This window comes from Cydia strobilella, chromosome 16, assembly GCF_947568885.1.
Source record: "Cydia strobilella chromosome 16, ilCydStro3.1, whole genome shotgun sequence".
Taxonomy (NCBI): domain Eukaryota; kingdom Metazoa; phylum Arthropoda; class Insecta; order Lepidoptera; family Tortricidae; genus Cydia; species Cydia strobilella.
In genome coordinates, this window is record NC_086056.1 from 1,433,680 (window position 1) to 2,010,395 (window position 576,716).

The 576,716-nt window shown below is 37.8% G+C and overlaps 8 protein-coding genes, 1 long non-coding RNA gene and 2 other non-coding genes across 14 annotated transcripts in view; 4 read left to right on the top strand and 7 right to left on the bottom strand.

Moving 5' to 3' along the window:
• Positions 1-13,869: 13,869 nt before the first annotated feature.
• LOC134748376 (uncharacterized) lies at positions 13,870-365,822 on the top strand. Its single transcript, XR_010128408.1, has 2 exons — positions 13,870-13,909; positions 365,667-365,822. It is a non-coding gene; the product is annotated as an uncharacterized LOC134748376 (long non-coding RNA).
• LOC134748480 (uncharacterized) lies at positions 150,798-154,016 on the top strand. Its single transcript, XM_063683282.1, has 4 exons — positions 150,798-151,077; positions 152,250-152,387; positions 152,471-152,691; positions 153,924-154,016. The coding sequence occupies exons 1-4, from the start codon at positions 150,948-150,950 to the stop codon at positions 154,014-154,016; spliced, it is 582 nt and encodes a 193-aa protein (XP_063539352.1). The 5' UTR covers positions 150,798-150,947.
• Positions 205,231-205,302, bottom strand: Trnaa-ggc (transfer RNA alanine (anticodon GGC)). Its single transcript has one exon. It is a non-coding gene; the product is annotated as a tRNA-Ala (tRNA).
• Positions 205,337-205,408, top strand: Trnat-ggu (transfer RNA threonine (anticodon GGU)). Its single transcript has one exon. It is a non-coding gene; the product is annotated as a tRNA-Thr (tRNA).
• On the bottom strand, positions 238,217-239,811 carry LOC134748482 (ATP-sensitive inward rectifier potassium channel 12-like). The gene is made up of 2 exons (XM_063683283.1): positions 239,799-239,811; positions 238,217-239,331 (listed from the first exon to the last, which is right to left on the bottom strand). The coding sequence occupies exons 1-2, from the start codon at positions 239,809-239,811 to the stop codon at positions 238,217-238,219; spliced, it is 1,128 nt and encodes a 375-aa protein (XP_063539353.1).
• Positions 299,099-466,539, bottom strand: LOC134748344 (nephrin-like). 4 transcript variants are annotated; one of them, XM_063683115.1, is made up of 17 exons: positions 466,307-466,539; positions 427,295-427,819; positions 377,520-377,643; positions 355,492-355,700; positions 354,396-354,509; positions 354,014-354,199; positions 352,887-353,035; positions 352,049-352,193; positions 328,050-328,180; positions 304,587-304,746; positions 303,687-303,844; positions 302,847-303,003; positions 302,363-302,469; positions 301,335-301,527; positions 300,740-300,917; positions 300,082-300,260; positions 299,099-299,189 (listed from the first exon to the last, which is right to left on the bottom strand). In XM_063683115.1, exons 2-17 carry the CDS (start codon positions 427,374-427,376, stop codon positions 299,104-299,106), a joined length of 2,358 nt encoding a protein of 785 aa, XP_063539185.1. In that variant the 5' UTR covers positions 427,377-427,819; positions 466,307-466,539; the 3' UTR covers positions 299,099-299,103. The 4 variants fall into 4 exon arrangements, with proteins under 4 accessions (XP_063539185.1, XP_063539183.1, XP_063539186.1 ...); XM_063683113.1 differs by having other exon boundaries at positions 302,312-302,469; positions 466,307-466,536; XM_063683116.1 differs by lacking the exons at positions 427,295-427,819; positions 466,307-466,539 and adding an exon at positions 380,890-380,919 and having other exon boundaries at positions 302,312-302,469.
• Positions 338,307-341,151, top strand: LOC134748352 (uncharacterized). Its single transcript, XM_063683131.1, has 2 exons — positions 338,307-339,759; positions 339,839-341,151. The coding sequence occupies exon 1, from the start codon at positions 338,310-338,312 to the stop codon at positions 339,579-339,581; it is 1,272 nt and encodes a 423-aa protein (XP_063539201.1). The 5' UTR covers positions 338,307-338,309; the 3' UTR covers positions 339,582-339,759; positions 339,839-341,151.
• Positions 466,540-504,185: 37,646 nt separating the features above from the next.
• LOC134748580 (arylphorin subunit alpha-like) lies at positions 504,186-508,548 on the bottom strand. The gene is made up of 5 exons (XM_063683371.1): positions 508,435-508,548; positions 506,836-506,969; positions 505,633-506,460; positions 505,347-505,510; positions 504,186-505,088 (listed from the first exon to the last, which is right to left on the bottom strand). The coding sequence occupies exons 1-5, from the start codon at positions 508,529-508,531 to the stop codon at positions 504,194-504,196; spliced, it is 2,118 nt and encodes a 705-aa protein (XP_063539441.1). The 5' UTR covers positions 508,532-508,548; the 3' UTR covers positions 504,186-504,193.
• A 13,872-nt stretch (positions 508,549-522,420) lies between these two features.
• LOC134748581 (arylphorin subunit alpha-like) lies at positions 522,421-526,120 on the bottom strand. The gene is made up of 5 exons (XM_063683372.1): positions 526,001-526,120; positions 524,971-525,104; positions 523,917-524,744; positions 523,626-523,789; positions 522,421-523,347 (listed from the first exon to the last, which is right to left on the bottom strand). Exons 1-5 carry the CDS (start codon positions 526,086-526,088, stop codon positions 522,453-522,455), a joined length of 2,109 nt encoding a protein of 702 aa, XP_063539442.1. The 5' UTR covers positions 526,089-526,120; the 3' UTR covers positions 522,421-522,452.
• A 32,026-nt stretch (positions 526,121-558,146) lies between these two features.
• LOC134748386 (uncharacterized) lies at positions 558,147-560,365 on the bottom strand. The gene has a single exon (XM_063683167.1). The coding sequence runs from the start codon at positions 560,181-560,183 to the stop codon at positions 558,174-558,176; it is 2,010 nt and encodes a 669-aa protein (XP_063539237.1). The 5' UTR covers positions 560,184-560,365; the 3' UTR covers positions 558,147-558,173.
• A 7,134-nt stretch (positions 560,366-567,499) lies between these two features.
• Positions 567,500-576,716, bottom strand: part of LOC134748368 (neurexin 1) — a 211,810-nt gene continuing 202,593 nt past the window's right edge. Inside the window, exons 16-27 of the mRNA XM_063683153.1 lie at positions 576,393-576,510; positions 574,694-575,296; positions 573,968-574,168; positions 573,129-573,245; positions 572,569-572,747; positions 572,124-572,295; positions 571,362-571,582; positions 570,437-570,619; positions 570,091-570,197; positions 569,276-569,487; positions 568,722-568,988; positions 567,500-567,879 (exon numbers count right to left, since the gene is read on the bottom strand). Coding sequence (XP_063539223.1) covers positions 567,725-567,879; positions 568,722-568,988; positions 569,276-569,487; positions 570,091-570,197; positions 570,437-570,619; positions 571,362-571,582; positions 572,124-572,295; positions 572,569-572,747; positions 573,129-573,245; positions 573,968-574,168; positions 574,694-575,296; positions 576,393-576,510 — 2,535 coding nt within the window. The 3' untranslated portion in view covers positions 567,500-567,724. The remainder of the gene's footprint in view (positions 567,880-568,721; positions 568,989-569,275; positions 569,488-570,090; positions 570,198-570,436; positions 570,620-571,361; positions 571,583-572,123; positions 572,296-572,568; positions 572,748-573,128; positions 573,246-573,967; positions 574,169-574,693; positions 575,297-576,392; positions 576,511-576,716) is intronic.

Below are 576,716 nucleotides of genomic sequence, written 5' to 3' on the forward strand. Positions count from 1 at the left end.
ATGCACGAACTTTTATTTAGGTCATAGCCACGTCAAATTAAGCCGAATATGGGCAATCAGCGAAAATAATTCGTGTAGTTTTGAAAATTGGTATAGTTATAACTTGTTTCAGTTTCAGTTTCTTTATCCATACCAAAAGTTACATGTCAATTTTATTATACATATTTACATCTTATGTCTATTTCATATTAACAATAATCAGTATCCCATTTTAATAATAATCACATAACATTGTTTTTATTCATAAATTCATCTAATGAGTAGAACGCCTTATCTATTAAATATTCTTTAAGTTACTTATAAACATATTGTCTGATGATTCAGCTGACTTCAAATATTTAGCAAAAGATTATAGATTCTAGGACCTATGTACCACACACATTGTTCAGACTTTTTTAGTCTGTGTCGGCATAGAGTAACTTATACTAGAGCGGTACTGTCATAGTAAATTTTATATCCCCAGTAAATTCACTGCCATCTGTCGACACACTTTAAAACTAAAAATGAAAATTTATAAAAATACGATAAAATGTATTTAAATATGGATAAATGATTTTTTTTATTTGCATTAATTATTTTAATGATTTTGACCCATGTTCTTTCACTGATATGCGTTAAAATTGTTAAATAACAAGCGAAACTGTCAACGCCATCTATACGACAGCAGGCCAAAACTAGTAGCGCCCTCTGAACGAGAATCAAATTTTCTTGATTTTCGAGGCACGTTTTTTCCTTAGACTGTATCCATCTATTACGGAGTTATATCTATCTTTGCTCCGATCTCAAGCGATTAATTAATTTGGACGGATTGTCGAAATTATGATCCTTCGGCCATTAAGGCCGGTTTCGTTAGTCGGAAAGTATTCTTACTGCTTCATCTTATTGCTGCATGAAATTGTAGAAATTAAATACCTATATTGGAAGTTGTAACTAAAGGCGAAACATAGTGGCAACACCAGTTGACTTGTCACAACAATCGCATTTTTGTCAGATTTTTATTTTATTTTAAAATATTTCTTTACTGAACTTGTTATTTTTCAAAGAAAATAAATAGTTAGCAACAGAATGAATAAAACAAAATGTAGTTAAACTCGAAACATAAAATAAAACGTGTTTTGAAGGTGATTGGCCAAAATTTTAGGTTGACGGATTGTGATCTGATTTAAAAAGAAAATAAGTATGATGATGGATGATGGGATGGATGATGATATCCGCAGTAGAACTAGGGTCACCGACATAGCTCGCAGAATTGCAAACCTTAAGTGGCAGTGGGCGGGGCACATTGCTCGCAGAACTGATGGCCGGTGGGGCCGGAGGGTTCTGGAGTGGCGTCTGCGTACCGGAAGACGAACTGCCGGTAGGCCTCCAACGAGATGGAGCGACGACCTGGTGAAGGTCGCGGGAATTCGGTGGTTGCGAGCGGCACAGGATCGGTCGGAGTGGCGAGCCTTGGGGGAGGCCTATGTCCAGCAGTGGACGTCTGTCGGCTGACATGATGATGATGATGATGATGATGAAGTAAAATACGAAAACTTTTCTTATTTTATTGATAACATCGTTACAGGTGTAAATATTCAAAGCATTATAGTATTAATAATTGACACGTCATTTTTGTGTGTCATCAATTATTATTTTAAACGTCAAACTTCTATAAAATTATACTTATAAATGGAAGACGTAGTTTCAGCACAAAATGTGAACCAGTTTAAAAATAAATTAGACAAGCATAACACTACATCTAATACTCGTTCATGATATGTATCTTTATGATTACTGGATACAGGCCATATCAGTTGCCATAACTGCCTGCCTGCTTATTAAATAATAATAATAATAAATAACACGCACTGCGTGTGCTATCAAAATCGTTGACGGTACCTTTTTTTAGATTTTTGCTCATATCTCGAATAAATAAGTAGTAAAAGTTTATAACTATCACAAGTAGTTCATAAACACTATGGCAAAAGTAGTTCATAAACATCTAAGTGAATTTAGAATGCGTGATCCTAACTACCGAAATGGAAATAATCTCCTCCCTAACCGACACCAAAGATAGATATAACTCCGTAATAGATGGATACAGTCTAAGGAAAAAACGCCTCGAAAATCAAGAAAATTTGATTCTCGTTCAGAGGGCGCTACTAGCTTTGGCCTACTGACGTATAGATGGCGTGGACGGTTTAGTTTGTTATTTAACAATTTTAACGCATATCAATGAAAGAACATGGGTCAAAATCATGAAAATAATTAATGTAAATAAAAAAAATCATTTATCCATATTTAAATACATTTTATCGTATTTTTATAAATCTTCATCTTTAGTTTTAAAGTGTGTCGACAGATGGCAGTGAATTTACTGGGTTTACAAAATTTACTATGACAGTACCGCTCTAGTATAAGTTACTCTATGGATCGGAGCAAACCTGACTTTCGCTGTGCCGTGTAAACCCATACCCGTTAACAGAACATACCCGTTAACACATCATACTTTCATAGAAATTTGACTTATTTGTCTTAAAAAATGTCATGCAGAGATAGCTTGATCCAATTCCATTGATTATTCACGTATAAAGCGATAAACATACAAAAGCTTTCAGGAATCAAACATCAGTAAGCACGTGATCCGTACAGGAATGCTTTAATATATATGTCATATTCGATAACGTGATAAATATGCTTTGAAGGTCTTTGAAGGCATTCAATACATCACATGTTAATATGTGAAGGAAAATATTTGATTAGATAATCAGCTGAAAAAATACTTTTTTTTGCAGGTGACCTACATACAATTATACAATAATATAGTAGTTATAATAATGACGTAATTATTATATTTATATCAGTACGGTTTTTACTCACTATTATTTTTAGTCGCTTTTGGCGACATGTGATCTAAATATTTTGAAATATGTCTCACGATAGTTTAAGTTCGACGTAATCATTAACAAAGTTAACTCCGCTAAAAACTTTTTTACGCAGGTGACGTACTACATACAATTATACAATCATATCGACGACAACAACGTATATGATTCTAATTGAAAAATGACAACTTTACAGGAGAGCAAATCAGAAGTAGAATCCTTATAAATTTTTTTGTGTTAAAGATGATAAACTGAAATTTGGCACACATGATTATAATTTTATTTTATTGCTTATTTTATTTTCATATAACTCAATTTAATGGTATTTTTCGAGAAAATGCAGATAGCCCACTAGATTAAGTTATAACGATTTGCTCACCGTTGTGTATACCGTTCTATCTACCACTTAGAATATTATACTTGGTTTCAATTTTCTTTAAGAACTACGTAAGCAGGTCTATCTGGGACTTAGAACATTATACTTGGTTGTAATTTTCTATCAAATCTTCGTATGTAGGTCTATCTGGAACTTAGAATATTATACTTGGTAAAAAAAGTGTCCGACTCACTGTAAAATATTCTATGTGTGAAGTAAGTCATCAAATTTAAGTCATTTGTTTCAATTATTTTTTTAAATTATATAACATAGTTTTAACGCACTATTTTTTATTTTATTTTTGGTTGCATAATTATTTTATATAAATCTGAATAATTATAATTTTGACACATTTTGCAGATAGAATCATATTCGACATTAGTTTTATAACTTAATAATTATGTAGAAAGTACTAAATAAAATTAAAAGTTTATTAGTTGTTATTAAAATTTATTAGATGTGTTGTTTATTTAATATTATGTAATAAAAATGTAAACCTGTTACTAACACCTTACATATCAGTCTACATCACGGAATATTAGTCAGGAAAAAAGGAGCACCTTTAAACATTGTTCTTACTTATTTACCTTAGGGTTTACTATCACATTGATAAATCTTCTTTAATATCACGTGAGTTATCAGTCTTTCTGACAAAATTACGTATTCAAACAAGTCTTTCAATCAATCAATTTTGAGACATAATTCAATCAAATGAATAATGTCTTACAATAAAAATAAAAACAAACGTCAGGATCAAGATATTTTCGCGAAGAACCTGGGGGCACGGTGCCCCCGCCAAGACGAGCAAAGCGAAGCGCACTACCTACCTTTTCTCGAAGCGCTTTGTCGTTTTTTTGAACCCTCATTACTTGGGTTTAGATTATACCAGATAAACAAAATTCTCGGCATATGATGTCATTAGTAGACTTAGTAAGCATAAACACTTTCAATTACATAACTCTTATTTACTATAGATTTTATTCATATCTAAAAAAAATCAATTTCGTCACTCACTCACTCACTGATGATCATCAAAACATTTAGGGTCCTTCCCGAAATCCTAGGAAGCTGAAATTTGGTATATAACATAGTCTTAGTACACAAACAACAGAAAAATTCAAAAACTTGAAATTTTTAGCCCCTAAGGGGGTGAAAAGGGGGGTAGCATTTTGTAGTAATAGTTTTCAACCCTCAAATCACCCCGTAAGGGGGTGGAAAAGAGCGTTAGGGGAAAAAAGGGGGCTGAAGTTTGTATGGGGAATCAGTAAAAAACAGATTGTGGAAAATATGCCTTCAGATACGTATTTCAGGATTTTTAATAGTAAATTACTCCCAATCCTTTAAATTAGGGGATGGAAAATTGTCATACGCAACTTACAAATAGAAGTGAAATCCCACCAAAAACATTTTCATGTAAAATGTTGCCAAGATGAAAGAAACCATTAGGCTCGCACTGTCAAAAACTTAATATCAGATCTCTAGTAGCTTCTAACTACTTGTGGGTAGACCTACTTGTAGTTAGGGCTCTACATCTTAGTCAAATTTTTCGTTTCGTTACTACAAGAACTATTGTATAATAAAGAATAATGAATAAATTTTTCACCTTCCGTCCATGTGACGGTAGCGAAACGGCCAAGCCACAATACGTAATTCGTGACATTCAAAGAAGGATCTCTAATATTTTCAAAATTATTCATACAATCAAAGTTTTGGTTGTCTTGCCTGTCTGGAACTGTATTTGCTAACTGGGGTGACAATGTTTTTTGTTTTTTTTAAATATAATTCCTCGCATGATGCTTCGTCCATCCTTAGTGGTGACTCTGAAAGTCAAATACCTACCATGCATATTAAAAGCAACATAGATTAAGCTTTAACATTATGTGCATATATTCATACGTAAAGCTATATTAGTGGTGCAATGTAAACAGTGATCAAAATAAGGATTAGCTATAGGTACAACAAAACTGCCCGTATAAAACCTTCATCTAGGAAAGTTATTTTATAATAAAATAGCATAGCATTATAACATAATATTACGCTTAAGCTTTTTATTATTTAAATTAGCACTTGCAATGAAAGATATGACTATTTTGAGTGTGTTCAAAAACAAATAAAAAAAAGGTAAATAGTTCTAAGTGACTGATTAAATGGCGTAAACAGTTCTAAGTGGCAGATAGTCCTGCGTGCGTAGTTCTCTTAAATAATACTTTTCGCGTATGTAGTTCTATATGTCACATCGAACACTTTACACATTTTTAAACGTATAAACATAAAAATATAAAGAAAATGTAAATAAATATTACATACCTCCATTTTATTGTGGTCGATTTATTTAGTTCTGTTTTGATGTAATCCGTACCCGATCTTTTTGCTCCTGATTTTAATGATTCCAACCATCTCGCACGTTTCTCCGTCATGATTAACAAACTTTATATTTGTAGTAAATTGATCGATCGAATGAATTCAACAAAATTCTTACAAAAACTCAAAATTAGGACAAAATTAACGTAATAACATGTTAATATTTTCTAGAAAACGATCGAAGCATTCACAACCGTTGAATAGCCGGTCCGCCGCGAACTGAGTGCGATGTGGTAAATAGCGCTCCGTACGCGCGAGTGAGTGAGATGGCATTCATCGCGTATGATTCGATGTGGCACTTGGAATGGTGTTCGTGTTAGTATACAGATTTTCGACTCAGATGGCACTGTATGCGTCATTTAAAAATCTATACTAAGTGACATTTTAAGAAAATTCTTATACCAGGCGATAGGTTTCGACTTCTAGATCATTATGCTACAGCTGACGTAGTTCGAACCTTTTAGCACTTTGCACCTTGTACGTTGTTGTCGTCGATATACTAGTTATAATAATGACGTACAATCATTTATTATAGTTAACTACGCTAACACAAAGAGAATTACAAAGTTTAGTAAAATGATAGCTTTATGCCAGCCTAAAGGTACCGTTCGGTTTCTGACTACACCAGCATTACTGCCGCATGATTGCAGCGTGATATTACTGTCGACTGCATTACTGCAGATAACGGCAAAAAGATAATTTTACCGAAAAAAAAATTTTTTTTTTATTGTAACAAAGTTATAATTATTTCGGTAAATTTTAAAATTAAATAAACTAAACTGTCAAACTAAACTAAATTATTTTAACAATACATTTACACGGCATTACAGACAAGCTAATACACCGAGAAATTAAACATTACAAAAATAACAGTATACAAAACGTCGATATCCGTTATTATACAAGGTTTAGGACATACTTAGGCGACCTAATCCTTAGTTAACTTAACAACATTTAAAAGTGGGAGATTTTAATTTCAGTCAAAAATAAAAAAAGTATTTGGTTAAAAGTAAACTTTAATAGCTAAAAACATAACAGCCATATAAGGCTGCGCATGCAGTAAAGGGTTAAGTAGGTAAGTTTAGGTTTAAGATAAAGTTAAGTTACATATCAACCGCTAACACAAACGCAAAGGAGCCTCGTCTGCCAACAAACCACTGTGTGGTTTGGCAGAAGAAAATATGTATTTAGTTGTAATGTAAGTAAGATCTTTGAATAAAGGTTTTATTTATTTTATTTAATAAGAGGATAATTCATTCAAGGAAATAAATTCATTTCATTAATTATACATTATATGAAAAATTTCCTCTTAGGCCAGGAAATGAATGCTCAAAAAAAGTTATAGAGGGAACTAAATCACGTCATTTAGATATCATTTTGATGTCAGTGTACGTTTAAATTGGCATAACAGTTTTAAAATTCAAAATGTAAGGGATGTAATCTTGCATGTTCTCCCTGTACCGACTAACACGTACGATATTAACGCTGTACGTGAAAATTAAGCATAGAATTACTAAAGTTGTTGGAAATGTAATATAACATATTATGTAATATAAACTGGAAAAAACAAGATTAGAAAAGCAACTGTATTATCTTCTCTCATTAATAAGAGACGTGTTTTTCTTCATTATTCAGCAAATATTAAACTAGGTATTATTCTTTTTAATACAGTTGCTCAAAAAGTGCTACTTTACGTAGCTGTTTAGCGTGCGGAAAGTTGTTATTCGCGAACTAGTGCTTTTTACTTTTCCAATTTTTTTAAATTTATACTTGTTCCAATTCATGACTACTTATTGATGAGTGATATTAGTTTCCTTTAAACTTCGTAATCAACATAAAAACCTACTGTTAATGTAAGAATACGAAAAATATACATATTTCATATTTTATTACTTACCTTTTCATCATTATAACACGTTTATTTTTAAATATTGAAGATTGAAAAACCGTTCTTAATAAGTTGTCTGAATGGAACGGAATAGCTATGGAAGGTAGAGGTAGGAATAGCTGCCGAAACGCCTGTCAAAGAAGAGGCGTTTTTCTTACTGCAAGCTAAGTTTCCAAAGGCAACATTCGATATTGGTTTTATTCCTTACTTGCTGTATTTCTTATTTTTTCGCAACTGCATTAAAAAACGTCGTTCGATACACGTGCGGAAATGTTATTCTTCACTTGTCTTCTTCACTTCACTGGTCGTAACTTAATGACATACTTTCCGCACTAGCATCGAAATGTACTATTTCACCACACCAGCTGGTAAAGGCTCTCTTGATTGTTCAAAAACTGATAAGAAAGTTGCATTTTATCCAGGAGGCAAAGTAATCAAATGCAAATTTTGAGTTGTTTTCTTATTTGCTGGTAGAATTTAAAATGATGATTTTGAATGATAAATATTTAATAACATTCATTTTGAATCGATTTGCTTTGATTTTGTTTGATTACTTTCTTCTTCTTCTTCTTCTTCAAGTGCCTTCTCCGTCCCAGAGGTTGGCGACCTTATGCCTATATGCCGTTCTATCCGTAGTCATGCGAATTAGTTTTTCTGTACTGTCCACGTCTAACCAGTCTCTTATGTTCCTTGTCCATGATATTCTCCTTCTGCCACGTCCTCGTTTCCCTTCAATCTTCCCTTCAATTATTAGTTTTAACAAGTCGTATTTTGCGTTTCTATATATATGTCCGAAATATGAAGCTTTCCTTTCTTTAATAGTTGTTACGACTTCCACCTTTTTCTTCATTAATAACATGACTCTTTCGTTACTAACTTTGTCGGTCCATTTTATCTTAAGCATTCTACGATTGATTACTTTACAGTTAGTATTTTCCTTGTGTTGGTGTGGTGAAAATGTGGTGTTTCACTCGGTGGCAAAATTTGTTTAACCCTCGTGCCTCGAAACCCTGGCAATGCCCAACGTTCCATTTTTCGAACCACGAGCGTAGCGAGTGGTTCAATTTTGGAATCTTTCGCTTGCTCGGGTATCAATATTGGCACGAGAGGTTAAACAACAACTTTGCCCCCTTGTAAAACAAATAACTAAATTGACTTAAGATACGTAAAGCATAACACGCTACAACGGTCCGGCCCCGGCCGGGGCGTCCGACATTTCAGTTTTTTCTATGAAGAATCACGTGATCACTGGTCACCTGTCATAGAAAAAGAAGTGTCGGAAGCCTCGTCCCGGGCCTAGGCCGTTTTAGCGAGGGTCATCCTTAATGCAGAAATAAAGTTATTTCAGTGCTGAGATAGATATGTTTGTATTAATCCTTTGGAATAATTTTGTAATTTTAATAATTAATATTTATTTTATTGTATAATGCTATTGATGTATTTTAGTTATTCGTAGACGTTAATATTGTAGTTTTCCTTTTTAAATATTATTGTACGTTCTGTAAGTTTGTCTATCTATCTAATTCGAATTTTCCACTCATTTACTCTAAGGTTAGCTGGAAGAAATCCCTTATAGGGATAAGCTCGCCTTTGTACCTAAATTTATATGAATTTCATGTTAACAATTTTTGTTTTGTACAATAAAGTGATTTACTACTACTACTATTTAATGTACTATATGAATAATAATGTAATTTAGAATAGCATTGTAAATGACTATGACGTGTAAAATTTTAATTGTATTAATAAATGAATGTATTTTATTGTATTGTATTGTATTGTATTGTAATATACGAACTTTATGAACATAGTTAATATTGCATTCAGCATATAAGATTGTACCGATTTTATATTTTTCACGCTTAAAAGAACTATTATGAAAAATGTTTCCCAATTATTTATTTATTGCATTCTGCCGCTTCCATAAATGGATTTAGTCGGCATCAGATATATCGGAGCGGCCAAGGTGCTCACAAATATCTGAACACGCCTCTATTGTCAAGGCGCTAAGCTGCGTGTTCAGATATTTTTATTATTTTTGGGTTCCGTACCCAAAGGGTAAAATGGGACCCTATTACTAAAACTCCGCTGTCCGTCCGTCTGTCTGTCTGTCTGTCTGTCTGTACGTTTGTCACCAAGCTGTATCTCGTAAACCGTGATAGCTATAGACAGTTGGAATTTTCACACATGATATATTTCTGTTGCCGCTATAACAACAAATACTAAAAACAGATTAAAATAAATATTTAAGAGGGCTCCCAATACAACAAACTTGATTTTTTTGCCGTTTTCATAGATAATGGTACGGAACCCTTCGTGCGCGAGTCCGACTCGCACTTGGCCAGTTTTTTTAGATCTGATGGCGATTGTACATAAACGAATGGAATTAGCAGTCATTCTAGTTATTTATTTAAACTTTTTTGCCCGAGCAGAAAAAAAAAGTAAATTTTCTTAAAAATGGTAAACTAAATGCCGTAAAGGGGCCCACTGACTATCAGTCCGCCGGACGATATCGGCCTGTCAGCTAAAACAAAAAATTGACAGTAGTTCCGAACAACTGACAGGCCGATATTGTCCGGCGGACTGATAGTCAGTGGGCCCCTTTAGGTTTATTCTCAAAGAAAGTTTTCACGTTCATTATTCAATTTCACCTAATATCAATATATTTAATGATGACACGATGTCCAAGCCATTAGTAACAAGCTGTTATAATGACATCTACCTCACCAAGCATAAAACATAACAGCCATTGGGAAATGCATTCAATTATGTACCGTATTTTCACGTAAAAAAGTCGCAATTCAAACTGATATTTATATGGCTGATACGGCTTTTAATGCGTGGTGGGACCAACATACCGCATTTTCACACGCGATACCTACTTTGATTTTGCTAGCCTCAAATCTTAAATACTTTGATTTTGAAATTTGAACTATATCATTACAATAATAAGATTACATTTTCAAAGTAATGTGATTTCCAGAAAGTGAACACCTTGATCTTATCAAACGCTAGTTTGGATGCAGTTTTGATCACACATAATTTGAATAGTTGTAAATTTTGTCAATGACAAGTGTTGTTTTTTTTTCTTTTGAGTGAATGATTTAAACTTATGAATAGATTTAACATTTTAAGTTCAACATGGAACGACTTCACGAATATTTAAACTTGTTACCTAATATATGTTTTGTGTTGCTATTTCAAATTCAAATACTTTTCGACCGCGAAGTGCGAAGGTAACGCGGGGGGTGTTTTAGTTTCGCGAGTATTGCGATTGATTAGTAACTATGAATTCGCGTTTTCGTAGCACTATGCCCATAGCCGATCCCAGCGTTTTATTTTATTTTATATTAGTTATTTGGCTCACAAAACAAGTTACAGACATTTATATAAATTAAATTAATGACTTACAGTTCAGATCTGAACTATAACTCTAAACATGTGTGCACAGAACGAAAGGAACGTTCAGTTTGAATATAACGCTAGAGGGAGGAGATGTCAAGAAAATTATATAAACAGTAGTAAGATTTTAAGTCTACATTATACGTATTCCAGAAAACGCAGCAGGAAAAGACCCACAACAAGATGGTCCGACGTTCTGGTTAAGGTCGCGGGGAGCCGATGGATGAGAGCGGCGCAAGACCGGACGTTATGGAGATCCCTGGTGGAGGCCTATGTCCAGCAGTGGACGTCTTTCGGCTGATATGATGATGATGATATACGTAATTAAGTTTTAACGCTTTGTAGATGAAAGCGAATACGAACAGAGAACCCGCGCGGAAGCTAGTTCCCGGCACTTATTGAACGACCAATGTAAATGTGAAAAACTCCCCTTGTTCCAAAAACTCCACCCCCAAATACTCCATGTTAAATGTGCGTGTACAAACACGTTCATTTCTCAAGTTAAGTTCTAAATATAACTTTATTATGTTAATACATGTCCTAGTTTCTGATAAGCACCAGTCGAGCGTTCCACGGAAAGAGGTCAACGTTATTTATCTGGCGATAGTTCAACAGAGGTATTTGAACAAAAAGGTTTTTTTTATTCCAGTTAGCTTTATAGTGGGACATTATAACAAGCTTTGCCTAGCTTTTAGTCTGTTCAGAAAAGAAGAGTCATGGAATATATTGGGCCCCATACACAACGACTTTCTTGGCCTAGTGGGTAGTGAACCTGCCTATGAATGATGGTCCCGGGTTCGAATCCCGGTAAGGGCATTTATTTGTGTGATGACACAGATATTTGTTCGTGTGTCATGGATGTTTTCTATATATTTAAGTATTTGTATCCATACTAATCCATACTAATATTATAAATGCGAAAGTCTGTCTGTCTGTCTGTCTGTCTGTGTGTTACCTCTTCACGCTTAGCTGAACCGTTTAGTTGAAATTTGGTATACAGATAGTTTGAGTCCCTGAGAAGGACATAGGATACTTTTTATCCCAGAACTCACCCCTCAAGGGGGTGAAAAGGGGGGGTGGAAAATTGTATGGGGAATCAATAACCGCTGAACCGATTTAGATGAAACTTGGTATGGGGATAGTTTGAGCTGTGGGAAATGATATAGAATAACTTTTATCCCCGAAATCATCCCATCGCCACGCTCGCATCCACCGAATTCCCGCGACCTTCACCAGGTCGTCGCTCCATCTCGTTGGAGGCCTACCAGCAGTTCGTCTTCCGGTACGCGGACGCCACTCCAGAACCTTCCTGCCCCACCGGCCATCAGTTCTGCGAGCAATGTGCCCCGCCCACTGCCACTTAAGGTTTGCAATTCTGCGAGCTATGTTGGTGACCCTAGTTCTACTGCGGATATCATCATTTCTGACTCTATCACGCAGAGAAACCCCATATTAAATACCTAAACATAATTCACTGTAGCACGAATTAGGTAAATTTGCCTTGAAAACCAGCTACACTGTCCCTTTCTACACGAAGTAAAAGTTAATTTACATTTCATTAACAAGCCAGTTACTAGCGCTGTTTGCCCAAAATTATAACCACGTAAAAGCTATGTTAAAGATAAATCAACATCAGAACCGCTTATCAATAAAAGACAAGAATCTAACTCCAAAATAACATAAAGAAACTAAGAGAAGCAAAATGAACTAACTCCGGAAACTTGAACTAAAATATTAAGTCTTAAGAGTAAGTAGTAGAATTCATAGTTCGAGATGTTCTTTTCGTGGTTATTTATTTACTTTTATAGGATTATTCTGAATTACTATCAAACAAAAATCGGAAACAAGCAAGAATTTCCGTTTTTTTATTAAGGTAGGGAAACTTGGATCCTCTTTGTCGGGTTTAGTAATAAATTAATGACAACTTTAATATTTGTTATTCCGTTTGAAATGTTTTTGTACATTTTTACTTACGGTAAATAAATAATAATCAATATCCTAATTGTGACGGTACAATAATGGGTACTGGCCCGACGCAAATTCTAGACTTGATTTGATTTTGTTCGCAGTGAATGCCATTATTATTAATTTAATTATTAAATAGTAGTAGTAGTAGTAGTAAATCACTTTATTGTACTAAAAAAATGGTTAACATGAAATTCATATAAATTTAGGTACAAAGGCGCACTTATCCCTATAAGGGATCTCTTCCAGCTAACCTTAGAGTTAATGAGTGGAAAATTCGAATTAGATAGACAAACTTACAGAACATACAATAATAATTTAAAAAGGGAAACTACAATATTAACGTCTACGAATAACTAAAATACATCAATAGCATTATTCAATAAAATAAACAATAGCATACATAAATATATAGTAGTAAATAAATATTAAATATATATATATCAAGTGCAAAAAAAAAATACTCAACCAAATCACACTTCATGGGAAAGCCAAAGTTTTTCAGATTAACTATTAAATATTAGATTAAATATTATAGGACAATTTCTTCAATCCTCTCCTCAATCTTTATAACTAAGAACAGCTGTAAAAACTTATTAAATAAATTAATTTGTATTTGTATATTACACAGATAGACCTAATCCTACAGTAAGCTCAATAAGGTTTGTTTTGTAAGTTAGTTACTAGTCGGCGATAATACAATAGATATGTATAATAGTCTCTAGGGTTATTTATTAATAACCCTACACCCCAGGCCAAAAGTATGGAAACAAGCTTGTATTTCAATAGAAAAGTGTGATCTTTTAAGCTATGAATTTTATACTACTCATTGACAATTTGGTAAAAATAATAATAGAACATTTTAAAAGTAAATTTTATTACTCTGGCTGTGATAGTTGCCAATTCAACATCTTGTCATGTCATTGAAGGGTAGGTATAATTATGTAACTTTTTCTTACTTAATTTTTTTAGTTTACAAATATAGAAACATGAGATATTAAAGAAAACAATACAACAAAGATAGAAACATGAGATATTAAAGAAAACAACGTTGTTTCCATACTTTTGGCCTGGGGTGTACATTTCATTTGGAGATGTAGGAAGTCCTCATTGTCACACAAAATACTTTGAGGTGTAAAAGCTCTCCAGGCATCAAAATGAAATTATACGAATAAGTATTTCGCACCAGGACTGATATCGCTAACAGTCTTATAAGCTAATTTTACTGAATACATAACTAGTACATGTGTCCAATAAGCCAATATTTATACAATTACATCCAATGTACAAATAAGTGAGCCGTGTCAAGTCGGATTGTATTATATCAATATTATATCAACATGAAATTTAAAAAAAATCTGAATGTATCCTGGTCTTGTCGCGTCTGTCACGGCAATTCCTAGGAACGAAGTATCTTCAACTTTTTTAATATCAACTTCGATGTTCGTTGGTGCTTTTTTCTTAAACAGGACCCTGATGTGAAAATAGACCGTTAAACAATTTTAATCAACTTTTATTTTCCTATAAAAAGGGACGTCACGTCGAGGTAATAAAAATAAAAGCGCTCTTTCAATATTTTTCAATTCTAGGTATCGTATAATTTTTGCACCATGTTGAAATTTCATCATTAATTGAATTTTTGTGTATTTTTTTTATACTACGTCGGTTGCAAACAAGCATACGGCCCGCCTGATGTTAAGCAGTCTCCAGTTACATGCGCGTTGCCGACCCTAAAACTCCTCTCCCTCGAGCTCTGGCAACCTTACTCACTGGCAGGAACACAACACTAATAAATAGTAGGGTCTAGTGTTATTTGGCTGCGATTTTCTGTAAGGTGGAGGTACCTCCCCAGTTGGGCTCTGCTCTAGATCTGGAATGACATCCGCTGTCCTGTGCCCTACCACACAAAGCGAGATGTCATTCACAGTGCCCATACCTCTCTTTTGGACGTAGTTTAAGGACATATCCGGGTCCTTTTGGACGTAGTTTAAGGACATACCCGGGTCCTTTTGGACGTAGTTTAAGACACTGACGAATAATGTCAGTGCATTATAAAACTACTGTATTCGTAAAAAAATCTTGAGAAAACCTGGAGGCTGGTTCTGTTTTCAGTACTTCATACAGTTTTCATCTTATTTTGATACGACCATGAGTTGATGCATAGTTCTGCAAACTGTAATTAAAAACAAGTAGAATTCTAATCCAAACATACGGCACAACATACATGATTACATGTAACATAGAGTAACTTATACTAGAGCGGTACTGTCATAGTAAATTTTGTAACCCCAGTAAATTCACTGCCATCTGTCGACACACTTTAAAACTAAAAATAAATAAAACTATGAAAACGGATTATATCGCGTATATTGAATTTATAATACATCCCGACGTTTCGAACTCTTTACAGCGTTCGTGGTCAACGGGTGACCACGAACGCTGTAAAGAGTTCGAAACGTCGGGCTGTATTATAAATTCAATATACGCGATATAATCCGTTTTCATAGTTTTATTTCATGAGTAACTATCGCGGTAACCGAAGACAATATTAAAAATAAATATTTATAAAAATACGATAAAATGTATTTAAATATAGATAAATGATTTATTTATTTGCATTAATTATTTTTATGATTTTGACCCATGTTCATTCACTGATATGCGTTAAAATTGTTAAATAACAAACGAAACCGTCAACGCCATCTATACGACAGTAAGCCAAAGCTAGTAGCGCCCTCTGAACGAGAATCAAATTTTCTTGATTTTCGAGGCACGTTTTTTCCTTAGACTGTATCCATCTATTACGGAGTTATATCTATCTTTGCATGTAACAACGCATCAGTATCGTATGTCAATACATACAGTATGTATTGACATACGATACCTGACATGAGACAGGCGTAGGTCTAAGTTACGGTAGGCGTCGCATAAGTCAATATTAGTTTACATAGTACCCCAATACCGCATACATTCGAAACCGTATTGTGATTTATATACATTACATGCAAGCTCGCTTTTCATCTCGGGAGTTGCGAATTAAATAATATAAAATTTAAACACTATACGGATTTTGTTGTAACTACTATTTAAAATGGTTTAAAAGATATTAGGTAATACTAAAAATAATGAACCATAAAATATAAACTTTAAGGCTGGTTGTACATGTAAAATCGGTTCATAAGGCTAGTTATACAATACAACTATTTTGAAGTAAAGATATAGTATAGATATATATATATATATATACGAAGATATATATTGAAAATGACCTGACATTCTATAATCAGTTAAAAAAATGGTCGACCACAAAAGCTTTTTATGACATGTCAGAATATAATAATAATGATTTAATCTTAATTTTATTTTATATTTTGTATTTTTATTAATTATTGGAAATTTGAAATTTGAAATGTGTTGATTATTTTTATATTGTATTATTTTACTTTAATTTAATTAATGATTATTTGAATGAATTGAATATATTATTTAAATCCAATTATGACGTGTAATATGAAATATTATTATAAATAAATGAGTATGAGTATGAGTATGAGTATGAGTATGAGTATGAGTATGAGTATGAGTATGAGTATGAGTATGAGTATGAGTACGCGATAAAGCTACGCCGGCTCCAACCCTACACCTCAGAACCGAGAACTTTTTTCCTCAGTCACCCGTGGACCACGAACGCTGTAAAGGGTTCGAAACGTCGGGATGTATCATTAATTCAATATACGCGATATAATCCGTTTTCATAGTTTTATTCCATACCTAACTTGTTTTTTTTTTTTTATAAACTGATCGGCGATTGGCCCTAGTCACACCTGATGGAAAGTGAAGACAGGGCCTAAGATGGAGCTCACCGGTTCAGTAACAGCCTATTCACTCTTGTTTTAAAGAGACCGAGGTCATATTGATCAGGGAATACAGATGGCGGGAGCGCATTCCATTCCTTAGCCAGTTCTTAGTTTTGTTTTGTTCTATACGTTTAATAAGTTTATAAATATGTAATCTTTTCAGGAAATAAAGGCTATTTTTCTATTTATTTTCTATTCAACAATATTATTTTGTTTCGTAAAAAGGTCTGTTTTTCTAAAAATATTTACTAAAGCTTAATAGCACTATACTTAAGTACTACTTAAGCTCTATTTAGTGACCACTTACGACTAGAACTATACAAAGGAAAATCGGCTTGAAAACTGCGATAAAGACGTCATAAAAGTAATAAAAGCTTTCCTAAAAACATTGTCTTGGGACCTTTGAGCTCTCGTGAGATAAATAGGAGTATACAATAATCAGATAAGAGGGAAAAAAATGCGGAGGCAATATTCAACGATATGGGATTATGTTATGCTTTGTTAGTTTCATGACATATAAAAAGAAGGGAGTTAAATTATTATGTTTCAAATACAAACGGCGAAGTAATGTGATTGTGTCTGATGAGTATATGGAGTGAATATAAAATACGCATTAAAAACCGGCCAAGTGCGAGTCGGACTCGCGCACCGAGGGTTCCGTACTTTTTAGTGTTTATTGTTATAGCGGCAACAGAAATACAAAATTTCAACTGTCTAGCTATCACGGTTCATGAGATACAGCCTGGTGACAGACAGACGGACAGACGGACAGACGGCTAGACGGACAGACGGACAGCGGAGTCTTAGTAATAGGGACCCGTTTTTACCCTTTGGGTACGGAACCCTAAAAAGAGGGGAGTGAAATTATTATGTTTAAAATACAAACGGCGAAGTAATGTGATTGTGTCTGATGAGTATATGGAGTGAATATAAAATACGCATTAAAAACCGGCCAAGTGCAAGTCGGACTCGCGCACCGAGGTTTCCGTACTTTTTTAGTGTTTATTGTTATAGCGGCAACAGAAATTCAAAATTTCAACTGTCTAGCTATCACGGTTCATGAGATACAGCCTGGTGACAGACAGACGGACAGACGGTTAGAAGGAGACGGAGTCTTAGTAATAGGGTCCCGTTTTTACCCTTTGGGTACGGAACCCTAAAAAGAGGGGAATGAAATTATTATGTTTCAAATACAAACGGCGAAGTAATGTGATTGTGTCTGATGAGTATATGGAGTGTGTTGCCGACGAGTACCGAGCGCCGCTCGGGGTGAGGGCGCGCGGGGCGGGGATGACCCCACCAACGAGATCCGATTGCGAGTCATACCGAACGGACGTTAATTTGCTAATTATTTGTTTTTTTTCTCTAATATTCCTTATATGTACTGTGTAGTGTTCTATATAGTTTAAATAAATAGTATAGTGCATTATTTGACCATTTTTATTGGAAAAAACCACTAAAAACTACGACAGAGTGAATATAAAATACGCATTAAAAATGTATTTTAAATAAGTTACTTGGCAAATAAAATATTTTTGATACAAAGGTTTTATCGCTACAGTTGTCTGTCATCGAGACAATTCTAACAAATCAAAACAATTACTTTGCGTTGTTTTATCACAGATTTCCTATGTCCACCAGTATCCAATCAGCTCGATGGTACCATAATATAACATTGTCACCCAATTAACATATTATTATGTATAATATTGTCTTCGGTTACCGCGATAGTTACTCATGAAATAAAACTATGAAAACGGATTATATCGCGTATATTGAATTTATAATACATCCCGACGTTTCGAACTCTTTACAGCGTTCGTGGTCAACGGGTGACTGACGCTGTAAAGAGTTCGAAACGTCGGGATGTATTATAAATTCAATATACGCGATATAATCCGTTTTCATAGTTTTATTTCATATTATTATGTATGTAAAGTTCCAGCGCAATAATGAAAAATTAGTCAATAATGAGAGTGAGAATAATTTTCAAATTTTGCAAAGGTCAAATCTTGCAAGCTAATTATTAGCTTGCATTGCGACATTAATTAAATTGATGTCTGTTAAAAAAGCTTCATTCTCAAAAAGAAGACATACAGCATTAAGCATTTACTTATTAATTGCTTTATAATTACACGCACATAAATTGTAGGTATATAAATAAGTTGTCATCAATAATATAAGTCGTACATTTAATTTTTGTAACTACAAGCGAAGTAAAGCACCTATTTATACCAAGAGTTTAAAATGCCTCAAAAATTAAGGCTATATGCAAAATAAAAGGTTGAATTATCAATTGGTTGTGTTTCCGCATGAGTACAATTTGGAGCTCTTCAAGGCAAGAGTTAATAGGTATCTCATAGGTAAGCGTGCTCCACCGTAGACCACATCATCACTTACCATCAGGTGGGATCGTGGTCAAACGCCTGCCTATTCATCATATAAAAAAAAAAAAACAACCTCTTTCAGAAGATGATAAAAGGGAGAAATTGAGTTATTTATAAAAAAAAACTAGAATGAAGCCTGGTACAAAAGAGTTATGAAACATTAAGTAACAAAAGAACAAAGCGGCAAAAATGAGTATGGCTCAGCATTATTGTGGTATTTCAGAGATGCCTAAATATGGTAGGTAAAATATTTATCAGTACGGTTTTTACTCACTATTATTTTTAGTCGCTTTTGGCGACATGTTTCGGATTCTTTGGGAATCCATCCTCAGGCACGAGTGTCCGCGGCGGTTGTACGTCGTGCACTGCCCGCGCCGCCCGTCTCGTCGGAAAATAATAGTGAGTAAAAACCGTACTGATAAATATTTTGAAATATGTCTCACGATAGTTTAAGTGCGATGGTAGGTAAATATGACAAAATTTCTGGCAAGCACTAATAGCCAGCATGTACAGCAACACGCTTAGTGGGAGGTACGTTATAAGAATCATCTGTTATTTATTAATGATAAGGAATAAATGATAGATAACATTCACATTAACAAATTGCACAAGTTAAATTGCGTACATTCAGTATTGAAAAACTTCTTTTTAGGGTTCCGTACCCAAAGGGTAAAAATGGGACCCTATTACCTAAGACTCCGCTGAACGTCTGTCCGTCTGTCTGCCAGGCTGTATCTCATAAACCGTGATAGCTAGACAGTTGAAATTTTCACAGATGATGTATTTCTGTTGCCGCTATAACAAGAAATACTAAAAAATACGGAACCCTCGGTGGGAGAGGTACTCAACTTCGTTTCGTTTTGTGACTTCAGCCCTTGAATTTTAAGAACCCTTATTATGTACCTGTTGCGTAACGAATGAAAGCTTATTTTATTCTTAATCTAACTGTAATAGGTTGCTTTATTTAAAAGTCGGTTGGTTAAAGTTTGCTATATGGAAAAAGATCACGAAAATTTGCATTTTAGTGAAGAAAAACAAAAAGAGTAAAACTATGAATCAGCGATTGTCTTTTTAAGCAAATGACGTGTTTAAAAAAGTCGGAAGGCCTTTTAAAGCCCGCGCCTAAAGCCTTTGGTACTGGTATGTTTAATTTTAACGACATCAACCAAACAAAAGAAAATTCTTCCGATGACAAACACCAACAACAATTAGGCTGGAACAAACCAACAGCTGTTCCTGTTACGTACTGGAGGCCGATTATGCTTTACCAATATGATATGGTTTTCATTATTTTGATACGACCTAGACTTTGACTATCATCTTTCTGGCGTTGTGCCGGCTTTGCTCATGGGAGCCTGGGGTGCCCTTGGCAACCAGAGACCCGTCCACCCCTTCCCAGAAAAAAGCCTTTAAATGGCTTAGTCGTTTATCGAATAGCCCCAACGATTGGCTTTCCCTTTGAATTGCTTACCCGTTCATTTGGTTTAGCTTTAGGAAGAGGTTTCCCTTTCAGAGATACCGCTAAAATGAAAGGGTATCCCCTTACTAATTCAAAAAATTACGACACCTAGCTGTGCTGTTAACGCGCTAGACACCCAGTCCTTCACTTTAAACATAAACGAGCAATATTCGATTCTATTTTGACGAAGAGAAAGTTTAAAATGGCATAAGCGTTATCGATAAAGATGTTAGCGCTTAGGTACACCCGTATTATTAGCCAAATTAAATAGTGGAAGATGTACTTATGCAAAAACAAAACGCAAATCGATGTGCAGCCGTTTGGCACACGCATAACTAGAAGTCAAAACAATTTTTTTAGCAACGGCTTTGGTAAGCAGTCTTACGAAATACCCCTTCGAAAACCCTCGAAAGGGATACCGCACCGGTCCCTGTTGGTAACTATTCCCAAATATTGACGTAGGCACTTTTTAGAAAAGCGACTGCCATCTGACCTCCCAACCCAGAGAACGCCTGAGATTAGTCCGGTTTTCTCAGGATGTTTTCCTTGATCGAAAAGCTTCTAGTAAATTAGGTATATCGTACATCAGTTCCGAGAAAAACTCATTGGTACGAACCAGGGATTGAACCCGCGAGCTCCGGATGTCCGGTGTGATACGACCTTGACCGTGAGCATCAATGAGCGCTAGCGGCTTACGCTGATTGGTGCTGACGAAATCCCAGGTAGAAAAGTGACGTCAGCGACGTCTTAATGATGAAACAATGACGTCATAAAGACATCGCTGACGTCATAAAGACGTCGCTGACGTCATAAAGACGTCACTGATGTCATAAAAACGTCGCTGACGTCATAATGACGTATAAATGCTACCTGGTATGCAATCAGGAGTCGTCTAAATAGTAAGGCATTTCGCTCGCACTTATCGGTGCACGTGAGATCACACGACTAAAAGTCGTATCAAAATAAGATAAAAATCATATCAATTTGTTTATATGGAATCAGCCCCATGTTCCCTACTCAAAGGGATCCGGTAAATAATTCCCAAGATTACAAGACAATAACGTCATTTGAATGATTTACTGTTTTATCAGATACAGGCTCTCGCTCTCTCCCGTTGCCTGTAAGTGGGGGATAATTGAAACACCATGATTTATTCGCCCCCATGTTTTCACTTGCTATTCGTTTACAGGAGCCACAGTGGGAATTGGACAGTAAGGCAATGGGTAATTGTTGCTGTGGTTTTTGATTGAATCTGCAATTCGTTCAATCGTCATGTCTGTTTTACATGAATTAAGTTTACTAACTATATACATCCTAACAACGAAAACAATGTTGGGCTACATTATATTGCAGAAAAATCAAATGTCAATAATTCATTTCATTGTCATTAACGTCGACAGTGATTATTACATTATCTGCAGCAACGCTGCGCTACAATGTTTTCACATTTGAAATGTAACTTACTGTCCAAAACACTCATCGTCAGTAGCCTTCTTCACAAAACTTTACAAGGGGGCGCCATAAACCTTCAGTAAGAAATACATAATTATACTTGAAAAAATTCGACCTATGCCGCATTTTATCAGACACAGACACAAATCGTTTCGAATTTTATCACACAATTTCGACGGAGCGTTCTTACATTTAGATAATACTTCTAATCAGGGATCGAATACCGCTATATTTTTCATACAAATGAACCGGTATTCAATTTCGGTATCTCGGTTGTTTATGTACATTTTTCCATTTCATTTAGGTAATCTGATCTCATTGTCCTTACCATATACCATTCTATAATATCAAAGAAATATATCAAATGCTACGTGATATTTTGATTTTAGGTTATACTGGTAACGATCCCTGCTTCTAATTGTTTGGCAGATATGCTGCTGCCTATTTCTCGTCCGAAGAGACACGCACATCAATATTATTAGTCGTTTCAAAAATAGGCAGGGGTGAATGCACTCATATTTATTCGCCTTATATTAGTAATATCTTGCCATGCTGTTGTTAAGATCCAACTGTGCCCCTGAAAAGGCTTTCTTACAATTTCGCCTCCACCCTTTCTGTGAATTATAGCCTTTTAAATTTTTATTCTTTGTTATCGCGCTTTTTTTTCACAATAAAGGGGATTACGCCATTAATTTTGGCTTGTTTTCGTAAATGAGTTTGATTTTGTAGTACTTTAGATTTTCATCAAGTATTTGATTAAGAAATGGTTGTCCAGTAATAAAAGAAATTAAAAGAAGAATTGAACGGGATCCCGCAGAAAACCGTACCCGCAAAAAATGGGATGTTCAGTGGAAAAGAGCCCTAAGCTTTAACGAACTAACATGACGATGACAGACGGTTTGGTGCAACGGGCATTAGCCCGTCGTTGCTGGCTGCTACGCGCTAGATCGTGTTATTTGGCGTTTATAAGCGCATTGTAATATGCCTACTTAAATTATAAACTTTTTTTTTTTATTATTATAAACTATCTTTATCTTTATCGTTGTTTGGTGGGATAACACATTTCTTATTCAGCTTACTAGGGGATTAGGTTGATTTGTGTAAGATTGCTTGTTATCCCTACCACAATTTATAAATGCGAAAGTACTCTGTCTGTCATTCTCTGTCTGTCCTCTCCACGCTTAAACCGCTAAACCGATTTATTTAAAATTTGGTATGAAGACTCACAGATATTAGGAAAACAACCAAAATAGAAGATGTTTCCCAGAGAATCAGAACGCTCAAATGGAAATGGACAGGGCACATGATGCGCTCACAAAAAGACAAATGGACAAAAGATGTCACGGAATGGTACCCAAGAGGAAAGAAAAGACCCCAATGTAATCCATACAAAAGATGGGAAGATGACTTTCCTGAAGACTGGAGAAGACTCTCAAAAAACCGCGATGAGTGGCGCCGCCTGGAGGAGGCCTATGTCAAAGACAGCCTGACAAAGAAGCAGAAAAAAAAGAGCATAAATAAATAAAATATAGATACATATACTAATATAATTGTATTGTAAAAACTGAGTCAGGAATAAAGGCTATTTCAATTCAATTCAATTCAATACAATGAAGATAGTTTGAAATTCGGTATCGAGATTGTTTGAGGCTTGAGGAAGGACATATAATAGTTTTTAGTAAAAACTTTTCACCTAACTAAAAATCCTGATAAGGCTGAAGCTATTTTTATAAGCACACCCACACAAAAGCAATTCACATGTTCAACATGTAAACACCCCCTCATTTCCATAGGTAACCGTCTTGCGCCTGTTCCTGACGATTGAGATTAAAAAACTTCGCGAGCCTTCGAAAAATAATGAAATTTCCGAAAGCCACCGAACTCCGAAGGGTCCATCACAACGATCCTGTGGCGGATAGGTAATTAAGGAATTAAATTTGTTAGCAACTTGAAGTTTCCACATTGTTGAAAATTAATGCAACAAGTGACATGGTGAAGATGAAGGATAAATGATCGGCATATCCATATCAATGTATAATTTTGGTAGCAATTTGTAATGTTTGTAGCTTACAATGGCCTCACTTAATGCTATAGCATTAAGAATCAAAAGGAAATGGTTTATGGTTAACACCACAAAAGTATTAAAGTCAAAAGGAATCTTCAGATTTTCAAAGGGTCAGCAATATGTAATTGCCATCTCTGGATTGTTGAAGTAATAAACCGGACAAGTGCGAGTCGGACTCGCCCACCGAGGGTTCCGTACTTTTTAATATTTGCTGTTATAGCGGCAACAGAAATATATCATCTGTGAAAATTTCAACTGTCTAGCTATCACGGTTGATGAGAGACAGACTGGTGACAGAAAGACGGACAGAGGGGTCTTAGTAATAGGGTCCCGTTTATACTCTTTGGGTACGGAACCCTAAAAAAGACAATACATTCTAACATTAAATAATTTCACGATTTAGACTCACTTGATTTTAGTAACTCGCGCGACATGTTACTTGCTAAGACAATGCTTGTTTGCTACCGACGTGGAATAAAAAAATAAATTAAAAGTCAAAGTCAAATTAAATACATCTTCTTCGCTTTTTAACCCTGTTGAAATACAAGTCCATTTGAATTTAAAAGCTCCTCTTTGGACGGATAAAAGTGCGCAGAAAAATGTCGAGCACTCTTTTAGTGTCTAAAGTACATCCTTCTTCCTGCTTATCTCGAATGCTGGCTGATTGTTGGAATCATAAATGGAACACTCAACTTTCCGCCGCGTCTAGGTAAGCACGACTCTAGACTAACGCAGAGCTGAAGTGAACAGAGTAACATGATAACATCTAATCGAACTTAAACTATCGTGAGACATATTTCAAAATATTTAGATCAGTACGGTTTCCCGCCTTACCATACCTTCACTTGACGACTCCATCTGCGGACTGCCCCGCGCCCCCCGCCCCCGCCCCATCAGCGCGCGTGCAACGAGCGATGAGGCGGGCGGCGCGGGCAGTGCACGACGTACAACCGCCGCGGACACTCGTGCCTGAGGAAGGCTTCCCAAAGAATCCGAAACATGTCGCGACTAAAAATAATAGTGAGTGAAACCATACTGATCTAAATATAGAGTATCAATTTTAAATGTAATGCTACGAGGCCAAAAACGTACCAATACTAGTTAATAATTAAATATAGACTCAAGTACTTATTATCGCTCTTAATCATAATAACAAATGTGACGCATCCTTGAAGTAGGTGCGTTGGGGTAAGATTTAAGGGTTTTTTATGGGTAAGACAAAAAAAATCCGTATGCCAAAGCATTACGGACGACTTTTCATCTTACCCCTCATAAAACCTTTCAATATTACCCCAACGCACCCTAAATATTATTAATTGTGTCGTTTTCAATCAAAAGGTACCACATTGTCGCTTGACATAAGAACGCTCTGAGAGGTTATACGTATAAAGATACAATCAAATTTCTTCCTTATGGTAAGTGACAATGTCTTTTGATTGAAAACGTCACAATTAAGAGTGTTAGTTCTTTTACTTTTTATTTGCAAACCTCGTAGTAGTTATTTGCAAACCTCGTAGTAGTAGTAACGGCCCGATTCGAACATTAAGATACGTAAAATATTACGTCTAGATACGATATGGATTAGATGTGTCGTCAGTGTTAAAAGTGACGTTTTTGTTTGAAGAAACGTCACTTTTGAAACTAACATATAAACACTACCATATCATAGATCCATATCGTATCTAGACGTAATATTTGAAGCATCTTAGTTGGAATCGGGCCGTTAGTCTTATTGCAACTGTAAATATCTGACATCTAACATTGTCTTTAGTCATTCTGACAATAATTAAAATTACACCAAATAATAATTCAGTTAATTTTATTGTAGAAACTATTATAATATTTAAAAATTACATACAGTGAGACAGCACTCAAGTAAATGTACGACTTATAGTAAACGTTGCATATGTATACACCCTTATGCTTAACAATAGTTGGTGGTCTATTCGACATAGGTGACATAGTAGCTTATGTTCTAACTAAACAAAGCAATAAATCTAAAAAGCTCACGAAAATCAAACTGATCCAAGGCCATTTAATGGGCATTTCGGATCCAAACCCTAAATATTATGACGCACTAAAAGATGGTTCTGTGAAGATCGCCAGCAGAGCGAAGCCGAAAGGATTTAGGAAATCATACACTTTATTACTGGCTAGACCAGTCAACGAGACCGCGGTTACATGAGTGTTTTAGGGCGTCCGCAAGATCGCAGTTGCACGGAGCGGGTATGCGGGTTAAGGAAAAATAGTATGAGCAACGCTAATTAGCGCAGACGCCTTTGACGGATTTTACCTACTCGCGTGCGTGCGCCCGCTCCGTGCACCCGCGCCAACGGGTAGTAATGTAAGAAACAATTAACGTCTACATAATATCATATTTGAGGTCATATTTTTGTCCTGTTATATCAACAAAGAATTATCTCAGTACCACCATAAATTTTATAGACATTCACTAATTTGTCAAAGCGCTGGTGGCCTCGCGGTAAGAGTGTGCGACTTGCAATCCGGAGGTCGCCGGTTCAAACCCCGGCTCGTACCAATGAGTTTTCGAAACTTATTATGTACGAAATACCATTTGATATTTACCAGTCGCTTTTCGGCGAAGGAAAACATCGTGCGGAAACCGGACTAATCCCAATAAGGCATAGTTTACCTTCTGGGTTGGAAGGTCAGATTTCGAGAAAATCACACCGGCGGACTAATTTACAAAGGTTTTAAGACTAGTAGAAGGCTACCACGACGGCCTGCGTAACTTGCTTTCTATTACATTCTGTTCGCAATAATATGTAAGTACGAGCGAGATGCATATAAAGCAAATATCTCATTTATTTACATACAAGATATATACAGTGGTACTATGTAAACGAAATTAATAACTAGCTTAAATCTAAAATAGGCCCTTGACGCATTGTACCAAGGATGCTGGCGGCATTTCCCCGCTGTATCGCAATGCTGATACGTTGTGCGAGAAAGCCGCCAGCTCTTCGGTCACCAGTTACGTCAACCAGACGCTTCGCGATTTCTGCAAACAACTTATGCGCGCTGGGACCCCATGGACCTAGAGTTTCAGCAAATAAGTTACGCACACGCTAGCGAATAATGTCAGTGTCAAACTGGCGGTAGCCGCACAGTACTCATTCATCGGTCTAACAGGGGGAGCGGACGTCAGCAATTTCATTGAAATTCGAGTGCCAGTAAACCCCATGAGCATAAATTTCGGGCACTAATGCCGAGACTCCAAGTGTCGACTCGGTCCCAGTTTTACTTTTTGTATTATTTGTTCACTTAATGCGGATATAAGCGAAATACTTCAGAGTAGTGTTGAGAGTCCTTTGGAAAAAAAGTTTTTAGACTTTGGAATTTAACTGGAATAGAAGTCATATATGAAAGAAAAGTAAGTGGCCAAGGCATTCAGCCCCTAGAACGACCCAGCGACTTATATACCCCTAGTGTTTTTATTCGATAGCGTTACGTGGCGTACGCGTTTGCGCATGTCTTTTTGTATAGGATTTTGAGTTTCGAAAACGTCCCGCTTGGCGCACTGTTCAAAATCCCATACAAAATGAGACTTAACGCAAACGCGTAAGTCCGTCACGCTATAGAATGAAATTTACACGAATTTAAATGTTATTTCATGCATGGTGTAAAATCATTTATTTTAAAGAAAAATACAAAACGTCAAATAAACCAATGAATACAAATAATTACCTACACTAATTGCTAAAATGCTCTTATGTTAAAATGGTCTTAAATGTTATTATGTCAGTGTTATGTGTGTGGAAGAAATCCCTTAAAGGGATAAGTTCGCGGTTGTACTGCCTATTCTGTGCCATATTCGTGTTCTGTGTTTTGTACAATAAAGAGTTTATACAGTACATAAATACTAGGACAATTTTACACAAATCAAGCTAGTCCCAAAGTAAGCTCATTAAGGCTTGTGTTGTGAATACCGGTCGACGCAATAACTATAACAATTTTCTATAGAGACTGAGCTGAAAGGATGGTGTTATCTAAGTGATCTATAATCGAGTTATTATAGCCGGCGTAAAGCTGGATTAGAATGTAAAACAAAATCATTATAATGAAATATTTTTATATCAGCGACAACCCTTAAAAGTAATTTACATTTTAAATAGACACAATATGTCATGTCATCGGATCTACTTGTTAGGGTTCTACTTACAGATTTTTGCACTATTTAACAAACTGCATATCAATAAAGGTTAGTAATATTAACGTGATCAATAAGTGTAAAATAAAAAAGATGCGCTGGTGGCCTAGCGGTAAGAGCGTGCGATTTGCAATCCGGAGGTCGCGGGTTCAAACCACGGCTCGTACCAATAAGTTTTCAACTACGAAATATCATTTGATATTTACCAGTCGCTTTTCGGTGAAGGAAAACATCGTGAGGAAACCGGACTAATCCCAACAAGGCCTAGTTTCCCCTCTGGGTTGGAAGGTCAGATGTCAGTCGCTTTCGTAAACAGTAGTGCCTACGCGAATTCTTGGGATTAGTAGCCAAGCGAACCCCAGACTCCCATGAGCCATGGCAAACTGCCGGGACAACGCGAGGAAGATAATGATGATCAATAAGTGTAAAATAAATTCCCCGTTTGCATAATAGTCCCTCATTCTGTTCCATCCGATATATAGGTAGTTATATATCAATTACAGTTATACCTATTCATAGAAAATATCCATAACTCAGAAACAAATACTCGTAGTCAACATACAAATAAATAATATATGCAGGTACGCAGAAAATAACGTTGGAATTAATGTTGTGAAACCCTATACGTTTTTGACTGTCTTTGTACACATAAACAAATAAAAGTCTGGGCTTCTCCATTGCTAATAAAAAGCAGAAATTAAAGGTAACCAGGACAATTGTTTATTTATTTATTGTTTATTTATTTATTTGTTTATTATTATACATATCAGCACTTACAGATAAACCTTACGTGCTAATAGTGTTGTTAGTAATTATTTCATGTGATTATACACTAATATAATTCTACATATTCATCTTTCTGTTATTATACAATTCTATCAAATGTTTCATTACGAAGTATATCATTAAATAGGTACATACTTATATTATATTATTATGTCATTATGAAATTATACTAAATTATCATCATTATGTATGTCACATTATTAACTATTTTTTATTGTAACAAATATTACAGTACAATTTAATCCAAACGAAATTTCAACAAATCATTATTATTTTCACAGTATAAATTAAATTCACATTGTGACATTGTGACGTTTTCAACCAAAAGGTACCACTTGTCGGTTGTCGATAAGGTTGATTAAAATTGAAGCTATATCGAAATAACGCCTTATTGGGAACCGACAATAAGTACCCTTTTGGTTGAGAATGGCACAATTTATTGCCCATTTGAATTACCCATTACCAGCGTCTAGTTTATCGCACTCTAAAAATCGTTTTCATAGACTAAGTAGAGTTCTAACGAGTTCTCAAGTCTGTAATCGAGTCATCAAAGTTAAAATACCAAACCGTCGAACCGTGAACGCTTTGTGAATTGTAACCAGTTAAGAGGAAAAGGGACTACCACTTCTATATACAGGGTGGGCACAGGGATTCCGACACACTTTAACCATGAATTCTAGTGCCTATTTGGATAAAAAAAAGTAATATAACAATGCCATAGAAAGCCTAATTTACGAGATATTCAATTATTTAAGTAATTTCGAAGTTAAAAAAACTCAAGGCTAACACGCCCTTATGTGACGTAATCATACATACCAAGACACAAACAATCACACATGCAAAGCAGAAGTGTTAAAAATAGTAAACTTACCTGTCACCTGCTATAAACTAGACTATTTAAAGTGTCATATTGGTGTCGCATGTTGTCTTTTTCACTCTTTCAAACTAAAGATACGTTCACAAGTTAGTACTATCGTTAATTGATTTATTTTGTTCCAGAAATTAAGTAAATTAATTAGGCAATTTTGGACCCATGTTGATATAACATTTTTCTTTCGTAACACTGCCAGGAATCCACGGTTAAAGTCTGTCGGAATCCCTGTGCCCACCCTGTATAAACGTTATCCCTATATTATTTTGACATTACGGAAAATATGTTTACATTATTTGATGTAAGATGTTTAAGCTTACACGGGCTACATGTTATGATATGACCTACACCCCAGGCCAAAAGTATGGAAACAACGTTATTTTCTTCAATATCTCATCTTTGTTGTATATATTTGTAAACTAAGACTTACATTAGGCAAACCCAAAAGATTAAAAAATACACGCTTAATGTCAAACCATCCTAAAATATTGTCAAAAAGCTAAAAAAAAAATAGTAGGAAAATAGTTATTTACGATACAAGTGCGGAAAAGAGAAAATTCGAAACGAGTGGCGATAAATTAAAACACGACCGCAGGGAGTGTTTTAAAACGACACGAGTTGCGAATTACCTATTCGCACGTGTATCGTACAACGTTTTACAGTACATATGGCTATTAAAACTTTCGCCATATTCACGAAAAGTGCTCTTTTACGCACTAGTGCTAGAAAGTGGCACCATATGTACTGTAAAGTTACATAATTATACCTACCCTTTAATGACAAAATGTTGAATTGGCATCTATCACAGCCAAAGTAATTTACTTTTAAAATGTTCTATTATTATTTTTACCAAATTGTCAATGAGTAGTATAAAATCCATCGCTTTAAAGATCACACTTTTCTATTGAAATACAAGCTTGTTTCCATATTTTTGGCCTGAGGTGTATGTAACTTTACTTTTGAGTGGCATTAACGTGAGACACTTCATTTGGTTCTTGTCTGTCTGTCTGATTTAATTTCTTGTCTTTTAATTACTTATATAACAATTCAAGTCTTGGAGAACCTTTATATCTCTAAGGATAATTTGATGATCGTTTTTAGGGTTCCGTACCCAAAGGGTCAAAACGGGACCTTATTACTAAGACTCCACTGTCCGTCTGTCTGTCCGTCCGTCTGTCTGTCACCAGGCTGTATCTCATGAACACAGACTAGACAGTTGAAATTTTTACAGATGACGAATTTCTGTTGCCGCTATAACAACAAATACTAAAAAGTACGGAACCCTCGGTGGGCGAGTCCGACTAGCAGTTGTCCGGTTTCTATTTTTATATTTTATCTGTGACACTTAGAGACTTTTACACCTCTAAACAATTTCAGTATTTGTCTGTTGTTATAATATAAAATATTTAATTGATTCCATATTTGTAATTGTATTTTGTAATTTTTTATTATTTTTATTTCTTGTAAAAATTTGACATGTAAAAGTGCCCCTGTGGCCTATTTGCTTAATCAATGTTTAATATTTGATGTATATTCACTATAGCTATGCCACTTCGTTCCATTTTTTTAATTTTTTAATTATCATAAGAACTAGAAGAGAAAAACCATACAAATGTGTAAATGCTCCTCTTATTTACAATAATTAAAATTTCAGAAGAAATAAAACGAAGGGGCATAGCTGTAGTTTCAATGTCACTAATCCCATGCCCATGCTATATACTGTAGGTTATAGGTTTATCTATCTTTTAGAATCAGAATCAGAATCATCAGAATCATCGCATTTATTCGTGATAAACTATGACATACAAAAGTATAAAAGAACAAAGAAATATAAACATAAAAATAAATAGTTTACCACGAAATGGTCCCGCCTCAGCATAATGCTAACCCAAAAGTCAGCGCTGATCTTCCGGCGAAACCATTTTAGGAAATTAAATATTTTTTTTATGCCGTTTAGTACAGCTTTGATGTCTGCCGTTCTCCAATTCGCCCTCAATTGCTCAAAGGTTAACTGGAAGAGATCCCTGAAAGGGATAAGTTCGCCTTTGTACAAATGATGCGTTTTTCTCTTGTTTTATGTTTCTTTTTGTACAATAAAGAGTTTTACTACTACTACTACTAATATCCAGAGCGGAAAATAAGGACCACGTGTGTATGAAAAGGCGGTTTCAGGGCGGTCGTCCACTTTCGTCTTAAAAATGAAAACTCCGCAGACTATCAAGAAACCGTAAATTTCCAAACAATAAACATCATTCTTGAAAGCTTTGAAAGCATCTTTAAAGGCAAAATTGGTGCGCAGTGAGTTGTAAAATCGTATTTTATGTGTTACATAGCAAATGTTATTAAATCAGAGTGGATCAGTGGAAAAAGGTTAGGCAACAATAAAAAGCCGGTCAAGTGCGAGTCGGACTCGCATTCCAAGGGTTCCGTACATCCTTTCCGTACGTAACAACTTTTAAGTATGTACTTTTTTGTGAAACGTGAGTGTAAAACTAAGTAATTAAACCGACTCACGCTTGACTGCACATTTCTAATAGGTTTTCCTGTAATCTATAGGTAAAGAACTATTTTGTGTATTTTTTTTAAACTTTAGGTCCAGTAGTTTCGGAGATAAAGGGGAGAATAGTAATTTTTTGGCTATTTTCTTAAATAACTTCTAAACTATTAATTTAAGATTCTGAAAATGAGCTCTTTCATTTGATATGTAACACGATGTTTTTTGATAAACTTTATTTTGTAATTGTCTCATTTACCCCCCAAAATTGGCTCCTATGTTTAAAATTAATTTATTTACGTTATATGCCCGTCTTTGGGTCACAAACTTACACGTGTACCAAATTTCCACTTAATTGGTCTAGTAGTTTCGGAGAAAATAGGCTGTGACAAACGGACAGACAGACAGAGAGACAGACGCACGAGTGATCCTATAAGGGTTCCGTGTTTTCCTTTTGAGGTACGGAACCCTAAAAAGTTAACGGATGAACGTCCTCGCGAAAGCAATGCAGCAAAGACGTCGGCACAATTTATCAAATAACATTGCGCGCGTCAACGCTGCAAAGATAATGTTGCCTCAGTAACGCTACTGCAATCGTTGTCACCGGTAATCCATAGTAAGGGTACTGCGCCTATAAGGGTCCTATAAGGGTTCCGTTTTTTTCTCTTTGAGGTATTACGGAACCCTAAAAAGGTAAGATCCAACGGATGTTTATATAGGTAGTGGAGCCTTTGTTTTGACCGCCTTTGTTAAGGTTTCGCTCTGGATGCTTTGAATAGAACCGATTTCTCGGGGTAGCGGCTAAAATTTATATTAATGCCCGCTTTGGATTTGCCGGGAAAGTGTCTTTTGTAGTCTTTAGCACACTTTAGTGGAATGAAATAGAATGGTTTTTGCTTTATTAAGTTGAGTGTTTCGTTTGTGGCAGATTTTACGGAGATTAAGGACGTGTAATCCCTAGATCCCTACCTGAGGACTCAAAGCTCAAAGCATACAATAAAAAACCGGCCAAGTGCGAGTCGGACTCGCGCACGTACCATTACGGACTAAAACAGCAAAAACATCACGTTTGTTGTATGGGAGCCCCATTTAAATATTTATATTATTCTGTTTTTAGTATTTGTTGTTATAGCCGAGCGGCAACAGAAATACATCATCTGTGAAAATTTCAACTGTCTAGCTATCACGGTTCATGAGATACAGCCTGGTGACAGACGGACAGACGGACAGCGGAGTCTTAGTAATAGGGTCCCGTTTTTACCCTTTGGGTACGGAACCCTAAAAAGGGGCTTGTATAGCTAGCAATAGGGTTTGCAACTGTCAAATGTTTGCACAGATGGTGCCAGCATAAGTTTTACTAGTTTCTAGTTTTGTCCTATGAGATTTGACTTAAACGGCTAGCAGCATCCAGGCCATAAAATTCAAAAAATAAACAAGAATTTGACAAATTTCTAGGGGACTGATAGGTAAAACACTTCCAGTCCCAATCCCATTGTACCTAAAGAAATAGTTTGACGGGAAAAGTAAAAAAAAGTTCTAGTAATTATTCCTAATAAAGAAATTATTCTTAAAAAATTCATAAAAAATAAAGAATTATTTTAATTTTTAATCATTTTAGTTTTAAATAATTGAATATTAAAGAAGAGTAAATAATTCGGATATAGTATAATAATATAATTAATCTTATTTACTTTTTAAATAGTGTAAATAATGTGTAAAGAATGAAGGTAATTTATAAGTTACTTAACCGTTTTTTAAATCGTGATGAAATTAAAAGAAAAACGTAAGCGTAATGACACGTCTACGCTGAAACATTACTATTAATTTGCCGCTGGTCGCATTTTCGTTCAATGTTACAAGAATAATATAGAGAGCGCTGGTGGCTTAGCGGTAAGAGCGTGCGACTTCAATCCGGAGGTCGCGGGTTCAAACCCCGGCTCGTACCAATGAGTTTTTAGGAACTTATGTACGAAATATCATTTGATATTTACCAGTCGCTTTTCGGTGAAGGAAAACATCGTGAGGAAACCGGACTAATCCCGACAAGGCCTAGTTTCCTCTCTGGGTTATTATTATTATTATTAATAATAATAATAATAAGCCCGCAGGGCAGCTTGTGGCGAGCTGTTGGGGAGTGACGACCCTACGGACCCGAGTGCTCCAGAGAGTCGGTCGGGGTCTCCGTCTCCGGCGTGCCTTCGTCGGTCGGAGTGGACCCCAAGGGACCCGCAGGACTCTCAGCTCTGGCTTGCCTTCATTGGCCGTCCAGAGGGGAGTCGTAAGAGCTATATGCTCCAGGGGTGGAAGTGAAAGATGCATAAGACGCGAGTTGGCACAGTGGCTGTTAACAGTCACTGGGTAGAAAGTGGCGCACACCTCTCGACACCCCTGAGCCGCTCACACCGGTGTTGCTCCTGGTCGTCTTCACGACGGCAGTTTCAGGGGCCCATCTAGTCAGCGGCAAGTCACCACCTGCCTCGATAACGTGTTTTAACATTGTTATGGCAGGTGTCCGGACTTCTTTACAATAGCCCAGTCTCATTGTCCACCCAAACTTCAATCCATAGACCGGTATACTGTTCACTTTTTCTGCAATAGTCCCAATGCCTGCTGCGACCGGTTCATGGGTGTCTATTGTTGCGCCTGTGAACGGGTTCCAGCAGGCGTTCTACATGACATTAAAGCTCTCCAAGGGGCCTCTAAGATGATGATGTGACAAGAATAATGTTAAATGCTTTCTTTTAGACACGTTTTTATTCACGTTTTCTTTATATAACAACGTGATCAGAAATAATTTATCCTAAAAAACAACTCGACTAGAATTGTTAAATAACTTTTTAATTTCGATTGAGATAAACACTGGGAAAATAAACAAATAGACGAATCAAAATTAGTAATCTAAAAGCCCCGGGATGTTGTTCATAATAATGAAAACGAAATATCTATCTCAATTGGATGATATTAAAAAAGTTGTGGACTATGATCGACCCACATTCTAAGGTAAACAAATATTGTGCAATTATTTCATACCGCTGAGAACTGTATATCTTTATTACAAAACTAGAACGGAGACCTATAGGGATAAAAGGAATTTAATCCGACTTCTTTTACCAATCCGCCGGACGATATCAGCCTGTCAGTTAGAACAAAAATTTGACAGTTCCAAACAACTGACAGCCGCGCGATATCGTTCGGCGGATTGGTAATCGGTGGGCCCCTTGAGTTTAAATACACATACTACTTAATAAAATTCACAAGAAACATTATGAGTTTTTGACCCTTTGGCCTACAAAAACGATGCGTTGCCCTTGCTAATCATATCACGATATCTTATCAGCCAAAAAATGTCCACTTTTGGACATAGGCCTCTTCCTAAAATCCTCCTAACGTTATAAAAAAAAAAACGACGAATTGTAAAAGTTTTTCAAATAAAAGGAACATATTTCCCAGCACTCGCATCCAATTTTCGTAGAAATGGAAAAATGCACTTGAAACTTGGCACAGACTTACATACTGCGAAAACGAAATATATTTGAAAAGCGAAGTAAAATATTCGGAAAGATACTTTTTTATAGGTATGCATGAAATATTTTTTAGTACTCAGTAATGACAGGTAATGAAAATCATTATTATTATTTGTTTGTCCTATCCATATCCCGGGACCATGACCATAAAAAACACCCGTGACTCTGGAACAAATATCTGTGCTCATTACACAAATAAATGCCCTTACCGGGATTCGAACCCAGGACCTTCGGGTTCACAGGCAGGGTCACTACCCACTAGGCCAGACCGGTCGTCACCCTATGCCATTATATTTTAAGTTGTGCTCTAAATTTTAACGTATTTGGGAATTTTTATATTACATTTAGACTAGACATAGAAAATTCAAAATTAGTACAGAAGTATATAAATTATCACTTTCAGTAAAATAGACCATCTATGACTTAACATAACGCCCTTCGAATCCAATATAACGACGCCTTCAGGGTGCTGTTGGGACTGCCTCGTTACTGCAGCGCTTCAGGGATGTTCGCCGCGGAACGGACTGACGACTTCTATGCCGTCAGGCGTAAGCGAATAGCGTCTCTGTTGTGTCGGGTTCGGGGCAGTCACAACAGTATACTCAAGGTCATAGCAGACAGGGTGGATTATACATGTACCTTCCTGAAATTCTGGATTGAACTGTGTGTAAATAATTAAATAATTTAGTAGTAGTAAGTAACTAACGTAGTCATAAGCCAAACTAACAATTCTATGGATAAAATAATTATCTGAAATAAAGAATTAATAATAATAATAACTTAGATGAAACTAAACATTCTGCTTTACATTTTTGCACTTAATTACGAAAACACTCTATTCCCACCATTACCCGTAATACCTACTCGTCCAAGTTGTCCCACTATCCCCTTTTCGGACCTCTAAACAAAAAAACTATTAAACAAAAAATAGCCATTATAATATCATTATTAATATTATCTTATTCTTTTCCGCAAGTAAAAAGCATTATAAAATGTATCCGTCAAAAGAACGTGACGGGAATTTCGTTTAATTTTCGCTCCAAATCCACCTTTTACAAACACAATGAGCCTTGAAAGGTTGTAGCTGAAACGAATACCTTCATAGACTCCAGGAATGCTAGCGAGCCAACAAAGCCAACGAGAGCGCAGTTTTTCTTATTAAATTTTCATGTTTTCACATAAATAATAGAGTACCCGGTACTCTCGCTTCGCGGAAACTTTTTACTGATTCTTGAGTAGAATTACAAATCAGTTATAAATCTTGAAATGAATTTAATGAAAGCGGGCGAAATTTAAATGTTGAATAATGGACGCCTTTGTGGGTAACTTGCAACCGCCTAAATTGGGATATTGGGTTACGCTGTGAAGGCAAGACGCGGTATACTCGTAATAACATTGTTGGAAGTAGTCTAAAGTAGGCTTGGTTGCTACACTTGCTACTATCTAAATGTTGGCCCAATCCTAACAGGTCAATTTGAACGTACACTGACATCAGAAAGAATTCCAAATGATGTTTACTTAGTACGTCTCGCTAGAGCCAATACATAAACGGACAAGTATGACACATTTAGATATAATTTTGATGTCAGTGTACTTTTGAATTGGCCTGTTAGGCATCCCCCTTTGGTATTTTCTTGTTGTGCAGACTCAATAGCAGTGTTTATGTAACCTACTTAAAATAAACCCGCTTGAACAAAGCACCATTGAAATCAGATGTTTTAAAACAGTCTTTTCAAGAAAATTCCTTGACATTTTCCCGTCCGATTTGACTAAGATTCTACGTAATTGAATATGTATGGTCCGTTCTATAGGTTGTATAGGAATTGCTCGCTGCATAATGGAGACTTGCGGTTTGTGTATTTCGCTTTTGCCTTGCTTCTTTTATCCTCTTTCTCCTCATTTATATTCTCGATTGCCATTATCTCTGAATTCTTTTTCTGGATAATATTTAAGTTTTCATAACTGCTGAAAGGCCATTGTTTTACGTACAGGTGCAGCCGCTTGTAAATGGCGAATAATTATGCAAAGCTCGGAGCGTTGATAAATTTGAATTTCACATTTTTCCGTGCTGTCTTCTGATATTTTGCAAAGGTGACATACATTTCAAATTTTATGCGCACTGTTTTGTGTACAATCACAGGAAAGTGTGGTGCTTTGGTGCTTTGCGGAATTCAGTAAGAAAACAATGTGTTACGTGAATATTTTTCTTCAAAAAAAAACAGGATGTTAAAATATAACATTTAAAACTTTCGCGGTTTGAACACATATTAAATCACATTTAGAAACGGGTCTATCGCGAATTTATTTTGTTACCTTTATTTACCGACGTTTCGACACAGGTTTCACTGGTCGTGGTCGCGGCTAACTGACGTCCCAGCAAAATGTCAAAACAGAGATTTGTGTGACTAGTTTCGCGATAGACCCGTTTCTAAATGTGATTTAATATAGGATGTTAAAATATTCTAAGAAATCAGAAGGGCTAAGATGGCCGGCTCTTTATCATTTGTCACCATGCCTGTCACGTTATGCGTTCAACGGCAAAAGAAATATTTATTTTATTCTGTTTTTAGTAATTGTTGTTATAGCGGCAAAAGAAATACATCTGTGAAAATTTCAACTGCCTACTCTGTCTAGATATCACGGTTCATGAGATACAACCTGGTGACAGACAGACAGACAGATATGCAGACAGACAGACAGACAAACAGACCGACAAACAGACAGACAGACAGACGGACGGACGGACGGACAGTGGTCATAGTAATAGGGTCCCATTTTTACCCTTTGGGTACGGAATCCTAAAAATGCAAATACAGAGCTATTTAACAAAATTCTAACCGCATTCATAACAAAATCATACACCGGTTTATACCAAATTCTCATTTACCTAACGATTAATAGCCGTTTTTCTCCTAATAAACTGCGATACCACTGAATAATGTAACAGACGAATAAATTTCACTTCGTGTGGAAAATCGATGTTAGCCAAATTGGTCATTATCATAGGAAATTACAATTTTACCAGAGACTAGTAAATATTTAAGACGTACAAAAGCAACCGCCATGCAACAGAGCGTTTCTTGCGTGCCTTTTTACCACGGAATAAGGAAAGAGCGCGCCGCGCCCTGACAGGAAGCGCCCTGACGGCCCGGCCACGACATCGCGCGGCGGCGGCAGCGGCGAGCGGCGGCCATAGGTTGGAGCGAGACACAGCGATCGGATCTTTCGTTCCCACCTATGGCCGCCGCTCGCCGCTGCCGCCGCCGCGCGATGCGGTGGCGGCAGCGGCGAACGGCGGCCATAGGTTGGAGCGAGACAGCGATAGGATCTTTCGTTCCCACCTATGGCCGCCGCTCGCCGCTGCCGCCGCCGCGCGATGCGGTGGCCGGGCCGTGATCCTGGATTAGGAAACCTATGTCGCCAACACGCACACTACTACAAATACAAACACGACGCTATCTAAAGGGATGATTGGCCATATTTTCTTATTTCGAAAGAGATTATGAGCCCTCGCCCGTTAAAGGTCTAAAGCGACTTGAAGGAACTGCAATAGGGATCATCACTCAATGCGAGAAGTTTAGTCCACATTATCAGAAAATAAGAACTTTATTGTAAGTAATTCATTTATTCATGGCAAATTACAATTCACACTTAAGGCGGTTCCCTGAGCCAGAAGGCGAAAAATCTCCTTATATGATCATGTTTTTCTAAGAGGCGTTACTATTCGTAAACGTGGAAAAAATATATGTAGTTCTTGACTATATTATATTTAACAACATAGCTTCCGATACACGAATTATGACACTTCGCTCGATACCATTAATTCCCAAAGTAACCTCTAACTCGGACTTTTAATCCAACTTTACTCGGTTATTTATCATGTGATACTATAAACAAAGAAAGAAGAAAAAACAATCTTAACTTAAATAGTAATTTCATAGCTTTCGAATTTCGATATTGTAAGGTAACGTTTTTAAAATAAATAAAAATCGACAAAATTCGATCAAAATTTACACTTGGCGCGCATGATCTTTCCCGTTCTTTCTTGCGAAATGTGACAGTGACACCGGCAAACCGATGGAACGGCCTTAAACGTATTACAAAGAAAAAAGTATATTTAAAACAAAAAGTATATAGTTTACCACGAAATGGTTCCGCCTCAGCATAATGCTAACCCTAAGTCAGCGCTGGTCTTCCGGCCAGACCATTTGTGGGCCACGAACGCAACCATACGACACCACCATCTACTCGTATCATCCACTTTGCGGTATGATGTCAGCGCCATCTAACCTGCGCCTGCGCTAAAATGTCATCATCATAATTTAAGAGCATGGCTCTTGTCGGTGGAGTATGCGCCAATTTTCTCGGTCCTCGGCCAGGCTCTTTAGGTCCCTCTAAGACACGACATTTGCTTTCGCTTTCAGTTGTTGTGTGTAGCTTGCTCGTGGTTTTCCGCGGCCTCTTCTCGCTTCTATCTTGCCTTCTAATATAATAATTAGTTATGTCGTGTCTTATCAAGTGACCTATCACCTATCACCTAAAATGTCATGATGACTTATAAGGCCATGCCGCACAAGTGTTGTTAGATAAATTTCCTATTTAATTCATATAATATGTTATAGTTTTCGTGAAAATAACATGAAATAAACTCGATAACATTACAAAGAAGATGAAATACAAACACTTGCTGAACTAAGTTCTATAAGTATTTTTTACAAATACTGGCTCCACACAAATGCCACGAACACAAGTCTTAAAATACCTTCCACACACTTCTGACATTAACTAAACACTTACAATGATCTAAGGATGCAATGTTCTTTACATCCTTAGACATACAAGACACGAACCAATTTGTGCTTTTAGAAGAATAATAAATAAAACCTATAAAAAGAACAAAGGCACAAACATTTTCAACATAACTGTTAGGGTTTCATTAATGATGCCAAAGCAATTCGATTTCAGAAACTACTACCAGAACCTCGTATTTAAGTCAATCATGAACTTGTAAAAGCAACCGTTCTTGGTAGTAATAGAGTTATAATTTGCATTTAACTTTAAAGTTTGATGAGACGGTGGAGTAGTGGTTGAGCGCTGTTTTTATTCAATTTGTACAAAGAGTTGGCTAAGTTAGTTATTCTACTTTCCGTTGATAAAAGATGTTTGAGTCTATAATAGCTTTTTTTCTACAAAAACCGTCAAACGATTGAAATTGCCCTTGTACATTGTACAGTCAGCGCCAATAGTTTAGTTTAGTTTTTTTTATAGCATTTAGTAAAGGCCAAGCGACTTATGGGCCAAGAAAACTACCGAGTGGACACCAAATATAGTGCGGCGTCATCGTCAATGGCGTCATGGCAGACCTCGAAGGAGATGGCGGCATGAGGCATGATCTTGATGTTTTACGGAAAGATTGGCCTGACATTGCCCGAGACCGCGACGCGTGGAAGAAAGAGAGGGAGGCATTTGCCCAGCAGTGGGACACAATAGGCTAACAAATAAATAATAATGGCATCTATCCAGTTGGATCTATCCAATTTTGCCAGCGTCAAAAGGTTTTAACGATTTCGCCAATGTCAAAAGTGCGCTCGTAGGGGAGACCGAGGAGAATGAATGATAGCTGGACTTAACAAATAACAACAATGGATTGACGGACATGGTTAAACGCGTTTAGATATAAAGATATTTATTGCAAAACATTATCGTGACAAAAGAAAAAAAATAACAAATACAAATAAAACTAGAACTTAGGTCTATTATACTCGTACTATACTAACTACTAGGTTTTTTTTACCACTGTGTAGTCGCGAAATGGCGCCGACTCAGCATGTGCTGCACAGCTGCAAGCATTGCTGCCGCAGCGCTAGTATTCTGCCGGGACCTGAACTGGCATGGCCACGGTGTCGGTTTTTCGTCCGCACATCAAAGGTAGTGGGCCAGCGATGGTGCGTACGCATCTACACGTGGCCCATTTCATAGTGCGTGCTCTCAACCATCGCATAGCCATCTCGCTGGTCCAGCGCTGGGGCATCGTGTCTAGGAGCCATAACCATCGCATGGCCATCTCGCTGGTCCAGCGCTGGGGCATCGTGTCTAGGAGCCATAACCGTGGCATGGACATCTCGCTGGTCCAGCGCTGGGCCATCGTGTCTAGGAGCCATAACCATCGCATGGACATCTCGCTGGTATAGAGCTGGGCCATCATGAAGAGGAGCCATTTTTTTTTATTACAAAAAGGCAAGCATTTGACCGCAATCTCACCTAAAAGATGTCTCTCGATTTAAAAAGATCCAAAAAGAAAAAAACAGAAAAAGAAGAAAAAGAAGCCATTGCTCATAAGGCTCAACTTACTTATTATTTTCATTAAACAGTCCGTGTTCGTCTTTTATCCCAACAAAATAGCGGAAATTATTGTTTCCAATCCACGTCTCTGGTTGTTTGAGAAACCTTATTTTATCGCTTCTCGATATTCTTTGTTATAAACTACTAAAGTCGCCATCAGATATATCGGAGCGGCCGAGGTGCTCAAAAACATCTGAACACGCACTCTAACTCCTTGACAATAGAGGCGTGTTCATATATTTGTGAGCACCTTGGCCGCTCCGATATATCCGATGGCGATTGTAAGAGCGCAATAAAAATTTAACGATGTCTCTCATAGTTTACGGTAGTTTGATTTTTGTTCTAACTTGTATTTTGTATTGTGAACATCTCTTTAAATCGGTTTTATTTGTTGCTAATGTTTAGTTTTGACTACTTTTCGAATTGTTAAAACAATGTGCTAAGTTTCACAAGTAGTTACTAGTTTTGAGTCCGTGTTTAGAAGGATGTTTCAAGACTATTGTGAATGTACAGAATGTGTGTTTAAATTACTGACTGAAATAATAGTTAATATTGACTTTGGAAATATGATATGATATGAGGTTACCGAAACACCACGCTGCGCTCTAAGACTCAAATAATAGACGTAGCTCGGAAAGCGGCCAAGTTGAAATGGGACTGGGCTGGTCATGTCTGCCGAATGCCGGATGACTTGTGGGCCAAGTTAACCACGGAGTGGGAGCCCCACGAGTCTAACCGGGGATCCGGCAGACCTCGTCGGCGATGGCGGGATAACTTGGACTCCTTCTTGACAGGCTGGCCGGATATAGCTTTAAACAGAGACGAGTGGAAAAAGAGGGGGGGGGCCTTTGCCCAGCAGTGGGACACAGTGGGCTCTGAATAATAAATAATAATAATGAGGTTTAGAACGCCGAAATATTATTCCGCATGTCGATATGTATATCTGGGCCAAGACGAGATATACCTATAGTACACTCATGGACAAATTTAGAGAACCGCAAAACAAAAATTTTATTAATTATTTTGAAATTACCTTAGGTGCTGTATCCAGTAATTAAACCTTCTTTTTGCGTTCTTCTAAATTTGTCCATGAATAGTTTTAGGTACAATTGTACTAACATTGAAATAGCGCTAGAATTTGCTTACGGTAATTTATTTATTCAAAGAACAGATAAACGTTAATTCATTTTAATTCCAAATTCAAAAAACGAGTAGGTTGTCACTGAGTGAGAGGTCTATTCGAAATATATCAAAATATTCCTACCTCTATAACTTTTTTTGGGCATTCATTTCCTGGCCTACTTCTATAAATGCAAAATAAAAAAAACTTACATGTCCATCTAAACGCCAATCAACCCTGAAACAAAAGAATATAATTTTCAACACGTTTCAATGTCATTTCAACCATCAACATTAATGGAAAATTGGCGCATCGATATCACCTAATTGGTAAGTCAATGCTGAGGTGCCGATTCCGCTTTTAAATAATTGTTAAAGTTTCGATCTCGTTATGATATGACCTTTATGGCTAGCATGAGATGGTATTTGACATTTACGCTAGCGTCTGCGTGTACTCGATCGCGCCAATACATCAGTGCGAGCGAGACGGACTGCGGTCGAGTTCACGCAGTCGGTCGAAACGTCAAATGTCAACTCACGGTAACCGTACTTGACACCACTTACAGTGCAAGGACAATTAGTGCGAGCGAGATGCCTAATGACATGATTCCCCACTCTCCCCATTGTGGTAGCAGTAGCACAGTAGCAAGACAGTGTAATTGGTGTAAACCGTTTTCGTGGATATAAATATAAATAATTATCAAAACAAGATCAAAACCTTAACCTTAAAAAAAAACTTAGTTTTTTCGTTACATTTGGATAAAATTTGATTGGTATGAAGAGCTTCTCATTCTGGGTAGCATAAATATGAATATGAATACAGACTTGTCCCAAAAAATGTATGTATATAATTTTCCGTTTACTTTCGAAAATACGATACGTCATTCAAAGAAAGATTTTTTAGGAAAAACGCTGAAACTGCGCTCATATTGTACAGTATAGGGAATCTATCCACCAAATTTTCTCAAAATCTTACGAAAAAAACCGTCAATAAAATAAAAGTCGGCCCGGATCAGAATCAGCCTCCATATTTGACATAAATTCTGACTCGGCACTCGGTAATATAATGCTCCCTCGTTTTAGGAAGCGAATGATTCAGACGATTATGTTTTGGGGAAAAATGATTTAGGTACGCGGCGATTTGAGTTGGACGAAGGTAAGCAAAAGCGTGAAAATGTACGCAAATCAATATAAACGATACCTTACACCAGTACGAAGCTCGACACTATTGACACTGCTGTCACCTTGTTTGACAATGATTTGTTTAAAGAAGACATTCGGACGTTCACCCTACACGATACAGACGATGATATCGAAGATAAAAATTATATTGTCAGAAATAGTAGATTGTACAACAAGGGCACAAAGCGATTTACTTTCATACGAGGCAATATAGCCGAGGATAAAAATAGGCGTTTGTGCCTGAGTTATACACACTGCTTTTCACTTCGATTGTGAGTAAAATAAAACAATGGCAAACAAATAAAATAAAAATCGTAAAACAGCAACAAATTGCAAAGCCGCAACAAGAGCTTCCCGCCAATATTCTTTTTTTTCTTTTTTTTTAATTTTTACCACGTGATATTTACCTTAAGCCCACTGCACCCTCGTGCGCGAATCGCGGCGCAAAGCCGCGAACGCGAGTGTGGTGTCGATTTCGCAGATTAGCGAACTGCCCACACTCGCGTTCGCAATTCGTGTGGAGGGGGCTTTAAGTCTTTATTCATACTGCCAAATTATAACTACATTTTGTAGTTTATTTCTATAATAACTATGATGTATTGTAAGATTTTAATGATTTAGTAATATATAAAACACGGATTATTAAAAATCGGGCCAAATTAAGTGGAATAACAATATTATCCGATTATGTTTTATTGTGTACTATGGCAGTGATTTGATTGTCTTAGTCTTTAAAAAAATATTACTTTGTGCACTAGAGCATAAAAGTAGCATTTTGTGCAGCCTACATCTAGCACAAAGGAGAACTTTACGAGCATGAGAAGTAAAAAATATATACCTATATGTCTTATTACGTTTGCAAATTGTCGAAGGCAAATTGTTAGTGCGCTCAATATAGTGTTACCGTAAACGTGATAGTTGTCGGAGGGTGACCTTGGTTATCTGTTTTATAAATTTATATTAACTTTTATACCACACTACCATTCTCATGGCCACCAAAATCTCAAGGTCACCCAAAACCGAATCAGAGCCCCACTATCCGCGTGGTCTTGTCTGTCCTACCCCTTGAGAGCAATTGCGAAATCGGAGGCGCGGAGGGAAAGCAGTTCTCGCCCGCTGTGGCGGAGGATTTTTTCTTGATTTTCCGAGGTACGTCTTTTCCTTATGCTTTACTTATCTTATACGGAGTTACATATATCTTTGATAAAAGCAAAGAGGATATAATAAGATAGAGCGGTACTGTCATAGTAAATTTTGTAACCACTGTAAATTCACTGCCATCTATCGACATACTTTAAAACTAAAAATGAAGATTTATAAAAATACGTTAAAATGTATTTAAATATGGATAAATGATTTTTTTATTTGCATTAATTATTTTTATGATTTTGACCCATGTTCTTTCACTGATATGCGTTAAAATTGTTAAATAACAAACGAAACCGCCAACGCCCTCTATACGAGAGTAGGCCAAAGCTAGTAGCGCCCTCTGATCGAGAATCAAATTTTCTTGATATTAGAGGCACGTTTTTTCCTTAGACTGTATCCATCTATTACGGAGTTATATCTATCTTTGATAAAAGTATCCTCCTTCAAGGTTTGACCTAAAAACAAATGTTGACACAATATGCTCTGATAAGACATGTCTACATTTTTCCTTACCAACATACATATAAATGACATAAAGTCCAACAGTGTACATATCTTCGACATCGTATACACCTCCAGCATGGCTATTCAATCTGTGAATCTCAAACTTATTGCTTGCTTTCCAAAATATCACCCCGGGTCATTGGGGCAATATCGTCCGTCCTACGTCAGCAATGTCTGAACTTATTTTTGCTTTTTCGAGATTGTCTGGTATCGCTTTGTTGCCAATCGGATGGATTGTATTTGAATCTGTGAAGCGTTGGTATATGATAGCGAAAATTTGGGACGGATTTTTACCTTTAATTTTTCTAGTTGGAACTTTATTTGCATGTGTAAGTAAAGTAGCATTTTGATTTTAACAAGGAATTTTGTATTAAATGTGGAAGAAAACAGTTTTTATTTTTAATAAATATTCATGTTATCATATTTTATATAATAATATACTTTCACAGTAGAGACTAAACAATTAATCAAAGAAAAATTTAGAGCCATGATCTTTAAGTTTCTTTAATTTTTCGATTTCAATTTCAATTTTAATTTTACCTATATTTGTTTTTATTATTTTTATGACGTGTAACAACTGATTATGAGCCTTGCAGCTTGAAATAAATGTTTTTTTTTTTTATAATTAAATGATGATAATTATCATTATTTGCTTACATTAAGTGGCTGGTTAATTTAAAAATGAAACTATATCTTGTAAAATATGTAAAAGGGGTGTAAAATGTATCACTATACAGGCTAGCTAAAAATAAGTGCATTCCCGTTGCCAGGGAATTTTTGGGATTAAACTCAGCAACTTTTATAATGGGACCAACCCCGAAATCGCGAAAAAAATGTACGCTCCCATAGAATATGGACCAGCCAAAATGTATGAATCAGCCAAAGTTTTTTCGCGATTTCAGAGTAGGTCCCATAGTAAAAATCCCAAAAAGGGAGTGCGCTTATTATTAGTTTTTTTTTTTAAGTTAACCGTAGTTATAAGTTTTAATTAACAACTAACAAAATATTATGGACCATGTTTGTCTGAAATAAATGAATTTTATTTTATTTTATTTTATTTTATTTTATTTTATTTTATTTTTATTTTTATTTTTTTTATTTATTAAAAATGAGCCGTGTGACGAAGCATTTAAGCGCAAATTGAGAAACCTTTTGTTGGATAACCCTCTGTACTCTATAAGTGACTTGGAATTGAATTTGTAATGATACATGTAATTTTATATATGCTACAAATTATTTATTGTATTTTAAAAATGACATTTACTTCTTTTGTGATATTTTATTTTGTTTGACATTTAATGATGATTCTAAATTGCTAAGATTGATATGACGATCCTTATTGGGAGAGAATTTTTTTTTAATTTATTTTGTATTTTTTAGTATATGTATGTAGGAAGTGGATTTTGAAAGAAACTCACTTTAAGAAATTTACTGAATATATTTACTGTTAAAATAAACTGGCAAACAAAACAATTAACACAACGGCACGTCTTTTCTTAGCGCTCCGAACAAGAAGTCCTCTAATCTCGTTACGTTTTTTAAATCTGCCGATGGCGTTTTGCCATCTCTTTCGCACGCACTAACACTCAGCATCACACTCTCTTATTTACACATCGTTCATTCTGCAGTTCGTTCTCTCACTCACTCTTTCGGTCCTTACATTCCGATCCACGCATCCTACATGTATTAGTATATGTAATGTTTGACGATCATGATAAGAAGATAAGCATAATTTTCACATTGATGCAAATATATAGTGTAATTTTTATCCTGAAATAAATAAATCTAAATCTAAATCTATTTAGCGAACCTGTATAAGAAATATTTTTTTTTTCATGTCATTGAATGTTTTAGCCTTATCTTTGACTCCTTTAACAAGCCACCCTTCATTATATAAATATTTAAAACAATAAATTAGACTTAACTCCATATCATTAACTTTAATGACAGTGAGGTTAAATTTACTTGCTTCATTTAAATTGCTTTTTCACGTCAAATTGAAAAGCGATTTATCAATCACAATTTCATTAATTGAGCGATTTAATTAAATTATCGGTTATTTTCCAGGGCTCAAAGTGGTTGGTTTGATGTAGACCCGGAACATTTCCATTTTAGAGTAAAAACGCTAAGCGCCATTTCGTATCTCTATCGCACACGCATAATTAGCTCCATGCGTGGCTTTTTTTAACTTATGTAATCATAATTTATATCGTTTGAACACCGGAAAAAATAATAATACTTTTGTAATCCTTCACATTATTTTATTTAAAAAATATTTAAAATGTTGAAAATTTTTGAGCGGTGATGACGTCACACGTTGGATGGTCCAACTGACGTTTGCTATTAATGGCACTTAATTTATGTGAATGATGACATCACACGTTGGACGGTCCAACTGACGTTTGCTACTAATGGCACTCAATTTATGTGAACTAATCTGTCGAACGCGTGACGTCACGTGAGGTTTCGCGCGTTTCGCTCACTAGCTTTTCGCGGGCAAATTTTTGTACATTTTATTTATTATTTTAAGCAATTTAATGATAATTTAATAACGGAAATGCATTTGTGACATGATATAACGGTAACAAACAAATACTTGATGCATCAGGCTAATTATTTTGCCGATGACGCCGGCGGTTCACTGACTGCACTGTTGCAAACGGAACAACAATATAATTATGCGCGTGCTAAACTATATTTTTCATTTGCAAGTGTGATAAAAAACCGGCCAAGTGCGAGTCGGACTCGCACACGAAGGGTTCCGTACCATTACGCAAAAAACGGCAAAAAATCACGTTTGTTGTATGGGCCCCAATTAAATATTTACTTTATTCTGTTTTTAGTATTTGTTGTTATAGCGGCAACAGAAATACATCATCTGTGAAAATTTCAATTGTCTAGCTATCACGGTTCATGAGATACAACCTGGTGACTGACAGACAGACAGACGGACAGAGGAGTCTTAGTAATAGGGTTTTGTTTTTACCCTTGGGTACGGAACCCTAAAAAACACTTTTGAAACACAGGCCATATTTATAAACTATACCTTCGGGCATCGAGTTTCGTGCACTCTTACCCTTATTGCATCCCACTTGCACTAAGATATAGGTACATTATGAGGAAAATATCACAAATATGATGCTAATCATAGTTTTGAATTCTGAATACGTCTCTGGGAATAATTTCGATAAAATATGGCCGACGGGCTTTTAACATTATACATGATGATGCAGACGGTTTATATTGTCATAGCCATAGCTGACTTATGCGCCTGCCTCAGTTGAACTACTTTCAAAAGGACTATTCAAACTTAAATCTAAATTAAACCGATCTTCTCAAGGCATTCGGAAAACTTAAGTCACGCTACGCATCTTCGCACAGCTTTGGTGGAAACGCAGCCTTGAGTCCCCGGCAAGCTCGGCCGAATTTCACATTCCCATACAAACGGAATTTCGGTCTCATTTTAAAACTACTTATTGAATTGTAATGAAAAGTTGCACATAGAATGACATGATGTATATCTAGGTCTGTACTTAACTAAACAAACGAAATAGAGCAAAAACAAGTTTTGTACGAAACTTTAATTCGCTGTATTTTTTTTACTGTTGTATCTGAACCTACATAAAGTAATTACAGACCTAGATATACTTTATCCTATTTCCAGTACAAATTTTCAGAGCAATCTAGCTTGTAATTAGCTATTTTGTATGGAGAACCGAGCTTGCCGGGGACTTAAGAAGATGAAAGCCGAGATTCGAACCGTTGAACCGAACGAAAAGTGAAAATTCGGCTACCGCTGCATTCAGAAAGCTCATATTATTTGTATGGATAGGAAAATACATAGCAACCCGAACATACATTGAAAATCTATTCAATTATATGCCTTGCGCTTTCGCAATAAAGTGCAAGTTGCAACTAGTTTTCAAAGTTGTTTGTGGTGTGAGGGACTGAAGTTTGGTTCGCGGTTTTGTAAAACAGGATATTGTTCATAACGTTAGTTTGTATTTAAGTAGGTTTAGTACATGTTACGTAATAGTATAATGCGGTTTACAATGTTAATTAAAATTAATATTATATGTCTTGACTTTTCTTATGTTTACAAATTTTGTTCATCACACCAAATTTACTCATAAAGGGGTTTTTACTCCACGAAAAGAGAGAGACGATATACAACCAAGAGTTTAATGGTTTTTTATTTTATTTCACTTTGTGTTTTCATAAATTTTGGTTAATCAGGATATGTCAATGGTTTTATAAAACAGCCAATTTAATTTCAGTGTACCTATTCACGGTGGACTCGTAATAAAAATTGTTCATGATCAGTAAATATGAATATAAAGGTATAAATAAAATAAAAATAAAAACATTTATTCGGAAAATATAATATAGCATAGGTATATTAAATATACTATAAATCAAAAACATGAATAAAAAAACACTATTTCAACTATGCTTAGCAAAACTTTAATGTGAAGCTCCTTCTTCGCTCTTCGCTTCGCTTTAGTATTTCATCAACAAAATTATATCTCACTGATGTCATTTAGTTATCATTCGCTCGTGCGTGCTTGGCGCTAGCGAGACGCACGGACGAATGATAAAAAGATGGATCTGATCTGATAAAAAGGTCCTAAATGATGGAAATGATTCGCCCGTGCGTCTCGTTATCGTATATCGCATATCGTTTTGATGTCAAAATGTAAGTTTGAGTTGGCCCGAGCATTCTACAATTTAACATCAGCCCACCCAATATATCTTCTAGAGCGATTCAAATATCTCCATCCAATTTATATGTTGCTGAAACTGGCAGTAAATTCTTATTTATTGCCAAACCCCGCTTTTATATATTGGTTAGATGTTTTGAGTTCTTATTCGGTATGATATTGAGGTTAAAACGGTTACCCTTTTCTATATTCGGATCGTTTCGAGCTCGTTTCAATACATTTACATTTTCTTTTGATTCTTTACTTATATCCTTTTATCTTTTATGTTTGATACTTTTGAACTGTTAATCGGCTTTTACTGATACAAATATTTAAGTTCACGTTGAAATTTACTTTATCCATGCCTAGTAACAAGCACTTAATAATATTGAATCAGATCTAATTTAATACTAAGAATTTCACAAAAAGATCGTAAACAGAAAAAATGTATAAAAAATACTAGTCTAGAATGTTTCTAGAATAAAATCTAAATGTCAAAAAAAACAACAAAAGAAGTACATACATTTGGATTATCCATTTCCTCATCAATAATCAAATATACCTAATAAATAATTTATCATTTCGAATCAAAATGAATCCCACTTTGTTTTATCATTCATGTAGTCTTATGTGATCTTACCCCTGAGCTAAGTCGAGAAATAACCCGAGGTCCCGTCTAGACTAACAAACTTACTCGTGTGACATTCCATCTGGCAACAAATTTGGCATTACATTTGTCAGGAGTGGGATTATCTTTAGAAATAAGTTTACGCTTTACATAATTCTTAAATTTAGACCTACATAAAATGTAAGGTCAATATTTTGTGTAAGACCGCCATATAAAATTTTTGGTTGGGAAGACATACTCGTACTTTGGTCAGACCCATTCAGAAAAGAAGAGCTTCCCTCCTTCTGCTCTACCGATCTTCTGACCTAAAGACCTCAAGATTGATATTAAATTTTTTAACACCTATATTAGGATCTAAAAAAGCGCTACAATTTTTCCAAAACCTCTCGGCACGAAGCTATCTTTTGTTTATCAGACTGATCTACGCTCCACTATCTCATACTTGCTCATACATACCCCAATGCCCTCATATAACTGTCATACATACCCCGATGCCCTCGTATATTACGATATGCCAATAATTCCCAACGCTGTTTTATACCCAATTCGTGCATGCCAAATCTTTCTGCAATGTTTAGTGCAACCACGTAGATAAAACTACCGAGGCCGAATGCCAATTCTGATTTAATAATTTGATCTTGTTTTGATGCGATCTTGACGAGTCTCTGGTGATTGGTGCACATCTAACGTACGATTTTCACTGGTTGATTAGGGAGTCCTCACGAAATGCAATCAGGAAACAGGAAACGGGGAGTGCTCCAAGGAATTGTTCGGATTAATACCTGCCGCTTCCTATCCGCTATCGCTCTGCCCGACAACATCTCCACTTTCCCCTCCCCTCCGGTTTTGCGGGTGTCCTTGGGCAACAGTAACCGCTTACGATCGGGCGATTAGTCTGCTCGTTTGCCTCTTATCCGATAACAAAAATCAGGAGTCGTCCCATAAGGCATCACTTGCACTTATTTAAGCGCGTGAGAAACTTGATTAGGGGAGATCGGGGCTAGAAGTTACTATTTTTAATTTTGTTAAGAATACTTGATTTCAGTATTCATACAATGCGATCAATATCAACGTACATCTTACTTTCGTAAAAATACAGTAATTTGGGCCATTCTATGTGAGATGCTTGTTCGACTAACCTGTTATGGATTTCTGTGGTCCGAAATTTTTTTTTTATATGTCAATCGGAACAACATGCCCCGGTAACTTCTAGCCCCGATCTCCCCTACATGACTCAAAGGAATTAAGATCAAAACCTCACCAAATTGTCGAAACAGAATTTGCCTTCGATTTTTTATTGCTCAAATCCCTCGCGAGACATATAACGCGATATGTAACTTAGCCGCACAGTGAAATATTGAGACGCCGGGAGACCTCACCTGTCAGTGCCAGGCATAAAACTATTGGTTTTATTGTTTGACTCAATTTTTCTTGCGCTTGAGTTCGTATGAATGTTCTATCGCTGGAATATAGGTCGTGTTTCAAGGCTGGTATTGTAGGATTTCTCCAATTCTAAATAAGGAATGAAGCTGAATTGTAGATGGAGGCATTAGGTTTTAGGGTATTAAATATTCCTTGTTTTTTAGCGAGTTTTAGACTCATTATTATTTATCTCCACGGGACTTAATCGCGTAAATAGTTTTAAATTTACCTCCGACGTTAAGTCCCGTGGAGATAAATAATAATGAGTAAAAGTCGTGAAAGTTAAATCAGTGTTGAGTTTTAGACTGTTTTGCGAAGAAATATTTGGATTAAAAGGCAATGATGATAGTAAAATTGTTTATAGAAAATAACAAGTTGTAAATGGTTTATGATAACAATAATTTAGATAATATGAATTTTCTCAAATGATTTTTACACATAAGACCTTAATCTGTTAAACAAAAGTCATTGTTTCTTTTATGCGAGCAGTGGGCTACCATGTTGAGCCCGTGCCAAAGCAAAAATGTCGTTTAAAAAGCGGCTGTATCGTGGTGGTTCAAAATTGTGCTCTTCGGATCCATTGGTTATATGGCTAGTTTTATAGGTACTAAAATTGTACTGCTATGTTAAGGCTGTTCCATCGGTTTGCCGCTGTCTTTGTCACATTTCGCAAGAAAGAACGGGAAAGAACATACGCGCCAAGTGTCAATTTTGATCGAATTTTGTCGGTTTTTATTTATTTTAAAAACGTTACCTTACAATATCGAAATTCTAAAGCTATGAAATTACTATTTATGTTAAGATTGTTTTTTCTGCTTTTTTTGTTTATAGTATCACATAATAAATAACCGAGTAAAGTAGGATTAAAAGTCCGAGTTAGAGGTGACTTTGTGAATTAATTGTATCGAGCGAAGTGTCATAATTCGTGTATCGGACGCTATGTTGTTAAAGATAATATAGTCAAGAACTACGTATATTTTTTCCACGTCTACGAATATCAACGCCTCATAGAAAAACATGATCATGTAAGGAGATTTTTCGCCTTCTGGCTCAGGGAACCGCCTTAATTATGCAGGGTAGCGATATAATCACGAAAACATGTTGTGATTTTTTTTCTATCGAGCCAATTTTAAGCTTTTATGATTTTTGTTGGAGTCTGTGATTGCAAATACAGTTTAGTTTCCGTGTGTTTTTTTTTATGGTAATTGCCCTAGATTGAAAAGTGTAAAAATTCAATATATAAACTACAATTTTTAGTTAGCCACCTTTTAAATACTCGTACACACCCATGCAGCCACAACACATGCGAACTGATTTTAGTATAGGTCAATTTGGGCGAGACTATGTCACAATATATTCTTATCTTTAATTCAATAACAAAATAGTATTTTATACAATCGTGATATAATAGAGAGCTTTTCAGTCGAGTACCGTGTTTAAGCAACGAAGCTTGCTGAGTTGCTTAAGTTAAGGTACGAGATTGAAAAGCTTGATTATATCACTATTGTATACAATACTTTTTCTACGAGACAAAAAAATAATACTTTCAACTAGTAGAATCATATAGGCAAACAAACCAAAAGTATACAGCTAAGATACGCGAGCTGCCGCAGCCCGCGATACCTTCATACAGTTCATACCGATGCCCCGGCCGCCGGGCCCGGCGCCCCCGGCGGGTTGGTCAACGACACCTCCTCGTAACTCATGAGGCCCTGGTATCTGCTCCTTGCTAAATTCAATTTTAAGACAGCTTTTTTCTCGATTTTGGCCACCGTAGCCTATGGAGACTAACAAGCAACGCTAAGTGGTTTTCGTAGGGTATGGATATTGCTATATGAAGGGTGTCACATGCGCGTTTCTGACTTATACAGCAATTGTTTCTACTACAACATAAAATAAAATGTTTTTGTTAGCCAACCAATCACAAAGCAGATGCATTGAATCGAGTCTCCTCGAAATGTATGAAGTTCTATTTTCAAAATTTTTATAATTGACTAAACCGTATCGATAAAATTCTTATGCTTGAGTCGGAAGTGCCATAGACTATCCAACGTTGAAAAGAGTAAGGTTGTAGTGTTGCATGTGAAGTTGTAATACACAGATTATACTCGACGAGTAGAAAAATATTTATTAAAAACTGTAATAGATATCATAATAAAGAAAAAGTGACGAAGCCCTCCACGACATCTATTAAAGTTTTTTATTGATATACAGTAGTGTGACTACTTAAAAAACACAAATCAAAATATTTAATAAAACAATTTGATTTGTTCCCAAACTTGAAATAAAACTATGAAAACGGATTATATCGCGTATATTGAATTTATAATTCATCCCGACGTTTCGAACTCTTTACAGCGTTCGTGGTCAACGGGTGACTGAGGAAAAATTACAAAATGCAAAAATACCCACATACTAAAAAAATAATGAACAATCATAGACTACAAACTTTAAGGCTGGTTGTACATGCAAAATCGGTTCATAAGGCTAGTTATACACTATAATTATTTTTCAAGTAAAGATATATATTATATACGCGATAAAAACTATGCCGGCTCCAACCCTACACCACGGACCCGAGAAGATTTAATTCCCTCCTAAATTGTAGGAGGGTATCCCAATATGGGACCGGCAACAAACTCGGCGGGACACATCTTTTCAAAACATCAGAATGTCCAGCATCATCCAACACTACGGTCTCACAGTCTATGTCTCGCTTGCTCCTTTATCAGGTGGACTACAGGATCCCAAGCTGGTGGTAGAGAAAAGCCATCTTCCCTATTAAAGTTTGGATATTTCTTAATCTCAATGGCCTCGCGCAGCATTCTGGGTATGTAACGCTTCTCCTTGGCAAGAACCAGAGGCTTATCAAACTTGATTGAGTGATTGGCTTTATCCATGACATGCTCAGACAGCAGACCTAGGTCGACGGTGCTTGACATCAGCTATGTGTTCCTTCACCCGAGTGGAAATGCTCCGTTTCGTCTGCCCGACATATGATAGGCCACACTCACAGTCCAGCCTGTACACTCCTGCAGTCTGTAGAGGGGTATTGCATTTTACAGGCCTCAGGAATTGTGACATCTTCTTCATTGGCTTGAAATATGTTTTTATAGAAGCACGCTTCAAGATGTGGCTGATCCTGTCCGTGACCCCCCTGACAAAAGGCAGAATGGCAGGCCTGCGCTCAACTGTGGGGATCTTAATGTGGGACCTCTGGTTGACCCGCGGTATCCTGAGCTCGTTTGCCTGGAGCGCGCGCCTGGCATGCTGGAGCTCCGCGGCCAGATGCTGGTCATCACATATCCTCTGGGCTCTCTGAAACAAAGATTTGCCTACTGTAACAAGTTGACTGGGATGGTGATGCGATTTGCCATTTAAGTACCTATCAGTATGAGTAGGTTTCCTATACACAGTGCGACCTAGGGTGTTATCAGGATTTCTTTTTATCAATACATCTAAGAAGGGGAGAGAACAGTCTTTTTCCAACTCCATAGTAAATTTTATTTTGCTATGGATGGAATTTAGGTGATCCAAGAAAGTTGAAACACTACTTTTTGGAAGTATAGTAAAAGTGTCATCTACGTATCTTTTAAATATCTTCGGTCGCACAGGAGCCAATGAGAGTGCCCTCTCCTCGAAGTCCTCCATAAAGATGTCAGCGACTACTGGAGACACCGGAGACCCCATGGCCACGCCGTCGACTTGAAGGTAGAATTCACCATTCCATAGCAAGTAGCCAGATGTAAGGCAATGTTCCAACAGCTTAGCATATTCCTCTGACATGTTCTGCTCACATAACCTCTTCTTGACAATTTCAATGCAGTCTTGTACTGGTAGGCTTGTAAATAGCGACTGGACGTCAAAACTGACCATGATCTCATCATCAGTCAATGTTAGGTCTTTAATCTCACCGATGAAATGGTAAGAATCCTTTGTATGCGTGCTAGTGTTACCACGTAATGCTGAGAGGGCTCCCGCGAGGTACTGAGCCAATTTATATGTGGGATCCCAAACTTCTTCAAAAATATTTATTGTTTATTAGTCTTGATATCATTCTATTTTTATGTAGCTTATAGTTTTGTTTACTGTTAAAACATTTCTAAAATGCTTATAATTACTCTATAACCATTAAAGATGATTAAAATTGTGTTTATTACCGATTTTATTTTCCATCTCATGAATAATTCATGGTCTGTACTTTGCAATGTCAACAAAATATGAATATTCTATCGCTCCTGAAGGTTATTGTGATACTTTAAAAGGTTCTGGCAAAGTTAAATTATAAAGAGTAGTCTACCTTTTAACAGAGGTAAGTAAATGAGGGGAGCGCTTTAAAATCAATTGACGTTACTCGTTTAAAGAGCACACCCAACAAGTCTCTTTTTAGCTGGATTTATAGGTAGGTACTTGATGCATCCGAGATTCACCGGTCAATTCGAACAACGTTATAACTACTAGATACGAAAACAATACGAGATCTAATAGATACGTTATAGTTTAGTTCTCAACTAGTTATCGGTCGTGGCAAAGAGAACATTCTGAAGTGGGGCGCTCTAAGCGGCTCAGACGCTCAATGTCCATGTGGGACGACTCCCCAAACAATGGAACACATGTTATCTTGCCCGGCGTGCCCGCATTCCTGCTCTGAGCAGGATCTCTGTGATGCGACGGACAGGGCGATAAATGTCGCTGCCTTTTGGTCCCGCACAGTGAAAGTCTGAAACCATCGACACGAGAAGAAGAACTAGTTATCTTTTGCAGTTCGATTCGAGAAACCAATTGTCATTTCACGCTACAATTATTGTGACGTTTTGGGATATCCATTAGTTATCTATTGGATGTCTAAGTAATATCTTAATTAAGCAAATCTTAACGAGATCGTTTAAGAAGACATTCGGAATCGCGGAAATGATTTTCTTAAATATCTCGTTATCGTTTCTGTTTTATATCTAGTGGATATATAATTGATATTTAGATCATTGTTCGAATTGGCCCGTTAAACGTCGCACGTCGATTCTAAATTTTTTGCTGATAGCTTACTGTTACCTACCTATGCTATGATCCTGGCTATTATGGAATGATACGGGTATTAGAGTTATATCAGGTAATTATGCTAAGTATAATGTCTTTTATTATTCTTGTTGGGATCGTGCTATAAAAATTACACATAAATGTTAGGTAATTAGGATAGGGTTCTTCAAAAAAGGAGTGTACAGGTTTTTAAAGGGTCGGCAACGCGCGTGTAATATCTCCGGTATTGCAGGCGTCCATAGGCTACGGTAACTGCTTACCATCAGGCGGGCCGTATGCTTGATTGCCACCGACGTGGTATTAAAAAAAAGGGTATTATTAATCCAAACAGGGATTGCTATGTAGGAAAGTAAGCCGGCTAAATTATTGCTTTCTCCATAATTAACACTTTAGCTTCTGGGCTTTTAACGGCGGTAGTACAGTCGCCATCAGATATATCGGAGCGGCCGATGTGTTCACAATATCTGAACACGCACTCTAACGCCTTGACAATAGAGGCGTGTTCAGATATTTGTGAGCGCCTTGGCCGCTCCGATATATCTGATGGCGACTGTACAGTCATTATCAAAAGAAACGGATAAGACTACGCGTCAAAATATCTACCATTAACGGCATCGGTTGAGAAAAAGGGAGTTTTTGTATTAATTATATCCGAAATACAACACGCACCAGAGAGTGCAGTTGAATTGTGTAGAGTTGCAGGCGTCCATAGGCAACGGTGACCGCTTACCGTCATCGGGCCGAATGCTTGTTTGCCACCGACGTAGTATAAAAAGAGCACATTGTTATAATCATAACGTTGTTTCTATTGAGCCTCACATAACAAGGATATTTTCGAGGATTAACCTTAGATACAGTCGCCATCAGATATATCGGAGCGCCCGAGGTGCTCAAAATGTCTGAACACGCACTCTAAAGTGTATTTGCATTTTAGGGCTGCTCGCCCGACCAAAATTGACTCTCAATCCTTGATGTCTCCCTCTTCACATCATGCCGAATTGAAAAGTGACGAAGCACCGTACACCTTCCACGTCCCCACGTATTTTTAAGTTTCCATATCAACAGAGGACAAAAAAACTCACACTCAGCCATCGAAATTATCTTTATAGTGGGTCAAACCAATCTGTCAGTCAGTGACAACTGGAAAAATCATTCATCCCTTTCTTTCGGGTGCCAGTACTAGTGCAAGACAAAGACGGCATGATTCTCTCTGTCTATGTTTGAAATGAGACAGACTAAAACCAACAACAAACAATTGACAAACTATAAGTCTAAAATAATTTGAGAAAGACGATGGAATATATGGGAAAATAATCCGTGTGCGCTATTTTCAATCATACTTCCAGAACAAGACCCTAAATAATGTATGTATGTAATGTATGTGGACAATAGAGGCGTGTTCAGATATTTGTGAGCACCTCGGTCGCTCCGATATATCTAATGGCGACTGTACAATAGCCAACTCGCCACCAGGCTTGAATTAGCTGTCGTTTATCTCAATCTGTCATTTTGACTCATGTTTCATTTCTACATAGTATAAAACAAAGTCGCTTCCTGCTCTCCGTCTGTTCCTATGTATGCTTAGATCTTTAAAACTACGCAACGGATTTTGATGCAGTTTTTAGGGTTCCGTACCCAAAGTGTAAAAACGGGACCCTATTACTAAGACTCCGCTGTCCGTCTGTCCGTCCGTCTGTCCGTCTGTCCGTCTGTCCGTCTGTCGGTTTGTCTGTCACCAGGCTGTATCTCATGAACCGTGATAGCTAGACAGTTGAAATTTTCACAGATGATGTATTTCTATTGCCGCTATAACAATAAATACTAAAAACAGAATAATATAAATATTTAAATGGGGCTCCCATACAAAAAACGTGATTTTTTTTGCTGTTTTTTTCCGTAATGGTACGGAACCCTTCGTGCGCGAGTCCGATTCGCACTTGGCCGGTTTTTTTTAATAGATATAGTGATTCAAGAGGAAGGTTTATATGTATAATAAATCAGCATTGCACCCGAGCGAAGCCGGGGCGGGTCGCTAGTTTATAATAAAAGGATAAAACATAAATTAACTAATATTGTCTTCGGTTACCGCGATAGTTACTCATGAAATAAAACTATGAAAACGCATGTACAACCAGCCTTAAAGTTTGTAGTCTATGATTGTTCATTATTTTAGTATGTGGGTATTTTTGCATTTTGTAATTTTTCCTCAGTCACCCGTTGACCACGAACGCTGTAAAGAGTTCGAAACGTCGGGATGTATTATAAATTCAATATACGCGATATAATCCGTTTTCATAGTTTTATTTCATAAATTAACTATTTGAGCTTTAAAAAGTCTTACGAATAAGAAGGTATTTTTATAGTATTTACAAGTAGATAGAACTAGTTGATTCAGACTTGTTAAAGGGTACTTCAAGTGTACTTGTACAATAAATATTTAATTTGTTTTTATTAGACAAGTCGAGTGAGACCTGGCTGTAACTAGACAGACAATAGACAGGTAAAGCCGTCTAGGGTTAAACCCCGATATAATGTTTTTGTTGAACGAAATTTACTTACTCTTAATATTAAATGTTCTATTATTATTTGCGGCCCTAAAACGGAGCTAGTAAGCTCAACCTTATATATATAGGACCGAAAATATGAAGCGTTCCTAAATGTAAATATAATATATTTCAATTTAACTTTTGACTCATAATACTCGTATTATAATGTTTTAAATTAGTAAAAAATACTTTAAAGGGGTAAAAATAGGGTTATGTATTCTGTAATATTTGTTTGCTTCTAAACGGTTACTCACTCACCTTGACATTTTTCTGTTCGGCCCTATGGTTGATTGGGTATCGGGTGTTGGGGGTAGTAAATCCCACGAGGCATTAAGGCCGCAATTTGTACTTTTTTTTGATCCGCAATAAAATTTAAAAAAATGCCTTATGCTACCTAAAAACAATAAAAGCTATTACTGTATTTAATTAACTAGTACAAGGCCGAAGTTGGAGGAAAGCCGAGATCTGATATTAAGGCTGCCTTTCCACTGAGGCGTCCGGTAATTAACCAATAGCATAACAAGCACCTGCTATATACTGTCTAGTGGGACCCCCCCTCCCCCTTCCCCGCACATGCAAATATATATTTATGTATATTATATGATAAATTTGTATATATATTTATATTGTTTATTTATGTAGTTTATAAAGGTATTATAGTATATAAATAATACTAGTTTGTATATTGGCGTTAGTATTAGAATTTATATTTAGAAATATTTTTTTCGCATCGCACTGCACCCACCTTAACAATTTCTGTTTGGCCCAGTGGTTGACTGGTAGAGAATGCCTCAAGGCATTAAGTCCGCCTTTTGTACTTGTTCTTGTGCAATAAAGTTTAAAATAAATAAATAATAAAATACAATATGACTCATACGGACTAATATCATTCGACGCGAGAGTTATAATAAGCAAAAATGATAGCTGGGTCATTTTATAGTTGTTTACACTTTTTTATACCCGAGCTATAAAAAAAACAACGGGTTACTATCCGGGAGAGCTGGCAGAACTGAAAACTTGAATATTGTATTTTACCACATAAATGATAGTACTTACTTTTATACTGATAATTAAAGCAATTTGTGCAAAATTATTCCCTAACCATTCTAAAATATCAACCACTTCAAAAATATTCATTTATTGTGCTATCGTACACAAACATAACAATTTATATTACATTAAAAATTTTACACTTCAGAACTATTACAATTATTTAACATTAAAAAGTTTATCTCCCAAAAAAAATCAACATCCATCCATAATTTCGATCAGGTCACGTGTCCGTCTTACGAATTTTCAATTATTCGTGGGTCACGTGACTCGAAATCTGTCGCGAGTTAAACATTTTTTCCCCATCACAAAAAGTGCGCAGCCGCCGCTAAAGAAGTTTTCACTTCAATAAAAAAATTTTTTACTAATATCGCTTAAAAAACTAGTAAACTCGTATACCTACAGCAACTGCTATACTTCACTTCAGGAAACCGGCCATGAAAACGTTTAATACCGAAATAAGAGAACATAAATTGAGCAACGAGAGTACTTTCAAGCGTTCTGACGTTTTAACTAAACTTGGTAAAACAGTCACTATTGGCTAAACCGATTTTTAAAATAGGACGGGTATATTGTGATTTACTAACATTAAATTATTTTACGGTTTAGACTCACTTGTTTTAGTCACTCGCGCGACATGTTTCGGAGAGCCTAGGTCTCCTTTCTCAAGCACTAATAGTGCGAGTGAGTCTAAACCGTAAAATAATTTAATATTGTGATTTGGTCAAATTGTGTTTTTTTTTTAAATCAAATTATAGCCATTTTAATAACAAAACTTCCGTGAGACACAGACATATTAAATATATTAATAACGGGTCACTCACGTATTTTAAGTCGAAAAACGCTCGACAGGTTCAGCTCCTGATGACACTCCTCGGTACGGAGTGAAACATGTCAAGCGTTTTTCGACTTAAAATACATGAGGGACCCGTTATTAATATATTTAATAAATGATAGCCAGCTTGGAATGAAAGTATGATACCTTTGGGTATGGTGCTTTACGCACACTAGTCTACCATCCCCTCCCCCTGACGCAACCCCCCCTTTTAGCATGAAATATGTCCTGGTTGACAGTTATTTTATTTTTTTGGGGAAAAACGCAAACTTTTCGCCATACGTCGGATTTTCTTTCTTTATGCCCAATACCGTACTGCCCTGACAGCATATCCGGATATCCCGTCTAATTGGGACCCGTTGAATGCCCTCGTTTTGCTATAACCGGAAAAAGCAGCGTTCATCCGGGTTTCTTTGATTTTAGTTCCGGTCATTGGGTTCAGGCCGAAATTGGGGAAATGTTTTTTAAGCTACATTTGTGAATGCCCTTCGATTTGTTACAAAAAGAGGTTCATGGGCTCAGTTTATTGAAAAACCGGCCAAGTGCGAGTCGGGCTCGCGCACGAAGGGTTCCGTACCATTACGCAAAAACACTGCAAAAAATCACGTTTGTTATATGGGAGCCCCACTAAAAGATTTATTTTATCCTGTTTTTAGTATTTGTTGCCATAGCGCTGCGGCAACAGAAATAGATCATCTGTGAAAATTTCAACTGTCTAGCTATCACGGTTCGTGAGATACAGCCTGGTGACAGACGGACAAACAGACAGACAAACAGACAGTCAGTCAGATAGACATACAGACAGCGGAGTCTTAGTAATAGGGTCCCGTTTTTACCCTTTGGGTACGGAACCCTAAAAAAGGGAGATTAGTAAGGTTCGTTTAGTACCTATATGCTTAATACACTGTCCATGTTTGTGTGACAATTTTCCGTAAGAAATGCCCAGAGCCTAGTTTTAAGTGTTTAATGAATATGTTCTTTTTATAAGCTTTATAAGTCTACGTAAGCGTACCACTGTGCCAAAGAAGTTTTTCAAAAAATTCCATGAAATGTTTTTTTCTGCACATTTATTGCCAAACCTTCTTACAGTTAGTTTCGATTGTGACACTTGAAATATACGCGAAAGAGTGACGTACAGTCAAGGGCATAAATATATATACATTCCCAAAGTTTCAAAAATATGTGTACACTTACACCTTAGACAATAAAGTCGTGTTCACATATTTTTGACCCATTTGTCTGGATCGATATCTTTGCCTTCGACTGTACATGTTAACGACTGTCAAGTCGTCAACAGTTAAGAACATTGAGTAATAATCCCTAATCTAAACGGGAACTTTCGAAGTGGAATCTTACAATTTACTCATGAGCGTTTCCAGAAATTTTCGAAAATTTTGAGAATGTTCTGCAATTTGCACATTGCTTCGTAAGCGTATGAATTTATGCATATGTACTAATTGCATGTTTGTCACACCTGCTCCTTGGTTAAGTTAGTTTAAAACTACGTTCTGTGCTAAATAAGTAAGCACTTGATAAAGTCGCTGACAAACTTTAGTGAATAAATTCGTACCTAACTGACTGTAGGAAGCTTAGGCGTTAAACACACGAAGCGGTCCGTTAGCGCGCTAAGCTCTGCGATACTATGCGTATGCGTAGTCGTAAGTCGAAGCTATGTGATGAGTCGTAAGTCTTATCAGATATCGAGTGAACAAAGTGATCACAAATATCTGAACGCAACCACTGCCTGACTGTCAACGGCTCAAATATGACCATATTTTAGCCTCCTGTCAGTCACTGCTGAGCGTAGGCTTCGTTTACACCACTTATCGCGGTCCTGGGCTAGTCTCATCCAGAACTGCGCCGCGTTTTTCCGAATGTCGTCTACCAGGCGCGTCTTTCATCCGAAAGCGGCCACCAATGCGTTAACATTGTGGTCCACCTGCCATCGCTATGCCTGGCACAATTCCATTTAAGCTTGGTAATGACGTCATCCACGTCTTACATCTTAGTGCGGCGTCATATCTCGACATTCCTTACTCGGCTGTGAGTCCAGGGACCGGCCCGCTATCCCTTATCGGGGTTTTATAAGGGTATTGCATAAGGCTTAACTCACCATACCCTTTGCCAGACGAAACCCTTTGTTTTGCTTTTAAAAACCCTTATATAAAGCTACCACATTTGAGTAATAGGTAGCCCAAATACCCTTACAAAACCCTTATCATCCGCTCACCAACACCTTGCATATTGCTTATAAGGGTTAGCCTTATAAAGGGCTTCCCTTTTAGCATATAAGCGTGCTAATTTAAGTCGTCTACCTTGTTCATAAAGCACACATTACTTCGAATCCGAGCGATCGTCGGCGGCGACGGCGGCGTTCTTTGACTAGGCACGTATTTTCTTTCCTTTTCATACACTACCGTAGATATATACTAATCCTGTCTCTTTCACGCAAAGGGAAACCTTTATAAAAAGCGCTCAAAGATAAGGGTAACCCTTATTAAGGGCTAGCCTTATTTTTGGTTAGCTTTTCGGTAAGGGTTAGTCAAAGGTAAGGGTATGAATGGGCTTGCAGTTCAAAAGGGAAAGTCTTTCAATGTGTTAGCCGTGTTTAAGTGTTGCCCATTGAAAGGGTTTTATCGCGGAAAGGGTTGTCCGGGTTGACTCAAATATGGTAAACATGGTATAAGTATTTAAGGAAGACCTTCGACAATGCAATGGAGACTGTAGTTGGCCATATTATCTAGTTGACAAAAGAACGCAACACCATTGAGTTTAGTCGTGTTAAACCGTTTCAATGAGTGCCTAACCTGACTTGATAGAAAACAGAAAAAGTTGCAAAAAGAAAAGTCAGCGATAAAATTATACTTTTGAAAAAAAAATCGTAGTTATTCCAAGAATCGAAACGCTCGACCACGAACCGCCGCCCGCCGCTTGCGACATAACGTTCCGTGTGTTCTTGCCTTAGAGTTCCATGTTTCTTAGTTTCCACACAAAGGACGGAGACAAATGAGCATAAGGATGGAATTCCTTTGTTCTATCTTCATTTGTACTAGTTTCGTCCGGTACATTAACCTTTGCGTGACGTAATGTGGACTACCAATGAAGATGTTTTAGGGAATACTCTGAATAAAGTGTAGTAAAGTAACAATTTAATTATTTGCACAATTATAATAAAGAAAATTAATAGGTAGTTCTAGTAAAAGCACGTATCACTAGAGTTAGACCAAGGTAAGTCTGCAGCCATTTTTATAGCACAAGCAGTGCAAGTATTATTTATACGACATAATTTCATAGGAGTTTGACGTTTAAAATAACACACACTGCGTGTGCTATCAAAATCGTTGCAGACTTTTCTTGGTTTAACTCTATCAGCTTTGTCTTGAACTAATAAGAAAATATCATGAGTAGGTACCTATATACCTACTCGTATTTTTCTCATTTCACCAAAATCCCTGCCGAGGTTTTCCCGAGGGGCTACAGTATGGGGTTCTTCAAAAAAGGAGTGTACAGGTTTTTAAAGGGTCGGCAACGCGCGTGTAATATCTCCGGTGTTTCAGGCGTCCATAGGCTACGGTAACTGCTTACCGTCAGGCGGGCCGTATGCTTGCCACCGACGTGGTATAAAAAAAAATTGATTGTAAAAAACTGTTTAATAAGCATCAATTTGAAAGTCACTGGTCCCAGTCCTTACCATTACGCTTGTTTGCCACAACCACGATAAAAAAACAGCCATGACGGAATGGCAATTTTCTCCACCCTTTCTTAAAATTCTTGACAATCACGGTCATTAACACTGCTGGTAATTGTGTGAAAATCTCCGATATAATAGGATTATTCCAGCATCTTTCGTCTTGGTTGCGTTTTTTCTTCGTTTAAATTCTTTATTTCCCCATCTACCCTAATGTTCCTTGTAGCGCTGTCACAGTGGAATAAAATTTCAGTAAATTAAAAGTGGAAAAAATTGGTCTCGGGCGAGGTTTGTTTAGAAAGTGTACTCTTACGGTAGATGTCGCTAGGGCGCCTCCTTAATATGGTGCAAAATATTCGCTGTCCTCGGATGAGGTCTCGGTCGGTATTCCTGATGAGATTTGAATTAAATTTTCTAAGAACGTCTTATTTATTTATTAGTTTAGGTATTCATTATATTATTCTGAGTGATTCAATTTATTTATGTAACATGTACTTGTGTTTTTTAACTAACTTGGATTATTATCCATTGGGTAATATAAAGTTGATGTTATAGTTTATAAATCTTGGATATAAAAAAAATCATTTCGAAATTTATTTGGTGATCAAATTAAACACACGTAAATTTTATATTAAAGGAATAAATGGAAAAAGTTACGCTTCCTGCAGGAATTGCACCTGCGACCTCCGCAATCCGTGCGTTGCTCTTAACCAATTGAGCTACGGAAGCATTTTTTCTTTTAATATAAAATTTGGAGTATCGCTCGCAGACGTATCTACGTGTTAAATAAGTGTTCCGTTTGTCAAAACAAAGTTTTGCACGGAACACTAAAAATTGACAAGCTTTTAAATATTCGTGCCATTGACATTTTGCGTCAAAGGTAAAACATTATAAATTCGTACTGTTAACATTCTTTGTACTACGCATGTGCCTTTATTATTTTTCTTCTTGCTCAACGTTTTTTTTGTTTAGTTTGACCGTTGTCTGTTGCTTAAAATATAAACAGTTCTGAGCGTGAGCGTAGCCATTGAATAGAAGTAGGTACTACGCGTAAGATAAATTTAACGTCAAGTATTATTCACGTTGTAGTTAATCTCGGCAAGTTTGCCGTAAGAGGTAACATTGCCCACTAAAATAAAACCTTTCGCATTTTACACATTTAAGATAAAATAGTAAAATGACACCCAACTTTTAACAAATCATTTTCTTTACGGATGGGCATCTGAGACGTGTCATATCCCTTAGAGTTTTGGTCAAATCTCTATTTTAATCAATTCCCTGCGACATATATACCTCGATCTTCTTAACCTCCAGCCTGATTTTTCTCATTTAGTTTGTATGAAGTACTTAACTCCTTTACCGTATTGTCAAATTTCATGAACATTGGTCAAATATTAGTCTAACAACTTAAAAACTTGAAAGTACAATCCTACGCTACGCCACGAAGCGTTACCGATTGACACGTTGACTAAGCACCCAAACCTCACTTCACTCAGTCGATAAATCTGTTTAAAAAAACTCTAATTTCAAAAGAAATACTCCTTAATCTATAAAAAACGATATCGAATATCGACAAACTTATTTTAAGCATCGCACAAGCGAGACACTAAAAAAGAAAACGAGATTAAGTAAATTTTGATAAGCTGAGACCCCGGGGCCTTTGTTACGATAACCAAGTAAAAAAGAGGGCAAACTCATAACTAATTTAAACTTAATTCGGTTAGCCCTAAGACGCTGATTTTGAAATTGCAGAAACTTTGGAGTACGTGATTGGGATACCGGCTTTTCAGCGGTTATTATGGAATAAATTTATTTAAAAAAATTGTTTTAATTTGGATATTTTGGCAAAAACTGCCATTTAAGCTAGGACAGTACATAAAAAGATTCTTGACATACTTTACAGGACTTTTTTATTAGAATGAAACTAGAAAAACAAATAAGATATCACCTTGGCGTTGGTATGATTATACCTATAATAGTCGAAACGGTAGGGATTAATCAGAACAATTCCTTCCAATTTCATAGCAAAATCTCCTAATAACAGATAGGTAATCAGATTGATTTTTATGCCTAGTAGCATATTATTACAATGTTCTTACGACAAACATGGATTTAAGTGATGTAACTGTACGCACCCTCTTCAAAATGTACATTAACACCTACGCTGCTGAATGTCTTTTCTTCGGTCACGTTCCTTAAAACATGTGTTTTCTTACGCCCGAGCTAGTGTAAACATCGAATGGTCTTAGTCTCGTCTGCTTACTTTGAATCTTGTAAAAATATGGAAGAAATATTGCTTGGGTACTTACACAAACAAAATGAAGGATACAGCTTTTATAAATATCGAAATTGATGACTTCAATATTTTTATCTTTTATTTTTAATAAATAATTTCACGGTTTAGACTCACTTGTTTTGGTCACTCGCGCGACATGTTTCGGAGAGCCTAGGTCTCCTTTCTCAAGCACTAACTGTGCGAGCAGCGTTCACGACGACCGTGTATTGCGTACTGCCGCGCGTCGCGTCGCTCGCTTTCTCGGCGCGCGCGCAGTGAGCGACGCGGCGCGCGGCAGTACGCAATACACGGTCGTAATGTTAGTATATCTCACAACAGTTTAAATTCGATTTATTTTTATCATAGATTATTAGGTCAAGTTAGAGACACCGATTGATACTTTTATCTGTGAAGTAATATTGAACTTGGCTCCCATTTACAGTAAACGTTTTAGTTGCGATTTAATTTTACTCAATTTATTGTTAGGTTAAATAGAGAGGCGAATTCGAACGTACACTGAAATAAAAATGACATTTAAATGATTTTGCTCGTACTTGTCCGTACATGTATTACTGTACACCGATGTGTTGACCGGTCTGGCCTAGTGGGTAGTTACCCTGCCTGTGAAGCCGATGGTCCTGGGTTCGAATCCCGGTAAGGGCATTTATTTGTGTGATGAGCACAGATATTTGTTCCCGAGTCATGGGTGTTTCTATGTATTTAAGTATTTATATATTATATATATCGTTGTCTGAGTACCCATAACACAAGCCTCCTTGGGCTTACCGTGGGACTTGGTCAATCTGTGTAAGAATGTCCTATAATATTTATTTATTTATTTATGTATTGGCGTGAGCGTACGCAGGATAACTAAATTACATCATTCAGATATCATTCTTATGTCAGTGTACGTTCGAACTGGCCTTGGTAAGGTCGACATTCTTATCTCTGATAATAAGAACTAAATTTCAGTGATTGTACAGTTATGCTTTTTGAACTGTTAGAACAGTCTATCAGGAATATTCGAACAGCTTACCCAGCGGAAATCCTCCCCAGCATCTAGAAATCTTGAGAGAAGTACTGTGAAACTAGCTAACTTTTCATACATGGGCAAATCTGCTAAAGATGTTTGAAATTTATTTCTGCCAATAAACGTATACTTTCGCGATCGCAATGGATGAGATAAGCAAGAAAAATGCATAAAAGTATTTGTCTAAATAAACGCCTCTCTTAAAATTAGATGCGGGCAAAGTTGCCGAGTTTAACGGTATTAACTATTTTAAATCGAAGATCCATTCTACTAGAAGTAATTGGTTATTTTGGTGTGGAAGGCATGCGATGAGAATTTGCCCGGGATGTGGTTGGGTGAAATAATGATGACCGTTCGGGCACGAATGGCGAATGAAATGGAATATTAGAGAATCGGCAGATTTGAACAGGAAGGCGGCTTATGTGGAGGAAAAATGAAAAAGTTATTAATAATTAATTTGGGTTGTTTGGTTAAGAAATTAATGGGAAATTAAATACCTTTTCATTTGGATAGAACAAGACTCAAGAGTATAGTCGTCATAATGGACGTTTTTTTATTGGCAAATAGTTCTGTTATTTTAACAAAATGTAATCTTACTTACCACGAGTTTGACACTGACATATTCGCTAGTGACTGCGTAGACTAACTCACAATGCATCTCCGTCGTACTAACATTGGTGCAAGCGCGATGCACTGCGTTTGAGTTGACGCAGTCGTTAGCGTTTAAGGCCGGGTGAAACCTCATGGCAAAGATAGATATAACCGTAACAGATGGATACAGTCTAAGGAAAAAACGTGCCTCGAAAATCAAGAAAATTTGATTCTCGTTCAGAGGGCGCTACTAGCTTTGGCCTACTGTCGTATAGATGGCGTTGACGGTTTCGTTTGTTATTTAACAATTTTAACGCATATCAGTGAAAGAACATGGGTCAAAATCATAAAAATAATTAATGCAAATAAAAAAAATCATTTATCCATATTTAAATACATTTTATCGTATTTTTATTAATCTTCATTTTTAGTTTTAAAGTGTGTCGACAGATGGCAGTGAATTTACTGGGGTTACAAAATTTACTATGAGAGTACCGCTCTAGTATAAGTTACTCTATGCTCATGGTAAAGCGCAAAAGACACAATTGGTTCAAAAACTGTTTTAGTATGGTTATGCGTATCTCCGGTGGACATCATTCAATACATAGACTTTGAAGCCTAATTTGTCTGTTATTCATTAGTAAAATGTACCGAAACTGTTACATAACTATTTTATTGTTTACAAAAAATACGTTTTCCAGAACGTTTATGGCTCTATTGAGAAATCACCTAGAAGTTTTTCACCATTTTTTTTTTTTTTTTTTTTTCAACACGATCACACCTGATGGTAACTGATGATGTGGTCTACGGTGGAGCACGCTTACCTATGAGATACCTATTAATTCTTGCCTTGAAGAGCCCCAAATTGTACTCATGCGGAAACACAGACTCTGGCAGGGCGTTCCACTCCTTGGCAGTTCGCATAAGAAATGTGGAAGCAAAACGCTTCGTGCGTATTTTTGGAGTTCCTACCATGAAGCGATGCCGGAGTGCCGTTTGTCTTGTGGTCCGATGGTAAAAATGGGACGGAGGAATAAGGTTGTGCAGTCCCTCGGCACACTCTCCGAAATGTATCCTATAAAAGATCGACAGGCTGGCAACCTTGCGACGATGCTCCACACTTTGGAGTCGAGCATTCGTCAGATTGCTGTCATTGAGTAGAGATTAGGTATATTATGTATTTATCGAACGAGCGAGCGAAGCGAAGTGCAGTTCGTACATTCAATTTGGAACACACGGCCGGCTAGGGGCACGTCCCGGCATTTCGATATTTTTAAGCTAAACTATCAGAGGATAGTTTGATGGACAATAATAAGTTGTGTTTTTTTCTAATTTGAATGAAATTTGGTACACGAGTAGATGAAGGCATTATATTTTAGTCATTAAATTATGAGCAGGCTCGATCAAGGAGTTATGGAGCTAGAAGATCATAGAAGGCCAAAAAGCTATTTGTGAGGGGTCTTGCTATTCTGGTCATCTTATTTGCAAGAAAATATGGTCGAGTTTGGTATCAAATGAGAGTGCTCGGTTTATTGTTTTTTAAATTACGATATTAAAATAATAAGCAAAATTTATAAAAACTAAATAAAATAAACCAAATATAGGTGGTATTTGACATTTGACAGATAGATTGTGGGTTACCACAGATACAGTTTATTTTAATCTCTATGGGGACTTAAATATATCACTTAAGGGCTCCACAGACTGCAATAAATCGCAAGCGGTTTCCGATCCTTTTTCGACTAGGTAGGTGCATTCAATTGATCTAACTTTTTGGCTAACCGCGAGTTCTCAGTTCAGGGCGAACTACTAGTGGTAAATTGTTCTAAATTTAAGCTAAACAATACAAAACTCCCATTACCTACGAAAGCTAGACATCCTCAAACATCGTTAGGTTTAACCATTCCATAAATATCTGATCGGATCGTCGGCTTAACGTTAACAATTCAAATTTGATACCTTTTATCCGGAAAATCTAGCGGGGAATTCTAGAAAGAAGTTTATGTTATGACAATGGTAAATTTTTTCATGCCATAAGCCATTTTATTTATTTATTTTTATTTTATACTAGCTTTTGTCTGCGACTTCGTCTGCGTAGAGTTAGTAATTTGGGTAGCTTATTTTTTATCCAATCTGCTTTTTGTTGATTTCCCATACAAACTTCAACCCCTCTTTTCACCCACTTAAAGGATGATTTCTGGGAAAAAAAATACCAAATTTCAACTAAATCAGTTCAGCGGTTTAAGCGTGAAGAGGTAACAGACAGACGGACAGACACTTTCGCTTTATAATACGAAGTATGGATATTAAGCCAACAGGTGTAATATAAATACAAATGGACTTAAATAATAGACACAAAAATCATAACATAGTATTCACCCAATTATAGCAAACGCAATTTGCTAATATTACGCGCTTACATTTTGTACTTACCTTAAAAAAAAGTGTCCCAACATTTCCATATATTTTTCGTTCTTTCCATTCCGTTACCGTGGATAAAAAGTCTATGAAAAAAGGTAACGGAAGGTTAATAAAAATCTCGGGACACCTTTTTCCGTATTAGGATTCTTTAGGACTATTAAAATAAATATGTAAATGATTTAATATTGTCTTCGGTTACCGCGATAGTTACTCATGAAATAAAACTATGAAAACGGATTATATCGCGTATATTGAATTTATAATACATCCCGACGTTTCGAACTCTTTACAGCGTTCGTGGTCAACGGGTGACGCGATATAATCCGTTTTCATAGTTTTATTTCATGTAAATGATTTATTAAAGGAACAATAAGAAATAAATATAAATAAGTAAATAAATGCTTAAATTTTTTCTGTATAAACTAAACGTAACTAAATTATAATAACCTATATTAATAATAACATTAATAAACCTTTAACCTAAACTAAAATAAAAATTCACCCCTCGTCAGAGCAAAATGGGCGGATCCCTTTTTCAAATGAAATTATTTTCTTATTCTACCATTATATTCATCAGTACCACGGTTTACCTCAACGATCGCCTCACTAGCTCTTGGTAACATGGTAACAGATTCAACAAAGTATAATGAAGACCGAGTTAGTCATCTAGCGAACGCTTAGTTGAGGTCTCTAGGGAATCAAGCGAAGCAAGCGAGACGAGCAAATATTTATAGCTGAGGAAATAACGCCGGAACGGCAGTAAAATTGAGAATGTTAATAGTTTAGAAAAAAAAGCGCTTGCGTTTGTGTGGTAACACAGAATACATTCATACATTACATTGAAATCAAAACCACATTTAGATCTCATCATCATCATCTCAGCCGAAAGACGTCCGCTGCTGGACAAAGGCCTCCCCCAAAGATCTCCACAACGAACGGTCATACGCTGCCCTCAATCAACGGTTTCCTGCGTCTTTGATCAGGTCATTTAGACCTACAAGTTGAATATATATCCACCCATTTTTGACACGAAGTAATAACTAGGCTCGCACCGTCGGGACGTATTTTAAACTCATAACGGGATATAATCCCGAGGTTATTTTAATCTCGATCATATTGTTTATTCTAGTCTTCCTAACTGTCGCATATAGCTTTTAAGATGTTTTTTATTGTACGTTTTGTGATCCTCTAATTTTGTGTATTTTCAATCATTGTGTGTTTATGTTTTTATTTCTATATTTTATAAGCCAATCAATGTTTAAATATTAAGAATCAATGTTCCACAATAAATAACAAATAAATATTACCTATTCCCTAACTCTGTAAAATAGCGTAAGCTGATTGGTCAATAAATGAAAACTGACTCTGCACAACTCACCCACGTGACACAGTGGGCGTGGCACGGTCGCGCTATCATATAAATATGACCGCCCAACCGAGCCTCGTCAGTCCATCAACGACTAGCGAAGCAGCAACTAGTCCATCAACACTCTACTAACTTATTAACTTTACTTCCAGTCTTCGGCGTACGAGCTTCAACGAAAAACAGTCTACGCTCAACACTAACCTTATCTTTTGTGTGTATAGTATATTTAATAAGAGGTAGGTATATCATCTGTCGATAGTGTTTATCGATGCACGGAGCCAAATTATCGCATAATACACGATGCGGTTTACCAAGACTGATTATACCAATCCACAGATGACCTATATTTAGCTTCCGTGTAATACAATACAATTAGCCTTTATTCATTGACTCATTTATGGTGTTGCTTGATACTTTATGACTGTTTTTAATTGTCACTAGTCATCTAGGTTGTCGAGATTTCCCACAAAATCCTCCTCTAAAGCTTTCCAGTCTTCTCTCTTTCGAGCGTTTCTTATCCAATTTGGTGGTAAATCGTCCTCCAATCTCATTTTCGGGTGTTCCTGACCACTCTTGCTGTATATAGGGAAACAATTATATTTTGTGTCCATTTGCTTATTTGTGTAATTAGAAGATGCAATTAATTAATTTTGTTTTTATTATAAACTGATCGGCGATTGGCCCTAGTCACACCTGATGGAAAGTGAAGACAGGGCCTAAGATGGAACTCACCGGTTCAGAGTAACAGCCTATTCACTTTTGTTTTAAAGAGACCGAGGTCATATTGATCAGGGAATACAGATGGCGGGAGCGCATTCCATTCCTTAGCCGTCCGTACCAAAAAGGAGGAGGCAATATTAAAATTCAATAGATACAATTTTGCGTTAAGGGGTCTAACGCAAACCCGGGTGCCTTGAGGGCACCTTGTATAAACATTTATTTGAAAACGTTTGGATATACAGAATAGTTCTAAACGCAAGGTCAGGCTGTACCTAACCAAATACAATATATGTACTCGTAATTATTATTAGTTAATGGCCGTTACCCTTGGGCTGTAACAATATGTTAAGGATATTAAAATTAATTCCTAGTAGTTAACAAGGATAGGAGTATTAAAATAGCTGCCTTGAGGCACGCTTTAGAGAAACACGTGTAGTAACTAATGTTAACGTTGAGAACTAATTTATGGCACTTGTGTCAGAACAATAGAATAAGGTACAGTCAAAGAGCCAGTCTTTGATAGCTTAAGGCCGTTACCTGAGCCAGAAGGCAAAAATCTCTTTATATGATCATATTTTTCTAAGAGACGTTGATATTCGTAGACGTGGAAAAAATATATGTAGTTCTTGATTATATTATCTTTAATAACACAACTTCCGTTACACGAATTATGACACTTCGCTCGATACAATTAATTCCCAAAATAACCTCTAACTCGGACCTTTAATCAAATTTTACACGGTTAATTATGTGACACTATAAATAAATAAAAAAGAAAAAACAATCTTAACTTAAATACTAATTTGACAGCTTTCGAATTTCGATTTTGTAAGGCAAAGTTTTTAAAATAAATAAAAATCGACAAAATTCGATCAAAATTGACACTTGGCGCTCATGGGCTTTCCCGTTCTTTCTTGCGAAATGTGACAGTGATAGTGGCAAACCGATGGAACGACCTAAACAATAATACTTCTACTACTGCAGGTACTTCTGACTGCGAACTAGACATGTGTCGCTCACGAGTGAGCGATTTAAATGAACTATATTATTATTATTATTTTTAACAATATTTAGGTAATTTTATTATATATCACTACGAATTAAAACTAAACTAATATTAAAATAAAACTACTTAAAAATTAAAGTAATATAGATAAATACCCACCTATGAAAAGTCCCCCAAGTCTGTCTCCTGCGGAAGGGTGCCCATGCTATGCCTATTCTTTGCCCAAGGAATTAATTATTAATAATTAATTAATTATTTATAATGTAATTTTTAATATGACTGAGTACAATTGGTAGTTTAAGAATTGTAGTATGTAAGTGCTTTGGTTTAGAACTGTAAACTTGCATATTTGGAAATAAATAAAAATAAATATCTTTTGATTTATCTCACTCACTCTTCAACTCACTGATGATTTAACTCGCTCAGTCGCTCATATATCTCAGTGTTCCTTGCTCGTTCTTTCCCACTCATGATTCGAATGAGCCGGCCGAGCGTAACGAGCGAGTGAGACGATGCGAATATGTTTCGGAGCCGTTTCGCAGAATTCTGAGGGTATCTGGAAAACATGACGGGGTCGTATCGCGTGATTTACCATCTTGGTCGCACTTATGGCAGTGTGTATCTGATTGATTGACATCTCTCTCTACTCACTTGTAAACAATATTATAGTCTACTTTACAGATGCACTGAGCGAAATGAGTGACATATATCACCGCGAGCGAAAGATATGAATCCATCTTTTCAACACAGTGTCGCGTTTTGCCCATCTCTAATGCAAACTCTCGAGATATATGTGACGTTTTCAACTAAAAGGTACCACATTGTCGGTTGTCGATAAGGTTGATTTCTAATTGAAGCTATATGGAAATAGCGCCTTACTGGCAAGCGACAATAAGTACGCTTTTGAGTCGAAAACGCTCGACATGTTTCACTCCGTACCGAGTAGCGTCATCAGGAGCTTGCGTCGACGGTGACGGACCGGCGCAGACTGCGGGCCGCAGCCCTCCGCGCCCGATGACTCGGCGCGGGCGCCGGTGGCGGCAGGGGGGGCGAGAAACCCGTGACCCGTTATTAATATATTTAATATGTCTGTGTCTCACGGAAGTTTTGTTATTAAAAGTACCCTTTTGGTTGAAAATGGCACATATCTTTGTTTGGAAAAGTATTCGAGGATGGCAGTTACTTATTGCGTGTTGTTTCATAGTTAGGCTACTATTGGTTGTGACTGTTGTGGTGTTCATAAATAAATAAATCAATCAGATGCGTTGGCAACACTAGTCAGACTGTCATGGCGGAGCGGTGTTTCGAGCGCACTGTGTGGAACAATAATAAAATGTTTTATTTATAATATAATTAATCTAAGAGTGGTTAGATTTAGATGTAAATCTAAACACCACAAATGTATCTGCATGTTCTTAGCATAAACAAGATGAAAAAGTCCTACAAAGTCAAATAACAGCAATTTTTTTATGAAACAGAAACGTAAATTTTTCTTTTAATATAAAAATTCAAATTACAGTTGTTAAAATAAAAGTATGAAAACGGATTATATCGTGTATATTGAATTTATAATACATCCCGACGTTTCGAACCCTTTACAGCTTTTTTCATAGTTTTATTTCATGAGTAACTATCGCGGTAACCTAAGACAATATTAAGGGGCCCACTGACTATCAGTCCGCCGGACGATATCGACCTGTCAGTTAGAACAAAAATTTGACAGTTCCGAACAACTGACAGGCCGATATCATCCGGCGGACTGATAGTCAGTGGGCCCCTTTATACAGCTGTAAACATGAAGATTCAGCCAATTCTACTCGTATCTACTTTACGATGCAACTGGGATACATAACCCGAGAAAGATGAAAACGATGCAAGGAAGATTATATCAAAACCTAACATTCTATCAAATTCTAGAAGACACGAGATCATGAAATCCGAACCGTTACACTTTATACGGGGCGTAAAATTTTATATTTCTGTTATTGCCCCGCACACTGGCAACATTGTTTGCTGTATTTTATTAAAGCTGTGCAGTATATCGGTTACCTTGTTTCACGTACCGGGTGCTAGCGTATTGTTGTAACAATAATAGTACATTGTGAAATGTGGAGAGGTAAGTGAAATATTGTACGAGAGACGATTAAATCAGTTCACGACAGCCGCAGGCTAGACTCAAGTAACAATATTCTTACCCCCGGAGTTACACACAATGTTTTTCATTACACTTGCGAAGAAAAAACTAAATTTTAAGCGAAATTAGTCTTAAATACGGTGCGGCGGTGACATTTCAATCCATCGTCCGCCATATTGAAATTTTTTGACAGTTTAGGCATCGAAGGCACTGTCCATAGACATAGTATACAACAACAATAACTACCGAACAACGTCGTGCTCTAAGAGCATTTGGTATTTCTAACTCTAACCGTGTCTGGCTAGAGCCCTAGAGGCCCATAATTTTATTTACCGTACACTGGGTGAAGAAAATCTAGAAATATTAATTCGATCCCACGTGGATCCCACTTTGACGTTGGCGAAATCATCGACAGTAGCGATGGAGCCATACTACTTAAAGATTGATTGTTTGATTGACATAGTATATACAATTAATTATAGACGCGCTACCTAGCGACCGGGGTTAAGAGAGAGAATATTCATATAAAATTTGGGCAGCATAGGATTTTTTCCCTTTCACTCTTATAAATTTCGGTATTTCGCCATCGCCGAACCTATCATGCCACCCGGTCGGTGATAAGGACAAAGCATGGCACTATTTTCTCTTCCCTCTTATAGGAATCGCAATAAGAGTATCTTTCTCTATCAAAGAGTGTTTGACCCTTGGCACAGACCCATCGACATTCAGCTACAATTGAAAATTGTGTAATAGTACATTTCGATGCTAGTGCGGAATGTATGTCATTACTCCACAAGAACCGAGATATCTTGGCACGAGCCGTAGGCGAGTGGCAAGACTCGGGACGAGTGAAGACTGACATTTCCGCACGTGTATCGAACGACGTTTTTTAATACAGTTGCGAAAAAATAAGAAAAACAACAAGGAATTCGAAACTTTTATATTATTACTTCTGTGACATCATTGACATTGACATTATGAAGAGGTGTTTTTTTGCTTTTATTCGACTAGAATTGATTTTGTTATTATTATTGAACCCACTTCAATTAAAGATTTTTTTTTCGAATGCCATGTTCTACAAAACAGAAACAATTGTGAATATAAAACATTATACTATTATTACCTAAATATCGTTATTTACGATTATTTGTGTATCTTATATTTATAAAAACAATATCGAATGTTGCCATTGGAAACTTAAAACATTCTTGCAGTATGAAAAAACGCCTCTTCTTTGACAGGTGTTCCGTTCCATTCAGACAACTTATTAAGAACGGTTTTTCAACATTAAAAAAAACGTGTTTTAATATTTATATAACATATTTTTCGTATTCTTACATTAACAGTAGGTTTTTATGTTGATTACGACGTTTAAAGGAAACTAATATTAACACTCATCAATAAGTAGTCATGAATTGGAACAAGTATAAATTAAAAAAAAATGGAAAAGTAAAAAGCACTAGTTCGCGAAAACCAACTTTCCGCACGCTAAACAGCCACGAAAAGTAGCACTTTTTGAGCAACTGTATTAAAAATATATTTTAAACGGCTATTCAATTAATCAAATTAAATATTTTTAAGCATCATAAACAACAAAAAATATTTATAACCGTCATTATTTTCAAAGTAAAACTTTAAACCTACTTGATTCGTATAAATTAGTGACATAATTTAAAAAAAAGCTATAACGTACAAAACTTAAACTAATACCTAAAAAAGAAATAAAACATAATTAAAATACAATTAAGTCCCACTAAAACAAAATTCTTATATCTACTCGTATTTAAGTGTTTGAAAACCTAAAACACAAAGTGGTATTCTCCAGGCGGCTCTTAAAAGTTTTCAATAGGTACTTACGGCAAATAATTCTCAGGATAAGTTTTAAGTGGTACCTGTTTTCGATATTCGTAGAGTTATTCGTATTATATTTTAAGTTAAATATATTAATCTGGTTTGTAAAAGAACACGAAATTATCGAATTTAAACTATCTCGAGACATACTTCTCGGGCCGATCTTAAGTAAATTTATATTAAATTCAATATCTGACGAAAAATCGTAATAATAGACCGAAAACAATCTGATTTGAGGTAAAAATTAATATAAAACTAATATAAAATAATATCTGTTACAGTTTCTGATTTTAAGCACTCTGGATATATAATTTAAGTTACTTTGCAGGATTGTAATATTTATTTCGTGCTAATCCAAATTTAAAAAATATTCTTTATTTTATTTTATTTATTTGGGGCATCAACAGCAATACAAAAATTAATACAAATCATAGTGAACAGAAAACATAGCCAATAACAGATGTCCACAAAAGTACAATTAACATGCAATAACTAAGTGGAAACACAAAAAAAAAGAAGGGAGCAAAAAAGCATTCTATACAAACTAGATATGGCTTGCATAACATGTGTACGTGTGTGTTTTGAGTGATTGTGTGTGCGTGTTCGTGTGTGTGTGTATGTGACTGTGACTGAGTGTGTAATGGAAGACGGAAAGATTAAGGTGTGTAATTATTTACCTAGTTAGATTTCGTCAATTGTATTATATGTTTTGTTTATGTTAGTCAACTTAATAACATTGTTTTATAGTTTTCATGATCAATAACGGATTAGAATTAATAAAATATTAGATTCACTCACTTCACTTCTATATTTATGCTTGTTTGTCAATTCTGTCATTGTCATTGAATTTAATGTCATGTTGCCACCACTGGCGCTAGTTATGCACGCTTAATGTCGCGCCACGATATGATCCGACCGGACCGGCACATGTTCGGTCGGTTGATCCGTGTAACTTAATGTCATGTACTTATGTTATGTTCTTATGTCGTCATATTGTATCTCTTTTTGTATTAGTTTGTGTAAACGATGTGTAATTTTATTTTTCGCCATATTTTATGTCTCTTTCTTTTATGTTGCTTTCTTTTTGTCTGTTACCTTCCGTGATTCTCACCTGATGGTCTCATCGGAAGATTAGCGCTGGAAGTCGCCAGCAGCATGCTGAGATGGGACCATTTCGTGACACTTTATTTTCATGTTCTTTTAATGTATGTCTATTGTCTGTGTGTGTTTACGAATAAAGTATTCTATTTTATTCTATTCTATTCAATTGTCGTTATTGTTGTTCTTTAGATTTCAGTAGCAGTGACTGAACTCGTTTTTTTAAAATAAAACTATGAAAACGGATTATATCGCGTATATTGAATTTATAATACATCCCGACGAAAGTTTTATTTCGTTTTTTTAAAGTTGATTTTGTGCAGTCGAAAAAGTCGATACTACTAAATTGTTTATTATAAAGTTTTAGAATACGATTTATGGGCGAATTTTGAGCATAGTTGGTATGAACTCTGGGTAGACTAAACAGGCAGCGCACGGAATTACGCGTACTAATAGATGGCACTGAGAAATTGATCTCCGACAGCAAAGAAGGACTGTCAATGCGACCTGAGAGTATATCATATAGTGCAGTGATGTCTAATAATACTCTTCTATTCTGGAGACTCAAAAAGCGGTGACGAATACATCTGGACTCGTAGTCGGTATCCCATTGCCTAATACAGAAGCCTAGGTGGCGCAAGAAGGAGCGCTGATTTTTTCTTAAAATTCTTGTAAAAATAAATACTAAGTTGCTTTGTTCTGTTTTAGAATATATTTTATGCTATTCGTGCACTCTGTAAATAATGTATATACTCGTAATGTTTGTTTGTATTTCTCTATATAAGCGAATTGTAATATTGTTTTGGAGAAATAAATTCTTAAACCATAAACCATAAAAATATTTCATATTTCTGATTTTGAAGCAAAGTTGGCACATGGCACATGTTACGGTTACATAGTTTATACAAAATACCATAAAATTTTATAAACTTCTATAAATTACTACATACCTATACTCAGAGTAAACGCCTTATGCATTAGAAAATTACCTAACAATTTTCGCTACACGGCACACAAAATAGACCTAGCGCCCGCCACAAATGAGTTTCTCACGTGACCCAAGAATTAGTCGTAAGTCAATAAAAAGTTTCCCAAGTTGTAAAAGCTTTCGTATCGGCGATCGCTGACGGGGCAGGTTTTTGTTTAGGCTGCGTAATCTACATTTAGTGAAGCGAACTTCACGCCATTAAACGACGAAGCAAATTTAACGGTTTTTCGTCTTTCGCAGTCGCATTCTAATTCCAAGGTCTATCTTGGGATAGGTAATATTTTAGGAAACTCCCCATAGAAATAGAAAAAATATGAACTTGATTATTTCTGAGAGTATACTTCTGAGAGATTTGTGTCATTATAAAAAATAATCAGTTGGTATAGACTTAAATCTACATCATACTAAAAAAAATAAACAAAATTATAAAATAAAAAATAAAATAAAAAAAAAATAAAATAAAAAAAAAAGTAAATAGAAATTTTTAATTAATAATTTTAAACTATATTTTAAAATTTCGTAAGATTTGCCGGAAACCAATTTTTCCCTATGTTTGCTGCGGGTTCTTTGCTTTTTATTACAAGCTTTTATTTAACTTGCAATGTACCTATGTAAGGTATGTAATAATTATGTATGTAACATGTTTGTAAGGGTCAAATCTTGCAAGTTAAATTTGACCCACTTCCCGGTTTCCGATGAAGCTGAAAATGTGCATACTTATGTAAGTCGTGTGACAATGCAATATTATGGTACCATCGAGCTGATCTGATGATGGAGACAGGAGGTGGCCATAGGAACTATGTGATAAAACAAAGCAACCCTAATTGTTTTTGGGGTTTTTAGAATTGTTTCGATGAGTACCTATTAGTTGCCTGTGGAAAAAAGTACAGTCAGCGATAAAATCTTGTACCAAAAATGATTTTTTTGCTAAAAACATTCCATTAAAAGCTATACTTGTAGTTACCTATTGATTTAGACAAATGGACACTTACCGGTTATCCCCATCATATTATTCTTAATGGAACACAATACAAATATCAGTCAAACAACCCCAGTCCCTCGCCAACAAAAAACTTGATCGATTCCATTTTCCACACAAACCACAATTAAACAGATCAAACACTCCGTTAATCTCTGTTTACGTCCCTCAATTACTCTCTTAATGGCTACGATATTGCTTTACTTTCTTGCATTTTTAAAACGAATTAAGCGCCATAGAAACTCGTGTAACTTAGTACGTTCTTTAGGACGTGGTCGGCAAACGGCCCCGGGCAATCATACACGATCAATATGATTTTAATTCGTATTCATGGGGGAAATTGACCGTTTTTAGGGTTCCGTGCCCGGAGGGTGCGCGCCATATTAATGAACCTTCGCTATCAGTGCCGTTCGTCTAATTGTCTGGGTGCCTAGGCAAGATGCCAAGTAAGCAGCACTATTAAATATATTAATAACGGGTCACTCACGTATTTTAAATCGAAAAACGCTCGAAATGTTTCACTCCGTACCGGGAGTGTCATCAGGAGCTTGCGTTGACGGTGACGGACCGGCCCTCTGCGCCCGATGACTCGGCGCGGGCGCCGGTGGCGGCAGAGGAGGCGAGAAACTACCCTCGCTTGCGTCGTTCGCGGATTGCTGCGGCCCGCAGTCTGCGCCGGTCCGTCACCGTCAACGCAAGCTCCTGATGATACTCCTCGGTACGGAGTGAAATATGTCGAGCGTTTTTCGACTTAAAATACGTGAGTGACCCGTTATTAATATATTTAATGTCTGTGTCCTGTGTAGTAAAAGTGATAGAGAGGCAGAAAGCGTTTCGTTATCGTAGCGCAAATGATTGCAACCTTAGCTAGGCCCCCTGTTTTTGCTATTTGCGTGTATAATGTAGGTATATTTTATAAATAAAACAGTGAATTTAATTGAATTTGGTAAAGCCGTATCACATGAACTCCCATCTTAAAGGCCGGCAACACCTCTGCTGTTGCAGGTATCTGAGGTATCCATTGGCGACGTTTATTTCTTACCATCAGGCGAATCGTCTGCTTGTTTACCTCCTATATCTAATCATAAAAAAACTGTAAAAGGTATATAGTTAGGCAATTATGTGTTTTGGCAATGCCGGTATAATAAAAAAACAAAACAAACAAACAAACAAACAAATAATAAAATCATCTTACAAAATAAGAAACAAGCTTATTTGCTAATTTCCCTAAAATAATAAAATAAATATGTGAATGCATGTATAAAAATATATGAGTCCTCATAATAAAAACAAAAACGTTATAAATTTTGAATAGTACCTACCGTAAAATGGGGTGAGTAGGAAGAAAACTGACATTCAAACCTCGATAACATTTTATTTTTACATATGCAAACTGAATGGTGTATATTATAAGTGTTCCGGACGTTTGTATTTTTGTTTTTATTTTATTTTGGGTAGTTCCATTTCATAACTTTGACGATAAACAGGAAAACCCACCTCACCCCGTAGTCCCTCGTAATTGGGGTGAGATGGATTTTCATACAAAGGTGATTTTGGAAGGTTGTTGGATCTTTTTTTTTATTATGAGTATTACTATAGCTCCATTTTAAATTGGAATACATCATTTTTGTAGCAGTAGCCTTAAAAACCCATCTCACCCCCCTTTCATACCTTCTCTCCCCATTCATAACCCAACTCTCCCCGCGAAACCTACTCACCCCATTTTACGGTACGGAACCCTCTGCGCGCGAGTACAACTTGCGCACGATAGATTTTCGATCGGATATTCCGATATTTCCGATGTGGACATAAGCGATGGGGATCGCTCTGTGGCGATAAGGCAGACCAAATTTGTGTAACCGCTTTGTGGAAAATTTCAATTGTGTTGCAATATGTGTCATGATTTATTTATGTTTACATGGCAGATTGCAGTTGAATAATAATTATAATGTGGCAACATCATTGCGTTACCCCGATTAGTATGGGGTAGTTGGGAAAATACCTGGCAACACGGTGGGTAGCTAGGTAGTGGGGCACGGGAGCCAGTTGGACTGGCTCGTGAGACTCGTTCACTTAGATCGAGGCAGTCAAAGAGGACACATCGTGAAGGATCAGTCCGGTCAGAGTACCTGCAAGTACCTCCATTGTTGTATAAGTAATAATTAGAGTAACCCATAGAAGCAGAACCTTCACGTAATATGGTATTTCGAATAATGTTTCTGGGAATGTATTGAATAAAATAACAAGGACAAGGAGGCCAATATTACGATTGATGTCAATGATATACCTAAATGATGTCAATTTGTTATCATTTGCCCATACTTCTCACTAGCACCAAATGGTTCGCAAGGTTTATAATCACCTCCCAAGCGAAATAATTACTGCTCCTAGTGCGTCAGTACTCAGTATTTAGGACGAAACTGAAAAACTGGCTTGTCGAGCAGGCTTTCTATACATTGATTTAAACTAACACGATTTTCACTCATAATTGCAATTGCGGGTAGTTCGCAAAACCCGCGCAGCAAGATGTTGATACAATTCCTCGCCAGTCTGCCTGTGACCATGAACGTAACGTCACGTTCGACATGTCAGGCCATAAATAAACGTAAGTTTTTACGCGATTAAGTTCCGTGTTAGTTTTAAAATTAGGCTTTCTACAATCATAATCATAGCTATTTTGTTGATTTGATGTAGGATATGAGAATACATATACTCAAAATATTTATCAGTACGGTTTTTACTCACTATTATTTTTAGTCGCTTTTGGCGACATGTTTCGGATTCTTTGGGAATCCATCCTCAGGCACGAGTGTCCGCGGCGGTTGTACGTCGTGCACTGCCACCGCGGACACTCGTGCCTGAGGATGGATTCCCAAAGAATCCGAAACATGTCGCCAAAAGCGACTAAAAATAATAGTGAGTAAAAACCGTACTGATAAATATTTTGAAATATGTCTCACGACAGTTTAAGTGCGAATACATATACTGTTTTACTGTATTTTTAGTGTTAAATTGTAAATACCTAATTGTCTACATTACGTACATATGTAACTTAAGTGTAAAATCTATTGTGGCATGTAATATGATATTACCAATAAATATGATTATGATATCCGCAGTAGAACTAGGGTCACCGACATATCTCGCAGAATTGCAAACCTTAAGTGGCAGTGGGCGGGGCACATTGCTCGCAGAACGGATGGCCGGTGGGGCCGGAAGGTTCTGGAGTGGCGTCCGCGTACCGGAAGACGAACTGCTGGTAGGCCTCCAACGAGATGGAGCGACGACCTGGTCAAGGTCGCGGGAATTCGGTGGATGCGAGCGGCACAGGATCGGTCGGAGTGGCGAGCCTTGGGGGAGGCCTATGTCCAGCAGTGGACGTCTATCGGCTGACATGATGATGATGATGATTATGATTATAATTAAAAACGTATTTTAAGCACACGTTTTATAAAGCCGTACGAAAAAAACTTTGTCTAAAGTTACAACCGCGTAAAACGTGCACGGAAAGTTCGTATTGTATTGAGAAATTTCGACACAAAACGAACGCCGTTGAAAGTGAAAACCTAAATTAATTGTTGTAAGTACTCAGAAGGGGCGTTTGCTAAAGTTAAAGTTTTTAAAGTGGAGTGGGTTCATCCAGTAGGACTTTTGAAATATCGTAGCGCTTTTTAGGGTTCTAATAAAATAAAATAATAACAATATAAAAATAGAGTTAACGGATAGGAATGCATGCATCATTAACATTTTTATTTTTATTCATAAATAATTTACTTATTATTTTTAATTTAATTTAAAATTTGTAAGACATTTTTTTGATTTGTATCTATTAATTTATTGAATAATGTTATGTAAATATCTAGTCAATGACGATCATAATATAAATTCATGTAGATTAGTCTAGCATAAATTTATAATGTAATTTCATATTATGAGAAAAAATATCTAATCTAATATAAACTATTACATTTTTTTTACATCATGTCATTTATTTATTCCTACTTAATTTGATTGAAATGTAATTTGATTAACTTAATAAAATTTGATTATCAATTTGCTGTATAAATTATGTCTTATCTCTATTCTTTATTCTTTATTCTTTATTCTTTATTCTTTATTCTTTATTCTTTATTCTTTATTCTTTATTCTTTATTCCTTGTTCCTTGTTCTTTGTTCTTTGTTCTTTGTTCTTTGTTCTTTGTTCTTTGTTCTTTGTTCTTTGTTCTTTGTTTTTTGTTCTTTGTTCTTTGTTCTTTGTTCTTTGTTCTTTGTTCTTTGTTCTTTGTTCTTTGTTCTTTGTTCTTTGTTCTTTGTTCTTTGTTCTTTGTTCTTTGTTCTTTGTTCTTTGTTCTTTGTTCTTTGTTCTTTGTTCTTTGTTCTTTGTTCTTTGTTCTTTGTTCTTTATTCTTTATTCTTTATTCTTTATTCTTTATCCTTTATTCTTTATTCTTTATTCTTTAACAATTGCATTTCACCTGACCACCTTTCTAGTGGCTTTCCTTGCCTACGTTTTCCCGCTTAAAAGCGTTTCACAATGTACGGCTTAAATCAGTGAGTTTCCGAGAAACTGATATAAGCCGGGGTACTTATTGCAAATGGATTTGAACTAGCGTGAATCAGGCTGAACTTAATTCCCATTAATAATACATAAGTATCTACGGATTTCCCTAACAAATCCTAATGTATCTGGCTTTATACAGGGTGGCTAAAAAATAAGTGCTTTCCCGTTACCAGGGAGCTTTTGGGATTATACTGAGCAACTTTTACAATGGGACAAACCACGAAATCGCGAAAAAAAATTGACTCTCCCATAGAAAATGGACCAGCCAAAATGTATGAAACAGCCAAATTTTTTTTTGCGATTTTGGGGTTGGTCCAATAGTAAAAGTTGCTCAGTATAATCGCAAAACCTCCCTGGCAACGGGAATGCACTTATTTTTAGCCACCGTGTATACCTATTTACTCACTAATTTCAGAACTGCCTTTTCTGTTCCATATATAACGGGGAGTGCTCCGAGGAATTGTTCGGATTAATCCCTGCCGCTACTTTCCGCCATCGCTCTACGTTACAACATTTCCATCATCATCACTTAGATCAGTACTCAACTGTGCGTTTCTTCTGAAACTTCCTGACTAGAACAGCTTAAATGTGGAATGAGTTGCCTGCGGACCCTGCGGTAATTCCGGACCGATACGATCTTCAAACCTTCTAGAACTGAAAGCGTACTTCCATTTTAAATGCCAGCAACGCACTTAAAACCCTCTCATGTTGCGGGTGTCCATTAGCGACGGTAATCGCTTACGACAGGCGATTCCTCTACTCGATTGCCTTCTATGTAATTAAAAAAAACCGTCAGATGAACTACCGATTGGATGATAAAAGTCAATTATCGGCAATTCTGTCTGTACTTACTCGTCAATATTGACATCGACCTATTGATTCAAGCGATGGGCTCGCCTGCAGCGATGTGTATTAATGTCACTTAGGTAACGATCGAAATACCTTCAAAAGACCTTCCAACCCAGAGGAGAAACTAGGCCATATTGGGATTAGACGTTTTCCATGCGATGTTTTCCTTTACCGAAAAGCGACTATCAATTGAATATAAGTCAATTTTCTAAATTGCACCAAAATTATACATTTTACATACATGTAAAACTACAAAGAAATGTGTCGTTTTCAAGCAAAAGGTACCACATTGTCTTGCCATGAGGACGCTCTGGCAGGTTTTTCGTATAAAGATACAAGCAATTTTCGTCCTTATGCTAAGCGACAATGTGGTACCTTTTGATTGAAAACGTCACAAATAAAAAAAAAATAGAACCAGGTAAAAACAGGTGGTCTTATCGCTAAAAAGCGATCTCTTCCAGACAACCTTTTTATATATTTACGATATATTGTACGTGTGTCAATGTGGAGAAGACCGGCATATAGAAGTATTATGCTATTTCTTATTTGATTTCTGCTTATTGCGTTGTTGCTTATATTTGAATATACAATTTGTATTAGGCACCTCAGCGAGCGTGTATACCTGTGAGATACCTGTCCTAACACCTCAATAGAATATGGGAGCTTTATCCTGCCATAAACCGCGTCCATCACATAAATGTAGAATTTGCTGATAGTTAGCACCTGTTCGAGCCGATATCGAGTATATTTAGTATGTTGTTCAAATCACTTCAAAGATGTCGCTGTTCCCAACGCAAACTAGGTAACGCTAGTTCATCCTACAATCTTAAAACAAATCTGTTTAGTGTCTCGGCGCGATTCGGGAAGTGAATTAAAGATTCACTAGATTTTAAATATAGTTGGTCAAACCAATTTGTCAGTCAGTAACAACTAGGAAAATTATACTCATCCCTTTCTTTTGGGTGCTAGTACTAGTGTAAGACAAAAATAGTATGATTCTCTATCTGTGTTTGAAATGAGACAGTCCTTTGACAAACTATAGTAAAGATATGTGACGTTCCACGGGTAAAGGTACCTTATGGCGGTTATAGCGCTTACGCTATTATTAACGCCGCTCCAATTAATATTGGATGGCGATAATTTGCGGCGCCGCCAGCCAGCCGCCAAAAGTTACCTTTTGCCGTGGGACGTCACATATCTTTACTATTTCATATCTCATTTACATTTTCTTTATTTAGGATTACCAACAGATAATACATCTTACATGCTCTTAAATCTATATAACAATCATGACTGATGCTTATCTAATTATAGGTAACCACAACTTATATAAGTGTCTTGTACCTGTGAACAATAGTGATCATGCAGTAAACTTATGGCTATATGAAATTAGTACATTATATTAACTAAAATATTTACTATAAAAATATTTTATTATATCCAGTGAATCTCTTATTCATTTCCCGAATCGCGCCGTCTGTCTACGCTAAAGCTTACGTTCGGGTGACGACTGTAGCAGCATTGCTGCAGCGTTAACGCGGGCGATGTCACGGTCAATTCAATTTTAATGAAAATGGCATTGCTGTCATTGCTGTCGCGAGTAGAATAGGAACTGTCACTCCTTTAGCAAGTCTCAAGAACAGTCAAACCTCTCTTGCAACTTGCAACGGTAACAGGATGACATAGGCCAATTCCAACTTTCATTGTAACATCAAAATGATATCTAAGTGATGTCAGTCGCGCGTGCATTTCGTTCGTACTTGTCCGTACATTGGCGCGAGCAAGACGCACAACATTTAGATATAATTTTGATGACATAATGTAAGTTTGAATTGGCTTTCTAATTAAAGGTCGAACACACGGTCTACCGACGACCGGGTCAAAATAGCAGACATTGTGTACAGTATAAGGTATCAAAGCTGGCTTTCCAATCAGCGCGCAACCTTCGTGGAACTCTCATTAAACCAATTACAGTTGATGCACAGCCGAAACAGGGTTTGCCTGCCTCGTGATTGTAATACCTCGCTAACGTTCGCCTTCTTATTACACTCGGTCAGAAACTCGGTGCGTCGGACTCTGTTTTCAAATCCCGCCTGTATTTTCAATCTAATACCATAGAGTAACATATACTAGAGCGGTACTGTCATAGTAAATTTTGTAACCCCAGTAAATTCACTGCCATCTGTCGACACACTTTAAAACTAAAAATAAATATTTATAAAAATACGATAAAATGTATTTAAATATGGATAAATGATTTTTTTATTTGCATTAATTATTTTTATGATTTTGACCCATGTTCTTTCACTGATATGCGTTAAAATTATAAATAACAAACGAAACCGTCAACGCCCTCTATACGAGTGTAGGCCAAAACTAGTGGCGCCCTGTGATTGAGAATCAAATTTTCGTGATTTTCGAGGCACGTTTTTTCCTTAGACTGTATCCATCTATTACGGAGTTATATCTATCTTTGCTAATACTGAGCACGGGAAAACCAGTTTAAGGGATTGCGAGCGACTGATCTAGTTCACGTGACTATTTTGGCCGAAAATTCGACTCAAACAATCGAATGCCACGGCTAGACTAATGAGCTTCTGCAAATGCACCTTAATGAGACAGGGGCTTTAGGCTTTCGTGTATTACGTGGCGCAGTACTCTTACTATGGATTACCGGTGACAACGATTGCAGTAGCGTTACTGAGGCAACATTATCTTTGCAGCGTTGACGCGCGCAATGTTATTTGATAAATTGTGCCGACGTCTTTCCTGCATCGCTTTCGCGAGGACGTTCATCCGTTAACTTTTTTAGGGTTCCGTACCTCAAAAGGAAAAAACGGAACCCTTATAGGATCACTCGTGCGTCTGTCTGTCTGTCTGTCGGTCTATCTGTCTGTTCGTCTGTCACAGCCTATTTTCTCCGTAACTAATGGACCAATTAAGTTGAAATTTGGTACACATATGTAAGTTTGTGACCCAAAGATGGACATGTAACGTAAACAAATTAATTTTAAACACGGGGGCCACTTTTGGGGGGTAAATGAGAAAATTTAAAAATAAAGTTTGTCAAACTATATCGTGTTACATATCAAAAGAAAGAGCTCATTGTGAGAATCTCAAATATATTTTTTTTTATAATTTTATGATAAATAGTTTAGGAGTTATTCAAGAAAATAGGCAAAAAATGACCATTCTCCCCTTTATCTCCGAAACTACTGGGTCAAAATTTTTGAAAAAAATACACAAAATAGATCTTTACTAATAGATCACCGGAAAACCTATTAGAAATGTGCAGTCAAGCGTGAGTCGGACTTAATTACTTAGTTTTTGATCCGACCTTTTTTAAGACATTTCACATAAAAAATACATTGTTTAAATTGTGTAATGTACGGAACCCTTGGAACGCGAGTCCGACTCGCACTTGGCCGGTTTTTTTACTATATCCTTAATCTACTTTCGCCGGATACTTTCTGTTATATTGCTAATTGAAAATATGTTATTTCTCCGTCCCTCTCAGCAGAAAGAGGTCAACAAGTCGGCACGTTAACGTCATTCACTCTCATCTAAAATCTTATTTCTAAATCCGATTGTATTTAGTTATTGTAAATTATCTTTTATTATAAATATTCATCCTACTCTGCTTCTGTCTTCTTACTTACAACCTGCAATATCAGCAGCATGCATTATTACTTTTTTTATTTTTAATACTCTTTATTTACATACGAGATATACACAGTGGTATATTCTTACTTACAAATGCATATGTAGGTATATGAGAAAAACAATACACACTTCGCTCGTGAGTCAAACAAATATAATTAAAATAAAATCGCACCAAACAAATACAAACTTTCCTTTCAAATTGAATTTTCAGTTTGCATAGAACCTTAGGGAGAACTATTTCTATTCACTAAACTACCCAAAAACGCCGACAAAACGTGCATGTACTAATGAACTGTCAATCAGTCCGTTTGTCCGTCAGTCCGGCCGATACAAATTAGTGATAACGGTGCGTCCGGTCGGATACGGCACTCTAGGGTTGTCAATACAAATAAAATACAAAATAATAATAAAAACTCATGAAATAAAACTATGACAACGGATTATATCGCGTATATTGAATTTATAATACATCCCGACGTTTAGAACCATTTACAGCGTTCGTGGTCAACGGGTGACTGAGAAAAACTACAAAGTGCAAAAATACCAACATACTAAAAATAATGAACCATCATAGACTATAAACTTTAAGGCTAAGTACATGCAAAATCGTCCAAATAAATCCGTCAATCGTAATCCGTGTATAATTAAATCCGTTTTCATAGTTTTATTTCATGAGTAACTATCGCGATAACCGAAGACAATATAATAATAAAAACTGTCAGAAAACATTGTTAGAAATTGTGCGGAAATAGCTATTTATGCAATAAGTGCGGAAAGTGTATGATTTCCGACGAGTGTATAAAGGAATACGAGTCGGAAATCATTTTTACGCACGTGTATCATACAATGTTTTACTATGCATTGTGCGAGTAAATAAAAAAACCTATAATGGCAAATAATTACGTTTAATTATTAAAAAATTGAAAACAAAAAGCACTAGTGCGGAAAAGTAGTACTTTCCGCATGATATGGCTCCGTAGGAAACGCACTTTTAGAGCACATGCATTGTAAAAGAATGTATAGGATCTCATACATTACACGACTCTTCTATTTCCGCACAGACTAACAGATGAAGTGAACAATCCTTTGCCATCGTTTCTCCTTTGAAACGTTCGTATTCGTAGTCCTACTTCAGTCAACCTCAGTACTTTTTGTGCTGAGACCTGAGACTGACTGGTAGAGCACAACACGTTCGTATTCGTACATTTCCGTGAAAATACGATGGTAAAGGATTAGTCACTACATCTGTTTTAATTATTCACTGCTGACAGCTGACATTTCATATACATTACAAATTTTAGCTTTGTGGTTTATTAATAAAACATTTATTACAATTTTACAAATGGAACTTACATTATAACGTCACAATAAATAAAAAAAGTAAATAGAAATTCCATGCACAGGTCGTGATCGGCAACGCAGGCTTCGTCAACTGGACACAAAAGCAAATCAGCAACAGGCGTCGTCACTTGACGAAGCCTGCGTTGCCGATTACGATCTATGCATTACAAATTGATAACAAGAAATTACTATCTGAATAAACTTCCAGGTTGATTCCAGGCTCCAGTGAGAGAATGAGAAACATTTTTTTATGATATAGGAGGCAAACGAGCACACGAATTACCTGATAGCAAACATTCACCGTCGCCCAAGGACACCCGAATAACAAGAGGGGTAAATGCGTTGGCGGCCTTTAAGATGTTAAAAATATTAATGTTAATTAATTAGGTATACATACATACATATAATCACGCCTATTTCCCGGAGGGGTAGGCAGAGATCACGGATTTCCACTTGCATACCTCTTTCGCTTCCTTCACTTTCATAACGAACGGTTACCAATGTTTTATGGAATTTGTAATGTTCTGAAAGAAAGGTAGAATGTTATGTAGAATTTTATTTTAATTTTATTTTAATATTTTTTTCTTTGTCCAACCGATAGCAAATAGAATAGAATAGAAATAATTTATTCGTTAGCACACACAAATAGAAAATTATACAAAACAGAGAAATGGGTTTTATTGCTACCGATGATTTAAGTAGTCATAAAACTAACAAAAGGATATTTTCTGACGAATTTTTCTTTTTTAGAAATTCTACGCAGTGTCAACCCTAATCATTAATGATCCCGTATAGTTATACGTATGTTCGTATGTCAATGCTACCAGGGAAATAATTAATGTTGCTTCCCAATTGTGGAAAGGTGAACTATGCGTTAAAGACCACACACGAAACTATTGACGTGAACTAATGGTTTTGATCCTGACAAATAAATATGAAGTTTTTTACGATTAATCCTTTGAAAGCTCAGCGCTTCGAAAAAAAAAGAACGACAAGCTCCATGGATTTATTCGGTGCCTATGATATATTGATAGAAAAAGTATTAAAACTAGCCTAGCCTAGCCTAGCCTAGACAGTGACAATGATATTGTTCACTGTAAAGGTTTCATTACTGCCACGATTATGCACTCATCTCCACAGGGACCGGCCCGCTATCCCTTATCGGGGTTTTATAAGGGTATTGCATAAGGCTTAATTCACCATACCCTTTGCCAGACGAAACCCTTTGTTTTGGTTTTAAAAACCCTTATATAAAGCTACCACATTTGAGTAATCGGTAGCCCAAATACCCTTACAAAACCCTTATCATCCGCTCACCAACACCTTGCATATTGCTTATAAGGGTTAGCCTTATAAAGGGCTTCCCTTTTAGCATATAAGCATGCTAATTTAAGTCGTCTACCTTGTTCATAAAGCACACATTACTTCGAATCCGAGCGATCGTCGGCGGCGACGGCGGCGTTCTTTGACTAGGCACGTATTTTCTTTCCTTTTCATACACTACCGTAGATATATACTAATCCTGTCTCTTTCACGCAAAGGGAAACCTTTATAAAAAGCGCTTAAAGATAAGGGTAACCCTTATTAAGAGCAAGCCTTATTTTTGGTTAGCTTTTCGGTAAGGGTTAGTCAAAGGTAAGGGTATGAATGGGCTTGCAGTTCAAAAGGGAAAGTCTTTCAATGTGTTAGCCGTGTTTAAGTGTCGCCCATTGAAAGGGTTTTATCGCGGAAAGGGTTGTCCGGTCCCTGATCTCCACTCATCATCTCTTTTCCATATCCACTTTCACAATCCTGCACCAAACTAACTGTCTCTGTTTAGCCCAATGGTTGACTGGTAGAGAATGCCTCAAGGCGTTAAGTCCGCCATTTGTACTCTTTTTGTGTAAATTTGTGCAATAAAGTTTAAATAAATAAATTATGACGTTCATTCCGTCACTCATTATCAGAGCCCGCAATTTTCGCGGCAGATACAGATAGTGACAGCAACAACGATGCCGCAACAGTATACCAGCTGCAGTCAACATTCCTACGTCACAACACAAAAAGCTAGTAAAAAAGCAAGCAACTAAGTAAACAAGTAGTAGTGGCTCCCCATTCGCCTTCGCCGTAACTCTCACACTCTTACACTTCTTTATAATATTTTTTTCAACCCCACTTACTTCCTTGACTGGCGCAATGACCCAAAATGAGTCTTGGCCTCTAACACAAGAGCACGCCACTTTGCACGGTTAGAGCGATATCACGCCAGCTTTTGCCGACGCCGAGCTCACGGAGCTCCACTCCATTCGCCCAACGATATTTAATACGACCAACAGGACGGCGTCGAGTTGATTGACCCAAAAGTAGGCCCTTTTGGCTGCCCGATCTTCACCCATCCTTTAGAGGTCATGGCTAAGCCAGCGGAGACGATACGCTTTGGTCTTACCTATTATATTTGGCTCGGCTATTAGCTGCGTTTCAATTATCTTTCTTCCGTCCGGTGTGAGGAGAAGCATCTCCTTGCTCCGCCATCTTCGTCATCAAAATTGTACATTTACTCTTACATTTCGGCCTGGTTGGCTGTGGAATGCTTTACAGTTAGATATCAGATGTGCTAAACCTCTTCCCATTCTTAAAAATCTATTGAAATTTCATTACCTATCGCTGCCTTTACTTGCCTTATTTATATGATTATATATGTATGTATGTATGTATGTATAAGTGTATATATTTACTGTATTTGTATGCATGTGTACTATTTTAAAGTTTATAAAATTATTTATGTCTTCAGTTTGTTTATTTGTATGCATATCGGCACTACCCGTTCAACGTTGTAAGTACTTTTACTTTCCTGCTACCTTAGATCGCTTTTTAGCGATAAGACCGTCTGTTGTTACCAAGTCTTAAGGTTGTATCTCTCTTAGTGTATTTTTCGAACTTTATAGTGCACAATAAAGAATATTTACGTACTTACTTAAACAGAGCTCTGCGCATATTATACTACTCTTTGGCTCTGCGCATCAATTCTAAAAGTTTCGGTTTATTTTTTTTCTTTTTTCCCCACTTAAAACTACGGCCGCTATATCGTTAGTATCACTCAGCCTCGCAAAACTTTTAAACAAATACGCCTGATTCGTACTATTTTCTGTTTTGTTTCTGTATCAATTTGCGAAGCAAACAACGCTGATTGACTTGGGACTGATTTGCAAGGGTAGTTTTAACGAATCATGATATTGTTGTCTTTTTGTGACATAGCGATAGCCGATTTGTAAATGTATTGTCTATTACCTCCTCACGCTTAAATCGCCGAACCTATTTAAATTAAATTTGATATAGTTAGAGGTAGTTTGAGGCCTGGGAAAGGACAAAATATACTTTTTATCAATCATGTACCTATTACAAACTTCTCTTCTTCCTCGTTTCCTCACGAATGAGGGTCGCAAACACATGAGGTAGTTGTTAGGTGTACCAAGGCTCTCCATTCTGCACGTCGTCCGAACTAATGAAAACTACTAACGGGCCAATTCAAACAATGATTTAGATATCCACTAGATATGAAACAGAAACGATAACGAGATATTTAAAAAAGTCATGTCAAATTTGACATTTCCGCGATTCCGATTGTCCTCTTGAACAATATCTTTAAGATTTGCTTAAGATATTACTTAGACATTCAATGGATATCTAATGGATATCCCAAAACGTCACAATAATTGTAGCGTGAAATGACAATTGGTTTCTGGAATCGAACTGCAAAAGATAACTAGTTGAGAACTAAACTATAACGTATCTATTAGATCTCGTATTGTTCTCGTATCTAGTAATTATCACGTTGTTCGAATTGACCGGTAATTCCTGTACAAGCATTAGAATGTAAACAGCCTTTATGTGTCTTTTTATTGAAAAACACTTTTCGTAAATAAGTCAAAGCAAATATGTAATAATTATATAGCATATATGAACATTCTTTTGGTTTCATAAGTTATACTTACTTGTTTTAAAGCGTTTGTCAATAAGAAAACACGTAAAGGCGGTTTACCCTTTTCCTAATGCAAAAAAAACGAAGTATACATTCAACTTGATAGGTAATCTATAATTTATAGGTGCCTGATATTCCGTGCACGGATGAGATATTTATAGGTAGGTTTTCGATCCCAAAGAAACCCTAGATTCTGATAAACCTTTTTCATAAATAGCTCTGAGGTAAAAGCATCAATTGTTTATTATTTATAACCTAGTCAAATAAGGGTGCGCTGAGGCCAAATCGTTTATAGGGGACTAGCGACCCGCCCCGGCTTCGCAATGCTGATGTACTATATATATAAACCTTCCTATTGAATCACTCTATCTATTAAGAAAAACCGCATCAAAATCCGTTGCGTAGTTTTAAAGATCTAAGCATACATATGGACAGACATGGTCGCTGCTGCAAAGGCTGCGTTCAGCTTACGGTTGGGCCGTGTCGTATACGGCTGCGATCGTGGCCCAAAATGGTCCCGCCGGAAGATCAGCGCTGACTTTCGGGTCAGCATTATGCTGAGGCGAGACCATTTTCGTGGTAAACTTCAACTCCTACCTAGTTTATAAATTCCTATAGTTTTAGTTAATACTTCTGTATGTAATTTTAGTTTTAAGTTTATCACGAATAAAACATTTGATTCTTTTTTCTGTATTCTAGACAGCAGGAAGCAATTAGTTAAATACTATGTAGTGAAGTGAAGTGGGCAGACGGTTGCGGGAGAGTTGTCATGACCCTCGCTCCGGGTCGTTCCTTATGCAAAGGTTGTCCATCGCTGTTCAACGTGGTAGCGCGGCGAGCGTGATGGGCTCTTTTGCATCTGAAGGCGGGCGTATTTTGTGATTATAGTTAGTTTAGGATTTAGTTTCATTTAGGTTAAGATTTTTTGTAATAGTTAAGTTGATTTTAGTTTATAAAAATGTATCGCTGTTCCTTTTATCTTTTTAACAAATTATCGTTTCAATCAAATAATATATAGGGTTATTTCTGTATGTGATTTATATCTGTATATGTAAGATTGTATTTTTTGAAATTAATGTATTTATACGAGTATGTACGTACGCTTGTAAAAATGTCCGAGTCTTTTGCACTTACATACCTGTAAAAAGAAAAAGAAAATATTAGCCATTATTGTTTACTTTCAAGTAAATACAGAGCCACCTCGATAGCACGAATCTAAAGGGAAACGCCATAAAGTTCTATAACTTAGGAAGAGGTTCTTATTTATCTTAAAGAAGTTATTTTATTTTTAATAAATTAAATTAGATCTTCAGCTCGATCCCAAACCAATAAAACATTTTTGTTAAACTTCGATTTCGTTCAAGTGACAATCCGCATAATTTACGTGACATACGTGTCCCAAAATCATGCCAATCCTGCATTAAGTGTATTTCACGTACATACGTATAATTTACGTACGTAAGCCCTCGTAGGCCCGATTTCCCATACAGAGATCGAAGGTTAAACGAAGCGTTTTGGTAGCTTCCTCGTCCCGGTTTTGTTGGGGCCAGAGAATCAGCGATCGGTTCAGTATATCCTTACTAATAAGGTTAGATGGGGGAAACAATGGGGCAAGATAAACACAATACACGTAGGGAATCATAATACTGTTTCTCTTACACCACTTGACATTGTAAATGCGAAAGTAACTCTTTGTCTGTCTGTGTGTTACCTCTTAATTATTTCATGTAATAAATGTTATCTGTTTTGTGCCTAATAAATAAATTAAAATTAAAATAGTTCAAAACTTAGTAAATTTCTGGCTCCGCCATTCTGAAAATTTTCCAGAAACTGAATCAACGATAAAAATCTAAGTAAGCATCGAACCTGCTCACAAGATTTCAGGCGAATCGGTTGAGAATTGCGACCTGTAGAGGAGAACATCCGGATATACGAAAGCATTATTACTCAAGCTAAAACGGAGAACTTTGCTAACGCTCCGGTCAATAAAATAGTAGATTGTGTCACAAGGGAGCAAAATGACATATTTACGACGAGGGCGTACAATTGAATTCTAAACGAAGCGAAGGATTCTATAATAGAATCCCGAGAGTAGCGAGGGGTTCTAAAGTAGAATCCTGAGCGTAGTGAGGTATTTAAGTGTGTTACGCCCAAGATGAAAATAATTTTGCTACCATGTGACACATATTGCTTTTCACATCACCTATGAGGTAATTATAATGTTTAAAACTATTATTTAAGCTAAAAAAAATAATGTGAAAAAAATGTAAAAATAGTGTCCCAGAACAGAAAAGTGTTACTTTGATCCCTCCTAGCAGGGAAGAAAAGTGCCACTTTGATCCCTCCTAGCAGGGAAGAAAAAGCCCTTTTTCAAATTGGTGATGTGAAAAAAAATTAAAAACGCCCGCTCTCCAGCCCCAACATAATTCCCGTTGAAGAAAATTTTGTCCCATAATTCTATAGAGCGCGCTGTAATCTCCCCGCGGTGAATCTTAACTCGGCCCGATTGGATCGCGCGTTATCGCCAAATTCCATTTTGATAACAATGCCTACCGGGTTTTTGTGGATACGAAGGGATTATACACGGAGTAGTTAGATGCGTTATCTATTTGAATTTTGATTTATGCATGTCCCTACATTTGTAAATTTCACTCACGCGAGGGTCTATTTCTTAGAATGAGATAGTGGTATTTATCTCTTAATTGTGAAGAGAAAAAAAAACACAAATGGTTTTTATTGAAATATTTTGGTTTGAGTAATTTTGGGGTGGATGTCAAGGGAGGACATCGTAATTTTTTTTAAACCAAACCATTTCATTAGATGTGTTTATATTGGCGTTACAATAAAAAAATATTACTTAAAAATCGAAATATATTTATTCTCAACAGTATCTCATTACAAAAAAAAATTGTCAGAGTTACAAAATAATGCCATTTCAATACAAAATTATTATTTTATATAAGTAATAAAATTTTGTTGGCACCAAACATAAAATCTTAAGTAAATTGTATCAATTAGAGCAATATCAATAAATTTAGTATCAGATTTAATTGAAAAGCAATAAAATATATCTTACCATTAATTTGAAACACATTAGGCAATCTGTACGGTCTTAAAACTGATAAATCGGACCCAAAATGTAGGGGAAAGAATGCTTATTTACAAAACACGATACGACTAAAGGGGCCCACTGACTATCAGTCCGCCGGACGATATAGGCCTGTCAGTTAGAACAAAAATTTGACAGTTCCGAACAACTGACAGGCCGATATCGTCCGGCGGACTGATAGTCAGTGGGCCCCTTAAGACCCGACTCACACGACAAGTAAAACAATTACCCCTTTTTTCAAAAAAACTTAGCAACCTCTTATACATCTTCTGTCAAAATTACGGAGAAGGATAAACGATTATCAATGGTTTGTTAGACTTGACAGATTGTAAAAATTATTTAAAATGTGCATGTCCAGAGGCCCGTTTCTCAAATGTAGCTTGTAATACAAGTGGAAGTCCCTTTCTAACAAAAGCTGACAAAAAGTGACATCCGCTTGTATTACATGTTACAAGCTTTTGAGAAACGGGCCCCAGTAGGTAATTATAACAGTGTATTGGCACATTTTTTTATAGAACATTTTTTATTTAGGTTTAACTTAACAACCAAGTTTAATGTATTTGAGGATTGTACCTACACTTTTAAACAAGAATTTATAACGCACTATTGATCCTTCCAAAAGCATAAACAAAGAACCGGTTACAAGCTGCATTCAGAACTAAATAGGAAATACAATTCCAAGGCAATGCAGTTGGCTGCAGTACTGCAGCAGTAATGCTGGTATAGTCTGAATCCGCACGGTACCTAAAAACCAAGTGTGAGTCGGACTACCCACCGAGGGTTCCGTACTTTTTAGTATTTGTTGTTATATCGGCAACAGAAATACATCATCTGTGAAAACTTCAACTGTCTAGCTATCACGGTTCATGAGATACAGTCTGGTGACAGACAGACAGACAGACGGAGAGAGAAGTCTTAGTAATAGGGACCCGTTTTTACCCTTTGGGTGCGGAACCCTAAAAAGTGACATTCGTATGTCACCTGCATTACTGCGGCGGTGTTGATGTCTCCGCTGTATCTGTCAATGTCCTTAATAAAATGAATGACGTTCGCTGCCGTATTACTGCCGCGATTATGACGTTCAATCCGTCCCTTATATTATTAAGGAAATTGACGGATACAACAGTAATGCAGCTGCAGTCGCCATGCGAATCACTACATAGTATGAAACAAAGTCGCTTTCCGCTGTCTCTCTGTCCGTATGTATGCTTAGAACTTTAAAACTACGCAACGGATTTTAATGCGGTTTTCACCTGTCAATAGAGTGATTCTTGAGGAAGGTTTTAGTGTTAATTACAAGCAAGAACGACACGCAACCAATGGTACTATTCCAATCTAATTTCAATATATTCTTTAGCGCGTTTCCGAATAGACACATAACTTTAATGGCGCCTTGCATGTCTAATCACAACTAATATAACGTAATAGATTAGTTTCGTCTAATCCCATAAAAACAATAAGAATACCAATATCCAGAGTCTTTTTTTAAAGCAACCAAGGTTTTTTGTCGACTTTCTTATATGAAAAGATGGTAATATATTGTTATGCTTTAACCCATTCCCCGGTCCTTTGATACGTGTCCGTTAGGTTGAGTTTGTTTAGTTTAATAATTTTAGTTTTTAGGTGCATTTAATTACTTTTATTTGAGGGACTTTATTGCATTTTGTAGGGTAATGAACTCACAAAATACTTCAGAGGAATTCGATTTATTTAAATTTCATAAAGGTACCTACATACAGGAAATTTTGAAGTAGGTATGTACAGTACCGGCCAATAATAATGATATTTGAGTGTTTTTGTATGAGTATACAATATTGGTAAGTTTGTACATTGCATATTTTACTAGTCATTTTATACAAATATATGATGAATACTGCAATGAAATACTGTGAATTACAATAGGATACTCGGCATATTACTAAAAAACCTTTAGTAAAAAAACCTCTATGAAAAAACCATTACATGAGACCAATAATTTTTCTCATCGCCCGTACAAAGGAATACTTCTAGACTACCTAAAGCAGTGAGGTGGAAGTCACACAAATACTTGAAAAAAATACCGTAAAAACGTGGAGGTGATGACATTTTCAACCAAAAGGGTACTTATTGTCGCTTGTCAATAAGGTTGATTTCAAATTGAAGCTGTATGGAAATAGCGCCTTATTGACAACAGACAATAAGTACCCTTTTGATTGAAAATGACACATATATTATTGGCCGGTACTGTATCTATGTTAGATATGAAGTGGTCTAAACTTATTTCTCATGTCCTGTTAGGTAGTATGTACCTATAAGTATTTTATTTGGGTAAAATCTTGGAACATAAATTAAAATAACTTCCTGATATTTTATAGGGCTCAAATTAAAATTTATATACTTTCGTATTACAGATCGGTAACAGCGGCAGCGCAATATTATAATGTGTAATAGTGTCTAGATAGCACTTCATCATCATCATCATCATCATGTCAGCCGATAGACGTCCACTGCTGGACATAGGCCTCCCCCAAGGCTCGCCACTCCGACCGATCCTGTGCCGCTCGCATCCACCGAATTCCCGCGACCTTCACCAGGTCGTCGCTCCACCTCGTTGGAGGCCTACCGGCAGTTCGTCTTCCGGTACGCGGACGCCACTCCAGAACCTTCCGGCCCCACCGGCCATCAGTTCTGCGAGCAATGTGCCCCGCCCACTGCCACTTAAGGATTGCAATTCTGCGAGATATGTCGGTGACCCTAGTTCTACTGCGGATATCATCATTTCTGATTCTATCACGCAGAGAAACCCCGAGCATAGCTCTCTCCATTGCCCTTTGCGTGACCTTGAGCCTTGCCCACGTCTCAGATCCGTATGTCACTGATAGCACTTAACCAAATTTAATTCATTAATTCACAATCCGGCTTCCTGTCACTCGAAGCTCGAAGAGATAACAAATACACAAATAAAATTTGTGTAGATAATGGGCTGGCTAAGATCCAAAATTATGATTTCGATAATCCGAGCCACCAGCATGTGTATCCTTGGGACAAGGCACAGATTCAAATCCATCCAACATTTCTTCGGTTTCAATGACGGTGCAGCCCTACCCAACCCGTCTTCATCTAACCTCCCAGGTAGCAAAATGACGTCATTTTACGTCATTTTGCTACCTGGGCTGTACTAGCGTCGTTTTCTTGTCGTTGCTCATTTCTGTATTTTTTATTTTTATAATTTTACATTTTTGTTTAATAAATGAGGTCTTATAAAAAAAAACTAGTTACCTTACATGTACATGTAACATTAAATAAACACAAAATTAGTAACAGTAAAAAGAAACATCGTTTAAAAGCGAATTTTATGGTTTAATTCGCGTAATTTTAATCATTCGCGCGACGTATTTATTTCGGAGAGCCTTCATTTTCAAGCACTCGCGCAAATAACTAAAAATACGTAAGTTAGACCGTAAAATTAGCATAATGTTAAAAAACGTATCGTAATAACCAAAATGTATCATGTGAATCATGATTCCATAGATTCAATAGATACTTGGGCGTTTCCTAAAATAAATATTGAAAATGATTCTTTCAAATCTGGACATTGTTGGGCATTCTACTCAGAATATACAGCATTCTCCATGCTGCCATTAAAAAAAGATGTCCCAATATGTCAATTCCATTACGTCACGTTTTAGTGTGAAATATTTTTCACTTGGAATGTGGAATGTACAATTTTCATACAATTTTTTGGGACATTTTTAGGGTTCTGTACCCAAAGGGTAAAAACGGGACCCTATTACTAAGACCGCTATCCGTCTGTCCGTCTGTCAGTCACCAGGCTGTATCTCATGAACCGTGATAGCTATATAGACAATTGAAATTTTCACAGATGATGTGTTTCTGTTGCCGCTACAACAACAAGTACTAAAAAGTACGGAACCCTTGGTGCGCGAGTCCGACTCGCACTTGGTCGGTTTTTTTTATTTTTTGTCATCAGGATTGAATAGTTATGCTAGTGATTCATATTCATATTCATATTTGTATATTCATAATAATTCATATTAGATTCTAAGTTGAAAGAACCCAAAAACACAAGGATCTGTGAGAATCAGGTTTTCATTATTTATTTAAAAAACGCCCACTTAACAACACTTAAATCATTAAAACGACACATTATCGTGCTGACGCTACTCTTATCGGACCGTCAGCACATCAGTAAATGTCCACGTAAATGTTAATATACAAAACATTCGTGTGAATGGTAATCATGAGTCATGTAGGGTGGCGTTCTATTCGAAAATTCAATATTGTTGAATCGCTTTCGATTGGTGCAGAATTATATCAATCAAGGCTCGGAACCGGTTTTTTCTTTATACAAAAAATACCGGTATTATTACGTTCTTTTTCGTTCTTTGGTTTATTATTTCATTTTTAATGGGACAATCTAAAATACGAAGTTGTTACACGATTCAGTCCTACGTAAAGAGCATAAAATAATTAAAAATATTGGGCCATTTTGGGATTTAAAAAAAACCGGTTCCGAGCCCTGATATTAATACTTTTTCTCGTGTGTAGACATTCAATTTTTATATGTTTTATAGCCGAATTTAAATCGAGTGAGGCTTATGAAAGGTAGGTACGCCAATTTGAACATCGCAACATATTATCAGTTAACAGATTTTAAATTTCCAAAGCCACTGCTACTTATAATATAAAAATCAGTAATTGATTGATTTTTGCTTCTAGCGCAACTCGCTTGGACCAATATCCTAGTAAGGCCCCATGTGCATTAAAATGTACGTACACTCCGTTTTAATCAAATTAGAAACTTATAAAAAATTAAGTAACATTTTATTTTGTTTCATTGCTTTGACAAACGAAATACATCCCAATTTACTGAACAGCAAGATTCAAATTATAAATAGGAAAATGTTTTACGGTGGGCCGTATGATAATATTATAGACACATGATATGATAGCTACAGGTTATTAGATGCACGGGTGAATGCTGTTCAAATTAGAATGACATTTACATAAATTTAAGTTCCGGGTGGAATAAGGATTATACTTGACCGACCTAATCTTTATTTTCTATTTTACCCCTTTCTGTTTCAAAAGGCTATAAGGTCATTATGGTCAGGTGTCACAGACAGTCCCCTACGCAGAGGATGCATGGAGACAGAAGAAACAGCCTCTCACGTGGTGCTGGAATGCAGCGGAGTGGCCCCATACAGGGCAAAACATCTCGGATCCCCGAGACCTCCCCGAGGTCCTATTCAACATCAGAGGATAACATGATAGGATTCCTTAAGGAGCTAGCTGGGCTGGCAGGACTAGCCCCCCCCCCCCCCCCCCCCTCCACGTCACGCAAAATAGGCGCCAGTCGTCGAGTGGCGGAAAATCGCCCGAACGACAATACAATACAAGGTTATTATGGATGAGACCGTTTATCAGGTAAGACCGTTTACACGCTCGCTAATAACAACTATGGCATATGTGTAACTCTTGAGTTTATACACATATTCCATTTACAGGAAAGGTCCGTAGAGTACAAGAAGCGAAGCTGCGACGTACGTACTAAAATACGAGAGTTATCGCCTATGACGGTCTTTCCAACCAAAATAAATACATGCCGATCTTCCCCACATTGATCTTAAGACTAAGTATATTTACATTCTCACGCCAAAACTTCCGTCATTAAAAAATGATTTTTCTTAAAGCCAGGCCAAGGCAACACCAGTTGCCTTAACCATTTTCGTATAAGAAATCAATCACACCCACAAATTAAGCACAAAACCCACGCTCGCTTTGTAGTTTTACCGACTGATAACAAGTTATTAATTTGTTTAGACGGAAACTGCGGTTATAACGCGTCGGCTGACAGGGTAATGACATGGTTACACGTCATTATCACATCATGACGTTTATACGCGTCCAATGTGCGTTGATTCTCGTTTATTTTTGAATTTGAGTTATTGAGTTCTATAATGATGTCATGACTGATTTGTGGTTACATACTTAAAATGTGGAGAAATGACCTCATAAAGTATAATATTATGGTATCAAGTCCGCCATATTGTTTTTAATATGACGTCACATAGCCTATGTCACTCGGGATGACGTAAGTATTCTAATGACACATACGTTTCAATCGGTGAAGGCAATCAGAAGGTAGGTGGAATAAACTAAATTGTTGATTTGCAACATGTTTGTATGTATACATGAATCCTGAAAACAACAATACACTTCTTTTTATGGGGTCGAATAAGAAAGTAAATCCAGAAAGTAACCGAGTGTAAAGGGCCACTGATTGCCAGTCTGCCGGACGATATCGGCCTGTCAGTTGTTCGGAACTGTAAAATTTTTATTCTAACTGACAGGCTGATATCGTCCGGCGGGCTGATAATCAGTGGGCCCCTTAAAATACTGCAATATATGGTCAATGTAACAGAATGACACAGCAGTTAAAATACCTTCTATAGTATAGTATTACCTTCTAGGATTTATTGTACCTATGACGTAAACGAAGTATTTGGAATAATTTGCATAGAGATGCTAACAAGGAGGGGAAAAAACAAGCACATTTCTGGGCTTCAGGTTATGGCCAAGACGGATAAGACTTCTTAATGCATATAGGCACTCAATTTCAATTTCGGCGACAAAGTTTTCGCATAATTTTATCTCCCTAGTAACAAATAGCAGAATGTTTATTTGTCAAAACTGTTACAAAATTCATATTATCTCGAATAGATACATAATTTTGTTTGGGTGATTATCATTTGGAACAAACAGGTTATACTAACCAGTATGCTAAAAGATGTTGGTAAGACACATGTGCGAAACGTATGCCATTTGATGATTCGCCAGACGAAAATCTGGGAAAAAGTGTTAGGGAAGTGATTAGGTATATTATAAACCAAGGATCCCGATTCAGATTTAACTAATTGTTATTAAATTAAATTAAATAATCATTTATTGCAGATCATAACAATCCATAGATTTTGTTAGTTTTTCTTAAGCTAAGTACCTAATAACTAGTGTTAGTATTTAATAAGTTAACCTATAACTAAAAAGAACTAAACACCATACAGGTCAACATACAGGTCGCCCAGTTAAAACCACCAGGTGCCTCCATATTCGACAGTCGTATCTATCAGATAATACTTTCAGAAAGCTGTTGGGACTGCTTCTTGCTTTTTGCATTAAGGAGGCTGAGCGCTTACGCAAGATAGCATGGAAACCGTCTGTGCGCGCCTCTACAAACATTGTCGAGGCGCTGCAGAACCTTGACCTTGATGTTATGGTTTTGATCTGATTTTGATTCGAGATTGACGATCGTCTCGTTGATTGGCGCATCTCACGCACATTTTTTTACTTAATTTCCACCAGTGGAGCATTCCATGAAATTGTCCACCGTTGTCCCGTACGAACGCGAATTTTCCGAAAATTTGCAAGTATAAAAATTTCCTTCTATGAAATAAATTCATTGATTGATTGATTGATATGACAAATGGTCAAAAATATGCACAGAAAAATAGTGGACACGGGTATGTCCATACACTACGTCCGGACCCGGGTATGTCCTTAAACTATGTCCAAAAGAGAGGTATGGGCACTGCGAATGACATCTCGCTTTGTGTGGTAGGGCACAGGACAGCGGATGTCATTCCAGATCTAGAGCAGAGCCCAACTGGGGAAGTACCTCCACCTTACAGAAAACCGCAGCCAAATAACACTAGACCCTACTCATAGTGTTGTGTTCCTGCCGATGAGTAAGGTTGCCAGAGCTCAACGAGGGAGAGGAGTGTTAGGGTCGGCATCGCGCATGTAACTCCTCTGGAGTTGCAGGCGTACATAGGCTACAGAGACTGCTTAACATCAGGCGGGCCGTATGCTTGTTTGCCACCGATGTAGTATATAAAAAAAAATCGCCCGCTTTAAATGCCGAAAAAAGTCGTAACACAGGAAATAAAATGCGTCTGTACGGCAGCCCGTGGAATGCTTCCAGTCAGTGTGAGTGATCATAACTGTAAAAGAAAAGAGGAAATATCGAGTTTCATCAATGAATAAGTAACTGCATTTAACACCCTAATTAATATCAATATTGTTAAACATCCCAGCGAAATGATAGATTACGTAAATAACTTTGATGCCGTAGGCATCATGACTGTAAAAGAAAAGAGGAAATACCGAGTCATCAATGAATAAGTAACTGCATTTAACACCCTAATTAATATCAATATTGTTAAACATCCCAGCGAAATGATAGATTACGTAAATAGCTTTGATGGGATTAAGGGCCATAAATTACTTCGGTCAGACCGCGGTTTCATCAAAATACTCATGTAAATTAAGTCAAGACATTTGCATTAAACAAGAACCAGAACGGGTAAAATTAAATAAGTTATAAATAAGTTTTTACACATTTTTATTTAGCTACACTGCGTATATTTGTAGGTATAAATATATACCTAGATGTGTGCTTTAAATCTTGTAACTTAAAAGAACAATGCCATTTAGATTACTTCCTTCCTTAACTCCGAGGACAATGCAATATGATAAAATGGACCTGATCTGATGATGCAGTCGCAAGGTATTATTATTACGAGCCTATTGTGTCCCACTGCTGGGCAAAGGCCTCCCCCCTCTTCTTCCACTCCTCCCGGTTTTGAGCTACATCGCAAGGTAACCAAAGGAAATCCTCAATAGAAAAACACAAACACATCGAGTTTAGGTTCATTAAAAAGGGCTCGAGATGTACTTGATAGACATGCAAATGAGAAGAAGTACAGTCAACAATAAAAGTCTCTTCTTCTTCCTCGCGTTATCCCGGAATTTTTCCAAGACTCATGGGAGCCTGGGGTCTGCTACAACTAAAGCCAAGAATTGATGTAGGCACTAGTTTTTACGAAATCCGCCATCTGACCTTCCAACCAAGAGGGGACACTAGGCCTTATTGGGATTAGTCCGGTTTCCTCGCGATGTTTTCCTTCACCGAAAAGCAACTGGTAAATATCAAATGCTATTTCGTACATAAGTTCCGAAAAACTTATTGGTACGAGTCGGGGTTTGAACCAGCGACCGCGACTCAGTACGAATAGTGGATAGATAAGCGCCAAATGTAGATGACACCTAGAAGTTTTATAGATAAACATATATCTCTAGTTTGCATTCAGACGTAGGAATCTGCCACAGTCCAATTTCCTTATTAATTAAACTTTACAAACCACAATTAGCTCCATGCATGAATTTATTTTTATTTTTGGATTCATAATTTATATCGTTGGAACACCGGAAATGATAAAAATACTTTTGTAAACCTTAACATTATTTTATTAAAAAATATTTAAAATGTTGAACATTTTTGAGCGGTTGAAACGCTCATAATTTTTGACGCAAATTCGACAGAGCGTGATGACGTCACACGTTGGGCGGTCCAACTGACGTTTGCTACCTAATGACACTAATCTGTCGAACGCGTGACGTCACGTGGCGTTTCGAGCGTTTCGCTCACTAGCTTTTCGCGGGCAAATTTTTGTACTTTTTATTTATAATTTTAAGTAATTAAATGGTAATTTAAAAACGGAAATGCATTTGTAACATGATATAACGGTAACAAACATCCGAATAAAACATATTTCGTTCAAATATAAACTTCATGCATGAGGCTAATTAGTTAATTTATGCTTCAGCAATCAATTTGATTGTAAATTGAAAATTCGACATATTATAGAATACTCTTTTCATATACTTTATAATATAGCATCAGGTGAATATAACAATATATTGTTTCATAATTTAATATCAAAACCGTCTTTTTCTACATTATCCTCCATCTTTCAGAAAGTCCATGAAAAGATAATTCCATACAAAAATGAGGCGTATTTTCACCCCAAGTCTCGTACAGGCTCATTATTTATAAGGAAAATGAAGGCGTGACGCTGACACGAGCTTTTTACAGGAGTGTGACGTCATTCACGAGTTGAGGAACAAAGCTCGTATTTGAGACGGAAAGTTGAGTGCTTAGTGAGTGAGTTTCTTTTAAGATCTAGACGTTCTATATGAGTGTCGCGGATAGTAACACCAATTTGAATTATTAAAATCTTATTTATATTCAACTAGCGACCCGCCCCGGCTTCGCACGGGTGCAATGATCAAAAGTGCGACCAAAATTAGAATGAAGCCAAGTGTCATAGGAAGTACATATTGAATGAGGGCTATCGTTTTTTTGCTCACCAGTTGGCGCCTCTGTTGATGGTGGTCCAAAAGACTAAAGAACAGCTGTCAGTCATTGAAGTGACAAGTGACATTTGACATTTCGAACTATGGAAAAGACCACCATCTACACTGGCGCCCCTAGCGGCGAATTCATACGCGTTAGCCCTCATTGAGAAAAAAAATGTGATTGCGTAAATGATTTGCTTTTGTAAAAGTCATCACAGGCGTTTGCATCTATTGCAGATATATGCATTGCTGTTTAAACAACGGGTTTAGTGACTGTGGAGGCCGATGCGTGAGCGTTGTAAAAGTATAACTATGAATATTCATATTATTTAGATATTCATATTCATATACAGCAGCAGTAGTTTCACTGCAGTGAGGGTTACACTTGTGCCACCTGGTAGATGAACTAGGAAACTGTATATCTGTCTGTCAACATGGTATTAAAAATATACACGCCTCTCGCTCTTGAGTGTTATATTTTTAAGTGTGACGCGGGTATAATATAGGTAATTCATATTATGAAGTATGATTTTACCATTTTGAGTAGCTTTCCTTTTGATTGAAGATCTTTTTGTTTATACCTCTCGCGGTGAACGATGGCCCTATGAGAGTTCCTTTAACGGCCAGTTGCACCAACCACAATTAACAGAATGATCAACGTCAAGCAGCAGAGAACTATGAAACTTCCCATACAATAAAATTTAGCGAACGCTAAAACGGTGACAGACGGTTTGGTGCAACCCGACCTATGTCTCTTTTGGTTGAGCTTAAAAAGATCTTTTTACCGTATTTTCATTACTTAAATGTTACACATGACGACAACTAAAGCCAATTTTAACGAAATAAATATCATATACAAATAAAAATAACGCAACGCTAACGCAAGTGAATGATGAGATGACGGGTGACAGAAAGGTATGGAAGAAAAAGACATGCTGCGCCGACTCCAAGTGAATGGGACAAGTGCAAGCGAATGATGATACAAAGGAAAAAATAGTAGTAGTAGTTTAAATAGTAGTGTGACTACTTGTAAAAAAAAACAAATTAAAATACTGTCATAAGAAAGTAATTTAATTTGTTCTTAAAAAAAGCCAATTTCCTTTCTCAAAAGTTAGAAGCAAAAGGTCACGTATATTAAATTATTAAAGATCACTTAGAGTATATTGTAGAATCCGATCCATATAAGTTTCTTTTATTATTAGCATATAGCCGGTCAAGCAAATCTTGTCAGTAGAAAAAGGCGGCAAAAAATGTACATCCCATAGAAAATATGAATTTCGCGCCTTTTTTCCCCAACTGTATATTTAAGTGTCCCACTGCTAGGCAAAGGCCTCCCCTCTTTCCCGCCATTTAGTCCTATTCGAGGCACACTCCCGCCACTTTACAAAATGTGTCAAGGTCGTCCCGCCATCTCCGTTATGGTCTTCCTCTGCCCCGAGATCCATCCTGTGGAATCTGTAGCTATAGTTTGGTCCAGCGCTCCGGGTGCATTCGGCAGACGTGCCCTGCCCAGTCCCACTTTAGTCAGGGGTGGGAATCTCCTCGCTTCGGGCAAACTCGGCTCCGTTCGGCTTAGCATTGCTCCGAGCAATTATTAAGGTTGGCACAACTTGACGTCCCTTTGTGTGCACGACCACAGATAAGGTAATGACTTGAGTTTTGACAACCCTAAATAGCCGAATAGTGCCATATATTAGAAAGGGATAGCATGATTCGACCATGGATTGTAGGAAGTTTCCTTTCCGTACAGTAGTACTATTATTTATTCTTTGCTTTAGCTTTGCGGCCTTCAACGCAGTTCGATGTTTCTAACATGGTCGGTTCTACGAACACCCAGTATGCAAACCTTGAATCTGGACTTTTCAGATTCAGTTTAAAAACCATGTTTGGACGCCGTAGGTAACCTAAAACTATTCAACCATCGCCGACGTAAAGGTCATTCCAGTATGTCACAACGCGGCCTTGTCCCGTTCAAAATATAATATGAAGATTTGCTTTTAATTATAAATAACACATACCGGTTTCACTTTGCGTAGGATATTACCATATTTAAAGTGGAATTAGGTGTGGTGCTCACTAAACTGAAAACGATTTCTGGCGTACGAGTATTTGTTTTTTTTTTGCATTTAACTAGGCAAGGACACGAAACAGATCAAGACCTGAGGTATGGGTGAATCCACTTTTAGAACAGATTTCGTGTTTTAGACTCCCTAACAAAGAGAAATGTTAAACATTGTTGATTTTTTAACTTTTTGTTTACACGGGCGTTGCTAGATACATAAGTATGTAATTAACCAAATAAAAGTTACATTTTATACGGTAACGCAGCAGAAAAATACAAAAATGGAGTCCCTGATTTTTGTATGGGATTCTGTTTTCTGCTGCGTTACCGTACAAAATGTAACTTTTATATGATGAAGTTGTTTATTTTAATGTGTTAATTAAATACTTATGGATCTAATAAGTTCCCTTTGAGCATTTATGTTTTATTCCATTAGTGGAAACTGTTTTGGCTCATGTATTAGTCATAATATCTATATCCTGTATTATTGTAAGCTGTTTGTTTCCCAATAAAATAAAATAAATAAATAAATAAATAAATAATGCCCGTGTGTTACAAAAAGTAAAAAAATCAACATGGTTTAAAAAAAATAGATTTTCTTTGTTAGGGAGTCTAGGGACACGAAATTAAGTGTTCTAAAAGTTGATTAATCTAAATAGGCTAGACCGGCACTTAATCTCAAAAAAAAATTTAAGTCAATTTGCCATAAAATTATGAATGATAATGAACTGGTCTACTGCGATAATAGTTATTTACGATACAAGTGCGGAAAAGAGGAAATTCGAAACGAGTGGCGATAAATTAAAACACGACCGCAGGGAGTGTTTTAAATCAACACGAGTTGCGAATTACTTTTTCGCACGTGTATCGTACAACGTTTTACAGTACATATGGCCCTTTAAACTTTCGACATATGCACGAAAAGTGCTCATTCCCGCACTAATGCGAAAAAGTAGCACCATATGTACTGTAATGTCGTATTATCATATTATGATTTCGTTATTTTGGCCTTAAATCCGACGTTTTAGCTGGGTTGCACGTATTTTTTTTGTCGCCTCACTTTGTCAAATTTCAAAATAAAATAACAGAAAAAGGTGGAGATTCCCAATAGCTACGAGTAAATGATATTAAGCCACAGTAGCACAGAATAAGTAATAGTATTATCATACAGAACGGCCACGCACCGCCCCGCCCCGACTCGAATTACAGATTGACGGCCGTTTGCCGGCCGCTCAGTACTATTTTTAAGCAACTTACTCACACAATGACGCATGACGCGTGTACAGACGTGCCGTTCACACATAGAAACGCAAGTGATTTTTGATGTATAGCGTGTCCGCCCTGTGACAGTAGCCACACGGCAGTCACTAGTGGGGTTGGCCGGTCGAAGTATTTTACAAATGGCGCTAGCATCCTTTAAATCCAAATCTCATAGAAAACTAGAGACAGGTAAAAACCTATGCTGGCGCCATCTATACAAACCTTTGACAGTTGCCAACCCCATTGTGAACACGACTTTAGATCAATCTCGGTCCCGCGAAGTCTGCGCGCGCGACTGCGATGCAACAACAACCTTGCCAATAGAAAAACGACCTAAACATTATGTATATAAGATTGAATTTAGACCACATTAGATTAAAATCTGTTTTGATACCTATTGAACAACGATCATAAAACGTATGAACTGTTAATGTCAGACAGAAAAACTTGTTTTAATTCTTTGTACCTACGATTGTTGATACGATTTGCATATTTTAATGAAAATTGCAAAAAATTGCCGGATGTGAAGCGAAAGCAAGGCTTCTCAAAGGTATAGGAATTTGTATACCTAAAAGGTTGAGAATACAGGGGGCCTAGCCAAGATGTCAAACGCTATCTGTCTCTATCGCACTAATACTAATTTTATTATGGAAGAGTGATAAGGAAAGGCGTTTCGTTCCGTTTTCTGCAAACAAATTGTCATCTTAGGCCCTTTGTTCACCGTAAAAGTGACATTCGGATGTCATCTACAGCTGCATTACTGTGGCGACATTACTGCGGCGGAATCAACGCCGCCGTTGTATCTCTCAATCTCCTTGATAAAATGAGTGACATTCGCCGCCGACCCCTACATATATCGACGCGGATTCGGCAAAGGCCGATAGAAAAAACCTTTATATCTGCGCAATACGAGTAAGACCGAAATAGTCGTCATTCGGCTCGACTCGCATCGGCCGGCGCCTTTTTTGCTCTTATTATATTAAAGGTTTTTTTCTATCGGCTTTAGCCGATTCCGCGTCGATATATTTGGGGGACCCTTACTCTCGCGATTACGACGTGAAATCCGTCACTCACTTTATAAAGCAATCAGATACATCGGCGGGATCAATGTGGCCACGGTAATGTCGCAACAGCTGTAGTAATATCGCGCTGCACTGGGTACCTTGAAGCACCTGCAGTTGAGATCCGGATGTCACCTTAAGTGATGTTTCCAATGGGAAAATCAGTATAAATACCTAATTAAATTGATTTAAACTAACACTATCTTCACTCATAATTTTAAACGAACACGGCCATAAGTAAACGTAAGTTTTTACGCGATTTAGTCCCGTGCTATCAAATTATCAGTATAGTTAAACTTAGAATTTAATTCGTGAGTATACGGCAGAAAATTGATGGGTTTCCGAATGTAAATTATAGTTGTAACGCGTAAATAGTGGGACGGTATTAGAGTAGGTATACCTACTTATATTATTAATTTTAAATGGCAAAATTGGGGCTAATATTAAACACTAGCTTCTGCCCACAAACTCGTTAGCGTAGAATGAGTATGATGATGTTCTTCTTGTCCTAAGCCTTATCCTATCATCTGGGGTCGGCTCTCCTTGTTTGCATTTTCCACTGTTCCCGGTTTTGGGCTACGGTGTTGTCTATTCCTATCTCTTTTAGGTCCTTCTGGACCGTCGTCAACCAGGTGGCGGGCCGTCTTCCGGCGCCTCGCGCTGTCGTGGGTATGCTCAGGGCAGCTCGTACCATATGGTCTTCAGGGCGGCGGAGTACATGTCCATACCATCGTAGGCGGCGTTCTTTAACCTTGTCGATTATGGGCGCGATCTTATAACTCCCTCTGATGTGGATATTCCGTACTTTGTCCAGCAGTGTAATGAGTATGATGATGTTGGTTGATAAAAACTATCCTCCTTTCTCGGGCTTCAAACAATCTCCATACCAAATTTCATTTAAATCGGTTTAGAGCGGTGATGGTGTAAGCGTGAAGCTATAGCAGACAGACGGAGTTACCATCGCATTTATAATATTAGTAAATATCGATTCTCATTAAACCGTCATAACTTTTACAACCCATCGCATAATCAACCAACTGGTTTGGGTTCATTTAAATTTTGCGTAACGACATTTATTCTGAGAATTCATAAATAATAAACTTAGGGACTTGCTAATCTACCCATTCCATTCTACCTATTGCTATCTATATAGTCTTTCAAGCCATTTCCGTCAGTAGGAAAAGAGGCAAATTTACTTTTTTTCGAAAAACCATTCACTTTTGGGTTATTTAGACTCAGTTTTTCATACAAATTTTGGGTGTCAGTTTCGTAACGGTCCATACAAAATTTGCGTTGCAAAACTGTCATTTTTTTGGGGACATTTTTTTTAAATCGAGTCCTCGTGATTCAGAGTAGAATCCCAACAGTTGATGGATTTTCGAAAAAAAAAGTAAACGGTACCCTTTTAAGTGAAATTTCCCAAATACCAAAACTTTGTTTTAACTTAAAACTTTTAACTCACCTCGGTCTCCCCTAGTGTGTTGATTAAGTAGATCAGGTACCTAGAAGTACCAAGAAGATGTTTTCCTTCAATCTTAACTTTGAGCTCGATATCACACACGGTTTCCCAATGGCTCCATAACGTATGCTTTTAATTAATTGAATGGTTAATTTAACTGGTTTCGGCATGGCGGCTTGTGAATTAATATCGCCTTTATTTGAAAGCATAAATTTGTAATTTAATGATGTTTCTACGGGAATATTGGAATTTGCTTAGAAGAAACTCGTTTGATGTAATAATTAGAGACTGCAGTGTATACAATTCAATTTAAAAAGCTTTTATCTTATCTACACACCTATCATTAACACACAACTTCTATAATTTAACATTGTAATAGGTAACTTATGTACCCGTGTGGTTGTATGTACGAGTAAGCAACCTGCCCGTGCATACATATACATGGATGAATGAATATAGATACACTTCAAGTTACTGATAAGTTTGTTAATCAATGATAACTTTGTTTTCCGCTTACTGCTCCTACACTAGCTACTTTAGATTAGAAATTATTTAATTAAGGTAGGGCACTCAAGGTCTATTAACACATTGCTTATTATTACATCATTTTTGTATATGACTGTTTGTTGCCTAAATAAATAAAAATAAAAAATAAAATAAAAATAAATAAATTAAACCTTCTACGATGCGTTCGAAAACCGCAAATCACGGCCAGCATAGCCAGTCACATGATTCCGATGAAATGAGTATTTTACTACCATATAAGAACAAAATATCATTCCCTCATTTAAATACATAAGGTCCAGTATATGAAGTGTACCTACCTTAACTTACGGTGCCCAAACCTGGAGCCCCATTGAGAAACATATTCATAAACTGAAAATCTGTCAAAGAGCTATGGAACGGTCAATGTTAATAATTAAAATTAAGGACAGAATCAGAAACGAAGTCATAAGAGAGAAAACTGGAGTAAAAGATACAATATACGCAATAAAAAAGAACAAATGGGCCTGGGCTGGCCATATATGTCGAACAACGGATAACTGGTGGACTAAACGTGTCACAGAATGGTCACCAATAGGAATAACGAGAAAACAAAAAAGACCAAATAAAAGATGGAGAGACGAGCTAGTGAACTTCGACAGATACTGCTGGAGAACAGCACAGGATAGGAAGGAATGGGAAAAACTGGGGGAGGCCTTTTCCGCTCAAGCGACATGCAAATAATAAACCAATAATAATCGCACTTAAACTATCGTGAGACATATTTCAAAATATTTATAGTACGGTTTTTACTCACTATTATTTTTAGTCGCTTTTAGCGACATGTTTCGGATTCTTTGGGAATCCATCCTCAGGCACGAGTGTCCGCGGCGGTTGTACGTCGTGCACTGCCCTGCACTGATCCGAAACATGTCGCCAAAAGCGACTAAAAATAATAGTGAGTAAAAACCGTACTGATAAATATTTTGAAACCAATAATAATTGAAATTTATGTAATTGTAAAAAAAGGCTATTACTATTACTATTATTACTATTACTATATGAAGTGTTATACCTTCAAGCTGACGCGACGTGTGTCAACATAATGTTAGCCTTTTGTCTTCAATATTTCCACTTGCGCGACTTCACTCGTTGGAATTAGTTCGCTGTTTTCCCTTGGCACTTTGCGCTTGGTGGTCATATTTTTAAGCCAACTGAAGTTAAAAAAAAATTAGGGTATATTTTACACAGGTCAACCTAGCCCCAAACTAAGCAAAAGTTATACAGTCAAGGGCATAAATATATATACATTCCCAAAGTTTCAAAAATATGTGCTCTTACACCTTAGACAATAAAGTCGTGTTCACATATTTTTGAGTCATTTGTCAGGATCGATATTTTTGCCTTAGACTGTACTATGAGTGCTAGGCGACGATATACATACTTATATAGATTAATACATACTTATATACATAGAAAACACCCATGACTTTGAAACAAATATTTGTTTCACACAAATAAATGCCCTTACCGGGATTCGAACCCAGGACCATCGGCTTCACAGGCAGGGTCACTGACATTACCCACTAGGCCAGACCGGTCGTCGGTAATGTGGGGAAGATACAATTTAGTGCAGGGAAGACCGTCATAGGTAGGGTTCGACACATTCAGAAAGGAAGAGCTTCACTCCTTCTGCTCTATTTATCTGTATATTTAGTATTTTATATATTACGATAGAGACTAGCTCTGCTATAATATTATGTGTATTGTGTTGTGTAATACTTGTTTTCCTATCTTTCTAAACGCTCCTCACTGCACCCACTTTGACTTCTCTGTTTGGCCCTATGGTTGACTGTTAGAGAATGCTATGAGGCATTAAGTCCGCCATGACTTTTTTTTGATGTGCAATAAAGTTTAAAATAAATAAAGCTGAAGACGCCGAAAGAATCTAGTCTCAGCTACTCGTGGCCTTGGAGACCAATTGGTTTGAATTCAAACTTCTTTGGGAAATCAAAATGATACATAAATGATGTCAGTCGCTCGTGTAATTTGCTCGTACTTGTGAGTACATGCGGTTATTGGCTCGAGCAAGACGTAGATCTATCTCACGGCGACTGCCATTGTTTAGATATTATTTTGATGTCACATTAAATTGGCCTCTCGGTCCCTTTTTCTTTCTATGTGACATCTATTTAATTTTACATGACATCTCCAGTCTACACTATCTAGTATTCGAGGTAATCCGTGAGCCAGACGAAGTTGCCCCGCAAGCATAACCTTTGTCGGCGTCTGATTGCTTTGTTCTCCAGAGGGGAGATTTGAATTTATCATTAGACCGCCTCGGTTCGATGTTGAAATATTCAATGGATTGTGATATTCTGGCTTTAGTTGTTAGGGAACTTTTGCAAGCCGAAAATAATTTTGAGCTCGGTTTGCATTTGAATGTCTTACTTCATCCTAACCTGTTACGTGTTGATCTATTTGTCGTTTGACAAGACAAGTGTCAGTGACAGATTAGGTATCGTCGCTACTGTTGACGATTTGATTTATAGAAATATTTTACAGTTAGTATTTCCCTCGCTTTGGTGTGGTTAAAATTGTTGTTTCACTCGCTAGCAAACCTTCTTTAACCCTCACAACGTTTAAGATCCACTTTTCAATCTCAATCTTAGAATCTTTCGCTTGCTCCGGAAGGTATCAAATATCAATATTAGCACGAGGAAGTTAAACGACAACTTTGGCTCCTTGTTAAACAATACCCATATTTCTTAACAAATGAGGATTAAATTAAACTGTTTCCAAAGGAAATATTTTATGAACATCGTAACACTTTTGTTACCAAACCGGTAATTTATTACTACATAATTTCCACAACAACCGAAAACTACCGAAAAACATTAAAACTCGTTCATCAGCAAATAATTAAAACCGAAATGAAAAGAGTCCCTGCCTTTTGTCCTGGGGAAAAGTTAATTGAAAAAGGTCGTAAGTTCAATACATTTTATGGACGCGTCAGACATTTTGGAACTAAATTGATCTTTGGCCCGCAATTTCCGTCGGAGTTAAACGGAAAGGGATTGTAAGGTTAAATTTAACCTTTAATTTTAACGGGTTTTAAATAAAACTAAACGTAGGAATTTAAGTAATGAAAGAAGAGTTATGGAGTAATTATGGGAAATGGTGCAAGTCATAGGAAATAAAATGGGGAAACTCCTAGAGAACGCTTACCCAGGTGGTGAGTAGAGGAATGCTTGCCAGGGGCACTAGAGCTGCCCCTGGACAGTAAGGGTGAAATAAAATGTGGTATTTCCTATAAAAAGGGACCTTATTGTCGATGGCGCTTACGCCGTCATAAACGATGCTACGATATAAATACAATGCCGCGCGACGTTGTGCGGCGTAAGCGCCATCGACAATAAGGTCCCTTTTCATAGAAAATGCCCCAAATAGCCCTCGCGGACCGACAGGCTGGAGACAGACATTTAGTTAACAAACCCCTGACGGTAGGCTTCTCTCGAAGTATTTAGAGACTACTATCAGTGCTGAGTGCCTCGGGTTGGCGGTGAAAGAGATGCCTGTGTGTGGCCTCAGAATACAGAGCTGCTATATAAATTTGAACCATATAAATAGGACGGTAAAATTTCTTTTTAAACGAGTTTCCCGTTCAGTCAGTAGCGGTAGCATTGGTAACCGCTGAACAAAATACACAAAGGCTTTTGTTTAATTAATTTATTAGCGCTGGTGGCCTAGCGGTAAGAGCGTGCGATTTTCAATCCGGAGGTCGAGGGTTCAAACCCCGGCTCGTACCAATGAGTTTTTCGGAACTTACGTACGAAATATCATTTGATATTTACCAGTCGCTTTTCGGTGAAAGAAAACATCGTGAGGAAACCGGACTAATCCTAACAAGGCCTAGTTCCCCCTCTGGGTTGGAAGGTCAGATGGCAGTCGCTTTCGTAAAATCTAGTGCCTACGTCAATTCTTAGGATTAGTTGTCAAGCGGACCCCAGGCTCCCATGAGCCGTGGCAAAATGCCGGGATAACGCGAGGAAGATAAAGATGATGAGACGTAAAAATCATTTGAGAAAATTCATACTATACATCCCGCTGTCATAGCCTCCAGAAGACCAGAGGACTATAAAAAAGCCTTATTTGTGACAAATTAATTTTTCTTAGCAACTTAATTTGTGGGCAGCTAGAAGATAGATGTAAGCTGAGTAATATATCTTATTTCGCGCTTAGGGCTTAAGGTAAGGTTGTATTTTAGAAACAGCAAACTTATCAAGAATAGGAAATTAGCCTAAATTCCAATTAAACTTCTATAAACTTGAATTCCCAAACTTTCGCCCAAGCCTGTAAGTTAAGCTCATAATAAAGAGCTTCACAAGGAAAAAGCTCTAAGCGCGGAATTAGTGTCCTTAAGGGAAAAGTTACGATATTGGCTTTATCTCCCCTGGCTTTCAGGAAACTTCTCAAATAGTTAAATTTAATGTCCCAAATTACGTAATTAAACGTGGGGATGAAATTTAGAGTTAATGAGATGTTTACTTTTTTTATGGGTATTTAAATATAGGAAGGGAAAGTATGTACTAAAATTTTCTACACCTGGCCCATTCCACAGTACGTGGTCGAACGCGGTTGAGTGTGGACGTTCGTGATTTGTATCAATTTACGATTTTTTTGCTTAAATGACTACGTGGCATCATGAAGTAATGAAGTTTTTAGAACTATATCGTGTAGTTGCATTTTTCAACCATCGCATGGCCATCTCGCTGGCTAGCGCTGGGCCATCGTGAAGATAGCCTTTATATGTATAACCACAGAATAAGTAATAGTGTTATCATACAGAACGGCCACGCACCGCCCCGCCCCGATTCGAATTACCTCGCCCCGCGACAGCAGATTGACGACCTTTTGCCGACCGCTCAGTACTGTTTTTAAGCAATTTAGTCACACAATGAATGCCGCGTGTACAGATGTGCCGTTCACACATAGAAACGCAAGTGATTTCTGATGATGTAGGTAGGACACGCTTACCTGTGGTATAACTTACATCGCTCTAGTACAGATCCTTTGGAACATGTAGCGCGAGTAACTAAAAAAAATACGTGAGTGAAACCGCAAAATTAACCAAATTCTATTCTATTCTATTCAAAATTAGGTAAGATCCTTCGGATTTGGATTTTTTTAGATGCTCTGGGGAGGTATTCGCCCACCAGTGAACCACATTCAGCTAATGTGACCAGTGATGTCCTTATAATAATTAAAATAATGAAGAAAATCAATCCAACCAGGGAACAAATCAAATTATTTTATGAAATATTTTTTGATCTGTGTTTTTAAGTAGTCACACTACTATATAAATTTTAAACTGAAATAGATACCATACACAAAATAACTGGACTGGTGGACTTGGTCACTTTTTCTTTAGTGTATGTTATCCATTTCAGTTTATAAGAAAATAAATGTTCGTATCCAAGAAAATCTTGAATTTTTTATCATCCACAATTAAGCAATTTCTCAAGAGAACGATCGTAATTAATAAAAGACGACATAAACAGCGTAACAACGAAAACCATGACCAAAAAGCCAACCAATAAAACACCGTACCTAATCAATTCTACGGAGGCCACAAAAGTTCCTCTAAAAGCCAACTTAAAATAACAATCGAAGAAATTCCAATTTTTATAATCCAAACCTAATCCCCATTAAGCAAAGTTGAAATTGGAATACCTCGCGAGGCGAAGTAAGTTTGTCACCCGAATTATAAAGTTTGTTTTCAGCGAATGAAACATGGATTCTGTTCTATCGGGTATGTTAGATTCGTTCATTCGTTCGTTCATTCAATTAAATGGATGACCGACGGACCGGATGGGCGAGATCTCACCTGAACTAATCCGAGGTCGACGGTTTGTGGTAAACGTTCTTTCAGACGATTGGTCAGGGGAAATACGTCATTGTACAGTCGCCATCAGATATATCGGAGCGCCCGAGGTGCTCAAAAGTATCTGAACACGCCCCTATTGTCAAGGCGTTAGAGTGCGTGTTCAGATATTTGTGAGCACCTCGGGCGCTCCGATATCCGATGGCGACTGTATCAGTTTCAATATTGACAAATTCAAATCCACAACGTAGGCTTCGTCAGGTGGGTACAGCCATAAATCAGCAACAGGCGTCGTCATTAGTCATTACACACAAACCATAAAGCTATCCGCAACAGGCTTCGTCATTTTCCCTTATGTTACTTAATATTATCAAAGAGGGAATATAATATAGGATAGAGCGGTACTGTCATAGTAAATTTTGTAACCACAGAAAATTCACTGCCATCTATCGATACACTTTATAATATATAATATAAATTAAATACATAAATTTTATAGGACATTCTTACAGAGATTGACTAAGTCCCACGGTAAGCCCAAGGAGGCTTGTGTTATGGGTACTCAGACAACGATATATACCTATATAATATATAAATAGTTAAATACATAGAAAACACCCATGACTCAGGAACAAATATCTGTGCTCATCACACAAATAAAAGCCCTTACCGGGATTCGAACCCAGGACCATCGGCTTCACAGGCAGGGTCACTACCCACTAGGCCAGACCGTTCGTCATAGTCACTTTAAAACTTAAAAGGAAGATTTATAAAAGTACGATAAAATGTATTCAAATATGGATAAATGATTTTTTTATTTGCATTAATTATTTTTAGAAAGAAAGAAAGAAAAGAAAAAAAAATATCTTTATTTTGCATGAAATATGGTACAAAAGGTGGTTTATATCATTTTGACCCATGTTCTTTCACTGATATGCGTTAAAATTGTTAAATAACAAACGAAACCGTCAACGCCCTCTATACGAGACTAGGCCAAAGGTAGTGGCGCCATCTGATCGAGAATCAAATTTTCGTGATTTTCGAGGCACGTTTTTTCCTTAGACTGTATCCATCTATTACGGAGTTGTATCTATCTTTGTTATTATAAAGTCATTTTAAAGGACCGCCTCTAATTGCATCCGGCCCAAAAGTTCCTATCACGCTTGCAGTGTTTCCACGCTGTATAGCCAACGAAATCCCCTGCACAAGATCCGGAGCAATACTTAAAGTTGATTTACTGTGGGTGTGAAGTTTCTAATTTATGAGAAGGTAATTTTCACGTATGTTTTTGGGGCACTGATATTTGGACTATATCGTTTGCGTGAAAGTGTCTACTAACTGAACTTATTTAGAAAGTTACTATAATAATTAGGTAGTACAGTCGCCATTAGATATATCGGAGCGACCGAGGTGCTCACAAATATCTGAACACGCCTCTATTGTCAAGGCGTTAGAGTGCGTGTTCAGACATTTTGAGCACCTCGGGCGCTCCGATATATCTGATGACGACTGTACCAGAGCCCGCTATATTACGCAAAAATAGTCTCAGGAGTGTTAGCAGATACGGTGGGTGATTATCCGGTCAATTCTAACAACGTGATAATTACTAGATACGAGAACAATACGAGATTTAATAGAAACGTTAGTTCTCAACTAGTTATCTGCAGTTCGATTCGAGAAACCAATTGTCCTTTCACGCTACAATTATTGTGACGTTTTGGGATATCAATTAGATATCCACTGGATGTCTAAGTAATATCTTAAGCAAATCTTAAAGACGTTCAAGAGGACATTCGGAATCGCGGAAATGTCATGACATGACTTTCTTAAATATCTCGTTATCGTTTCTGTTTCATATCCAGTTGATATCTAGATCATTTAGCGATTGAAATCAAGAAGCACCCCAGAAATTTTAATAGGGAAGATGGTTTTAACTTATCGGCAACTTGGGGACCAGTGATCCAGAAGTTAAAGCCAAGGGATCTATCTTCGGATGTGTGCGCGGATGTTGTGAGTGTTGTGTGTCGGACTATTGACAATAATTAACTTTTATGTGTAGTGGGTGGTTTGAAAATGTGATGTCTACCTCGAACTTTAAATGCACTTTTCGTGGGGTAGTCACACAAATCTCTGTTTTGACATTTTGCTGGGACGTCAGTTAGCCGCGACCACGACCAGTGAAACCTGTGTCGAAACGTCGGTAAATAAAGGTAACAAAATAAATTCGCGATAGACCCGTTTCTAAATGTGATTTAATATCTAGATCATTGTCCGAATTGGTAACATATATCTTGAAATGTAACCTGCGCAATCACAATTAATTCTAAATTAATTACTTTCAATGAAACTTGGCATCATTCCCATTTTCGTTGCACTTTTGATTTTTGACATGCGCCTTCTAGACCTGTGATAATGAATTAATGATGTTCACCGGTGTAGGTAGTCAATTCAACAACAAAATAGCCTAAACAAAGTATTCCTATAGTTAAATCCAAAATAGGAAGAGTTAACTGAGTACCCTTTAATGTATTTATTTAGGCGTATGTACCTAATAATAAAATTTAAAATATGATAGACAAGGCGAACCTTGTTCAGGTTCACCTTGTCTATCATATTTAAAATTTTATTATTATGATTCTATAACGGGTCATATTATAAAAAACCGGCCAAGTGCGAGTCGGACTCGCGTTCCAAGGGTTCCGTACATTACACAATTTAAACAATGTATTCTTTATGTGAAATGTCTTTAAAAGACCCGTAGGGGTCGGATCAAAAACTAAGTAATTAAGTCCGACTCACGCTTGACTGCACATTTCTAATAGGTTTTCCGGTAATCTATAGGTAAAGATCTATTTTGTGTATTTTTTTCAAATTTTTTGACCAAGTAGTTTTAGAGATAAAGGGGGGGGGGGGGGAATGATCATTTTTTGCCTATTTTCTTGAATAACTTCTAAACTATTTATCTTAAAATTATAAAAAAATATATATTTGAGATTCTCACAATGAGCTCTTCCATTTGATATGTAACACGATATAGTTTGACAAACTTTATTTTTTAATTTTCTCATTTACCCACCAAAAGTGGCCCCCGTGTTTAAAATTAATTTGTTTACGTTACATGTCCATCTTTGGGTCACGAGCTTACATATGTGTACCAAATTTCAACTTAATTGGTCCAGTAGTTTCGGAGAAAATAGGCTGTAAAAGACGGACAGACAGACAGACAGACAGACTGACAGACAGACAGACAGACAGACAGACGCACGAGTGATCCTATAAGGGTTCCGTTTTTTTTCCTTTTGAGGTACGGAACCCTAAAAATCTTCAATGCAAGCCTCATTGCAACTTCATACTCCTAAACATTCAGCTTAAGAATAAAAACCGGCCAAGTGCAACTCGGACTAGCGCACCGAGGGTTCCGTACTTTTTAGTAGTAGTAGTAGTAGTAAAACTCCTTATTGTACAAAAATAAACATAAAACACGAACCACACTTTTTAGTATTTGTTGTTATTGCGGCAACAGAACAATACATCATCTGTGAAAATTTCAACTGTCTAGCTATCACGGTTCATGAGATACAGCCTGGTGACAGACAGACAACGAAGTCTTAGTAATACTTAGGGTCCCGTTTTTACCCTTTGGGTACGGACCCTAAAAAATAAGTACAAAAAGTTGATGTTGTGGTGGTTATTCCTTATAATATCTTATTGTGCTCTATAGTGTTAAACCATGTAATTAAAAGAAAATTTCTATTTCTGGATACCAGTATACACTTGTATGAGAACACAGTTTTTATAACAAACTCTCAAGAGTGCACGTCATTTGTCATGTGATACCTTTTCATACCCCGCGTCTCTAATGAACAGATTTAATGACGTCATTTCGTATTGTTAGGTTGCACTTACGTCAGTCTGCTCTTGACCTGAAAAAAAAAAGGAAATGAATTAGATTGTTTGTTACGGAAATACCGCTCTTTATTATTTTTTATAAAATATTAAGCTTTTTAGGAAAATATTCAATGCGTAGGTATATTTGGGTAAATGGCGAAAGTACACACCTTTCGCCATTTACCCAAATATACCTACTTAAATACCATGAGATTCAAAGTTCAATTAATTATTATACAGGAAAAAACATGTAGATAAATACTATTTTATAGAAAGCGGAAGGTGTCAAAATTAAAACTAATTAAAACATTGAAACTAATTAAAATCTTAAAATAAACATACTTCAGGACTTGAGGAGTATGGATTTTATTGTTAAACAACAGTGTAGCAAATATTGACAGTTTTACCTAAGGATATATAGTGATTATATTTATAGAAAAATATAAGATAATAGTTTCATACTTATCTTTGCTAGCTTTATTACAGTGTCTCTAAAACTAATTTCAACTCCGTATGAAACAAAACTCGCCACGTAAAAAATATACTTAAAAACGTCGAAAACTGGAGCATCCTTCGCTTGGGGACCGCAACCCTCAAAGTCGCTTCTAATTACACGCGGTCTTGGCGACGAAAAAATGCCACAAATGTTTAAAACTTGCTAAAAATGTGTAAAAATAAACTTGCTAAGAGAATAATATTGGTTGTTATAGGTTCAAGCGTTGCTGAAATTGAACGTAGTTTTGCAAACGGGGAACAACCCCACGAAAAAAAATTTGAAAATCGAATCTTAGTGTAACATGAAGTAAGTAAAGAATGCAGATTTAAGTATTTGCCACACTGGATGCGTTCTGCGAGCAGCGGTCAGGTCAAACCAACTTCAAAGGTTGCTGTCAATGTTATTCATACATAATGCGGGTTAGACCTGACCGCTGACCGCAGAACGCATCCAGTGTGGCAAATCCTTTAGCGTGGGCGGTTTTCCGTTTGCTGAGCTACGTCCAATTAAAAAGAAAAAAATTGCGATAACGTTGCTAAGTTGGTAATACTTCTCCTGCTACTTTGAGAAAAAAAATGATACAAGTGAACACGTGGGTGAATAATAGCTTAATAAATTGCCAAAACTATCAACTATGTTGCTGATTTGGTAACATCGCAAACGAAAACCTCAACGCTGCTAATTTCACGTACTCTTGATGGAAAACTTGCTAGATAAATGATACTTGCTAAAACGTTTGAAAAACACTTGCTATTCTTAAAGCAACTTTTGTTGCTAAAATTGGCAACTGTATTGCTGCCCTTTGGGAATGCACAGTGCACACGTTATACGTTACACGTTTCCTCTTGAAGACCGCAAACCTCAACGCTGCTTCTAATGACACGCACTCTAGCCGGCATAAAACTTCTAGAAAGATGTTTTAATCTTGCCGATCTGTTTAGAAAACACCTTGCTAAATAATTAATAGAATCGGTGTACTTTGCGAAAATCCATACTAATTACACCAAAAAGGCAACATTGCTAACTTGCGAAACATTAACGTGCTAATATTGTCTTCGGTTACCGCGATAGTTACTCATGAAATAAAACTATGAAAACGGATTATATCGCGTATATTGAATTTATAATACATCCCGACGTTTCGAACTCTTTACAGCGTTCGTGGTCAACGGGTGTCATCCGTTCAAACGTCGGGATGTATTATAAATTCAATATACGCGATATAATCCGTTTTCATAGTTTTATTTCATTAAAGTGCTAGTTAATCAATGCTAAACCCGTTATACTTGCGTATTTTTACATGCTGGCCGTTTGTTATATTTATTTGCTTATTTATTTTCGCGGTGGGAGCGTGGGAACAGTGGGTCGGAAGTATAACGGGTTAGCATTGATTGACTAGCAATTTATCTCGTGGATTAGCAAAGTAAACTTTCTGTTTTAATATTTCAAAAGCTGCTAATAAAAGCAACAGAGTAATGATAAAAACACTGTTCCCCTTAGGGACCGCAAACCTCAACGCAGCTTCCCTATGACACGCACTCTTGCCGCGCACAATTGAGGATTGAGGTTCCGCTGTGTAACACCGGCTTTTAAAATGACGGCCAGTAATGAGCGTGTTTGTGTATACAGAGTGAAACAGAATAAATAAATACAAATACTTTACTAGTTCAGTAAGCTCAATAAGGCTTGTGTTGTGGATACTAGGCGACGACATAATTGTGACGTTTTCAACCAAAAAGTACCACACTGTCGCTTGTTGATAAGGTTGATTTCTAATTGAAGCTATATGGAAATAGCGCCTTACTGACAAGCGACAATAAGTACCCTTTAGGTTGAAAATGGCACAATTATTATCATCTCTCCTAGCCGATTTCGGCCACAGCGACTGCGTTTCACCGCTGAGAACGTCGCTGGTGCGCTCTCGGGTGACTGACATAGTCAATTTTTGCAGCGAATGTGCGACTACACATTATACATATATAGTAGATAGATATGTAGATAAAAACTCGCGCAGCTAGAAGATGTTGATGTCAACTTTAGCCAGTCTTTCTCCGAGATCTCGGGGACAATGCCGTCCTATATACGTAGCAGGTAATATTTACTTTTTAATTATACGAGATGAGGTCCCGTTATCGTAATAAAAAAAGGGTGTGCGTGTAGTCTTTACGCGCGATTGAAGTAAAACTTCTTTCACGATGACGTTTATCGCTATGTTGGCACTTTGACGTGTGTCCTATTGTGCGTGTGGTACTACTGAGCGTTACTTTCGTCAGAAAAAAAATCTGAGTTACCCTTTAGTCGCGCCTAAAGAAGTCTTACTTCAATAATGTGTAAATATGAAAGTTTAACATTTAAAACTTTCGCGGTTTGAACACATATTAAATCACATTTAGAAACGGGTCTATCGCGAATTTATTTCAATACCTTTATTTACCGACGTTTTGACACAAGTTGTGAGCGGATGTTGTGTGTGTCGGACTATTGACAATAATTAACTTTTATGTGTAGTGGGTGGTTTGAGAATGTGATGTCTACCTCAAACTTTAAATGCACTTTTCGTGGGGTAGTCACACAAATCTCTGTTTTGACATTTTGCTGGGACGTCAGTTAGCCGCGACCACGACCAGTGAAACCTGTGTCGAAACGTCGGTAAATAAAGGTAACAAAATAAATTCGCGATAGACCCGTTTCTAAATGTGATTTAATATGAAAGTTTAAGTCAATGTCCTTCCTACACCATCCTGTACTTTAGTGGCTATACATCTAGAGGTACAGTCTGTTATACATATAGTTTTGTATGTGTGTGTCGCTCAAGAGGGAGATTAAGACAAATGAGTAAGGTTACGGGCTCGGGCAATTTTCGTGCCAGGGGAAGTTAACATTGTTACGCACGTATTTAGTTGCGAGTGACATGACATTTGCAAGTTACATGTTACATGTGTATTAATACCTTTAAACGAACAATTCTCTCTATATATATTTATATATTTCTATATATATTTATATATTTCGGGGATCTCGGAAACGGCTCTAACGACGAAATTGGCTATATGGGGGTTTTCGGGGGCTAAAAATCAATCTAGCTAGGTCTTATGTCCGGCAAAACGCGAATTTTTTATTTTTGAGTTTTTATATGTTTTCTGTATGTTCTCCCAGACATTGTGTATTAATTTAGAGACAGCATAAGGAGAGGCATTTGTGAGAACACCCATATGTAAAAAAAATATTTACGATAACTGCTAAGATATTAATTTAAATTGTGTGGTGTAAACGCCATTATAATTTGTATGAATTTCTTAATGTAAGTAATTTAAGTAATTTGATAATAATTAATACTATATCCGAGTAAAGAGCGTTGTCAATACCTCATTGCATGTAATCTTTTTTTAGGGTTCCGTACCCAAAGGGTCAAAACGGGACCTTATGTGATGTTTTCAATCAAAAGGTACCACATTGTCGTTTACCATAAGGACGAAATTTGCTTGTATCTTCACAAAAATAACCTGTCAGAGCGTCCTTATGGCGAGAATGTGGTACCTTATGCTTGAAAACGACACCTCCGCTCCGCTGTCCGTAAGTCTGTCTGTCTGTCCGTCTGTCACCAGGCTGTATCTCATGAACCGTGATAGTCTGTTGCCGCTATAACAACAAATGCTAAAAATATACTAAAATAAACATTTAAGTGGGGCTCCCATACAACAAACGTGATTTTTTTTGCGTAATGGTACGGAACCGTTCGTGCGCGAGTCCGAGTTTTTGCCATTTTAGCTACGGAACTCTAAAAATGTTGGGACATTGTGGAATGTATCGTGTAGTTGAAAATCATCGCTAACCATACAGCTCGTACGCTTTTCTAACTTTTTTTACAAAAAAGCCGTCCACGTCATTTATGCAACGTCCATGGCTTTTCCAGCCACGTTCCACACTCAAAGCTAACCAGTACGCGTTCACAGACAAAAAGATTTTTGGAGGACGTCACAGAACACTCTTTGTGCATACGCGATACGCCCATTGGAAGACGATAGGACGTAAGTCGGTGTCAAACTTGTATTGGTGTGTCTTTTTTTTATACTACGTCGGTGGCAAACAAGCATACGGCCCGCCCGATGTTAAGCAGTCTCCGTAGCCTATGTACGCCTGCAACTCCAGAGGAGTTACATGCGCGTTGCCGACGCTAACACTCCTCTCCCTCGAGCTCTGGCAATCTTACTCACCGGCAGGAACACAACACTATTAGTAGGGTCTAGTGTTATTTGGCTGCGGTTTTCTGTAAGGTGGAGGTACCTCCCCAGTTGGGCTCTGCTCTAGATCTGGAATGACATCCGCTGTCCTGTGCCCTACCACACAAAGCGAGATGTCATTCACAGTGCCCATACCTCTCTTTTGGACGTAGTATAAGGACATGCCCGGGTCTTTTTGGCGTTGCGTGAAAAATGTTGATACAGGAGGCGTATGTCGCTTAAAGTTGTAAGGGTGTAGGTTTTTCTGATGTTGACGCAAAATGTAACTTCCATCGGTTTGCCGCTGTCACTGTCACATTTCGCAAGAAAGAACGGGAAAGACCATGCGCGCCAAGTGTCAATTTTGATCGAATTTTGTCGATTTTTATCTATTTAAAAAAGTTGCCTTACAATATCGAAATTCGAAAGCGGTAAAATTACAATTTAAGTTAAGATTGTTTTTTCTTCTTTTTTTTGTTTATAGTGTATAAATAACCCAGTAAAGTTGGATTAAAAGTCCTAGTTAGAGGTTACTTTGGGAATTAATTGTATCTAGCGAAGTGTTATAATTCGTGTATCGGAAGCTTATAAATTAAATATAATATTTTAGAGTTTTAATTATTTATAGCATTTTCTAGTCAAAAATGATGATAATTTGTGGTGATATGTTAGATTTATAAGGCTCATCCGGTGTGTCCTAGCCCTAAGTTAGCTCCTAGTCATTAGTTAATTTGCATGTTAATTTGTTTTGTAATAGCACTAAAATTATTTTTATTAGCTATGTAAGTTACTAACACATATGGGTGTATTAGGCCTGAAATAAATGACAATTTAATTTCATATTATCAAGAACTACATATATTTTTTCTATATCTAAGAATATCAACGTCTCTTAGAAAAACATGATAATATAAGGAGATTTTTCGCCTTCTGGCTCAGAGAAACGCCTTAAAAATGAATAGATATAAAAGACTTGCAAGCCCTGGTGGCCTAGCGGTAAGAGCGTGCGACTTATGTACGAAATATCATTTGATATTTACCAGTCGCTTTTCGGTAAAGGAAAACAGCGTGAGGAAACCGGTCTAATACTAACAAGGCCTAGTTCCTCCTCTGGGTTGGAAGGTCAGATGGCAGTCGCTTTCGTAAAAATTAGTGCCTACGTCAGTTTTTGGGATTAGTTGTCAAGCGGAATCCAGGCTTCCATGAGCCGTGGCAAAATGCCGGGACAACGCGAGGAAGATGATGATCGGCAGAAAACAGGTAAGTTCATGATGATGATGATGGCAATTGTCACAAGATTTAAAAGAATTTTTGGTAATTCTTGACAGGAAATGAGTTCTGTTTCGTGACAATTGTCGTGTTTCTTGTGACAATTGTCATAAGCCTTGCAAAATAAGTACCTACTTATTTATTGGCGATATAATGGAGTTTTTATTTTATTAAAATGTTGGTGGGAAACAAGCACACCGCCCGTCCGATAGTGAGATAGTACCGTAGCCTATGGAGGCCTGTGACGTCAGTAACAGTGCTGTCGACAATTGTCGTACCTGTCACCGTGGTGAAATAGGGGCCAGGTCAACCACAAAAGTGATTTTTTTTTCTTATTTCTGGACACATTTCCCGTTTATTAAAAACTCCTGGGTTTATTAAAAAACGAAACGTCAGGTCGAGTTACAATATTCATAATTCCAAGTCCACACTGGCTGCAAGAATTAGGGAGTTTCTAATTGAAGGCGACGTAATCCAGGAAAAAACACCGCCTGTATACAAGTCAGAAAGAAAAGCCTACTCACTTAGCGTTGTTTTTCATAAGAAGAAGAGGAAAACAATTTATTTATATAAATAATATATTAAGTAGGAGAAATCCGTCATTGGGTAACACTAAGGGCCAGTTGCACCGACCACAATTAACAGACTGATTATCGTCAAGCAGCAGAGAACTATGAAACGTTCCATACAATAAAATTTAGCGAACGGTAAAACGGTGACAGATGGTTTGGTGAAACCGAACCTAAGTATACTCTAAAAAACGGCCAAGTGCGAGTCGGACTCGCGCACGAAGGGTTCCGTACGCAAAAAACGGCAAAAAATCACGTTTGTTGTATGGGAGCCCCACTTAAATATTTATTTTATTCTGTTTATAGTATTTGTTGTTATAGCAGCAACAGAAATACATCATTTGTGAAAATTTCAACTGTCTAACTATCACGGTTCATGAGATACAGCCTGGTGACAGACAGACGGACAGACAGGCAGACAGACAGCGGAGTCTTAGTAATAGGGTCCCATTTTTACCCTTTGGGCACGGAACCCAAAAAAATCACCGCAACGCAGAGTCCAACGCAGGTGCTTTTGCGCTTCTGCACAATGTCGCAAACCGATCAGGATACGTGTATTTTCCCAGCTTTATCACAAATTCAATTTCGTGATACTATAAATAATTGCGCTGATCAATATCAGAATTTATAATAACACCTAAAGAAGAGACGCTTTCCAGATAGATTTTCGGACCGCCTGTTGCTATCCCTATTGCACGCGCATAATCTGTCCCGCCCATGATGCCGGTTGTCAATATCACTGTGCGAGTTTGACAGCGATATAATTATGTGCGTGCAACAGATAGCAACAGGCGGGTTATTTACGAAAATCTATCTAAAAAACGTCTCTGCTACAATCAGTTTGGTACAAGGGCCTGACACTCTTTTATAGAGAAAGATAGTCTTATTGCGATTCCTATAAGAGGAAAAAGAAAATAGTGCCATGCTTTGTCCTTATCACCGACCGGGTGGCATCATAGGTAGGAGGCGATGGCAAAATACCGAAATTTATAGGAGTGAAAGAGAAAAAATCCTATAATTACTCCCGGTCGCTCGGTGGCGCGTCTATAACTATAGGTACATATATTATGTCTATGGTTTGGTACAACTATCAAACTGACTTAAATGCAAAAGACAGCTGACGTAACCAAACCTTTACGCTTTCAAAGTCAAATTAGTGTCCTGTCCATCAAACCGTGAACACTCCAAATTCAAAATTGGAACGTGCCGTTCAGTTACTGACATCCGAAATCAGGCGATCACCATTATGCTAACTTGCTTTACTGCGATCGAGTCCGTTGTTTGACTTGGCGTTTCTGAAATTAAGCTTTGATTGTTTGATTTTGCCTGACTGTGGACTGTGATGATTGTTTTAGAGACAATAGCATAGCTTGATAGGTTTTACATGTGGAGTTTGATATTAATATACCTACTTGACGGAATTAGGTGAAATGGGTTATTACATTTATTTCAACCCCTTATTCCCTGGAGCGTTCACCGATTTCATGAAATAACACTCAATAGATGGCGTTAAGGCATTAAATCCGCCATTTGTACCTACTAAATAATAAAAGATGTACAAGTGTTATGAAACAGTCGAAGACGTCGGATTATCAACCGATCCTACCATGACTGCGCCAATCAACTTTATTTTTACGCTTTTCACTCTGACGCAAAAGAGGGGTGATATATGTTTGACACCAATGTCTGTCTGTCTCTCCAACAAATGGGCCGATTTCGATGCGGTTTTTACATATTTCATAGAAATCGATACAGCAGAAAGAGTATCAGCTCTTTAGGAAAGAATAATGTAAGGTATTTTTGGAATAAAATGGATTTTGTTTGTATATAGCGTAGCATTTTTGTGTTAATTATTAATCAATAGGGGAAATTGTTGATAAAGAACTACTGATAAGGGGTAACTGTTGTTATTCTGACAGAAGTCTTAATGTCTTATACAACGATGCGTTGTCTAATTTCAACCGCGTCAACTAATCACAGTTAAACACAACATGCATTAATAAGTGTCATTATGATCATGATTACAAGATTATGCACTTACAGGGTAATGTTGTGAATAACGCATTGCATGGAAACAGGTGCACATAAGTATCTTGAGTGCTTCAATCAGCTATGCAAATGTACGACCATTTTTCGACTGCATTTTCTCGAGTTCGGTCGGATAGCATTAGAAGTTTGCTTTTAGAGATCTTCCTTTAAACCGTTTTCATTTTTAAATATTATGATATGTACGCTTCGTGTTTTTTGGCTAAATAAAAAAAACATTTCATTTCTTATATCACGCTTTTTATTAGCTGTTGTTCTTTACCTAACTCTCCTACCTTCCTACCATCTGGACCGCGAGCCAGGCGCAAATTTCGTCAGTCATCGCCACCCAGGCGAAAACTCGTATAGCGGTTAACGGCTATGTATGATGAACCCTCGTGAACTTTAGCTGCCGCTCCGTTGGTGGGTTGAGGAATGGCAGCCACCGAAGCGCGTAACACGGTCTTTCCACCTCGATACAACCGCGTTGCTCATATAGTCTGAATCTTCTCAAATTATAAGAGACGCAAAGTATACGGGCTGTTATATCCGGCCCAGGATGATTTACCGAGCCTCGACACTGCCGGATAAACCTCGTAAATGGACCGGCCACTAGTCCAGATCCTTTTTGGGCTAGTTTCTTTTTATGTTTTACAGTTTTCCTGCTTCCATGCTTGGACTACTTAGGTTGATTATTGGTGTTATTGCTGACTTGGGGACTAAATAAGTTAAAATTAAAGTGGATAGTTAACAATTCAGTAAATATTCAGTATCTCTGAATAAAATGCTTGCCTAAAAGTTATTAAACCATCGTTAAGATTGGTATCAGAATTGAATTTGTCAAAGTTCCATTTTTATTTTTAATCTGTCATATATAAATGCCAATTTAATACCCAATTAATTGGATCAATCGTCTTTTAGTTTATAAGTTATAAGCATGAATGAATACTTAGTACTTATATATTATTGTATGTTTAAGTTATTTTTAAACATGTTAAATATGAAAAACAAGCGAAACAATAATAAGATAAAATTGAAGGAAGGAAAAAAAATGTATTTATATCTAATATAATTAAAAACAATGATATATTTTCCTCTAAGTCTTCTTAAACACAGTGAAAATGCGCGAAGCATTTAATACAAAACCCGTCTCAGTGACTGTATCAAACTAATAACTGTTTTTTTCTTGTATTTCTTCCTTTTGCTATCACAGACAAGACAAGACAAGACAAGAGACGCCACACCCAGCCAGGAACATGCCTGCTCCGGACTAGCCGGCATACCAGGGGACGTAATTTTATGGGGAGTGACACGCTCTGGGATGGGAAGGGATAGTTATAATCAGCCGGCTATGCAGCCTTAAGCCAATATTGGAAAGTAGGTGGGGTAGGTTATGTCGTCGAGGGAGAGCGTTGGTGATATGCTTCTCGTTGTTTCCGTTTCGGTCTTCATAATGTCTTGTGTCAAGCAGGACAGATGTCATCTTGAGATGCCGTTTGTTCGTCGGTTCGGAGTGCTGGTTCTTCTTCTTCTTCTGATTCGCTGTCGGTTTCATCTTGTTGGTATATTTCTCTTGCTGCTTTGATGAATTCGTCTTTGTCGTCTGCCATGTTGGGCCAATCAGAGGGGTGCCTGGTGTAATACTCCATGTCTTGTGTCAGTGAGTTTTCCCACGTGTAGATTGGTCTACCAACTTTAAGTTTACTAGCTCTATAGTTATATGCAGCTTCTAAGAGGTGCGGTTTTGGGCGTCTTAGGATGTGTCCTAGGTAGCACATTCGGAGGCATTTTATCCTTTTTGTTATTGTTTTGCCGTTTAGTATATCGCAGACCTTACCAGGTTTCGGCGCTGTTCCTGATTTATTTATCATGTCTCTTAGGATTATTCGTTCGTATCGTCTAAGTTTCGATCTATTAGCTTTGGTTAAGGCCGCACATTTGAGCCCGTATGTGATGGTCGGTTCGATAACCATTTTATATAGCAGACGTGTAATCTGCCATTGCATACGAGACTCCTTGATGAAGTTTGTGAGGACCTTGGCGTTCCGGACAGCCTGCTTGCATCGTGTGTGGACTGTGCTATTTCTACAGAGGGTAGACGTGATGTAAGTTCCTAGATATTTGATTTCTTTCACTGGGGGTATTGGTGCGTTACTGAGTGTGACAAAGTTTCTTAGACCATGATCCGTATTTAGTGGGTCTCGTACTAACAATTTAGTTTTGGTTTCATTAACTCTGAGGCCTACCGTTTCGAAAAGGGATTTGGCCTTGGTGTAAATGGTGTCCAGTTGTTGTATACAGTTGGAGACTATGATTACGTCATCTGCAAATGCTAGTATGACCGGTAATTGTATTTCTTTGTCCTGATTAAGTTTCAGAAAGGTAAGTTCCTCTTCTAGGGTTATAAATACGTCATCCATTAGTATAGTAAACAGCCTGGGAGAGAGAGGGCACCCCTGTTTGACGCCTTTACCTTTATTAATCCACCTGGTTTGTTGACCGAACCATTTTATGCAGGTTGATTCGTTCATAGCCGCTTTGACTATTCTATTAGTCATAGCTCTGTTGGTTCTGCTCAGTAAGATATCTCTGAGGGCGTTTAGGTCCACTGTGTCGAAGGCTTTTTCTAAATCAATCGAGAGGACGTAGGTTTTATTACCAGCTCTCCACTCCTCATCCAAGATTCGGCGTAGTGTGAACATGTGGTCGTCTGTCGATCTATTTTTCAGAAAGGCTGCTTGGTAATTGCCTAGCTCCTTAGTTATTTCATCTAGCTTTGCTAGGAGAAAATTTGCGTATATTCTGTATCCTGTGGTGCAAATCGAAATGCGGCGGTAGTCGTTTACCGTTTTCGGGGTGGGTTTTTTTGGAAGAGGTACTTGGACTGACTGTGTCCAAGTAGACGGAAGGATATTTTTTCTCCAGGCCGTTTTTATATGGTCTAATATCTCGGATTTTAGATCTTGCGTGTTTGCCTTGTATAGCTCCGTGACCACCTGGTCGATACCGGGAGCGGTGCCGTTTCGCATTTGGCTAAGGATTTTGTCAATGTCGGCCATTGTGGGCTCATCTCCTAGTTCTGATGGGTCCTCATCGATGAGTCCGTCAATGAAGGGCCCCTCCATATTGTCAAGTTCTTTTTCCCACTTTGACATTGGAATAAAGGTGTTTTTGATTCGTCGCCTTTCTTTTTGCTTGTGCCGTCTGTAGAAGTCGTAGGTTATTTTCATTCTCATCGACGGGTGTGTTTTGGCTAGCCCGCTGAAGAACGTTCGGCATTCTTTTTCGTCGTCTGCGGCTTCGATCTCTTGTAAGCGCCGTCTACATTCTTTAAGCTTATTTCGAGCTGAGGAGTCTAGGGGGTTGCGTTTATTTTGGAATTTGGCCTTTTGTAGATTTGTTAGCGCCTCTTCTCGTTCCTTGGAGTAGTTCGGTTCGTATTTTAGGGTCTTATTGGCTGCAGTTTTCATTATGTTTGTGATGTTTTCCCATGTCAGTGGAGCTGATCCTTCCGCCCTACTCTTGTTTGTCAGTTCAGTTAAGCATCGTTGGTATTCTTTGATTGTTGTACTGTTTTGAAGTTGTTCGTAATTTAGGGTCCTGTAGTTGAATTCGCTTGTCAGATTCTCTTTGGGTGACTGGTAAGATGGCTTCTTATTGGATATCTCTTCTCTAGGTTTCAAGTTTCCCCATATGATTTTGTGGTCGGATAGGTTTGAGTACTCCCCTTTGATGAAATTGAAAATAGGTTGACTTCTTGCTTCTGTCATTATATGGTCGATTTGTGAAGTGGTCTTGCCTGATCTCCAGGTCAGTTTGCAGCTTCCCCGGCCAAACGATGTGTCTAGTCGGAATTTCTCTCGGTGGATCAAGTCTAATAAGATCTCTCCATTGTAGTTGGTTGTCTCGTGCAACAGGTTTCTACCAATTTGCTTTCGGTCACGGAGTGTGGCTGTGTCTTTGTGGCCTATGTGTGCATTGAAGTCGCCTAGGATGATAGGTATCGAGTTTTTCGGTTTCTTATCTAATAACTGCAAGAGGCGGGTTAGGTCATTTGCTGCAGCAGACGTTGCATTAGACCAGTGGGTTGTGACGATGAATAGTGTGGTTCCGCTGCCTGTAGCTATCGAGGCTACCATATTGTTTACGTTTGCTTTTGCCCAAATTAGTTTAAGGCCGCTATTTTTTCTGATAAGTATGGCTAGGCCTCTTTTGTTATTATTTCCACTTAGATGCCACGTATAGTGGTTTGAGTCGAACGTGCCGATTTTAAGATGCGTTTCTTGTAAGCACGCAATGTGTATTGACTTTTCTTCTAATATTGAGTCAATTTGACGTTTTTTAGTCTGTGTCGCAGCGCCTCTTACGTTCCATGTGGCCACGTTTATGTTTCCTATCTGTTTTTGAATGGCGTGGTGCGGTCTGGGGCGAGTGAGCCCGTAGCCGGTCGCGTCTGGTATCTCCTCTGGGGTGCCTGTTCCCGCTGTGAGGCGTAGGTCGTTTGGCGTTACGTCTCTGGTGAGGACTCCTAGGTGGCTTTCAAAGCAGTCATAGTGGTTTCCAGTGAATATAAGGCCTATATTTCCTACCGCGTCGTTCGGTATCTTGGGGGTAAAGCATGCTGTTTCTCGTGGTGGTAATCCCTGAAATATTTTCACATTTATGCCGTAGTATTCTGCCGCCGCTATTAAAATATCGGTACCGCCCCAAGTACCGTCTTGGTATTGTGATTTTATATAATTTATGATTTCTGCACTTCGTGCCGACGAGTCCAGGTTGCTCATAATTGCAAGGTGCATCTTTGGATCGCTTTGGTTTTCCTCGACATAACGAGCGAGGTCCCGTCGGATTGCCTGATAGTCAAATGTTAGGTCATATAAGTCGTTTATTTGGTGGGCTAATGCCCGGTACAGGCAGTTTCCATCCCCTTGTATCCTTAAGATTGGGGCTTCGTTTTCCATGTTGTTTCTTGTAGCTTATAGTATGAGCAGGTATGTACTTGCTTTGTTTATATAGCTAAGTTCTTATTATTATTACCTATACACGCAACTCAGCGTATAGAGTCGTACGTATCTTTGGTGTTCCTTCCAGACCTTTGCTTCTCTGAGCTTATCCTAATTGCCAGGGAGGGCCGTGCTGTGGAGAGGGCTTAAAATCTATCTGTTTGTATGCCGTTTAACTTAGTAGCTAATTATGTAGATTCTTAATTGTATAACATGTAGTGTAACTTAGACAGTGATCGGCCGTGTATGCTTAGGGTGCAACTATGTAGTATTGAGGTGTTATGCTGTGGAGAGGGTTTGTGATTCATGTACTTACGTTATGGGTTTTAGTTAAACTTATTAACTAGACTCTTAGGTGTATGACATGCAACTTAAGTAGAGGTGGCGAATAATGAACTGGTTGTATTAAGTACGCAGTTTGGGCCCTGCAATGGCTGGCATGAGTTATCGAAAGTTATTTTTGATGTCTGCTTTATTGTCTATATTATGATAATGTCTGAGCAACCCGAAAATTACTGACCGTACATTTAATTACTGTCCTGTGGATGTAGACAATAGGACCGAGAAACACGCAAAAAACCTTGCGTCAGTAGTTTTTGTAGTTTTTTTGTGTAATAAACGCTGTTTGTTAAGGGATCCTATGGTTTCCGGCATATGTTACCCTTTTACAACAAAATTGCGTTCTTAAAAGTTCTTAAAAGTAATTTATCTTTGTTAGCAAGACGGTCTTTGTTTTTATATATATTTTTATTGGTTTGTTCTATGGAATGAATGCACAATGTTTAGTATTGCCCTCGCACTGGCAAGGCGGTTCAAGAGAAAAGCCCCGGGTTTTGTGTGCCAGATGTCGAATAATATGTTCTGGAATTTCCGGGAAGCAATATGTCTCCAGATTCTGAGTCAGTGGGGTACCTAAGATTGTTATATACTACGAGTACACTGTTGGTTATAATGTAGGGTATTAATATGATCTTTAGTTGCCTGGATTGCGATGTAATCCTTCGATATATGCTGACCTCGTGTGTACTATTGTGTATACCATAGGTGTCTTAATGAGGGAGAATCATTTATTATTTAATGATAAGCAATGGTGCTAAATTGTGTTCGTAAATAAAGACTAATCAGGTAGATGTCGCTCCAACTCTAGCTGAAACTAGACCGATGAGTCAGCTTTTTAGTAATGAACTCTGCCTCTTTTACCTTTTTTACCTAGTACATTATATTCCCGGTTTATTATAGTACCCTTTATAGGTGCGATTACAAGATATGTGCAATACTTGAGCAAGTTTTAATCGTTTTATATGTACAGTAAGTTATGTAGTTCAAATTCCTGGTTAAATTATTGTCTGACCTTTGCTGTACTATTTATGAAGTGCTAACAACTGGTGGGCGGTTGAAGATATGTGTGCCTTCCTATGTTATTTATTCGCTTATTTAAGGGTATTAAGATAAATGCGCGATTGTCAGCGAGTAGTCAAGTCAAAATACGTTTAGTTATTATGTGTATTGGGGTGGGATATCGGCCTAGCTTTAAACTTAGGCTAAAGGCCTGGACAGATCTAGACTTTGTGCACCAGGGGTATTGTGCCTAAAGCTTTGGCCTAACAGACTTGGAAAGATCTCACCAAACTTTGCCGTGTTGTAGGCAGCCGCCGCGTCTCGGCGTTGGGCCGCTGATGCAGCAGCGATAGGCACGGACCGCACACAGGTACACTTAAGTACTATATAATCGGGAAGCACTGATAGCCGTCACTATAAACACTTTCACGGAATTCTGGAATTGGGCAATAGAGTGTCGCGAGAGCGCGGGACAGCTCTTGGTTGGATGTTAGCGCGGAACAAGCTCGACCATCTGGCGATGGGTGCTATTGTTTCGATGGGTGCTTTTAAGCGTTTATGAGGCTTATTTGTTCGCTCCGGGCACGACCGCTCGGTACCGCGTCCAAAATGGTTCTCTTGTATTTCTTCCTTTTGCTATCAAAGGAAAACTACCCTATTTCCTCTCTCCATCCTTTATTTTCCAAAGGTCTTAACCGACTAGCAATTCCTATTAAAATACACTTTTATCGAAGCAAAAGTTTTGAAGCAAATAAACAATAGCTGATTTCAACATGGAAAATAAGACTTGGAAGGAAAGTTCTATTAAAATGAATAAAGAGCTGTGGTTTTTTTTTTGTTCAGACAAAGGCGCTGGAAGCGTTTTATGAAAGAGTCAAATAAAGTTTAATAAGGTTTCGTTGTACTTGTGTAAGCTTCTTGTTTCTGTCTTAGAAGGAGCCATTTAAATTTTGTTATATAGCAGGAGTTTTTAACTAGTACGCTCTGGCGTGTAGCGTGACGCAAAAGTGGGCGACAAAAGTCTTGCCAGTATCTATCTTATCTTATCTTATGGTTTTCGGGGGCCCTTGCGGATACACTTCGACCCATAGGAATCTTTTGTGCAGTCACCCCCTAGTCTTGCCAGTAAAGAACCCGTACGTATTAGTTTTTGCATCAATTTTAGCTTAATGTTCATTTCTGGTTGTTACTGGAATTATTGGGTAATTTTTGGATGACACATTTAACAGTTTTTCCGCTACAGATTTTAACTCCCTCGATAGGATATAATTAAAGCTCCGTTCAGAAAGTTAAAGAACTTGCATGCGATTTTCGTTAGTATTGCGGTATTTGGTCGATGAACTGAAATCATTTTAGGTAGGTACTCCATACAGAATACAGAAGCGACTTTTTTTGTACGGAAAAATTTACATTCTCCTACATAATGACAAATTTTTTAAACATAAGTCAACCAGTATGGCTGGTTTGATAGGGGCAGCCGCACTAAATTTATTTATACCTACCTGAATTTATTGTGTTTTGCAGGTATAGTCAGTATAGGTATAAAAGTAGCATAAATATTTGACAATGCATCAAAAGTATCTATCATTTTTTGAATTGATAGCCTAAGAAATATAGTCTCTTTATTTAAACTTTCACGATTTTTACTCATTATTATTCACAACGACGGGACTTAATCGCGTAAAATAAGTTTTAAATTCACCTCCGACGTTTCGAGGACGGCGTTGTCCCCGTGGTCTCGGAGAAGACTCGACTCGACTCGACGAGACTCGGGGACAACGCCGTCCTCGAAACGTCGGAGGTGAATTTAAAACTAATTTTACGCGATTAAGTCCCGTCATTGTGAATAATAAATAGTCTCTTTATGTAGAACAATCAAACTGTGGCAGATACTTCTTAATGGAAACTGTCGAGATATATCTATTTGGGAAAGTATTTAAGGGTGGCAGATGCTTGAGGGGGATTATAGAGGTAGGGCCCCCCACCAACTAGATGGTCCGACGAAGTTAAGGAGGCAAACTCCATCAAGCGGTCACGGGAGATCGAAACCGATGGAGGCAAATCACAAGAGCTGAAAAACCTAGCGGTCACGATCCTCAGTAATGAGGGACCGACAAAGAAGACAGGTAGGTAAAAGGATCAAAATCTATAGAAAAAAATCATATTTCTTCGCAGAATCTTATTACATGTAATACTTATGTCGCATAAACTGTCATGGCGTAAATTGTAAGTAGCTACGAAAGGTGACACGAAAGGCTTTGGGATTGGGCATAAGCGTACAGTCCCGAGTCACATGAACCAGCCGCCTTTAAACTGCTCCAATACAATAGAAGTTAATCTCTCATTTTTAAACGACATGTTTAAATTACATGAAGCTTGGTAACAACATTTTGAATTTAGTCATAGTTTCACTAGACTTATATTGACCGGGATATAGACCGTGATTACCTTTTGTATTATTTGTGAGCTCCCGATATTTTGACGCAGTTACATGCATCATGTTCACGGGTGACTGAAGCAGCGGCGGCTGGTGATTCTATATTATGGGTGTTCACTATCACAGTAAAAAACTACACATTCAATTAACCGACACAAAATACGGTCATTGAACTCTCTTATAGAATTTCGCTATTACGAATATCTTGACGACCGATAGACGCTAACTGCAGTTCATTTTACAAATGGATTCTAGGTTGTGAATGTTGTTTTAAAATTTTATGGAAATATGTGCTAAATTGTTAACACATCGGTTTCGGTCCAAGCAAACTCACCGCACAGCCGTCGCCCGGCCCGCCCGCGCCCGCTCCAAACAAGACATATGTACTTAGGTAGGTAACACGATAAACTAAAACACCTAGTTACTTTTATCACAGCGACATAACACAACCACGGTGTTTTTGCATATTGATCTTATTTAATGACATATAAGTTTTTGTTTTTGACGAACATTGTTACGAAAGTTCAAGGTTTTCCTTTTATATTGAACTCGAGTCGATTTTGTAAACTTTTTTCACATTCTCCCGTTAAATTCATTCATTTTAAATACCTCACAACAAACAAATTATGTGCACTTACTGCTTAAACTCTTGGTTAATTATTTATAATAAAAAAATGCCAAAATTCCATTCACGCGCGTACTTTAAAATTGACTACTAACTAAGGTCTGTTTACAAACAAGTGACAATATGGCGCGCACAATGCGCGCGCATTCGACGAGAGGGCGCAAGGTCAAACGGGCTACGGAGCGCCGCTCCAATTTTACCTCTTTCTTCATAGAAAATCTTCTGTTTCACGTGCGGAACTGTAGCGAAACTTCTCTTTCGCTCTCATTGAATTTCCTATTGATTTTATGTACTAAATCTTTTTCATAGGAGCGCAATCCAAAGCGCTCCGCTTCGCGCGTTACCTATGATTCCTATGAAATTATAGGAGTAGGCCGAGTAGTATAGGCCGTCTATAAACTTATAATGAATAAAGGTAATTATTTAATTGGTATTTTACTTTTGTACGATAGATCTTAAAGAGTAATATATTAATTAGGCACTATAATTTCATTATGATTATTTATGGGAGTGCACTGCACAAGCGCTCCTTAGAGGAAGCCGCGCCTGGACTGAAGATATATCCCGGTCAATATAAGTCTAGTGAAACTAACCGTGAATCATTCAAAACTCTAGTCATAGTTTGTTTTGTAAATATTTGAGAGCATATTTTTAAGAATAGGAATAACCAGTTAATGAAAGACCTCATGTCACTCATCTGTTTATATCACACTTGAATTAGTAACGATATATTATGTGAAAGCGTAGGCGTGTTATATTTAAATCAAAGAATATAGGCCTTCGTCAGTTTTACTTTAGTATTTGACCTCTAATTCAGTTTATGACTTTAATAATAACTTAAAAGAGCACGGCACTTAAATAACGCCTCCGCTCTCATTTAAGCCACAACCCACACGTCTCCATGAGTGAAAATTCTCGGGAAAATGATAAATTGGGCCTGTGACGTACCCAGAATTTTGATGGGCTGCCTTTGTATAGTATCGTGTTTCAAAGTGCCCCCTGAATTACGGGACAAGCCTGTTATTACGGACAAAGAGACCCGAAATATGGTCACGGGGTCCAATGGAGTTGGAAGACTTCTGACTAGGGTTTATCTGTCATAAGTTTTGTAGTTGGATGCGTTTGGATAATTGGGTCCCGGTCCTTATTGAGAGTCCTTATTGGTCCTTATAGTCCTTACTTTTAGTTGCGGGTCAGTTGAAGATTGAAAGTTTGCCTTGGTTGTTTGTCAATTAAGTACATGTTTGGTTTATAACATGTATATATGAAACAAACATTTTAGATTTATAAGGTTCAAGATATAGTTAATTTAATAAAACCTCATATATTTATATTTATAAAAAATGTGCACACTACTTAAAAAAAATACAGAAATTGAGAAAATCTCAAAAAATACTCTAGTTACATGTAAGAAATCCGCAACACAGGCTTCGTCTGGTGGCTACAAATGCAAATCAGCAACATGCTTCGTCCCAAAAATACCAATGCTGATATCCGCAACAGGCCTCGCCATTTTTTTTTATTAATTTAATTGCAATTTTACTTCGCGATCTACGTAACGCTTTGAAGAACGTAACTTGCGATAGAGATTGGAAATGGCGGATTAATGTGCGAAATTCTGGCGTCTTTCTTTATCCCTAACAACAGAGAATATCAAATAAAGCCAAATTCTCCTTTATGTCGCCGGTAAAAAGATACTTAACAACATAAGTAACAACGTCTCCATATTATCAACTGTTGATAGACCTAAGTGTGTTATCTTGTATGTTACTTCCACATCTTTACCCGCTAAAAGCACAAAAATCATAACAGAAGACATATTTCCGGCGCAATTTACATAATGGTCCAGTCGCCAAGGGTCTAAACTCAATAAAGGGCCCGAGGGACTTCTGATAATGCCCTGCGCTACACACCCCTGTTTGGCCCTTGAAAGATAAATGCCAGATAGTATTCATAATGGGTGTTCTTTAAAGTTAGGTGAATTTATGTTGAAAACGTTTTATGATGCTTTTATGTTATGTTATGCTGTTTTGGAACGTGTCACTAGTGTTGTTTTCAAACGGTACCTGTTCGGGCATTTTTTTTTATATGAGGGTATGCCGTTTCGGAGCAAATTCGGAGGTAGATTCAACACCTCTGACTGTCAATCACTGCGGCTCGGGCGCGGCCTGCAACGCATGTTCCTCTGTGTGTTAATATTTCCAAAATTCGGTATTTCGGTGGTGTTTGCGAACAATCAGTTTACAAGGCGTGTGTAACGACCTCTCAAGGTCCTGGAAGTGCTAGCTAGCTGAAGAAGGACCAGGATCCCCGAAAATCATCGGCGTGTGCTCAAGGTTAGTGGCTATCACATATTGGTTAATTGCAATGCCCGTCCAAAGTTTTTAATATACTAGGGAACCTAGGACCAGCTGAGTTATTGAAGGGTTCGTAAATACGTGAACAGTACTCTTTTAATAATTCTGAAATTACGTCGATTATGGATCTCATGATACAGTGTGGGCACTATAATGTAGCACTATGATAGAGTTAGACCAAGAAAAGTCTGCAACGATTAACATTACGATTAACCAGTGCAAGCCCCGGGGCCAGTGGACCCGGGTATGGCCTTAAACTGCGTCCGGACCCGGATATGTCCTTAAACTACGTCCAAAAGAGAGGTATGGGCACATGTGAATGACATCTCGCTTTGTGTGGTAGGGCACAGGACAGCGGATGTCATTCCAGATCTAGAGCAGAGCCCAACTGGGGAAGTACCTCCACCTTACAGAAAACCGCACCCAAATAACACTAGACCCTACTCATAGTGTTGTGTTCCTGCCGGTAAGTAGGGTTGCCAGAGCTCAACGAGGGAGAGGAGTGTTAGGGTTGGCAACGCGCGTGTAATATCTCCGGTGTTGCAGGCGTCCGTAGGCTACGGTAACTGCTTACCATCAGGCGGGCCGTATGCTTGATTGCCACCGACGTGGTATAAAAAAAAGCGTTATTTATACGTCATAAATTTATAGAAGATTGACGTTTAAAATAACACTTGCTCTGTGTGTGGTGTGCTATCAACATCGTTGCAGACTAACTCTAGCAACGTAGGCTTCCTGCAATATAAAATTAGCATAATTAGCATAATTTTATATTGCAGGAAGCCTACGTTGCTAGAGTTAGTCTGCAACGATGTTGATAGCACACCACACACAGAGCAAGTGTTATTTTAAACGTCAATCTTCTATAAATTTATGACGTATAAATAACGCTTTTTTTTATACCACGTCGGTGGCAATCAAGCATACGGCCCGCCTGATGGTAAGCAGTTACCGTAGCCTACGGACGCCTGCAACATAGGACTTTTTATTTTGACGAAATCTAAGGTGGATGAGATTTCCGTATGATGACGAAGCCTGCGCTGTGGATCTAAAGGCATGCTGCTGTTATTATTGTTTTTTAGGGTTCCGTACCCAAAGGGTAAAAACGGGACCCTATTACTAAGACTCCGCTGTCCGTCTGTCCGTCTGTATTCTCATGAGCCGTGATAGCTAGACAGTTGAAATTTTCACAGATGATGTATTTCTGTTGCCGCTATAACAACAAATACTAAAAAGTACGGAACCCTCGGTGCGCGAGTCCGACTCGCACTTGGCCAGTTTTTTCCTCAATTAAAATGTTTTTCGTTTTGCAGGATGGTATCTAAATGGGTCAGTGGGGATAAACCGGTATTTTTGATAGGATGAATTAACTATTATAAAAACGGCTACAAATCAAATTGTTTTACATATTAAATATTTTTTGATTTGTGTTTTTGAGTTTGAAAATAATCAAAAAAATCTTTGCTTAACAATTAGATAATGTACTTAAGTACTTACATAGTTTTATTATGAATTCGTGGTTCAACAGAACAAACGCTGTCTCCGTAGTTTCTCTTTCGCTCTCTGCCCTTTTTTAATTGAAAAACATTTATTTATAGAGGTGTAATGTGTTTTAACTTGTAGGTAAGTACTATCGGCCAAAGCCAGAGTCGACCACCTTAAAGGCGCATTTTGTTTGAAGCGGGAACATCTGCCCGAGGCTCGTCAGCTTTTGTCCACCAATGAAATTTGGGGGCGGACCACTAGAATTTCTTTTGAAGTTTTTTGTGATTTTCTGTCAGAATGTAAACAGTGGTCCAATAAGAATAACAGCAAAATGTTATAAATATATTAATACGTATTACAAATGCGTATTACAAATTGAATAAAATGATAGTGTGTCTAATCTTTCAAACGTTTTAAACGTATTTTTGTAAATGTTTAAATATGAAAATAATTGATAGTTTAAAAGCACTCGGAGAATACGGCCACGGCATTTTTAACCAAAATTAGGAGGGTTTGATGAAAATGCAAAAATGTTATAGAAACACCAACTTTTATTAAGTTTGCGAAATGGGGAAACAAGCATTGCTTTATAGAATCAACTAACAACAACGCCAGTAGTGCTTACATATTCGATGAAAACGAACTGGAAGATTTGGTTCAGACAAAAATTAACAATCTCGACGGCTTTACCCATCTGGCTTTCGATCCTTTGAGCCGCGATGGGTTTTATTTTTCTTTATATCATGATATCTTACGGTGGCCCTGGAAAGGATTGTTACATCATTTTAATATGCCACCATACCTCAATATAAAATTTAATAAATAAATAGATTGTGTCACGGATTACTATCCGTATTACATATTTGAATATTATTGGAATATTCAATTTCGACGTTTCAAGTTCTCTATAGCACTCATGATAATTGTAGGTAATTACTTACCAAATTTTACAAACATCTATAAAACATGAAATAAAACATTTCATTAAAAATTCAATTGTTAGGGTTCCTTACCCAAACAGTAATAAAAAACGGGATCCTATTACTAAGACTCCGCTGTCCGTCCGTCTGTCTGTCCGTCTATCACCAGGCTGTATCTCATGAACCGTGATAGCTAGACAGTTGTAATTTTCACAGATGATGTATTTCTGTTGCCGCTATAACAACAAATCCTAAAAACAGAATAAAATAAATATTTAAGTGGGGCTCCCATACAACAAACGTTGTAAATTTAAATCTAAAGAACTCTGGTGTGAATTTGCCTTTTGTCGAGCCACCTTTTTATCTTACTGACTGGTTAGGTTGAAAATTTCAAAAAAAAATAATGGAGCAACAACAATGGAGGAACAAGTTCAACAAAGAATTAGAAATAATACTACTATAGAACTGTTTTATTATTTAATTGTGGTCCCATAGTAAATTAAAAAGGAGCGCTGTGCCTCCGCTCCTGCAGAGGAGCCGGTGGCCACCATATAACAGCCGCCACAAGGTCAGGTGGTGGTGTTGGCGGCAGTGTAGGTGACCTCGGCGGCGAGTCCAGTTCGCTCGCCGACGAAGTCGACGCCTCCGGTGTCGGCGGTGGTGTTACACCGTCCGGCGATGACGGTGGTGGCGTATTAATTCCGCTGCAAACAGAATAAACAGTTTATTACTTATTTTAAACTTTATTGCACAATGCACACAAAAAGAGTTCAAAAGGCATGCCTTAACGTATTCTCTCCCAGTCAACCATTACGCCAAACAGAAATGTGTAAGCGCTGGGGAGCGCTCAGAAATAGAGACCAAAAATATAACCGATCTAGAATAAAATTAGAACAGATTTGACAGTGGCAGTTAGTTGTTATCTTAATTTTGATCTTCCAATATCACGTCATTAATTAGAACTAAATCACTATGTCTAAATCCTAATATGTGCAAATGATAAGGTATTAATACTACGTATATCGATACCCTAGTGGTCAATTGTGACTTATTTTGTAGAAAAATAAATATCTTTGCACCAGTGAGCATACTATAGTGTAATCACCATTTCACTGAAATCTTAACTTTTTTCGGAACTTCCGCACAGTCATATGGGCACTAGGGTATCAATATCCAAAATTGGTGATTTAACTTTATTTTTAAATACAATATTATTCCATGAGTACTTACTTTCTTTCCATTTTAGAACACAAACACAAGTCTCCTGTTTCACGTAAGATCTCACAAGACCAAATGACGTCGAGACGATGTTAAAATATTTTGGATTGTTCGAAGTGTTAATAAATTTAAGTTTTAGCCACTTTAGTTCTGGCACTCTCAAGTTCAGTCGATAACAGCTAACAAATCAATTCCCTCTGCAACATAAGTGAAATGTTTACCACAATTCTCTTTTGCATAACAATAACGCGCTTTTCTGTAATAGCTATTTTTTCTTGTAGTCTAGGGACTGACTTATGTTATATGTTAGTATGACATGCCATGATTACAATTTTCTCCTTTTTCGGGCAGTCGTGTAAAAGATGTCAATTTTCTTTTACATTTATATGTGAGTAATAACATCGAAACTACAATAAAAACCGACGATGGGTTCCATAACATTACGCAAAAAAATCACGTTTTTAGGGTTCCGTACCCAAAGGGTAAAAACGGGACCCTATTACTAATACTCCGCTGTCTTGTGAATTTGTGATATTTCATGGTAAGTAAATTATTCGACACGTGATGCTGATGGTAGTCGATAATGTTAACTATAAAGACTACTTAATATTTATCACTTATTTATTGTAGATGACTCTGAAACACGAAGCAATGGCTATAAAAAATATTATGATCACGGCGCGAGGACCTTTTTTTGTTTGCGAAAGTGGACTGAAGGACTCTAGCAGGAAGGAGATAACGCATCGGAAGAGCACACGAGGTTTGTTTTAAATAATTAGTTACTTACCTATTGTAGTTAAGTCAATTTGTTTTCTAATGTTGCCTAGTTATTTTATTATTACTGTAATAGTAAATGCTTCTTGTTTGTGATAATCCGCTAATATGGTTCCAATGGGTGGAAAATTACTTGTGAAAATGATGTTAAAAAAAAGTGTATATGAATGCTACACGGTATTGAGGATCGGTAATAAATAAGTTTAACGTTTAAGGTAATAAAGACAGTTATAAGTGCTCCCTCTGTGAACAGTTTTAAGAACAGACTTGATAAACATTTAAAATAAAATAAAAAATGAACTTTGTACTAAAATAATCATGGGTAAATATAATAATCGTATAATTATAACTATTTCTTTAAAATATAGCATAATTAAGAAGAGCATATCTGTTTGTGTCTTGGTTAAAAAAATAACCATGACTAAAATAACTGTTTGCAAATAATAATTATGGGTCAGGTAAAAGTCATTCTATGATAGAAAGATACACATCTGGTGGCCGTTAAATAATTGTTCGACCATACTTGGAAGCTTTTTTTAAACAAGCCATAATGAGTTCTAGGATACAGCGCCCGCGCCTTTAACCCATTATTTAGGCTTAAGTTTTATTAGTAAGTTACGTAATAACTCTGTTTACTGAATGTCTGTTTGACTCGGCCGCACTCGTTAGCGCTAGCTAAACCGATTAAGTTGAAATTTCGTATATAGTTGGAGTCCCGGGAATGGACATAGCATAGTTTTTATCCCAGAAAAGTTGGAAGCTTTTAAAGGGTTATTCCACGCAGACGAGTCGCGGGAAACTGCTAGTTTGATTATAATTTATGCTGACCCTTATGTTGTTGTAAGTATTAAGATGGCGGTGTGGCGGACCTTAAAGGGTTTCCTATTTCGTTATTCGGCGGTGTTGAGAGTTCCCAAAACAACTCTTTGAGAAATATGATATAATAAACAAAATGATAATTGGTAAACTGTAAGCTCGATCTCTACGATGCTCTTGTTCAGTTCAGTGACGAGGCCCGAACCGAACATATATAACTAAATAAAATAATGGATTTTTTGAGAGACATTTTTCAATGCCTTAGGTAAGTTCTGTAACTATATAATACATATTCGAGTTATGTAAATTTACAAATTCATAATGGGATATGTTTGCTTGAAGCTTCAGGACACGAAGACAGCGAGAGGGTGCGGAGGACGAGGCGGAGGGCGCAGAGGCACAAGCAGCAGAGCAGCCGGCGTCGTCGCCGGCAGCTGAAACATGCTGGGGGTGCGGCATGCCCCTGCGCCTTTGCCTTAGGTAAGAACGTTCAGTACTAAGTCTTAGTTTCCCCTTGCGTGACATTATCGTTGAAATTTTCATTTTGTTTCGCTTTTTGTTAGAGGGCCTCAGATGGAACCCTCGGCGGCTTCAATACCGCCGACCCCGCCACCGACCCCGGTTGGGGTTGCGCGCCGTATTCGACCCTCAAGGCCGGGCTCGGGGCGGACCAGGTCGCGGCCGGTTGCTATTCCGGGGCGTCAAGACCGACGCACCCGGCCGCCGACCGCAGCATTACCCTGCGCGGCGCCAGGGTGCATGCTTTGCAGGAAACCCTACTAGGGTATGTTGATATTCACGATCGTTTTTGTAACGAGCCGCAATGGTTCTATGCGTCTTAGAATAGATGCCAATGGCACCTACGTCATTTGTGTCAACTCCGCCATTTTAAATAATTTCCTAAAACTATCTCGACAAAAAAATTGGACCGAAGCGAACGAAAGTGAGTGAAGGTCTATGCTTTAAATTTGGCAACGTAAATAACCACTTCCTTCGCTAAAACTACAAAATGAGCGAATACTACTATAGCATCAATGTTAACCTATATATTTTGTTATTGCAGACAGCCGCCGCCGTGAAGCCGCGGCCATCACGTATTAAATTAGTAAATAAGCCTACTTATTATTATATTTTTTTAATAAATGTATGAGTATAACCTTATAGTCATACATTTATTCAAAAAATTATAATTATTAAAAACTTAGTGTAATCATAATATAATAAGCCTAAATCTTAAATATTATCAAAAATTTCATCCACTTTGTAAAAGCAACCTCTCAATAAAAATATTTTCAATTCCCTATGAAACACCGAGTGATCCGTAATGATTTTTAGTTCAGTAGGCAATCTGTTATAATGGCTTATGGTTTTAGATATAAGTGTTAAATGCGACTTGTGTAAGTGTAATTTGTTTGTGTTATTTGTGTAAGTTTAGTTTTTAGTTTTTAATATAGATTAATTATTGTTACCGCGTATGGACTTTTATTTCTAACAATCCCAACACATTACCAAACCCCGACTGCCACATTGGTGACCCCGACGTGATCTGAACACGCAAGATTTTATTTATTAGGAAATAGGTAGGATAGTTTATTGGTCCAATAAATAAATACATACATTTAAATATATATATACGCACCCGGTAAACGCAGTTTAGCCCTTACTTTTTTCTTCACACACTTCGCACTCCTCCGGTAATTGGTGGTCGTATATGCACCTTCGACACACACTACACCAAAAGTACGGTTGGTCAACTAAAATTAAAACATTAACTCCAAAACTAATGTCAACAATAAAATGATCCAATTGTCCTTGTCGCTCGATTTCTAATCCACAATAACACTCTCGCCTCAAAACAAAATGTGTAAGGTCCCACGGCCAAATAAGTCCAATATCTAACATAAAAATATAATCATACCTATCTAAAACACGTTCTACGTCCATAAATATCACCATTTTGAAACTAGAAAGTCACTATCCTAATTTACTAATGTTACATTTACCTACTCTTTACAGCATCTCACTGCCTTGCCTGTCTCTCTCAAAGTCCTCAAGCAACTGCCTTTGCGTTTTGAGAGTCTACAACAATGGGCTTATACTAAGTATTAGATTATAGTAAGCCAGTGTTGAATATTGATACATATATGAATATTAGGTTCGTTCAAAGAACAAACAGCCCTTTGTTTGAACAGTCTATGCGAGAACCATAATATTTTTGAGCCCTAGACTAGTATACCAACTGTTGGAACAGAAAGCTCAAAATATGTTGGTCCCCGTATGGCATATATAAATATGAAAATGGCATGCCCAGATATTTATTCAAGATGCAACATATCAAATATAAATATGATAAATTATTATATTATAAATTATAATATTATAAATTATATATACCTCCCATAAAAAATGGACCAGCCAAAATGTATGGAACAGTCAAATTTTTTTCGCGATTTCGGGGTTGGTCCCATAGTAAAAGATGCTCAGTATAATCCCAAAACCTCCCTGGCAACGGGAATGCACTTATTTTTTAGCCAGCCTGTATACAAACCAGCATACAGAGATGGTCAAGAAGGAATGTGAACACAGGGTAAGATAAACATATGTGGTTTCTCATATCAAATATGTAATATCTTATGAGAACCGCATAATTCTGGTGGGGTCCGTGTTGAGTTTTTTACGTTCGAAAACTTATCTATGGCCGATCCTCAATGCCGTGCTACCGTGTACCGTGTAGTGTAGCCTGTGTAGCCAAAGGGTGAAAACGGGACCCTATTACTACGTTCACACCATCATCTTCATTAAACGATTAATTTTTATTTTCAGTTGTCACAGCGACCATGCCGACACCTTAATTTTACTTTTGAATAGGTTAATTTATTTTAATTTACTGTATTGCATGATAGGTATATGTTTAAGTTATTAATAAATTTGAATCATTTTATATGGACTATTTTTATTTTACTCCCGGCAAACTATTTTTATTCTATTGTATTGTGATAAATTTCACGTTATTAGCTATCTCAAAGCTAGCCGACAAGGTTTAAGGATAAGGAGTAAGGACTCAGGAGAGACAAAAGAAAAAACTAAGCGCTCGCATTTACGCAGCAATACTTTGTTGCGTACTATTAAGAAAAAGAGACGCATCTGGAACGCATTAAACTGCCATTTGGGTTAGTTTATTGCTTAGGTTTCGAATATTAGGTCCGGGCTGCATTCATCAGGCAAGCAGTAATTGGTGCACGGCGTAATTGTTCTGCAGGTGTTTGCTATGTTAGGCAAGTTATAGTGCCGGCATGCTGTCAAAGAAAAATATGAGACAATAGATTCACACCAAACTAAAATGCCGCGAGTATTAGCCGCGACTATTTTTTTAACTATACCCCGTCTGTTCATAAGTACTCAAATAGTTCGATTACTGAAATTTTATACGATGCAAGTCTTATATCGTTTTTTACTTTGCTGATCAAATAATCAATATTTAGTTCTAGCAAAAAATGGTAAAATCATAGCAATCCAGCGCGGGAACGCTGCCTGCGTGATGGGCACCCTACCAAGGGCACAAATTTTTGTTAGGTATTTTGAATTTTTAGCTTTAGTTATTATAATTGTAGTTAGTTTTAGTTTTAATATTTATTTTATAACACTTATTATCAAATAAATGAGTTACTTTCTTACGTAATTTGGTCCAACAAAAAAAATACAAAGTATTTATTTTTATACATTTATTATATACAAGAATAATATAAACTAGACTAATATTAACAATAATACTTAACAAAAACAACTTAAATAATATACCTACTTAAATATAAGCAGGCCGTAGATGACTTAATAAATGTAAACGTTACGTTATTTGTGTCACCACCATTTCCTTCGCTAAAACTCCAAAATGAGCGAATACTACTAGCATCAATCTTGACCAATTGGGGCATTTTGCAACCGTATTGCTGCATAGAGTGGTTCTTCTCGTGCAAATGTGCGAGCTATGTAGACTCTATTCCATGCAGAAATACGGTTCAGATTTACTATATCAATGAAAATATCGTCTTCCCTCGGTGGCGGAAATGGACCTACTTCAGTACATGTCAGTACTTCAGTCGATTAGTAAATAGGTTATAGATATAAGTCTTAAATGTAAGATTTTATTTATTAGGAAATGGGTAGGCTTATTTAGTTATATATATATTGTTTTTATTTTACATGACATTTAATTTAATTAATTTCACCAAATTAAATGAGAGAAAGTAAATTAATATAAATCAACAATATTTGAAGAAGAACACACACTAGCACATATTATCACTGTATCTATAACTATCCAAGTAATCCAAGTGAACATATTGCACGTGTTGATCATACCGATTGTTACAGCGTGTCGAACTTAAAATGTGGTTAAACAAGTAAAATATGGGATACGAGTCGGGGCAAGGCGGCAAAAAGAACCCAGATACACCGTAATCACTATACAATGTGGGCCCTTTGCGTTGCTATCGAGCATTATCGGGTCGAATAAAAAAATGAATAAATGGCGTAAAATATTATATTGTAAAATTTGTAAGATTGAATCAGCTAGTGTATCTTGTTTTCGCCTTATACTTAGTTATATACCCTTATACTAAGTTATGTTACTATACTAAAGTTACTATCACACTCACTATTAACATCAACTCGAAACAAAATATAACCAAATTTTACCCTGAGCTAATATATATTCTAGTTAACCTAATTAATCTAATAATACTACTTATGCTAATTATATATAAAAATACACATAATTAAATTTCTTGACACGTTATTAATTAAGTGATCTTAAACCCTACATTACTTATACTTACAGCCAAGATTACTAACACCTATGAACCACTGCACAAATTTTCTTATGAATCGTAGTGTAAACAACACATGAAAGTCAACACACGGTCACATGAAAGACAGTCGGTAACAAACACATGTCTCAAGTTCGTCAAGAAAAAAAAAACAAATTAATACTCAATAACACAAAACTGACATTTTAAACAAATATTTTTAGCATGAACGTAAATAAATATATTGACACGTAAATAACATAGGTGACTTAAGACTATAGCGTAAAACACCGATGAACCACTAACCGTTGATATTAACCGTTGTTTAAACAAAGTTACCTCAATGCTTTGTGCAAAGCACGGTTAATATTTTGTTAGTGCCCCGTCAGCGTCTATGACTGCATCCAATCTCCTCCGCATCGAGGCTACAAGGTTTTCGCACAAATTTGATCCGCGCAACGAGTCCCACACCTCGTTAACATGTGCGACGAGTGCGTTTTTGGTCCTTTCGGATCTCGTATCCCAGCGTTGAACCATTACGGACCAAAGATTTTCAATGGGATTGAGATCCGGAGAGCGCGAGGGCCATGGTATTGCTTTAATGCCACTGGGTTTCTGTTGAAGCCAATTTTGCACCAGGCGACATTTGTGTATAGGGCAGTTGTCGTGTATGAATATTACTTCAGGCACGTCTTCTTCCGGATACACTGTCCTCACTGACGGCACCATTGTGTCCTGCAGAACCTCCAGATAACTCGCGCCATTGGCCCTCTCGGGTAAATATACGAGCTCTCCCGGCCCAGCTGCACTCATCCACGCCCACATGTTAACTACAACTCTTCCTGACTCTAAACATGGGACCACATTCCGCGGGTCGTATCGTGTATTATCCACACGCCATAAATTCTTGCGACCCACCTGGCTCGACTTAAAAGACTTCTCGTCGGAAAATATGGCATGTGAAAAATCAAAATCCCTCATATCTCGAGCGAAATTGAGGCGCGCTGCTTTTTGAACATCTGTCAAAACAATTTTTTTTGCCGGCTTTCGGTGGTGGATGCCGACCCTATGAAGAGCGTTTCGCACGGTTTGCGGAGAACAATCAAATGCCGCCGCAAAGTGCCGAATAGGCGTAAATGGATGCTCTTCATAGGTGGTGATCAGTTGGTCCAAACGCTGGCCAGCAATAATGCGTTGCGGTTGGGGACGGGGTTGATTTTCTAAACTTGCTTCTCCGTCGTAGCGTTTAATCCAGCGGCGTGCTGAATTTCTCTAAAAAAAAGAAATGTAATGATCAAAATATGTTGCTTGCAACCCTCCTTTGCGTATTGAACTAATATCTACTACATGTTTAAACACTCCATGTAAACAGCTAAAATGTTTTCTGCTACAAGGTGATAAAGCGTATATGTAAATAACACAATTCTACTCTATAAGTCAACGAATAATATTATTTAAAATTTTAATAATTAAGTAGTTGAAGTATTGTGAGGTAATCGATCACATGTATACTGAAAACCAATTTTTAACTTAAAACAGCAGGATATATGAATAAAAAAAACTAAATCTTAATAACCTAATAATACTATAAATACTTTTTATTTATCTTTGCACAGCGTAGTTAGTTGTATAAATAAAAAAATATTCACTTACCGTAATTTGTAATTCTTCCGAGATTTGACTAATATTATATCCTTCTTCTCTTAAAGAAATTATACGGTTTCGCACATACGTTGACAAATTGCCGTGATTCATAATTGCGACGGTTAAGACACGTGGTGCGTTTTAGATGCGCAAGATGCAACTGACTAGACTAGACAAAACACGTGCAAGCTACGTAAAGATTGTAAACAATGACAGCTACTTTACAAAAAAAAGGATCTTTGTTTCTCATTGGTCAACAAATTAGGGGCGGGTCAAGTCAAAAATCAACGTTTGCAAGCGATACTGTTTTGAAAGTGGTCGACTCTGGCTTTGGCCGATTACCTACAGTCAGCGTCAAAAGTATCTACTAACTAAACAAAAATAGATACGTCTTTATTTATTCGTCGAAGTTAAACTTTCGTGAGACATATTTTAAAAGCACGGAGTGCAGCCGCCGCGAGCACTCGAGCCTGAAGAAGGACCCCCGAAGGGCCCGAAACATGTCGCCAATATTTTAACAAGGCACTAAACACAATCATAATCAAATACGTTAATTTTCTATTGTAATTCCAGGGAGGTAGATAATTTAATATTAATTTCAGTCCGTAGTAGAAAATGTGATGTTTTCAACCAAAAGGTACCACATTGTCGCCTGTCGATAAGGTTGATTTCAAATTAAAGGTATATGGAAATAGCGCCTTATTGACAACCGACAATAAGTACCCTTTTGATTGAAAATGGCACAAATGTGTTTGAATAGGGACTATAGGGAGTCAAGTCTTAGATATTTAAAAAAGGCCCTGCACACAATCTTAATCAAATACGTTCATTTTCTATTGTTAAATACCTCTTCAGTACTTGAATCAGCCAATACGTACCAATGCTCACTGACTGATTTTACAACATTATATTTGCGTAATTAAATATAGGTTTCAAAGCACTAGCTTATACAATAAGCTATTGTGTAACCGTCCTTCAACAAATATGCCAAGTAGGCTCTCATCAGCCTGGAATATGTGAGTGGAATTTGGAATAAAACGCTTACTAAGAAGGCGTAGGATTAACAATGAGTTAGGTATTCAAATAAATACGTGAGTGATATAAGTGGAAGACGCGAGATTTTTCTGACGTTTTTATTGAAACTTTGTACGAGTTAGGATGCTTTACTTCCTTCATAAGAGTCGCAATATTGTATAAATGTTAAAAAATTGGGTAAATGATTGGAACGCATTCAATTGTTTACTCTATACTCACGCAGGCCCAGTTTCCCCTCTACGAACGAAATGCACGCGCGACTAAAAGTAAAACACCAAACAAAATTAAACCAAATTAAATCCAAATAAACATTATTAAATATAAAAAGATATACATATAAAAAAGACAATTTAAAATCATCATTTAAAAGTCAATTCTACCAGCCAACATAAGGAAACATTTCAAAATTTGCACCAAATTACTTTGCCACTCTTGTGAATAAAATGAAACTTTCTCATCAGTTTTTCAACAATCAATATATATATAATATAATATTACTTGCAAACCGTAAGTGGCAGTGGGCAGGGCACATTGCTCGCGGAACTGATGGCCGGTGGGGCCGGAAGGTTCTGGAGTGGCGTCCGCGCACCGGAAGACGAACTGCCGGTAGGCCGCCAACGAGATGGAGCGACGACCTGGTGAAGGTCGCGGGAATTCGGTGGTTGCGAGCGGCACAGGATCGGTCGGAGTGGCGAGCCTTGGGGGAGGCCTATGTCCAGCAGTGGACGTCTATCGGCTGACATGATGATGATTTTTTTTTATTATTATCTTTATTTATATTATCTTTTTTTGAAACGAAGTGCAGAAAGACCTTAGCGAACTCAACGCCATCGACTGGACAGAAACGGTATTGGACGGATTAGCATGGCGGTCTTTGGTGTTGTAGGCCAAGATCCACTTCGGATCGTTGCGCCACAGCAGTAAGTAAGTATTACAGTCCACCACGAAAGGATGGTTCAAGATCAGGCAGCCAAAAGGGCCTACTTAGGTCGACCAACTGGACGCCGTCAGTTGGTCATCCTAAATAGCGTTGGGCGGATAGTGGAGGCAGATCTCCGTGAGCTCGGCGACGGCGAAAGCTGGCGTGATACAGCTCTGAGGCCCTACCGCGAACCACGTTTGAAGTGTTGCCTCCCTGTCACACTTATGTGCGAATTCTCAAGTGCAACAGAGAGGCAACACATCGAACGTGGTTCGCGGTAGGCCCTCTGGACCGAGCAAAGTGCCGTACTCTTGTGTTGGTGGCCAAGACTCATTTTGGGTCATCGCGCCAGCCAAGGAAGCAGTAATAAGTACTTATATTTTTTATTGTATTTTAAATTTAGCTCGCCAGACGGGCACATTTCAGTCGTAGCAAAATGTGATTACCACACGGAAGCTGCTTGCAAAAGTTAATTAAGGTCATGAGGAAAATGCAGTTTATTCTGCCGGAGAATGAATAATTTAAAAATGATATAAAGGTATTGTATTGGTGATCTTCTAAAAACTTACTCTTATTACGAATTGTATCTACCAGTATATTGAATTAATTAATTTAGAAATGATATGTTATAAAAATACGGTAAGAACTTACTTATTCCTTCAATTATTTTTTAGATCAAGCCCAAGCACGCGGGAGGTATAGTATCTTGTTCAACTATCAGGATTAGGTTCACTAAACTCTAATGTTTCATACCAAGCGATATTTCATACCGATTCTTTAAAAGTAGGTATCCTTAAATCGACTTTAAATTTTAGTAATTTATAACATGTTTAGTTCGTTATTTAGTTAAAACTGAAGTTAATTTACTTAGGCGTCTTAAACAAATTATTAAGATATCTTAATTTTAACCAAAAACTTACTGGGTGGTGTAACCGTCATCGAATTTCTGTCTTCAAAAAGGCCGCCTTTTGAACGTTTTATCAAATTTCGATAATTTAATTTAAATGCATAATTTAAATTAGTATAAAAATTTAAATAAATGTTATCGCTACTACATTTATAAGTAAATTAGGTGGTGCAGTCACGCTATCATCTAAATTTGAATTTTTAATTGTATTAATTGTACTTTGTCTTAAATTTATCGTTTTTAGTTTAGATATTTAGTCATAGTTTATGTCTCTAAGTAGCGATGGAGACTTCCCATCGTATCATTATTTCTTCCCATTAACTTGTCCAGCCAAAGTGACACATTTAATTGTTCATTTACCTACGATTTGTTTATTGAAGGTACCTACAGTACCTTCAATAAACAAGACTGACTGACTGTCAGATTGACTGTTATAACCAAATTGATTCTTAATAAATTTTAATGTACTCCTACAGTAGAACCTTGATTATTCGAACCTTCAATTATCCGAACTTTATTCAGGTGTTTTATATCTTACCGTTAGAGGCCGTAGTCGATTTTGGAGCAAAAATGTAAAATTGATAGATTTAGTCGTTGAAATTATACACGTTTTGTTACGTTATATCTAAATAACAAGTATTGATTTCTATTAGCACGTCTTCTCATCATGCCTTTTAATAATGAGGTCGCGAGCGTGCGTCACCGGTAATGCATGAAGAGAATGGGCAGTTTTTAAAAATTCATCAAAAAATCATGGTGGTAAATTATACAAATTGATGTATAAGTATAGTTTCAGCAAATGTTGTAGATTGTTTAAGTATCAAAATTACGTTGAAATTTAGTCGATTTTCAGAGAAATTGTCACTTGTTTTGAAGTAATTTCTGGAGAAAATTGATTTCGTCTAACTTTCATTTACACTACTTCAAAGTCATAATAATAAAAATGTAGTCTGATAAACGTCACGTACAGGATATGTGTAATACAAAATTACCATGTTTAGCAGTCCAAACTTTACGAAATTTACAAATAAGAGCGACAAAATCAGTGCTTTACGCGCGTTTACCTAAACGTCCATCAGAAAAGCAAACATTACTAATTTAGTGAGTCTGTTTTCAAAAAACTGATCTGATAAAAGGTAAGATAAGAAGACGTGCTAATAGAAACCAGTACTTATTGTTTCAATTAGGTAACAAAAGGTGTAAAATTTCACGGACTAAATCTATCAATTTTACATTTTTGCGACTAAAATCGACACTGGCCTCTTAATTTGTACGTCAATTTTTAATATACTATGCTGTTTTTACGTAAAAAGGTATTGTTTTTGCTTGATCTCGTCCCAAAAAAGCCACATATCGAATATTCGGGTAATCAAAAGTACGGAACTTTTGATTACCCGAACTTAGTTCATGAACTAATACCGAACTAGTCTCTGTCCCAATTAGTTCTGATAATGGAGGTCCTATTGTACTAAAAAGGAATGCTTTTACATACTTTTACTTTTTTTTCATACTTATATGCTGCTTGAATTTTGCAGGTTTAGTATTATACGAATTATTTATACGAGTGAAGTAAGTAAATATTCTTTATTGCACCAAAATTATACATTTTACATACATGTAAAACTACAAAGAAATATTTAAAGAAAAATAGAACCAGGTAACAACAGGCGGTCTTATCGCTAAAAAGCGATCTCTTCCAGACAACCTCCAGACAAACGAGTGAATTTGTTATTTATTTTTTATTTATTTCTCACACGTCGGTCCGATGTTTGAGCGAGACAACGCTATGCGCGTATTATAGCGAGATACCGCTCGCACATCGGACATATCGCCGTGTACACATCGACGTGCGAATCGGATCCAGTGTGTATAGAAAATGGGTTGTAATCAATGACCTTTTATTAAAATGGTATCTTACTCTGCAAGTACACTTATGAGTTATGAATATTAAAAATAGGAAAAACATAAACGACATAGTAACACGCGGCGCGTTTCATGAACTATATTGTGTGTGTGTGTTTGTGTGTCATGACTACCAATACGAGAATCATACAAAAGTCATTTCTCGAACGCCATAACTTAAAATGTTTACACCGATCCCGCTAAGACAAATCAACTTTAAAAAACGCGTATCACATTCAATTCTATCAGTGTAAAACCGACTATGTTGCTTCCGAAATAAAGTTCAAATCGGAAAGATCACAAACGAGATTTGCGAGGTTAAGAAAGCGACGGCTTTGTCCCTTAAGCTATCGCAAAGTCTCTAAACCCGAACACATTTTGGAGGTATAAATCGGGAGAATGGGACAAAGTCGGTATCTACGTCCCTTATATCTTCACAAGGGTTGTTCTCGTATCTGTGTGAAAACTATAGAAAAATCTGGCTTTATCTCACCAGTGTCCGTTGCGTAGTACTGGATATTGCTTACACAAAAACTGGTATCCATACAACACGTCATAATTGTATGCATGCTACCAAACTCCCGTATGGTAAATTTTTTATGGTTTTGTCTACATATATTCAGAAATATGCCCAATAGCTATGGGTTTCTCTAAAAAATGTAGCGTGCCATACCTATAGGCTAATTCAAACTTACGTTTGACATCATAATTGTTCTCATTCGCCCGTGCGTCTTGCTGGCACTAACACACAAGGATAAGTGTGCGCGAAATGAACACGCGAATGCTAAATGAAATCATTTAGATATCATGTTAATGTTCGGATTGGCCTAAAAACAACTCAACAAACTTGTTTTCCGCCTAAAAAACAAACGATATCCATCTTCATGACGACTAGTATTTAATTTCGACATTATATGTGTCAAGAACCAAACACCTAGATGTCATGTAAGTTTTCTTTACTCGGCTACCGTTTACTTGACAGTTTATTCTTCACATTTAAAATATTTGTTCCGGTAAAGATAAAGAAGGCTTAATGGAATTGAAGATGTTTGTCTTAACGTGAATACATTACTTAAAGCTGGTTTAAAATAAAAAAGACGTGTTTTAGAGAGATATGTACAGCACTTAGGATTTTGTTTAAAGATAGAGATTACTTGTGTACGTATAGTTCTCAGATTACTTCTGTTTGTCAAGACTGTGATACCTAGTAAACGGAACGGCTTAGATATTTAAGTCATTTTGGATTCGAGTGTATTTCTAGAGCCACAGAAATACCTAAGCTGCGTGAGACTTGCGTAGACACAAGTCTCACGCAGCTTAGGTGTAAAAGGGCATAAGTGTTACGTGGCAGGGATGTTGCGAATATTCGCATCCGTAACCGCGGAACTTCCGCATTATTTTCAACATCCGCATCCACATAAAATCGATGCGGAGCTTAATGCAGATGCGGACGTGGAACAGGTAGTTTCAGGAACGTCTTAGCGGCGGCGTAAGTGCTAAGTAATTTCGTCATTAGCCAATAGGAATCTCGTTTCGTTTTTGTGATTCGTCGATCGAGCGCTTTAGCCTATGACGGACAACGACAACAAGTGAAAAGTTTGTTTTATTTGGACTTTAGTATAGTAATGCGATTGTGAGGCACCTATATTCCTGTTCAAATACGAATAGTTTCGTTTTTTTTAAAATAAAAATTACTAAAGTGTAATATTTGACGTTTTTTATGTGTCTAATCTCGACATCCGCATCCGCATGCGAGGTGAGCCTTTAAAAATCCGCATCCGCATCCGCATCTGCGGATGTCAAAAAATCGGCACACACCTGCGCTGCCGAGACTTGTACCCTTATTCAAGGGCCATTGTTGGTTTTAAGACTGAACAAATGGAAAATGTGATTTAAAAGTTTTAAACAACGATTTTCACCAGCTTGCTGTTTTTCTGCATGTCATTATCCCAGTCTTTGGGTACCGTTCGAGTTTAGACTACCAGCATTACTGCGATATAACTGCCGGCTGCATTACAGCCGCAAATGTCTAAATCTATTTTGCTGTCCGGAGTTTTGATATTGCGGCAGCAATGCAGGCGGCAGTAATTAGGAAATGCAACCCTGTTTTTAATTGTATTTGAAAACCGATTAATAACCGGTTATTAACCGAAATTTCATACAAATAAAAACCGGTTTACATTCCCTAGCAGTAATCTCACGCTGCAATAATACTGCAGTGTGGTGTAGTCTAAATCGGAACGGTAACTTTTGTTGATTTCACACTGGACAAATGAATTTAAAAGTTTGTAAACCAGGGATTCCAAAAAGCTTGCTATTTTTCTGCCTGTCATTGGAAATTCATGGCAATCTCCGTTAGCGTGGAACTGATATCTGACAGTTAAAAGCGAAGCCTAGTGATGTGCCACGTCGGTAGAGATGTGCCGAGGAACGTAAGAATGTTGCCGGTTATCACTAAAAACTGTTTTTTCACTATCCTAAGTATCCCATTGCTAGGTAAAGGCCTACCCTCAATCCCGCCATTTGGCCCTCTCCAATGCACACTTTTCGCAATACGTGTCTAGGTCGTCCCAACAAAAAAAACCGGCCAAGTGCGAGTCGGACTCGCGCACCGAGGGTTCAGTACTTTTTAGTATTTGTTGTTATAGCGGCAACAGAAATACATCATCTGTGAAAATTTCAACTGTTTAGCTATCACGGTTCATGAGATACAGCCTGGTGACAGACAGACAGACGGACAGACGGACAGCGGAGTCTTAGTAATAGGGTCCCGTTTTTACCCTTTGGGTACGGAACCCTAAAAACAATAAAATCAAGATATAGCTTAAGCGGGAACAATGCCTAAACCTTATTTTTCCATTTAATTAAAAACCGATAACACGTAAACGCTCCGTGTTCGCTTAATTGAATTCATTGCTCTATTGATAGGCTTGTCACGTTGACTTTTGGGATGCTATCGACGCTTGGTTTAAGCTCGCAAGTCATAAGATTTAAGCGATATTTACATACTGGGGCGTAGAAAGCGCGAGCGCACGCTGTTTAAGGTACCGTTCGGAATCAGACTACACCATAATAGGGTTGTTTCCACATGTTGAATTTTATAACTAAATCTAGTTAATTAGATAGAATATGAGCAATTTATCACAATAAATTGGAAACTTAAAAATATATGGGAATAATAAGAACACAAGACCTCAAAGTTTCGAAAAAAAAAACTTTATTTTTACTTTCAAATAGGAAAATAATAACGGTACCATTCGATTCCTTACATTTTATTTAAAAAATATTGTACAGCAATAATATTACGACGACCGACGACCGGTCTGGCCTAGAGGGTAGTGACCCTGCCTGTGAAGCCGATGGTCCTGGGTTCGAATCCCGGTAAGGGCATTTATTTGTGTGATGAGCACAGATATTTGCTCCTGAGTCATGGGTGTTTTCTATGTATTTAAGTATTTATATATTATATATATCGTTGTCTGAGTACCCATAACACAAGCCTCCTTGGGCTTACCGTGGGACTTAGTCAATCTGTGTAAGAATGTCCTATAATATTTATTTATTATTTATTTAATATACATAAACGCAATATTTCACCGACAAAATCGCAATTTCCTTGTTTTCCTTACTTCGAAACGGCTTCTAAGCAGAGGGACACAGCGACGTCACGATGTGCTGCCATTTTGTTAGAGCGTTTGCTCAGTAAAGTGCGGGTGCCAGACTTTGACCATTATTTAATTTTGTGACTTTTGTATTGCTTTAAGATAATGTGTCCCATACAGACATTTGATTCCCAAAACAAACCTGATAGACTGATACCATAAAAAAAATAACTACCCAATTACTGCTGCAGTATTGCACCGCGACATTAGGCACTGCCGACTGTATTGCTGCCGCGAATGTCAAAAATTTGTTAACGATATTCTAAAATAAGTATAAGAAGTACGTTAAGACTGTGTGGTTTCTAAATGCTCGTTACTTTCAGACCGTGTAGAAGCAAAAATTCTCACCACAATGGGAAAAACCGGCCAAGTGCGAGTCGGACTCGCCCACCGAGGGTTCCGTACTTTTTAGTATTTGTTGTTATAGCGGCAACATAAATACATCATCTGTGAAAATTTCAACTGTCTAGCTACACAGACGTTTTCTGTGCTAGCTATAAAGGTTCATGAGCTTTACAGCTTGGTGACAGACAGACGGACAGACAGACAGACGAACAGATGGACAGTGGAGTCTTAGTAATAGGTTCCCGTTTTTACCCTTTGGGTACGGAACCCTAAACACCATGCGCAACAACATAACGGTATTTAAATGTATCGCGCATTGGTGTTATCTTTTTATTGGGACAAGTCAAAATATAATAATATTACAGTAATAGGAGATCTTTCGTTTACAAAAAACTAAATCCTAAGTCTCTTACAACAATAATCGAATTGAAACTATCGTGAGACATATTATCGGCTCTCCGAAACATGTCGCGCGAGTGACTAAAAATACGTGAGTGAAACCGCTAAGTTAGTTAAGTCTCTTACAACAATGTAAGATAAATTGAAAATAACGCCTTAAAAACGCCATTTGCCCGCTACCGCCACAGCCTTAAGACATGCACCATAGCGGGACGGCTTGTGCATTTTTTATAGCTTATTAATTCTCTCCGCGGCTTAGGAGTGAAACGTTCACGTTTATTGTTTTCTTACGTTATCTGGGGGATGATGTCGATTTGCTAATGCCTGAATTGTTTAAAATTTGTGCTTAGGGAATTGGTATCCTTTTTTTATTTGACTATGGCTTTTTGAGCCGAGCCGCAGGCATATGCTCAATATCGGATGCGTACGTAGCCCGTGAGGCAAGGCAGAAGTCACATAAAACTAACTAAGTGAACCTGTGTTCGAACCCTTCACCGAGAGCCCCGAATTGGTATCCTACGGCTTACTGTCCTACTTACAGTACTTTTGCAATAGGGGATATTACTGCAATGTTCTGCCACTAGATTGCAGCACCAGCCTTTTTAGTAAACCATAGAGTAACTTATACATACTGTACCTTTAACAGGTTTGTGACAAGTTTTCAGAGATAATAAAATATGACATTGATGCATCAAGGCGGTTTGTTTTCAGAGGACCTACCGAAAACACGAATCCGAAACTTCGCTATATGCCTCTTTATCGCTCGTATATGCAAGTGACAGAGATGTTAGAAAAGGAAATTTAGACCCTAAGATTGTGGTAATGGCACCCCCTACGCAGTTTCGCGTAATATTCCCTTTTGAAACAGAATTGTTTTCCTTCTCTCATTTTACAAACAAAGCAACATTGCCTATTGTCTACACTAAGTTTACTTACTACACTTCTTCAATAACAATATTTTTAAACGCTTAAGTATTTCAATTAATCTGTAAGCGTCATTGTAGATCTGTGTTCAATGCAAAGGGGATAGTCATTAAAAAAAATCAGAAATCAGAAATTATTTATTTGCATTGATACAGTATGGGGATGTTACAATACATTAATACACACACATTAATTTAGCCCAGTTACACCGATCGGGATAGCCAATAATATCATAATTTTTAGTCGACCACATATCAAAAAGCTAAAACTGCTATATCAGCAGGTATCAATATTAAATATTGATAATGGAACGAACTGAAATATCTTAATAGTCGGCATTTACCTAAATTGATTTAATTCCTATTTTAACCAAACATCTCCCACATCAAACCTACGGTACCTTTGTATTTGCGTCATTAACCGACGCAATTAGGCCCCGGATGCCGACAACGAATGGGACAAACGGTGTTTCCGTCTCCCTCACACAAAAAGGGTTTATCTCATACGAAACCCACTTTCGTTGCGTCCTTCCAATTCTGAACTGGTTTAGGGAGTTTGCGCCCGAAATTATATATTACATTACTGCGAATTCCCTTTGCGGAAGTAAATTTTAATGGTGTAATAGGTTTATTTGTTTAGTTTAGGTTAGTAAAATAGTGGAAAGAGCAATTTAATTGTATTTTTTTAAAATCAAAATTGCTATAACACTGAATAAAAAGAGTTATCAAGCTAAGATTGCAGCGATTTTGATAGCACAGATTGTGCAAGTGTTATTGTAAACGTCAAACTTCTATGAAATTATGAAATCAAAATCGTTGCAGACTTATCTTGGTCCTCTACTACTCTTAGGGCCGGTTATTCACTTACCATTCTTTTATACTACGTCGGTGGTAAACAAGCATACGGCCCACCTGATGTTAAGCAGTCTCCGTAGCCTATGTACGCCTGCAGCTTACCAGTTAATCGTCCAATAACTATTACAACGAATTAAGTATTAAGAATGACACACATGGGAATCGTGGAATAACCTGTTTGACTAAGGACTGAAAAATCGGCTCGTAATTTATTACAGCTGTATCTTGGCTTACGAAACGTATCACTTTCTGCGCACTTCACTGCATAGTATAAAACACAGCCGCTTCCTGCTGCTGTCTGGATGTCTATCCCTATGTATGCTTAGCTCTTTAAAACTACGCAACGGATTTTAATGCGATTTTTTTAAGTAGATATAGTGATTCAAGAGGAAGGTTTATATGTATAATACATCAGCATTGCACCCGAGCGAAGCCGGGGCGGGTCCCTAGTCATAGATAAACGATAACCCACTTTCAGAGCATGAGAAATGAAATATAGGTTCCCGTTTTTAACCTTTGGGTACGAAACCCTAAAAATATTACAGAGGATATATCAAAGGGCCAAACATCAAAAGGACAGTCCCCAATATATCGGAATAAATAAAAACATACAGATTGCTTCGTCTATGGCGACCCAATCAAATCCAAATTATAACTCAATGCCGTCGCTTGTGACGGACAACCGTGTATGTGGCGTTTTGATGAAAACCGTTTCGTATATTTCCAGCCAGGGATCAGATACCGGTATTTTTTGTATGGAAACGAAAATGGTATTTTTTCGTTCTTTGTTAATTATTTCATTTCGGGAAGTAATTAAATGATCAGCCGTTTTTGAACCTGTAAAAAAACATAGCCATTAAATAATTTGGACAGCATACAATTTTTTTACTGGCAATAAAATAGAATAGAATGCTGTGTATATATACAAACCTTAGTTGTAAGGCTTAATACTGCTACTAACAAATGAAATTTATTATATAATTTAATATTAATTTTACATGTAATTTAATTGTATATGGACATGGTCTGAATTAAAGAATATTCATTTCATTCATTTCAATAAATCAAAATCGTGCTACAACTCTTATTCAGCAAATAATTCACAAACGGTCAACACTGTAAAGCAATATCGATCTGCTTCTATTATAATTCTTCTACTAAAGGCTAACTTAAGGTACGTACTTTTGCCGACACTTATTTTCAATGTTATTAACATTGATCAGCTTGATTGATTGTCTTTCAATCAGTTTTGCAAACATCATGATCTCATCGATCTGTTCTGCGATAGCTTTAGTTCGATACGTAAGCTAATGACTCAGGACTTTTCCCACTGTTAAGTGTTAACAGTGGGAAAAGTGTTAACACTGTATCTCTATCCTGTTCTTTTTTTCTCTCTTTTGTTCTTCTTGTTAACTGTTTAAACCAATTTTCCCTGTCTAGTAAGATAAATAAAGTATATTTATAAGTTAGTAAGTATTATTGTAATAAAACTTGTAATAAAATTGGCTCACTGCTTCTATGTGTTACTTTAGCTGTAACTTTTTCTAATAAACAAAATAAAATAAAATAAATAACGGGGTTTGACGATAATAAACAAAAGCTATATAACCTGCAGGATACAACGTTATCACACACAAGCCTACACCCTTTCCCCCCTAAATCCGGAAATTGGGAATTAGACACCACCCCGAATAAATTGGACAAAAATCGATTCCTGTCGACAATAACATCATCAAGTTATATTATCCGATACAAAGATATTCGGGTGTATTGGGGTATAAGAGACACGAGCCTAACCGCCTCCATAAAATCTAAGACTACAATCAAGAAGATTACGAAGATTACACTCATTTTAAAACGTCTTGCTGAAATTACAAGAAAGTTTTGCTGTGAATTGTAATACAAAGAAAATAGAGCTAGTAAACGTTTTACATACAAAACTTACACACGCTCTATTTGGTTTGTATTACAATTTTTAGCAACAAAAACCAGAACGTTTGAACAAATCAAACAAAACTGTTCATCCGAACCGAAATAGGTGGTATATTTAGGTTGGTAAACAAAAACATGACAGAATACAATCCAAGAGAAATGCGGAGCGAACATCGCCATCTAACGGGACATTGGTATACTAACTTTGCTATACAAGTTGTATTGTACACGTTACTTAAATGTTTATGCCAAGCTTCATGTTATTTCATGCTGGCACCACACTTCGCCTTATTTGGCAAATATTCGTGTTGCATCTCTTTCCTTTGACATACAAAACAAAAGGGATGCAACACGAATACTTGCCAAATACAGCGAAGTGGCAGCTGGCATCACATTTAGAATATATACGAAATGTTACTTGAGTTTATATACTAAACACTACAAAGTAAACACAACACAGTAATAACATTTTCACAGATAAGAAATTTGTTGTAACAAAACAGTTTATCTTAATGTTTTGGAATGCATATTAGAATATTTATGATACGAGTATGTGTATAGATAAAAAACTTTAAATGTAAGTATGTTTTTGGGCAGTTCGTCTTCCGGTACGCGGACGCCACTCCAGAACCTTCCGGCCCCACCGGCCATCAGTTCTGCGAGCAATGTGCCCCGCCCACTGCCACTTAAGGTTTGCAATTCTGCGAGCTATGTCGGTGACCCTAGTTCTACAGGATCGGTCGGAGTGGCAAGCCTTGGGGGAGGCCTATGTCCAGCAGTGGACGAGTGGACGTCTATCGGCTGACATGATGATGATGATGTTTTTGGGAAACTTCAGTTTTCTAAGAAAAATATTAATATTTATCAGTACGGTTTTAACTCACTATTATTTTTAGTCGCTTTTGGCGACATGTTTCGGATTCTTTGGGAATCCATCCACAGGCACGAGTGTCCGCGGCGGTTGTACGTCGTGCACTGATAAATATTTTGAAATATGTCTCACGATAGTTTAAGTGCGAAAAATATTAATATTTAAAACATTTCATTTAACTATACATGCGTTGATGCCGTGCCTCATTATTTCTGCAGCAAAACTGACATATAACCCCGATTGATTGAAAATCTGCTGTCACGGCACACGGCACGTAAAATAATCGGATTACCCATAACGAATGTTATGCCCTTAAGTAGATTTCAACTTGTTACCGTAAATTTTAACTAGACGGAAATTATTTGGAATGAGCAAAATATTTGAGCCCGAATTAACATAATCCTGGATAAAGGGTAGCGAAGTTGTAACGCTTATTAGAGATGGGGTAAGGCTACGATAGGATAGGGTTTGCTTGGACGTACTAATTTGAACGAGGGTAAGCTACCTGATATCAGCCATCTTTCTTGCAGTGGGTCAGCCTGCAGTGAAAAATCGTAGCGCTTTTTAGGGTTCCGTACCCAAACCGTAACCGTACCCGTTTTTGCATGCCGTTTCGCGGTTAAATATGATGGCTCCAATGAATAATAAAGACCTGTTTATGTTACCATATTTAATGCACATAAAAATTATCAATTATCAATTATCAAAAAATTATCAATGGGTAAAAACGGGACCCTATTGCTAAGACTCCCCTGTCCGTCTGTCCGTTTGCCACCAGGCTGTATCTCATGAACCCTAATAGCTAGACAGTGGAAATTTTCACAGATCATGTATTTCTGTTGCCGCTATAACAATAAATACTAAAAACAGAATAAAATAAATGTTTAAGTGGGGCTCCCATACAACAAACGTGATTTTTTTGACGTTTTTTGAGTAATGGTACGGAACCCTTCGTGCGCGAGTCCGATTCGCACTTGGTCGGTTTTTTAGATGATAATACGGTTGCAAAAGCTGTAATACCTTTACTCGTAACAGTAGTTTAAACCAATTAAGGACTTAATGCGGGTGGCATTAAAGATAACGTCACTGTCATCTGCCATATTATGAAAAACTACTAAACTTTATATGCAGTTAGATTTTAACATAAGCCTCTTTATTTTTAACCAGCCGATACATTGCAGTGCTGATTGCAGTAGGTAAAGGTTATTTTTTCTACAACGAAAATAATCGATGCTATATTGTAACTAAGGAGGCAATATTTGTGACGTTTTCAACCAAAAGGTACTACATTGTCGCTTTTTGGTAAGGTTGATTTCTAATTGAACCTATATGGAAATAGCGCCTTACTGACAAGCGACAATAAGTACCCTTTTGGTTGAAAATGGCACATTTATTAGTTAGGTACAATTTAATATCCTATAATAATTCAATTCCATTACAAGAAATTTTCTCGCCAAACAAGCATTGTTACATCACTATTCCAAACTTTACCGAGTTCAAATTCCCAAAGTGTTTTGCCTACATCGCAAGCTTTCAGCGTTTTGAATAAAATAGTATTTATGTACCTACAATTTCGGGATGCTGGAAGTTGGAAGAGGTGTTTGTTTTGAAGGTCAAGTTTCGGGAGAACATGACATATTTGGGCTTTAGTGTACCGAAGCCAAAACCTTGGAAACATGGGACGACGATTTAGGGAAAGGAGCTGCGACCCACGCTTTCCAAAAATAGTGTTTTGTCTTCGGTTACCGAGATAGTTACTGATGAAATAAAACTATGAAAACGGATTATAGCGCGTATATTGAATTTATAATACATCCCGACGTTTCGAACCCGTTCCATTCGTCCGTTTTGTTTGTATTATAAATTCAATATACGCGATTTAATCCGTTTTCACAGTTTTATTTCAATAGTATTTTTGTAGGAAAATAATGAGTTTGAGTCGATATAACAAGACATGTGCTCATTCTTCTTCCAAGTTTTCAAACATATAATCAAACCAGTAATTAACTAGCAATTTGCTTGAACAAATCTCTCTACGATGTGAGAGGATTTAGTCACTTTTCAGTACCTACTTTGTAATAAAATATCTCTCAATAGGTAGAAATTGGGCAAAGCGCTGGTGGCCTAGCGGTAAGAGCGTGCGACTTTCAATCCGGAGGTCGCGGGTTCAAACCCCGGGCCCCGGCTCGGACCAATGAGTTTTTCGGAACTTACTACTTACTTTTTTACTTACTCCGTTGGATCAGCGACCCAAAATGAGACTTGGCCTCCGACACAAGACAGCGCCACTCACACACACTTCGGAACTTACGTACGAAATATCATTTAATATGAGAGATGATATGAAACGAATGCGAGTGAGTGATGAGATGACGGGCGAGAGAGAGGTATGGAAGAAAAAGACATGCTGCGCCGACCCCAAATGAATGGGATAAGGGCAAGCGAATGATGATGATTTACCAGTCGCTTTTTGGTGAACGAAAACGTCGTGAGGAAACCGGACTGATCTAAACAAGGCCTAGTTCTCCCTCTGGGTTGGAAGGTCAGATGGCAGTCGATTTCGTAAAAACTAGTACCTACGTCCACTCTTAGGATTAGTTGTCAAGCGGACCCCAGGCTCCCATGAGGCTTGGTAAAATGCCGGGACACAGATTATATAAGCCGGGATAACGCGAGGATGATGAGGTTGAAATTGGGCAGCTAAAAAATAATATGTCTCTCTTATTTTAGACTACTCCCTATGTCAGCTAACCTACTACTAGTTTTTACGTTCTAGCTTACGTAATGAGAGTTCTCGATAGCAACTTGATGATTACAGCTTACATATAATGTGTATCTTAACGACCTTTGATTTCCTTAACAACATAATAATATCTTAAGCATACATCAGATCAAATAAGATATAGCCGCAAGCAAAACAGTCAACATTATTCGTACACAATAGCTTCTATATATAGTTTAATCCATTCTGTTTGACCTTTTGTATCTTTTGAATATAAAGATTAAGCTTTTGTTCGATCCATTTTAGTCGATTTGGAACAGAGTCGAGGTGAAGTTTGTTTCTATTTCGTACATCATTGTTTTCGTGCAGTACATTATCATATATTTATTTAACCTTTGTATTTAAATGGCCTATGATTATACATTTTAGGTGTGAAGAGGACCGATCGTATCCGGAACACCACGCTGCGCGCAAAAACCCGCATTAATGACGTCGGTGAGAAGACTGCTAGGCTCAAATGGGACTGGGCCGGTCACGTCTGCCGCATGCATCCAGACAGATGGGCTAGCATAGCCACCAAATGGATGCCAGAAGAGGGGCGCGGACCCGGCAGGCCCAGACGGAGATGGCGGGACGACCTAGACACCTTTCTCAACAACTGGCTGGAGGAGGCACTATATCGGGAGTCGTGGAAGACAAAGGGAGAGGCCTTTGCCCAGCAGTGGGACACCATAATGGGCTAGTAAAAAAAAAAAAACATATCACAAAATTTTTGCACAAAAGTGGACTGACCCATTGAGTAATTATTACTATAGATACGACATACCAAACAATGAAATTGTCGCAATCACAACCTGCACTCGATGTTTCTGTTTTTAGGGTTCCGTACCCAAAGGGTAAAAAAGGAACCCTATTACTAAGACTCCGCTGTCCGTCTGTCTGTCTGTCTGTCACCAGGCTGTATCTCATGAACCGTGATAGCTAGACAGTTGAAATTTTCACAGATGATGTATTTATGTTGCCGCTATAACAACAAATACTAAAAACAGAATAATATAAATATTTAAACGGGGCTCCCATACAACAAACGTGATTTTTTTGCTGTTTTTTTCCGTAATGGTACGGAACCCTTCGTGCGCGAGTCCGACTCGCACTTGGCCGGATTTTAGTATTTGTTGTTATAGCGGCAACAGGAATACATCATCTGTGAAAATTTCAACTGTCTATCTATCACGGTTCATACAGCCTGGTGACAGACGGACAGACAGACAGACGAACGGACAGCGGAGTCTTAGTAATAGGGTCCCATTTTTACCCTTTGGGTACGGAACCCAAATAAAACGCAAGGAATGTCGCGTAAACCATTACGTTCCTTTGAAGATAACGAATAGATGTAAGATGAACTTTGAAATAGGAGCTTAAGGAGATGCTAGAAAATAATATATTATGTCATTCTAACTAATCAAAATGTAATAAGAGTGTGTGATGAATGTTTGCTATTCAATAACACAAAACGGTTATAGTTATTTAAGATACAAGTGCGGAAAAGAGGAAATTTGAAACCAGTGGCGATAAATTAAAACACGACCGCAAGGAGTGTTTTAAATCGACACGAGTTGCGAATTACCTATTCGCACGTGTATCGTACAACGTTTTACAGTACATATGGCCCTTTAAACTTTCGACACTTGCACTAAAAGTGCTTTTTTACGCACAAGTGCGAGAAAGTAGCACCATATGTACTGTAAAACATATTTTGCGTCACACCTAACAAAAAAAAAACCGGCCAAGTGCGAGTCGGACTCGCTCACCGAGGGTTCCGTACATTACACAATTTAAACAATGTATTTTTTATGTGAAACGTGAGTGAAAGGTAAATTGCGGTTTACGATTTATGACGTATTAAAAAAAAACTACTTACTAGATCTCGTTCAAACCAATTTTCGGTGGAAGTTTGCATGGTAATGTACATCATATATTTTTTTTAGTTTTATCATTCTCTTATTTTTGAAGTTACAGGTTTGGAAGGGTCTCTCGCGCAAACTATTAAGTTTAGGAAAAAATTATATTAGAAACCTCAATATCATTTTTGAAGACCTCTATCCATAGATACCCCACACGTATGTAATAATTTTTTTGAGTTTCAGTTCTAAGTATGGGGAACCCCCAAAATTTTTTGTTTCTTTTTTCTATTTTTGTTTGAAAATCTTAATGCGATTCACAAAATAGAATAGAATAGAATAGAATAGAATAATATTTATTCAGGCAACACATCATTATTACATTACAAAGATACATTAACAACAACAAGAAAGAAAAAAAACAAAGGTGAAAAATACAAAACTAACAGATAAGGATGTGAGGCTGAAATGGTCTCCACTCAGCAATGCAGTTGGCACGACTAAGCGTTGTCAACGGCGCTGGTTTTCTGTGGAGCCAGGAGGAGAGGAGGTGTGCGGAACGGCATACTGCGCGACTTGTGTGTCAGGTAATAATAAATAAATAAACATTTGTCAATAGTAAATATGAAATATAAATACTTGTATATTACAGCTAAGGTACACGTATTATACATATAAATTCATTATATTGCGGTAAAAAGAAATAGACTTGGGGGTTAGTAATATTTAGGAACTGGAGCTATGTAGAATGATGCCCTTAGGCAGCAATACCTTGTTGAGCTATTAGGTGTGTTTTCAGTTTAAACTTGAACCTACTAACAGTCATGCTCTCCCAAATAGGAGGTGGAAGGTTGTTCCAGCATTTCGTGGCAGCATAACGAAAACTGCCACGAAATGCAGCGGTATTGTGCCTTGGGCAAACCAGTCGGGGAACACGTCTAATACGACGCTGGTAGAAGGCCATCTTATCATGCAAATATGTGGGTTTCTTGCTGTTGCAAATACCAAATAAGAGTGTGGCAAAATGTAGGGTACGTCGACCATCCATATTTAAAAGCTTGTTCATATTGAGATACGGAGTAATATGGGATCGTGGGGGTATTGGAAAACAAAAACGTGTGCAGGCGTTTTGCAACCGTTGAACGATTTTCTTAGTACGAGAGAGTAAGCAGTTACCATACACCGTACAAATACATCTACTTACCAAGTTTTAACATATAGTTCTTATAGTTTCGGAAAAAAGTGGCTGTGACATACGGACGGACAGACAGACATGACGAATCCATAAGGGTTCCGTTTTTTGCCATTTGGCTACGGAACCCTAAAAATCACGAGACGCCATCACATATGGAGCTCTGCTGGAAGTGGTGTACATCTTTCTTAATCATCCAAATTCTGTATAAGTTCGTATGCTCATTAAAGTAAACTTGCTCATGATTGTAATCCGGTAGCGAGCACTTAATTAATGACGCCTTGGATTGAGCGGATCGCGGTGATTAAGGTCCGCGGTTTTGATCTAACGAGCGGATTGAGATATGTTTCCTGTGGTACTCAAGGAGAAAATTGGTCACTTTATATGGTGAGGCTTTCTGTGAAGTGTAAACTTACTCCTATATTAATCAGTACATATGTAAACCCACATATGTATGTGTATGTGTATTTATGTCTGTGGTGTATGTGTGTGGTGCATGTGTGTAAATGTTAACGGAATGGTGGCCGCTTTCGAATGAAAGAAGCCCCTGGCGTCCGTTGGCTCGTTGGGTGGACGACATCCGGAAGATTGCGGGTCACTTCTGGATGAGATTAGGACCGGGACAAGTGGCGTACTGGAAGAGAGGCATAGGCCTCTCAGTAGGCTCAGCAGTGGGCGATAAAGGGCTGATATGATGATGTGATGATGACGATGTGTAGCGCTGATAGACTAGTGGTAAGAGCGTGCGACGTGCGACTTTCCATCCGGAACTCACGGGTTCTAACCCCCCGGCTCGTACCAATGAGTTGGTCGGATCGTCGAAATATCGTTTGCTAATTTACCAGTCCCTTTTTGGTGAAGGAAAACATCGTGACGAAACCGGAATTATCTCTACAAGGCCTCGTTTCCCCTGTCATGGCAGTCGTTTTCGTAAAGCTAGCGCCTACGCCAATTCTTGGGATTAGGTGCCAAGCGGACCCCAGGCTCCCATGAGCCAAGGCAAAAAACCGGGGCAACGCTAGGATGATGATGTGTACTAACATAATAATTAGGTACAACCCGGTGGTTCTCGTTGCAAGATAAAAGAATCCTCACAATTCAAAATGAGTGCTTTAGGTTTTTACTTAGTTTTTAGTCGGAAAAGCATCATTGACGAATTTCCGTCATTACGATAATGACATAAAAACTACGAGGTTACGTCGCGGGTCGATGCGTCGGATTTGCGTTGCCTTACAATGCTGACCATAGCAGCTCAAGCTAAAAAAAAAATTTTACCGTTCTGTCGCCACGCATGATTTATGTTACCCATGCCATATTGCAGCTTTCTAGTCCTAACGATCACGGAGCTAAGACGCGGACGGACAGACAGACGGATACGGCGAAACTATAAGGGTTCCCAGTTGACCCTAAAAAGACACAGGTTTATCGTGAACTTTGAAAATTAAAACGTGTATCGCCTATCTGTCAGTTCAGTAAACGATGAATAAATGGGATTCATAAGCTTAATTTTTTTTGGTCCTTTACAGGCAAATTTGAACCTTCTAGTTCTTAAAAGATGTATGATGGAATCATTAGTAAAATATATCAAATCTTTAACAATTAAGAATATAATTGTACACAGGAAGGATCCTCGTTTTTCACCCGGGTAGCTTCTGAATAGTCAATACACAACTTTGGGAACAAATCAAATTATTTTATTATATATTTTTGATTCGTGTTTTAAGTAGTCACAATAATACATATACATAAACTATAAACTGTAATAGATGTCATATATATTAAAGAAAAAGTGACGAAGCCCTCCTGTGGTGATGGCCGGATTCGGATGCAAGCGCGTACTGCTCGCCCTTAGAGTTGGTCAAAGACGCCTAGTATAGTAAGATGTCATAATAGTCGAGAAATTGGGACCGGTTCCGCCCTAGCTGGCAGGGTGGCCTAGGGGTTCAAGGCGTTAGCCCGAATTTCTAAAGACGCCGGTTCGAATCCGACCTTCACCACTGGAGGGCTTCCACACTTTTACTTTAATATATTATTATGACATCTAGTTCAGTTTAAATAGTCAATAAAAATGTTTATTTTTTAGGTTCAATCCCGTTTCATTTCACAACTAGTTTGTACATTTTCCGATGCGTCTCAAAATGTTTATAGCTCTCGCTTCTAATTTGTCGATGTAAGCATTGTAAGCACACCATGACTGTGTAACGTTATTATTGTGATTACATCCGCCATTGAGCTGTCAGTTGTGAACCAAACCACAACGAGTAACAAAATATGCCTGCTTTACCCGTTGTTGTTGGTATTCATTACATACATACATACATACATATAATCACGCCTATTTCCCGGAGGGGTAGGCAGAGACCACGGATTTCCACTTGCTACGATCCTGACATACCTCTTTCGCTTCCTTCACTTTCATAACATTCTTCATACACGCTCGCCGGTTCTTCAGGATTTCCCCGATCTGATCAGAGAAAGTCCGCCGAGGTCTGCCCCTTCCAACTCCCGTTTCTACCTCTCCCTTATACACTCTCTTTGTTAGCCTTCTTTCACTCATTCTTTCCACGTGTCCAAACCATCTCAACATACATTGGTATTCATTATCACATTTAAACTTAGAGTTAGACCAAGAAAAATCTGCAACGATTTTGATAGCATACGCAGTGTAAGTGGGCCACACGGAAGACCAGCGCTGGCTTTATTGCTAGCATTATGCTCAGTTGGGTCCGTTTCGTGATGCGCACTTGATGATTTCTTTTTTTCTTGCTGTTGTTGTCTGTACATGTTCGTACTTGTGTTGTGATCGTCACGAATAAATATCTTTTATCTAAGTGTTATTTACACGTCATAATTTCATAGAAGTTTGACGTTTAAAATAACACTTGCACTGCGTGTGCCATCAAAATTGTTGCACTCATCTTGGTCTAACTCTATGAGGTCCTGTTTTGGTGCAGTGTTGCTGCAGACGCAGACTGCATTACTGCAAGAAAATTTGATTTTATCAAGGGCATTCAATAGCTAATTGGTTTACAAGGAGACAAAGTTGTTGTTTAAATCCTCGTCCTAATATTGATGCGAAAGTTTCAATATCCATCTACAAATGTACATAGTACTGCAATAAATCATTCTTATTCTTATTCTTATCTTGCGCGTTGCGAGGGTTTCAAGGCACTAGGGTTAAACAAACTTTGCTGCCGAGTGAAACAATATTTTTCACCACACCATCATCATCTTCCTCTTCCTCGCGTTGTCCCGGCATTTTGCCACGGCTCATGAGAGCCTGGGGTCCGCTTGGCAACTAATCCCAAGAATTGGCGTAGGCACTAGTTTTTACGAAAGCGACTGCCATCTGACCTTCCAACCCAGAGGGGAAACTAGGCCTTGTTGGGATCAGTCCGGTTTCCTCACGATGTTTTCCTTTACCGAAAAGCGACTGGTATAAATATCAAATGATATTTCGTACATAAGTTCCGAAAAAATCATTGGTACGAGCCAGGGTTTGAACCTGCGACCTTCGGATTGCAAGTCGCACGCTCTTACCACTAGGCCACCAGCGCTTTTAAATTTATCACCACACCAAGGTGAGGAAAATATTAACTGAAATTACAAATCAAATTCAATCTTGCACTTTCAACCCCTCTGGTGTTGCGGGTGTCCATTGGCGGCGGTAATCGCTTACCATCAGGTGATCCGTCTGCTCGTTTGCCTCCTATTTCATAAAAAAAATATAGTTATTATTTAAATATTTATCATTCAAAACCGTCACTTAAAAATTCTGAAAGTAGCGTATCAAACTTATTATCAAGCAAGCAATTTCACGTATCATCGTCTTATTGTCCGAGCCCTACAATACACGTGTTATGTTGTGACATGTCCGCCATTGTGCCGCCGTGACAACCGCGTTGGAATTGTCTTACATAGTGAAGGCTGTGTAGTGGCAGCAGCAGCAAGATATGGGAACTTGCACTTTTAGAGTTTTGAATGATTCACGGTTAGTTTCACTAGACTTATATTGACCGGGATATAGACCGTGATTACCTTTTGTATTATTTGTGAGCTCCCGATATTTCGACGCAGTTACATGCATCATGTTCACGGGTGACTGAAGATAGCGGGTGGGTGTCAAAGTTGTGTAGACAGCGCAAATAATACAAAAAAAAATAATAATACAAAAGGTAATCACGGTCTATATCCCGGACTTGCACTTTTGTCCCAGGCGTTGCATCATTACTAACATTTGCGCCATTTTCAACCAAAAGGGTACTTACCCAAGCAACACACAAGCAGGATAATGCAGTAAAAATATCATCTTATTCAAATTAAGATTGCATAAATTTTGTGTATAAGCGGTGGAAATTACCAAATTCGGAATAAAAAAATATGTGGGCCTGTATACCAATTTATGCTGAATAAGTTTTGTATAGTATCGGTTTTGCATATTAAAGCTGAATAATCTGGGGGCACGGCCGTGCCCCCGCCAAGATACTTATTTCTTACACACTTAGTCAGACATTATTCAGCTTAAATCATTTGTGACTGTACATGTATTCCCCTTATATCAGGGGTCGCTTGTCAGTAAGGCGCTATTTCCATATAGCTTCAATTAGAAATCAGCCTTATCAACAAGCGACAATGTGGTACCTTTTGGTTGAAAACGTGACATTTTTAAATATTTAAATGAGGTTGTGCTATAGTTTTCATAATAATACATAAAAAGACCGGCCAAGTGCGAGTCGGACTCGCCCACCGAGGGTTCCGTATTTTTTTTAGAAAATTTCAACTCACGGTTCATGAAATACATCCTGGTGACAGACAGACGGACAGACGGACAGAGGAGTCTTAGTAATATAAATAGGGTCCCGTTTTTACCCTTTGGGTACGGAACCCTAAAACTTTTGGAGCACAATTACCCAGTGGGGAGCAATGTAGGCACATTTTACGGTCTCTTCTTCGTCGTTTTTAAAACAACGGGACTCTATTACTAAGCCTCTGCCGTCCGTCTGTCTGTCACCAGGCTGTATCTCATAAACCGTGATAGCTAGACAGTTGGAATTTTCACAGATGATGTATTTCTGTTGCCGCTAACAACAAATACTAAAAACAGAATAAAATAAATATTTAAGTGGGGCTCCCGTACAACAAACGAGATTCTTTGCCGTTTTTTGCGTAAAATGAAAATATTTATTGATAACAATTGTTACATGTAATTTTTTTACATAATGTACGGTCATCTACATCATCATCACGTACGGTAATGGTACGGAATTCTTCGTGCGCGAGTCCGACTCGCACTAGGCCGGTTTTTTTACTCTTGACAGTAGCCGTGGTCATTATTTTAGTTGCTAGTAGCAAGCTTTAGACGCCTCAGTTCTTCTTTGAGTCGTCTTCCTTACTCATCTTATGTTACTGTTACGCAAAGTTTACTGTGTCATGTACTTATAACAGTTATAACGCCATGACGCAAGCGTTGAAAGTTTAAAAAATGACTATTGACAGCCTGACAAGTGACATGGCACTTGCTGCGTCATGATTGGATTAACTCAATCAAACATGTGTTAATGTTTAGTAGTATATTAAATTGACGATCATGATTTTTATCGCTTCTGTCCGCGGGGTACTTAACTTTTGTGTGATATATGTTAAGAGTAGAAAAAAAGCTCAAGAGCAGTGAAACTGAGTCACTTGATAGGTTTACTAGACTTATATTGACCGGGATATAGACCGTGATTACGTTTTGTATTATTTGTGAGCTCCCGATATTTCGACGCAGTTACATGCATCATGTTCACGGGTGAAACTAACCGTGAATCATTCAAAACTCTAATTGATAGGTTTATACCAAAATTCCTATGAATTTATACATATTGTTTATCAAAGGACTGTCTCATTTCAAACATAGACAAAGAGAATCATACTATCTTTGTCTTACATTTGTACTAGCACCCAAAAGAAAAGGATGTGTAATATAAGTTTTTTTTAACTGAATACCGATCTAGGTTTAGGTTTAAAGATATTTATTCTCATAAAAGACATACAAGTCACTTACACGAGAACAGAGTTATAAGTAAAAGTTATCCTATTTACGGTAGCATTAAAGTCGAGCTCGAGAGGTACACGCTCACACATTTTTTTTTTTATTTTTTTTTTATCTCCTTCAGACAACCCTTGTGTAGCGGAAATAAATAATTTAACCAAAAAGAGTAGGTGTTGCATAAAGGTTATGAATCCTACTAAAATACACACAATTACAGTAAATAAACATACTGCCTGCCAGTCCGCCGGAGGATATCGGCCTATAAAGTTGATCGGAACTGTCAAATTTTTGTTCTAACACAGTCTGATGTCGTCCGGCGGACTGATAATCAGTGGGCCCCTCAACAATAATTCCTTAAGGCCACTAAAACTGCTGGTTTACCCCTTTCATGGGCCCCATTACCTTTTAATCACAACCTGACTAATTAATTAGGGTCAAAGGTGGGATATAAGCCGCTCAGTGTTACAATAATTTAAATGGGAGACCGTTCTCACAGCGGCTTAAGTATGCAGAATATACAGGATGGAATGGAAATAAAATCGTTGAGAATAAAAAAAATCTGCGATTTCGTCTCTGACTGTACATGTATTCCAAAATCATTAAATGGAAATCACCGTCAATGAAAAAGCTGGAGAAGGTCTCCTAAGACAATTTTGGCGAAACAGCAAGGAATCTGGCCCTTAATACCCCAAAAAATCTAAGTATTTGTATGTATTATGTACCTATGTTGTCTTTAAATAAACGGATTAATTAATTATAGGGCTTAACAAATAATTTGAATTATGATACTACTTGCCTCAGGTAACACAGGTACGGGTAAAAAAAAACTATTTCAAACATGTTCGTGCCTTCGCTTGAACCATTATGAGATACACTTTTTTAATTTGAATTATGATACTACTTGCCTCAGGTAACACAGGTACGGGTAAAAAAAAAACTATTTCAAACATGTTCGTGCCTTCGCTTGAACCATTATGAGATACACTTTTTTAATTTGAATTATGATACTACTTGCCTCAGGTAACACAGGTACGAGTAAAAAAAAACTATTTCAAACATGTTCGTGCCTTCGCTTGAACCATTATGAGATACACTTTTTGTCCTAAGTTAGCTAAGATTTAATTATCACCCGATGCAAAAAATATTATATTTTTATTGGCACATATAATATTCGCAATTTGGAAGTTTTCGGAGTACACAAGATAGCAAGTTTATTAGAAACATTGGAATCTCACAGAAAGTAGAATCGATTGACATCTTCCAAAAAAATCATGCATGCTAATTGAACTACTACTATTTTCGAATTTAAACTGTTGTGAGACATACTAACATTAAATCATTTTACGGTTTAGACTCACTTGTTTTAGTCACTCGCGCGACATGTTTCGGAGAGCCTAGGTCTCCTTTCTCAAGCACTAATAGTGCGAGTAGCGTTCACCTAGGCTCTCCGAAACATGTCGCGCGAGTGACTAAAACAAGTGAGTCTAAACCGTAAAATGATTTAATACTACTATTTTATTATTTGTTATATAAAAACAAGGTTATATTCTAAAACACGTAACTTTATAATGTTATTAAAAGTTAAATCGCTCGTTTGAACTGTTGGTTGCCTACTTACTGTACCAGGAAAGTATCACTATGGTTTAATATTTAGTTCAGATTTTTTTCCTATTGCCAAGCGTCCTTTCTTTAGCACAAATATTTGACGTTTTCAACCAGAAGGTACCACATTGTCGCTTGTCGATAAAGTTGATTTCAAATTGAAGCTATATGGAAATAGCGCCTTATTGACAACCGGCAATAAGTACCCTTTTGGATGAAAATGGCACATATTATGGTGACATTGTTTTGGATTTAATCGATCCAATTAAATCGGAAGTGATTATTCTAAATTGCTCGTTTTAACTTTTGAAAGACACGGACCAATTTCCTTTCATTAAGTGGTTCCCTTTGAACCTCTAAGTTACAGACATTCTTCGGTTCTTCTGTCTTAAATCTTAAAATAAATGACCTTTATATTTTGACCTTTGTAGCTTGACATTTTAACATGTTTACTATGTAAATTTTAAACTTAAATTTAGATTTATACTTTTTTTAGCGCGTTATAGTGTTCCACTGCTGGGCAAAGTCCTTGATCTCCACAACCTGTTGTCACAGGGCGGACACGCTATACATCAAAAATCACTTGCGTTTCTATCTGTGAACGGCACGTCTGTACACGCGGCATGCGTCATTATGTAAGTATGTACGACGGCCGTTTGATAAGTTTAAAAAAAAAGTCAAAAAACATATATTTTTATACAAATTATATTGTAATGTAATTGTACGGTTTCAATTAAGGTTCCATTAAGGTTTTAGGAGGAAGAATACCCTGACGACGGCAAGCGATGAGGTGATAGAAAGCGGCCGTACTCGCTGAAATAAGTGTTGGGCCCTTGAAGGAGATTATGTTGAGAAATAAATGTAATTTGTATAAAAAATGTTTTTTGACTTTTTAAAAAACTTACACAAACAAACGGCCCTCGCCTCGTACGATGTCCGCGCGTCAATTCCGTGCATTAGGAGGTCGAGGAAGTGGGAGGGTGTGCGCCGCGCCCGTACGTACAAAATGACATCACTCCTAACATTCCTAACATTCCTCAGCCGTGCACGGATTTCGCGCGCGGACAGAATGACTCATGCCGCGTGTACAGACGTGTCGTTCACACATAGAAACGCAAGTGATTTTTGATGTATAGCGTGTCCGCCCTGTGACCTAGACTAGGCCGCCTGGTGTTTTTGTTACGTCTCCGGTCCGGTCACAGAGTAAAGAAGCACTAAGTAGTGTCCTATCTAAACAAATCACGTAACCTCTCATTACAGACTGACCAATTATTGACCGTAGTATCATCAACATCAAATAGATAGTGACGGCTAAAGTGGCCAAATATATATATATAGTCCTCCTCATCGGTTTCGATGACGGCGACCTCAGCAATTATGGATTACGCCTATTATGGGCTCGAATGTGACTGGCCAGGCCGAACTTGGTCTTAAAGACTCTATTGCAGGTGCTACAATAGAGTTGGCCAGACGCGTTATACGTATACGCGTACGAGGGCTTCGGTCTTTCTTTACGTTGTTGGCGTTTGACATCATAATACGAGTATATCGTAACTTTACTATAAAAATTGATATATTTGGCTACTTTGGCTGTCACTGTCTGGTGACTGTACCATGTGATAAGTGATGACACGGCCTATATATTATGTTATACATTATAATACACGCTGTGATAAATAATAAATATCACATGTAGAATTAGTGTAGGAAGACTAACTACTAAACTAACTAACTAGACTAAATTTTAAATACAACGAATAATATAGGTACATAGCTTGTTCCTATCCCATAAAACTGTATTTTTTAGAAATGCGTGAATAATCGTAATCGAATTATAAATATTATAATAGAATTATAAAATTTTGTATTATACACAAGCAGCACTTAAAAAGCCGATGGTCGTGGGTTTGAATCCCGTTAAGGGCATTTATTTGTGTGATGTCACAGATATTTGTTTATATAATATATTATATATATTATATATATCGTTGTCTGAGTACCCACAACACAAGCCTTCTTGAGCTTACCGTGGGGCTTAGTCAATTTGTGTAAAAAAGTGTCCTATAATATTTATTTATTATTTAAAAAGCCCAATGAAAGGGTTCGCAGGTAAGCAAAGCCTTACGAATACCCCTTCCAAAGCCCTCGTAGGGGATACCGGGCACCCCTGGTGTAAAATTTGTTCAAATCCGTTCTGCGGTCCAGTCTTCTAGAGTTATCTACGGCGCTAAGTCCTGAAAGTTCAGCTGTCGGGTTTCTTAAGTAAAACAAGTTTGGCGCTTGCCAAGTTAAGAAAGATGAACGGGATAACACGTAACTTAAAGATGGAACTTTGTTACAAAATCTTGAGACATACGACATTTTTGAAATGGGGCAGTCCTGTGTACCTAACTACTTACTTGCCAACTTACTTAGCAAAATTATGTTTCTCTTTAATTTTGTGTGATCTTTTAGCGTTTTCACAGCTTGAGTTGTCTTTTCTATCTACCAATATGTAGCGGAAGATGAAATTTGGCCGAGCTTGCCGGGGACTTAAATTCGAACGCACTTACCGCTCTAGGCTACCACCGCTTTGTTAAGCTTAGAAATAAATGAAAAGTGGAAAAATTAACTGTTTCGGGCGAGACTCGAACTCCCGACTCTGGATCACTAGCCCATCGCTCTGCCAACTGAGCTACCGAGACTTCACTCGATGACGGCGAATATTTCCACCATATCACTCATACGGCCTGATTCGAACTTTAAGATACGTCAAAAATATGCTAAAGATACATGGATCAGGTATGTCAGTGTCAAAAGTGACGTTTCTATAGTTTGAATTTTCTCAAATGCTTTTGAACCAAAGCCATTGTTTCTTTTGTGTAAGCGGTTAGCTCCCGTATTAGCCACGCGACATAATACCGCTCATATTATTACATAGATTTAAACCTTAAAACCAATACGATACAGCAGCTTTTTAAACAACATTGTTGCTTTGCCACGCGCTCAGAATGGGAGCTAAGCGCTCACACATAAGAGACAATGGCTTTTGTTTTAACAGATTAGGGTCTTAAGCGTAAAAATCATTTGAGAAAATTCAAACTATATGTTAAAGTTATATGTCAGGCCGATATGCGCCAGCTTTTTTAAGAATAAGAATAAGAATAAGAATAAGAAATATTTATTAGCACAAAAAACAGAACACAAAACATTGATTCATTTAGAGTAAAGACGAACAGAATTGTGCTAAAAGGTCCTCACTCAGCTTAATGTCCCGAAGTGAAGCCTAGGACACACTACGTGACGCTGATTTTCAGTGCATGAGGCCTGATAAAACTAAAACTAGAACTAAAACTAAAACTAACTAGGTAGCAGAAATTAGTTCAAAATTAAGTAAGTAACAAAAACATAAGGATCAATCCATATCCATACTAATATTATAAATGCAAAAGTGTGTCTGTCTGTCTGTTACCTCTTCACGCTTAAACCGCTGAACGTATTTAGTTTAAATTTGGCATAGAGATAGTTTAAGCCCCGGGGAAGGACATAGGATAATTTTTATTATCATTATTGCTTTATGGTATTATTAAATACATTTTCGAGAATCTTCAAACTATATCCCCATTTCACTCACGACCCAAGGACGAGAAAAAGGTTAAGCCAAGCAACGCGGGGCCATCCGTCAATATTTACTTTTGGACCAGCCAATCTCTGAGTTTGCTTTGTGTTTTCGGGTCCGCTAAGGATGTGCGTTGCCATCAGTTTGATTTTGAGGGTATTGAATTTTAATGTAGTAGGTGTGTCGCAGGCAAATTGTAAGAATCCGCCGTTTACAAACGGCGCCGTCAATTTACAAACGTGAAAACGACGAAGGCAAATTGTTAGTGCGCTCAATAGTGTCAACGTTAACATGATGGTTGTCTAAGGGTGACCATGGTTTGCTGTTTTATAAATTTATATTAACTTTTTTACCACACCACCATCCTCACGCGCGTTTTAACCGTGGTCCCACTGCTTTGACCAACAGTGGGTCCACGGGTATTTTTTTACCCGTTGTCCCACCTTCTAAACAGTGTTCGCCAGTTGTGGGTCTACGAGTAATTTATTTTTACCATGGTCCCACCGCACTAAGTGTCTCTTTTCCAAAAACATTTCCTTCACAACTTAACTAGACGGAGCATCGCTTCGCGCGGCTGCTATTTCTGGGCGGTGTGCCCTTCGGGAATCTGACGCTACCTAGAGAACCTAACCTACCTACGCTTTTTCCCCAAAGTGTAATGTTTCCACGGACGTTACACTAAATCAATAGGTAGGTAGGTTAGGTTCGTTAGGTAGCTTCAGATGACCGAAGTGCAAAGCGCCCAGAAATAGGAGCCCCGCGAAGCGGGGCTCCGTCTAATTAAGTTGTACAGGAAATGTATTTGAAAAGAAACAGTCCGACGAACTCCAAATTTGACGGACACCCCAGCGTTTTTCATAGATTTGATGTGCAGCGCCACGCGTGGTAAATTACAGAACTAATTCGACCACAATGCCGCAGCAAAATGCAAAGGGCGCCGTTAATGCCATAAGGTATTTTACATAATGCCGACTTTCGGCAAGTTGTAAACAGCTTCGCGTTTTTAAGTTGACGGCGCCGTTTGTAAACGGCGGATTCTTACAAAATGTCTGCGACTGATACATATGTCACCTGACAATGCAATATTACGGTAGGTACCATCGAGCTGATCTGATGATGGACACAGGAGGTGGCCATAGGAACCTAATTGTGTTCGGGGTTTTTAGAATGGTCTCGATAAGTATAAGCTGCCTGTTAAAGGAAAAACACAGTGCGCGATCTTGTATCAAAAAATATTATATTTCCAAAAAACTTATTCTACACCAGCATATATTATGTACGTTCCTCCTAGAAACTTTAACTCAAACTTAGCTCAATGTAGATTTTTTATGTGATTCCTTTTTTATACCACGTCGGTGGCATACAAGCATATGATACGGTCCATCTGATGTTAAGAGGACACATACGCGCTGCCGACCCTTCAAAAACCTGCAGAGAAAACAACCAAAATATCTTGTGTTTGTGTCCCGTCTCTATCACATCCAAGAATTTCGTATATGTCAGCCGTAACTGCTCTCGTCCCCTATTTGTCTTTTCAACTTCACTTCGCACTTTTTATTTTTCTTTGTGTTCCAAATTTGAAAAGCTTTGAATTTTTTAAATTGCAAGAAAAGTTTTAGTGACACTTCAGGGTGTAAATGTGTCCATAGTGTAAACATTTGATAGCGTGATGTGACATACCTACGCGTTTGCGTTGTGTCATTTTTGTGGAATTTTGAGTTTCCAAAACGTCCCGCTTGGCGCGCTGTTCAAAATCCCATACAAAAATAGATCAAATGCTGTTGAATGAAATTTACACTACGGGGTTAGGTATGAAAATAACAACCGTTTTTGTACAAGTTATTTGTGACGTTTTCAATTAAAAGGCACCACATTGTCGCTTGTTGATAAGGTTGATCTCTAATTGAAGCTATATGGAAATAGCGCCTTACTGACAAGCGACAATAAGTACCCTTTTGGTTGAAAATGGCACTCGTTCGGACTACTAAAACGTCGGTTACGCTCGTTTGAACATGGAACATCGACGCCATTTTGCAACTTCCAATGAAGCGGTAGATCCCCGAGGAGACTACACCTCGCTCGTAATCGGTTATTTGGTACACTCGCCTACAGGCGAGTCGATCGATCGGAGGAACCATTTTAAGTTTAAAATTGTGGTCAGAATTAATAAATTTAAAAGTGGAAAAATTACTGCCTTGGCTGAGACGAACTCACGACACAGGGCGGACAGGCTATCAAAAATCACTTGCGTTTTGCTTGTGTGTGAACGGCACGTCTGTACACGCGTCATGCATCATAGTGTGAGTACTGCTTAAAAATAGTACTGAGCGGCCGGCAAACGGCCGTCAATCTGCTGTCGCGGGGCGAGGTAGTTCGAGTCGGGGCGGGGCGGTGCGTGGCCGTTCTGTATGATATTTACTATTACTCTTGTGCTCACGGCCTCTGGATCGATACTCTAGCGCTCTGCCAACTGAGCACTGCACACAAAGCATCTGCTGTTGTCAGATTTAATGTTTGAAAGCTGGAATAAATATTTTTAAGATTCTGAAGTGATCTTCAACCACATAAAATATAATTTTAACTATAAAACTCCCGTGAGACTCAAACATATTAGATTATTTTAAATCGGGTCACTCACGTATTATACACACATAATACACATAAAATATATCCTGTAGCCATTCAAATTGCCAAAAAGCCAACAAATCCAAATTTGCCAGGATATTAGGTAGATAGGTATTTATTTTCCGAAATAAGGATTCACAATAAATGTAATAAAAGGTCCGTTTAGATATGTGACGTTTTCAATCAAAAGGTACCACATTGTCGCTTACCATAAGGATGGAAATTGCTTGTATCTTTATACGAAAAATCTGTCAGAGCCTCCTTATGGCAAGCGACGATGTGGTACCTTTTGCTTGAAAACGACACATATAAGCCTCAAGCCTTTGGGTGGTAACTAAACACTTACTTAATTGTCATCTTCAAAAGAAAACAATCAAGAATCAACTTCAAATTCACGAAACAAAATGGCTATTTCATACATTATCGCTTGACATTTTATGTGCGCATTACGCATTTTCTTAATCTGACGGTTACCAGTTCGTAACACATTATCCGTCAGATTAAGAATATACGTATAAATAATTGTCAGATTAAGTATTATCACAATTACAGCATTAACGTAGACCAAACTAACCAAATCCACAATCTAGTTGACGATTTCTGTAACAGAGGGGCTACCGCGAAAACCGAAATTCGCAAATTGCGGGGATCTTTCTCTTTTACTCCAATGAAGGTGTAATTTGAGTGACAGAGAAAAATGCCCGCAATTTACGAACTTCGATTTTAGCGGTTATAGCCCTGCTTACCAACCAATGGAACATGTAACAAGCGGCTAAAAGTGGTCAAGGTAGCAAGATACCACTCTCATATCTTAAAGATAAGATAAATATAGTTTCTTATTCAAGTAGGCATATAAAAATGCGCTTATGAACGTCATATAAAGCTACACCGGCTCTAACACTACACCTTTGCCTCGAGAAGATTAAAAGGCCGGTGTCGATTTTAGTCGCAAAAATGTAAAATTGATAGATTTAGTCCATGAAATTTTACACCTTTTGTACCTAATTGAAATAACAAGTACTGGTTTCTATTAGCACGTCTTCTTATCTTACCTTTTATCAGATCAGTTTTTTGAAAACAGACTCACTAAAATAGTAATGTTTTCTTTTCTGATGGACGTTTAGGTAAACGCGCGTAAAGCACTGATTTTGTCGCTCTCATTTTTAAATTTCGTAAAGTTTGGACTGCTAAACATGGTAATTTTGTATTACACATATCCTGTACTTGACGTTTATCAGACTACATTTTTATTATTATGACTTTGAAGTAGTGTAAATGAAAGTTAGACGAAATCAATTTTCTCCAGAAATTACTTCAAAGCAAGTGACAATTTCTCTGAAAATCGACTTAATTTCAACGTAATTTTGATACTTAAACAATCTACAACATTTGCTGAAACTATTCTTATACATTAATTTGTATAATTTACCACCATGATTTTTTGATGATTTTTTTAAAACTGCCCCTTCTCTTCATGCATTACCGGTGACGCACGCTCGCGACTTCGTTATTAAAAGGCAAGATGAGAAGACGTGCTAATAGAAATCAATACTTGTTATTTAGTTATTACGTAACAAAACGTGTATAATTTCAACGACTAAATCTATCAATTTTACATTTTTGCTCCAAAATCGACTACGGCCTCTTAAATCCCAAAAAGAGTAAGGTATCCCAATATGGCACAGCACAGTAGCTACTCGCTCAGTTCAGTTGCCAATGGGAATACTACCTGTTACGGCGTGTTATCGACAGCTGACTGAACTTATAGGTAACTCATTCGGTTATATTATGGGATTAATGATTATAGGACAGGTACACCCCAGGCAAATATTTCACAACAAATTATTTTAAGCTAAGTGATTAAAGACCAAATGCACATTATTAACACTGTTCTCTGAATAAACATACCAGTATTCTAATAAACTATAAAAAAAACGGCGAAATGCGAGTCGGACTCGCGTTCCAAGGGTTCCGTATATTACACAATTTTTAACAACGTATTTTTTATGTGAAACGTTAGTGAAATGTCTTTAAAAAACCCGGGTCGGATCAAAAACTAAGTTATCAAGTCCGACTTACGCTTGGCTGCACATTTCTAATAGGTTTTCCTGTCATCTATAGGTAAAGAACTATTTTGTGTATTTTTTTCAAAATTTTAGACACGGTAGTTTCGGAGATCGGATCGGTCGGAGTGGCGAGCCTTGGGGGAGGCCTATGTCCAGCAGTGGACGTCTATCGGCTGACATGATGATGATGATGAGTTTCGGAGATAAAGGGGGGAATGGTCAACTTTAGGCTGTGACAGACGGAAAAATAGACAGACGAGTGATCCGGTTCCGTTTTTTCCTTTTGAGGTACGGAACCCTAAAAAAGTAAAGTAAAGTTCCCTAGTTGGATAACAGTATCCAATTACGTAATGTGTCAAATCGAAGCACAGCTAAGCAAGTTATTGCGTTAATTAATGTCTAGTGTGAATCACTATCGGAATATGATACCGATACCGATACTATTATTAGCCTCGGTATTAGAGTTTCCCGTACAACGGACTCTATTTGACATGCGCAAATACGTACGGCCCAATTCGAACAATGCTTCTAAGAGATCACTGCGGTACGATACCCTAAAGTGGCGTTACAGTGGAGGGAGATCAGATAGTACTTGGTATCCAATCAAACTTAGTATTAAATACTTACAGGCTGTTTTTAATGGCCTGCCTTTACGTGGTGAATACATATAGGTAGTAGATGGGGAGCCGGCGATGCTAAATGTGTAGTTACTCGAGCGTCATAGAGACCTATTGGAAACGAAAGATTAGATGATAAGAAGAAAAAAAAGTTATATAAAGTTTTCTTTTCCAGCTAGCAGGAAGGCGTCTACAGATTTTTTTTAAATTTCGGAGGGTTGGTGGAGGGTTAAAAAATCGTTGGGTAGATTGTGGATTTGGTCGTTTTGGTCCAAGTTAATGCTATAATTTTTCTATAACTGAATATGACACTTATTTGTACGCATTTCCTAAATCTGACGACCACAATTTCAACGTCCGATTTTCACATGAAAACCGTCAGATTAAGGAAATGCGTATAAATAAATGTAAGATTTAGTAATAGCACAATTATAGCATTAATTTGGACTAAAATGACCAAATCCACAATATGCTTGATTGTTTGAACCCCCCACCAACCAACTGCTCAACATAAACGGCTAAAATTGGTAAAGGTGGACTCTACCGGAGTAGCAAGATATCACTCATATCTTAATCTGACGCGCTCGAGTAACTACAAAAATCCCCTGGGCTCCCCGACCTTAGGTCATACCATAGAGTAACTTATACTAGAGCGGTACTGTCATAGTAAATTTTGTAACCCCAGTAAATTCACTGCCATCTGTCGAACACTTTAAAACTAAAAATGAAGATTTATAAAAATACGATAAAATGTATTTAAATATGGATAAATGATTTTTTTTTATTTGCATTAATTATTTTTATGATTTTGACCCATGTTCTTTCACTGATATGCGTTAAAATTGTTAAATAACAAACGAAACCGTCAACGCCATCTATACGACCGTAGGCCAAAGCTAGTAGCGCCCTCTGAACGAGAATCAAATTATCTTGATTTTCGAGGCACGTTTTTTCCTTAGACTGTATCCATCTATTACGGAGTTATATCTATCTTTGGTCATACTAAGCAACTTTTACTATGGGATCAACCTTGCCCGTCCATTTTATACTATGTAGTTATGATGTATATATATAGTTGCATTTGACTCGAAGCTGCAATGCCCTGGCTGACTGTACCGCATATTTTAGTTAATTAAGTAGTTTCTCGTTTTACTGTCACTGATAAAAACACCCAATAAAATAGTAGTAAATATAAAAACTTACTGATAAACATTTGTGTTAAGTACTTATTAACATTCCACGTCGTGAGAGATAAGTGTAACGTTCCATAGCTAAAATGTCCATGTTCGATATGAAGTTAAGGGGCTACCTGAGGTTTTCATCGATTTTTGACAAGATTTGAATCTTATCTCCTACTTTTGCACTACATATAGAATTATAAGACAAGCGGCTATCGGTTCTTCAATCTTTTATCTCCATTTTTGTCTACCGGATTGTGAAAAAAATTAATACTTATTTATTTATGATTGTTTTAAGCATTGTCTAAACAAACACTTTTTTCGTGTCTCGATTGCTGTGAAAGATCTTACTTATACGAAATCTACATATTTGGGTTCGTCTTAGACGTCTCTAAAAATTTGTTTAAGGTTTTAATTGTAAACTAATTAACACAAAAGTTATGGCCAGAAAACCAGTTTTTTGACCTAAAATTGTTCAACTTTGATGCCAAATATTTCGAAAACAATGAACTTTGAAGTGAATATGGGATACTATATTGCTAAAGTCCGTTGCTGTTTATATAATAAGCTACAAAAAACATTAGAAAACTAAGGGATTCAAATCGAGGGTCATTGGGGCATGGGATCCCCTTAAGCATGGACGCTAAATCTACGTTACCTAAGCTACCTAATACTCGTACAAAAAAAATATGACCTTAAGTACAACACTTTTTTTTAAAGCGTCAAACCAACACGTGCTAAAACCGCGTTTTTGAGAAAAAGTTAAAAAAAGTGAAACGCATTTTAACTATGTTTCCGTTGGAAGTTACATAGATGATGATTGATTATGTATCTTAAGGTATTTTTCTTTAAAAATATCTTTATTTATTTCAATGTCACTTACAGATTGAGAAAAAATAGGCTTTGATTACAGCAAGTTACATAGACTATGAAATTAGGAAAAAAATCTTTGAGTAAATTATTATTCAATATCTTTAACAAATTATGTGGTTGCATAAAATTATATTCAAATTTCAAAGCTACATACTGGTGAATATCTACAATTGAACAAGTAATTAAAATTAAAAAAAATTTTATACCTAATCATATTTTACAAAAATGTACACACCTTCATAGTCATTTTTAGGGTTCCGTAACTCAAAAGGAAAAAACGAAACCCTTATAAGATCACTCGTGCGTCTGTCTGTCTGTCCGTCTGTCACAGCCTATTTTCTCCGAAACTACTGGACCAATATAGTTGAAATTTGGTATACATATGTAAGTTTGTGACCCAAAGACGGACATGTAACGGAAACAAATTAATTTTAAACATGGGGACCACTTTTAGGGGGTAAGTGAGAAAATAAAAAAATATTTTTTTTAAACTATATCGTGTTACATATCAAATGAAAGAGCTCATTGTGAGAATCTTAAATATATTTTTCTTATAATTTTAAGATAAACAGTTTAGAAGTTATTCAAGAAAATAGTCAAAAAATGAGCACCCCCCCCCCTTTATCTCCGAAACTACTGGGTCTAAAATTTAAAAAAAAATACACAAAATAGATCTTTACTTATAGATCACAGGAAAACGTATTAAAAATGTGCAGTCAAGCGTGAGTCGGACTTAATAATTTAGTTTTTGATCCAACCCGGGTTATTAAAGACATTGTTATTGTGTAATGTACGGAACCCTTGGAACGCGAGTCCGACTCGGACTTGGCCGATTTTAAAATACATACCGTTATGATAAATTGCATTCGTTTCTCCATTATTTGTAAGCAAACAAGAATTTGTTGTTTTGATGACCTTTTAGATAAGATATGATGCAACGTGTTTGAGGCCTCTTAACACTATATGTGTGTCAATATTTGAAAACATTAAATAACGCATTTACAAAGAAAACATCTATAAGTACATGGCAAATAAAATTATGAGTTTGAGTCAATATAACAAGACATGTGCTCATTCTTCTTCCAAGTTTTCAAACATATAATCAAACCAGTAATTAACTAGCAATTTGCTTGAACAAATCTCTCTACAGATGTGAGAGGGTTTAGTCACTTTTCAGTACCTACTTTGTAATAAGATATCTCTCAATAGGTTGAAATTGGGCAAAGCGCTGGTGGCCTAGCGGTAAGAGCGTGCGACTTTCAATCCGGAGGTCGCGGGTTCAAACCCCGGGCCCCGGCTCGGACCAATGAGTTTTTCGGAACTTATGTACGGAATATCATTTGATATTTATACCAGTCGCTTTTCGGTGAAGGAAAACATCGTGAGGAAACCGGACTAATCCTAACAAGGCCTAGTTTCCCCCTCTGGGTTGGAAGGTCAGATGGCAATCGCTTTCGTAAAAACTAGTGCCTACGCCAATTCTTAGGATTAGTTGTCAAGCGGACCCGAGGCTCCCATGAGCCGTGGCAAAAAAATGCCGGGATAACGCGAGGAAGATGATGTGTGTCAATATTTGAAAACATTAAATAACGCATTTACAAAGAAAACATCTATAGGTATAAGTACATGGCAAATAAAATCGTAGTACCTATTTGATTGAATAAAAACTTGAAATGGAGACCTAAACAGACGAGGGTCTCCAAAATACGTCGCACGAGCGAATAAAAAATACGTGTACGAGCCGGACTCGCGCTCGAAGGGTTCCGTACCATTACGCAAAAAACGGCAAAAAATCACGTTTCTTGTATGGGAGTCCCACTTAAATATTTATTTTATTGTTTTTAGTATTTGTTGTTATAGCGGCACCAGAAATATATCATCTGTGAAAATTTCAACTGTCTAGCTATCACGGTTCATGAGATACAGCCTGGTGACAGACGGACAGACAGCGGAGTCTTAGTAATAGGGTCTTAGTATTTGGGTACGGAACCCTAAAAAAGGCAAAAACGCTCAGTTTATAAAGCTGTTAATTCTGCAAAACTAAAAAAAATAAGCCATAAAACCTACAACTTATCTTACCTAAACAATACAATTTCCACTATCAGTTTAAAAATTTTTTATTCTACGTCGGTGGCAAACAAGCATACGGCCCGCTTGATGTTAAGCAGCTTCCGTAGCCTATGTACGCCTGCAACTCCAGAGGAGTTACATGCGCGTTGCCGACCCTAACACTCCGCACCCTCGTTAAGCTCTGGCAACCTTACTCACCGGCAGGAACACAACACTATGAGTAGGGTCTAGTGATATTTGGCTGCGGTTTTCTGTAAGGTGGAGGTACTTCCCCAGTTTTAAATAAAAATCATTTATATTACTCCATCATCATCATCATCATTAATTTAAGAGCCTAGCTCTTGTCGGTGGAGCAATTTCCATGTATCTCTTTCCTGAGCCTTTCGTTTGACCGCCTGATACGTCACGACGTTTATCTTTTCCTTTAGTTGGTTCATGTATGTTCTTCTTGGTCTCCCTCTCTTCCGCCTCCATCATACTTAATCCATCATATTTAATCGTAAATGTACATCCATTATAAAAACAAACTGCAGACTTCATCAAGCTTCATAATATATGCAAATCAAAACAGGCTTCCATACAAATCAATGATGAATTTGTTTTATTTGTGACCTTAGTCTGCAAATACGATTGACAAATACTATTATTACACAGCTAGGGCAGCAAAGTAAGAAATTTCTCAGATACATGTAATTGTCGGCCGAGGCGGAGCCGAGGTCATCAAATAAGTGTGTATACAATTTTTCTGTGCGGCAACTTCATTTACCACAGCGGCCGATACTTAGCGACCGGACAACAATCGCACTTAAACTATCGTGAGACATATTTCAAAATATTTATCAGTACGGTTTTTACTCACTATTATTTTTAGTCGCTTTTGGTGACATGTTTCGGATTCTTTGGGAATCCATCCTCAGGCACGAGTGTCCGCGGCGGTTGTGCGTCGTGCACGTCGTACGTGTACGACGTACAACCGCCGCGGACTCCCAAAGAATCCGAAACATGTCGCCAAAAGCGACTAAAAATAATAGTGAGTAAAAACCGTACTGATAAATATTTTGACCGGACAACAGTTTATGTTTTCCGTAAAAAAAATATTTTAAAAAGCAATAACATACTAGATACTCTAATGATTATTTCCATAAGCTATTTTTACGCCTGTCAAGTATTGAAATAAAACAATATTTTTTAACTCCATGTAATTAATTTTGTATCATCATTACTCACACAGACGGATCCAGTTATAATTACCAATCACGTGACGCCGAACAAGTTAATGTCAAGGCACTGATTTGACATTCAGTGAGTGTAAAAATTTAATAAGGTGTCAATTATCGAAAGTCACGAAATTTTTGCTTGGAAATAACGGAAATATATGAAAGCACAATGAAAATAACTGAAAGGAGAGTCAGGAAAAGGTTCGATGAGTTTGAAAATGAAAATGAAAATGAAAAATGAAAAAATTGTTTATTTCGTTTAAGAATTACTCGTACTTATACAGGTAAGTGTTGGTGCCTCTTTTTAAGTAAGAAAATACCTGTGTTAAGAGGCACCGAAAATGAGTAAACATATCAGAAACAGGGACTATAATTATAATAAAAAACCGGCTAGGTGCGTGTCGGGCTCGCCCACCGAGGTTTCGTACAAGTTTCTAATATTTTTTTAATTTTTTTTATTTACGGTTTTCAGATTTTTCCCATGTATTTCTAGTAAAAGACGATATTACTTGCCTTTCATAGTTATTTTTTTTTATTTATACTTTATTGCACATAAAATAAGTACAAATGGTGGACTTAATGCCTTAAGGCATTCTCTACCAGTCTATAGTTCTAAGTCAACGGGAAGTACCCGATCAATTTTGGTTCCCTTGAGTGTGTCTAAATATACGTTTTTTGAGGCATAAACTGCAGTATCTTTTTTTTACGTTAAACATATGTTTGATTTTTTCAAAGCTTCAAGGTACCGTAAACCTAAGTATATAGTTTTTTCAACTCGATACCTCCACCCGTTCCCGAGATAAAGACACTGACAGTTGACAGACAGACGGACAGACGAGCAGACGAGCAGACGGACAGACGGACAACAAAGTGACTCTATAAGGGTTCCGTTTTTTCATTTGAGGTACGGAACCCTACAAAGATACCGTTGAGGAACGATATAGTATAGTATCATCTCGTACCGTTTCGTTTGTGCAAAAATAGTTACAAATTTTTAATGGTGCGTTTTAGACTTATGTTCGGTATTTTTTAACGAAACTTATTTAATTAAATAAGTTGATACTATACTATATAGTTCCTCAACGGTATCTTTGTAGGGTTCCGTACCTCAAAAGAAAAAACGGAACCCTTATAGGGTCACTTTGTTGTCCGTCTGTCCGTCTGCTCGTCTGCTCGTCCGTCCGTCTGTCTGTCAACTGTCTATCTCGGGAACGGGTGGAGGTATCGAGTTGAAAAAACTATATACTTAGGTTTACGGACCCTTGAAGCTTTGAAAAAATCAAACATCTAAGTTTAACGTAAAAAAAGATACGGCAGTTTATGCCGCAAAATACGTATATTTCGACACACTCAAGGGAATCAAAATTGATAGTGTACTTATCGATTCGAAACCTAATTAGGTTTCGAATCAATGAAGTTACTATATAGATAGCCTCATGCTATTCATATTTTTTGACAACCGTATTAGCTAAAAAATAAATGAAACATAAAATTATGACGCAAATACGTATTACTTTTTACATTAAACTTTATGAAAACCGACTACCCGACCACCCTTGCAGCATTGAATAAGGAAAATACCCCAAACAGGCATCGAATTTCTAAGGGTCTCACAATGACAAAAATCCCCTAAAAACCCACTCCTCATTTAATTGGCTATTAAGTTTTTATATACTAAACGTTCCTACAGCGTCTCTATACGCGGAAACATAATAAAATGGCAATTAGTCGGCCCTTGGGGTAAGCTTGGTGATATTTATTGCTCAAATTAGCGGGTTTAAAATGTAGACAATCTCCCAAAGACTACGTTTACAAACTTGCGGTCTCCAGTTAAGCGCTCATTTATGATCTCTTCCGCTTTATGTTGCTTTCTTTTTGTTTGTTACCTTCCGTGATTCTCACTTGATGGTCTGATCGGAAGATCAGCGCTGGAAGTCGCCAGCAGCATGCTGAGATGGGGCCATTTCGTGACACTTTTTTTTCACTATGTTCTTTTAATGTATGTCTTTTGTCTGTGTGTGTCTATTCTATTTGTAAAATCTTACCTACGTTGCAAAAAGCAACTCTCAATTATGTCGTTATTCAAAGTACTTATTTATCCATACATTTTAATTTTTAATCGTCAGTTACAGAATGAATAAAAGTTGTAAAAGTGGACGGAAAACGAATGCAGATGCGCTTTATCCACGCTTTATCCCTAAAGTACCAAACTATGTTTGATACCCGCCGTATACGTACGCCCGGTGTTGCAGGCGTCCATAGGCTACGGTAACTGCTTACCATCAGGCGGGCCGTATGCTTGATTGCCACCAACGTGGTATAAAAAAAGGACATGTATATTGCATCAAAAAGTGACATTTTGAGTTAGACACATAATTACAAAGATAAACACACATCTGGTAGGCCTCCGTGGCTCACTTGGCAGAAGCGATTGGACCGGTGTACCAATGGTCGCAGGTTCGACTCCTGCCGGAGGTGTAAATTTTTCCTTTAATTAAAAACTAAAATACAAATCTGTATGCTTGAAATTACGAAACATACCTACTTGTCAACTTGTCATACGCAACGCATGAGGAGTATGTTACCAAGCTGAGTTTGTTTCTTCCGGTCTTTTAACGGCGTTACACAATGAGCCAATGTGATGTCATGTGTTATCCCATCTAGTAAGTAAATGATCTGCGGTTTAAAATAATAGACGGTGTACATTTTACTCGGAGTTTGTTTTCATTAGGTTTCAGATGATGAACACTGTATGAAATTACAAGCTACTCCTAATTCGTCCAAAAAGGGCGCTCTTTACTTGAAAATAGACATAAATAGTTCGCAAATGAAAGATTCAAATGAAGTACTTGACTTGATGTAACTTTTTCATTCACTAGTTCAGTTCGGATTTATTTAGTTCTTTACTTCAGCAGTTCAGTTTAATTATCTTTTCATTTACTTGCTCATTCGCTTAGTGCCAATGACGCCATGTTTAAACCTTCGGTTCATAAATTCATTTATTTGAGTGATTCATATTGAATGAAATTATCAATCGAATTCTTTATTCAACTAAATATATCCGAGAATGAGAGATAGAAAACCAGTACTGTTGATATAGATGGATCTTTTGAGCTACTGAACTAAACAGAACTAGTGAACTAAAAGAGTGAAGTACTTCACAGCGTATGAAAGATGCATATCAATCTTTTCTTTTTAGTGACACATTAAGACACATTTTGCGCATGACTACTTGAGAAAGAATGAAACAACCATTAAAATTCACAATAAAAGACACATTTTGCGCATGACTACTTGAGAAAGAATGAAACAACCATTAAAATTCACAAATAAAACCAATGTATTAGATTTTTTTTATAACATAGTTATTCGCACAAACTATCGTGAGACATATTTCAAAATATTTATCAGTACGGTTTTTACTCACTATTATTTTTAGTCGCTTTTGGCGACATGTTTCGGATTCTTTGGGAATCCATCCTCAGGCACGAGTGTCCGCGGCGGTTGTACGTCGTGCACTGCCCATAGACCATAGACTGAACATAGTTATTATAGTCGGCCGGACTAAACCCGGCCCTATTACTCTTTACCCTAAAAACTAATGTATTAAAAATAATTTTCGAACCTTATATAAACTCGATAAGAATATCGTTAGCTAGTTGTACGGTCGGGTCAGCGACATCTAGCGTGAAATTTGGTAAACCTTGTTGTATGCAGTTACTATAAGGAACCAAACACTATATGTAAGCATACGGGTAATTCCGAAAAGTTACGAATGTTTTTTGGTTATGAAGCAGTCATTAAACGAGCAGACGAGCCGCCTGATGGGAAGCGGTCACCGTCGCCCATGGACATATGAAACAGAACCACATATGCGTCCCTTGAGTACTCGCTTCTTGAAGAACTCCATTTCGTGCATAGGAAATATCTCACTTTTCACTTCTAACTGATTCTATATGATCTGATCTTACCTAGTATCAATATTCAGAGAGGACAATGGGGCGTTTGACTACGTTCCAATATTCTTGGGACTTAAATGAGAAGGTGAAGTTTGTATGGCAGTTTCATTAAAAATATCTAAACGAAGGAACTCTCAGGCAAGTGCCAGTGTTTCAACATGATCATTATTGTATTCAAGAAGGTGTTTTCCTCGAGTGTATGCTATATCGTTCACATGAATACGCTACAAGCAATTTAAGCGTTGTAATTACATTATTATATGCTTTGTTCTTGCCTCTGTTTCTTAAAGCTTACGTATGGAATATGAATGCTTATTTTATATTTAACCATAGACATAGTAGGTATATAGGCATATATAAGTAGTTATAGACATGAAACCGAGCGACCAGGGGTAAGAGAATAGAATAGTTTTTATTCGTAAACACACAGACAATAGACATACATTAAAAGAACATAGTGAAAATAAAGTGTCACGAAATGGCCCCATCTCAGCATGCTGCTGGCGACTTCCAGCGTTCATCTTCCGAAGAGAAAGACAATATTTACGTATTGACAGTTTCATGTATGGCAGCATAATCCTTTTTCTCTTTCACTTATAAATTTCGGTATTTCGCCATCTCCTCCTTGCTACAATGCCATAACCTGATCATGAAAAAATGCCCGGTCGGTGATAAAGGCAAAGCATGGCACTATTTTCTCTTTCCTCTTATAGAGATCGCAATAAGGATAAGTTCGCCTTTGTACTGCCTATTTCTGTGCCATATTTGTGTTCTATGTCTTTGTACAATAAAGAGTTTATACATACATACATACATACATACATACATAAGACTATATTTCTCTATCAAAGAATGTCAGGCCCTTGTATTTAACACTAACACAAGCGTAAAATATGAGCCCACGAAGGATGTCTGGATGTACATTGCTATTTTTACTAAGGGACAAGTTTGGACAAGGCATGGGATAAAACCGTACAAAATAAGATTTAAAAGGGAGTAATACCTAAAACTGAGCTGGAACGAGGCCAAGAAGGTTGCAGAAAACAGATAGGCGTGGCGGGATCTTGTGGAGGCCCTATGCACCTCCGGGGTGCCCTAGGACATACAACAAAAACAACAATTATAAAAGTGCAAAAAGTAGGAATTACCTTTTCACACGTGTATTGTACAACGTTTTACAGTACATATGGCCCTAAATTTTCCACATACGCACGCATAGTGCTAGTAACCGTACTGTAAATTATTCTAAATTTAAAAATCGTGAAAGTTTAAATCAGTGTTTTAAAAACAACAATACCTAAAACGCGCACACTGTCTATTTGTATCAGAGTAAATGAGATAGCACTATCGTATGTCACTGGGCAAGAGAATAATAAGAAATAAATTAAACAAAGAATAATGCCAACAACTAGGTATGTTGTATATACAGATGTCAATCACAATGAAAAAATTAACGATGATCAACTCTGGTCAACGTGGGACTCGAACCCACATCCTTGGATTGCCGGTCCAATGCGTTACCAATTGCGCCAGCTGACCAAAGCTGCTGCTGAATTCGCGTTGATTGACGGATGGTCAACTGGCGCAATTGGTAACGCATTGGACCGGTAATCCAAGGATGTGGGTTCGAGTCCCACGTTGACCAGAGTTGATATCGTGGATTTTTTCATTGTGATTGACATCTGTATATACAATTTATAGATTGTAATAATGTGGTACGTCCTACAATAAAAAAGGAAAAATATATTAACATTTAACTAGGTATGTGATATGTGATGTCAAAATGCTATCTCCATTTATATTCATTATAAATGGAAATAGCATTTTGACATCACATATCCAGAATAATACAGAAAATTATGACGTTTATCCAGTAAAAAGTTTCTCAGTCAACGTTTCGTTCGGTTCATGTTATTAAATGTTTGAATTCCCAGATCAATAAGGATCGGAAGACATCCTTAAAACATTATGAAACCCGTGAGATATTAATCTTATCTGTCGACCTTACCCCGTCCCACTCAAAACAGTCATAGATTATAATCTACCATTATGTAACGAAGTCAAGGCTACGGGCTAATTTCCTGTTAGAAAAACATTAATGTATGGATTCGTCGCAACCATTAATGTCGCATTTCGTGTAATTATGGGAATATTTTCTCATGATTATTATACCTTTGATTGTTCCAACAGAACATTTGACAAGAACGGTATGAAAGTAACAGACCTATTGTGTTAGAAAAATACAAGAAAAATACAGTGTTTTTTTTATGTCTGACCATTACCACAGAATAAGTAATAGTATTACCATACAGAACGGCCACGCCCCGCCCCGCCCCGACTCGAATTACCTCGCCCCGCGACACCAGAATGACGGCCGTTTGCCGGACGCTCAGTCAGGGGGGTGTCACTGCGCAGTTTAGGTATATTTGGCCGGCGCACCGCCCGGGAAGGTGTATGGCAATGGGCTGCCGCTCGGCTCGCACGATAGTCGTGTCACGTGGCGCTCGCGCAAAATTGAAAATACGCAATGGCTTCGCAACCTGAATCGCGATCTAATCTGTATAAAAGATAATGTTCTGTTTACGGATGTCTGAATAAACGGAAGAACAAGAAAGCAGAAAAAACATATTTTTTAAATTCCGGATTATATTGACCGACATATTTTCAAAGGAATAAGTACTTCTGTGGCATACCTACTTCCGTGAGAATCAGACATACTATCTCCGGCTAAAAATTTTATGTTTACAGAATCAACGTTTGTAATTCCTACATATTTATCTTAAAAATAATAAATCAGTTAGGTATAGGTACAAAAACTTGTCAAGTGACAACCCCGTTCCGACACTCGCAGCTCGGTCATAAAACTGCGGCGCGCAAAGAAGATTCACGGTTCGTGCTGGCTTGTGAATTGTGAAGGAGTGAATTTTCTGTACGGTAGTACTATTAGTTATTCTGTGGCTCAGTACTGTTTTAAGCAACTTACTCACACAATGACGCATGCCGCGTGTACAGACTTGCCGTTCACACATAGAAACGCAAGTGATTTTTAATGTATAGCGTGTCCATCTGTGCCATTACTCAGGATGTCAGGATAGTGTAGGTCATACCGAACCACTTAACTTTAACTATGGAGCCAACGCAAAAATCGGCTGCCTCATAACTGTACATTCACGAAAATTTATACACAAAATGACAATTTGTTAGGTTTTATTATATACAACTTCTAAAAAACCAAATTATACCGTTGGTTTCTGTAGTATACTCGTAGTTTAGAGTAAGAGTAATTTGTGTTTTATTGTTTTTATTTTTTAAGAATTTTTTTTAATAATGTATTGTAATTTTAATAAATAAATAATTATATCGGTTATTGTTACAAACTTCAACTTACATTTTAGTTAGTGTTATTAGTGATATTGTTACTTATAGATTATTACGTACCTACATCTATTTATCTGTAATAAATTATCTAAATTAGCACAACAAATATGATAATTGTGAAATTTCTGACATTTTTATTTTTCTTAATTTGTTAAGAATTAATTATGTTATTTTATAATTTTTAATTTAATTTAATAGTTAATGAATGTCACTAATGTTCAAATATTTTTAGCTTGCTCTAGAATAATTTACAGTACATATATGGTGCTAATTTACCGCCCTAGTGCGGTAACTAGCACTATAAGTGCGTATGTGGAAAATTTAAAGGGCCATATGTACTGTAAAACGTTGTACAATATACACATGCGAAAAGGTAATTCCTACTTTTTGTACTTGTATCGAAATGTACTATTTAATTCTTGTTTTAAATTGTAATGTGATTTTGTTGGACCTATGTTGTGTTTATTAAACGAATTTATTATCAAAAATATGATACATTTAGGTTTACAAATTATTAGATAACATTGTGGACGATGGCACACGCATAAATACTTTTACATGTATACATAATTGCCTCTGACACGGAGTTGGTGAATCGTATTACCCAAAATATAATATTCTAATACGGGTCATATTCTCAAAGTATTTCCAATTTTCTAGTCTTTGATGTATTTTATTAGTAATTGCCCAATGTAATATAATCATAATATTTAAGTGACGTCCATTAGTATTAGGACCTAAAGAGAATATACAAATAATATTATATTATCTAGTCGGTTTATTCAATTTAATGGAATATTATATTGAAAATAATGCGAGGGACCAATATGCGTCCATTTATGATCCGAAACGTAGAGTAGAGCTGGGTTCTGTGTAGTTTTGTAAAAAAAGAACATTCCCAATAATAAAACAAAAAATAGATAAAAAACCGGCCAAGTGCGAGTCGGACTCGTGCACGAAGGGTTCCGTACCATTACGGAAAAAAACAGCAAAAAGAAATCACGTCTGTTGTATGGGAGCCCCATTTAAATATTTATATTATTCTGTTTTTAGTATTTGTTGTTATAGCGGCAACAGAAATACATCATCTGTGAAAATTTCAACTGTCTAGCTATCACGGTTCATGAGACACAGCCTGGTGACAGATAGACAGACGGACAGACGGACAGCGGAGTCTTAGTAATAGGGTCCGGTTTTTACCCTTTGGGTACGGAACCCTAAAAAACAGCATTTTTATATTTTACCTTTAAGATTCCTTAATGTATGTCAGTACAAATTCTTGGTGGCCTTTAAAAGCTTTTTAGTGTAAATAAGCTTTAAATCTAGGGATAATCACTCGTAATACAAAAAAGGTCAAATAAAGCCACTTTAAAAAATACAATATTCTTTAGTTTAGGGATAACCTTTAGGATTATATGATTTGTTAGATATAGGTACTTGTATTTTGTATGTTTATACATTTAATTTTTTGCTAAATTATCGCATTGGGTTCATCCCATAATGATAATTGTATGTGTGAAAAAAAAAAACTTTTTTACGAATACCTGGAGCAAATTTAAGACTCGTAAATTTCTAAATACTGTATAGTAGCAAATTTTAGGGGCATTGTTAGGAATCTGTTAGAAGCTAAATATACCCCAGACGAAAATGCTGACACGGGTAGTTTTCTCACATTTTATTTCTGACAAAGCAGTTTCAAACAAAATAAGCATTTGTGATTGGCCTCACTAGGCTCACCTTTTTATTCGCAAATGATTTTCACTGGATTGTATTTTTTTCTAAGAGATTAAGTCGTCTGGTAACTAGTTCTAACGAATTTAAGATTAACGTTAAACAAAATGGGGAAGAAACCCTGATGGAGCCGTGGGGACCTTTTTTTTTATACTACGTCGGTGGCAAACAAGCATACGGCCCGCCTGATGTTAAGCAGTCTCCGTAGCCTATGTACGCCTGCAACTCCAGAGGAGTTACATGCGCGTTGCCGACCCTAACACTCCTCTCCCTCGAGCTCTGGCAACCTTACTCACCGGCAGGAACACAACACTATGAGTAGGGTCTAGTGTTATTTGGCTGCGGTTTTCTGTAAGGTGGAGGTCTCTGCTCTAGATCTGGAATGACATCCGCTGTCCTGTGCCCTACCACACAAAGCGAGATATCATTCGCTGTGCCCATACCTCTCTTACCTAGCGCGCGTCGCCTCTATGAGGAGCTGGCAAAGCGCCTCACAGAGGCTTCTGGTGACCAGAGGGCTGGTTAATATTTTGCCCAGCGGATCAGCATTATCATGCAGCGGGGCAACGCGGCCAGCCTTCTGGGTACCCTACCGAGCGACTACGATTTAGGGCAAATTTTTTATTTATAAGTTTTTAATTTTTAAATGTTATGGAAATTAAATTCAAATGGGGTAATAGGTATAAGTTTTGTAAAAGTGTTAATACCCATTAAAATTATTTTGAGCTATCACATTATTAGGTCGAATAAACGCTCTCGATATTTTTCAAGCCGTTTTTGAAGAAGCTTCTAGTCCAATATATATATGTACGTATCCTCAAAACGGATCGAAACATGTCAAGTGTTTATTTAACTTACTTAATACGTAAGTAATCGGTTTAAAATAAGTCTCACGGGAGTTTTACAGTTACACACAGTTTTACACTGATTTAAACTTTCACGATTTCTACACATTATTAATATCGAAAGTCGATAAATCGAATATCGTTAGTGTTATGTGTCGACAGAGTAACTGTCATTTCATTTTGCTCCCTAAAATCCGACGTCTGGTTACATTTTTCCTCCCAGTTTTTCATTTTGGCACTGTTTTTTTTGGTAAAATTGGGGAACTACAGTCAGTACCAATGCTACCATTCCAAAAAAATAAACAAAATCACTCCTTATTCAGAATAAGAAAATAAGTTTTTGGCAAAACTTTCATTTCTGGTACAAGCTTTTATTGCTGACTGTACTTTTCATTCCACAGACAACTAATACTCATCGAGACAATTCTTAAAACCCCAAACACAATTAGGTTGCGTTGTTTTATAACAAAGTTCCTATGGCAACCTCATGTCTTCGTCTTCAGATCAGCTCCATCGTACCATTGTCATCCGACTTATACAAGTATGCAAATTTTCAGCTTCATCGGAAACCGGGAAGTGGGTCAAATTAACATACATACATACATGTAATCACGCCTATTTCCCGGAGGGGTAGGCAGAGACCACGGATTTCCACTTGCTACGATCCTGACATACCTCTTTCGCTTCCTTCACTTTCATAACATTCCTCATAAACGCTCGCCGGTTTAGGGTGCTCTTGACTTGGCTTTCTTCAGGATTTCCCCGATCTGATCAGAGAAAGTCCGCCGAGGTCTGCCCCTTCCAACTCCCGTTCAAATTAAACTTGTACGATTTGACCCGTACATACATAGTTACATAGGTACATTGCAAGTTAATAAAAAGGGTCTCCATTGTTTCCCATATAGTTTTGTCATAAATCATCATCATCATCATGTCAGCCGATAGACGTCCACTGCTGGACATAGGCCTCCCCCAAGGCTCGCCACTCCGACCGATCCTGTGCCGCTCGCAACCACCGAATTCCCGCGACCTTCACCAGGTCGTCGCTCCATCTCGTTGGAGGCCTACCGGCAGTTCGTTTGTCATAAATAAATAAAATGTAAATAAAAATCGTTTATTTCAGATCTGCATTGATCCATCACGGTGTTAGTATAAAAAACCTAGAAATTATGTTAAGTATACTAAATTAACTAATAATAGTACAACTAATGCGCCTGTGAACGGGTTCCAGCAGGCGTTCTACATGACATTAAAGCTCTCCAAGGGGTCTCTACGTGTTGGATCTATATCCCCACTCAAGCCTATCAAAAGACCGGGATTTATAGGCCCGTGATATCCAAGGAGGTACAACTAAAAAAATATTAATATAGTTATTAATTTCGTTTACGTAGTACCACTGTAAATAATAAAAAGTTCACTGAAATAAAGGATATATATGCCTCAAAAAATATTTATATCTGGGTAAAAACTAAAAGCTAGGTATTTAGTTAGGTATTATTATTTACAACGACGGGACTTAATCGCGTAAAATAAGTATTAAACCAACCTCCGACGTTTCGAGGACGGCGTTGTCCCCGTGGTCTCGGAGAAGACTGGCTAAAGTTGACATCAACATCTTCTAGGCGCGCGAGTTGATGAGATGTTGATGTCAACTTTAGCCAGTCTTCTCCGAGACCACGGGGACAACGCCGTCCTCGAAACGTCGGAGGTGGGTTTAATACTTATTTTACGCGATTAAGTCCCGTCGTTGTAAATAATAATGAGTAAAAATCGTGAAAGTTTAAATCAGTGATTTGGTTAGGTGTTTGGTTAGATAAATGTCATAATGTATTGTTAGTCCACATTTTCGCTAGTCATAATTTGGTTTTTCTCAGAAACGCGCAATTTTTCAGGATTGCCATAAAACAAACCTAACCTAACCTATCTATAGGATACCCTGAGGAAAATCCTGAAAAGTTAACGGTTTCAGAATTATGACTAATGATAATATGACAATCATTACATTATGACTTTCAATAATTATGTCAAACAAAGGGACCTCTAATGAAAGCTTGTAATAAAAACTGCTTATTTTGATAAACGTAAAGTAAACGTTGTAACGTCGCTTTTTGGGAGGTCGCCTAAAAGGAGCGAGTTAAATTCTGACCGATTTAAGTTTACATCTAATTAATAAAGAGCTTTTGATCAGGAAATAGCTTTATATAGACAGCGATATTCCGTATCTTTAGCTCCGGCACGTTCGACAGAGATTCTCAAGTCAAATTACCAAATTCTCGAGAACTGGAGATTTTCCAATTTTGGGCATTCTTGGATCGGCACCCGATTAATATTTCCGGCATCTCTTTTTGTACTGTCACCATCAGATATATGTACCGTTCTCAATCAAAAGGTACCACTGTCGCTTACCATAAGGACGCTGACAGGTTATTCGTATAAAGATACAAGCAAATTTCGTCTTTATGGTAAACGACAAAGTGGTACCTTTTGATTGAGAACGACACATATATCGGAGCGGCCAAGGTATTCACAAATATCTGACACGCCTCTATTGTCAAGGAGGTACGTGTTCAGATATTTTTGAGCATCTCGGCCGCTCCGATATATCTGATGGCGACCGTACCAGGCTTTTTAGGATTTTATAAACGTTTTTCTTCCCAACTGTGATATCCTTCCAAAAGTCATCGACTTCTCATTGAGATGATTCTAAGAAACTCAAATTTAATGAGGTTGTTTAATTAAAAAGAAGAACTGCTTATGAAATTATTCTTAAATCTCGTTCCTTGTAATTTTTTTGCAGCTGACTGTAGGATACCTACTTACTAATTTATAAGTAGGGTAGGTAAGTGTAAAAAATACCTTTTAAACTATTATAATTTAGAATCATGTACCTACTTAAAGTAATATATTTACAGCGCTCTGTACAAAATTGTACACGGAGAGCACTTATGGGATCACTTCGGTCTTGCAAATCGGTAAAATGCGTTTTTTTTTAATTTTATCTAGGTAAAGCTGGTAAAGTAACGATAGGGCTAAATCATATATTTTATCACCTACCTATTAGGTATAATTATTTTGAACTGATGTAATTTAAATACGAACTTTATTTTTATTGTGTTTAAATTAACATTTATATAGGTAAGTAAATCTATAAACGTTAATCACATAATAACTTATTAAAAAAATAAAATTATTTTTCAAGTTTTTATGTTAATAGAATCTAATAAGAATATGTCATCATTTATATTTTTCGAGTAGTTTAGCTACCGTTAACCATTTTATTTATTAAAAAACACTTACAGCAATATCCTTCACTGATATTCCTTTACTGTGGAACCGCACAAAATTTCATCCATCCATAATATCACTTGGAACACATCAATACTTGTCACTAAACTGTCACAAAAATTAAATATCACGCAACACTCATCAATTTTTATCCGCACCCATCCAAGTTATAGATCAAGTCACTCACACTTCACAATTCGCGCACTCAACCGTCATAATTTTTTGAATTTCGAATTTTTGAATCGTCGTGCGTTCGACCAATCGCGTTCGATTTTCAAACGCGACGCAGCTTCACGCATTCATGCTCCAAGCTCGGACGCCCGAAGCTAACTGAGGAGCCTCCCGTCCGATACCTGCAGAGGCACACACACTAGCGCGATTCACGCACACAATCTAAGGGTGTTAGAACTTGAATAAGGGATGTTGTTCACGCGGTTGTCCATTTTGAGTTTTTTTTTTAATGGCCGTGTGAAGTGTAAAAAAAGTGATGTTTATCTTCCAAATATGGGAGAAGTAAACACCATTGCATTCCCTAAGGATAAGGATGAATGAAATGAATTTCTACAAAGGAAACGTTTGGCTGGAACTATATAATCTTTTGTAATTGATTGACCAAAACTTGTCAAGATAAAATCAAGAGGTAAATGAGGAATCTAATGTTTTCCTCTATATACGATAAATCGTAATATAAGGTGTTTTATCCTTTACCCATTGGACAACGTTTACTATGGAACCAATCTCATCAATAAATAAGGAATACTGTCGCATAGAAACCGTGGAGAAATCAAGATCTTTTGACGGTCTGGCCTAGTGGGTAGTGACCCTGCCTGTGAAGCCGATGGTCCTGGGTTCGAATCCCGGTAAGGGCATTTATTTGTGTGATGAGCACAGATATTTGTTCCTGAGTCATGGGTGTTTTCTATATATTTAAGTATTTATATATTATATATATCGTTGTCTGAGTACCCATAAAGTACCCATTTTGGCTTACTGTGGGTCTTAGTCAATCTGTGTAAGAATGTCCTATAATATTTATTTATTTATTTATTATTTATTATTATCTAATTGTCAACTAAAAATCTATTGTATCTATGAAATTGCAATAAAAAAAATTCGCACTGTGTTGCCCCATAAGTACCGTAAAAGTGCTCCCCGTGACTGAAAAATTATGCTCTACAACAGTTTTTATGGTATACAGAACCCTAAAAACTAACATACTTAGGTACATATATATCTACAAACTTGTATCCTGAATACAATAGGTAATACATTTTTTTTGCAGTCGTGAAAAAAAAAACCGTTTAGCTTTCAAAACAGGGAACTTGCATACTTTTATTTAATTTTAATGCATTCCTTGCGTAACGCCATTACGCAAATAACCAAACAGACGAGATGTATTCTAATATGGACCTGTTTTCTCGATAGTAGAATATTTATTTAGGCCGTAAAGTGGCTGAGCGTCAATTTGGACGAAAAAAAGAATGAAAAGAATACTTGACCCCAAATGCTCGTATTATCACAATATTTGAGGATACGTACTTTTGCCTGTTGACCGATTCATATAGGCAGTTGATTTTGTAATGATATGCTCGTGTTGAATTTTTAGATTTCTAATTTGCATTGCGAGTTTGCGTATGGTAATTTCGGAAAATTTCCAAGTATGTTTACATGTTTTTTTTATTACTTGAAATGTACCTATATGTATGTAAGTTAAATGTAACTGCGTTTGTATGGGTTAGCGTTGAAATAACCGGGAAAATTGCGGGAAAATTTCAAAACGGCTCGTTTTTTTCAAGTTTCTTTCGAAAAAAACAATATAATTTTTAATATACTTAATTAGGAATTTAAACAGGTAGGTTATTAAGGTTGCATGTCTAATGTGTTTGTTTATGGCATTGACACTGTCATCACTAATCAGTGGCATTGTGTGTGACGTATATAATTTTTCTAAATAGAACTGGAAAAAAACCGAAAAAACTAAATTTTAAAAAGTTCCCGGAAAAAACAGTTGATTTTTTCCGGAATTTTTATCCCTAGTACGGGTCAAATCTTGCAAGATAAATTTGACCCATATCCCCATTTCCAATGAAGCTGAAAATTTGCATACTTACCTATGTAAGTCGGGTGACAATGCAATATTATGATACCATCGAGCTGATCTGATGATGGAGACAGTGGCCATAGGAAGTCTGTAATAGAACAACGAAACCTAATTGGGATTGGGGGTTTTAAAATTATCTCGGTGAGTATTAGTTTGCTTGTGGAAAAAAAACAGTCAGCGATAAAATCTTGTACCAAAAATGAAATTTTTGCCAAAAACTTACGCAACAAAATCCCTACTTAGGTACAATAGTTATTTGCGATACAAGTGCGGAAAAGAAGAAATTCGAAACGAGTGGCGATAAATTAAAACACGACCGCAGGGAGTGTTTTAAATCGACACGAGTTGCGAATTACCTATTCGCACGTGTATCGTGCAACGTTTTACAGTACATACGGCCCTTTAAACTTTCGACATATGCACGAAAAGTGTTCTTTACGCACTAGTGCGAGAAAGTAGCACCAGATGTACTGTAAAAACTTTTATATAATTTAATTTTCTTTCCTATAAATTAGTAGTTTAGCTATGTTTACCCCGTTATGAGAATTAGGCAATTCTCTAATGTTGAGACTGCTGCGCCTTGTTTATTATAGTTATTTTCATAGTGTAATGTCATATGGTATTCTGGTTTGGGGCAAAGCAGCTGACATACAGACTATATTTGTCTTACAAAAGAGAGCCATTCTCTCTATAAGAGCGAGTCAACGAGAATCTTTGAATGCCGTTTTGTTTCTTTTTTTAAATAAAACAATGTTGCCTTTAAGTAAAATAAGCTAACTTAGGGTTTTAAGGCACTTTTCCTCCAGGGCCCATAAATTTTTCCACCCTATATGTATTGTATTTTGTCCTATTTACTCGTAATGCATGTTAACTATAAGATGTAATGTTTTGAAAATATGTGTACCGCCGAGTTTCTTGCCGGTCCCATATTGGGATTCCCTCCTCCAATTGAAGGGGGATTTAAATCTTCTCGAAGCAGAGATACTGAGAATAAATTTATAGATAAGTATTTAGAGCTCTATCTCAAAAGTAATGTAAGTAGATATCGTAGTTCTCCGTACGGTAACAATGGCAACGAGTGACAAGGAAAAGTTGATTCCTCTCATCATCTTCCTCGCGTTGTCCCAGCATTTTTACCACGGCTCAAGGGAGCCTGGGGTCCGCTTGGCAACTAATCCCAAGAATTGGCGGAGGCACTAGTTTTTACGAAAGCGACTGTCATCTGACCTTCCAACCCAAAGAGGAAACTAGGCCTTGTTGGGATTAGTCCGGTTTCTTCCTTCACCGAAAAGCGACTGATAAATATCAAATGATATTTCGTACATAAGTTCCGAAAAACTCATTGGTACGAGCCGGGGTTTGAACCCGCGACCTCTGGATTGCTAGTCGCACGCTCTTACCGCTAGGCCACCATTGCTTCCTCTATTTACTCAAAAAACACAAATCAATATATTTATATAATAATATAATTTTGTAATTCCCTGGCTGTACAAGTACTAGCTTATTAGGCCACAAAAACTGTAGGTATCCAGTAGTTAGTCGGATTAGTTTTTTAAACGCTTTGCTTAGAACCTGCTTAGAACTTAATTTATACATTTTAAATATTAACTGAGCTCGGGGCGGGCTACTTATTCAGTTATTAAAAGTTCGATCAACCTACAACCACAATTTTCTATTTAAAATGTTGAGTTTAGTTTCGCTGCATACTCCATCCGATAATAAAATTCTATGTTATACGCGCGGTACGTCAAATATTAAACTTTGCGAACTTTTAAATGGAGCCCGGTTATTTTAACCAGCAGTTAATCGATTTCGGTGAGATTTTAATTCAATTATCGACAAATATGGATGGAATTAATTTTGTATTAAGCAAAAACGTTTGCAAACGACGATGTAGACGGATAAGCTTAGTTGGCTCAATTCGTATAGCGGTGTGCTCTAGTAAAAAAAAAAATATAAAACCGGCCAAGTGAGAGTCGGACTCGCGTTCCAGGGGTTCCGTACATTACACAATTTAAACAATGTATTTTTATGTGCAATGTCTTTAAAAAACCCGTAGGGGTCGGATCAAAAACTAAGTAATTAAGTCCGACTCACGCTCGACTGCACATTTCTAATACATTTTACGGTGATCTATAGGTAAAGATCTATTTTGTGTATTTTTTTCAAAATTTTTGACCTAGTAGTTTCGGAGATAAAGGGGGGGAATGGTCATTTTTTGCCTATTTTTTTTAATAACTTCGAAACAATTTATCTTAAAATTATAAAAAAAATATATTTGAGATTCTCACAATGAGCTCTTTCATTTGATATGTAACACGATATAGTTTGACAAACTTTATTTTTTAATTTTCTCATTTACCCCCCAAAAGTGGCCCCCGTGGGTAAAATTAATTTGTTTACATTACATGTCCATCTTTGGGTCACAACCTTACATATGTGTACCAAATTTTAACTTAATTGGTCCAGTAGTTTCGGAGAAAATAGGCTGTGACAGACGGACAGACAGACAGACGCACGAGTGATCCTATAAGGTTTCCGTTTTTTCCTTTTGAGGTACGGAACCCTAAAGAGACTTGTATTCGCGACGACAAAAAACATGTACGAATATGTACAGATAACAGTAGCAAGAAAAGAAGAGATCATTAAATAATAAATAAAATAATAAAATTTATTTATTTCGGACAAACAAATGCATCCATAGTGTGTTAGTAATACAAGCAAAATCTTAATCTAGTGCTAGTATTTAATACAATAGGTATTTAATTCATTAAGGGCCACTTGCACCATTCACTAACCCGGGGTTAACCGGTTAAACCTGGAGTTACCATGGTTACCAGTACAATTTAACACTGGGTTAACGGGTTATCCAGTTGCTTTGCAAAGTCATCTTGTTTTAAGGCATTTTGAAAGAATTAAACCGATGTGACGAGCGTTCGCGTTTGCGTTATGTCTTTTTTGTATGGGATTTTGAACAGCGCGCCAAGCGGGACGTTTTGGAAACTCAAAATCCCATACAAAATGGCGCTTAACGCGAACGCGTACGTTACGTCACGCTTTCGAATGAAATTTACACTAGGGCATAGACATAGTATATACAAGTAGTTATAGACGCGCCACTGAGGGACCGGGGGAAAGATTATTCATATATTTGGGCAGCATAGGTTTTTTTTTTCTCACATAAATTACGGTATTGCGCCATCGCCTCCTACCTATGATGCCACCCGGTCGGTAATAAGGACAAAGCATGACACTATTTTCTCTTTCCTCTTATAGGAATAGCAATAAGACTATCTTTCTCTATCAAAGAGTGTCAGGCCCTTGCACTAGGCTCGATTGCTCATGATATTTTCGTTATCGATTCTTCTTCTTCTTCTTCCTAGCCTTATCCCTTCATTTGGGGTCGGCTCTCCTCGTCCTTAGGTGACAGGATCGCCTGTCCTGGGTTGTTTGCGTTTCAAGCTGAGCCCGTTCCAGGTCTTTGGATACGGTTGTCCACCACGTAGCTAGGAGGCGCCCTCCGCCTTTTCTTTTTTCCGGGAAAGAGCCTTTTTAACTGGGTACTCTTCATCCCTTCTCATCACGTGCCCGAACCAGCGCATTCGCCTCTCTACCATCTTATCACCTATGGGTGCGACTTTGAAGGAGCCCCTGATGTATTTGTTGCGAATCCGATCCAGCCTCGTTACACCCGCCGACCATCGCAGCATCTTCATTTCGTTCACGTGCAGTTTGTTCTCGTGGGTCTTCTGTGCCGCCCAACACTCAGTGCCGTACAGCATAGCGGGTCTGATTGCCGTTGATCGATTACACGCTGTTTTCAGACTTTGATAGATCGCCCGAGAACCGGCAATCTACTTTCACCGGTGACGCTGATACAAGCCACAAGAGAGAAAAAATATAGGTATACGTATCTATAATATCCATATATTGTATAATATCTATATTCATTTTAATTAATTGTAATTTTTAATTGCACTGACTTCATTCCCTATTGCATTAATTTCGCAGAATATTTTCATAAAAAATAATTTAATTTGTTTCCTAGTATGTATGTATATACATAGATCTATATTGCATTTAATTTGTTCGCAGTCTTTATTGTTAACCTTTACAATACTTATTATTTAAACAGTTTTTATATTGTTATATGGATCATAAGGAGCGCTACATATTTGTGTTTATATGAATATGTATTATATATGTATGTATATTTTATATTCTACATTACAGGTTTTAATTATTTACGTTTGTTAAATTGAACCACAATTTACTTTCTGTTCATAGTGTTGGTTTTGTAGGGTTCCGTACCCAAAGGGTAAAAACGGGACCCTATTAATAAGACTCCGCTGTCCGTCTGTCCGTCTGTTTGTCTATCATCAGGCTGTATCGCATGAACCGTGATAGCTAGTTGAAATTTTCACAGATGATGTATTTCTGTTGCCGCTATAACAACAAATACTTAAAAGTACGAAACTCTCGGTGCGCGAGTCCGACTCGCACTTGGCCGGTTTTTCTATCTTGATTTGGTTATTGTTTCATTCTAAATTGCTCAAAGGTTGAGTGGAAGAGATCCCTTATAGGGATAAGTTCGCCTTTGTACATTGTATATATTTAGTTTTAATTGTGTTTGTAATCTGTCTTATGTACAATAAAGTGTTTACATACATACATTCCTAAAGTATGTATATAGATCTATTGCATTTATTTTGTTCGGAGTGTTTTTTGTTAACTTTTACAAAATTATTTATAAACTTTTTATAATATTGTCAACTAGTTTATTTAGAAGGCGTGTTACACATGAGTTCAATTTCTATGCTATAATTCAAATATTGTCCCTGGCACTTAGCTTTCCCATACAAAAATCAGCATTATCAGCGGTAACTCCTGTAGGCTGGAGGTTTCGTTATCGATTACACACTGTTTTCAGACTTTGATAGATCGCCCGGGGACCAGCAATCTGCTTTCACCGGTGACGCTGAGATGGGGCGTAAGTCATAAGAGACTATAAGGAAAATGTACTATTTACAAATTTATTACATTTAAAAGTCAAAAGTCAAAAGCATTTATTTGTTCAACATAGGTAAGGTACATAAGTACAGGTCTCACATAATCATTGTATCACTATGTTGTGCCGTAAGGCGTACAATTTTCCATTTATGGACTGTGGCTGCATGCTGAGCACAATTTAAGCTAATTAAACGGCTTAAAGTACGTATTTTAGTTATTCGTGAGACATATTTCGGAGAGCTTAGGTCTTCATTTTCAAGCCCTATCGCGGCGAGCGAGAGTACGCACTGCCATTAAATGGTAAAACGGTGCTACTCAAGTTACAGCTTTAATTAACAAATGCTTCCTTTTATGTTCGTCTACCGTCCCTTTTTTTTAGATTTTTAATATCTATTTTAATTAAGTCTGTAGAAAACTGTCAAAACGCGGCAACTATAGTCTGAGCATACCAAAACATTGTAACGAGAGTTAACGGGTTTTTATTTCAAATCCATTGATGACATTGGGTAAAGCATAATGATATAAGTGCTACTGGCAGCGTTCTGCCTACATTATAATATTATTACATTAAGAGCATAGAATACGCCAAAACGCGGCAAGCGACTGAAAAAATGATGCTAACATTGTTTAAAACAAAGTTAGTAGACAGAAAGTTTTTTATTCTGCGTTGATTATGTATGTATGTATGTAAACAAATGATGTCTAATATATTTTTTGTTTAAAAAATCAGCTGTTCAGCAAAGGGGGTAGGTTAGGTTGGGTTGGTTAGACATTTGCTGATCAACTGATTTTTCAGCTAACAATTTTTGCGGATCAGTTAAACTGTAATCCAAAATGAAATAATCCGCTTACCAACTGATTGCTTAACAAAATTTGATTAATGGTGGATCGCTTACTGCCGATCAAATAATTAATTTGCCAACCAAATCCATTTAGAGCAGCTCAGTATGACATTAATTGCGAACTGGTTTAGAAATACTTGCTTATCTTAAGTTGCTGACCAATTATACATTTTGGCTGACCATATGTATATTTTTGTTCATCAAAATAGGAATATTTTGCAGATCGATTGAATGACACCAGTTACTTATACAAATATATCTTGTCTAAGTACGTGCTTGAAAACGCTATATCTCATCATTTAGGCCGAGTGGATCTGAGTTTAATTTACTAAGTAAACATAACATTGAAACTTTTCTATTACTGCTGTTTGTAGTCCAGGGGGTTTTACTAGTAAATAAACGTTTTTTTTTAAAGTAAATTTATTTTTGTTGACAGTGGAAAGTTTCCAAATTACTTTTTTACTGCGATGTTTACGCTTAAAGAAATGACTGTAAACAAGATGTAGAATGAATGAAATAGGAGTAAATAAATAAATGAGGTCGGATTGGTGGAGAAAATACGCTGTAGAGCCTAGCTGTAAGGTATTTAAATAAACATATTTCCGCCAAAAGATTTATATTTAGATTTAGACCAAGAAAAGTCTGCAGCGATTTTGATAGCATAAGCAGTAAAAGTGTTATTTTAACCATCAAACTTCTATGAAATTATGACTTATAAATTTAACACTTGCACTGCGTGTGCTATCACAATCCCTGCAGATTTTTCTTGGTCTAACTCTATAAGCATTTACAGCCGACTAATTATTACATTATTATTTACTTTATCGGAACTTAATCGCGTAACTTAAGTTTTAATTAATATTCTGAAATAAGTCTAGCGACATTAGTAAAGTGTGTAAAAACATCGAATCGAAAATAGGTACCTCAAAACGGCCTGGGACTTCAACTTATTTATTTGCTCTACCAACTTTACTTTTACTTTACTTTACCTTTGTTTTATTAGAAAATATTGTGGCTCTGTGAGTCTGTGTGTGTGACCTTGTGAGTCTTCTTTGTATAGATATTTTTTTTTATACCACGTCGGTGGCAATCAAGCATACGGCCCGCCTGATGGTAAGCAGTTACCGTAGCCTATGGACGCCTGCAACACCGGAGATATTACACGCGCGTTGCCGACCCTTGAAAAACCTGTACACTCCTCTTTTAAAGAACCCCATACTGTAGCCCCTCGGGAAAACCTCGGCAGGGAGCTCATTCTACAGCCGAAGCGTACGCGGGAGGAAATTCCTCTTAAACCGCACAGTACGCGACCATTTAGGTGCTAGGGTGTGAGGATGAACACCCTGCCGATGGCGAGCGGTGCGGTGATAGAAAGCGGCCGTTGTCAAACCCATTGTACAAGCGGTAGAACACGCATAAGGAGGCGAAGTCTACTTCGGAATAATGTTAATGTGATACAATAAATGAATTTGCCACTCCCGATTTATACGAAACCGATACCAAAGATGGGATAGTAGCTTCACTATATCAAGATACATTTGAGAGCCCCAAATAAACTTTCAAGAGAGGATATCTCGTAAACTATTCAAGATATGGAAAAACTTGACAAAATTAAACTTGTAGCAAATTTAATCAGCTTCCGGTTTGTGTAAATAGTCATGTCGCTAAGACGCAAAGTTTCCAAGATATAAGTAAAAAACCGAAAAAGGGACCTTCAAACCCCCCTTTCTCGTGGCTCGAGGGCTACGGCCGGTGACTTTTGATATGTTCACCTAACTAGTTAGTCCAAACAGTTATGGAGTCAAAAATTGTGTTCCAAGCATTTCCCTCTATACCTTCTTGTTGCTTGGCCTAGGTCTATTATGTTAGTATTAAAAGTACTTTAATCTAGGAGTTAGTTCCTACGTACTACAAATATTTATTTAAGTAAATCAAAGTAATAAATAATAACCAAACTACAGAAATCAAATTTGTTACAATAAATTTATAATATTAATATCATTATTTAAAAACTACTAAAGTAAGTAGGTAGGTAAATTCAAGTTAAGTACCTACATTTAAATTATATTCAATCATATTATTTATATCATATTCAATTATTCATTCCTTTTTAACATTAAACATGTATGTCGCTTGTAAATGAATCTTGAATTCCACAAATTCTGTAAAGTATTCAATTCTAAATCATTCAATAGTTCAAGGTCGGTATAACAATCAGTTAACCTATTCGCCTTTAACAATAAACACTTCTTTGAATCAGTACTTTTTCAATCGCTTTCTTCAATTACAAAGGCAAAAACAGTGACTAGTGAATTGTAGACTGCTAATCTGAAAACAGGTCGTGTGTCTTACTTGAGATTTTATTGTGGCATACTACAAATTGAATACTATATTAAATTGCTTACAAAACACGAAGTTAGTCATTTTTTCTAAAATAAATCCCTTTAACATGGCTATATAAGAGCTATTATTTAGTAATTACTTGCATTATCGTCGCCTGCGGTATTTCCGGACCGATACGACCTTCAAACCTTCAAGAAAAGAGCGTACTCCCATCTTAAGGTCCGGCAACGCATTTACAACCCCTCTGGTGTTGCGGGTGTCTATGGGCGGCGGTAATCGCTTAACATCAGGTGATCCGTCTGCTCGTTTGCCTCCTATATCATAAAAAAAACACGACTGTAAAGGGCTTATTACTGCACTTTGCTAAATTTAGTCATCCTAATTAGGCTGCTTAGGATAGGAAGGACACTCCTGATTAAACTGTTCTAAATTTAGTCACGACAGTTCTAAATTTAGACACGTCCGCCCACCGTAGGCGACTTACTGCACTAAATATTATTACACCTATCCTAACTAGGATGCTAAATCGTTCAGCTTGTCAGAAACCATCCTTGCTCCAAATTAGGATATACTTACTTGCTAAACGCGATTACACTATTAATTTAGGATTCTAAATCATTTAGAATCCTAAATTTAGCAAAGTGTATTAAGCCCTTATCCATGGCTTGACTTGCCTAGCAGTCTTCTCTTGCTGTTGTTTTTGTTGCTTTTCTTGCTGTTGTTGTCTGTACATGTTCGTACTTGTGTTGTGATTAACGAATAAATATTTTATCTTTTTTATCTTTATCTATCAGTCTGTATTTTACCCTCGTGTATGTAAGTAGCATCGCGTGTGGCTTCGACAATTACCATTTACCACCGCTATTACTGTTAAGTGTCTAGATACTACTGCGATTGGTATCTAGTACCTGTGAAAAGTGGAGTAGGAGAGTGCTAGGAAATAGCCAGCTTTTAAGGATGACTCACGTTAGACCGGGCCGTGACCGGCCCAGAGCTTCCGGCGCTTCTTTTTCTATGGAAAGCATCACGTGATCACCTGTCATGTCATAGAAAAGTAGGCGCCGGAAGCTCCGGCCCGGTCACGGCCCGGTCTAACGTGAGTCATCCTTAAAGGAGATTATAAGTCAGTCATAATTAAATGAGCTTTGACAATTTTTATTTTTGATACAAGCTTCTGAGGTGTTTCACTTGCGCTATGACATGGGGTTTTTCAAGAAGTAGGTATTAAGGGTTGGCAACGCATAATTGGCTCCTCTGATGTTGCTTATGTCCATGGGCGGCGATGACTGCTTCCCATCAGGCGGCTCGTCTGCTCGTTTGCTTCCTATTACACAAAAAAAAGAAAAAAATTCTATGGAATGATATCCCTTCGCGCCTAAATTTTTTAATTAGCCGCTCTTTTCTACTCACGGAAATTACTTGAAAGACCACTCCACTAACCCGGGGTTAACCGGTTAAAACGTTAACCCAGTATTTGCGTTGTTTTACCATAGAGTTCCTACGGCTACCTCGTGTGTACATCATCTCTTCAGATCAGGTATTAGGTAGATGGTACCATATGTGTCGTTTTCAAGCAAAAGGTACCACATTGTCGCTTGCCATATTATAAGGACGCTCTGACAGGTTTTTCATATAAAGATACAAGCAGTTTTCGTCCATATGGTAAGCGACAATGTGGTACCTTTTGATTGAAAACGTCACATATTATTGTCACCCAACCTACTATGTGAAATTCAGTTTAATAGAATTATGGGAAGCGGGTCTAAAGCTCGCAAACTTTGACCCGACTCATGACGACTTAGGGCCACTTGCAACATCCCACTAACCCGGGGTTAACCGGTTAAAACGTTAACCCAGTGTCAAATTGTACTGGTAACCATGGTAACTCAAGGTTTAACCGGTTAACCTCGGGTTAGTAGGATGGTGATTATTCGGAAATCCACCCCGTTATTTAAAAAAGATGACGTGAAGCGATAACAAAGTTTACATTGACAGTAACGCAGCGTCTTACGTAAGCGAACAACTCGCGAACGCGAAGCGAAGCGGCACGGCGCGGTGCGGCGGGCCCACGGCGTTCGCGTTCGCAACGAGATCTCCCACGTAGGACACTTCTATAGGTATCAAAGGATTGATTCACCCCGCGCCGCATCGCTTCGCTGCGCGTTCGCGTGTTATTCGCCTACGTAGTACGCTGCGTAACTATCAAATTTGCAGCGATAAAGTACTCAAAATTACCAGTAAACTGTTATCCCGAAACGTTTAAGAATAATTAAATACATAATTTATTGCAAGTAATTATTCCCAGGATACTTTGTGGCAATTATGGTCGCCCACGTAAATAAAGATTTATAATATAACTTTTATTAAGTAAAACGCATAAATATAATAAATAGCAATAACATGTAAATTATGAACCGTAACCTGACTACATACTTTGAATAGAACCTGCTTTTGTCAATGATATATGAAAACATGTACTTATTTTTGTTATTCTTTGCGTGTACCTTCGACGACCGGTCTGGCCTAGTGGGTAGTGACCCTGCCTGTGAAGCCGATGGTCCTAGGTTCGAATCCCGGTAAGGGCATTTATTTGTGTGATGAGCACAGATATTTGCTCCTGAGTCATGGGTGTTTTCTATGTATTTAAGTATTTATATATTATATATATCGTTGCCTGAGTACCCATAACACAAGCCTCCTTGGGCTTACCGTGGGACTTAGTCAATCTGTGTAAGAATGTCCTATAATATTTATTTATTTATTTATAATATTTATTTACCTGTTCGGGCTGTCCTGGGCTGTCCGTACAAATCGTACATGTTTTATTCATATATTCGTACAACTAAAAAAATGGCTCGTCTCGCATGCCATTTACAGTGCGAATTACTTTTATAATTTACAATGCAATTGACATATAATAATTTTATGACAAAAATCTAATTAACATTATCCTCACAATAAAAAAAAAATTGACATATTTATATCACCCTATTTGTATGAACTGAAATAAATGTCATATACGAAGGAAAAAATGACCAAAGCCTCCAGTGTCCAGAGCTGGAATCGAACCAGCGTACCCCGTTTACCGGACAGGTGCCTGAACCGCTCGGCTATCCGGCCACGGTGGCATGGGTCGAAATTTCCAAGTATATGACAATTCCCGAAGGCTTGTGGCGCCCCCTCCACCACCACATATACCATACCATACCACCATATTTTCATAGAAAATAATTTAATTTGTTCTTAGACCCTATTTGTAATTTAATTTATCTCATTTAATTTCTATTTGGACCTGTAATATTATTAATAAATGAGTATGAGCATTGAATTGGCGCGAGCTAAGCGCACAATTATAACAAAATTACATCATTTAGATATTATTTTGACATGTACTGTACTCATAGTGTCGTATCTTCGGGCGACTAAGTAAATATTTTCCTCAATTTATGTCTATTTTTGTATGGGATTTTGAACAGCGCGCCAAGCGGGACAGAATAAAGTAATAGTATTATCATATAGAACGGCCACGCACCACCCCGCCCCGACTCGAATTACCTCGCCCCGCGACAGCAGATTGACGGCCGTTTGCCGGCCGCTCAGTACTATTTTTAAGCAACTTACTATGATGCATGACACGTGTACAGACGTGCGGTTACACATAGAAACGCAAGTGATTTTTGATGTATAGCGTGTCCGCCCTCTGACGTCACGTCACGCTATGGAATAAAATTTACACTAGTAGAACTGGTGTTTAAATAGACTGTTTATAGCTCAAAACGTAATACTTAGAAGCTACTACGATACAGAATACAGAACTTTATTTACAGGTCGAGGCGAAACATTTAAGACGAGTAATTTCGCCTATCTGTATACTTTTACTGCCGATTCCGAGCAGTTTAGTGCTTTGACAGTGTACTATACAAACATTCGGAATAATTGTAACAATTTATAGTACAGTCGCCATTAGGTATTTCCAATGACCTTTTATTAATAATAATAGACGCGTGCCGTTCATAGTTGACAAAACTAAAATGCAGGCAATATTTAGTAGATGATTTTGACAATCTTGACACATTGCAATTGGCGTCAGCCGTACGACTTACTCGATATAGGCTCCGGAACCTATATTTGATCGCTCACGATCGAGCGCCGGGTGCCATAATCTACCTCCCTTTACTTACATCCATGGGTATTTCGGAGCGGCCAAAGGTGCTCGCAAATAGCTGAACAAGCCTCTATTGTCAAAACGCTAGAGTACGAGTATAGATATTTTTGAGCACCTGGGCCTGTCCGATATATCTGATGGTGACTATACAACAAACCGCGCTAATATATAATTTAAATTGACACAGCGAGCTCAAAGCGTCTTTTCAGTTTCAGCTTGGGCGCAGAATAAATAATAGTACTAGATATAGAAGGTTCACTCTCTATTCTCTCTAAGAAAACGCGTCTACTATGCCCAAGGTGGCCCAAGCGCGAGCATGCGTCCGTACCATAGCGGTGCGCGGCAATTACTATAGCTAGACACCAAAATTGGTGTGGGCCGCATGTACTTGTAGCGGCGCGACGAAATCGCGGAGTGAGTCACGCCTGGCTTGGGCAAAAATGTTTAGTATGCCACCACTGGCAGTTATAATCATGCTGTTGCATTTGTTATCTCAAGTAATAATAGTTCAAATAACCAAGTCGAATGACTTTATCGTAGAAATAACTTTTAAGTAAGTTTAAGTGCCGAATCTAAGTAGGACTGTTAGTTTGAAAGGTTTTAATTAAAACCAGTATTTCTTACTTAAGTTACTGAAATTGATGTTACTTTAGTACAATTAGAAAGAGTTAACTAAGTTACCAAACTTTAAAAAGTTTAAGTTCTAGAAAACTTTTGTTTAAATATACAACGAAGGCTATTAGATGTCGTGAAGCGATACAAATGACACGTATCGTTGATAGTTATTTATGGAGAAGGGTCATAAATATTTGAATATTACAAAATTCACTATTTTCCGCTATTAAAAAAGTTCTCACTAATATAATAAAAAAAGCGCTGGTGGCCTAGCGGTAAGAGCGGAAGGAAATCCGGAGGTCGCGGGTTCATATCCTGCTTCGTACCAATGAGTTTTTCGGAACTTGTGTACGAAATGTCATTTTCATTTCTCATGCTCTGAAAGAGGGTCATTGTTGTTCTAAAAGGTGTGCAGAAAATGATACGTGTCTGCACTAGAGCATTTTACGTTCGAAGTACGATTTTTTTAATTTTTTTACGATACGCAATTGAAATTTGAATTTAAATGGATTTGTTATACAATTTCCATTCTATAGTTTGACTCTCCATTCCATATATAACGATACTTTTGCCTGAATTGTTAATTGAAAGTACCCTCAAAAAAATACTATAAAAATGTATACTTGTCATGTTTTAAAAAAAACACATGCATTTTACTTTCCTCGTATTCGAAATGAAAAGTAGAGTGTTTAACTCGGGTGAGAGGCATCATTTCTGCCTCGGACTATTGGCGCTCTCACTGCGTTCGAGCACCAAAATACCTCGGCAGAAATGAGTGCCTTTCATCCCTTGGTTAACAATCTACTATTAATATTTTACCGGTTGCTTTTCGGTGAAGGAAAACATCGTGAGGAAACCGGACTAATCCCAATAAGGCCTAGTTTCCCCTCTGGGTTGGAAGGCCAGATGGTAGTCGCTTTCGTAAAAACTAGTGCGTCACTATACTTGCGTGCAGTGCGTACGTCAATTAATCATACTCACGTATTTGAAGTCGAAAACGCTCGACTTAAAATACGTGAGTGACCCGTTATTAATATGTTTAATATGTCTGTCTCACGGATGTGTTGTTATTAAAATTGCGTACGTCAATTCTTGGGATTAGTTGTCAAGTGATCCCCAGGCTCACATGAGCCGTGGCAATGCCGGGATAACGTGAGGAAGAAGAAGAAAAAAGTTCTCACTAAAAGTTTTGATGGGCTACATAAAATTTTATACCGGGTTTGGCCTGTAATAAGAGCAAAAAATTAAACTGTACTGTACTTCTCATACTGACCAAATATGTGTTAAGCAACTTTTAATAATAACTTGTTTTTAAGGCGTGACAAGCAAAGTCAATTATAATGTAGATTGAAGATAATATTTATTTTGTATGAAAAATAGAAAGTCTAAAGACTAATTTTTTAAAGTTATTGAACAAAAGTGTCACCGTTTCAGGAGTACGATGTACGATCTTTTTTCTAATTAAGGATGACTCACGTTAAACCGGGCCGTGTCCGGGCCGGAGCTTCCGGCGCTTACTTTTCTATGATATGACAGGTGATTATGTGATGCTTCCATAGAAAACGAAGCGCCGGAAGCTCCGGCCCGGACACGGCCCGATCTAACGTGAGTCATCCTTTATTTGCTCGTGTTAGAGCGTTTTCACATTGTCCGATACGATATCAAATGTCGGAAGGAAGTAAAATGTCAGATATATGTGTTTTCCTTATTTACTCGTAATGCATTTTAAACATGTGTCCCGCCGAGTTTGTTGGCGGTCCCCTCGGGATACCCTCCTCTAATTGAGGGAGAATTGAAATCTTCTCGAGGCGATTTGACGTTCATAAGCGCATTGTAATATGTCTACTTGAATAATAAACTATCTTTATCAATCATGCTTGCATACTTGTCCGTACATGTATTGGCGAGAGCCAATTAAGTCTTGCTGTAGGGAAGCGCCCGAGACAATGACTTTCCACTTTGCCTTCGTTGTGCATTGTGGAATCTTTCGCAGCCGTTTCTGCCTCATACAAAATTAACTCATCATCACATCATGAATTGTCACGTATAGACAAAAAGATATTTAAAAAAAATATGTATGCAGATAGATAGATTTCAAAGAATCAAAAACCTCCTCTTGAATTTGGTTAAAATGTGCAATTTGCAATAAGCCAACGCGATCACTTAGTATTTAAACATCCGACCGCTAACTCGCTCGAAGGATATCAACTCCGAAAGACTAATCAAATTAAGAAACCCGACTGCCGATCCTCTTTCGTTGCAATACGGAAACTGTCTTATTCTGGCAGGCGTAGGTATAAAGGGACCCATTACCAGTCCGCCGGACGACAGCCTGTCAGTTAGAAAAAAAAATTAACAGTTCCGAACCGAACAACTGTACACAACAACAAAAACAACAAACAACAATACACTCCTTTTTATGGGGAGTCGAGTAAAAAAGAAAATCCAAAATACGACCATGTCCATCTCTTTCGCTATTGAAGTAACCGAGTGTAAAGGGGCCCACTAATTGCCAGTCCGCCGGACGATATCGGCCTGTCAGTTGTTCGGAACTGTCAAATTTTTGTTCTAACTGACAGGCTGATATCGTCCGGCGTACTGGTAATGGGTGGGCCCCTAAACCGCAGTTGAATGCTCGCCGCGGTCCTGCGCCGCCCCGTTATAGGCGGTGGTGGCTCTTGTTGGGTCTTTGGACGGTAGTAGGATCCTCGTCCTTTAGTTCGTCATACCAGTCTTGCCCCCCTCGAGACGGGATGCGTAAAGGCATTTCCCCAACGTAAAAAAAGGCGTAGGTATAACGGCACCAATTATGAGAGACTTTTAAGAGAAAACTTGAAGTATTTTGGACTGCGCGTTAAAACTTGAATGTCCTATTCATCTTTTATGATTTCCACGTGTTTAGTGATAGATATTGCAATTGGTTTCAACATAATTAACAAATTAAAACTATAATTTTTTTTTCAATCATGGACAGTATGGCGCCATTTATTTTAAAGGGGGTGGTCTGTGTTTTAAAACAAACAGAAATTAATAAAACGTCAAACTTTAGCAGGTCTATGTCTTGTTTATGGTAAAATGTTGCCAGTGTTTAAAAGCGGATCCCGGGATCCCATGAGCCAAATAAATAAATGGTCAAATGGAAAAATATTTCTTTAATATGCAAACCTCGTCCTTAATCACATATATCAACCTACCGTTGATACGCTGGATTCGGCAGCAACGCCGCAGCCGTGAATGGTAAGTCCAACCTGAATCCAAATTAGTTTTCTTAAATTTCTAGCACAACATTGTTTCCCCTCTCAGAATACCGCCGCGCCTAGTTTGAGAACACAGTTGTAGATTGGATTTGTCTTTTGGATCCGGGAACCAAAACTGCCGAAACTGTGTTTGCTGTGAGAGATCTTTCGAGTTCTTTTTTTTAAGTTAGTACCAGTTTGCTTTAGGAACTGAGTGATCAAGATTTTTTTTTCTAGAATGGGTAATTATAGTCTTTAGAATAGAATAGAATAGAAAGCGTCTATTCGTTGCAAAATAAAAGGAGAAAACAACACGTTACACAATTTGATATAATTTATCTAGGACCTAGACCTTGATTCTAAGTGATAGCTGTTTTTGTTTTTCAAGTTTTAGGTACCAATTTGATTTAGATTCTTTGGTGAGAAAGACTCATTCTTAACACTTTTTTTTTTATACTACGTCGGTGGCAAACAAGCATACGGCCCGCCTGATGTTAAGCAGTCTCCGTAGCCTATGTACGCCTGCAACTCCAGAGGAGTTACATGCGCGTTGCCGACCCTAACACTCCTCTCCCTCGTTGAGCTCTGGCAACCTTACTCACCAACAGGAACACAACAGTATGAGTAGGGTTTAGTGTTATTTGGCTGCGGTTTTCTGTAAGGTGGAGGTACTTCCCCAGTTGGGCTCTGCTCTATATCTGGAATGACATCCGCTGTCCTGTGCCCTACCACACAAAGCGAGAGGTCATTCACAGTGCCCATGCCTGCCGACTGCATGCATGCCTGCTGTGCCGACGACCGGTCTGGCCTAGTGGGTAGTGACCCTGCCTGTGAAGCCGATGGTCCTGGGTTCGAATCCCGGTAAGGTCATTTATTTGTGTGATGAACACATGCAGATATTTGTTCCTGAGTCATGGATGTTTTCTATGTATTTAAGTATTTGTATAAGTATTATATATATCGTTGTCTGAGTACCCACAACACAAGCCTTCTTGAGCTTACCGTGGGACTTAGCCAATTTGTGTAAGAATGTCCCTATAATATTTATTTATTTATATTTATTTATTTATGCCTCTCTTTTAGACGTAGTTTAAGGACATACCCAGGTCCTACTACTACTACTGGTACATAATTATACTAGTAGTACATAGTTATTTGAGATTGTTTATCGTAATTTTAAATCAGTGATCAAACATTATAATAATGAGAACTAAATATAGTAAACTTGCATTATTTGGTGACACGCCTAATTCGGTGATACACGATTTGAAGCATGACACCGAGGAAAGCTAGTGAATTAGGGCCTTTTAAATGGGCCTCACGGCAAAGCCGCCGAAGCCATGAAGCCGTGAGGTCCCATTTAAAAGGCCCTAATTCACTAGCTTTCCTGGGTGTCATGCTTCAAAACTTGCATCACCGAATTATGCGAGTTTACTCATGAATACTTACACAATTTTTCGGATTTTTCCCTATAAAATTTACGCGATATTTGCCGAAACCCATGGACATCCGCAACACCACACACAGTGGTGTGTGTGGGTGCCTGTGTGCATGTTTGTGTGGTGTGTATTAATGGACGCCCCCTAAAAACATACAAAACTTGCATGAAACGCTTCTTCACAACAATCAGTCATCGATCGCTGCCACGTTTAGTGTAATTACTGCAATCTGGATAATAACTGCATTTCTGCAGCCGATTGTGCCTACATTGGTAGGGTCGGCAGAAACCGCAATTTTATCTTGTATTCTTTAAATTCGTTACACAGCTTCACATTGCTATCAGGCACTATGAATAAATTATTTAGACCTATACAATTTATTGCTGCGAAGACCGTCGTCAATCGTCATAGTGCAGTCTCTATCTCGCATTGGCATACGTACTTCGATCAGGTACACTCCGGAAGAGCTTTACTCTTCTGAAAGCGTAATACCCTATCTATGTGTACGCAAGAGTTAAAAGTGACGAAAGAGCTTCTAGATGGTCTTCTCCAACATCGAACTTACGTAAGTAAATTGTATTTTCTGTGGGTGATCCAACGAAACAAAAATAAATAAATACTCATTGTCATTTATTGAAAAATAATATTATTACATATTTATTACACGTCAACATTTTTATAACATGAGACGGATTATATTATTTTTACAGTTTCGGGTAGTCTAAAAATATGTCAATTAATTTTACAATTGTGAGCTTTATAATATTAATTACTTTTGTTACATTAAATTATTTTGTTGGATGTCAATGAAATTATATATTGTAGAAGCTATTCAAATAAGTTGGACGATTCTATCGTGGTGATGACTTTGGGCAATTTGATAAAAACTTTGGGGCCGAGAACCTGCAGGGTCTTGGAGGACTTAGTGAGTCGGTAACTGGCGGAAAGCAGGCGTTCTTTGCTTCCTAACTGGGTTCCGGTGAGTTTGCTTGTATTAAATGTATGTCTGTGTGTATGTACGTGTTTGGCGATGTTAAATGTTATACCTATTTTTTTTTAATTTTAACAGCTGGGTCCAGAGGTAAGTTCAAATAATAAGTTTTTCTTCCTTTTTTTTGTTGATCGTACGTCTGAATAATCGAGAGTCTCGACTTTTCAGACGAGTATCGACCATGAAGCCGAGTTTACCATAATTACAATTCGAAGCATTAATTGTTTTAGACTGTATCGTTTGGTTTTTACCTTTTCCGAAAGCTTTGCGCCAACACCACATCTCAAATGCGTCAATTATACTCTGATTACTCGCTTTATTTACTTCGCTTTCGGGGGGCTACCGCGAAAACCGAAATTATTTCATGAAACCGATGCTGCCAAAAAAATACAGGGGTGCGGGGGACGAGCTGAGCTAGTCCCGAGCCGTGATTGGTCCGTTCAAAGACATGTGGTCCGCCGACTGAAGTAGGATTGGTGGCGTGATTCGAAATTCGAAAATTTATCGAGTAAAGCTACCGTATGCGTGGCAGAGAGGGTAGCGGGACTATGCTATGTCATTAGAATACGTGGTCTGTGCGTCCGGCGGACTGGTAATGGGTGGGCCCTTTTAATTAATGTTAAGGTTAAGTTAAACCCCCACGGGAGTTAAGTTTCTTCTCTCACTATCACTGAACGTAAGCGTGATCGTCGGCTGTGCGTGCCCGAAATCGCGAATATCATGTTTTTCATGAGCAGATCAAAATTGCGCATTTCAATTTTCATAATTTTAAGCTTTTGTACAAATTTTTAAGGTACGTTTTAGACCTATGTTCGGAATTTTTTGTATGGTGAAAGTCAAAAAGTATGGTTTGGAATTAATGAAGTTACTAGAATATTAGGGAATATTGCTATTCATATTTAATGGCAAACGTATTATGATCTGAAAAAACGCTACGATTCAAAAACTGTGCTGGTTGAACCTACTGCTTTTGCGATCTGAGCTCTCCTGCGGCCGAAGCACGGTCGCATTTTGATCCCTTATCACCATGGCTGTCACGTTCTAACAAGTATGTAAGTGCGAAAGTGACGGGCATAGTGACAGGTGATAAAAATGGGACCATGCTGCGCCCGCTGATAACCTCCCTCGCAGTCGTCGTCCACGGTAATCAACGATCCGAGGTAAATTGTGGTATTTTCTATAAAAAGGGACCTTATTGTCGATGGCGCTTACGCCATTATAAACGATGCTCTGATATAAATACAATGCCGCGCGACGCTGTGCGGCGTAAGCGCCATCGACAATAAGGTCCCTTTTCATAGAAAATGCCCCGATTAAGTAACTCCTGTACAAATTGTTGAATGAGAATTGGCGTTTACAACGTCGATAATGACTGATCGTTATTTCGATATAAAAAGAAATAAGGATGTATTTTGCTCTGCTATTAACACTCATATTTATTACACAGAAATCGTGTTGTTATCGTAGTACACACACAGGTATAAAGTGAGTGTGTGCAAGACACACACACTGGAGCCGCTTGCAGATCCACATTCCGCGAAGACCGCCTAAATACCAGGACCTAAGTACACCTAACTCCCTAGTCCTAAACTACACAGAATTAATCCTAAAAGTAACCCCCACCTGCACATCCGGACAACACCTGCCCCGGATTCAATTAGCACCCGGTGCGGTTAATGCGGAAATTTCCGGAAATTCTTGGAAACATTTACAAATTTCAGCGTACGTGCTGGTTAATTTAATTTGCAGCTAGGATATGGCAGTCGAGTGTGCATGGTTGCGAGAAAGTTTATTTTGGGTTTATCTTCAAGGCATTCAAGCTTGAAATTATGCAGGTTTTTTATACGCATTTTGACCCGTTGTCTATTTTTTGTATCACCACGACCACGGAGCAAAATTAAAAATAACTTTTGCATTATGAAGCTGAGTGTTCATGCTGTGTACGGACTTTGGTTAAAATTAAAACCGAGGCCAAAGAATATTTTACAGTACATATGGTGCTACTTTACCACACTAGTGCGATAATTAGCACATTACGTAACTAGGTCGAAAATGTAAAGGGCCATTATGATCATTATGTACTGTAAGGCGTTGTACGATATGTGCGAATAGGTAATTCGCAACTCGTGTCGATTAAAAACACTCCCTTCGGTCGTGTTTTAATTTATCGCCACTCGTTGCAAATTTCCTATTTTTCGTAATGTACTATTAAAAAAATTGTCTAATAAACACGTTCAACAACTTCAAATTACCTAATTCAAAAAAATTCGTAAACATATACAGGTATCAGGTATGTTTCAAAAAAAAGTTTTTTTATTATTACCTGAATGTATGTTTAGATTCTTTAAATTATAACGAGAAAAAAAAGAAATTATATAAACGCATCAATCAATATGTTTATTTTGTCACTTTGATGACATTATGCCACATTATTAACTGAATTTCAAGGAAAATGTACAAATCAAATGCGTTTGTTAGTCGCTCATAAACTCGAGAACCGCTGGACCGATTTAGCTAATTTTAACATTGAAATGTTTGTATTATACCGCAGAAGGTTTAGGCAGTGTAAAAACACGAAAATATTGTAAGGAATATTATAAAACAATGATTCTTTTTTTCCATACAAATTGTTCCTACCTGTCAAGTTAACAAATGACGGCTGCGTTTGAAAATTGTAATTTTATCAATTAATCTTGGCGTTTCGCATGTAACCTTAGTGATTTTAACAATGTAACCCTATGCATACCATAACTGTTAGACATCTGTCGACTAGCAGAATGCGCGCACATAATGGCCCCTCAAAAAAGTTTTTAAGCAACATGATATGTAATTAAAAATATATAAAACGAATTTCGCTCAACTTAACAAAATAATAATTTAATTTAATAATTTAATTCTTTATTTAAAAGAATGATACGGCTTGTACGTCTACTTGTTTGCCTCCCATATCATAAACAAATCCACTGTTGCATTTGCCTAACTATTTTCTAACATTCTCTTTTCGTGAAGTGAGCGAGAAATATTGCTATTAATTTTCTTTAGGCGTCGTTTATTTAATACCGACTAACCGACTATATAGGTCGACTTCGACTCCAGGGAGGTTACTTTTTAGAATATTTGAGTTAAAGCTAATACCTACTTAAAATAGTTTATTAAGTATTTAATATTTTCTTCGGTTACCGCGATAGTTACTCATGAAATAAAACTATGGAAACGGATTATATAGCGTATGTTGAATTTATAATACATCCCGACGTTTCGAACCCTATACAGCGTTCGTGGTCAACGAGTGACTGAGGAAAAACTACAAAGTGCAGAAGTAATCATATACAAAAAATAATGAACCATCATAAACTATAAACTTTAAGGCTGGTTGTACATGCAAAATCAGTTTATAAGGCTAGTTATACAATACAACTATTTTCAAGTAAAGCTTCATATATACGCGATAAAGCTACGCCGGCTCCAACCCTACACCTCGGACCCGAGAAGATTTAATTCCCTCCTAAATTGTAGGAGGGTATCCCAATATGGGACCGGCAACAAACTCGGCGGGACACATTTTTTCAAAACATATTATGCTCAGAACGTCCAACAATCCAAATTCAATATACGCGATATAATCCTTTTTCATAGTTTTATTTCATGGTAACTATCGCAGTAACCGAAGCCTACATTAAAGTTCTTAAAACGTTCGCGTTCTTGTAAAAGTTCGGAGGAAAACCGAAATAAACCGGTAAATACCGGTATTTTATAAACCGGTTCGGAGCCTTGACCATAAGCCCATTTACCATCTGTCAACCAAGCCAACCATTGATATCCATTTCAACTCCTGTATGTTTTCTTTCACAACTCGATCTAACAATTTAATTAAATTCAGAACTAACAGAAACTCGTTCACTATCACAAAAGATCGTAAGATACCGTTTTTATTTAAACGTATACCATTTTGGATAAATAAGCCTGGAGTAATTAATTACTCTTCCCGCCCTCTTGACCGTAACTTTGTTCAAGGAAATTTTAGTGAAACATACAGAAATAAGTAAGCATAGAGTGCTTACTCCATACATAAATCAGTTTTCTTACAAAAACGCTTATCATTAAACGTTTAATACTACTTGACAATAGATGTCGTGACGAACGAAAAATCTAATGCTCAACAATTTTTAGCTAATATTATGACCGGATTAACCGGAACTCTTTTCAACTCCTTCTGCTTGTAATATTAGTTGTAAATTGTTGAGCAATACACTTTCGTCAGTCGCGACACTCGTGACATATAGTGTCAAGTAGCGGTACTGATAAATCCACTACTTGACGGTAGATGTCTACGAAAATAATAACCGTTTTGGTAAGAAAACTGATGTATGGAGGGGTTTAGGGCCCATTTTTATCGTTTTTCGTAATTAACTTAAACGGTACTATGCGCGTTCCATACATGTACACATTGTATGTAGGTACTAGAAGTTAGGCTAGAAGTTTTTAATGTCAGTTGCATTATTCCAGCTAACTTTCATTAGACTCCGATCCCTCAGCACATCATCTGTCAGAAGAGAGATTTCTCTACTGTTCTCTTTTAATATACTGTCACATTCATGAACTGAACACAAAGGAGTATCTATTTCTTCAGTTACACCTAATTTAGAAAAATCTACTTTATATACATTCTTTTCATAATTAAAATCAATCATCGGCACAAATCTATGTCCCCACAAAATCTCATTTGAAGTATAACTTGATTTAGCTTGTACTGGTTGGCCAGTTGATTCAATTATACCTTCAAACCCTACTAAAATTTCTAAACCACCACTAAGTAAGTCTGGTGCAGAAACATTATAAAAAGGACTAGTTTTATCTATAACATGAACAATTGACACAGGCCATAAGAAGAACGTAGATTCGCATCCATCTAGTTCAACGTTTAGAAATATTTGCTCAAATTCATCTAAATTATCGTCACGATCCATTCTTATTATATACATTAAAGCTTTGATATTAAGTATTCTGGACTTCCTCATATCACCCACTCTGCAAACTACACACATTTTACCATCCTTAGAATAAATGACTGCGTTCTTGCTGAATAGAATTGTCTGTGTCCTATTTTTAGGTCTAGTTAGTTTAGCAAACAATATGCCGATCATAAAAGCTTGAAAAATTGTGCTAACGATACATTGCATGCACATAGTGAATATGGCATCGGGGCATTCTAAAGTTATCTTCCTATGTCCGTAAGCAACTGTTGTGTGAACTTCGATACTGAAGAGAAAAGCTGAGGTGAAATTGTATATCTCTCTGATACAGGGAGTCCACTCGGTCCCATTAACAATTTCATTGTTATTAAAATCACCATGGCCCATAGCAATGAGCCAATACAAGCATCCAAAGAACAACCAGATGCTGATGAAAGCCATGACGAAATTTAATAGAGTCCATCGCCATCTTGCTTTGACCATAGTGACGAACCAGGTGGTGAAAAAACGAAGCTTATTCTTCGAATTGGACTTCTCGATGTTGAATTCGCCATTTTTGAAGACGGCGCGCTTGAAGTAGTGCTTGTATTTGGAGGGTTTGTGGTGATTGGATCCTGAAAATAAAAATAAAAATTATAAGAGAGGAAGTATCTATTTATTAGAAGCAGATCCCGGGTTTGGATTTGAACCCTGATAAGGGCATTTATTTGTGTCTTTGTTCCTGAGTTATGGATGTTTTTTATGTATCAAATTGCTTCAAAATATATGGAGAATATTTTGAAGATAATACGTTCTGGATTAGTTAAATAATTGTAGCTTTTATTTTTAACTATATTTCGTAAAAGACGTGTAAGTAAGAAAAATATTCCTAAAAAAATTATTTGAGGCAAATTCTAACTTACATAGCCACATCAAAGTGATATCTGAGATGAAATGAAATGAAAAATGCTTTATTCCCACAAAAAAGTAGGTACAGAATATAAACTAACCTAATTTAAATAACTGCACATAGTTTTATTGCTTCTATACAAGCTGAGCGATCTAAAGGGGGCAATGAGGGAAAATTTAAAATTGTACACACCTGATAACAACATATTTTCCATAATAGTTTTCAAGATACAATATGATCACAACATACTTTATTTAGAGTCAATCCTTTACTGACGACTCATAGGTAGTTTTGTCTCAAAATTTACATTAAATGATAAGATATGATGTAGGAAACTGTGTGCCCTAGAGACATCACTTTTGTTATTCATAGTAAATTACATAGTAAAACAGAACAAATGATTAAAGTAAATAGGGAAGCTACGTAACATCGTCTCATCAGTGTGTGTTGCCAGAGATTACTTACGAAACAGAGACCTGGTCGCTCACAATGGGTCTGCTCAAAGTCACTTAAAGGGCTATGGAGCAAGCTAAGCTCGGGGTTTCTCTGCGAGATCGAATGAGGAATGAGGAGATCCGGAAGAGAACCAGCGTTATTGACATAGATCAGAGTGGACAGACTAAAATGGCAGTAGGCGGGACACATTACTCTTAGGACCGATGGCCGGTGGGGCGGAAAGGTTCTTGAGTGGCGACTGCGAACCGGAAAATGCAGCGGGAAAATACCCACAACAAGATGGTCCGAAGGGAACCGATGGACGAGAGCGGCGCAAGACCTGTCGTTGTGGAGATGTCTGGGGTAAGCCTGTGTCTAGTAGTATATGTCTTTCGGCTGATATAGTGATATAAAAGTAAATAAACGCAAACGTCACAGGGTCGACTTTTACCTACGGCCACCTGTAACGTCATCACCGTTTTTTTTTCGTCGGTTAATAAATGAAAATAATATCTAAATTTTGTTGTTTCAAACCAGTAGGAAATGATCGTTCTTTTCTACGTGACAGCGTGATAAAACGGCGTCCGTCACTTTCTCTATCTCGAAAAACAACAGTTATTTTATCACGTGGATAAAAAAAACCATCCATAATACGCCGACAGATTACGGGAGGCCAATTCGAATGTATATTTTAATAATCTAAATGATGTAATTTCGTCTTCGCTCGTACTTACGCGTTGTTGTAGACGCACGAATGATAACAAATTGACATCATTAGGATGTCAAATTTTATGTTTGAATTGGCGCCCGGATACTGTATCGAATTTGATGGAGGTCCGTAGCAGCTGTTTATCTGGACTCTAAGTTGATTACCCGAGTTCAGACGCGGAAGTTTTTGGCTAATCTAAACTAGGATAATGGGTGGGGTGTTCTGTGTTCTAATTTAACCGTACCTAAGAAAAACTACATAGATAAGAGTGGATTTGAGGAAGAAATACTACATAGATAAGAGTGGATTCATTTTATGAAATAAAACTATGAAAACGGATTATATCGCGTATATTGAATTTATAATACATCCCGACGTTTCGAACCCTTTACAGCGTTCGTGGTCAACGGGTGACTGATGTATTATAAATTCAATATACGTGATATAATCCGTTTTCATAGTTTTATTTCATGAGTAACTATCGCGGTAACTGAAGACAATATTATGGATTCATTTTATTTTTTATTAAAAACTAACATATTGTATTTACTGTAGCTTTAAAATGTGTTGTTGCGAATTTATTAAAATCTACCAAAAAATTATAAAACAAAAGCTAATCGGAATACACATTTTGTGTACCATTGAGCGTTAGGTATTTTTAGTTTAACCTGTGTTGTATAAATAAACGATTCGACTGTAATACAAAATCTTAGTTGCAACTTGCACAGTCATAAATATGTGTTTTATTTGTATTTTTGCACGATATTATTGCAGCAAGTTTGAGCAGGATATTATTGCAAGTGAGTACAGTTACATAATTCAATTTTACAATTATAATATTGTCTTCGGTTACCGCGATAGTTACTCACCCCGTCACCCGTTGACCACGAACGCTGTAAAGGGTTTGAAACGTCGGGATGTATTATAAATTCAATATACGCGATATAATCCGTTTTCATAGTTTTATTTTACAATTATAATTTATATAGTATATTATTTAGGTACTTATATATTTAATTTTAAATTGTTTTTGGGGTTCCGTACCCAAAGGGTAAAAACGGGACCCTATTACAAAGACTCCGCTGTCCGTCTGTCTGTCTGTCACCATGCTGTATCTCATGATGTGATAGCTAGACAGTTGAAATTTTCACAGATGATGTATTTCTGTTGTCGCTATAACAACAAATACTAAAAAGTACGGAACCCTCGGTGCGCGAGTCCGACTCGCACTTTGCCGGTTTTTTAGGGTTCCGTACCCAAAGGGTAAAAACGGGACCCTATTACTAAGACTCCGCTTTCCGTCTGTCCGTCCGTCTGTCCGTCTGTCTGTCTGTTACCAGGCTGTATCTCATGAAACGTGATAGCTAGACAGTTGACATTTTTACAGATGATGTATTTCTGTTGCCGCTATAACAACAAATACTAAAAAGTACGGAACCCTCGGTGCGCGAGTCCGACTCGCACTTTGCCGCTTTTTTAGGGTTCCGTACCCAAAGGGTAAAAACGGGACCCTATTACTAAGACTCCGCTGTCCGTCTGTCCGTCCGTCTGTCCGTCTGTCTGTCTGACACCATGCTGTATCTCATGATGTGATAGCTAGACAGTTGAATTTTTTACAGATGATGTATTTTTGTTGCCGCTATAACAACAAATACTAAAAAGTACGGAACCCTCGGTGTGCGAGTCCGACTCGCACTTTGCCGGTTTTTTAGGGTTCCGTATCCAAAGGTTAAAAACGGGACCCTATTACTAAGACTCCGCTGTCCGTCTGTCCGTCCGTCTGTCCGTTTGTCTGTCTGTCACCATGCTGTATCTCATGATGTGATAGCTAGACAGTTGAAATTTTCACAGATGATGTATTTCTGTTGCCGCTATAACAACAAATACTAAAAAGTACGGAACCCCCGGTGCGCGAGTCCGACTTGCACTTTGTCGGTTTTTTTAGAATAAACTTAGGGGGTTGTAGACTAAAATTTGAAAGGATACTGTATCGAATATGATCTAAGTCCTTAGTAGGAGCTGTTGAACTGTAAGTTGATTACCCAAGTTCCGACGTTAGCCCGTTCCGGTAACGCGTTAACTCAAATACGTTGCGCGGAAGTTTTGGCTAATCTGAGTGGGATAATGGGAGAGGTGTTCTGTTAGATTTAGTTTTTAGGGTTCCGTACCCAAAGGGTAAAAACGGGACCCTATTACTAAGACTCCGCTGTCCGTCTGTCTGTCTGTCACCAGGCTGTATCTCATGAACCGTGATAGCTAGACAGTTGAAATTTTCACAGATGATGTATTTCTGTTGCCGCTATAACAACGAATACTAAAAATAGAATAATATAAATATTTAAATGGGGCTCCCATACAACAAACGTGATTTTTTTGCTGTTTTTTTACCGTAATGGTACGGAACCCTTCGTGCGCGAGTCCGACTCGCACTTGGCCGGTTTTTTATTAAATATACACCCCCAAACTTTAAATACACATTTCGTCGGATAGTCACACAAATCTCTGTTTTGACATTTTGCTGGGACGTCAGTGCCGCGACCACCATTGAAACCTGTGTCGAAACGTCGGTAAATAAAGGTAACAAAATAAATTCGCGATAGACCTTAGACCTAGACCGCGATAGTACATTGTGCAACATGGGGCGTAAGTTAAATGTTGTAAACGAGAGTATAGTTAAATCGCGACGGCTTGCCGGAGCGTTTAATAGACTCGGGTTTGCAATATTATTACGCCCCGAGTTACACACAATGTTTTTCATCACACTTGCGACACAAAAATGAAGTATAAAGACAAAAAACTGTGAATTATAATATTTATAATACTAGAAACTTCATAGCTCCCTAGGGAAAACGCCTTTTCCATAATTCCCGCTAAGCAAATCCACATTTACTGAGCGAGTGTGATGAAAATGTGATTTAATATTCTGCTACATATTTCATATATACTCAAAATATATAAAATATAATGATGGAGATGGACGCTACCCGAACTCTTGTATACCAGAGAGCAAGAAATAATTACATTAGTTTTACTTACTACTTCGGAAATGGTAGACGCCTGGTTTCACCAATGGCTTAACTTCAGTTTTCTCAGATAATTCTTGATCTTTTAGCATCATTGCGCTGTAAAAATATTCTACAGCTATTATTTGGAATTTTGTATACATGTTTAGCGATTATTTATAAAACCGGCACAGAGAACCAGTATTTTCCGCCATAAGTTGTTGTTGACAACAAACCATAGAAGCGGAGCGTGAATCTCGCGACCTAAACGCGTAAGCGCCATGAATTTTGCGGCGCTTACGACGGTGTGGTCGCGTGGTACAGGTTGCGATTGCGACAATCATTGTTTGGTAAGGCTTCTGGTGCAAGCCAGCTGAGACGCTAAGTAAGGTAAAAGTAATGATATTATCATGCCAATTAGAACGTGCATGGTCAATGCGTGCGTGGTCGGTGTGCGTTGTAAAGTTATGTGTAAGTTTGCTTTTCGTTCCTCTTGTTAACCTGTAGAGTGTGCCACGAATAAACTATTTATCTTCTATTTCTATTTCATCAAACCGATATTAGAATTCTATTTGAATTAATAAGATTGATTCGAACTTTAATCGTTTTTGCATTTTACTGCATTTTAATCAGTTAGTCGTCATTCGCGCGGTCGTTTCGCTCACTGACGCACAAGCACCTATTAATATAAGCGAGACGCTCGCAATTTCAAATTTCAAAACATTAGCTACTTTTTAGGGTTCAGTACCCAAAGGGTAAAACCGGGACCCTATTACTAAGACTCCGCTGTCCGTCTGTCCGTCTGTCTGTCACCAGGCTGTATCTCATGACCCGTGATAGCTAGACAGTTGAAATTTTCACAAATGATGTGTTTCTATTGCCGCTACAACAACAAATACTAAAAAGTACGGAACCCTCGGTGGGAGAGTCCGACTCGCACTTGTCCGGGTTTTAGGTATAAAGAAATAGAAATTACCTGTAAACCAAATCCACTGTCACTGAACCGCCGAATAATTAATTTTCTCAAACGTAAATGTAATTACATAATGAAACAGAGAAATGGTAATCGTTTGAATCATGTTTAACATGAAAGTGAGTGAGATACTATCCTCTTATGTTGTAATTAGGTAGTATTTATAGATATTGTGTTGATAAGATAGCAGTACAGGCGAAGAGAAAATGGTTAACGTGAAATAATAAGACATGTTTTTAAGGCGGTTCCCTGAGCCAGAAGGCGAAAAATCTCCTTATATGATCATGTTTTTCTAAGAGGCGTTGATATTCGTAGACGTGGAAAAAATATATGTAGTTCTTGACTAAATTATCTTTAACAACATAGCTTCCGATACACGAATTATGACACTTCGCTCGATACAATTAATTTCCAAAGTAACCTCTAACTCGGACTTTTAATCCTACTTTACTCGGTTATTTATTATGTGATACTATAAACAAAAAAAGAATAAAAAACAATCTTAACGTAAATAGTAATTTCATAGCTTTAGAATTTCGATATTGTAAGGTAACGTTTTTAAAATAAAGAAAAACCGACAAAATTCGATCAAAATTGACACTTGGCGCGTATGTTCTTTCCCGTTCTTTCTTGCGAAATGTGATAAAGACAGCGGCAAACCGATGGAACTGCCTTAACGTCTAAATAATGTCATAATATTGTCTTCGGTTACCGCGATAGTTACTCATGAAATAAAACTATGAAAACGGATTATATCGCGTATATTGATTTTATAATACATCCCGATCCCGACGTTTCGACGTTCAGACGTTTTTTGTATGTGGGTACTTTTGCACTTTGTAGTTTTTCCTCAGTAACCCGTTGACCACGAACGCTGTAAAGGTTCGAAACGTCGGGATGTATTTATTCAATATACGCGATATAATCAGTTTTCATAGTTTTATTTCATAGGTACATAATGTTATTTAATTATTAGTCGCGCGTACATTTCGCTACTAACGTTTGACATCACGCAACAGACATCATTGTATAATACTATTACTTATTCTGTGTCATTGTGATGTCCCAATGTAAGCTTAAATTCCCCTTAAAATATATTCTTAACCGCTTGAAAAGCCGAGCGCACGTGCGAATGGGAGCCCCACTTAAATATTTATTTTTCACCTCAGCAGCTCGAACAAGCCTACTTTCGTCACTCCCTGGAGTGAGGAAAGTGCGACTTTCCTCACTCCAGGAAGTGAAACAATGTAGCTTTTTAATTTAGTGAAGGCCGTGAAATTCATACTTTTATTACATTTTTTTTATGGTATGGTACGGTACGGAACGGAACGGTACGGTCCGGTCCGGTACGGTCCGGTCCGGTCCGGTCCGGTCCGGTCTCGTCTCGTCTCGTATCGTATCGTATCTTATCGTATCGTACATATTATAATACTTTTATTTCTGTTTATTCTGTGTAATTCGAAATACATTTTAACCTTTAATATGTTCTCACTACTGAGGTGAAAAATTATGTGTGCAACACGAGAGCAAATTTATTTTACATCTCGTGTTTTTGAGTTCCTCGCTACGCTCAAGATTCTAACTTAGAATCACTCGCTTCGCTCGTGATTCAATTATAGAATCTTTCGCTTTCTCGGGACTCAAAATAAACACTCGCAAGAAAAACCAACTTTCCTCTCTTGTTGCACAAATAACTATTATTCTGTTTTTAGTATTTGTTGTTATAGCGGCAATATAAATACGTCATCTGTAAAAATTTCCAACTGTCTAGCTATCACGGTTATTGAGATACAGCCTAGTGACAGACATACGGACAGTGGAGTCTTAGTAATAGGGTCCTGTTTTTACCCTTTGGGTACGGAACCCTAAAAATTAGTCAAAACTACTTCTATCAAGGCGTATCGTAAAAGAAATTTTAATTTAGTGTGGAAAACGCGTTTTCGGCCATATGTGTATTATTATGTCTTATTATAAGGCATATGCTATAATTAAGATTTATGTAGACGATTGTACATAATTAAATATTTAACAGTAGCTGCTACAATAACAGCATCATGTAGATTACACGCAAATTAAATACCTCGTTGTTTTTAAATTACTACAAATAGAAAAAAAATGTTATTTTGTTATGAAACTATAGGTCTGATCTTCTTGTCTTGAAAATAAGTTCATAAACTTTGTATGACTATTTGTTTCTGAATAAAAAAAAAAAAAAAAAAAGTTTTGAATGATTCACGATCAGTTTCACTAGACTTATTTCGGGAGCTCACAAACAATTCAAAAGGTCTATATCCCGGCCAATATAAGTAAGATTTTTTTAATCCTTCAATTTGCCATATTTTTTTTTATCATTTTGCCATATTTGTTTTTAAATGTTTTTCATATATCTACTAAGAAGGTGACATACACACGTACCGTGCGCCTAATGTAGCGTATGGACACTTGCAACTCCAGCTTTAATATGTATTCATTGGTATGAAATTAACTTATCATATTTTATTATGCAGCGACCACGATTTATGACCCCATCCAAATACAAATAAATTTGGTCCACAATTTGACCATAATTAAGTTAAGGAAAAACTAAAGTGTCTTAAGGTACGTAAAAACTTTTTTTTTTATATACACGGTGGCAAAAAAATAAGTGCATTCCCGTTGCCAGAGAGGTTTTGGGATTATACTGAGCAACTTTTACTATGGGACCCTGAAATTGTGAGTAAAAATTTGGCTGTTTCATACAATTTGGCTGGTCCATTGTCTATGGGAGGGTATTTTTTTTTCGCAATTTCGTGGTTGGTCCCATAGTAAAAGTTGCTCAGTATAATCCCAAAACCTATCTCGCATCGGGAATGCACTTATTATGTAGCCACCCTGTATATGCCATATATGGTTTAAACTTGCATATTGTTTTTGTCCTAAAAAATCGTTACAAAGACGAACTTAGTGACAGAAGGCATTCGCTGCCATTCAGTCATTAGGCCAAACAGATAAAATTTTAAAAATAAATTAGAATTTTAGTATCCATTAAATATATACAGATGTAGTGAATATGAATAATCATTTACCATCGTATTTTCACGGAAACATACGAACGTGATATACTAGTTTAGTCAGTTTCAGAAGCCTCCGTACAAAAAGTACTGAGGTTGACTGAAGAGTGAAATAGCATGACAAATACGAACGTTTACGAGAGAATACGATGGCAATGGCGATTCGCATAATCAAAACAATTATAAAAAATCTTAAGAGTACAAGCTCAGCAAGCTCAGCTCTCCGTACAAAAGTAGTTAAGGGGCCCACTAACTATCAGTCCGCCGGACGATATAGGCCTGTCAGTTAGAACAAAAATTTGACAGTTCCGAACAACTGACAGGCCGATATCGTCCGGCGGACTGATAGTCAGTGGGCCCCTTTACGCTCTCATTTTAAAACGAGTAGCTAGTTTTCTCTGAAACTTTGTACTTACAATAGGATAAGGTATGTCTGTAATTAGTTTATGTAGCTTCAGATACCATAGTTAAAAAAATACAGCGAATTTAAGTTTTTCATACAAAACTTGCTTTTGCTCTATTTCGCTTGTTTTATAAACCAGAGCTATATAAACTTATTACAGACCTAGATATTCCTCATGTCATTGTATGTGCAAAGTTTCATTACAATCCAACCTGTAGTTTTAAAATGAGAACGGAACTCCGTTTGTATGGGAAGGTGAAATTCGGCCGAGCTTGCCGGGGACTTAAAAACCAAGTTCCTAAATAAAGCAAAACCATTTTAATTTATAGCATCCATTAAGCTCAAACGCTATCCCAATAGAATTAAACTCTTAACCCTAAAAGATAAGATAAGAAAGGATGATTAGCATAAGAATTTAATCAGGAACCATAATGGCCACTCTATATTTCAAGCACTACTTTTGTGGCGAGGAATTTCATATCCGGGATAACTGAGAACGTAGTACTTTAGACGAAGATTAATAATATTATAACAGATACGACAGTCTCAAAAATACGAGCAATTATGCAACTAAAAAGATTTCTCGAAAAACTTATACAGTGTTCTTGTGGGACGATTTCAGAAATTAAAAAGTTGCACCTATTAAATCAGTACTGTAAAGCGAGGTTTAGACTAGCAAATTGGTTTGGTTTGGACAGAGTTACCAAGCATCAAATTTTTCTCTAAGTTAAAAACCTTTCTATTAACTGAATGTTTTTACAATCTCGATGATTTTTTTCTCAGAACAGAACAAAATCGATCGCTTGACATGTAAATTATAATGTATATTGACTTGAATTGTAAACTATACTAATATTGAATTGACTCTGTCTTTGGAATGTAATTTATCTGGCTATTATATATATATTACTATTGTATTTTAGGAATAAGTCTATTGTATACCCTAAACCTATTGTGACACTTACTATTATAAGATACTATTGTAACATCTGTATACTGACATGCACAATCTGACAATAAATGATTATTTACTTACAAAAACTTGCATGCAATTCTCATTACATCGGGGTATCTGATAAACATTTTGAATGCAGTTTACCTTAGTAGTCAGCAGTGTAACGTAAATTTCATGGAAGTTCTTGAAATCTAAACCTCGCTTAAAGTTTTGTAACCTTTACAGCCTTTTTGATCAGTGACTGGCAACAGACACGTTTGAATTTAAAATCCGATCTCCCTGTCAAACGGAACGGGTGTGCGGATCACCATTCCTGAAGAGGCAGTCATATATACGACCTTAAAGACCAATTAGATATAGAAAGGGAGCGCAGGGCACTGGCAGTCCGATGCAACATTGCTATTGCACGATGTAGCCAACAGGTAAAAGTAACGTTATTTAAAGCCTATTGTCAGGTGTTCTACACGTGCAGCCTCTGGACTAGTTATACGCAGAAGACCATCAGTTCCCTGCGCGTCCAATATAATAATGGTTTCAGGATGTTGTTGGGACTGTCCCGTTTCTGCAGCGCATCGGGCATGTTTGCGCAAGCTCACACGGATGACTACTATGCCATAATTCGCAAGAGAATTGCCTCGTTGCTCTGCAGAGTGCGGGCCAGTTCCAACCCCATGACCACTGTTGCGGGCCGATACGACTCACCTATAATGCGGCATTTTGAATGTGTCATAACCGCTATTAGGTGAGTTGTAAGAATTTTATTGCTGTCTGTTTTTGTTTTGTCGTTTTCTGTTTTTTGTGTTCCACTAACACTTAGTTTTTAACCTTAATTGTTACTAACCGTTATGGGCCAGTGTTGTCTTAAATAAATAAATTGAATTGAATTGAATAGACAATACTTGCTAACTTGTGAGAAAAAATTTGAATATACAAAGCAGTGCTGATAATCCATCTTTAATTCCCTTCCACATCCTCCATGCTAGGCCCTTTACAGTACCTACATACTTTAGACACATAACTAGGTAATAGGTAAGTCTAAATTTTAAAACAGGTTGGTGGCGCTACTGCGCTAAATTCCCTTTCGGCACTACTCTAAAGGTAACTGTACACTCTTACTTGAAGGTTTGAAAGTTGTATCGGCAAAAAGCCCATACAAAAACAGCTCAGTTGAGAATAAGTAGTACCTAAAGTATAGTTTATCCGCATCATGGGATATAATAAAAAAACAGCCAAGTGCGAGTCGGACTCGCCCACCGAGGGTTCCGTACTTTTTAGTATTTGTTGTTATAGCGGCAACAGAAATACATCATCTGTGAAAATTTCAACTGTCTATAGCTATCACGGCTCATGAGTTACAGCCTGGTGACAGACAGACGGATAGACAGACAGATGGACAGACGGACAGACGGACAAGCACCCTTTGGGTAAGGAACCCTAAAAAATGTAGAATCCTTCTGTCTATGGACGTTAGTATCATGCAAACTATTATTTTTTGTTTTACCTACTCTAACAATCTAATCACTTCCCCAAACAAAACAAATACGTATTAATAGTACGAAATACGATATGTATACGATATATACGTTTCTCGGAACAAATCCACATCGATTTCGTATCGTAATTCATTACACCGTTTACTTACGAACACTTGAGGTGGAGTGGTAGACTGTGGTAAGTGAGAAAGTTGAATATTTGAGGTATTTATACAAATGAAAATAGAAATAGAAATGATTTATTTTGTGTGAAAACAAGACAAAACTTAAGCACGTATTACAAGATAAAATAAATATTAAGCAACAAAATGGTGATGTAGTGCACGACGTACAACCGCCGCGGACACTCGTGCCTGAGGATGGATTCCCAAAGAATCCGAAACATGTCGCCAAAAGCGACTAAAAATAATAGTGAGTAAAAACCGTACTGATAAATATTTTGAAATATGTCTCACGATAGTTTAAGTGCGAAAATGGTGATGGTTGTTAGTCGGGAACAGAAAGCTTACTTACCCTTTTACATTTGGATTGAATTGATAATATGATTCGAACACAATGGCGATTACTCAAGTGGAAAACTTGACACTGCAATAGATTAAGTAGTTTTAGTTACAAATTGTTAGAGGCTGAGAGATTTCCAAAGGCACTTTCATTCTAAAGAGAGAAAAAAATATATTAAATATATTAATAAAGGGTCACTCGCGTATTTTAACATATAATATATTTAATATTATATGTCTGTGTCTCACGGAAGTTTTGTTAGAGAAAAAAATATGCTGGATTTGGAAGTATGCCACTACTACATAGTATGATACTATGACATTGATTATTTTTCATCACAGAGGCAGATTTAAAAAACTTATCAGAATAGTATTATATTTGGGCTTTGAAAATATCGCTTGCCACCACACCGCTGGGCAGCCTGGGCATAAAAAAAGAAAAAGACAATTTGTAGAATTTCGATTTTACTTCACCGACGCAGAAGCTAATAGATGACAAGACATCCTTCCACACCGGCAGTTTCTTTTTAATTTCTATTAGATACGAAAATAAAAATTCATATAGGTTTCAAAAGAATCGGAAAAGTGTGAGATGTCTAAAAATAGAAATTTACATAGAACGTAACCGCTTCCATACACACCGTACACGTATTTGCCATTTTTTTAATGGGTGGATTTCAAATGTATCTTTATAATGAATTAATAGAACCCCATTTTATCAATAAACATGCATTCGTAATTATACATATAACGTACCGTTATGCACATTTTAAATAAGAATAATCTTCTAAGAGGGTCGAGAGGGATTATATCGGGAACAATTTTTTTCAGTTAGGGTCTTGAAACTTCACAACAACACAACACTCAACAAATGATTAACCGTCCCTACTGATATCTTTCGCTGCATAATGTTCTATATTATGCTCATGTAGAATATATAACCACCAACATACAAATCCACGCGTACGAAGTCGCGGGCAACAGCTACTGTTATTATATATATCGTTGTCTGAGTACCCATAACACAAGCCTTCTTGAGCTTACCGCGGGACTTAGTCAATGTGTGTAAGAATGTCCCTATAATATGTATTTATTATAATTACTTTTAGAATATTTTGTCAAACAATCAGTGCTATTTTTATTAAATGTATTAACTTTGCTCCCCTCTGGTTAATTATGCTCCATTTGTTCTTATATGTTTATGAAAACTATATCACAATCTCATTTAAGTACTACAGCATGATAGTAGTAATGGTCTATCTATCCATTTATTATTCTAATCGGCATATATATATCAACATACCTATCACAGCATAATAATTTTAAAAATATGGAGCAAAATAGGCACATTTTACGGTAATACAATTTCTTAAAATACTTTGTTCAAAAATCCGTGTTATTTTACAAAGGAGAGCTATTCAGCATTCTATTCAGCTACAAGAAAAAATCGAACTCAAATTCCTAAAATGTTGCCTTACGTCACTGTGGATGTCGAAGCTGACAGATGACATGCCACCCCTCCATCGGTGGTTGTTTGTCATTCTATTAGCTCCAAAAACATCTTCAGTAACAAAAACATTTTTAGTAGACTAACGGGGCATAAATGATTACCGGGTTTCTTGTGTGTTAATTTATTAACGTGGTTTCGTTTTGACGACAGAAAAAAATACAAAAATAAATTTAATCTTGAACCAAGGAATATAAGATCTTGGAACAAAATAGTACTCGTCTCGCTCGCGGTACATAGTCAATGAACAAGATTGATCGTCTATTCGTCTCCAAAGCCCATAGTAAATATTTTTCAAACTCACTCATTTTTGTTACTGTAAGTATTTCCTCGCTTGTATAACATTACAATAACCAAGTAATAACCAGACTATAATGACAGTTTCATTTGTTTATCTGTCAGCTCTGATGTTAATTTGGAAATGTTTCGTAGCGAAATAGTTTAATTTCCCGAACGGTTTTTTTCCAGCAGTTTACTATTTACATTATTTACAATGTTTCGCTCTTGATTATGAGTTTCACGCTCGCGAAAATTAAATGACATAATTCGGATATCACTCTGATGTCAGTGTAGATAGATAGATTTTTATTCGGTATTAATCATGCACTGTCAATTACATAATAAAAATTGATTACAAACGTACATTACGTTCATTCGAATTTACCTCGCAAACAAAACGTACAACAAATTTAAAAGTGGAAAAATTACTGCCTTGGGTGAGACTTGAACTCACGGCCTCTGGATCGATACTCCAGCGCTCTGCCAACCGAGCCACCACCAAGACCTCATCCATAGAAGAAAGATTAAGAAGTGTAACACTCTTACGGTAGATGTCGCTAGGGTCCCCTAGACCCATATAGTGGGAAGATTTGCTGACTATGGATGAGGTCTTGGTGGTGGCTCAGTTGACAGAGCGCTGGAGTATCGATCCAGAGGCCGTGAGTTCAAGTCTCACCCAAGGCAGTAATTTTTCCACTTTTAAATTTATTCTAAGCTTAATAGCATCGATCGCAGACGTTTCTGCTTGTTAAAAATTAATTTAAAACGTACAACGTTGAATTGATCCGTCAACAAATATTATATTTTTACTACATCTATTTAAAGAAGTACATCTCACACGACTTAAAAATAGTAATAAAATCTCCCGAACGCATTCATTGGATTAAATTATTCGGGGATGGTTCACGGTAGATTCGCTTTAATTGCTCCTTTTAAGGCCTCCGGGGTAAGTGTATTTTATAAACACGATTACACCCTTAACGTGTTTTGAACAACACCATTACCCGACTTTATGAGGGCAGAAAAATTCATAGCCCATGGGCTCATTTTCTCAAATCATGTTTTTATATGACTGTGATTTTAAGATTTTCTTTATAAGTATAATGAAGTTTTTGTCAATCTATGGACCATTTATTTTTAGGGTTCCGTCCCAAAGGGTAAAAACCGGGCCCTATTACTAAGACTCCGCTGTCTGTCTGTCCGTCTATCACCAGGCTGTATCTCATGAACCGTGATAGAGGGACAGTTGAAATTTTCACAGATGATGTATTTCTGTTGCCGCTATAACAACAAATACTAAAAACAGAATAAAATAAATATTTAAGTGGGGCTCCCATACAACAAACGTGATTTTTCTTGCCTTTTTTTGCGTAATGGTACGGCACCCTTCGTGCGCGAGTCCGACTCGCACTTGGCCGGTTGTTTTATATGGATCTAGAAGCCAATTCAAACTTACATTGTGACATCAAAATGATTTCTAAATGATGTCCTTATCATAAGGGCACGGTGCACGGAGCGGGCGCACGCACGCGGGTGCCATTGTAGGTAAAATCTGTAGCACGCGTCCGCGCTATTTAGCGTTGCTCATCGGACGCCTTAAGAAAGCCTTCTATATTCTTAAACGCACGCAAAACGGCAAAAATGTCCTCCACACCATAATTTATTTAAGCCCCCATATCCAACGGTGCGCGCCGAATTATCCCCCCTTTGCCTAAAAAAGGCCATATCTATTGTTCTTTATAAAGAACATAAGGCCTTTTAAATTTGCATGAGTCCTGGCCTGCCTTTAATGGCTTAAATTTCTAACTTGTGAAAAATCTGGAGAAGTTCACCCATAAAGTACCTACGGAGATTCAGGACGAATCTTTGTGAGTTTGGGCATGTAAGATAGTAGGGTAGGCTGCCATACAAATTATTTAAAAGTTTTTTAGGTGCAGTGAGTTCAGCCAGCAGAGTTTTTGAAAAATCGTAGCGCTCGTTTAGATCATAAACGGTTGCCAAAAAATTACATAGGTCTTCGTGTCTTGAAGTTACATATGTCTTCGCAAAAACAGTGAATATCTGCTGTCACTATTTCCCAGTCGAATGAAAGATTAATATTTATGTTATTAATGTAAAGGCTATATTTGCCGATCGCTCGATTACCGGCGTTAGCGGACAATATTTCATACATTCAACGTATAAAGCTCAAAAATGGCCATTCATTCGAGCCGAGGTGAGATCGCACTCAGCCAATATACTACGTGATCGGCGGTGGGGCTCGAATCCGGCAGTGTGTTGTTCTATTCGCCCAAAGAGTGTAGAATTTTATAGAATAGGGACGTTTGTTGCCGATTTTTATATATTGTTATTATTTTTTTCGTTAGATTTTGATAAAATTGTGTACTAAGGTTGAAGAACTCCTCATTCGGGGCGGAATATATACGAAATCCAAAATCAGGACAAATTTTTTATGCAGGTAAGTTTTCCTTATGTTTGGAAGATTTTGTAGGATATAGGTACAGTAAATTTGTGCTTATATTGTATTTTATAGGGAACTATATATTCATCAAATTTACTCCCAGATAGGGGTAGATAGTCGGTGTTTATAGATTTTTTTTAAAAGTTTAACACATTAATTAATTAAAAATGTAATATTTAAGTAATCAAAATACGGCAAAAAAGTAGTTTTTTAATTATTTTATAAACATAAGTTAAAATTACAGATAAAGACACGACTCATACATAATTCAGGCTTGTAATGCGTTTATGAATAAGTCCATCAGTATTTATTTAGTAGGTATTTGTTTTATTTGTTAGATTTATATTGTGTTATTTGTATTTGAATTCTAAAACTGTTAATAAAACGTACCTTTTCTATATAGTATACAGGGTAAGTGAAATTGAAATTTGCCAACTGTAAATAGATCCTGTACATTTTCACTGATTTAACTGAGGCGAATACTCGGCTGCACTTTGAAAGCGATAGGAATCACATTCCAGAAGCTATATCTATCCAACTTAAATCAAAAAGTCATACACACATACAATCAAGACGGCTACTTACTACCTTTTGTGGATGAAGATACATAAAGATACGAGTGAGAAACTTATTGCTAATGCTTTTTGATAGAAAATGCATTTCGGATTAGGTTTTAATGACGTGGAATAGAAATAAAGAGAGAAATAACGAAGATTTAAATGAATCGTCAGTTCTGGTTACCGTGAAACGGGGTCGCGGGGTGAATAGAGAAATTTCGAAATATTTCTTTCACCTTGCTATAATTAATGAATGAATGTAACTATGAAAAACGTGTTTTTAAATAAATTATGCTTATGTAATTAAAAACTCACATTATAATGTGTGATTTTTCGGAATACGTATAAAGTAGAATATTTATGCTAAACATTGCTGTCAAAAAAAGTAAAAATGGCCATTAAATACATTTTTTACTTAGAAGTAAGTCCTCACTGAGGTAAAAAAATATACTAATTACAGTAATTACCGTAAAACCACTCAACTTTGGTCCAGTACTACAAATATGGCCCACAAGTTCGCTGCAATTGTTAGCTGATTTGGTTTTTCGATTTTCTTGTGATGTCGAGCAAGAACGCTCGAAATCTTGTTCTCACTGGTAAAATATTAAAAAAAAAAACATTTGATGTCTGTCATCAACAAATAATGTCTCATATACCTAACTAACGACAGTGACTCTACAGCGGAGGGTAGAAAGAGCTTTAAGCGGCTACAGTAGTGTGTTACTGAACCTTCCTCCGTCCCATTTTTACCATCGGACTACAAGACAAACGGCACTCCGGCATCGCTTCATGGTAGGAACTCCAAAAATACGCACGAAGCGTTTTGCTTCCACATTTCTTATGCGAACTGCCAAGGAGTGGAACGCCCTGCCCGAGTCTGTGTTTCCGCATGAGTACAATCTGGGGCTTCTCAAGGCAAGAGTTAAGAGGTATCATCTCATAGGTAAGCGTGCTCCACCGTAGACCACATCATCACTTACCATCAGGTGGGATTGTGGTCAAACGCCTGCCTATTCATCATAATAAAAAAATAAATTTTAAAAATAGAAGTAAACTTGGATTTTTGTACTTGATGAAGTTACAATTAAGATTTTTTAGTACCTAATTCTCACTATTTCCAAAGGAAAAGTGCTGTTGTAGTGTTTTACACTCGAAATTCAGTTTTATTATATTTAGTTATTTTTCAACATAGTTAATTTTCAGCTAATGTATGGGGTTCTCTTCTTTAAAATAATTTATTTACATACAAGATATATACAGTGGTACTACTAAACGAAATTAATAACTAGCTTAAATCTTAAATCGAACATCTAAAATAGCCCTTGAGGCATTGTACCAAGGATGCTGAAGGCATTTCCTCGCTGTATCGCAATGCTGATACGTTGTGCGAGGAAGCCGCCAGCTCTTCTGTCACCAGTTACGTCAACTAAACTCCAAATGATACAAAATGGTAATCTCTACCGAGGCTCTTATACTAATTACGTCTCTAATTTTTAAAACGCCCGTACATTTTTCATGTCATTTGTTTTTGATTAACAGGCCAATTCGGACGAGCTGACAACAAACTGATATTTGAATCATACTGGAATCATATCAGATAGCTTAGCTGTAATTCGCGCGGGCGTCTTGCTCGCACTGATACATTTACGGACAAATCAGAGCGAAATGAACGCACAAATTACAGCTAACTGAGGATTCCATTATTATTGAGATATCGGTTTGATGACAGGTGCACGTTCGAATTGCCCTGTAACACGTGTAAAAACTCAATTTATGAAAACTACAGTTTTACGATAGCCCCCGCGTAACCAATATGGCGGTACAAGTTATAACTTATAATGTAATTACAATAACAGCAAACAAATGAGCCAAACAAGGAGTCTCGGAATTAGGGCGATGTATGGCGCGCAATACAATACGTGACTCTACCTGCTGGGGTGTCCACGCGTCCTGCTTTATACGGGACAGGAACGGGACAAATCTTCCATCATCCAATGATGAGCGACAAGTGTAGATTCCTAGGTTCCAAGTTATAATGACAAGAGCAGCACACAAATGACCCGAACAAGGAAACTCGGAATTAGGGCGACGTATGACGCGCAATACGATACGTGACTCTACCTGCTGGGGTGTCCACGCGTACTGCTTTATACGGGACAGGAACGGGACAAGTGCATTTTCCATCATCCAATGAATAATTTTGTTTAGATAGAAGGAAATAACAAAAAAACATTATTTATTGCCACAACAGCGAATACAAACTACCATAAATATAAATAATAATCTTAACTAAACTATTGTAAATCAAAAACTAAAAATTTGCTGTGACAAATGGTTATGGCGTCAGCGTAATGCTGACAGCTTAACTTGTGTGAGAGGAACACTACAGCACAGTTTTTACCAGACCAAAATACGAAATACATTAAATTTGCTTCACACACTCAAAATTTTCACTTGCTTGCATATATAATTGTATTGTTTTCATGCTGTACGTGAACTGAATAAGGAGGACAAAAACAAACATGAAACATGTAACTGTGCCCTTTTCAAGCAAAGAAATGATTTATGGTTATGATTTATGACATAATTATCCCAACTTTTCCAGAAACGTGGTAATCCTAGCAGATGACGTGACGGATCCATTTGAATTTGGAATTTACATTTAAATAACCGCTTAGACGCTGCTTTCCAATTTGCAACTTAGATTCTAAAATATTTGTTTTGACGCTTCAAGCTATAGTATTTGTATTCCATGTCGGTTCGTTGTTTTGATGGATGATCTTGCGCATTAACAAATGATCTTGCGCATTATTATAACAAAATATGGATCGCTTTTGGTCTAAAAAAAATTTAATTTTATTTTTTATTTTATATTATTTTCTTGTTTTTAACCTCCGACTCAAAAAGTGGGGTATTATACGTTTGACGCAAATGTCTGTGTGTCTGTCTGTAGCATCGTATCTCTCAAACGGATGGGCCGATTTCAATGCGGTTTTTTTACGTGAAAGCGAGTTTTCTTGCGGTGATTCTTAGTCATGTTAGATAAAAACAGATCCAGCAGTTTGAAGTGTTAGCTCTTTTCCAAAATAAGGCATTCATGAAATGGTTTAAAATCTTATGATTGGCGTAGAAGTTTTTTACATTTTTAATTTAATATTGAGCGGGATCTTCTGCCACAAGTATAATTTTACTACAAAATTCCTTTTTTTTTACATTTTTAATTTGAATTGACTTACTTGGAGATTCCAACCACAACTTGCTGTAAAATACTTGCTTGCTTGTATTATAAGCAATACTTTTTCATTTTCATTTTCAATAGTGTAGCCGCCGTGCAGGTCTCGACGACAAATAAAAAGACTTCGATTTGAAGTAAACGTGTAATCATATAGGTGCTGGTTGCTTTACAAGGTACAGTTGACGTAAACGGTTAAAGGTGTAGAAGTGGTGGTAATAGTATGGAGGCTGATGCGAAAGTGGTTAAGCTAATTTTGAATGTTAAAAATGGTAGTCTAAATTTAGGTGCCTCTAATTGGCCGCGATACAGGTTATGTGGAGCGCTTCTATTGGTGCATTTAAATAAGCCTCCGCATAGTAAGCGAGCCCGACGGCTGCGTTTTGCCACTGCATTATACACATAAAAGGTTGCGTTCGCAACAAATAGTTTTTTTAGAATTTATAGACTTCTCTAAGACGAAAGTTTTATAGTAATAAAGAAGATCTAGGGTACCTAACTGTAAAGTAGGCATAAGAAAGTCGACAGTAATCACGTCGGCTTAGATGAGACAGAAGCGCCTTAGCAAAAGGCTGTAGACTGTAAGATGAGGTCCAAGTGTTAGACGGATAACTAATGCACACTTTTAAAATAACATTTAAATTGCAAAAAAAAACTAAGTATTGCTTTTCCCTAATTTATACCAATCATTTTAGCGATTTACATCGTAATTTAATACATAATTAATACAAAATTCTAATTGTAATTTACAATTAACTAATCAATAAAACGAAACTACTTACATTATAAAACTTAAAATAACTTATAAATAAAAAATGCTAAGTAAAAAACAAACACGATCTTTACGAAAACAGGATTTAATCGCGTATAATATAACTAAACTACCTATCGAAATAACCTCCGACGTTTTCGAGGACGGCATTGTCCCCGTGGTCTAAAGGGGCCCACTGACTATCAGTCCGCCGGACGATATCGGCCTGTCAGTTATTCCGAACTGTCAAATTTTTGTTCTAACTGACAGGCCTATATCGTCCGGCGGACTGATAATCAGTGGGTCCCTTTAAGCTAGGTTTAGACTAGCAAGAACTTGCATGCATTTTAGTTACATTGCCGACTACTAAAGTAAACTGTATTCAAAAGGTTGATCAGATACCGCAATGTAATGAAAATTGCATGCAAGGTATTGCTAGTCTAAACCTCGCTTAAGACTCCGAGACCATATTATTATTAGTTCCTTTTAGTGTAATAAAACGTGATAAACAGACAAATAAATGCCCTTACCAGGATTCAAACCCGGGCCCTATTGCTTAGTAGGCAGGTAACATATATAAAGCTGTAGAGAAATTTGCCCACCATGACATACGGTGCCGAGACATGGACGCTCACCAAGGAGGCTGTGCATAAAATACGAGTAGCACAGAGAGCCATGGAGCGCGCCATGCTCGGCATCAAACTTTAAGACTGAGTGAGGAATGTCGAGATCCGACGCCGCACCAAGGTGCGAGATGTGGGTGACGTCATTACCAAGCTTAAATAGAGGTGGGCAGGACATGTGCCAGGCAGAGTGATGGCAGGTGGACCAAACTGTTGACGGATTAGTGGCCGCTTTCGGATGAAAGAAGCGCCTGGCGTCCGTTGGTTCGTTGGGTGGATGACGTTCGAAAAATCCCGGGGCGCTTTTGGATGATACTAGCCCAGGACCGGCGTGGCGTACGCGAAGAGAGACCTATGCTCAGCAGTGGGCGACTGAAGGCTAAATGATTATAGAGAGATTTAGGACTAGTGCTATATTTATATATCAACCTGTGGAGATGCTGCAATGAAACTCCGATCGACCAGCAGATCAAGCGCCGGAAATGGAGTTGGATTGGGCATACACTCCGAAGGGATCCTGAACACATACCGAGGCAAGCCCTAGACTGGAATCCCCAAGGAAAGAGGAAACGTTGCCGTCCAAAGCAGACCTGGCGCCGGACTATCATTGCAGAGGCGAAGGCTATTGGGAAGACTTGGAGCGAAGTCAAGCACGAAGCTAAGACCGATCCAGATGGCGGCGCACTGTGGACGCCCTCTGCCCCACCTAGGGGACATAGGGCAATAAGTAAGTCAAGCTATGTTTCGCTACACACGCTTCCAAAAACAAGCTCATAGGCGCGTATAAAACGCTAGTTTGAAACCGGCCTTAAGCTCTTCGTTTGCACACCCCACGACGAAGTGCCAACAATATTGTCTACAACTGACTCGTAATTTCTCGAGGCTGTTTAGGTGCCAAGTTTTATAACAAAAATGCTACAAAATCTATTCTACCATTAGAGCGTTTTCACATATCGGATGTAGGATCCTACATCCGCGTAGTCAGGCCGCGGGGGCGCGCCCGGGCGCCGTCTAGTGGTCATTAATTTCAGTACGTTTTTTTAGCAGGGTACGAAATGGTACGAAAAAATTCTTTAAGTGTATTTATACTGTAAATAGGAAAGTCGACCACAGATTAAAGAAGCGACCCAATTAGACTATGACAACACATTGCAACCGATGGGGACACGAAAATATACATATTTTATTTTGCTACCCACACCCTGGCAGCAGATTACATATAACAGATATACCACGTTGACCAAAACAGGTAAACCAAAATCAATATAATGACATTCACATAATTATGTGTTTATTCGTATGCTAGCTGAATCTGAGCATGCTGTATAAAATAATAATTTAATGTAGGTTTTATTTTTCTGATATAAAATATGATTTGGAAGCCTAAATAAACACAATGAATTACCTCCAATTACATTCGTATAATATACGTTTTCTCTTTCAAATAGTACTATTGGTATGTATATAATGTAATGTGTAAGGATCATTATTTATTAATAGCTTATATTTTGATCATTCTTACTTTTATTTATGATAAGCTTATAAAAGAGTATCAATTGACTCTTACTTGTTACTGGTACCCGCCATTTTGAATTGTTACAATTGGTGGCTGAATTTGTTGGGTGACAAGCGGCAGTTCGAGTACGGACTAGTTCTGGTGAAGACGTATTGGAATATTTATATTAATTGGTTGTTATTACGTTTGTAACAAACGAATAAAGTTAAAAAAAACCGGCCAAGTGCGAGTCGGACTCGCCCACCGAGGGTTCCGTACTTTTTAGTATTTGTTGTTATAGTGGCAACAGAAATACATCACCTTTGAAAATTTCAACTATATATATGTTGACAGACAGACGGAAAGACGGACAGACGGACAGCGGAGTCTTAGTAATAGGGTCCCGTTTTTATCCTTTGGGTACGGAACCCTAAAAATTGGTACAAGTATAGTTTTCATGATCAACTCGGTAATAATCTAACAAATGATATTATTGTTGTATACTCTTTCGTCTAGGTCAAACATACCTAATAATATCTAACGAAATGGAGCTTTATGTAATAATAATTAGATACACAACGCTATGCTTTCCTTTTCTCCTTTCAACCATTTTTTAAAGCCCTGGCTAGCCTCATATCAATATTACAATATTTATTTATATACTCTAAATTCTTGTATTATATAATCTATGATCCAACTGCCTAATTTTAAATGTAAATAGAACTCGCCCCGCCATTCTGTGTCTTCAACGAAGAATCATCCTTAAATATTCGAGTATAAAAGGCATTAAGTTATAAAATTGCGTGAGTGTTGCGTGTTTAATTGTAAATATTTAATATGACAATGCTTAGTACATTATTAGTTTTATATCGATCATAGATTTTTTAAGTAACTTTTTCAGTACAACTTTAGCAATAAATATCAAATTGTTTTTATGAAATATTTTGATTTGTGTTTTCTTTAAGTAGTCACATTACTATTATACAAATTATAAACTGAATTATATGTCATATACCATTATTATTACTATAAAGAAGCCACACCAAACAATGATATTATCGCATTTGCAACTTGTACAGTCGCCATCAGATATATCTGAGCGGTCAAGGCTCTCACAAATATCTGAACACGCCTCTATTGTCAAGGCGTTAGAGTGCGTGTTCAGATATTGTGAATACCTCGGGCGCTCCGATATATCTGACGGTGACTGTACCACGCGACCAAAACGTCGTAAGCGCCGTAAAATTTATGGCGCTTACGCGTTTTGGTGTTTTTTTTTTATACTACGTCGGTGGCAAACAAGCATACGGCCCGCCTGATGTTAAGCAGTCTCCGTAGCCTATGTACGCCTGCAACTCCAGAGGAGTTACATGCGCGTTGCCGACCCTAACACTCCTCTCCCTCGAGCTCTGGCAACCTTACTCACCGGCAGGAACACAACACTATTAGTAGGGTCTAGTGTTATTTGGCTGCGGTTTTCTGTAAGGTGGAGGTACCTCCCCAGTTGGGCTCTGCTCTAGATCTGGAATGACATCCGCTGTCCTGTGCCCTACCACACAAAGCGAGATGTCATTCACAGTGCCCATACCTCTCTTTGGTCGCGAGACTCACGCTCCGCTTCTATAGTTTGTTGTCAAAACAACATCAACGCATGGCGCAAAATACTGATTATGTGTGCCAGCTCTGTACGTTAGTAACAAAAGGTCAATGATTAGGTAAGAGTTAATTTCACTTAAAAATAAGATTTAGATTATATGACTTTCATATGGCTGATAATGCATATACAACCCTGGTGTTGCAGGTGTCCATGGGCATGGTAATAGCTTACCAAAGGGCGATTCGTGTGCTTGTTAGGCTCCTATATCATAAAAAAGTCCTTTATGACCCTGGCTATCTCACTTCGCTCTTACGCATAAAAGTCTAGCTAAATCCTAACTAAGGACTCACGGCCCGATTCGAACAATGCTTATAAGATGTAACAGCGATATAATACTAATCTGTCAGTGTCAAAACTGTCATTTTTTCTAAGTCACTTTTGACACTGACAGATCAGCATCGTACCGCTGAAACATCTTGTAAGTATTGTTCGAATCGGGCCGTTAGTCTAAACACGTTTGCCCTAATGGCATTCTCTGGTTTGTGTCCGGTTTTAGGGCTATTTAAATGGATAAAGACTTTATTTCGAACAGTGGTTGAGTAGAAAATAAGGAGAAATAAATTGGTCAATAAAACAAATACAGAGAAAAATACACAACGACCAGTTTCCATTTCTCTATTTATATTTTATTTATTAGCTATTCTAGCGTGTTATCATTATGGATATATACATAATACAAATATTTGTATACATAAACACATGTCAGAGTTATCAAAGTTCCATTATGTTATGAGACAGTATCCGTTTTATACATATATTATACAAGAATTGTATTTAATCTTTGGGATATGGAATTTCAAAGTTCATTCATTCCCTTAGTATCGGACTATGAAATGTCATCCGATATCTGAAACTATTCGAAACAAGGAGGCGAAACTATGCCCGTTTACTGAAACATAAAACGTGCAAAGCAGTAATTAAACTGCTTAGAAGGAGCCATCATGGTTGCATTTTTATCACTGTCATATCATGCGTCACTTTCACACTTACATACTTGTTAGAACGTGACAGGCATGATGACAGATGATAAAAAACCGACCATAAATATTAACCCTACAGAATGAAATCTAACTGATGTCATTTAATTATCGCGTATTGCGTATCGCGGTCGTACTTCGATGTATTGGCGCGGGCGAGACGCATGACAGCTAAATAATGTCATTCTGATGACAGTGTACGTTGGCCTGTAAGTCGCTATATCGCACGCATTCCTCCACTTTTTACTGGTTTACTGGAAAAGTTACCTTATAGGAATAATGCTATTATACGATGTATAATTATGTTTTAATCTGTCTTAAGTACAACAGTTTTTACAAGGCTGTTAAAAAAATAGTGGTGTAGCCGCCATGCAGGTCTCGACGACTCAAATAAAAAGACTTCGATTTGAAGTAAACTAATATAATTTTCACTAGGTACTGGTTACAAGTTACAGTTGACAAAACGGTTAAAAAGTGTAGAAGTGGTGGTTATTGTATGGAGGCTGATGAGAGAGTGATTAAGCGAAATTGAACAGAAAAAAGGTGGTTTCGATTTAGGTGTCTCTAATTGGCCGCGATACAAATTACGTGGAGCGCTCCTATTGGTGCTTTAAAAAAGCCTTCGCATACTAACCGAGCCCGACGGATGCGTTTAGCTACTGCTAGGAATATTTTATATAAATAAAAAGTTGAGTTCGCAACAAGTGGGGATCCGTTTAAGGGCATATTTGGTATCGTGTTCGGATTAGGAAAAAAATTGAATATTTTTTTTTTGTTTGTCCATTAGAATCTGTGCGGAAAGAGAAAAATTACTGAATGTATTGTTTCCTTCATAGAGGAGACCAATACATTCCCAGGAGTTATATTACTGCTTTTGACTTCGCATATACTGTACCGGCGCCATGATATCCAAACTATTTAGCGAGCTCAATTATGAGAGCCTAGTTTTTGCCCTGAAATATTTGTAAGTCATGAATCATTGGAACAATGTTGTTAATAATTTACTTGTAATGGGCGATCATTAATATAATATTGTGGTTACTAATTGTTTTGTAGTCAAATAATTCGATATTATTAATGTCCTAACGGAATGTTGAAAGTGAGCCGAAGGGTATTAGATCTAAACATTTACTTGGAGGATGATTCAGATTTGATAATTTGTTAAAGTTTTGATCTTGTCATGATACGATCTTGACACGTCTCAGCAGTAAGTGCGAGGGAGACGCCTATACCTCTCGCGTCGGATGATAGTCTCTATGACAGTTCCTTCAAGTATGTACACCAATATATAGGGCCAAGGCGGGAACAGTGGCTCAACGCAAACAGTGACTTAGTCGCCCCTATAAACTGTAGCATCCTTACGTGTTAGAATAACCATTGCTTGTCTAATTGGTTCGATTACTGAATGTTTCTGCTATATTAGTATGGAAGCTAATAGCCCTTCTCATGTTAGAAATAGGTTGAGTGAGCCACTGTACCCGGCTATTTTTTTCAGAGCCACTGTTCTCTCAACCCTAATTTTAAAATTCAAATTAAATTTCAAATTTTGGAGCAAGTAGGCAAATATTTCGGTACTAGATTTCATTGACTAACACACGAGTGACCATGGTATCAAAGACAATTTTCCTATTTTTCCTTAACAAACAGCGAATCTCAATAGAATATTCAATGCATTTACGCCACTGCACTGGTAGAATAGGGATCAGAATTAGGTCACCTGATTATATGCACTTGTCTGCCTCAGTGCATGCAACGGATTACTTAAACTTTCATGATACTTACTCATTATTATTCACAACGACGGGAATTAATCGGATTAATTTCAAAGATTCAATTTTATTTGTTCAAAAGGTAAGTTACAAGATGTTAAATAAATATTTCAGTATCACTATGTCGTGCCTATTGGCATACAAATTCAATAAAAATACACACTAATCATAATATCATAGAAAAACAATAATAGTCATAACAGGCTTATGTCATGCAGTAAATCTTAATTAGGTAATTCAGTCAAGAATTCTATAATAGTGTAATATGCTTTCTCGGTAAGAAAAGCTTTTAGGTTTCTTTTAAAAACATTTTTCTTGTATTTACATGCAATTATATTCGCCGGTAACTTGTTATATATTTTATTTAAAACTTATTTTACGCGATTAAGTCTCGTCGTTCCTGTCCAGATCCGTTCGTGTCATAGGTCTTTCTGGACGTCATCGATCCACCGAGATTTCAAAAATGATGACGACCATTTTAGAATTCAAGTTGGTGGACTGGTAATTTTTCGTAAGTCGCCATGGATGTCGTTTTCTAGGTTACCACGGATGCGAATTACGAAAATGATACGTTTTACATTTCAATATGGAGGCCAGTGGCCATGCACGTTTTAGGGACAAACGGACGGCGCGATTCGGGAAACGAATTAGACATTCACTAGATATGAAATAGTAAAGATATGTGACATTCCACGGCAAAAGGGACCTTATGGCGGCTAGCGCTTACGTCGCATAGCGTCACAAATTATTGCGGCAGTATGCGACGTAAGCACCATCCGATATTTAATTGTAGCGGCATTAATAATAGCGTAAGCGCCAACCGCGATAAGGTACCTTTACTCGTGGGATGTCACATATCTTTACTATTTCTCATCTAGTGAATCTCTAATTCATTTCCCGAATCGCGCCGTTCGTCTGTTGTTTTGGACACTCACAGATTGGTATCGTATCGGTGTGACAATAAGCAGTTCGAATTGGGCTGGAAGTCGTGAGCAAAAACACGCTATAAATAAATAACCAGCTAATCTAAGTAATTGATGTCTAACTATTCATACAGGCATCGGAATTAGGTCACCTGATTATACGCGTGCTCAGTGCTTGCTGTCGGCGGCATGTACAGGACCGTATTACTGCAATACTGATGTGTTTCCTGTTATACAGCCTGTTAAACTAGATTTAGAACTTGGGTAGGTTCATACAGTTCTGAGATGTGTTAATGGGGTTATGCAGTGCTTTGGAGTTTAGGGAACAAAAGAAATCAAGGATTGTGGTAGTCGTAGGTAGTGGTAGTCGTGTGGTACTTTATTACATTATTACACAGGGAAAACACACATCATTCGTACAAAGGCGAACTTATCCCTTTCAGAGAGCTCTTCCAGATAACCTTCCAGGGACACATACCCATGGACACCTTTTTTTACGGTGTGGGAATGCACTTACGCAAGGTGTGTAAGACTCGCCGCGTTTTTTCCTTCGCCAAGAGAGGGATTTTAAAGATCTAAGCATACATGTGGACAGACGGACGGACAAACAGCGGGAAGCGACTTTGTTTTATAATATGTAGTGATTATTAAGTTCGCCTTTGTACATTGTATATATTTTTTTTTATTGTGTTTGTAATCTGTGTATGTACAATAAAGTGTTTACGTACATACATACAATTAAAAGGTATATGTAAGGTATGCAGTCCATATTCGAATTTATACGGTGGTATAGATGAAATGGGGATCTCTATACCACCGAAGTGTAAAGGTGTCGATACAACATCGTTATTTAAGACATATATCCTAGAGGTCAATTCACACTTACATAAAATGATATCTAAATGATGTTAGTCGCTTGTGCGTCTCGCTCGCGCCAATATATTTACGGATAAGTACAAGCGAAATGCACACGCGACTGACATCATTTAGATATATAGAATAGAATAGAATAAGATTTTATTCGTAAGCACAAACAAACAAAAGATTACATTTTATAAAAGAAAACATAAAATAAGATTAAAGTGCCACGAAATGGCCTCATCTCAGCATGTTGCTGGTGACTTCCAGCGCTGATCTTCCGATGAGACCATCAGGTGAGAAGAATCACGGAGGGTAACAGACAAGCAAAAAAAGACAAAATAACATACAATGAACAAATAGTTAAATAAGAAAAAGTTACACAGCAAGAAGATACAACATAACGATTAAATTAACAAGCATCGTACTTATAACACTCAGAAATTGTATCGGTCCGGTCCAACATACCTTGGCTGAACATTACAATTACATATTCAACTAGCGCCAACGGTAGCTACATGAACTAAAAGGCAATGACAGACCAAAACAAACTGATATCGAGCGTTCAATGAAGTCAATTTTACAAGGCCCTGACACTCTTTGATAGAGAAAGATAGTCGTATTGTGATTCCTATAAGAGGAAAGAGAAAATAGTGCCATGCTTTGTCCTTAGCACCGACCGGGTGGCATCATAGGCGATGGCGAACTTTATAAGAGTGAAAGAGAAAAAATCGTATGCTGCCCAAATTACATATTCATTCTTTCTCTTACCCCCGGTCGCTCGGTGGCGCGTCTATAACTACTTGTACATACTATGTCTATGATTACCAAGAACAAGACAGCATCAGAGGAAGACGAATACTAACATAATAATACTAATAAGTATGGCGTGTCAGGAATGATAAACCAAAGGCCAAAGGAACATATCATTATCATATCATTTTGATGTCACGATGTAAGTTTGAATTGCCGTCCTAGGCGAGGATTTGGTCTATATTTCAGCCTGAACCGACATTATTTACGTGGTCTTGGCTGTGTTGACCGATGTGGCTACTGCGTCGTGAATCTTATCGGATAATGAAAATCGTGATCGGTAGCAATGACATATTTAGGCTTTAATTTGATGCGATACAATATAGCAGTCTTCTAGTTACGGTGACAACTGACATGTCAATATAATTTTGGAAATAAATCAAATTATTTTATTAAATATTTTGATTTGTGTTTCCTTTTTAAGTAGTCACACTACGTATATATAAATTATAAACTGTAATAGATGTCATATATTAAAGGATACGGATCCGGCCTTCACCACTGGAGGGCTTCGTCACTTTTTAGGGTTCCGTACCCAAAGGGTAAAAACGGGACCCTATTACTAAGACTCCGCTGTCCGTCTGTCCGTCTGTCTGTCCGTCTGTCTGTCTGTCTCATGAACCGTGATAGCTAGACAGTTGAAATTTTCACAGATGATGTATTTCTGTTGCCGCTATAACAACAAATACTAAAAACAGAATAATATAAATATTTAAATGGGGCTCCCCTACAACAAACGTGTTTTTTTTTGCTGTTTATTTCCGTAATGATACGGAATCCTTCGTGCGCGAGTCTGACTCGCACTTGGTCGGTTTTTCTTTAATATATGACATCTATTACAGTTTTTAATTTTGCTAGTTTTTAAGTGTCATTTTGTATGGGATTTTGTTTCTAAAACGTCCCGCTTGGCGCGCTGTTGAAAATCCCATACAAAAATGGACATAACGCAAACGCGAACGCTCTCTGTAAAACAAACTGTAAACAAAGCGCTGGTGGCCTAGCAGTAAGAGCGTGCGACTTTCAATCCAGAGGTCGCGGGTTCAAAGTTTCAAACCCCGGCTCGTGCGAGTGAGTTTTTCGGGAACTTATGTACGAAATATCATTTGATATTTACCAGTGAAGGAAAACATCGTGAGGAAACCGGACTAATCCCAATAAGGCATAGTTTCCCCTCTGGGTTAGAAGATCAAATGGCAATCGCTTTTGATTAGTCAAGCGGACCCCAGGCTCCCATGAGCCGTGGCAAATGCCGGGATAACGGGGGTCCCTTTGTTTGACATAATTATTGAAAGCCATAATGTAATGATTGTCATATTATTATTAGTCATAATTCTGAAACCGGTAACTTTTCAGGATTTTATTTTTATTTTTTTATTTATTTATTGAGAAACAAACAGTCTTAAAATAAACATAAGCAACTAAGCTAATAGCTACAAATTGATTTTCTATAGACCTATAGTTTCCTAATTCACATATACAATACAATACAACAATTAAAAAGTAATGATAAAATAGTGCAAACTTGTAGTACCTAGTAGTTGTACATAATCATAACAATAGTAGTTGTACATAATTTTACTTGGATTATCCTATAGATAGGTTAGGTTAAAAACCAAATTATGACTAATGATAATATGACAATCATTACATTATGACTTTCAATAATTATGTCAAATAATAGAGACTGGGATAACGCGAGGAAGAAGACAAAACGTCGGGCAAACGTGTTCCGAAGTTGCCATAGGATACCGTTACATAATACATGATATTGATCATCTTTAACATAATACATCTTAGTCGGATACTCTTGTCAGAGCAGTCGTGGTCATTGAGGTCGTTATACGGCTTTTTTCGTAGTTTCCCGCCATGCTTCTCTATTTACTGCATTCCGCACGCACAGATTTAAAGGTGACCCGGTGAGAGCTTTGACTTGGTCGGTCCATCGCATTGGGGGCCGCGATCTGGGTCTTGTGCCATCCACTCTGCCCTGCCCGCGCAGCATGGTTTCCCCTATCACTAAGTTCGTCACTTTCGCACTCACATACTTGTTAGAACGTGACAGGCATGGTGATAAGCGTACCGTGCTACGACTCCTGGAAAACAAGCCTCTCAATGGCGTCGCCTTCCTTGCGCGTAACGTGACCGAAGTATCTATAAGTATACGAGAGTGAACGATTGCCGAAAGTAGTAGTAGTAGTAGTAAATCACTTTATTGTACAAAACAAAAATTGATAACATGAAATTCATATAAATTTAGGTACAAAGGCGAGCTTATCCCTTAAAGTCGTTGTGTAACCTTGAGTTCCTGGAGAATGGATATATTAGTGCGACGCTGAGTCCACGATATCCGCAGCATCCTTCTCCAGATCCATTTCCAAAGCATCAATGTTCACATAATACTTAGCTATACATAATTGTATACCTAAACTGTGTTTGAGTATACGGTAGAGTGGCTGTGGTTTACCCATTAAGACGTCCCTTATAGCACAATATAGAGGTATACCAATATGTACTCTGAATTGATATATGGCGGCGTTAACAGTATATCGCTCAATTGTTCGGGCGTGCTCGGCTGGCCGACTGTTATATGTAGATAGTCCATTAGTTTGGCAAAATAGACACTTTCAGTTCAGTTCAGTTCATTCATTTTGTTAAACAGAAGTGATAGGTTACCATGAAAGATGGTAGATACATAAATATACGTTAGATCTCTATGCAGGTGTACAAAATTGTCTCGTGCGGTTATCAAATAAACGCATGCTTATGTCTATCCTAATTAGCCTCATGCATGAAGTTTATATTTAAACGAAATATGTTTTATTCGGATGTTTGCTACCGTTATATCATGTTACAAATGCATTTCCGTTTTTAAATTACCATTTAATCACTTAAAATTATAAATAAAAAGTACAAAAATTTGCCCGCGAAAAGCTAGTGAGCGAAACGCTCGAAACGCCACGTGACGTCACGCGTTCGACAGATTAGTGTCATTAGTAGCAAACGTCAGTTGGGCCGCCCAACGTGTGACGTCATCACGCTCTGTCGAATTCGCGCCAAAAATTATGAGCGTTTCAACCGCTCAAAAATTTTCAACATTTTAAATCTTTTTTAATAAAATAATGTTAAGGTTTACAAAAGTATTTTTATCATTTCCGGTGTTCCAACGATATAAATTATGAATTCAAAAATAAAAATAAATTCATGCATGGAGCTAATTGAAAACATTGATATTATAGGTAATACTACTACAAATGTACAAGTTACAAATACAATGTCAATGGGAAAAAAAATGATTAATAGTCTTACAATTCTAATACAAAATTTAAATACACTGTCAATAAAATAAAAATACATTTAGGTAGCAATAATCGAATACAATTCTAATATAAGTCTGAGCCATTATCATCATTTTTTGATGTCAACTTGTGAAAAATGCCCAGAATAACTGACCTAACTAGGTTGCTTGGCCGTTAATTTATACCGAATTCTTCTTCTTCTTGTGGCTGTACATGTCCCATATCATTTAGCCCTCCTTGTAGATTTACGCTGTACGGTTTTGTTTTGTCACCATATCTACCACCAATTTCAGGTCCTTTTTATTAAGGTTCCGTACCCAAAGGGAAAACGGGACCTTATTACTAAGACTCCGCTGTCCGTCTGTCTGTCACCAGGCTGTATCTCATGAACCGTGATAGCTAGACAGTTGAAATTTTCACAGATGATGTATTGCTGTTGCCGCTATAACAACTAATACTAAAAAGTCGACCCTCGGTGCGCGAGTCCGACTCGCACTTGGCCGGTTTTTTATTGTATACCTAGTTGACGAAATATATTTTTAACCACACCTCGCTAAGTATTGAAATAAAAAAGTAAAAAGTCATTTATTGTCGCAAAAAACAGAAAACTTATAAAAACCGGCCAAGTGCGAGTCGGACGCGCACGAAGGGTTCCGTACCATTACGAAAAAAAAACAGCAAAAAAAATACGTTTGTTGTATGGGAGCCCCCATTTAAATATTTATATTATTCTGTTTTTAGTATTTTTTGTTATAGTGGCAACAGACACATCATCTGTGAAAATTTCAATTGTCTAGCTATCACGGTTCATGAGATACAGCCTGGTGACAGACAGACAGACAGACGGACAGACGGACAGTTGAGTCTTAGTAATAGGGTCCCGTTTTTACCCTTTGGGTACGGAACCCTAAAAATTACATCACGCATCAATAGTAATAAAAGTAAACTGTAGCTCTGTAGGTATGTTTGACACACTTTTTATTTATTTATTTAGTATTGCAGGTTTTGTTACACAGTGATACCTACTTCTGTACGAAGTAGTCTATGCTGTGTTACATACACGCCGCGGTGACGATTGAGTGAGTTTGTGCACTAACTCAGTTGATTATTCTAGTGCAATGACATCCCAGGTAGCAAAATGACGTAAAATGACGTCAGCGACGTCATAATGACGGCATTATTACGTCATTATGACTTCGTTGACGTCATTTGACGTCATTTTGCTACCTGGGATGCTACCTATGCATGATTGAATTTTGTGTCTCATTGCGTTTAAAGTCGGTAGATAATGCCGTTTGACCCTACGTCTTTCTGTACCTTACTACAGTCGCCATCAGATATATCGGAGCGGTCAAGGTGCTCACAAATATCTGAACACGCCTCTATTGTCAAGGCGTTAGAGTGCTTGTTCAGATATTTATGAGCACCTTGGCCGCTGCGATATATCTGATGGCGACTGTACATAAAGAATAACATAATTAAAGCATTTTTAAAGGTAGGTAAAGGTAGATATTTATTAGGGCAATAAAAATATATTACATTTTACTTTTTTATACTAATATATTAAAAAAAATGAAAAAAATAATAATAATTTCACATTCTTCCATTAATTTGTTGTTGTTCAAAAGTAATAATTGAAAAAATATTATAAAATATTTTTCATGGATATAGCCCATTGCATATTGTAAATATTGAATAACAAAATTGGCTTGCACCTACCCTTTTAGAAAAAATCGGCAAATTGGACATGTCTTTCCCATTTACTACACATGTTTTAGCTAGGAGGACATAACACATTTCAGGTGATAATGTGAACAGGCTGGACAAAAGCACCAATTTTTTGCCAGGTCTAGTTGAATTCCCCGACCCCAAATAATATGTATATTTAGACACCAAGTTTGTGATTATAAGTGACTTAGAACTCGAGATATTAATAATTAACTAAGTATAATTCAAAATGGCCGCCATAAAATTAAATATGGCCGACGGAGGAGTTGGTTCCTATCAAAAACTTAAAGCTATGGACCTAACAAGTGCCTGAAAAAAAATTGGTGCTTTTGTCCAGCGTGTCCACATTTACGACAATTTGTTCGAGCACTCTACCCCACTACCACTTCTGTAATTTGCTGTACAAAAAAGTGCCAATTTTTGCGGGGGAGGGGAACGTCAAGTGTATACGTAACGTCAAAATAACCATGTCAGATAAACGTCAGTCCATACATTGTGTATGACCATTGGCCGACTTTTTTCGACAGGAATGGCTACTCCGTTTGATTATACAGAGTGGCCAAAAATATGTGCATTCCCGTTGCCAGGGAGATTTCGGGATTATACTGAGCAACTTTTACTATGGGACCAACCCCGAAATCGCGAAAAATTTTTTGGCTGTTTCATACATTTCGGCTGGTCCATTTTCTATGGCAGGGTAAAAAATATTTTAGCGATTTCGTGGTTGGTTCCATAGTAAAAGTTGCTCAGTGTAATCCCAAAACCTCCCTGGCAACGGAAATGCACAATATATTTTTTGGCTAGCCTGTATATACTCCTAGTGTTTTAGTATACCTATAACATGAAATGCTATGCGATCTGTTTACTCAGTTTGAGTAAATAGATCGTTATAAATATAGACCCGTATTTCCTACCGTTTTCAGTATATTGATCTAAACCGAGCGAAAACAATATCTCAAACCGCATCTCACAAGTACGAGTATATCCCGTATCTCAACACTATATTTTATATCGTTCGCAATAAAATTCAAGTGTTTCTGGTAACGAATGGGCCGATAAATCTGGTATACCTGCTGCGTTTGTTTGTTTTATATAATATTCTAGGATATCATGACCATATCTTGGAGACTGGCCATGGCCACCAAAATGGGAATACGCCATATTTTTAAAGGGGGCTTCTAAAGATGTTTAGTGTACTCGACTTTACGTATGAGCCTCGAGATGTCTTTTACGAGCCTTAAGTGAATTCGCAGCTTGGTCAAAATTATTTGTGACGTTATCAACCAAAAGGTACATTGTCGCTTGTTGATAAGGTTGATTTCTAATTGAAGCTATATGGAAATAGCGCCTTACTGACAAGTTAACAGTCGTTATCTTCTTCTATGTCCCGAAAAAATGTGACGGTGTGGAGCTTTTTGTATGAGGTGAAATTTTATTTTTAATTTTTCTCAAGAGAATTATAATCTTCAGCTAGAAAGACATGCAATAACACTCAACTTTATTTATTTATTTGATACTTATTACTGCTGTGGCGCGACGACCCGAAGTGGATCTTGGCCTCCGACACCAAAGACCGCCATGCTACTCTGTCCAAAGCCGCAAGCTACTGTTACGAAACCGACACAAAGAAAAGCAAGATTTATTTGATAAAAGACAAAAATAGAATCGTGACAGACAGATCAGAAACAAGACAACGAAAAGAATTTTGACCCAGCTACGTGAAGTACCACTTTAATCAAGTGGTTATAATAATAGACACTCTATTTTGTTGATTAAGCTATGCCTATAAGGTTTGCAAGAAAAATTAAAAATATGCAAAACGAAAAAGCAAAATTTTAAACAAATAAAAAATCTATTATTGTTTAGGCACCCAAATAAATAAAAAATGTTATTCTTTCAACAAAACCGTCGTTAGTAAATAAAAATACATTTTTCGCTTCATTTGACGACCATTGCAGCTGGGTAAACGTTATTTCTCTCTTGTTTATCGAATCTTTCCTGTTTCGACCAGAAAAACTTTTATTTTTTGAGTAATTGACAATTAAATCACATCATTAATAAGAAATATTTTATAATCTTTTATTACTTGCAGTGTTTGTATGGATGTTCAAGTCCAATCTTGCAATTTAGATTAAGCTAAAACTTCACATACATTTTGTAAGTTAAATCACATTTACAATCGTGTCTAATTTATTTTGTTACCTTTATTTACCGATGTTTCGGCACAGGTTTTACTGGTCGTGGTCGCGCCTAACCTGACGTCTCAGCAAAATGTCAAAACAGAGATTTGTGTGACTACCCGACGAAAAGTGCATGAAAAAGTTTGGAGAAGACGTCACATTTTGAAGCACATAAATGTTAATTATTGTCAATATTCCGACACGCAATACTCATAACAATTAAATATGTGTTCAAAACATACATTATGTGTAAGATTGAGCTGAAATTTCACATTACATTATGTAAGTTAGTTGACAATGCAATATTATGGTACCGTCCAGCTGATCTGATTATGGACACAGGTGGTGGCATTTTGGGGTTGTTAGAATTGTCTCAAAACTTCCTGTGGAAAGAAAAGTACAGTCAGCGATAAAAACTTGTATCAAAAATGATTTTTATAACACAAAACTTATTATGGATTGGTAGTAAAATATTTTATTGTACAAAAAGGAAAAAAAAGACACTCGTCATTAGTACAACGGCGAACTTATCTCTTTTAGGGGATCTTATGATTATTTTTTAAATTAAGCCTAACCCTAGCCTGCTTGACATCGGGGGGCCGTATGCTTGTTTGCCAACGACGTAGTATTAAAAAAAACCAATAAGACTCCTTGAAGGAACGGTCATAGGATTATTTAAAGCGAAAAATTGAAGAATAAATTGAATATGAATGGTTACAAATAACGAAAAGAAAGCGGAAAGACCCGGTTTGTGTAGGACGATCGCAGGCGGTTTTATACTCTCTAGAGATTACATTTTTTATAGAAAATGTTTCCAATCCTGGAAAAAAGGTAAGTAATTGTAAACTACCCCAAGGTCCAATGTGCATTACAATGTACACTTCGTTTCAAACTAATTAGAACCTGACATAAACCAAATAGCATAGTAGCATTCTTTTTGTTTCATTGCTTTCTCAAACAAAAAAAAGTCATCCCAATTAACTATACAACAAGATTTCAATTAAAAATAGGAAAATTTTGTACGGTGGGCCTTACGAGGTTAGTTTAAGGATTTTTTAGTCTTATTAAAGCAGTGTCTAGTCTGTCTTCCCACACCGTATGAGACAAAGCGCTCAGGGCCTCGAGGTACAATAGTTATTTGTGCAACAAGAGAGGAAAGTTGGTTTTTCTTGCGAGTGTTTATTTTGAGTCCCGAGAAAGCGAAAGATTCTAAGGTAGAATCTTGAGCGTAGCGAGTGATTCTAAGGTAGAATCTTGAGCGTAGCGAGGGACTCAAAAACACGAGATGTAAAATAACTTTGCTCTCGTGTTGCACACATAAATTTTCACCTCAGTAGTGAGAACATATTAAAGGTTAAAATGTATTTCGAATCAGAATAAACAGAAAAAAAAGTATTATAATATGTACCATACGATAAGATACGATACGATACGATACGAGACGAGACCGGACCGGACCGGACCGGACCGTACCGTACCGTAGTATGAAGTTCATGGCCTTCACTAAATTAAAAAGCTTGTTCGAGCTGCTGAGGTGAAAAATAAATAGGTACTTATACTAAAATCAATCTGAATAAATATTAATGTTTTTATCTACAAACACAATTATCATAAAAGTAAAAATAATTTTAAGAATAAGTACCTATGTAAAATTAATAAATGTAAATGTAGATGTAATTTTGGTCAACTAGTTAATTCATTACAAATTTATAATGTTAATTTCATTTACTTCTCTTGTTAAAAAAAAATGTTATTCTGGAAGAGCGAGGTCTCCTGATACAGGTACTTCATACCTAATAGGAGGACTCTACCAATATGTATTTACCAACTAAGATTGGAATGAAATAAATGGTTATCATATCTTTTCTTATCTTATAAACCCTCTATGATGCATATTAAATATATTAATAACGGGTCACTCACGTGTTTTAAGTCGAAAACGCTCGACATGTTCTATGATGCGTTCAAAAACCGCAAATTACGGCCAGCATTGAGATAAACTGTCTTGTCACAACTGATTTCTTATATTCTATGCAAGTGGCAATAAGTACCAATACATTTAATATCATGAGCAGACACCCTTAGCCTGATTGGCATGCTTATTTATCTATCCGTACCGCTAGTATTTCACCCTCCAGGAATAAGATGTTTACTTTTTATTTCGCCTGTATCTTAAATTTAATGAATGTTTTATTTTTATATATAATGCTCTACCGAATGGAAAGGAATGGAAAAATCGCATACTTCTGGCAAAGGGCTGACGCTATACATCAAAAATCACTGCGTGTGTGTGAACGGCACGTCTGTACACGCGTCATGCGTCATTGTGTGAGCGGTCGGCGAAAGGTCGCTAATCTGCTGTCACGGGGCGAGGTAATTCGAGTCGGGGCGGGGCGGTGCGTGGCCTTTCTGTATGATAATACTATTACTTATTCTGTGCTTCTGGTAAGCTTCAATAGCTCAAACAGGGGGGTCCTCAAGCGTCATCCAACCACTTGCGGTATACCGAGTGAATTCTGGGAGGAAATTGTTACGCGTAGAACGAAATGGCGCGCAACTGTTCATAAAGGAGTAGAACAATACGAGCAGCGGCGTTTAGAAGAACTGGATGCTAAGCACCATCTCGGTAAACCCTCGTATAGGGTAAACTTGCATTATTTGGTGACACACCTAGTGAATTAGGGCCTTTTAAATGGAACCTCACGGCATCACGGCTTCGGCGGCTTTGCCGTGAGGTCACATTTAAAAGGCCCTAATTCACTAGCTTTCCTGGGTGTCATGCATCAAAACTTGTATCACCGAATTAGGCGTGTCACCTAATAATGCAAGTTTACCCTGCCTACACCTACAATTCAGTCAGCCAGCTTTATTGCGCACCATGTAATCGCATTTTCGAAACCAAGTTTGGCTTCGCAAGCCACATTAGAACGTTCGATGTTCCTGATTAAAACGATTCGAATCTCGCTTCAAAAATAATTTGACACAAACCTCCTCAAAATTAGTTATTCATAAAAATGGTCCCTACCCGATGTCAATTAGAATTTTTAATAAGCTACCTAATCATGTTAAAAATGAGCTAAATGATAATAAGTTTCTGAAAAATTTAAAGGCATTCCTCGTAGACAAAGCATTCTACTCTGTAAGTGAATATCTGGACTCCTGCGATAATGTTTAATATTTACCCGTGTCGTCCTCTCTGCCACCCTTATATGTATACGGCAGGCATTACATGTAAACATAAGTATTTAATAGTGTTGTAATGGCGCGCCTAGCCGCGCATTACAACACCACGCCGCCGCCACGTGACAGACAGCGGAGCTACCTATCGAGCCGCGGCAACCGATCGAGTGCCAGCCCACTCGCCCCACCCGTCGCGCGCCGGGCCGAGCGTATAAAAGCGGCGCGCGCCCATACAACAGCGTCAGTTGGGCTCACCGCCTTCTGCAGTGAGGACAGCTGATCTCCCGGTCGAGCCGGCGTGTTTTCAGACGCGTAGGCACCCGGTTCCCCTCCGACCCTTCCTGCTCCCCGTAACCCAGTCAGAGCCGGCGTGTTTTCAGACGCGTAGGCACCTGGATTACGTAACCTGTCCTACCCTGTATCTTGGTCAGAGCCGGCGTGTTTTAGACGCGTAGGCACCCTTGATACTCCCTATCGCCCTGGTCAGAGCCGGCGTGTTTTAGACGCGTAGGCACCCTAGGCGCTCCCACCCGATTCGCATATCCTTCCCGTCTCGCCATCCCCTTCACTCTTAGGGGATACCGTTCCCGAATCCGCGAGTAGCTTAGGGTCCGCGCCGTACCGTTGCGATAATTAGAAGCCACCCCCACCCCGCGTCGTACCTAGTTTAGGATACCTAGACCTAAGGAATCTTAATTTATAATAAACCGGCATAAAAGCCCGCCGATTTGTATTACAGCATTAACCTGTGTTTCCTTATCTCACTCTGCACCCTCTCTCTCCTCTGAGCTAACTAGGAAACCCTTGCTCCCGTCTGGAACAAGGGAGGTGTATGAGGCCGCGCCCGCCCCGGCGAACGTGAACCCATCACATCTGGCGCCCAACGAAAAAACTCACGTAGGAGTCCATAAGGTATCCTGGAAGGAACCATTGCTCGAGAGAGGACAGAATAAATAAATAAATATTTAACATATACCGCCCCGTGTACTCATATATTCCATACAGCCGCTACACGTAGCATCACCGCACCGAGGCAACTGGGACTGTCGCATCCCGCCCACCCGTAGAGTACACCTAGCCCGCACAGAGGTACACCAGGACCCCCGACACGCTCCATCCAAGTAATAAGGTTAAAAAAAAAAAACACCGTATACCGCTGCTTACCGGTAGGTATTAGAAATGCCTACAAGTTGGATATACCGACTGAAAAAAGTACGCAAGTAGTAAGTACGCAAGGGCTTGGTGGAGATCCTGAAAGAGGAAGAAGCCGATAAAATGGCGGAAAACAATGCAAAGGTGATCACAAAATTAATAAAAGAATGGAACCTCTCGTTTAAAACTACAGACAACGCCGTCGAGTTCATCGAAAGATTGGAAGAGCTCATCGACGCCAGCAAGGTCGGAAAAGAGGACATACTGCCCGCACTACCACGCATCCTGCAGGGCAGAGCGCTCCTGTGGTACAGAAATTACGTAGACTCATGGACCGATTGGAATCAATTCCTGCAAACATTTAAGCTGTACTACTACCCGGCCAATTATGAAGAGGATCTCATAGCCAAAATTGTCACTAGAAAACAAGGAGACCAGGAGAGGTTTACCGACTACGTCACAGACATTCTGACGCTGATGCGTAGGTACGGAAGTCTCGACGAAGCAGCGAAGTTACACCGCATCCACGAGAATATGTTACATAGCTACAAGCTATACATCAAAAGGCAAGACTATAAGACCTTACCAGAACTATTGAAATTAGGAACCGAGTATGAAAATATAAGGACACCCACGTACGGTGCAACGACGTCGTCAGGAGCGTGGCGAGACGCCAGCGACAACAACAAATGGAGGGAGGACAAACAAGCAAGTAGCGAACAAACGACCCAAGGTAGGGACGACCGACGCAGCGACAACCAGAAACCGAAACTCGAACCGAGAGAGAGTACGAGCCACACAGTGCATCCGAAGTACGACCCCAAGACCAGCTGCTGGTCCTGTGGGAAACCGGGACATAACGCGGACGCCTGCAGGGGCAGACGCCAAGTGTTTTGCAGCCAGTGTGGAAAACTGGGAGTGCTGAGTAAGGCCTGCTGCAGGAAAGCAACCTGGATAGGGCAGGAAAAGCTAGGAGCAGCCGACAGCCCACAGGCGAGCGACAACCGCATATACACCGATTTGCACATAATGGGAAGAAAATACCGAGGCGTAATAGACACAGGATCCACCAACTCGTACATCAACCAGCAAGTATATAATGAATGTAAGAACATCGCGTACCAGAATAAGCTAAAAACAAGAGAAGTAATACTAGCGAATGGGACCAGGACACAAACCCACAACAACCTGTTGGTCGACATAGTAATCAAAGAGGTAACGATCAGACACTGGTTGAGGGTGCTGCCGTCAGCGACGGACATTATAATAGGAATGGACGTCCTGAAACGACTTGGAATGTCTATAAAATGGCCAGGAGACAGCCAAGACTCAGTCGACCGTGATGACAAGAATACCCAGAGAAAAAATCCGAAAAACGGAGAGGACAAGCAAAAAGTAGACACTCCAGAAGAAAACCAGAATAGCATAACCGCCGAATCCAGTCAACAGCAGCCAACCACACCGCTCACAAAGGTACAACACAGAATAAAACTAAAGCAAACAGAACCCGTAAAACAAAGATATTATCCACGAAATCCGAAGCAGCAAGAAGTAACCGACAAACACGTGAGTGACATACTTCAACAGGGCGTGATCGAGAGGTCACACAGCCCACATAGTTTCCCCGTCGTAACAGTGGAAAAACCGTCAGGTCAGTACCGATTCCGTGTAGATTACCGTGAGAATAACCAGATATCCGAAAAGGTTGCGTACCCGCTACCACAGGTAGATTTACCACATACCAGGAACATTGACCAGATATCCGAAAAAGGTAAATATACAACAAATCGAGTCCCGCACCGCCGAGCAAAAGCGAACCTTACACAACACACACAGAGTCCAGCGATAAAATACAACCGGAAGAAGAAAATTCGAAAAACACAAACCACGCAGCGCGGACACGAACCGACTTCAGAAATGGAACATAAACGTAAATTTAATAAAAGAAAAATAGATATCGGAGGGATAACAAAAAGTAAGTTACAGATCGCCAGCCCCCTGGCACCGGCACCGTCCTCGAGACCAGACACGGAGGACGGAAACAAGAAAAGGACGCGCAGGGCGGGCAGAAAGAGGAACGGCGGCCAACAACACGGCCATGCGAGAAGGCCGCGAACGCGGCAGGCGCACCCGCCCTACGAACGTCACAGCAAAAGAAAAAAAGGGGGGAAAAGAAGACTAAATAAAAAAAAAATTGTGAAGTGAAATAACATAAAAATATAACAGTGATTATATTAAAGTACCGTAATAAGAAAAACAAATAGTGTAGTAAAAAAAAAAACCGTAATAAAGTGTAGTAAAAAAAAAAACCGTCAGCAGATTTAAGTACCGTAGAAGCATTAAAAAAAATGTGTATAAAAAAAAACCTATTGTTTAAATAAAGTAAAGTAATAAAATGAAGAATAATTACCGTGCAATCAAAAGTGTGACCAGTAAACCGCAATAGATACTTAATATAAACATAAATAAACCCGCGACATGGTGAATAAATAGAATAGAATAATACAAGCACATAGAAAGAATAGGTTACAGACCAAGTAAGTACATAACAGTGAACGTGAATTGGTAACATTAAGTCAAGTGAACAACAATATTGTGGGAATATAATTACAATAAATAACTTTAAAAAAAAACAAGACGCGGGTCAAACAGAGAACGTAGGCTCAAAATAAATAAACGTGTTGCAAATAGGAAGACGAATACTCAGAATAAATACAAAAATGAGAGATAAACATAATAGCATCCAGTAAATAAAAAATAATAATAATAAGAATTAAAAAAAAAAAGAAAAAAAAGAAATGGTATCGTCTTTCAGCCAGCATATTCTAACGGTGATTTTTCCCCATAGGTAAAAATCTCCAGACGGGTGACGGGACTGTAATGGCGCGCCTAGCCGCGCATTACAACACCACGCCGCCGCCACGTGACAGACAGCGGAGCTACCTATCGAGCCGCGGCAACCGATCGAGTGCCAGCCCACTCGCCCCACCCGTCGCGCGCCGGGCCGAGCGTATAAAAGCGGCGCGCGCCCATACAACAGCGTCAGTTGGGCTCACCGCCTTCTGCAGTGAGGACAGCTGATCTCCCGGTCGAGCCGGCGTGTTTTCAGACGCGTAGGCACCCGGTTCCCCTCCGACCCTTCCTGCTCCCCGTAACCCAGTCAGAGCCGGCGTGTTTTCAGACGCGTAGGCACCTGGATTACGTAACCTGTCCTACCCTGTATCTTGGTCAGAGCCGGCGTGTTTTAGACGCGTAGGCACCCTTGATACTCCCTATCGCCCTGGTCAGAGCCGGCGTGTTTTAGACGCGTAGGCACCCTAGGCGCTCCCACCCGATTCGCATATCCTTCCCGTCTCGCCATCCCCTTCACTCTTAGGGGATACCGTTCCCGAATCCGCGAGTAGCTTAGGGTCCGCGCCGTACCGTTGCGATAATTAGAAGCCACCCCCACCCCGCGTCGTACCTAGTTTAGGATACCTAGACCTAAGGAATCTTAATTTATAATAAACCGGCATAAAAGCCCGCCGATTTGTATTACAGCATTAACCTGTGTTTCCTTATCTCACTCTGCACCCTCTCTCTCCTCTGAGCTAACTAGGAAACCCTTGCTCCCGTCTGGAACAAGGGAGGTGTATGAGGCCGCGCCCGCCCCGGCGAACGTGACCCCATCACAGTGTTATTAGGTTAAGTAGTTGATTAGTTTGTAATTTTATTGCAGTGCCCTTACAGGGTTGTGTTGAAACATAATAATAATCTTAAGATCTTTTGTACACACAAAGCAATGATTAAATGAGTATGAGTACGAGTAAAAACAGTTGGAAAACGTGAAAACATGGCAGTGTTTAGTAAGTAGATTTCTTTTGTCCCAATGCACGTTACATACTTGTTGTCAAGTCAAGAAGCATTAGATATAAAAATGAAATACCAAAACAAAATTTCATTACATTTCTGATTTGGTAATTAGAACTAGAATCTTAATTAAAAGAGGCTGATTCTGATTTATCAATTTGTTAAGGATTTGATCTCGTTATGATACGAGCTTGACGATGGCTCACGTTGATTGGTGTATGCGAAATACACTGAGAGTCGTGTCTCAAGCGAGCACTTATTAAGGTACCATTCGGATTCAGACTACACCAGCATTACTGCTGCAGTGTTGCAGCGCGACATTACTGCCGACTGCATCGCTGCTGCAAATGTCAAAATTCAAGTCGGCAACATCGATTGTGACATTTGCGGCAGTAATGCAGTCGACAGTTCTGCACGAAAGGTCAAAAATGTCAGTTTATCAAGAAATATTAAATTTATATTAAATTTGACGTTTCCTGCAGTAATGTCGCGCTGCAATACTGCTGCAGTAATAATAATATATTTAAAAAAAACACCCAAAAAAAACCAAACAATCAATAATTTTATTATTATATAAATCATTTATTTCGAGTAACTTTTACAGACTCATAGCTTACTTATAGCTATGTTAATGCTTACATCTATCACTATATATACAGAATAATTATTATCATAAAATTAACATTACAATAAATAAATACTAGTAATGCCCGTGTAGTAGCTGAATCGGACGGAGTGAAAATCAGATACACTGGGAGTCGTATCATAACAAATTCGAAACTTTGACAAACAGTTAAATCAGAATTGACCTCAAGGAAACTTGTTAAGTTTGTGGCAAACTAAACGCGGACTGTAATAAGGTATTCGGTTTATAAGAAAAGTTGTGACTTAACGACTGGAAACAAAGTGGAAAAGTAAAGATTCCTATAGGGATGTTCGAAGAGACAATGTAAGCTTTCTTGATTCATTCGGTATAAAGCAAAATAGGTCTTTAGGAAAAATTACTTTCCTACTAATACTATAAATGTGAAAGTATATTCTGTCTGTATGTTATTTCCTAACTTCTTCAAGGTTAAACCGCTTAATCAATAGACAAAATTAGGTTTAGAGAAAGTTCCAGTTCTGAATAAGGACAATTCTTTATCACAGCAATAATGATGCATGATGACGAGGCAATGATGATGCATGATGCATGATGCGTGTAATATCTCTGGTGTTGCAGGCGACCATAGGCTACGGTAACTACTTACCATCAGGCGGGCCGTATGCTTGATTGCCACCGACGTGGTATGATGCAAACAAAATTGAAGGCTGAACCTACTACTATAGAGTAGTAGGTTCAGGGTCTCTATTGTTTTCCATAAAGTTTTAAGTCATAATGTATTGTTTGTTCACATTTTCGTTAGTCATAATTTGGTATTTCTCAGAAACGCGTAACTTTTCAGGATTGCCATAAAACAAACCTAACCTAACCTATCTATAGGATAACCTTACGAAAATCCTGAAAAGTTTCAGAATTATGACTAATGATAATCTGACAATCAATTACATTACGAATTTCAATAATTATGTCAAACAAAGGGACCTCATTAGGTTTAGCCTTCAATTTTGTCTACTACTATAGCTAGCCACTGCATGTTCGTTCTGAATTAAAAAGCGCATTAAGCCTCATCGGAGCAAGCTAATCAAATGAAATGAGCGTGACAAGCGCGCTGGCCCGCGGCCAAACACGGCTACGCTCATAACTTGCACAACCATGTATCTGGCGCAGTCAGTACGGATGGAACAGTAGGCATGATTTTTAACATAAGTATTTTTAAACAATAATGGTGGCAGACAAGCTTGAAATACTGATGGTGAGTGGACATTGTAGCTTACGGTAGCCTGAAAAGCGGTGTATAGCTCTACGCTTGATTAACACAACCATGTTACTGGCGCAGTTGGTAGGGATGGAGCAGTGGTGAACGGCGAAAGCTAAAGTATAATTGTAGATGGCGCTCTTTTATAACCCATACTATAGGTAAGAGAAATAGAAGTTCTTATCTATGTAGAAAAAGTTTTTATCGCGTATATATATATCTACTTTATAATAGTTGTATTGTATAACTAGCCTTATGAACCGATTTTGCATGTACAACCAGCCTTAAAGTTTATAGTCTATTATTTTTAGTATATGGGTATTTTTGCACTTCGTAATTTTTCCTCAGTCACCCGTTGACCACAAACACTGTAAAGGGTTCGAAACGTCGGGATGTATTATAAATTCAATATAATCGAATCCGTTTTCATAGTTTTATTTCATGAGTAACTATCGCGGTAACCGAAGACAATATTATGTAGGAAAACTTAAGGGTAAGAGTGTAGGACCAATCAGTTGATCTTCCCTGTCCAAAAAAGTAGATAAATATTACTGAGCAGGCATGAAAAAAATTCTAAGAAAATTATCCATCGAAGTTTGAGGTACTACCTACTGCTTCCACCACGCTCCTGCGGCCCCACCACAGCAATAGATCGTGGTATACAGCCCGCCGTAAATCCCGCCCCGTGACGTGGTGCAAAATATTTCGCCCGGACTCTTTCTTGGGCCAAATTGTTTTTTGACAGATGAAATTTCATTGCGTCGCGAAGTCGCCGATTTATGGCTAGTTGGAATGTATTTTTGTTGAGGTTTCGCCCTGGATGTGTTTATTTTTGGAACGTTAATTAAGTCGGATTTGTGTTGCGAAATGTTATAGTTCACTTAGTCTGAACTGAACGACGACTGAAGATGTATTGATGACATGCGCGTTATCGCTTTATTAAACTGACAATCAAAAACTAACTTTTCTCCATTGGGTAAGACGTGAACAATTGAACATCCATATACAGATGTAGTGCATAATTATTTTCCATTTTCTCATTTTTTTCAGTATTTTTCATTGGTACAGTGTGCAAATGCAATACGGGCGAATATTTAAACGGTGGTTAGCATGGGACCCAAGAATTGAGGTGGATTTTGCTTAGAAATACAATGAAAATTTTAACCATAGAAAATAATAGGGCCCGCAATGTAATACAACATACGTTACGGGATGCGACCTTTTTAAAGTAACTGTCAACGCTTACTTTTTAGTCGAGTTACTATTAATAAGCTCGTATCTGGTAATGTCATGTTATCTTATGTTTCTTAATGTTTGTGTGTTTGCTGCTCGGTAAATTTAAGAAGAATTATAACGGGGTCATTTTTTTATACCACGTCGGTGGCAATCAAGCATACGGCCCGCCTGATGGTAAGCAGTTACCGTAGCCTATGGACGCCTGCAACATCGGAGATATTACACGCGCGTTGCCGACTCTTTAAAAACCTGTACACTCCTTTTTTTAAGAACCCCATACTGTAGCCCCTCGGGAAAACCTCGGCAGGGAGCTCATTCCACAGCCGAAGCGTACGCGGGAGGAAATTCCTCTTAAACCGCACAGTACGCGACCATTTAGGTGCTAATTAAGTGCAATATAAAAAAAACTGAATTAATGATTAGACAGATAAATTCTGGTTTAATTTATTGCCCGTATTGGATTTACACATTGTATACCTACAGATCTAGAGAGTGACGCTTACGGTTAAAGATAAAATAAATGTGCAAAAAGGAAGCCATCGCGCATATGAACAGCTTATTTGATACTACCCTACTACCGTAAAATGGGGTGAGTAGGTTTAGCGGGGAGAGTTGGGTTATGAATGGGGAGAGAAGGTTTGAAAGGGGGGTGAAATGGGTTTTTAAGGCTACTGCTACAAAAATAATGCTACAATTTAAAATGTAGCTATAGTAATACTCACAATAAAAAAAATAGATCCAACGATCTTCCAAAATCACCTTTGTATGAAAACCCATCTCACCCCAATTACGAGGGACTACGGGCTGAGGTGGTTTTTCCTGTTTATCGTCAAAGTTATGAAATGGAACTACCCAAAATGAAATAAAAACTAAAATACAAACGTCCGGAAGCGGAACACTTATTATATACACCATTCAGTTTGCATATGTAAAAATAAAATGTTATCGAGGTTTGAATGCCAGTTTTGCTCCTACTCACCCCATTTTACGGTACCTACCTATTTTAAAAGGAGAAAACATTAAGGAAGCGAAGTCTCAGGCCAGTATCGCTTGTTAGTTTCTTCGTCATGGGGGTCTTTCATTCCTGTTTGTCTTTAATATAACATGAAAACCTGCAACGTCCAAACTTTTTCACGTCCACTAAACGCAAAAGTTTTTCAATCACTAACGACCCCACCTTCTCAAAGTTTCTCCCCGCGGGAACCTTGATTTTTCCCACTTTTCTTTTCCGGGAACTGTGAGAAAATTAAAGCTTACTTTTAAAGATCGGACGGTTGGCTAGTGATAATGGTGTTTGACTTTAAGTCCGTCCTTTATTAAGCTTGAAAGTTCCCGCTTTACCTGTTTTATGAAGAACTGTGTCATAAGAGTAGTGTTTGCACTGTTTGCGATTTTTTTATACTACGTTGGAGGCAAACAAGCATATGGTAAGCCCGAATGATGGTAAGCGGTCACCGTAGCCTATGGACGCATGCAACTCTAGAGGTGTTACGTGCGCGTTGCCGAACCTAACACCCCACACCCTCGTGTGATTTTGTATTTTTTTTATGATTTATGTTAGCGGAAGCTGGTACTTCTAACGTATTATTTATTAATTAAAAACGCAAAAAATGTATTACGCATTATGTTGCTGTCTCATTTTGGCGAATCATTGCCATGGTTTCTTTAGTTAATTCTTTTGTTTTTTGATTGATTCTTAGTTTTAGTATAGATATTTGAATTATATTGTATATCCGTTTATTTTGTTAAATTTGCATGGCTACTATGTAGTTAATCATGTGTAATAAGATTTTTATATTTATATTATACCAGATTTTTTTTTGCGATTTCGGGGTTGGCTCCATAGTAAAAATTGTTCCGTATGGCCTTCATATTCACACCTCAGAGTAAAAGTTGCTTAGTATAGTCCCAAAACCTCCCAGGCAACGGGAATGCACTTATTTTTTAGCTATCCTGTATATAATTGAGATTTCATCTGACGAGATAATATTACCAAAACTACATAATCAAGGTTACACCATGTCCTCATCATCATCATTGGCCTTTGCGTCTATTGCAAACGATTTATGGTGTAACACCGGAGAGACACCGTTTTTGGTGGCTGAATAGACCGAGACCCGACATGGTCTTCCACAGGCCCGACAAGAGAGATTTGCTGAAAACGGTACAGAGACGCCTTGTCGTCGTTTTTTCCTCTTGTCAGCGAGTGCGGCGAACTAGGTCTCATCGCAAAACTTGCGACCTTCCACAACATGTTTGCGCCATTCCGTCCGCTGTTCTGCGAGCCTCTCCCAGTCTCGGTGGTCGATATGTAAGGCATTCATGTCCCTCTTTGCGCAATCTTTAAAGCGAAGCAATGGCCTCCCAATGTTACGTTTTGCATTCGCAACCGCACCATGAAGAACACGACGAGGTAATCGAGAGGGTTCCATCCTGTGCACATGCCCTAGCCAACGCATGCCCATGCCCTAGTTCCTTATTATTCATTATTATCACAGGGCGGACACGCTATACATCAAAAATTACTTGCGTTTCTATATGTGAACGGCACGTCTGTACACGCGTCGTGCGTCATAGTGTGAGTAAGTTGCTTAAAAATAGTACTGAGCGGCCGGCAAACGGCCGTCAATCTGCTGTCGCGGGGCGAGGTAATTCGAGTCGGCGCGGGGCCGTGCGTGGCTGTTCTGTATGGTAATACTATTACTTATTCTGTGTTATTATATAAGCAGTAATAACACTAGAAGGAACACAAACCTTGGGGCATTAACTTTAGATTGCAATACAGTGAAGTGTGCCATACTTTTATAGCAGAATTAGGGGGTATTACATGAAACAAATGACCAAACTTAATGTACCACTCATTTAAATAAAAAACAACCTTAACATTCTAGTAATAAGGGTTTTGGGAACGTAAGGTTAAGTTGGTCGCCGCTTTCCGTTTATGGCTCGGTTTAGTAGGGAAATATCCCTTTTTTATGAGGTAAGAATGGCAAAGCTTATGTATGGGAAGGTTATTAAAGATTGTTTACTTAGTCACATTGAAGGGGGTTTGCATAATCGGGATTGGGGATAGTGGGATAGGAAACTAGAATACACTGTGATGCTGGATAGTATATACACCGTTTTTTTAGGGTTCCGTACTTCGAAAGGAAAAAACGGAACCCTTTTAGGATCACTGTTGTCCTTCCGTCTGTCTGTCTGTCAAGACCCTTTTTCTCAGGAACGCGTGCAGGTATCAAGCTGGAATTTATATCAAATACTCAGGTCTACTGTCCCTTGGAGCTGTGAAAAAATCAAACTTATTACCCCACTTAAATATTTATTTTATTCTGTTTTAGGCTAAATACGAGAATGTTATCTAATTAAGTTAGAATAAGATAAATTTATCTATTGTATATAAAATCAAGACTTATAAACTATTATTGAAATTAAGTAAATTCAATCTAATAAAATAAATAAATATTTAAATAAAACTTACGCCCCTATCTTAAGTCCCCTAAATCTGTCCCCTGCGTAGGGGTGCCCATAAGGCTGGCTAAATTTCTTACGCTGAATAGCTATGCCTGTTCTTTGGTCTAGGGATGAGCCAGCCCTAGTCACCCTTAGTCTTGTTTTAGGCCCTGAATAAGATTATGAGCGTCACGACTCCACGGCCCCATGGTCTCCTCTCTACCGCGAACGCCGCAAATATGTGGTTGTTTGTAAGACCAGCAAGATTGTGTAATCATTTTTTAAATTTTAAATTTAATATTTTTGTAAATTCTTACTTTGTAGGTACTATATAATTTGCCTTTGATAATAAAATTGAAAAATGTGATTAAACTTTGTCATTTCAATCAGGCTCACAGTGTATACCAGAATTCACGTATAATAAATATAAAACGTATTATTTCTATAGAACTCCAATTCCCAACCCGACCCAACGCGGTAGCTCGTAATAGAGAAAATTGGAAAAGTGCAACGTTTCCCATTTCACAAGTTAAAGCGAATTTGGTGTTCAATTTTATGATTTAAAGGACAATATAGTGCCTTTAGCTTAGAGTTAGCTTTTTAACCCGATTTAGGGTTTGAATTGAAGCTAGTTTATTATACCGTAAAACTGTTAAGTTAACATTGCCTTGCATGCCAAACATTTATTAGCGTGAAAAACAGTATTTTTGTGATTCAGACAATCAGGCCAATTTGAATTCAACGAAAGGACGCGCGTGGCAAAAAATCAAGGTGCCGTTAGGATGGTAACTTCAGCTGCATTACTCTTACTGCTGCTGCGGCCTTAACGTGGGCGCTGTATCTGTCAATTTGCTTGATGAAAATGAGTGACGTTCACGGCAGCATTATTGCCGCTATTATAACGTTCAATTTCTCGCTCATTTTATCAAAGAAATTGACAGATACAGCATCAACGCCACAGCAGTAATTTCGCAACAGAAATGCATCTGCAGTTGACCTCCGAATGTCACCTTACGACTTTCATACATATGTTGTACATATCCGTTTTTTGGGTAATCGGGCAAAGTCAAATACTACCACAGAATAAATAACAGTACTAGGTACAGAAGATTCACTCTCTAACAAATATGACCGCTAGGTGGCGCAGGCGCGAGCAGGCATCCGTGCCGTAGCGGTGCGCGGCCACTACTATGGCTAGACACCAAACTTGGTGTGGGCCGCATGTACTTGTAGCGACGCGACGAAATCGCGGAGTGGGCCACGCCTGATCTACTCGAATCTTTGTTTTAGATAAATAAGAAGATTGTCGCTGTAAGGCTCAGAGTAATGTAAGTTTAATGTAACCTAAGGCCCGGTATCCGACGTTTTATTGCAAACGCGCACCTTAGTTGCACCGATATATTGTTGCTAATACCACAATACCAGAGACTATCATTTCATAAAGATTGGTAACTTTGTGAACAAATCAAATTATTTTCTTAAAAGGTGCATAAATGGCAGCACCATCTCTCTGGCTATATCATAATCTCTTAAGAGATTCGTATAGGAGTTGCAAGCACGTATTGCTCGCCCTTAGAGTGGGTCAAAATAGTCGAGGAATTGGGTCTGGTCCCGCCGTGACGGCCGTGGTATTAGCCGCGATAGCTGAAGACGCCGGTTCGAATCCAGCCTTCGCCACAACTGGAGGGCTACATCACTTTTTCTTTAGTGTTTGACATATATTTCAGATTGTAAAGACTGGTAACCTGATCACAAAGTGACTTTCATAATTTGTATTGATATCGTCACGGTGCCTAAAGTTGGTATTGCCAGGCGTGGCTCACTCCACGATTTCGCCGCGTCACTACAAGTTTGGTGTCTAGCCATAGTAGTTGCCGCGCACCGCTACGGAACGGACGCCTGCTCGCGCTAGCGCCACCTAGCGGTTATATCTCTCGTAATAGACGCGTTTTGTTAGAGAGTGAACCTTCTGTACCAACTATTATTTATTCTGTGTTAGTATTGAACGTAACAATTTTCATTGAAAGTAATATGCATCATTACAGTATTTTGGTTAATTCGCAATTAAGATATTTATTTATTTCGAAACCATCCCGTTCACGGAATATGCCTATTGCAACTCAAATAGTTGTACTTTGTAACAATAAAACCACGAACGTGACAGGAGACAAAAACCATATGTTATTTTAATACATTTTGTTACAGTTAAGCCTAAGATATACTCTGATTTGTAATTAGATTCCAAAAAACTAACCTCACTTTTTCTCTTTTCCGTATGTTTTAAGAAACTAAACAAAAAAGGATACATCTATATTTATTTTAAATGCTAGAGTATGCAAAAGGGAAATTTGAGTTTACTTTTTTACATATTTTCCATTATTACGAAAGAAAAAGGATCTGAGTGAGGTTAGTTTTTTGGAAACTAATTACAAATCAGGGTATAGGCTAAGCCTCAAATTGTATAAATATATTTACTTTACTTCTATCTCGTAAGATTTCATAAAATGCCACTTTAGAATTCATCAGATGATATGGTTAGTTTAGGTTTGACTTTTTCATGATGTGGCGAATTTCATGAAATTATTGCAACATCATAAATCTGGCCGCGATATCTACATTTTTTATTTGTCTCTGGTAACACCGATTTATTGCTGCACCAACTTTATGACTGAAACGGTTAGGTTATATAGCCTAAACATAAGATTATAGTCTAAGCTTATATTGCCTAGATATACAGTTATTGTTGCTTCAGTTCTGTATTTGTTAGTTTAAATTGCTTTTTAATGGGTAAATCGGGGAAACCTAACTTTAGTTTGTTGGTAGGTATAGATTTCCTCACATAGACCTCGTGTAATGATTTGTTTTTTCGTGTAGAGGTAGTAGTAGTAGTAGTAAATCACTTTATTGTACAAAACAAAAATAATGTAATGTAATGTAGAGGTTTCTTAGATTCTAATAGCGTTGCAGTATACCACAACGCCGTGTCGGTTCTTTTAAACCCAAGATCAGGGATGGAAACCGGTTTTTTGCAAAAACTTAGAAATAGCCATATTTTCGAACTTTCTTATACTCGAAATGTTCGACTCAGTTTTGTTTTTAGGTAATGACTTCGTATTATTACATTGCCCAATTAGAAATGGAGTAATTAACAAAGAATAAAAAAAAAGTATGGTGCCCATCACGCAGGCGGCATTCACAAGCTGAAAATATTGCGATGGCCAATCTTTGCGCGAGAAAGAGCGCGGATTACCAACCTGTGGTCACCCTAACGCGCTGGCCACGACATTGCGCTGGCTTAGGCTAAGGCGAGAAATATTGGTGGCAACAAAAGGTCCGATCGCTGTGTCTCGCTCCAACCCATGGTAACTTAGCCTAAGCCAGGCGCGCAATGTCGTGGCCAGCGCGTTAAGCGTTTGCTAAGCGCCTTGTGGAGCCCCCGTGCATCCATACTCCTGACACCTCATTCAATTGTTTGTCGTACTTATTCTCAACCAGTAATCTCATAATTATAAAGGGTTTTCCAGTGGCTGTGAAAGCAGCTTCAAAGTAGTATTAGGTACCTATTGCTTTTTGTCTACTTAACATAATACTAGTTGTTGCAGCAGTGCATGCAGCCGACCTTTTAAACAGTTATTAATACTAGTTAGTCAAAATAACTTCATAATGAACCGCCGCAGTTATGTGGTAGAGCAATTATGTGGTATGGTGGTGGTTTAGTAGGCGAGTGATACGAAATGCGCTATCTAGTGGTTAATATCTGTGGTTACGATGCTGCTACGTTTTGGGAAGTTTAAGACGGTCATAAAGGCTTTGAGAATCGAATTGTCCCTGTGTGTATGACTGCGCAACATTTTACTGAGGCATTTGAAGTATCTTTTTATGAGAAAAATGAAAATGAAGTTTTATTTGAATAACAAACAAATAACAATTACAAAACATGGCTGGAATTTCCTATTAGATGAATAGAATTGGTACATCTGAGTCAGGAAACCCCGCCCCGTTCTTCCGTTTGAGGTTGACAATAGGTAGCGTTCCGTCACCGTCAACGCAAGCTCCTGATGATACTACTCGGTATGGAGTGAAACATGTCGAGCGTTTTTCGACTTTAAATACGTGAGTAACCCGTTATTAATATATTTAATAGGTAGCTGTTTCCGAAATAAGGCATTTGCAAATTTTATTAAATAGCGGTACCTACAAAGATAATTTCAACATTACATGCATAAATAATTTTTATCGATTTCAAAATTTCTAAGGAGGTTCTCAATTTGTTGGATTATTTGTTTCTTTTTAGTATGTTCCCTAATTTCTTTAGTAATTAGGCCCGAAAAAAGGGTTTTTCATTTAAAAAAAACAATTGTTTTTCATAAAATATAAAGTTTATTTCCAATACAAACGTTCATCTTTAATCAATGTGATACTAAAACGTATACATCAGAAATATTTTCTCGATTTTTTCATTGTTCTATTCTTTGGTGTCGTAATATTTCTACGTAGGGCTATGTCTTAAGATATAAGTTCAATTCTTAAACTTAACTATTACATTGACACTAACTTACAATAACGAATGCATATGTCCAAATCAAAGTAAAACTGTAATTGTTTTAACAATTGTTACTATTATTATCCATAAAATCGTTATTTGTTTTACAAGGGGGCATTGTTGTTAACTCCTCGAGCAAGCAAAAGATTCTAAAATTGGAGCAAAGTTTCGAAAAGTGGAATCTTCAGCGTTGCGAGGGTTTCAAGGTACGAGGGTTAAACAAACTTTTCTACCGAGTGAAACACAACATTCTTGACCACACCAACTCGAGGAAAATACTAACTAAAACATTACAGATGAAATTCAAATGAACGCAGTTAAATATTTATCATTCAAAATTATTACTTAAAAGTAAATTCTACCAGCCATCACGAGGAAACAACTCTAAATTTGCATTTAATTACTTTACCACTCTTGTGGATAATATCATTATTATTCACAACGACGGGACTTAATAGCGTAAAAATAAGTTTGCGCGCCTAGAAGATGTTGATGTCAAATTTAGCCAGTCTTCTCCGAGACCACGGGGACAACGCCGTCCTCGAAACGTCGAAGGTAAATTTAAAACTTATTTTTACGCGATTAAGTCCCGTCGTTGTGAATAAATAATGAGTAAAAATCGTGAAAGTTTAAATCAGTGATAATATCAATGTTTAGCAAACGTTATACATTCTGAAAATCTTCTAAAAGATAACTTTAGGAAAACGAAATAATCCGTGGTTACAGTTTCTAAACGTTAACATACATAATTACATTACACATACATACGTTATACATGTTTTCTTTAATTTTAAACTGAAATGTACATATTAAATTTAAAAGTAGAATAGTAACGTAAATAAACATTTGCTTTAACATAATTTACCGAGGAAAATGCGGCCATTCCATTTCATATGGAGGTAAAATGACTTCATTAAGTATTATGAGCTCAGAAATTCCTAGTTTTGCATTTTATGATAACATTATAAATGTACGATTTCCATTTAAAGAGACAAGATATATGTATAGGAATTTTAAAGTCAAAAGAGTAAACTATGTTAAATAGACATTAACGGCCTCCTAGCCCAGTCGGTATTGACCCTACTTAGTAACTTATACTCGAGCGGTACTGTCATAGTAAATTTTGTAACCCCAGTAAATTCACTGCCATCTGTCGACACACTTTAAAACTAAAAATGAAGATTTATAAAAATACGATAAAATGTATTTAAATATGGATAAATGTTTTTATTTTTATTTGCATTAATTATTTTTATGATTTTGACCCATGTTCTTTCACTGATATGCGTTAAAATTGTTAAAAAACAAACGAAACCGTCAACGCCATCTATACGACAGTAGGCCAAAGCTAGTAGCGCCCTCTGAACGAGAATCAATTTTCGAGGCACGTTTTTTCCTTAGACTGTATCCATCTATTAAGGAGTTATATCTATCTTTGACCCTACGAAGCAGCAGGTCCCGGGTTCAAATCCCGGTGAGGGCATATTTATTTGTGTGTTCTTGACAAATATTTGTTCCTGAGTTATCGATGTTTTCTATGTGTTTAAGTATTCATCTAAGTAAACCTAAAGCAAGGTTTAGACTAGCAAGAACTTGCATGCAATTTATGATACATTTCATCATCATCATCATCAACATATCAGCCTTCTATCGCCCACTGCTGAGCATAGGCCTCTCCTCGCGTACGACACTTATCCCGGTCCTGAGCCAATCTCATCCAGAAGTGACCCGCAGTCTTTCGAATGTCGTCCACCCAAATTACATTTAATGTTACATTTGCCGACTACTAAGGTAAACTGCATTCAAAAGTTTGCCCAGATACTTTAATGTAATGAAAATTGCGTGCAAGTTCTTGCTAGTCTAAACCTTGCTTAAGAGTTTTGAATGATTCACGGTTAGTTTCAATTGAGTTTTATTGACCGGGATATAGACGGGGTCACGGTCTATATCCCGGTCAATATAACTAAGTAAACCTATCTATTATATAATTGTATCATCTCATCGTCTAGTACGGTACTAGTAGTACCCATAACACATTACAAGCCTTATTGAGCTTACTAAGGGGTTAGGTCCATTTGTGTAAAGGGGCCCACCAATTACCATTCTGCCCAACGATATCGGCCTGTCAGTTGTTCGGAACTCAAATTTTTGTTCTAACTGTCAGTTCAGTTCAGTTCAGTTCTTTATTTGCTCTTTGATTTTTTGTTCTTTATTTGAATTGTTCAGGCTGGTATCGTCCGGCGGATTGGTAATGGGTGGGTCCCTTAAGTGTCCCAAATGTCTCATAACATTTATTTTTTTATTAAAAAAAAACCAATTTTCTTAGTGTATTTTATTTGATTTGGACACTTACAAACGTCGAGTTTTTGTTGTATTTTATAATCGGTGAGATGGTTCTAAATTGTTGTTTAAAAATATTTACAGTAACATAATTAATATTAAATTTTTAAACAATAAAATAATAAGTTGGCTAAGGGCAGAATTAACAAACCTATTTTTATTTTTATTTTAAATCATGTTTACTACAAAAAACGTACCAAAAATACGTAAACTGACTATAAATTATATAGTCAATTATTTATGGGGAATATATACTTTATTTTATAAATAAATTACCCGTATTATTTTATTTACAAAAACACAGTAATTATAGTAACATTGGGAGACAAAAACTTATTTTAATCAGCAGTTAACATTTTTGTACACTTCTTTAAATAGAAAAGAAGTACAGTTTTTTTTAATTTATGGCACCAAATACTAATACAAAATCTATTATATTTCTTGAAAACATGGAATAATAAAAATAATTTGATCATTTCTGTCTCTTCATTTACACATCAGTACTAAAATACATAGCCTGATAAAAATTGCTAACACTACGCACGCTACGTTTGCATACAGAACACTATTCACTCAATTATCTCTTGTTTTTAAAACACTACTTTACAATAATATTTAATTTATCACTAATAAAATAATACTGAACCATGCAATTAAACATATTTCACACTACCCTCAAGTCTACATTCGTTTTTTGATTTAAAATTTGAATTCATTGATGATTTCATTTTCTTCACACTTTGACGTACTTGCTACCGTATGCATACACGGCGTGAAAAAATTCAGTACATTGCTTACTATAGAGTACAATGAATTCAGTCGAACAAATCGACCAGATATCGCAATGCAAGTACTTGATCCATCTGGATGGGGCTTTATCTTAATAGAACAACATCATCAGCTTCTATATTGTTTTTGACGTGATAACGTCTTATAAATCAATGAACACCGGTAGCATGCACGAAAAAGTGTCACGTTGTGGACAGATCTCCATAGCAACGTTGTGGACAGATCTTCATGGTAACGTTACGGCCTTTTCATCAATGTTTTCTTATGACGTTATCACGCAAATTTATCGTCCGTAAACCGACTACAGATAACCATATTTTTTTTCTTTTAAATTCACCAGCCTTAAAAGAACTTCTTTTTAATTATTATTCTTATTTATTTTCCAGTAAGCAACTGTTATTTACAAGTGTCCCAATTTTCACCAATTGAAGGCACCGAATTTAAGGCACTTAGATACAGTTTTGTTAATTTAATTACGAATCTGTTTGAGTTTCCATATCGTCCATAGTCTTCGTGAATTCAGTCTCCTGATGTTCCTCGCTCTGACTGTCTATATCATCTGAAATAAATCATAAATTCACATTAAACTCACAATTAAAAAAAAACCGTTTTGAATAAAACAAATTACATAAAAAAATTAATGATACCTAAAGTGAGCGTTGTTGGCGTTTTAAGGCACGGAAATTGAGAAAACTTTGCTGCCGAGAGAAACACAAGCTGTAAAATATGTATTACCAATCTAATAAAAATTAATATTTTTCAATATTATATCATTGAACTAGCTACCCGCCCTGGCTTCGCACGGGTAGTTTAACTAATTTACACAAAATCTTTACAAATTATACTTATAAAACAACCTCTTGAATCTCTCTATATCTATAAAAAAACTCCGTTGTGTAGTTTTAAAGATCTAAGCATACACAGGGACAGACGGACGGACAGCGGAAAGCGACTTTGTTTTATACTATGTAGTGATAGTGATATCACTTATTCATAACATCTGACCCCTTATGACGACTTTAACGACGATGGTAGCGAGACTACTACATAGTTGCTATCCACTTGCTGAGACCGTGTACCCAAAGCCAGCACAGACAGAGGTGGGTCCTCTATATCATCATCATCATCATCATCATCATCATCATCATGACCCTTTATCGCCCACTGCTGAGCATAGGCCTCTCTTCCAGTACGCCACTTGTCTCGGTCCTGAGCTAATCTCATCCAGAAGTGACCCGCAATCTTCCGGATGTCGTCCACAAATTAACGCCATCTATAACGTCTGATCATCTAGAAACGAGCACTCGTGACCCTCGATGTCCCCTAACAACGTTGGTATCTTTACCATCGTCTACAGGTTATAGGGTGACTTCTTTGATAGTGTATGGTCTTCCAACAGCTGTACCCCAAAGACAATTCCAGAGCTAAACTGCTCGTCGCTATTAACTTACCATGAGCCCTGGTATCCAAAGCCAGCACAGCTAAAGGCGCGTCATCTAAAACGCCTGACCATCTCGCAGCAAGTACTCTTGACCCTCGATGCCCTCTCACAACGACAGTAGGCACCACGCTGGATGATATCGAGGATCCTCCGTACATTGATACTCCGACGCTTCGTCGCAGGATTGTACTGGAATGGGAGAACATGCTTTAAGAAACTCGAAAGTTTTGGCCAGAGGGTGTTAAGATTCGGCGGTTCAGAAGGACTGACTCCGCGTGTTTACACATCGTAGGCACAGTGTGTTCTAATATTGAAGGATAACTTTGTAATGTCCTTAGTTGCCTGAGAGTTAATTGTGTGTGTGTGTGTGTGTGTGTGTGTGTGTGTGTGTGTGTGTGTTAATTATGTTGTCATATAAAGCAGCTAATAGCCTTCCATCTCTTAACCAAAATTTTGAACACAACTTTGATTTTAAACCTTTCAAAGCTTGTATCCATTTAAGTACAAAATGTAAAACGGTTTTATTAATATCAAGGTATTTCCAGAATGGAAACCGTAATTTTTAATTTTCTAACTTAAACGTAAGTTATCCTAGCTCCTGTTGTGCCTGCTAGTTTTAACAAGCAGAGCAAAAATTATACCTATTGATAATGAACAATGACAATTACCTCTGCTCAGGATCCCTCGAAGGCCTCGTTTTCTTCTTGCACATGACGACCAGCGCGACGCACAAAGTAGTCAGAATGGTCAGTAAGATCAGAGTGAGAGCTGCGCCGACCAGTAAAGCGACGCTGTTGTCGCCAGCTGTCATTGGTGGGGGTGCTGGTGTCATAGTTTGAAGAGAACCTGGAAAAACAGATGGCATTGAACAGAATTTAAAAAAGACATATTTTTTGCAAACAGGTATTCTCTCGTTCCCTCCGTCTTGAACCAATCCGTATGTAGTTATTACATTTAGTAGATGATTTTTGCCTTTGTTTTACTTCAAAGATGGTAACATTATCGCTACACAGACCATGACCCAACGACTCATAAGCTCTCCAGTACTGTCAGTTATGGACTAGTGTTATCCTTTTTTCGTCCGCTCCTTTTTTTACACTCTCTTATGTAACCTACCATCATGTGACGTTAATAAATTAATGTATTCTATTCTATTCTATATGATCTTTGGGTTTGTTTAGTCACCAAGATAAATCATTTTTTGTCGTGACATCTTTATCGTTTAATCTTATTTACTCAAATTCCCAACTCAAAAATTCTTACCAGGCCTATCCAAGTCATTCGACGGATTGATTGTAACGCTGTGCAACGCTGCTGGTCTGGGAGACCGTCCCCTGGGTGTCTCCGAGTAAACAAGGAATGTATAGCGTCCAGGGGACAAGGCGTCAAGCACGAACTGCGGAGCATCATTGCTGGCTCTGTAGACAGCTTCTGTGAGTCCTCGACCAGATATGCCCTAAAAAAGAACAGTACTCGAATGTCAATAAAAATGCTGGTGGTGTTAGATCGGATAAAAGACAACAGATTAAGTACCTAGAGTAGAGTGAATTAGGTGTGAATGATGATAATAGTGATGACTTGGTAAGGCTGTGATATAGGATATAATGTACCTTGTGTAAGATATTGTAAGATAATAATAAATAAATAAATATTATACGACAGATTGACTAAGTCCCACAATAAGCTCAGGAAGGCTCAGGTGGGGAGAAAACACCCAAGACTCAAAAACAAAATAAATATCTGTGCTCATCACACAAATAAATGCCTTAGGCCAGACCAGTCGTCATATGGTGGTGGTTTTTTGATTTAAAGTACTCATGGTCACACATCACAGCAGTCAATATGAGATCAGAATTCAAAATATGTTGTTAAAGACAGGAAGTTATAAAGGTTATCTGTATCTCTAACTCACCTTAGGATATATATACTATAATAAATATTTGAGTTTTAAGGTTTTTTTTTTTTCAAAGCCCCGTTCAGCAGACAATTAAGTATTAATCATTAACAGCATTCATACTCAGGTGAAACAAGGCAAATTGTTTTTCTGATTATAGCAAGACCTTAAGACCTCATTTTAGGGTTGCTTTAGGATAATAACGACAAGGTTCAATAGATCTAAAAGTAAAAATGTACCATGTTGACAGATGCGAATGAAAAATCACATGATTATTTTCACACATCGAATGCCAATTATCCTAAGTCAGACGATTCACATTCACAGGCACGCCACACGTGCTCACCTGATCGTTCATCGTAGCGATCTCATTGGTGATTGGCTCCGAGGGCCGTACCTCGAGGACCTCGAGTAGGAACCGCTGGGGCAGGCCGCCATCGTGACCAGGCTCGCAGCGGAGCAGAGAGTTCTCCAGTTCACAGTTCACTGGGGGTTCTGGGAGCGCTGTAGAATATGACGTATTAGGAACCATGCAAGTGGCCAAGTAGAAAGAATGATAAGAACAACTTCAGGTGTGTTCAATGATCTTTATAAATTTAGAATGGTCGCGTTCCTACGTTACATTTATTTAGAAATGCTCATCCTGTATTATAAAATTATAAAAAAATCATGTCGATTAAATCGCAATAATGTAAATTGATTGAGGTACTGTCCTAACTCGATTCATGATAAAAACAAAAAGGATCAAGGAAGGTCTCAGATCTCTCATTACCCAAAAGCGAAACAACAGTATACCTGAGAGAGAATACCTTGCAAGTGGTACAGGTATGAAAATTCTTAGGTGTAACTAATGTAAGGAATAGAACATGAACTCCTCATACCAGCCGGCATTATCCTGAATAAACACGGCTCCCGCTGATTCCCCACGTCATTGCTGGCCCAGCAGGCCAACCAGCCAAGGTCATCGACGGTGTCTGCCGGTAGACCGTGGACCACAGTGCTGCTGGCACCCATGACTGTCACGTTTGATGGTGGTATCTGGTAACGGAATTAAAATTGAGTAAGAGTTAAAATTCGTCGGTTTTTTACTTTAAAATTTACTATAATGTTATCTTGTTTCTTGTAAAAAGACAAAAGGCTACATTCAAATATACTCGTAAATAACTTCAATCATAGCAAAAGTAACATTGGTAATTTCATTTACTGTACTGAATGACTGAATAGATGTTTGATCATATTTATAAATGACGTTAAAAATAGTTTAGTTTATCATCAAGAGACTTATTAGTTTTGAATGATTCACGGTCAGTTTCACTAGACTTATATATCCCGGAAATATCGGGAACTCATAAATAATACAAAAGGTAATCACGGTCTATATCCCGGTCAATAGAAGTCAAGAGACTTATTACCTCCTGGACACAACTTTGGAAACAAATCAAATTATTTAATTAATCATTTTTGATTTGTGTTTTTTTTAAGTATCAACACTACTATTATATCAATATATATGTCAATAAACAGAAATAGATGTCGTATATTAAAGAAAAAGTGACGACCGGGCTAACGCCTTGAACCCCTAGGCCACCCCGCGGCGGTTAGAATCCGGTCTTCACCACTGAAGGGCTTCGTCACTTTTTGTTTTAATATATGACATCTATTTCAGTTTACAGCTTCTAGAATTAAATAAACTTGTTTCCGATTCCTGGTAATAAACTTACTGGTAAAACATCCTTAGTCCCGTTAAAAGTCCAGTAGAACCTCAGCGGCCCCGCGTCGTGTATTGACGGTGCTGTGACCGAGCACCGAGCTCTGACTTCTCCTCCTGGGGCTCCAGCTAGCTGCTGCACCACGCTGCCGGCTGAGCATTCTGGCCTGGCTGTAAGATCAAACAAAGGGGCATAGCTATGGTTAGTATACAATTGTATAAAAACATATTATGTTCCATAGGTAATATTAAAATCATCTTTTGCCACGGCTCATGGGCCTGGGGTCCACTTGGCAACTAATCCCAGGAATTGCCGTGGGCACTAGTTTTTACGAAAGCGACTGCCATCTGACCTTCCAACCCAGAGGGTAAACTAAGTCTTATTGGCATTAGTCCGGTTTCCTCACGATATTGACGATGTTTTCCTTCACCGAAACGCGATTGGTAAATATGAAATGATATGTCGTACATCGTACATAAGTTTCAAAAACTCATTGGTACGAGCCGGGGTTTGAACCCGCGACCTCAACGATTGCTTGCGATTGCAAGTCGCACGCTCTTACCGCTAGGCCATCAGCGCTTTAATTAGTAAAGGTAACATTAAAATAAAAAGAGATAAATGAGGACTACGTTTATATAAAAACCCGGTCAAGTGCAAGGCGGACTCGCGCACCGAGGGTTCCGTACTTTTTAGTATTTGTTGTTATAGCGGCAACAGAAATACATCATCTGTGAAAATTTCAACTGTCTAGCTATCACGGTTCATGAGATACAGCCTGGTGACAGACAGACAGACGGACAGACGGACCGACAGTCGCGGAGTCTTAGTAATAGAGTCCCGTTTTTACCCTTTGGGTACGGAACCCTAAAGCGGTCGTCCATCCTAAGGAGGTCGCACATGAGTAGAACTTACACAGAACATTCAGTGTCAGCGGCTCACTTAAAGCACTTCCCTCCGAGTTTCTCGCCCTACACCGATAGCGGGCAGAGTGGTGCCTCCTCAGACCTCGGAGGATAAGCTTGTTGCCTTCTACTGTTATCCCACCGACAGGATCATCGCGAATTATGTGGTCCTGTAACAGAAAGATATTAAAAACTATACCTCTCGAACATAGACATCCATACTAATTAGAGTTTTGAATGATTCACGGTTAGTTTCACTAGACTTATATTGACCGGGAAATAGACCGTGATTACCTTTTGTATTATTTGTGAGCTCCCGATATTTCGACGCAGTTACATGCATCATGTTCACGGGTGACACAAAAGGTAGTCACGGTCTATATCCCGGTTAATATAAGTCTAGTGATCCATACTAATATTATAAATGCGAAAGTCTGTCTGTCTGTCTGTCGTTCTGTCTGTGTGTTCCCTCTTCACGCTTAAACCGCTAATGAGATTTAGATGAAATTTGTCATAGAGATAGGTTGAGTCCCTGAGAAGGACATAGGATCATCCCTTAAGAAAGTAAAAAGCGGGGTGGAATTGAGATAATTACTGAAGTGCCTGCTAATTTGTGTGCATAATATGCTCAAATTGAATTATTGCTATGAGAATTTTTCCAGGCGCTACTTTAGCTGCTGTTACTAAGTCCACGCAGACGAAGTCGCGGGCAAAAGCTAGTAGTATATACAAAAAGACGCGCCACCGAGCGACCGGGGGAAGGAGAAAGATTCATTAAAAAATTTGGCAGTATAAGATTTACTCTTTCACTCTTATAAATTTCGGTATTTCGCCATCGCCTCCTATGATGCCACCCGGTCGGTGATAAGGACAAAGCACGGCACTATTCTCTCTTTCCTCTTATAGGAATCGCAATAAGACTATCTTTCTCTATCAAAGAGTGTCAGGTCCTTGCTCTCGAATGATGGTCCCATTGACAGTTCCTTCAAGTATCTTGTTGCGGCAAGCAAGAAAGCATACTCAATTTCATGGTAGATGGCGCTGCGCTGCACACATCGCGCGCTACGGGTTTCCTGCGACCTATATAAGCGCGGCCATTGTCAAGCTTTTTACTTTTGCAATATCCTTCAAAGAAATAACATGTCATGTATACGCGTCTAATTTATTAATAATATAATTGTGTTGCAAATCGGCGTTTCAATTCTTATTTCACGTTATGAGGAACTAGAGTCTACAAAGTGGTCCATTAGAGCCGGATATATAGTGAATTAGTGGTGAAAAACGAACAATCGCAGTGAAATAAGAATAATTTTGAGAGATTATAGACGTCACGCATCGAACATTCTAGAACAAAATAAATGAAGAAGGAACAAGAGTGAAAAAACAAAATACGAGAAATAAACGATGAATGAATAATATTTACGAGGTTTCAGTGCATAAATACAATAAATAACCATATCGAGTACCGCGAGAACAATAATTGAGTGATTTTCGTAAAAATAGTCGGCGCTTCGGTGTAAACATTGGTGTAAACAATGGACATAAAACTGTGAAAATACATCGAGATTCGTAATAATTTTGAAGAAAACGTGTAAAAACGAGCAAAGCTACGAACATTTAGTGTTTTTCAAGCCAAAAGAGTGAAGATTCAAGATATTTCGTAAGATTTTACTACATAACCTACAAAATGGATACTTACGTGTCGGAACAAGAAATTACTTACGAATTAATAAGAAAGATCGGGATAAACTTCAAGAAGCAAGGAAAATCACGTATTACGAAAGGCTATGTACAAGCTAGAATTGATACATTGAACGAGTATTGGCAGAAATTTCAAACAAACCATTTCCAAATCTTGAAATATGCAACTACGGCTCAGAAAAAGGAGCATAATTACTTCACAACCGACTTGTACTCCAATGGAGAAGAAGAGTATTTTGTGATTAAAGGAGAGTTATCGGATACTATCGAGCTATTCAACAAATCCGAAACTTTGAGTGAGCAACCGCAATCGCAACCGCAATACAAGTCAACGTCGGAAGTAAACAAGCATTCTACGCAAGAGGTGAAGCTTCCAAAAGTGATCCTGCCCCAATTCTCTGGAGATTATCAAGAATGGACGTCATTTAGAGACCTGTACACGTCGCTCGTTCATAATAAAACATCGCTGAGCAAGGTACAAAAACTTCATTACCTGAAATCAAGTGTCACCGGTGAAGCTGAACAATTATTGAAGCATCTGCAAATAACCGAGAAAAACTATGATGTTGCATGGGAAACTTTAGACAAGAGGTACAACAACAAACGCATGATAGTAAATACCATCTTGAATAGATTTATGAATCAAAAGAAAGTGTACAACGGCACATCTAGATCTATCAGAGAGCTACTCGATACTACCCAAGAATGCCTGAACAGCCTTAAAAACAACGACGTAAAGATTAACGAGTGGGATACTATCGTGATTCACATTATACTCAACAAATTGGATGACGAGACGCGCAAACAGTGGGAAGAGGAGATAAAAGCGCTACCTGTACAAGAGTTGCCGAAACTAGAGAAGTTTACAACCTTCTTAGAGACACGTTTCAGAGTGTTAGAAATGGTTCCATCTACAACCTATTCGAAGGACAGAGAGAGAGCTATCGTGAGACAGAGATCCTTTCTAACAAGCCCCGCTACAACTACAATACAGTGTTCCTACTGCAAACAAAACCACTTCACCTATCTATGCAAAGAATTTGCAAACCTAGATGTCAACAACAGAGTTCAACATGTCCAAAAGGAAAGACTTTGCTTTAACTGCATGTCATCAAAACATAATGTGAAAAATTGTAAATCCAGAGTATCTTGTCATCATTGCCAAAAAAGACATCATTCTTTACTTCATTTTGAAAACCAACCAACTGAGAAGAGAGAAAATCCAATACAATCTACATCGAGAGAAACCGCTACAAATTTGAGAGAAGAGACTACTACAAAACCTTCAGATACGCCAAAAATAAGAAACTACCTTATCACTCAGAGTCATACTGCGCTCATGGCTACCGCACTAGTAAACATTAAGACTGGCCATGGTATACAAGTTCTACGAGCACTCATTGATCCCTGTTCACAAGAATCATTTATAAGTGAAGCAACTGTCAAACAATTACAGCTGCGAAGAAAACCAGCTGATGGATTAGTTACCGGAGTGGGTCATATGTCAACAAGAATCAAGTCCGCTACAGATATAGAAGTTTACTCAAGGTTCAACGACAACTTCAAAGTCAACTGCACAGCCTACATTGTTCAAGATGTCACCGACATTATGCCTGAAGTCCCAATCAGTCCACAGAAATGGAGTCATCTGCAATACTTGTCACTTGCAGACCCAACTTACCATACACCAAGCAACATTGATCTACTACTTGGAGTTCACATCTACACAGACATTTTGATGAACGGAGTGATTAAAGGAGAACCAGGTACTCCCATAGCACAACAAACTCGCTTGGGATACATCCTGTCAGGAGGTCAGTTGAACAACAACCACATGAGAGAGTTCAAAAGCATGCATCTGAACATAACATTAGAGAAGATGGTAGAAAAATTTTGGGAGACAGAGAGATTAGAGTCAGAGGAAAACGACACTCTCACCCCACAAGAACTTCGAGCTGAGAACATTTATCAAGATACAGTAGCAAGAGATACAAACGGAAGATACATCGTATCACTTCCATTCAAGTGTGACAAACCTACTTTACCAGAGAATTCTAGAGAAATCGCACTGAGAAGATTCATGAGCACTGAGAGAAGATTAGAAGCAAACACAAAATTGAGAGAATCCTACAATGAGGTCATGAGAGAGTACATAATGTTACAACATATGGAATTAGTTGAACGAGATGAACCTATGAGAGAGCCAGACAGAAGAGTATACCTGTCACATCATCCTGTGATCCGTGAAGATAGAGACACTACTAAGCTTCGGGTAGTTTATGATGCTTCATGCAGAGGAGCCAACGGAGTAAGCCTCAACTCAGAACTGCTAATTGGTCCGTCACTTCTGGGAGATCTTCGAGACATTCTTATGAGATGGAGAACGCATAAAGTCTGCTTTGTCGCCGATGTCATCAAAATGTACCGGCAGATCCTTGTAAGAAGAGAAGACACAGACTTTCAGAGAATACTTTGGAGATTCAGCCCTGATGAAGACATAAGAGAGTATAGAATGCTAACTGTAACCTTCGGAACAGCATGTGCACCATTCTTAGCAATCAAAACCCTGAGACAGATAGCAATCGATGAGGCAAACACAGAAGATTATGCACAAGCTCGAGAAATCATCAACCATTCTTTCTACATGGATGATGTACTGTCAGGGGGAAATACAATAGAAACCGCAGTAGAGGCTAAACGTCAACTGACAGAAGTACTAAGAAGAGGAGGCTTCGAGTTACAAAAATGGTCTTCAAACAGCAAAGAATTCATAAACACAGTAGAACCAGAGAAGAGAGCGAAACATTCTGAGATAGATATCAACAAAAAAGAGACAATCAAAACATTAGGAATCACTTGGAACTCAAACGAAGATACCCTCTTAGTAACAAACAAAATCAACACTTTATCTGAGCAGCAAGTAACAAAGAGAAACGTCTTAACAGTCATCGCTTCCCTGTTTGATCCAATGGGTTGGCTAGCACCATCTGTAGCCATGGCGAAAATATTTCTACAGAAGACCTGGTCAAGAGAATTATCATGGGACACAGAGTTACCTGAAGACTTGAAGACAGAGTGGAAGACTTTCTGCAGAGGCATAGAGCACCTGTCAGACGTGAAGCTTGAGAGATGGATCGGAACGACCAACAACAGCGAGTTAGTAGAACTGCATGGCTTTGCTGATGCATCAATGTCAGCCTACGCAGCAGTAGTCTACAGCAAAGTAATCCAACCAGACGGAGAAGTCAAAATATCACTCATCATGGCAAAAACAAAAATCTCACCGTTGAAAAAACAACTCACTTTGCCCCGTCTTGAACTGAGTGCAGCACTGCTACTGAGCCAACTACTGAAACACGTCGCTACAGCTATGAGAATCGAGCACAACCATACATACGCTTATTCAGATTCAAAAGTAACCTTAGCCTGGATTCTCGGAGACCCGCTGAAGTGGACAACATTTGTGAAAAACCGAGTCATTGCTATCAACAACAACATAGATACAACATGGTCGTACGTGAACACAAAAGAAAACCCTGCAGATCCAGCATCGAGAGGAGTCACACCTGAGAAATTAAAAGAACATACACTATGGTTTCAAGGCCCAACATTTTTACATCAAAGAGAATGGAGAAGAGAACACTATGAAGTAGAAGATACAGATCTAGAAACAAGAAAATCTATCAAATGCGCAACTACTACCTTGTCAGAGAAGACTCAGAAGACAGAAGATTTCATACTTACAATTTCAAAGAGATATTCATCATTGAGAAAACTCATCTCAGTCATAGCCTACTGTAGAAGATGGCTTATCTTAAAAAACAAACATGTAAAAGAAAACTTACCTCAATATGTAATTCATGATGAGCGAGAAGAAGCACTTACAACATGTATCAAGCTTTCTCAACAACTAGAATTTCCACAAGAAATCGAAGCTCTAAGAAATCACACAACATTGAAGAAAAGAAGTCGTTTACTGTCATTTACGCCTTTTCTCGATGACAAACAAATCCTGAGAGTTGGAGGAAGATTGAAACATGCAGATTTAGAGTTCCTGAGCAAACATCCAATTATCCTGTCCAAGAACAACGTACTGATACCACTTTTACTTAACGACGCACACAAGAAGACGTTGCATGGAGGCCCTCAACTGATGACTACATATCTTAGAGGAAGATACTGGCTGATTGACGCAGGAAACACTATAAAAACATACGTGAGAAATTGCTTTCCTTGTGCTAAACAAAAAGCAAAGACAGTAACTCAACTGATGGGTGACTTACCTGAGATACGAGTGAAGCCGTCAAGAGCGTTCCTTACAACTGGTGTAGATTTCGCAGGTCCAGTAAACGTGCGCATGAGCCCTGGACGAGGAACAAAGACTTTCAAAGCATATATAAGCATCTTCATCTGCATGGTAACTAAAGCAATACATATAGAATGTGTGAGCAACATGTCTATGGAAGCGTTCATGGCAGCATTTAGAAGATTTACATCACGAAGAGGATTCGTCAAGGAGATGTGGAGTGACCACGGGACTAACTTCATTTCCTCGAGCAAAGAAATACTGGAGACTTGGAGACTTGGCAAGTCAACAATCCCTGTTGAACTAGCAGCCCTACTAGATACAGAAGGCACCAAGTGGAAGTTCATCCCTCCTGGATCACCAAACCATGGCGGATTGTGGGAGGCCGGAGTCAAGAGTATCAAGTTTCATCTTAAGAGAACTCTCGGAGACGCTACACCTACCTTCGAAGAATTTACAACTCTTTTGAACCAGGTCGAGGCTTGTCTGAACTCAAGACCTTTATCACCACTGAGCGATCATCCTGATGACCTAGAGCCGCTGACACCAGCACATTTTCTTGTTGGAGAACCGTTAGTCACCATCCCGGAGAGAGATTTAACACAACATAAGACAAATTCATTATCAAGATGGCAAAACATTCAGAAAATGCTACAAATATTTTGGAGAAAATGGCAAACTGAATTTCTAACAAGATTACAAGAGAGACCGAAGTGGAAAATCAGAAAACAAGAGTTTAACGTCGGAGACCTCATACTAATTAAGGATCATAGATTACCTCCTAGTAAATGGCTACTAGGTAGAGTTGTACAGAAACACCCTGGACAAGACAACGTGACACGAGTCTACGAAGTCCGCACAGCAACTGGAGTGCTAACCCGCTCGATTTCGAAGCTCTGTCCACTACCAGATGTGAGAAGAAAGGATTCTGCTATTCTTTAGGCGGGAGTATGTTGCGGCAAGCAAGAAAGCATACTCAATTTCATGGTAGATGGCGCTGCGCTGCACACATCGCGCGCTACGGGTTTCCTGCGACCTATATAAGCGCGGCCATTGTCAAGCTTTTTACTTTTGCAATATCCTTCAAAGAAATAACATGTCATGTATACGCGTCTAATTTATTAATAATATAATTGTGTTGCAAATCGGCGTTTCAATTCTTATTTCACGTTATGAGGAACTAGAGTCTACATATCTTTTGGTTGGGTTTAATTAAAAAATTTAAGAAATATGTTTTTACCGTATTTTAATTACCTAAGTGTTACATTTATTTGACGATCCGGTCTGGCCTAGTGGGTTGTGAGAGTGACCCTGCCTGTGAAGCCGATGGTCCTGGGTTCGAATCCCGGTAAGGGCATTTATTTGTGAACACAAATATTTGTTCCTGACTCACGGGAGTTTTCTATATCAATCAATAATAATTTATTTCGAACAAAAGTCCATAATGTGTTAGTAACATACAATACTAATACTTAAATCTAGGGTTAGTACGAACATAATATTATATGAATTATAACAGAGTTTTACATAATGGTTGTATGTACATAAGTATGTATTTATCTATATAAGTATGTATATCGTCGCCTGATACCCATAGTACAACAAGCTTTCTAAGTCACCCGTTGAACACGAACGCTGTAAAGGGTTCGAAACGTCGGGATGTATTATAAATTCAATATACGCGATATAATCCGTTTTCATAGTTTTATTTCATGAGTAACTATCGCGGTAACCGAAGACAATATTAAGCTTTGCTTAGTTTGGCGCTAGGTTGACCTGTGTAAGATGTCCCCTGATGTTTATTTAGTTATATAAAAATTAATGTGATTAACTTCCAAAAATGTCTACAAACAATTTACGTGACAGCTTCTACATATATAAATGACCTGTCTGACGGGGATGGTTATTCGGCGCGAGATATAATGTCTGCGACAAGGAATCTCTCCCGGCCCAATTCTAACAATGCTTATAAGATGTCACAGTCACAGCAATGCGATACTGATCTCAAAATCAAAAAATCAAAAATCAAAATTTATTTATTTGTAAACAGGTTAAATATAGATCTTATACAATAATTTATGTTTCACTATGTTTTGCCATTTGGCATACAAATATAACCAAAAAGAGATGGAGCATTCACTAATTATAACAGATGTCAAACGAAAATAATATGTTAAATGTCAAACAAAATAAGAGTGTACTATATACTAAAATCAATTGGAATAGAAACAATAAATAAAGCCTTACAGAAAAAAATTAAACTACAATTAACTAAACTAAAACTACTATAAAACTAAAAATCTAAAGCTAAAATGGGCCCCCGTGGCATGGTGCCGAGGATGCTGGCAGCATTTCCTCGCTGGATCGCTATGCTCAAGCGTTGGGCAAGGAAGCTGCCAGCTCTCTTATCTCCGGTCCCATCCACCAGCCGTTTCGCCAATTGCCGGTATAGGCCCTGTGCTGCGGGGCCCCACGGACCAAGAGTCTCGACTCCAAATGCAACAAAGTTGTAGTTAGTGTACTTAAAACTAAAACAACTTAAAGTCATACAGGCATTTCTTAAATTCAGTTACATTATCTATTGCAGTAATATTTTTTGGCAACTTATTGTATATTTTGGATCTGTCAGTGTCATTCATTCATTCTTTTAAAATTAAGGCTTTAGTCCAGTGGGACTATTGCGCCAGTATCAAGCTTAAAATACTACTAAAATTGTACGGTTAGTACAAGACAGTGTACGGTGATTTTATTAGCTCTTGTAAAGCAATAGCTGGACTTTACAAGAATGACGTGGACTACCGGCAGTTGACTCCAAAATTGTGGTTAAGCGCGCTTCAAGATTAATTCTCCATTTACTGCACACTACCACATTAGTTTACTGTATAATAAGCTATCGATCATGGTATAATAAAATCAAGGTACTCTCTTCCGAGACTCGCGAACCACGTGACAGACACAAGCCTACATAATCGTGCTGTTAAAAGGTTCACGAGTTTCGGAAGAGAGTACCAGGCGGAGTATATTATTATACCATGCTATCGATATTACACTTTAAACAATTTTAATGAGCAAAAAACAAAGCAATTAATCACGATGCTATCAAGATGGCGCTCGAATCGGAAATCCTGTCAGTGTCAAAAGGACGTTTTTGGTTGAAGTAATGTCACTTTTTACACAGGTCGGTATCGTTTCACTGTGACATCTTATAAGCATTGTTCGAATTAGGCCGTAGGTTGCTAAGAGATCCTCAAGCTAGTCGTTTTAAAAAAACATTCATGTTTTTACTTCTTTAAAATGTTGGCCTTTTACCGAAAATGTATTCCTTTGATATACCACTAAAAATGCGTCGTGAAATTAGTTACTTACCTTAAAAATATTTTTTTGGCTTTTATATCAAAGCTTCTTTGAAAAGCATAACTATTTTTTACCTTAAGTAATGAAAAGTAAATATAAGGTACTTACGAAACGAGAGATTAAATATAAACAATCTTCTTAGGTACAGTCGACTTCAAAGATATGTTTGCATTTTACGACTTAGGTATTTAAAAGTCCTAAGGTGCAAAAATTTAAACATATCTTTGACGTCCACAGTACCTTTCGTTATTTAAATCGTGACTTGTTTAGGTAAAATATAGTCTACCTACAATTTTGATAACGTATAACAATATCAGATTTTTCATTTTGATATAACACGATTCCATTTCAAAATATTGCAGTATTTTAATAACCTAACACTCATAATTATCTTATAAAAACCCTTACTTCATACTTTAATCGCTCCAACATTCACGCAAATAGAAACTTAGCACTAACACGTACGTAAAATATCTTAATTAGTCAAAACACGTAACCATACAGTAAAACATACACACATAAGTCTTTTTAGAATTGATAATATCTTAAATCCCACATCGCGTGACCACTTTCTTAATGAGTTTATAATTAATACTTCAAGAATTCATATTTGGAAGAAAATTGTTAGTCGTGTGAAACTATTAGTTTACGGCTTAGTATTCGGGCAATTAAAATATTAAACAGGAACTTTCATTGGGCATATACTGATATAATTTGGCCTTGTATTAATATTTTAGAGCCTGAGCCTGAGCTCCAAATATAAGCATCATATTATTAATAAAAGTGGCAGCAAATTAAAGCCACCAAAATTATGAATAGGGAACTTGAAATGATAGTTTGGCAACTAAATAATAAATTTGCATCTATTATTGTTTAGCGTATGATTTTTAGTATATAGTTGTTTGTTTGGCAACTAAATAATAAATTTGCATCTATTATTGTTTAGCGTATGATTTTTAGTATATAGTTGTTTACACCTAAGTAATCATATTTACATCGTTTTAGGTAGTATTTAAATTGCGGAAGCAGCTAAATTTATGAATATTGGTTTATTTTTTGTAATAACACATCGTTTGTTTATGAAAACGGGTAAAATCACTATTTGCGCGTACTTACCTGTTAAATAGATGTTTGATAAAATCTACAAAGCCGCTATTTTCAACTTAACAAAATGTACCTACAACCTACAATGCAAAACTAAACTTGTATTCGTACATTTATTTATTCGTACCAAAGATAGATATAATTCGTACAAAATGCACTGTAAGTGAAAAGTTTCGTTCAAAGGAATAGGAAAATGCTAAACTGACATAATGTTATTGCAAATATTCTATTATATCTGGGAATGGGGATGGGAAAATGTTGTCACATTTGTTTTCTGTCTAAGAGAAAATTTAGGAACGTCTTTAATTTTGGAATTCTGACCTGCTAGCATGAGTTGCGTTCTGGCGCGCGACTCCATACATCTAGCCGTCTAGTGCGACTTGAAGTATGGACTCGCGCGACATCGCTTCTCATGCTAGCTGATGTTAATATTAAGTAAAAAGCGTTAGTCGGGTAGGACGGGGACAATTGAAACACGCTATGATTGAAACGCATGTGACGCAATATGGCTATGCGGTCAGTCATTCTAAAATCTTGAACCAATAGTGCTCGAGCGCGCGAGCAACGCAGTAGTCTTGCATGAGGAGCCGTGCAAAAATTTCGCGGTATAAAGTGAAGGACCTGTTGGTCCGCGAGCCAGGCGAAAATTTCGTCAATCATCGCCTTCCTCGCGAAAACTCGTATAGTGGTTAACGGCTATTTAAGATGCACCCTAGTGGAAGTCAGCTGCCGCTCCGTTGGTGGGTTGAGGAATGGCAGCCACCGAAACACGTAAAAAAAAAAATGTTTTTAGTCATCGCCTTCCTCTTGATACTTTGTCAGATGGTAGTTTAGGTGCTATTGATAGTAAAACCAATCGTCAGCCGGTTGTATCGCGGTGGAAACATCGTCAGCTGGTCACATGAACTTGTAAAAAAAAAAAATGTTTTTAGTCATCGCCTTCCTCTTGATACTTTGTCAGATGGTAGTTTAGGTGCTATTGATAGTAAAACCAATCGTCAGCCGGTTGTATCGCGGTGGAAACACCGTCAGCTGGTCACATGAACTTGTAAAAAAAAAAAATGTTTTCAGTCATCGCCTTCCTCTTGATACTTTGTCAGATGGTAGTTTAGGTGCTATTGATAGTAAAACCAATCGTCAGCCGGTTGTATCGCGGTGGAAACACCGTCAGCTGGACATGAACTTGTAAAAAAAAAAATGTTTTCAGTCATCGCCTTCCTCTTGATACTTTGTCAGATGGTAGTTTTGGTGCTATTGTTAGTAAAAACAATCGTCAGCCGGTTGTATCGCGGTGGAAACACCGTCAGCTGGTCACATGAAAATTTAAAAAAAAGTTTCAGTCATCGCCTCCCGTTTGATACTTTGTCAGATGATAGTTTAGGTGCTGTTGTGAATAAAAATAATCGTTAGCTGGCTGTATCGCGGTGGAAACACCGTCAGCTGGTCACATGAATTTGTAAAATGCTAATTTACTCATTGTTATCCTTATACATAGTAATTTATTAATCTCATGAAAAAGATCGTTAACTATTTATAAGCATTTGGGTATACATATTTTCATTCCTTTTGCTTGATACCCTCTAGCCACAAAGACGATAAAGAAATTAAAAGTAAAAAACGTTGAAACTTCATTCCCCTCCAATTCATTTCTATCCATTCCTTCCAATATTTTCGGAGAAAGAAATGAATCAAAGGACCACGGTGGGTACGTATTTTACCGGTCAACTAATTAATCTAATTCTGGTTGTTTAAATAAATTTAAATGAGTACTAAAATAAATAGATTAGCAACTAAAACGGAGCTAAGTTATACATATAAATATGAGTAGTGTTTTAATGCTGTTACAGCTTTTGTTTGTTTTCAGAAAGGTAACAAGTATTTATTTGGCAACTGAATTATTATAGGTACTCGTATTGGAGACCATTTATGAAGCACATTTTAAAAATAAATCGTCTATCTATTAATTCAAAAATGAAGTTGTTTTAAGTCATGGGTAAATGTTGTTGTTGTTGTTGTTTGTTGTTGTTGTCCTATGGTACCCCATCGGTACAAAGGGCCTTCGTGAGACGTCGCCATCCGCTCCTGTCCTGCGCCTCGCGCTTCGCGTCCCTCCAACTCAGTCCTGCTGCCCGCAGCTCAGCGTCGATTGTGCGCTGCCACGTGCAGGGGTCGGAAACCGGTATTTGCTCCATACAAAAATACCGGTATTATTACGTTCTTTTTCGTTCTTTTGTTTATAATTTCATTTTTAATGGGACATTTTAATAATGCAAAATTGTTTCCTAAATACATGATTCAGTCCTACGTAATGAGCATAAAACAATTCAAAATATTGGGCTATTTCGGGGTTTAAAAAAAATACCGGTTCCGAGCCCTGGCCACGTGTGCGCCGGCCGGCCCTGTCGCTTGCTCCCGTGCGGCTTCCACTTGTAAGCAATCCTGGCCGTGTTGTCATCTGGTCTTCGGAGGGTGTGCCCTATCCACTTCCACTTCCGTTTCGCGATTTCTTGTTTGACCGGGACTTGGTGGCATCGATTCCATAGATCCTTGTTGCTGGAAATGGGAATCCTTGTCGAAGGAATGGATCGTAAGCACTTGGTAAATGAGAAAATTAAAAAATAAAGTTTTTCAAACTATATCGTGTTATATATCAAATGAAAGAACTCATTGTGAGAATCTCAAATATTTTTTGAAGTGAAACTTCTTATGGCACTTCCAACTGACAGCGTTAAACGTTTAACGCTACCATACATAATAATTTAATTTATACCATACATAATATACATACATATACCAGGCGAACATAACTATGAACATACAAATACAAGAGTGTGACCAGTAAGTTGAATAGGGTAATTTCCCGAAAGTAGGGTAATTGATGCTCTTCTTAATAAATCAAGAATAAATCGCTACCATAGATAATTTAATTTTATACTCTATTATTAACTCACTAAAGTTAACTTTCGCTCGACCAGCACGGTGTCTTATCTCCCTCTCTCTCTGTGTATACTTGTTTGATACATACATGTACCAGGCTAACATAACTATAAAGGAGGTTTAAGAATTATATAACTGGAGAGGTGACAGATAAAAATGCCAATAGATAATTTATACCAACGAGTAAAGTAAGTATAATAGGTAAAGAGAGCACTTGAAGCATTTTATGGAAACTGATTTGAAAGCGCCATCTTTGATTTTATTCTGAAACTAAGTATATATGTGTGCGTGCACAACTACATATGCATACATACGTGTACTTTCGTCCCACATAATATTAGGTCTACTTGGCCAGTTTACAAGTACCATTTTTTGTTTGTAACAAAAAACTTTTATTGATTGCAAGATATCAAACAAAAAAAATTACTTGTAAACCGCCCAAGTAGTCCTAATATTATGTAAAAAAGATTTAAAAGAGTTGAATGAATATAACAAAACCATAATAGTAAAGGAAGTATTTTTATTGCTTTTCAATTTGGTATACAAAGATAGTACCTAATAAGAGCAGGTGTACCAGGTTGTCCCATAATGACCTGGACTGACCCATTTCTGCGCGACATGTCATGACATGTTATGCACTATTGGATAGCAATGTCCAAAATTGAGTACCGAAGTGTCATAAAATTCCTGTTTAAAGAAGGATTATCTCCCGCTCAAATCAAAGATCGTTTAGATGGCGTATTCGGCGAGTCTTCTCCTTCTTATAGCACCGTAAAAAACTGGGTAAACGAGTTTCGATTTGGTCGGGAAGCTGTCGAAGATCTGGGACATGATGGAAGACCAGTGGAGGTCCTCACTTCTGAAAATATCAACAGCGTCCAAGAGGAAGTTTTAAGTGATCGCCGCCTAAAGATCAGAGAAATAGCAGCAAGACTAGGGCTTTCTAAGAGCACCGTCCACCGCATAATTCACGATCATCTTCACATGAGTAAGGTCAGTGCAAGGTGGGTACCTAAACTTCTATCAGCTGTTCAGAAAGAAGAACGCGTGAAATGTGCCTCTAAATTTTTGGAGCTCTGTGGCGAAAACCCTAAAAGCATAATTAAACGGCTGGTAACTGGAGACGAAACAATGGTGCTTTATTATGATCCCGAGAGCAAACGCGAGTCGATTGAGTGGCGTTTTAAAAACGAAAAGCCCCCTATTAAAGCGAAGGTGCACCAGTCCACCAAAAAGCTGATGTGCACAATCTTTTGGGATGGCCATGGTATCCTGATTGTCGATTTTAAAGAACGTAATACCGTTATAAATGGCTCTTATAAATTTTTCAATATATTTGTACATTCTTATACGATGGCCCAGCGTAGGCCAGTCCAAGGGACGCAGCTATGCGGTGGAATGAGATATCAATATCACTTGCTCGCTCTCGCTCTAACGCATAAATGCGTCCCTTGGACTCCCTCGTGACCTTGTAGATACTACTACTTTCCGAATCAGAAAATAGATATTTTGTCAGCGCATAAGGTGGTAAAGATTGACAACTAACTGAACTAACGGATTAGCGTCTTTAACATTTCATACAAGTTATATGGGTCGAAATGGAAGTTTAATTTACGATTACTCCTGAGATATTAATTTAAATTGTATGGTGTAAGGGACCTTTGTAATCTGTATGAAATGCTTAATATAACTGACGTATTTAATTTGGTAATTATTATTAATACTGTATCCGTGTAAATAGCTTTGCAAATACCACATACTATGAAATCTTTTTGTAGTAAATGGGTATAGTAAGTTATCCTTAAAAGATAGACATACACCATCGCGGACTTTTTTGTAGAGCAATGAAAGAGAGATCTTTCCACCATACATTGTTTTGTTATATCTCAAACGGGTTGGGCAGCGTTTTCGATTAAATGTGTTAGCCAGCGTGATTTTTTTCTGACTTGATTACCAAATATCGTCATATTACAACCAATTTACACAAAACCTTAACAAATTATACGACTTAACCTTCCTCAAGAATCACTCTATTCATAGGTGAAAACCGCATAAAAATCCGTTCAGTAGTTTTCACTGAAATTATTACGATATACTTACTGCTCGCTTAATACTTTGATAAAATACAAGCCTATAGTTGCAACCGCTGTGTGGCGCTGTCTTCGTGCACGGTCCCAATAACCATTATTCGATAAATTGACCTTGAAATGAATAATGTGCTGATTTTATAACGTTTTCAAGGCAAAATCATATTTTTCTGCCTTAATTTTGATTTGAATTCTTTTTGCATACCTACCTACATCAAGCCTTTTAAGGCCATCCCGCCGATTCGCCGCCGCCGCCGACTAATTTTGACCGGCGGCGCTCATATCTAATCAGTAGGCCGAGCACATGATTGACGCGACAGTATCTCGCCGCGAAATAGACTACCCGTCTTTTACTAACTGTATGAATTAAAGAGGGACGAGTAGTCTATGTCGCGGCGAGATACTCTCGCGCCAATCATGTGCTAGCCCGGCTGATCACGTCTATTTTTGCATTAGCATATTATTACACTGTCATCGGACATAAAGAAGTAATTTAAATTTCAACTGAATCAGATCACGGTTGTTCCTAAAGGTAGGTATTTTAGTTTTTCGTAAATAACTCGTAACATCATATAGCAAATTTATATACAATTTTCCATAAAAAGTTTCTGAACACTCACTTGGATCAAATATCTGGACCCAAAGAGGGAACAGTGGCTTGGTAGAAAATAGGTGGCTGACCGAGTTAATTTTGATTCACAACAGCACCTAAGCTATAATCTGACAAAGTATCAAACGGGAGGCGATGACTGAAATTTTTTTTTTTTTTTGACAAGTTCATGTGACCAGCTGACGGTGTTTCCACCGCGATACAACCGGCTGACGATTGTTTTTATTCACAACAGCACCTAAACTATCATCTGACAAAGTATCGAACGGGAGGCGATGACTAAAAACAATTTTTTTTTTTACAAGTTCATGTGACCAGCTGACGGTGTTTCCACCGCGATACAACCGGCTGACGATTATTTTTAATCACAACAGAAGCTAAACTATCATCAGTAGGGTGCATCTTAAATAGGCGTTAACCACTATACGAGTTTTCGCGAGGAAGGTGATTGATCACGGAAACTGTTCGTGGCTCGCGGTCTATAATGAATTAATGCCTCAACTTAATAGTTAATAACCACCAGGTGGGGTTCGTTCACCAGACTTAGTTAATTCGGTCGTTAATTATATTAAATAGTCAGTTTAAATTTAAGGAACGTAAGGACATTGTATCCATGTCTGTTGAACGGACTATAGAACTAAGTGCAGTAGAATGGGAGCAATTTTAAGATACAGCGGATGATACCTGTATTATTGTACAAGCGGATAATTTCAACAATTTAAAGTACAAACTCTGTCACGTGACAAGTTTAATCGAAAAATGGTTCTCTGCAAATGGCATGTTAATTAATCTTGACAAGACAAATATTGTTCATTTTCGACTATAAAATACAAATACAAATAAACTGAATATTGTAGTAAATGACACCTAAATCCCACAAGTAGACACTGTGAAATACCTAGGATACCAAATCGACTCAGGACTAACGTGGGCCCCGCACATACAATCCACCTGCGACAGACTTGCCTCAGCCTGTTTTGCGCTGTCCCGAATAGCACCCAGTTTATCTATTGAGAACTTAAAGACCGCCTACTATGGATATTTCCGCGCAATACTTTCTCAAGGTGTCGATCTTTGGGGTACAGCTGCTGATCGAGATAGACTGCTTAGAATGCAGAAACGCGCCCTTCGTATTATTGATGGCAAACCCGTTGACTATCCTGCACAATCTCTGTTTAAAAAACACAAGATATTAACGCTACCGTGTATATATATACTGACCGCATGTACGTATGTCAGAACAAATATGCACTTGTATAAATCCAGTGGATCTACCCGCAGTGGCCCAGCCCGCAGGTTGCCTATTCTTCTCGCCCCTAAATGCAGGCTCGCGAAGTCACGAAAGTCACTAAATATTATGGGACCAAAGCTTTATAACTCAGTACCGACCGATATAAAAGAATCGAAAAGTGACACAATATTTAACAAAAAGCTAAAATCGTTACTTGTAGAAAAGGCTTACTACTCGATCGACGAATTCAGGATGTCTATGCGAAATGATCATTGATTCCATATCGTAACTTCCTCTAAACATTTATATTAACCTATTATTGTGTATAATAATTTTATCTTTATTTTATTCTTAAGAATTTGTGACTTGTAAAATGTACTTTATTTTACCAATAAAGATCTGTATATCTGTAAAGATGTAACACTTTAAACTCTCACGTTTTGTACACATAATTAATGTCATTACAGGGTCTAACGCGATTAAATTTCATTATTTTCCCTTTTATTTCGACGTTTCAACTATGTTTACAGTTAAAGATAAAGATGTGTTTATTTGTACAAATGTAGTGATGAACATAGGTGGACGGTAATTTTGGATGCGTACATTTCACTTAAAGAAGCATGCAAATTTTTCTTACTAGCTACGTACTATAACTAATAAGTTATACAATAATAACATCATCGGGATACAGATCATACATGATTTCATTTCTACCTACGGTTTTACAATATTACTATTACATAAAATTATTTATTCAATTACAGATGTGAAATATTCATTAATTTTATAATAGCATTTATATAAGTAATTTCTTACTAGAAGGTGATATTTTAAGTAGGACAGATTCCATTATGCTTTCAAATATTTCAAAATTGCTCCAATTCTACTGCATCGTTCAACAGGCATGGATACAATGTCCTTACGTTCCTTAAATTTTAAATGACTATTTAATATCAGTTTAATGTCAGCGATGCGCACAGGGCCGCAAGAGAGAAATTTCACGAGTGGACACTCTGTGGTAGACCGGAAGTGGGCAGGTTATTTAATGAGATGTGTGAAACGCGAAGAATATTCAAATCTCGCTTAAAATGGTGCCAGGACCATCAAACCCAAATAAAAATGAATATTCTAGCTTCACAGCACTCCAAAAAGGACTTCCGGTCATTTTGGAACGCCACAAACAACATGAAGTTTCGACTTTCGTGCCCTGTGAGTGTTAATGGCAAAACTGACACCAAAGACATAGCTAACACTTTTAAAGATCATTTCGTTGTCAAATCACCTCTTGTGCGGTCGCAGGATGAGATGAACGGTGCTGAGGTCAACGTGAAACCTGGACCGGGATACTCTGCTAAGGATGTAGCAGAGGCTATTAAATCTATCACCCGAGGCAAATCCCCAGGACACGATGGCCTCAGCATCGAACACCTTCAAAATGCGGGTCCCCATATCTCGAGAGTGTTAGCTTTGTTTTATACGCTGTGTGTAAGGCACTGTTATCTGCCCTAGGATATGATGAAAACTGTAGTTATTCCTGTACCCAAAAATAAAACTGGAGATTTGTCCGACACCAATAACTACAGGCCTATATCCCTTGCGACTATTATTGCTAAGGTATTTGATAGTGTGCTTAATGTACAATTAAATAAGTACGTGAGCCTTAACCCCAACCAGTTTGGTTTTCGACCAGGGTTATCAACGGAAAGTGCAATACTGTGCCTTAAGCACACTGTCAATTACTATTTAAACAGAAAGACGCCAGTTTATGCGTGCTTCTTAGACCTGTCTAAGGCTTTTGACCTGGTTTCCTACAATATCCTATGGAAAAAACTAGAAGCCATTAAATTACCTAATGAGACCATACAAATCCTGAGGTACTGGTATGGAAATCAGGTCAATAGCGTTAGATGGTCAAGTACCTTATCGGACCCGTATCGGTTGGAGTGTGGGGTGAGACAGGGGGGGTTTGACCTCGCCCACACTTTTTAACCTTTACGTAAATGAGCTTCTCGAGGCGCTCGGCAAAACTCATGTCGGCTGCCATATCGACACAGTTTGTCTGAATAATTTGAGTTATGCAGACGATATGGTTTTGTTGAGCGCGTCGGCTTGTGGTTTGCGAAAACTTTTATGTATTTGCGAGACCTACGCCATCCATCATGGGCTAAAATATAATGTGGGTAAAACGCAATACATGGTGTTTGAACCTACTGGGTATCGGATACCCAAGGTACCTCCCATCAACCTGAGTGGTACTCCACTGGAAAGGGTGAGGGCTTTTAAATATTTAGGCCATGTTGTCACCTCAGACCTAAAAGACAACATGGATATCGAGCGTGAACGGAGGGCCCTGTCGGTGAGGGCAAACATGATTGCGCGTAAGTTTGCGCGATGTACTAGGGAGGTGAAATTAACTCTCTTTAGAGCATATTGCACTTCCCTCTATACGTGCAGCTTATGGACATACTACACGCAGCGGGCCTATGGGGCTCTCCGGGTCCAATATAACAACGCGTTCCGGGTCCTGGTGGGGCTGCCTCGCTTCTGCAGCGCGTCAGGGATGTTTGCTGAAGCACGCATAGATTGCTTTTATACGACTATGCGCAAACGATGCACATCCCTGGTGCGCCGGGTGCGGGCCAGCCCCAACCCCATCCTGCGGTTGATAGCCGAGAGGTTTGACTGCCCATATATGAGGCACTGTGAGGACATGCATGTTTCTAGAAGTACTTATTATGTATAAGCTACTTGGGTATGTACTTCTAGAAACATAAGTCAGTTCATTTCAATATTGTTTATTTTTTATTATTTATTGTAATGTTAATTTTTGTGATAATAATTATTCTGTATATATAGTGATAGATGTAAGCATTAACATAGCTATAAGTACTTACTAACACAAGCTATATGAGTCTGTAAAGTTACTCGAAATAAAAATGATTTATTATTTATTATTTATTATTTAATATAATTAACGACCGAATTAACTAGGTCTGGTGAACGAACTTCCCACCTGGTGGTTATTAAGTTGAGGCATTAATTCATTATTAGTTCAGTAATACATAAAATATCAATATCAAAATCATTCAATAAAGTTCTATCTGTAAATATTTTCCTCTAATACATTGAATGTTTTAATGCACCAGTTGGATATACTTTCCATTTTTGCAGTATTTTTCATTAGATTAGTGTTGTCCCCTAGCAGAAAAGTTTTGGTCTAGAACCGGCACAAACACACTACTGATATGCTATCACTTTTTACAAGTTCATGTGACCAGCTGACGGTGTTTCCACCGCGATACAACCGGCTGACGATTGTTTTTACTAACAATAGCACCAAAACTACCATCTGACAAAGTATCAAGAGGAAGGCGATGACTGAAAACAGTTTTTTTTTACAAGTTCATGTGACCAGCTGACGATGTTTCCACCGCGATACAACCGGCTGACGATTGTTTTTACTAACAATAGCACCAAAACTACCATCTGACAAAGTATCAAGAGCAAGGCGATGACTGAAAACATTTTTTTTTTTACAAGTTCATGTGACCAGCTGACGGTGTTTCCACCGCGATACAACCGGCTGACGATTGTCTTTACTATCAATAGCACCTAAACTACCATCTGACAAAGTATCAAGAGGAAGGCGATGACTGAAAACATTTTTTTTTTACAAGTTCATGTGACCAGCTGACGGTGTTTCCACCGCGATACAACCGGCTGACGATTGGTTTTACTATCAATAGCACCTAAACTACCATCTGACAAAGTATCAAGAGGAAGGCGATGACTAAAAACATTTTTTTTTTTACAAGTTCATGTGACCAGCTGACGATGTTTCCACCGCGATACAACCGGCTGACGATTGGTTTTACTATCAATAGCACCTTAACTACCATCTGACAAAGTATCAAGAGGAAGGCGATGACTAAAAACATTTTTTTTTTTACGTGTTTCGGTGGCTGCCATTCCTCAACCCACCAACGGAGCGGCAGCTGACTTCCACTAGGGTGCATCTTAAATAGCCGTTAACCACTATACGAGTTTTCGCGAGGAAGGCGATGATTGACGAAATTTTCGCCTGGCTCGCGGTCTATGTGCTCGCATACTTTATCGCATTTTTTTTCCTATGTATTTTGACTATTGAATTCTTTTAGTGCTTTGGATGGGAATTATGGAATATCTTAACTGCCATTAAACAGCGATGGAGTGTTGTTTTGATTAAGATCTTCGAACGCAGATAAACTGTGAAATAACTTTAGTTAATCTCATTGAATACCGTGATAGTTATTTAGAAATAACAAATTATCTTTCATTTTGGCGAATATATTAAGGTGTTTCAAACTTCCCCACATAGTGTTTCAATTAACACACCTATGGGGTCAATTAAACCACTCTTCCACATTATCTTTAATTCCCTATCATTACCTAACTATGGGCGATAGGCTTTTCAAACACAAACGTTTTTGCTTAAAAACAAAAAAAAAATACCTTTAATAATACATACCCGTCTATCTCTGTTCTCCTCTTCCTGGTCGCATTTCTCAACCGTGGAATTCGGTGAACAGGTTAGGTATTCTAGTGAAATGTTGAGCAGGTTCGGTATTCTAGTGAAATTTGGTGAGCAGGTTCGGTAATAACATAACTATACCTTAGTGCACACACATACTTATTACGAGGAAAGTATTGTTGTAATTAGTAGCACCATCATCGTGCACAAACGTAAAGTCATGATTGCACCGAATTTTTCCGCATAATTATACGAGTGTGAACTAGGGTATCGATAAGTAGGTTCGGTATTCTCGTGAAATTTGGTGAGCAGGTTTGGTAATTATATGGATTTTTTGGCGACGAGAATTATAAACTAAACCATGAGGGATCCAGAGGTTCAGTGAGCACTCGAATAATTCGATAAACATTTCCCATCTCTACAAGCATTTGCTGAGAGCTAGAGCCATAAAGAGAAAGTCCTAGTTTATTACTTTCCTATTAATTTTCTGGTACATTCGCCGATTGAAATATTTAATGTAATTACTTTCCAAACGTTTGTGAAGGGTGCTTAGGAAGTTTGATTTGATTTTTTTTTTACAGAAATTAAATCATTTGACTGTTGAGGCAGACCAAAAAAGAGATGGCGGGATGACCTCGACGCTCATTCGATAGCGTAGCGTGACCTACGCGTTAGGTCTCATTTTGTATGGGATTTTGAGTTTCCAAAACGTCCCGCTTGGCGCGCTGTTCAAAATCCCATACAAAAATAGATATAACATAATGCAAACGCGAACGCCCGTCACGCCATCGAATGAAATTTACACTAGGGGTTTTGGTTTATTTTAAAGTATTAATTACATTGGACTTTTTTAAACTTATCTCAATCCAAATTGTAATTAAGTTTAGAAATTTTGCTTTGTAAAACTTGAAAACTCCGTAATAATGTTTCTTGTTTTGGTAAAAAGTTAGAAAGTTTTAAGTTAATTTAGATTGTATTTATCCAATTTACTTGTAATAAAATAAAAGTTATGAAAAGTTAGTTAGGATTCCTTTGCTTTCAACTTTTATTCGAATAGAAATGGCAGCCTTTTTTAATTGGACTTATTTTTATTGAGTAATAGGAAAATAAACACAAATATAGCAGTATTGTTTTGTTACTGCCGCAAATGTCTAAAAAGATGTTGCTGCCCGGAATTTGGACATTTGCGGCAGCAATGCAGTCGGCAGTAATATCGCGTTGTTATACTGTAGCAATAGAGCTGGGGCAGTCTAAATACTCACCTTAAAAGATCATCAAATACCCATTTGGAAGACAACAGGTATAGGCATATCGTAACTACTATTAAAGAAACTCGTATCCTGTTGTGTCAATAAATAGAAAAATGTGGGAGTATGGGATGCATACAGTTACGCAGCGTACTACGTAGGCGAACAATGCGAATGCGAAGCGAAGCGATGCGGCGCGGGGTGAATCAAATCCTTTGTACCTATAGAAGTGTCCTACGTGGGCGATCTAGTTGCGAACGCGAACGCCGTGGGCCCGCCGCGCCGCGCCGAGTTGTTCGCATACGTAAGACGCAGCGTTACTGCGTTTTAACTTTCAGTAGTGCGAGATACGAGATTTCAAAATAGTGACGATATGTAAATCATACCTCTTTATAGAAGGTGAAGTTGTCTGGTGCTGGTGAAGCATCGGCAGAACACAGCAACTCGGCATTCTCATCCTCACGCAGCAGACGAACTTCTCTCGGCTCCAACAATGATATCTGAGCCACGGGTGGATCTGAAACAAGGGCATTATTAGTATCTTAATCATCTTAGGAACATTCTTCTAAGAACAAGAACACCAAAGGAGGCACATGGTTATTTTATTTTTTATATTATGTTTCCTCTTTCTCGCGTTATCCCAAGAATTAGGTAAGCACTAGTTTTTACGAAAGCGACTGCTATCTGACCTTCCAACCCGGAGGGGAAACTAGGCCTTATTGGGATTAGTCCGGTTTCCTCACGATGTTTTCCTTCACCGAAAAGCAACTGGTAAATATCAAATGATATTGCGTACATAAGTTCCGAAAATAATCTAATTTGTTCTTAGAGTAAAAATAATATAATCAAGAACTACATTAATTTTTTCCACGTCTACGAATATCAACGTCTTAGAAAAATTAAATCATTTTACGGTTTAGACTCACTTGTTTTAGTCACTCGCGCGACATGTTTCGGAGAGCCTAGGTCTCCTTTCTCAAGCACTAATAGTGCGAGCAGCGTTCACGACGACCGTGTATTGCGTACTGCCGGTCGGTACGGACGGTCGTCGTGAACGCTGCTCGCACTATTAGTGCTTGAGAAAGGAGACCTAGGCTCTCCGAAACATGCCGCGCGAGTGACTAAAACAAGTGAGTCTAAACCGTAAAATGATTTAATGTTAGTATGTCTCACAACAGTTTAAATTCGAGTCTTAGAAAAATATGATCATATGGAGATTTTTCGCCTTCTGGCTCAGGGAACGGTCTTAAGATATTGATAAATTGGTATTTACGTTACATCAAAGGCATTGACCGTTGTATCCTCCAGAATAACGAAATCGCGCTTTAACAAAGCTCGGGCTGAATATTTCAACTGCTTGACAACGGTAGAAATTGTATATTCGCCGCACGCCGCTTGACAAAGTCCGAACCACAATGGGCGGGGGACAGAAAAAACAGCCTATTTAAATAATAGATAGGGGAAAGTTTTTTCGTATTTTAAATCGAAATTCAAGATTTTTTATATATTTTATTAAGTAAAATTTAATTCAGACATTATATAAAATTTAAACTAGAGTAACAATCAAACATAGAAATTACTTATAAATTAAAATAAACCTACGAAAAAGTAAAACTAAATTACAACAGATACAATATAACCCCCTACTCTGATTATCCCCCGGGCCAAATGTGCCAAAAATACTGGCGGCATTACCTCGCTGAATGGCCAGGGATATCTTTTGGACAAGGAAAGAACCAGAGCGAGGGTCGCCGCCCCTTTCCCCTAAGCGTCGCCCTATATCCTTAATAAAGGCTTTGGCCTCGGCACACCAAGGCCCCGCCGTCTCGGCGGCAACCGGGACAAAATCGTACACACCTGTTCAAGGTTCGCGTACTTGCTATGCTTGAACCTAGCAGCACTTTCAGCCTCTTTTATTTACGTTTAGTAAAATTATAATACTCGTATATATGTGCCATCTTATTCGTTAACTTGTTGCCATTTTGTAAGTAGTGACATTATCCCATTTCTGTAGAAAATTTAAGACCTACTCAAATACGACAAGTAGTTGGACAGTCCTCTCGTAATGTTCACTTAACACTACCTAAAGAATTCTAGTGACCGAAACCCATGGAAATTTGAGGATGCAAGGTTAGGGCTACATGGCAGATGCATTAAAATTTCCAACCAACCCATCTCAATTGTATTGAGTGGCTAAAGATGGCCTGGCGTTATACATGATTTATTAGGTTTTTTTCAGTAAGTTTTTTGTACGTCCAGACTTATTTAAATGGTTCAAAACTAATATGTGGCCAACACCTAGCTTTACAGTTGTTATGTTGTAACTACTAATATGTCGATTTTGCTTCTTAATCAAAAATGGCGTCGTAAAATTTACCTAATTTGCTTCAAACTTTGGTCTAAAATTCGAAATTTAATTTTAAACTTATAATTATTATATTGTGGTAGGTATGTTGTTATATGTGCTAAGTTAAAGAAGATCATCACTACTAAAATTCTGTTGCACTTAAATGAGGTTTTGAAACATACCTACAAAAACTATTGGAGCACGATTAGCCAGTGGGAAGAAAAATAGAAACGTTTTAAAGTGGCTGTTCTATCTGGCACCGGGGCCTAGAGACCAGTACAATTATGTTGTTTGTTTATTTTCAAAGTTGAATTATTGTATTTCGTGCGCTAAGTTAGGAATTGTGTTAATAAAATATCGGGACACACGTGGAAATTGGTCAATTAAATTACACATAGGATTTACGGTTGTGCGTGGTGATTTGGCAATCTATTATATGGGGTTTTCTGCTAGAGGACAGATGGAAAAAACAAGTCACGACTTGAAAACGACCGCCTGGTAAAAGGTACTAAGTAAGAAAGATGGATAGTCGCAGTAAATAAAATAGCGGGCAATAACTACATATCCACGCCAAACAATATGGAGATAAATAGAGACCTTCTCGCTGAGAGGTCCTTGATAATCCCTATATATTTAATTTGCATGGACCCGGATATGTCCTTAAACTACTTCCAAAAGAGAGGTATGGGCACTGTGAATGTCATCTCGCTTTGTGTGGTACGGCACAGCACAGCGGATGTCATTCCAGATCTAGAGCAGAGCCCAACTGGGGAAGTACCTCCACCTTACAGAAAACCGCAGCCAAATAACACTAGATTCTACTCAAGTGTTGTGTTCCTGCCGGTGAGTAAGTGTTAAGGGGCCCACTGACTATCAGGCCGCCGGACGATATCGGCCTGTCAGTTAGAACAAAAATTTGACAGCTCCGAACAACTGACAGGCCGATATCGTCCGGCGGACTGATAGTCTGTGGGCCCCTTAAGGCCTAAGTGGACGCTCGAGTTGGGCGTGCAGCGGGATGGGGCGTCCAGCGTGCATGTTAAACAAATGCAAACGTATAGGAGCGGCCTTAGTGCACGCTGCTCACATCACTTGTGAGCCCGACGCCACGCTGCACGCCCCGCCGAACGCTCCGCTTCGAGCGTCCACTCAGGCCTTAAACTAAGGTTGCGGTCTTACAGTTGAGTAAACATGGGGTTCTCTGCAATCAGGCCTCATTCTATCTGAAACGATAAAGGCAAGATGCAACACGATACGATTAACGATATTTTATCAAGGATATTGATAGATATAGCGGCGGCAACAACTGAATTCTGCTCACATCCTGAATCATCCTGTATATGTATGTTTAAATCTTCTCGCATTGAAACTGGATATTTTTTAATCAGAATAGAAATGTGATACCGTTTCAATTCAAATGAAATGAACGTTCAGTTTTAATAAAAGCTGTCTTTTTAACTAATGAAATCCAATTGTACAATAGAATAACACAAAGTGAGATATTAGATTTCAAGTAGATTTCACTTTCAACGTTGAATCTATTCTTAGATCAAATTAAATTATTTTCGATGAAAATATTTTAATTTGTGTTTCTTCAAGTAGACACTACTATTTAAACTATAAAATGAAATAAATGTCATATTCGAAGGAAAAAATGACCAAAGCCTCCAGTGCCCAGAGCTGGAATCGAACCAGCGTCCCCCGTTTACCGGACAGGTGCCTGAACCGCTCGGCTATCCGGTCACGGTGGCATGGGTCGAAATTTCCAAGTATATGATAATTTCCCGAAGGCTTGTGGCTCCCCCTGGCAATCTCTAAGGTAGAACAGTATGGTTCGACCTTCTAACTGAATCAACTCGGGTGATTACGGGCTAGCGAAGTGACATTTATTTCAGTTAAATCTATTCTTAGAGATTAATTTTATATTACACAGAAACGTCTGCAAACGATGTAACGAGTTTAATTAAGCTTAGAAACAAATTAAAAGTGAAAAAATTTCCTCTTGGGTGGGACTTGAACTAAAACCCACGACCATTGGATCGCCAGCCCGGTGCTCTTCCATCTGAGCTACCAAGACCCAACCTTTTTTTTTCGTCACAAAATGCTTTTACGCATGGGGTTGTAGAGAGAGCCCGGGTTATGCAGGACTCGACGGGTGTATGACTGTATGTTGCCCGTAATACGTCCTGCTAAAAACTGACGTTAACCGCTTCGCTGGCTTTAGGTGGGAACACGGGTCCAAGTGGAAGTGGGTGGAGTGGAGGGGTGGTGGAGTGGAATGGAATACGCATCAAGTGCGTATTCTCCGCGGACCCACCAGCAGCTGACTAGTAATTATTAGTACAATAGAGGGGGGAGAAATCACACTTCCCCCCGGGCTGACCTAGGAGACCCAACCTAACCTAACCTAAGGCTAATATATGGTGGAAATATTCGCTGTATTGAATAAGATCTTAGTAGCTCAGATGGAAGGGGACCGGGCTAGTCATACACCAAGACAGTGATTTTTAGGGTTCCGTACCCAAAGGGTAAAAACGGGACCCTATTACTAAGACTCCTCTGTCCGTCTCTCCGTCTGTCTGTCACCAGGCTGTATCTCATGAACCGTGATAGCTAGATAGTTGAAATTTTTACAGATGTATTTCTGTTGCCGCTATAAAAACAAATACTAAAAAGTACGGAACCCTCGGTGGGCGAGTCCGACTCGCACTTGTCCGGTTTTTTTTATCTATTCTGGGAGATTCTTTCATCAAATCTATTTCGCACAGGCTATCAGTTAGCTGTCATCAATGTGTATCATTTCGCTCTGACTAGTGCGTACATGTAGTAATGACAGCTAACTGATAAGATTCCGATATGATGCACGTTCGAATTGGCCTGTCAATGTCTGTGAACCAGCATTTGACTAAAATGATAAATAGCAAATCATTTTCCAAATAATTTCATTACTTAATCACTTACATTACCTATATTACCCACGCGTCATATTAATCAAGGGAGCATAATTATTTACCTTCAAGACTGGCACCTGCCATCTTCTAAGAAAAATGTCATTTAATTTCCCAGACGGGTGAAAAGCAAATCTAATCAAAAACTTTCTTTTCGTTTTAACAATCACTACTTTGAATGCTAATAAGGATCAGAGAGTATCATTTTATTCCATTTGGAGTTGAAACTCTAGGTCCTTGGGGTCCCAGCGCGCACAAAGTTGTTTGCAGAAATCGCGAAGCGTCTGGTTGACGTAACTGGTGACCGAAGAGCTGGCGGCTTCCTCGCACGTATCAGCATTGCGATACAGCGAGGAAATGTCTCCAGCATCCTTGGTACAATGCCTCAAGGGCCTATTTTAAATTTAAGCTAGTTATTAATTTCGTTTACGTAGTACCACTGTGTAATAAGGATTAATTTAGTTTGCTTTGATTTGTTCGTGATTTCGCAATATTAGGTTCATTGTATAATGGCGGAAAAATCGGCGAAGAATTAAGTTACCGAATTTAAACTGTCGTGAGACATACTCACATTAAACTACGTGTTTTTAGTCACTCGCGCGACATGTTCCGGAGAGCCTAGGTCTCCTTCCTTAAGCACTAACTTTGCTAGCAGCGTTCACGACGGCCGTGCTTCGCGTACTGCTGTGCGCCGCGTCGCACGCTGCGCGCGGGCTAAAGACCCGGTTGGGGAGGTCTTGCGTTGTAGGCGGGCATAGCTTGAGAAAGGAGACTTAGGCTCTCCGAAACATGTCGCGCGAGTGACTAAAGACACGTGAGTTTAAACCGTTAAATTAGTTTATTAAGTTACCGTTCAGATTCAGACACCAGCATTGTTGCTGACTTGCTGCAGTACTGCAGCGCGATATTACCGCCGACTGCATTATTGCCGCAAATGTCAAAATCCTGGGCAACAGCATCGTTTTTGACATTTGCGGCAGCAAGGCAGTCGGCGGCATTACTGTCAAAAATTTAGGTACCACTACCACTTATTTGAGTCATACTTACACATTTTATCGTTCCCGTCTTTCCTGTAGACACCGCAAATAATTAAGAGACTAATTTTTACAAAAAAAAAACTATTCTTTTTTATTGTATTGTCTACAGAAGTGAACTTTTTCTAAAATGTGTTTGACCCATACTTTAAAACGAATTAAGGTGAAAAAATGTATAGATATTCATGACCTTGTACTATAAAAGGCGCCTTAAAGCCTCAGTCTCGCCTTTTACAAATTCAATTAAATATTAATAACCGCCAAAGTTAACATCCAATCTCCTCCATTTTGTTTCGCAAAGCTCATTTTTCAATAAAAAAGTGCCGCAAGGCGCGACACCAATACATTCACGAAACGCTGTTTTCGTTCTTTATTTGATCTCCAGTACAAGTTCAAACGTACCAAAAAAACCGGCCAAGTGCGAGGACTCGCGCACCGAGCATTCCGTACTTTTTTAGTATTTGTTGTTATAGCGGCAACAGAAATACATCATCTGTGAAATTTTCAACTGTCTAGCTATCACGGTTCATTAGATACAGCCTGGTGACAGACAGACGGACAGCGGAGTCTTAGTAATAGGGTCCCGTGTTTACCCTTTGGTACGGAACCCTAAAAAGCCCAACACGGCAACCGAGAATCTGGTCAAAACCTTTTGTAAAATGAAAACTCGTTGTGGATATTAGATATTAGGGAACCATCAAATTAAAAAAAAAAAACAAAGGTGTGATTCAGGTTTAAAAAGTCAAAAAGAAAACCGGCCAAGTGCGAGTCGGACTCGCCCACTGTGGGTTCCGTACTTTTTAGTATTTGTACATCCTGGTGACACACAGACGGACAGACGGACAGCGGAGTCTACTAGGACCCTAAAAACACGGTTTTTAATTATTCTATAGGCATAATATTGTCTTCGGTTACCGCGATAGTTACTCATGAAATAAAACTATGAAAACGGATTATATCGCGTATATTGAATTTATAATACATTCCGACGTTTCGAACTCTAACGTCGGGATGTATTATAAATTCAATATACGCGATATAATCCGTTTTCATAGTTTTATTCTATAGGCACTTAAAGTCAGTTAAAAATTTTCTGTATTAAAATAGGCCTAGCAAAAAGCACTTTTCATCTAATACCTAACCTAATTATATCAGTTCTACAACTGAGACGAATCTAAGGACGCTTCGCACATCAAAATCCGTCTAACGCAGCCATGTATTGGTTTTAACTGTCATGCTGTGTAATTTGTTGTTGAATAATAGTTATTTGTTATACAAGGGTGCAAAGTTGTATTTTACCCGCGAGAGTGGAATTGAAACACGAGCAAGTGAAAGGATTCTATAGTTGAACCACGAGCGAAGCAAGTGGTTCTAAAATAAAATCCTGAGAGTAGCGAGTGTTTTAACACACGAGAAGTAAAATACATTTGCACCCGTGTGTAACACAAAACTTTTCCGCTCACTATAGCGAGGAAAGTGCAACATCCACAGGCGTTAGATCATCTTCATCAACTGGAATCACTCATTTTTTTACGATATTATAACAAAAAACTGGAAATTCTGTACTTTTACGTGAGAAGTTTTTAAGTAAAATTTTTGTTGACAATGTTGACATTTCTGACGTATGAAATGTCAATGATGTGTTTTGAAATTGCATCGACTTAACTTGTGCGTTCAGATTATATTTAACATAATTATTAAAAAACAAACGTTTATTATGGAATTTTAAGGTTTATGACTTAAAATCATTAAAGAAAGCTAAATCTGGTATTTTTTATTAGATTCTCAAACCATTTTTTTAATGATAATTAATATCGAACGAACCATTATTATGAGCGTTTTACGTTTTGTTATCTGTCAAGCTACTTAAACACGCTACATCCAAGGTCAAATTACTTTCCCCACTAGTGGATAAAATGCGTTTTTCCACGCTTGTTTTAAAGGATAAAAGACGGCTTTCCGAGCTAGTGAGGGGAAAATAAAATTGTCTACCCCACCTTACTGCCTATATAGGTATATTACACATAGGCAGTAAAGCCAAAAAAATATACATAGATGAGTCGTTGTGGCCTAATATTTACTCGTACTAACTAAATGTTTAGTTTACTCGAAAAACAGAAACTTTCTTCAACTGTTGGCACAAAACAAAACGCATCTATTACGACCGATATGACCGCTAGGTGGCGCATAGCGTATCGCGTAGAGGTGCGCGGCAATTACTATGGCTAGACCTCAAAACTGGGGGCGGCCGCATGTACTTGTAGCGGCGCGACGAAATCGCGGAGTGGGCCACGCCTGTAGGCCGAGCACATGATTGACGCGACTGTATCTCGCCGCGAGATAGACTACCCGTCTTTTACTAACTGTATGAATTAAAGGGGGACGGGTGGTCTATGTCGCGGCGAGATACTCTCGCGGCTGTCATGTGCTAGCCCGGCTGCCGTTGGGTAAAATTACTGTAAACTACATTCATGGACAAAAGAGGAACGCAAAAAAAAGTTCTTTACTAATTTTAAAATTACTTTAGGTGCCGTAATTTATTATTATTTATTGGAAACAATGTAAGTTTACAGTTTAAAACCAATTCACTTACATGCTAAGAGTACAGATATAAGTAGGAGTAGGAGTAGGAGGAGGAGGAGGGTAATCCAGTAATTAAACCATTATTTTGCGTTCCTTTACATTTGTTCATGAGTCTATATTATTAAAATATTATTTATGCATTCGGGGCCAAAGTAAACCTGGTTCACTTAAACCTCTCTTGCGAATACTCCAGTTTTCTTAGACCAAATTGAATTTTGTCCCCAGAAATTCTTTTTTACGAAGCCGATGATGATACTGATCAAATTACGCTAATGAAATAACAAAGTTCTTTTGTCGCGTGATGTAATAACGATAGATAACTTGTCCGAAGATGAAGATCGATTTCAACGAAATAAGCAATTTCAAATACTTAGGTACCTACTTATCTACAATTTTTAGGGTTCGGTACCCAAAGGGTAAAAACGGGACCCTATTACTAAGACTTCGCTGTCCGTCTGTCCGTCCGTCCGTCTGTCACCAGGCTGTATCTCGTGATCTGTGATAGATAGACTGAAATTTTCACAGATGATGTATTTCGGTTGCCGCTATAACAAAAAATACTAAAAACAGAATAAAGCAGAGATTTAAGTGGGTCTCCCATACAACAAACGTGATTTTTGACCGAAGTTAAGCAAAGGGCGGGGTCAGTACTTGGATGGGTGACCGTTTTTATAGATAATGGTACGGAACCCTTCGTGTGCGAGTCCGACTCGCACTTGGCCGGTTTTTTTTATCACATTTTTCTTTAACGTAAAAGTGCCTACTTTGCGCCCCACTGGGTAATTACTTAATTAGCATGCATGTGTTTTATTTTTATTTTTGTAATCATTATTTATATCGTTTGAACACTGGAAAAAAATATACTTAATTTTGTAAACACATTATTTTATTAAAAATATTTAAAATAATATTGTCTTCGGTTACCGCGATAGTTACTCATGAAATGAAATGTAAAAATGTATGTGTGAAATGTCTGTAGTCCATCTGATAAAGGAGCAAGCGAGACATAGACTGGTGACCTTAGTGTTGGATGATGTTGGACATTCTGAGTATAATATGTTTTGAAAAGATGTGTCCCGCCGAGTTTGTTGCCGGTCCCATATTGGGATACCCTCCTACAATTTAGGAGGGAATTAAATCTTCTCGGGTCCGTGGTGTAGGGTTGGAGCCGGCGTAGTTTTTATCGCGTATATATATATATATATATGGCCGGGCAATGCTAGTGGTCGTAACGGGCGTCGCTACATTTACCAACATACCCCGGACCACTAGTAGCCAAGTATGAGGGCCCCGCCTGGTGTGGGCCACGCCAAGTGATGTGGCATCCCCACCCGCCAGGTGTTCCTTTCCTTACCCTAGAATTCCCGTCTGTAATCCCATGCTCCAAAACGTCATTTCCTGTCTGTTATTCCCGTCTTATCTTCCCTTCCCCTAGGGTTTGCAGTCCGGAGCCTGAATGTGCGGAATTCCTCCGCACATTTGGGACCCGGAATGCAAACCCTAGGCTTCCTTTCACACATTACTCCTACTCCACTCCAAGAGGAGACAACCTCTTTAAAAAACCCCAATCTAAGGTCGAACAATCGTGCCGAGAGATGCGTGGCTGAGGGGGAGCTCAGCCGCTAACGATGACCCTCGATACCGGGCAACCTCGAGGTGTATTTTGCCTTGTTCCAGCAAGCGGGGCTCTGCTGGCGACCGACATTTTTTTCCCTAGCTTCTCGTGGGATTTGTATGGAGAATAACAATAAAAAATCTGAAGGTACCCTGGAAGACCTATGCCAGGAACTAATGCCCCTGATGGTAGGCGCGGAAAACTCTGCCCAAACATCGGAGCAAGCCATGGAGGGAGTGGAGAGCGCCGACACGGTTGAAAGGAGCGATACCCATCGCCCAAGCAACCTAACGGAGGCTCCCAACCCTGAGACACGCAAGTCCGTCAAGAAATTGACGGGCTCAGCGAAGGGCCGCTATAAAGCTCTTAGAGGACTAGGAGTTGCGCATGAGGAGGCGCTACAACTGTCCGCAAAGGGTTTCGCGGAGCTTAAAAAAATGGGGTACAAGTTCGGGTCCACACATTCCAGGCCCGAGCCAAAATCGGCCAAACGGCCGCGCTCGGAGGAAAAATCACCACAGGGTAACATGTGCAAGAACCCAAGGGTGACTGTGACTCCCCCAACCCAACCCCAACCCTCACAACCCTACAACGAGGTCCTCAGCCAAGTCCGAGTCGGAATCAAGGACTCCAAGCCGATGAGTGTCGCGCAACTGGAGTCCCTCTGCAATACCATCTTGCAAAAGATTGCGACCCTGGAGATGGACGAGGGACCAAAGTTCAAGGGTTACTCATACAAGCCAGGCTGGTTACTCATCACCTGTAGTGACCAAAGGTCAAAAGCCTGGCTTGAACTAATAACACCATCCCTAAAACCATGGCCGGAAGCCAATCTCGGGGTTATCCCTGAAAATGAGCTTCCCAAGCCTAATATAGGGATGGTGTTCATCCCAGAGATAGACGACTCCAAGGTAAAGCAGTCGCTGTCTCTGCTCTATGCACAGAACCAGGGGCTGTACACAGAGCACTGGAAGATTCTCCACACCAAAGTCGAGAAGAGTGGGGCTATGGTAACCCTATCTCTGGACGACATGTCGGTGGAGAATCTACAAAAAAAGGGCCTAAAGGCAAACTTAGGTTTCCGGGAGGTCCAGTTTCGGCTAAAGGGCCAACCAAAAACCCAACAGACCGAAACTCAACCTTCCCTAGACCCACCACCGCAGGATGCAAACCCTAACCCACCCAACACCTTATCCCAAAAGCCTGCCCGAAAGGTGCCTTCAGGTCCAAAACGGGCGGCTCCTTCGACACCCAATGCCAAACCAGGATCATCGGGCGCGCAGCGGTTTCTCGCCAACCGGGGAGGCCATAGGGGCAACAACCGCCCAAGGGGTAAAGGGGACAGAGGAGGCTACCAAGGGCGCACCAGTGCCCACCGCGGTGGCAAATAAACACGACGCATTCGGGGGTAGGGGGGTGATGTTCCTTCAGGCCAATCTCCACCACGCCATAGCGGCTACAGCGGTCGTTGAAAAGCTTTTTGGCGAAAATGGCCTGGACATCGCTCTCATTCAAGAACCATGGATCAACACCAAGTCCATGGCACCAGGACTGAACAGGGCAGGAAAGGTACTGATCTACGAAAAAGGTGCCAAACCGAGAGCCTGCATCGTATTTCACAAAAATATTAACTTCTTGCCTGTTACAGAACTATGCAGTGAAGACCAAGTAGCTGCCTACGTCGATCTCAAAGGGAGAGGAGCACGCAAGGTAATAGTCTGCTCCGCCTACCTGCCCGGAGAGAAGCAAGACCCCACAGAAGAACTGACTAAAGTGCTAGAGTACGCTCAGGCACAAAAGGCGGAACTTATTGTGGGATGTGACGCCAACGCCCACCACACCATCTGGGGGAGCACTGGAATCAACAAAAGGGGTGAGTTACTATCCCAATTTATCTTTACTAATTGCCTGCACTTGTTGAATAAGGGCAATACGCCCACCTTCGTAACTAGAGCTAGGCAAGAAGTATTAGATATAACCTTCGCTACTGAAAAGGCGGCGAGCTGCCTAGCCGACTGGCGTGTCAGCAGCGAAAATTCAATGTCGGACCATAGACATATTTTGTTCAGGGTAAAAGGCTCTCTAGATAGGGAACCACTTACGCGTAGAAATCCAAAAGAAACGTCTTGGGAAGCCTACAAGGCCGACCTCGAATACCGTCTAAAGGATGTCCCAAAATATGTCAAAACCCCAGATTCTCTCAACTTGGCAGTTAATATAATATCTGAAGGCATACGTAGGGCCTACGAACAAAGCTGCCCACTGAAAGAGTCAAAAACTACTAACACAACGACGTGGTGGAACAAAAGGCTAGAAAATCTCCGTAGGGCCACACGTCGCATATTCAATCACTCGACCACACCGAATGAGTGGGAAAGGTATGGTAGAGCGCTGACTGAATATAATAAACAAATCAGGAAAGCAAAAAGAAGGTCATGGAGGAAGTTCTGTGAAGAGATTGCCCAAACTCATAAAGGAGCGAGAATTCACAAAATACTCTCCAAGACACCAACCAACTATCTCGGTCTTCTTAAAAGACCAGATGGCACATTTACGAACACAGAAGAGGAAACTCTGGACTTGCTCAGAAGCACCCACTTCCCCGGTTCGTACTCAACCAGTAACACACAACTTTGCGCCCAAAGGAATTCTCGAAACCACAGGGCAAGCAATATCGACTGGAATTTGGCAACTAACATTTTCAGACCAAACAAAATTAGATGGGCATTGGATAAATTTAAACCATTTAAATCGGCAGGAGAAGATGGAGTATTTCCGGCGCTTTTACAGCAAGGACAGGAACTCCTCCTCCCGCATCTGGCCAGAATATTCCGAGCAAGTTTTGCATGGGGAATTATACCAGATGAATGGACTAGGGTCAAGGTACGCCTCATACCAAAAGCAGGGAAAAAGGACTATTCACAACCTAAATCCTTCAGACCTATTAGTCTAATATCGTTCCTACTCTTCCTACTCAAAACGATGGAAAGAATCATTGATCAACACATTAGAGCGAAATACCTGGTGGATAGACCACTAAGTGTAAACCAACATGCTTACCAAAAGGGGAAATCTACGGAGACTGCCCTACTCGACCTGGTTGACAAGGTGCAGAAAACCCTAGAGGAAAAGCAAACCGCTCTATGTGCGTTCCTTGATGTCGAGGGTGCTTTCGAAAATACGCCCACAGAGACCATACTCAATGGTATGAATTCAAAGGGAGTAGACGAAACCACCACCAGATGGGTACATAGCATGCTCTCGAACAGAGTAGCCACTCTGACCCTCAATACCATAGAGCATGAATTTTATACCACAAAAGGGTGTCCACAAGGAGGCGTTCTATCCCCACTATTATGGACCCTAGCAGTGGACCAACTTCTTGCAATTATGTCAGGCCATGACTATGACACACAGGGATATGCCGACGACCTGGTAGTCATTGTCAAAGGCCCTTGCCTCCACACGATTTCCAACCTAATGCAAGGAGCTCTAAACACTATATTCAAATGGTGTAGAGAAAATGACTTGTCCATTAATCCGAGCAAGACTGTAATAGTACCATTCACAAGGAAACGAAAGCTGGAAAAGCTTACACAACCAAGACTTAATGGACAAATAATACCGTTCTCAGAAGAGGTCAAGTATCTAGGGGTCACTTTCGACCAAAAGTTAACTTGGAACCCTCACTTGAGAAATATTATACAAAAAGCAAAAATGGCCATGTGGTCATGCTGTCGAATGGCAGGAGCAAGATGGGGCATAAGACCCCAAATTGCTATGTGGTTGTACACAGCGGTAGTGAGGCCCATTATCACATATGCCTCCGCAGTCTGGTGTAACAAAACCAGCCAAAAGACGGCGATAGATACTCTAAACAGCCTGCAACGCACGGCTTGTTTAACCGCAACAGGCGCCTTCTCCTCGACACCGGGAGCGGCCCTAGACGCACTGCTGGACATTATACCACTCCACCTGCACGTGCAAAAGGAGGCCAAGCAGTGCGTCTACAGAATATGCACGCTAAACAGGCCAAAATGGCGCTCTCAAGCACTAACCAAACTAAAGGCCTGGGTTTTTGCAAATAGAACCCTTAGCATGCCCACTGATGACACGCACACCGAATGTCATTTTACCAAACTGTACACAGTAGAAATCCCTCCTAGAGACAAATGGACCAACGACCAAATGTACGTCGAAGAGGGAAGCCATATTTGGTACACGGATGGTTCCAAGAAAGGCAATGATGTAGGATGTGGGATCTATGGTGAGAGACCTAAGCTCAGAGCTAGCGTCAGCATGGGCACACAGGCATCAATCTTCCAGGCAGAAGTCTTCGCCATCAACAAATGTGCGGAGCTTAACCTGGATAGAAACCTAAGACACCATCATATCTACATCAACTCAGACAGCCAGGCTGCTCTGCTGGCACTAGATTCCCTCGAGTCAAACTCAAAACTAGTCCAGAACTGTAAAACAAACCTAAATGCACTGGCTAACTCCAACAAAGTCATACTTAGATGGGTACCAGGGCACTCCGACATTAACGGAAACGAAGAAGCGGACGAACTTGCTAGAAAGGGCGCAGACACACCCCTGGTCGGCCCAGAACCGTTCTGTGGAATCACAAAACGGGATGCATACTCTCTGCTCAGCAACATAGAAAAAACTAGAGCAATCGATTGGTGGAAGTTCGTCAAAGGACAAGAACACTCGAAAGCTCTAATCAAAGGGTTCAACGGCAAAACTGCTAAGGAGCTTCTAAGGCTCAAAAGATATAAAACCTGCGCAGTGACTAGAATATTGACTGGACACTGTAAGTTGAACAAACACATGTCCCGAATTGGGAAGAAACAGGATGCGACATGCAGGTTCTGCCAGGAATCAGAGGAGACTGCAATGCACATTCTCTGTTCCTGTGGACCACTAATGTCAAAAAGAAGTATCCACTTAGGGCGGCACATACTGCAACCCTATGAGGTACAGAACATTACGGCCCAAAGAATCTGGAATTTTCTGGACTCAACGGGCATTAGTAACGAACTTTAAAGGGCCGTCACAATAGATCACTGCTTGGTCGACGTGACACTCACAGGCCCACAACACCCCAACAATAATAATAATATATACCTTTACTTTAAAATAATTGTAGTGTATAACTAGCCTTATGAACCGATTTTGCATGTACAACCAGCCTTAAAGTTTATAGTCTAGGATTGTTCATTATTTTTAGTATGTGGGTATTTTTACACTTTGTAATTTTTCCTGAGTCACCCGTTGACCACGAACGCTGTAAAGGGTTCGAAACGTCGGGATGTATTATAAATTCAATATACGCGATATAATCCGTTTTCATAGTTTTATTTCATAAATATTTAAAATGTTAAAAAAATTTGAGCGGTTGAAACGCTCATAATTTTTGGCGCGAAAGAGAGCGTGATGACGTCACACTGGACGGTCCAACTGACGTTCGCTACTAATGGCACTTATCTGTCGAACGCGTGACGTCACGTGACGTTTCGCGCGTTTCGCTCACTAGATTTTCGCGAGCAAATTTTTGTACTTTTTATTTATTATTTAAAGCAACTAAATGATTATTGAATAACGGAAATGCATTTGTAACATGATATAAAGGTAACAAACATTCGAATTACAAATATTTCGTTCAAATATAAACTTCATGCATGAGGCTAATTGTGCTCCAACAGTTTTTATGTATGAAAACTATATTACAACGTCATTATAGTGTTACAACATGATAGTAGGTGGTGATGGTATACCCAAAGGGTAAAAACGGGACCCTATTACTAAGACTCTGCTGTCTGTCTGTCTGTCTGTCTGTCCGTCTGTCCGTCTGTCACCAGGCTGTATCTCACGAACCGTGATAGCTAGAAAGTTGGAATTTTCACAGATGATGTACTTCTGTTGCCGCTATAACAACAAATACTAAAAACAGAATAAAATAAATATTTAAGTGGGGCTCCCATACAACAAACGTGATTTTTTGCCGTTTTTTTGCGTAATGGTACGGAACCCTTCGTGCGCGAGCCCGACTCGCACTTGGCCGGTTTTTAAAATGTTAATGTGCAAATTTTTCAAAAAGCCTTTTCTTATTTTAACAACAATTTAGCAACAACCAATTGGTACAAAGTAACTTTCTAAAAACACATCGCAAACAACTACATTTAAAATGTCCGCTTTATCGTCGTAGTAAACTGCGGTGACCACACGCCGCGGTCGCGGTCGGAGACCGTCCTCCGCAAACAGGACTTTCTGGCTACCCTACTCATGATTAGAAAATGTTGCCTGTTTGGCGAATTGGTCGGTGCAATTTCAGATAAAAGATTCCGTTTTTGGGTTAACCAGTTACTCGTAGGGAAGGACTATTTTCAATTTGTTCTGTTTTTAGCAGTTTAAAAGCAGTTTCAGAAACTATAAAAGACTCGTTATGCTTTTAGTTAGATAAAACAATGTATCAGCTTATCACTACATTTTACTTTTTGATTTGTATCTATTAATTTATTAAATAATGTTATGTAAATACCTAGTCAATGACGATCATAATATAAATTCATGTAGATTAGTCTAGCATAATTTATAATGTAATTTCATATTATGAGAATAAATATCTAATCTAATCTAATTTTATCATAGTATAATAAAACATAGTCGCTTTCCGCTCTGTCCGCCTGTCCTTATGTACGCTTAGATCTTTAAAACTACGCAACGGATTTTGATGTGGTTTTTTTAAATAGATAGAGTGATTCAAGAGGAAGGTTTCCATGTATAATTTGTAAAGGTATTGTGTTAATTAGTTGAACTACCCGCGCGAAGCCGGGGCGGGTCGCTAGTAAATAATAAAATGACTGAAGATTGTCGACTAGTGATAATGTAGTTTATAGAATTACTTAAGTAATTAATTTTTCCAGTGCCATATTTTGTGCATGGCCAAATTAATATATTAATGTCGCTACGGAAACCTTCAATGAGGAAAATATCGTATTCCATAAAATAATATCTTTACCGTAATTCTGGTCCCCACAGAAAACTAGCGCCACGGTGTGCCACGGCATTATGGATCGTACGTATTTGTGCCATTTTCAATCAAAAGGGTACTTATTGTCGGTTATCAATAAGAAAATCCTGAAGAGAAAGATAATCCTGAAGAAAGGCCAGGTCAAGAGCACCCTAAACCGGCGAGCGTGTATGAGGAATGTTATGAAAGTGAAGGAAGCGAAAGAGGTATGTCAGGATCGTAGCAAGTGGAAATCCGTGGTCTCTACCTACCCCTCCGGGAAATAGGCGTGATTATATGTATGTATGTATATATGTATGTCAATAAGGCGCTATTTCCATACAGCTTCAATTTGAAATCAACCTTATTGACAAGCGACAATGTGGTGCCTTTTGGTTGAAAATGTCACATTTATTAGCGTCCAATTTTTTTTTGTCTGCATGGCTTTCTCTTTTTTATGTACTATGTTGTGGCGCTAAATAAATGTATTTTCTTTCTTTCTTTCTTTTCTACTAAGTCTCCGAATCGCTAAATAAATAAATACTTTACACAGATCTAACTAGTCCCACAGTAAGTTCAATTAGGCATGTGTTGTGGGTACTTGATGACGATATACATATAACATTTAAAACTTTCGCGGTTTAAACACATATTAAATCACATTTAGAAACGGGTCTATCGCGAATTTATTTTGTTACCTTTATTTACCGACGTTTCGACACAGGTTTCACTGGTCGTGGTCGCGGCTAACTGACGTCCCAGCAAAATGTCAAAACAGAGATTTGTGTGACTACCCCACGAAAAGTGCATTTAAAGTTCGAGGTAGACATCACATTTTCAAACCACCCACTACACATAAAAGTTAACTATTGTCAATAGACACTACTACTAATACTATTGACAATAATTAACTTTTATGTGTAGTGGGTGGTTTGAAAATGTGATGTCTACCTCGAACTTTAAATGCACTTTTCGTGGGGTAGTCACACAAATCTCTGTTTTGACATTTTGCTGGGACGTCAGTTAGCCGCGACCACGACCAGTGAAACCTGTGTCGAAACGTCGGTAAATAAAGGTAACAAAATAAATTCGCGATAGACCCGTTTCTAAATGACGATATACATAATCATAATACTAGCTTTTGCCCGCCACTTCGTCTGCGTGGAATGATGATGACGATTGATAAAAACTAATATATTCTGTCCTTCCTCGGGCTTCAAACTATCTCCATATCAAATTTTATCCAATTCGGTTCACTGGTAACAGACAGACACAGTTACTTTCACATTTTTAATATTAGTAGGAATATAATTATATATAAATAAATATTATAGGGCATTCTTACACAAATTGACTAAGCCCCACAGTAAGTCTTCTTGAGCTAAAATAAATAAAGTAGTACTTACATAGAACACAAATACATGCATAACTCAGGAACAAATATTTGTGATACACACACAAATAAATGCCCTTACCAGGATTAGCACCCGAAACCTACGGCTTCGTAGGCAAGGTCACTACTGACTAATTCATACCAAGATACCTAATAGAAAGCAACCTATTCTAATTACTACGGATTTTAAGTCAGAAGAAAACATAGCCTTCCCTTCTCCGGTCGGGTAAAAGCATATATCTTTTACTTGAATGACTCCTCATAGTTGATACAGCGCACACTTGAACCCCGTCCAAATTGGCACCCGGTTGGATTTATCTCTTAACTTGGCGTATTTGTGGTGTACCCAGTGTTATGTCATACTTAAGGCCCATTGAGATGATTGAAGAACTTGCATGCAATATTCGATACATTGGTAACTACAGTGACCGCAATAAAACGAAAATAGCATGTAGGTAAATAAGTACTTAAACCGTCTAAATGGGGCTTTAAGATAATTATATTATGTGAAATCTGTCATTCCTTGAGATAGGAACCTCTAGTGCTGTTTGTGTTGTGGTTTGCTTCATCAGTAACGTTGTTGTAATTTTCGCCCCGAACTGAGAACTCGCGGTTCGCCAAAAAGATCAATTGAATGGCTATCTAGTCGGCAAAGGATCGAAAACCGCGTGCGATTTTTTGCAAGATCTGTGGAACCCTTAACTGATAAATTTAAGTCACCATAGAGATTAAACTTATTTAAAATAAACTGTATCTGTGGTAAGCCGTAATCTTTCTTGTCAAATGTCAGTGTTTATATATTAATAATTATTTTTAAAACGTAAATAAACTCGATCATACTTTCTTGCAAATAAGATGACCAGAATAGCAAGACCCCTCACAAATAGCTTATTGGCCTTATACGCTCTTCTAGCTCCATAACCCCTTGATACAGCCTGCTTATAATTTAATGACTAAAATATAATGCCCTTAACTACAAGTCTACCCAATTTCATTTAAATTAGAACAAATTTACTTAAGTTATTGTCCATCAAACTATCCTCTGATAGTTCAGCTTAAAAACATCGAAATGCCGAGACGTGCCCCTAGCCGGCCGTGTGTTCCAAGTTGAATGTAAGAACTTCACTTCGCTCACTCGTTCGAAAAAAAAGGGGAGCGACCTAAATGCCCAAATGCCCCTTTTTCGATATTGAATAGAGTTATTTTGTTAACTGTCAAGATTTTTACACGTGTGGCCAAAACACAGATGGCCAAATAAAATATTGTCAGTCTAGTAGGTATAGTAGGTATAGGAATAAATGTACCAAAGCCATAAATAAAAGTAAAAATTCTTATGATAAAAAGTGTATTATAGAATGTAATAACAATATTAAGAAATTATGGGAAAGGATACATATATTATTAGGAAAAGATAGTAAAAATTTAGATGATATAATACACTCAAACATGCAAGTTATGGGCAATGACAAATATGTATGTAATAAGTTCGCCTCTACTTTTACAGACGAGATAAAAGAGATTAAACATTTCTGTAATTATAATTTGATTGATATAGGGATAACTATGTTAAAAAGTCAGATGTGTGTATGAGATGGCAGCCCATGAAAAGTCATCAAATTAGAAAAGTAGTCAAAAACATGAACTCATACAAGTCTCCGGGCAGCGACCTAATACGCATGTCTGACATAAAACTCGTCGCAGATAAAATAAGTCCTGTTCTTGCCAGATTGATAAATTTATCCGTAAAACATCATAAATTTCCTAGTAAACTAAAAGAGGCTATACTTCGACCGATTTACAAAAAAGGAGATCATAAATCCTTTTCTAACTATAGACCTATTGCAATATTATCCAGTATTGATAAAATTATGGAAAAATGTATTACTGACCAGCTTAGTACCTATCTTAGTAAAAATAATGTTCTAACTCCCAGTCCACACGGTTTTCAAAGAGGAAAAAGTACCTCGACTTTATTATCAAATTTTACAGACGAAATTAACCTGAATGATAAAAAAATTGTATTAGCCGTATTCTTTGATTTCAAAAAGGCGTTCGATACTTTGGAATCGAATGCCTTATTGAAGGCCATGCACGAGTGCGGAGTGAGCGAGCCGCTGAACCCATGGTTCCGCGACTATCTCACCTCGCGCTCCTACAAGGTCAGGGTCGGGAACTCCTATAGTCGTGAGTGCGCCGTGGAGTATGGGGTGCCTCAGGGCTTGGGCTGTGGTCCTGTCTGCTACTTGATGCACGTTAACAGCTTGTGCGGTGTGCTGCAGCATTGCTCAGCGCACATGTTCGCAGACGACCTATGCGCCCTGCGCGCGGGCACTGACCTTGAGGACACTTTCCGTCTAGTACAGGAAGACATTGACTCGGTCGTTAAGTGGTCTCACGACAATGGGATAGTTCTCAACTCCAATAAAACCAAGTTCTTACTAATTCATTCACCGTATTTACCAATTAAGAATATCCCTTCCAAATTATATGCCCATACTTTTCACTGCTTGCTTTCATCTAAACAAATATAACTGTAACTGTGAACCTATACAACAAGTAGAATGTATTACTTACCTTGGAATCAAAGTAGACGAGCACCTCTCCTGGTCATATCATGTTAACTTTATTTATGAAAAACTTAGAGTTTTATTAGGTAAATTCTTTCACTTAAAATTTAAAGTTCCTATTAGCACACTTAGATGTTTATACATGTCACTTGTAGATTCAATACTGAGCTATGCTCTTGACAGCTATGGACTCACAACTAAGACCAATATCGATAAATTAGAAAATATGCAGATCAGATTTTTAAAATTACTTGTTAACCATAAAACTAAACTCAAATGTAAAGGTAACTACAGACTTCTATTCAAAATTTGCAACATCTTACCTGTCAGTTTAAAACATAAATACCTACTTGCGATCAATAACCATGGCCGGCGGGAGCTTAGCTCAGAGGATGCATTAACACCAGTTAATCACACTTACATCACAAAGGCTGTGACTTCAGGCAAACTATGCGTTCCTAGAATTAATAACTACTACGGGGATAGAACCCTTAGGAAAAGAATACCATATTTGCTTAATAGTTTGCCCGAAGCCATAAGATGTGAAAATAAGAAGTCTAAATTTAAATCTATGTTAAAAATACACTACCTCAATATTTTGTAGTAATTGCACTACTATAAAATTAAGTTAAGTACATATGTAACTAGAGACTGATGACCCCACAGTCAAACTCATTATTGAGTTTTGCGGGGCTATGATTATTGTATGAATACTCTGTATTTTATTAAATAAAAAAAATAAAATAAAAAAATAATACCTTTAGTAGAAAGTAGTATACTTTGTAAGTTTATCTCAACCATTAGCTTAGTGGCTAACTTGGTCTTCAATAGCTAAAGTTACAAAACTGCAGCTACCAGCATTACATTGCAAACATACGTTAAACACATATAATTTTGCACTTAGTTTAAATACCGTGTGAGTAGTTGTTTTACTTGTTACTTGCTTCAGATCTGGGACTTCATAAGACAAATATACCTATAGGTTTAATTTACCAGTTCTGCAGTGATATGAGAAAACTACTGCAAAAGGTACATATTTAGACTGAAAAGAAGTTGGAAGTTTGTAAATACAAGGTGAAATTTTAACCACCAGCCATACTCTGTGTCATACTGAACAACTTTTATTATGGGACCAATGCCGAAATCGCGAAAAAAATTTGGTTGTCCCATGGAAATCAACGGTATGACAACAACTCAGCCGGAATGTATGAAACAGCCAAACTTTTTCTCGCGATTTCGGCATTGGTCCCATAATAAAAGTTGTTTAGTATGACCTACATACATTTGTTGGGTGGTTCAAAGTCGGGGAAATTAATTGGGGATTTTGCAATATTAGTATTGGGCTCTTAGTCCTACCTAACTTAACTGCTACCTTTAAATCATTTTACGGTTTAGACTCACTTGTTTTAGTCACTCGCGCGACATGTTTCGGAGAGCCTAGGTCTCCTTTCTCAAGCACTAATAGTGCGAGCAGCGTTCACGACGACCGTGTATTGCGTACTGCCGCTGCCGCTACAACGATAGCGCAAGACCTCCCCCAACCGGCTTTCTCAGCGCGCGCGCAGCGAGCGACGCGGCGCGCGGCAGCGGCAGTACGCAATACACGGTCGTCGTGAACGCTGCTCGCACTATTAGTGCTTGAGAAAGGAGACCTAGGCTCTCCGAAACATGTCGCGCGAGTGACTAAAACAAGTGAGTCTAAACCGTAAAATAATTTAATGTTAGTATGTCTCACAACAGTTTAAATTCGATTAACTGCTACCTTTCTAGGGTTTGGGCAAGATTAATGCTGATTGGTGATTTCCCAGTTAGTTTAGTGCTAAATAAACATTTCTGACTTTGTGGCATACATTTATTGACCTATTACTATAACTAAATTGTGTGCTTTCATGCATTCGGTATTAAGTATAGTTTGTCAAAGGACTGTCTCATTTCAAACATAGACAGAGAGAATAATACTGTCTTTGTCTTACACTAGTACTAGCACCCAAAAGAAAATGATGGGTATAGTTTTTTTTGTTCATATTTACTGACAATTTGGTTTGACCAACTATAAATATTTACACATACGAAAAAATCTATTGTAATATACTGACCTACTAATTTGTGTTTCGAACCATAAAATTTGGGAAATATTTTATAATTTAAGCGCCCAATTTATTATAATAACGCTTTATAATAATATAAAACGTGCCCGGATAGTGGATTTTTTACATTTTATTCGCCAATGGCCAAAATATAAGATAAGTAAAGATAAATTAGTTTGACCAATAAGTAAATAATAAATACTTGAATACTTAACAGATCGACTTAGCTCCAAACCAATGAGGATATAATAAGATAGAGCGGTACTGTCATAGTAAATTTTGTAACAACTGTAAATTCACTGCCATCTATCGACATACTTTAAAACTAAAAATGAAGACTTATAAAAATACGTTAAAATGTGTTTAAATATGGATAAACGATTTTTTTATTTGCATTAATTATTTTTATATGATTTTGACCCATGTTCTTTCACTGATATGCGTCAAAATTATACATAACAAACGAAACCGTCAACCCCCTCTATACGAGAGTAGGCCAAAACTAGTGGCGCCATCTGATTGAGAATCAAATTTTCGTGATTTTCGAGGTACGTTTTTTCCTTAGAAATTTTCGTGATTTCATTCTCAATCAGATGGCGCCACTAGTTTTGGCCTACACTCGTATAGAGGGCGTTGACGGTTTCGTTTGTTATTTATAATTTTGACGCATACCAGTGAAAGAACATGGATCCATCTATTACGGATATAACTATCTATCTTTGTCCAAACTTAGCGAAGCTATCGGCATTAAATAGATAAACAAATACTTAAATAAAAGGATCTTCCTTAAACTTACACATAACATCCAACACCACCGAGTCTTCCAGCGTGTACGCCGGGAACCACGGGTTGGAGACTCGGCAGACCAGCTGTCTTCCGCTGTCTTCCCTTCTTATCCTCCAAGTTAGGACACTTCTTGTCACCTCGCCGTCAACATCCACCTGATGGAAAACGTTTTTGATATGACATCCGGAGATAAAGTTGGTACTATAGGGCCTCGATATACCGTACACAGGCTAATCCGAACTGCCGAGTGACCGAGTGACCCGTGTGAGGGCAGGTATGGCAGACTAAATTAGACAAGTTCATCAAATGATATCGCATTTTACATGGCAATATGTAGTCTCATTAAATATATTTTTTCAGAATTTACGTAAGTGCGCCAGGGACAACCTGGGGGGGGGGGGTACTCTTGGTGACTAGGCTTAAGTTTAGTCTTAAGTTGTTATTGTATTGTTTTTTTTGTTATACTGACATTTATTGAATAAATTAACGCACTTATTAAATACTATAATCTGAACGCACCGTGACTCCGAACAGGGGTTGTTTGTTTCGGACTTGGATTATGGAAGTCCTACTGTAGTTAATGTAAAAGTTAGAAACCTATTTGGCGCGTTATTAAGAAGGGTCCAAAGCAAATTTTTACTTTTTACATTAAATTGTCACACGTATTTACAAAGGCAAGCGCCATGCACAAAAACCGCACTGAAATTGGATTATATATGCAAGGGCAGACAAGCTAAACCTCATCTTATAATAACTTGGTTAGAGTTGGCGTGATAATTATATTTTTGGGATAAAACGTATTTTATATTTAAATATCCAAATAATTAAACTAACTCGTATTTTCCTACCTCTGTTAACGTGGAGTCAATCTTCTGTGAGTTGATGAACCAGTCAATATTGGGAGCTGGTTTCGACCCTCGCGTGGTACAAACGAACGCTCGGTCATGTCCAGCTCTGCTAATGCCATTGCCCGTCACCCTGACGAACTGTGGTTTTACTGAAATAAAAACAATAATACAGATGATGATGGAATGGAAAGTGATAATATTGATTCAGCTAGTTAGCTTGTAAAATTTTTAAACAATGATGAAATGGAAGTAAAGCAAGCAGGCGAAAAGTAATTTATATCTGCATGCTTACCATAAATAGAAGAAATTATATGGTAAAATGAAAACTGAACGTGATTGTGAATACCGCACCACAGAAATGCATGCAAATGCAGCCAATAGTAAAAATAGATTTTGAAAATTAAATATGCACAAGAAGTGGATTCAACAAAAAATCTTGATAGTCGCACTTAAACTATCGTGAGACATATTTCAAAATATTTATCAGTACGGTTTTTACTCACTGTTATTTTTAGTCGCTTTTGGCGACATGTTTCGGAGTGCACGACGTACAACCGCCGCGGACACTCGTGCCTGAAGATGGATTCCCAAAGAATCCGAAACATGTCGCCAAAAGCGACTAAAAATAACAGTTTTGATATTGATATTTACGCTTTTTAATGATTAAACATTAACAAATTAAATTAAATTAAAATGGCTTTCAAACCTAACAAATAGGTTTACCATGTTTGGTTAGTGATAAAGATGAAAATGATTAATGACGATATTAATTACAATGACGCCTTAAAGCATTAAGTCCGCTATTTAGTACTATCATGTATTGTTAAATACTTAATTAATTAATTATCTAGAAATTACTTTAATAAAAGTTAAACATTTAAATCTGCAAAAGACGACCATTCCGATGCACGATGATTTGTTCGACCATAATAAAACGACGATACTGAGACGATAAGGTATTAAACAACAAAAAAAATGACGATGACGAAGTGAAAAACAATGTTAGCAACGACTTATGAACATTGAAAAACTTACAAAATAACATAATGGTTAAGTAATATTTTTAAGTTCAGCGATGAAAATGTTAATAACAGGAATGGAAATACGAAAAATGTTCAAAAACTTACAAAATAACTTAAGTGTAACATCTCTATACACCGCTTTCAGCAGCGGAGGCTCCACCCGACACTGGAACCTCGTGCCAGCCATCTCTCTCGTCAGTTCTGGCAGGAGCAGCTGGCAGACTGAGCCTTCCTTCGTATAGGCCAGGCGTTCTTCTCCTCGGTACCAGGACACGTCAGGTGGCGGTTTACCTGGGGATAGATGTCATTATTTTAGTGAAATGAAATTCAAAAGTATAACAGTTAGTACAAAATGTCTCATCTGTAACTTTATTCTGATTTCAAAATGCTTAAGGATCTAAACTACAATTGGGGTTTTGAATTTAGGAAAATATAGTCACCCTCATATGTTCCTTGTGTATTAAAATTTTAAAATCATTTCACTCACCACCAGAAGCTTGGCAAGACAGGAGAAGATCCTGTCCTTCCCTGAACGTTCCTGCCACTGTGCCAAGAATCTCACGACCCTCGGAATCGTATATTCTTGGAGATTCAGGAGGTACTGCAAAAAAGTAGGGCAAATGATGAACTAATAAGCAAATTCTGCATTGTAGTTTATATTAATTGTCAGAGCGAAAGAGATTACGATTACGAACCACTTATACAGGTGCACAGGAGCTACGACGAGGAATTTAATGAGAATTTGAATGCTCCCGACATGGTCGAAATGCACGCGGAACCCTTGTCATTGCCGATATTGTTGCTATGACTGATTTAATTTATATTACCCTCATACAAAAACAAACGTGTGTTACTAGAAACTGCTGTCTTTAATAACTATATTTTGTGTATAGGTAAATAGTTTATTCGTCGCTCAAAATCAACGGTCTCGGTGAGCCACTTTTTCCACCACTACATAACCTAATAATGAGTCAAACTCGTTCAATCTTTCTCACACATCCAATAAAATCGTTAATGTAATTAAACTTATCAATAACAGCAGGCGTGGCTCACTCCGCGATTTCATCGCGTCGCTACAAGTGCATGCGGTCTACACCAATTGTGGAGTCTTGCAGTAGTAGTTGCCGCGCACCGCTACTTAACGGACGTCTGCTCGCGCTTGCGCTTATATCTCTCATAATACACGCGTTTTGTTAGAGAGTGAACCTTCTGTACCTAGTACTATTATTTATTTAGTACAGAATAAATCTGTGATAACAGTCAAATTGACACTATAATTCCTAGTAGACGAGTCCACGTAGTCTTTTCGACATCTACAGACGCCTTCATCCCTGTGAGCTACTTACTCCACGGCCAGATGGGCTAATAACGAGTCAGACTCGTTAGTTTTTTCGGTCTTCCTCACACATTCAGAAAAACACTTTTTTTTTGTACTACGCCGCTGGCAAAACAGTACACGCCCCGTCTCATGGCAAGCTATTTAATTACCGTAGCCAATGGATGCCTGCAACTTTTCAGGTTTCTCTTGAGAGTCCTCTGTTACTCACAAACTAAGTCCCTCAAAACAAATACAGAAAACTTACCAATAACAGTTAAATTGACCCTATAATTCCTAGTAGGCGAGTCCACATAGTCTATTCGACACCTATAGACGCCTTCATCCCTGTGAGCGACTTTCTCCACGGCCAAATGAGCTGATGACGTGTCAGACTCGTTAAGCACGAAGTGGGTTCGTGCTCCGAACTCGCCGGCGACCGCCCAGTGGACGGGTGGGCCGTTCCTGAAGTCCACACTGGAACAAAAAACCAAAATATTTTGAATAACTTTTCGAAGTTTCTTTACTAAAATTATACTGCTATAAATAAATAAATGAAACACCCGGCCATGAGCGATGGCACACCCACACACCATAGGTGTTATAAGTGCTTTGCCGGCCTTTACGATGGAGTACGCTCTTTTCTTGAATGTTTGAAAGTCGTATCGGTCCGAAAATACCGCAGGCGACAGTTCATTCCACAGTTTAGCTGTGCAATTAATATATTGTGTAATTTATTCGATAATACCTCACAACATAATCCACACGGATTTTTGCTACGATAGTTCAATCACCATTTTCAAGTTTAGTACATACTTTAGTACACAATTGTATTTTACCGTAACAAAGTTTAGCCGTGTTATACGTTCAATCACCATTTTAAAGTTTAGTACTTTAGTAACTCACTTGTTTTATTTTTATACTACGTCGGTGGCAAACAAGCATACGGCCCGCTTGATGTTAAGCAGTCTCCGTAACCTATGTACGCCTGCAACTCCAGAGGAGTTACATGCGCGTTGCCGACCCTAACACTCCTCTCCCTCGTTGAGCTCTGGCAACCTTACTCACCGGCAGGAACACAACACTATGAGTAGGGTTTAGTGTTATTTGGCTGCGGTTTTCTGTAAGGTGGAGGTACCTCCCCAGTTGGGCTCTGCTCTAGATCTGGAATGACATCCGCTGTCCTGTGCCCTACCACACAAAGCGAGAGGTCATTCACAGTGCCCATGCCTCTCTTTTGGACGTAGTTTAAGGACATACCCGGATCCAAAGTATTTTATTGTACCAAAGTTAAGCCGTTATACGTGCATTAGGTTAATTAACCATCATAAGCATAACTTTACTAACCATTTGTCCCGCCTAAATCCTTAATAAATTAATACAGATCAAAGACCATACAAAAACAGGTCCCCATATCTTATCTGTTCCTAATATCTTTGCTTTCAAGCAAATAGCTCGGCTTATTGATTCGGTTCGGCAAAACAGCTTCCTAAGGCTGGTAGGGAGGAGAATGCATAGATGGATAATATATTGGATATCGATAGTGCAATCGAAAATCGTCGCTATACTTACTCAACCTCATATCTGCAACAATCATTTTGATGGAAATGTCGCTTTTCTTTCATTCGGAATACGGGTGTTTTTGTCATCAAACGAGTGTTGCAGATATGAGGTTGAGTAAGTATAGCGGCGAAATAAGAAACTTATGTTTCACCACACCAACGTGGATGGTTGACTGGTAGAGAATGCCTTTAGGCATTAAGTCCGCCATTTGTACTTCATTTGTTATATTGTGCAATAAAGTTTAAAATAAATAAAGGCTTATGAGATATACTGATGAGAAAGTTGCATTTTATCTACAAGAGTGGTAAAGTTTAGTAATGTTTTGCAAATATGTGACGTTTTCAACCAAAAGGTACCACATTGTCGCTTGTCTATAAGGTTGATTTCTAATTGAAGCTACATGGAAATAGCACCTTACTGACCAGCGACAATAAGTAACCTTTTGGTTGAAAATGGCACATTTTGAGTTGTTTCCTGATGTTGGCTGGTAGAATTGACTTAAGTGATGATTTTGAATGTTTAATAACTTTCATTTGAATTTGATTTGTAATATTTTACAGTAGGATTTTACTCGCGTTGGTGTGGTGGAAAATTGTGAAAATTTGGCCTTGAAATCCTCGCAACGCTCGTGATTCAATTCTGGAATTTAGCACGAGGGGTTAAAGAACAACTTTGCCCCCTTGTAAAACAAATAACTATTAACTGTTTGTGGTTCGTAAAGAACTTAGGTGTCTTAGATATTCGCAAACTTTCATTTTTCGTGGTTAAGAAGTGTCAAATCGTATCCCGATAGATATTTTGTGAAAATTTGACATTTGTGCCGTGCCGTGAATTTCAAAATCGATTTTGCTACCCGTATTATTGACATTTGCGGCAGCAATGCAGTCGGCAGTAATGCTTGTGTAGTCTGAGTCCGAATACTTTTAGACTTCTCGATATCAATATCGAGTCTGCCCCGCACTGGTCTAAACAAATATTTTTCTTTTGATTCACTGGCTTGCTGGAGGCCATCCAAGACGGAAGGATTCTTTCACTGTATTGCTTCCTTCCTTTAGGAAGTACGGCTTGTTTTTAAATGTGTGACTTACGGAGTCACTATAAGTTTTTATAGATTTGCACAGGAAATGTTTTTGAACAGTAAGACAAGCATGGGTTTATTGGATGTCTTAATTCTGATATTTGGTTTGTGGGGTGTTGGCCGAAACGTTAATGCAATTAGACCAGTACAAATTTAACCGTAAGCCGTAACGGACGGTTACAGTTTACGGTTCAATTTGTACTGGTTAATGGTTAATTGCAATTAACGTTCGGCCAACACTGGTCGGGAGTATATTTTTATGTGTTTATCATACTTTTGCAGATGATGTTATTATAGAGCAATAAATGTATACATCGCTTAGTTAAATATATGCCGATAATGATATTTATCAACAAGCGTTGTGGGATTTGGGGGTTGGTGTTTAGGTGGGTGGCTCGTATCATTAATTTTCTTAGAACATATACTGTACAAAATTCATTATTATTCACAACGACGGGACTTAATCGCGTAAAATAAGTTTTAAATTTACCTCTGACGTTTCGAGGACGGCGTTGTCCCCGTGGTCGTGGTGGTGGAGACCATGGGGACAACGCCGTCCTCGAAACGTCAGAGGTAAATTTAAAACTTATTTTACGCGATTAAATCCCGTCGTTGTGTATAATAATGAACATTATTCTTCTCGTAATATTTTGTACGGTATGTTGTAGGAAAATTAATCAATTAAGTCCCGTCGTTGTGAATAATAATGAATAAAAATCGTGAAAGTTTAAGAATAATGATGTATTATATCATAGGTTATTGGAAAATATAGAGCGAATTGCCTCACGATGTGTATATGTCGACTGGGATAACAGCATTCGAGCCGCTTTTGGCACGTAGCTGACGGTCGCGCGCCGCATACGAATCGCGCCGCGTTTAAACGGACGCCAGCCTTGCTGTCGCCAATTATGACTACGATTTCGGTGATGAATATCAGGGGGGCTAGCTAAGATGACAATCGTACATCGACAAACGCCAAATAAAAAAAAATGTATATGTTAGGAACGAATGGCGAAACCTAGTATCGGAGGCCAAGATCCACTTCGGGTCGCTGAGCCAGCGAAGTAAGTATATATGTAAGGCATAGCAGACGTGGGCGAGAAGACCGCTAGGCTGAAGTGGGACTGGGCGGGTCTCGTCTGCTACATGCATCCGGATAGGTGGGCTAGTATAGCCACCAAGTGGATGCCGGAAAGAAAGCGCGGACGTGGCAGGTCCAGACGGATGGCGGGACGACTTAGACACCTTCATCAGTAACTACACAACAGAACAACAGAATTAAGGCCGAATAAATATTCTCATTTTTTACGCAAAACTATTGCATTTTTCACATCACAAAATTATAATAATATTAATGACTATTGTTCTTCATTATGAAATAATTTTGTAATTAAATATCGCTTAATGTCTGGACAAGTGCGAGTCGGACTCGCCCACTGAGGGTTCCCTACTTTTTAGTATTTGTTGTCATAGCCGCAACAGAAATACATCATCTGTGAAAATTTCAACTGTCTAGCTATCACAATCACGGTTCATGAGAAACAGCCTGGTGACAGACAGACGGACAGACGGACAGTGGAGTCTTAGTAATAGATAGGGTTTTTACCCTTTGGGTACGGAACCCTAATAAAAAGGCAACCTGTACCTATGAACTGTTATCAAATCTATTTGCACTTATTCTCGGAAATCATTAAATGCATTTTAATTACATTCTACAACCACAAACTATCACCAATAAACACATTATACATTCAAAACATTTAAATACAAACGCATTAAATGTTAAACAGCACATTTAATTGGTTGAAAACATCGAGAATACGCTGGCAATGCGCCAATATTTTAAAGAAGAGGTTTAGATATGCATAAATGTACTTCAAATTACAGGGCGATTCCAGCGATAACTAAATAACATGATTCAAATATCATTGTGATGTCAGTGCGTTCGATTTGACCTCTTAGACAAGTCTACAGGCCTGCGTTCAGGGTGAAAAGCAAAAGTCCAATCTAGAGACTTCGTTTTTGTTGGCCACGTTACATCTTACAAGCCACGTCGTGCACTGATATCAAACCGATCATCACCATCATCATCAGCCTATTTTGTTCACTGCTGGACATAGACCTCTGATATTGCACGCCATTGAGTCGAATTTGCGGCAACTGATCCAGCTCTTACGAGCCGCCTTGCTAAGGTCATCGCTCCATTTAGTTTGAGGGCGTCCTAAGTTTGCCGATACGCGGTCTCGACTCGAGAACTCGTCTACCCCAACGGTTATCGGTTCATACCGATATTATAATGATATTGGAGTCATATCAATAAGAGTGTGCGAAAAGAGAAGTCGTGGAATGTATGGGAACTAATACAAACTACGAAACCTCTTTCCGCACAGACTTTAGCTGTCATTCATGCGTTCATTTCGCTTAGACTTGCCCACACAAGTAATTGCGCGGGCGAGACACATTATAAGTAAATAACATGCATGATTCAAATATATTTCTGATATCATTGTTCACTCACTACACTGCACTGCACTTCTTACCTTTTGTAATGAAACACTTGACAACTTATCATTTATTCCGAAATGAAATTTACTATACATATAAGGGGCTGTGGAAAAATCTTAACAGCGCGCAGTACCCGATAGAATAGCAACATCTACTGTGAAATTGGGCAACTATAAAAACTAAACATTACTACTACATTCAACAATTAGTGTACGTTCCAATTGGTCTTTAAGACCGTTCCATCGGTTTGCCGCTGTCACTGTCACATTTCGCAAGAAAGAACGGGAAAGATCATACGCGCCAAGTGTCAATTTTGATCGAGTTTTGTCGATTTTTATTTATTTTAAAAACATTACCTTACAATATCGAAATTCGAAAGCTATGAAATTACTATTTAAGTTAAGATTGTTTTTTCTTCTTTTTTTGTTTATAGTATCACATAATAAATAACCGAGTAAAGTCGGATTAAAAGTCCGAGTTAGAGGTTACTTTGGGAATTAATTGTATCGAGCGAAGTGTCATGATTCGTGTATCGGAAGCTATGTTGTTAAAGATAATATAGTCAAGAACTACATATATTTTTTCCACGTCTACGAATATCAACGCCTCTTAGAAAAACATGATCATATAAGGAGATTTTTCGCCTTCTGGCTCAGGGAACCGCCTTAAGTTTCAAGTTAAAACTATAAATCTCAGTCTTTCTAAGTTAATGTGTAAAATGTCTAGACTGGATGAAATTGTTTACGCAGAATTTTTGGCAACGTCTAGTATTTGGATGTCTCTAAGCTTACATTCAACATTTGAGATTACATTGTTAAGGATATTTCTCTGTAAATAGTAATAGTTGTAAACGCAAGCTTAACGTTCTTAGCATAAAGTTCATTTTAAGGTGTTTTAAGGAGTCACATACGAGGTTGATGAAGTTATTATTTTGAATATGTTTAAAGAAAGCGTCTGTATGGTAATATTGGTAATTTCAGTTGAAGCAGTACAATAGTCTGGGTTTTACGAGTATCTTGTCTTATCCATTTGGAAAAAAATAGGATTATGTACTTACCGGCCTGAAACTATATAGTAAATTTTCTCTAAACGGTTTAGCAGTTTAAGCGTGAAGAGGTAAGAGACAGACAGACAGAGAGAGGTACTTTCGCATTTATAATATTAGTAGAGAATCTGTGGTAGAACTGTTGTTATAAATTATAAAGTATGGTTCGCTATATCCTTCCAACTTAGACAAACAGCGAAAAATGCAAATATGCACTATAGGTATAATCTATCTACTGAGGTCGTTCACTTACCTGTACTGACAATGGCATTCTGTTAAACAAAAGCCATTATTTCTTTTGTGCCTGAGCGCGTGGCCTTTGTGCCTGATCGCGTGGCTATTGTGTGGGAGCCTCAGGCACAAAGGCCACGCGCTCTGGCACAAAAGACATAATGGCTTTTGTTTAACATAATGCCATTGTTAGTACGTAAGTGAACGAGCTCAGTAGAGATAGCGTTAACTATATACACAATCCGGTGCATGGTGTTTTTATCTCGACTCAGGATATTAAACAACAACCACTTAGCGGATTAACCAACACAGCTCAATCTTCGTTGGTAAATATACATGTTGGCTGTTGTTGCATCTAACGCTGCGTCTTACGTAAGCGAACAACTCGCAAACGCGAAGCGAAGCGGCGGCCGAAACGGGACCGTATTACTAAGACTCCACTGTCCGTCTTTCTGTCTATCTGCCTGTCTGTCTGTCACCAGGCTGTTTCTCATGAACCGTGTCTAGACAGTTGAAATTTTCACAGATGATGTATTTCTGTTATCTGCCTAAACCGGATGTGAATTTTCATCTTAAATCTTTCTTAAAGTTAATTCAATTTTCACTTTTTAACTACATGTACTTTATAACATTTAAAACTTTATTTATTTTGTTACCTTTATTTACCGACGTTTTTACATGTACTTTGTTATTAAAATTTGATAATGTAAATTAGTTAGACATGACTTGAAAACAATACTTATACATACTAATTTTTTTTTTAAGTTTTAATATAATTATACAGAATTTGAGAAAATCTTAAAAAATAATATATAGTTTGTCAAAGGACTGTCTCATTTCAAACATAGACAGAGAGAATCATACTATCTTTGTATTACACTAGTGTTAGCACCCAAAAGAAAAGGATGAGTTTAGTTATTTTTGTTCTTATTTACTGACAAGATTTGCTTGACCAACTATAGTTACATGTAAAAAATCCGCAACGCAGGCTTCGTCAGGTGGCAAATCAGCAACATGCTTCGTCCCAAAAATACCAATGATGATATCCGCAACAGGCTTCGTCATTTTTTTTTTCTAATATCATAAATGCGAAAGTCTGTCAAACTTAATCGGTTCAGCGGTTTAGTTGAAATTTGGCATAGAGTTAGTTTCAGTCCCGGGGAAGGACATAGAATAGTTTTAATGTCGGAAATCATCCCTTAAGGCAGTGAAAAGGGGGATAGAATTGAGAGATTTAATAAATTGCCTGATAATTGATGTCAAGCTAATCTCTAACTGAATGATTGCTATTACTTTTATCCAGGCGCGAAATTTGCTCTAGCTGCTGGTACTGATTCCACGCAGACGAAGTCGCGGGAAAAAGCTAGTACTGTATAAGCATAAAACAAAAAATATTTTCAGATTAACTTGCCAGCATGTTTGAGTATTTTATATCGTGCAAATACTTATTCTAACTCATTGTGAAGTTTCAAGTAATAAGATGCTTGGCAAGTTTTCGCCAAACTACTATTTTGAACAACGCCATTTTCCTCTGATACCGAAGTGCAACTATTTCCAATATAATTTAGGTATATTGTTAGTGCAGTAGGAGTTACCAAGTTAGGGCATGAACTACCAAAACTGAGTAAGTATAGTTCGAAACAATCGACAAACTTACATGATTGACAATAATTATTTAATTATTAACGATTGACTGTCTACCGGAGTTGGGCAAAAATTATCTATTTACGAATAACCGAGAAGACAACCAAATCATCTTTTATTTGAAATAAATAAATAATCCGTCAATTGGTTTTTTTAATTTATCTAGATTAGTTTCATCAAAGATAGATATAACTCCGTAATAGTTGGATACAGTCTAAGGAAAAAACGTGCCTCGAAAATCAAGAAAATTTGATTCTCGTTCAGAGGGCGCCACTAGCTTTGGCCTACTGTCGTATAGATGGCGTTGACGGTTTCGTTTGTTATTTAACAATTTTAACGCATATCAGTGAAACAACATGGGTCAAAATCATAAAAATAATTAATGCAAATAAAAAAAATCATCTATCCATATTTAAATACATTTTATCGTATTTTTATAAATATTTATTTTTAGTTTTAAAGTGTGTCGACAGATGGCAGTGAATTTACTGGGGTTACAAAATTTACTATGACAGTATATACCGCTCTAGTAAAAGTTACTCTATGGTTTCATTTTTATCTAGATAAATTAGTTGGGATTTTAAATAAAAGATTAGTGTCAGTACAGTGTCAGTGTGACGGTTTGACGCGACGTGACATTCTAAAAATTGATTATTTTAAGCTTACTTCGTTCCGGTTCGAGCGCCATCTTGATAGTTAGCATCGTGATTAATTACTTTGTTTTTTGCTTATTAATATTGTTTAAAGTGTAATATCGATAGCTTATTATACAGTAAACTAATGTGGTAGTGTGCAGTGAATGGAGAATTAATTTTGAAGCGCGTTTAACCACCATCTTGGAGTCAACGGCCGGTAGTCCACGTGCTTCTTGTAAAGACTAGCTATCGATTTACAAGAGCTAACAAATCACCGTACACTGTCTTGTACAACCGTACAATTTTTGTCGTTTGTAAACCTCTCAATACCTTGATACTGGCGAAATAGTCCCACTGGGCTGAAGCCATAATTTTAAAAGAAGAAGAAGAAGAAGCTTACTTCAATAACAAACGAGGCCAGTTATCTTCATCTAGATAATTTATCTAAAAAAAAAGTTGTCATCGCACTATTTGGGATTGAATTTATCTTCGAATAAATTTATTTGAAATGATTTTATTTAAAATAATTATCTAGATAAGAAATTATCTAGGTAACGCCCAATTCTGCTGTCTACAATCCTGACTGAATTCAGTTAGACAGACAGACAGGGACAGGGACAGGGGACAGGGGTAGACAGGGAGTATTGGAAATAGTTGCACTTCGGTATCATTATCGATTACCATTATCAATATCGATACTTAATAAGTATGTAATAGTAGATTGTTAACCAAGGGTGGAAAGTGAACCATATCACCCGAGACACCATAGACAATCCGATCGCGATACGATACCGCACTGTCAGTCAGACGAAAAACGACGTTTTTGGTTCACTTTTGACACTAACAGATCGGTATAGTATCACTGTGTCATCTCATAAGCATTCTTCGAATTGGGCCGTTAGTCCTGCTGGGCACAATTCATGGTCTACGATGGGTACGAGATGATTTAGATTATAGCCGTTAACCCCGGGTTAGTGGTCGTGCAAGTGGCCCTAAACCTACTAAATCTATCGCCCTAACGAAGGCATCAAATTCTTCTGGCATGTGAAGTCTCTTGGCACCACGCCAGCGCCTGACTTAGAGACAATTACCTACCTAATCCTAAGGGAGCTATATTGACAATCAAGCTTTTAATTTTTATAACACGCTGTATAAGAATATTAGCATGAAAGTGTTCTTGAGGTTAAGGGAGAACTTTGTTTCTAAATATTTTTCTTTGCCATACTCATTGGCCAAGGCTTACAAACCTACGTAACAGGGCGGACATGCCATACATAATAATGCCGTTCCCATATTGGGATACCCTCCTCCGATTGCGGGGGAATTAATATCTTCTCGGGGCAGAGGTCTAAGGTTAGAGCCGGCGTAGCTTTATTTGACGTTCATAAGCACATTGTAATGTGCCTACTTGAATAATAAACTATCTTTATCTTTATCAAAAGAAAGAAAGGTAGCTTGTTTATCGGTGTTCTACAGGATACATTTCGGGGAGTGTGCGATGGGATTACATAATTGAATCCCCCCATCTCCATTCTGCCACCGTGGGACTTACGTCGTTACTCTGCCACTGATTCGTACTAAGCGCTATGCATCCAGATTTATCATCATCATCATCATAATCATAATAATATCAGCCCTTTATCGCCCACTGCTGAGCATAGGCCTCTCTTCCAGTACGCCACTTGTCCCGGTCCTGAGCTAATCTCATCCAGAAGTGACCCGCAACCTTCCGAACGGCTAAGGAGTGGAATTCACTTCCTGCAAATCTATTCCCAGTCCACTATAACTTGGATCTTTTTAAATCGAGAGTGAATAGATATCTTTTAGGTAAGCATGATCCATCCTAGACTGCATCGGCACTTACCATCAGGTGAGATTGCGGTCAAATGCTTGTCTTTTTGTAATAAAAAAATAAATAAAAAACATTTGCCGTTATATGTGTGAACGGCACGTTTGTACACGCGTCATGCGTCATTGTGTGAGTAAGTTGCTTAAAAACCGAACTAAGCGTTCGCCAAAAGCTAGTCAATCTGCTGTCGCGGGGCGAGGTAATTCGAGTCGGGGCGGGGCGGTGCGTGGCCGTTCTGTATGACAATACTATTACTTATTCTGTTCCTACGTATATTATGAGCGGCATTGCCTTTAGATGACCTGCAGGCGCAAACGGTTCTTAGAACCTCTCGCGCCGAATGATGGTCCCCATGACTGAAATGCTTCTGAGTAAAATGAGCCCAAGAAGTTAATATTTCGAAGACATGAATGAAATGTAATGATGACATGATGATGATGATGATGATGATTTTATAAAAAATCAATAGCATATACCTATTCCCTGACCTACATACACTTAAAATATTTAACATTTAGCATTGCTATAAATCAGTAAAAATATTTGATGTAAATATTACACACGAACAACTGAATATAATCGTATCAATAAAAAGCGCGAATTTTTTCACTTTGATGCAGATACCGATTTCAAACGAAACATTCAGTTTTATCTCACAAATATGACGCAAATTGAAGCGTCAGCATTATTAACTAACCAATATCTGTTGGACTATGGATTGGATCGCATTTTATATCAACGAGGGGTCAAAATTTGTTGGTCGGTTAATATCGAATGTTTTATTTTTGTTGCTCACGCGTTTACAATTCGAGTGAAAAATTTATTATTGGAGCTTATTTCAAGTACATGTGTTCGATTCACTAATTGGATGAGAGTGATTTTCGGTGTAAAATACTATTAATAACACGTTACAGTATAACATGTCACTTTGTGTTGTTAGTCGTTTACTAGCTTCGCAGAAGGGAAAGAACAAACACTAACGTCTGAATAAATAAATAAAATTGGACAATTTTCACGAATCAACCGTGAGCCTAATAAAGCTTATGTTGTGGGTACTTACTAGACGATGATTTTACTAAATAAATATAAATAAATAAAAAAGATCTATAACTCACTAACAAACGACGATCCCAAACTCACAAGCGGTATTGAACCTTTAAGTCTAAGGAGAGACTTTGCCTCCTTATGCGTGTTCTACCGCTTATACAATTTAATGGGCTGTGCTCTGAAGAACTGTTTGACATGATGCCAACGGCCGCTTTCTATCACCGCACCGCTCGCCATCGGCAGGGCGTTCATCCTCACATGCTAGGACCTAAATGGTCGCGTACTGTGCGGTTTAAGAGGAATTTCCTCCCGCGAACGCTTCGGCTGTGGAATGAGCTCCCTGCCGAGGTTTTCCCGAGGGGCTACAGTATGGGGTTCTTCAAAAAAGGAGTGTACAGGTTTTTAAAGGGTCGGCAATATCTCTGGTGTTGCAGGCGTCTATAGGCTACGGTGACTGCTTACCATCAGGCGGGCCGTATGCTTGTTTGCCACCATCGTGGTATAAAAAAAACAAACCATTCGTGATGAACACACAAGTAAACGTCTTTACAGGATTAAGGGGTCCGTTTCTCAAAAGCTTGTAACTTGTAATACAAGCGGATGTCGTTTTTTGACAGCTTTTGTTAGAAAGGGTCCACTTGTATTACAAGTTACAAGCTTTTGATAAACAGGCCCCAGGACTTCCAGCTTTGCCTTTCCAAAACATTTTTTCCGTGTTTTGAATCTAAAATAACTTTGAGGCTTTCACTAGACGATAGTATTAGTTCGTACTTAGGTCTCTTCCAAGCTCTTAGCATTCTTCGCACGTACAGAAATGTATTGCGATCTTTATTATAATACAACTCGCTTACTAAACACAGTGTCCGCGTAAAATCAGTAGTATTTTATCGTATAGTACTCAAGGAATTTAATTTCAGTACTATTTCGTACTTTGTCACAGTGACAATATTTTGAGGTCCCTAGTGACTTTCATGTTGATTGTATTGTATTTATTTATTCATGAACAATATAATTGTATTTGAATATAATTACATGCTAAGTTCCTTAAATCTAGGTCCTTAAATTATCACTGTGACAAGGCACGAAATGGTACAGATATTCAATTCTTTGCTATATTTTTTTTTTAATTTATTTATTCACTTTAAATATTCATACAACTTTTGCCAGTATGCCACTATTGTAAACCTCTTTGGTTTATGTAATAGTTGGCGAGTTCGCGCGGTCCGATCCGCGTTTGCTTAATACTATTAGGTATATAATTATATTATACTATTATATATATATATAAAACTAATCTATACACATCAAATCTCTGTATCTATTTTATACATTACTCTAGACTTAGGTAGTATTTTTTTAGTCTTGGCATACATCTGCCGTGGTTTTCAACAATGTTAATGAGATCATACAGTACATTTTTAGGTAAGGTGTTTAGTATACATGGGAGTAGAAAGTCAGTTACTCTTTTACCGTATACATTGTTACTTTTTGGAGTTGTATATGCAGGTAGATAATCTAAGGTACGCAAATTACTGGAGCGAGTATTTTTATCTAATGATGGTATAATTTCACACTCCTCTGTAACTAAGGACAAGCAAAACCTATCAAATACGTAACATCTATCAATATCTTCAAGTACGTAACATGTTGGCTCATTTGCCTGCAACTATAAAATGCAGTCGCGTTTCTCCAATATTGAGCACCATCTTTTGAACGAAATGAGTTATTTTGATCAGAGGTCAGAGCGCCGAATAAAATAGATAAAACTGAGACCTGCTTCTAAATAACTTCCTTTCAATAGATGGCGCTTTGGAAACCGAAACTATGGATCAATCGCCGAACGAAAGGATAGAATTAAGACCTGCCGCGTTGGTTACGCCATCTTGCAATAGTCTGAATATTGGAGGAACGACTTTGTATAGATTTGTCAGTGTTTTATTTGTTGATGATGACAATAATAAATAAATAAATAATAATAAATAAATAAATATTATAGGACATTCTTACACAGATTGACTAAGTCCCACGGTAAGCCCAAGGGGGCTTGTGTTATAGGTACTCAGACAACGATATATATAATATATAAATACTTAAATACATAGAAAACACCCATGACTCGGGAACAAGTATCTGTGCTCATCACACAAATAAATGCCCTTACCGGGATTCGAACCCAGGACCATCGGCTTCACAGGCAGGGTCACTACCAACTAGGCCAGACCGGTCGTCAATCTTATTAGTATCTAGTCCATTTTAGTTCAGCTCGAAAATGTCTCAAAAGGGACTCGGTATATACCTACGACTCAAACGACTGAGAATTTTATTAAACCCAAATTAAATTCTGCTTACACAGGTCAATTCGAACGTACTCTGACATCGGAATGTATCGGAATGTATTTAGTTATCGTGCGTCTCGCCCGTGCCAATACATGTACGTACAAGTAGGAGCGAAACGCACGATAACTGAATGTCATTATTTAGATGTCATTCTGATATCAGTGTACGTTTGAATGGGCCTGTCATTCTCAGTTCCCAACAACTCCATCATCATCAAAATCCTTATAAATAAAATAAATAAAAAAGCCTTTTATTTCTTGCTTGCATTTAAGATAACAGTTTTCATGTTACTTATCTTATCTAAGTATTACTATTTCCTAACGTTAGTATATTTTTTTCTTATTTTTTGTTCTAACTTCTATATAAAATTTAACTGTATAAAAATAATGCTTCCTTATTCTAAATGTTTGTGTATATACATTAGTTATTTTTATTACTATGGTTCTGTTGCAAGAACCCCTGTTTGGGTATAGGCCTCCTCCAAACGGTTCCATCTCTCTCTGTCTTGGGCCACCTGTAGCCACGAAGGTCCAGCGGTTCTGACGACGTCATCTTCCCATCTCGTGTGCGGTCGTGCCTTACGACGTTTTCCTATAGGAAAATCCTTATAAGTAATACTATTTACGCCTTAAGAACACTATAATAGTGTAAAAGTGCAATACCTAATTGCCATACTGCTTTTCATTGGTCACTGTGTAAATCCTCGGAACATGATCTAACGAGTACTGCAAGGTTTCCAGGACTGTTCCTAATTGAATCGTCACGGGAAATAGAAAGAGCTCTCGATGTCTACGAGTACAGTCGAAGGCAAAAATATCGATCCAGACAAATGGCTTAAAAAATATGTGAATACGACTTTATTGTCTAAGGTACAGCGAGCGTACACACATTTTTGAAACTTTGGGAATGTATATATATTTATGCACTTGACTGTACCATCGCCCACACTGTTAAATGACAGTTCCTAAACCTTATTACGAAAGGCGTAAGGTCCACCGATGGACAGCAGAGTGTTGCTGTTTGTATGAACTTTCCAGGACATTGGTAACATGACCATGATTTAGGAACGTAAATGGTGTATTTCTTAAGGATCTAACGAACCGATAACTTCCTGGGACTTTGAAAAGGCTCCTTAGTAAGTCGTTTAAATTGACAGCGTAACATAGATTATATGGCGGCGTATGTATTGTAACTGTAACGCAGCGTACGACGTTGGCGAACAACACGCGAACGCGAAGCGAAGCGATGCGGCGCGGGATGAATCAATCCTTTGATACCTATAGAAGTGTCCTACGTGGGCGATCTCGTTGCGGACGCGAACGCCGTGGGCCCGCCGCGCCGCGCCGCGCCGCTTCGCGTTCGCGAGTTGTTCGCTTACGTAAGACGCAGCGTAACCCATGTGTGGCGGTCGACGTTTAGCAGGCTAATTAGAACAAACACCTAACATTATTGGATTAATATTGGAATCATATAACTTAACTGTCATTCTTGCAGGCGTCTCGCTCGCACTAATAAGTACGGACAAGTCTAAGAGAAATGAACGCTCGAATGACAGCTAGCTGATATGATTCCAATACGATTCAAATATCGTTTTGATAGGTACACGTTCGAATTGGCCTGAACGTTGAGCGTGCACGCGTAGCTACAAAATGTATGTAGCTCTTTGGCATTCACGGGTAATACTAATGTCTTTAGTATTTACCTTAGCAATGCAGTAACGGGTTAACTTTAACCCTCCACTGCCAGTAGTCGCAGGCATTTGGCGCGTTGCCAACCGCGCTATGTTAACGTTCGCGATTTATGATCGTGTCATTTTAGTTTTTTGACTGCACTATGAATTTTATTAATTAGTTCTGTTTTGTAGTTTCAGATCTTTATACTACACTAAACTTTATACAGGGTTTAAGTTTGTTATTAATCTTATTTTTCGGTTTTCGACCACGTATAAGGTGATGCAGAGGCAGCTGCGGTTACTACCCCCGTTTTAAGTGGGTCAAGCCATTTTTGGGACACCTTTTCTAGTGAGCTGCCGGCCGGCGACCGGCTGAGCGGGGGAAGCAGGGCCTCCCACCACCAAACCAGGCCAGACCACCTGTGGCCATACGTTACAATTATGTCGGAGGGGTGCTGACCTGCAGAGAGTGTGGTCGCACATTTGCTGCAAAAATTGCCTATGTCAGTCGCCTGAGAGCGCACCAGCGACGCTCTCAGTGGTAAAACGCAGTCGCTGTGGCAAAAATCGGCTAGGAGATGATGATGGTGAAACTTTATAGCAATTGGGTTAGCCGGTCGAAGTATTTAAGCAGATGGCGCCAGCATAGCTTGCCCTGTCAATCCCTAGAATTGCCTCAAATTTTTGTTTTTTTAATGAAATTTTATGCCCTGGATGCCCTTTAAGCCAAATCTCATAGAAAAAGGGACAAGCTATGATGGCGCCATCTATGCGAACCTTTGACAGTTGCCAACCCCATTGAAAACGGGGTGCGGGGTGCTGTGCGGCATATGACCTGGTAAAGGTCGCGGGAGGCCGCTGGATGCGGGTGGCGCGAAACCGGTAATTGTAGCACTCTGTGGGGAGGCCTATGTCCAGCAGTGGACGTCTTCTGACTGATATGATGATGATGATTGTTATCGAGCTTTTTGTTAGATTGCCTATAGTCATGGTTCGCTGGTCAATTACTAAGGCACGAGTAGTACGTCTAAACTTAATAAAACATTGCCATTTTCCCGAATGCAGTTCGTTGCCACTACTATTGTCTAAGAACTCACGGTTGAAATTATTATTACAAGAGAGAATGGATTTTTTCACGTCCTGAATGAACCTGGTTTCTCTTAACCAGGTTCCTCTAGGACGTAATGTTGACGTGACGATCCTCAGCATCGATGAAAAAAACCGGACATGTACGAGTCGGACTCGGCCACCGAGGGTTCCGTACTTTTTAGTATTTGTTGTTATAGCGGCAACAGAAAGAATCGGCAGAAGTAGATTTAGAAGTATCTTCAAAAGAATTAATCATGGCTCCTCTGTTTTGCATGGGGGTTGAGAAAAGTTACAATTTCATATTTAACCAATCCTATTTGTCCGTGATTTTATGGAAGAGCGGGTCTTCTGTCACAGGTATTTTATACTTACTAGAAGACTCTATTGTTAACAAATAATCATTTTTTTCATTTTCATTTAAAATATATATAATGTTCAAAGAAACAACCTATAGCAAAAGTGACGTTCTAAGCAAATAATTTACATCACACGTAACCAAGGGCCCGTTTCTCAAAAGCTTGAAACTTGTAATACAAGTGGAAGCCCCTTTCTAACAAAAGCTGTCAAAAAGTGACATCCGCTTGTATACTACACACACTAATACAAGTTACAAGTTTTTGAGAAACGGGCCCCAGAAAGTGCCAGTCTTACTCTTCTGTTTTAAAAGCCTACCGAAAGTGGCGTTCCAAGAAAGTGACCTACGTGCATAGGGGTTGAAAAGTGACTTAACCAATAGTAGGGTTCCTGGCTACGGTCCAAAAAACTTGCGCCGCACCGCACCAATCCAGATGATAGCGCTTTTGCCGAAATGAATCCGGTATCGTAATTATTGTTGCATATCGCCCGCTTAATTCCAGGCATTCGTCTTGCTTATTTTAATTGCTTGTTGCTTGTAGTTGGGATTAAGTTGCAATAATTTAATGTACTTATTTTGCTGGTCGAATACTAACTTGTTATACTTTATGTTCAAATCGCTTGTAAATCTTTTAAAACGAAAAAAAAATAATCCTAATATTATTGTACATAATAACTAAATTTATGTTAAAAGCTAAGAACTACGACTATTTATAATATAAAATAAAACTAAACTAAGCTGTGGTCTGCGCAGATTGGGATTCCAAGACTATTAAGGTAAGGTAAGGTACGTGCTGGGTGAAGGATATGCGTGAAGCCTTGCAGTAACCCAACTGGTTTGGATGCTGCCAAGAGTCTCGCCAGGTCCTTTCCTGATGATGCACTTATGAGTGAGTAGTAGCAACGGAGGTTATCGTGTCCCTTTGTCTTTTAGATTTAGATGGTAAATTTGGACACGGTCCAGCTAGTATTCGTTGCCCCATCCAAGCACGCGATCTTGTAAATCTTGTTATGTAATTTTTCAACTGATTAGATTTTTGTTTTGCTTTTTAGAAATTTCGATTTGTATATTTGTAACATATTATGCGACTGCAGCAGTGGGAAACGATTGATACATTGTCCACTTCCTTGATAAAATGAATAAAGTAGTTCAAACGTGACATGACTGATTTAGACTAAATCTGCGTTACTGTTTAGTCTGCATCCAAATGTTACTTTACTTTAACGTTAACAAGAGCCTATACGAGCTGGGGCCAGTTTCTCAAAAGCTTGTAACTTGTAATACAAGCGGATGTGACTTTTTGACAGCTTTTGGGAATAAACACACAGGGCACAGGGGCCTGTTTCTCAAAAGCTTGTAACTTGTAATACAAGTGGAAGTCCTTTTCTAACAAAAGCTGTCAAAAAGTGACATCCGGGGCCTGTTTATCAAAAGCTTGTAGCTTGTAATACAAGCGGAACTCACTTTTTGACCGCTTTTGTTAGAAAGGGACTTCCACTTGTATTACAGGCTACAAGCTTTTGATAAACAGGGCACAGGGGCCCGTTTCTCAAAAGCTTGTAACTTGTAATACAAGTGGAAGTCCCTTAATAACAAAAGCGGTGAAAAAGTGAGTTCCGCTCGTATTACAAGTTACAAGCTTTTGATAAACAGGGCACCGGTGTAGTGAAAAGATACTATCTATACTGTGGTTTGATTGTTGGAGACATTGGCCTTACCCTGTTTAGTTTAATGCTTTGTTACTATAATCCGCTTAGCACGATACAGCTGTAACACTATTGTGCATACGCCAGATATCAATGGCACAGTCAATGCATAGGAGCAGTGTTTCTGTGCAATCTTGTCACTAAGCCTTCAGTATTCATTCACAAATGCCTGGAATGTTGTTAACACGTTTGCTTCGCGACCAATTTGATACTTGAGTTTGTGTTAGTAAAAAAAATAGGACAATTTTACACAAATCCTCCTAATCCCACAGTACGCTATTTTCACTTAAAACTTTTTACGGAAACATGTACAATTTCTAACCAACTCTCATTGGTCTTCAGTCAGGCGTGGCTCACTCCGCGATTTCGTTGCGTCGCTACAAGTAAATGCGTCCCACACCAATTTTGGTGTCTAGCCATAGTAGTTGCCGCGCACCGCTACGGAACGCACGCCTGCTCGCATTTGCGCCACCTTGCGCTCATATTTGTCGTAATAGACGCGTTTTGTTAGAGAGTGAATCTTCTAGTACTATTATTTATTCTGTGCTTCAGCCCCAAGGCACAAATGCCTGGAGAAGAGTATACTCTCTATTCTAATTTAAACTGTTGTGAGACTTACCTACTAATATTAAATAATTTCACGGTTTAGACTCACTTGTTTTAGTTACTCGCGCGACATGTTTCGGAGAGCCTAGGTCTCCTTTCTCAAGCACTAACAGTGCGAGCAGCGTTCACGACGGCCGTGCGCGCGCGCCGAGAAAGCCAGTTGGGAGGTCTTGCGCTATCGTAGCGCACAGCACGAACTCACTATGTCGACATGCCAACATGTCGCGCGAGCGACTAAAACAAGTGTCTAAACTTTAAACCGTGAAATTATTTAATACTCTCTATTCCCTAAAACCCCTAAATTAATCATTCAATCCGAACCGTACATATTTTGTACTGTAATTACTCACAGATGTCGGCTGATAGTTCGCTGTAACCGATTCGTCCCCATCGAACACACGATATACGTAATCAATCAACTCTCGTGTGTCATCGGGATCGTACCGCTAAATTGTAAAATTATGTAAATCCGAAAACCCCAAATAGGGTTTCACGCTAATTCGATCGTACACTGACATCAAAATTGACATCTAACTGATGTTACTGATGTTAATTTCTTAATATAGATACTCGAAATATAAAAGTTTAATTGCTGTCAAGAACTGCAGTGCTTTATGTAGCTTCAGATACCATAATTAAAAAAATACAGTTTTTCATACAAAACTTGTTTTTGCTCTGTTTCGTTTGTTTTATAAACTGGAACTATATATACTAACTACAGACCTAGATAATATTATACATCATGTTATTGTATGCGCAAAGTTTCATTACAACAAAATAAGAACGAAACCGTTTGTATGGGAAGCTCAAATTCAGCCGAGCTCGCCGGGGACTCTTAAAAACATTGTAATCGTCGTGAGAAAACGTAAAGCATTTCAACCTTCCCCACTTAGACGGTAGGCAGTCCTCGTATATTTCTTCAGAAACTTCCTGCCTAGCACAGCTAAGCTGTGGAGTGAAGTATTGCAGATGCAGACGGCCTACCGCGAGCCTCGTTCGACGTGTTGCCTCTCTGTCGCACTTGTAAATTCGTACGTAAGAGTGACAGGGAGGCAACACGTCACGTCATTGCTTTACTATCAGGCGATTATTCTGCTCGTTTACCTCTTATATCATAGAAAAACCGGACAAGTGCGAGTCGGACTCGTCCAATGAGGGCTCCGTACAAACTTAACTTATTTTTACAAATTTAAGGTTTTGAGATTTTTCCCTCTACTTGTAGTGTAAGACGATATTACTTACCAAATGTGATAGTTCTAGGTTAACCGGAAGTACCCCTTTTTGATTCCCTTGAGAGTGTCGAAATATAATGTACGTTTCTTACGGCATAAACGGCCGTATCTTTTTTTGCGTTAATTCAGAGGTTTGATTTTTTCACAGCTTCAAGAGACTGTAGACCTAAGTATATAGTTTTAATTTCAACTGGATACCTCTACGCGTTCCCGAGATAAAGGGTTTTGACAGACAGACAGATAGACGGACGGAAAAAGTGATCCTATAAATTTCCTTTTGCCTTTTGAGGTACGGAACCCTAAAAATCGTGAGAAAACCTTTTCACTTACTTAAATATACCACAATTCAAGTTACAGGCTTTTGCCATTCGACGGTACGTCATCGAGCGGGGTCGGATGTCACAGTTTTGCGCTAAAACCGTTTAATTAATAACTGCCAACTGTTGGCAGAGATGAATCGTGAGTGTATTGTAAGTGAGTTAAGATTGGGGGAGGGGGAGGAGGTACCCCTTTCGGTGAAGGGTTAAAGATATTGTTTTCCTTTGGTGTATGTATTGTTATCTAATGTCCCGTCCCGTATGTCTAATGAAAGAATTGCTAAGCGCATTTTGTACTCAGTTGCAAATTGCAAAGTGGTAAGCGGAAACATGGGGGCCAACTTTTGCGATACAAAGATGTGCTAAAGCGTCACATGCGGAGATATGACATTGAGCCATCGCACTGGGAGACTTCGGCACAAGATCGGCCGAAATGGAGGCATACAGTGAGTACAAAAGTGCAAGCCTTTGAAGAGCAGAGGCGAGTGGAACTCGACGCGATGCGACCGCCTGGTGCCCGTTTATCGAAAGCTTGTATCTTGTAATACAAGTGGAAGTCCCTTTTTGACAGCTTTTGTTAGAAAGGGACTTCCACTTGGATTACAAGTTACAAGCTTTTGATAAACGGGCCCAGGACCTTTTTCTGATAACAATCATCATCATCATACTGTCCTGGTGCCCGTTTATCGAAAGCTTGTAGCTTGTAATACAAGTGGAAGTCCCTTTTTGACAGCTTTTGTTAGAAAGGGACTTCCACTTGTATTACAAACTACAAGCTTTTGATAAACGGGCCCCTAGCTGCGGTCATAAACTACAATTTTGTTGGAGAGGTGCTGACCTGCGGTGAGTGTGGCCGTATATTAACTGCAAAAATAGGCTACGTCAGCCACCTGAGAGCTCATGATCGTCGCTCTCACTAGCCAGAATAACCTCAGTCGCCGAGGCCGAAACCGGCCAGGACAGTATGATGATGATTGTTATCAGAAAAAGGTCCTGCTCCTTGTGCATAAGGAACTTTTCCATCAGGGAAGGGGCCTTATGCATATGGAGCTTATGACCCTTTTCTAAGAAAACCAACGAAGAGGTTTTACGTATAGTTGTGGTATAGTAGATGAGAAGAGGAATTTGTTAAGAACTATAGATAATAGAAGAGGAAATATGCTTAGGCACCTGATACGACACGACGAATTTATCAAAAACATCATAGAAGGGAAAGTTGAAGCAACGGGGAAGAAGGGAAGACCAAGGAGAGCGTACATGCATCAAATAAAGGAAAAACTCAACGTCGTGTCGTATCAGGCTGTCAAAGAAAAAGCAGTGGACCGCGAAACATGGAAATTGCTCCACCGACAAAGAATATTATGATGATGATGACTAACACTTACGTGTATATAGGCATCCGATCGCCATCTTTAAACCACAACATCATGGCTACGTCTCTGGACGGCGCCGCGAGGTTGCAGGGCAGTCTGGTCACCCGGCCTGGAGCAGACCAGACCTGGATGATACCTAGAAAAAATAGTTTATTTTAGACTTTTGGATCTGACGGTCCAGGGTTCGAGTCCATAAGGAAGGTTGAAGGTTGTTCTTGAATTCTAGATGTATTCAATTAAACTTCAAATTCAACTGTCACGATTTAAAGTAAAGAACGGGACCCTATTACTAAGACTCCACTGTCCATCTGTCCGTCTTCCGTCTATCTGTCACCAGGCTGTATCTTATGAACCGTGACAGCTAGACAGTTGAAATTTTCACAGGTGATGTGTTTCTGTTGCCGCTATAATAAGAAATACTGAAAACAGAATAAAATAAATATTTAAGTGGGGCTTCCGTACAGCAAACGTGATTTTTGCCATTTTTTGCGTAATGGTACGGAACCCTATGTGCGCGAGTCCGACTCGCACTCGGTTTTTTAAGGTTTATTTCAAGAATTTGGTGAGTTTAGGCCTCCATTTTTAATCACCAAGATGCTGGTTCGAAATCCGCGCGCTGCGTACAGTGAAAATTATATTTACACTGTACGCAGCGCGCGTACATATACTTAACAAATACTCAACTTTGAGATTGTAATAGTTATTTGTTATACAAGGGCGCAAAGTTGTATTTTACCCGCGAGTGTGGAATTGAAACACGAGCAAGCGAAAGGATTCTATAGTTGAACCACGAGCGAAGCGAGTGGTTCTAAAATAGAATCCTGAGCGTAGCGAGTGTTTTAACACACGAGACGTAAAATACATTTGCACCCGTGTGTAACACAAAACTTTTCCCCTCACTATAGCGAGTAAAGTGCAACATCCACAGGCGTTAGATCATCTTCATCAACTGGAATCACTCATTTTTTACGATACTATAACAAAAAACTGGAAATTCTGTACTGTTCAGTACTGTTACGTGAGAAGTTTTTAAGTAAAATTTTTGTTGACAATGTTGACATTTCTGACGTATGAAATTTAATGTCAATGATGCGTTTTGAAATTGCATCGACTTAACTTGTGCGTTTAGAATTATATTTAACATAATTATTAAAAAACAAACGTTTATTATGGAATTTGAAGGTTTATGACATAAAATCATTAAATAAAGCTAAATCTGGTATTTTTTATTAGATTCTCAAACCATTTATTTAATGATAATTAATATCGAACGAACCATTATTATGAGCATTTTACGTTTTATTTTTGTCAAGCTACTTAAACACGCTCCATCCAAGGTCAAGTTACTTTCCCCACTAGTGGATAAAATGCGTTTTTCCCCGCTTGTTTTAAAGGATAAAAGACGGCTTTCCGAGCTAGTGAGGGGAAAAATTATTTGCAGTCAAAGTAACTCGCATACCTACATTCTACGTCTGATAGAATAAATTTAATTTCTATTATTTTTCAGTTATGTGATTTTCACGTATTATTCGACACTTTCCAATAAGCACGCATATTTTGTACTGATATATCAAAAACTGTCACAGTCACATAAAAGCGATATCACAAAACAAATAAATCAAGCTCTGATAACAAATATCGCCATTTATTTGAACTATTGAATGAAATATTAAATATAAATTGACGCAGTAACATCTGGGGGCACGGCAGTGCCCCCGCCAAGACGAGCAAAGCAAAGCGCAAGGGCACTACCTACGTTTTCTCGAAGCACTTCGTCCTTTTTTTGAGCGTCGTTACTACAAGAACTATTGTATTATAACCGACTATTTAGGTCAGCAGATTTTTTTGTATCTCGTAGGTACGTTAGTGTCAAAACAAAAAAAGAGCCCATGAAGGGTGTACAGGATTTGGTATACCCGGTTTTGGACAAGGCATGTGACGACCGGTCTGGCCTAGTGGGTGGGCGTGTCTGTGAAGCCGATGGTCCTGGGTTCGAATCCCGGTAAGGGCATTTATTTGTGTGATGATATTTGTTCCTGAGCCATGGGTGTATTTATCTATATAAATACATAAAAAAACACCCATGACACATATATATATATTGTAGTAAGCTTTACGGCCCTTAAATACATATAATGTAACCCTTAACGCACGTGCAATTGTATGTATATGTATTTATCCTTGCTTATTCATATATTTAATTATATATAAATATATATATATATTTAGTGTACTCATAGTCATAAGGTATAATTAAGCATATTAGTATATTATGCATCTAGAAGTTTTACTTCGCTCAAAAGTTACGTTTCTTTATTGGTTTTTTTCTCTCAGTGCACCCACCTTGACGCTTTTCTGTTTAGCCCTATGGTTGACTGGTAGAGAATGCCTATAATGGCATTAAGTCCGCCTGTTGTACACTTTTTATGTGCAATAAAGTTTAAAATAAATAAAATAATGTACATAAAAACGGATTATATCGCGTATATTGAATTTATAATACATCTCGACGTGTCGAACCCTTTACAGCATTTGCGGCCAACGGGTGACTGAGGAAAAACTACAAAGTGCAAAAATACCCACATACTAAAATAATGAACCATCATAAACTATAAACTTTAAGGCTGGTTGTACATGCAAAATCAGTTCATAAGGCTAGTTATACACTACAACTATTTTCAAGTAAAGATATATATATACGCGATAAAACTTGCACTTTTTCCTCAGTCACCCGTTGACCACGAACGCTGTAAAGGGTTCGAAACGTCGGGATGTATTATAAATTCAATATAAGTACGCGATATAATCAGTTTTCATAGTATTAATTTATGAGTAACTATTTATTTATTTAATCTTTATTGCACAAAAGAAAATACAAATGTACAAAAGGCGGACTTAATGCTACAAGCCATTCTCTACCAGTCAACCTTCGGGCAAAGCAGATAACTTGTAGGCGGTGCAACATCACGTTGTAATTACAAAATAAAGTAGGTATTTTACACAACTCATACAACTAAACAAATACAAGTTATATAAATAATACATAGGTATAATACATACATATATAATTATATATATATATATATATATATATATATATATATATATATATATATATATATATATATATATATATATATATAATTATATATATATATATATATATATATATATATATATACATATACATATAAAGATACACGGTACCCGTAGACAATATTACATAATTGTACAGTCACAAAATTTGAACGTTTGTCACTTTTCGTTTCTATGTAATGGCATTAAGATACAAAAGTATAAATAAATGAAATTATTCTTATTCTTATAAGTGACTAACTTTCAAATTCAGTGACTGTACTATAATGTACATACGTTTACGTACATTGAGACGCGTGAACATCTGGTAGGTGAAGACAGATGAAGAGGATTAAGAGTTCGCTAGCCATTAGTGGTGTTAGCGCAAATTGCCGATGGCTGATGGCTTAGTGGTCCAAGTCATAGAAGATTTGCCCTAAATCGAGTTTCTATGGGTCTCTATTGTTTGACATAATTATTGAAAGTCATAATGTAATGATTGTCATATTATCATTAGTCGTAATTTGGTTTTTCTCAGAAACGCGTAACTTTTCAGGATTGCAATAAAACAAACCTAACCTAACCTATCTATAGGATAACCCGAGGAAAATCCTGTAATGTTTTCAGAATTACATTATGACTTTCAATAATTTATGTCAAACTAAGGGACCCCTGTTTCTATGTATTTTCATTCTCCTTTTATACCTCCTTTTTTACATACATATTTACTGATTACAACGGGTCTAAAGCGATATAATTTAATTATTTTTAAATAGATGATTGACGTCCCATCGAAATGTCAGTGGAGATATGGGTAAGCAAGACTAAACTACCCGAAAATAGTTTATAGAAATGTTCCATTTGAAACGTCGGATGAGGTAAAAAAAATGAAATTATATCGTGTTAGATCAGTTGTAAGCATTTAATAAGTGTGTGTACAAAACGCGAGAGCATAAAATGTTATACTTTACTTTATGATTCTCTTGTTACCCATGCAGTCACAACTAATCATGCTTGTTTTCAACTCATTAGTTTCGCAACTCACCACATTATCATATTATGTTCTTACATCAAATGAAAATATGAAGAGCCAAGATGATAACATAATTATAATGAAATAAAACTATTAAAACGGATTATATCGCGTATATTGATACATCCCGACGTTTCGAATCCTTTAGAGCGTTCGTGGTCAACGTGTGACTGAGGAAAAACTACAAAGTGCAAAAATACCTACAAACAAAAATAATTAACGGTCAAAGTCGGTTCATTAAGGCTAGTTATACAATACAACTATTTACGAGTAAAGATATACATATAAAGATATATATACGCGATAAAGCTTAACATATGAATGATAATTAAAATGCTTAACATGAATGGTGATGGACGGACGATGTTGTTTGTGCTTGTCTTCAATCATTTACAGGCACTGCAGTCTGCACTAAACCTCACTCTTTCATTCTGAGCATTTCTTCCGATTGCTATTGTCAGAAAAAACCGGCCAAGTGCGAGTCGGAATCGCGCACGAAGGGTTCCGCCATTACGCAAAAAATGGCAAAAAAAACACGTTGTATGGGAGCCTCACTTAAATATTTATTCTATTCTGTTTTTAGTATTTGTCATTATAGCGGCAACAGAAATATATCATCTGTGAAAATTTCCACTATTTAGCTATCAAGGTTCATGAGATACAGCCTGGTGACAGACGGACAGACAGACAGACAGTGAAGTCTTAGTAATAGGGTTCCGTTTTTACCCTTAGGGTTACGGAACCCTAAAAATGGATCATATTCGTATTCCGCTGCCGCCTATGACTTGCTTCCCCTATAAGCTAATACAACAAGCATCTCGCGTATGTAATGCCGGTCCGTGCGTGATGAAGGTTCATACAATTATTTAGAATTGCCGCCATTCATTCCACGGTGCATTGTAGACGGGCTTTTGCAATTTAGACTTTATTTCTTATAAAATAGGAATGATTATTGGAAAATGGTTTAGTAAGAGGAAATACGAGACATTTCCTCTTACTACACGTAAATATATGAATTTAAGGGATAGGTATGATTGGATTAGTACGTGTTGTTTTAGTGTCTAATCGTATCATGTCTTATATGTTTAAATTAGGTCCTTAATTATCAACTTCGAACCATTAAGATCTTATTTACTTCTTTTCTTGATGGACTTGAGGGCGGTGTTGCCCGTAGCCAATGTCACGTAAAAGGGTAGGAACAAAATAAATGCTCTTAGAGCACGACGCTGTTCGGTGGTTGTTGTAGTTGTCTCGTAAAACCGATAGCTGGATTTTACGAGAAGCACGTGGACTACCGGCCGTTGACTCCAAAATGGTGGTTAAACACGCTTTGAGATTAATTCTCCATTCACTGCACACTACCACATTAGATTATTGTATAATAAAGCTATCGATATTACACTTTAAACAATATTAATGAGCAAAAAACAAAGGAATTAATCACGAGGCTACTATCAAGATGGCGTTCGAACCGGAAGTCCTCTTATTTACTTATTTGTTTGGGTTTGCCAACAGACGCAATACAAAAAATACTTATACAGTGGAACCTCGATAGCACGAATCTCAAGGGAAACGCAAAAAACTTCGAGGTTTCGTCTTATCGAGAGCATCGACTTAAGGGGCCCACTGATTACCAGTCCGCTGGACGACATCCGACCTGTCAGTTGTTCGGAACTGTAAAATTTTTGTTCTAACTGACAGTCTGATATCGTCCGGCGGACTGATAATCAGTGGGCCCCTGTAGGGAGGTTCTCGTAGGTTTTTGTTTGTCATAAAGAAGTTTCGAGTTCCAGAGGTAAAACTCTTGAGAGATTCGTGTTAGAGAGGTAATTATAGAAACGTAGAAAGTACAGTCTTTATTGTGTGTTTCGAGTTACAGAGGTTTGTTTGTAAATAACTTCGAGTTATGGAGGTGGTAAAACAATACAACTGTTTTTCCCAGTTATAGAGGACAAATTTATTTTTCGAGTTATAGAGGTGAAAAATGTTATGAATAGTCGTGAAGGGAATCGCTGCTTACTTCGTCTTAATACTCTTTATGAAGTTGAATATTTCGAGTTATGGAGGTTTTGGGCTCTGTAGGGAAGGGAATTTTATTTCGTGTTAACGAGGATTTCGTCTTATCGAGGTTCGAGTTAGCGAGGTTCCATTGTAGCTGTAGATATGTTTTGAACTGATTTTGTGTCTAACATATCAAGTCTATTTATATAATAAGTTATTATAAAAACTTAATTCCATTAAAATAATTTGCCTACCCATAAAAGCAATAAAAACATGTCAATTTACATGTAAATTTTAAGGAATATGATCCGTTTCAATTTCTCTTAAGTGTAATGAAACATATCTCTCTTAAAACCGAGATGATTAACCACAAGCAATAAAATCTTAATTAACACCACAAGAATGCGAGATGAAAAATGAGCCATGTATATTTAGCGCTTAATGCTTGATTAATGCTGTGACTAACAAGCCAATTCGAACGTAAACTGACATCAGAATAATATCAGATTTAAACTAACAGAGCTGCCTTAATTTGTATTTATTTGACATTAATTCTCTTTTATTCAGCCCAACGTCAACTTTTCCCGGTATTAGGGCGTACATATGAAATATTTGCTGAATAACGGGTAACTGGTGGTCTCTTACCCAGTTAAAATGCAGCTCTTATAACTCCTGTTACCACTTATAACTCCGTTAAATTGCTGCTACAATGCTCTTAAGGAGCTATGTGAACTTAAAGCTGACTAAATTTGTGCCCACTTAAGAGTTATAAGAGCTGAAAACTCGCTGATTCTGCTCTTATACAGGTTGTATATTCAGCTTCAAGCGTATTCGTACTCCATTATTCGGCTGCTATACAGCTATCTGTGCTACTTGGGAATGGTGTCATTTTAGTTATCGTTCAATTCGCTCGTAGGTATATACTTGTCCGTACTTGCGAGCGAGACGTGCGATAACTAGGAGCGTTTTCACATTGTCCAATCCGATATCGGATGTAGGATCCTACATCCGCGCGAAACAATATGCCTACACAATCCATGCACACAAACAAATATTATCGATTCGACAGCTGACGGCGACATGGCTGAAATTATCGGTAGCGACTTTCCGATATCGGATGTCGGAAGGAGCCTATGAGAAAACCGCTGCAGGAGTTCCATAAGGCATCAAATCCGCCATTTTACGTTATCTATCGTTTTTTCGTAATAATTATTGATGAATAAATAAATACAGAAAAATACAAATGTCTTACATTTTAAAGCCTGACCAGTAATATATGATCATTGTCAAGAGGGCGCTGTTATTTTCATGTATAGGGTGACAGTTCAGAATAATATGAAAATATTAGTACCAGTGAAATTCCGCAACATGGCGCGTGATCATAATTATATTCCTGGTCAGGCTTTACTTCCATCCGACATCATTCAAGAAAGTAAATAAATGAAAATCTTTTATTTCAGACATAAGTCCGCCCGGATAAGAATAATATCGATAATTGAGTTTATCAATATAGAAACTTTTTAGAGACGTAATCTCTTATAAATCGATGAACACCGGTAGCATGCACGAAAAACTGTCACGTTGTGGACAGATCTCCATGGTAACGTTGTGGACAGATCTCCATGGTAACGTTAAGGCCTTTCATCAATGTTTTCTTATGACGGCAAAATTATCGTCCGTAAACCGACTTTACAGACAACCATATATTTTTTTTTCAATATTTATTTGTTCAGAGTACAAAGTACGGAATATCCACATCAGAGGGAGTTATAAGATCGCGCCCATAATCGACAAGGTTAAAGAACGCCGCCTACGATGGTTTGGACATGTACTCCGCCGCCCTGAAGACCATATGGTACGAGCCCTGAGCATACCCACGACAGCGCGAGGCGCCGGAAGACGGCCCGCCACCTGGTTAACGACGGTCCAGAAGGACCTAAAAGAGATAGGAATAGACAACACCGTAGCCCAAAACCGGGAACAGTGGAAAATGCAGACAAGGAGAGCCGACCCCAGATGATGGGATAAGGCTTAGGACAAGAAGAATATTTATTTGTTCAATATAGGTAAGTTATAATATTTCAAATATTTCAGTATCACTATGTCGTGCCTATTTGCATACAAATTCTGCCCCCTAAATCCTACAGCTGCTTATTAAAAAGAAGTAAGGTGCAAAAGTGTAACCATATTTTCGTTGACTGTACATGAACAGGGCGATGCTACAAATATTTACACCACACTACAAACATTGTGCTATTAGGTACTGAAGCTATGAAATTATGCCGATACTTCAAGCTTGGCCACAGATGACAGAATACAAGGGATATGCTACTTATTTTGTATTAGGAGTACTGACAACATTTTAAAAATTTAGTTTACTTATACAGAGATTAGTAGCTTACGACTGCCTTAGCAGTGTCAAACTGCCATATTCGCTAATGCCTGCGTAACTTACTTTCTATACATCTGCGGCAGTTAAGAGGGAAGAATACTACGAACCTACTCGTCCATACAAAAAGAAAAATGTTTTTCCACTTCTAAATATTTTCTATTTTCCATGATTTTATTTTGTATGCTTGTTTGCCACCGACGTGGTATAAAAAAAAGTACGTTATTGACACAATGAAAGACTAGGTTTATAGGTTTTTTCTTCCAAATTGGCAAAAAACATTTTTTTTAAAGCGAAGCCTAGAATATATTATGCTGAAGCGATCGACATCAAAATCAGTGATTTGTTAAGAAGTGGAAACCGTTTCCTACCGAAATGGAAATTTCATCAAAAAAGTATTTACCTAATAGGATCGCAAAGCTATTCTTCCCTTTTAACATTTAAATCCGCTCCTAATTTACAGAATATATGCAAAAATAGATATAATCCTCTGAATTTTTTGAAATATTTTTTCATCATCATCATCATATCAGCCCTTTATCGCCCACTGCTAAGCATAAATAATAGGCCTCTCTTCCAGTACGTCACTTGTCCCGGTCCTGAACTAATCTCATCCAGAACGGACCAGCAATCTTCCGGATGTGTCATTTTAGTTTGGTAATGAGGGAACCAACGTCTTGCACCTTGGTGCGGCGACGGATCTCGACATTCCTTATTCGATCTTGAAACTTGGAATATTTTACAATAGGGTATTTGACTACTAGTTAAATCAGTTTCTTTTTTATTATTATTTGTTTCTATTTTTATTGTTCTTGTGTGTTGGGTTTTTATTGTTCAGTGTAAGTTTTAACATTGTAAATTTACTTCCATTTTGGATTTGTAAGTATTTACATACTTACTCTTATTCTAATTGTGTCGACAATCCTTATTGGAGCTATAATTTTATTTCATTAGTATTGTTGTTATTTTCATTTTTATTTTGACGATCATGATAGAAATTCTAATATTTTTGACATTAATGCAAACATTATGTAATTGTCTTTCATGAAATAAATCATCTAATCTTTTCGAACTGTCTACACGATTTTGCTACTATGGAATTTATATGAAACACTAGCATGTGACGTCACAATCAAATTACCTACTCTTTATAGTTTTATACGGGTTTTAAAATAGAAATTGTGTCTAAAAATAACCGCTGTCTACGTTTCTCTATTTTTTATTTTATTTATTTGGGGCATCAACAGCAAATCTCTATTAATCTTCCGATTCTTTATTTCATGCATGGTGTAAAATAATTTATTTTAAATACAGTCAAATACCCTATAGATGAAAGTTTAAATTTTCAAAAGGTAAAAAGGGATTTAAATAAACTTCTGAGATATTCCGATGTTTCTGAGATATTCGACTTTCCATTTTTTGAAAACACGCTTCACGTAGCTCCGCATGTAAACTTGCATATCTCTTTTATTGTCATATCTGTGGTCCAGACTAATAACGGTTATTCTAGCTCCAGACCGGAAGCCTGCCCGTAATTAGTTTAAAAACACGCCATAGTTGCTTGTTGCTGCCTAATTGTATAGGTAACAATGGAAAATGAAGGCTCTTAGGGCCACTTGCACCTTTTCACTAACCCGGAGTTAACCGGTTAAACCCGAAGTTACTATGGTTAACAGTATTTCACATTGAGTTAACCCCGGGTTAGTGGGATGGTGGAAGTGGGCCTTATGGGGTTAAAAATTAAAAGGTCGATTTTTACAAGTTTTTGTACTATAATATATTTATAATGAAATTATAAGCGAGCAGCTGCTTACTTATCTGATGTGCCTAGATAATGCCACACAGTGTCCAATATTATATATGTACTAACTTTTATTAAAGTATAATTCACAAATTTATTTACGTACAAGATATATACAGTGGTACTACGTAAACGAAATTAATAACTAGCTTAAATCTAAAATAGGCCCTTGAGACATTGTACCAAGGATGCTGGCGGCATTTCCCCGCTGTATCGCAATGCTGATACGTTGTGCGAGAAAGCCGCCAGCTCTTCGGTCACCAGTTACGTCAACCAGACGCTTCGCGATTTCTGCAAACAACTTATGCGCGCTGGGACCCCATGGACCTAGAGTTTCAACTCCAAATGGAACGAAATGATACTCTCTACCGAGGCTCTTATATTTATTACGTTTTAAAATTTCGGCGCTTTCCGCCGCTCCGCCCGCTTTTACATTAGTCCGTTGGAGGTGGGACGGTGCCAGTGTGTCTACGCAGGTAGCATCCCACACCAACATCCGTCCCAAGCTCCAAGGAACCAAGGACATCCCATCGGGCCTCTTGCCATCATCTCTGATAATGCCAGTCGGCTCAAGAAGAGCGGGTACATTGATGGTGGCAAGAGACCGACGGATTATGTCATTAAGCGACGCATGTCTTGAAAAACGGCCGGCACTTTTTTGACAAGATAATCCATGGTGTCCCAGTCGGTCCACGTCCGTGCCACAAGAGCATATGTGTGGCGTACACACCGAAACCCCGAGTCGCAAACCAGTCGCCAGTCTAAGGGAGGCCGGATCCAAGAAAGTACCAGTATTAGGCGAAGGATGGGCATGTAGCCAGTAACCCGCTTCCCGGGCTCCGACCGCCAAAAGCCTCGCGCGGTCTGGACCTGTACAGTTGTTTAGGAGAATATTGTAAGTTAAATCACAGTAAACATTATCCCAACTCCTTTGTGAATTTGGGTTGTCTGGAAATTGTTTTCCCGGGCAAGCAATTTTAAAAGCATTTTTGGCGTCCTCAAAGCCCGCAATCTCACAGTTTGTGGGCAAAGCCCTTAAAATATTTCCTATGAGACCAGACGTGCTATGAGTGGACGCCAAATAGGCTGGGGAAGCCACACTGGAAATTTTGCGAATTCCTAAACCTCCAAACCGAATAGGGAGGGACGCTTGAGACCAGGAAGGCTCACTTAGCTGAATGTTTAGAATCGTCTCTAAACTAATTTTGATCAAACCATCTAAAGGCGACAATATGTACTTAGTTCAAAGTTTGTAAAGTCATATCACATCACTAAGTAACATCACAACATCAGTCTAACTTATTGTTTAAGAGGGACAAGTGGCTTTAAATTAAAAGCCACTTGTCCAATCTGTTTTAAACACATTGACCGAAGGAGTAGTATTATATAATATAAAGTAGTAGGTACTTGTCCGTACATGTATTGGCTCAGGTGAGACGTACATACGATAACTAAAAAATATCATTCAAATATCATTCTGATGTCACTGTACGTTCGAATTAGCCTGTAGGTATCTGTCTTCTAAAAATTTCTCAACCAGTCAAAACTCCCAAAAACGTAGGAATATTTCTACTCACTCAAACATTCTCCATGAAGGAATAATTCCGAGTTAATAAGGCCCCGTGCTGCACAATTTCCGCCGTGGCTGCTGCGAATTTCGCGCTCTAAATGGATTTTAATAAGTGACAGAAATATATTCTAGAATTCCCCCTAAATTTAATTAAGTTATCTCTTGCGAGGTTTGATATTTTTGTTGGTGACAGTCGTGTTTAAAATAAAATTAGCTTCTGCCCGCGATTTCGTCTGCGTCGGATGATATCGATTGATAACAACTATCCTAAGTCCTTCCTTGAGCCTCAACCTATAGACATACCAAATTGCATCTAAATCGATTCAGCGGTTTAAGCGTAAAAAGGTAACACACAGACAGTTACTTTCGCATTTTAAATAATATTCGTAGGGATTGAAAATGTTGTTCAGAGGTTTTTTTTTTGATCAAGAACATTATTTAATTCCACTAATAAAATATATATTACAATTTCATTATATCCCATTATGAATTGTAACACAACGCAGCTTGCCTTTTCTGGATGTCAAAGTGATTGGTCAAGTCGACGGAACCCTGACGCATACTGTAGGTATACAGGAAGCCAACACACACGGATATGTGTTTGAACGCTTTTTCTCATCTGCATCCCCAACACTTACAATCAGCTGTCAGCTTGCTAGTGAACAGAGCACAGGATCTGTGTGACCCTGAATATTTAAAGAGCGAGATGTCGCATATTCAGGAGGTACTTAGGTGGAACGGGGAGGTAGTTAAAACTTATTTTATGCGAATAAGTCCTGTCGTTGTAAATGATAATGAGTAAAAATCGTGAAAGTTTAAATCAGTGTTTTGTCACTGTTTTTATACAAAACCCTAAATTATTGATTAATTTTATTAAAAAAATATGACATTTTATTGAAATTAATAAATCATTTTTATAATTTACAATAAGAAACAGTGACTCAGAAAGAAAAATACCTATTAAAGATAAGATAAGATAAGATAAGATAAGATAAGATAAGATAATTTATTCCATAACAATTTTACAATCATGTCGTTACATTAAAGCTGCAATAACAGAAAACTTATATCACTGGTTACTTGAAAGTTTTATATTTATTATTACACATAAAAAAACGCTCTCACTCTTTCTAATAATTAGAAGAAAAAAAACTAAACTTCCACCATTCCTTATTAGCATGCTTGTTACAACATAAACCATCCAATTCGCGCCGCTCCCTTAGGGAGTATGTGCACCATGTATAAGATTGGAAGCACTGATGCAAGAATAGAACCAGCTGTGCCAGCTTGGGGCGGAAATTGCCAGACAACTGCATTCCCACCTAGAGCTCAGTGGATCTGGTAATTACTTCCAAAAGGCACTATCTACAGCCGCTAATATTTTAAAATGAGCTTAGCTTAAAGAGAATAAGGTTGGTAAATGATTGAGGAGTTTATAAAATGCGATAGTTTGAAAGTAATCAGGGTAGATGTACAATTGAGAGGTTCGGAAATTGTTGTTGATGATGGAATAGGATGCGTTGAATGAGAATTATATACATATTTGGTGACACGTGCAATTTAATTGGCAATGTTACATATATGTAACATTGTCTTCGGTTACAGATGTAGTGTATAATTATTTGCCATCGTTTTTTCACGGAAACGTACGAACGTGTCTTTCTATTTCAGTCAGTCTAGTCTCGGTACAAAAAGTACTGGGGTTGACTGAAGTAGTAGCATGACAAATACGCACGTTTGCGAGAAAATACGATGAAAAACAATTATGCACTATCTGTACCGCGAAAGTTACTCGTCGTAGACAAAGCTCAAAGTTTTAGTACATCACATATTTTAAAGAATAAAAAAACCAAGGTGCTTAAACCGACGCACGTGTAAGTAAAATTCACCAGGAAAAACATAAGAAAATAGATAAAGAATAATACGTATATTTTCCGGGTCACATAAGGAGGTAAAAAAGCATGATGATTGATATTTTTATGTTGGAAAGTTTGTCAGTAGTTGAACCTGAAGCTAGGTACCGTTCGGATTCAGACTTACTACGGCAGCAGTCCAGCATTATCTGCTGTAACGCTTGTGCAGTTTTAATCCGAATGGTACCTTAAAAGTAAAATTATATTTTATTTACTGGTATATAAATAATCAGTATACAAGTGTGGACAAGGATTTAAAACGTCTGTTTAATTAAATAAAAATACCAACCAAAAATATTGTAATGTTTAAAATGCGATGTTACTTTTTTAACGAGTTCATTTTCATTTGTTCTGTGAAATTTGGTTTGGTGTTGAATAACATTAAATTAACAAACAGATGCTCAAGGCGATATAATTGAATCAAAGCTGTATTATTTTAATTTTATTTACATTCCCAACGTTGTTTGTTTATTTTTGTACCTAGTCTAGCCATACTTTCTGCAACTACATTAATTGTACATAACAAATATGAATTAAAACTATATTGAATTAAATTAAACGTGCTAAATGGAGAAACTAATTACAAATTTGATATGCCTTATGATTATTCGATGTTGTCATCCCTTACTACGTGCTTTTTAATAAACGAGCGACGCGTCTCAAAAATAAGCGACACATTTTCATCACAACCAGGAATTTCGAACCTATAGCTTTTAAAATGTTCTGTAAGTTATTTCAAGTGTCGCGTACGAACTAGAACAGGCCTTGTTCTCTAAGATACAAATCATTTTTTTTATCCAGAGGAACAAATTTTGGCTTGCTTAGGAGTCATTGTTGTCTCAATGAAATTGAAAAATTAATAAATTATATTCAGGTTTGGAGAGTAGGAGTTTCGTCCTCTATGTATGAGCTTTAACAAATGTAATTTTTTAATCCTCTACTTACTTAAAAACATCTTACGCTTATATTTTTAACAGTTCTTTCTACTACCAAAAAACTATTTATAGTATAAAGAAAACCTCCTTCACTACCACTATCAGATATTTCGAATTTTTCGTCCTGCCCTTGGGTCTAAGCGCAACTCCTTACTAAAGCTCGTTAATCCACACGTCCAATACTCACACACAAAAACTCAATAACTACTAACACACACGTTATCCCGTCCGTACATTTATTCCGAAGACGGACAAGCTAATTACAGCATCTGGGACAGGGAAATCCCTCGTAATTTTCTACTTGACGAACTGGCCGACGAAACTAACAGGCCAATTCGAACGTACACACACTGACATCTCACTGTCATTCAGCTTAGAAATAAATGAAGTGGAAAAATTCACTGTTTTGGGCGAGACTCGAACACGCGGCTCTAGATCAATAGCCCATCGCTCTGCCAACTGAGCTACCGAGACTCTACTCGATGACAGCGAATATTTCCACTAAATCACTCATATGAGTCTTAGGGAGTCATCTAGTGACATCTACTTACCGCTAAATTAATTTTGTATCAAGCAGAGTATCTGTCATCGTTTCTGGTGAATTTCCAATATGAGTTCCACTCCGGTAGCCGTTTAAAAAGTGTAACAATCTTACGGTAGATGTCGCTAGGGTGCTAACCTAGAAGGTCCATATGGTGGTAATATTTGTGGTCCATATGGTGGTAATATTTGTGCCATTTTCAATCAAAAGGGTACTTATTGTCGGTTGTCAATAAGGCGCTATTTCCATACAGAAATCAACCCTATTGACAAGCGACAATGTGGTACCTTTTGATTGAAAATAGCACATTTGCTGTTGGGTAACATCTTGGTAGCTTAGATGGAACAACACTAAGCCAGTGATCCAGCGCTCGTGAGTTCAAGTCTCACCCAAGACAGTAAATTTTTTCACCGTTAATTAATTTCTAAGCTTAATTAATCTACCGCTAAATCGTCTAAGCTTCGTGGTATCGTTTGCACGCCTGCAAAATACAAATATAATTAATTTTTGCTTAATACAAAATTAATTTTATGTCATTCAGATTATCGTGCGTTTCGCTCGTCCTTGTACATTAAATTTACATGTACGGGCGATATGCACGATAACTAAATAACATGATTCAAATTTCATTCTGATGTCAGTGTATGTTCGAATTGGCCTGCAAATGGCTCCAGAATAGACAACGGTTGGACATGTTGCTTGTGTTTAATTTATGTATGTCTTTCGAGTTTCTGGTGTATTATAATTAAGAGATATATCGTTATACCCTCGCCCTGAGCACTGTATAAACTTATCTTGCTATATACTTTACTCGCAGATTGTTTTGCTCTGTAGTTTTCATCATGGAGACTATATAAAGGAGCCAAATCTCTATGTATGAAAAGTGTCCATCAAAAAACAGTAATTAGGCGGCGCCACCATACACCGAAATACTACCAAAACAACCTACGTAATTTGGTCGGATTATTTGTTGCCTTATATGGTTCATGTTATACTCATGTCCCAGAGTCTTACTAGCGCCACCGGAGAGATTAGGAACTATTATTTAAAGCTGAAAGCGGTCACTTTTGCAACAATTCTGCCATAAGAGATTGGCGTCCTTTCTATACCATCCATAGTTTTCATGGTAATTTCTAGCCTATTGAAAGATGTACTTTTTTTTACTCCCGTACTTTTATTTGTCATCTAAACGGTCGTGCACACATCTTTAAAACCCTACCTTATAATTGTCAAGACAAGTCTTTAGTCTATTCCCCAAAAACGCATTTGTGCATACACGCAGGATCTTTTTGGCACTTTTCGATACTTCGTGTAATGACCACTTAAAAATAAATGTATGAAATACATTGTTGCCAACCTTATTTTTTTAAATGTCATCTATGACAAATAAGTGAACCATATACATGTTTTTTTTTGCTTTAATGCTAATATACGGGCAAGATAATGTATTGGGACAACGAATGCATTGCTAACATTGTTTCTTCATAATCATGAGCTAGTTGTGGAAATAAATATATGGACCGTTTTTCTGCCTCCTCATTTATAATTCCTCATACCTAACGAGGCGTTTAGGAGGTTAGAACATTTTAGAATGCGACACTGTACTACCCACATATCATACATAAGCCTACCCACAACATCGCTGGCGGCCCACAAACATACAAGTGCAGCAGGCCACTATATTTTTAGTAACATTACGGGCAGGCCACATAAGACGCCGGCAAACCACTGAAGTTACAGCGCAGCCACTATAAATTTCCATCACTTTACCAGCAGGCCATATAAATAGGTAGCCGGCGAATCGAAGTGTAAACTTTACCAGTAGGCCACGAAGTCGTACCTTCTATTAGCTGTGCCTAAAGCGCTCTCTACATTAACGCGCTCGATACCTGGCATCACCGGAACGTAATGTCTTTGCAAGTAGTTGGATGTATTTAGGCGGCCGGCGTGTCAAAGTGTAAACGTTACCGGCCACTACTCATTTATCTCACAAGTTATCATCTTTTGAAGCGATTCATACGTTTATTGTCTACTAACGTATGGTTATGTTTTCTATTCCTTGTCTGGACCTTCCGTGCCCGCCGCTCATGCATATTCAGTTCACGCCCGCAATTAGACCGCTCCATAGTTTTGAGCCGCCAATTATTTTTCACAATCCGCTTTTTGTATGATTCGGAGCGGTATGTTAGTATGAATTTGGTTAGGTTAGTGTGAAATACTAACTTTTTTGGAACATAGACTGTCTATACCTGTCTCGTTAAATGATGATCCCTGACATTATCACAGCGAACTTACAATGGTCCTAAGTGCCATAAATGCTACTAACATGCTATGCCCCTTCGGCATAACCTTTCGGCCCTTGCTGTGTTGTCCTTCATGCCAATTCTTACCATTTTGAAAAAAAAAAACGAAACAAAAAATCTTATTACAGAAGCAGTTCTGCAGAGGAGAACATTCGGACATACGAAAACGTTTTCGAAATGAAGTTCACAAATGCTGGGTCAACAAATTGTATTAAAAACCTCACAAAACCTCATTTAATTCTATTTGGTCTAACCCTTTCTCGTTTAGCCTGCCGCTTTTGGCCACTATCGCCTAGATGTTTTTTTACAAATCGAAACTGGACTTTTTCATTCTGCCGTTATTTCATTTGCTCGGAGTTTGGGCTCAACTCGGCTCAGTGCGACCACGCTATTGAAGCCTCGCTTACGCTGGGATAGTATTTAGACGAGTACAGTAATGATACCAGCAGCCATCATCATCATCATCATCATCACTTAAGAGCTTTGCTCTTGTCGGTGGAGTAATTGCCAGTCCTTTTTTCCCGAGCCAGTCTTTTGATTTGCTCGTACGATGCATTCTCTTTTACTTGGCTCAGGTATGTGATTCTAGGCTTTCCACTGCCTCTCGTCTTTTCAATTTTTCCTTCCAGGATGTTAACGAAAAAGTTGTCGTTTCGTATTAGGTGTCCTAACATCTTGCCTCTCCTATTCCTTATGGTATTTAATAAGCTTCGCCTTTCTCCTACCATATTCAAAACCTCTTCATTCGTCTTTGTTTCAGTCCAGCTAATCCTTTCCATTCTCCGCCAAGCAGCCATATCGTCCCCAAAATGACGATGGTCGCTCCCCACATCAGTGGTTTGGTCCCGACTGTAGTAAATGTTCGGCTACCGCAGACTTATTTATTTGACTTTTTTACCACCATATGTGACCACGAACGTAACGTCACGTTCTAAACGTCGGGCCATGAATAAATGTAAGTTTTTACGCGATTAAGTCCCGTGTTAGTTTTAAAAGTATTACACAATGACGTCACGGTCAACATTACTTTTTTTATATTTCTATCCGACTTATTAAGGCGGTTCCCTGAGCCAGAAGGCGAAAAATCTCCTTATATGATCCTGTTTTTCTAAGAGGCGTTGATATTCGTAGACGTGGAAAAAATATATGTAGTTCTTGACTATATTATCTTTAATATCATAGATTCCGATACACGAATTATGAAACTTCGCTCGATACAATTAATTCCCAAAGTAACCTCTAACTCGGACTTTTAATCCAACTTTACTCGGTTATTTATTATGTGATACTATAAACAAAAAAAAGAAGAAAAAACAATGTTAACTTAAATGATAATTTCATAGCTTTTGAATTTCGATATTGTAGGGTAACGTTTTTAAAATAAATAAAAATCGACAAAATTCGATCAAAATTGACACTTGGCGCGCATTATCTTTCCCGTTCTTTCTTGCGAAATGTGACAGAGACAGCGGCAAAAGTTGTTTAAAAACAACTGCTATCTCAGTTTTTCCAATAATAATCTAGTGCTTTATCTCATGCATGGTGTGAAATCATTTATTTTAAATATAGCCAAACACCCTGTTCTATCTCAATCAATTAAGCGAACAATTGTGCCAAAATATTAGTTGGTAGATTGGGCTATCTAAATTACCCTTCTGTAGTGTTATTCACAACGCTAAATGAGCGTAGGCGAATATCTATATATTCGCCTACGCTCATTTAGCGTTGTGAATAACAAACCGGCCAAACAAGTTCGTCAGTAGAAAAAGGCGCAAAATTCAAATTTTCTATGGGATAATAAAATAACCCTTCGCGCCTACATTTCTTTAAATTTGCCGCTCTTTTCTAGTGACGGAAATGGCTTGACAGAGTATAACTAAAATCAACTGTTAAATGTTTTATCGTTGGTCACTAAACGGCCTACGAAGCCGGAGGTCCCGGGTTCGAATCCCGGTAAGGTGTTTATCACAAATATTTTGTTCCTGAGTTATGGATGTTTTTTTATGTAGGAATACAAATATTTATATGTAACTATATATTATATACTAGCGACCCGCCCGGGCTTCACACGGGTTACCCTTAACAAATTATACACCTAAACCAAAGATAGATATAACTCCGTAATAGATGGATACAGTCTAAGGAAAAAACGTGCCTCGAAAATCAAGAAAATTTGATTCTCGTTCAGAGGGCGCTACTAGTTTTGGCCTACAGTCGTATAGATGGCGTTGACGGTTTCGTTTGTTATTTAACAATTTTAACACATATCAGTGAAAGAACATGGGTCAAAATCATAAAAATAATTAATGCAAATAAAAAAAATAATTTATCTATATTTAAATACATATTATCGTATTTTTATAAATCTTCATTTTTAGTTTTAAAGTGTGTCGACAGATGGCAGTGAATTTACTGGGGTTACAAAATTTACTATGACAGTACCGCTCTAGTATAAGTTACTCTATGACCTAAACCTTCCTCAAGAATCGCTCTATTGATAAGTGAAAACCGCATGAAAATCTGTTCAGTAGTTTTTGAGTTTATTGCGAACATACAGGCACACAGACATACAGTCAGACGCGGCGGGGAACTTTGTCTTATAAGATGTATAGATATCGTCGTAAAGATAACGAAATTTCCTGCACCACATGCTAGTTTCTCTTTTAAACACATCATACACTCAAAAACAATATTAAAAGGTTAGAAGGTCACATTTGCCTTCACTCGGTGAGTCATAGAAACATAGGCCGGTTACCAAAGATTGGATATCTCGTCTAATATATTAGACTAAGTGTTTTATTGGTCTTAGATCTTGATCATTTAATTTACGTAAGATTTAATGCTTGATATATTACATTGAACTCTATGGCTTAGATAATAAGAGTGAAGGATCCAGAGCAAGTCAGTGGGTAGAACAAATAATCAAAATATTTATCTAATGTATGTTTCTATTGAGGATAATTTTTTTATAGCCTCATTTATTCCTTAATTTAAAAATACATTACAATAATAAAAATATACATAACAATTCGTAAATAATTTCACGTGCAAAATAGTTTAGAATAGCAATTTCAATTTCATAACTCATTTGAACATTAAGTACAATTAATATTAATTTAATTACTATCTAGAATTTTAATCAATCTATATTAAACAATTAAATACGATATTGAGGATATAACAACACCTATTTACATTGTCATGTTCAGACGGGTCTTCGTATAAAAAAGCCATACTAAACAATGACATTGTCGCATACGCAATCTGTAGGCGAGGGGAGCGGGGCGTGAACCACGCGACCAAAACGTCGTAAGCGCCATAAAATTCATGGCGCTTACGCGTTTAAGTCGCGAGATTCACGCTCCGCTTCCATAGTTTGTTGTCGGTCGGTAACAAATCATTGCGCAAAATACTGTTTCTTTGTGCCGGTTCTATAAGTTAGTAAGTATTGATAATAGTTCAATGCTTCTGCTGTCCTTGCACTGCCCCGTTCAATAGCAGTCCTTGCAAGTTACTTACTCCCACAAACGCACCTACATTGGGTACAGAAAACCCTCACACGAATTTACATACAACCTGCGTTCGTAATCCAGGAATCGTTTACTAAAATCCAAAGAGAACAAAGGGATAAAATTAAAAGTGTTTGGGCAAAAAGTTTAGAATCAGATAAATTGCAAACGAAATGGTTTCCTTTTTGGAGAGATTTTTAGTTTTTACTCGACTGGCAAAGTGGAGGGGAGTGGAAGGGAGTGGAGTTTTTTTTACAGTAAGTTAGATTATGAAGGCATTTATTTACATAAAAGTTATTTAAACAGTGGTACTACTAAACTAAATTAATAACTAGCTTCAATCGAAAATAGGCCCTTGAGGCATTGTCCGGACGGTGATTAGTCTTTTGTGCTTAAGCCTTTGGTTACATGAGATATATTAGAATAAGAATAAGAATAAGAAAACATTTATTGCCACACAACAGAAATTACAGGAAACGAATAACATAAAAAATTGGCGTGCGCGACAAAAGGAGCGGGCTCAGCATATGCTGCGCCAGCCACTTCACCAGGAATTGACCGCACAGCGCTGATTTTCAGTCCGCCCCCTTACTGAACCACTTTGATATGTGCGCGGGATATTATTTTTACAGATATATATATGTGTATGCAGGTTAAATTTAGAATAATTACACGAAAAAATTCATAGTTAAACTCTAACAAAGTATTATTACAGTTTCATACAGTTTACAAAATTTCATACAATTAACAAGTTTAACTGTTTATCTTAAAATTATTAATAAAATACTTTTCATTCATATTATACTTGAAAGTTCGTACGGAACCCTCGGTGCTCGAGTTAATTGAACCTTAGATTTAGATTTATTTCAGAATATGTAAAGGTACGAGCAGTTAGATGTCATTTCTGGCATATATTAATTAATAGGATAATTTTCTACACATTCTAAACTTAATTTCAGTAATCCGAAATTACACTTGAAATTGATCTGAATTTAAGCAGTAAAACTAAAAACCGATATCCCGTACAAAGGGAGGAAGTTCCGGTCCGGATGGCGATTAATCTAAAATAATTGGCGATTTTAATCAATCCGGAATTCTGTTCCGATACTTTTCCGGTGGATTAATTATGTCCGACTTTAATTCGGAGCTCATTATTGATCAGTTTAAAGATGGTGTGACTGCATGGTGTCGCCGCCGAGGAAAAGCTCCAATATTTATTTTAGCCCTTAAATGCATGATTTTTTTTATTTTTGGAACCCATTTTATTTTATTTTATTTTTCATTTTCTGTTGAATCTGTGAGCTGTGCAAGCTGTGTGTGTGTATACATTTGGCAACAATATGCATTTAAGGGTTAAAACATTGTTATTATTACTATAGAAAAGCTATACCAAACAATGAAATTGTCGCAATCGCAACCTGTACCACGCGACGAAAACGTCGTAAGCGCCATAAAAATGTATGGCGCTTACGCGTTAAGGTCCCGAGATTCACGCTCCGCTTCTATGGTTTGATGTTAAAACAACATCCACTTATGACGCAAAATGGTTCTCTGTGGCGGTTCTATACGTTTGTAATAATAGTTCAATGTTTTAGAACTGTCGTTTGAATTCTTAGAAAAAAAGAAAAAGTGGAAAAAAATCCGCAGATCTACCAACTGAACTACGTTTGTTTCGTTCTTAAAGGTACAGGGAGCTGCAAAAGTGCATACCCACTTTATGAAACACAACCACCACTATGTTACAGTTTGATGTGTATTGTTTTTCTTTGTCTCCTTGTATTTTTTTTATTTTGTGCCTTGGTTTTACTGTAATGCTGTTACTTTTTTCATCAATAAAATAAATGAATAAATTCCCCATATTTTCTTGAATTCTAGTTCTGATACAGCACTAGAATTATGATATAATATCCGTTAAACTTGAAACATAAGCTATTATAAATTATTTCCAATTCGCCATACTTAGAATTGGTAAAATGACTGGAGTATCATCAATCTACAGTAAAAGGCTTAAAGTGACTGGAACTGTGCTTAATTAAAACCAGTATTCACACTTTGACAGTGAAAATTACTTGAAATCTGTTTTGATTAGGGTAGACCGGGGCGAAACGGATCAATTTTTCTTAGTCGTTGAATTAATACAACTTTTAAATGTAAACAGAAACGTAAGTAGGTACCATGTAAACTGGATGATATACTTTCTACTTTCAAATAATATACGTATTAAAATAATATGAGTAGGTATGAAAAATTAAATATGATGAAGAGAAAACTAAATCAAAATGGTTGCGTACCCAAAGGGTAAAAGCGGGTACCCTATTACTAAGATTCCACTGTCCGTCTATCCGTCTGTCTGTCACCAGGCTGTATCTCATGAACCGTGATACACAGACAGATCATGTATTTCTGTTGCCGCTATAACAACGAATACAAAAAACAAAATAAAATAATTATTTAAGTTGGGCTTCCATACAACTAACGGTACGACACGGAACTCTTTGTGCGCGGGTCCGACTCGCACTTGGCAGGTTTTATACCAATATCTCCGTAATTTTACCCTAGCTCCGATATTGCCTCGGTTAATCTCTAACGTACAGGCCAATTAGAATGATTGACACCAAAATGACATCTAAATCGTACGTAAGTAAAATAAATTAACCATAAAGACAACCACTTTAAATTCCAATTAACATTGAATAAAGCTATGTTTAAACTAAATTAACGCTAACAGAATCTAAGGAAAAACGAAATAGAAAAACTTTAAATATGTACATGCTTTTCTGCTTAAAATTATTGCTATCTAAGTTATAAAATTATATCCAGTACTGTAGAAGTTATGAGGGAACAATTTGTAAGTATTTAATCTAATCTAATCTAATGAACATACATACCTACATACATACCCACATATACCGGTCAAAATCATAACCCTAACCATTGCCGTAGTCGGGTAAAAGGAATACCGTCCAAAAGATCCGCCTGCTAAATGCTCGTAATGATCCGATTCCCCCAGTGATCCGAATCGCCCCAGTCTACCCTAAATGAACTTTTGGATTTTCCTCGACATTCCATTGACAGTTTAATTACTAAATTGCAATAGACAACTGCAACCGGAATGGCAGCGTTTTAACGGAAATTGCTATTGAGAATGCGTTAATAATTATCTACCTATATAAGCAAATTCGATTTTGTCAATGACTGTAAGTTACACGACCTTACTGTAATTCCGAAAGAAAAAAACCGGCCAAGTACGAGTCGTACTCGCATTCCAAGGGTTCCGTACATTGCACAATTTAAACAATGTATTTTTTATGTGAAACGTGCGAAACGGCAAAGTGCGAGTCGGACTCGCGCACTAAGGGTTCCGTACCATTACGCAAAAAAAAAACACGTTTGTTGTATGGGAGCCCCACTTAAATATTTATTTTTTTCTGTTTTTAGTATTTTTAAATTTGATGTTATAGCGGCAACAGAAATACATCACCTGCGAACATTTGAACTGTCTAACTATCACTGTTCATGAGATACAGCCTGGTGACAGACAAACGGATAGACGGACAGGCAGACGGACATAGATGAGTCTTAGTAATAGGGTCCCGTTTTTACCCTTTGGGTACGGAACCCTAAAACAAAACGTGCTTAGAAAGTACAGTGCTCTAGAGCAGAAACGTATCATTTTCTGCACACTTTTTAGAACAACGACCTAGTTTCAGAGCATGAGAAATGAAAATTTATTAAGGCACGGTTTTCTAATTTTACTTTGAAAGGGAAATGTCGCACTCATACAAAATATAGTGACAGTCAAAGAAAGTCCATGAGACAACAAAAGCAGCGTGCAGTAGTGGACGGACGGACGTTTGTGAACGAGAACGTTCATTTGCTGATAGCATTCAGCCTTTGTCAACGTAGAGCTTTGAAGCTACTAGAATAGGGAATATTACGCGAAACTCTGCGAAGGGCGCCGCTACCACAATCTGAGGATCGCGAAACAAGAAAGTATATGATAGAAAGTCCATGGAACAACAAAAGCTTGCAGTAGTGGACGTTTCTGAACGAGAACGTCCATTTTATGGAAGGTAGAGGTAAGGAAATTAATCTTCATGTATCAAAAAGTGACTGTAATAAACAGTAAATAGGCGGCGCCACCATACACTGAAGTACCTATTATTTAAATAGATGTGCACCCGTGCGACCGTGAGGGACAGAACATACGCAATGCGACAAAATTAAAAACACGTTTATTATTATTAACATTCCTGACAACATACCAGAAACAACCTACGTAATTTGGTCGGGTTATTTGCTGCCCCTCCCCGTTTCATCTCTACATTTTTATACCTCTATGGTTCATGTCATAAAGTCTCCTATATATTACTGTTTGGTCTCAGAGCCTACCTAGCGCCACCGGAGAGATTAGGAACTATTATTTAAAGCTGAAAGCGGTCACTTTTGCAACAATTCTGCCATAAGAGATTGGCATCCTTTCTTTACCATCCATAGTTAATTTACTGATATAGGGTGACACCATTCAGTCTTTGCCAACGTATAGCTGAACTATTAGAATGACGACAGATCTAGAATGACACTTACGCTTAAAGAAAAGCATTTTCCCTACCAATGGTAGTTCTAACGGAAATTTATTTTGTATTATTAGTGAATACTTGCTTTCCATCGTGAGGAAACCGGACTAGTCCCAATAAGGCCTAGTTTTCCCTTCCAGGTCAGATGGCAGTCGCTTTCGTAAAAAACTAGGGCCTACGCCAATTCTTGGAATTAGTTGCCAAGCGGACCCTAGGCTCTCATGAGCCTTGGCAAAGTGCCGGGACATCGCGAAGAAGCAGAGTGAATTCTTGTTTTCATCAAGGCTTGTAAAAACTAGTTTTGACTGAAAAATCCTATGTATAACTAGTTTTCACCAAGGCGTTTCTAAAAACTAGTTTATAACTAATGAAAACGCGCTTTCACCAAGACGACACGGAAAACTAGTTTTGACTAGAGAAACGTGTTTATATGGTTACAAATAAAACATCTTTAACTTTAAAAAAACATTATCTATTGTTTTTTTAGTATTTGTTGTTATTGCGGCAACAGAAATACATCATCTGTGAAAATTTCAACTGTCTAGCTATCACGGTTCATGAGATACAGCGGTGACAGACAGTCCGTCTGTGTTAGTGGATTCTTAGTAATAGGGTCTCGTTTTTACCCTTTGGGTACGTAACCCTAAAAACATTCCTGGTACAAAATTAATAGTCAAAGGCACTTCGCGTCCTTTCTATCACTACAGAAGTATCTCGACTCCGATACGATTGTTAGACGCCTCTAAGTTTCGCATTCTATTTGCGTCCGGAAATGTTAGCGCACCCATTTTTATTAACTAGGTAACAGGGATATCTAGCTACGTTGTTTTATATAATATATAGTTTGTCAAAGGACTGTCTCATTTCAAACATACAGAGAGACTCATACTATCTTTGTCTTACACTAGTACTTGAGCACTAGCACCCAACAAAAAAGCATGAGTATAGTTTTTTTTGTTCTTACTTACTGCCAATTTAGTTTGACCAACTATAGTCATAGAGCTGTTGAAATGTTTTAACAAACTGGACGTATGATAACGGCACCAATCATGAGGAATTTAAAATAGAATATGGATTATTTTTAAATTTCACAGATGTATTAAATTTACCTGTAAAATTTCTACCGCTTTGCGAGTTGAATGTCCTGCAACTGATTTTAACATAACTTTTGAACTGGGCGTACAAGAAAAAACCGGCCCAGTGCGAGTCGGACTCGCGCACGAAGGGTTCCGTGCCATTACGCAAAAAACGGCATAAAAATCACGTTTGTTGTATGGGAGCCCCACTTAAATATTTATTTTAGTCTGTTTTTTAGTATTTGTTGTTATAGCGGCAACAGAAGTACATTATCTGTGAAAAATTCAACTGTCACGGTTCATGAGATACAGTTTCGTGACAGACGGACAGACGAACAGACAGACAGGACAGATTTACCCTTTGGGTTCGGAACCCTAATAAAAGATTAATAAGTACTTTCTACGAAAATTGTTCTGAATATGATCGGTTGAGCCATTAATGAATATATTCATTTTTATAAAGTAAAATCGATGGCATATACTACAGAAAAAGTTAAGTGACAATTTGGATTTCACTCATTGCTTGAATCTAGATGCGCTACAAATCCAAATAAGTAAGAGGAAATAGTAGATTGTGTAACAAGGGAGCAAAATGACATATTTACGGCGAGGGCGTACATTGAATCCTAAACGAAGCGAAGGATTCTAAAGTAGAGATTCAAGTGTGTTACGCCCAAGATGAATAATTTTGCAACCATGTGACAAATACTGCTTTTCACATCACCTATGAGGTCATTATGATGTTTAAAAATATTATATAAGCTAAATAAATTAGTGCAAAAAAAATGGAAAAATAGTGTCCTATAAAAGTGTTACTTTGATCCCTCCTAGAAGGGAAGAAACGTGCCACTTTGATCCCTTCTAGCAGGGAAGAAAAACCCCTTTTTCGAATTGGTGATGTGAAAAGTATTTTATGTACGCAGTTTAAATATGGATCCAGGAGAAAACCCAATAACAATTTTATATTAAATGTAAAATACTGCAAACTCTTGCAACCCTCCCCCATATAAATAAAATTATATTGGAATCACGTCCACATTTACGTTCTCAATAAAATCTCAAGTTCATAAAGCAATCGTTGATGACATCTGGCGTGATATTGCATCGCAAGTAGCCCCTTATGATCCGACTGGTTACAGATATATATATTATGAAAATAGACGTCGCATATTCTTCTCACTACTGCTTGCAGTATCCTGCGCTGGGAGTCGGACTGTATCGAGCTGGCGGGGCAATTGGTACGTCTGTACGTTCCCTCACGGACCAAAATCGATTTCAGACCTCGTGACCGTTGTCTCCTGGCAGTCCCGGCTTCGCGTACTGTATCGCGTAGGAATTCCCCTCTGGTTCGTTCTTTGCTCCTTTTGAATGCGCTCCTTGCATCAGCTTCTCAGTGTGATTTGTTTGCAGGCAGACAGGTGGTTGTGCGTGATGAATGTTTGAGGTTTTGTGTGAAGATGAATGCAGGCCCTTCAACAGTTTCTAATGTGCTAATTATTTATTTTTAGATGTTAGTATTGTAATTTATGATTAATTGTATATTGTTTCTTTTTCTTTTTGTATTTTCTGTGTAAGTTAGCAGTGGTTTGGTATTTTTTCTGTCATACTGTTTAACATGTTTGATAAATAAATAAAAATAAATATATTTAATGCCATTAACGGGTTACCACAGAAATGCGATTAAATCGCGGTATAAATGAAATTTAATCGCGTTAGACCCGTTAATGACATACTTAAGGCAAAAGTGACATTTCTTCAAGCAATAACGTAACTTTTGACACTGACAGATCGGTATCGTATCGCTGTGACATCTTATAATCATTGTTCGAATTGGGTCGTTTGGTTGTTCTGTTTGTGCCTACTTGTCGCGGCTAGCAAGTAAATAGTTTTAAACTAGACGACCGGTCTGGCCTAGTGGGTAGTGACCCTGCCTATGAAGCCGATGGTCCTGGGTTCGAATCCCGGTAAGGGCATTTATTTGTGTGATGAGCACAGATATTTGTTCCTAAGTCATAAATGTTTTCTATATATGTATTTAAGTATTTGTATATATTATTTTGTCTGTATACGTTGTCTGAGTACCCACAACACGAGCCTTCTTGAGCTTACAGTGCGGATTAGTATTTTTTTGTAAAAAATGTTCCTATAATATTTATTTATTTATGTACATTAAATATGTGTAAACAACGCTAGACTTTAAAGTGTTAAATAGACGTCGTATGTATCGCAATCATAAAGCAACATTTTTATCACCTTTAGGAAATTTTAGTAGGTAGTGAGCAACATTTTGGATCTTACCTAATTCTTTGATATTTTGTTCTGTTTCCATCTAATGAGCACTATGGGAAAATATATGTCTGCGCATCTTATCCGCTTCGCATGCAGACGAAGTTTGCATTCGTAAGGGTACGATATCGGAACTAACTTTACACTCGTACGTATAATACGAAAATTATGCAGGTGTCGAAGTTTACCTCAAACTTATATAGACAGAGCAAATTCTGAATATACTTATCGTATGTTTCGAGGATGCACTAAAGTTACAGTTGTAGTGCATAATTATTTTCCATCGTATTTTCACGGAAACGTACGAACGTGTCTTGATAAGTCAGTCTCGGTACAAAAACTTACCCACTACGCCAAATTACGTTTTAATATCATTTAAGAAGAAAAAAATGACAGAGCAATTTTCCGATGAAAATGTGCGTCAAAAAAAGGAATTATCATAAAAAAATATTCTCATGTTTGACAAAAGTTTTAGATTTCTCTCTAGTATTACATACTGATACAAATAACTTATTGGTAAAATAATTTTGGACGGAGGAATTACTCGGTTCAATATATAAACATATTTGTATTTTTACGTATAAATACCTAACTTAGGAGTGTTTTTTTTTGGATATGTATATGCTAGTTTCGGCTCATACTATACAATAACCAAGCAAAATTTCATCGACTGAGAAATTAATGCATGGGTCTCCATACAACTACATGCTTCATTTCCTACACTATGAGGTTGACTGAAGTAACATGACAAATACGTACGTTTCCGAGAAAGTGCGCTAGGCAATCCTTGAAAAGTTAGGTTTTGCGTATTAAACCTAGAATCTAAAATCATATATATTTTAGGGGTTTATTTTAAGTACCTACTATATATTTCTTAATTTTTTTTACCCTTGTTTGGCATGAGTAATGTGTATAGCATGCTAGGCGGACGAACAGACGGAAGGAAGAATACAGTAGAATTAGGGAATGCAAACCGGTTTTTAATTGTATGGAAAACCGGTTAAAACCCTGTTATTAACCGAAATTTCATACAAATAATAACCGGTTTGCATTCCCTGGTAGAAACTTATATTCTTTGCTTAATACAAAACCCTAAAACCGTTATTAATTATGAACTAAACAATAAAATTAAACACTTCAATATGGAATGAGTAATTCTATGCATAAATGACGTCATCAATTATACACTTCATTAAAACTATGAGTTATTTTCATTGTTACACCAACTGTGCTAATACGAAAGGGAAATTTATTCATTTCATTTTATATGAAGTTATGACTTTTTTAAATTGTGGTGTAAGCCAGCGAATGCTTATTAATAGTTTTGAAACCGCAGTTTTTATGACTAGGAGCTTTATGAGAATCAACGACATCAAACATATGGACTAGGTACAGTCAAGTGTAAAGATATAGGTAAATTCAGCTTACTCACAAATAGGTCCCATGGTTCTTAATTCGCTGACATAAGAGCTATGGGACATATTTTTGAGTATGATTAGTGCACCCATATTTTTACACTTCACTGTACATACGAGTACACACTGCACGAAAGCGTCACCAAATGTGGCGTCAATAAAACGTCAATATTCACTAAAATATCCGTGTTTATCTGATTACGGCAAAGTAAATGGAGTTTACTTTGAAGCTTATGATGGCTTAGTGTTGCATATGACCACGGCTGTCTTTTGAATAGATATTGAGTTGAATAGGCCTGGTTGTTTTCAGAAAATAAAATATTTCTTATTCATAATAAAATTTATATTTTTAACCCTTATATTTTTTGGGGCTTATGCCGTTATATAACGGCAATCCGTGGTGTTGGTGTTTGTTTTTTAGGGGACATCTTACACAGATCAACCTAGCCCCAAAATAAGCAAAGCTTGTACTATGGGTGCTAGGCGACGATATACATACTTATATCTTAGATTACATACTTATATACTATATAATATGTGTGTTCATCAACACAAATTAATGCCCTTACCGGGATTCGAACCTAGGACCATCGGCTTCAAAGGCAGGGTCACTACCCACTAGGCCAGACCGGTCGTCTAGTTTAAAACTATTTACTTACTAGCCGCGGAAAATACGCACAACCAGAAACAACTATAAGATGTCACAGCGATACGATACCGCTCAGTGTCAAAAGTGACGTTTTTGGTTGAAGAAATGTCACTTCTGATACCTACTGACAAATCGGTATCGTATCGCTGTGACATCTTATAAGCATTGTTCGAATTAGGCCGATAGAAAATAACAAAACACCAATCCATATGTTTCGTTCATCTATGGTAAAATACTCGTATTTACGCCAGCATATTAACAGTCCTAATTTGGCCTAATTTGGCATTTCTGTTGACAGTTATATTGCGCGGTCTGGATGCGTAGACAACATGCCAATCGTTACCTCTCCATAGCGTAGCGTAGTTATCTCTCTCTATCACATTAGTGCGACAGAGACAGTTGCGTTTGGTTCGCTACGGAGCGTAAACGATAGCACGTTGGCTAGGAACCCTGATCTTCTTAACTGGGTTTTATATAATGTTATACCCAAAGGTAGAGACTCCATAGATAAGTTTTATGTATGTATGTATAAACTCTTTATTGTACAAAACACAGAACACAAATATGGCATAGAAATAGGCAGTACAAAGGCTAACTTATCCCTTTAAGGGATTTCTTCCGGTTTTCTTGCTTATTAATCTTAAATTAATTTTGTGTCAAGCAAAATGTCTGTGAACGATGTTATTAATTAAAAGTGGAAAAATTCACTGTGTTGGGTGGGACTTGAACCTGCGACCACTGGACCGCTAGCCCAGTACTCTGCCATCTGAGCTACCAAGATCTTACGTAATACAGCGAATATTTCCACTATTTATATACGAACCTTCTCATTTTTAAAAATCAATTGAAATTACATTTCCTATCGCTTGCCTCTTTTTATATGATTATATATGTATGTATGTATATGTGTACATATTTATTGTATTTGTATGTATATATTATTTTCAAGTTTATAAATTGTTAATTTATATGTACTTATATCGGCACTACCCGTTCAAAGTTGTACTTAACTTTCCTGCTACCCAAAGGTTGTCTGGAAGAGATTGCTTTTTAGCGATAAGACCGCCTGTTGTTACCTAGTCTTAAGGTTGTATTTCGCTGTCTGTGTATTATTATTTTTACTTTATGGTGCACAATAAAGAATATTTACTTCCTTACTTAGGGAGGCTCTAGCAACACATACCGTAACAAACATGCCCCCAACCACAAGACAGTGAATTTTTCCAATTTTAATTTGTTTTATTAATCTTAATCAATAAAATATGGCTTTTGGTCTTAAACTGTGAACAAGTGTATTTTGTCTTCGGTTACCGCGATAGTTACTCATGAAGTAAAACTATGAAAACGGATTATATCGCGTATATTGAATTTATAATACATCCCGACGTTTCGAACTCTTTACAGCGTTCGTGGTCACCCGTTGACCACGAACGCTGTAAAGAGTTCGAAACGTCGGGATGTATTATAAATTCAATATACGCGATATAATCCGTTTTCATAGTTTTATTTCAAGTGTATTTTGGAAATAAATAAATTTACTCTGACCACCCACGTTGTACAATATACCTACTATAATAATGATAGTGTTGATACACATTCTTTCAAAATTACGTCAATACATTGGCCTACTAAAAACGTTGGCATACCAAAACCATATTCCCACTGTTTACCAAATGTGGTAGCAATAATCGTCATTCAGCTGTAATACTCGTAAACAAAACATGATAACGCTTGAAATCTGTGCATACTAAATGTCATAAGTAATAACGAGTTAGGCTCTTTTGAACTGAAAACTAAACACATGGGTCGCATGTGACTCAGATTAACCTACTTAGATTTTTTATTTTTATACTACGTCGGTGGCAAACAAGCATACGGCCCGCCTGATGTTAAGCAGTCTCCGTAGCCTATGTACGCCTGCAACTCCAGAGGAGTTACATGCGCGTTGCCGACCCTAACACTCCTCTCCGTCCAGCTCTGGCAACCTTACTCACCGACAGAACCGGCCTTAGATTGAGAATAATACATTACGATACAAGTGCGAAAAATAGGAAATCCGAAACGAGTGGCGATAAATTAAAACACGACTGAAGGGAGTTTTAGGGAAGGGGGTTTTAATTTTAATTAGTTAATGGCTTACCCGATTATATTCAATATGATTTACGTGGAAAGTATTTATTAAGTTTTGTTTTCAAACAGTTTATTTTAAATTTTTTCACGCCCTAAAAGTATTCAGTACCGTTAGAAAATTTTACGATATTTTTCTTTTCCGTGTACCTAACTAAAGCCTGACCAGGCGCCATGTTGCGGAATTTCACTGGAACTAATTATTTTAAACTATACTGAACTGTCACCCTATACATGAGAATAACAGCGCCCTCTTGACAATGATCATGGTCAGGCTTTACCACTTTACGATACCTACGATCTTTTTTTCTTATTTGTCTGTTAATTTAACCAGATAGATTTTTAAGTCCTATCTCAGCTAGTATTTGTTCAATATCGTAATCCAAACCATTTTTTTTATTAGCTTAATTTAGTGTCCCACTGCTGAGCATAGGCCTCCCCTCGCTTCCTCCACCCGACCCTGTCGTTTGTAGTTTCCCGCCAATCCAGACCATATCCTAATAATATCAAATCTATTATTAAAACGCGTTCCGTACGTTCAGAAGTCGCCATCTTGAGAACAGATCTGCTAATATGCTCTGCATAAGATTATACGGCACTTGAAATGAGTGGATAGATCTGAGATAACGAGATAACTCTGTCTGTCTGTTGCGACTTGGGTGGTGCAAATAACTGTTCATTGTCGACGTCGTGAGAATTTTCAATATAATTAGCGTACAGTGTGTAAATCGAATACGGGTAATTAAACCAGATATAGAGTTAATCCATTATCATCTTAACCCCGTATTTATTTTTTGAAATTTTACCGAGCAGCAATCTACTGCAAACACTGCGAGACATAAGGACATTACGAGATACGAGCCTTGACAGTTACTTTCAAAAGCTCTTATCTTGTAACTTATGTGTTGCTTTACAATTACTTTACTTTTTAATTACGGGCCGAATTATTCTGTGTGGTTAATATTTTTATTGTATTTCTAAGCAAAATTTGTACTGGATTTACACACTGTGTTCTCTCCGGTAGCCGTTTAGGAAGTGTAACACTCATACGGTAGATGTCGTTTAGGTACCTGAACCAAAGAAGGCCCAACTTACAACATTTCATAATTTTAAAGGTGTGAATGGGTTCAAATTTTGCGTCCATGTTCGCTTGTCCCTACAACTGCAAGTTCATGTTAACATAAGGAAAATAAAAAATAAGGATGGACCTTCTTTGGTGCAGGTACCGTACTGTGCGTCTATTTTTGACGAACTTTTGCACCCAACGTGTTTCTTCGGCCATCTGAGCAGGACAGTGCCAGATGGCCTGGAAAAACTCATAATTACTAGCCGCGTAGCAAGGAAGCGTAGGGATGGACGTATGGCCTCGGGTTGGACGGACAGAATAACGTCAGAGACAAACGCCACACTGCAGGACAGCATGCACTGGGTCCAAGACAGAGCGGCTTGGAGAGCACTTATCTTATCTTATCTTATAGTTTCGGGGGCCCTTGCTGCTGATACACTTCAACCCATGGGGATCATTTGTGCAGTTACCCCCTAGGAAAGATCCGTCCGCTACTCAAGAGCTATCCCCACCAGCTTTGGAGAGCACTGGTGAAGAGTGTCCACATTCGTCACGTCCCTCAGCCATTAGGATACGACAAGAAAGAAGAAAGAAGAAGAAGACCGTACTGTATCACGTGTATTGTCTAAGCAAACGATACGTTGATATATTGGTACAGTTTTCTTCTTCGACCTAGCGTTTTCCCGGCCTAGCGCCTGGGTCCGCTTTCCTACTCAATCTTCTCCACTTTGCCCGGTCTTCGTTCTCTTCCATGTCCGCCATCGCGACGTCCAGCCAGCGCTTATTAGGCCCACTGCGGCCGCGTGATCTAGGGCCTTGGACAGTGATGTCGAGGCATCTGTTTCCGACGTAGTCCACCGGTCTGCGGCTTATATGAGCATACCATCGGAGGCGAATTTCCTGCAGCTTATCCGCTACGTCACGATATCCGAGGCTGCAATAGATGTATTCGTTACATATGCAATCCAGTCACGTAACGCCAAACATCCATCGCAACATCTTATAATATCAACATCGGTACAGTAAGCTACAAAAATACCTGAGCATCATCCCACAAAACTTTACAGTCATCAAAATATGAACAAGAACTTTGCCAAATGACCAACATAAAACAAGTGTGAGAAGCAAGCAAACCCACAGGTATAAGTTATATCATACAAGACATATCGCCGCACTGAACCAGAGATGCCGTGTATTCGCAATTCCCTTTGCAAAGATACCTAATGCCATTTAGTCAAACGCTCAGACCCGAATAGTATTTTTTGTATTTTTTTAGAGTTTCGTACTCAAAGGGTAAAAACGGGACCCTATTACTAAGACTCCTCTGTCCGTCTGTCTGTCTGTCACCAGGCTGTATCTCGTGATCCGTGATAGCTAGACAGTTGACATTTTCACAGATGATGTATTTCTGTTGCCGCTATAACAACATATTAACAAGTACGGAACCCTCGGTGGGCGAGTCCGACTCGCACTTGTCCAGTTTTTTAATGATATAGAAACCAAACGAGTAAAACAATCACCTGATGATAAGCATAAACCGTCGCCCATTGATACCTGTAACACCAGAAGGATGCAAGTATATTGCCGGCGTTTAAGGCGGGAGTACGCTCTTTTCTATAAGGTTTGAAGATCGTATATGTCCGGAATACGCAGACGACAGTTTATTCAGGTACCGTAAGAGATATCAGTCATAGAAGAGTACATTTTGATTTTAGATAAAAATATTATTTTATTTAGTAACCAAAAAAAAGGCATACCATCAGATCCACAGCGCAGGCTTCGTCACATTACAATAAGCTCATCCACCTCAGCACATTTTGATACAGTTGTTTTTATCCCATAGCCCAGTATTTAATCCTTCGCTTTCACCTAATAACCAAGTCCATTTTAGATTCCATCAGCTCTCCATAATACTTCATTACACCCTAGCCGTTACTGCCTCTGCGTGCCTCCCATGACACTTTCAAAGGCAGCATCCGCTCGGTATACCCCTTACATTTCATTAAAGTGTCAAAAGGGACGTGTTGTCTTTGGCTCCGCGCACGCCTCCCAAATATCCGGAACACCATTGTTCCATGATGGGAAAGACATACAATAATAATAGTCCATTCTTGAAATGGTCCCCGCTCTGTTGTCAATTATCTAGTATATCGACATCGACTGATTTTAACTGCAGCAATGCAGTAATTACACGGTATGTGTTGCTTGTGCACCGTTGTCGATGTCACTGTCAATTTCCATGACAAATTACGTTGCTATCATCACTGCAACGATGGCGCTAAAATATTCAGTCCGTCAATCAATTTATCAAGGACTCCTATTATCATGATGGCCTTTTGGTGATCCAATCTTGGATCTAAGCCTCTTCCACTAAGAACTCATAGCATGGCATATAAAAAAGATTTTTAATTTGTTGTCGTTTTTTTCGTCAGATTTCGATAAAATTTGGTGAATAGATAGATTCTGTAGAATTTAATCGCAATTTTACCGTTCCTAGAGATCTTCCACTGAGTTACGATAACGTATGGAAATTTCGTGAAGCAACAGAAAATTTCATACATTTTTTCGTCACAAATTGGGATTTCGTTTGTATTCCGCCCACAATGAAGACTTAATTACCAAATAGAGTATTTGACTGACTGCAAGCAGTTTTTTTTACCGAACTGTTAATATTATTAGCCACTATGGAATCTATATGAAACACAGTGACTTCACGGTCAAGTTAGTCTTCTACTCTTTCTACTCTTTATACTTCTTGCTTTCCGAATAGAAATTGTGTAAAATAATAACTGCGCTCTACGTTTTTCTAATAATTTGGTGCTTTATTTCGTGAATGGTCTGAAGTTATTAATTTTAAATACAGTCAACATCCCTATTTTATCAAAATCTCTCAAAAATAAGTTTTTGTCAAAAATTTAATTTTTATCGCTTAAGCTTTTGTCGCTGGCTGTACTTTTCTTTCCACGGGTAACTAATACTCATCGAGACAATTCTAAAAACCCCAAACACCATTAGGTTTCGTTGTTTTATCACAGAGTTCCTATAGCCACCTCCTGTCTATCATCAGATCAGCTCGATGGTAGCATAATATTGCATTGTCACCCGACTTACATGTGTATGCAAATTTTCAGCTTCATTGGAAGTCGGAAAGAGGGTCAAATTTAACTTCCAAGATTTAACCCGTACAAACATTGTTACATACGTACGTACATAGATACTTACATAGGAACATTGAAAGTTAATAAAAAGCTTGTAAAAATGGACAACAAAATGAAAGTCGCCCATCTACGCTTGATAGCGATTGGAACAAGTTAGCTGCCGCCGGTTTGCGCAGCAATTTGCCACCTGTGAATATGCAGGAACCACATTTGTTGAATTTTGACGCTCTGCTTCTTGTATAAATACCTGTTCTATACCTGTTCTGTACCTGTGCGTTTTGTTATGAAAATGTTTTTGGTTTTTCCTAGGTATACCTACTTGTGTAATTTGTTATTCAAAATATTAAATATGGATCAATGAAATTCAAAATATTTAGTTAGGCAACTGTATTGTCGCCAAAAAGAAATGGATTAGGCAATAGGCATCTACAATTTTTTCGCTCGAAAACCGCTGTATCTTAAAAATATTAATAATAAATAAATAAATAATTTCTTCATGACTTTATTCAGACAATACAGTTCATATAAGTAAACAAATATAGTGTCTCGGCGCACACTACGAGTTTGTAGCATTTGGCGTCGAGACACTAGGCCCGTGGGGTAGAGGGGCACGGGGGCTCCACAAGGCGCTCAGCAAACGCCTAAGGGAGGCCACAGGTGACCCTCGCGCAGGCGGCTTTCTCGCGCAAAGATTGGCCATAGCAATCCAGCGCGGGAACGCTGCCTGCGTGATGGGCACCCTACCAAGGGCACAAAATTTTGATAGGTATTTTTAATTTTTAGCTTTAGTTATTATAACTGTAGTTAGTTTTAGTTTTATTATTTATTTTATGTGTTATTGTTATATTTTTTGTAATACTCTTTGTATTAATAAATAATATACAGTTCACATTTGTTAATTAGATACTTATATTAGGTTAATTATACTTAAGTACACAGACTAAAATTATAAAGTTAAACCAAGAAAAGTCTGCATAGGTTTTGACAGCACACGTAGTGCAGGTGTTATTTTATACTTCATTCCATGAAATGATGACGTATAAATAACACTGGAACTGCGTTTGTTGTCAAAATCGCTGCAGACTTTTCTTGATCTAACTCTAGGTATTTTTAACCCATTACCGCATACGAAGCCATATATGGCGGATATGATATTCAACTCTATTAGTGATTAGTCTTTTTTTTTAAAGCTTATTTATTTTATAAGCCATACATTAAGTGATTAGTCTTTTTTACATCATATATCTGAAGTTTGTGAACTACAGTTTTTTAGAACCTTATTAATTCTACAAGCAAGTTTTTTGACTTTGATATTATGTCTAAGTTATATGTAAATATGATTTAAAAATACTTTTGTGGCTAAAAGTTAATTTTTAATTCAAACCACTAGATTTAAACTCACATAAATTAATCAACTTGTGTAAAACCGTAAAGTAATTGTTAGTATATTTCAATTAAACCACTACTTTATTATCATAATTTGCTCAAAAAATACCTTATTTCATGCAGCCGTACTAAAGGACTAAGGCCTATATTGTTCTCGCGGGACTTACGGATTGTGAAAAAAAATAACTCCCGAGGGAGTAATTCACTCCAGCTTGCGGTTGTCGTGAATCGAAAGACCTCGTTTCCAATATTTCACCGCCCTCGTTGCATATTGTACTATTCCATTTCAATGTTTCGTTCGTACTACAAAGCCCTTAACATCTAACATTGTGAAATATAGGCCAAGTTTCATACAAAATTGCAGAATTGCATAACTGACTCTTTTCCACGTGGCGCTAAGACCAGAACTAATTTTGTTTGATATTTGGCTCCGGGCCAGTCGGGTCCCTAAATATCTGATGTCGCCGAGTGCACTGTATTGGGGACAGTTTAGGGGACTTATTTTTAGAACTGGATACAAACACGTTAGGTTTTAGCATAGTTAATTGGTTTTTATGGTTAACACACTGATTTAATCTTTCACGATTTTTACTCATTATTATTCACAACGACGGGACTTAACTCGCGCGCCTAGAAGATGTTGATGTCAACTTTAGCCAGTCTTCTCCGAGACCACGGGGACAACGCCATCCTCGAAACGTCGGAGGTAAATTTAAAACTTATTTTACGCGATTAAGTCCCGTCGTTGTGAATAATTTATGGTTAACAGTTTTGAATGATTCACGGTAAGTTTCACTAGACTTTTAAGACACCCACGGTGGGTGACCCACCCGCTATCTTCAGTTACCCGTGAACAAGATGCATGTAACTGCGTCGAAATATCGAGAGCTCGAAAACAATACAAAAGGTAATCACGGTCCATATCCCGGTTAATATAAATCTGGTTTTTATTATTGTTTTAGTGGTTGAGGTGTATCTCAACTTTGTAGGTGATAAGCCTTCTAGGCTAGTGGGTACTGGGTACCCTCAAGTGTTTTAATAAGCGAAGCCGGTGGGCCGAAGGCCATGTGGCGAAGCGTCAAGGCTTGCGAAGGCCGAAGGCCGAGCTCCGCGTAGGGCCGAAGGCCCGATGCGTCACCGGAGAGGGGGAAGTTTTTTTTTATACCACGTCGGTGGCAATCTAGCATACGGCCCGCCTGATGGTAAGCAGTTACCGTAGCCTATGAACGCCTGCAACACCGGAGATATTACACGCGCGTTGCCGACCCTTTAAAAACCTCTACACTCCTTTTTGGAGTGTACAGGTATAAGTTGGAGCTTAAACACGATTTACTATTGAAAAGTGTCATAGAAATGCGAATCGGCGGGCCTACGGCCTTAGGAGGTCCTATGTTCAAATTCCGGTAGTAATTTATTTGCGTGTTTATCACGATTATCACGAATATTTGTTTTATATTTGCTTTAACTACTTAGTTTGGGGCTAGGTTGATCTGTATAAGATTGTCCCCAAATATTTATTTATTTAAGTGGTAAATGAGAATTTTTCTATTTCATCATCATCATCATCATGTCAGCCGATAGACGTCCACTGCTGGACATAGGCCTCCCCCAAGGCTCGCCACTCCGACCGATCCTGTGCCGCTCGCAACCACCGAATTCCCGCGACCTTCACCAGGTCGTCGCTCCATCTCCATCTCCATTTCTATTTACATTAAAATATAATTATGTAAAGTTCTCTTATACTATGAGGGGAAGCTTCTGTCCAGAATTGAGATGTATGCACATATATATGCAGCAAAAGATAGCAGTAGGTAGGTAGGGTAAATAATCCTTACTAAACTAGTTTTTGTGAAGCAAAAACGTCTGGGAGCGTTACCCCAAATTTTTAAATTAAAGGAAAAATTGAAAAATTTACTCCTCCAGCAGGACTCGAACCTGCGAACATTGGAACACCGGTCCAATCGCTTCTGCCAACAGAGCCACGGAGAGGCCTACCACACATCTAATAAATCAAATCAAATCATAAATTCGCACACATCTGGTAGGCCTCCGTGGCTCAGTTGGCAGAAGCGATTGGACCGGTGTTCCAATGGTCGCAGGTTAGAGTCCTGCCGGAGGAGTAAATTTTTCAATTTTTACTTTAATTTAAAAATCCTTACTAATACTATAAATTCGAAAATAATTATGTCCGTTTGTCTGTTAACTCTTCATGCTTGAATCGTTTGATCGCTTTTAGATGACATTTGTTCGATACGATTTAGGTGAAAAAATAAAAATGTATAATTCACATGAAAAGTAATAAAATATCAATATGATTTTGTAATATCTAGATATTATTCTACTAAGTAATATTCCACACAGGTACTAAGGTACTAAGTAATATTCCAGTAAGGTTCTGGAGTGGCGTCCGCGTACCGGAAGACGAACTGCCGGTAGGCCTCCAACGAGGTGGAGCGACGACCTGGTGAAGATCGCGGGAATTCGGTGGATGCGAGCGGCACAGGATCGGTCAGAGTGGCGAGCCTTGGGGGAGGCCTATGTCCAGCAGTGGACGTCTATCGGCTGACATGATGAAGTAATATTCCAAAAAGCTTAAAGTATTTAATAATAAGAGGCTTAATAAACAAGAAAAAATACAATTTAAGTTAAGCAAAAAGTTAACAACAAGGCATAAATATTATTGTGTGTGTTTTTGTGTTGTGTGTTGTCTCCTGCCACAGGTTTAATTTTATTTACTTTGAGATTCCAACCATAATTTGCTGTATAATAATACATAAATATATTTTTTATGTATTTATGTATTTTTATATATTTGCTGTACAATATTGTAAAAAATAAACGCTTTTTCATTTTCATTTATTTTTCAGTTTTCATTTGTAGTCAGCAAGTGAGTGTGTTTATGTGTGACTGTGTGTACATTTTTTCTGCAAACTATCATAAAGTAAACAAAAAAAACTTACTCCTTCAAAATAATTAATTTTTTTTTATACCACGTCGGTGGCAATCAAGCATACGGCCCGCCTGATGGTAATCAGTTACCGTAGCCTATGGACGCCTGCAACACCGGAGATATTATTGCTTATATAATTTATGATCTCGGTACCAACACGTGTAAAGCCAGAACGTGTTCCGGTCTAAAGGGGAAGGATAAAAATGTAAGGCGCTTTGGATCAAAAATGTTTTTGAAGAAAAAGGTTTTAAAGGGATAAAAAAAGCAACATAAGGTGAGTACTATAAATAACATATCGATAAAACAAACAGTGGAAAAACTTACATTTTCAATCACATCAAACCTCGCAAGTAACGTTTCTATAATTGCTTTACAACTTATCTTAGAGTTTTTAGGGTTCCGTACCCAAAGGGTAAAAAATGGTCTGTCCGTCTGTCACCATTATCATTAGTCATAATTCTGAAACCGTAAACTTTTCAGGAGTTTCCTATAGGTTATGTTTGTTTTATAGCAATCCTGAAAAGTTACACGTTTCTGTGAAAAACCAAATTATGACTAACGAAAATGTGGACAAACAGTATATTATGACTTAAAACTATATGGGAAACAATAGAGACCCCACAGAGGCACAAGATCGAGAACGGTGGAAGAGGTTGGAGGAGGCCTATATACCCGGAAGCTAACACTTTAGTAGATTAGTAAAAAAAAATGTTTAATTTAGAAATAGTTTGTATACGGAAAAAGGCTTTTTGGGGTTCCGTTCCGTACCCATAGGGTAAAAACGGGACCCTATTACTAACTGTCCGTCTGTCTGTCACCAGGCTGTGTTTCATAAACCGCTCATCATCACCATCAGCCGTTAGCTAGACATTTGAAATTTTCACAGATGGTGTATTTCTGTTGCCGCTATAACAACAAATATTAAAAACAGAATAAAATGAATATTTAAGGGGGGCTCCCATATAACAAACGTGACTTTTTGCCGTTTTTTGCGTAATGGTACGGAACCCTTCGTGCGCGAGTCCGACTCGCACTTGGCCGGTTTTTTTTTGGGGCATCAACAGCAATACAAAGCATAGTGAATAGAAAACATAGCCAATAACAGATGTCCACAAAAGTACAATTAACATGCAATAACAAACACTAACACTTGTTGATACATAGACGATATAAAGCCCTCGCTTTACTCTGGATTCAACAAAATACACTTGATTTATCGTTTTCTTTCATCTAGTCGCCTAGCGTTTTGTGTTGTTGCCAAAAACATTGAAACTTTTAGCTACAGTCAAAATAGGTAGATTTATAACAGAAGTAGCTTTTTCCCGCGACTTCGTCTGCGTGGACTTAGTAACAGCATAGCATACTTATAACATAGTAAGTATAGCGCCTGGAAAAATTATCATAGCAATCATTCAATTTGAGCATATTATGCACACAAATTAGCAGGCACTTCATTAATTATCTCAATTCCACCGCGCTTTTTACTTTCTTAAGGGATGATTTTCGGGATAAAAACTATCCTATCTCCTTCTCAGGGACTCAACCTATCTCTATGCCAAATTTCATCTAAATCGATTCAGCGGTTTAAGCGTGAAGAGGGAACACACAGACAGAAAGACAGACAGACAGACATTTGCATTTCTAATATTATATATTAGTATGGATTTTCTCCCCTAATTACTCTACCCTATTGTACCCTATTATAGGTACTAAAAATAAATTCCTTAACCATACGCGAAAATTTCAACTTGCAACTCCATCTTTAGCACAAAAATAATCAGACGTATTTGGAATCTCCGGAAATATATTTTAATCCTGGTAAGGAGGCGTTTAGGTGAGTAGCGGTTGGCTGGCCGCCAGAGACCAATATAGATGCGACATGTGCTAAGCCGAGTTAGGTATGTTACTGTCAAAGTGTCAGGGACTTCTAGGAGCTTGGATGTCGTTATTAGGGTTCCGTACCCAAAGGGTAAAAACGGGACCCTATTATTAACACTCCTCTGTCCGTCTGTCTGTCACCAGGCTGTATCTCATGAACCGTGATAGCCAGACAGTTGAAATTTTCACAGATGATGTATTTCTGTTGCCGCTATAACACTAAATACTAAAAACAGAATAAAATAAATATTTAAGTGGGGCTCCCATACAACAAACGGGTTTTTTTGCCGTTTTTTGCGTAATGGAACCCATCGTGCGCGAGTCCGACTCGCACTTGGTGGTTTTTTTAGGTATTATCACTTTAAAATGTTCATGGGTAGATTATTACTATCATTTACAACGTTTGGAATACATTTCTTTCGCCAAATCATTTAATTTGCTAAATATTTATTAATACGATAACGTCTAATTTTTGACAAATGCGAATGACGACGAGGAAAAGCGTGTTAAGGCAAGATTCCACCAGTGTGGGGTGTGGGGCACTGTGCGGCACAAGCATTTTTGTACTGAATCATATGCCGCACACTGGTTAGAATCCTACCTTTAGGTTAACTGTGACCACGATACCCTAGTTGGTTTATTAATAACATTAACAAAAACCTTAGCACCTGCCAACTACATACGTCACAGCACAGTTCGTCCACCCTGAGAAAATAGATCGCAGTTGACAAATTGCCGCAAATTAGCTACGGGCGGCCTGTGAACCTGCGGCGTAGAGATAACATTCCACGTGTTTCTAGCAACAAGCATACCTATTTGTATACCAAAATAATTGCCAAAAGGCCAAAAGATAATAATAGTTTTCTATACTGTAGGGGCCAAAAGCTAGAAAAGATTAAAAAGTAGGGTAAACTCGCAATATTTAGTGACACGCCTAATTCGGTGATACAAGTTTTGAAGCATGACACCCAGGATAGCTGACTTGACAGGATAGTGACTTAGGGTCTTTTAAATGGGACCTCACGGCTTCACGGCTTCGGCGGCTTTGCCGTGAGGCCTATTTTAAAGGCCCTAATTCACTAGCTTTCCTCGGTGTCACGCTTCAAAACTTGTATTAGCGAATTAGGCGTGTCACCAAATAGTGCGAGTTTACCTACAATAAGGGATGACTCGTGCTAGAACGGCCTGGGACCGGGCCGGGCCGACCGACTGTTCGTTTTATATGACACGTGTTTTCTATGGGAAACGAAGTGTTGGATGGCTCGGCCTGAACTGGGGCCGTTAACGTGAGTCATCCTTAAGGGTGTTACGTTGATAAGCAAGGTAGCCATGGCCTTGAGATACCTCGGACCCGGGTATGTCCTTAAACTACGTCCGAAAGAGAGGTATGGGCACTGTGAATGTATGTGAATGTGGTAGGTCCGTAGGTCATAGCACAGCGGATGTCATTCCAGATCTAGAGCAGAGCCCGAGGAAGTACTTCCACCTTACATAAAACCGCAGCAAAATAACACTAGATCCTACTCATAGTGTTGTGTTCTTGCCGGTGAGTAAGGTTGCCAGAGCTCAATGAGGGTGCGGAGTGATAGGGTCGGCAACGCGCATGTAACCACCTCTGGAGTTGCAGGCGTACATAAGCTACGGAGACTGTTTAACATCAGGCGGGCCGTATGCTTGTATTGCTTGTTTGCTACCTACGACGTAAAAAAAACTTACGATGTAGATTAGAGCAAGCACGCTGCGCTTTTTCTAAACTCCAAAAAATATTGGAATATTAACATGAATGATGCTACTTTTTCTTTATTTTTCTGTGTGGGGCGTAAGCGTGGATACTCACTAAAACCATGACCAAGAAGGTAGTGGCATTTGAGATGTGGTTGTATCGACAAATGCTCCGTATTTCATGGCGAGATAGTCATAACAACCCCCCAGAGAATGATCAACCAAATAGCTACGAATCATCATTAATTTCGTCATTGGTAAACACACATTGAACTTTCGGGGGGCTATTTCAGACGTAGATATAGAAAGTGTCGTGCGCGACCTGGTTCCTCTGGCAGGGGGCCAAATTGAACGGATCTGCACTCATATGTGATGTCAATAACAGACGAAAAAGCGGGCAAGTACGAGTTGTTTCCCGTTGAGAGTTCCGTACCATCAAACTTTTAATTCGTTTCAAGCTTGAAAGCTGAAAGCAGCTATTCATTGGTATTAGTTGTGATGCAGTTGATTTTTTTACTGGTAATTCGTGTTTGAGGCTTACATACGATAAACTGTTACCACGTGGACGCAAACTTTGAGCCTATTCGCTCTTATAGAAGTATGAAATTTTGAAAGTAGGAAAGCGTAAGAACCGGGCCATCTTTAGCGCAGGTATACAGGCCCACTAATCAATAGAAGATAAAAAAAATTGCAAACTATAGTGAATGACCGCTTCCGAGAGAGGAATAGTTATTTGTTATACAAGGGTGCAAAGTTGTATTTTACCCGCGAGTGTAGAATTGAAACACAAGCAAGCGAAAGGATTCTATAGTTGAACCACGAGCGAAGCGAGTGGTTCTAAAATAGAATCCTGAGCGTAGCAATCATTATGTTAAGTGTATCATTATTATGAGCGTTTTACGTTTTGTTATCTGTCAAGCTACTTAAACACGGTCCATCCAAGGTCAAATTACTTTCCCCACTAGTGGATAAAATGCGTTTTTCCCCGCTTGTTTTAAAGGATAAAAGACAACTTTCCGAGCTAGTGAGGGGAAAAATAAGGGACTACGTTTGTATGGAGAAGCGGTCACGTGACATCGTCCCCTTTCCTCTTAATAATATCCCGATTATCACCGTTTATCACGGAACCCTAAAAGCACTGACAGGTCAACAATGTTTGATTGAGCGTGGATTTGCTGAAATTGTTAGTTAGTGGGTAGGCTTCGGTTGTTTTCACCCGTTGTGCAGGGAAAATTGGCTTCAACTCTATTGGACAGCGAATGATATATGAGGCATTTTCTACGAAAAGGGACCTTATTGTCGATGGCGCTTACGCCGCACAGCATCGCGTGGCATTGTATTTATATCGGATCATCGTTTATAATGGCGTAAGCGCCATCGACAATAAGGTCCCTTTTTATAGAAAATACCACATATTATATGCCTCGCCTGGCTCGCCTATACAACAAGCATGCTAACAATGTTCCCTCATTGGATGTGTTTCACGACAGTGAAGTCTTTTTTTTTTATACTACGTCGGTGGCAAACAAGCATACGGCCCGCCTGATGTTAAGCAGTCACCGTAGCCTATGTACGCCTGCAACTCCAGAGGAGTTACATGCGCGTTGCCGACTCTAACACTCCTCTCCCTCGAGCTCTGGCAACCTTACTCACCGGCAGGAACACAACACTATTAGTAGGGTCTAGTGTTATTTAAAAACAAATTATTACATATCTGTTGGCAACCTCAGCTAGTATATAACTTACCTTAGTTAGGTTGTGTGAAATAGTTATTGTTAATATTAAGTATTAGGTGTCTTGTTAATTAGTATTTTATACTTATTCTAAATTATTCTAATGTATACAGTCTTTTTCTGAGTGTTAACTTAATATTTAAATTAATATAATAATGCATGCTGTGATTGCCTTTAAGTGGGGGATCAATAAAAATTGTGCCCTTTCAGTGTGTTAATTCTAGTATGTAAATTGTATCTTCTGTTGGTGATGGTTAATAAACAAATAAAATAAATAAGCAAATATAACCGACTTCAAAGCAGATACTCTTAATTCTTTTTTTTCTACAATGTTTCCTGACCGATTAAGAAAATAAATAAATATTTTGGGGACAATCTTAACAAACATCAACCTAACCCACAAACGAAGCAAAAGACGATATTATATTTACTTAGGTATGAAACAAAGAGTAAAAAAGGGTATGTCCGTGTCTGTCTGTATATCTGTCTGTCTGCCCGTCTATCTGTCTGTATGTTTTCGTGCGCGAGCCCGACTCGCATTTGGCCGTTGGCCGGTTTTTTCCTTTGTATATGATACTTCAGTTAGTTTCGTTTAGTTACTACCGATTAGGAATCCGTTTAAATGGATCCAACACTTTTAACGTTTACAATTACTATAGGTTTCAAGATTATCTAACCTTTCCATAAACGGATTCTGGCCGGAGGGTATCGTGTTTCGGAGGTTCCGGGGCAAATTCCCGAATCCGACACCAGAGCAGCCGATTCAACGGAGCCACGCCGTTTTGTCGGATAAATAGAGTTTAGTTTTAGGTTTATATAATACATATGTGGCTTTCCATTAGAGAGGGGTCTTTATGCTTCACCCTGTTATAAGGACCTTTTTATCAGAATTTCTATTGGAATTTCAGATGGAAACATCCTTAGTGCACTTGAAGAACAAGGACCCTTCTGTGTGGAAAGCCACATATATGTAAGTATGTTAGTCTGTAAGGTATTTGTAATATGGGCCTTGTTGTATGATTTAAATTTTAAATGGAATAAATAAATAAATATTTGCGAAATATCCCTGAATCGCAAATCAAAACTGCAGTTTATGTCTTATTATGATTATTAGTTTATATCACTATGTTTTCAGTCATAACCGTGAGCCCACTATTCAACTTATCAAAATTTAAAAGTACCAATAATATTTTGTGCAACATATATAGGGTACAGGCCCGAGAATTTAAAGACAGGTATGTACCGTTGCACACAATATTTTTTCTAAGACAGCAGCAAACACAAAAAATTATAAATAAAATCGAATTAAAAAAAACTAAAGTTGTACTATATTGTATGAATAATACTAAGATGAATACTAAGCAGTTCTGTTATGTTCCTAAACAAACCCAGTGCATCTGACACGCCGCGCTTTTTAACCGACTTCAATTTTAATTAAATTGATTAGGATATCACTGGCAGTCATTTCATTGAGATATAGAAATGCCAAGGGCCTGACAATCTTTGATAGAGAAAGATAGTCTTATTGCGATTCCTATAAGAGGAAAGAGAAAATAGCGTTTTTTTTTTCATGGTCGGGTTATGGTAGCATAGGTAGGAGGCGATAGGGAAATGCCGAAATTTAAAAGAAAAAAAAAAGAAAAAGAAGAGTGAAATAGAAAAAGGATTAAGCTGCCATACATTAACCTGTCAATACATGAATATGTCTTTCTCTTACCCCTGGTCGCTCGGTTTCATGTCTATAACTACTATACTATGTCTATGAGAAATGCTGTGCTGTTGTTATGAAAGTGGAAGCAAAAGAGGTATGTCAAGAATAGTCAAGATCGTAGCAAGTGGAAATCCGTGGTCTCTGTCTACCCCTCCGGGAAATAGGCGTGATTATATGTATGTATTTATAGAAATGTTGGAGTAGGAATAAAAATTGTAATATTAAGACAAACGACTTAGTTAAATAATGCAATGGTGTCTTGATCCCAGTGACCTGCAATACCCGCATAGCTATGGCAGGAAGTTTTATTATCTTATCTAGCCCAGGCCGGAAATGATCGCTGACCCCTTAAATCAAGACAAATTGTGTAAGCAAAGCTTTAAAATTTGGGTGGAGTGACTAATTTGTATTAAATTTTATATTTGTAGTAGTTACCTAACTTGTTTAGCAAACATAACGAAGAGGACAAATCGCCAAACGTGAACTATGCGTTGTTAAAGTTCCGTTCTGATCATCATCAGCAGTACCACTTCATCAAATGTCACTTTTTTGAATGACAATGCTTGATTGGTTGATAATAATAAAAAAATCACTAAATGTATGCCTTTAAGATTTGAGGAGTTCCCTCTATTCCTCATAGATCCCATCATCAGACCTTGACAAAAACCGGTCCAATATGTATATATTATATACTTACGTACAATAAAAAAAAGAATTTTTCAAATCGATCCAGAAATGACGGAGTTATGGGGTAACAAACATAAAAAAAACTTACAACCGAATTAAGAACCTTCTTTTTTAAAATCTGGAAGTCAGTTAAAAAGGAAGGAATGTAAAGATTCGCACGCTTCTTTTAAGCTTACGTAGCTTAGTTGGTTAAGAGCGACCGGACCGATGTTCCGAAAGGTCGCAAGTTCGCGTCTTGCGACCTTTTTGCCATTTTTTCCTTTAATATAAATAATTCTAATTAATCAGTAACTCACCAGCATCCGTGATCTCCAAGCTTCTCTGGACCACAGCAAGTAACACTACCACCATAACACACAGACCCCGATCCTTAGCCATCTCCACTGCGCAGTCAAATCCGCACCATTTTCCGAAACACCGGACACCGAACACATCGAATCTCAAAATTTAATTTTCGTCAAAACGCAAATTAAAAAATATACCGAATTTTCGACGCACTTTTTCCCGTCACTATTTACTTCATACTGAAAGTGAGTCCGGTTTTCAAAGTAGGCTAGTAATAACGACATTTATCATTAACTTCTTCCGTTTCACAAGTGACAATTCCATTTTCGAAATAAACTTAAATCCATTTTAAAAATAAGAACACTCGGATTCGGAAAACGTTCCATTTCCAAGCTAAACTTTCCAAAATTCTACAAAAAATTGGTTTATTTTCGTATCACCAAAAATATGGATTTATTTTTGTCCCACCGCTCGTAGTTTTTGGAACTGTTCCAAGGATTTCTTTCGTCCATTTCTGTGGACAGCCGGATACGAATCTGGAACAGAAATAATATTCTTAATGATGTAAACACTTCAGTATGCACGTAATTTTAGAAACACACTTAAGAAAAAAATTCGAAGTTACGCTCTTATTTTAATAGTACATTATGATACAAGTGTGCTAAGTTGGTCATTACACACGAGGCGATATTATGACGTTTCTGCTTGAATAATTAGTTTAGACAGAGACTATCGGACACAGTGAAACTATGAGGGTTTTTTTACTACAGAACCCTAACAAAGACAAACCCTAAAAGCTCAATTAAGTAATTTCACAGCCTTAATAGGGCCGTCAGTCCACAGCTCTGCTATTTGATTTGATTTTAATTCGACCTAATTTGAGCTAAGTGTCGTGACGGAATCACTTTATTCGTGAATTACAAGACAAAACATTATTGCGAGATCCTTTCGCAGTTAGCCATAGTCATTTATTTGTGACGTTTTCAATCAAAAGGTACCACATTTTCGCTTATCATAAGGATGAGAATTGCTTGTATCTTTATACGAACAACCTGTCAGAGCGTCGTTATGGCAAGCAACAATGTGGTACCTTTTGCTTGAAAACAACACATTTTATAAAGCCGATTTACGAGTCAGTTGATAAATAACATCAAATTAAGTTACATCGTATTAAAATAACAATAAAATTACTTACGTTAAAAAATTACAATAATTCATTACATAAATAGTCAAGTCACAAATTCATTGACATTATTATAACATCTAATAATAGCAATATAAAATTCAGAATAATTAATATATAATTATACCTAATTTGATGCGTAAAAGAACTGCTATATTAAAAATTCATTGTAATTATAGAACGGACGCTCAATAAGGCAGTGTTTTAGACGGCATTTATTATTTATTTAAACTTTATTGCACAAATTTACACAAAATGAGTACAAATGGCGGACTTAACGCCTTGAGCATTCTCTACCAGTCAACCATTGGGCCAAACAGACTTGTAGCACAGGGCGGACACGCTATACATCAAAAATCACTTGCGTTTCTATGTGTGAACGGCACGTCTGTACACGCGGCATGCGTCATAGTGTGTTGCTTAAAAATAGTACTGAGCTCGAGCTGAGCGGTCGGCAAACGGCCGTCAATCTGCTGTCGCGGGGCGAGGTAATTAGCCTCATGCATGAAGTTTATATTTGAACGAAATATGTTTTATTCGGATGTTTGTTACCGTTATATCATGTTACAAATGCATTTCCGTTTTTAAATTACCATTTAATCACTAAAAATTATAAATAAAAAGTACAAAAATTTGCCCGCGAAAAGCTAGTGAGCGAAACGCTCGAAACGCCACGTGACGTCACGCGTTCGACAGATTAGTGTCATTAGTAGCAAACGTCAGTTGGGCCGCCCAACGTGTGACGTCATCACGCTCTGTCGAATTCGCGCCAAAAATTATGAGCGTTTCAACCGCTCAAAAATTTTCAACATTTTAAATATTTTTTAATAAAATAATGTTAAGGTTTACAAAAGTATTTTTATCATTTCCGGTGTTCCAACGATATAAATTATGAATCCAAAAATAAAAATAAATTCATGCATGGAGCTAATTGGAGTCGGGGCGGGGCGGTGCGTGGCCGTTCTCTATGATAATACTATTACTTATTCTGTGATTGTAGCTTCAGTGACAATGCTTGGCAACTTGTTGTAGGCCGTGGGGCCCATCACGTGAATTAACTTGGACTTCACAAGTTTGCGGCTAATACAGCATGGTTGCGTTCCGCGTATTGTACTCGTGCGCCATTCACCATTGGGTTCGTTTAATAGGACGTAAGATGTTCACGCACGTAAACAGCCACTTGCATAATTATTACTGCGGGTAATGTGAGAGTTGTCACGTTCACAGACACAGCCAAATCTCAAAATTGCATGTTCATATAATTTCTTTGTCTATATCTGTAAACACACGCAACTGTCAAATCGTCAGCCCCTATTCTAACCGATACCATGTTCTCACACTGGGGGGCCCTACAGATCACGCGCTAAGTGATCACCGTCGACAGCTAGACGAGGGGCCTACTGCGGGTCGTAAGTGAGAGACCACACAAGTGAATAATGATATACCTTAATGTCTTTGAAATAGGGTTTAAGTATTGTCAGTGAGTTTTGACGATTGTGCAAGCAACATAATTAACTATAGTTAGACCGTAAGTCGTTCTGATAAGGTTCAAGTATGGTCAAGTAATGGGAATGATGGTTAAACGGATTGTGACTTGAGATAAAAGTGCCGCCATAGTACTATGCCTTATGGGAAACGGTCGAAGAGATAGTTCAGATCCGGAAACCGCTACCAAATTTTAGTATGTTGTTGGGCATGGTACTGGATCTCCAAAACTGCCGGGAGACAGCGGCGCCGGCCATCTACTTCAGCGGAATGACGTCATCAAAATGACTCCCGCCTCGTTGCGAATATTGCATTTTGCACCCAAACTATGCATTGCACATACACGTGTGGGGTATTAAACGAAAGCCAATAAAATATTATATATTTCACTACTACACTATGTACAAAAATATACAATAGTTTAAGAGAAATTTAAAAATAAATAAAAATGATGAAAACATTTTTTTCGATTATTTGGGTTTTTTAACCAAACCAAAAGTCGGACGTTAAAGCAATGTACTAGCAACCAAGCCATACACTGATATCAAAATAATCAAAATCAGACCAAAAATGAGAAAATTAAGCATCAAAATGTAGGTATTTGCTAGAACAAATGCATTATTTATTATTTACAGCGCAGACATAATAAAAAGTATTAAATACTGCAAATACCACCTGTACGCGGATGACGTCCAACTGTACTTTTCGACCCGTCCTAGTGATCTAGCCCAAGCGATTGACAAAAAAAAATCCGAATCTGGAAAGTATATCCACTTGGGCTGATAAAAATGGATTCCGTACTTTTTAGTATTTGTTGTTATAGCGGCAACAGAAATACATTATCTGTAAAAATTTCAACTTTCTTGCTATCACGGTTCATGAGATACAGCCTGATGACAGACAGACGGACAGTGAAGTCTGAGTAATATGGTCCCGTTTTTACCCTTTGGGTACGGAACCCTAAAAAGGCAATCAATATTAACAGCGAGCATTCTTTTTTAATTAAAAGATAATTGGAGTAAAAGGCCTATTGGACATTTTGCTACTAATTATTCTAATTATCACTCCAATAAGGATTCAAAGGGATGTTTGCTCTAATGACCCGATTAACGAGCCCTTTTTGCTTTAAATGTCATTGATATTTGGGTTGGGCTCTTTAGATTTAATTAACCCCGTGGATCGGACCCGTAGACTTTTTTCTATATTTTGTTATACAAAATTTTATTGCCGACTGTACCTTTTTATCAGCTGTCATCTGCTACTTATTCAGGCGATGACATAAAACTCAAATTTACTTTTGTGAGTCCGCAGCAACCTCGGCCGAATTTCACTTTCCTTTAAGAGACCCACTGACTATCAGTCCGCTGGACGATATCGGCCCGTCAGTTAGAACAAAAATTTGACAGTTCCGAACAACTGACAGGGCGATATCATCCGGCGGACTGATAGTCAGTGGGCCCCTTTACAAACAGAGTTTCGATCTCATTTTAAAACTACGTGTTGGATTGTAATGAAACTTTGCACATACAAATGACATGAAGTATATCTAAGCCTGTAATTAGTATATATAGCTCAAGCTTATAAAACAAACAAAATAGAGCAAAAACAAGTTTTGTAAAAAAATCACACCGGTCATGGATATACCTTATCATATTGTAAGTACAAAGTTTCAGAGCAATCTAGCTAGTCGTAACCACTTTTGTATGCAGAACCGAGCTTGCTTTGGAGTGTACCCTTCTAAATACGGTCTTGTTTCCATGTGACTTTTTTATGGCATTTGCCCTTGATTAATACGTGTGAAAATTCAATATAAAAAATAAAACGTTAGCCGGGAAGTGAAATAAGCGGAGAATTATACCATTTACAACCTTAATTTTAATAGTTCACAACATGTTTTACCAGTTAGCGTGGCATATCATACACACCATATTATACATTCCCCACTCAGTAGGTATTGCGGCAAAATACAAAAATTAATCTGTATGTAAATATTAAATAAAATAAATATTAGGGGACATCTTACACAGATCAACCTCGCCCTAAACTAAGCAAAGTTTGCACTATGGGTGCTAGGCGACGATATACATACTTATATAGATAAATGCATACTTATATACATAGAAAACACCCATGACTCAGGAACAAATATTTATTTTCATCACACAAATAAATGCCCTTACCGGGATTTGAACCCAGCACCATCGGCTTCACAGGCAGGGTCACTATTACTGCCCACTAGGCCAGAACGGTCGTCAAAAGGGCTCTTTTACAATTCAATTCAACCTTTACAGTAACGACATTAATGACATAAAACATATATGGTAAAATGTATAAATACAGTAGCCAATACGTGGTAACATTAAATAAATATATAAATAACTACAACGTAACAGAGATGTATGTTTCTATGGTACATTATAGTCAGAAGTCATTCAAAATGTCAAATATTGCCAGCGGAATTCACCAGCAATCAAACTATTGAAGTTCATTACTGACCTACTGCAGTGAGTGAACAACAATACATTTCTTGTTACTGTTTTAGAGAACAAAACGTAGCGAATGGAATGGTCCACGGTAACAAAGGGCGATATAATTAACCGTGTTGTAAATGTTGGGGGTGGACTGAAGGCTAATAAAAACGTCACTTTTCGTAGCGTGACCTTACCTCGGCCACATACTCGTCAAGTGGCATGGGTTCTAGCGAGGGAAGTAGGCAGCGCCGTAGCACAGAATAAGTAAAAGTATTATCATACAGAACGCATAGAATATCAATGACGCATGCCGCGTGTAACGACGTGCCGTTCACACAGAAACGCAAGAGATTTTGATGTAGAATAGAATAGAATAGAAAGGTGTTTATTTCTCTAGTTTATATGTTACATTATGTCCATCAGGTCGGTGGTGTGTTCAGCCTGTGGGTGTGTTGTAACACTCTCCCACCACTCTCTCTAACTAACCCTAATCAGCTAAACCTAAACTTGCCTAAAATACTAAAAATTCCAATAAGAAAATCTAAAATTCTAAAAATCTTTAAAATACCGCAATCCGAAATTACCTTTACTAATTAATATAAAATAATGTAAATAACCTAACGCAAATCTAATTATATAAGTTAATATCTTGAATTGGATCAGTAAATTGGCCAAATGATCGTCTTGTGTTTATGTAGAACCCTTCGTCATAACCGTTAATAGTAACCAAAATCCTTTTCGCATAATAGGAAAGAGTTATGAATAAAACAGTTAAAAATCCTAATAATGTTAAGTAATTAATAAACTATGAATTATGTCAGTGTAAAGTATGTCAGAGAATTTAGAAACGTCATTGCAAGTTTAAAGACAGTTTGTAAAACAAATGTAAAGTATGTCTTAATCAGACAAAGCCTGATTTAAATTGTAATCCATAAATAGTATGTAAAACATAATTTTATAAGTCTGAAGAATGTCTTAGTTAAGTCTTCAATAATGTATGTCAAAATAAGTAGTCTGTCGAATGTAATAGTCAGATGGTCAAAGTACGATCACTAATAAATGTCACAATTTACAAATATTTTGTTTTTGGGGTATAGATGTCGCCCGCTCCGCCGCGACTATCCGTGGTCATCATCCAGTTGCTAGGGCAGACCCCCGCCCCAGTTCTGAAGGAACTATCATGTGGTCCTGAAGGGACATCTTTTCATAATGACAGAGCTACTTCGTCATTTGCCCTGAACATTATTTTATGACATTTTTCGTCATAAATGAGAGGACATCAAAGGGACAATTTAACATAACAAAATACTGGTAGTTAAAGCAGCTGTATTTGATCCACTCCAATTTCCCAGAATACTGTAATTTTGTAGTATATTTTATTAGGTATTCAATGAAATAATATTAACCAAACTATAGTTGTAGTCATTTTGAATCACCTTTCGGACCAAAATAAACCACGATCTTGCTCTGCATCGATCTAGCTTGGGTAAATCACTCATTGATATATATTTTCAATAATAAAGTTTTATGATAATATGACCCTGTATTTTTAAGGTCGAATGTGAAAATTACAGATCTCTAGAAAACAGAATGAAATCGTCATACAGACTGCCAAAGGACAGGCAAAATAAATATTTCTTTTACAAACAAATTGATTCTACAATACTACATTATATTGTGGTTATTTGTTATGTTTTTCCCACAATATATTTTTCTACCAGTAGTGATGCAAAGGACCAAATTATATTCAAAGTCATAAATATGTCAAGTTTGTCAATAAGTCATAAATAAGTGTATGTAATACAATTCTAACAATCCCTAAACCCACACTACATCCTAGCTACCTCTATTTAAATTTAACCCATAAACCCATAATTATACTCGTACTATGTAGTTTAAATAGCCATAAATATATCGGAAGCGAACCTAGCTAACTACTGTGAAGATCTAATGGCTTTGTTATATAAAAATTATAAACCTTGATCAATTCTACAATTCCCTAAACCATACAAATATAAACCCTAGCCCTAACAGTTAAACTAACCAACTAATCTATCGATATAATTGCAAACTAACATCCCGGGATGTACATTTAATTTACTCGCGTAATTTCTCGATGTGCAATGAGAAATTCCTAGGCTACAGCTAACTAAGACGAGTGGAGACACCTCGATTTAGAACTGACCCCCTATTTCTCCACGTGGACCAGCATCAGCGATAGGGTTTGGGACAGCCGATGTAGGTCGGGAAAAAGGTAATGGGATAACTGGTCTAGAATCTGGCTTTTTTAAGAAGTCTAGGTGACAACCCAAATTGTCCAGACCCCAGGGGTTAGAACCTGTCCTTGTAAACCCAGGAACTGTCAGGGACCCACCTGATATTATCAACCCAGCGCAGTAGGAGAATTAAGACTGTCGTTGTCACCGTAAGGTACCCGCCCTATCTCTCCATCTGCCCAGCACTGTACTGGATCGGAATTAGTTCTCTCTACCCCATAAGTTATTTAAGAAAGCTGTGAGATAAATTGCAAAACTAACTTTAAAATAATATATAAAGTACTCCAACCAAAATCATTCCAGTGCTAAATATCACTAAAATAATCCAGGTTAAAACACTATATATATTAAGCACAATTAAAACATAAATTAATAAATTGCACTATGAACCAAACATGACTTTACAACCTTTAATAATATATTGATTTGTAAGTAAAATTTCACCAATATATTTACTTACATTAGCACTTGTCTAGGCACAAATCAACAAACAACTAATAATTACAATTCACTAAATAGTTTATAAATGACACTATGAACAAAACAAACTTTACAATCTTATTAAATTTATTGATTTATAATTTAGATCTCACTAGTATTATATCAAACACTAGCGCTTGTTTAAACCACAAACCAATAAAACAATTAAACCCACTAAATAAACACAATCTAAAATGCACTTCTCTAAAAATATTCAAGTTAAACCCCACAACAGATTACACCATATTATGCTCCAATCCGAACTCTACCAGCATCATAAGATACTAGCAAAATCTAGACCAGGATACAATATAGGTAACCTAAATAGACCTAACCTACACTAGAGAACTTCCTCCAACGCTTCGCGAATGGCCACGAGAATTCCCCGCAAAGGGGTTTTATGAAATCCCTTCCCAGATCCCGATTTCCCCGCTCTAGCAAACTCCTTGCACCCCATTGGTAACACCTAAACCAATCCTGAATTTCATGATTCCGTACTATCCTATACAAATTACTCTTTATTTCCTAATTAACATAAGGTCCAAATTGACCTACTTAATGGGTGTAGCCAAAACTATTCCTTCTCGTCGGTGGGATGTCTTTAAAATTTTTATTCTAAACGTCTTTGTTTTTCTATATAGACACATATTGTAGGGATACGCTTTTTTTTAATTCTTAATAATATGGTTCAATTTTGCATAGAATATTTTACAGTCATAACTTAACTTTTATCGTTACCGTGAAATCCGAGTTGGTATTTTAAACAAACACTTGAAATTAATAACCAAACTAACTTTGCACAAAAATTTATAACGCAAAAAGCTTTATGACATTGAAATAAAGTTCAAATTATATTAAAAATAAGTTTCTTAATATTTTGGTTTACTATATCAGCTAAACTCTCCAAGTGGTGTATCTAGAATTTCAAATAGCAAGGTCCACTTAAGATATGAAAAGAAATATAGCTGTTTGAATTACCGTGAGACACAAGAATGGAATTTAACCGACTCAAAATAGAACAATATTATGTTTACATATAATGCTAACATGGAAAGGGAGCCTCTGACATGTTACAATCGCCTCCCAAAATTTGCTGTAGCTTAAATATATTAATGATATATTTGCGAAAGTAAATTTTCGAAACAAATCAAAATAAGAAAAACAATTGTATTGAAAATAATGCATTTAGACTCTAATAAGAACCTTTTTTAACATTCTTCCCTTCTGTGTGTGCCTTTTTTTTTTGTTGCGGCTGTGTGTAGTGTGTGTTTAAACCAAACAAAAGAATGAACATTTCTGAAAGTATAAGTTTACAAGTTCAGTCATGTTAAAAATAAACAATCAAAGACGCAACCAGTTAATCTTGCCTCACAAGAAAGTAGAAGTTGTGCTTGTAGTACATTTGTCCTACTCTTCTACCGATCCGAATGATACATACGCACGCTTCCGACTTTAGTCTACATTTTAACGACCAAGAAAGGAATAGAACGTATCTCTTTTTAAAACAAGATTGAACCTTTTACCAAGGAGCATTCTATGCCACTCGAGGGGTCACTATCTTTAAAAGATTTAATTCTAACACCGAAACTCATGACTTATATTCTCAAAACGCCTTTCCTAGTCTGGAGCATGTACATCATTAACGGGACGTTAAAATAAAAGATTAAGCTCTGCTTAACCCTTAGCTTCTATAATGAAGCGCCAAATAAATTGATTTATTATAAACATTTTATTGTAATATTTTAGGAATAATGTAATATTTAAAAAAATATCAATAAATGAGTATGAGTATTGTATAAAACAAAAATCCAAAATAGTACTGACCAATAAAAAAGCACAACTAATCATTAAATTGATTCGAAATGAGCTAAATAATACATGTCATCTTTAAACATTTTCTAAACTCACTTCGCATTATGCTTTTCCATATGATGAAAGCACTATGACGTCACATTAATGATGGGTGTGTGAGTTTCTAGATCTGATGTTGTGTGTAGTATAGAGATAACACGGCGGCAGCCTATAAATCTGCAAATATGCTCTTTTTTTTTTTCGAGCCTAACCTAACACCAAACTACCGTTTTATCTCTCTTTTGTAAAGTGTTATGTTTCAGTCAAAATGTCAAAAAGGTATCTTGATTTTAGTTTTGCTATTTTCTCAGGGCCCTGCACAAAGAAATATATTTCATGCAATAACTAGCGTGCACTATCTCATAGTTTAACATTCATCGTATTTATTCTTCTTCATTCTTTTTATTCACACATCCCTGAAAATCTAACAATACTTTGAATAATAAAACAATTGAAATCTAAAAAGTATTAATAATGTGTCAACTTTTATAAAAATTTACCGTTAGCAAACATACAATCAATACATCTATACTAAAAGTTTCTATTTTCTTTTTACGACTTTATTACCCATTTGAAAATGCTAATGGAATAAATTACAAAGTGAAAGTTTTAAATATAAAAGGAAAACTACACTACTAATGCATCTCCTTTCCATTAAAATATAATAACTATGGAGAGCCTAGCAAATGAATAATAAACCTTGAAATTATTTAAAATCAACAAAATTAAATTAAAGTTATCATAAAGGAACTACTTGATGTGATAATAAATTGCAATTACCAGATATTGTAAATTTAATTGGTTCTACTCAAAGAAAACCTAATGTTTTGTAATTTTTATTGAAATTCATTATTTATTTTTTTAAACCTAATCTACTTATTAAGTTCCCACATAATTCAATCTAAATACAAGCGCGAATTACATAAGTCAAATTTGTCATTCATTAAAAAAAAAAAAACCGCTCCTGTTATACGTGACACACATTACAAATAATTATCTTATCATTAAAAGGTCATGGTTCTGAAACTATTTATATGTAACGCAAAAATGTGACATAAAATGTTTTATTCATTATTGTTTTTTTTTTTTATAAAATTATAAAATAATGAGAAGTAATTTATTTATTTTAATGTATGTTATGTAAATGTTTTATATTATTTTTTTTTTCAAAATTAACGTTTAAGGTTCAGCGTGCTTTCTATTAATTAAATAAGTTTGATTATTCTCTGTAGTAAAATCTTATAACTGAAATAATTAGAATTAAACAATTTATGAACAATTTTATTCATGATTATTGGTGGAAAAAAAATTAAAATAAGGGAAGAATGAAGCCGCCTCACATCCCCTCCAAAAACAGTTAATGCACAATTGATTACGATAGAGTTCAAAAGCAAATATTTTGTTTGATTTTTAATTTAAAAAAAATTAGGATGTAATAGAATCACCTCGACTTGTGCTCTGTTAACTGTTTTTGAGCTTCACCTCTGCCTCCTTCTCTATACAATGCAAGGGATTCTCTAGGGTAATGGGTTCCAAATTGGTTCTCCCATTGTTTTTTTTTTTTTTTTTCATTTTTATTTGACTTAACCTATTACAATCTTACTTACTAAATACATTTTTAATACGCTAACCTAATAGAGATAGTGGAGAAAAAAAAAACTTAATTATATGATATAAATCAACTATCTAATTAATATTTGACTTACAACAAAATATATTGTACTTGATTCTAAAATTACTTAGTATCATGTTAATTCACTTAATAAAAAGTTTTTATAGGATGAAAAACTACTTAAAAAAATACATTGTTCAAAGCAAAATAATAGCATATTAACTACCTTAATCAGTAAACAACGTCAATAAAGTGATAAACTGCATAAATCAAAACATTAGTATATTATCTACCTCAAATAGTGTATAGTGTTTAATTAAAATGATAAACTACTTAATCAAATGATGTTACATAAATCAAAACAATGGCAAATTAATTACCTCAAACAGTAAATAATGTTTAATTAAAATGATAAGCTACTTAATCAAATGATGTTACATAAATGCAAATCATTATTTTAACAATTATAATAATATCTAACCTGAACCAGTCACATTTTGAGAATTCCCTAACTGATAATATTTGGATAAGTGTATAGTGTTAAATTTTCCTCTAATTTCCCCAGTTTTCGGATCTGTTAAAACATACACATTATTGAAGGGTATGGCAGAAATGATATATGGTCCTTCATACAATGGTTCAAATTTCTTTGTTATTTTATTACTAGCATCGGATTTATTTAATTTTTTAATCTTTACCAAATCTCCTATGTGAAACTGTACGAGCCGATAACGTTGATTAAACTTTATTTGACGTACTTCACTAGCTTTTCTTAAATTTTCTCTAACCTTTTCTCTAATTTTCTCAACTTCTAAAGTAGTACTTTTCTTAATTTCGTTATCACATGATAAAATTGTTGACTGTCCATACAAAATTTCACAAGGAGTAAATCCTGTACTACTATGATAGGTATTATTATATAATTCCTCTAACCGTGGTAATAATGCTACCCAGCCACGATGATTCGATTTACAATATTGCCTAAATAAACGACCTATTTCGCGATTTACTCGTTCAACGATATTAGCACGTGGATTCCTAACAGTAGAATATATGACTTTAACGCCGTCATCTGCCATATTTTCTTTCCAAAGCCTTGAAGAAAATTGAGATCCGTTATCAGACATAATAACTTTCGGTTTAATTATATTGAAAAATTTACGCATTTTCCCTAATACTGAACTAGCTGTTGCTTTTCTTAATTCATAAAATTTAACAAATTTACTAAAGGAATCCTGTATCACTAATATGTAATTCATACCAAATTGACCAGTTGGCAATGGACCATACAAATCTACCATGACCATATCACCAATATTTTGAGTAACTATAGATTGACAAGGTCCTACTTGTTTAAAAGTATCGCTTTTTACTAATTGACAATCATGACAAGCTCGGATAATTTGTTTCACTAAAGGTGATATACCTTTCCAATAAAATCGATCTCTTATGTACTTAATCACTTTGTACATGCCTTGATGTCCCATTTCTTTATGTATTTGTTGAATCAACTCTATCCTTAAAACTTCAGGTAAATAAATGACCCTTTCTTGTAAGTTATCTGGCCTAAAATATAAGATTTTATTCTCGAACATACATCGTTGCTCTATTTTCGTCAACTCACTTGGATCAGTGATTTCATTTAAACGCTTTATGATTTGACAAATTTCAGAGTCTTCTTGTTGTAATTTAGATATATCTCTTAACTTCGATATAAGACTCTTATTTACATTGTTACCTATGTACAAAATTTCAGGGAGTTTGACCTTTTCTTCTTGTAATAAATCTCCCTCAGGTGGGTACCTAGACAAAATATCAGCGACAATATTTTGTGTCCCTTTAATATGTTTAAATTCATAATTAAACTGCTCTAAATAATTAATCCATCTAGTAATTTTTGCATTATATAATTTCCAGTTTTTCACAAATAACAAAGCTTTATGATCTGTTTGAATAATTACTTTTGAACCCCTAAAATATGTTTCAAACTTCTCTAAACAACAAATTACGGAATAAAACTCCTGTTCTGTCACTGTCCAATTAAGCTGAGCTCCCCTTAACGCTTTGCTATGAAAACCTAATATTTTCATTTCCCCTTTATTATCAATTTGGTATAAAAATCCTCCTAGTCCTATAGATGAACTATCAGTCTGTAAATAAAAAGGTTTACTAAAATCAGGGTGATGTAATTGTATTACATTAATAAATTTAGTCTTTATTTCGTTAAACGCCTGTTGTTGAGAGCTACCCCATTTCCAAGACACGTTCTTTTTTAATAATTCGCATAAGGGTTGTATATATCTACTATAGTTTGGAACAAATCGCCGATAAAAATTACATAAGCCTAAAAATGCTCTCAGCTGCTTTATCTTTTTTGGTACTGGAAATTTTTGAATAGCCTTAATTTTCTCTGGATCGGTTTTCAGACCTTCAGTAGAAATAATATACCCGAGCATATTTACTTCTTTACATAAAAAATTACATTTTTCAATATTACAAGTCATTCCTGCCTTTTCTAGTTTTCCCAAAACTATATCTATGTGCTCTAGATGTTGTTGAAGAGAACCAGTAGTTATAATTGCTAGATCATCCAAATAATTTACGCAAAAATCTCGCACTTCATGTCCTAAAATACAATCCATCGCTCTACTGAAACTTCCTACTGAAGTTTTTAAACTTTGAGGCAATACGTTATAAACATACGACTTGCCATTAAAGCTAAACCCCGTATATTTCCTACTATCTTGAGAAATAGGTATTTGGAAATAGGCATTGTTTAAGTCTATCACACTTATATAATTAGTACCGTGAAACGAATTCATAACGTCTAATTGTATAGTGGGTTTTTCAGTTTCAGCGACCATATGTTTATTTATTTCACGCGCATCCAAGAGAACTCTAATAGACCCATCCTTTTTCAAAGTGAAAGTTAAAGGAGAGCAATAAGGTGTTGATGTTCGACTAATAATACCCTGTTGTTCCATTTCCCTCAATTTTTCTTCTATTTTAGCTCTATACGCATACGGAACCGGATATGATCTCTTTACTATAGGTTCTTGGTTTTCCATTTTTATTTCATGTTCATAACAGTTCGCTCTACCTAATCTGTCATTAAACAAATTTTCGTATTTTCCTAACAACTTTTCCAAATTATCCCTATCTGCGTCATTTAAAACTAAACCCGTTTTATAGTTTTTCTTGTCTAAAAAACTCATTTCATTAATATGTAATTTTGACTGGTTTTGACTGTCAACTATTGAAACCTCATTTTCCTGTTCATGAAACCGATATAATTGAGTCTTACCTCCCTGTTCAATTAAAATGCCACTACCACGTTTGTTTAAATCAATTACAATTTCGTTTTCCTTCATCCAATCAAATCCTAGTATTAAAGTACTGCTTAAATCGGGGATAATAAGAAAAGCTACATCCCTCTCATAATTACCCATTTTAAGAGGCAATAATGCTATATTTCGAATTTCTACAGTTTTGGCTGCAGTTACTGCCGTTTTAATCCGAAAAGGTTTGACTTTCATGAGTGGAATATTTGAATATTTTGATTTTAAGGTTTTCCAAAACTCCTCGGAAATACACGTAACATCACTGCCAGTATCTAATAATGCTACAATATCGTGCGCGTAATATCAAAAACGCGTACTAATATCTCAGATTTAAATGAACGTTTTTCTTCATTTTCTAATGAATTTTCTTCGAATACCGAATTTATTTTTGAATTTTCTACGTCGAGCGAATTTTCTTCTATTTTTAATTTGAGAACTTCTATTAATCGATTCACTAAGTCTACCTCTTTCGTGGAAAACTGCCTATATCCAATTCCTTCATATGTTTCACGGTCTAACAATTTAGTTTTTACCGGTACTTTAATGCCATTTCCTGTTTTCCCTAACCCTTGACCTGGTTTCCACCCCCATTTAGACATTATGTTATAGATTTTGTTCCCTATATTTGTGACTGATTCGGGAACACAACCAGCCTTTTCTAGTTTAAATCGATAGTTTCAATGACTTCTTCCATAGAATTTACATTTTTCGTTTTGTTTTGTTCTTGAATAGGTTTCTGCCAATTCTTATAAGTTTGCTGATACTCCTTCTTCTTCTTTTCGTAGTGTCGTTGACCCGATCCAGATGTAGACGGACTAGTATTGTACGCGTGTGACTCTTGCTTATTAATGTCATCCATGCTTCTTAAAAACTCCGCCATGTCGATAATCGTTGTTATGTTCGAAGTTGCCCAAACTTGCTGAATATATCTAGGATAGTGCCTAACTATGTCAGATACTAGTTGCTTCTCCGGTATTTTATATGTTAATAACTTCGATCGTCCCGTTAGCTTTAAGAAATAGTTTAACATTGATATTGACTCATTTCTATTCCAAGTTCCTTGCACAATCTCTCGCCGTAAACGATTTTCTTCATTTTCGCCCCAATAAGTGGTAAGAAAATCCTTTTTGAAATCTTCTACCGTTTTCCACCTCTCCTGGTACACACGAGCCCAATCTCGCGCGTCTTCCGTTAAACATTCCTGTATTATATCTAACTCGCTGGATTTTTTATTCATTTTCTTTATGTAATTGTCTAAGTCTTCTAAAAACAACATAGGTTGCGCTGATGACTTTCCATTAAAACGAGGCTTCTCTAAGTTGACATTTTGAATATTATAGACGACGTTGTTGCCTGTCGTACCCATCTCTTTGTCACTACTGACATTTTCGGAGTCCATTTCGGAGATACCGCTGCTTTCGACAGGTGTTTCTTCTACATTCACCATTTTAACCGATCTTAACTCTTCACTTAACGTATTTACTTTTGATGACAGCGTACCAATAGATCGCTTAACAATTGCCATTAATGCACCGAATTGCGCATTTTTCTTAACTTTCCGTGCCATTACTCTTCTGCGCTTCACAACTGGTGATACAAGCTCTTGTTCGCTTCTGATCGATTGTGACTGGACTTCAGTGGATTGAGGAACCTCCTGTGTATTTGCTCGTTTATTACGTAGCCCTGGTCGCACCATTTTTCCGTTCTATTTAAACACTTTTTGCACTGTTTGATTATTTAAAGGTCACTTGTATTTAAACACTATCACTAATTAAGTTAATTAATTTAAAATGTCACTATTTTTTACACTTTATCACTGTTTAAATTAGTTAACTGTCACTAGTATATAAATTTTTTTTGTATATTTTATTTCGTTTTATGATTTTTTTTTTTATTTTTTATTTTTTTTTCTTATACTGAAATAAAAACATTAATGAATTTCAAACCCTACTAAAAAAATTACTTTTGCATATTTATACAATGAACTAAACAGCAATATAATCATTTTCTTATTTAATTTTCAATAACCATAACGAACATTTGAAAACAAACAACCCGCTTTATAAATAACCTAATACCGACACTACATTCTATAATCCAATGCCAAGGAAGTATATCAAACATGTTAGCAATATTTATATTAAAAGTATTCCCTTCATGATATAAAATTAATCCCACAACTAACTGAGCAATAAAATATTACAAAAACACACTCATGTTGCACTCAAGTGGTTTGGCACAACGCTTTTTGAAACTTCTACGAACTACTGTAAGTTAACACGATAACAGACTCAAACTCAGTTATAGTTTTTAAGAATGCTTCATCTCTAATTTCTAAATTCTACAATTTGTACGCCTCCCCATGTATACAACTCTAATAATTTTAGCTAACTACTTTCAAATAACAACAATTTATTTATTAAGAAATAATAAATTATAGTTTATTCATGTAGACAAAACATGTAATAATGAAGACTAACTTGACATTGAATACATACACCTAAATTCGTTTAAGAAAAAGCTCTATTCCCATACTATGCTATCCGTTTTCACGACAACAATTGTGTTGTTATAATCGACCGTTTACACAAATCAACTATAACAACAGTTTTGATCCAAAACAAGACATGTAACTCAACATGAAACTAAAACCGTTAATCAAAATAATAAAAACCAAAACAAATAATCTCCAGATAAAACAGTCGCGTCATAATATGAACGAATTATTATAAAATATAAACTATATTATACAAATTAATGTTATTCACGGTCACAGCACCAATTGCGTGAACGAATTATTGTTAAATATACATTATATATTAAAGTTTATCCCGGTCTCTTTTATCCTGGTCTCCGGCGCCAATTGTAACATATAATGTATGTTGCAATTGATAGTAAAAATAAATGAATTATTAAAATATACTATCCTCAGTCACGGCACCAATTGTAACACTCTCCCACCACTCTCTCTAACTAACCCTAATCAGCTAAACCTAAACTTGCCTAAAATACTAAAAATTCCAATAAGAAAATCTAAAATTCTAAAAATCTTTAAAATACCGCAATCCGAAATTACCTTTACTAATTAATATAAAATAATGTAAATAACCTAACGCAAATCTAATTATATAAGTTAATATCTTGAATTGGATCAGTAAATTGGCCAAATGATCGTCTTGTGTTTATGTAGAACCCTTCGTCATAACCGTTAATAGTAACCAAAATCCTTTTCGCATAATAGGAAAGAGTTATGAATAAAACAGTTAAAAATCCTAATAATGTTAAGTAATTAATAAACTATGAATTATGTCAGTGTAAAGTATGTCAGAGAATTTAGAAACGTCATTGCAAGTTTAAAGACAGTTTGTAAAACAAATGTAAAGTATGTCTTAATCAGACAAAGCCTGATTTAAATTGTAATCCATAAATAGTATGTAAAACATAATTTTATAAGTCTGAAGAATGTCTTAGTTAAGTCTTCAATAATGTATGTCAAAATAAGTAGTCTGTCGAATGTAATAGTCAGATGGTCAAAGTACGATCACTAATAAATGTCACAATTTACAAATATTTTGTTTTTGGGGTATAGATGTCGCCCGCTCCGCCGCGACTATCCGTGGTCATCATCCAGTTGCTAGGGCAGACCCCCGCCCCAGTTCTGAAGGAACTATCATGTGGTCCTGAAGGGACATCTTTTCATAATGACAGAGCTACTTCGTCATTTGCCCTGAACATTATTTTATGACATTTTTCGTCATAAATGAGAGGACATCAAAGGGACAATTTAACATAACAAAATACTGGTAGTTAAAGCAGCTGTATTTGATCCACTCCAATTTCCCAGAATACTGTAATTTTGTAGTATATTTTATTAGGTATTCAATGAAATAATATTAACCAAACTATAGTTGTAGTCATTTTGAATCACCTTTCGGACCAAAATAAACCACGATCTTGCTCTGCATCGATCTAGCTTGGGTAAATCACTCATTGATATATATTTTCAATAATAAAGTTTTATGATAATATGACCCTGTATTTTTAAGGTCGAATGTGAAAATTACAGATCTCTAGAAAACAGAATGAAATCGTCATACAGACTGCCAAAGGACAGGCAAAATAAATATTTCTTTTACAAACAAATTGATTCTACAATACTACATTATATTGTGGTTATTTGTTATGTTTTTCCCACAATATATTTTTCTACCAGTAGTGATGCAAAGGACCAAATTATATTCAAAGTCATAAATATGTCAAGTTTGTCAATAAGTCATAAATAAGTGTATGTAATACAATTCTAACAATCCCTAAACCCACACTACATCCTAGCTACCTCTATTTAAATTTAACCCATAAACCCATAATTATACTCGTACTATGTAGTTTAAATAGCCATAAATATATCGGAAGCGAACCTAGCTAACTACTGTGAAGATCTAATGGCTTTGTTATATAAAAATTATAAACCTTGATCAATTCTACAATTCCCTAAACCATACAAATATAAACCCTAGCCCTAACAGTTAAACTAACCAACTAATCTATCGATATAATTGCAAACTAACATCCCGGGATGTACATTTAATTTACTCGCGTAATTTCTCGATGTGCAATGAGAAATTCCTAGGCTACAGCTAACTAAGACGAGTGGAGACACCTCGATTTAGAACTGACCCCCTATTTCTCCACGTGGACCAGCATCAGCGATAGGGTTTGGGACAGCCGATGTAGGTCGGGAAAAAGGTAATGGGATAACTGGTCTAGAATCTGGCTTTTTTAAGAAGTCTAGGTGACAACCCAAATTGTCCAGACCCCAGGGGTTAGAACCTGTCCTTGTAAACCCAGGAACTGTCAGGGACCCACCTGATATTATCAACCCAGCGCAGTAGGAGAATTAAGACTGTCGTTGTCACCGTAAGGTACCCGCCCTATCTCTCCATCTGCCCAGCACTGTACTGGATCGGAATTAGTTCTCTCTACCCCATAAGTTATTTAAGAAAGCTGTGAGATAAATTGCAAAACTAACTTTAAAATAATATATAAAGTACTCCAACCAAAATCATTCCAGTGCTAAATATCACTAAAATAATCCAGGTTAAAACACTATATATATTAAGCACAATTAAAACATAAATTAATAAATTGCACTATGAACCAAACATGACTTTACAACCTTTAATAATATATTGATTTGTAAATAAAATTTCACCAATATATTTACTTACATTAGCACTTGTCTAGGCACAAATCAACAAACAACTAATAATTACAATTCACTAAATAGTTTATAAATGACACTATGAACAAAACAAACTTTACAATCTTATTAAATTTATTGATTTATAATTTAGATCTCACTAGTATTATATCAAACACTAGCGCTTGTTTAAACCACAAACCAATAAAACAATTAAACCCACTAAATAAACACAATCTAAAATGCACTTCTCTAAAAATATTCAAGTTAAACCCCACAACAGATTACACCATATTATGCTCCAATCCGAACTCTACCAGCATCATAAGATACTAGCAAAATCTAGACCAGGATACAATATAGGTAACCTAAATAGACCTACCCTACACTAGAGAACTTCCTCCAACGCTTCGCGAATGGCCACGAGAATTCCCCGCAAAGGGGTTTTATGAAATCCCTTCCCAGATCCCGATTTCCCCGCTCTAGCAAACTCCTTGCACCCCATTGGTAACACCTAAACCAATCCTGAATTTCATGATTCCGTACTATCCTATACAAATTACTCTTTATTTCCTAATTAACATAAGGTCCAAATTGACCTACTTAATGGGTGTAGCCAAAACTATTCCTTCTCGTCGGTGGGATGTCTTTAAAATTTTTATTCTAAACGTCTTTGTTTTTCTATATAGACACATATTGTAGGGATACGCTTTTTTTTAATTCTTAATAATATGGTTCAATTTTGCATAGAATATTTTACAGTCATAACTTAACTTTTATCGTTACCGTGAAATCCGAGTTGGTATTTTAAACAAACACTTGAAATTAATAACCAAACTAACTTTGCACAAAAATTTATAACGCAAAAAGCTTTATGACATTGAAATAAAGTTCAAATTATATTAAAAATAAGTTTCTTAATATTTTGGTTTACTATATCAGCTAAACTCTCCAAGTGGTGTATCTAGAATTTCAAATAGCAAGGTCCACTTAAGATATGAAAAGAAATATAGCTGTTTGAATTACCGTGAGACACAAGAATGGAATTTAACCGACTCAAAATAGAACAATATTATGTTTACATATAATGCTAACATGGAAAGGGAGCCTCTGACATGTTACAGTGTCAGCTACTTACAATCTACCTATGTGTGTCTAAAAGATCTGTATAGGTGTCATATTGTTTGTGCTGTGTGCTTGTTAGTGTATGCGTACAGAATAAATTTATATAAATTTAAAAGTTGTTTCAGATTGTCCTACAACTAATTTCCTATAATCTATGGGGACGTGGAGCGGTTGCTCGCTTGCTGAGCTGCCGACTCCTGTCTTTTTTTGGTACATAGTCAATTTCTCCTAATCTAGTGTTAGTTAGAAGTGGGTTGTGCTGCCTGTGTCCGATGTTGAGATTTTGATGTATAGCGTGTCCGCCCTGTAGTTAGGGGCTAGGTCGGCCTGTGTAAGATTATCCTCAAATATTTATTTACTTAGGTATTTATATTACCTATTCTGTACATCAGTGTGACCCCAACCTTTCTCCACGCTCGCACGAGATGCGCGCTCTGTTTTTAATTAACTCACGAACAAATGAATATTCTTGAAGTATGACGCCATTTTCTGTTCCCGTTGACTGCGACCGTCAGGGTGGAGCGTGCATGAGAACTTACATGTGGCGTGTTAAGGATAATTATTTACTAGATAGGCTTTTATTCTAATTTTCAGAGCCGTCTAGCAATCTAGCAAGTATATTAATATACGTATTATGCGAAGTGTATTTCTGACAAACAATATTATGCCAGATGAAGGGAACCCTAGGTTAGGTAGTCTGCTTGTGTTTCTGTTTTCTTTAATTGAGGTGTGCAATAAAGTATTTGTATTTGTATTGTATTGTACTGTACTGTACTGTACTGTACTGTATTGTATTGTATTGTATTGTGTTGTGTTGTGTTGTATTGTATTGTATTGTGTTGTGTTGTGTTGTGTTGTATTGTATTGTATTGTATTATATTAAAGTAAGGACGCTAAGCATGAAGAATTTGACCAAAATGTTCCTATCTATCGCACGCGCGTAATTATACCTATTACTGTCCCGCCCATGATGCCGGCGGTCAAAGCCACTGTGCAAGTTTAAAATCAGCTGTTTTCAATAAAAATAGTATTTTAATATTTTTGGATTTAAAAAAAATGCCGTCTCGCTCGCACAGTATAATTGACAACGGCGTCATCGGTGGGGCAGCAATATATCTGCGATAGAGATAGGAAACGGCGTGTCAAAAAAACTTTACGGGCCTGATTTTGTTCAATTATGTTTTAACGCTTTCTTACAAATTGATAAGTCAAAATAACAGACGACAAACGATTCATAGCTAATTCAGGCCAGTAACGCGTTTACGAATAACGCCATTCATATTCCGCGTCTTAACAATAGTAATGGTTCTTCTATTCATCTAATTCCGTGTGTGTCATACTTGCAGCTTGACGGTTGCTAATTGGTTGAAATCTAAACGCTGCTATTTGTCGAGACAATATTTACACTAACAAAAGAACAACAATGTAACCAACTAACCACAGAGTATAAAATTCAGCAGATATACCATCTCGGAAAATATGACCCGAATATTGCTGTATGAAACGACCTGTCTGGCTTAGTAGGTAGTCAATTTTTTAACACGCAGATACGTCTGCGAGCGATATTCCAAATTTTTATATTAAAGGAAAAAATGGAAAAGTTACACTTCCGGCAGGATTTGAACCCGCAACCTCCGCAATCCGTGCGTTGCTCTTAACCAATTGAGCTACGGAAGCCTACCAGAACCTTGCAAATCTTTCCATTCCTTCCCTTATGTATACACGCCTTTGGGGTGGCGTAAAGCGACATCTACCGTAAGACGATCCTGCCGGAAGTGTAACTTTTTCCATTTTTTCCTTTAATATAAAAATTTAGTAGGTAGTGACCTTGCCTATGTAGCCGATGGTCCTGGGTTCGAATCCCGGTAAGGGCATTTATTTGTGTGATGAGCACGGATATTTGCTCCTCAGTCATGGGTGTTTTTTTATGTATTTAAGTATTTATATATTATGCATATTGTTGTCTGAGTACCCACAAATACTAGCCTTATTGAGCTTACTGTGGGACTTAGTCAATTTGTGTGATAATGTCGCATAATATTTATTTATTTATTTATGTAAGTATGTTGTATGCTAACAATAATGTTTTCACATCACCAATTCGAAAAAGGACTTTATCTTCCCTGCTAGGAGGGATCAAAGTGGCACTTTTCTGCCTTGCTAGTAGGGATCAAAGTAAAACACATTTCTGTTCTAGGAGAAAAATTTGAAATTTTTTGCACATTATTTTATTTAGCTAAAATAATATTTTTAAACATCATCATTACCTCATAGGTGATGTGAAACCCAGTATGTGTCACATGGTAGCAAAATTATTTCCATCTTGGAAGTAGCATACTTGAATCCCTCACTACGCTCAGTATTCTAATTTAGAATCCCTCGCTACTCTCGGGATTCTATTATAGAATCCTTCGCTTCGTTTAGGATTCAGTGTACGCCCTCGCCGTAAATATGGCATTTTGCTTACTTATGACACGGGGTCCAACTTCAAAAACAAAACAAATGCTTCTGGGTCTCAGGAGGTAAAAGAGACCAATGGTAGAAAACAAATATAAAAATACCACTTCAAATAAAATAATTTATCAAAGGTATAAATGATGAATATGAATCTAATTAATTTAATAAACTTGACATATGCCTTAAATATTTTTATCCAACATTCCTAATTAATTAAAAAAAAGTAATGAAAGCTTTATTAACATCAATTACCAATATAAGTTAATCATTTTAAATTTTGTTAGAAATTGCAAATAAGTTTCAGAATAATTACATCAAAGACATATTTCTGTACATAATTAGGAAATATCGATTTTCGCTAAACGTTATTCGTATTCATTCAGCGCTGAACAATATAATGCCAATTTAATATAAATCACAGCGTGTTTGATAAACTCTCATGAATTATTTTTCCATGATTATCTGTGAATAAACGAGAGAATGGTGCCCAAACAATAAATAAATGACTGTGGGGAAATCTTAGAAAACCTTCACAATCACACAGTATTTCTCGTACAAAAGTTTGCTTGTGTTGTGTACATATACAACGATAATATTATTTAAATAATATGTAATTATGAACATCCCTGACTAAGGAACCTTCTTCACAGGAACTTGACCCTACCTGACACTGTCTGTATAGTCTGCAATAGGCTGAAAGGCCTATGATGATGACTCAGGAACAAAATATCCGTTCTCATCACACCAATAAATTATTCACCTATCACCTGTTCTCCTATCACCAACAAAATTTATTTGTTTAGCCCATAGGTGACTGGTATATTATACCTTTTGGCAGTAAGACCACATTGCTCGTCAGACTATGGCCGATGGGTCAGAAAGCTTCTTGAGTGGCGATCGCAGGAAAACGCAGCAGGAAAAGACCCACAAGATTGTCCGACGATCTGGTTAAGGTCGCGGGGAGCCGATAGATGAGAGAGGCGCAAGACCGGTCGTTGTGGAGATCCCTGGGGGAGGCTTAAGGGGCCCACTGACTATCAGTCCGCCGGACGATATCGGCCTGTCAGTTGTTCGGAATTGTCAAATTTTTGTTCTAACTGACCGGCCTATATCGTCCGGCGGACTGATAGAAAATGGGCCCCTTTATGTCCAGCAGTGGACGTCTTTGGGCTGATATGATGATGATGACTAAGACCACCATTTTTACATTCCTGTATTGTATAACAAATAACAAACGAATGCCGCGACTACACATTGGCCCTTATAAACTAGACAACGATTTTCAAGAAAAGATAACAACTGATGTACGATAACTTTAACTATCTGGAATCTAAACGACATACCGCTCAATTTACTATCCTTAAGACTAATTAAGGCATAGCCATAACATAGATTAATCGATTTAATACAGTAACTTTTTACATTTAGCGTTTCCGTCAACTCCTGTAGTTATTGGCCCAATGAACAATCCAAGTTTGAGACCTCGAGCGCCGAACTCAACTTTGTCATAAATCGAAAAACCTAAGGTAACCATTATAAATACCTTCTTAGGTCAATGTGGTGAAGATAAGCTAAATGTATAGCAGGTAAGACCGTCATAGGGCAAAAACCCTGGTATTTGTATACGTACGTCGCTCAGACATAGATAAAGGAAGAGCTTCATTCTGGTCTACCGACCTTCTGTGAGTGGAGTATGTGTACAAACCCAGGGGTTAAAAGCGACGAAAGAGCTTGTAGACGGTCTTCCCTACATTGACCTTAACCCATAGACATTTATATTACTTCGTAAAGACCGGCCTTACGAGCACTACGAATGGGGCCGATGCAGTGGAGTCAAAATATCGCATTTAGTTACACCAGCGCGCTCAGTCAGCTCAGTTGACAGTCTCATAACAGTTTCAAAACAACCTTAAACTGTTCTGATGGCGCATAGCGTCTAGGGCACATTCTTTGCACAACGTATAGCGTTTATAGGGTTAAGTGCACATAATCCGCAGTTATGCGAGATGATTGTCCGTAATTGACGCGACGCTTATCGCGTCGTGTCCTTCGTTTGTGCATAGCGACGTAATATAAATCATTGTTAGACAAATTGAGATAGGCACGCGACTTTCTGATTCTGACGACCGGTCTGGGATAGTGGGTAGCATATGGAACCGATGGTCCCGGGTTCAATCCCGGTAACATTTGTGTGATTGTAGTATATGCGCAATAAAGGGTACGATGTGATTTACCCTTTCCGTCACTATTGATATACATACATAAGTACTAAATAGTGTTTAATTTAAACGACCCTGTGTCCCAATCGGAGGGATACGCTACAGTGATGAACACAGATATTTGTTCTTAAGTCATGAGTGTTTTCTATGAGTCATAAAGTTATTATTACTATAGAGACAACATACCAAACAATGAAATTGTCGCAATCACAACATGTACCACGCGACCAAAACGTCGTAAGCGCCGGAAAATTCATGGCGCTTACGCGTTTAGGTCGCGAGATTCACACTCCGCTTCTATTGTTTGATGCCAAAATATTGATTCTCTGCTGCTGTCGGTGCTGTGTCGGTTCTATACGTTAGTAATAATAGTTCAATGATATAAGTATGTATTTTAATACTATATAAATATGTATATTGTCTATCGTCGCCTAGCAGGTACCCATATGATAGAACAAGCTTTGCTTAGTTTGGAGCTAGGTCGATATGTGTAGGATGTCCCCTAATATTTATAATTTGTTTATCAATAACGGTCGTTAGAATAAAATGTATTATTGAAATAATAAATAAATAATATAATAGACTGATATTGACCGGGATATAGACCGTGATTACCTTTTGTAATATTTATGAGCTCCCGATGATATTTCGACGCAGTTACATGCATCATGCATCATGTGACGGGTCACCCGTGAACATGATGCATCTAACTGCGTCGAAATATCTTCGGGAGCTCATAAATAATACGAAAGGTAATCACGGTCTATAACCCGGTCAATATAAGTCTAGTGAAACTAACCGTGAATCTTTCAAAACTATAATAAAATAATAATAAATATTTGAGTAAAGATAACACAGATGAACCTAATACCCAATAAGCTTCTACTATGGGTAATTATTTATCTTGAATAGACTATTTAAAATATTTGAACATAAATATGCCCAAGTTTCTCTCTTTATAACTTCAAAATACCTAATTAGATAAACACGCTTCTTTTTCATACCTACAATCTAATTTAACTTTAAAATTATCTATACCTCTTTTCAAGACTGAAATAGTCTTTTACAAAACATAAAGGCCACAACAGACAAAGCGCTTAACATTTCCAAGCAAGAACACAAACAATGCTTTGGCCAACATTTCACTTAAAACCCTTCAGTTCTTTTATAAATATCTTATTTACAAGCAAAAATACCCACAACGACGAGACTTGACCTGATTTGTCTCACAATTGCCAAAAGGAATTAGCATTTGAAAAGAATTCTCGACACCATTTTGGTACGTTTGAAAAATAGGCCCCAGTTGACTAACAATGGTTGTCGCGACGGTTAAATGACACGGAATAGGTATTTAAGTACGGTCAGTAGATGTAAGACCTAGGCTCTCTAAAAAATGTCGCGCGAGTGACTAAAAATATGTGAGTGAAACCGCTAAGTTAGTTAAGTTTTTTGTCTCCTGAAAATCAGCTTAAAATACATGGCGATTTTTTTATTCGCACCGATGAGTTATGAAGTACGAGTAGCAACGTGATTAATTGCACTCAATAATACAGTTACGAGGAGAGTACTTAAACTTAACTTACCTATGTCCTAATTTTGCACACAATTGAGGTCCATCACAAGGCTATATTTACTCATACTCCATAAAAACACTTGTCCTTTACAGGTATATAAAAATAGAAAAAAAATGAAAATTCCACGCATAAAGTCAAGAAAAACCTTTATCCCGCAAAGATCATTTAACAAAGGAACTCAAGAAGGAAATGACGATACAAGAGGCAACAAGCAAACAATTGTGACGTAAGGAAAGGACTTTAGGGGCTAAAATATAAAAGAAATCGCGTCACAAACGTCAGGGGATCCCTACAACGCGTCGTTAGTGAAAACATTTGAAGCCGATTCTAAGTTTGTCATCGTGTTAAAAAAAGCTGCCATAAATCTCTACACCCTGTACCATTGCAAATATAATTCTTTCAAATCACGGAAAAATCAACCTTAAACTCAAAGTAGAATGAGAAATGATGGAAGAATTTATAAAATTGCTCAAGATTTCAGAGTTTACAGATGAAACAAACCAAAAGAAACTCAATGTTGATGAAGAAAAGGCCAAAACGGAAGCAATTATAACATTGTAGTTTGGTATGGTGGCGTTTGATGGAAACTCCTTTGATCTGAGTGACATTTCGTAAACCAAAGATGATTTGGTCCGGTCGGTAGCACTTTCCCCTGCCGTGTATGATTTGAAGCACATTGTTTGAGTTATGGTTTGACTAATTATAAAAACTATTGAACTAAAACTAATGTTAAAAACATAAATGGAGTGATGAATGACAAGGGTGAAGAATGCTGGTATGATGGATGGTTATGGCTAGAAATAAATTTTGTAGTGCTCGGTATTTTAGGATTTGTGTTGATGTATGAGAAACTCAGGCCAAAATTTTTTTTAACTTTTCTGTTGCCAAACTGATTTGTATTGTCTTGGTTTTGAGACGGTTGTTAAATGATATTCAATGTACCAATGTATTTATGTAATCATAAATCTAGCTTGAGGAAAAATAACAACACTAAAACTATAACTTAGTTTACTTTTAATCATCTTTATATAATACTTAAGTACCTAATATCGTTTTTCGTCGAAGTTTCGTAGCATAAAAATAACTTCTATTAAAAATTAATGGCTTGTTTGCATTTAATATGACATTCACTAACTTTCTTTGACTTGAAAGAAGTTTTCAACAGAAGATTACTTTTAAATACTCAAATAAATTCAGTTAAAAATAAGCAGAATAAAATTAACCTTATATTTTCACAATCATTTAGAACTTTATTGCTTTGGTATTAAAGTTCAAAGTGGACTTTTTACGACCGATCTAATTAGTGTCATCTATTTTAATTCTCAGAAAGATCAGGGGGTGCATTCGGTTCTTTCACTGTGGTAAAGTGCGAGAGAGACGTAAATTCTATTTTAGATCGCACATATTTATTGATCGCTAATACAAAGTACGAAATGAATACTAAATGTCACTTTTAGTCGTAAGATTTAAGTCATATTGTAATAGTTTTGAATGATTCATGGTTAGTTTCACTAGACTTATATTGACCGGGATTTAGACCGTGATTGCCTTTTGTATTGTTTTTGAGCTCCCGAACAAAATGCATGTAACTGCGTCGAAATATCGCAAGCTCAAAAACAATACAAAAAAGGTAATCACGGTCTATATGTTACTCATTTTAATAAGGAAATTGACAGATACAGCTGCTGTTGATATCCGAACGTCACCCTTATCATATTAGACAAGAGGTTAAGCTTTCATTTTTAATTAAGTATGATAAATCTGTGGTGACAATTGTACACAACTCGACCCAATCATACAAAAAGCTATTTGTATTTGTATTTATATTGTAGTTATATGACTAGACTTAAGCGAGGTTTAGACTAGCAAGAACTTGCATGCAATTTACGTTACGTATTCTGTCACTCGACTTATGAAGGCAATTGACAGATACAGTGGCGTCAGCGGCGTAACAAAGACGCTGTTACAAAGACATAGTTTGGTGTAAGAGAAACATAGTTTATTTTACGCGACGCCAGAGAATAATTAATAGTACTAGGTACAGAAAGTTTTCAACACACACTCTTTATCAAAACGCGTCTATTACAACAGATATGACCGCAAGGGGGCGCAAGCGCAAGCAGGCGTCCGTTCCGTATTAGCGGTGCGCGGCAATTACTATGGCTAGACACCAAAATTGGTGTGGGCCGCGTGGGGCCGCATTGTACTTGTAGCGACGCGACGAAATCGCGGAGTGAGCCACGCCTGGCAACGCGCGAATAGTACTTAAAGAATGCGGCTGCAATTGGCATCTGATCCTAAAGTGACGTTCGGATGTCAACTGCATTATTATTCAGGCGTCGCGGAAAATAAATTATGCATGTTTCTCTTACCGTAAAACCGCGTCTTAAGGTTCCTAATCGAAAAACACGTTAAAAAAACTAAAATAGCTGTAGGCAAATTAATTGTCTATAATTGACGCTCCGGCAGTATGTAGTTAACTAAGACGATAGTCCTTAATAGATTATTTAGTTTTTTGATCTCAACAACCCAAAATACGTGTATACTTGTCTTTCTGTGAGAAATTTTCAAAATAGTCCCAAAACCTAGGCGTAGTCACCATGTAAGTTTGGTCGGATGTTCACATCGGACGTTATGGAATTAGAGGTGAGAGTTATAAAAAATAATTTTTAGCCAATGACTCAACTAGAATCGAATTCAAACTTCGCCATGACACATACCACAATCTAATTCCGGTGGCGCCGGCTATTTCAATATTTCCCGTGAATGAGTGCGGCTTCAAAGAGAAACAAAGTATACGCGCTCAATTATACGCGCTGTGACTTGGGTTGTATGTGACGTTTTGTTCTTGACAAATGTACATACTACATGTACATGTAATAATCGAACCAAGCTAACTTGTGTGGAAGTGTCACCATAAACGATGAAACACGAGGTATGAATACGATGTTTATTATGTGCACATAAATATTTCTGTGATGTAATCACTTTGTCAAATCAAATGTCGTAAGTTAGCTCAGAATGTATCGGCCAACAGTTCAAAAGACTAATTTTTTAACATGCAGATAAGTATGCGAGCGATACTCCAAAATTTATATTATTTTGTATTTTCGTAGCTCAATTGGTTAAGAGCAACGCACGGATTGCGGAGGTTGCGGGTTCAAGTCCTGCCGGAAGAGTAAATTTTTCCAATTTTTCCTTTAATATAAAATTTGGAGTTCAAAAGACGTAAAAATCCAAATGGTCTCTATTTGACCTATAATAGTTGAATAAATTTAAGATAAGAATGCCTTGTGGCATTCAGTATGTTGTTTATACATTTTTTATGTATTTGTGCAAGTATTTAAGAATTATTAATATAAAAAATGTAATAACGCTATCAGACGAATAGTATGGGGTTCTTCAAAAAAGGATTGTACAGGTATTTAAAGGGTCGGCAACACGCATGTAACATTTCTGGTGTTGCAGGCGTCCAGAGGCTACGGTGACTGCTTACCATCAGGCCGTATGCTTGTTTATTTAATTACACGAACGGGTCTACCGCGATTTAATTTCATATGCTTCGTATGCTTGCGTTATTTCGAATGCTTGTTTGCCACCGACGTGATATAAAAAAACCGGCCAAGTGCGAGTCGACTCGCCCACGGAGGGTTCCGTACTTTTTAGTATTTGTTGTTATAGCGGCAACAGAAATACATCATCCGTGAAAATTTCAACTGTCTAGCTATCACCGTTCATGAGATACAGCCTGGTGACAGACAGACGGACAGCGGAGTCTTAGTAATAGGGTCCCGTTTTTACCCTTTGGGTACGGAACCCTAAAAAGGTCTGCTGAGTACAAAAAATAGTTTTGTGTAACAAAATTTAAATAAATAAACAAGTAATACCTACTCACCTACATACAACATGTCACACTGCCAATCATACTTTAATCCCTTTGAAACTACAAACATTTCTTGGAACTAATCAAATAAGCTGGGCGCCAACGCAATTAAAATGCGTAGCACCATGTCAGTGTCACAACGTGGTTATTTATACACGGTGGCTAAAAAATAAGTGCATTCTCGTTGCTATGGAGGTTTTAGGATTATACTGAGCAACTTTTACTATGGGACCAACCCCGAAATCGTGAAAAAAAATTTCGCTGTTTCATACATTTCGGCTGGTCCATTTTCTATGGGAGGGATTTTTTTTGCGATTTCGTAGTTGGTTCCATAGTAAAAGTTGCTCAGTATAATCCCAAAACCTCCCTGGCAACGGGAATGTTCTTAATTTTAGCCACCCTGTATACACCTTTCGCGCCGAATTATGGTCCCTATGGCAGTTCCATAACTCTCTCTTTTGATTGGGCTTAATAATAAGAATAATTGACAAAAAAAAAAATTAACCCTTAAATGGTCTACGCAAGCACCGGCTTTTTAAAGTAATACTATAAGTTTTACGTCGATTTAGGACTAAGCCAAGTTCCATCTGCAACTAAAACTGCTGAGCGGAAACTCCTGGGAATTGCGAATAGGTATAGCCAATGGAATGAGATTGCTGTAGAATGACCCTGTGAGCAGACCTCGTAAACCCCCATGGCTCTGCCATTTAGATAATTTTCCGTAATTCTTGAAACTGCTCACAAAAGACGAGAATCGGTTAAGAAACGCTATCGAGAACGTAACTTCACCTACCTGTCTATGCATTTCGCTCATACAGTCGCCATCAGATGTAATGACGGCTGTACTCGCATATTAGTGCGAGTGAGATGTATATAAAGTAAAATGACGTAGACTTTAGCGTATATGTCAGTTTTGACACTGTCAGTCAGTGACTCATGGTACGGGTACTGTAGAGGAGAATACGAAAGCATTTTTGTCCAAGCTAAAACGGAGCACTTCGCTACCGCTCGGTCAATAATATAGAGATTATACAATTTATGAATAAGTGCAGTATAAGATTAATAACAATATCCCGGCTCACCCGGCCCTAACCGTGTGATTGATGTTCTTTATTAATCCAATACAATATTTATCCCGTTGTCATTGGAGACAATTACCGCATGCTGTGTTATGAGCACTGTAATTAATGTTCTTTCTGCGGGTCGATTATGAGGTTTTTATGGTGTGGTGGCATGTAGATGGTATGTTATTATGGCGGTTAATCAAATTAAATTAATGAAAAAGTGATAAACGAATTTTAAAAACCAGATAACAACCGCCATGAATTCTCTTGAGAAGCAATTTAACTGTGTCAGTTGTATGGGAACCCTTCGTGAAACATAAGGCATTACCGTATTAAAGAAAGGTGAAAGAAATTAATTTCAGTACCATTTCGTACCTTGTCACAGTGACAAACAATATGAAAGTCGCAAGGGACCTTATAGGTACTTTTGTCACTGACCAAAGGTACAGTCAAGGCCATAAATATATATACATACACAAAGATTCAAAAATATGATTACGCTCTGACACCTTAGACAATAAAGTCGTGTTCACATATTTTTGAGCCATATGTCTGGATCGATATTTTTGCCTTCGACTGTACGTAGTGGATAGAACAACGCTTAATATACACAAACATACACAGTGTCAATAACGTAAAGGCTTGCTTCAGTAATGCAGACGACATTACTGCCGTCATCATAATTTAAGAGCATAATGGCACTTGTCGGTGGAGTATGCGCCAGTTTTCGCGGTCCTCGGCCAGGTTCTTTAGGTCCCTGTGACACGACATTTGCTTTCGCTTTCAGATGCCGCAAATCTCAAAATCGTGGATTGCGTGGATTTTTGACATTTGCGGCAGCAATTCTGCTGCAGTGATGCTGATGTGATCTTAATCGGAACGGTATCTTTATGAACTCACGACTTTTAAAACCATTTTAATCCTAACTCCCCCCAAAAATTCCATAAACGCGTTAAACGTAATTTTCATCTCAATTTCCTATGAATTATAAAACAGCGTTTAGCTCACAGGAAGCGAACCGTATTTATCTAATTGAGTTTAACCGTTTCCTGCGTTCATTTTATGGCTCTTCATTTAGTCTGTTTTAGTTTTATTTTTGTTCCGGTTTTAGTGGATGGTTGTTATAATTTTGCATTTGCATTAGCAACAGGCAAACAAGCAGACGGATCGCTTGATGGTAAGCACTTACCGTCACCCATGGACACCCGCAACATCAGAGGAATGGAAGTACGCTCTTTTCTTGAAGGTTGTATCGGTCCGGAAATACCGCAGGCGACAGAGTTCATTCCCCAATTTAGCTGTGCAAGGCAGGAAATTTCTGGAGAAACGCACAGTTGAGGACTGCCAACTATCTAAGTGGTGAATATGGAAATGTTGTCGCATGGCGAGAAGCGGCTGGGATTGAATTGACCTATAAGTTCAAGCAAACCAATATACATAGATAATTCTCGTACCTAATTGTACAGTGCCATCTACAACAGTTATCAGGAAACATCGTAAATTGTATAGCAATTTCGGTGCAGCATTGTTGTTGGGTTCGGGTATAGGTACCCAATTCCCGCTGAAATTGTTTTCTTTGTTCTTTAAACGGAAACGTATTTTAACAGAAGAGATACAGCACAGAAAATATTACAATCAAACAATAAATCACACCTGGTGGAACGGGGACTTAAGAGCTGTCGATTTTAGTCGCAAAAATGTAAAATTGATAGATTTAGTCCGTGAAATTTTACACCTTTTGTTACCTAATTGAAATAACAAGTACTGGTTTCTATTAGCACGTCTTCTTATCTTACCTTTTATCAGATCAGTTTTTTGAAAACAGACTCGCTAAATTAGTAATGTTTGCTTTTCTGATGGACGTTTAGGTAAACGCGCGTAAAGCACTGATTTTGTCGCTCTTATTTGTAAATTTCGTAAAGTTTGGACGGCTAAACATGGTAATTTTGTATTACACATATCCTGTACTTGACGTTTATCAGACTACATTTTTATTATTATGACTTTGAAGTAGTGTAAATGAAAGTTAGACGAAATCAATTTTCTCCAGAAATTACTTCAAAACAAGTGACAATTTCTCTGAAAATCGACTTAATTTCAACGTAATTTTGATACTTAAACAATCTACAACATTTGCTGAAACTATTCTTATACATCAATTTGTATAATTTACCACCATGATTTTTTGATGAATTTTTAAAAACTGCCCCTTGTCTTCATGCATTACCGGTGACGCACGCTCGCGACCTCATTATTAAAAGGCAAGATGAGAAGACGTGCTAATAGAAATCAATACTTGTTATTTAGATATTACGTAACAAAACGTGTATAATTTCAACGACTAAATCTATCAATTTTACATTTTTGCTCCAAAATCGACTACGGCCTCTTAACACCTTCACTGCGTTATGAGTTCGAAAGAACCAATGCATAGGATGCTTAATATCGAGTTAAGTACACGAATTGCCGCAGCGAAAGTGTTTAACCAACCTTAATTGATGATCTGATAATAATTCTATAAATTGCTTATACCAATACACGGAGGTTGCAGCGGAATTGCTCCAAATTTTACGATTTCTGATTATGAGGCACGGAACGTTCTACGTAAGTCTACAAAATTTCCTCAATTTTACCACCTGAACTGACCATACAATAATGTAATTGTAATAAATCGAAAGTTGTACAACTGTTATAAAATCTTGACAATACTCAATACTCAATATCTTTATTGCTAATAAGGACGAATCCATGCAGTAGTGGATACACAGTATCAAACCAATTTGAATATATATATAGGTAAGCAATTAATTTTATACATGTCAAAAATATAGATACCCAATAAATTAAAATTGATGAGGTCATTTCGATTACAATAATAATGAATAATTATACAGATTAATTCGTCATGAAATTCTACAAATAGTAATAATAAAAGTCTAAAACAATAAAAAATGAAAAAAAAAAAAAAAAAAAAATGAGTGTAATTGTCAGTCTTTGTTAATCAAATATCTTACCAAAATATTCGTCTAGGTTATAAAATGGTCTACTTATTAGGTATGTCTTAAGATTTGCACTGAACTCCTTAACATTACTGGAATCCTTAATTTTTATGTCAAGACCATTATAAATTTTAATTGCGATATGGTTGATGCTTTTCTTATAGTATGCAAAGTGTGATTCAGGTAGCATAAGATCTAAATTGCGGCGAAGCGGGTATCTCTTACATTCTTTTATAAATAAGTACCGGCCGAGGTCATGTTTCCCGAAAAAATCTTAACATCGCGAAATAGCACCGTACACCGACATCTAGCGAGTAATTAAGCAACTGAAATTAACTCCTTGCAACTAAAGGCTGTCCCAAAAATACACATGCAATTATTTTTGGTAATAGTCCAATAAACAGCAGTAACTTCCAACTGCAATGTCAAGGCCGCAATGAATCGGTGTTATACTCGAAGTAACACGGTCATATGTAAGTGCTCGTTTAATATACACACCCACTCAATGACACACAGTTCAGATATGTTAAACGCTTGAGGATGCAGTATAGATGTCTATCTAGTGTATTACACTTATCAATGCTACATGTAGATAGATACTCTCTCTCTGTGGTCGCTCCCTCATGACTGAGGATCCTGGTCATCAGCGGATGTGGATGCTCCACACCTGGTTCTTGTAATCTGCCTCCATCGGTGCCTGTCCATCGCGTCTCTGACGACCGAGCAAAAGCTGGTTGAGGATGGGGCCCCCTTTACGGGCAATGGAACGAAGCATGCTACATATTAGAAAAATAGAAAAAGTAAAAAGCCAAGACATAAGAAATAGAACAAAGATTACTGACGCGCTAAAACATGCACTCACACTAAAGTGGAAATGGGCTGGCCACATCTCAGTTACACAGATAAACGATGGACCAAAACAACCACACAATGGAAGGGGCCAACAGGGAAGAGAAAAATTGGAAAACCAAAAAGAAGGTGGGCTGATGACATAAAAGACATAGCAGGAAACAATTGGATGTATAAAGGCAAAGACAGGGAAACATGGCATAAGATGGAGGAGGCCTTTACCCAATAAGGGGTCCATATTTCATTTGAACTTATAATATATAAACTAATCATACTAACATTAACCCTAGGGAAAAAGAAACTAACAACCAAAATAACAACACATCAGAATTGTAATTACCGTTTTTATGTGAAATATGGAATAAATGGCTTTATTATTTATTATTTATTAGAAGTGTTTTTTCCAGTGGGTCGAAAACCCCATGGGCATATATGGGCTCAGTAAAAAAAAAACTTTAAAAAAATATGGTTGTCTGTAAAGTCGGCTTACGGACGATAATTTTGGGTGATAACGCCATAAGAAAACATTAGATTAGATTATTTAGATGATTACAGTACAAATTACATTAATGTCAATTTATAAGAATCTACACTGTGATCGTCAGAAATAAATTTAAATAATAGCAAAATAATCCAATATTAATTTCATTTCATTTCATTAATTATACATTGACGTAACGTTACCATGGAGATCTGTCCGCAACGTGACACTTTTTCAGAGAGGAAGCATCGAATTTAGCCAGGTAGTCCCCTATGCGTGAGACCGCGTCATTACGGACGTTAGACCTTGCTTGTTCGCGAATCGCGTCGCCTGCGTCCTTGTAACGCATGCGCATACGCATTGATTATAGAAAGCCAATTCAAATTTACATTGTGAAATCGAAATGATATCAATAGTCTGGCATGCCCAATTTGTCAGTAAATAAGAACAAAAATAACTATAGGTGCTTTTCATTTGGGTGCTAGTATTAGTGTAAGACAAAAACAGTATGATTCTCTCCTATGTTTGAAATGAGACAGTCCCTAGCCAAGCCAGGCGTGGATCACTCCGCGATTTCATCGCGTCGCTACAAGTACATGCGGCCCACACCAATTTTGGTGTGTAGCCATAGTAATTGTCGCGCACCGCTACGGCACGAACGCCTGTTCGCGCTTGCGCCACCTAGCGGTCATATATGTCGTCATAGACGCGTTTTATTAGTGAAGTTTCTGTACCTAGTACTATTATTTATTCTGTGGCCAAGCTATATTAATGATGTCAGTCGCGCGTGCATTTCGCTTGTACTTATCCGTAGTATATTTGTATTGGCGCGAGCTGACACACGGGCGACTGACATCATTTATAAATCATGTCGATGTCACAATGTAAGTTTTTTGAATGAGAAGTTTGAATCGGTCTCTAGCTCAATCACTTAACTGTCTATTACCGTCAGTAGTACACAAAGTTTAAGTTAGATGGCACTGAACCGAGCGCTTTGATTTCTACATCGCGCTAAAGATTTTTTTTTGGGTTTGTAAATAAGTAAGATTCGTAGCGAGTTATTGTGGACATTATGGTTGATTAGGCACAGATGAACCTAAAGGTTCCGCTGTGTGCAATGTTTTGTTATATGATGATCTACTGCCAATAAATAATATTCTGTTTATCTATGTATATGGCCATAGCTTAGCATTAAATGAACAGTTAGTTCTGTTGTGGATATATAGACAAAATAGTTACTTATTTGTATTACAAAGAGCAAGCGAAATGTCGCTAAAAGCGATTTAAAATAATAGTGAGTGAAACCGTACTGATCTTAATATTTTAAAATATGTCTCACGATAGTTTAATTTCGAGCAAGCGAAATATTCCAAAATTGATTCGAAAGTGGAATCTTAAGCATTGCGAGGGTTTCACGACACGAGGGTTAAACAAACTTTGCTATCAAGTGACACAAAAGTATACCAACTATACTAACTGTCAAACTACAAATAAAATCCTAGTGAACGCTATTAATTTTGTATCATACAAAATCATCACTTATAAGAGTTATGTCAATTTCACGAGCCAACATGGGGAAACAACTCAAAATTAGCATCAGATTAGGTCTAAGCCACTTGGATGAAATACAACTTTCTCATCAGTTTTTAAAGAATAAACAGAGCCTTTACGAGCAGAGCTAATGTGATGATTAAATCTTTTTTACACTTTAGTATTACTAATTCAGTTACGTTAAACATATTTGAATGAAGCGTAAGATTTATTATAATTCTAATAAAAATGTGGCAACCACTTACTTTAGATATATAATAATTTCTTAAATAAAGGTTTAATTTATATCGTAGAAAAATGGATTTATTTGAGCTAGGAAAAATAATCTTATGGAAGGTCTTCCAGTTTTTGAATTATGAACGTTTCTTCGCTTATAACATAACCTTTTTGTGATAGGAGGCAAACAAGCAGACCAATCGCATGATGGTAATCAATTAACGTTGCTTATGGACGCCTGCAACACCAGAGGGCTGAGCAACTTGCATGTGCATTGCCGGCCTTTCATATACCTACACAAGTTTTAAATATATCATCATTATCAATATTTAAGAGCTATGCTCTTATCGGTGGAGTAATCGCCACTCTTGTCTTTCCTGGGCCAGCCTTTTGACAGCCTAATAAGTATATCACATATATTATTTAAAAAAAAATCTTTTCTGTTTGTGATTTTACATTTTCTGAGCATTTCCTTCATATACTTTCCCCTACTCTTGATATTTGACAGGCAATCTTGTACAGAAGGCAAAAATATCGATCCAGACAAATGGTTCAAAAATGTGAACACGACTTTATTGTCTAAGGTAAGAGCGTACACATATTTTTGAAACTTTATGCCCTTGAAATGTACATTGTGTCAATTAGTTACCACTATTTTAAAATTACTAAACCCCAATTATACCATTAAACAATAACAAAGACATACCTAAATACATCCAATGCACATCCATAAACACAAAACAACACAAACCGTCACATTCGAAATCCAAATTCACAAAAGTTTCATCAACTTGCCAATTTCTTTCAACTAAGTAAAGACATACGGACATGAATCCAACCTTTATAAGCCTTAGGTAAAGGCATGACACACGCGAATGTCACTGGCCAGTATTTTTAACTAAGTAAAGCGCACACGATTACTGGCTAGTTTTTTTTAAACCAAGACTAAGGCGCCAGGATACTGCCAGCGCGCGCGCCGCTCGCGGACTGAGCGGAGTGCACTAATCCTCTAGTTTACGCAGCATAGTTAAAAATAAATGCTTTCCTGCTGGGCACGATGGGACACTGTGTCGGTTGACAGATTAGTGAGTTATCCCACTTTGTTCTTTGACTGATCGTAAAATCAGCTGTCAAAATGACATTTGTCACAGAAAAAGAAACTATACCAGCAAATCTTCAGAAAATTCAACGGTAGACAGCTTCATGAAATGCTTCTTATTTATTTAATAACACACTAAATATCGACAATTTGAGTTTCACTCTGATTTGACACCTAGGCATGCATTATTACTATTAGAAAGCGGAAAAACTTAACTGAGGGCCTACCACGAACACCGAAGTTCACAAATTGCGGGCATCTTTCTCTTTTACTCCAATTAAGGCGTAATGAGAGTGCCAGAGAAAGATGCCCGCAATTTGCGAACTTCCGTGTTCGTGGTAGATCCTGACATCGTAATCTTATCATTATCTCATGACATAACAAACTAGTATTTTCCACACAAAGAATAAGGCCCACAATATTGCTTAGTTTTTCTTAGTGAGACAAATCTGCTTGCCGCTAATATTGTGTAGTTCGGAATGTATTGATATGTTAATTATTTGTTTAGAATATCTCTTTAGAAATCTGGCGGGGACGCGTTATTGTTCATAGGTAGCTACAGTCACACCTCGGTAAATAGACTATTAAACATCAAACATTTATTCAGCAAATAGGCCACAGGGGCACTTTTACATGTCAATTTTTACAAACAATAAAATTAACCCAAAAAAAAAACAATTACATAAATATAAATGTCAAATTACACAAAAAAAGCTAATAAAAAAATATACAAACAACAGAAGTACTAAGAGATGTAAAGGGTCTCCAAGACTTGAATTGTTATATAATTAATAAAAAGACAATATATTAAATCAGACAAACAGACAAGATAATATACGTATTAAATATATTAATAACGGGTCACTCACGTGTTTTAAGTCGAAAACGCTCGACATGTTTCACTCCGTACCGAGTAGCGTCATCAGGAGCTTGCGTCGACGGTGACGGACCGGCGCAGACTGCGGGCCGCAGCCCTCCGCGCCCGATGACTCGGCGCGGGCGCCGGTGGCGGCAGGGGGGGGCGAGAAACTACCCTCGTTTACGGCATTATTGTCAAATGATGGGTTGCACACAACACTCACTACGTCATTCGCTAATGGTTCGTTCACACTGTCCACCGACGTAGTACCCAAAACAGTTTTCCAGCTCGGAGGCACTGACCAACCACAATCACGGTTAAAATTCGGATGACGACCAATTTCGATAGCCTCCCGTACTTTTCGCTGAATCACAAACTGAACACGTGAGTGACCCGTTATTAATATATTTAATATGTCTATGTCTCACGGAAGTTTTTTTATTAAGATAATATACGATTAAATGATTCTGATTCCGATTTATATTATCCTCCTGAGACCCAGAAGAATTTGTTTAAACATTTTTACTTTTGTCTTAGGAGGTTATATGACAAAATAGATGTAACCTTCGATTGTTTGCGTCACGTTTTATTTCTACTACTTAATTACCGTTAATATACTTGGAAAAGTTGGAAACATGAGTTTATTTTTCCAATTAGTTAAATATGAAACGACTTTCACAAATCTATTAGAGCAAGATAAGTCTAAAGTAATTCAGATTTTTAGTAGTGTTGGTTAAAATTTGTAATAAGAGATCTCGAGTGTAGATTTGGAAAAGTAGACTCAGTTTTATGTTACTGGGCTTTATTAAAATGCTTCTGATTGTTTTACGTCTGGAGTCGAGTCTTTTTTAAGTTTTTTAAAAGTGTATCAAATAATCGGGTCTCATACGATAACCATATGTAGGTATAACATTTTTTTTTTGGGGGACTAGGTCAATTTGTGTTAAATTATTTTTCCCCTCAATAGCTCGGAAAGCCGTCTTTTATTCTTTAAAACAAGCGGGGAAAAACGTATTTTATGTGGGGAAAGTAATTTGACCTTGGATGGAGCGTGTTTAAGTAGCTTGACAGATAACAAAACGTAAAACGCTCATAATAATGGTTTCGTTCGATATTAATTATTAATGATAATGGTTTGAGAATCTAATAAAAAATACCAAATTTAGCTTTATTTAATAATTTTAAGTCATAAACCTTAAAATTCCATAAGAAACGTTAGATTTTTATGATGTTAAATAGAATTCTGAACGCACAAGTTGAGTCGATGCAATTTCAAAACGCATCGTTGACATTTCATGCCTCAGAACAGAAATGTCAACATTGTCAACAAAATTTTTACTTAAAAACACTTCTCACCGACTCACGTAAAAATCAGAATGTCCAGTGTTTGCTGTTATAATATCGTTAAAAAAAAAGTGATTCCAGTGATGAAGATGATCTAACGTCTGTGGATGTTGCACTTTTCTCGCTATAGTGAGGGGGAAAGTTTTGTGTTACACACGGGTGCAAATGTATTTTACTTCTCGTGTGTTGAAGCACTCGCTCCGCTCAGGATTCTATTTTAGAACTCAACTATAGAATCCTTTCCCTTGCTCGTGTTTCAATTTTACACTCGCGGGTAAAATACAACTTTGCACCCTTGTATAACAAATAACTATTTCAGCAGACCAGCTGGTAAAGGCTCTCTTGATTGTTCAAAAACTGATGAGAATGTTGCATTTTATCCACATGTAAAAAAATTGAGTTGTTTCCTTATGTTGGCTGAATGAAAAATGAAATTGATTTAATAACATTCATTTTGAATAAAATCTCTCTGATTTTGTTTGATATTTGAAAGTTAGTATTTTTCTCGTGTTGGTGTGGTGAAAAAGTTTGTGTTTCACTCGGTGGCAAAGTTTATAGTATCACATGATAAATAACCGAGTAAAGTTGGATTAAAAGTCCGAGCTAGAGGTTACTTTGGGAATTAATTGTATCGAGCGAAGTGTCATAATTCGTGTATCGGCAGCTATGATATTAAAGATAATATAGTCAAGAACTACATTTTTTTTTTCACGTCTACGAATATCAACGCCTCTTAGAAAAACAGGATCATATAAAGAGATTTTTCGCCTTCTGGCTCAGGGAACCGCCTTAACTCTCGTGCCTTGAAATCCTCGCAACGCTCAAGATTCCACTTTTCGAACCACTCGCTACGCTCGTGGTTAAATTTTGAAATCTCGCTTGCTCGGGTATCAATATTAGCACGAGAGGTTAAACAACAACTTTACTTTGTAAAACAAATAACTAAAGTTATGTCGAAAAAGGCCACATGAAATTATAAGTATTGGTTGCGTAAAATTCCATTTTTACAGGTTTTACTGTATATTGTTTCGCAAGAGTTTTACAAATACGAGTTCGTACTCTCGTTACTTAAGAAAAACTTGAACTCAGTTATATAATTGCTGAACTTAAAAAAGATATCGGTACTATTGGCACGTAAGTAGGTTGGCACGAGTTTGGATTGGAACTTAATTTTAATAGTTTTATGATATACTAGCTTTTGCCTGCCAAGTATAATCCCAAAACCTCTCTGGCAACGGGAATGCACTTATTTTTTAGCCAGCCTGTATATGGATATTTTCTGCCAAACTTTAGTCTTTTAAGTGTAAAAGTAAAATATCTGTAGGTAAGTTTTTCTATCTGCGCTGTATGTTTTTAAAAACAACAATTTCTTTGAAAACTCAACTCTAGCTAAAACATATATCATAACATTTTTCCCCTAGGACAAAATAACAAACGTTGTGTGTGTATGATAATTGTTCTCGAATCACGCTCGGATTGTGTTTGTTCATTTTCTTTGAATTAATTACAATGGGACACAGGGTTGTGTGGTTCAGCCGACTAAGGGACTTTTGAAAAAGATAATTGATATCCAAGAAATATACTTTTCACATCACCAATTCGAAAAAGGGTTTTTTCTTCCCTGCTAGGAGGGATCAAAGTGGCACTTTTCTTCCCCGCTAGGAGGGATCAAAGTAACACTTTTCTGTTCTAGGACACAATTTTTAAATTTTTTCGCATTATTTTTTGAGCTTAAATAATAGTTTTAAACATTATAATTACCTTATAGGTGATGTAAAAAGCAATTTTTTTTTAATGAAATAGGAGGCAAACGAGCAGACGGATCACCTGATGGTAAGCGATTACCGCCGCCCATGGACAACCGCAACACCAGAGGGGTTGTAAGTGCGTTGCCGGCCTTTAAGATGGGAATACGCTCTTTTCTTGAAGGTTTGAAGGTCATATCGGTCCGGAAATACCGCAGGCGACAGTTCATTCCACAGTTTAGCTGTGTCACATGGTAGCAAAATTCTACTCAGGATTCTACTTTAAAATCCCTCGCTACTCTCGGAATTCTATTATAGAATCCCTTGCTTCGTTTAGGATTCAATTTTACGCCCTCGCCGTAAATGTCATTTTGCTCCCTTGTGACACAATCTTCTATTACCGAACGAGCGTTAAGTATGCCATTCAAAACTGTTTACTTATTCAGCTCGCATTTCGCAATAAATTTTCGTGAAATTTTGTGAGCAGGATGAAAAATGGATGGTATTTTTGATTGAGTTTTTTTAAAATTTTTCAAAATGGCGGAGCCATCGTTGTATTCCACCATACCTTATAAGTTTTACTATATATCGTCGCTATACTTACTCAACCTCATATCTGCAACAAACATTTGATGGAAATGTCGCTTTTCTTTCATTCGGAATACGGGTGTTTTTGTCATCAAACGAGTGTTGCAGATACGAGGTTGAGTAAGTATAGCGGCGATATGTGATTTAGCCACGAATAATAACTACAATGACCCAAAATATGTTTTTTTGTACGTCGGGGGCAATCAAGCATACGGCCCGCCTGACGGTAAGCAGTTACCATAACCTATCCAGAGGCCTGCAAATCCAGAGGAGTTGCGCGGCCCTAACACTCCGCACCCTCGTTGAGCTCTGGCAACCTTACTCATTTGTTACCTATTTGGCTACGCTTTTCTGTACTTCCCCAGTTGGAATCTGCTCTAGATCTGGAATGACACCCGCTGTGCTGTGCCCTGCTACACAGTGCCCATATCTCATTTATGAACGTAGTTTAAGTAATTACCCGGACCCAAAATATATCATAAAAAATAAATAAATAAAATAAATCATGATCTCCTAGTTTAACTTGCTCAAACTTTTTTTTCTAATGTAAACCATGTTCACCTAACCAGAAACCGGTGTGTCTTACAAATGATAATCTCAAACGGAGTCTGAGATTAATGCTTCCATACCCCGGTTACCATTGTCGGGTGCGGAAACGGCTAACGACATAACTCCTTTAAAATTCGACACATTTTAAAATCTTCTGGCACTCAGTGTATTGACACAGGGCGGACACGCTATACATCAAATATCACTTGCGTTTCTATGTGTGAACGGCAAGTCTGTACACGCGGCATGCGTCATTGTGTAAGTTGCTTGAAAATAGTACTGAGCGCGGCCGGCAAACGGGCGTCAATCTGCTGTCGCGGCGCGAGATAATTCGAGTCGGGGCGGGGCGGTGCGTGGCCGTTCTGTTCTGTGTGATAATACTATTACTTATTCTGTGGTATTGATTAGTAGGTTTACCATCGCCCACACTGGTAACTGACAGTTCGTAAATCTTATTACAAAATGGATAAGGTCCAGCGATGGACAGTTAACCGTTTTGCTGTTTGTATAAAAAATATACATTGTTATCCGTTTTGCTGTTTGTATAAAAATTATACATTGTTATACATTGTGGTTAAGTGTTAACTGACAGTTCGTAAATCTTATTACAAAAGGCATAAGGTCCACCGATGGACAGTTAACCGTTTTGCTGTTTGTATATAAATTATACATTGTTATACATTGTGGTTAAGTGTTAACTGCCAGTTCGTGTTCGTATACCTTATTACATAAGGCATAAGGTCCACCGATGGACAGTTAACCGTTTTGCTGTTTGTATAAAAATTATACATTGTTATCCGTTTTACTGTTTGTAATTATACATTGTTATACATTGTGGTTAAGTCCCGTATAACATCGAAATCGGAATTATGATCTTACACTTTTTCTAGTTTATCTAGAACACTATCTGTAGCACACTATTGTAAAACAATACGTGATTAGTCAACAACTTGTAAATAATCAGGAAGAAAAATATTGATATAAGTTGCAGGGGGGCAATCTCGACCACGGAAAATTTCAACTAATAATCTTCCATGTTTTACATTATTGATTAGAGTGCCATATAGTAAACAAATAAAATGAATGAATTGCGTTCTATATATTTACATGTCTGTGGCGGCAACAAAAATACGTACGTTTGTTTCTGAGCGTGTATTTTTTGTTGTGAAGTTGAAAGGACTGACGGGCGCCGTCTGTTTTGGAGGTGTGTCGGGAACATTTGTATTTATTTGGATGGACAACTTATTATTACGCTTTTTATGCCACGATGGCAAACAAACCTTCGGGAAAAGAGCGTACTCTCATCTTAAGAGCCCGTAGTCGATTTGAAAACGCGCGAAGATACGACTTTTACACAGTAACCGAACGCCGGCCGCTGCTTGAAATAACGCGACCGCCTAAACAATATTGATACTTTCGCAACATTATGCGTCACTTTATAACTTTAATTAGGTTAAAATAAAACTTTCGGTAAATTTGATATAATCGTTTATTACTCTTAACAATTTACCTATGTATTCATATAATACATACAAATTATATAGCATGATGATAATGATTTGCACTAAGGCAATATCTTATATATATATAATCATCTTACTCGCGTTATCCCAGCCTTTTTGCCACGGCTCATGGAAGTCTGCTCGGGTCCGCTTGGCAACTAATCCCAAGAATTGGCGTAGGCACTAGTTTTTACGAAAGCGACTGCGATCTGACTTTCCAACGTTCCAACCCAGAGGGGAAACTAGCCTTTTGTTGAAATTTGGTATACAGATAGTTTGAATCCCGGGGAAGGACATAGAATACTTTTTATTCAAGAACTCACCCTTTAAGGGGGTGGAAATTTGTATGGGGAATCAATAAACGCTGAACCGATTAAGATGAAATGAGGTATTGGACCCGGGTATGTCCATAAACTACGTCCGGACCCGGGTATGTCCTTAAACTATGTCCAAAAGAGAGGTATGGGCACTGCAAATGACATCTCGCTTTGTGTGGTAGGGCACAGGACAGCGGATGTCATTCCAGATCTAGAGCAGAGCCCAACTGGGGAAGTACCTCTACCTTACAGAAAACCGCAGCCAAATAACACTAGACCCTACTCATAGTGTTGTGTTCCTGCCGGTGAGTAAGGTTGCCAGAGCTCGAGGGAGAGGAGTGTTAGGGTCGGCAACGCGCATGTAACTCCTCTGGAGTTGCAGGCGTACATAGGCTACGGAGACTGCTTAACATCAGGCGGGCCGTATGCTTGTTTGCCACCGACGTAGTATATAAAAAAAAAAGGTATGGACATAGTTTGAGTCCTGGGGAAGGACATAGGATAGGTTTTACCCCAGAAACGGGGGGCAGGGGGGGGGTAATGGAAATTTGTATGGGATCCAATAAAACCGATTTGGATGGAATTTGATATTATGGAGATAGTCTTAATCGTTGGGAAGGGTGATAATAATTTTTATTTCCAAAGTCATCCTCTTCTCTTCTCCACTCTTCTAACACTCGCTCAACGTGTGGTTGGTTGTACGATGAATACTGATCAAGACCTGGAACACCTGGAGTGCTTCTGGGTGCAAAGGGTCAGGGGTAACACTCGCTCAACGTGCCGCTGGTAGAGTATGATGGGGAAAACTCAAGACCTGGAACACCTGAAGTGCTGCTGGGTGCAAAGGGTCAGGGGTAACACTCGCTCAACATGCCGCTGGTAGTGTGTAGTGTACGATGGATACAGCTCAAGACCTGGAACACCTGAAATGCTTCTGGGTGCAAAGAGTCAGGGGTAACACTCGCTCAACGTGCTGCTGGTAGTGTATGATAGGGAAAGCTCCAGACGTGGAACACCTGGAGTGCTGCTGGGTACAAAGGGTCAGGGGTAACGGATAACACTCGCTCAACGTGCCGCTGGTAGTGTATGATGGGGAAAGCTCCAGATCTGAAACACCTGGAGTGCTGCTGAGTGCAAAGGGTGGGTAACACTCGCTCAACGTCTTGTGGGTAGTGTATGACGGAGACAGCTCAAAACCTGGAACACCTGGAGTACTGCTGGACGCATCGGATCAGGGGTAAAACTCTTTTAATCTGAAGTTGGTAGAGTATGCTGTAGGCAGGTTAAGTTCTTCAAGACCTGGAACACCTGGAGGGCTGCCAGATGAAGCAGGCACCTGACCAGAGCTACCACACGTTTAACATGCAGTAGGTACTGGGGGTTAAAAGGGGGTGGAAGTTCTGATAACAATAAATGAACCTGAGTTTCACTAAGTACAGCCAGGGTTCATCATCAGCTCTATCTTGGGTACTGCTCTCCCATTTGCTCATCAAGACGTGTCAGAAGACCAAAACAGCGTGTGCCTATATTGCACCAAACCTGAGTTCCACTAGGTACAGCCAGGGTTCAGCATCAGCTCTATCTTGGGTACTGCTCTCCCAAGTGTTCATCAAGACGTGTCGAATAACCAAAACAGCGTGTGCCTATGTTGCACGAAACCTGAGTTCCACTAGGTACAGCCAGGGTTCAGCATCAGCTCCATCTTGGGTACTGCTCTCCTAATTGCTCATCAAGACGTGTCGAATAACCAAAACAGCGTGTGCCTATGTTGCACGAAACCTGATTTCCACTAGGTACAGCCAGGGTTCAGCATCAGCTCCATCTTGGGTACTGCTCTCCTAATTGCTCATCAAGACGTGTCGGAAGACCAAAACAGCGTGTGCCTATGTTGCACCAAACCTGCGTTCCACTAGGTCCAGCCAGGGTTCAGCATCAGCTCCATCTTGGGTACTGCTTTCCTAATTGCTCATCAAGACGTGTCGAATAACCAAAACAGCGTGTGCCTATGTTGCACGAAACCTGATTTCCACTAGGTACAGCCAGGGTTCAGCATCAGCTCCATCTTGGGTACTGCTCTCCTAATTGCTCATCAAGACGTATCGAATAACCAAAACAGCGTGTGCCTATGTTGCACGAAACCTGATTTCCACTAGGTACAGCCAGGGTTCAGCATCAGCTCCATCTTGGGTACTGCTCTCCTAATTGCTCATCAAGACGTGTCGGAAGACCAAAATAGCGTGTGCCTATGTTGCACCAAACCTGCGTTCCACTAGGTACAGCCAGGGTTCAGCATCAGCTCCATCTTGGGTACTGCTCTCCTAATTGCTCATCAAGACGTGTCGAATAACCAAAACAGCGTGTGCCTATGTTGCACGAAACCTGATTTCCACTAGGTACAGCCAGGGTTCAGCATCAGCTCCATCTTGGGTACTGCTCTCCTAATTGCTCATCAAGACGTGTCGAATAACCAAAACAGCGTGTGCCTATGTTGCACGAAACCTGATTTCCACTAGGTACAGCCAGGGTTCAGCATCAGCTCCATCTTGGGTACTGCTCTCCTAATTGCTCATCAAGACGTGTCGGAAGACCAAAACAGCGTGTGCCTATGTTGCACCAAACCTGCGTTCCATTAGGTACAGCCAGGGTTCAGCATCAGCTCTATCTTGGGTACTGCTCTCCCAAGTGCTCATCAAGACGTGTCGGAAGACCAAAACAGCGTGTGCCTATGTTGCACGAAACCTGATTTCCACTAGGTACAGCCAGGGTTCAGCATCAGCTCCATCTTGGGTACTGCTCTCCTAATTGCTCATCAAGACGTGTCGGAAGACCAAAACAGTGTGTGCCTATGTTGCACCAAACCTGCGTTCCATTAGGTACAGCCAGGGTTCAGCATCAGCTCTATCTTGGGTACTGCTCTCCCAAGTGCTCATCAAGACGTGTCGGAAGACCAAAACAGCGTGTGCCTATGTTGCACGAAACCTGATTTCCACTAGGTACAGCCAGGGTTCAGCATCAGCTCCATCTTGGGTACTGCTCTCCTAATTGCTCATCAAGACAGACCAAAACAGCGTTTGCCTATGTTGCACTAAACCTGCGTTCCACTAGGTACAGCCAGGGTTCAGCATCAGCTTAGCTCTATGTATACTAAAACCTTCTCCAGAATGTAACAAACACTTTTCTAAAAACCGCATCAAAATCGGTTCAGCCAAATGCGAGATAATCGCGAACAAACATACATACATATACGTACAAACATACGGGTCAAACTGAGAACCTCCTTTTTTTTGAAGGCGTAATAAACAAGTACTTATAACCCAAGGATTAAAGTTTCTGGTCGCAGTTTACACGCACACAGTACAGCCAAACACGCAAACAAATATAACTTTTTACACGGCGAGCGACGCACACAATGATAAATAACTTCGTCGTCGTCGATGCAACGTGCGGAGCCGATCAACAAACGTCCTGCCTCTACCAGCTCCCGCGCGGGACTGAGGCCGCGAGCGCGTGTCACCGATGTTATGCCAGAAAAAGGGGAAGTTTTTAAAAAATCGTCAGAAAATAAAAGTTGCAATTTAAATAAAATGAAGTACAGCAACAGTTTAAGTAAACATTGCAGATTATTTGAGTATGCAATCTACGTCGAAAATAAGTAGATTTTCGGAGAAATTGTCACTTGTTTTGAGGTCATTTCTGGAGAAAATTGAATTCGTTTAACTTTCATTTCCTCGAACTCTAAGTCATATAACAACAATGTAATCTGATAAACCTAGAGTACAGAATATGTGTTATACAAATTTACCATTTTTAGCAGTCCAAACTTTACGAAATTTACAAATAAAAGCATCAAAGTCAGTGCTTTACACGCGTTTACCTAAACGTCCATCAGAAAAAAATTCATTATTAATTTAGTAAGCCTTTTTTCAAAAAAATGATCTGATAAACCTAGAGATAAGAAGTCGTGCTAATAGAAACCAGTACTTGTTATTTCAATTAGGTAACAAAAGGTGTACAATTTCACAGAAGAAATCTATCAACTTTACATTTTTGCGACTAAAATCGTAACCGGGCTCTTAAAGGCCGGCAACGCACTTATAACCCTTTTGGTGTTGCTTGCTTGCGCTATTATTTTTTTTATACCACGTCGGTGGCAATCAAGCATACGGCCCGCCTGATGGTAAGCAGTTACCGTAGCCTATGGACGCCTGCAACACCGGAGATATTACACGCGCGTTGCCGACCCTTTAAAAACCTGTACACTCCTTTTTTGAAGAACCCCATACTGTAGCCCCTCGGGAAAACCTCGGCAGGGAGCTCATTCCACAGCCGAAGCGTACGCGGGAGGAAATTCCTCTTAAACCGCACAGTACGCGACCATTTAGGTGCTAGGGTGTGAACACCCTGCCGATGGCGAGCGGTGCGGTGATAGAAAGCGGCCGTTGGCATCATGTCAAACAGTTCTTCAGAGCACAGCCCATTAAATTGTATAAGCGGTAGAACACGCATAAGGAGGCAAAGTCTCTCCTTAGACTTAAAGGTTCAATACCGCTTGTGAGTTTGGGATCGTCGACGATTCGTACAGCGCGCCTTTGGACTGAGTCGAAGGGTCCAAGCTGGCATCCAGGTGCTCCTGCCCAAAGGTGAGAGCAGTACTATCCATATGGGGTCTGACTTGCGATTTATATAGCAGCAGTCTTTGCCCCGGAGTAAAGTATCGCCGTGCTTTATTGAGCACACCGAGTTTTTAAATTGCTTGCTATCAAGCGATTTGTCTGCTCCTTTGCCTCCTATACCATAAAATACAACGTAACATGTACTTAAATCACAGGGCGGACACACAATACATCAAAAATGACTTGTGTTTCTATGTGTGAACGGCACGCCTGTACACGCGACATGCGTCATTGTGTAAGTTGCTTAAAAACAGTACTGAGCGGTCGGCAAAAGGTCGTCAATCTGCTGTCGCGGGGCGAGGTAATTTAAATCGGGGCGGGGCTGTGCGTGGCCGTTCTGTGTGATAAACAGGCATCGTAAACTGCGAGCGAAATCAATTGAAATGACGTATGACAACAAGTAACAACCCTAGTACTTCAATGGATTTCGCTCGCAGTTTACGATGCCTGGTGATAAAACTATTACTTATACTGTGCTTAAATTTTGGTCAGTTAAAACAAATAGTAGGTAAATGGCAACCATGTAACCTCTTGTCTAAGAATAGTCAACCACATTGTCTACCGTAATAACGTAATCATTCTCATTAATTACGAAATTAAAAGAAATATCCTTGTCGCGTGACGTGATCAGAACTGAACCGTGAACCTATAATTTTATAGAATAGGGTCTTTTAAATGTGGCGACATGAACACGATTAATTTGACTCACGGCCGTTTGCAAACCTGCAGAGTTGCTTATACCATAGAGTAACTTATACTAGAGCGGTACTGTCATAGTAAATTTTGTAACCCCAGTAAATTCACTGCCATCTGTCGACACACTTTAAAACTAAAAATGAAGATTTATAAAAATACGATAGAATGTATTTAAATATAGATAAATGATTTTTTTTATTTGCATTATTTTTTTTGTATGATTTTGACCCATGTTCTTTCACTGATATGCGTTAAAATTGTTAAATAACAAACGAAACCGTCAACGCCATCTATACGACTGTAGCCCAAAACTAGTAGCGCCCTCTGAACGAGAATCAAATTTTCTTGATTTTCGAGGCACGTTTTTTCCTTAGACTGTATCTATCTATTACGGAGTTATATCTATCTTTGCTTATACCTAATACAAGTATATGTACCTGCTATCTACTCTTGAAGCATTGCAAGCGAAACCTTGAGGCAAATTCTAACTTACATATTAACATCAAAATTATGTCATTTTGTTATCAGCCCGTGAGTCTCGCTCGCGCCAATACATGTAGGGGCGAGCACGAGCGAAATGACATCATTTAGATATAGAATAGAATAGAAGAATAGAATAGAAATAATTTATTCGTTAGCACACACAAATAGAAAGTTATACAGAACAGAGAAACATAAATAAAAGAAAAAGTGCCACGAAATGGTCTCACCTGATATATATTATCAATACCTATATACGTTCGAATTGATTTCCTTGAGTATTTAAGGGCTAGATTAAAACGATTTGATTTATCGCCGTGGAACGTATTCGGATCGACGGATGATATGCGAAATCCGAAAGCCGATTTATGTTTTTCTTGATTCGATTTCAATTGAGCTAACTGAGAAATCTTGTGTAAATTAATGTGCTAAACTTCCAAAAACTGTCTACGAACGTTAAGCGAGACAGCTACTTCATACAAAAACCGGCCAAGTGCGAGTCGGACTCGCGCACGAAGGGTCCGTACCATTACGCAAAAAACGGCAAAAAACTTACGTTTGTTGTATGGGAGCCCCACTTAAATATTTATTTTATTCTGTTTTTAGTATTTGTTGTTATAGCAGCAACAAAAATACATCATCAGTGAAAATTTCAACTGTTTATTTAACCCAGTTCATGAGATACAGCCTGGTGACAGATGGATAGACAGACAGACAGACGGACGGACAGCCGAGCGGAGTCCTAGTAATAGGGTCCCGTTTTTACCCGTTGGGTACGGAACCCTATAAAACTGTCATAGGAATCATCATTTGCCGAGGTAGGTACTTATAGTCGTAAAATCGTGTCGTAACGTATAAAGTATTATCCATCAATGCAATTACACGTAAGCAACATTTCCCATGGTTTTTGCCACCGCCATTTTCTTTTTGTAATAACCGCAGTGTAGTTTAAACACGATATCGATTGGCGCAAAAACAAATAGCGTGAGCCGATTCGCTTTTATAAAATTTATAAGGTTTTCGTCTGATTTTGATACGAGCTTGAGGGCGTCTGCTAGCTGGCGCGGTCGCACAGAACGTGTGTACGGGTTAATGAAAAATAGGATGAGCCAAGCTGACTGGCGCGGACGCCTCCGACGATTTTGGGCGTTTTCTAAAAATAAATATTGAAAACCTTATTCTTTCAAATCTGAACATTCTTGGGCTCATTCTACTCAGAATCGACAGCATTCTCCAGCCTGCCATTAAAAAATATGTCCCAAAATGTCCATTCCATTACGTCACGTGTATGTGCGTGACGTAGTAGAATGTACAATTTTCATACAAATTTTTGGAACATTTCTTTATCATCACGATTTAATATGCAAATGATTCTGAGTTGAAGGAACCCAAAAACACCAGGATCTGTAAGAATCAGGTTTTCAATATTTATTTTAGAAAACGCCCATTTTACCTACAATGGCACCTGTGTGCATGCGCTCGCTGCTCCTTACACCCGCATACGCTAGTCATGAGTGGACGCCCCGAGTGCCCATGAGGCAAATTAAATTAAATTATTAATATTGTCTTCGGTTACCGCGATAGTTACTCATGAAATAAAACTATGAAAACGGATTATATCGCGTATATTGAATTTATAATACATCCCGACGTTTCGAACTCTTTACAGCGTTCGTGGTCAACGGGTGACTGAGGAAAAATTACAAAATGCAAAAATACCCACATACTAAAATAATGAACAATCATAGACTACAAACTTTAAGGCTGGTTGTACATGCAAAATCGGTTCATAAGGCTAGTTATACACTATAATTATTTTTCAAGTAAAGATATATATATATACGCGATAAAAATAAACTATGCCGGCTCCAACCCTACACCACGGACCCGAGAAGATTTAATTCCCTCCTAAATTGTAGGAGGGTATCCCAATATGGGACCGGCAACAAATAAATTAAATTATTAAATTTCATTTATTTCAAGTATCATATGACTCATACAGAATTTAACTAGTGCACTGCAGTGGATATCCGAACGTAACCTTAACGATGTATTTACGGTCAATGTTGTATCAAAATGAGCTCAAACCCATATCAAATTATTACAGCTGAATTGGCCTCCGTGGTCGTGTTTGGAAAGTTTTTACTTTTAGATTTAGTTTGTTCTGCGGAATAGTTTGATCAGATCAAATTGATCTGGTTTTTGCTACCTTTTGTATTGTTTTTGAGCTCCCGATATTTCGACGTAAGTAGTTACATGCATCTTGTTCACGGGTGACTGAAGACCAACCAACCAACCAACCAACCACCACCAACCACCACCCAACCAACTAACCAACCAACGAGTGTGAATGCGACCGGTGGTAACGTTGAAATCGAACGCAGCCGACGCGCACGAATGACACCCATCCGCTATTTTCAGTCACCCGTGAACAAGATGCATGTAACCGAGTTGAAATATCGGGAGCTCGAAAACAATACATAAGGTAATCACGGCCCATATCCCGGTCAATATAAGTATAGTAAAACTAACCGTGAATCATTCAAAACTCTTACCATGAAGTTATAAAACACAACTTTTTGCCAGTTTTTGTTCATATTTGCTTCAATTATCACAATGATGAAATTCGGACGATTCGACTCAAAAATTCAGAATGCACAAAGACTGACAGTTGAAGCAGCAATACCGTATGCTATTCTAAAGCGCCATTCTGAAGTAATTTGTCAGAAAACTGTGACATTGGTCTGTCGTCGCATTTCGATTGAATAATAGGATTTATGCGGGTAGTTCTCAAATTTCATACGGCATCGGACTTGCTCTGAATGGAGAAAGACACAGTAGGTATGGCAGTTGTATGTAGTTTTCTTAGGTACTGTGGGGCCGCATGTACCTACTTGTAGCGATGCGACGAAATCGCGGAGTGAGCCACGCCTGGCGTAAGCGTCATTCTAGATTTCTGGTAAACATAGACATATAGTATATACAAGTAGTCTACTACTGCTACTCGCTGGCGCGTCTATAACTAAGACGCGCCAGCGCGCCACCGAGCGACCGGGGGTAAGAGAAAGAATTGGGCGGCAAAGGATTATTTCTCTTTCACTCTTATAAATTTCGGTATGTCGCCATCGCCTCCTCCTATGATGCCACCCGGTGATAAGGATAAAGCATGGCACTATTTTCTCTTTCCTCTTATAATAATCGCAATAAGACTATCTTTCTCTATGAAAGAGTGTCAGGCCCTTGGATGGTAAAGGATAGCCTACTGTTGCCTGTCACCACCACACCGCTGGCTACACTCCAGGTACAGAGGTCCAACTTCGTAATTGAAAGTTCGCCTCGAGTACGAATCGCGAATGGCGGAGACATGATATATCTCTATTATTAAACACTAGTTCTATTCAACTTCACTTACGACATATGAGCCGTGGAGTTTGTTTAAACATAATACTTTTTACTTCTGAGCAGAAATTTTGTTTGTACAAAAAGGCGTAAGTGCCTGGCAGTTTTTATGTACATAAGACATTTCAAATACTGAAGTTTGAAGTAGGTATGAGTCATTTGAGCGGACAGAAGTTCGAATTAGCGTTTTGTTGATTATTTGCGTTGTGTGGATTTGATTAATTGTAAGAGGATTTTGAACTTTATTACCTAACGGTAAGTACTTAATAGTTAGGATTTCCGGATAAAAAAATAATGCTTTATATTATGTTTTTTTTTATGTCTGACCATACTGAGTGGTGAATTATGCAAGTGATACTGAACTGAATACCTAAAACGCAAAATAAAACTGCTGCCGCCTCATATATTGTGTTTTTTTATGGAACAGCATATATGGATAAGTCCATCATTTCACCCAATAGCCAAGTTAAGTTTAGATTTCGTCAACTTCCAATTGTTTTTTTTTACATCCTGGCGGGTGCTGTCTCTGCGTGCGTCCCATGACACGGGCAAGGACAGCTTCCACTCGGTGTACCCCTTACAATTCATTAAGAGCCCATCACTGTGCACACTAGCGCCACTGCTAAATAATTGTGATTATTTAAATTTAGCGATAGATACTTAAAAAAACCGGCCAAGTGCGAGTCAGACTCGCGCACGAAGGGTTCCGTACCATTACGGAAAAAAACAGCAAAAAAATCACGTTTGTTGTATGGGAGCCCCATTTAAATACTTATTCTGTTTTTAGTATTTGTTGTTATAGCGCCAACATAAATAGGTACGTCATCTGTGAAAATTTCAAGTGTCTCACGGTTCGTGAGATACAGCCTGGTGACAGACGGACATACGGACAGACAGACAGACAGCGGAGTCTTAGTAATAGGGTCCCGATTTTACCCTTTGGGTACGGAACCCTAAAAAGTACTGTATTTTGTATTTAAATACCTTTTTAATACATTTTGATAGTTTTAACGTTGCTAGATTCGTTAATCTATGCGTCCAAAGTTAAAACGGCCGTTTTTGTTTTGAGTTCATAGATCGACGAATCCAGCAACGTTAAAACTATTAAAATGTATTTAAAAGGTACTTAGATAATCGAGAAAAAAAATTACCCTCCCATAGAAAAAGGACCAGCCAAAATGTATGAAACAGCCAAATTTTCGCGATTTTCGGGTTGGTCCCATAGTAAAAGTTGCTCAGTATAATCCCAAAACCTCCCTGGCAGCGGGAATGCACTTATTTTTTAGCCACCGTGTAGGTAATTAGGTATAGGGTTTTTGACGACCGGTCTGGCCTAGTGGGTAGTGACCCTGCCTGTGAAGCCGATGGTCCTGGGTTCGAATCCCGGTAAGGGCATTTATTTGTGTGATGAGCACAGATATTTGTTCCTGAGTCTTGGGTGTTTTCTATGTATTTATGTATTTGTATATTATATATATCGTTGTCTAAGTACCCACAACACAAGCCTTCTTGAGCTTACTGTGGGACTTAGTCAATCTGTGTAAGAATGTCCTATAATATTTATTTATTTATTTATTTATTTTATTTATAGGTATCATATCTAATTTAGAAAAGTATTCCAGGATTGCAGACACTGTTGGCGCGTTGTTTTATCCGCTGCTATTGGTGCTGACTGTACGATGTGTGGGGTACACTCAAGGCCAGCCCCTCAGTACTTTGAAGCTGAATTCTTGCTAAAAATATACGCAATGCAGTTAAGATTAAACAGACAGGGAAGCGAAACAAACTCTCTGAAGTAATGTTCAGTAAAATGTGCCTACTTTGTTACTGGCCAACAGATAAGCATTCCGTACCCAAAGGGTAAAAACGGGATCCTATTACTAAGACTCCCCTGCCCGTCCGTCTGTCTGTCCGTCTGTCACCAGGCTGTATCTCATGAACCGTAATAGCTAGACAGTTGAAATTTTCACAGATTATGTATTTCTGTTGCCGCTATAACAACAAATACTAAAAAAAGAATAAAATAAATGTGGGGCTCCCATTCAACAAACGTGATTTTTTTGCCGTTTTTTGCGCAATGGTTCGGAACCCTTCATGCGCTAGTCCGACTCGCACTTGTTTATACATTATGTCCCATTGGACGAAGCCGAAACGTACATATGCATAAGATTATTTAATTATGGTTATGTAGAACCAGTATACAAAGTATCATAACAATGTAATCATGGTAAACTGACAAGAAAAAGTTGAACATCCTTAAATTTTTTGAAATCGCTTACCTAAATCCTCCCATGTCCTATCTGCATTATTCAAAGAGTTACTCCCGCTCCTATACCACCGTTCACAAATCAGTCGTTGCTATCGATGTAAAGAAATGCACAACTGTTTATTTGTGTCGCGCTGACCGAATTAGATGTGGCATTACTATGGATCCCAGAACCCCCAGTTTGCATTCGTTTGCGTTTGCGTTAAGTCTCATTTTGTATCGGATTTTGAACAGCGCGCCAAGCGGGACGTTTTTGAACCTCAAAATCCCATACAAAATGACACTTGACTTCACACTGACCGATTTAAATGTGGCATTACCATGGATCCCAGAACCCCCAGTGTAAATTTCGTTCGATAGCGTGACCTTACACGTTTGCGGTCTCACTTTGTATCGGATTTTGAACAGCGCGCCAAGTAATTTTGGAACCTCAAAATCCCATACAAAATGGCACTTGACTTCACACTGACCGATTTAAATGTGGCATTACCATGGATCCCAGAACCCCCAGTGTAAATTTCTTTCGATAGCGTGACGAGATGTACGCGTTTGCGGTTTCACTTAGTATCGGATTTTGAACAGCGCGCCAAGTAATTTTGGAACCTCAAAATCCCATACAAAATGGCACTTGACTTCACACTGACCGATTTAAATATGGCATTACCATGGATCCCAGAACCCCCAGTGTAAATTTCGTTCGATAGCGTGACGTGACATACACGTTTGAGGTCTCACTTTGTATCGGATTTTGAACAGCGCGCCAAGCGGGACGTTTTTGAACCTCAAAATCCCATACAAAATGACACTTGACTTCACACTGACCGATTTAAATGTGGCATTACCATGGATCCCAGAACCCCCAGTGTAAATTTCGTTCGATAGCGTGACGTGACATACACGTTTGCGGTCTCACTTTGTATCAGATTTTGAACAGCGCGCCAAGCGGGACGTTTTTGAACCTCAAAATCCCATTAAAAATGACACTTGACTTCATGCTGACCGATTTAAATGTGGCATTACCATGGGTCCCATAACCCCCAGTGTACATTTCGTTCGATAGCGTGACGAGATGTACGTGTTTGCGGTCTCACTTTGTATCGGATTTTGAATAGCGCGCCAAGCGGGACGTTTTGGAACCTCAAAATCCCATACAAAATGACACTTAATACAAGTTACTTATATTTAGGAACGATGGCTTTATCTTAATAAGGTGTGCCGTTGCCATTTCGGCGAAATTTTCGCTTTACTACATTGGCTAAACAACTTATCGCAGTTCAAACCAAAGTTTACCAAATTAATATTTCACATAATTTCATTTATCATAGGTTAGGTGAAGAAGTTAACTACGCTGATCAAATCTGGGGGCACGGCAGTGCCCCCGCCAAGACGAGCAAAGCGAATCGCAAGGGCACTACCTCAGATAAACGAAATTCTCGGGATATAATGTCAACAGTGGACTTATTAAGCATAAACCTTTTCAATTGCATAGCTCTTATACTTTAGATTTTATTCATATCTAAAAAATCGCGATTTCGTCACTGACTCACTCACTCATTGATTATGATCAAAACGTTTAGGGTACTTCCTGAAGTCCTAGAAAGCTGAAATTTGGTTTGTAAGATAGTCTTAGTACCAAAACAACAAAAAAAATCTAAAACTTGACATTTTTTGTCCCTAAGGAGGTGAAATGGGGGGTGGAATTTTGTACGGGGAATCAATAAACGCTGAACCGATTTACACGACATACATTAAGGGATGGAAGATTGTCATAAGCAACTTACAAAAATAAGTGAAATCCCACCAAAAATATTTTCATGTAAAATGTTGCCAAAACGAAACCATAAGGCTCACACTGTCAAAAAGTTATCAGATGTCTTGTAGAGCCAAGCTTCTAACTCTACGCCTTTGTCAAAATATGTGGCTTGGCCGTTTCGTTACTACAAGAACTATTAAGCTTAGAATAAAATTAAAAGTGGAAAAATTACTGCGTTTAAGAAGTGTAACACTCTTACGGTAGATGTCGCTAGGGTCCCCTAGACCCATATAGTGGGAAGATTTGCTGACTATGGATGAGGTCTTGGTGGCTCAGTTGGCAGAGCGCTGGAGTATCGATCCAGAGGCCGTGAGTTCAAGTCTCACCCAAGGCAGTAATTTTTCCACTTTTAAATTTATTCTAAGCTTAATAGCATCGATCGCAGACGTTTCTGCTTGTTAAAAATTAATTTACAAGAACTATTGTATAGTAAAAAATAATGAACAGTGAATAAATTTTTCACCTTACACCCATGTGACGGTAGCGAAACGGCCAAGCCACATAATTATTTTGACTAAGGTGTAGAAGTTAGGGCTTGTAGAGTTAGAAGCTTGGCTCTACAAGAGATCTGATAACTTTTTGACAGTGCGAGCCTTATGGTTTGGTCTTGGCAACATTTTACATAAAAATGTTTTTGGTGAGATTAATATTTCGCATAGTTTAATTTGTAATAGTATGCTAAATAATCTATTCTGAAGTTTCTTGTTTGTTCACGAACTAGGTAGTTTAATTTAAACTATAACAACGATAATTATCTATTTCGTGAGTTATTCGTAGTAACCCTCTAGGGAATCCTTTATTGATGTTTTGTTGCTTCTATTGAGCTGAACACCTTACTTTAGAATAGAATAAATAGAATTTACGACACAACAGATGCGCCCATGGAATGTTCAACTACTTAGTTTATTTGTTTTCGGCATACATATACATAGATGATCTTATTTAGATCAGATGTAGGTGGGCATTTTCACTTAAAAGTGTACCATTTACTTTTTTTCGAAAATCAAACTTTTGGGTTATTTCTACTCAGAATCACTAGGACTAGGTATCAATTTATAAAGGAAAAAAATATGTACCAAAAAAATGACAGTTTTTTAACGCATTTTGACATACATTTTGTATGGACCGTTACAAAACTGACATCAAAAATTTGTATGGAAAACTGGGGACACTTTTTTTCTTGGTCTGATTCAATAGTACTCGTGATTCTGAGTATAAATAACCCAACATTGTATGGTTTTTCGAAAAAAAGGAACTGGTACCATTTTGTTCAACCCCCAGTAGGCCGAGCACATGATCGGCGCGACAGTATCTCGCCGCGAGATAGACTACCCGTCTTTTACTAACTGTATGAATTAAAGGACAGGTAGTCTATGTCGCGGCGAGATACTCTCGCGACAATCATGTGCTAGCCCGGCTGGTATCTAGATTATCTTGAAGTCGGCCTTCCCTGGTATATTTATATCTGATGTGGTCTTCCATTATAGACCGTCTTTACCGCATTTATCTTACTTTAAGGCGAGAGGGGTCGACCGCCTCGAAACCAGAATTCCATACAAACGTATTCCCCATTCTCCTTTCTAGATACTAACATTATTGAAAATATGTACACAATTTGATGTATTTTTATCATAGCTACGCACGACCGTTAGATTTTTTTCGATTTATCAATTATTATAAGAGTGATAAGAAGTTGCAAGGAAGTAATAAGGAGTTGGAAGGGGCAGACCTCGGCGGACTTTCTCTGATCAGATCGGGGAAATCCTGAAGGCCAGGTCAAGAGCACCCTAAACCGGCGAGCGTGTATGAGGAATGTTATGAAAGTGAAGGAAGCGAAAGAGGTATGTCAGGATCGTAGCAAGTGGAAATCCGTGGTCTCTGCCTACCCCCCCGGGAAATAGGCGTGATTATATGTATGTATGTATGTATATGTATGTATAAGAGTAAGGAGCTAAAACAAACAACAAACTGCTATGCAGTTTGGCAGATAAGTAGCAACAAATAATGTACCTCTTTTTAATAATAAATAAATTAAATTAAAAAGCAGGTTTCATAAAAAAATTATAAGCTCCTAAGTCCTAGCTCTTTATTATAAAAATCGAAAAAATCAAACGGTCGGGCATAGCTGTGATACATCAAGTTGTGTAAAAATATTTTCCGTAATGTCTAGTTATATCCAGAGAGGAAAATGATGACTACGTTTGTATGGAGAATCGATCGTCCCCTATTCTCTTAACCATAAGTTTCCATCAACGAAAACATTTTGAACGGAAACAAAAACCAAAAAGAACTAAAAGAAACTAATATTCCTCAAAAACTTGGTTATATTTAAGTAGTTATATAAAACTCGATACATTACGCTATTACTTACCACCCCCACACAATTACGGAGGGGATTAAGCCGCGTCCACACCGACATGCGATCCGCTCGTTTGCCAGTGTATGCCGGCCTTTATCGAGATTGCTTTAGTTTGGGTGTCGATTAAATAAACAATTCATTAATGACGTTTATTAAATAGACTTTTTGAAGGGGTAAACTAAAAAAGCTGTTTTGTTAATGAGAACCAAAATAACAGGAGCAATTCGGACTTTGGAATATTTGATTTGATATTGATTTTACACTATTCTTAATTTCCAGTGCATCTCGTTTGCAAAAGCACAATATATAATAAAATAATAAATAAATAAAAAGTCTTTCAATTCAGTTTATTTTTTTATATAGTAGTGTTTCTACTTAAAATAAAAACAAATTAAAGTATTTTCTGTAAATAATTTAATTTGTTCTAATACTTCTAACAGCCTTTTAATTCCTTAAGAAAATTGGAATACATAGTTTTCCATGCATTAATTATTGGTTAGTCTCACAACAAAGCAATTATCACTTAAATTTGTCAATACATAATATTGTCTTCGGTTACCGCGATAGTTACTCATGAAATGAAACTATGAAAACGAATTATATCGCGTATATTGAATTTATAATACATCCCGACGTTTCGAACTCTTTACAGCGTTCGTGGTCAACGGGTGACAATACAATTAAAATTAAATTAAATATTTATTTATTATCAATTAATTAATTAATTACCTTGATTATTTAAGGACTTTTAGGGTGAAGGCCTCCTCCAGTTGTCTCCATTTTGCCTCTACCTTGCGCCTCCTGTCTCCATCTGTCTCCGCCTGTTCGTCTGATCTCGTCAACCCATCGTTCTGTCGGTTTGCTTGACCTTCGCTGGCCTTCACGGCCTTTCCAGTATCAACCGCAATAACCGCATTCGAGGGAATTACTGTATTAATTAATTAATAATTATTCATTAAATAATTCGCATTACTGTCATACTGGTTTAATTTGGCAGATATTCAGACGCTCTGAGTAACCGCAGTTGAAACCGTACACAATGTCAACACAATATATAACTTTCCCAAAACTTTAGAAAGCGAGGGAAGGTGAGGGGTGGCCTTGATTGCAATAAAACTTAGTTTGCGGACTGGAAAATACGAAATGATTCCGGAGATACGATGGGTTAAATATCTTGGAATAAGTATACGTACTGTTAAAAAAACTGGACAAGTGTGAGTCGGGCTCGCCCACCAAGGATTCCGTACTTTTTAATATTTGTTATAGCGGCAACAGAAATACATCATCTGTGAAAATTTCAACTGTCTAGGTCTATCACGGTTCATGAGATACAGCCTGGCAGACAGACGGGACAGTGGAGTCTTAGTAATAGGGTCCCTTTTCTACCCTTTGTGTACGGAACCTTTAAAGCAAATCATGTACGTAATCCCATATTTATTCTGAATTCAATATCTCTAATGACACTTGCCATCATTCCGATTTTGGTCGCACTTTTGATATTTGACAGGTAATCTTGTACTTGTAGACGTGTGAATAAATCTGGGCGCGTAGCCAAAGTGCCAATCGTAAACGCTCCGTAGCGTACTCATATCGTAGTCATCTCTCTTTATCGGTTCCCTATTGTGTTGCAGAAAGTTTTTTGATATATTTTTGTATTTCATAATGTTAACTTGGCAGAAATGACGTTTGGCAGAATTACCTTTCGCATACTGCTTTTAGAATAATATTGCTTTGCAAAATTAATTTTTGCATAATATTATTTGGCAGAAAACCCTAACCTAACCCACTTAGAAAATTCTGCCAAATGAATATTATTCGAAATGACTATTATGGCAAGTATCAATTCGACTAAAAGTTTTCTGCGATACGTGTTGTGCGAAGTGTATTTCTGACAAATAATATTCTGCCTGATGAGTGGAACCCCTCTCTATCACTCTTCCCCAATAGTGTGACAGTGACAGTTGCGTTTCGTTCGCTATGGAGCGTTTACGATTGCACGTTGGTTACGCACCCTGTTCAGTCTCTTTCTCGAGTCAAATTGGGTCCCAGATTTGTGACTTTACTCTATTCAAACTCTTGACGAGGTCAGAACTGATCGATCAGACAAAGACAACATTATTATCCCCATCTATCGGAATTAGTACGTGAATAAAACACATGGCGAACATAAAACGTGATCGCAAACAAACGGATTCCACAGACCATATATTCAACTAGCTCTAGACCACCCAACCGAAGACAATATTATACATACCTAATAACAATAACAACCTAATAACAATACTCAACTACAATATTATACCCAATATTATATAACCATCAGGTGGAATAAAATTAAAATTAAAATAGAGTCGTACCCAAACTGCGTCAAATTTCCATGAAAATATGTACCTATGTGGCTACCAGTTTGACACTGCCATAAACGCTATCGAGAACTTAACTTACTTTCTATGCATCTCGCTCGTACTCGCATATTAGTGCGACCGAGATGTATAGAAAGTACATTACGTAGACGCGTATATGTCAGTTTTGATACTGTCAGTGACTCATGGTACGCATTATGGTGGCCATACACCATCCTTCTTATCGTCCAATCGGCATGACGCCCTGATGGTGCCCTGATCACGTGATCACACAAATCTTGACCTGACTGAACTGACGATCGCAGACCGCCATACACGGTTCAATCGGCATGATCCAATCGCCATGATCAAGCCAAAAGAATCTAAATTCGATTGTGCCGTCAAGTAACTGTCATGCCAATCCACTCACACACACGGTTAGTTCTAGCTGATCCAATCGGTAGCGTCATGCCGATTGGACGATAGGAAGGATGGTATATGGCCACCATTAGCAAGTAAAGTATACTACTTTTTAAGCAACTGTAATTATAAAGACGATTCCATTAATAAATTTAGCGAAGTCGTGCGAATTACGATTGAGAGACGTTAGTGCGAAAAATCGACGGGCCTGGGGGCCTAGCTAAGATGTCAATCGTTGGTGGAAAACGCTAATTGAAACATAAATGTATGGAAATAGACATTTGATTTTCGAAGCATCTGTCCCGATACATTTTTCGTGTGGTGCAGTAGCCTTTGTCGATGCACGGTTGTTATCTTTGCTAGGCCGTTTGGTTATCATACTGGGATAGCTTGCGGTATCTAGTTCAATCTCTGGTCTGTGGATAATTCGATAACAAACCGGCCAATAAAGGCTGTTTACACACGGTGCTGTAGTCATGTAGATCTGCTATTGATGTAGTTATAAAAGTAACCAAGTAAGTACAGTGAGCTCTAAATACATAGTTAAAATTGGTGGATACATACTTAGCGGCAACAGAAATACATCATCTGTGAAAATTTCAAGTGTCTAGCTATCACTTTCATGGGATATAACCTGGTGACAGACGGACAGTGGAGTCTTAGTAATAGGGTCCCGTTTTTACCCTTTGAGTACGGAACAATAAAAACCGGTCAAGTGCGAGTCGCACTCGCGCACGAAGGGTTCCGTACCATTACGAAAAAAAAAAACAGCAAAAAAATCACGTTTGTTGTATGGGAGCCCCATTTAAATATTTATATTATTCTGTTTTTAATATTTGTTGTTATAGCGGCAACAGAAATACATCATCTGTGAAAATTTCAACTGTCTAGCTATCACGGTTCATGAGATACAGCCTGGTGACAGACAGACAGACGGACAGACGGGTAGCGGAGTAGCGGGCAGCGTAGTAATAGGGTCCCGTTTTTACCCTATGGGTACGGAACCCTAAAAAGCATGTCTACAAAACGTCCAAATGTGTTATTATCAAATTACGTTGAAAATCATTCCGAATTGACTTACCAAAGGCCTCGTAACTAGATAAAATTTGTTAGTTGTGTGAACGCGCGCCTCAATTTCACGCAGCGGCGGTCAAAAAGACAGAAAAGGACGGCAGAGGTTAAAAAAGAAAGGACGTGTTGTGAGGTTATTCCTGACTCTACTGTACAGTCAGCTGCAGAGAAAAGGTACTCCACGTCCATCCTAATTTACAGAACTTTATACTCTGTAAGAAAATGAGACTTTCGTTTTAACCTTTTAGACGCCAATGACCGATATATACGCACCGTAGGTTCAACGCCAAAGACCGATTAATCGGTCATAAACCACAGAGCAGTATATAGACCTACATGCATGTGCATAAAGTTCAATTTGTTAAGGCGCGAGTAACCCGTTTAAAATAATTTTAATATTCTTTCATTGTTAGGGAGCTTTAATTGCCTTTATTTATAAATTATGATTTACATTTTTTTATAAATAGTTAACAACGAGTTTGTAGTTTTTTTAAGTAATTATACAACCTTTTAAATAATTTAATTGTTTTGTTTATGTTTAATAATATTTAATTATAATAACTTAATTATGCATTTAATTTTAATTAATTTAACTTTAACATATCTTCTTAACCGAAAATAACTGAGAACTTTAATCGTTTTATCAAGGTCCTTTTTATATAAATATATATAAGATATTATTTATTTTTATATAACAGTCTGTTATTTCTGATCTTTGATCGGTTTTTTGCATCAGTGATAATAAATAATGTATGTTTATCAACAAGTTATGTCATTACATAACAAGTTCGAGTTAAATGTAAACATTATTGTACGCGTCAAAGGCTACAAAATAACGGTGTGTGTAAAGTAGTTCATGTAACTGCTACATAATGATAGGCATTAAAATACAAGTGGAGGTTTATGAAACGAGCTAAATGCGAGTTAAGAGTGTTTAACGCCTAGTTAAAACACTGCTTTATCTCATAAATTGTACTTTGCGATTTTGAACGCATCATAGAGGGTTTATGATATATATGTGTAAAATAACAGTTTTTAATCGACTACGGCAAAATCAAACGGATATTTATTTCAGATTATTTATGTTTGTACACAAATATTGCCTATAATCAAAAAATCCGGAAATAATGAAACCCCATCAAGGCAGTGATGCTCAAATCAAAATGGAAAAGGGGATGAAAAATTGCAATCTACATAGTTCAATTATTTACATGGGTCTAGTGCTAGTATTAGCTAGTGCATGATATAAAATAAATGCATTACAATCTTTCTCATACCTATTAAAAATACCGACATACGTTTTTATTAAAAATATTATGCTCGTTTATGGATTACCTGTAATTTATGTTATTACTAAAAAAAATTTTATGTGTTAGTCAGCAAACGAGCAGACGAGCCGCCTGATAGGAAGCAGTCATCGTCGCCCACGGACATAAGCAACATCACAGGAGCCACTTAAGCATTGCCGACCCTTGAGAACCCTAAATACCCGCTTCTTAAAGAATCCCATGTCGTACTAAACTTTGTTTGTTTGTATGAACTTTGTTTGTTTATTTATTTATTTTTATTTATTTAAACTTTATTGCACGATATAAAATTGTACAAAAGGCGGACTTAATGCCTTAAGGCATTCTCTACCCGTCAACCATTGGGTCAAACAGAAACGTGTAGTTAGTGCAGGATTGTAGAAAGCGAGAGGAAATATGAAACACAAATCAAATTATTCTAAACAATATATATTTTGTTTATACACTTAAACATATAAGAATAATAACAATATATACCTACTTGTTTCTCGTTTTAAGTGACTTATAATAAATATATTTGAACTATTTATATGCTATATAGCAATTTTCTCAAAGCTGTCAAACTTAGTCGAAATAAGACAGACCCACGAGGGCAATAAGTCCAAAAGACCGGCACAATCCACGTACGTGCCTTTGACGAGGCACCCTCACTAGAACAGCCGAACTTTTAAAAATACCGTACTAACCATATATATGTACACATTTTACGACTTTATCAAGTTGGAATAAGGTGCAATTTCGTAGACATAAATGCGGCAGCTATGCAGCATATGGCACTTAAGACATTGTTTCTATAGACAGTCGTAATTTGACAGCCCTCTATCGGGGGTAAAGCAAAATGTTAACGTATTTCTTAGTTGATAAAGACAAGTAGTGATTGGTTAGGGATAGATTAGATCAGTAGAAATTTATTTAAAAAAAATAGAAAAAAATCGGCATTTCGCGGCGCGACGCGGAGCGGGGTGGATCAATCCTTTAATACCTATAGAAGTGTCCTACGTGGGCGATCTCGTTGTGAACGCGAACGCCTTGGGCCTGCCGCGCCGCATCGATTCGCGTTCGCGAGTACGTAAGACCAGGCCTCCTTCACTCGCTCAAGGCCACGCGCTATATGCCTACCGCTCGGCGTATCGTCGACGATACAACCGACAGAGGGCCGCCGAACGCTCGCCTGAGCGCTCGCACCGCACGTTTCCCGCGCCAACGCTTCGAAATGCCGAAACCACGTAATTATTGTGCAGTAGATAGGTGTAAAAGTCAAAAAAACAAAGGAAAATTTGTCGTTTTTTTCATTTCCGAGAGACGAAGAAAGGTGAGTAGTGTTTTAAATCTATCTTTATAAATTTTGTCACCATTTATTTCTTTGAACATAAGTAGGTAAATCGTAAATTAAGGAGTTTTTTGAGTCAGGTTGTTTTTATATTTGATTGACTAATAAAAAATATGGTTGATTCGCAACATTGGTTTTATTACAATAATAACATAATTAACAGTACAACCCTAGCGCATTCTTAACGATGACGCGTTGGCACGTGACTCAAACGGCGAGCAAGGCAGTCTCGACTCTTTGTGCGCGTACTTATGGTACATTTCTTCTCGTCCTGAGCAGCAGTTATTATTATTAAGATTTTGTAGGCTATTATAGCGTAGGTATTTTCGCTTTAGTATGGGAATGATGTAACTATTTATTAATCTGTGGTAAGACGCAGCGTAACTAAATTACATCATTCAAATATCATTCTGATGTCAGTGTACGTTCGAATTGGCCTGTGCCTCGTACATTCGCTTTAATTGCTCTCCACTGACACGGATATCAGGTTATCCAGCCAGTTTAATAAGTATAGCTAATAATTTATGCCGGCTAATATGCAAACTGGTACACACCTATTAGTTACTAAATAGATTACCTCACATATAGAATCCGCATAGAGAACTAAATTGGCCGAAAAATTGTTAAGGGGGAAAAACATCCCATCAGATACCATCAGATGTCGTGAGTGTTGTGTGTAGGCAAAGTGACAACCCTAGCGTGCAACTCGTACAAGTTAATAATTAAGATGCGGGTAGTTCGCAAAACCCGCGCAGCAAGAAGATGTTGATACAATTCCTCGCCAGTCTGCCTGTGACCACGAACGTAACGTCACGTTCGAAACGTCAGGCCATAAATTATGTGGAGCGCTTCCATTGGTGCTTTAGAAAAATCCTCGGAATACTTAGCCGAGTCCGACGGCTGTGTTTAGCTTTATACAATCTTAAGTTTAATAGTTTTATACAATCATAAGTTGCATTCGCAACAGTTTAGTAGGTACCTACATAAGCTTATGAATACAGAATTCTTTCATGTAACTATTGTAATTTCTACAAATATAGGTAGTTAGGTATAGTGTGTTGGGGTTAGGTGGCAAACCTTTACTTTAGTTTTTACCGATATCAACAAGCGGAAAGCGTAATCGTATTTCAAGAAAACCTGCGTCTATATTCCGTTTTTCTTATAAACAAAACTTGTTTACCTTTCTGGGCGTGTACATCAATCCGTATTTACATTTATAAATAGCGATTCCAGCAAGTTTATTTTATACTAATTTACAGCGTAAATAGCTTTTCGGAAACGCTACCACAGAATAAGTAATACTACGCAATACTTTCTGACGTGCGTTCGCGTTTGCGTTGTCTATTTTTGTATTAGAATAGCGCGCCAAGCGGGACGTTTTGGAAACTCAAAATCCCATACAAAACGACACTTAACGTAAACGCGGACGTCACGTCACGCTATCGAATGAAATTTAAAAAAATAAAAATAAAAAAGTCATTTATAGTCCCAAAAACCAGAAAACTACAAAAAATAGCAATGGTCAAAGAAGAATAACGCAAGAAAATTTACACTAGGGGGTACGCGTCGTTCTGTTTACTAATAATATACAAATGCAGACTTATAATAACACAGACGGACAGATGGACAGACGGACAGACAGACGGACAGCGAAGTCTTAGTAATAGGGTCCCGTTTTTACCCTTTGGGTACGGAACCCTAAAAGTATCAACTTAAATAGGCAAAAACGCGAAACAGAAAAAAAACGAGAAGAGAAAGGCAAAAAAGTGGAAGTCTCACTTTATTGCTTGAGAAAGCAAAAGAAGTTCATTGTAAATTAAAAAAACATTTCTTTGCCTACGCGAACCTAACCTAAGTACTTATATCACAGACACAACCATTACTCTCTTAGCAAAAACAAGCCGTCCGAATTTATTTTTAACTGAACGACTATCTTTTCTTCGCCATATTTCAAGTACACGCCTTTTCGGTGTCACAATTTGTTTGGCAAAATCTGTTCTTGACTAATACATATACATTGTATCTAATATATAAAGTTTTTCAGTGAGATTTTTGCTGATGCGATGTTCGGATGTCAACAGCATGCAGCAGCTGCATTGTCTGTCAAATTCCATGATAGAGTGACGGAATGAACGTCATAATCGCGGCAGTAATGCGGCAAAGAATGTCACTCATTGTATCAAGGCAATTGACAGAAACAGCGGCGGCCACAACGACAAAAATCCTAATATACTACGAGTCAAATTGATAGAACCAACGGAAATAAGTATTAATTATTCACTTACGAAACTATTACGTCAACAACAAAACTAATGTATACAAAAACAAAAAAACCGGCCAAGTGCGAGTCGGACTCGCGCTCCGAGGGTTCCGTACTTTTTAGTATTTGTTATTATAGCGGCAACAGAAATACATCATCTGTGAAAATTTCAACTGTCTAGCTATCACGGTTCATGAGATACAGCTTGGTGACAGACAGATAGACGGACAGACTGACAGCGGAGTCTTAGTAATAGGGTCCAGTTTTTTACCCTTTGGGTACGGAACCCTAAAAACAACAATTAATATTATCCCTATCAAAACAAAATTAACTCAATCAGTCATACTCCATCTTTATTTTCATGACGTTACGGGAAGATGGCGCCGTTTTTTTGGTCAGCTGTTTTACCACCACAACTTTATAATTACCGCTAAACGTGGCACTGGCGTAAGTAGCTATTACAAATATGTACGAGGAATCGTTAGTTCCAAATTTGACCGCCTGAAAATATAAGTTTGTAACCGTGAGAAAACAAATTTACATTTGCGGTTTATGGTGGCGTAGCCTTCTATGGATACTGAAGTAAAGTTTTTACGTAGTCAGATTAGTTCACAATTACGCCGCTGCATTAGCAACTTTGTTATTAAGTAATGAGCGCATAAAAATGAATTTTATTGTGAGCTTCCTAGAAAGTTTTGATTTATTACGTTAAACGCATGCTGTGGCCACATGTGGTGAAGTAATGGGTTAATTGTCGCTTTTAATTATTATGGCTGTGGTTTAAGCCGACAATTTTACAAAGAAGGAAATATGAAACAAGAATCGCACTTAAACTATCGTGAGACATATTTTAAAATATTTATCAGTACGGTTTATAATACGGTAAATCATTGTCACGGTCAGCCATTGTGTGTCATTGTGACTGAGCGTGTGCTACGGCGCGTGCCATTGTCTGACACAATGGCCGACCGCTCTCAAAAAAGAAACAATGGCTTCTGTTTAACAGATTACCGTCTTAGGCGTACAAAACATTTGAGAATATGCAGACTATACTAGTTAGCGCATGCAATGTCTTGAAGAAGTCATATCTAAAAACAAAAACAAAAAAAAAAAACCGTCCAAGTGCGAGTCGGACTCGCGCACCGAGGGTTCCGTACTTTTTAGTATTTGTTATTATAGCGGCAACAGAAATACATCATCTGTGAAAATTTCAAATGTCTAGCTATCACGGTTCATGTGATACAGCCTGGTGACAGACAGACGGACAGACAGACGGACAGACGGACAGCGGAGTCTTGGTAAAAGGGTCCAGTTTTTACCCTTTGAAAGACTTAACAGTCAAATAATCCCATACAAACTTAAGCCCTTTTAATCTAACGCAATTATATATTCACCTCACGCGAGTTCGGTTCGAAGGACCAGTGTAGAAATGTCGGACGGATTTCGACCTTATATCGCGTTATTAAGGTTGCGGGTTGGACAGTTGTAAACTGATCTGTTACATCAGAGGCGTATAAATGGAAAACCATTCGTGACAAGTGCACCATATCACCTGGAGCGTAGGATTGTAGGCTAAGAGCTAACGACGTATTTTTTTTTTATTACGAAAAGGCAAGCATTTGACTGCAAGCTCACCTGATTGGTAAGTGCCGATGCAGTCTAGGGTGGATCATGCTTACCTAAAAGATGTCTATTCACTCTTGATTTATAAAGATCCAAGTTATAGTGGACTAGATTTGAGGGAAGTGAATTCCATTCTCCTTAGCCGTTCGCATGATAAACCTGGATGCATAGCGCTTAGTACGAATCAGTGGCAGAGTAACGACGTAAGGGTGAAACGCAAGTCCGCGTTTGTTAGAGGGATGAAGAAGAAGAGCGAATAGACGAGGGAATGCAAGTTAAGTATTTATTTAAAACTATATTATTTTAAAACTATGACATTTAAGAAGTGTAAAGGATGACTTACGCTATACCGGGCGAGGGCCGCGCCAGAGCTTCCGGCGCTTCGTTTTGTATGGAGAGCACCACGTTATCACCGATCAGCCGTCATAGAAAGTGGGCATTTTTCTGTAGTGATACACTCGATTTTTTTTAAGGTAGGGAAGTACATTTAATGTTATTTCTACTCAGAATCATGAGCTGATCCAACCTCTTAGGAGAAAAAAATGTCCCAAAATTGTCATACATTTTACGTACTCTCCATTCCGTTACCGTTTGAAAAATGGTAACGGAATGGAAAAATAAAACTTGGGACGCTTTTTTTCTCCTAGTAGGATCTAAAGAGCTCGTGATTCTCAGTAAGAAAAACATTATATTTACCTACCTTAGAAAAAAAGTCAAGTGTAATATAACACAGTGTATCACTTTACAAAAAATGCCCAAATGACATGTCGGACGTCTAGGATGATTCACGCTCAAGATAACTTGAGCTTAATGATCTTACATTCTGGGAATACATGAAATTTAAAACATACAAGTAACATAAATTAGTATGTATATCTATCTTTGGTACTAGTTTTGTTGCTATAAATTGTAATACAAAGAAATTAGAAGTTGTACGTACAAAAATCTTCTACTCGCTAAATTAAATCTACTAATTTAAATCAGCCGCGCTTACTTAAATTTCAAATTAAACATTTTAGCCGGCCCGAGCTCTTAGTCTATATCATGCTTGTCTGACGGCGTGCGATTGTCGGCAAATACGTTCATATTCCATCGAAAACTAAAAACATAAATTCCATTATTTTCACTACGCCGAATTCCGGACAGTGTTTTCTATTTTATTTCCTCTAATTTGAATAGCCAACTAGCTTTTGATCAAAAGCTTGAAAATAAACAACTTTTTTGCTGATATGATATAAATAAAATCAAAAAGCCGTAGGGATGTGACGACCCCATCGCCCGCTGGTTTTACTAGTGCAATCAGGCAACGCAGAATTTGTAGCGAACTGTTGGGGAGTAGCGACCCCACGTAATCGAGTGCTCCTAGGAAGTTCTGTTACCCGAAACCGAAACCCACCTTTCGGGTATTATGGCTCCTCTACACGATGGGCCATCATACTGGCCCACTAAGATGGGCCAGCGTGTAGAGAGATAGTAGTGTCGGATGGCTTATGGCGCGGCGGGATGGCGATGATAGCCGCGTTGTCGGTTTTTCGTCCACACATGAAAAGGCCAGCGATGGTGCGTATGCATCTACACATGGCCCATTCCATAGTTCGTGCTCTCAACCATCGCATGGCCATCTCGCTGGTCCAGCGCTGGGCCATCGTGTAGAGGAGCCATTACAGGATTCTTTGCCTTTGGCTTGCCTTAGCCCGTCCAGAGTAGAGTCGCGAGAACTACGTTTCGAGGCTAGAGTAGATATGGAAACGTAAATGGCGAGTTGGCTATATGTTTAAAGTCCAGTGACACCTCTCTACACTTACAATTCATTTACTTTAAAAGACCCTGCACCATCTTAATCTGTCTGGTTTAGCCCATTGCTGGACTGGTAAAAAATGCCTTAAGGCATTAAGTCAGCCATTTGTGCTATCATGTATTGTTCAATAAAGATTAAATAAATATACTCGTAATTACATATTACAAGATTATTAAGAAACGTCTTAGGTACATACCTACTTCACATTAGTTCACTGTTCAAGCGATGCGTAACTAGGTGGGTACTCGAACTATTATGCGAAAATTACATTCAACGCTCAATATTCATGATGATACAGCGAAGTGAAAAGCAGAGGGAGCACTAATAATTGTGCAAGAACAATATCCTCCTAAGGCCCTCTTCAGTAGTACCTCTTCAGTTCGATGCAATTTAAATCCTATACAATTGGAACAGTCGCTTTTGCTGTTTCTTTAAATTTTCCAACAACGTAAAATCGACTTTATTTCCTACACTATAGGTTCAAATTTCAGTGGCAAATTTGGAACTTTTTATTTGTACGGCTGGGCTGGTCATGATATAGTGTTGCCTATACTGTTCGTTCGTTTCGTTTTTTTTTGTAATTAATCGAAATTCCGCGCTCTCCAAACCGTTTATCGATGCGAAGCCAAAACGCACTTCACATAGATACGTTTTCTATCATACTAAATGATATATTGTTCTTTACTTCTTTTACTGCTTATTTAAATAAAAGGTATTTATTCAAATCAAAGCCGTTACCAAATGAACTAGCCTTCCAAAACAGTGCTATGACTATACTATATTGAATTTTAGTCTTGCGACTGCCGCGCTCGGTTTTAATCGAATACGCACCAATGATGAGCTCTCAATTATTCAGCATTATTGGACCTTTATCAGACATCTAGTTACTGTGGTTTTATGAACAGCCGATATGGTATTTGGGCATTTTTTTGTGAAGAGACTCGACTTTTTCTAAGGTAGGTAAATTTAATGTTTTTCCTACTGAGAATCACGAGGTCTTTCGATCCTACTAGGAGAAAAAAAAGCATCCATATTTGATTTTTCCATTCCGTTACCATTTTTCAAACACTCTATACGGCGGTAACGGAATGGAGAGTACGTAAAATGTATGACAATTTTGAGACATTTTTTTCTCCTAGGAGGTTGGATCAGCTCATGATTCTAAGTAGAAATAACATTAAATTTACTTACCTTAAAAAAACTCGAGTGTACCACTTTACAGAAAAATGCCCATTTAACTTTTTATACTTTACTTAATTAATGCATTTTGCATTGTAATTATACTTTACCTATTTAATTTATGCATTTTGCATTGTAAGTTGTAAGAGCAAAGGACAAGGGACAACACACACATCTGAAATGTTAACCTTATTTAATACAATATAACATGGTTCTAAATAATTCACATTTAAATGTGAAGGGAAGGGGAACCTAACGCGGGTACCTTGCCTAAAGCGGGTATGCGCTGTTTTATTACGAAGTTGTGCGAGTGTCAAATTAGGTAGGTGTTTGTATGTAGGCTAAAATTGAAGATACTGTCTATAGAATAAGATCTTTTATGTACACCCATTTTTTAAAAATAAAATATTTAATTCCATTTTATTTTATGCATATTTATGTAATGATTGTGGAAACACAGGAGTTTAAAGTAAGTTGCAATGCATGCAAAATAAAAAAAATGATTTTGTTAAACTACGAACGAACCACATATATACATACCAACGACGAAGCGTGGGCGCGGAAAGCCCTCCGCCACTTGGCTAACTAAAAAGACCTGAAACAAGCAGACATGAACCCAGATATCGCCCAAAATCGCCCGGAATGGAGAAAACGGACAAGGAGAGCCGACCCCAGATGATGGGAAACGGCGTAGGCAGATGATGAATTGTTAAACTACTAAAGGAATGTGTGTCATCTGATAATTCGAAAACAAGTAAGTAAATCTATCACAGTGCTGATAAAATCATAGGTAGGTATTATGGTACAATTTATATCCAAAAAACGATAAGAGTTCGGGAACGGTTCTAAACGTTTTTGATTTCACTTTGACAAATCAAAGTCAATATTTTAAGAAAAAGTCAGCCATCAATTTAGGCATGTTATGTTTGTGTTAAAGGTACCTATCATTCATTTTCCCAAGTTTAGTATTAGATTGAAATCGTATTAGTACTTCTAGTTTTAAGTGTCAAAGGCCTGTGTATATTTATTTTATTTGAAACAATCTGTTTTAGGTCGAATTAGTTATCTTCTAATTTTAATTAAACTAATCACACATTTTCATAAAACAAATTATACCTACCTATATACATAGAATATTCCTGCAATCATTACTTGACCAAGTGAATGTATACACTTTGTTTTGTTTTAAGTTGGTTCGTTGTTTTTTAAGGGTTTCTATCTAGGATATGTGAAGACAAATATTTTATAATATTTTTTTTATTATCATTAAAACATACAGCCTAATAGCATTATATAATTATAGCACCAGTTGGTTAGTTTAGATATAAATAAATAATTAAATATTAGGGGACATCTTACACAGATCAACCTAGCCCCAAACTAAGCAGAGCTTGTACTATGGGTGCTAGGAGACGATATACATACTTATATACATAGAAAACATCCATGACTCAAAAACAAATATTTGTGATCATAACACAAATAAATGCCCTTACCGGGATTCGAACCCAGGACCATCGGCTTCACAAGCAGGGTCACTACCCACTAGGCCAGACCGGTCGTCAATATATTTCTCAATGCTTCGGCACTTGGTTCTGGTAGTTAGGATAGTACTCCTTAACGTTGTAGAAGTTGGCGTACTCTTCTCCCTCGTGGTAGATGAACACATCCTCGTAGTAGATGTTGGGCTGCTTGAAGTAAGTCTCGTACACGGGGCGGTCGAAGGGATAAGACATGGGCTTCATGTCGGGGAAGTAAGTCTTGTACTCTTCCATCTCCTTAGGCAGAGGAAAGTAGGGGTAGACGACGACGTACAATTGGAAGGGGAAGCCACCCTTGGTACCCTTAGGCAGCATCATTCTCTGGGGCTGGTAGAAGAACTTCTCAGACATATGAACAGGAACCTTTCCTTGTTTGAAGTAATTCAAGAGATCCATTACAGACACGGAGTCCTCCTTGAACAGGGCGAAGTCGGTGGAATGGCGCTCGATCTTGTTCTGTCCAACGGTCAGCTTGTGCACAAACCAATCTAGCTCAATGAAGTTCATCCAGTTGTCTTCAATGCTAAGAGGATAACCATTGCTGTCGTATTTGGGACCCAGGAAGAACTTGAACATGGCGTCGGTAGCGACGTTAGACTTGACATCGACGGTGACGGTGAAAGGCTTGTGGTTGAGACGGGGCTGACGGACGGTGTAGAGGGTAGGTTTGTTACCCTTGAACTCTTCATCTCTGTGGAAGACGTCATTGGTGATGTCGAAGTCGTAGGGCTCAAAGAAGGTGACCAGTTTGTCAGTCTTGAAGTCGTTGATCTTGACTCCCTCGAAGTGGAGTTGGCTGTAGCTGTAGGGTTCCAGGTATTCTTTCCATTGGAGGAAGTAGTTCAGAATGCGAGCGTAGAACTGGTAGAAGACGGGGTCGCGCAGAGAGGTCTGATACAGCTCCAGAGCGCTGGGGAAGATGGTATATCTGGAAAGACAATCAGTCATGATGAAACCATGTACTATACCTTGAGAAGTTATATAAACATTTTAAATATTTCAGCATTTGATTCATGTTTTGTCTTTGATGGCGATTTATGGTGTAATTTCGGGGAGATGCCGTTTTTGGTGTCTGAATAGACTACAATTTTTATGAATTGTAACCGCAGACTACCTGACAAGCAAAAATTGCCATGATATTGCTTTGGTGATGCTGTCTTACATTGTGTATGTTTTGGTAACTTACTTGTCAGTAGGTTCAGGAGTGCCGGCGAGGAGGTGAAGACCGATGATCTCGTAGAAACGTTCATAGTTCTTGGGCAGCTTCTCGTAGAGGTCGACGGTGGTGAACCAGTACTTGGCGACGAAGTCGATGGCCTTGGAGTTGCGGAAGTCAATCTCTTGGTTGTACTGTAAAGGAAATTTGTAGTAATAGTACTGATAACGACATTCTTAAGTGATCAAAAGTATATGTTATGCCATTGTAATAAGGTTTACGGTAGGTTATAAGGAAAATTAGGAGTTATACTTACAGCCTTAAAGTGGCCTTGCTCCAAGTAGTACAAGAAAGTCTGCTCGTAGCTGGTAAGGTAGTTAATGTACTGATCATTGTCAACCTTGTTGATCTGGTAATATTCGTTTCTTGAGAAGAATGGATAGTAAGAGGACAGCTGGCAATAGTAACCGGTCTCGATGGGCTTGTACCACGAGAATTCAGGGATCTCTCCAAGTCCGCTGCTGAGACGGTTCAGGTAGTACTGAGCAATAAGCTGTTGGTAGCTGAAGTAGAAGATGTCTCCACGCATCTCTTCTAACTGAGGGAAGCTGCTCTTGTCCCACCAGAAGGGGTAGAGTGTCTGGAAGTAGTAGTAGTAGGAGTTCATGCCAATATCCTCAGTGAAGTAGGAAAGCTTGTCCTCAGCGCTGCCGGTCAACCAGGGGCTGGTGTAGTTGGAGTAGAAGACGTATTTGCCGTTCTCGTGGAAGATGCCCTGGGTGGCAGCATAGGCGTGGTCGAAGTCGCCGTTCTGCATCTTGGTACGGTATGCCTTCAGGAAAGTCTTGGTGTTGACGAAGTACTGAGGGAACATCTCGTACGGAGCAGGAAGAACGAATTTCTGGGTGTCTGGGCGTTGGTAGATAGCGATATAGTAGGCATAGAGGAACTGGCCATCGTTAAAGTGCACGCGGGCGAAGGCGGCGGTCTTGTAGAAGGTCTCAAAGTCCTTGGCGTAGTAGAACAGCTTGAACAGAGCGATGGCCTCCTCCCTCATCTCATCGTAGAAGACGGAAAAAGTCTTGTACTTGGGCATGAAACCGCTCTTGTAGTACATCAGAAATTCCTCGACGGCCTCCTTGTTCTGAAATCGTAACGGTTGGTTCAGTAAAAAAATCATATTAGCCACGTCAAATTAAGCCGAATATGGGCAATCAGGGGAAATAATTCGTGTAGTTTTGTAATTTGGTACAAGTATAGGTACCACGTGGTGTCCAGATGAATATACTAAAAGTCCTCGGGGGTTGGGGGTGAGCTGAGGGTGTAGGGGGGGGGGGGGGTTCAAGCTACCTGTTTTCAGATTTTTGCATATTAAAGAGGTTGCACTAGCTGTGATCACGGAAATCTTTAAATACAAGTTAATTAAAGAAAATTTATATTACATTTGTGTATCTAAAATTACACTCTTGACAGAAATCGTATCAAAAATGATACTTTCGGCAGGAACTTTTTAACTTACGGTGTAGTTATCAATGTTAGCCTCAACATCGTATTCGTAACCAAGCTTGAACCACTCGGCGTCCTTTCTGTACTGTTCTATGCTCTCCAGAAGTTTGAGGACTTTATATTGGCGCTCAATAAATTGAGCGTCAACTGTAACAAATAATATGGTTATTAGTACCGATTATTTTAATTGAATAGTACATTACTATAGAGGCCGGGAAACGAGAGGTTGCAGGCCAAGTAGATATAGACGGCCGAGCGTAGCGAAGCCGGATAGGGATACGCGGCGCGGCCGGCAACCCCGTTTCTCGCCGAGATTTGTACAGTGCTTTTCTCAAACTTGAAATGAAATAACAATAATATTATGATGATGATTGTTTCATTTCCTAATGTGATAGGTTATTCGTGGGGTTATTTCGTGGGATAGTCAAGAAGAACAAAAATTTGATTATGTTTGCGGTACGAAGCACTGTTTAGAATACTTACAGCCCTATAAATATCTTTTTTTTTTTTCACCAGGAACAGTTATTTATATTTTGTCAAAGGACTGTCTCATTTCAAAAATAAACAGAGAGAATCATACTATCTTTGTCTTACACTAGTACTAGCTCCGAAAAGAAAATGATGAGTATAGTTTTTTTTTGTTCTTATTTACTGACAATTTGGTTTGACCAGCTATAGTCATGCAGGAATCTTTATAGGGCTGTATCTCCTAAACCGTGCGTCGGCGTCGTAGCGCAATAATAATCATTATAATCAATAAAATAGCTATGCCTAAAATACATAAAATTCTGTAAAAATATTTTCCATAGTCAATATCCAGGAAGGAAAATGAGGACTACCTTTGTATGGAGAATCAATCGTCCCCTTTATATTTTCATAGAAAATAATTTAATTTGCTCTTAGAGTATTGGAAAAGTTACCCTAATATTAAAAATTACCCTAAGGTACTGTATAATTTACCTAAATTACTTGTTGTAGTATCAGTGACTAGTTTGTTTTTATTTTTTAATTATATCCATAAACTATCGCCATGCATGTTCGCTTTTCAGATAGTACTAAGTGCCAGTTTGTTGCAACCGACCTGGGTTGCACCAAACTGTTTGTCATCGTTAAAGAGTTTGCTAAATTTTATTGTATGGAGTTTGATAGCAAATCGCCGCGGCGCGCCGGGTGACGTTGATCAGTCTGTCAAGTGCGGATGGTGCAACTAGCACTAAGCTTAGTATTAATGCATATCATACATATAAAAAATCTAAAAATGATTAATCGCAGTTTAGCGAGGAATATAGTTGTGGCACAATAATTGTTATGTAGGTACCTAATTTACGATCAATAAAAAAAATTACATTATGCTAAAGGGGTAACTTTAACTACCATGAAACCAAACCAAATTATCGCAGTAAGCCCAGCTCCGGGGTACTAATTTTCTAAAGTTTAAGGCCATGTCATTAATTAAGTCTAATATAATTTTTAAGTATTGACATCGTTTTTAAGCCTTATAATATGTAATACTAACACAATGGGATCATGTTATCTTGAAAATAAATAATCTAATTTAATTTAATTTTAAGAGTAATTATTAAAGCAAAATTAATAAAAAAATAAAACTTACCAGATTTCAGCTCCACTTCATATTTGTGCGGGACAGACGGACTAGAACCGGCGACCGCCAGGGCCACCACAGCAGCTAGGATCAGGACACTCCTCATCTTGCCAGCAAGACCTCAACTGTGCCGAACTACCAGTTATGGCCCTATATACCCGATCACCCTATCTTCTACCTAGCAACGTGTGTTTACGATTTTAACAGGTCACCTTTCTCCGATGTTTACAATTTCGACTATCTTCAATGGACTGTTTAAAGTATTAAAGCATTCTGTGAGCTCATCGGGATAGTGTATCTCTAATGCCTTGTTCATCCTGTTGAACGACTTGCCAATGACGATCAAGGCGCGAAATTTCTATGTATCAGCGCCTTGGAGCAATACCATGCAAAAGCGCGGATTCGTAGCACTTGCAGGGGAAAGTAGGGTAGAACCATAAATTAATATATGAATGAAGTATTCTATGCTCTGAGGGTACAACCGTGACGCTAAGGGAAATGTTAAATAAAAAACATATTTGTAGAAAAATCTACGAACTTTACTAGTCTCTGTTTAACCCGTTACTGCATAAATATGCAGCCATATATGGCAGTTACGAGTATAATGTTCAACTCTATTAATAGCTATTAGAGTTCAATTTTAAATATTTTTTTTTTGTAAGGGGTTAATTGACTTAATTGAAACATATTTATTTAATGAGATCATTATCACATCTGGAAAAATAATCAACTTACCTACAACCAAATTCTATACCCGATTTTGCCCTTTAGTACAAATATCAATGGAACTCGTCAAGTTCTTCAGGTTACCAACCAGAAATTAACCCCTTGAAGAGTGTACTTCAAGGGGTTAATTCTTTACACTTGAGACATTATACTCAAGCATCTTTTTTCCTGTAGTGTACAAAAAAATACGCTTGTAAAAAACGAAGACGACCCGGTTTTACCCCTTTCGTTTGACCCGAACGTACCTACGAGCAACTAAAAATCTGCTGACCTAAAATCAGGATGCAATGACAATCAAAGTATTATTTATTGATCCTTAATATTTACATAATCGCATAAAAAATACAAATTGTACATACATCAACGTACGACTGATTGGTATAGTATCAAATTCCATGGAATTATTATATCAGGCACCGCTAAAAATGTTTTTCTTATTTAATTTCTACGCCGGCACGCGCGTCATTTAACTTTTGTTGACAAACTAACCAAGATGCTAGACAGCACTGAAACTATCTAAGTGGCCATACTGTTGTGTCCTGGTTTTACCCCGTGTCACGGTTTTGGACTAATCTCCCCTACTTTTTACTAAGAAGAAAATACTTTTTGCGAAAACCCAAACTTTACCGATCATCTTTGCTATAGTTTTTATTAACGTTTATTTTCGTATTTTTTTTCATCTTTCGAAGCGATTATTTCCGAAAACATTCACTTAATCAATATTGCAACACCCCGCACCATGGGATTAAAGCGAAAAAAAAAATCCGCACTTTACGTGTAGGGAGGTAGCCTAATTTTTAGGGTTCCGTAGCCAAAGGGTAAAAACGGGACCCTATTACTAAGACTCCGTTGTCCGTCTGTCCGTCTGTCTGTCATTAACCGTGATAGCTAAACAGTTGAAATTTTCACAGGTGATGTATTTCTGTTGCCTCTATAACAAAAAATACTGAAATCGCCGGTGGGCGAGTCCGACTCGCACTTAGTCGGTTTTTTTATAGTTTTAAGTTGACTACTTTGTCAGCGTGATTTATTTATATACCCATACCAAATAGACATGCGCAAAATGTGTCACTAAAAAGAAAAGATTGATATGCATCTTTCATACGCTGTGAAGTACTTCACTCTTTTAGTTCACTAGTTCAGTTTAGTTCAGTAGCTCATAAGATCCATCTATATCAACAGTACTGGTTTTCTATCTCTCATTCGCGGATATATTGAGTTGAATGAAGGATTCGATTGATAATTTCGTTCAATATGAATGACTCAAATAAATGAATTTATGAATCGAAAGTTTAAACGTGGCGTCCTTGTCACTCTAAGCGAATGAGCAAGTAAATAAAAAGATAATTAAACTGAACTGCTGAAGTAAAGAACTAAATAAATCCGAATTAAATTGACCTTAAATTGACCCGGGGTATGTCCTTAAATTGACCCGGGGTATGTCCTTAAACTACGTCCGGACCCGGGTATGTCCTTAAAGTACGTCCAAAAGAGAGGTATGGGCACTGTGAATGTCATCTCGCTTTGTGTGGTAGGGCACAACACAGCGAATGTCATTCCAGATCTAGAGCAGAGCCCAACTGGGGAAGTACCTCCACCTTACAGAAAACCGCAGCCAAATAACACTAGACCCTAATCATAGTGTTGTGTTCCTGCCGGTGAGTAAGGTTGCCAGAGCTCAACGAGGGTGCGGTGTGTTGACGACGGGGGACCTACGGAACTCACGGTACTGCATTTGGTCTGTATGGACGCGGCGTACAGGTGCGGCGATCAGGGAGACCCGGTGAAACGGCTGTCCGCTGGCCGCCCGCAGGTCAGTAGGGTTCCCGAACCCAGGGATTACTTAATCTCCGCCCTGGGAGGCTGAACCACCAACCTCGCGTAAAATCCTTGATGTAGTAGTCGTGCCGGAGAAGGAGACCGGAGTGGACCCGGCTGCTGCACCAGGGGGGGACCGGGGGCCCTTCCGTACGCCGTGCCTGTGAACCGCACTACCCTACATATTCCTTTGGCAGATCTGTTCTGTTCTCTTGTCCCTTAAGCCGTCAACGCCCCGAACCCTCTTTGTACACTCAACAACAACAACACATGGCAAATAAGGGTAAAAAAAGAAATGGTTTCTCAGCGGCATCCCCTTCCACACAAGTGGACTTCTGCAATATCAGGGGATTACACTCAAATTTGAGCGCAGTCCATTACCACCTGGAATCTGCGCAGCCGACCATCCTATTTCTAACGGAGACGCAGATATCCTGCCCGGCGGACACTGCATACCTACTATATCCCGGCTATACACTTGAACACAAGTTCATGAGACGCGCTGGTGTATGCATGTATGCCCGGCAGGAGGTCTGCTGTCGCCGCCTCCATGCCTTTGAAGACAGGGACCTGTCAGTTCTGTGGGTGCGTGTGGACTACAGCGGACACACTCGTGTCTACGCGTGCCTGTACAGGTCTCATAGCGGAAACACGGAGACAACCCGGCTCTTCGAGCACCTGCAATCGACGACTGACAAACTTCTAGAGCAGTACCCTTCCGCAGAGCTGGTGATTTTAGGGGACTTTAATGCCCACCACGTTGAGTGGCTTGGTTCCCGGTCCACCGACCACGCGGGGAGGTCTGCTCACGAATTTTCTCTGGCCTATGGATTCTCGCAACTGGTACATTCTCCCACGAGAATACCAGACATCGAGGATCATACTAGCTCATTACTGGACCTCCTGCTGACTACACGTCCGGACGGATATTCCATCTCAGTGAATGCACCTCTCGGTTCGTCCGATCACTGCCTCGTCCGGACACAGGCGCCTTGCGCGCGGCCCGATCCACCACGGCCAACTAGCTCGCGACGCGTGTGGCAATATAAATCAGCAGATTGGGACGGACTGCGTGAATTCTACGCTTCGTACCCATGGAGGCAGCTCTGCTTCACATCAGAAGATCCTGACTCCTGCGCAGCCAATGTTGCCGAGACCATACTGCTGGGAATGGATTGTTTCATTCCCAACACGGTAATAGCAGCGGTAGCAAAGCGACGACCTTGGTTTAATCGGCCTTGTAAAGAGGCTACAGTTCGCAAGCAAGCCGCTTACAGGGCTTGGACCAAGGCCGTAGCTAATAAGGATCCGAACGTTTCTGATGTGAAACGCGACTTAAACGCTGCCTCGAGGTCCAGTAAAAAAGCCATTGCCAGGGCTAAATACGATTTCGTCGGCAGAATTGGCGACAAGCTAGCGGGCTATCCCTCTGGGAGTCGCGCGTTCTGGTCGCTCGCCAAAGCTGCCGAGGGAAATTTTTGTCAGTCGTCTTTACCACCTCTGCGAAAAGCTGATGGTGATCTGGCCCACAGTGCAAAAGAGAAAGCCGATCTTCTTGGTACTCTTGTGGCGGCCTGCTCGGCTTGCCACTCTACAACCGCTACCTTACGCGCCTAAGTCCGCGCGCCTGCGCGATGCGCCCTCGCCGTGACTAGGCAACGAATAATATATACTTCTATTAGATCTGCCTAAGAAGAAACGTTATTTAAATTGTTGAAAATAAATTGCAATTTAGTGTAATGTTATGTAGATACTTATGTAAATAATATTGTAAATACTTTTCTCGTCTTCTTCTTGTACATTACCCTCTACACTGGTGACTACCGACTAACGCAAGATGTCTACTGAAGATCTCCATGAAAAATTTGCGGACGCAGACGAGGAGGCGCAGGTATGTAGGGTCGGAGTCCGCGTGCCTCCATTTAACGCAGACGAGCCCGCACTGTGGTTCGCCCAGATTGAAGCCCAATTTCATCTATCCAAAATTACGCTCGACGATACGAAATTTTATTATGTCGCTGGGCAGTTGGAGGCGCGGTATGCGATGGAGGTGAAAGACGTTATCACTAACCCTCCCGCTGCCGATAAATACCCTAAAATCAAGGCGGAATTGATTAAGCGTCTCTCCGCGTCGCAAGAAAAACGGACGCGGCAACTACTAGTTTAAGAAGAGCTTGGCGACCGTAGCCCGTCGCAGTTTCTGCGCCATCTACAGAACCTGGCCGGCGCCGCTGCAACTTCGGACCTCCTACGGACAATTTGGTGCGACCGTTTACCGCACAACGTTCAGACCATACTTGCGTCGCAGTCCGAGCAGCCTTTAGATAAGCTCGCCGATTTAGCAGATAGGGTTTATGAGCTAGCTCCTTCAACCCCCCGTGCTCCGCAAGTGGCGACTACTTCTGGTGCTGCTACCACCTACGCACCAGCGTGTTCTGTCTCCCACGCGCCCGTTTCGCCTACTGACGCTTTGACGCAGCAAGTCAACGAGCTTACAAGGCAAGTTGCTTTATTAACAACTAACTTTAAAAGAGGTCGTTCACACTCGCGCTCACACTCCTCGTCAAAGCCACGAAGACACAGCCGCTCTCGACCTAGGATGCCGCAGCCGCCGCCTAACCATCCGCACTGCTTTTATCACTACAACTTTGGGCAAAAAGCACACAAATGTAGTAAGCCCTGCAGTTTCGACTCGGGAAACTCCCCGGGCGGTCGGAACTAGCGGCCAGCGACTGCCCTACCTTAAAATCTGGCCGTCTATTCATCACCGACCGGACTTCGAAAATAAGATACCTCGTTGACACAGGATCTGATTTATGTGTTTTCCCCCGGTCGGCTGTCAAGACGCCTTGCCCACAATCAAAATTCGAACTAGTTGCAGCCAACAATTCCGTCATACGTACCTATGGACCAATACAACTAACTATCAACTTGGGTCTACGAAGAGCGTTCTCATGGAACTTTACTATAGCCGACGTGTCAAAACCGATTATAGGAGTCGACTTTCTTATTTATTACGATCTACTGGTAGACTGCCGAAACCGTCGACTGATAGATAATCTGACATCATTATCGGTAGCCGCAATACCATACAAGTCGTCCGATAATATTGCTGCCATCAAAATCGTGACCGGTGAAACAGAATTCCATGAAATTTTACGCGAATATCCCGCTATCACTAGACCTCCAGGTAGGCACTCTCCATCGAAGCATAACACCTTGCACTTCATCAAGACCACTTCCGGACCGCCAGTATCCTGCAAACCTCGCCGCCTTGATCCGATGCGTCTGAAAGCTGCCAGAAAGGAGTTCGAGGATATGTTGGCATCCGGTATAGCCCGTCGGTCAGAAAGTCCCTGGGCTAGTGCACTTCACTTAGTGAAAAAGAAAGATCATACCTGGACCCTGCGGTGATTATAGGGCACTGAACGCCAGAACGATCCCTGACCGATACCCCATTCGTCACATTCACGACTTTTCTCACCAACTGTCCGGATGCACCATCTTCTCAACCATTGACCTGGTCAAGGCTTACAATCAGATAGCCGTGAATCCTGATGACATACCCAAAACCGCGATTATCACTCCATTTGGCTTATTTGAGTTCCCATTCATGAATTTTGGACTAAGGAACGCGGCGCAGACCTTCCAGAGGTTTATTGATGAGGTTCTGCTCGGTCTAGACTTCTGTTATGGTTACTTAGACGATATCCTGATTTTCTCATCTTCACTGGAACAACACAAAAGTCATCTCCGTCAACTGTTTCAGCGTTTGACACAGTACGGCGTATGGATCAACATCTCCAAGTGCTTGTTTGGCCAATCCGAAGTCACTTTTCTTGGTTATCATGTGACAGCTTCAGGTACCAAGCCCTTGGAAGCTAAGGTGCAAGCTATCCAGGAGTACGCCGTCCCTAAAACAGTCAAGGAACTCAGAAGATTCCTGGGTATGATAAACTTCTACCGCAGATTTGTACCCAACGCTGCACAACTTCAGGCACCGCTTCACTCCATTCTGTCAGGACCCAAGGTCAAAGGATCACATCCAGTGAATATGACTCCTGAATTGCTACAGGCTTTTGAAGACTGCAAATCTTCGCTGTCTAAAGCAACACTCCTAGCTCATCCGGATCCTTCTGCTCAACTAGCGATCTTCAGTGACGCTTCTGACACTTCTATCGGTGGAGTACTTCAACAGCTTGTAGACGAAACCTGGCAACCCTTGGCATTCTACTCGCACAAGCTTACCAAGCCACAGACGAAGTACAGCCCGTACGACCGAGAACTCCTGGCTGTGTACGAAGCCATCAGATACTTCAGGCATATGGTCGAAGCTAGAGACTTCATAGTGTATACAGATCACAAGCCACTTACCTTTGCTTTCTCCACTAACCGAGATAAATGCTCGCCAAGGCAATTTAGATACCTGGACTTTATCTCGCAATTTACAACAGACTTGAGATTCTTACCTGGAACTCTCAACGTTGTCGCTGACGCCTTGTCTCGCGTTGAGGAAATCGCCGTCCCTATCGACTACCAGGCGCTTGCACGATCTCAGGAAGCTGATCCAGAGCTGCAAGACCTGATCCTCCACGGCTCCTCACTCAAACTGCAGAAGATGCCTGCACTTGGCAGTACCTTACCTGTCTTCTGTGACACTTCTACTGGACAACCTCGTCCATATGTCACTTCAGAGTTCCGGAAACAAGTCTTCGACCAGCTACACCAACTTCATCATCCAGGATGCTCAGCTACCGCGCGACTGGTCTCTGAAAAATTTGTATGGCCAGGGATTCGCCGAGACTGTAGAGAGTGGGCCAAACAGTGCTTGAGATGCCAGCAGACCAAAATCACTCGCCATACCATTTCACCACTTTCCACTTTCACCACTCCATCCTCGAGGTTCGCTCATATTCATCTCGACCTCGTAGGGCCTCTTACCCCGTCTTCTGATTACAGATACTGCCTCACCGTCATCGATAGATTCACCCGATGGCCTGAGGTATTCCCACTCAAAGACATCACTGCCGAATCTTGCGCCTCTGCCCTGGTATCTGGCTGGTTTGCCAGATTCGGATGTCCACTGCGGGTGACCACAGACCGTGGTCGTCAGTTTGAGAGTCATCTCTTCAAGGCTCTGACCTCGATGGTTGGTGCTCACCACCTCCGCACCACTAGTTACCATCCAGCCGCCAACGGCATCATCGAGAGGCTGCACCGTCAGCTCAAATCCGCCATCATGTGTCACTCATCTCCATCGACTTGGACTGAAGCTCTTCCCCTCATCCTGCTTGGTATTCGAAGCGCCGTAAAGGAAGATTTACAGACTACCCCGGCAGAGCTCGTCTATGGCGAGACGCTTCGTTTACCCGGCCAGTTCCTGTCACCTCTACCAGACTACAAAGTGGCAGATATCACCGAGTACGCCACACGGTTACGCTCACAAATGGCTAAGCTTACGCCCAGACCAGCATCTTGGCATATATCATCATCACCATTTTACATCCCACGGGACTTAGAATCATGTTCCCACGTGTTTCTTCGAGTCGACCGAGTCCGCAGCTCGCTTGAACCACCGTACGAAGGCCCATATAGAGTCATTAAGCGACAGTCGAAATACTACTCTATAGACATTAAGGGCAAGATGAACAACGTTTCGGTCGACAGACTCAAGCCGGCATTTGTCATGCGGGAAGTGTCGCCGCAATCCCCTGAGACGGATAACAGCATTAACAGTGATGCTAACAAAGAGAAGCAGACGAGGAGTGGAAGACTAGTGAGGTTCCCCGCTAGGTATCGACCGTAGTCACGGTCTGGCCAGGGGGAACATGTGGCGGCCTGCTCGGCTTGCCACTCTATAACCGCTACCTTACGCGCCTAAGTCCGCGCGCCTGCGCGATGCGCCCTCGCCGTGACTAGGCAACGAATAATATATACTTCTATTAGATCTGCCTAAGAAGAAACGTTATTTAAATTGTTGAAAATAAATTGCAATTTAGTGTAATGTTATGTAGATACTTATGTAAATAATATTGTAAATACTTTTCTCGTCTTCTTCTTGTACATTACCCTCTACACTCTTTTTGCCTCGAACTCGACCTTGAACGACGACGGTAGCGCCGTGCCGCCCACCATCCCGCGGTGTGCATACTCCATGCCCGAAATCTCATTCACGCAGAGGGATATTCGGCGGGAGTTGCTATCCCTAAACGTTCATAAGTCGAGCGGGCCAGACGGCATTCCAGCACTTGTGCTTAAGCAGTGTGCTCCTGAGTTATGTTCCGTGTTGGCGCGTCTCTTCACACTCTCTAGCAACAAACGGCATGTTCCATCTTCGTGGAAGACGGCCCTTGTGCATCCTGTGCCTAAAAAGGGCGACAGATCGGACCCATCGAATTACAGGCCTATCGCTATTACCTCCCTTCTCTCTAAGGTCATGGAGCGTATAATCAACGCAAAGCTCCTGAGATACCTAGAAGAACACGACCTGATCAGCGACCGTCAGTATGGTTTTCGCCACGGTCGCTCGACTGGTGATCTTCTAGTGTATCTCACTCACCGCTGGGCTTCGGCCATTGAGAGTCAAGGTGAGGCATTGGCAGTTAGCCTAGATATAGCGAAGGCGTTCGATCGGGTCTAGCATCGGGGTCTCCTGTCGAAGTTACCATCTTATGGATTGCCGGAGGGACTATGCAAATGGATCGCTAGCTTTTTGTCTGGCAGACGCATACGAGCCGTAGTAGACGGAAGCTGCTCCAATAGCATGGACATTAACGCTGGCGTTCCGCAAGGCTCTGTGCTATCCCCAACGCTGTTTTTGCTGCACATCAATGACATGTTGTCTATCGACGACATTCATTGCTATGCAGACGACAGTACTGGGGATGCCTATTACGCAGGCCGTGCCAACATCCCTCGTTCCGTGGTGCTAGAGAGTCGTGAAAAGCTTGTGTCGGATATTGAGGGCACTCTATCCAGAGTTTCGGTGTGGGGCCGGGACAATTTAGTGCGATTCAACCCCACCAAGACACAAGTTTGCGCGTTTACCGCTAAGAAAACCCCATTTACTGTGGTCCCACAGTTCGAAGGCACAGCCCTTACCATGTCAGGGAGTATTGGGATCCTCGGTGTCGACATCTCCAGTGACGTCCAATTCCGTAGCCACCTGGAAGGGAAGGCTGATCTGGCATCCAAAAAACTCGGTGTGCTCAATAAAGCACGGCGATACTTTACTCCGGGGCAAAGACTGCTGCTATATAAATCGCAAGTCAGACCCCATATGGAGTACTGCTGTCACCTTTGGGCAGGAGCACCTGGATGCCAGCTTGGACCCTTCGACTCAGTCCAAAGGCGCGCTGTACGAATCGTCGACGATCCCAAACTCACAAGCGGTATCGAACCCTTAAGTCTAAGGAGAGACTTCGCCTCCTTGTGTGTGTTCTACCGCTTGTACAATGGGCTGTGCTCTGAAGAATTGTTTGACATGATGCCAACGGCCGCTTTCTATCACCGCACCGCTCGCCATCGGCAGGGTGTTCATCCTCACACCCTAGCACCTAAATGGTCGCGTACTGTGCGGTTTAAGAGGAATTTCCTCCCGCGTACGCTTCGGCTGTGGAATGAGCTCCCTGCCGAGGTTTTCCCGAGGGGCTACAGTATGGGGTTCTTCAAAAAAGGAGTGTACAGGTTTTTAAAGGGTCGGCAACGCGCGTGTAATATCTCTGGTGTTGCAGGCGTTCATAGGCTACGGTAACTGCTTACCATCAGGCGGGCCGTATGCTTGATTGCCACCGACGTGGTATAAAAAAAAAAAAACCGAACTGAACTAGTGAATGAAAGAGTGACATCAAGTGAAGTACTTCATTTGAATCTTTCATTCGCGAACTACTCATGTCTAATACCAAATTGCAGCTTTGTACTCGTAGCATTAATGGTCAGTGAGCTAAGCCGCAGACGGACAGACGAACAAACAGAAGGATGGCGAAACTAGTTCATTACGGAACCCTAAAAAGTGTATGAAATACATGTTTCACGTCAAGATACTGTTAAGCTAACAATTTGATAACTAGTTCTACGGAATGCACTAATATGTATCTAAAAGTATCATAATAAAATAACTAAACATAACATTGAACAAGTTTGGGAACAAATCAAATTATTTTATTAAATATTTTGATTTGTTTTTTTAAGTAGTTACACTACTATATATAAATTAAAAACTGTAATAGATGTCATATATTAAAGAAAAAGTGACGAAGCCCTCCAGTGGTGAAGGCATAGACCTAGCATTACATAGACCAGCTATACGCGTGCGCCCGTAAGGGATAGACATAGATGACGTCATAAACGTGGGGATACCATATTGGTAAAAATTACCCCAATATTTGATATCACGTTGGGGCGATTACCCTGGAGGTAAAGTTAGCTTGTTTGACGGTATTAAAAAATTGTTAAATAAAATGTCAATGGTCCGTTCTTTTTAGGCGTATAAACAATGAAATACCTCCTATAATTCGCGCAGGTGGTACAAAACTAAACATGTTTAGTAAATAAAATGTATTATGGGTTTTAATTTAAAGAAATCACAAATCGCAATCACACCAATTAATGTACACCACATTTAATCTTCACAACATTTGTTTATTTATTTTTTGGAATTAGAAGTACGAAAAAACTTTGAGGTCAAAATTACCCATAAAATTATGATATTTTCATCTGGTATCCCTAACATGATTGTTATGCAGCTAAATTAAGAAGAAGTTTAAAAATGGCTGACCTCAGACTCCTACCTACCTACGTAATTTGGGCGGATAATTTTACAAATAATGTTTTGTTAATTTGCGTAAATAATTGTGATATTTTTATTGAAATCGTTTGATTCTACATTGCTTTGAGTGTAACGTAATTTTACGATTTTATTCTCACATATTGCGTTAAGAGGAAGGTGTAAAATACCGTACTTACGTGTGAAAGGTTATGATCTCATATTTTTGCTCAGAGCGGCTATTACAGCCGATTACAGAACAATTCACCAGTATTTTATCAAAGTTCAAGCATTCACAACGCTAACCATCACTATATTTCATAAGAGAAAGCACAATTTCATACAAAACAACGATAATTAAACAAGCAACAAACAAACATGACATGTCACGTACTTATTTGTTTGCCACAACCTCGGTTGTGGCAGCGGTGGAAAAGCAGGGACCGGCCCGCTATCCCTTATCGGGGTTTTATAAGGGTATTGCATAAGGCTTAACTCACCATACCCTTTGCCAGACGAAACCCTTTGTTTTGGTTTTAAAAACCCTTATATAAAGCTACCACATTTGAGTAATCGGTAGCCCAAATACCCTTACAAAACCCTTATCATCCGCTCACCAACACCTTGCATATTGCTTATAAGGGTTAGCCTTATAAAGGGCTTCCCTTTTAGCATATAAGCGTGCTAATTTAAGTCGTCTACCTTGTTCATAAAGCACACATTACTTCGAATCCGTGCGATTGTCGGCGGCGACGGCGGCGTTCTTTGACTAGGCACGTATTTTCTTTCCTTTTCATACACTACCGTAGATATATACTAATCCTGTCTCTTTCACGCAAAGGGAAACCTTTATAAAAAGCGCTTAAAGATAAGGGTAACCCTTATTAAGAGCTAGCCTTATTTTTGGTTAGCTTTTCGGTAAGGGTTAGTCAAAGGTAAGGGTATGAATGGGCTTGCAGTTCAAAAGGGAAAGTCTTTCAATGTGTTAGCCGTGTTTAAGTGTCGCCCATTGAAAGGGTTTTATCGCGGAAAGGGTTGTCCGGTCCCTGTGGAAAAGTGAAACTATGACAAGGACAAACAATAACAGCGCTTTCTCTGCTACTCCTACTGAAAGATACATAAGACTATCCCGTTCGGTCATTTTCCCCCACCCCTCATGACCGATCCAGTTATACTAGATTCATGGGTGAAGGCCGGATCCGTCACTTTTTCTTTAATATATGACATCTATTACAGTTTTTAATTTATATATATAGTAGGTATATTTATATATAGTAGGCTGCCATTGGCTAAACATGTGATACTGCTTATAATGAATATGTGAACTTAAAATTACCATGTTTAAGCAAATAAATAATTATCTTATCTTATCTTATCTTATCATAACATTCATAAAATTGAACAGCCAATAAGATCAACGCCATGAGCAATACACAAATCTCTCCGCGACACTACTAGAAAAAATATGACAGCTTTTGAGACTAGCTACTTGGCCATGGTTCCTTGTATCATCCCCTATTCCCCCACTTTGGGTCCCATTTTGAAGTTTTTTATTATTATTAGAAAAACAGTTCAAACCACTACAAACCTGCTAATGAAAAATATAATCTATAAAATGCCTTAGAATAGATGTCATTGCCGTATGTTGCTTTCAAATTATGTGAGGTGCAAGTTTTGATGAGCGATTATGTTCTGCCATACGACTCATACAATAATATGGCCGCTTTAAGAAATATCAACCAACCAAGAAATACTTCATATCTCAAAAAACGGACTGTGGACGGTCTAAGACTATAAAAGACCACCAAATGATAGAGCCCTGCTCCTGACAAAATAAACCAATTTTTGAACTTTTTTTATATATATATATATAGTATATAGTTTTCGATGACGGCGACCCCAAATAAACATTATGGACGTTGTCTAGCGTGAGCCCTAATGTGGCTGGCCAGGCCGAACTTGTTCTTAAATGCTCTATTGCACGAGTGACAAAAAAGTTATAGTTAGTTTTTTATATATCTCCTTATTGTTCATACTGCCCTTGCTGTGTCTTAACCTCGTAAGGCCCAATGCACATTACAATGTACCCTCCGTTTTAATCAAATTAAAACCTTTCATAAACCAAATAAAGTAGCATTTCTTTTGTTTCATCGCTTTTTAAAACAAACGAAATTCGTTCCAATTTATTTATAGAACAAGGTTCAATAATTCAAATTAAGAATTGAAAAACTTTGTCAGGCAGGCCTTATCTCACCATCCGGTCCACACCACCACCAACAAATGCGTTAAAATTTGCATGACCCATAACTTAAAACACAAAGTCCCAGCAATATACTTCCAAGGCAACTACTGCAGAAAATTTTACGGAGAGTATTTTAGTTATAGAAAATATTGTGTAAAAAACCATAATTCTAAAAATAATGAGAAACTCGAAAAGGGGATACAAAAATGTGGGAAAGGGGGAAACATCTACTTGACAAGTTGCCTTCCCTTCCAATTTTTTCTAACCTACATAAGTTACATGCATACTAAGTTTAATGCTTTCTTCCGGATGCTTTCTTACTTTTGTCTGTTAGGGAAATGAGCCGGACTATAACTGATAGGAATCAAGGAGGCAAATAGTTAAAATATATTTTTATATATTTTTTTTATTATTATTAAATCATTTCACACAGTTCAGTAGCATCTTAACTAGCACAACTTGGACCGTTTATCTCTCTCAATGCTTATGCACGTGGTTCTGGTAGTTAGGGTAGTACTCCTCAACGTTGTAGAAGTTGGCGAACTCTTCTCCCTCGTGGTAGATGAACACATCCTCGTAGTAGAAGTTGGGCTGCTTGAAGTAAGTCTCGTATACGGGGCGGTCGAAGGGATAAGACATGGGCTTCATATCGGGGAAGTAAGTCTTGTACTGTTCCATCTCTTTAGGCAGAGGAGTGTAGGGATAGACGACGACGTACAGTTGGAAGGGGAAGCCACCCCTGGTACCCTTAGGCAGCATCATTCTCTGGGGCTGGTAGAAGAACCTCTCAGACATATCAACAGGAATCTTTCCTTGTTTGAAGTATTTCATGAGGTCAGCCTCAGACACGGAGTCATCCTTGAACAGGGCGAAGTCGGTGGAGCGGCGCTCGATCTTGTTCTGTCCAACGGTCAGCTTGTGCACGAACCAGTCAAGCTCAACAAAGTTCATCCAGTTGTCTTCAATGTTAAGAGGATAGCCATGGCCGTCGTATTTGGGACCCAGGAAGAACTTGAACACGGCGTCGGTAGCGACGTCAGACTTTACATCGACGGTAACGGTGAAAGGCTTGTGGTTAAGACGGGGCTGACGGACGGTGTAGAGGGTAGGTTCGTGGGCCTTGAACTCCTCAACGCTGTGGAAGATGTCGTCCGTGATGTCAAAGTCGTAGGGCTCGAAGAAGGTGACCAGTTTGTCGATCTTGACGTCGCTAATCTTGACTCCCTCGAAGTGGAGCTGGCTGTAGCTATAGGGTTTCAGGTACTCTTTCCATTGGAGGAAGTAGTTCAGAATGCGAGCGTAGAACTGGTAGAAGACGGGGTCGCGCAGAGAGGTCTGGTACAGCTCCAGAGCGCTGGGGAAGATGGTGTATCTGGAAAGACAATCAATTATTAGTAAACTTGTACTTACCTTTCAGAAACTACATAAACATTTAAAACATTTCAGCATCTGTTAAATGTTGAAGATTTATGTTTTTATATAGGGAAGACTGCGTTTTTGGTGGCTGAATAGTTTACATGAATTTCAACCGCAGACTTGATAAGAGTAAACTGCTATGACATTGTTTTCTCATTTGACGTAATCGCACAACTTGTGATGACTTATGTATATAGGAACAGGAGAGTACAAATGGATGTTTTGATAACTTACTGGTCAGTAGGCTCAGGAGTACCGGCGAGGAGGTGAAGAGCGGTGATCTCGTAGAAACGTTCGTAGTGCTTGGGCAGCTTCTCGTACAGGTCGACAGTGGTGAACCAGTACTTGGCGACGAAGTCGATGGCCTTGGAGTTGCGCAGGTCAATCTCTTGGTTGTACTGTAAAGGAATCAGAATTTGTAGTAATAAAACTCATAGCAACCCTCTTAAGTGATCAAAAGTAGATGTTATGGCATTATAATAAGGTTTATGGTAGGTTATAAGGCAAATTAGGAGTTATACTTACAGCCTTGAAGTGGCCTTGCTCCAAGTAGTACAAGAAAGTCTGCTCGTAGGAGCTAAGGTAGTTAATGTACTGATCATTTTCAACCTTGTTGATCTGGTAGTATTCGTTTCTCGAGAAGAAGGGATAGTAAGAGGACAGCTGGCAATAGTAACCAGTCTCGATAGGCTTGTACCATGAGAATTCAGGGATTTCTCCAAGTCCGTTACTGAGACGGTTCAGGTAATACCTAGCAATAATCTGTTGGTACTTGAAGTAGAAGATTTCTCCACGCATCTCTTCATAGTGAGGGAAGCTGTTCTTGTCCCACCAGAAGGGGTAGAGTGTCTGGAAGTAGTAGTAGTAGGTGTTCATGCCAATGTCCTCAGTGAAGTAGGAAAGCTTGTCCTCAACGCTGCCAGTCAACCAGGGGCTGGTGTAGTTGGAGTAGAAGACGTATTTGCCGTTCTCGTGGAAGATGCCCTGGGTGGCAGCATAGGCATGGTCGAAGTCGCCGTGCTGCATCTTGGTACGGTATGCCTTCAGGAAAGTCTTGGTGTTGACGAAGTACTGAGGGAACATCTCGTACGGAGCAGGGAGCACGAAGGTCCGGGTGTCGGGGCGTTGGTAGATAGCGATGTAGAAGGCGTAGAGGAACTGGCCAACGTTAAAGTGCACGCGGGCGAAGGCGGCGGTCTTGTAGAAGGTCTCAAAGTCCTTGGCGTAGTAGAACAGCTTAAAGAGAGCGATGGCCTCCTCCCTCATCTCATTGTAGAAGACAGAGAAAGTCTTGTACTTGGGCATGATTCCGCTCTTGTAGTACATCAAGAACTCCTCGACGGCCTTCTTGTCCTGAAATCAAAAAGCTTTTTTCAGTATAAAGTTCAAATAGTTTACTTAACAATTGAATTGTTAAAAAAAAGACAACTTCACACCTATGTATAATTATTTAATTCAAGTTTCATAAGTTAAAATCGGACCCCGGTTTTTTGTTCTGAAATCGAAACGTTGATTAAATAACATTGGGTCAATTTATTATATAAAATCTAGTTAACATGGGTAGAAACTTGTTACTTACGGTGTAGTTATCCATGTTAGCCTCAACATCGTATTCGTAACCAAGCTTGAACCATTCGGCGTCCTTTCTGTACTGTCCTATGCTCTCCAGAAGTAAGAAGATTTTCTCTTGGCGCTGGATGAATTGAGCGTCAACTGTAATAAAAAAAGAAATAAACCACTGCACGTTATCAAACTAAAATTTTAATCTTGAATTAGTGTTGTGCATGTCAGATATTATTAAACTGTAAAATAATTAATTTATTATTAGGCATATATGTAAATAATATGTAATTTTAAATTAAATTAGTATGTGGAGATGATGCCGGGCTCTAACAGGGCGTCACACGAACATCATATATATAAGAACGCCTGTACTATATGCCAATCAATGATTTCAATTTCAAAATAAAGTACATAGTTATTAAGTATACAATGTACTCAGAACGTACATCATCACACAAATACTTTCATTAAACCAGAAAGTGGTTTTAAAGACAGTTGTTGTAGTAAACAAGAAGAGAGAGGTCATCAAAGTAGTATGTTAATTTATAGATCAAGATTTATAGCGCGACTCAAAGCCGCAACGAGTTCTGAATCGGGGGCATGGCTCCAGGCTTTGCTTTCCCCTCAGCTAGGCAACATGCTTGATAATGACTCCCTGAGATTAGCAGTTGCCAGAAAACAATTATCAGATACATCACTAGGAGGCATCCATTAGATGTATAAAATAGTAGAGGACAAAAATATTAAACGTAATCTGATCAAGTATATTTCGAAAGGTCGCAAGTGATACAACGGTAAGCCAATGTATTTTATTTAATCTTTATTGCACAAAAGAAATACTTATCGTACAAAAGGTGGACTTAATGCCAAAAGCATTCTCTACCAGTCAACCTTAAGGCAAAGCAGAGAGATTGTGGGATTGAGATGTATCAGAGCCATGAGTTCAAGAGGTAATGAATTTTGTATTACAATTAAAAACAAAATATTTCAGCATGTTTAGCTGCCAAATGAATTTCAAGTAAATTATTAAGAAATAAAGCTCTTACCAGATTTCAGCTCCACTTCATGTTTGTGCGGAACAGTACCGGCGACCGCCAGGGCCACCACAGCAGCTAGGATCAGGACAGTCTTCATCTTTGCAGACAGACCTCAGCTGTGCCGAACTCACTTCAGGTATGGCCTTATATACCCGATTCATCACCTTATCTTCTACTTAGCAACGCTATGTTTACAAGTACTATCAGGTGACCTTTCACCGATGTTCGACTATCTCCGCAGATAGTCAAAATTGACAGCAATGGAATATTTTTCATGAAGCTGGAGATAATCATTCTGTTACCTCATCAAGGGGAAGACGAAAATGAAAGGTAGGGCACATAAATAGAATCGCTTACATTAAATCATTTTACGGTTTAGACTCACTTTTTTTAGTCACTCGCGCTTTTTTTAGTCATGATTTAATGTTAGTATGTCTCACAACAGTTTAAATTCGATTAGAATCGCTTAGATAATTCTGCATTTTTCTCTGCAAATTTTTTCTATATTTTGTATAGTATTAAATAATGTAAGATTACTAAGGATATAAATTTTTGTTATTTTTTAAAGTTAGCTAGAAGATATCTCTCATAGGGATAAGGATAAGTTTGCCTGTGTATTTTCTAGTGTATATCTACTGTTACGATACTTGTTTTGTACAATAAAGTATTTATTACTTACTTTCTAGATAATATGTTGAAGTGCCATTATTAATGTCATGCTTTCATAGGAACTTGGAGTTAATGGTGACACTTCGCCACGTTGTCACTGCAAAATCTGTGCAGTTAGCTTTGTTCGATATTTCACTCGTTGATTATAAGATTTTTGACAGTTCTTTTCAAAATTCAAATTTTGGAATACTTGCAATTTGCTGCATTAATTTTAAAAAATTATAATAATTCTAATAGATAATGAAAACGGTATCGCACCTACGTATTTAACTCCGAGGATGCCCTGTATTTGCTTTAATTTATATATATTTTCCATAGCATAAATATAATTTCATCATTTAAATAATTAAACGTTTTGGATTTTTTAACTGTAACACTATTTGTAACATTTAACAGTAACATTACCTTTCTAAATATTGTATCAAATGGTTTAAGAGTTATCTTTCATTTATCACTATCACTCACTGCTCCACATTGTCGTTCCTCTTTGATCGCAACACAACACTCGAAGTTTTTATTAGATCGTCGGTCCAGTCGTCGGTTGTCAGTCAGTGGGTAGCGTGTACCTGGTTATTATTTTCAAAAAATTTAACCGCATCGACTATGAGTAGGTATCTAGTGTTGTCATTTCCGGGCTAGAACTTCGATAGATACCAGCAGAGTCCTTTGATGTAGTCCAAAGATGCGCTGTCTGAATCGTTAGCAAATCCAATATCACAAATATTATATATAATTTTATATTTAAAATTTATGTGTAAGAAAATGTATTTTGAAATATATGTGAAAACCTGTAGGTTTTTAAAGAAATGTACTTTCGCGAACGCTCTGGCTATGGAATGGACCTCTGGCGAGGTTTTCTGAAGATAGCTATAGGGTTCTTCAAACTTCTTGTACAGAGATTTTAATAATAATAATTCAGCAATGCCCTTCACACCTCTGAAATCTCACATCTCAGGAGTCGTTTACCACCAGATAGTTCAGATAGTTAGGAGTTCGCCACTGACATTAATATAACCTGTATGCTCCGTGCCTGTGTCCTTTTAGCGTGCATCCTTTCATGTTGATATACATCATATAAACTGATTAAATCAACACTTTTCCTACAAGCAATGTGTTCTGTTCACAGCCAAGACTACTTTAAAGTAAAAACAAACCATATCCTATTATAAATATAAGCATATCAATTGAAACTGATGCAACTTTACCAATACTTGCAAAGGATTAAACTTCGGATATCAATAATTAATAAACATTTACAACTTCTATTGAAAAAGGCGTTATATGCCATGGTAATGTATGAAATTTACTCTCTTTTTAACTTGGGCGGCGTATGTTATAACACTATGATACATGAGAGATAAAATATTTCGTCTACAATTTTCTTTATGGTTTCAGTTGAATTAAAGTCTTTGAGTGTTGCATGCTTCGAAAGATATTTTGACCGAATCCGGATATCCGCTCCGACATTGGTATTTATAGTGTCACAATAACTAGACAAATAGGATTACGTCTAAAGTCGGATAAATAAAAACAAATACAATTTATGGAAATACATTTAAAAAACATGCATTTTCTTAAGAGGAGCTGAATGAATTTTCTCTTAACGTTTCATAAAGAGTTGCTGATTTGATTTGTTAGTACAGTGACCTATTGCGACTTTGCTGGCCACGTTAAGCCAAGTGGATGCCATAGTACCACATAACTTGATTTGGAAGGAGATAAAACCTGGACATTCTGGACAAGTCTCGACAGAATGACAGGTATGAGCTAAAGGTGGGCGCTTATACGTTCTAAACCAACTAACATTGTGATATCAAACATGGGGTTGGTGCTCAAACACAGAACAAAAGTATAAGTAAGTTTAAATTCGATTAAAAGTATAAGTGTCTAAATGCGGAGGCCTGAGGCCGAGATCAGCGTAGGGTCGAAGAACCAGAGCGTCCGTCAGTGCGCGCTTCCCGCAACTTCCCGGCCCCTTTGTTCGGCCCGAAGCAACCGAGAGAGTCGCGCCTTTAGTGTTCAAACACAGAACAATGGTACAAGTGTCTAAATGCGTAGGCCAAATACCCGGAGCGTCCGACAGGTATGTAATGAGACGGACAGACCTTCTTAATTTTATTGGTCGAGTAGCTTTTACAACAAGGACTAGAGGGCGCCGGCGCCCCGCCGATTGCCTGCCGGGGCCTCACCGACCGCCTGCCGGGGCCCGGCCGCCAGCGGCGGGTCGAAGGGCGGCGGCAGGCAGTATGACAGATTTTGTACTTTTACTAACATAATTGAGTTTTAACTTAGTTGAGTTAATATGTAAATTTCGTTTTTTCCCTTGCAAGTGAGTTGAAAAACGTCGTATGAAACGCGTGTGCGTTGGTCATCACACACATCGGCTTTTTTATTGCGCGTTCTTTTTCAGCTTGACCAAAGCATCACAATGTACTATTACTATAGGGTGCTACCACTAGTGCGGTAATTAGCACTTTATATACCTATGTCGAAATTTTAAAGGGTTACATGAACTGTAAAACGTTGTACGATACACGTGCGAATTCTTCCTACTTTTCGCACTTGTATCGTAGTGTACAGTACCTGCCTAATTGGCTATAAAGTTATTATTGCATTTTTAAGTTAACATTCTTTGACCTTTCAAGATAAGTTATAGTTAATCAGTTTACAGTACCTATACTTGAAACGGATATTATTATCATTTTGTTATCAAAAGAAAACTTGTTTTTTAAATATAATTGCAGTAGCTAATTAAGTAGGTGTTTAAATGAGTAATGTGAGTCTCATAATATTTATTATATACTTACGGTATTTTAATAAATATTACCAACAATAAAATACAGTACAATATTTATCGGTGACAAGGCAGACTGACAATTGACGAGTGTCAAAAGGGTTTATTTCTCTATTAAAACCATACAAAAATAAGCCTTGTGTGTCTTTTCACAAGGCTTATTTTTGTATGGTTTTCATAGAGAAATAAACCCTTTTAAAACGACACTCCTCAATCATTAGTAACGATAAATGTTTATTTGCAAGAATGTAGGTATACCTAGTTATAGATAAAATTTTCTCTACTGAGCTCGTTCACTTACCTGTACTAACAATGGCATTCTGTTAAACAAAAGCCATTATTTCTTTTGTGGGAGCGCGTGGCCATTGTGTGTGAGCCTCAGGCACAAAGGCCACGCGCTCGCACAAAATAAATAATGGCTTTTGTTTAACAGACTGCCATTGTTAGTACAGGTAAGTGAACGAGCTCAGTAGAGAAAATTTTATCTATACAAGGTGTTAGGGTGATAATTCTTGTTTCCATTTACTACATAGTTGTTTACTTATATTTGTTATGCATGCGGTGTTTACCTGTAAGTAATTGTGACACCACTCCTTACATGTTTTAGCTTAGTACATTATTAATGTATCGATGTCAACAATTGTTGGTAAACCTTAAATAAATAAAATAAAATAAAATAAACAGTAACTGGCAAGGCGGTTGATGGCAAACGACCTAGACGCCATAGACCTAGACCATAGCTTATTGTGCCCAATAAGATGGGCAGATCAAGTCCTTTCTACCCTGTAGGCCGAGCACATGATTGGTGCGACAGTATCTCGCCGCGAGATAAGACTACCCGTCTTTTACTGACTATATGAATTAAAGAAGGACGGGTAGTCTATGTCGCACAGCGTCGCGCGGCATTGTATTTATATCGGAGCATCGTTAATAATGGCGTAAGCGCCATCGACAATAAGGTCCCTTTTTATAGAAAATACCACAATTAGGAAGTAGCGGCGCGATTCGGGAAATGAATTAGAGATTCACTAGATATGAAATAGTAAACATATGTGACGTCCCACGGGTAAAGGACCTTATGGTAGTTGGCGCTTACGCTATTATTAACGCCGCTCCAATTAACATTGGATGGAGCTTAAGTCGCGTAGCAATAATTTGCGGCGCTACGCGACGTAAGCGCCAGCCGCCCTAAGGTACCGTGGGACATCATATATCTTTACTACTTTATAACTAGTTAATCTCTAACTCATTTCTCGAATCGCGCCGTTGGTAATCTTACACAAACGGACATTAGTCTCACAGTCAGGGACCGGACAACCCTTTCCGCGATAAAACCCTTTCAATGGGCGACACTTAAACACGGCTAACACATTGAAAGACTTTCCCTTTTGAACTGCAAGCCCATTCATACCCTTACCTTTGACTAACCCTTACCGAAAAGCTAACCAAAAATAAGGCTAGCTCTTAATAAGGGTTACCCTTATCTTTAAGCGCTTTTTATAAAGGTTTCCCTTTGCGTGAAAGAGACAGGATTAGTATATATCTACGGTAGTGTATGAAAAGGAAAGAAAATACGTGCCTAGTCAAAGAACGCCGCCGTCGCCGCCGACAATCGCACGGATTCGAAGTAATGTGTGCTTTATGAACAAGGTAGACGACTTAAATTAGCACGCTTATATGCTAAAAGGGAAGCCCTTTATAAGGCTAACCCTTATAAGCAATATGCAAGGTGTTGGTGAGCGGATGATAAGGGTTTTGTAAGGGTATTTGGGCTACCGATTACTCAAATGTGGTAGCTTTATATAAGGGTTTTTAAAACCAAAACAAAGGGTTTCGTCTGGCAAAGGGTATGGTGAGTTAAGCCTTATGCAATACCCTTATAAAACCCCGATAAGGGATAGCGGGCCGGTCCCTGCTCACAGTACGCTCAATAAGGCTCGTGTTACGGGTATAGAATATGTCATATACCTATTATACTCAAGAAAAAGTGACAAATCCCTCCGGTCACTTTTTCTTTATTACCTCTCTCTCTCTGTGGTCGCTCCCTCATGACTGAGGATCGTGGTCATCAGTGGATGTGACTGATGACCACGATCCGGACTGTGGATCAGTGGTTTATTACCTATATGACATTTATTTCATTTTATAATATATATACACGGTGGCTAAAACATAAGTGCATTTGCCGTTGACAGGCAGGTTTTGGGATTATACTGAGCAACTTTTACTATGGGACCAACACCGAAATCGCGAAACAAAATTTGGCTGTTTCATACTTTTTGGCTGGTCCATTTTCTATGGGAGGGTAAATATTTTTTTCGCGATTTCGTGGTTGGTCCCATAGTAAAAGTTGCTCAGTATAATCCCAAAACCTACCCTGGCAACGGGAATGCACTTATTTTTTAGCCAACCTGTATATAGTAGTGTAACTACCTACTTAAAAACACACGAATCAAGAAATATTTAATCAAATAATATGATTTCCTGATAAGTACTTAGTTAGTAACAGAAGCCATAGTCTGAACATTCGATAGCGTGACGAGCGTTCGCGTTTGCGTTATGTCTATTTTTGTATGGGATTTCGAACAGCGCGCCAGGCGGGACGTTTTGGAAACTCAAAATCCTATACAAAATGACACTATCGAATGAAATTTATACTAGGTCAAATTATAAGTTATAGCGTCATTTTTTGTGAATTGTCATTTTACCTCGTTGCCTAAAAACACAGGAAACGATTTAAGTATTAGAAATCACGTCAAAGAACGAATTTAACTTTAAAGCAACCAATCAGACTTCAGAATCTGCCGATACGGGCTCCAAATGCAATTCTCAATATTACTTTCAAAACATTTCACATAATTTTATTATGCAAATAAAAATCAACCTTGATCCTAATAACATAAAGTTAAATTTTCAATAACATGTAAGGGAGAGAAACGAGGTAGTGAAATATGAGGAATTGTACTGAGTAATCCGGAGGTTAAGTTTGTAATTTAATTTTACGAATTGTTGGATTACGATTGTATGAAAAGGGATGGTGTAATTGGTAGGTACTAAAGTAAATAAGTTACAGATAACATTTAAGTTACCTTTTTTATCTTCATTTTAACACAATTTAACTTATTAGCTTCACTGCGCATACCTATATCTCTTTGTATACACGGTGGCAAAAAATTAGTGCATTCCCGTTGCCAGGGAGGTTTTGGAATTATACTGAGCAACTTCTACTATGGTACTAACCCCGAAATCGCGAAAAAAATATTTACCCTCCCATAGAAAATTTCGGGTTTGGTCCCATAGTAAAAGTTGCTCAGTATAATCCCAAAACCTGCCTGTCAACGGCAAATGCACTTATTTTTTAGCCACCGTGTATATGAAATAAATGTCATATAGGTAAATTAATATAGGTAAAATTTGGCTGGTCCATTTTCTATGGGAGGGTAAAAATTTTTTTCGCGATTTCGTGGTTGGTCCCATAGTAAAAGTTGCTCAGTATAATCCCAAAACCTCCCTGGCAACGGGAATTCACTTATTTTTAAGCTACCCTGTATACAGTACGTGTGTGTTTCAAATCTTGTAACTTAAATCTTAAATTTGAACCACTTCAGTCTGATTCTGTTGAAATTTCGAGTACCTTCCGTAATTCCAATGACAATGCTAATAAAATAATGTGCCATTCTCAATCAAAAGGGTACTTATTGTCGGTTGTCAATAAGGCGCTATTTCCATATAGCTTCAATTGAAAATCTTATTGACAAGCGACAATGTGGTACCTTTTGGTTGAAAATGTCACAAATAATATGCTAAAATGGAGCTGATCTGATGATGCAGTGGAAGGAACTCATCGATGGATAAACACAAACCCATCAAGTTTAGGCTCATTAGAAAAGTGCAAAAATGCAAATGAAAAGAAGTAAGTAGGTACTTAGAGTCAGCAATAAAAGCGTGACACGTTTTTTTGGCAGTAACATAATATATGATACCATCTCATAACGCCGCTATACTTACTCAACCTCGTATCTGCAACACTCATTTGATGACAAAAACACCCGCATTCCGAATGTAAGAAAAGCGACATTTCCATCAAATGATTGTTGCAGATATGAGGTTGAGTAAGTATAGCGACGATTTGATATCATATACGATCTCTATATTTATGGTATCTTATATTATGACCTATGTTATCTGGATAGCATCATAATTAAATTAAATTTGATCGTATCAAGCCACAAGTCAAAACAGAAATAATTGTAATCGCGAACAACAGCTAGCTAACTTTATATAAACACCCACAAAACCAATACAAGATGTCTTACCAACTTATAGAATCTACAAAACAAACCAATTCCAACTTTAAATCAATATCAATAAGAGTCAAGAAAAATCAACAGATAACGCGGTCATGATTATCAAAACAAAAGTCGACGTGCGTATGATACGTCGGACCTCGCTTGTATTTTCTTTACAAAATTCAATTTCGAAACCGCAAAAATAACTTTGCAATGTTAAGAAAAGTTTTGCTAAGGGGAATAAAGAGATTTCGTTTGTATTACAAAAGAAAACCGCACAAAAATCGAAACAAAAGAACAGAATGACGGGTAAAGAATAGTATTATTATTCTGGCGACTTTCTCCGTCACATGGTGAAGAATTTATTCACTATTCATTAGTTTTTTTGTTATAGGTGGTAATGGAGAGTACATTACTAATAACAGAGGCTGGGAAGTAAGGGGTTGCCAGCCGAACGTAGTGAGGTCGCATAGATGAGGCCGACAACCCCTTTTCACGCCGATGTATGTATAGTGCTTTTCTCAAAAAATGCATGAAATAAATAAATAAATCTCCACGAAATTCAAGTTTTATTTCTAGAGAAACTAAAACTAATCTTGACACAAAATATAACTAATATCTTTATCACACGTATATTTTACACATGTAGTTTTTCAACTTATTACACGTATATATTTGATTTTTTGGCATTGCATCCGTCTGCGTCTCACTGTCGTTGTAGCCACATAAGTTTACATAGTTTTTTTATGTTGATATTATGCTTCACATACATGGAGTACTTATAATTCCCAGTGTAGACGATTTTATAATTACATTCAGTTCTTAAAAATATGCCACAAATACTTTCTGATAAACCGTGAGCATTTTTCTTAGTTTTTCAATTTATAAATTTGCCTTTAGCAGCCATATAATTTGCCTTTAATTTTGGCGGCAGCAAGTTATTTTAAGTCAATTCTCCTTCCGCACTCAATTTTGTAGGAGTACAATAAATATTCATTTCATATTTTCGTCGGAACTCTTATTAAATAACATAATCAAAAACGCTCAATGAATCCAAATAGAATTACAGAATGAAAAATGTTTAACTTTGCCTTCAAAACAATTAAAAAAATACCTACGCGTGTTTGAGTAGACATTTTTACCGCTAAAAATTTAAATGAAATATTTGAAATGTGTATTTTATGTAGTTTAATTTGCAGTTTACATTTATTGTAATTTGTGAATAATGTGTTATTTATTATGTTCATGTCAATTTTATATAAATAAAACTGCAAAATATAGCAAACATCGTTTATTGTTTTTTTTATTAGGCGTAGTGGCAGAATGTCATAACGAACCAAAAAGTAAATATGGCTTACAGTTTTTTTTAAATGGCTGAATGCCATGATCCTGTGTCACAAATATATGTGAAATGGAAAATAAAAAAGACCTACTTCCCGTCCTAGGCCTGCAACTTTGTGTGACATTTCATTAAATACCTCTCGTCTAACCGCCCGCACTCGAGACGTGATACTCCTATCCTAATATGAAGAACATAATATCAATTTTTCATTGCATGTTCCACAAAAAAACATTTGTATAGCAAAATACACCTATTAAGCCTAACGGACGATTAAATCTGTGTCTCGAATAGTGTCAACTGTCGAGTTGACAGCTATTTCGTGTTGCCAGGGAGATAATCCGAATCCGTTCGACACCAGTTTGGTCAAGAACATATATAACCAAAATAATTATTATAGTTTTCGATGAACGGATATCAGTGAACCGATTGTCGAATCTTTCTTTTTATCTTTTTTAAATATTATTCCTGGTGTAATTCCAGTAGCTAGGATTTTGCGTATAGTTTGGTTAAATGTCTTGGGATTATAACCCTGGCAACATTGATTAAGAGGCCTCGGAGGTAAGGTTGGTTTCCGCCATTTGGGCTTTGATTTTCTTCCCATGCTGAGAAAAAAAAACAAATATTTAAATATTTGAGAAGTTTTTGGTAAGTTATCTTACATTCGTTTGTGAACCGTGAAATGCAGGATCTGTTCAGTTGGATTATAACTGTTTCTTTCAGCTGCTCTCGAAGGGTGATTGCTTTGTGGTTAATCCGTTTCCTGTAAAGACGAACCCGGCGCGTCCTGGGCCCTCTGAAGTTGATAATTGTTCAATCAGAAACCCCGGCAAGACGATTTTCCTCCGATAGGTAAGATTTCATCCCTACTTTCGTCAGAAACTGCATGGTGCGCTATAACCATGGGGTGATATAACCCCAAAGGTTTCCGCATATAAACCCCATCTCTTATGTGAAACGGTTTATCAGAGTGAGCCGTCCTCGCTTCAAATGGAGCGAACCACGATCCCTGCCGTGATCCTAGTCGATGAAACTAATTCCGTATCCGAAATATTTCAGGTGTCTACTGGGGGCGCGGTCTTTAGTAGGCCAGATCCCGTATTAGTCGACAAGCAGCTGGCATCGTCCGAGGCGGAGCTATTGGCCGGCCTGTTGAGAGAGTCTTCGACTGCCGTTACTGACCAGCTAAGCCTTTCACCTTCTAAACTTCGATTTCCACTACTTACCCTTTAGATTTTCTCTCTCGTCGAATACATTCCCAATAGCGCAATCGACCAAGTGTCACCAAAAATTTGAATCCTGTAAAATAATTATTAAGTATAGATACATTAACCTTAATAAGCCCGACAAATAAATTGTTTCTTGTCCACTATCGGGCTTGTTTGTTTTGTCTCCTTTGGTAAACCTATAGTTAAAAATAAAGTATGACAAGGTTCGTACAATACCTACTGTATTGATAGGTGAAAACCGGCTATAATTTGTTTTTCAAAAAACATAATTTGACCGAATCAATAGCTTAACAGGGCAGATCGCAACTGTTTAATGTTATCTAACAGAATCATTCCTCATCATATTACTACTAATTACTCGGTAGCATTCTAAAGGAGCCTCAAATCTAATCCCAAACATATTATGCACAGGTTTTTGAAATTAATTATTCTTATATTGATTATTATCGCTGTATTCTGTTAAAGAATACACAGACTTGAATCGCGATTAAAATGTTTAATCAGACATTGTTATTTTTATGTTCTATTGTTGTTTTTTATTTCTTATTGTTTTAGTTGTTAATTAGAGTTTTATTTTAATTTGACTGCAATAATATTATTAATTCTGACATTATATTAACTAGGGTGCCCTAGGAATATTTTTGACCGCTTATTTATACTCTGAAGAGATAATTTTTGACATTGTGTTTAGTAATATTATCATTATTCTCTGACATTTTATCTCACTGTATTTGACTTTTGTTTTTTTTTATTTGTTATGATTTGTTTGTTTTTATTTTTTAATTATTTTACTGAATTATTATTTTTTACAATTTGACGATCTTTTTGTGAGTTCATGTTATTTAGATACATTGTGACATTGTTAAATATTATTATTTATCTCCACGGGTCCAAAGTTGACATCAACATCTAGGCGCGCGAGTTTTTCGAACTACCCGCACTTGGTCTTGTTTATTAACTTGAACGTTTTGCGCACTAGGGATGCTACCGGGTCGACACACAACACTCACAATATTCGATTTTTCAACTTTCGATATTTGGTTTCGCTTACACTTACTAATGACTGGGTTCCATGTGGATGAGATCTAATATCAAATATCATGTAATTTCCAATAAGAAATAAAGTAATCTAATCTAATCTTTTTAAAAAATTCATTAAAAGAATACACAATTACAATATTGTTTTTTTTTTATTATTATTATTTAACAGGACCTTTATACTGTTGTACATATCGGCCCTATACAATATTGTTTGGTTGGTTCGATTTCAACCCTAAGCACTGGAGGCCTTGGTCACTTTTTTTATGACATCTGCGACACCATGTAGCTCCTAGACGTATTCGTACACTGCAGCACAGTTCTAAACTTTGCTAATAAATACTTCACAACAGACGCTTCAACTTAGCTGCATTATGCATACAATATACACTTTATGTGCATTTGTAAACTTGTTGAAAATGGTACCGTATTGTTTGGCAACAAGGTTTTAAATTAAATGAGTTTAAATGTAGTTAAGCTTTATAGAATAATCTGAAGAATTAGGTGTTACTCCCATTTCAAAGGTAATGAGCATAGGACTGGAGTCGAGCTCAGAACAGTTTAAGAGGCCGGTGTCGATTTTAGTCGCAAAAATGTAAAATTAATTAATAAATGTAAAAAAAAGGCAAAAAACGGAACCCTTACGGATTCGTCATGTCTGTCTGTCCGTCCGTATGTCACAGCCACTTTTTTCCGAAACTATACTGTTGAAACTTGGTAAGTAGATGTATTCTGTGAACCGCATGCAGATTTTCACACAAAAATAGAAAAAAAAACAATAAATATTTAGGGGTTTCCCATACTTGGAACTGAAACTCAATAAATTTTTTTTCATTAAACCCATACGTGTGGGGTATCTATGGATAGGTCTTCAAAAATGATATTGAGGTTTCTAATATCATTTTTTTCTAAACTGAATAGTTTGCGCGAGAGACACTTTCAAAGTGGTAAAATGTGTGTCCCCCCCCTCCTGTAACTTCTAAAATAAGAGAATGATAAAACTAAAAAAAATATATGATGTACATTACCATACAAACTTCCACGGAAAATTGGTTTGAACGAGATCTAGTAAGTAGTTTTTTTTAATACGTCATAAATCGTAAACCGCGATTTACCTTTCACTCACGTTTCACATAAAAAATACATTGTTTTAATTGTGTAATGTACGGAACCCTCGGTGCGCGAGTCCGACTCGCACTTGGCCGGTTTTTTAAAGATAGAGCGATTCAAGAGGAAGGTTTATATGTAAAGGTTTTGTATAAATTAGTTGAACTACCCGTGCGGGGCGGGTCGCTAGTTGACATAATAAATCAGATATTATTTAGACGTAGTAAAACATTTATTTACATACAAGATATATACAGTGGTACTACGTAAACGAAATTAATAACTAGCTTAAATCTAAAATAGGCCCTTGAGGCATTGTACCAAGGATGCTGGCGGCATTTCCCCGCTGTATCGCAATGCTGATACGTTGTGCGAGAAAGCCGCCAGCTCTTCGGTCACCAGTTACGTCAACCAGACGCTTCGCGATTTCTGCAAACAACTTATGTGCGCTGGGACCCCATGGACCTAGAGTTTCAACTCCAAATAAATAAATAAATAAATAATATAATATAAAAAGATAAGTATGAGACCTACTCAGGAATAATCTCCTTACCGCGATGCAAGTCTAGAGTCTAGGACATTAAGGGGATCATTCCCGGACATTAACAGGCTACATTCTTGTATGCAGCGGATTCCGGAGATCTTATGGTACCGTTCTGATTCAGTATCTCTAGCGTAAATTTCACATTGTCCAATCCGATACTGGATGTCGGATACGACCTCAAAAACATAAAATGTAGTGCCATTTCATTTTTAGGGTTCCGTACCTAAAGGGTAAAAACGGGACCCTATTACTAAGACTTTGCTGTCCGTCCGTCCGTCCGCCTATCACCAGACTGCATCTCATGAATCGTGATAGCTAGACAGTTTCACAGATGATGTATTTCTGTTGCCGCTATAACAACAAATACTAAAAGAAACAGAATAAAATAAATGTTTAAGTGGGGCTCCCATACAACAAACGTGATTTTTTGAAGTTTTTTGCTTACTGGTACGGAACCCTACGTGCGCCAGTCCGACTCGCACTTTGCCGGTTTTTATTTATGATTAATAAGTGCCTTTGTACCTAAATTTATATGAATTTCATGTTATCAATTTTTGTTTTGTACAATAAAGTGATTTACTACTACTACTATTATTGGTCAAAAGAAAACGTTAATGCAAATATAAAATACTTTTATCTTTTATAAGCAGTTATCTTCCTTGAAGGGCTATCCGACATCCGATATCGGATCGGACAATGAGAAAACGCTTTTAATCGACTGCCACATTTCTTTCTTCACGTCAAGTAAGAGGGGTCCCTTTGTTTGACATAATTATTGAAAGTCATAGTGTAATGATTGTCATGTTATCATTAGTCATAATTCTGAAACCGTTAACTTTCAGGATTTTCCTCGGGTTATCCTATAGATAGGTTAGGTTAGGGTTAGGTTTGTTTTATGGCAACCCTGAAAAGTTGCGAGTTTCTGAGAAAAACCAAATTATGACTAATGATAATATGACAATCATTACATTATGACTTTCAATAATTAGCTCCATGCATGAATTTATTTTTATTTTTGGATTCATAATTTATATCGTTGGAACACCGGAAATGATAAAAATACTTTTGTAAACCTTAACATTATTTTATTAAAAAATATTTAAAATGTTGAAAATTTTTGAGCGGTTGAAACGCTTCGAAACGCGAATTCGACAGAGCGTGATGACGTCACACGTTGGGCGGCCCAACCAGGGACCGGCCCGCTATCCCTTATCGGGGTTTTATAAGGGTATTGCATAAGGCTTAACTCACCGAACCCTTTGCCAGACGAAACCCTTTGTTTTGGTTTTAAAAACCCTTATATAAAGCTACCACATTTGAGTAATCGGTAGCCCAAATACCCTTACAAAACCCTTATCATCCGCTCACCAACACCTTGCATATTGCTTATAAGGGTTAGCCTTATAAAGGGCTTCCCTTTTAGCATATAAGCGTGCTAATTTAAGTCGTCTACCTTGTTCATAAAGCACACATTACTTCGAATCCGAGCGATCGTCGGCGGCGACGGCGGCGTTCTTTGACTAGGCACGTATTTTCTTTCCTTTTCATACACTACCGTAGATATATACTAATCCTGTCTCTTTTACGCAAAGGGAAACCTTTATAAAAAGCGCTTAAAGATAAGGGTAACCCTTATTAAGAGCTAGCCTTATTTTTGGTTAGCTTTTCGGTAAGGGTTAGTCAAAGGTAAGGGTATGAATAGGCTTGCAGTTCAAAAGGGAAAGTCTTTCAATGTGTTAGCCGTGTTTAAGTGTCACCCATTGAAAGGGTTTTATCGCGGAAAGGGTTGTCCGGTCCCTGGGCCCAACTGACGTTTGCTACTAATGACACTAATCTGTCGAACGCGTGACGTCACGTGGCGTTTCGAGCGTTTCGCTCACTAGCTTTTCGCGGGCAAATTTTTGTACTTTTTATTTATAATTTTAAGTAATTAAATGGTAATTTAAAAACGGAAATGCATTTGTAACATGATATAACGGTAACAAACATCCGAATAAAACATATTTCGTTCAAATATAAACTTCATGCATGAGGCTAATTATGTCAAACAATAGAGACCCCAAGTAAGACCCTAGCCTTATCCCATAGGCTGCTGGGTGGTCGTAATGCTAGTAAACCAACATCACTTATTCTGCTTGAGACTTAATGGCATAGTTGTGCTATTATCCACATCTGACGTCGGTTGAACAGTACGAACTTACTTAATGATGTTTCGGTGACTCTCAATTAAGGGTTATTATGTTACCAAATTTTATGTTAGGAACAGATTGCGGAAAGAACAAAATGTGCTCGAAAATAACGGTTTTTAATTTCTAAATATTTTGAGTACTTGCGAGATCCACGTCGTGCGGATCCGCAGTTTCTTCTTTTGCTCTTCTGTCTTCTTTCTCACTTTATCATTCTGTGACTGTCTAGTTATGGAAATATAGGATGCTTAAGGCTTATAGGGTATAGGGTCATGATATTTTAAAGTATATGTTAAAGATTAAATTATATACTTATTTTAATTACAATTAAATTATTTATAAATAATATTGTCTTCGGTTACCGCGATAGTTACTCATGAAATAAAACTATGAAAACGGATTATATCGCGTATATTGAATTTATAATACATCCCGACGTTTCGAACCCCGGGTTCGTCGGGATGTATTATAAATTAGGGATGTATTATTTATTTTATTTATAAATCACAAACTTAAATAAATGTCATCATCATTATACTAAAGAAAAAGAGACTTAGTTCTCCGGTGGCCGGAATCGAACCTGCGTCTTCGTATAGGAGGTGCAAGCACATACTGCTCAAAAAGGTGCCTAGCGTATCGAAGGTGGCATATACCAAAAAGTTTGGGACGGATACGGGAGCGCAGGACTTGGTCAGTATTTCTTTCAGACATCTATTTATATGACGTCTATTTCAGTTTATAATTCATTTGATTATTTCTCGTCAACATATGCAAAAAGGTTAAACTATAACAATATTACACTGGAACTGGACTGGAAACAATATTATGTAACAACAATTTATGTTCTTTTTTGCACAAATAAACTATTCTATTCTATTCTATTTCCCTATTTTTCTCCCCTTCTGACACGTTCGTATGTGCTAGTGTCACATACACCAATTATATTCTGTTGGTTGCTTGATATAATGATCTCACAATATTGCCGAAAGTAAACATTTTATTGGTACTAAAATACTTTATAAAAGCGCGATATTATGAATGATACTGCTAATGAGGACACGTGTGACAGGTTCTAATGATGAACGTGTGCTGACTCATATTTTATTGCTTTACGCAATTGTAAGTAATTTCGCTGAGATGGTGGTAATGTACGGTATGTAGAACGTACGTTATTTCCACGTACGTTAAAACCTTCCTAAAAACAGGCACTTTCTGTTCCTTTAACACCCCTATTTAAATTACATGTAAATTAACTTACTACTTTAAACGCCGCTCAAAGATACCGCCAATAATAATATGCAGATCACCCAAACTTTTGGCTAAGCAGTATCATAAAAACTCCTACATTAAAACGGTCGCAGGGATGCTACTTAAAATAAAAAGAATTCTTTGGTTCTGTACAAAATTGCACTGGATTTTTTTAACGATAGTAAATTCAAAATGTCCAAAAGAGAGGTATGGGCACTGTGAATGACATCTCGCTTTGTGAGGACAGGACAGCGGATGTCATTCCAGATCTAGAGCAGAGCCCAACTGGGGAAGTACCTCCACCTTACAGAAAACCGCAGCCAAATAACACTAGACCCTACTCATAGTGTTGTGTTCCTGCCGGTGAGTAAGGTTGCCAGAGCTCAACGAGGGAGAGTTGCAGGCGTACATAGGCTACGGAGACTGCTTTACATCAGGCGGGCCGTATGCTTGTTTGCCACCGACGTAGTATAAAAAAAAAGAATTATACTGAAATATAAGTCTTCTAAACGTTCGGACTCAGACTGTATCAGCATTACAGCTGTAGTATTGCGGCACGATATTGCTGTCGACTGCAATGCTGTCGCATGTCAGATATTCGGGCAGCATGTTAACATTTGCGGCAGCAATGCAATCGGCAGTAATGTCGCACTGCAGTGAGTATTGCGATACGGCAGCAGTACTTAAGGGGCTACCCGAGGTTTTCATCGATTTTTGACAAGTTTTAAATCGTATCTCCTACTTTTGCACTACATATAGAATTATAAGCCAAACGGCTATCGGTTCTTTAATCTTTTATCTCCATTTTCGTCTACCGGATTTTGAAAGAAATGAATACTTATTTTTTAAGATTTTTTTAAACATTGTCTAAAAAACACTTTTTTCGTATTTCGATTGCTATGAAAGATCTACGTGTTGCTCGTTGCACGTTGGCTACGCGCCCTCATGTTGCTTATGTCCATTGTCGGCGTTGACTGATCCCCATCAGGCAGCTCGTCTGCTCGTTTGCTTCCTATCACATAAAAAAGTTCTTGTAGAATGCTGGTGAAGTCTGAATAGCACCCCGGCCATATCCCACGGAACCCTAGTAGCGTTTAATTTAAAGTTGGAGCGTGGCAACACTGCAGGACATGTGACGCGGGCCGCCAACTTTGAGGAAAAACGAAAAACGCGCAAAACTCACACGGTCAGCTGGTGATGATAGAGATAAACAGACGCGAAATTAGGCAGCGATAATTTTTTGGGCTCTCGGTATTAATGGTGGTCCTAACCGAAAAACGTGAAATGTGCTCGCGTCGAAAGATGTTAAAATGTTTGTAGATATTTTTTTTTAAGTTTAGCCGCTTACTTAGCCGCTGGCGGGGCAGCGCTAACAGTATCATGAGAGCATTGTTGGATAGGCTGGACTCCCCTCTGCTGCAGCAGTGGTCAAAACTCCACAATGTAGTCGCTCTCTCCTTAGCATTATTATTCCCATCTGATTGTGGGGTCTGCCTTCCTTGTCCTTTCTCTCCGCTTCGCACGATCGGACGTGATGTCGTCTACTGAAACGTCGCAGGCCCTCATGTCATTTGCTATAGTACCTTCCCATCTTCTCATCTTCTTTCATCAAAACTCCACACTGTAGTAAAATAGGTAAATACTTAGGTATGTAGGTTAAGATTAGTTTGCAACTCCACTAACACTATTTTATAAGTCAAATGTAAATGTAACTAACAACTAAAATTATTTTATTTAGCATATTAATTTATTTAGAAATGTGATTTTTTTTTTAATTTTTTTTTTTTGACAAACCAAAAGATACTTCAAGGAACTGTCATAAGGACCGTCAGACATTCGACACGACACGAGAGATATTATTATAAGCGGGAAAATATGCGGGAAAATAATCTTCTACAATTCCTTAAATCTCTGGTGCAAAAATAACGTATTCGTCTAACCTTTGTCTCATCTTTGCCCCTCTCAGCTTATGCATGGCAGTAAAATTTAACGTTCCACAATAAAGTACTGAAACTAAGGCTGAGAGCACACTTCTAGGCAATAACTTGCCATGTGCGCGCAGCCTTACGGCCGGCCGTTAAGGGATTTCGAATGTATTTGGTCCATTGTTAATATCATGGATTTTATTGAGGGTTTATGGCGATTTTTGGCGACAAAGTTGAAGGTAACACAGGGAACACAAAGTATTAGAACCGATACATATGTTCTCGTCTAGTCAGTATTTTCTGAGATTCTGCCAGTTGTATAATAACAATGTTTTACATAAAAAAAAACTAAGGGTAAAGATTAAAAGGGCTTTGTCCAGCCGACTTTATTATTCATGTAAAAATGTAGTGATATCTTATCTTTTTTTACATGGAACATTTAAGGCCGTTCCATCGGTTTGCCGCTGTCTTTGTCACATTTCGCAAGAAAGAACGGGAAAGAACATACACGCCAAGTGTCAATTTTGATCGAATTTTGTCGGTTTTTATTTATTTTAAAAACGTTACCTTACAATATCGAATTTCTAAAGCTATGAAATTACTATTTATGTTAAGATTGTGTTTTCTTCTTTTTTTGTTTATAGTATCATATAATAAATAACCGAGTAAAGTAGGATTAAAAGTCAGAGTTAGAGGTTACTTTGGGAATTAATTGTATCGACCGAAGTTTCATAATTCGTGTATAGTCAAGAACTACATATATTTTTTCCACGTCTACGAATATCAACGCCTCTTAGAAAAACATGATCATATAATGAGATTTTTCGCCTTCTGGCTCAGGGAACCGCCTTAAGGCCTTTGACAGAGCCTGGTGGGAGAATTCCAAGGATAGGTATACGTGGAATAATAGGATGGTGGCATTTGCCCAGCAGTGGGACAATGTCACATGCAAGCAAAAAACGATGACCCAAGACCAGGTTATTCCTCAAAAACCTCGAAGATACCTAAAAACATTTTCATAATAATTAATGTCATTACCGGGTCTAACGCGATTAAATTTCATTATTTTACCTTTTTTCCGACGTTTCAACTACTCCGTCCGTCCGTCTTCCGTGACCACAGCAGCTAGTGCAACCTAGTTGAAACGTCGGAAAAAAGGTAAAATAATGAAATTTAATCGCGTAAGACCAAGTAATGACATTAATTATGTGTACAAAACGTGAAAGTTTAAAACGTTATTTCTTAATAATTTATTGTAAAAAAATGTGAAATCAATTCTGTTTTCTATCTCCTCTTTTTATAGGCTTTAATTTATAAACTGAAATAAATGTCATATACGAAGGAAAAAATGACCAAAGCCTCCAGTGTCCAGAATGAATGAAATTTTTTGAAGAGTGTAAATTAAAATATTTTCATAGAAAATAATTTAATTTGTTCTTAAAGCTTTAAGTTATGTTAATTAATTGTATAAACTCATTCGAGTCTGGGTTACCTACGAGACAGGCTAAGCCTAGTGTAGGAACCAGAGTAACCTGACTGTATTTTTCTATGCCAGGTACATTTTGTCAACTGTGTTTAATTTAAGTTAATCTTAACAACCTGTAAATATTTTTGTGTACCTACAATAAAATTTTTGAAGTTTGAAATTTAGAAGTTTATATTTTCATAAAGGGGCCCACTGACTATCAGTCCGCCGGACGATATCGGCCTGTCAGTTAGAACAAAAATTTGACAGTTCCGAATAACTGACAGGCCGATATCGTCCGTCGGACTGATAGTCAGTGTGCCCCTTAATAGCCAGCAGCGGTATCATGGTCGCATTTTTATCAAATGAAGATTTGCTTGACCAACTACTATAGTTGGTTACTTTTACGATTACGAATTCGACCACAAATCAACAATTTTAATGCCTACCCAGAAAACACAGTAAACATGTGCATACAACACACTATTTAACGAGAAAATGAGCATTATGCAACAAAATCTGTTTAATATCAACCATAAAAGTATCCGCCATTGCATTAGAAAGTAAATGTTCTAAATTTAAAAATGGCGTACGTTACGAACATCTGTTATTCAGGACCACCTAGTGAGACAGGCCTGACACCACCATTCATCTTTATTCGCTTAGAATAGGGTTGCCATAACTATAGGGACGTCGACCGGGACACATTTTTTTATTTTTTAGGGTTCCATACCCACGGGACCCTATTACTAATACTCCACTGTCCGTCTGTCTGTCTGTCACCAGGCTGTATCTCATGAACATAGAACTGTAGTAAACTGCAATTCAAGAAAAAAGTACTGAAATTGGCAATGGATAGTTAATAAGAGATCATAGGCATAATACCTACATAGTAACTATTATTGTAAAATAGTCTTGTTAGTCGTTACTGCTTTGTTTATTTTTGTTTTTTTTTTTTCTTTACTTTGGCTCTTTCTCCCTTAGTAGTCATAATTTTGTTTGATGAGCTTGCACCTAGTGTAGTAAATTGGTAACTGTATTTAGTACCCTAAGAGTAGTTTAAGTGTAGTATATTTCCATTACATGTTTTAGTGAGAGCTGTTAAGGAAATAAGTGAATGTCCTTAATGTGTATTTGTAAACTCATCTCCTGCTCACTTATTTCTGTTTGCTTTCCAAATAAATAAAATAAAATAAAATAAAAAACATAGCTAGATAGAAATTTTCACATTTGCTATAACAACAAATACTAAAAAGTACGGAAGCCTCGGTGGGCGAGTCCGACTCGCACTTGTCCGGTTTTTTTTACATCTTAATTGTACCTAAATATTCGTTGATCGCTTAGTGTAGCAGAGTCTAGTCGAGTTATATTGAACATGCATACCGATAACCCATACCGTAATAGTAGATTGTTAACCAAGGGATGAAAGGCACTGGTTTCTGCCGAGGTTGTTTGGCGCTCGAACACAGTGAGAGCGCCTTTAGTGCGAGGCTGAAATGTTTTTATAGTATTTCTTGACGGTACTTTCAATTAACAATTTAGGCAAAAGTATCGTTATTTATGGAATGGGGAGTTAAATATCAGAATGGAAATTATATAACAAATTAATTTAAACCCAAATTTCAATTGCTTATCGTAAAAAAACGTATAATTTTCTGCACACCTTGCACCTTTTAGAACAACTGAACAATGACCCTCTTTCAGAGCATCGCGGACACCGGGACACCAACCTTCAGACGTGGACATGACGGGGACGTATGGCAACCCTAGATTAGAACCAAAATCTAAGGACAATCAAATATCCTTAGCACCTTCAACTTAAACATGAATATCCTGTATCTCAACTGTAAAGGTAAAGTTGTTTAAAATGGGGAACCATGATCTAACAGGACTTTCATACCCTTAATTACTATTACCTTAAAGTTGAGTTTCTATTGTCTGGACTGTAAAGGTAAGTTTGTTTGGAAAGAGATGCTAATTTATGCTATTCAATATATATTAAAGCTTATTGTGATGGGATAAGGTCGTATTTCGCTAGTGGATGGATGAATTATGAAGAGGTGCAGGTGACGTTTCGTTACCCAATGTAAGGAGGTCTGTATTAGATCTCTCTTGAAGTATTTGGGAGAGGATTTCAGTTTGCGTTAATAAGCAGTACATTTTATACCGATAATGATATTTTCTTTAGGATGTCTAATGATTTTTACTTTAAGTATAAACTGTCAATCAAACATTACGCCAACGTACGGCACTAATCAGATATCTTTAAGAGAAAATTTAGAGTATTATTGATATTTCCTACACACCCAAGGGCCTGACACTCTTTGATAGAGAAAGATAGTCTTATTGCGATTCCTATGAGGAAAGAGAAAATAGTGCCATGCTTTGTCCTTATCACCGACCGGGTTTTTTTTGTTCATGGTCGGGTTATGGCAGCATAGGTAGGAGGCGATGGCGAAATACCGAAATTTATAAGAGTGAAAGAGAAAAAGGATTATGCTGCCATACCTAAAAAAGATTAACCTGTCAATACATGAATAACGTCTTTATCTTACCCCTGGTCGCTCGGTTTCATGTCTATAACTACTATACTATGTCTATGTCGACACCTTTATAATTTCTACCGCTTGTAGACTTTATTTCTTCTTCTAGATTGTATGGTATACCGACGGCTAGGTTCGCATAACTTAGTAATAATATCTGGGAGACCTAGCTTTGCTCGGAAAACATATGTATAAAAACTCAAAAATGCGCGTTTTCCCAGAGATAAGGCCTAGCTAGATCGATTTTTCGCTCCCGAAAACCCCCATATAGCAAATTTCATTGACTAGAGTCGTTTCCGAGATCCCCGATATATATATATATATATATATATAGAAACTCAACTATATATATATATATATATATATATACAATACCGGCCAATAATATATCACCTTTGAGTGTTTTTGTATGAGCTTGTATAGAGTAAACAATATAGGTTAGTTTGTAGATTATTTTACTAGTCATTTTATACAAATCTATGATGAATATTGCAATGAAATACTGTGAATTACAATAGGATACTCAGCATATTACTAAAAAACCTCTAGTAAAAAAATGAAGTTAACAATACATTAAAAAAAACCTCTATGAAAAAACCATTGCATGAGACCAATATTACTAGACTACCTAAAGCAGTGAGGTGGAAGTCACAAATAAATATGTAAATAAAGTTATACCGTAAAAACATGGAGGTGATAATATTATTGGCCGGTACTGTATTATACAAGAATTGCTCGTAGTAGCTCGTAAGTTATAAGATAAACATAAAGAATAAACATATAATCAACACGTACGTGTTTATCGCATAAGTTTGGAGGTCTAGGTCAGTAACGAATGTACGATAATGGGTCGTTGATAATTATGTGAACATTGACCTTTAACCAACATTCTCTTGATAATACAATAGTAAATTGTTAAGGCGGTTCCCTGAGCCAGAAGGCAAAAAAATCTGCTTGTATGATCATGTTTTACTAAGAGGCGTTGATATTCGTAGACGTGTAAAAAATATATGTAGATCTTGACTATATTATCTTTAATAACATAGCTTCCGATACACGAATTATGACACTTCGCTCGATACAATTAATTCCCAAAGTAACCTCTAACTCGGATTTTTAATCAAACTTTACTCGGTTATTTATTATGTGATACTATAAACAAAAAAAGAAGAAAAACAATCTTAACTTAAATAGTAATTTCATATCTTTCGAATTTCGATATTGTAAATTTTTAAAATAAATAAAAATCGTCTAAATTCGATCAAAATTGACACTTGACGCGCATCATCTTTCCCGTTCTTTCTTGCGAAATGTGACAGTGACAGCGGCAAACCGATGGAACGGCCTTAACCAAGAATTGAAAGGCACTCATTTCTGCCGGGGCAGTTTGGCGCTCGAACGCAGGGAGAACGCCAATAGTCCGAGGGTAAAATGATGCCTTTCACCCGAGTTAAACACTACTTTTCATTTCGAATGCGAGAAAAGAAAAATGCATGTTTTTTTTAAACATGACGGTATATTGCGGATACGGATGCGGCTGATAAGCGACTCTGTGTGACCACTGTGGCTGAAGTCGAGCAGTTCCCGGCGGCGGCTCCTGGAGGTGCGAAAGATTCTTCATCTTCTGTTGCCAACACGGCCCAGTCCAGGAGGGCCAGGAAGCCGGCGCAGAAATTTTAGATTGAACTTTCTTTTCGTAACAGCGTGTCGAGTATGCATTTTGTTTTTACTCCTTAACTTGGCAGTATAATAATCTGAGCCGATTTAAAAGCCCACTCTTAGTTTTTTCAATTCATCACTATTTATTTATTTTCGTGGGTGGATGTTTTATTTACTCTCTTATGATAGCACTGACACTGACAGTGACTACTCTGGTCTGTCGCTCTGACGTTTCTAGCGTCATGACATCTGTCAATAGGTACTTCACGTTTCTTTTTACGCTGTTGCTCTTAACTACGTATAAATGTATAGAACTGTTAATTCATTTCTTAAATTTCGATGCAGCTCGAATGTGTATATAATGCTTATACTTATTTAGATTTAGTTATTCTTCCTTTATTATTTAAAGTGTTCAGAACTGCTGGTGGATAGTCGATTTGGCATAGCATAGTTGGTTTTGCCAGCTACAAACCATTTTAGCGTATTTATTTAGCATCTATTATATATATTTATATATAATATATACATTAATTTATATTATACTTATTTTTAATATTATATTTTATGTCTATTGGTACCGACAATGATAGTGACGTATCTACGGATCACTTTATTTCCTTTTCTTCTGACAACGACGATAGCAGTTTTTATAGTCTCCCTCTCCCTCTACATGACATTCTTCTTAAACAACTAGCTGATGTTCCTAAAAACTTGAATATTTTGCATATAAATGCGCAGAGCATTCCCGCCCACTACAACGATTTTTTAACTTCTTTTGATGTATCCGGAATTCATGCAATCCTCGTTTCTGAATCCTGGTTTAAGCCTTGTCTCCCTTCTACTTCTTATTCTTTACCAGGGTTTCACTTGTTACGAAATGACCGCATAGGCAGAGGAGGGGGTGGTGTGGCCATTTATCTCCGTTCTCATTTCCCTTATTCAATTATAACTGCGTCAGCCTCGGCCGCCAATACCGCGGAGTACCTTTTCATAGAGTTGAACATTTCATGCGCCAAAGTCCTTCTTGGTGTTTTTTACTCATCTTCCCTTAATGTAGACTATTTTACTTCCTTTGAAAAAGTACTTGAAGACCTCATGCCCTCATATAATCACCATATTATCATGGGTGATTTCAATACCTGCCTTTTAAAAAATGACTTCCGTTCCAGAGCTCTTAAATCCCTCGCTGATGCATGTAACCTTACAATTTTACCTTCTGATGCTACTCATCACTTCCCCAATTGTACGCCCTCTCTTCTCGATCTTACCCTAGTCTCTTCTCCTTCGCTAGTTGGCAATTATAGTCAGCATTCTGCTGACGCCTTCTCCTACCATGACTTGCTTTGCTTGTCATATAAGATTCGTCCCCCTAAAGCCAAACCCAAAATTATTATGCAGCGCAATTTTAGTAGGCTAAATGTAGAAAAACTTCGAGTGGACGCTTGTAATGTTGATTGGAGTGTGATTGATGCTGCTAATACCATGCATGAGAAAGTGTCACTTTTTAACTCCTTGCTAATACAACTTTACGATACACATGCTCCAGTTCGCCCAATTAAGTTAAAGCATCTCCCCGCTCCCTGGTTGACTGACGAGATTAGGGCCTTAATTGTAAAAAAAAACGTAGCCAAGTATAAATATAAGCACAACTCTACTGACAGGAACAAAGTTAAGTATCACGCTCTGAGAAACCGCTGTAGTACTATGTGCCGTGATGCTCAGCGACGTCACATTCACAAGTCGGTGGTAGATGGTGATCCAGCCAAAATCTGGAGATGCCTGAGATCTTACGGTGTTGGAAAGTCTGCTAACAATTTTTTACCTATCGACTTGAATCTAGATCAACTAAATCAACATTTCTCCTCTTCTAATGTTTTCAGCGGTCCACTAAAGTCCCACACTCTTCGCAACATCTCCAACTCTTCCACTCCTGACTACACTCCTTTCTCAATTACTCATTTATCTGAGAGTGACGTTGAGAAGAATATTTTGGCTATTACATCTAATGCTATCGGCGTCGACTGTGTGGGTCGCAATATGATCATCCCTCTCCTTGACCTCCTCGTTCCTATTATTACCCGTATCTTTAATTATTCCATTTCGCTCTGTAGCTTCCCAAATTCCTGGAAAGACGCTGATATCATACCTCTCCCTAAAAAGTCCAATCCGTCTTCCTTCTCCGATTATAGGCCTATATCCATTCTTCCTTTCCTTTCTAAAGTACTAGAGCGGCTTGTGCAACGACAACTAACTTCCTTCCTGAATAGAAATTCACTCCTAAATCCTCTTCAGTCCGGGTTTCGTTCTGGTCATAGCACGGTTACCGCACTTGTCAAGATTTCAGATGATATCCGTTCGGCTATGGATAACCGAAGGCTAACGGTGTTGACGTTGCTAGATTTCAGCAACGCTTTCAACACCGTAGATTTTGACATTCTGTTGGGGATATTACGTACTCTCAACGTTTCTCCAGAAGCTACTGAGTGGTTTCATAGCTATCTAGTAGGTCGTCGGCAACGTGTTAAAGTTGATAACTCTCGTTCACCTTGGTGCAGCACGCTGGCTGGCGTTCCGCAAGGTGGCGTGCTGTCCCCTCTCCTTTTTTCAATTTTTATTAATTCTATCACTTCAAATCTCCTTTCTGCTTACCATCTTTATGCCGATGACCTACAAATTTACTCACATGGCCAGCTTGATGATTTACCTTCTGTTATTCACACCACTAACACTGACTTGGAACGTGTTTCAAACTGGAGCTCTTTTTATGGTTTAAAGGTTAATCCTTCTAAAACCCAAGTTATCATAATTGGTAGCCCAAGAACCATAGCAAGAGTAGACTTTGATAAATTACCAGGTGTATTTTTTGATGGGGTACTGATACCTTACTCTCCCCAGGTTAAGAATCTAGGCGTAGTCTTTGATCGCACGCTCTCATGGATACCGCAGGTCAGTGAAGTGAGCAGGAAGGTCTTTGCAGCTGTGGGTTCCCTACGACGAGTTCGTAACTTTTTGCCTTTTGCCACTAAAATTGCGCTTGCCCAGTCTCTCCTATTGCCCATTTTGGACTATGCCGATATCAGTTATTTACATCTGACAGAAGAGCAACTGAATAAACTCGAGCGGCTTCAAAATGTTTGCATTAGGTTTATTTTCGGATTACGTAAATTTGACCACGTCTCGAGCTATCGTACGCAGCTCAAGTGGTTGCCTATCCGTTTCCGCCGCGACTCTCATATTCTTCATCTTCTTTTTTCCGTACTGTTTCTCCCAAACACTCCCTGCTATCTCAAAGTCCGTTTTAAATATCTTAACTCTGTCAGGTGCTCTCAAAATCTTCTACTTTACCCACCTCCTTCTTCTTCAAAGGTCTACAACAATTCTTTCAGTTTTCGCGCAGTTCGGTTGTGGAATGCTCTGCCCATCGATATTAGACGTGCTAAATCCCTCTCTATATTTAAAAATCGTTTAAAGGAACATTATTTATCTAAGTCTTAATCCTTCCGTGCTCTCTATGAAACTCACTGTTATGGCTACCTCGACATACCCGTATATATATATATAGGTATAAGTTATATATAAAATGTATGTATTAATTTATGTAGTGTATGATTTATTGGATAGTTGTAGTTTATGTATTTTATTATATTTGTCTAAATTGTTTTCACAAATTTTGCTAATTTCATTTATTTTTTTTGCGCCACCCGTACACTTAACTATGTTCGCCGTTTCGCTATCTGAAGGTTGTCTGGAAGAGATCGCTGTTTAGCGATAAGACCGCCTGTTGTAACCTACGCCGTTAAATTCCAATGTATTCTCTGTAACCTTTATTTTGTAGTGTGCAATAAAGTATTTTATTATTATTATTATTATTATTATATTTTTATAGTATTTTTTGAGGGTACTTTCAATTAGCAATCTAGGCAAAAGTATCGTTATTTTTGGAATGGCGAGTCAAATATCAGAATGGAAATTGTATACCGAATCCATTTAAACCCAAATTTCAATTGCGTATCGTAAAAAAATTTAAAAAAATCGTACTTAGAACGTCAAATGCCCCAGTGCAGAAACGTATCATTTTCTGCACACATTTTAGAACAACAATGACCCTCTTTCAGAGCATGAGAAATGATCGGATCCAGCGTTATATAATACTAGCTTTTGCCCGCAACTTCGTCTGCGTGGAGCCCGTGGAGGTAGTAATTTGGTAGCTTAATTATTTTTTATCCAATCTGCTTTTTATCGATTCCCCATACAAATTTCCACCCCCCCTTTTCACCCCCCTAAAGGATGACTTCTGGGATAAAAATTACCCTTTGTCCTTCCCCGGGACTCAAACTATCTCTATACCAATTTCAACTTAATCGGTTCAGACGGACAGGTAACAGACAGACAGGCAGACAGACACACTTTCGCATTGATAATATTATAGTATGGATTATTATGTAATATTTACAAGCGTGTATTAGACGAACAACGTACAGCCTATCTATCCGAAAGTACACACAAGGGAGCGGGGCAATATTCAAAGCCAAACAAATTTCCAAGCAAACTCAAAGGGGATAAATTTTATTTTATATTGGGGTAGTTTAGGACGAGGGAAGTTGGGGAATATTTGGTCGAACGGTTTGCTTAAAGTCTACGAGTTTATGGAGTTATATTTAGGGGTTTATTAGAGAAACATCTCCAACGCATAGATGGTTGGCAGTCCACGACTGGGTGGACTGGCTGGGTGGGACGAGGGTGTGTCACTTTTGTATGGAGAAAAAAAAACTTCTTTTTCTCAACTTCTAATAGTTTCCAAAAGTTAGGTTTACGGCAACAATAATGAAATATGTTAAAATAAGTACTGTTCTTATATACTTTTAGCTCCCTCAAACGAGGTAAAAAAATGGTAATTTTTCTGTAATATTTTTATGAAAATATCTTTCCTACGTCGTTAAATAGGCACATTTAAAAAAGTAGTTCCATATTCATATTACTATTTGTTTCTAGGAATTTAAAGCATGTTTAACTCGCGCCGTACATTTGTAAATTTTATTAGCTTCATATGTAAGTATAAAAAAAATTTAAGATTCCAAAAGCAAGCTTATATTAATTAAACATAAACTTAAAACTATTAATCTAAAACCCGTTCTGTGGCATGCCTGGTCCAAAAGTCCCCATCACACTCGCAGCGTCGCTGTATGGCGAATTGGCGATGGAGCTCCAGCTCTCACTCAGCCGCCGAACCATCTCTCTGAATAATTCGGATGCCTTGCTGCACCATGGTCCGGCTGTTTTCACAGCAACGGGCACAAAATCGTACGTAACCCGGAGTATTTGGCGTGCTTATGTTTGGCTGCACCTGCCGCCTTTGCCGCTTTGCTTATTATGATTTCGTTTTTTACTTATTTTAGGGATAAAAATAATTACGCTTGCAGACAAAATTATTTTAGTAGTTTTAAATTAAAAAACGTTTTTTTTTCTATTTTAATACTTCCGGGTAGAAGGCATGCTGTAGTATTTATCTGTAAATATCTTATTAGAATGATATAAAAATAAGTGTTCCGCTTGTCAAAACAAAGTTTTGCACGGAACACTAAAAACTGGCTATTATAATTTAATATTTTAGCGCAACCCTACCTTTACTGGGCTATCTCTTTCGATCGTAGGTCAACTCTCAAAATGACTGATACAATTATGAATCTCATACAAATAAAGATTGTACGCATTACAATGTATGGATATTTTGTAAACATTTGACATTGGTAACATGAGACCCGATAACAAACCGTATCAATGTCAAAGTGATATTTTCGAGTTAACACAACTATTTTACTTTACCTACTGCTGAATTTCTAAAAGTACAATACAATTTACCATAAAACGTTAGGGTAATTACTAGTTGCCTATTTTGAAGTGCCTAGAAAGCCCAATTAATTAATTAATCGACTTTCCTACAAAATTTGAGACGTCAAATGTAACCGACTAAATAAAGTAAATAATATAAATAATTGAATAGTTAGCAATATACCCGCTAGATATAGGTACATACATGTAACTTTCTATAATTGTGTTTTTATGTTCTATTATTGTTTTTGTTTTTTTGTGCCTTGCCTCTACCACCATTTACGCAAAAGTAGCTATATGGCGCAATATGTTATTAAATAAGTTGAATTTACCTCCCATTCTATTTATATCCAAGCGTCGTGCCATCATCTGACTGACATCTACATTAGCCCCTAAAAGCCTCAATTTCCCCCTAATTTCCCCTACAAACGTATTAAGGACATGGTAATTCGTAAATCCCGCGCTAATGATCAGCCGATGTACCCTCAACGCATGATTTACATACAAACTTGAGCTCGTTATTTACATCAAAATGTCTTAATTCGATTCAATATTGTTGGCTGTTATGACCTTTAGTGATTAAGAGTGAAGTAATGTACACCCGGTCCCACGATTACAGGCACATTTACATCGAAACACCTTAGAAGTAAAAGGACTTATGTTTGTATGAAAATCCTGGTCACGGCACCATTTTGTAACTGAGCCTCCTAACAGCTACACACCTTTGACAATACAAAATGTCAATCAATTCGCGAACCTATTGCTTTGAGTTAAGGTTGTCGTGTTTATACATGTGAACTTAATAGGTTTGCGCGAGTGATATCAGAATTAAGTGGTAACAGGTGGTTTCCGTGTTACTTGATGTAGGATCATTAGGAAACCAGTCTGTATAGGTAAGTACAATTAATGTAAAACATATGTTGCAATGTTGGGAACTAGATACTTTGCCAGAGACATTCCAATTTACATTCATAAAGTTAAGTAACACATATCTTAAACTTATACGTGTTTGAATTTTTTTGATTAATACATTTTTTAAATAAATACATTTTGAGAATTCTCTAAAACATTAATTAGGCATTAAGACTGGAAAATTGATGTTAAGGTAAAAAAATCATTTAAGTGAAAGTATGTCTCCATCAATCCAATATCACATTATTAAAGCCCACCCTTTGGGATGAAATAAGCTACACACTCGGAAAGATTTATTAAATAAAATTTTTGGCTTCGATCTTTGTTATTATGCAGTAATATTTAGTAATTAAGGACATGCTTCATATAATAAATACTTTGCTCAATTTGACATCTGCGTCTTAAAAGCGGTAATTAGAAAAAATAACACGTAACCCACTATTTTACCTATATAATTCACATCGTGTTATATAACAATATTTCACATATGTTGATAATTTCACAACTATACTTAAGTACGTTGTTATTACAAATTTCTAGGGTAAGTAATTTAGGCCTCTTAATTACCTAGATAAGCCATACCCGCGAAGTGACGAATTAAGCTCCGTTGAAATCACGACATGTAAGTTAAGGTGACGTTCGGAATGTCGCATCACTTATGCAGCTGCGGGCGGGTCCGAACGTCACCGTACGATCCTTAATGTTACCCATATAAACTAGTGCCACTGTTACTTTGGTACGCTGTCAAGTGTCTAGTAGAGCGTTTGAAATAAGTAAGTAAATTCATAGGTCATATATGTATACATCGGGGTTTTTGGTGCGGGAATGATTTGAGTAAGAGTAGAGATAAACAGATATGTTAGTCTGAGAAAACATCATATTATGCCCAACGACCTCTCTGTGAATTTTATACACACTACGATACAATTTTATTTTCACCACACAAGTTAGTAAAGATCCTCTTTATCTTTCAAAAACGGAAGAGAAAATTGCATTTTATCAACAAGAGTGGCAAAGTCATTTGATGCAAATTTTGAGTTGATTTTTGATGTCGGCGAGTGGAATTAACTTTTAAATGATTATTATTAATGATAAAATTAAAAAACGTTAATTTGGATTTGATTTGTAATTTTGTATTGTAGTTTTTTATATTTAAACAAACTTTGCTCCCATGTGTGTGTGTGTTCCACATGGGAGCAGTTTGTTTACATATAAAAAAAATATTATTTTTAATTTAATCTTTTGAATAATTAATTATGCATTCGTCATTAGGTAGAACCCTGCTAGATTACATTATGTTTGTTAAGTCAATACCTACTCTTTGGCTAATGTCAAACATTCCCGCACCGAAAGGCCGATGTATGCCATATCACGCTGCAACCGGTCGCATATATTCAACCAATCACCTAGGAAAACAGATTAGACCCATCCTTGTAGTGTGATAACTGCAACTTGCTTTTATTATCGCCTTGAATTATCTTCACTCGATAAACGGGCATGACAGTGGGCTTATTACCTCTACGTCTCTTTGAAACATTCAGAAGCAACTCCACTACAAACACTATAATGCTGGCCGCGTACATAATACCTATAAATATGAAGGCACCCAATAAATGCCGAATACCTAGAGACACTACTTTGCTTGTCCCATCCACGCCTACAGTGCGAATAAACAATTCTTGATTCCATTTTTCTATAAGCCCATTTTCGGATACACTGCGTATAATATTGTTAAATCGTTCTAACATAGGAAACCAGCGCCGTGCAAGCAATACTACACCGTATTTGTAAAGATTGTTGCCTTCTTTAAAACAGTACAAAAGGTGCTCTCCTTTCCCTAATTTCTGATCCTGATATTCCGCCTGACGACGCGATGCCACTACGGCGAAATTCCTCTCCAAAGCCGCCCGTTTAATCCCTTCAGAGAAACTCGTCGAGATGTATTTGCGATACAAATAAAACGAACTCGCGTTATTAGTCTCAAAATAGGATCTGTAGATCGCTCTGCCTCCCAAAGGAATGCCGGACTGGATGAGATCAACCTCAGAGCTTATCTGCTTCTCGTATCGCGGGTGCATTAGAAAAGTTCTCAGAAACGACTCGTACGAAATGCTCATGATCATACCAAAGAATAACCAAGCAAAGATTAGTATCCGGAACGTTGCCGTCTTTGGTTTAAACGATGCGCCCCAACCTAGTATCATACTAAACGTGTATAGCAACGAATTAGTCGGTAGTTTTGTCACTTTTCTATCATTCTCTCTGTAATAAATATAATGAAAAATTATTCCCATTGTGACTATGCTCAGTAATGTGGCCACCCACGTCGTCCATTGAAATATAATCACCAAATTGTTCCAAGTCGACGCTTGGGCAGACTTGGGCACGCACCACGTCATCTCATCCTGCGTGTAACTCACGGTTGGATGAAACCACTTGCGGATGGTCCTCGTAACTTCTATGTCACCGATCACCAAATCAACCGAGTCATTCCGTAGAATTTCGTAAGCGCCCGTCGCCGTCCCGTTCGGGTAAATGAGTCCCCAATTTTCCGGTACGTCAGACATTCTCACAATCAGACTCATGTTTGCGAACTCGCTAATCAGTTTCACTAGATTGATTTCACCGCCTTTTTGGAATTCGTAAGCTTCGGGGTAGGGAGTGTTTGTTAATTGGCGGACCGGTGGCATTACATAAGGTTCCGAGATAATGGCTTGTGTCACAAGAGGACATTTTTTCATGTTAAGTGGAAACATTTCTCTCTGAGCATTCTTGTGTCTCACAATGCTATTTTTACATGTATCTAGAATATAAACGGAATTGCATTCACCTCCACAATTCGTATCGCTATAAGGCGCCCACGTATACGAAATCAATCCTGCATCGTCTGGGGAATAAATAAAGACTATGCTTTTCAGAAGCTTGTATTCTCTCAGTTCGTTGATAAATTTCTTTGCGATTGTTTCACCATCTTCATCTGGCAACAGTTGATAATAAATAATAGCTTTAGCTAAAGGATTCCAAGTTGGCAGCTTATTCAGCTGCAGAATGTTTCTTACGAGCTCAGATTTGTCTTCCAAAATCAACATATAATTTTTAGCTTTCTCAGGGAAATGGGACGCGTTAGCATGTTTATAGAATGAATCTTTTACCATAACGGAATATTTAATGCCGCCGTGGATGGTGCGCAATAATAGCATCTGCGTCGTAGAAGCATAAGAGTTAATATTGATTATGACGATGCTTCCGCTTAGAGCTTTTTTCTCTACAAAATATTTTGCGGACAATTTTAAGACGCATTCGGCAGTGTCTTCTATTTGTACTGAATCACCAGATGCCGTTAGCATAGAATTCTCGCTTTTTACAGTGACAATGTGAATAAAACATAAATATGATGCGAATAATGTGGAGTGCATCTTGGTTGTGTGGCGGCGGAGCAAAAAGACTCAAAGGAATCAGAGGAAAGGCCTTTTATTCTCGTTTATGAGTGAGCTCCCGTTTGATGTTGGCAGCGATGTGCAACTGTTACATTATTATTTGAAGCAAGATAGCTCGTATTTTATTTACTCTATAAACAAGATGAATTTTAATGAAAATGCAGTGTTGTTTATTCAATACGGATTCGTACAGCGTTTTTGTGCATGAACGATATCTGCATTAATGAATACGTTATTTCTTATACAGTATTGTTGGATAACGTTATGTACTCTATAAATGAGTTAATGTAATTGAATTTGTAATGATTTTAGTAATTTTATTTATAATTCAAATGATTTTTTGTATTTTAAAAATGACATTTACTTCTTTTGCGATATTTTAGTTTTGCTTGACATTTTAATGATGATTCTAAATTGCTTAGATTGACATAAATTTTTGACACGTTTTTGTTTTATACATACTTATTTATAGCTTTAAACGAGCAATTTTTATATATTTATATATAATTCGGGGATCTCGAAAACGGCTCTAACGATTTCGATAAAATTTGCTATATGGGGGTTTTCGGGGGCAAAAAATCGATCTAGCTAGGTCTTATCTCTGGGAAAACGCGCATTTTTAAGTTTTTATATGTTTTCCGAGCAAAGCTCGGTCTCCCAGATTACATACTTATTGGGACAGAAAATTATTTTTATTTATTTTATATTTGTTAGTATGTAATGTTTGGCATGCGGTCGAATGCTGATAGCGACCCTGCGGCACGCCATCTAAGGCGGATTCGGCACTCGTTGGTGGTTTTAGACGGTAGTCCTCTAGTTAGTCCGTCATCCCTCCTGGTTCCCCCGGACCAAGTGGCATGCGTAAACGCATTTCCCCAACGTTAATGTAATGTTTGACGATCATGATAATAAGATAAGCAAACTTTGGCATTGTTGCAAATTTATAGTGTAATTTTTATCCTGAAATAAATAAATCTAAATCTATATTATAAAGAGTTCCATTTTAATTTGGTTTGATTTGGTTTGGTTTGGTTGGTTGGTGATGTATTTTTTCGAACAAGATATTAATAATTGACGGACATTTTTGACCACATAATTTTTGTTTTCCACCTTTATATCGGTATAAATGCCAGTTGAGTAGCGAAAAATTGCCCGAATTTCAATACAATACAATAGGTACAGGTTGTCTACATCTGAACGAAATAAATTGTACCAATTTGTTGACATTTCGGAAAAATTATCATGGCTGACATTTGTATAATAGGGCTATCATTGGCAATAATATCTCTTAACATCGTAACTAACTTTACCTTGAACTTCTAACTCTTTTTCTAGTCTTTTTGTCAGTTTTATTTACATTAACTTGAAAACATATGTCATATATTAAATATTAAGTTTTTTGCCAAAAAAAGAATTTTTGATACAAGCTTTTATCGCTAACTGTATTTCTCTTTCAACAGGCAATTAATACTCGTCGAGACAATTAGGTTGCGTTATTTTATTACAGAGTTACTGCGGCCATCAGATAAGCTCGATGGTACCATCCATACTAATATTAATATTATAAATGCAAAAGTCTGTCTATCTGTCTTTCTGTCTGTGTGTTCCCTCTTCACGCTTAAATCGAATCGATTTAGATGAAATTTGCCATAGAAATAGGTTGAGTCCATGAGAAGGACATAGGATAGTTTTTATCCCGAAAATCATCCCTTAAGAAAGTAATAAGCGGGGTGGAATTGAGATAATTAATGAAGTGCCTGCTAATTTGTGTGCATAATATGCTCAAATTGAATGATTGCTATGAGAATTTTTCCAGGCGCTATACTTACTTTAGCTGCTGTTACTAAGTCCACGCAGACGAAGTCGAGAAAAGCTAGTAATATTATAAGGTGGAGAGGACTGGACCCAACCATCTGCTGCGTCCTGCAACACCGTCGACGCTGGTCTATGTGTCCCGTCTACATTACCTTACGAAGGTCGATGACATCGTAAAATATGTCCGAGTCAAGTCCGTATTCGTCCTGAGGATCGTGAAGTTGGAATCTCGACACAGTGTGAATTTTAATTCTTTTGTGGTGAGCGTTCCGACTGAACATCTAGCGACATTCACCAAGGAGGAGTTTTGGCCGAAGAGTGTGAAGTACCGGCGGTTCCGCGGCCGGCTCCTGACACTGTGGGGTTGAGAACTGCATCGCAGCCATAATAAAATTGTGTGTTTTAGTTTTAGTTTTTATTTTTATTTTATAATAATAATGCTAGTTTTAAGGTACTTATTGCCTATGACATGACTGTCTGAGTGAGCTTTCTGGAACTTATGTACGAAATACATATAGGGTGAAGGAAAGCATCGTGAGAAAACCGGACTAATCCTAAGAAGGTCTAGTTTCTCCCTTGGGTTGGTAGGTTAGATGGCATTCGCTTTCGTTAAAACTAGTGTCTAGTCGCTTGGGATTAGTTGCCAAGCGGACCCCAGACTTCCATGGGCCGTGGCAACAAGCCGGAACAACGAGAGGAAGATGACTTTGATCTTGCAGTTGACGTTTCAACTAGCTATCGGTACGAAAAAAAAAAACAAATTTCAAAATCTCGCTGTCATTATATATGATTTTGTTGTTGTCTGCGTAACTTCAACTCTCGTGAGTCGTGCCCATTCCTTTAAGAGTATTGGCTGTACTTATGAGATAGCTGGAAGTGAAATAAAACACGCGCATTATGTAATTTACATGGTATTATTTCAAATTCTGTCACTTGTACATTTAAAACAAAACTTGGTCCGACCAAAGTCGAGTTTGCAACAACTTGGGGTGAATAACAAACATAATAAAAAAAAACACAGCAATTTTCTTAAAACACAGTCACGGTCGAGGTTATAAAAACTATTCTTATAAATAGAAATAATATTACTTACACTAAAATGCGTATATTCAAATGCCAACAAAGAGGTAAATAGAACTGTTAATAAAAATGCTGATGTCATACGAGCTTCAATAACGGTTAAGTACTGAGGCACTTCAATTAATTCTTGATACAAAGCTAATATAACATATATATGTCGTGTCTTATAAGAAAATTGCATCAATAATCCTTAATATCCCGGTACAAATCATCAACCTTATTAACTTTTAAATTTTACACTAAAATTGACAAAACAAATTGTTGTTACTAACATTTTGTGCCGTAAAACGAGTGTGATAATCATACCGTACAGTACCGCTTAAATTCATTAATTACAATATCATAATCGTTAACTATTTACAATAAATGCAATTTCAAAGACCTATGAACCTGTGCTTCATAACAATCTATATAAATATGTTTTTCGTCTTAATTTAAAGCTAATTCAAGGTTTTTTTTATATAATCGGAAAGAGGAAATGGGACGGTGGATGTACACTCTAGTTGTAAAAATATAAGTAATTTATTTATAACGATTTGAAGAGGAAACTGCATGCAATATAATAGATTATTACTAGAGGACCAAGGATAGCTCCTTGTGGCACGCCACCTGAGATACTCACTAACAATCTTTAAAACATGCACTGAGTTTTCAAACTGCAAGAGAAATATTATAGAAGCGCCTTGTGTAATGGCAAGTTATATAATTATAAATATTTGAAAGTCACTCGCAACTTTCATTTATATTATTATATTTAAAGCTTTTAATAAATCCAAACTGAACATTTGCAACGTGTTGTAAATTTCTCTATAATTTTTTTAATTAGGCCTATTAGTCTAAGGGGACAGTTGCAGGTTGAGCAATAAAAAGAAATTGGCAATGTGAAACACAAAATGTCTTTCTACTTTCCATATCAAATCTACAAGCTCATACTCGATTGTTAACTATACGCGTTCTACGTATTTTACAATACCCTTCGGAGTATCTATCAAGCGAGTTTCGACCTTAAACTTGAGTGATTATGATTCCTTCTCTAATCTCCTGACACCGCGTCTCACTTATGAATAAAAGTGTACAAGACCTAATAATATAGGAAAGAGATATTGAAATTTTAAAGTACGGTAGTCTTCATTTGATCGATATGCTTCATTTTCATGATGGCAGCCAAAATTATCGATATATTGATTTCGCTTGAATTCAAAGGGCAGCATAATAATGTTTGATTTCACCTGTATTGCTCACATTAGTATGATACTTTTAATTTACACTGAATTCAAGCTATTAAAATAGCTCTCTTCTAATGTAGCATAGTTTTTTATCGTCAACATGAAAATTATGCTTCCATTTTTACGTCCACTATCTTTACAATTGTATTAAAATAACAATTTGGTTTTGATGTCATTCAAGCGATTTACTTTATCCTTAGATGTATGTAATTAATATTACCGAAGGCAAGTTTGATAGAAAAGTTATTTCACGTAAACAGTATAAAGATAAGCTAAGAGTACAAAAAATTTAAGTAGTAACAAATAACAATATAACAAAAACACTACAAAACTTAAACAAAACACCAACGTCAACCTTGTAAATGCAATTCCATTTTAAACTAGACTTAACTTTGACGTATTGATCTTAAAAATTGCACATTAGATCGCACAAGTGACTATAAACATTACAGTAATTAATATTTACAACACTAAACACTTGCGTATTAGTCAGTACTTCATCTTATTATATCTTCTTATGCATTAAAGCAACTTAATCATTATCATTACATTCACTATCTTGTTTCCTTTCATGAACGTACCCTGCGAGGTTGAGGATCGAAGCAACTACGGGATTCGTGATACAAATTCATACCTCTAATCTACAATCTTTGATATGTCCAGAGCATATCACAAACACAATGGTGGTCGGTGGAATTCTGAGCAATCCTAGAATTCGAGTCAAGAGCGTGAGATGCAAAATGAAACTAACACGTCCAATACTTAGGGTTGATTTCTAGCCTGGCAAACCAATTTCATCAGTAATAAAGGCGGCAAATTTTAAAGGCTCATCCCATAGAGTTTTTGAATTTCGCGACGTTTATTATTGACAAATTAGATTACCAAACAGTTAACAAATTATCAAAAACACAGTTTGAACACCACCCTCTTCCTCACATTTTAGAGTCGCATAGAATAAAGTCTCGGTCAAAGTACGCTTTCGGTAGCGTCCAACGGCTTTCTGCGGGGCGTGCGTGCCTCTAGCTTCCAAGCGTTTTGAGCTGACGCGTGGCGGTCGGCGTCCACGATCGGAGCGTGCGTTTCGTGACCGCTCGGATTATAGCGTTTTCGCATTGTCCGATCGGATATCGGATAGAAGTAAAATGTAATATATTTTTCTGTACCTATTTATTTAAGCGCTGTAGGTGCAGACAAGGCTAATCTTATTGCGGTGTCTAGGCCTGAGGCTGGGGCATGGTCACATGCACTTCCCTCTCCACACATGGGTACCCTTCGCGACAACAGTGTCGTTTAGCTGCTTAAGTTGTGTTACGAGTAATTATCATTATTGTTTAGTTTTAGTTTTAGTAGGGATATCTGTTTAAGTTCCGATTACAACGCTGTCTTAAAATTAATGCCTGAACTCCTAGTGGGAATTGTGTTTGGATGCATGCTAAACCTATCATTTTATAATCTTATCTGTGTATTGTCACTGGCCTGTATCTGTTTTTTTCCCCAATAAAGAAAATAAAAACAACTCAATGCGGGTGGCTGTCGCTCTTCGTCAGGGTTACGATGTTGATGATGATGTTGTGTGCATCTGCGGCACTGGTTGAGAGTAATGGTCATCATGCGTCGAGTTGTCGATGTGTGGGGAGGTTTCCACGCTACCATGTCTTAGATGACATTGTGAGGAGGGCACTTTTGTTTGCAAATGTGCCGTGCGTGTTAGAACCTCCGGGCCTAAGCCGATCCGTCAAGATAATTTTTGTTTGTGTGTACATGCATATGTATAAGCACACAGCACAAGCAAACAGTATCATATGGTATATATGTGCATACATATACACCATATGACTGTTTGCTGTAGTGTGCGTGACCGCCGAAGTAGGCGCGGCACGCCGTTGCAAGTACGCCCCGCGGCCCAGCATTGTAGATGTATCCTACATCCGATATCGGATCGACAATTTGAAAACACTGTTTACATTCGTTTAACATTGAGGCCGCACGCGCACGCGCACGCGTACGCCCAACTCTCGTCCCCGGCCCTCTAGACGTACCACTCCTTGATGCCGTCCCTCTTGACGGGCTGCGCGGGCGCGGGCGCGGGCGCGGCGTCCCGGTGGAGCGGCAGCGGCTGCAGGTTCCGCGCGGCGCCGCCCGCGCCCGCGCCCGAGGGGGCGAGGGCTCCGCTTTGGTAACTTGAGTGAGCCTGGGAATAGACGATCAATTAAAACCATGGGAATTCACGAATACTGACTGACCCTCTTGGAAGGCCATTAGACAGTTCATTAGCCGATAATAGACCTGGTTGCCCGGCAACACGGCGCTGACTCCTTGCCGGTAGCTCTTGTCCTCTGTGACCTGATATCAAAGATAGATATAACTCCGTAATAGATGGATACAGTGTAAGGAAAAAACGTGCCTCGAAAATCAAGAAAATTTAATTCTCGTTCAGAGGGCGCTACTAGCTTTGGCCTACTGTCGTATAGATGGCGTTGACGGTTTCGTTTGTTATTTAACAATTTGAACGCATATCAGTGAAAGAACATGGGTCAAAATCATAAAAATAATGCAAACAAAAAAAAATCATTTATCCATATTTAAATACATTTTATCGTCGAAATAAATGAATCTTCGTATTTTTATAAATCTTCATTTTTAGTTTTAAAGTGTGTCAACAGATGGCAGTGAATTTACTGGGGTTACAAAATTTACTATGACAGTACCGCTCTAGTATAAGTTACTCTATGCCTGGTATGATGGGTCCAGTGTTATTTACGTATACATGATGTACTACACTATAATCATCATTCTCTGACACTATACCTGGTTGCCTAGCAACGAGGCGCTGGCTCCTTGCCGGTAGCTGTTATCCTCTGTGAACTTGCACGATGGATCCAGTGGATACACGATGTTCTTTACTACTATTAGTTTAATTCACTATACCTGGTTGCCTAGCAACGCGGCGCTGGCTCCTTGCTGGTAGTTCTTGTCCTCTGTGACCTTTCACGATGGATCCAGTGGATACACGATGTTCTTTACTACTATTAGTTTAATTCACTATACCTGGTTGCCTAGCAATGCGGCGCTGGCTCCTTGCTGGTAGTTCTTGTCCTCTGTGACCTTGCACGATAAATCCAGTGGATACTCCATGTTCTTTACTACTATTACTTTAATTCACTTTACCTGGTTGCCTAACAACACGGCGCTGGCTCCTTGCTGGTAGTTCTTGTCCTCTGTGACCTTGTACGATGGATCCAGTGGATACACGATGTTCTTTAATACTATTAGTTTAACTCACTATACCTGGTTGCCTAGCAACGCGGCGCTGGCTCCTTGCTGGTAGTTCTTGTCCTCTGTGACCTTGTACGATGGATCCAGTGGATACTCGATGTTCTTTACTACTATTACTTTAATTCACTTTACCTGGTTGCCTAGCAACGCTGCGCTAGCTCCTTGCTGGTAGTTCTTGTCCTCTGTGACCTTGTACGACGGATCCAGTGGATACACGATGTATTTCAGTACTATTATCACTATTAGGATGATTGCTATCAGTACTGATGCTACTATGCCTGGAAGGGAAAGCAGATAAAATCATGAGCATTTATTTCATCGGAAAATATCACCCATTCAAAAGTTAACTTAATGATTAACATTCTCACCATTCTCAGTTAAGGAATGGGATTGGAATGGCGCCAACATAGGTTTTAGAGTCCCAAAAACAAAGGGTTTATGGGACCCAACACATTCCACGACTCTTCTCTTTCCGAAGAGACTATAACTATCGGTCCTAAGTAAAGTATCTAATTCGTGTTTTATTTGGGAATTTTATGGCCTGGATTAAAGACAGGTAAAGCCTATGCTGGCGCCATCTATTCAGATCTGTGACAGTTGCCAACTCCATTGTGTGCCAACCAAGTATTAATAGCTAAGTACGAGTATAAATAAAATTATAACATTTCCCGGTTTTACTCAAAATCTTTTAGTAAAAATCTTGTAGGACTTAGACAAATTTTTAAGAGCTAAATGCCTAAATACTTTCAAGTTCAGTGTCAACTGTCATCTAAGAAGGTGAACCCCGTTCTTTTTGCCTATACTCTATCCCACTCCTCGTATACTTTGAATAGGACATGCCACTAAAACCCTAACTTAAGTACCCACTTTTATATACAGTATGTCGTTTGTTTTATGTCAGGACACCAACTGTACAACGAGTATGGTGTGCCTTTGAGTTAGTCTTAGAAATAATAAATTACAACCAAATCAACCGGGCTAGCACATGATTGGCGCGAGAGTATCTCGCCGCGACATAGACTACCCGTCCCCCTTCAATTCATACAGTAATAGACGGGTAGTCTATCTCGCGGCGAGATACTGTCGCGCCAATCACGTGCTCGGCCTACAGGTGACTCACCAACAATAGTAGCAAAGAACTCCGACTCAGGCGTCACAATCCTCCCCGAATCCGTTGTCTTCGGCAGATACCACTTCGTCGTCGCCTCATGCTCATACCCGTTATATTCGTTCCTCTCTTCGGCTCCGTTCGTGGGTGTTCGGGAGTCGATGTCGTTCTCGTTGGGGTCTGGGTATTCGGGGAGCGGTTCTTCTTGAGTCGTGTGAGAGATGTCGTCGGGCGTGTGGTGGTTGGGCAGGGATGGAGTGAAGTGGGGGGCGGTGTGATCTGTGATCAAGTTGGTTAGGTTAACGTTTTGTTCGCCCTGTATATTTTCTATTTTGCCCGCGCGGTGTTTATTTTGTGAGATGCTAAATGAAAATCAGAAGATCACAAGACAAGATTGGTAACGCGAACTACGTACTGCAATAGTAAAACTATTTCGGTGGTTGAGTAAGAACTATTAGAGCCCTGGTTTTTGGATCGCGCCATATTGTTTATGTCAACTTGAAAATTTCAAAATAATTTGATGCTATGCTAATACGTGTACTGCGTCAAGCGGAGACTGTCCTTACCATCGGTAGGCGTCGTCTTCTCCGGCGTTGTAGCCTCGACGGTACCGGCGTGCATATTGCCATGGTCAGGAGGCGTGGTTCCTTGGCTGGAGCGTGTCGAGCCGTGGGCGGCGTCGGTGGAACCGTCCGTGGAACCTTCTAGAGTCTTGGCGTGTTCGGTGGAAATGGCGGCAGTGGGTGATGTCATACCATGGGTACTTGAGGCGCCGTTGCTGAAAAGAATATTGAATTTAGAAATGAATATAATGTTAAGACTGTCGGCCCGATTCGAGCAATGCTTATGAGAATTCACAGCGGTACGATACCGATCTGTCGGTGTCAAAAAACACATTTGTTCAACAAGAAAACGTCCGGTGTAACTTCTTAATAAGCATTGTTGGAAGCGAACCTTTAGGCCCCACGTTGGGCGCCACTGTTACTGTGTTAGACAAACTCAATGTTGAAAGTCGGACTTTGAAAACTCAAAGCCCTACCCTTAATTACCCTAACTCTTATTTACCCTTTCAATTATAGTCTGGCAAACACAACTTGTCAGTAAGTAAGAACCAGGAAAATTTTCATCCCTTTCGTCTGGGTGCTAGTACTAGCGTAAGACAAAGACAGTATGATTCTCTCTATGATTGAAATGAGACAATCCTGGGCCAAACTCGTATATTTGTTAACCTTGCAAAGGGTTGGCCTCGAAGCCAATGCAATAAAAAATTTTGGCTATTCCCTAAAATAAAATAAATCTGACTGCCTACGCAAAAAGTCGGGTTTAAATTGAAACAAAACCTTACTGAGAGAGGTAGGTATTTAAGTAGTGGATAACTTACGTGGTCATGGGGTGTTCTGGTTCCGTTATCTCCTCTCCATTTGACCCTGAGCCTTCGATACAGTCCTCGTCGTCGCACGGCTTCATAAGCTTTCCACTCGTGTCACCCTGCCAAATTAAGTTTTTATATGTACATATGTATAAATAAATAAATAAATATTCAATCAATGTTCAAATCGACCTAATACATTCAGCATCAAAGTAGCGGATCAGACTACGTGACTAAAGTATCTGCCATTCCCAAACAGCTTTTTAGCTTTGTCCCAAAAAAGACCCAGCATATTGGTAATCTTCCAACATTCCAGACATTCCAGTATTTTATCCTGATAATACGAGTAGAACAGTACCTTATACACTCTGGACGGTGGTCTTCTCGTAGAAGGTACGTAAACCGGCGTGATCAGGTCGTCTCCGCTCCCAGCATCAGGCAGCACACAGGCATCTTCATCATCATCTCTACATCCAGACCCAGCGCCGGAGTAGACCAGCTCATCTAGCACACCCGGACCGCCATAGCCTGATGGTGGTGTCTGAAAATTTTTGATGTAATGTTTAAAAGAATTTCTGCAGATTTATCCATTGTGCAACAGAAATTGTTACCTCCTTTGAGAGCTATTTAATTATTAACTTGAACACAAAGTTAAAATTAAAAATTAAAATAAGCCAGGAAACAGACGTCACCTTCGGAGTGCCACAGGGAAGCGTCTTGGGCCCGATGCTTTTTCTAGTATACATTAATGACTTGACAAACCTCCAAATAGACAAGGTCAAGTATTTTTAAACTAACTGGAGACCACGCATGAAGAGTCATGATTACACAGATGAAGTTCAGGCGAAGATTACAAACACGGTCGTTTGTAGAGATCTTCGAGGAAGTACTACGTCTAGTAGACATTTTTCTGATGTAATGTTGATGAAAGACAATGTTGAAATCCGACTATTCTTAAGTTTTAGTCTGATAACTAAGCCAGAAGCGACCGTTCAAATTGTTTTGTTCTACACGTCACCACTTAAGTGCTTTCCTGCTTCAACACTGTCATTTAAATTTAGTAAACCTGAGTTTTGTCGTCTCGGCTCTTCTCCGATGTTGACTAAATCATCCTAACCTAACGTTACTGGCGTGCTAGCAGTTATTTACTATACTTGTTGCATTCTATCAAAATTTCTCGCTAATGGCGAGATAACTCTCGATCAAAGACCCTTGCCACTGCCACTGTCATTTAAGCCTTGCATTCAGAACTTTATCGTTAGTTTTATCCTCGGTATACTAACCTGTTGCATTCCATTAATCCACCCTTTATCAAGCGGTGATGTAGCTCTCCTAGCATCTCCTCTCACAGACACGGAAGCATCTCCGGCGGCGGCGAGGTCCAGCACGCGCACGCCGTCAACGGCGAGTCCGGCTACAACGCCGCTGAACGTGCGCGCGCCGCCCGCGCCGCCGCCGACGGTGATGGCCGACATGCTGTTAAAGATTGTTGATTGTTGGCCGCCTGGAAGAGAGACAGGTGTCGATTTAATACGCGTTCTTTTCCTAACAAATTAATGTCAAAAGGTTCATTTGGTGATGAGCACTTAATGTAATTATGTTCTGTTTCTCTGCCTTTGTTGTCTGTTCATGTTCGTACAGGTTTGATCTTCTTTATTGTAAAGTTAAGCTCATTCGGAAGAAAGCTATGTTTCAACATAGCAGAAAAGTAGCTTACGAAAGAAAAGAAGAAGAAGAGAAGTAACCGCAAGAAGTAGTCATCCTCCTCTTTCGATACTCTGCGATACTTAAAAAGAGATGATTTGGAGTGAAGCTAATAGGAGCACAACTGGGGATCAAGATTTGACAACATAATATATTTAACTTTGTGGATGCTGGATATTAACCACATACTTGGATAACTATTTGCGATGCAGCTCTGCTGCCTTATGAACATCACCACATCACTATGGATGTATATCTAACCTTGTGGATGCTAAACGTTAACAGCACAGTTATCTACCTAATGAACCTCATCACATCACTATGAATGCATAATATCTAACCTTGCGGATGTCTGATGTTAACAGCATAATTATCTATCTGCAACGCTGCCCTACTTCCGTTCCTCGTAAACCTGGCGACGTGGTAGGCTCCATCATCGACTCTCGCTGTCTCATCTCCTAGCGGATGGTCGCCGCCGCCGACGTTGTACACCATGAAGAGGTTGCCGCGGATCTGAAACGTTAAGATTGTATTTTGTCGTCTTTTCCCATCTGGATATCCTGTACAAAGACCTCGTTTATATTACAGCCGAAACGTTCGCGGAAGGAAATACCTTTAGAACATTACAATAACATGATAATGAGAACAACGAAACTCGACAATGAGTTTGCGATTTTGTCCTTATTGCTAGATCTAGAACTTGTTCACCGGTGGAGGCGGAGTTCAGAATTACAGGTCAGCAAACCTTTTCAGTTGGAAAACGATTCTAGGCTTAACAGAACTTACGATTTCCATCTGCATATAATCCTGAGTGTTGGAAGAGTCTATCCTCAGCAGTACAGCATCGGCTTTACTCGTAACGAAGCCGAGAGCTACGCGGTCGGTTTCGGTGTCTGCCACCGCGCTCGGTGGGAAGGTATACGTTAGGATGCCTCGCCCGGGACCGAACTCGTAGGCTATCGACTCTGCAAATACGCAAATTATTATTGGATTAAAATTTAATTCTTGATTTAAATCTATTGCCGCTTGCTAAAGAACAAATTATAAGAAAGAAGGTAAGAATCTTTCATATTGTGTGGAATTTTGTAACAATCTACGATAACTAAAGTGTAGTTTGATCGTATAGCAAACTGAATATCTCAAAAGAAGTAAACTGGTTAGAATTTTATAAGTGAGGTTACTTTTGGAAGCTATTTTTTCTGCATCAGGTGAACGCCGTAATAATAGAATCCATATTTAATTGTCCACACCTTTTAAATGAATACCCAATGTGCTTTAGTGATACAGTGGTAGACAAATTGACAACATACTGAAAAAAAAAACAATATGATAATAACGTGACGCACCATCGTAACAAGTTGGTCCAGTGAACGAAGTAAGGTCACAGTCACAGACGTAAGTCTTCCACTGCTGCACGCAGACACCCTTGTTTGCGCATGCGTTGTGTGTACACTTTGTCGGTCCTGAAATTTAAAAATTAGAAGAAATATTAGTGGTAATTTTTTCATACAAGCGTTCTCGACATTTTCCACTCTGGATTTTAGCCCTAGATCAATATTTTTTTATATGAGTTCAATATTACCATTACCTGTGTCTGTAAGTTTAGCTTTTTTGATATTCTTGTTTTTATAAGAAGTAAGTTAATTCAAACAGCTCTAAAAACGGCCTAATAAATGCGCCGTAACCAGACGCCTAGCATACAAAATTACGACACAAATAATGTCTTTCTCATTCCGTTCCCAAAATTTCGTTACCATTAATTAAGTTTTGGAGGAGGAAAATGTCGAGAATGATACCTCGATTTCTGATTTTTTTCCCCGGATCTCTGGACGAACCGTGCAATTCATTAAACTAATCAATTATATAATAACTGTTCAATACAATTTATTAAGAATCAATTTGGTTATAACAGTCAATCTTTCATACTCTAAAAATTATACTAAATTACATTACATTAAATCAAATATACAATTATACATCACAATAACAAATTACTCTTACTCTAAACTATATAGGTACTATCCTAGAAACTAACACTAATAATAATAAGTCACATTTCAGCCGTCCCGAAAATCGTCCCGCGACCCCCCCGATGCAACTGTTGAATTAAATTAAATTGTACGGTCAGAACCCGTACACCATTATGAAACTAGCAAAATTGAATCAGAAAATTTAATATAAATACCTTCACATCCAGATACCAGCGACGAACTAGGAACAACGGCATCTTCCATCAACGACGGAGATTCCCCAGGTAGATCCAGGCTGGACATGCAACCTTCGAACCCTTGTCGAGATAGAACCCCCACTGGTAGCGAGGAGTACATGTCCTTAGGAACCCCGCCTACATACAGGACGCTGTCTAGCTCTAACATTAGATTTGAACCTGAAAGGTAAAGTTAGAAGTTATAATGAAGGTACCTTGTCATACTGACTACATGGCTAAAAGTTAACTGATTTTGCTGACAAAAAGAAACAAAATTAAAAGAATAAAAGTTGTAACTTTAATTATACAAAAAAAGTTTTATGTTCGCTTTAGTTAATCATCGAGAAATGGTATAACCAATAAAATATAGTCTTGTTTTGTTTAGAATTAGGAAATCGATTCTTAAATATTGTAACGGCAAAGATCTGCAAGTAAAATAGAAATTTAGTTATCACACACTTCTGAACCCTCCCAAGATCAAGACAAAGAAGATGTTAAATAATACTTTTCACCATATCAACATTAACTGGTAATTTAATTTAATTTTCAAATTTTGGAATCTTTTGCTTGCTTGGTTATCAATATCAATATTAGCACGAGCGGTTAAACAACAACTTTGCCCCCTTGTAAAGAAAAATCGCAGATATAAAGATACAACCACAATCATCTCTTTGTAATAATTATGAGTTGAACGACATTACTTACTTGTAGTATGCATTTCTATATCATCGTCTACTTGCAGCGTGTGCATTTTCGGAGTCGGTCTTCTAACGGACACTGTGTGCCATCTGTTATCGTTCAAGAAATTCTTCAATTTATCTTTCATGGTCACCACGTTATCCCCAAGATTGAATACACAGTGTATATGGCCATTGACTAGCTCAATTGCTATAAAGTCTTGCTTCTTTCCACCATTATAGAACAACAGTCCATCCATCTCCGTTGTACGGAAGTAAAAATCTAAATATGTATTCCCATAAGCTTTCAGTAGTGGCAAACCTACGTAGGTATGCTTCGATTTAAATGTCACAGCTTTGTATACATTCAAAGAATCAGGTTTGACAAATGACCCAGTAAATATTATATTGGAATCGTGCTGATTAATGTTGTTATTGTTTCCATCGCTGCCCATTCCAATGGCTTTAGCTAGGTCTATATACTTCATGCCATTGAAGACAAACTTTTGTAGATAACCGACGAAGTTGGGCAACGTTGACGTCATTTGGATTTCTTCTTCAGGATGATACATGCCACCTAAATGGAGCGTCGATATTTCCAAAGTCGAAGCTTTACCTAAAATTGTTTCAGCTGCAAATCCAAAACCAATATTATTTAGCGATTACGAAATGAAACGTTTAGATACGGTAACACAACATTGACGTTGAAATAAAAAGAAATTAGCTCAACAGATTTCAGTTTACCGAGCATTTACAGTTGCTTTACAGTACATAAACTATACAGAGTTAGCATAAGTATTGTACATGATAGAAAGCCGGATAGAACATCAGATTATCTACAGGAGCATTTGTACACACTGCCATTCTAGTTGGAAAGAGCCATACTTCAAGATGCTTGTTGCTAGTTCTAGAGAATGATTGTCAAAATGAGCTGACTTTAGAAATATTCTTAATAGAATATTAACCTCTTTTGTTATTAGAATTTTAGCCGCGCGTGCCTTTGCCATTCAACTATCATTAACCTTAATTTAAAAGTATATATTCATATATAGGTTTAGAATCTTTAGCATCTGCAAAGTGAGATTATTATAGTAAACACATCTCATATAAATAAGAAAAAAATTGATTTATTAGAAACCGATTGCATACTAAAGATCCTTTTCAATTTAGAAAAAAGTTTTAAAATTTAGCACAATCACATAGGATACTACAGGAGAAAGTAAAGTAAACAAAGTCAGTCAGGGCATCCAACTAAAAGGTGAAGGTATCAAGTGCCAGCTAGAAACCAACGGAAAATAAGCAGCTAACTACATCTCTAATAGGACATCTAACACCAATAAAAAACGTTTTCGTATAAACGTCTTTTGTAAAGTAAATTTTATTAAACTTAACTATAATATTTGGTCTCACTCCGTTGTTCAAAATACATATAACATTATTATTGGTATTGTATTGTGTAATGTTAATGTTCTCGTAATTGTGATTTACTGTATATTTAGCATGTCTTGTATTAAAAGTGTGAGGTACAGGTTTATAGTGAGTATTTTAAATATAATGTCCACATTTTATTTTGTATTTGTGTCAATTCTGTTCGTAATATGACTGTCTCTATTATTATCATCTTCAAACACATGCTCATGCTGCGGAGTGAAACCAAAACCAACCTTATCTCCTTCTACATTGGGGTCAAAATAAAAGTGTGCGGGTGCTGTCCCGTGCATACGTACATAACATACCGCGCACAGGCTGCGCTCCGTCCACCTGGAGCTTAAGGTTGGAGGCGCGGCGCGAGAAACGAACCGTGTGCCAGTTGTCATCAGCCACGTTTGAGCCTGCTAGGAGATTCTGAAAAATACAAATGGAATTGACTAAGCTCTTGGTTTAAAAAAGTTTTACAAATAAAATAAGCTTGGTCATAATTAAAATGTCTCCAGAAACTTAGAATTTATTATTAAGTTTACTGTTGGAATACTTTTTACAATTTTCTAAAAATTATTTCTGGATTCTAGTTGACGGATAGATGCATAGGTATTCATAATTTTATCAATCTG

Excerpts from the sequence above, each read along its gene's own strand:
- LOC134748480 (XM_063683282.1), top strand. The coding sequence starts at position 150,948 with ATGACTCTGAAACACGAAGCAATGGCTATAAAAAATATTATGATCACG. Across the intron at positions 152,388-152,470 it reads CCCCTGCGCCTTTGCCTTAG|AGGGCCTCAGATGGAACCCT; the intron begins GTAAGAACGTTC and ends GCTTTTTGTTAG. Across the intron at positions 152,692-153,923 it reads TTGCAGGAAACCCTACTAGG|CATCTCACTGCCTTGCCTGT; the intron begins GTATGTTGATAT and ends TACTCTTTACAG.
- LOC134748352 (XM_063683131.1), top strand. The coding sequence starts at position 338,310 with ATGGAGAATAACAATAAAAAATCTGAAGGTACCCTGGAAGACCTATGC.
- LOC134748344 (XM_063683113.1), bottom strand. The coding sequence starts at position 427,376 with ATGGCTAAGGATCGGGGTCTGTGTGTTATGGTGGTAGTGTTACTTGCT. Across the intron at positions 354,200-354,395 it reads GTCTTGCCAAGCTTCTGGTG|GTAAACCGCCACCTGACGTG; the intron begins GTGAGTGAAATG and ends ATCTATCCCCAG. Across the intron at positions 300,261-300,739 it reads TCGAGGGATCCTGAGCAGAG|TACAATCCTGCGACGAAGCG; the intron begins GTAATTGTCATT and ends CTCCCATTCCAG.
- LOC134748580 (XM_063683371.1), bottom strand. The coding sequence starts at position 508,531 with ATGAGGAGTGTCCTGATCCTAGCTGCTGTGGTGGCCCTGGCGGTCGCC. Across the intron at positions 505,511-505,632 it reads AGCAAGGCCACTTTAAGGCT|TACAACCAAGAGATTGACTT; the intron begins GTAAGTATAACT and ends TTTCCTTTACAG. Across the intron at positions 505,089-505,346 it reads ACTCCTGAACCTACTGACAA|ATATACCATCTTCCCCAGCG; the intron begins GTAAGTTACCAA and ends TTGTCTTTCCAG.
- LOC134748581 (XM_063683372.1), bottom strand. The coding sequence starts at position 526,088 with ATGAAGACTGTCCTGATCCTAGCTGCTGTGGTGGCCCTGGCGGTCGCC. Across the intron at positions 525,105-526,000 it reads TGAAGTGGAGCTGAAATCTG|TTGACGCTCAATTCATCCAG; the intron begins GTAAGAGCTTTA and ends TTTTTATTACAG. Across the intron at positions 524,745-524,970 it reads CTAACATGGATAACTACACC|GACAAGAAGGCCGTCGAGGA; the intron begins GTAAGTAACAAG and ends TTTTGATTTCAG.
- LOC134748386 (XM_063683167.1), bottom strand. The coding sequence starts at position 560,183 with ATGCACTCCACATTATTCGCATCATATTTATGTTTTATTCACATTGTC.